The sequence below is a fragment of the Peromyscus leucopus genome, chromosome 10 (assembly GCF_004664715.2).
Source record: "Peromyscus leucopus breed LL Stock chromosome 10, UCI_PerLeu_2.1, whole genome shotgun sequence".
Lineage (NCBI taxonomy): Eukaryota > Metazoa > Chordata > Mammalia > Rodentia > Cricetidae > Peromyscus > Peromyscus leucopus.
The window spans coordinates 13136317-13679105 of record NC_051071.1 but is presented as its reverse complement, the minus strand read 5'-3'; the positions used below and the strand labels follow the sequence as shown (position 1 = coordinate 13679105).

At 40.8% G+C, this 542789-nt stretch overlaps 6 protein-coding genes, 1 long non-coding RNA gene and 1 pseudogene across 25 annotated transcripts in view; 2 read left to right on the top strand and 6 right to left on the bottom strand.

Annotated features, from left to right (window-relative positions):
* Positions 1 to 36150: 36150 nt before the first annotated feature.
* Positions 36151 to 37033, bottom strand: LOC114697927 (annotated as a pseudogene).
* A 46072-nt stretch (positions 37034 to 83105) lies between these two features.
* On the top strand, positions 83106 to 84367 carry LOC114697928 (cytochrome c-like). Its single transcript, XM_028876312.2, has 2 exons — positions 83106 to 83467; positions 83949 to 84367. The coding sequence occupies exons 1-2, from the start codon at positions 83296 to 83298 to the stop codon at positions 84155 to 84157; spliced, it is 381 nt and encodes a 126-aa protein (XP_028732145.1). The 5' UTR covers positions 83106 to 83295; the 3' UTR covers positions 84158 to 84367.
* Positions 84368 to 103474: 19107 nt separating this feature from the next.
* On the bottom strand, positions 103475 to 121632 carry Mdh1 (malate dehydrogenase 1). Its single transcript, XM_028876335.2, has 9 exons — positions 121536 to 121632; positions 116062 to 116160; positions 115266 to 115362; positions 112571 to 112746; positions 111035 to 111157; positions 106213 to 106389; positions 105668 to 105781; positions 104757 to 104846; positions 103475 to 103807 (listed from the first exon to the last, which is right to left on the bottom strand). The coding sequence occupies exons 1-9, from the start codon at positions 121536 to 121538 to the stop codon at positions 103682 to 103684; spliced, it is 1005 nt and encodes a 334-aa protein (XP_028732168.1). The 5' UTR covers positions 121539 to 121632; the 3' UTR covers positions 103475 to 103681.
* A 107-nt stretch (positions 121633 to 121739) lies between these two features.
* On the top strand, positions 121740 to 424672 carry LOC114697940 (WD repeat containing planar cell polarity effector). 7 transcript variants are annotated; one of them, XM_028876331.2, is made up of 19 exons: positions 121740 to 122184; positions 191390 to 191501; positions 215756 to 215839; positions 219262 to 219309; positions 220169 to 220219; positions 222926 to 222996; positions 223269 to 223328; positions 251537 to 251651; positions 254033 to 254166; positions 257483 to 257674; positions 274346 to 274955; positions 283216 to 283404; positions 287287 to 287410; positions 309014 to 309077; positions 346503 to 346605; positions 393228 to 393387; positions 416435 to 416514; positions 417762 to 417790; positions 424471 to 424672. In XM_028876331.2, the coding sequence occupies exons 3-19, from the start codon at positions 215779 to 215781 to the stop codon at positions 424519 to 424521; spliced, it is 2142 nt and encodes a 713-aa protein (XP_028732164.1). In that variant the 5' UTR covers positions 121740 to 122184; positions 191390 to 191501; positions 215756 to 215778; the 3' UTR covers positions 424522 to 424672. The 7 variants fall into 7 exon arrangements, 5 of the variants coding, with proteins under 5 accessions (XP_028732164.1, XP_028732163.1, XP_028732166.1 ...); XM_028876330.2 differs by lacking the exon at positions 191390 to 191501; XR_003735273.2 differs by lacking the exons at positions 191390 to 191501; positions 393228 to 393387 and having other exon boundaries at positions 424471 to 424533.
* On the bottom strand, positions 137784 to 141553 carry LOC114697939 (nck-associated protein 1-like). The gene has a single exon (XM_028876329.2). The coding sequence runs from the start codon at positions 141451 to 141453 to the stop codon at positions 138049 to 138051; it is 3405 nt and encodes a 1134-aa protein (XP_028732162.1). The 5' UTR covers positions 141454 to 141553; the 3' UTR covers positions 137784 to 138048.
* Positions 424673 to 502631: 77959 nt separating the features above from the next.
* Otx1 (orthodenticle homeobox 1) lies at positions 502632 to 509610 on the bottom strand. Of its 2 annotated transcripts, XM_028876336.2 has the most exons (5): positions 509413 to 509610; positions 508994 to 509062; positions 507218 to 507423; positions 506194 to 506345; positions 502632 to 504866 (listed from the first exon to the last, which is right to left on the bottom strand). In XM_028876336.2, exons 3-5 carry the CDS (start codon positions 507312 to 507314, stop codon positions 504048 to 504050), a joined length of 1068 nt encoding a protein of 355 aa, XP_028732169.1. In that variant the 5' UTR covers positions 507315 to 507423; positions 508994 to 509062; positions 509413 to 509610; the 3' UTR covers positions 502632 to 504047. The 2 variants fall into 2 exon arrangements, with proteins under 2 accessions (XP_028732169.1, XP_028732170.1); XM_028876337.2 differs by lacking the exon at positions 508994 to 509062.
* A 4173-nt stretch (positions 509611 to 513783) lies between these two features.
* Positions 513784 to 542789, bottom strand: part of Ehbp1 (EH domain binding protein 1) — a 334331-nt gene continuing 305325 nt past the window's right edge. For all 12 annotated transcript variants that reach the window (XM_037208953.1, XM_028876340.2, XM_028876338.2 and 9 more), the window contains 4 exons: positions 522740 to 522839; positions 521420 to 521493; positions 515003 to 515117; positions 513784 to 514790 (listed from right to left, as the gene is read on the bottom strand). In XM_037208953.1, coding sequence (XP_037064848.1) covers positions 514700 to 514790; positions 515003 to 515117; positions 521420 to 521493; positions 522740 to 522839 — 380 coding nt within the window. In that variant the 3' untranslated portion in view covers positions 513784 to 514699. The remainder of the gene's footprint in view (positions 514791 to 515002; positions 515118 to 521419; positions 521494 to 522739; positions 522840 to 542789) is intronic.
* Positions 518276 to 521413, bottom strand: LOC119088626. Its single transcript, XR_005092298.1, has 2 exons — positions 521244 to 521413; positions 518276 to 521203 (listed from the first exon to the last, which is right to left on the bottom strand). It is a non-coding gene; the product is annotated as an uncharacterized LOC119088626 (long non-coding RNA).

The following is a 542789-nucleotide window of genomic DNA, read 5'->3' as shown; positions in this document are numbered from 1 at the left end:
CTGTAACAGTGATTGATTATAATAGTGAACCTGACACAGAAGTAAGTCATTTACCCGAGTCAGAGTGACAGACTATAAATGAACCAATGAATGAATGAATAAAGTAAGAGTTAGCTAAGTAGTTAAAGTCTGGATGAAAGTCTGTGAAGGAAAGAGAGAGTGCCTTGGTTTTGAATAAAAGAATACTAAAATAGTCACTCAGGGCTGGGATGGAGCTGAGTTGGTAGTTGGCGGAATGCTGGACTAGTATGCAGGAAGCCCTAGGTTTGATCCCCCAGCTCTCGAATGTTAGTAAGGACCAGCCTTAATAATCTTCCCAGAGCCCAGAAGAGAAGCTACAAATGGCGAGAATTATTTTCGGGAAAAGAATCTAAGTACACCGAGCTTAGTCCGTCTACTTTATTCCTCTGGGATAAAATTCTGTCTACACAACTTCAGTTCTGCTCTCATGCCTAGCTCCTTTCTTGCCTGGTTTCTCTCTACCTTTATCTGCTGCTTGGATTCTTACAGGGTCATAAATGCAGACAAGAGTTTTCCTCAGGCAGTGACCATCAGGCTTTCTTTTACAACCCAAAAGGGGAGTGGTAAAGGAGGAGGTCAACTAAGAGCTAAAATCGGTTAATTTATCAGAAAAGGGTAATTTATGTGCTCAAACTACATTCCTAGAGGTGGTTAGGTAAATGTTAGGAGTCTATAATGTTAGTATAAATACCACTAAGGTTGTATAAGAAAGAAGAATCTGAGCTTAATTTACCTTAATTCAGGAGATTGTTTGGCCTTGGATGCTTGATAGGTATTTCAGATAAAATACACTGTTGTGAGTTATTGGAAACATACATAGCATACAAAAATCATTACAGGAATCGGCTAATATATATACAAAAGCTAAAATATCATCAAGACTTCTTAAGCTATGGCTTGACCTTCGGAAAAGTCCTTGACCTTTCCAAGTAGTAGCTTTTGTGATAGCAGCTGAATTCCATTACATTTTCCTGCAGCTTGCAGTACCCAGCTCCTTATAAAGCCAGAAATAAGTTCAAGGCCATCCTTGGCTTCATGAGACCCCATCTTAAAAAAATAAAAATAAATAAATAGATAAAAGCTTCTTCAAAGAATGAAAATACAGCTCAGTGGTAGAGTTCAGAGTTCAATCCCGACACCAGAGGTGGTCTCTCTAGAGGTGGTATTTACATCACTACTTGCTTGGGCTGAAATCCAGCCTGTGTGTGGTCTCAGAATGATAACCTCCTGATTCACATAGAACTGCTGTGAGTTAACATGAACATCCTGAATATCTCCAATATAACCTAGAGGAAGAAAGCTATGTATCCATGTATCATAAAGACCTGAGGAGAAAGTACACCAGACAGAGTGGTAAATGTAGAGGCTTTGAGACAGAAAGAGCACGGAGTACGAGAGCTGGCAGAGGTGAACTAAGGAAGGTATAAGTGGAGAATGGCAAAAGGTAAGTGATGAGCTTGACAAACGTAGGCAGACGTCAGAAACAGGGCTGGTTGTGGGGGATTTTACTGTAAATGCAGTGGGAAGCAATCATCACTTAAACGAGAGACTAGAGACCTGGAAGGTGGAAACAACAGGAATGGATGAACTGGATGAGAAGAGTATTGAGATTTGAAGGAGGAGAGGGAAGAACTGTTAGGGAGCCTTGTGTTGAAATGGTAAAGGCTGAGGGAGATCCAGATTTAGAAAGACTTCTATTTTGGTTAGTTTGAGTCTGAAGTGCCTGGGAGACATTCAAAGGGATGTCAGGAGATATTTAAAGATGTGAGTTTGGAACTCAGAGAATCTTGCTTATTGATACAATTTGGGAATTGCCAACAGATGGTTTGAAAGTATGAGAACGAATAAGATCACAGAGAGAGAAGACAGAGAGAGCAGAAAAGAGCACAGAAACTCTGCGTAGATGATGTCACAACGAGAAAGAGGAAGGGTTAAGAGCCAGAGGAGCAGGGCATCTGCTGTGAAGTTGCACCTTGTGGAACTCCAGCGAAGCCGCCATATGGAGCCTAAACAACGTGGCTGCCGGAACAAGACCTGAGCTAGGATGATCCCAACAGACATGCTAATGTGAAAGGCAGCAGTCTCCCGGGGCACTAACCCAAGACAAAGAACTGCAGGCGTGAGTGCTGAGAGGGGGAGAAAACAGTCCCTAAGGAGGAGTCTCCCTATTGGTTATTCAATACCAGTGCATGCAAGTAACTTTATACAGGTGATTCAGGGTTAACAAAAATGGAAGAAGAGGCCGGAAGCCGTGACTTTGAGAGAAAGAGGAGTGGAGGTGGAGGCTAGGTGTTTTGGGGGAGGGGCTGGTGGGAACAAAGGGAAGGGAAAATGATGTAATTATGTTTCAATTTCAATCCAGGATGGTGGTGTGTGATACAGAGCACAGAAAAGGGTTTCTGGGATGGGCAGTTCTGAGAGCTCAGCTCCGCTGAGAACAGAAGAGTCAGACAAGTGGAGGCTGGCAGTTCAGAATTCAAGAGCAGCAGATGACGTGGAGACTGAGATAGACCCAAGTGTTCATTACCTGCCTGCCAGGCCGACCGTAGATGACACAGTAGAGTGTTGTTAGGGTAGTGTTTCCAAAGTTATTTCTGAGGGAAAGCTGCTTGCAACCTAGCATTCTGTAGATAAAATTCTCAGAATGAGGACAAATTCAGGGTTGTTTTCACTTGTCTCTGACTCCACGCCGCCGCCGCCGCCGCCACCACCTCCCCACCCCCCAGCAATGAACTGTCAGTAGTGAGACCTCATAAGAATCTACCCTAAGAATGAGACAAAAGATATTTCAGGAGCAATATTGAGGCCTTTAAAGTTATCAATAGCAACAAAACAGGAAGTTACAGGATTTCAAAAAAAAAAAAATGCCTTTAAAAACAGTTTTACTTTACCAAAGTCTCGGTTAAAAATAAAAGACTGGAGGGGAGCAGATAGTGATATTTGTCTTAGCAAGCACAAATCCTTGGATCAATCCCCAGCTCCATTCAAACCAAACCTTTGGTGCTTGCTGTGGAGTGACAAGTGTCCCCTGTCATCGAGGTCATAGGCAATGGAAATCTCCAGTACAGGCAAAAGTTGATAAGCCCTGGTCCAAAGATGGTAATACACGTAGTTAAGAGTAAGCATTGAACATGTGGGGGATCCATTTGGCACTGCATCTGGGAAATTCTCTTTCAGTAAGTGGAAGTTTACTGAATGGTTTACAGTTCCCTTTCCACAGATTGTTTCATGCCATTTGATCCTACAGTCATTAAGATTAACAAAATTGATATTGAAAAAGATCTTCAATTTTAAAAACAAACTTAAAGACAAAATGAAGATATAATTATTCTAATAGCAAATATAAATATTTAACATAATGAGATCACTTGAGAGGCAGTAACAGGAAGATCTCTGTGAGTTTGAGCCCAACCTGGTCTAATGGTGAGTGTGAAGCCAGTGAGGGTTGCACAGGAAAACCCTGTCTCAAAAATAAATAAGTAATGAACATGTAAAATAAAAACATGGTATTGCTAATGATAGTTGAAACATGGAAGAAAGTGAAAGATCAAGAATTTGTTGGTCTTGAATAAGGGAGAGTTAAGAGATTCTAACATCAGTGGACAAAGAGGTATAGGATAAGCTATATTCTTTCAAACTTTTAAGTAGAACTTAATGTAATATAATAAACATTGTAAAGAGGAGACTAGAAGAAGAAACTTTTAAAGTGAGAAATGGAACCCAAAGCGGTGATGTGGAACCCAAACCACGGGACCGGAGGGCAGAAAATAGTTGATATATCTTTTTTTAGAGAAGTAATTTTCAAACTGGGAGTGAAATTGATTTTGTGGGATGTAACCTGTGGGTTTTCAAAGAAGAAGAAAACAGAAATATCAGACTGAAAATTGTGAAATGTTTTTCACCTTTTTATGTAGAAATTTGTTCTATTAATCTTGATCAATAAGCGGAAGCAGAATTGGTTATCAGACAGTGATTAGGCTGTTTTGCAAGCTGCTCAGTGTCTTTTATTTTTCTACTCATCTCTGGTATTTGAGTTTTTAAAACCTACACTTTTATTATGATGGTTTAAAACATTTTTAATATAAAAATCTCAAGTTTATAAGTTTCTGCAATACAAGCAATGTGTTCCTAATAAGTGAATATTGGGCAATATTCTTAAGAAGGAAAATGATAAACTATAGCCAGGAAGGAAAAGTTTAACAACAGTGTGTGTGTGTGTGTGTGTGTGTGTGTGTGTGTGTGTGTGTGTGTGTGTAGAGGCTGGAGCGGGATGTTAGGTATCCATCTCTATCACTCCCCACTTCATTTCCTTAAGACAGAATACATTACTGAATCTGGAATGAAGATGGCAGCCATTTCGTCCCAGCAGTCTTGCTGTCCCATCCTCCGGATTATAGGCACCTGCAGAGCCACCTCTGACCTTTTATGTATGGGCGCTGGAGATCACACCAAGGTAGCACTGTTACCCACTTAGTTATCTCCCCAGCTTCAAAATAATAATGTAGAGAAGGATGGCCTTGAATTCCAGATCCTTCTTCTGTTGTACCCATTTTGCAAAACCCCCAGAGACCACCAAGGAGCTGGTTTCCAATGCAAGCACATAAGGGTCCTTTTATTCAGGTTCAACCTGGGCCACCGCACGGCAGATGGAAGGAAATGTGGCGGCTGCCACAAGCCCAGGTGTAGAGAGTTTTTATAGGGAAAAACCACAAGCCGGGAATTACATGCTTAGGATTAGGTAGAAGGGATATGGGGCAAGGTGATGTTTTAGAAACTATTGGTCTAGACTTTGGGCGCGAAGCCACATTTGAAACCTTTGGGTTAGACTTTTGGCGGGGAACCACAACCCACTGAACAGGATTATCTGGCTGCTCAGCAGGATTATCTAGATATCTTCAAGGGCCATAAACTGCAGACAGAATGTCTGCAGGAGCATACTGCCCTGTAGCTGTTCAAGCTGTCATGGCACATTCCTGAGGTCTTTCCTGGAACTGAGTACAGCAGGTGGTCTAATCTGGTGACCCTGCCCTAAGATGGGGTCTGTGTTGCCTTCACACTTCCTGTCCAGAGAGCTGGGATTCACATGCGCACTACCATTTCCAGTTGCCTTGGACCGCAGAGGCCGTGATGTGAAGGCTCTGATGCCAGTCTGTAGTGCTGCTGAGAGGTGGTAATGGTGGAACTTGAAGAGGTGGACTCAGTGGAAGAAAATGAGTATGCCCTTTGTAAAGGATGCTGGAAGCCCAGCCCCTTTGCTTCCGGTCTTGGTCCCAACTACCATTCCGTGAGCAGCTTTGCTCCTGCTGACTGTCACTGTGAATTTCTGCCTTCCCAGCTCCACAGCCATGGGGCTAAGCAACCATCGATGGGAACTGAAACCATGGCCCAAATAAACCTTGTATACCATAAAACATGTTTTCCCATTCCTAGTCCATCCTTGTATCTAAGCCTCAATGTTTTATCCAGCCAGAAATTATTGTTCATTCACTTCTGATATTTGCCCTGACACTTTTTCTCATGCTTGACTTCCTTTATATTGGAAAAAAGTATTCATATCAATTGAGTCAGAATATAAATGAAAAGCAAATTAAAAATGAACTAATTATTATTATTCTCTTTAATACTAAGTTTTTAAAACCATAACTCAATGTGTTTAGATTTTTTTAAACCTACTGTTATGTGGTAGAAGATAGCAATTTAAGTGATTTTTTTCTTAATACGTCTAGCCAATTATCCTGTCATTTTATTATTGAGCCACTGTTTATTTTCTTACTCATTGTTTTGACCAAGTATGTTTTTATTTCAGTGTACTCATTTTATATTTTATGATTCTTTGTCTCTTTGTACAAGTATATCTTTTGAAAGACTGAATTGAATTCAAAATTTACTTCCCCAAATACCACTTTGGTATTTTTGTTTTGCTGATGTGTTTAGGGAAAAGTGTTAATATCCATGAGGTCTGTGACTCGATTTCATGTGGTGTTATGTTTGAATATAAAAATGTCCTGGAGTCTCTTGTGTTAAAGGTTTGGTTGCTAGCTCATAGAGACTCCAGCTTCATCAACAGACATGTCAGTTATTGATGAACTAGTAGTTGCCTGAGGGACCAAATGAAGAGGAGGCAGGCACTGGAACCACCCTTGAAAGGAATATCTTCTCTCTGCCTCCTGTTTCTTCTCTGCCTCCTGTTTCTTCTCTGTCTCCTAGCTTGCAGGAGGTGAGAGAGTTTACTCTGCCATGCATTCCTGCCTTGCCTCACCTTGACTTCAGCCTGCAACAGCCGGCCGAGTGACCATGTGCAGAGGTCTGTGAAGCTGAGCCACATGCACGGTTCCTCTCCTCGCTGTTTTCCTTAGGTATGCTGGAGAAGAGAGGAGAGCAAGTACTTGTAACATGGCGAATGCAGTGTTTGCTCTGCGAGTCTTTTAACTTTCATGTGGGTTTGGAGAGTTTGGGGCTTTTTAGTACCGTGAAAGAGTTTTAATAAACTTTTTTAAATTGAAGCAAATTTTACTTACAATAAAGTAAGTTTGAAATAAAGGAAGCCCTGCTGTAAACGAAAAGAAGAAAAAGAATAAAGCAGTCTCTAAAGCTTTATCAATAAATATAAATCCTGTACTTGAAGAGGGGGATAACTCAGATGTTAGGAGCACTGGCTGCCCTTGCAGACGACCTCCTTCTTTTCCCAGCACCCACATCAGGCAACTCCTCACAACCACCTGTCACTCCAGCTCCAGGGTGACCCAAGAACCTGCATTCACATGTATGTGCCTGTGCATAGATGCACGGAACTAAAATAATTTTAAAACTATAAAAATAAATACATATCCTGTAACTTAAAATAAATACAGCTAAACTTATTATGTTTTAATTTTGTTCTGAGCCTCACACAGGCCAAGTAAGCATTCTTGCTGCTGAACCACATCCTCAACTTTTAAAAATGTTTATTTATTCATTATTATTGTGTGGGGCTATGGTGTGTGTGTGTGTGTGTGTGTGTGTGTGTGTGTGTGTGTGTGTGTGTGTGCTGGGAGCATGTGTGCCATAGTACACTTGTAGAGGTCAGAGGACTGTGTTCCGGAGTCACTTTTTTCTTTCCATGATGTTCAGGGACTGAACTCAGTTGTCAGGTTGGGTCATTTTTCTGGCATATATACTTAAAAATTGTTTTGAAACATAATATCACTGTGTCACTCTGGCTGGCTAAGAACTCACTAGCCAAGGTTGGCCTCAAGTTTCCAGCAATCCTCCGCTTCAACTTTAATGGGCAGCGGTTCATAAGTGTGTACCATCCTACCTGGCTTCTAGAGACTTTTTCCTTTTTGTTTATACTTTAAGTCTATGTAGTTTGTAGAACTTCTGTAACTGTCTGAGGAGTAAGTATAACAAATCATAGATATAATATTTGAATTAATAGCTGAGATATAAGTATTAAAGAATAAGATTGTACCAAAACAAAACAATACCAAAAAAAATCCTTGCTTGAAAGGACTGTGTGTGTGTGTGTGTGTGTGTGTGTATGTGTGTGTGTGTGTTAAGCAAATATCTACACTATTTAATGAGGCATTGCAAAAGAAGTCCACCCTGTCACAAGGGAGGCAGAGTCAAGGTTCAGACAACTCTGTTTAGAAACTTTGGAACCATGTGTTTAAAGAATGAGAGAGGTTTGCCACGACTTGCTGCCAAGCACGTCACAAGCTTAGCATGTGCTGACTGCCTGCTCCCAGAAGCCGGCTCCACAAGCCAGCTAGCTGCTGACATTCTGAACACCGTCTAGCTAGATCTCCAACTGTATCACCACTCCGTTTCCCAGAAGGTCTCCAGAACTACTGTCTTCTCCATCTCTGGGAGTGTTGGTTCTGTTCTAGAAAACGACCTTAAATTAGGTCATGATTTCAAATTTATAAATATGAAAATCAATTCAATATTTATGCTTATCTCATGAACATCTCATGTTCTGTTGTGATGTAGCATTCCATCTTCACAAATACCTTCCCAAAGAAAGTTTAAGTCATAACAAAAACAGCTAAATGTGCACTAAATGCTCTGAATATCTCAGGCATTGTGCTTTTGAAAATCCCTTTTAACTCTCATGGGCATTTCTGAGAAGAAAATGACTTGAAAACATCCTCTGGATCCCCCACCCTCACCCCAGTCCCTTACTACAAGAATTCAGGGGCTAAAAGCAGCCACCAGAGAACTCTTGATATAACCGGTATTTCAGAGGAACATGAGAGTTGGCTACAGGAGAGGGCAGGTGTAAGAACATGCAGCCTGTCATAAGGACAAGGCAGTGAGTGCAGCCTCTTCCCTAGGGCCTGAGAAAACGCTCTCTCTTGTGCATGGAGAGCTGGAGAAAAAAGAAGCTTCTTCTTTTCTCAAGGAGGGGGACCTGATTTTCCAACTTGTCCAATATTGTCGGGAAATAGTAGTTCTTGAAATCTTGTTTCAGACCAGAAGCAATGACATCACCTGGGAACTTGTTAGCACTTGTTAGAAACGCAATTTTCAGACCTTGACTGCAAGCCTATGAGTCAGATCTCTGAAAATGGGACCTAGCATGCTGCATTTTAATGAAGCCGCCAAGACTGTGATAAACAAGACAGAGAACCCCCTTGGCTAGGAAAGACAAGTTAATATCCTCTGCTTGGCTGATTTATCAGTGTTAGAGAAATAAGCCACCTGGCCGGCCTGTCAAGATGTTGTAATTGTAACCCTCGTAGCCATTTGTAAAGTACAGAAAGTTAAGTGCTCCTGATGAGTTTAGTAATTTCAGGGAGATTCACCAGCTGACCAGTCAGGAAGGGAAGGGTGGAAAAATAAAGATGGGTAATAACTTTAATCCCAGTAATAGCTCTATTAGCTTCTCTAATAAAACTTGAGACCTAAAGAAGTTTTATAATTTGTTCAAAGTCATACCACTAAGTAACAGAATCAGAATTTGAACTCTGGACTATCTAATTCCAAGTCTTGTGTTGCTGGAGGGCTTCTCTCCAGGTTCCAAAGCCCCGCAGTCCTTATAAAATAATCACTCAGACACTTTATCCTTTGGCCGTGGCAGGCTTCTTGCTAACTGTCTTTTATCTTAAATTAACCCATTTTTATAAATCTATAGCTTGCCACGTGGCTGGTGGCTTACCGGCGTCTCTACATGCTCTTCTCCTGGCGGTGGCTGCAGTGTCTCTCCCAGCCTTCCCCTTCCGAATCTCTCCTTGTCCCACCTACCTCCTGCCTGTCATTGCCATCAGTGTTTTATTTATATAGAGTATCCACAAGTCTTGCACTTCATAGTCTAACTTAGTCTTAAGTATCCCTCAACTGTTTCTATAGAACATTGCTGTACATTTGGCTTTGATTTAAATTGTGATGTAACATTACAGAGCTCACGTAAGGAAAGCACATATGTGTGCATGTATATGACACATATATATATATGATCTCTCTATATATATATATGTAGAGAGAGAGAGAGATCGAGAGAGAGAGGTGGGGAGAGATCACTATATTTCTATATATATTTTATTGCCCAGCTAACACTTATGTAATTATCACCTCCCAGAACAGCATCCAGAAACCCCCAAATGACTCTTTTCTCCTTGAAGGTGACCATGAACTAGACTCCCACGGTAATTGTTTGTCTTTGCTTTGATGATTATTCGCAAACACATAGATGGTTGTTTTCTTCTCTTGCTCTGAACTTTATAGGAAAGAAATCATACCGCGCATGCTCTTTTGTGCCCTGCTTCTGCTCAGCACTGTTTGTCACAGTCACAGATGTTGTATGTCATCATTGTCATCATCGCTGTGCATGTCACTGAGTTCTAATGAATGTTTTTCCTATTTCTTCATTCTGTCACTTCCAAGGTCATGAATTTGATAAAAGATTTATTACCTAAATTATCCTGGTGGCCCCCAACTCTTCATCTCCAGGCTGCCGGGCTGCAGCCACAAGAATCTCTAAAAGTCAACACGGATCATATCCCTCCTGTTAAAGGAAGCTGAGAGAGAAGAAGGGCTGAGATGTCTTCAGTCACCACACTGTTCGGGGCACCTGGGACTCTTTGGAGGACTGTGGATTTTATTCTAAAGGCAATAAAAAGCCCAATCTGACTGATAGTCTTTGCTTTCTAGTTTCAGAAAATCCTACCCCAAAGTCCCCAGACTATCCGATCAGACCTTTTGATGATTAGACCTGCAAGACTACAGCCAAGTTTCCCAGCCTGCATCATGTTCTGGTGTACAGACCCTGGGGATTTTAACCAAACACAGTGGGTTCACCTCTTGGTTAGCATAAAAGCTGAGAGGCACAACCAGAATGTAAAACAGAGAAGAGAGGGTTTTTCTTGCTTGCTGTACAAGGAATGAGAGCACTGGCCATAAGTCTTCAGCAATGCCTCTTTCCAGAGAAGGACAGTAAGGGCTTTCTCAAGAAACTCAGGGAAGAAGGACTGATCATCACATGTAGAGGTGGACACATTCCTGAACATCATGTCTTACATAGTCCATGTTCAAAACGGGCAAATGAAACACTATCTGTATGTATGAGATTATAATGAGCAAGGTTTACGCTCTCAGGTGTGTCCAACCTGCAGCCCGTGGGATCGCATGCTACAAAATTGCTTAGTCACTCTGACTGTCTCTAGATGATATGGAGTGAGCTTTGCTCATTGTAATCTCACATATTGTTTAATGCTCCACTTAGGAGAGTTGCCAGTTTTGAACACATGATATATGAAGAAGCATGATACTAAAGTGAGCATGCTCAGGGATGTGGTGAGCGACTTTCCCGAGATGAACAGAAAGCCCCTGGCTTGCTTTGTTTGGAGAGAGACGTTGCGTTGGCTCTCAGGCCCGTGCTCCTCTCTCCTAGTTCCTGGTGGCCCGGGCATTCCTTGGCTGGGACAGCACGACTTCTGTCTCTGCCTGCATCTTACACAGCTGCTTCCTTGGATCTTCGTCGTTCCTTTCCTGTGTAGACAGTGTCCTTGGACTTACTGCTAATCCCAGTCAAGAATATTGTTCCATCTCCCAAATAAATACACAGAGACCTACTCTTACTTAGGAATGTCCAGCCTTAGCGTGGCTTATTTCTAGCCAGTTTCTCTTAAATTACCCTGTTTACCTTTTGCCTCTGAGCTTCTACCTTTCTCTATTCTTTTTTTTTTTTTTTTAATTTTATTTTACAATACAATTCAGTTAAACATATCAGCCACGGATTCCCTTGTTCTTCCCCCTCCCACCCCTCCCCTCCCCTCCAGCCCACCCCCCATTCCCACCTCCTCCAGGGCAAAGCCTCCCCCTAGGATTGAGATCATCCTGGTAGACTCAGTCCAGGCAGGTCCAGTCCCTTCCTCCCAGACTGAGCCAAGTGTCCCTGCATAAGTCCCAGGTTTCAAACAGCTAACTCATGCAATGAGCACAGGACCCAGTCCCACTGCCTGGATGCCTCCCAAACAGATCAAGCCAATCGACTGTCTCACCCATTCAGAGGGCCTGATCCAGTTGGGAGCCCCTCAGCAATTGGTTCATAGTTCATGTGTTTCCATTGGATTGGCTATTTGTCCCTGTGCTTTATCCAACCTTGGTCTCAACAATTCTTGCTCATATAAACCCTCCTCTTTCTCGCTAATTAGACTCCCAGAGCTCCACCCTGGGGCCTAGCCATGGATGTCTGCATCCAGATCCCTCAGTCATTGGATGGGGTTTCTAGCACAACCTTTCTCTATTCTATATACCTTTCTTTCCTTCTTACTCCGTGGCTAGTTGTGTGACTGTGTGGCTGGTTGTGTGACTGTGTGGCTGGTTGTGTGGCTGTGTGGCTGTGTGGTGGCCCCTGGTGTCCCCTCTCTTCTCCTTTTCTCATTCCTTCTTGTATAATATTAGAGGGACCAGCCTCAATATTATACATCCCAGGGGCGCAGGAGGGAGAACTACTAACGGTGAGGACTGTTTTCAGGAAATAGAATCTCAGCACATGGAGCTCTATAGTCCACTTGCTTTAATTCCTCTGTCATAACATCCTATTTACACAGCTTCAGTTCTGTTCTCATGCCTAGCTCCTTTCTTGTCTGATTTCTCTCTATATTTATCTACTGCTCCCTCTAAGTTCTATCTTAATTCTCTCGTCTTAATTCTGCCTCATCTAGGTCCTTTTCATCTTCTTCTTACCCAGCTAGGACTTCCCCATCTGACTCTTCCTCATCTTCCATCTCGTCCACATGTTCTCTCTGGTTAAAATGCTCCTTATCCCTCCCTGTTTTCCGTCTCTTTCTTCTCCACGTTCTTCCTAAGTCTCCCAGGAATCCAGTTATAAACCCAAGCAATAGCAATCCCCTGGTCAAGCAAGGTTACCAGGCTTGAATTCTATGGGGTCAGAAAGGCAGGCAAGAATTTTCCTCAGGCAGTGACCACCAGACTTCCACGGTCAAACTGAGGGGTGATAAGAATCACATAGAGGGGCAGGAATTGTTAATTATCATTTGCAACCCAAAAGGGAAGTGACTAATGGGGAAATGAATTAACTGAAGGCTAAATTTGGGTAACATCTAAGAAGAGGGATCTTATATGCTCCACTACAGTCTTAAACATGATTAGTAGAAAATGTTAAGAATCTGTAAGTTGCTAGGTCAATGGGAGGAAATAAAATTGCCTTTTTTTTTTTTTCCTGTGGCTCCTATCTGTCCAAGCTATTTGCCGTTTTTTTCTGCAGGGTAGGGGAAATGTGCTCAGTCGCTAGGCAACTTGTGTACAGCTAGATGCCTCTGGTGATAGTTAGAGATCTGGAATTAGAGGTAATGTTTGGGAAAGCAGGAAGTAAAGCTTAATTGGCACATCCGCCAGGCTTTCTCAAACAGGTGGTCTGGATGCAGAGGTATCTCTGATAAGGTACTTTCCTGTGTCTGCGGATGGACCTGGCCAGATGCTGCCAATGATGATAATTACAGGGAGGCTTGAACTGGGGTTCTGGCTGTGCATAGCTGTCAGCACAGGTTATCTAACATATTCTTTAGTAGAGGGGAAATGGTGCCCAATAGATGATGGAAAAGCTACAATAGCACACAGGAAACTCATAGCAGGAAACGGCTGATAATCAAAAGCCAAATATCACCAAGGCTCCTCGAGTCTCAGCTTGACCTCTGGAAGGCCCTTGGCTTCTTCCAGATATTAGCCTTGTCATAATCAGCTGAACTTCTATTTTGTATATTTTTGCAGGTTGCAGCAACTCCTCCTCCTTCTCTCTTCTCTATTTATTCTCTGTGCCTGCAGCCCCGCCTAGCCTTTCTCCCACCTTGCGATTGGCCATTCAGTTCTTTATTAGACCATCAGGTGTTTTAGGCAGGCAAAGTAACACAGCTTCACAGAGTTAAATAAATGCAACATAAAAGAATGCGACACATCTTTGCATCATTAAACAAATGTTCCACAGCATAAACCAATGCAACACATCTTAAATTAATACTCCACTACAATTACCCATAATGAGAATCTTAATTTTGGCAGAAATTCCTGTAATGTTGATCAATCTACACACAGGTGTCAGAAATATTTTATGTAAGTCTTAGAGATCATAATGCTAAAATAAATGATTTAAAATCTTTCTTATTTTTAAAGAAATTAAATATTTTCATTTTTGTTTCCCAACACACTAACTACTAAGTGGGCTGAGGGTGCATCTCCATGCTGGTAGACTACTGGATTAGCCTAAAAGGCCCTGGGTTCAGCCCCCAACCAAATCACCAGACGGACAACAGATAGCTTGACTCCATTCTATCATTTCTTTTGTTCTGAAATTTTATAAGTACTTGCAACCATTATGTATGCTAAATTTGATCATCTGTCTTATCTGGGAGTAGCCACTACTGCCATTCCACTGGCATGGAAGTTGAATATCATCCCTAATTAAAAAAACAAAGCCAACCACCAAACTAACAAACACAAGCAAACAGAGCCATCCCCTGGCTTCCTAGCCCCAGTCTGCCCTGACAGGTCCGTCTTTAGCAGAGCTACCTGCATATGATTAAACTCGCATATGATTAAAGCTTCTGCCTGTATTTACATGCATGTGTCTGGATGCCTTTCCACAATTCTATACAGAAGCTTCTTAAAGGGTAGGTACTCTGTAACTCTGGGCACAGCCTAGTGCTTTCTTTACCTTAGCAAATATTTCCTCACCAAATAGTGCCTGTGTGTGTTTGGGGGGAGGGGGGCAGAGGGGGACAGGACAAGGAAGAGAATGTAAGCAGTTCCAGTGAATCCACTTCTTAGAAAAGATTTTAATGAATTTTTTATTGGGAACTCATAGGATTATTATGAGTTACATTGGTGGGTTTTGCTGAATATTTGCTTCTTTTACTCAAAAATTCTAGGAACAAATTAGGCCCACAACTTATTTATGAAAGCCATTTAGAGCATGACTCAGGCTGTTGACACTTGGTGAAAGAGAAAAGCATGGAGTTCTTACTGCTCTTTCCAAACAGTTTCAAAAACCTGGTGTCAAGGTTTCCTTTTTAAAACGAGCCCAGAATTGCGCAATGTGCTTTGGCATTTCCACTCTAATCTTTTGAAATGTCTGTAAGTCCAACACTTCGCTTAAAAAAAACACAGGTACAACTCTGTTCCAGTACAATTACTTTAGAACTTGAAAGTTAATACACTTGGAATTGTTGCTAATGCTAACTTCATATGTTTACTTTCATCTGTTCCTTTAAATTTCACTTTCATAAGCCTATCTCTGAAATCAGACAAACGCTCTTTTGAAATCATAGTTTCTTCATTTGGGGGACAACTCTCCACAGGATGAGGTTTAACAGAAAAGACAGTAAAGACTTTGTCAACGTAGTCACAAGCTAAACACACACACACACACACACACACACACACACACACACACAGAGAGAGAGAGAGACAGACAGACAGACAGACAGACAGACAGACATAAAAATGCTACTTTAAAAACAATTTAAAATAAAATATGCATTTTACAAGTCAATCTATAAATAGTACTTACCAAATTGTATTATTAGCCTACCTACCTTTTTCTACCAGTTTATGTTTTTAGCAATAAGTAACAGAATAACAGACTAATAGTTCTTAGCTGCATGCTGGCACTGAGGAACTTTAATGACGGGACTCCGGATTGATTGATAGCTCCGTCGTTTGCTTTGTTCTCTCTTTATTGTAGCAAGATAAATACAAAAATCTCCAGCATCACAGCTGTTCTCCCAGGCAAGAAACAAGGCGCCACAGGACAGAACTTTCAGTTTGCTTCTTTTTCTTATCAGGAGAAAAAGTAACCTTTCTCAAGTCACCCATTTAGTAGATTTCCTCCTGCAAAACTATGTCACAGGGCTATCCCTGACCCTAAGGGAAGTGGAAGAAATGAGTGTCCATTTCACCTCTATAAGGAAGAAGAGGTAGAGAATGGTTCTTGGGTAACCATGGTAACCATGTTGTAAAACTCATGTTTGGCGGTTGGGGAGTGTAGATCCAATGATCTTAAATGGAGTAAACTTCATGGAAATGGCCCCTTTTTTTCTTACTTTACCTGTTAAATTCCATTCTCTTTGCCTCATTTTTCAAAAACAGAAATTCTTAGACTGCTTTTCAGCAACTGACATAGAATGCATTAATATTTAATGGGGAGACATTGGGTATGGCTTTACACATGATATTTATCAACTCAATCAGAAATATTTATTGATGCCTAATATGTACCAGACAGTGTTCTAGATATTTAGCTACATGTGGGAAAAGGGAGCCCTGAATCTTGATGTACCCCACATCCTAACAGATCATTGTCCTCGTTTTAAATGTGAGTAGGATTTTCATAAGTGTGCAGGTGAATATATTTTATTCAAAGGGCACATGTGAATGAAAACATAGACACATGGATCTGTAAGTCTTGTCAGAGGAGCACCAAGTAGTCCCATGAGTGACAGAATATATAATCCTCTCCCATATTGGAAGCATAGGTGACTGTCAGGTTGTCATGAATTATGACCAAGGAAATGTGAATTTTGCCAGATCCACTCAGATCTATTGGGGGATTTATTAAGACAGCTCTATGTAGGTAAAAAGGAGGTTTATTTGGGGGAGGGGTAACTTACAGCAAGTAAAGGGATTGGTTACAGGATCCGGGAGAGGTGAAGTGCAGTCCAGCTGTGTTCTCTGGAGAACTCTGCTCGTTCCGCCATCCAGCATCCAGGATCACGGGGAACTAAGAGGGCCGGCACATCTAGAGCTCAGGTCTTAAGGGCTACCATCTTAATCCTGCCTCAGGGGCAGGATATAGGTAGGCGAGACAGTTACCGGAAGCCTCGCTGGGGGTAGTACTTCTAGGTCAAAGCTGGAACAGCTACCCACTACACAGATCTCTTATTAGTACTTGCTAGCTAGCTTCCCTAGGACTTCTGACAGACACTTGGACCTTTTCTTATTGCAAATGGACTCAATACATTTGTCCTGAAATCTACATTTCCTAATTTGTTAATTGGCACTGCAATTTCCTTAGTTTAAGCCCTTGCTGGCTTCCTGCCTCTAATCTCACACTCATCTCATCCATTCTCCCAAGTTATTTTTATTGTTCTTCTATTGGTTGATTATTTGTTTTTTGTTTTAAGGAGGATCTCATTATATAGCTTTGGCTGTCCTATAAATCACTATGTAGACTAGACTGACCTTGAATTTGCCCCTGCCTCCCTGGTGCTGGGATTACAAGCATGTGTAACACATCAAGCTACTTTGGATGTGACTTTTTCCCCTAAAATTTATGTAATCCAGAAGTCAATTTTGAGCACAAAAGAAATACCTATAAATTTAGGGCATGAGGACTATGGAAGGAGTTATTACATTTGCATTGACTTGCTGTTGCTGTATAAGAAATTACCACAAAGTTAGAAGCCTTCATTACTTCGTAGTTTCTGTGGATCTGGAGGCCAGGCACAATGTAGCAGGTTCTATGCTTGGGTCTCAGAGGACTACATCCATGGGTTGACAGGTCTGTGTAATCATCTGGATGCTTGACTGGGAAAGAATTTGCTCCAACTTGGCTCAGTTTGTTGGCAAAATTTACTGGATATGATTGTAGAGCGTGAGCTCCAGTTTGTTTCTGGTTATCAGCGGAAGGCTACTTCTCTTAGCACCTAAGGCCTCTGGTAGTTCCTGGAAGCCAGCCCACTTAGCAATCTCTAAAGTGAACCTGCCAGCAATCCAGAAATGTAATTATGGGAATGACAGCCTAGCAATCTCAGCCTTGCTGAGTTTTATTAGCTATATAAACAAGTTACAAGCCCCGCCCACTCTCAGAGGGCTGTAAGTTCTGGAGATGTGAACACTCGGAGACAAAGATCACAGGGAGCCAACTTGGCGTCTGCGCCACGTCCTCAGTCTTCCCTGTCCTTGGGACTTCCTGTGTGTACTATCTCTAGGACTGCTTTCGAAGGGAGGCTTGGTGTCTAGGAAAGAAGCAGAAGCCAGCATCCTTGAGCCAGCACTTCAGAGAGGACAGAGTAGTCAGGGGCCTTCCGCCATTGTGCTGGTTTTCTCATTTCTGCCCTTTCTCTACGGTTGTCCCAGGAAATCCCTTCTCTCTACAGAAAGCGCAGCAGTCCAGCCCATCTAGCTTTCCACTTCTAGAAAGACACATCTCTTGAGGGCTAAGCAAGACAATTCCATTCATGCTCTTTATAAGGCAGTTGGAATTGTTATAACAGCTTTTTTTTTTTTTTAATTTAAGAACACCTTTGTTGCTTCTGTGTTGATGTATACTAAGAATAAGAAATGTGCAATAAATTCCAATTCCCAAATATGACACATCAGGCCCTGCCTACTTCTAGCCATTCAGTTTTGAGGAATTATTTTTCAGGTTGTTTTATAATTCAGAAAGTTGACTGCTACACCTCTATCTCCCTGTAATGCCAGACTCCTTTCTCCTTTTCTGTTCCATCCTCCCCTAAATATCTACTGCAATATTCATTATATCCATGAAGCTTTCTCTCTCTTGCTTTTGTGACTCCCAACATTTGGTATGGGCTGATACTAAGATTTTATAACACTTCTGTTAACTTTTTATATGCCTTTGTCTTTTTGTGAAACTATAAACTTCCCAGCGAGGTTATCACAGGGGGACAGGAAGTTAACACAGCAGGGGAGGGCGGTAGATGGAGGACATACCTGAAAGAGTTTAATGTGTAAGGTTGCATGCTAAGTCACGGGAGCCGATGACAGACCGTCCAGTAGAGAACAGACAGATGAAGCAGTGCAGAGCCCATAACTGAGATCATAATGGACTTGCATTTACAGTGTCCCAGGTCTTTCAGTATTTATAATATTAGTGTGTATGTATGTGGACATGCATGCATGTGCGTTCAGTACACACATGTGTAAGTCAGAGAAGAGCATGGGGCAGTTGGTTCTCTCCTTTCACTGAGTCTGTTCAGGGATCAAACTCAAGTCCTCAGGCTTGGTGGTAAATGCCATTTGCTGTGAGCCATCTTGTCAGCCCAGGTCCTGAGATACTGCTTACTTGTTCATTACTTTAAATGGTTTCACTAAAGAGGTTACAAATGGTGTAGACTAGTTTAGACTCTCACTGCAGTCTAAATAAGATAAACTGTAGATGAAATTTTTATTTAGTTGAAAAATATTTCCAAGAAAGGAATTCAATTTAAGTAAGTCTTAAATAAAATACTCTTCTTTATATTTGAGCAAAGTGAATAATTTTTAGCATCTTTACAACTTAACTTCAATAAATACCTGTCAGAAATAGAACTGTGGTATTTGGACCATATGGTATAAACTCAGTCTTGTCATCACAGATACTTTATCAAGTGATGATTCCTGAGTGAATTAAAGGCCATAATGTGCAGCAATAAAACTTACATTTCCTCAGGCTTGTGAAATTATCCTTGATCATCATCTGACAAGGATAGTGAATAACTCTTGTGGGCTCTCTGCTGCCCTTGCTGCTTGGACTGTTTTCTGACAAATGGTTTCCATAAAGTATCTGTGAGCTTTATTAATCTAGTCTACTCTCATTTTGGATTTGCTTGCGCACTTATAGCATACAAGATTCTGTGAGGACACTTGTGAGCTAAAAGATTACTATAATAATTTAGGAGTAAATTATAAGCAAAATTCATCTTCATTTTTATCTCAAAATTCTTTAATAGAACAATTCTGTTTTCAGTACTCTTTCCTTCAAGATAATTTTTTTTTTGTTAAAATCGTGCATAATTTGACATGTCGTGATAACAGTGGAAGAGGGGGCCATGCTTCCAGTGGGTTTCGTTTACTAATTTTTATTGATATATCTGAAATAATAGTAAAAGTATTTTATATATTATTCAGAATAAACTGTAGGGTTGTGCTAATAATGTACTGTTCAACTGCTGTAGCAGCACCAGAGAAGACTGCTCAGACATGGGTTTAAGCCAACAGAAAGTCTTAATTAGCCAGTTGGTGAGTACACTGGGTGTTCAGGATCCCAGTGTAGCCCCGAGCCTTTCTCAGGGTGAGCTTTTAAGCACAAAAACCATGTTCTGGATCGACATACTTTAGTTAACAAGAACACTTAGCCAGAAGCAGAACTACAGAAGCCAAAAGGCGAGGTTAGTACATTGAGAGACTTTCCCAGAACTGTGGACTGTGATGGATTAGGTCTTTGTTTTAGTTCTGGCAGGTGGTGCTGTGCTGAGTTTTACAGCCTGAATGACACTTCTGTCGCGAAGTCAACTGTGCTAAGGTCTGGGGCCCTGTAGCAGTATGACATGTTCCTGTTAAACTGCTTTCACATTATTTAAAAATGAAACAGAAGATTTTATTCTCTAGAATTCTTGTAGCAATGCCTCTTGGGAATGTTGGATGCCCTGTACTATTGTTTCTGTTTCTGTATAAAGGGACTTCCCAGAGTTCTCTGTTCCCTTTCCCCACTTGATGGGTGGCCAAGAGCTATGAATGTACAGATCATTAACTGGGCGAGGCTTATCCATGACGTGACTGTAAACATGCACTCTTCCAACCATGGGCCAAACAGTCCGTTGCAAGTTCCATCCCAGGGACTGATGAGGGATAGAGTTAGGAGTGAGGAAAGGCAGAGAACAGCAGAAACTATAAAGAGTTTCAATTTATTCTCAGCCCTATCTCATTTCACAAACAGCTTTGTCAATACCAAAGTCATATTTTTACCCCTAATCCCCAATGCTAGCTGGAGTAACTAGGATCTCCTGCAGTTTTGAAAAGCAGTGATCTTAAGTGGAATTAGATGGATGTATTTGCTGAGTACATAAATTTCCAATAAAAAGCAATATTCATGTAAAGATGTATCAGCTTCTTGATTTAAACTGCTGCCATTGATGCTTTCTATAAGGAAGAATTAAAGCTATGTGCATTTGATGTAACACGGGCAATTTTCCTTTTGCACTCATCTCTAGCTGTCTTCTGCTCTTTATTCCCTGGCATGACCCAGTTATCTGACAAGGGTAGACCATCAGAGCTCGTCCTGAAGAGCAGGGTTAGGGAAGGCAAATTTCCCACCACAGCTTCTGAGGATGCTCCTGTGTGTTCTAGCTGCCCACCATGGTGCTTTGTAAAGATGAGATCCAGCTGCCTTGTAGCAAGAAGGAAAAGAAAATATAAATGGAGTTAGGATAGGAGCATCTTAGCTAGTTTTCCAGGACATTTTTTATGCTCCCAAAGCCTGAAATACGAACTAGAAGTAATGTTTTTCCTTAATGTGCTTGGGAAAGTATGGTGTAAGCACTGATCTTGTTTGAAGAGAAGAATTAGCGAGGCAAAATTTCATAGCCACAATCACATAAACAAGAGAATTATTATCAAGACTAAGCCTTTTTGAAAGAAAACTCCCCACAAGGCAGCTAATTCAATGTCTTTTTTTTCACTGTGTCACATGTAGTGTTCTAGTGATAGCTGAAATGTGGGAAATGAACATTGCAAAACCAATGTAAGACTAAACTAGAGGCATGGCATTTGTCACTAATATTTTCTGCATTCCTAAAACTAAACATTAAATTTGTGTGTTCCCATATTCAATAACTTAAAGTTCTAAAACATGTCTAAAGATGCTTTACACATAGTTGAACACTGAATTTAAAACATAGAAGAATAAAACTGAGGAGCACCCAGGGCCAGGTTCAATCCTCAAAGTGTTTCTTGGCAGTTGCTAGAATGTGCCATCTTTTATGTCTGTTTTGTAAAACTAGTGCAACATAAGAAGTATAATATTTAGTAGTAATTTATATATTAAGAACTGTTAGCACAAAAATCTTTTAAATAGAAAAATGAGCCAGGCAGTGGTGGCACATGCCTTTAATCCCACCACTTGGAGGCAGAGGCAGGCAGATCTCTGAGTTTGAGGCCAGCCTGGTGTACAGAATGAGTTACAGGACAGCCAGGGCTACACAGAGAAATCCTGTCTGGGGAAAAAAAAAAAAAAAAGAAGGGTTTAGGACTTAAGCAAATGGTAAGTGCTAGTGGATAAATAGCTTACTACACAAAGTTACACACAAAGATTTTAATAGGCTAGCTCTACACTTTTCAATAATATAGTATGGAAACTAGTACTGTTTAAGTTTACCTTGTACAAATTCTGTGAAAAGAATACATGCTATTTTAGTACGGATTCTGTGAAAGTCAGCTTTAGGTGGTAACTTGATGCAATCTATAGCCACCTGGGGAGAAAGAGTCTCAATGAGGTATTGTCTGCATTGTGTTTGCCTGTGGGCGTGTTTGTGTGGGAGAGTTTAATTGAGGTCATTGAAATGGGAAGACCCAGCTCACTGTGGATGGCACTGTCCCTATGCTGGTGTCCTTAACTGTACAGGAGTGGAGAAATGAAACAGAGGGAATCAGAAGTGGATATATATACATCCACTGCTCTCTGCTCTTGACTGTGGATGTGATCTATAGCTGAAGTTCTTGCCCTGACTTATCCACATGATGAACTGTAACTTGAAATTTTAAGACAATCAAACCCTTCCTCCCCTGAGTTGACTTTTGTCCGAGTATCTTATCACAGCAACAAAACCAAAACTAGAACATATATATATATATATAAAATAAAATATTTATAAATTTAAGCAATAAATGTAATGACTGAGGCTGGAGATATAGTTTAGTGGCAGAGAGGGCTTGCATGGCATGTATATGATCTTAATGCTTTATTAAAGTTATACAGTTTTCACTATATCTCATTGATAACTTTTGTTCCATTATATCTAGTCAAGCAAATGTGTATCAGAATATCTTCTGTTATTGCTAACCTATGTAGTTTTATAAAGAAGATATGTGAACAGATATTATGATTTCCATTTAAGAAAGTAACATCTCTGAGTGTGGTGTGTAGTTATTGTTTTATTTTACTCTTTGGGTCTTTTGCAGGGACTGCCACTGAGTTCTCAAATAAATACACAGAGTCTTATTATTACTTGTGAATACCTGGCCTTAGCTTGACTTGTTTCTAGCCTGCTTTCCTTAACTAAATTATCCCATCTACCTTTCGCCTCTGAGCCTTTTCCTTTTTTCCATATATCTTACTTTTACTCTTATTCTGTGGCTGGCTGGGTGGCTAGGTGACTGGCTGGGTGGCTGGGTGGCTGGGTGGCTGGGTGGCTGGCTGGGTGGCTGGCTGGTGGCTGGCTGGTGCTGGCTGGGTGGCTGGCTGGGTGGCTGGCTGGCTGGGTGGGTGGCTGGCTGGGTGGCTGGCTGGGTGGGTGGTGGCTGGCTGGCTGGGTGGGTGGCTGGCTGGCTGGCTGGCTGGCTCCTAGCAGCCTCCTCTCCTTGTTCTCTTGCTCTTCGTGTTCCTCCTCTCCTCCCAGATTTCTCCTTATATTTGTTCTCTCTGCTTGCCAGGCCTGCCCATCCTTTCTCCCACCTTGCTATTGGCTGTTCAGCTCTTTATTAGACCAATCAGGTGCTTTAGACAGGCAAAGTAACACAGCTTCACAGAGTTAAACAAATGCATCATAAAAGAATGTGACACATCTTTGCATCATTAAAGCAAATGTTCCACAGCATAAACAAATGTAACACATCTTAAAATAATATTCCACAACAGTGATGGAATATGCTTATAATCCCAGACTGAGACAGGACAAGTATCTCAAGTTTAAGGCTAGCCTGGATTATATGGGGAGTCATTAAAGGGAGAATAAAAGGGGACAGGAATAAATAAAAAAGAGAAATCCTATTCATAGTATATGAATATAATTATATATATACATACATACATATATATATATATATATAAACCGCTAGTCATATGTATATATAATTTAAAATACTTTATTGTTGTTGTGTTATATTAGATATTGAACCCAGGGTCTTGGGCATGGTAAGCAAGCGCTCCATATTGAATTAAATCGTTAGCCCTTAAAGTACATTGTTAAGGAAGTAGTGCCTGGAAGTTAGGACATTATTCTAAGCATGGAACAAGAGGGCTTGAAGTTTGATGTGGTCACCAAAGGATTTGGGCATCTCTAATGTCCTGGCAATTAACTAAGGTAGACGTCACAGATTCACACATTGTTCTCAGGTACCTCTAGGGAGTTTTATCCTTATCAACATTTCCTGGCCTCCTCTTCCTTCTTTTGACATTTGTGTGGAAGCCTCCATGATTCCACAACCCTTGCATTGTGTGACTTATTCCCGCAATATGGTCCACATGGCTCTAGCAGCCCTGATGTGCCTGGATAGCCTGGAGCTCTCTGGTCAAAGCAGTCTTTCAGGTGAATTTAAAACCCTTATATATTTCATCCTGAAATATGTGAGCCTGGCACATTCCTGAGATGCCCTCAGGCATGTTTCCAGTCGTGCCAGTACAAAAAACTTGATTTGTTTACAGTTCCTCTAATGTCTTTAGCACCGACACCCTCTCTGCCTACAACTTCAAACATGATTCTTTTTTGAGCCAATTGCTAGTTTTCCAAATCTTTCTGTTCTCCCCCAGCCCCATCTCATTATAAATCTGGCCAAAGCACTTAGCAATACCTATGCTATGGCCCAAATACTATGCTGCCTTGAAATCTCCTTCACTAAACGAATTACACTATTGAGTTTACATTCAGCCTTACTCAAAGCTTCAGGACCCAGATAAAAAGTGTGGTGGTATATTGTGTACCTTAATAAACTTGCCTGAGGATCAGAGGAAAAGAGCCAGCCACTAGATTAGACACAGAGCCAGGCAGTGGTGGCACACACCTTTAATCCCAGCACTTGAGATCTCATGCCTTTGCTTGGAAAGCACACATGCCTTTAATCCCAGGAAGTGATGTCTGGACAGAGAAAGGTATATAAGGTATGAGGAAGCAGGAACTCAATCTCTTTAGACGGAGGATTTTGTAGAGGTAAGAACTAGAGGCTGTCTGCTCTGCTTCTCTGATCTTTCAGCTTTCACCCTGAAATCTGGCTCTGGGTTTTTTTTTTATTATTATTATTATTATTAAAAGGCCATCTAAGATGGGAACAACAAAAAATAGGCAAATTCTTGACCAGAATGTCACATGCATGGCCTCTATCTGACTCCCAGTGGGATCCTGTCCTCATCTGAAACCTCCTGAGTGGTGCCTCTCTGTGTGCATGTATATGGAAGAGCTGGGGGATAACAAAGGTACAAATGGAGACCGGAGGTTGAAGTTGGGTATCTTTCCTCTATCACTCTCCACCTTGTATTGGAAACAGGGTCTCATACTGAGCCTCTGGTTCACTGTTTGATCTAGACTGACTGGCTAGTGAGTTCCTGGGATTTGCGGGCCTCTGCCCCCCCCCAGCACTGAGGTTGCAGGTGCACACTGCCCATGCCCAGCCTTTTATGTGTGTCTAGGAATCTGAATTCAGGTTCTCGTATTTACACAGCAAACATTTTGCCCACTGAGCCATCTTTTTACCGTTCACACTGCTGTCAGCATCGTGGTCTTCTAAGCACCGACCAGAATCAACCATTAAGGTCCTCATGCAGCACTCTAGGCTTTCTCTATCACACCTCTCCACGCTCTCCCTATAAAGCAGCAGTCTGGGCTTTCTCTGTCACACCTCTCCACGCTCTCCCTATAAAGCAGCAGTCTGGGCTTTCTCTATCACACCTCTCCACGCTCTCCCTATAAAGCAGCATTCTAGGCTTTCTCTATCACACCTCTCCACGCTCTCCCTATAAAGCAGCAGTCTAGGCTTTCTCTATCACACCTCTCCACGCTCTCCCTATAAAGCAGCACCAACGATTTAAGAACCACATTGTCAAGTGCAGTCACCGTGACAGCTCAGCTCTTCCATCACCAGATCCTTTTATTACCTTTGTGTAGCTGTGAACAAAATGAACAGTGGAAAAGAAGAAACTTTATGTTTTTCTCATAGTTTCAGAGGGTTCGGCTCAAGGTGGCTTGTTCCCATGTCCTGGCGGCATGTCATAGTGACAGGATGTGTGAGGAGTTCTTTACTGTGGTGAACAAGAAGCCGAGAGCAATGACAAGACACAGGACAAATCACATCCCTGGTGACCTATTCCCTCCAGTTAGACCTTACCTCCTAAGCTTTCCAGACCCCCCCCCCTTAACCCCATTGCTGGGGACTGAGTGCTCAACATATGATTTGCAGAGCACGTTTCATAGTTATAAAAATGAGAGGGGAGAGGAAACAGCCAAACTTCTGGTTGGGGTACATGAAGTAGCTTTCAGAGCTTGACTTATTTAGACATTTCAATATAACCCCCCCCACCTGATCTTTCTGCTTCTCTCCCCCCAGTTAATCAACATATGTACCATCCAGCAGCTCAAATATCTGGAACCTGCAACGTACTGCCATGTTCAATAGATGTGTGCGCACGTTTTAGAGCTTTTGGATAGTGGTAGAATATGGAGAATATGGAAAAGCAAACGGTGTGGTAGCCTCAGGGCTGCAGCTGTGTGGTAATAACAGGAGGGGAATAGCATGCATTCAGTTGAATGCTCAAGGAGAAATACTCCTTTTGGAATATGTAACAGGCCTGGTTCTTGTGTACCGAATGATCCCTTTTTTAAAGTAATTTTCTTTGTGGAAGGTAAAATAGAAGGTGATTACTTGACCTGGTTTTCAGGTCTCGTGTTGTTTTATTCTCTTTTCAAATCTGAAAGAACTCCACACCACGGTCTGCCCACATTGTGTCCATTCGGCCTGAGGCTAGTTACCATAATAAATGCTATTCTCTGGGCTATGCTCACCCAGTTGAGGAGGACACAGAAGTGTGTTGTCCTGAGAAGAGAGCTGTTGTTAAACAGAGTGGCAGGTGTGTTGAATCAGACCCTGAGGGCTGATTAAAACACCATGCTTCTCCCCCTGAGGTCCCTACCTTCTGTTAGTTACGCTGCAGCTCTGATCAGGACAAGTATGTCCTTGGAGTTGTGTGCTTGGAAGGAAATTATGTAACAGGAAAACTATCTGATGAAGAACAAAATAATCCTTCTATCTGTTTCTTCCAGATTGTATTCTGGCTACAGTTTTCCATGACCTACAGATGAACCCATTCTCCTTGCTTCTCTGGGGATGGGAAGTTTGTCTCAAACAGTTTGGAGTACTGGACTGCTCCAGTCCTCCTCTGGGCCAAGCACTATGCACAGGCCTGGAAATCACTCTGTGGCACCACATGTTTAGGATTTAAGCAGGACAGAAACAAACAGCTCTGCACAGCTAGAACCTGAGTGCCAGGACCCAGGGCTGTCCAGAAGAATCCAAGACAGGGCTGTCAGGAGCCCAGAGGAACAGCTGCGGGGGCGCTGGGGGCAGACGTCGGCAAGCAGGGGCTGCGGGAAGAGAGCGTGACTTGTGAAAAGCAGGGTTAGTGTTGTATTTGATTTGAAAATGAAAGTAGATTTTCCTAGTACAAACGGGGAGTAAGGCTTAAAAAGTTGAAATTTAGCCGGGCGTTGGTGGCGCACGCCTTTTATCCCAGCACTCGGGAGGCAGAGCCAGGCGGATCTCTGTGAGTTCGAGGCCAGCCTGGGCTACCAAGTGAGCTCCAGGGAAGGCGCAAAGCTACACAGAGAAACCCTGTCTGAAAAAACCAAAAAAAAAAAAAAAAAAGTTGAAATTTGTAGTGATGAAGACGCGGGGGTTCTGAGTATCAAAGGTAGAGTTGAAGGTAATAAAACATTTTTATTAAAAGAGATTATGGGTTTTTAAGACTCTGAGAAATTCCACTCAGGCTAGTAGTGGATCCTGATGTATAAAGAAAATGTAAGCTCATTGCACTGCGTGTTCACGAATAGTTTCCATGGAGCGTAACAAGAGATGAGGCCCAGGGACCGAGCAGGGAGAAGCAGGCAATCCTGATGATGCAGAGAGTTTAGCTGGCTCTTGAAGGATGGGCAGAAATTCAAGTCAAGGGAGAGGTGACCTGCGGGCAGAGCTAACACCGTGTCCCCAAGCTGCTTCGTTTTAGAGGGGGCTTATTTGGTTCATGTGTCCTTATCAAACTAGCACAGAGGTCCTGAGTGTGACCCACAGCCCTGTCCAAGAGTCCAAAGGTTTTTCCGAAACAATAATAAGTTATTTTTTTATCCTGTTTCTCTCACACATAAGATAAAAATTGTCTTTATTTCTGTTATGTGGGAAACAATATAAAACATATTACTTATGTTAAAGTGTCATAGGCTTTCAATTAATTAATGGATCAATTTTTTAAATTGCCATAATTTAATTTCTAACATAAAAAATATTGGTTTATTTTCTTTAGGCTTTCAATAATTTTAAATGTTTAAAGAGCCTTATAATCAAAGAACCAATACAACTGTTCACTAGTGGTGATATTAATTAAAGAAAAGGTAAGGCATTGTTAATCTTGAGATTTGCAAGAGAAAATCCAGTTCTACAATTTTGAGCCCAATTTGAAGCAAGCTTTAATTAGATACTGACCAGGTGAACTTTGGTCAGGGCTACTCCCTGGAATTCCCAGCTGAGACACGAGTTATAGGGGCTTTTAAGGAAAAAACCCCGGCCGGGCGGTGGTGGCGCACGCCTTTAATCCCAGCACTCGCGAGGCAGAGCCAGGTGGATCTCTGAGAGTTCAAGGCCAGCCTGGGCTACCAAGTGAGTCCCAGGAAAGGTGCAAAGCTACACAGAGAAACCCTGTCTCGTCTCGAAAAACCCATATGATCACCATATTTTCCCATGATTCTTGTCTGTTATTTTCCAAGAACTACAACTCCCAGCATCCCAGGAAGTAACCTGGTCCTTTGGTAGGTGGGGCTTACAGGTTAACTTTGGGGTCTTACAGCATGACTCTCATAAATACCAGTAATAAAAAGGAGATGTCACTGTTTATAACATGAGCATTAAAATATGACATTATAAGTGCCTTTATCCTAATTGATTTGACAAAATAGACACAAAAATAAATAAATAGAAAATGTAGCTCCATATCATCTGTATTTCTATATCATCTAATCTCTAATTTAAAACCTTCCATTGGAGGCATGTACAAAATCTCCAACTTGCTGGTGAATTCTATCAATTAAGCATCTATCTTATGCTGAGTTAGTTTAAGAGAATTGATTAAGACACTTGCTAACCAGATTAACAAACCCATCCAACATGGTTCCAAAAGTCACAAATGCAATACAAGAAAGGCCAAACAGATGGCCTATGTCTATCACAACAGCTGCAAAAGTCCTCAATAAAGCATCCACAAACTTACCAGTATATGATGGAGCGTAGTTATAACCCTGACACTGGGAGGCCTAGGCAAGAATCAGTGTTTCCTTGTCTCAAAACAGAACAAAGATACAGACATATACACACATACAAATTAGTCCAAGCACGTCTAATGGGATATTATATTTAATCAGGTTGGATTTATTACATGAATGCAATGCTGGTGTAATATTTGAAAGTCAGTCATTGTAATTTATAGTATTACTAGAATAAAGATTATCTACTTTATGCTCAACTAATGGGTAAGGGGCAACAACAAGAGTTACTGATTATGCTGTTGCCTTTTCATAATCCTACTAGGCAGAGAGTGTTTATTCTTTGGAAATTGCTTTGGCAGAATTGCCTGCCTCTGTCCTCTGTTTCCCAACACCACCATAACAGTTATGAGTTGCCTATCATGAACTATGCACGGAAATCATGCCAGAATATCGCTCCAAACAAATTGGATAGTTCAGGGCAGGAGGTGTTCTTAGAGCTGAAGATGGCTAGAGGTGCGGTTTCCACCTGCCCAAATTCTGATGGAAATCCAGATCCTGGTGTAACTGGGATTTAGACTCCTCAGCCTGGTTCAAGAACTCCCTGGCTGAAGCTTTTTTGCTAACAAAGCAGACATGGTAGCACCCTTCCTGCACCAGAGGACTTGGTGTTGTGCAGGCTTTCTTGTGCAGATGTGCAAACGCCTGTCAGCACAAACTGAGCCAAGAAATTGCCCACCTGGTGGTAGCCAGCTCTGCTAACACTAGACCCTTTAATTTTCATTTCTGGTATGAGACTTGGTGTCGATTCCAAAATAGTTCTGGAATTTCTGGAAGCTTTTAAATCCACACATTTGGAACAATGTTGCATAGAAATCAGAGACAGTTGAACTGGCTACATGGATGGCCTTGTGCATTTAGCTAGTAAGAAAGTCAGCTGTTTGCCTAACCCATCTCCAAAGCCCTACAAGGTCACATTTCAGTTTACATCTCAACAGCCTTGGAATTTGCTAGTAGGACATTCACCTGGGAAGTGAAGTAAGTAGCCCTCTCCTTTGTAAGCGGGGCCATGATGTTTTTCTCCATAATTCTTATGCTGTGCCCAATAGTCTCATACTCAATCTCCTCCTACCCCCAAACAACATTTATACATGCTGTGCCTGTTATCCTGACCTTTTGTCTTCCCAATACCTTATCCTTCAGATCTCAGCTGAAATGCCCATGGGAAGCCTTTGCTGTTCTTTTAGAACAGGGCTGGATTTCCCTGGTATGTACTGCTACTGAACTAATCATCACTAGTCTTATTTTTTATATATAGAATATATATGCAATCCTATTTTATTCATCTTTTGTTTGTGTGGTTATATGTTTAGATTTGTGTATGTGCGGGTGCATGTATATGTGGGGTGCACATGAACATGAAGCCAACTTTGGGTGACATTCCTCAGGAGCCATCTGCCTTGTGTTTTGTGATCCCCTGTCTCTACCACACCCAGCGCTTTATGTAAATGTTGGGGAACAAACCCGGGTCCTCTTCTTGCAGGGTAAGCACTGTACTGACTCCTCTACCTCTTCAGCCCCTGCAATCATTTTAAATATCTGTCTGTAGACTGTAACCCTGGGGCGGGGCGGGGAGAGAAGGACTAAGTACGGTCCGTTACAAGCTCTGTGTGTAACAAGTGCCTGTCACTTTCTGAAGCTAGGGGATTTGTTGAATGGATGCCTCATCCCACCTCAATTAAGTCTAGCATTCCCCTGGCTGGAACCTGGGCAGGCCTTGTCCACGCTACTGCCACAGTTTCTGTGAGTCCATAGGGCACCAGTCCTGGCGTGTCTTGGAAGAGACTGTTTTCTTAGAGTCAACCATCACCCCTGGTTCCTGCAGTCCTCCCCCTTTTTCCCCGTGGATCCCCCAGCTTCGAAGAAGGCTTCCCACTTAGGATGAGTGCTGCAGGGTCTCTCACTGCACAGAGCCCATTGAAGCACCCATCTTCTTGGGACTAGTCTTCAGCTCCGTTTCTTTTTAGGGGAGCCCAGCATCACACCCAGTGTTAAGTACACTTTGTTTCTATTCTGCTTCCTGGTGGCTAGCAGAAGTCTTTTAGAAAAGGCGCACAAGTCCAGTCACCTACGTGAAACAGTCACAAGAGCAAGAAGCTGAAATTAGTATGAGCATCTATAAAATGACCCTCATTAGGAAATGTGAAGAATCACTGTCTTAGGTCCGTCACTGTCAGTTGCTTTTGAGAAACAGAAGATGACAGTATTTTCCTGGGTAAGGATTTTTTTGAATCTTTCCAGTGGTATAAAAAGCCTGGGTTTTACTGACTTCACCCAACCCCATTCCTCTTAGCAGTGAGAGCTGCCGGTGTTGATGAAAAGATATGAATGGTGAATGGTGACAGCTTTGAAGTGTCACTAGGAAACATAAAGGAAAAGCCTGCAGATATCATTCACTAACTGAGGATTTAGAACATGTTCATAATACAGAAGTATGTATGATCAGCTCTAATAACATATGCTTTTAAATTGTGTTTCTTAAATAAGTGTGTTGGGGGAGTACCGCATATTTTGGTTTTCTTTGAATGAGGTTTTGAGTATATTTTAAATCATTCAACAAATATTGAAGACTTATGTGCTAGGTGCTCGTCTCAGTGCTTACATCAGTGAACAGAACAAAGAACCTGTGTTAGCCAGGGTTCTCTAGAGGAACAGAACTTAGAAAATGACTCTCCATACATACAGAAAGGGGGTTATTAGAATGACTCACAGGCTGCCATCAGCTAATCCAACAACGGAAAGTCTAAGAATCCAGTCATTGTCCAGTCCACAAGGCTGCATGTCTCACCCGGTTTTCAGTCAATGCCGAATCCTGGAGAAGTAGGCTCTGATGCCAGTGGAGGAATGGACTTGCTAGTGGGGGTGAGGGCAGGTGGGCAGAGAGCAAGCTTCCTTCTTCCGTGTCCTTACCTAGGCTGCCAGCAGAAGGTGCGGCACAGATTAAAGGTGGATCTTCCTACCTCAAAGATCCCAGTTAGAAGTGTTCTTCCCACTTCAAGTGATTTAATTGAAAAAATAATCCCTCACAGGTGTACTCAGTCACCTAGGTTTTAATTAGATCCAGATGTAGTCAAGTCAACCAGGAACAGCCACCACAGAACCCACCCTGAAAAGAACTGAGTTGTAAGTTTGGACCAACTCTGCAGCAGTCTTAGTGTGGATGAAGTCATCACCTGAAGGCTGCTTTATGTACAAGAGGAATTCGTAAGCCATTAGTACACTTCCAAATTATGAGACACTTCCTTTCTCAAAAGCTCAATCAAGAACTACACCCACTGTTGGGGAAATGCTTGCACATAGTCCCAACGTAGAGAATGGCTTTCTTTGGGACAATATGAACCTAAACTTGGGAGAACAAGAGATTTTCAAGAAAGCAAATTAGCCATATTCTTACCAAATTACCATACTCTTACTCATTTGAACGTAGTCTCCTGTGTTTTGGGGGGCAATGCTTTAAACAAATCCTTTTTAAGAATGAGTTTCTCCTCTATCCCTGACCCCAAAAGTAACATTCTAAAAAGGAAGCCATCCAAGAGAACTCTTACAATTGTGATAAGGATGCTGAAGTGGAGCTCTCCACAGCTGATGGCTTCTGGCAGGGGTGTAGGTGGAGAAGGACTCATTTTCTTTAGTGAGCTGGCCACTGGGAGTTTGACCATGCTCCGGTGAGTTTATGAGCAACATGAACTGGATGTTTTTATTATTATTTTTATTTGGGGGGGTCACAAGGTCAAGGTGCGAACATGGAAGAACTGGGAAGTGAGTGTGACTGGGGTGTATGATGTGAAGTTCTCAAAGAAACATTAAAAATATTTTGAAAAAAATAATTGGTTTCCCCTTGTATTTGCCATTTTTTGTCACTCTTGTAGCTATCAAAGATACCCCCAAACCTAGGATTCTAGAGGGAGACTAACCTAAAGAGCAAGTGTGGATAAAGGCTTGTCCTGTGTGTCCTTGTTCTCAGTTGGTAAAATGTGTGTGTGTGTGTGTGTGTGTGTGTGTGTGTGTGTGTGTGTGTGTGTGTGTGTTAAGGAAGGGCTGCAAAGACAAATGCTGCTATTCAAAGTCACATGAGGCTTTAAAACATGTAGTGTATTAGCTTAGCTGCAGGAACAATGATGACAGATTTTTGTGACTCACAGTAACGGGAATGTATTCTCTCATAGTTCGGGAGGCGAGATGTCGGAAATCAAGATGTGGGCAATACCATGCTCCCTCCAAAGGCTCTGGTGGGGATTCGCCCCTTGTGTTTTCCACATGTGGGTATATCCAGCTGTTAACTGGGGTGTGGCTGCTCCAATTCCTTCCCATGTCTCCAACTTCATGCAACTCCTATTTGTATGTTGTTTATTCTTTTACAGGGACATTTGCCGTCATATTTAGGATCCACCCAGATAGTCCGGGATGGTCTTGCCACAATATCCTTGTATTTGCAAACACCATTTCCCAAACAAAATCACACTTACAAGTTAAAAATTCACCAACCGATCCATTCAAAATTATGGGGGAGAGGGAACCCATCAAAGCTAAAAGTGAATCATGCATCAGGTGAAGTGTTTTAATTACCCTCTCCTCTCCAGGATTTACCGTTCTTATCTGAGAAGCAGATGCTGTTCTAGACTTAATTCTACTCCTGGTTCTGTGACCTGGTTCTTCAATCATTGGTCCTCATTTTGGCTTAATCCCTGGAAAAACTCTGGATATGCTGTGGAGTATTCCCCAGAGAAGGCTGCTCAGACATGGGTTTAAGCCAAAAGAAAATCTTTACAAGCCATCAACTACACTGGTTGTTTAGGATCTCAGTGTGGCCCTGAGGCTTTCTCAGGGTGAGCTTTTAAGCACAAAAACCATGTTCTGGATCGACATACTTTAGTCAACAAGAACACTTAGTCAGAAGCAGAACTACAGAAGCCAAAAGACAAGGTTAGTACATTGAGAGACTTTCCCATACTATGGACTTTTCCCAACACAATGGGCTTTGATGGATTAGACTCTGTTGTAGTTTGGCAGGGTGCTGTCTATATGCTGAGTTTTACAGCCTCAGTGACACTTCCATCACGAAGTCAGCTGTGCTAAGGTCTTGGGGTGTACTAAGTCTGGGGCTCTATTACAGATATATCCCTGCATAAATGCCTGACTACTAACACTGCATCTGGTCCCTCCTCCCGTGATCAACATGCCTTCTTCCTCACTGACCAGCCTTGCTACCAACAGGATGCATCACAGTATTTCACTTGGCTGCTCCTGGTTGTTTGAAGGCATAACCCAGTGAAAATTCCCAGAAGCCAATACCCTCCCACACCCGCTGTGGTGTCCTTCACAATAATGTACAACCCTAGATTTGTCTTGGGGCTTCTCCCCCACGACCCCGGCAGTGACAGGACGTGTCCCGGGGCCTCTGCAGCCCATGGCTTCCTTGTTTCCTAGGGTTCTTTTCCCACTGAAGGACTGATTTTGAGTGCTGGGAATTAGGATAGCCTTTACATAGTTGCATTTCAGTCACGGCTTCAGACAGACTCACTTGCCTGTTCTCTAAATTCAGCATTTCCTTTTTTTGTTTGTTTATCTTTTGCTCTCCAGGTGATAGTCTCTTTTTTTTTCTCCTTAGAGAATGAACCAATTACAATTTTCAATTTTTTATTTGTTAATACATTTCATTACCTGTTATTCTCTGTTTTCTTGCTCATTTGGTGAGAACTTCGTTGGCTACTCCAGGGTATGTACTATAATTTTCTTTGAGGGTGAAAAGTAAATATAGAAACAAGCCTGGCATTTGGCTGCAGCTTTGGCGCTGGACTCCTGAACACTGACTGTATCATGTGACTTTGTCCCACATCCTGACCTTTCCCCGAACCAGAAGTAGTCCCAGAGTTCACATGTCAATCACTTCAGCCTTTGCTCCTTAAAGACACAGAACAGCTGTAAAGATGAATGTTATACATGTTGTTGCTCAAATATTTAAGTTTATAATCTTGCCTTGTTAACTACTGTTTTAGTTAAAATGACCTCTTATAACTAAGGAAGTGTGAAAATGTCAATTTGATGAACACATCAAAGTAGTACTGGAATAAAATGAAGTTTTTTTTGTTTTTGTTTCGCAGAGTGCTTGTGTTAGTATCAACACTATGTATTTACTTCTTATTAACTGGACTTCCAGGTGTATCGGCTTATTTCATTAAAGCGTCTGTTTGGTAATAAAGTGCTCCTAAACTCAAACTTCATTCTGCTGCTAATTGTTTTATGTAGTATGTTATCCTTGCCTTGCCTAACTTTCTGGGCTTGAAAAACATAAAAGAAAATATGTAATCAGATGAGTCCATAATAGCAACTTTCATTCCAGGGCCCATGTTTATTTTCTAATAAAGTACTCATATGGCAGGGCATCAGTACTAACACTGCCTGTTATGAGGTGGATCCAGATGGATCAAAAGGTTAGTGTCATCCTTGACCATCTCAAGTTCAAGGACAGCCTGAGATATATGAGACACTATCTCAAAAAACAGTGTCTCCTCTCACTCCCTGCTCTTCCCTTGGCTGCTGTCTCCAACCCCAACACTTTTCCAAACAAGGGCTTAGCTATGGCCACCACACAGTAGTGCTGACCTCAGAACCAAGTGTGTGCAGAATTCAAACATCTTTTTTTTTTGCATGTTAGTTTTTTTTTTTCAGTTTCAGCCAAAACTTTTACTGATACCCCCAAAGCAAAAATTAGAAAATAGCAACCTACTGCAAGAAAAGTTCAAAACTAAAACATTCTTGATCACCTTCCATATTTGTACAAAATGTGCCTTTACCTGGGTACATCATCAGAGAGACTGACAGATGGAAAAACCCCATGAAAGACATCTGGCATCAGCACCTGGCTCACACCTTGGTGTACTTCCCTCTTGGCAAGCAAAGGAAGTCTTTTGTAGCCACTCTTGTTGGTAGAAATTCATTGCGAATTTTTGCCTTTTTTTCTCTCTGAGGCAGGTTCTCATCATGCAGTCTTGGATGCCCTAGGGCTGCAGGTATGGACTATGTGGCCTTGGTTTGCAACTTTTAATAGCAAAATATTTAAAGACTTCTCCTTTTGCTCTTACCATTTCAGTTATCCTTTAAAATCACAGACTTGAAAGAGTATCCCCTAACTGTGACTGAAAGTAGTGACTATTAAAGAGCATATGATAAAATATCATTAAAAAATTTTGAACATTCATTCATTCATCATCAGAGTATCCAGTTCAGTCGTCTAATAAAAAATTGTAAAGAGTATAGTGTTGGGCTTATATTCTTAGATAGTTACAGAAGTTGAGTCTCAAGTTCTGTTGTTGTCGTCTAAAACAAGTAACAGAAGGGCTACAACAGCTGACCTTGCTGGTCACAAATCCTGCTGAGACCCAAGATGCACCTCAAACATAGACTATTTCCGAGAGAGCGGGCCAATGAAGTGCTGAGGTGTGTGAGAGAGCAGGATGCTCAGGAAGGCGCAGAAAACCCCAAGAAGTTTGGGTGCCATTCCATTCAACAAACCAGCGGATAGCGACCTACTGACCTCCGTGGTGACCATGTCAGGCATGCTTCTATGGATCTGCTGCAGGAAACTGTCATTGGAAGCTGACATCCATGGCTTCAGGATGCTAAGCAAGCATTTACAACTGTATCTCCTGGACAGGCCTAAGGCTGGGGCCATATAACGAAGGTCTTTCTTGCCGAACAGGAGTTCGTTAGCAAAGACTGTTTTAGGAAAAGATTTTTTATATTCCTCTTCAGGGATCATTAGAAGGACCATCACATTGTCTCTATTTTTCTAATCAGCCAGGCCATTAATTCTCCTCTCCCCTTGTCAGGTAGAAAGAGATATTTACTCTGCAATTTCCATTAAAAAAAAAAATCTTACCAGCACTAGCTGGGTAGAGGATAGACAGCTTCAGTTTCTTATTAAAACCTCAAAGGAATGCTCCATGGGCCCACACACAGGCACGCCCTTTTCGTGGTTCTCTGCTGGCTCTAATATGCCTAACAGGCTGGCAGCGTTCTGATTCTTAGCATTAATGATGAGAAAGGGTAACTTCGGTAGACTCCTCACCATTCACACCTTTGCTCTAGGCAAAATGGCCCTCAGCACTGTCTTTTGAAACTTCAGCCAACATACTGTTCCTCTTGACAAACTCCAGTGCCAGCTTTATGGTTCTGCCAGCTTCTGTGGTAAACACTGGGGCAAAGTCCCATGGGTAGGAGAGGAGAATGCCCCACGAGTCTCCCAGAAAGCTATGGCACCCTGGTAGCCTGGAGGCATCTCTCATGAGGGGATTGTGTGAGACACAGTTCTGGGGTTGCCCTCTGTATCCTCATCTGTTCTTCCCACCCCAAACTCAGGGAAACGGTCATTTCAGGGTTCATCAAGCCCCTGTTTCTCCCTCCTCCTCCTCTTCTTGTTCCTCTTCCCAGCCACTCCTCACCTTGTGGTGTTTTCAGACTGGGTCTCATGTATCCCAGGCTCCCCTCAGACTTGCTGTGCCGCTGTGCGCGACCCTCATCGTCCTGTCAATACTGCTCATCTGGGTCTTAAACGTCTCCTGAAGAAGCGTTTTCATCTTGCTTAGTGTCCTAATCAGTCTCCCTTTTAATTTGTGCAGCCAAACACACACCACTGTATCTGAAGTCTCTGTCTCTCCACAGGGAAGGGAAGGTGGAGGGTCAATACCCCATGACACATCCAGTACCTCAAATGTAGCTTCTAATTTCCAGCCATTGCCTCTCTTCTCTTGCCCCTCCTCCCACCCACCCAGTCCAGCGCTCACTGGCCTCACTTCCCAATGCCTTAATTATTCTTGCCTTTCTGATTTTGTAATGAATGAAAATCTTGTCACTCTTTGGCCCTGAGAAGCAGAAAATTCTTAGTTTTACTTTTACATTAAGAAAGTCAGTGCAGGGCAGGCAGGATAGCTCAGAGGGCAAAGAACATTTTCTGCTAGGCTTGATAACCTGAGTTCGATCCCCAGGACCCACATGTGGGAAGGAGACAACTGACTTCTACAGATTGTCCTTCGACTTGCACATGCATACTATGACATGTGTGTGTGTGAACACACACACACACACACAGAGAGAGAGAGAGAGAGAGAGAGAGAGAGAGAGAGAGAGAGAGAGAAGAGAGAGAGAATGTAATTTCAAATGTTTTAAATTCAAACAAACATGAACAGAAATGGTTTGTCTTTGTTGGGCAGATCATCAATTGCATTTCTTTTCATAAAAAGCAATATATCAATTTTCTATAGAAAGTACATTTTTGTGTGTGAAGCATGAAAAAAATTGCTCCCGAGCTCTGTAGCTGTCAGAGAAATGAATGGCTCTTCTGTTTTGAAATAGCACCCAACAAATACGAGGGCCGGCTATAATTCTTCTCCTGTCGGGCTCCTGTGTGAGGCTGCTGTGTCTCAGGCAGCTGGAGCAGACCCCTGCAGGATCTGCTGGGAACTGTGGTTTTCTGCACCCGAGGCTTCAAGTCCTGTCGCTCTGGACGGTACGGTGTTCTGAGTGCACAGTGCTTCAAGACAAGAGTGAGATGTGCTTCTCCACATTTGCCTTCACCTCCTAAGTCAGACATTTAAAATGAGCAGGGGCACCCGGTGCATTCACAACGCTGTCACTCATGAAGAAGTTCTCTGATAGCCTTGCATATCAATCTTCTTCCGGTCTCCCTATTTACCTATTCTGTATACAAACGGACTCACACAGTATGTGACCTCTCATGTCTGGTTTTCATATAAAACAGTTTCAAGTCTGTCTACATGATAGCAGGTATCAGCACTCTATTCCCCCTTGTTTTTTGTTATTTATTAGGTGGCGCCATGTTATTCATTAAGCAGCGCTGTTCACCATGCGAGAAAAGCCACAAGGTACAACAAAGCCCACTGTGAGAGTTTATTAAGGGGGGGCAGGAGGGGGTGCTTAGGCCTATGGAAGGATCGTGCAGGAAGAGAGAGGGGAGGAACAGATGGAACCACTTTTTATAGGTTCCCCCTGTACATGTTCACGTATGTGGCTTACGTCAGCTATGCCACACATGAGCATAGATTGCATGATCACGCTGCACACGGATTATGTAGACCCTGGGATGACTAAGCATCTTGCCTGGCTACTGGACAGCACATGTGTGGTCACGTAGCTGGGGGAGTGGCCAGGAAGTCTAACAGTTTTGACTGATTATTATTGCTTTGTACATTTCACTCACAGCTTGCTTATCCAGCCAGCCACTGACAAGTACCTGGATTGTTTCCACCTTTTACCTGTTGTGAATGGTGTTAATATGAACATCTGTGTGAGTATATTTGTTTGGATACCTGCTTTCTGGTTTTTTTTTAGGTAGAGTGGAATTGCTTGGTCATGTGGGAAGTTTATGTTTGACCTTTTCAGTAACTGTCAAACCAGTTGCCTTCATGTGCTCCAGAAAGGGCAACCATAGCATTAATGAGATGAACTTATCTTAGCAAAGGAAGCAGAGGTCTCTCTCCATGCGGAGACATGTCTTGAGAGTCAAAAGTCACATAGCTGTTAACATGTTTCATCTCACTGACTCCTGCTCCAGGACAGACAGGATCAAATACAGTCTGAGCAACACACAGTAGCCACAGTGTCCATGGAATGCCACGGTGTCCATGGAATGCCACGGTGTCCATGGAATACCACAGTGGCCATGGAATACCACAGTATCCATGGAATTCACAGTGTCCATGGAATATCACAGTGTCCATGGAATACCACAGTGTCCATAGAATACCACAGTGGCCATGGAATACCACAATGGCCTATGGAATACCACAGTGGCCATGGAATTCACAGTGGCCATGGAATGCCACAGTGGCCATGGAATACCAGGGGGAGACATTAAATCAGCTCGAAAGTGAATCCACTTAGTTTGTTTTGTTTCTTTTTTTTCTTCTTTTTTTATTTATCCTCCTCCTCGTTCTCATCCTCCTTCTTTTTCTTAGTCCTTTTGAGCCAGAGTCTCATGTAGCCGGAGCTGGACCTGAGCTATACAGCCTAGGATGGCTTTGAACTCCTGATCCTCCTGCCTTCATCTTCTGGGTGCTAGAATTACAGGTGTGTTCTACCAAGCCTAGCTCCCTGACTCTGTTGTGTTCCTCCTTTTCTTTCTTTCTTTCTTTTTTTTTCTTGCTTGCTTGTGTATCTGTACCACATGCATGCCTGATGCCCATGGAGGCCAGAGTGGGTGTCAGATCCCCTGGAACTGGAGTTACACACATTTGTGAGCTGCCATGTGGCTGCTGAGAACTGAACCTGGATCTTCTGTAAGAGCAACAAGTGCTCTTAACCATTGAGCCATAGCTTCACCCTGGTTATTTCTTTTAGATGTTTGTTCAATAGCACAGAATTACTACCTTTCGCCACATTGCTGTATAATTGATCTCAAACCCCGTTAGTATAATCCCTTCAAGTGAAGAAGTCAACTCTACTGAGCTTTGTTCTGGGAAGATCTGAAGAGAAGTCAGGTTTATGCCCAGCCTCAGACTGTCTGTCATCCTAAATATCTACATGTTGAATGTTTGACTAACTGTGGTTGTTTGAATGTAATTGGCCCCATAATCTCATAGGGAGTAGCACTATTAGGAGGTGTGGCCTTGTTGGAGTAGGTGTGGTCTTGTTGAAGGAAGTGTGTCACTGTGGAGGCAGGTTTGAAGTCTCATATATGCTTAAGATACCACCTGGTGTTTGAGACTACTTCCTGTTGCCTGTAAGATGTAGGACTCTCAGCTACCTCTCAGCACCATGTCTGCCTGCACGCCCGCCATGTCCCACCATGATGATAATGGACTGAACCTCTGAACTGTAAGCGAGCCACCCCAATTAAATGTTTCCCTTTATAAGAATTGCTATGGATATTGTGTCTCCTCACAGCAATAGAAACCTCCACTAAAACACTAAGTTGACCAAATTCATAATTTAATTAACATGTAGGAAAACATCTGTTTACTTTCCCAGAAACTACTACTCTATCCCTGAGCAAACTGGCATAAAGACTGCTTTAATTTAGCTGTCATAGTAGTAGCCTTTCACAAATTCATGCTTAATGTTCAATTTTCTTGCTGTTTTCATTGGCCTTGTCACTTGGGGCGTTATTTTTGACTTGTCTGAGGCCTGAGTGATACACAGCTGACGCCCATCATGCAGTACCAGTAAAGGCTGTAGGAACAAATACCACGTCCTATAATTATCCACTTGATCAAGTCATGCTGGCTGGCTGTTGTAGGTCATGGAATTACAACCATAGCTGTGTTAGAAGAGAGTGAATCAGAGTCTAGATCCTTGCCCTTTCCTGGAGTCTTGGTTAAGATTAGTATACTTAAGATGATGTATCCAAATAGCACACCCAGCAAATGAGCTCATGATCATAAATCTTGTCATTTTGTAACTCAGAATTACAAAGCTATTGCAGTCCAAGTGGCATGGTTGCTATGGAGCAAGTCCTCAGGGAACCCTAGATAGCCCAGTCCAAGGAGTCACCCCTTGGCTGCTAATGCACTGTGTCCAGAATAGTTCAGCCCTGATCCCTGACATTATGCCGTCCAAGTCACATGCTTTGGGAAAAAGATGACTTCAGGTTTAATTAGAAAGTTCAAAGGGGGACAGGGAGGTGGGGCAGCATGAAGCTAGGTAGATGCAATCTTTGAATAGATGGTATATAGGGATAGATGAGGCAGAACTGACTTTGTGGGGTCTTATTTTCTTCCCATTGGAAAAGACTCAGGGATCATGAATTCTAGTGAAGAGAGTATTATGTCTGCAGAAATACAAAATGTCTCTGAAGTGGAACTTCTTTGAAAACTCAATTGTACATAATTGGTTGTAACACATAGTAGAAAGCTGAATGCTTCAGACTTCAAATATATGGTTCACAGAATAATTTATATTTAGACTCTAGGACTTAGGTGTGTGTCTGTGTGTGTGTGTGTGTCTGTGTGTGTGTGTATGTGTGTGTCTGTGTGTGTCTGTGTGTGTGTCTGTGTGGTGTGATGTATGCTCACATGTGTGCGGACATGCATACCTGTGTGCAGAAGCCAGAGAAATGTCATGGTCTCTCACTGAACCTGGAGTCTTACTGGTGGCCTACAAGCTCTAAAGATCATCCTGTCTCTGTCCTACATAGCAGTGGAAGACTTACAGGTGCAAACTGGCATGCCTAGATATTCTCTCTCTCTCTCTCTCTCTCTCTCTCTCTCTCTCTCTCTCTCTCTCTCTCTCTCTCTCTCATGCTGGTGATTTGAATTCAGGTCTCTTACCCACTGAGCCCTCTCCTCTTCCAAAACCCTATGATTTCAACTCCCAGGATATAACTTTAAGATACCAGGCTAGTCTGACCCCTAAATTTTAATTAACACTTTCCAAGGACAGAATTTATTCCTTGTATGAGTGACAGCATTTATTGCTCAGTAATTTATCTCTTTGAACTGTTGCAAAACATTTACAGGAATGTATCCGATCCAAATTAATAACTTGCAGCAATATTTTTAGATGATGCCTGGAATTACTGCTCGTATAAACCAAACCAAGGTTCCCCATTGCATTAGAGATATCAGGTGATATTCTTTCCTTAGGCACATGGGCTCTTCTCTTGCCAATGTAGAGGGCAAGTTCTTGGTAAACCTTCAAGGCTCATATGACTAATGAGAGTTGATTTGGCTCCTTTTAAGATTCCAAAATAGGAAAAAAATAGATTCCAAAATAAGGACCTTGATATCACATCAACTCTGTGAAGTACCCATGAATTATTCTTGTCTCTAATACAATGGGAAATGATTGGCAGGATCTAACTGAACCAGTTAGATCTACAGATTCCCACTGGATCATGCCTTCTAACCCCCCCAGCAGTTCCAAGGAATTTTGTGGAAGGAGGGCCTGGTTTTCCTAGTAATAGTCTCAAAGATCAGGAATGTGTTTCAGACTCTACCAATAAATTCCTGCTAACTTGCCAGGCACATTTTATCTAACCCTTTAGAACTGACTTCTGTAATCCTTATATACCCAGCTTTTCAGTTTTTGTCAATGTTAAACATCCTTCAGTTTATACTAAAAATGTCACAGCATTCTCTGCTGTCAGCCCTCTCTCGAGTGAAAATTACCTCTCTCCGTGTGCTGCCACTGTGTCTGAAGCATTACTGGCTGGTACGACCTCACTCTAAATCAGACCTGTCCCATGCTCGCCTTCCCTTTGGCCTTCTCAGCCTTTGACATTTAGGGAATTCATCCAATCAGAGGCTCATTTCTCTCCACTGATGCTCCCTGTTTGCTACTCCCACTTCATTTTAGGAAAATGAACCTCTGTCCTTTGGCCCTGACAATATATACGCTTTGGGTGGAGTTAGAATGCTGACAGACACAAAGACTGTGATGGCTCATGTTGATAATCCCAGCACTCGGGAGGTAGAGGCAGGTGGATCTCTGAGTTTGAGGCCAGTCTGGTTTACAGAGTGAGTTAGAGCCAGGGCTATGCAGAGAAACCCTGTCTCCAAAAGCCAAAAACAGATAAATAGGAAGAGGAAGAGGAGGAAGAGGAAGAGAAAGAAGAAGACAGGAAAGAGTAAGAAGAAGACAGGAAAAGGTTTCGAGAGACACATACCTTCTGGACCTATGGGTTCTCAACCTGGAGTTCCCATCAAAATGTGCGTGTTTCCTTCTCTGAACTGTAGACGTAATTCTAAATGGTCTTATTAAATAAGAAACACAGAGCCAAATGCAGAGTTAAAAGCCCAGAGGTCGAGCAGTAGCCAAGAGCTAAGACCACCTTATCTTACCACTCGCTGCCGACCTTCACCTGAGAGAGAGACCTTCTTCCTGTGTCCTGTCTTTTTATTGCCTTTCTGTTCTGCCTTCTCATTGGCTCTAAACCCAACCACATGACTTCCTCGTCACTGCCTGTCTACAGACCTCCAGGAGGTCTCTATGGTTTACACTGAGATAGATTAAAGGTTTGGGTCACCTGCTTGCCTGTGTCTTTGACCACACAGAGATTCTGCCTGTCATGTGATCGGATTAAGGGTGTGTGCCACCACCTCCAGACTTCTGCTAAATGGCTTGCTCTTAGCTCTGATCTCTGGGCAACTTTATTAACATACATATAAAATCACATTTCAGCACAAATAAAATATCACCATACTGGACTGCTGTTTTCTTTGTTAGGATTCCTGACAAAAACAGATGATTGGGCAGCTCAGCCCCAGCCTGAGCCTCATTCAGACTTCTCTATACTCCAAAGTACAGCTCTAAATGGGTCCTTCAGCCACGTGGGGACTGTGCAATAGGAGCATCCACTCTTTATCTAGAAGAAGTCTACTTCCCCTCAATCATTCAGCCCAACAGGTTCCCTTTAGTCCCCCAAATACAACTTCAAAATGGTCTGATACTGGCCTATTCCAAGAGCTGGTTTTGCTCTCCTTTGTCCACGAGGTCTGTCCTCAACATTCTAGTTTCAGGGATCACTATGTCTGTTAGTATCTCAGGTTCGGTTATCCGTCTGTGAGGAGTTGCAAGACTCCACACGGGCAGTTGAGAGGAATTCACCACTTGTTGTTTGTAAGCCATGAGCATTTTCTACAGAAACTGGCAAGAGTTCATGTAGTATCTGGATTTAGCAACAATGAGAAGCTGCTGCTCTCCCCTAAGTTTGGCATGAGACTGGAAGATTTTACCACAACCTCGAAACTGGATGTGGTGAGTTTCTGACAGACGATGACCTTTGGAAGATGAGCTCACCCAACACTGTGGAGCAGGAGAGCTGGAGAATAAATATTCAGGGCTCCCTCACCCCTGCTTCCCACAGCATCCTTCGTCTCCACCCACTGAGTGAACCAGTACTGAAGTAGAAAGCAGGGGTGCTGATGCCCAGCCTAAGCATCTCTTGGGGTGAGCATTGTGGAGGAGGATGGTAAGTCAGTCTGGAGGAACAAAGGTGTCTAGCAAAGCTACCCATTGTGAACCCCTACAGTTACAGTTTTTCTTCCAACTTTATTCATAAAAGTTTCAATAATGTGCCACCCAAGGATTCTGCCGGTTGATTCTTTCCTCTGGTTTTAGCTTTAACCATGCCTCTGTCTCCTAAGCCATTTGGTTTCTCCAAACTCAGGAGCCCCAGTTAACTTTTGCCACTCTGTATTCAGCAGCAGCCCTTTCTCTTCAAAACATTTCTTGTACTCCTTTGATCCTTCTGAATTTCTCTCAGGAACGGGAATGGAGCATTTGGTCCTAGAACTGTACATCCTAAGGTAGCAATGGAAATATGCTAGCTCCATCCAGAGAACTTAGGAGCAACAAAATCGAAACAAAGTTTGGGGACGTGATACTTACAGCAGAGTTAGAATTTGGAGCAATTTTAATTTAGGTCATTAGGAATTAGGACGACCATGAACTGAAGGTCAGCAAAGGGGTATGGGAGTGGGTGGGTATGGGGTGGGGGTGGGGGGAGGTCCCTGTGCTTTCCAGTGCTTTTGCTGGCTTCTGATTACTCCTACTAATCAGGAATGTTTTTGCACAGCACAAACAGCACCCATGACTAGGTACAAAATGTACATGAATCTGACACCCAACTAAAAGTCTAACTGTGATCCCACCAAAGCTTTGAATAGGGTGGGGGTGAGGGTGAGGATAGGGGGAGGGGAAGCAACTTCCATTCTGTCTTCAGGTGGATAATGGTTAACTTTGACAAAACGTAGGCTGAAATAGGTAAGGGCAAACGCTAGCACTCTAAAATGGGCATCAGACTGATTTTTTACAGTGTTGGAGGTCAGATGCAGGTCTCAGGTGTGTTGTTAGTCAAGCACTGTCTGTTACTGAGCCCTGCTCCCTGTTGTTAGGCAAGCACTGTTACTGAGCCCTGCTCCCTGTGTCTTTGCAGTATTTCTTACAGTGGTTTCTTGCTTACTTGCTTTGATGACTCAAATCTTTTAAAACAACAAGGGGAAGAAAAGAATTTTTAAAAATAGCGTTATGTAGTAAAAATCAGGAGATAAACAGGGTGTGGCAAACACATGCCTTTTATCTCAGCATTCAGGAGGAGGAGGCAGGATTGAGGGTCAGCCTGGATTACGGAGCAAGACCCTGGCAGAAGGAACCAAGATCCTGCATTCTGTCTTTGATTTCTCATTGAGTCACTCTGCCTGTGACGCTGTCTGGTGTCTGACTCTCTCCATTTCCACACCCTCCCCCAGTTCCCTCCACCTATGCTGATATGCTGGTTCTAGCACAAGATAGCCCGTGCCAGCCTAATCTAAAGCAACTGAAGGGTTGTAATGCAGACCTTCACACCCCTGCTGAGGAGCCTGTGGAGGCTTCCTGTTCTGTTTTTGTTTATTTGTTTGTTTGGGTTTTTTGTATGTGTGTTTGTTTGTTCTTGAGAGATTCTACTATATAATGCCCCCATAGGTGTTTTCATTAACTCTGAGCTGTATTTTTTATATAAAAAAACATTTGAAACATTTCTGCAGTCGAGTGCATCTTACAGTAAGCTCATGGCATCTTAGACTCAGTTCACTGTGGCTACAGGATGCCTCTATTATGGAAACAGGATTTTTCTGCTGCTACCCAAAGATTCTTTCTTTCACAACTCCAAACTTATTTTCTCTGTCTCTGTCTCTCTGTCTCTCTCTCATATCTATCTATCTATCTATCTATCTATCTATCTATCTATCTATCTATCTATCTATCTATCTATCTATCCATATCCATCCATCCAATCATATCATTTCCCCTGCCTCCCTTCCTAACTTGATCTATGGAAATCCAGCCCATGTTTAAGGTACAGCCCAGAGGGCCTGCTTCAAAGAAAGCTTTGCTTATCATCATAGCAGCTGAGCAGCCAGCCAGCCTCTGAGGACTCTAGCAGCTGGCCTCTTATACTTCCCTGTAGTTTAAATACTTGGATACATGTTCGGCTCTCCCTCTTTAGAGTCCTGGAAATTGCTTGAAGGTGCAACTGAAATTGTGAGTCTATGAAAAAACGTAAGTTTGTTTCTCAACACAAACTGAAGGTATTTTGAACAGACTCTTTTGCTGGCTGGCTGGCTGGCTCACTTTTAAATCTAAGCACTCTTTCTGAGCTCAGGAAGAATCCCGCTCTGAGCTGCCCCCTTGAGGTAGCAAGCGTCTCTGCAACGAGGCAAAGGAAGCCCGCGGAATGGAGATTTGCTCGCTGATGCTCCTTTGGGAATGAGGGTGGGGGTTGAAGGGAGCGGCTGCTTGGGGAGGCTTCCCTGGGCTCTGGGAGCAGCCTGGGAAAGGTCAAGCGTGTTGTTTAGATGGCCAGCCCTCTCCACTAGACGTGAATCACTGTGAGGTCTTGGGACGGTGGGACCAAAAGAACTAATTGCTTCCGTCAGGAACTCCAGACTGGGCTGGAAGTCCAAAACAGGTCTCCACAGGCGCTTAGGTGGAGGCTCTCAATGTGACCAGCCCTTTTGGAGGGTGTGGCCTGGACAAAGAGAACTACACGTGCACAACGTTGCCAGCAGCGGATTCTTCATCACAGAGAATGTGGAACGCCCTTCACCAGTGATTCGCACATCGATCTTTACTGCAGTAACGGACATCAGCACCCTCCCCTCTCTTTCCTGTTTAGCCAAGTTGTGTGTCCACAGAAAATAAAAATCTGTTCAAGTGTCCTCTTGCTACCGCCAGGGCATTCTGAGACTAAATTTTAAATACTGTGTAAATTTGTTGCAGAGTTACCGAGGACATTTTCTGTAAGGGCTACCCAGTTACTGAACTTGATTTTCCGTGCATAATGTCTCCATGGTCGGTCTCTACCAACACTCTGAGGGGTTAGAGTTGAGAGGTTGGAGGTTCCTGCCTCAGCCAGCACTCTACATCTGCCTGGTACTCACGGACCCCACCTCTTCGCCTCTGCATTCATGAACTAATGATTTGAGGCTCATTTTCGTCACGTGATCTGCACATGTCCTTTGAAAGCTTTTTTACTGTGTGATACTCTCTTCACATTTCACAACAAACAGCCCCATACAAAGATCACATGTGTTTAGCTTATTCTACCCACATAATTAATTTTGTCTTAAAAACACTGTCTTCATTAAATTACCATAAATTTTATTATGGAAAAGGTAGGAAATGTAGAAAATTATAAAGAAATAACTAATTGTAACTGCTTAGAGGTACTATTATTAACATTACAGTATGTTTATGTAGTCTTGCAATAATCTGTCTTTGTATAATAATAATTTTTAAATGTTTGCTATAGAATGGAAATTAGACTTTTTAAGCTATTTTAACTTAGTTGTTAATGTGTATGTGGCATGTGTGGGTATGTGCATGTGTACTTGCATGTGCGAGAACACACGTGTGTATCAGTTTACGTGCATGTGTTTTGTGTTCAACCTGTTTTTAAAGCCTGTTTTTCTCCTATAATAATAAATGATTAACATTTGCTTTCGTTATGTAACAGTTCACAGAGTGGACTCTGACACTAGCTGGTCTGCATTGGAATCTTGGCTGTCATTTAATTGAAATAATTGCTTTACAGATTCCTCATTGGGGGTACTAATGGTTCCTATTTCACACAATTGTGAGTATCCAAGTGGACATTTGCCAAGTACTAAGAGCAATGCTTGGCCGAGAGTAAAGGGCTTTCAAAGTTTAGGAATAGTGACTGTCACTACTACTACATTTCCTTCTACATCTTTTAAATTTGGGTGGAGCATAGTCCAAACATTGTTGAATAGTGTTGGCAAAATATGAGAAGCTTCTTTTTGGTCTGTAAACAATAGTGAAATAAACATCTTTTAAAAGTATACTTTATTGTGTATATTCAACATACGCAATGTGCTATAAAATACACATGTATATAGCAAAATGGATTTATATGTACACGTATAATGAATGTATATGTAAATGAACTCAGCATAGTCATCAGCTGACAGTTACTCATTTCCCTCTCTCATGTTAAGAGAAGCTACATCATTTAGTAAAATCTCTGAATACAATACCCTGTTACTGATTATGACTGTTCTCCATCCTTCTACCTCCTCTCCATCCTGGTAGTCACCGTCATTCTCTACCTCTACGCATTTGGCATTTTGTTTTTAGATTTCACATATAAGTGAAGTATGATAATTTTTCTTGCTGTGCTTGGCTTATTTCATTTTGTATAATGTTCTCCAGGTTCATCCACATGGTGGCAGCCAGCAGAATCTTCTTTTCTAGGCTGAGTGATATTGTATAAATTGATCGCAGCTTCTTGGTCCACGTATCATTGACAGACGACTAGGTTGTCTCCTCATCCTGGCTGTGGTAACTAATGCTGCAATGAAAATAGAAGCACAGACAGGCGTCCATGCTTTCCCACTGCAGCTGTAAGAGAGTGGACCATAGCATGTAGCACAGGAATACCGAGGCGGGAGAGGAAAAGGATGAGTTTGACTTTGCTGGCTTTGGGCTTGGTGGGAGCAGCAGAGAGGACATACTGCCTCACTCTTTGCCTGGAAGGCTGCTAATCAAAATTGTCTATGCTTTCTGGTGCCATGCAACCAAATATCCTCTGGTTCTTTCTAAATTGGGTCCCTAGTGAGCCTGTCTTCAGATTCTAGTCATGGGTGTATCTGTGATTCTTTTCCAATACCTGCCATGGAGTGACCCTGCACTGTTGACTTTGCCGGAGAGAGAAGCATTAGTAGATACACTATGAGTCCTGGAACCACTGTCTTTTCCAGACCGGAGAGGTTGAATGTCCCATGGGAGACACTCCTTTTCTCTGAGGGTCTTCTTGTCCATCTCCTGGAGAGAAGCCAGAGCGCCTTGGGATTCTGGGTCCTGACTACTCACATGCCTGTCCTTGAGAGAACGGTTTTCATACATTCTGGTATCCTTCCTGCAAATGGAGACTTGGATGATGATGTGGCTACATGGAAAAACCTTAAGGAACAAACGCTGTGGGCTGGACTCTGCTGCTGTTGACTGACTCATCTGAGAACATCGCTGCTGCATTTATCTGTGTTCTCACTTTTTATCTTTTGTTGAACTGTTTTCTGTCTTTCGGAACTCGGCTTGTAATTTTTAACCAGATGGCAGTTGACCTCTTCTCTGGATAATCAGTGTTTTCTCTGACTTTTCTTATCTTTAACTTTGATGGGTTAAACTTTGAAAGTCAGTTTGTCATTAGTCTCAGGAAGGCCTTGCTCTCTGTTTTCTCCCCCCACTAATGTTAACTAACATGCATCTGGTACGGTTCACCCTGGTTCCTATTTAATTGGTCAAATTCTTTCTCATTTCCTTTCCTTTTCTTCCTACTGTGATAGAATATGGCATGGACGCTCTGATGTTTTGGCACATTTTCAGGACAGAGACAGCATACTTTTGGAATAACAGTGTCACAATCTTTGTTTAGGGTGGACCTCTGAAGTCAAGAATGACTTTTTCAGGGGTTGGGAATTGTCTTAGTTAGGATTCCTATTGCTGTGATAAAACACCATGACCAAACGCAGGTGAGGAGGAAAGGGTTAATTTGAGCTTACAGCTGTCAGGTCACACTCCATTACTGAGGGAAGTCAGGGCAGGAACTCAAGCAGAGCAGGAACCTGGAAGCAGAAGCTTATACAGAGGCTCCAAAGGACGGCTGCTTGCTGGCTTGCTTCTCATGGCGTGCTCTGGCTGCTTTCTTATAGCAGCAGCACCACCTGCCCAGGGGTGGCACTGCCCACAGTGAGCTGGCCCCTCCGACATCAATCATTAATCAAGAATATGCATCACAGGTTTGCCCACAAGCCAATCTGGGGTGGGGGGTATTTTCTCAATTGAGGTTCTCTCTTCCAAAATGACTCTAGCTTGTGTCAAGTTGACATATAACCAGCCCGTGCAGGAATATAGCTCAGTTGGTACAGTGCTTGCCTAGCATGCATAAAACTCTGGGTTCAATTCCTGGCATTGCATAAACTGGGCGTGACGGCACACATTTGCAACCCCAGAACTCAGGGAAGTGGAGGCAGGAAGCTCAGGTGTGTGAGGTCGTTCTTCTTAACAGCATAAATGAGTTTGAGGTTCTATTGGTGTATGTGAGACTCTGTCTCAAGAGAAAGTGATTTTTAAAATTATCTTTTCATTGAAGTAATAAAGACATGGCTTATACCACTTGAAGGGAAGGAGAGAAGAAAGCAGGCACACCTATGTCAAGGAAAATCACGGGGTGTCTCTCGGTGACCTGTACTAGGTTCCTATGGTCTTTGGGCTGAGTGTGCCTGTCTTTTCCAATGTTTGTGCTTTTTCTAAAGTGTTGCTAAGTAATGCATATTTCAAGTTGTATTACATCATCAAGCATTGATCTATGCTAAATGGCTTCAGGAAATTCTTCCACTAATCATCTTTCAGAGAATTCCTAAAAAGAACTCTTTCTAAATCATAAAAGTGACATATGTTTATGTAAAACCTTAGCCTCTGTTACTAAGTTTCTCTGTTAAAATATCTTTGCTGAAAGAGAGAGGCAGAATGGTGAAGGAATAATATGTGTAGAGAAGAATTAAAAATACACTAAGATAAATTAGTATGAAACACCGTAAATGAAGCAGAGAAGCATACATCAAATAGCTCTGGGTTTTCAGAATACTCCATAAGCATCAGGGGAAACTCCATTAATCCATAAATGACTTACACAATTGGAAAACATTAACATTATAGTACCTTTTTCAACTCTAACAGGTCCCTGCACTTGTATTAGTCACTTTGAGTAGATAAAGAAGCTTCCAAAAGGGGCTGGAGAGATGGCTCAGAGGTTAAGAGCACTGGCTGCTCTTCCAGAGGTCCTGAGTTCAATTCCCAGCAACCATATGGTGCCTTACAACCATCTATAATTTAATCTTGTGCTCTCTTCTGGCATATAGACAGAGCACCATATACATAATAAATACTTTTTTAGAAAAAGAGAAAAAAGCTTCCAAAAATGTTTGAGGTCATTTGCAAGGCTTATCAGTCCCTTGTTCTTATAGTTTCTAATGTTTCTTTCTTTTCTTTTTGTTTTTTGAGTCTCTCTATGTAGGCCTGGTTGTCCTGGAACTCACTATGTAGATCAGGCTGGCTTCAGACTTAACAGAGACCTGCCAGCCTCTGTCTCTCGAGGGATTAAAGGCTCTGCCTCTGCCTCTGCTGGGATCAAAGGGTTGAGCCACCATGCTTGATCATTCCAAACATTTCTTTTTTTTTTTAGATGTTTGAAAAACACAAATATTTATATAATAATCATAACAGTAGGAAAAATATAGTTATGAAGAGGCAATAAAAATAGTTTTATGATTAGGGGACACTGCATCATGGAAAGACAAACCTAGGAAGGTTTTTGCTCTCTAAGTCACATGATTTCTCCTCACCCAGTTGGGTAACTTCGAATGTCATGAAGCCCAGATCAGTGGTCCTAGGTAATGAGATTTTCTGGGAAGGATTAGCTTATACCTTCTTTCCATGACTCTCGTCTTCTGCTGAAGGAGGCTGTTTTTAAGTCCACAAGCCATGCTGTGGTGAGTTTGGGGGCCACTGTCCCCAGACCAGGATGAGCAGGTTGGCTGCGCTCTCAGAGCTGCTTGAACTGGGATAGATCATGAGCCAGACTGAGGTTCTCTTGGTCCTCGTGGTGACCTGGGTAGTGGCCCTTGGCCTCTGAGCTTTGTTGAGTATAGATTCCTTTGGGATAGGGAGGCTCTGCCATCTTGACAGGGGAGACTGTGTGCTTGTAATATCACTGCCTCATGCTATGCAATTCAGAATTGCTTTGAAAACCTGATCCTGCCTCTGGTGCCCAATGCTAGGAAGACAGTGCAACAAATCATACCAGTCTGGGACTTGACTGGTCAGTGAGAATGAAAACTAAATCATGTATTGAGTGACCTCCAATCTCTCTGGCTTTTAGTGGAGACTTATAAATGAAGAAGGACATGTGTAGGAATTGAGTTCATTGACCAACTTTGAAGCTGGTGGAGTCACAGTGCAGAAAGGGAGGGGCTGGATGGGGGTTGAGATGTTTTCTACTTCAATGGTAGTTGAGATTAGCAATGTGGAATTAGGTAATCAATTTTAGATGTTCCATTAATGTCCTCATTGGCCATTTCTTGGGATCCACACACAAGAATCTAGATAAAGGACTGGTCTTATCGTGAAAGCAAATTGCTATAGTTACAGTCACACAAACAAAATAGATCTGGGTAAAATGTTGTTGCTGTCCCTAACAGGACTGTTTTTTCAGGTTTTGGATGTACATCCAAAGATAAAAGCATTGAGAAATTTTTGATGTGCTCAAATGCAAATGCAGAACATTACCATTAAGCCTTTTTCAACTTTTCAAAATATTTTTTGAGATTATAACTGCATCATATCTACACTCTTTCCTGTCTCCAGTCCCTATCATGACCCATCATTCTTTTCCAATTCAGGGCCTGTTTTTCTATCTTGTTGATTTTTTCAAAGAACCAACTCTTTGTTTCATTGATTTTTTGTATTGTTCTCTTGTTTTCTATTTCGTTGATTTCAGCCCTCAATTTGATTATTTCCTGGCGTCTATTTCTCCTGGGTGAGTTTGTTTCTTTTTGTTCTAGAGCTTTCAGTTGTGCTGTTAATTCATTGGTATGGGATTGCTCCATCTTCTTTATGTGTGCATTTAGAGCTATGAATTTTCCTCTTAGCACTGCTTTCATAGTGTCCCATAAGTTTGGGTATGTTGTACTTTCATTTTCATTGAATTCTAGGAACTCTTTAATTTCTTTCTTTATTTCTTCCTTGACCCATTGATGTTTCAGGTGGGCATTATTCAGTTTCCATGAGTTTGTGGGTTTTCTATAATTTTTGTTGTTATTGAGTTCTAACTTTAAGGCATGGTGGTCTGATAAGATACAGGAGGTTATTCCAATTTTTTTGTATCTGTTGAAATTTGTTTTGTGTCCAAGCATGTGGTCAATTTTTGAGAAGGTTCCATGGGGTGCTGAGAAGAAGGTATATTCTTTTGTGTTAGGATGGAATATTCTGTAGATATCTATTAGGTCCATTTGAGTCATAACATCTGTTAGGTCCTTTATTTCTTTGTTAAGTTTCAGTCTGGTAGATCTATCTTTGGTGAGAGTGGTGTGTTAAAATCTCCACTACTAATGTGTGGGGTTTGATGTGCGTTTTAAACTTTAGTAGTGTTTCTTTTATGAATGTGGGTGCTTTTGTATTTGGAGCATAAATGTTTAGAATCGAGACTTCATCTTGGTGGATTTTTCCCGTGATGAATATGTAATGTCCATCCTGGTCTCTTTTGATTGATTTTAGTTTGAAGTCTATTTTATTAGATATTAGGATAGCTACACCAGCTTGTTTCTTAGGTCCATTTGCTTGGAAAACCTTTTCCAGCCCTTTACTCGGAGGTAGTGTCTGTCTTTGGAGTTAAGGTGTGTTTCTTGTATGCAGCATATGGATGGGTCCTGTTTTCTTATCCATTCTGTTAGCCTGTGTCTTTTTATAGGTGAGTTGAGACCATTGATATTGATGGATATTAATGACCAGTGATTGTTAATTCCTGTTATTTTTTTGGTTGTGTTGTGTTGTCCTTCTGTGGTGTATGTTGGTGTAGGATTATCTATTGCTTGATTTTTCATGGATGTGTTTAGCTTCTTTGGGTTGAATTTTCCCTTCTAGTGTTTTCTGTAGGGCTGGGTTTGTGGACAGGTATTGATTAAATCTGGTTTTATCCTGGAATATTTTTTTTTACTCCGCCTATGGTGATTGAGAGTTTTGCTGGGTATAATAGTCTGGGTTGGCATCCGTGGTCTCTTAGTGTCTGCATGACGTTTGTCCATGATCTTCTAGCTTTCATAGTCTCTATTGAGTAGTCTGGTGTTATTCTGATGGGTTTGCCTTTATATGTTACTTGGTCCTTTTCCTTTGCAGCTCTTAATATTTTTTCTTTATTCTGTGTGTTTTGTTTTTGATTATTATGTGGGAGGGGACTTTTTTTTTGGATCAGCCTATTCGGTGTTTCTGTAAGCTTCTTGTATCTTCATAGGTATTTCTTTCTTTAGGTTAGGAAAGTTTTCTTCTATGATTTTGTTGAATATATTTTCTGTGCCTCATTCCAAACATTTCTAAGCCATTCCAAAAATTGTTCCCACATAATTTTCCAAATGTGTTTTTCATAGGCTGTTCTGTAAACTGTTCTGACTAGACCCTTTTATTTCCCAGATAAGGTCCTGTACCACAGGAGTTCTCTGTCCAAACACCACTTTCCTGCTTCCTCTTGCCTGCCCAGATCCTCCCTATGTTCAGGCCTACCTCTGCTCAACTCTCATCACTACTGTGAAATTTTATCTGCCTGCTCTTGTCTGTACTCAGCATTTATTTTTGCCTAGGTGGACTATTCAGTTATTACACTCACCATCAACATGGCATTTTCCTACTGCTAATTTGTGCCATTGTAGATGTCTCCTTCCTTCCTTCCTCCCCCCCCCCCCCTTCCCCCCCCCCCCCCCCCCCCCCCCCCCCCCGTTTCTGTTTATTTCTTTCTTCTCCAACAGACCTATTTTTAAAGGAATGGCCTGTGGTGTCAGGGAAGGCACAGAAGTATGAACTAGAAAATAATGTAAACTGTTTTACTAATTATTTTATAACCACAAACTCATACAGAGGATGATACTCCGTACAAAACACAACAGATTCAAAATGAGCTGCTCCCTTAGCAAGGCTGAAGACTCAGTCTCTGGTATTTGGAGTTTAGGATGCAGTCCTGGGCTGGAGAGACAGCTCAGCCCATAAAGGCTAGGCTCCCAACCAGAAAGACAGATGCAGTCCTTGGTTTTGGGCGTTTGGCACAGTCCATGCTTTTGACCAGAGTTGACCAGAAGGATGGCCACCTGACCCAGGTAGAAACAGGTAAGTGGTTGGATTCACGTGCCACATAACTACTGAAGTTCCACCCCACCATACAGTCCAGGGAGGGCTGTACTTCCTGTCAAACTCCTGCTTGATAGAGACTTTTCTGTGTTGTGCTTTCTCCAGTTCCTGAGTAGTGCGCTCCACTGAGACTTACTGTTGATAAAACACTGACAAACAAGGATCTTTACTGAACACATTCAGATTCCTTCCTTATCATTATTGCCTAAAATTCAGCTCAACAGTTATGTAGCATTTACACTGTATTAAGAATTAGCACTTAGAGAAAATTTCAAGTATGCAGAATAGACGTAGGTCACCTGCAAATCAATATCATATCATAAAATGGGCTCAAGCATGTGCAGATTTTGGTCTCCATGAGGATTCTAGAACCTACCCTAATTACAGAGAAACAACTATATATCATTGTCTTCATTAATTTAATATCATCCCACCTCAGATGGAGACTGGACTTGTGTTTTGTGTGACGTCATGGAAAGCAATGGCTTTTACAGATGAATGGGCGCAAGAGACCATGGGAATCAGAAGTAAATCACTTGCTTGCACTTGCCCCTTATCGTCTGTCTGATTTCAAATGAATTACTCTGTGCCTCTGTTTCTTATCTGAAGAACAAGACATCTATTCGACAGAGTAGTGTTGAAAATTAAATCAATTCATACATATATAAAGCATCCCAAACAGCTTCTATAGAACATAGCAAGCATTCATTCAATTTTAATTACTTGAGTGATTGAGAAATAAAGGATTTTATGCAAAGTTTGAGAGAATTCTACTATATTTGTCATTCCTAGAACTGTGATTATAAAATAACACATATCATATAAAAATGTTAGGGAAATTAGTGTATCTTCTTAAGCTCTAAAACATATTTATATATTTTTCTTAGATGTGTTATTTCAAATGAATTTTATACCTATACCATTTTATATGTTTAATATTTTAGATTTTTAAAAATCAAATAAGACCAACCTAGGAAATATTTTGTACATTTCATATTTCTTTTACATGCTAGCTATTCCCAGCCTCTGTTTATTGTTCCTAAGAGGGTACTTAACAACGGCAATTCATTCAGCATGGTTTACTCTTGCTATCTGGATTAACTGGTGAGAGTCAGAGAGGAAGGTGGGTACATAGGTGGGTGGGTGTGTAAAGAAAACTTCATGCTGAATTCTTGAAGAGCGTTTGCTTCTTAAATTCTATAAGGGTATTTATCTTACATATTTCAACAAATCAACCTTTTTATTTAACCAGTTTAACATGAGTGTGAAAGTGATTTATACAGTGACAAAAAGTTTTCCAGCAAGAGTGGCTTACACACACATCACCCTGTAATAATTGCCAATGAGTTTTTGTTGCTCTGTGGAGCCATCTTCTGGTCAGAGGTGTATTACAGCTAATGTAAGCTTTTCCCGTGAATCTGTAGACTCTGTAAAGACCATGTACTCCCCTTAAGTGTATAGCTAGAAATCTGTAGCCCAAATAATATCAGAGGAACAAACATTTCATTCCAGAAACAAATAATCAGGGTCACTTAAAATAACGAAGAAAAGAATCCTGTCTAGATAAGAGTATGTACTATATATTGCAGAATTGCTTTAATCATCTAACACCTTTTTTGTATAATTGTTCCTGCTATGGGATGGAAAAATACACACATAAGCACACACTCGTGCATTTTATGGTGTGTACAAACTTAAAGATATGTATAGATCAATACCTTTCTACTTTTAAAACCTAATTCCAAAAAGAACTTTGTATCTGCTCTTTGTTCCTGTAGCAACTACGTTATTATCATCTCTTCATTAGCACTGCTCTTCCAGATCAGATACGCTCCTAGCTGTAACAATGTCACCCTGTCTTCACTGTTAGTATAATCACTCCCTCTTCTGTTTAGATGCTCACGTGGCCACAGCCTGTTCAGGGGAAACCTCGCTATACAATGTCCTTCATCCTTTCAGATTTCTGTCTTTGAGGAGAGAAGGCTCAGCAATTGAGAACACTGGCTGCTCTTCCAGAGGACCCAAGTTTAATTCCCAACACCTCCATATTTAATTATAAGATTATGCATGAGTGTTGATTTTTCCCAATTTGATACATAGTGTTACAATTAGCCCTCCATGTAAACAGGTTCCACACCCATGCATTAAGGTAACCTTGAATGGGAAATGCTTGTGGAAGATGTGGCTGTGGTAAACATGTATTCTGTGTTCATGCTATTATTCTCTAAATAATGCAGTATAGAAACCGTCAAGAGCATTTACAGAATGTTGATATTGTTGGTGGTCTACTTGTCGGAACACAGTCCAAGAATGGAGTCCTGTGAGGAGAATTCTGAGTGCTTGTGAGGAAACTCCAAGAAACAAACAAGAGTCTTTGTGACCTCATTTTCTCCAAAATACTCTTGGATTGAATTGCTCTAGGATTATGATTTCATGCTTCTCCCCGGTGTAGCAGATAGGAGTGAGTCTACTTCAGATTATTGACTACAACTAGCTGTTGTTGCTTGTTTATATGCCTCTCTGGAAAAACATGGTTTTGCTGAGTGTGGCTTGCCCACCATGTGTGGCTTTCCCTTGTGAGAGCACACTTTACTCATGTGACTCCTCTTAACCCTCAGAGTATAAATTCTCTGATGCTCTGAGAAAAGTTGGTTATTGTGTGAGACTTTAGTCCACCTCATTCATTGACTCCACTATCCCAGGTCCCACCGCCAGCTAGAGTAGTAAACAGTCTACATATTATTTAAGTATAAAGAGGGATGTGCACATGATATACACAAATACCACACAATTTATAGAAAAGATTTACTATAATACTCACAGATTTTAGTATTTTCAAGAATGTGCCAGTAGATAGCAAGAAACAGTTGTTGATTCCATATTATTTTCTTGAAGTATATGGATTCCCCACCCAGCCCCATCTTCATACATATCTTTATGCAGTTTTGTTTGCTTTTTGCAACTCTGCAATGGAATTATTATAGGTAAATTTTACATATATTCATAATTATTACCTTGCAGCTATCTACCTGGTGTTTTTAACATAGACTGCCAAAATTCACCAATTCTGTTGATGTAAAGGGCCTTGTTTCCTTCATGTCTTTCATCTCTGGCTCGTACATTAGCTGCTTCCTCTTCCACAGGGTTCCCTGAGCTCTGAGGAGGGATTTGATGGAGACATCTCATTTAGAGCTGTGTGCTCCAGGGACTCTCCCTCTTCCTAATATCTGGCTGTGGGTCTCTGCATTTGTTCCCATCTGCTGCAGGAGGAAGTTTCCCGGATGATAACCGAACACGGCACTGTAGATGTAACCAACTGTCTTATTAAATAAGAAACACAGAACCAATGCAAAGAAGAAAGCCAAGAGGTCAGAGCTAAGAGCTAAAACCTTACCCTTCCTCCTGCAGTGATCCTACCTCTCTGAACCAGAGCTACTTCCTGTGTGTCTGTCTTTTTATAGTGTTTCTGTTCTGCCTTCTCATTGGTTGTAAACCCAACCACATGACCGCTTCTCACGGCCTGTCTGTATAGATCTCCAGGTTTTCTATAATTGGTATTGAGATTAAAGGCATGTGTATTCAATACTGGCTATATCCCTGAACACACAGAGACTTACCTAGCTCTGCCTACCAAGTGCTGGGATTACAAACGTACACCACCACTGCCCTGCTTTCTTATGGCTTGCTAATAGCTCTGACCCCCAGGCAACTTTATTTATTAACATACAAATAACATTTTAATACAAATAAAATATCACCATATGGCACTGACTCATGAGTACAGCAGGAGGGTTTTTTTTTTTTTTTCATTTGTTTGTTTGGTTTGGTTTGGTTTTTGGTTTTTCAAGACAGGGTTTCTCTGCAGAGCAGCTCTAGCTGTTCGGAACTCGCTTTATAGACCAGGCTGGCCTCAGACTCAACAGAGATCTGCCTGTCTCTGCCTCCTGAGTGCTGGGATTAAAGGTGTGCACCATCACTGCCTGGCAATTAAGAGTGTTTTTTTGTTTGTATGTTTTGGCCAGTAGTGTTGGTTTTACCCTAGGTCTCTGAGCTATCTGATCTCTGGTTCTTGGTCACCCAAGCAGTGTCAGGTGTAGGTCTCATCTCATGGAGTGGGCCTTAAGTCACATCAGACAATGGTTGACTTCTTTCTGTGTCACCACTGCCTTAGTACATCTTGCAGGCAGGACAGATTATATATCAAAGGTTTGGTGGCTGGGTTGGTGTTTATGTTTCTCTTTTGGTAGCCTGAAGAGTATCTTCCTCCACAAAAGACACTAGAACGAAGGGGTAAGGCTCCTTATAGGCAACAGCTCAACTTCTCCATGTTGAGTAGTGTGGATGCTGTCCTGGGCAATAGGGTCCCACTGTCATTTTGTGGAAAGCAACCCATTGTCTTGGCAACAGTTTGGGGGGTGTTTGGAGATTACCGTGGGACCCCGTTGGCCAATAACTCAATTGAATGCAACTTAGTCCTGGTACTAGAAATCTTGTTTGGTGACAAGAGGTGGCCAGTTGGGACTTTGTCTCCTCCATTATTAGGCAACCTCATTAGAGTCACCTTCATATATTTTAGGGAGTTTCCACTGCACTAGGTTTCCATACCATCTCTCAAATACCCTTAATTTCAGATGTCTGTCTCCTCATTTCCTCCCTCAACCCTTCCTCCCCACCTGACCTCCATTCTCCTCCCTCCACCCCAGTCCATCCATAAAATCTATTCTATTTCCTCCTCCCAGGGAGATCCATGTATCCCCACCTCCACTCCCCCACAGTCCCTTCCTCTATCCCTAACTTCTCTGGGCCTATGAATTGTAGGTTAGTTATCATTTATTTAATGGCTGTTATCCATATGTGGGTGAATACATACCATATTTGTCTTTCTGGTCTGGGTTAACTCACTTAGAATGATTGTTTTTCTAGTTTCATTCATTTGCCTACAAATTTCATGTTATCTTTTTTTTTTTTTAACAGCAGAGTATATCACATTTTCTTATTTCATTCTTCTGTTGAGAGATCTCTAGGTTGTTTCCAGTTTCTGGCTATTATGAATAGAGATCAATGAACATGGTTGACCAAGTGTCCTTGTGGGAAGATGAAGGTTCTTTGGATATATATGCCCAAGAGTGGTATAGCTAGATCTTGAGGTAAATCAATTCTCAACTTTCTGAGGAACAGCCATATTGATTTCCATTGTGGCTGTACAAGTTTGCACTCCACCAGCAATGGATGAAGGTTCCCCTTATTCTACTTCCTTGCCAAATGAGTCGTCACTTGTGTTTTTGATCTTAGCCATTTTGACAGGTGTGAGATGGAATCTTAAAGTAATTTTGATTTGTATTTCTCTGATGACTAAAGATGTTGAACATTTCTTTAAGTGTTCCTCAGTCATTTGAGATTCCTCTTGAGAATTCTCTGTTTAGATCTATACTCCATTTTTTAATTGGATTATTTGGAGGCTTTTTGATATCTAGTTTCTTAAGTTATTAAGGCTCTGTAGTACAATTTGAAGTTGGGAATAGTGGTACTATTCCAGTTGTTCTTTTATTATTCAGTATTGTTTTAACTGTCTTGGTTGGTGTGTGTGAGTGTGTGTGTGTGTGTGTGTGTGTGTGTGTGTGTGTGTTTCCATAAAAAGCTGGAAATTGTTCTTTCAATATATGTGAATAATTGTGTTGGAATTTTGATGAGGATTATGTTAAATCTGTAGATTGTTTTTGGTGGCATGTCCATTTTTACTATGTTGATCTTATGATCCATGAGCATGGAGGATCCTTCCGTCTTCTGATATCTTTAACTTCTCTCTTCAATGTCTTCAAATTTCTATGATACAAGTCTTTCACTGCCCTCGTTAGTTACCCCCAAGATGTTTTATATTGTTTAAAATGATTGTGAAAGGTGATGTTTCCCTGATTTCTTTCTCAGTCTGTTTGTCATTTGTATAAAGGAGGGCTACTGATTTTTGTGAGTTAATCCAGCTACTTTGCTGAAAGTGTTTATCAGATGTAGTAGTTTCCCAGTGGAATTTTTCAGGTCACTTGTGTATACTATCATGTCATCTGCAAATAACAATATTTGACTTCTTCCTTTCCAGTTTGTACTCCTTGATCTCCTTCAGTTGTCTTATTGCTCTAGCAAGAACTTCAAGTACTACATTGAACAGATATGGAGAGAGTGGACAGCCTTGTGTTGTTTCTGATTTTCATGGAATTGCTTTGAATTTCTCCCCATTTAAGTTGATGCTAGCTATGGGCATGTTGTAAGCTGCCTTTATTATGTTTAGGTATGTCCTAAATCTCTCCAGGACTTATTCTTAGGGGTGTTGGATTTTTGTCAAAGGCCTTTTCTGCATCTAATGAGATGATAATGTGGTGTCTTAGGATTTCTATTGCAATGAAGAGACAACATGACCACAGCAACTCTTATAAAAGAAAACATTTAATTAGGGTGGCTTAACAGTCTCAGAGGTTTAGTCCATTATTATCATGGCAGGGAGCATGGAGGCACACGGGCCGACAAGATGTTGAAGAGGTAACAGAGTTCTTACATCTTGACTCACAGGCAACATAAAGTGGTTTGTCTCACTGGGTGTGGCTTGAGCATAGAGGAGACCTCAGAGCTAACCTCCACAGGGATACACTTCCTCCAATAAGACCATGCCTGTTCCAACAAGGTTGCACCTCCTAATAGTGCCACTCCTTTGGGGCTATATTCTTTCAAATCATCCCCCCGTAGTCTTGTCATTCAGTGTGTTTAGGTGGTGGATTACATATATTGATACATCTATTGAACCATCCCTGCATCTCTGGGATGAAGCCTATTTGATCATGGTAGATGATCTTTTCATGTGTTCTTGAATTCAGTTTGCAAGTATTTTATTGATAATGTTGTATCTAAGTTTATGTTTTATCAGAGCATCTGAATTTATAAAGAAAATTGGCCTGTAATTCTCTTTCTTTGTTGGGTCTTTACGTGGTTTGGATATTGGGGTATTGTGGTGTTGTAAAACAAATTGTGCAATGTTCCTTCTGTTTCTATTTTGTAGAATAATTTGAGAGGCTTTGGCATTAACTCTTTTTTGAAAATTGGATAGAATTTTTCTGCTTCAACTATCTGACCCTGTGTTTTTTATGGGGGGAGACTTTTAATGACTGATTCTATTTCACTAGGGGTTATAGGTCTATTTAAATTTCTTATCTGATTTTCATTTAATTTTGGTAGGTGATATGTATCAAAAATATTATCAATTTCCTTTAGATTTTCCAATTGGTGGAGTATAGGTTTTTAAAGTATGTCCTTATGATTCTCTAGATTTCCTCCATGTCTGTTGTTATGTCTACCTTTATAACTCTAATTTTGTTAATCTTCTTCTTCTCTCTCCATCTGTCAGTTAGTTTGGATAAGAGTTTGACAATCTTATTGATCTCCTCAAAGAATAAACTGTTTCATTGATTCTTCATATTGTTTTTGTTTTGTTGTTTTGTTTCTATTTTATTGATTTCAACCCTGAGTTTGATTATTTCTTGCCAGTTACTCTTTTTGGATGTTATTTCTTCTTTTTGCTCTAGAATTTCAGATGTGCTGTTGTTACTAGTATTAGATTTCTCCAGTTTTTTATGTAGGTACTTAGTGGTATCAACTTTCTGGTTAGAACTGCCTTAATTGTGTCCCATACATTTGAGTATATTGTGTATTCATTTTAATTCAATTCTAGGAAGTCTTTATTTCTCTCTTGACCCATTTTTCATTAAGAAGTGAGTTGTTCAATGTCCATGAGTTTGGAAGCTTTCTGTTGTTGTTGATGTTCACTTTTTATCCATGGTGGTCAAATGGAATGAAGGATGTTATTTCAATTTTCTTGTATCTGCTGATCTGCTGTTGAGACTTTCTTTGTGTCTGAGTATATGGTCAATTTTGGAGAAAGGTCCATGAGGTGCGGAGAAGAAGATATATTCTTTTGTGTATGGATAAAATGTTTTGTAACTATCTCTTAGTTCCATTTGGTTCATAATGTCTGTTAAATTGGTTATTTATCTGTTTAGTTTATGTCTGGATGACCTGTCTTTTGGTGAGAGTGATGTACTGAAGACTCCTGCTTGAGTGTGTAAGGGTCAATATGTGATTTAAACTGTAGTAGTGTTCCTTTTATGAACTTGAGTGCCCTTGCATTTGGTCCTCTTGGTGAACTTTTCGTTTGATGAGTATGTAGTGTCCTTCCATATCTCTTCTGATTAGATTTGGTTTGAAGTCTATTTTATCAGATATTAAAATGGCTACAACAGCTTGTTTCTTAAGTCCATTTTCTTGGAATGTTTTTTCTGTTCTTTTATCCTGAGGTGATGTCTATCCTTAATGTTAAGGTGTGTTTCTTGGATGCAACAGAACGATAGGTCCTGTTTTCCCATCCATTCTGTAAGTCTGTGTCTTTTTATTGGGGCATTGAGACCATTAATATTGACAGTTATCAATGAGCAGTGTTTGCTGATTCCTGTTAGTTTGTTGTGGTGGTGTGGGTTTTTCACCTCTTTCTTTTTCATTTGCTGGTCTGATATTATTTATTATTTATGTTTTCATGAATGTAGTTAACGTCTATAGGTTGAAGTTTTCCTTCTAGCACCTTCTATAGGGCTGAGTTTGTAGATAGATATTGCTTCAATTTTGTTTTTATTGTGTAATGTCTTATTTTTTCCCATATATTGTAATTAAATTTTTACTGGGTATAGTAGTCTGGACAGTAGAACATCTGTCCACCTCCTTCTGGCTTTTAGAGTCTCCATATGAGAAGTCAGGTATAATTATAGTTGATATGCCTTTATATATTATTTGATCTTTTCCCCTAGCAGCTTTTAATATTCTTTTTTTGTTCTGTACATTTAATGTACAGATGTCTGTGCTGAGGGAAATTCTTTTCTGGTCCAGTCTTTTTGCTGTTCTGTATGCTTTCTTATACCTTGATAGACATCTCCTTCTTTAGGTTAGGGGAATTTTCTCTTCTGTGATTTTGTTGAAAATATTTTATGTGCCTTTGACCTGGGTTTCTTCTTCCTCCTCTCTCCCTATTATTCTTAGTTTAGGTTTTTTTTTTCCTACTGTTCCTTATTTCCTGGATGTTTTGTGTCTGGATTTTTTTGGATTTAAACATTTTCTTTGGACAGGGAGTGAGGAAAGGTCACAACAGGTAGTTTGCTAGAGAGGCGAGGAGGAGACTGGGGGATTGATTTGGAGGAGAGGAGAGAGAGTAAAGATCTGAAACTAGTCTAACTTGGCAGGCTTGGCTTACCCCAGGCACTTTCTCTCCAGCTTTCTTGCCATTCACTCCACAGGAAGTGCACTTATTTAAAGTACGCAGCTCATCAAGTTTTCATGTATCTGTGCAGCTCTGGTTCTATTACTACACTGCAGAGCCCCAAATTTTAATAAACATTTATGAATGTTTCCAGGGTGACATCTTGTCACATAAGATGAACTTCCTAAAAATTAACAAGAAGTGTTTACACTTGGCCCGTCTATGCCTCTTTTTGTGGATTAGTGGACTCTATGGGTAGGAATTTAAGAATATTGCCGGGTTGACGTCCTGAAATTCCCCAGCAGTGAATGCTGGTGGGACTGAGAATGGATGGTTGTATTCATGTGGGGTAGGATTAGTGGTGTGGCTCTGGGGTGCTTAGTGTGGCAAATAGTGTTAAGTAGGTGAGCTCTAGGGTAGACCAGAAGGTAAAACTGCCTGCCATGAGCAAGCTGCGGCTACAGCAAGAAGATTAAAAAACCCAGGCAGCGAGGTGATTAGACTCCAGAGAACCAGTGCACAGGACTAATCTGTTTGCAGCCTGAAGGGTGGAGTACAAAATGTGTTCCTCTGGGATCATGTGGGAGGTGAATTCACCAGAACAGTAGGGAGATTTGAGAAGAAAGCCTATCTTTCACACTGGAATTTAAAAACCTACAGAAGAAGCAGTTTCCATCTGAATGTCTCTGTTTCAAATACAGCATCTGTCTCTAGTGAAGAGCCCTGAGAACACAGAGCAGGCACCAAGGTCAGCCTCTAAGGCCCGGCTCCCTCCCACTCTACAGCTCAGACTGTCTGAATTCGCAATTGGTAGAAGGCTGTCTCCGGGCAGAGGAGCGACTTTGTTCTCTAAAGTCTTTTCATTTTCAAGGACGTCTGAAGCATGTCTGCAGCATCCTAGCATTCATTTGAATTGCATTAGCGTCTGAGAGGGATGAATGCGAAGGCTTTCAGGGTCTGAAATCATGGCTGTGGTTTGGCACTGAGAAGCTTCAGAATTGAGAGTGAACATCTCAACCCTGAATTTCCTAGGGTAACAATTACCAATGGCAACTCCACCACATGTACAGATGTCAGCCCCAAACCAGCTGTTGAATTTAAATCACAAATTCTAATGTCTTCAGTTCATACATGGGAAATAACACTGCCGAAACCATAAAATTCCTGTTTATACCATTGTGTATCTTGGGAAAGGCTGTATATACAAGGGCCCTTTTCCCGTGTGAGGAAAGCACACCTTTCATGTCACATCAGACATATATGAAGGGCTGTCTGTTCACTTTATGCCCTCCCCTTACTTCGTCTACCATGCCGACTTTCATGATGAGTGACAGTGAACCGTTCATCTTGGACCGTCTAGTGGCCAACAAGACTGTGTCCTCTCAACAACAGTGGAACCTATGGGGAAATTCTGAAAGTTAAGAATTCTGCTTGGGCCGGGCGGTGGTGGCGCACACCTTTAATCTCAGCACTCGGGAGGCAGAGCCAGGCTGATCTCTGTGAGTTTGAGGCCAGTCTGGTCTCAAGTTCCAGGAAAGGCACAAAACTACACAGAGAAACCCTGTCTCAAAAAAACAAAAACAAAACAAAACAAAGAATTCTGTTTGGTGCTTATGGAGAAAGACAGTATTTATGTATATCTACCACAGGGATAAAACTCCCCAAGAATGTCTTCACATCTCTGAATCGTCTGGCCTCTCTAGACAAAAAGTTCCAGCAACCTGGGTTTAAAGGATGCTTGAGTGACAGCATGCTTAGGAAGTTAGACACATGGTCCTGCTCTGGAGAGAATGCAACACTCTGGAGCTGTTTACCACTCACTTCTGAGGTATTTGCTTATACACTAGTGTTCTCTCTCTCTCTCTCTCTCTCTCTCTCTCTCTCTCTCTCTCTCTCTCTCTCTCTCTCCTGTTTGTATCTCTTCCTGGGAGGATAAAAAGCTATTCCAGAAGCCCTTACACAAGTACCTAGTTTTACATACGTACACACAGTAAAGTATTACTCTTCAATCTTTTAAAAAAGCGTCGTGTAGTATAAACTTTCATAACTGTTTTTAAAATGATCAAGCTAAAGAGAGGTTTGCCTAAGGCAAATCTGATATGTGGCAGAGTTGGATTTTAAATCTAGGTCTTTTCCTCCTTTCTCTGGGCCTCTTTACAGCTTCCTGGTTTCTGTGGACATTCCAAGTTAAACACACGAAGTTAGAATTTCAGTGCTCTGATCCACACATGAGAGAGGACATGTGGTATTTGTCTTTCTGGGCCTGGGGTAACTCAATATATTTTCCTATTCCATATGCTTTTCTGAAAATTTTATCATTTTATTTTATTTTTTTTTACAGTTGAATTACATTCGTGTAAATGTACCACATTTTCATTATCTAAAATCATCAGTTGATGGACATCTAGGCTGCTTCCTTTTCCTGTCTATTATGAATAGAACAGCAAAGAACATGGATGTGCAAAAATCTCTGTAGAATGCTGTAGACACTTTTGGGTATATGCCCGGGAGTGGTAGAGCTGGCTCATATGGTAGCTTTATTTTTAGGGGTTTTTTTTAGGCATGTCAAGACTTATTTCTATAATGGCTTCACAATTTAACACACTCGCTAAAAAATGAATAAGGGCTTCCTTTTCCCCCATCCCTTCTGACATGGATGAGATGGAGTCTCAAAGTGGTTTTAATCTCCATTTCCCTACTGGCCAAGGATATTGAGCACTTTAAAAATGTTGGTAAGTCTGTTGTATTTCTTCTTTTGAAAATGCTGTGTCCAGTTGTACAGGCCATATTTTCATTGGGTTGTTTGGTTTCTTTTCTTTTCTTTTTTTTGGTTTTTTTTTTTTTTTTTTTTTTTTTTTTTGGTTTTTCGTAGCTTTGCGCCTTTCCTGGGACTCACTTGGTAGTCCAGGCTGGCCTCAAACTCACAGAGATCCACCTGCCTCTGCCTCCCGAGTGCTGGGATTAAAGGCGTGCGCCACCACTGCCCGGCGGGTTGTTTGTTTTCTTGGGATTTAACTTTCAATGATTTTATTAGTGCTTTGAACATTTCCTATAATGACATGTTTTGATCATATTCTCTTACCCTCCCCCAATTCATTCCAGATCCACTCCCACCTTCCCCATCCACTCAAAAACCATCAAGAACAATTTGTGATTCCCAGATGTTCTTGGATGTACGGTCTTCCTGGAGAGTTGTTGACTTACCAGGTTTTGTCCTCTCGGAGAAAATGTCCCTCCCTCTCCCAGCAGCTAAAAATTGCCAGCAGCTCCATGGCTAGGAGTGAGAATCTGTGCCCACCTCTCATCTCCATGCTGAGAGTTGGTGTGTCTTGGTCTTTTGTACATACTGTCACAGTTATCTGTGCAGCTACCCTGCTGTGTCCAGAAGACACTGTCTCCTTGGAGACATCTACCACTTTTGCCTCTTATACTCACTCTGTCTCCTCTTCCACAATGAACCCAGAGCCTCAGGAAGAAGGGATGCTGCACATACGTTCCATTTAGGGCCGAGAATTCTGCGGTCTCTTATTTTCTACACTTGACCAGTTGTAGGTCTCTGTGTTAATCACCGTATACCACAAATGCAATCTTTTCAGATAAGGGTTGAGAGATTATTGATCTGAAGAGTGGGCATTGGAAGGAATGCAGGGGTGGGACACATGTCCCTCAGGCAGGTTGAGATATATATATATATGTCTTGTATATACAATATGTTGTATATAATATGTAATAAACACACATGATATTATATATTATATGTATTATATATACTTAGATGTATAATACATACATATATATTTCTTTGTATATTCTAGACACTAGTCCTCTATCAGAGACATAGCTGGCAAGAATTTCCTCCACCTTATGAGATACAGAAGCTCGGTAATGTCATGAGGTCTCATTTGTCTATTACTGGCCTTACTTTCTGAGTAACCACAGTCCTACTCAGAAAGTCCTTACCTATGATAGACACTGAAGTCTATTCCTTACGTTTTCCTTTTGAAGTTTCAGGTTGTTGTAGTTCTGTGATCTATTTGGAGAAGATTTTTGTACAGAGTGAGAGATAAGGATCTAGTGTATTCTTCTATGTATAGACATCGTTTCCCTAACACTGTTGGGAATACTGCCTTTTTCTTCAGTGTTTGTTTTTGATGCCTTGGTCAAAATCCAGTGTCTGTAGTTGTGTGGACTTATACATGGGTCTTCATTCCATGCTACCAGTCTCCATGTTCTTTTTTGTACCAATGCTACTGTTTTTATTCACCATGGCTCTTAAAATCAGACATCACAATACTCCTAGTATTTTTCTATTTGCTCAGGATTGTTTTGGCTACCTGCAGTGTTTTGTACTTTCAGATGCATCTTAAGATTTTTTTTTTTTATTTCTGTGAAAAATAGCGTTGGGGTTTTTATTGGCATGCATTGAGTCTGTAGAGTGCTTCTGATAGGAGGGCAATTTCACAAGATTAATTATTCCAGTCCATGAGCATGAGTGTTCTCTCTGTCTTCTCACATGTTCTTCAGTTTCTCTTTTCTTTAAGTATTCAATACTGACCTGTGCACTTTTGTATCTAATACTTACTACCTTGCAACAGACTTGTAGACCACTGGGAGGCCCACTTGACCTCTACATGCCTGGGTCTCTATATTTAACACGAGAGGATTAAATTACATAACCAATAGCCAGGAAATTCTATTCCATCATTTTAAGATTCTGTGCTTCCTTTCCTACCTTCTCTCCAGATTCTCCCTGGAGACTCCCCTTTCCCTTGCCAAGCATTCTGTTAAATTTTCCTGCATTCAACTAACACACCTTGCTTTTACATTTTTGTTAAGGAGGTATTTTCCACCTGGAAGCTCTCCTTTCTGATTTCTGCTCATTAACGTCCTGCTCATATATCAAGGGATGGGATTCATAAAGCCAGCCTTGGTGGCTCCTTTCCTCGCAGCACCCACTGTCTGCAGCATCTGCTGGACAAATACCTTGTAGTGTATTTGGCACCTATTACTTCACTCCATATCTTCTTTCATAGGTAACTTCAATATCCATCATCACTGTGTATCTATCCTCATTGTATTGGGCATTTGACTATGTGCTCAGGTTAGCAATAGAAAGTTGTAACACGAGTTGGTATGGTGGTATATATTTTAATCATAGGACTCAGGAGACAGAGGCAGGCAGATCTCTATGAGTTGAAGGACAGCCTGGTCTACAAAGCCAGTTCCAGGCCAGCCAGGGCAGGTGAGACCTTGTCTTAAACAAAACAAACAAACAAACAAACAAAAGTTGTAATGGAAATAAGATTTGTGTTTCTTTGTATGTATTAAAGATGAATGATAACAAGAACGTTGTCATATTTAAACCCCAGGATATAGACAATAAATATCCTCATTCTGCCATTATTTTGACAAACACATTGAAGTCTCACTCTTTGTTATACTGTAATAGATGCTGGGAAAATAGTCATGAACAGATCAGTGTGGTTCTAGCCTTCAAAAAGTTCACAGTCTAACGGGAGGTAAGGTGGACAGACATACAGAATATCCACTGAGGAAGACATCCATAGCTAGTCTCAGATCACTGAGAGGTGAGGTGGACAGACATACAGAGTGTCCACTGCAGAAGATATCCATAGTTAGCCTCAGATCCCTGGGAGTCCTGCCTTGAGAGCACCTGCGACTGCTTACTGGCTCTGGCTCTGAACTCTTGGATTCTCTTTGGAAAGAAGCCAACAGCTCCAGAGGAGCGGGTGTTTGGTTTCAGTAGTCTGCAGGGAAGCAGATCTTCCAGCAATCACTTGAGTGAACACAGAGGTAAATTTTCATTACTTGCCTTCAGATGCCACTTGGACTGCTACCTCCTCCTGGAGCAGAAACAGGCTCACAGAAACCCTGAAATAACCAGATGTGGTGTGTAGGTCTGTAGTCCCAGAACTCAGAAGATCAAGACAGAACATCAGGAATTCAAGGCCATCCTTGGCTACATAGTGAGTTTGAAACCATATTGCCCCTCACACCCCAAAACAAAACCAAAACAAAAACCCAAAAAAGAAAAAAAAAACCTGAGATATAAAGATATATGTTGTTTTAAGCCACTAAGTTTTCAGGGGATTTGTTATACAGTAGATAACCTATATGAAAATGTACATAAAACTACAGATGATACAAAAAGCTATGAATAAAAAGATGAAATGAAAGATTGTAATTTTGTTTCATAATTTAACTCTAGATTTAGGCCTCCCTCACCATGCTGTATAGTCTTATGTCAACTTGACACAAGCTAGAATCTTTGGAGAGGAGGGAGCCCCAGTTGAGAAAATAGTTTTATAAGATTGGACTGGAGGCAAGCAAGCCTGTAGGACATTTTCTTAATTAGTGACTGATGTGGGAAGGCCCAGCCCACTGTGAGTTGGGCTACCTCTGGGCTAGTAGTCCAGAGTTCTATAAGAAAGCCAGCTGAGCAAACCATGAGGAGCAAGCATGTCAGCAGCACCCTCCACGGCCTCTGTACCAACTCCTGCTTTCACGCTCCTGCCTTGTTTGAGTTCCTGTCCTGACTTCCTTTGATGATGAGCAGTGATGTGAAAATGAGAGCCACATAAACCCTGTCTTCCCAAGTTGCTTTTGGTCATGGTGTTTCATCACAGCAATAGTCACCGTGACTAGACAGAGATTGGTACCAGCATTATGGTGTATTGCTGTGACAGACCTGACCATATTGCTCTGGGGAGAATTGCAGAAGGACTTTGGAACTTTGGGCAGGAAAAGCCCATTGAGTGTTCAAAGCTTGGTGAGATGTTTTGTGGGAGCTAGGAAGAACAGAATGTTGAGAGAAATGCAGATGGCAGAGGCCTGGGTTGTGAGTTTCAGATGGAAGTTTGAGAGTTACTTAAAGACTCTCACGGCCATTGCGTATTTGCTATCTTGAATGAAGAGTTTGTGGTCCTGGTCAGCTGGGACTGAGGAGTCAGCCATGATTAACAAGAGATTGGCATCATTGATGTGAAACCTTTGCTTCATGGGTACAATGTATGCTGGTCAGCTGACGCTGAGAAATTAGTGGTAATTACGAAGAAACCAGCATCTTTGAGGTGAAATCTCCTGGGAAGTGTTTCCTCAGAGTCAGCACATACAAGCTGTGTTCCAGAGGTGGCCAGCACTGACAGCCAAACTTGGAAGTCTAAGAATCCCCCAGGTGGTGCTGGGTTTGAAGGTCTGAAGGGATCACGAGAGCAGCTGAGACTTAGAAAGCTGAGGGCCGGGAGAATTATAGGTGAAGGGTACAGCTCACTAGCAGCCAAAGGCCCGGGGTTAAAGGGATCATGAAGAGAGGGGAGGCCATCAGTGAAAGTGCAGCCCCGTTGCAGCAGAGGACCCCAGCATTTTGGAGATGCCAGTACCATGGGATGACCAAGAACAGCAGCAGCAGTGGAGTGGAGCAGCCAGAGCCCAGAAGACAAGCTGTGTGTGCTGCAGAGGGCGGAGCTGGAGAAGCGACTCATGCCCCTGGAGGAGCCCAGATGATGATGAGTCCCAGACATTAGACATTGCGTTATTTACACTGTGGGAGTTTGGATTTTGCTGCTTTGTTCATATTGTAACTGTGCTCTGGGTCTTCCCTCTTGAAGTAGGAAAGTATTATTTTTTATTTGGCAGGAGCCTACAGTTGAGATTTTTTAAATATATTCAAAAATTTTAAAAAATATTTATTTTTAAGATGATTTTATACATGTATATGATGTACTTGATCCTGTCACCCTCTGCCTCCCCCTCATGCACCCCTCTCACAATCTCTTTCCTTCCTTCCTTTCCGTTTTATGTCCTTTCCTCTTCTTTAAAAAAAAAAATCACAAAACAAAACAAACAAAAAACCACAACCAAAACAAAACAGAACAAAAACCAACCAAACAAACAAACAAAAACCCCACATAGCCCAATTAATAGACATCAAACTTTTAAAAAGAGAGAGAGATTTGGGGGTTCTGCAGAGACTTGGGATTTTGAGGAGACTGGGTAGTTTTAAAGAGACAACATTGAAAGTGTTTGACTTTGTAAGGTGGTGGGGCTTAAGTTTGTAAGATGATTTATACTGTGATGTTTATATCAGTGTGTGATCTTGGGGATGAACAGAAAGGGAAGGTTCTGGCTTGACAGTGATGTGTTTGTGTGTCAAGTAGACAGGGGTCAGTTGTGCTGGCCGGTTTTGTGTCAACTTGACACAAGCTACAGTCATCTGAGAGGAGGAGGCCTCGGTTAAGAAAATTCCTCCAGAAAGGGCTGTAAGCAGAAAAACTTGTAGGGCGTTTTCTTAATTCACGATTGATGGGGGAGGGCCCAGCCCATTGTGGGTGGGGCGCCCCTGGGCTGGTGGTCCTGGGTTCTATAAGAAAGCAGGTTGAGCAAGCCATAAGGTTAACTGTGAATTTTTAACGTATACAGCATGGAATAAACACTCCAGTTCTAAAACAGAAGAACCAGGCATGACAAGGATCAATCACACCAAAGCAAAGCCAGATTCCAGTAGGGCAAACACTGGACCCTGAAGTCCTGTGCCTGCACCTGGGGCTTGTAGTCACTGGACCCCGAAAAGCCTAGCTAGCCCCGCCCCTCCAGCTCTGCTGCCTGCAGCACGCACAGATTCCCTCCTGGGCTGCCTCAGTTCTGGGCTTTTTGCTCTCCTTGGCACATATTTCATGGTCCTGGCTTCTCCCATGTACTGGACTCAACATTGCAACTAAGACTTCTTTATCACAGCTTTCCACAGCGGCCTCTCAGGACCCGTGCGCAGGGATTCCTACCCTGCCACACCCTGGCCTCATCTGCTCTCTCCCTCAGGAGTGCACCTTCCATGCCCTCCAGGCCAGTACTACATGAACGGCATTGCCCACTCTGTTGCCAGCTCAAGATGTAGCCAGCCTTCTGGGACCACGGCTGTGTTATCCTCTGTGTGCTCACCACAAGGGAACACTTTTATATTGTCCCATTGAAGAACACCGGGTTTCTTTAATGACATAATCTCTTCAGTAGTTACGACTGCTGTGTTGTCTGTGCTATGGGGATATTTTATTTGTGCTGAAATGTGATTTTATTTGTATGTTAATAATTAAAGTTGCCTGGGGGTCAGAGGTCTTAGCCAGCCATTAAGCAGAAGTCTGGCAGTGGTAGCACACGCCCTTAATCCCGATCACATGGCAGGCAGAGTCTGTGTGTTCAAGGACACAGCCAGCATGGTGACACACATCTTTAATCCAAGTACTAACCATAGAGACCTAGAGGTCTGTGTAGACAGACAATGACGAGAAAGTCATGTGGTTGCGTTTAGAGCCAATGAGAAGGCAGAACAGAAAGGCAATAAAAGACAGGACACAGGAAGAAGGTCTCTCTCTCAGGGGAAGGATGGCAGTGGTAAGATAAAGTGATCTTAGCTCTTGGCTACTGCTCCATCTCTGAGCTTTTAACTCTGCATTTGGCTCTGTGTTTATTATTTAATAAGACCGTTTAGAATTGGTCTTTGACCAATCCTTAAGCTTGCCCAGACACTTTTCCTTTGTCAAATAGACTATGTCTGTTATCTTTACATTCAACTCACTCAGGTTCCCAAGATGCAGGCAGAATGAAGCCAGATTCTTGACCAAAATATTGCAAACAGCCTCTAACACAACCCCTGATAGATCCCTGCTGTTCTTGTTGTACCTGTTTCATGAAACCCCCAGAGACCACCAAAGAGCCAGTTTCTAATGCAAGCACATAAGGATCTTTTTATTGTCAGGTTCGAACCTGAGCCACCACACAGCAGATGGAGGGAAATGTGGCAGTGGTGGTGGTCCCAGGGGTAGAGAGTTTTTATCGGGAAAAACTGAAAGCCAGGAATTACATACTTGGGATGGGGTAGAAGGGATATGGGGCAAGGTGATATTTTGAAACTATTGGTCTAGACTTTTGGCGCAAAACCACATTTGAAACTATCGGGTTGGACTTTTTTGCAGGGGAGAACCACAACTTGCTGAACAGGATTATCTGGGCTGCTCAGCAGGATTATCTAGATATCTTCAAGGGCCATAAACTGCAGACAGAATGTCTATGGGAGCATACTGCCCTGTATCTGTTCTAGTTGTCATGGCACATTCCTGAGGTCTTTCCTGGAACTGAGTACAGCAGATGGTCTAAGATGGCGGCCCTACCCTAAGATGGGGTCTGCATTTCCCTCACATTCTCAGAAACCTCATGAGTTAGGCCTCCACTGTCTTGCATCTTTCTCAGCATCCTTTTTTCCAAGCTCCTACTGAGGTGGCTTACCAGTCTTTGTTTACTGTATTCAATGGCATTCCTAGCCCAAGGTCCTCTTCCACATTCTTCCTACAAAACAGTTCTAGAGGCACCAAAGGCCACATGTTCGGGTTTATTACAACCATGACTCACTTCTCAGGACCAGTTTCTGTTTGTTCAGAACACTCAGACAAAAGCATCTTGGAGGAGAAGGGCTATTTCAGCTAACAGTTCCAGGTTACAATGCATCATTTTTGGAAAGTCACAGAGGCAGGAGGCTGAGAGAGCTGGACACTTTGCATCTGTACTCAGTAAACAGACAGCAGCCAGGTGGTGATGGTGCTTGCCTCTAATGCTGGCACTCTGGAGAAAGAAGCAGGTGGATCTCTGAGTTTGAGGCCAACCTGGTCTGCAGAGAGAGTTCCAGGACAGTCAGGGCTACACAGAGAAACCCTGTCTTGAAAAAAAAACAAAATAAATAAATAAACAAACAGACAGACAGCAAAGAAGCATGCATGATGCTCAGTAAGCTCCCTTTATACAGTCCACAGCTCAGCCCATGAAATGGTTCCATCCACCAGCAGAGTGGATCTTTCCACTTTATTCCAGTTAAAAAACAAAAACAAAAACAAAACCTTCACAGGCATGCTCAGTGCATACACACACACACACACACACACACACACACACACACACACACACACACACACAAACACAGAGTTTATTAATGCATTATTGTAATAATGAGTTTTATATGACAGAAGACTGGCAGGTGCCCTCAGTTGCTACTTCTCTGCCCATCTAGAGCCATGGTCTTTTTTGTTGTTTTGTTTTTCGAGACAGGATTTTTCTGTGTAACAGCTTTGTCTGTTCTGGAACTCAATTTACACACCAGGATGGCTTGGAACTCACAGAGATCCTCCTGCCTTTGCCTCCTGCGTGCTGGGATGAAAGGCGTGGGCCACCACGCCAGCTCATTTTCTTTTTAAGTGGAAAGAAAGAATTGTAACTATTCCAGCCCAAGGACTGCTACCATGCCACTGCCTGCATTCAATGGATTCCTAGTCTCTCAGAAAATGCCTTATTTTGCATAGTTTTTATTTGTTTATTCAGGTTCACTGATTCTTTTTATAACATCTAAACTTGTATTTATTTTATGCTGTGAAATTTTTATTTTAGAATTCCGTACAAGATTTTAATTTATCCCTCATTACTTTCATGTATTCATTTAAATCCTTGGGCATATCTATACTATTTAGATATTATATTATTTCTGAAAGTTCTTTTAAGCTTCTTGTCTGATTTCTGGGTCTGTTTCTGTCAGTTTATAGTTCTGTACTATGGGACACATTTTGTGTGTTTTTTTTTTGCCGGTAGATACTCTTTTTTGGATATTGGACTTAAATTTCACACTACCACGGGCCAACGTTTTTAAAAATTTTTTAAAAAAATTTTTTTTAAATACACTTTGTTCTGTCAATAATTTACTTGCAGATTATCTTAATACTTTCTAGGCTTTCTTTCAGTTTTTTTTTTTTTTAAAGGCATATCTGGAGTAAACTCATAAGTCTAATTTAACCCTGCCACTAAGGTCTGACCTATCTGAGGTCTACTGAATTCCTCATACATGTAGCAAGGATTCTCTATTCTGGAGCATGGAGACCTGGTTGAGTTCCAGCCCTGTGAGCTGTGGGCACTATTCGGCTCACACTGTCCATGCAGTTGTTTTTCCATGGCTCACTATTCAGCCTCACGTTGATTGTCAGGCAAAGTCACATCTATGCAGACTTCTGGATCTTTCTCTGTCTAGACTATGATCTCCACCTTCACCAGGAGACCATTAGACTCTCTCTGGACTTTCTTTTCCAACCAATTCCAGAAATTGCTTCAAGGGAAAAAACAAGAGTAAGTGTAGGCAGGGTCTATCTTGCTTTAGACTTTTATGTTGGGCATTAATGTACCACATTGCCTGTGGGTTTTTTTTTTTTTTTGTTTTTTTTGTTTTTTTTTTTTTTTTTTTTGTTTTTTTGGTTTTTTTGAGACAGGGTCCCTCTGTGTAGCTTTGGAGCCTGTCCTGGAACTCACTCTGTAGACCAGGCTGGCCTCGAACTCACAGAGATCGCCTGCCTCTGCCTCCCGAGTGCTGGGATTAAAGGTGTGCACCACCACCATCCAGCTAATTGCCTGTGCTTTAATGTCTGAAAAATGGTTGTTTCATATTGTCTAGTTACAGGGTGGGGGTTATTAGAGAAATGGCAGACAGTAATGACTCTTTTAAGGGCCACAATCTTACAACAAAATATTACTTTTCTGAAAAAACTGTGTTGCATTTACATTTAGTGTGTGTGCACATACATCCTGGCACATGTGTGTGGTAGTCAGAAAATAACATGAGGTCGTCGGTTCTCCCCTTCCATGTGGGGACCCACTTCAGGCCATGGACTCTGCAGAATGTTTGCGCAGTTTGAGCCACCTCAGCAGCCCTTGCAAACAAATTTTCCTTCAGAGACCAGATCCATTGTAAATGCTACATTTTAGCTTAGAAAAAAAATGGGAGGCCGGGCGGCGGTGGTGGCTCACGCCTTTAATCCCAGCACTCGGAGCAGAGCAGCGATCTCTGTGAGTTCGAGGCCAGCCTGTCTCCAATCGAGATCAGAAAGGCGCAAAGCTACACAGAGAAATCCTGTCTCGAAAAACCAAAAAAAAAAGAAAGAAAGAAAGAAAGAAAAAAAAAAATGGGACTAAGATATCCCACAATGCAGTGGACCTGAAATTTGTAGTGAGGTACTAGTAACAGTTGAGCTTGTAGTAAACACAGCAGAGACTATCTTTAGAGACAACTATATTGCAAATCCTATCCTCAGGTTCCTGTCATCTCTCTTATACCAAAACTTTTTTCCTCAGTAAGTCTAAAATATTTTTTTAAATTAGCAGGCTTACAGGAAGGAAAAGTGTCTCCAGTGCTGATAGATTTGGCAGATGGTGGAGACTCTGAGGCAGACAGGAGAGCCATCTGCTAGGTCTTTCCATGTAGTTGCCGATGTACAGACACTGAGACAGCAGCCGTTTCAAGCAGATTAACCCCTCCCTTCTCTTGTCAGATAAGAGCATACCTTTGCTCCACTGAGATCTGCTTCCCAGAGCCTGTTACTGCTTCTCGTACATTAACTTCACACACCGTTGTGAATTGTGTAAGCCTTGTGACTAATACGCATCCAGAGATTCTGCCATTCAAGTTACTGAATGTTATCTACGTACAAAGCTCTAGACAGAACTGGAATAGTGTGTGTGTGTGTGTGTGTGTGTGTGTGTGTGTGTGTGTGTGTACACGCACAAGAGGGCGGGGAAGGGAGAGAGGGAGAGGGAAGAGGGGGAAGAGAGGGAGGGGAAGAGAGAGGGAGAGAAAGAGAGAGGGAGAATCTTCTACTGGGTCAGTATTCTGTTCTTTCCAGAACGTGACAGAAGGGACTGTGAAAACTACGCTCATGTCCACGTGGGACTGGTTGGGGCACCATTCAGTATTTCACAGTCTGAGCAAACAGCTCCTCAATTGCAGCCTTTATTCCGCCGACTGAGCCATCCTGTAGGTTTAAATGACCTTTTTTCCTCCACGTGGAGCCACAGCTTAGATTAGTGGTTTGTATCTGTGAGGAAAGTCAGAGCTTCAAGAACACACAGCCTAATAATAAGTGTGTGAAAGTCAGCCTGACAGAAACCTCGCGCCTGCTGCAGCCTTCTCCACTCTTGAAGCTGAATGAAATGCCACTTCCTATGAGGAGCTGTGATTGTCAGTTCTACAGAGCAACTAAGCTAGGCTGTGGTACTGGGCTTTTTAATCAAACACTAAGCCAGATGTTACTGTAGTTATTTTGTGGTTGTGTCTAACATATTAAAACTTTAAATTTATCCTTGGTAATGCAGGAAACCTCATTAAATTCCGAGCCCAAACTGAAGTTGTTGGTGAAATTTTGCCACAGGCCTGCAGCATTAACTCCTGCCTGAGTTTCCAGCCTTCTTGCCCAACTTCAGACTTGCCAGCCTCCACACTGCGTGAGCCAGTTTCTTAAAATAAGCCTACATACACACAGACACACACAGAGAGACACACACATGGGCACACACACACAGACATACACAGACATGCACACAGATACCGACACACACAGAGACACACACACAGACACATGCACAGAGACACAGAGAGAGACACACAGAGACACATATGCATACATATACACAGAGACACACACATACAGAGACACACAGACACACAAAGACACACATACACAGAGACATGCACACAGGCACACATACATATACACACACAGACACATACAGACACACACAGACACATACACAGACACACACTCACAGGAACACATACACATACACATGCACATGAAGAAAGATTATTTTTTGGCAATCTGACTGATCTAGAAGCATTTGCTAACATCTTGTCTAGGGTGATTTTCCATCCCCTGCTCATTGCTCACCATGCACTGCCTTTATTTTCATGATTACATGTCTTCTATCTTCAAATATTTATATTCTTAACATACCCATGCTTGTTAAGGACAAAGTTGCTATGATTAAGAGATTTAAAAGTAAGAATTGAATTGGTCTCTGTCAACAGTCAGGAGCAAGCAGTCTAGACGAAGAGGGTGGCTTTGTTCCAGACGGTCAGAAAGTGGGCGAGGGTCCATACTATCACCCTGTCACCCACGTGTGGTTTGTGTCCAGATGTTCAAGGGAGGCAAATTCTAAAGTCCTGTGTGTCTACATCACTGAGCCACTGCCAGGTCCCCATACCTGTCTTCCAGCTCATGTGCTAACATGACTGCAAAGCTAACTGAAAGGTGCTGAGGTTGCTTCACTTCTACCAACAATGCAGCAATTGTTGTTTATCTTTCCACTGTGGACTTGGCCGGCCTCACTGCGCTGCATGTGAGCTATGGCGCCTATTCTTCTCTCCCACTCTCAAGCTGCACGGCAGCTCATCAGTTCTTAAGAAAAATGATGGCTGCAAGAAAGGCTTCCAGGAAGTCCTCAGACTTGCTAGGAAGTGAAAGCATCAATTCAGAAGGTTTTTACTTCATTCACCTTCCTCCCACTTCCACTCAGAACACCGTCACTGAGATCTTATCTTCTTCTTTTACCCTGGTCTTCTCCCTGTAAGAAGAAGAAGCATCTGCTGGTCGTTAAGATAAAGACTTGGGCAGTGACAAACTTCAGAATTAAGTTCACTGAGACGGACAAAACTTAAAGGGTGACAGAAACCCCCTTATTGCAAGGCCACCAATGTAGACCTTACTGAACATTAACTCAATACGTGGGGCCCAGGATTTGTGTTTGGGCAAGCCTTTCCGGGAATTGACTCAAGCCGAAGACTGAGAACTATGGCCTTGGGCAAATGGTGGAAACTCCACCCCCATATTAACAAAGATCTGGAAGATAACATGCCGACCAGTTGCTGCCTCTGTCCTTTCAGACCCGTAGAAGAAGCCACAGCCTCCGGTCGCGTCTTGGCTGTCCACTCCAGTGTTCAAGGTGTCTACTGGATCATGTCTCCTGGTTTCCCTTTCTCGTGCCTTTGGCTCTCTTTCTTGACCCCAGTCAGAGCAAGCCCCTTTGTCTAGGTGTGGGACTCCTAGCCAGAGATCTTCAGTTATCTATTGCTTTGTCAGTTTAAACCAACTCCTCCCTGAACCCCATTTCTGTTTTTGTCTTTTGCTTCAGACTCCACAGTTATGGATCAGCTTAGCTATACCTCACACCTCCCACTTCCTGGAAAGAGTTAGAACCCCCCTTCAGCTATGGATCAGCTTAGCTATACCTCCCACCTCCCACTTCCTGGGAAGAGTTAGGAACCGCCCGCCCCACCTTGTAAGTGGGCTGGCTGATCAGGTGAATGGAACTTGATGAACAACAAGATGTACCAAGGGTTTATGGTAAGTATATCTGTGGGAAATTATTAGCAGTCCCTCAGAAAATTAAACAGAGTTGTTTTATGACTCAACAGTTCTACTCCTGTGTGTGTGTGTGTGTGTGTGCCTGATATAGTTGAAAACATATATTTTATAAAAACTTACAGTAGATGCTCATGACCACACAATTCACAATGTGTAAAATATGGAAAAGACCTAAAGTACTCAAGAAACAGAAAATGGAATATGCTTATACTAGAACACTATTTGGCCATAACAAATGGAGAAATACTGTCACATGTGTGAACCTTGAAAATATGTGCTAAGCAAAAGAAAGTAGACAAATAGGCTACATACTGAATGTTTATATTGAAATGCAAAATCCAGAATAAGCAAAATCAGAGATAAAGAAAATTAGTAACTGCCAAAAGATGGAGAAAAGGAGAGGCAAACTGCTGAATAGACATAGAATTCTTTTGGGGGGTAATTAGAATGTTCTAGAATTAGATAATGGCCATAATCATTAATGTGCTGAAGCAAATACCCTAAAATAATGGACTTCGTACTGTGCTTGAATTCCAAACATCAGCTGGGCTCTGGCAACTACCAAGCAGCAATCTATGTGACAATTACGTGGATTTTTAGTTGACAGTAGACTGAGTCTTAGGATCTCACTGCTGAGAAAAGAAATATATTTCTACTTTCTCTTTTGGGCCATCAACCAGCTCCCAAATTATGATACAAAGACTTATTATTTGTTATGAATGCTTGGCCTAGCTTAGGCTTGTTTCTGGCTAGCTCTTTTAACTTAAATTAACCTGTTTCTTTCTACCTTTTGCCTCAGGGCTTTTTCCTTTATTTCCTTCTGAATATTTTACTTTTACTGCTTCTCATGTCTGGCTGGCTAGGCTTCTGGCCTCTGGCATCTCCCTCATTCTCTCCTCTCTTCTCTTTTTTTTCTTCAAGCCTGGATTCCTCCTCCTATTTATTCTCTCTGCCTGCCAGCCTCGTCTCTCACTCTTCTGCCTAGCTATTGACCAACTTTTTATTTGACCAATCATATGCCTTAGGCAGGCAAGGTGAAACAAAAGCAACACATCTTTACATCATTAAACACACATCCTTACATCATTAAACAAATGCAGCATAAACAAATATAACACATCTTAGCCTAGTTAAACAATACTCCACAACATGTACTCTTTAATTGCAATTGAGTATTCTAACTCAAGGAGGGAATGGTCCTTCCGGCTGCTGTTTATCAAAATGTTCCATTTCTATGGCATTAGGTTTATTTCTGGGAAATTAAGATGTAATTCAACAATTAGAGAGAAATGAACTATTTGCTATGCAATGCGATGGACAAATCTCAAGAACATTTTGCTGACAAAAGGAGCTAGATTATGAAAGGCAACATTTTTGGCGCCATTCACACAAAACTCTGGAAAAGACAAGCTATACGGACAGAAATTACGTTGGTAGCTGATGCGAGTGACTGACAAAGGTCACGAGATGGTGCATCGTGATTGTGGTGGTAGCCATACAACCAAATGCTTAACAGCTCACTGAAATACATGTCAAGCTCCTTAAGGAAAATAGGTGCAAATTTTTTTCAATAAAACACTTGTAAACCAAATTCAGGATAATGTAAAAAAGAACATTTACATGGTCAGATTGTTTAATTCCAGGAATATACATGGTTAAAAGCCACAAATAAATAAATATAACACTTCACAGAAATGGACTCAAGGACAGAAATCACATGCCCTCTCTATAAACAAAAGGAGGCTTTTGACAAAATCCAACATCCATACATGATAAAAGTCTTAAAGAAACTAGTAATGAAGGGAGCATATCAGAATATTATAAAGGCTATACATGACAAACCTATAGCCAACATTATGCTAAATAGAGAAATACTCTAAGCATTTCAATCACTAAAATCAGAACTAAGACAGGGTATCCATTCTTGTTCAGTATAGGCTTACAGTCTCAGCTGGGGCAGTGAGACAAGAGAGAAGCCCAAGGGATACCGTAGGGAAGGGAGAAGTTCAAGTATCCTCATTTTCAGATACGATTCTACACCTAAGACTATGAAGGAGAGAGCAGGACATTCATCATTGGCTCACAGCAGTTGTGGTGTTGACCACCTGGGAACAAATTAAAAATGGGTGATGTTGAGAAAGGCAAGAAGATTTGTGTTCAGCAGTGTGCCCAGTGCCACGCTGTGGAACAGGGAGGCAAGCATAAGACTGGACCAAATCCCCATGGTCTGTTTGGGAGGAAGACAGGTCAGGCCACTGGATTCTCTTACCCAGACACCAACAAGAGCAAAGGGGAGAGGGGAGAGGATGCCTGCTGTTGATTGTTTTTTATTATCTACAATGGCTGTCCCTTAAGCAACAGCTGCCCTAATCAGCGGTTGCAACTCCTCTACTATCAGCCGTGGTTTGGGTCAAGGGCTGCAGCCTGAGGGGATTCTGTTCCCTCAGGCACCAACTCTTTCATAGCTACTAAGGGAAACTTTATCTAAAACTAAAGAACTCACGATTCAAGGTTTGAGGCTGAATTCTACTCACTCAGAGAGGCTGAATAGAGTAGCAAGTAGCTCACCTTCTCCCTTTGCTGGTGTCTTCCAAAAACCCAGTGTCCTTCTCTCAGCCCCCACTTGAAAAACCCTGGCTACACGTGGTTCCTCCTTGCCACTTCCTGTCAGCTGCTTGCTGACTCAGCCTCCTGCTCAAAGGTTAATTTTATTTAATCAAACACATCTTTGAATTGTTAACAAAACCAGTAGGAAAAAATGCAACACCTTTAAAATAATATTCCACAACAGATGCCTGGTGGAGTCTTCAGAGAATCCTAGGAAATACATCCCTGGAGCAAAAACAATCTTTGCTGGAATTCAGAAGAGGGGAGAAAGGGCAGACCTAATAGCTGATCTTAAAAAGAATGCTAATGAGCAGTTCCACTGCCTTATTTATTACAAAACAAATGTCTCATGGCTTTTAATGTGTACTGCAGTTTAATTCATACACCAAAATTCAGATCATGAATGGCTAGCAATGTTTTTGTTGGGCAGTCCTGATTTAAGTAAAACTGACTTGTAGTAAAGTGGATATGATCTTTTTAAAATAACAATTCCAGTTGTATAAATACTATCTCTGCTCTCCCTTTCTCATGATACGATTGGACTTAATTAGTGAAGTTCTACTTTTCACAAAGATGGGGGTGTCACCTCAAACCTATGATTTTATATTTAAATTTATATAACTGGGCATGTGAACATGTTTAAACATTGGGGAAATTCTATCACCATCTCAGAAATGAGAAGACTCCCTCTGTTGTCCAGGCTGGCCTTGAACTAACAGAGATCTGCCTGCCTCAGCCTCCTGAGTGCTGGGATTAAAGACGTGTGCCACCACCGACCAGCTGCAACTGTCTATTTTTTTTGTTTTTGTTTTTGTTTTTGTTTTGAGACAGGGTTTCTCTGTGTAGCTTTGTGCCTTTCCTGGAACTCACTTGGGTAGTCCAGGCTGGCCTCAAACTCACAGAGATCCGCCTGCCTCTGCCTCCCCAGTGCTGGGATTAAAGGCGTGCGCCACCACCGCCCGGCAACAACTGTCTATTCTTGATGTCGCTCTGATTATAACCCAAAGGATGCTGCCTTTTACCGCTGAAACGTGCTTACTGTGGTTTATGTATAACATCAAATAAACAGTATTTAGCACTTCTTTATAGCTGATCTATAAGTTACAATGCTTTTAGAAACCAGCAACTTAGAACTTACTTTTGAATCCTTTATCATCTAAGACTATGTAGTTCAGAATTGTCCTTAAACACCCATTCAGAAACACACAAAACTGGAACTTCTGTATATGTGTGATTGCTAGTGGCACTTCTTGCCAACTCATTAGATGAAAAGATTAAAATAAAGGAGACAGTTTGTAAGTTTAAAAAGAAGAAAGATTAGAAGACTACTTTAGAGTTGATAACCACGTTCAGCAAAGTGACAGATACAAAATTAACATACAAAAATCAATAAATAGACTTTCTATATGCCAATGACAGAGATGCTGAGAAATAAAGGGGGAAACTGTTCCCTTCATAACTGTCTCAAAAACAAATGGATAAACAAACAAATAAAAACTTGGGATAGCCGGGAGTGGGGGTGGGGGGGTGGGAGATGGTGTGGAGGGGTGGCACACGCCTCCAGCACTCGGGAGGCAGAGCCAGGCCAATCTCTTTGAGTTCGAGGCCAGCCTGGGCTACAGAGTGAGATCCAGGACAGGCACAAAGCTACATAGAGAAGCCCTGTCTTGAAAAACCAAAACCAAAACCAAAACAACAACAATAAAAAGCTTGGTATAATCCTAACCAAAGAAATAAAGATTGCTACAATGAAAAAGTTTTCAAGAAGACACTAAAAATAGAAAGACTCCTCATACTCACGAATTAGAAGAATCATCACTGCAAACATTGCTATTTTTTTTAAAGATTTATTTATTTATTATGTATACAAATTCTAGAAGAAGTGCTCTTAACCCCTGAGCCATCTCTCCAGCCCAAACATGGCTATTTTTACCAAAAGCAACCTACAGATTAAATACAATCTCAATCAAAATCCCAATACCATTTTCACAGAGAAAAAAACAATCATTTTAAAAAAAAATTTAAAAATTCATGTGGAATAACAGAAGAATCCTAAGCAAAAAAGAATAATGTCAGTGGCATCACTGTACTTGATTTCAAGTTATGCTGTGGTTTCATATTCACAAAACAGTGTGGTACTGGTACCACAACAGACAGATAAATGAAAAGAATTAAGGACCTAGGTATAAGCCCACATGGCTACAGCCACCTGATTTTTGACAAAGACAAACATTTTTTTTTTGTTTTGTTTCAACAAATTGTGCTGGGAAAACTGAGTTACATATGCAGAAGAATTAAACTAGATCCCTATTTCTTACCCTGAACAAAACCAACTCCAAATTGATCAAAGACCTTATAATTCCTAAAACACTGAAACCATTAGAAGAGAGTAAGCTAAACACTTGGCAATGTAGGCGTCTCTGAATAGGACTCCAGTCACTTGGGAAATAATGCTACTATTAACAAGTGGGACTTCATGAAACTGAAGAGCTTCTGGACAGCAAAAGAAATAGTTATTTGGAAGAAGAGACAGTCTGCAGGATGGGAGAAACCCTTTGCTAGCTTTCCACTTGGCAAAAGATTAGTATCTAGAATATACAAAGAACTAAAAAAGGAAACAAGAAATCAAACTACCCAATCAAAATGTGGACTTAGGAAATGAGCAGATGTTCAACTTGGCTGGCCGTCCTAGAAACACAAAGCAGGGCTGCGCTGATTCCAGCTTGCCCCCGTCAGAATGTCAGCCACTAGGAAAGAAATAGCAGCAGATGTGGACAGCAGAGACCCCTTAGGCAGTGCTGGTGGGAAGAGAAATCATTAGGCCAGTCACTGCGGGATTAAGTGTGGAAGCTTCAAAAACAAACCAAACAAAAAATTACAATCCATCTTCTACGTGACCCATAACCTAGGTGTACCACTTTTGGGTACTTATCCAAATGACTCCAAGTCAGTTTTTCATGGCGACATTAATGTTTATTACAGCACTACTTATGTAATTGAACTATGGAGCTAACCTAGGTATCCAACAACAGAGAAATGGATAAGGAAAATGTAGTACATATGCACAGTGGAATTTTTCATCCTTAAAAAAGGAATGAAGTCCTGTGATTAGCTACAGAAGATCATCATATTGAATGATTCTAAACCATCTCAGAAAAACAAATATACATTGCTCTCATTTGTGGTTTCTATATTTTACCGAGATACATAAAACTGTGTATGTATGTATGCTGTGATCCTAGAAGTAAAACTCTCCAGGGGGGCAAAGGAGAGTAATGATAGGGTGGAGAGATGGAAAAAAGAGGAGGCTGTAGGCTTTGGGGAAAACTCCCCCACACCCCACATATGTACTTATATGTACATGTAGAAGTACGGCCAGTGATTATTCCTGTGTCCTGTTCTCTTCTCGACTAGTCTTAGTGGCTTGCTCTGAGCACAGGCCCTGCCTCCATGAAGTCTGGCATGGACACTCCATTGTGTCTTTCATCCCATTAGCTGTCTTTGTCTTCTGAGTTCTGTCTCTGTTGAAATAATTATTTTCGCACTTATGCTCAGCAATTCTCAATCCTCTGTTTTTTTGTAGTTACTTATTATAAAAATTATCTTGTTCCTTTAGTGGTGCCATGGTTGCTCACTTCCTGTGACCCCGAACTGACATGAGCACTTTCTTTTTTGTTAAAATTTTCAAAAGATTTTTTTTTTACTTTATGTGTTTGAGTGTTTGCCTACCTGTATGTTTGTGTACCACATGCATGCTTGGTGCCCATGAAGGTCAGAAGAGAACATTAGATTCCCTGGAACTGGAGTTACAGGCAGCTTTGGGTGATGGGAATTGAACCAGGGTCCTCTACAAGAACAACAAGTGCTCTAACCCCTGAGCCATATCTCTAGGCCTGTAATTTATTTTTCAAAGAGTTATTGTTTGTGTGTGTCTATATGTTTGTAAATGATAGCCCAAGCAATGGAGCTAACCAATCATGGACTGGAAAAACCTTAGCCTGCAAGCCAAAATAAGCTTTTTATAAAGTTTATCATTTCAGGTATTTGTTATAGCAACAGAAAGCTAACATATCATATATGCAATTTTCAATATCATTATTATTTCTGACCAAGTATAATTATATGCTATTTTGTTTTGAAAGTCAAAAAGTGAAACTAACATTTTTTTTTTCTCCGGGAAGGAGTAAACATCAATACCCTTTGTTATGAAATGGCTTCTGTCCCACTCCATGGGTCAAGAAGATATTATCAGAGTGTACAGCCTCAGTTGTGATTGTCAGTATTTTTAAGAAGTTTGTGTCTTTCTAGCCAAATCACTTACCAGAAAGTAAAGGTTGCCAGTTAAATCTTGACTACTATAACTGTAGATCATGACTGTCTTGAGAACAGTTGAAGGATAAATGAGCTTTGTACTTTGAACTAAAGAGTGAGTGCCTGGGCCACTATGAAAACCTGAGGAAAACATTTCCATCCTTGTAACTTAGAACAGAGTTCACTCCTTGAAGCTAACAGAAGAAAGTTTTCCTTTTCGGAAATGGTCAGAAACTGTACTATTTGACTATCCCTGGACTTTTCGTGGTGCTTTTCAAGTAAAATCAATAGTAATTCCTGAAACCTTACCCGACATAAAGCATGTAGCAGGGCCCTGAGAGCCCGGGAGCTGTAGACCTGGCTCCTCTGCTGATTACAGTTTGGTGCAGTGTGACATAGACCATGGGAGAGAAATAACAGCAGCAGTTCAGCTTCAAAGTGTGGGTGTTGCCACACAGCAGCAAGTGGCCGGGGACTGTAAATTACATGTCCCAGAAGGTCCCATGCAAGTTGTGATCCCATAGAGCAGGATTGGGCTTTGTAAAGATGATGGCGGTTGATTTCTGAAGGGTAGGGGTATTGTGGATAGCTGAGAAGGAAGGGGGAGGAGCCGACCAAACCTTGAAATTCCCTCTATTAGGATCTGTTTAAAAGGATGCTGTTTGAGTAATTTTCTCGAATTATCTGGGTTATCCATGATCCAGCATACTGATAAAAGCTTAAAAGTCTTCTCTAGCCATTGTTATGAGGGTGTTTTTCCCCTAAAATGGCCTGCTGACTAACAGGAGTTGGGGGAGGGGAGCTGTATCACAAAATGAAAGGTTCAGAGAATAAAGAAACGCATTCTGGGGAACTGGAGAGTGGTTGTACTTAATTTTACATTTTAACGTGGATCAGGATAAAATGAGCCCATACACCATAAAGTTTACAGTCAATTTAAACAAAATAATTGACTCTTTTTTAAAAGTTCAAGAGTAACACGTTTTGAAAGGGCTGCAGTACCTATGCTTCAAAGTGAGCCAAGGGAATGTGGAATTGTGCCAGCTAGACCTCGAGGATACTGAATGAAAGACTGTTCCAGGGTCTAGTGATCATCATCTAAGAGATGGAGACAGAAGATAATCACCATCTGACAATGGCAGATTCGGAGAGAAGGAAAAGGCCTAACATCTGGGCAATTAAATTCTTAATGACTTGTGACCAGGCTCAACTGTATTGTCTGTATTGGGAGGACACAATGAAACCCATTTATTCGAGGTGTAGATTGCATCCCCACCCTTAAGCTATTAAGTTCAAAGATGCAGCTACCCCAGGAAACAAAGCCTTCACATACAGCCTTCCTGGTTCTCCCCTCTACTCCATGCTGGCTGGGTTTTTATTTTGAAAGCTCCCTTCACCATTTTGAGGAATCTTCCTCTCAACAGGACATTGATATCTGAGCAGAACAGAAAATTGTCCCTATTTCCAACCTAAAGGTGGTATATTTACATAAGCTCCTCTTTCATTTAAATCTGTCTTAATCCTTAAGGATTTAATAGTTGAAATGCAAAGTCCATTTTTAATAAATAAAAAGTCAGGTAAAGCAAACTTCACCTGGAGAATTTTAACATATCACTTTTCTTCCTTTAAAAAATGTTGTCTTCTTTAAATGCTGTTTGGTTTCACATGGTATTTGTACTTTCCAAGATAAAATATTCAAATGAAAATGTATATGCACATGTGTATGTGTGTGAGTATGCATATGTTCAGATCTAACCTCAAAATATGCTGCTTTGGCATATTGATTATTTGATGTTAAAAGGAAGTTGAGAACCAGTTCTTGACCTCCGGTGCTTCAAATGTGGTGTTTCTCCTTGGGCAAAGGAAACTTACATTTCTACAAGAAAATTCCACTGTAAAGTTGTCCATGCCAAGAACACAGCTACTTCTGGAGCCGTCTTTTGTCAGGAGTCTCTCACCTGCAGGACTGGGCAACGCTGTTCTTTGTACAGCTTTTTCCTGGTCCCCTGTACTTCTCCACCACCACCCTGCAAAAGCCCCAAACCCTTATCCTTTCTGTGACACAGGTTGAAATGTGACAGTCATCTGGCCACTTCCTTGAGTCTCATAGTTCGATGGAACTCTAATATGTATGCATCTAAATAAAATTGTTTTTCTCCTGTTTATGTTATTTTAAGGCATGGACCCAGAACCGGACCTACAAGGGCAAAAGAAAACATTCTCCTTCCCTTACACACAGAATAAGGAAGGACTGAGGTCATAAGGTCATCTGAAAGTACAATATAACCATTTTAATCCTATTTTCCACCTGTCTCTAAATCAGAGATCCATGTGACATTTTTGATTTTGAATTTGATAGCTGCGCCGAGAGGCAGCTGCTCTGAGGCGCCACTCTAGTGAGTATATTAAAACGTGGGTACATATCAATTCTTGAAGCTGCAGGAGTGTTATAAGAACTTAGAGGCTGCTTTTGCTCAATCTGTCTAGTCTGTGGATATGCAGGGGGTGGGGGCAACATCTGTGCCTTCATTTTACATCTGTCTCTTTTGCTGCCCTAAGTTTTAGGTCACATTCCTGCTCAATTCTATATGTGGACATGCTGATCGTTTAAGGAATATTCATCTAAAATGGATAATACTTCTCCCTTCAAGGCTAATGTCTTAGGGTTTCTATTGCTGTGAAGAGACACATGATCACAGCAACCCTTTGTTTTTTTTTTTTTTTAAGATTTGTTTGTTTGTTTATTTATGTGAGTGTTCTCTCTGCATGTATGCCTGCATAACAGAAGAGGGTATCAGATCCCAGATCAGATGGTTCTGAGTCACCATGTGGTTGCTGGGAACTCGGGACCTCTGGAAAAGCAATCAGTGCTCTTAACCACTGAGCCGCCTCTCTAGCCTGACAGCAATGCTTATAAAGAAAAACATTTAATTGGGGTGGCTTACAGTGAAGAGGTTTAGTCCATTATCATCATGGCGGAAAACATGGTGGTGTGCAGGCAGACTCGGTGCTGGAGAGAGTTCTATATCTTGATCCACAGGCAACAGGAAGTGAACAGGAAGTCACTGGGCATAGCTTGAGCATAGGAGACTTCAAAGCCCACCCCCACAGTGACACACTTCCTTCAACAAGGCCATACCTACTCCAGCAAAGCCATACCACCTAATAGTGCCACTCACTATGGGAGGCATTTTCTTTCAAACCACCATAGCTAAGGACACCAATGTAACAGTAACTATGATATTTTCAAGATTTGTAGGGACATCGTAATCAGTAGATTGTCAATCACCAGCTCTTACCACATCCTTTCCAAATCACCAGAATGGCTCCTTGAAGTCTCCAACTTTTGCCATAAGCTTGAAGGAGACTGCCCCCAATCCATCCTACTTTTATGGTGTATTCTCTGAGTCATTCTTGTGGTCACCTTGGACTCCATTGCCTACAGGTCTAATCAATAAAACTGTTCCAACAGTTAAAACTATCCCCTGCCCCAACCCACACACCAAGATGGCGGCAGCCAGTTTACTGACAAGGCTCCACATGGCTGACTACTGTTTCACCCAAACTGCTTGCCAATAGATGCTTCTTGCCTCTTCCTCCTTCCCTGTGTTATCCAGAAGCTCATGTCAACCCAAAGTCAGGGCTGAGGATGCTGACCCCTAGTTCTTCTCCAGTATGGCCATGATACGTGTCTATGATGGGCATCCTCCTTTGCTCCTTCTTCATTGCTTTTTATCATTTGGTCAGTTGGGACAAGAGGCTAAGGCTGGTTAACAGATGACCTACAATTCTGGACAGTAGCCTGTGGCTGATACAGTTTCTTCTCCCCTAATGTGCAAGAATGTATTCTGTGCCTTAAATAGGGTAGTTGAGAGTTATCATAGTTATCATAGAGTTATCATCTAGTTAAGTGTTAGCTGTTGGAACTTGGTTCTGCTGCACAGGATCTTGCTGTAAAAGCAGAAAAGGCAAAACCTCTGTCCACATTCATTTGTAACTTGTTTTTCTACTTACTCTAGCCCCAGTTTTACTTTTGAGTATATTGGAGAAAAGCATTTCATTTTTTTACAGAACAAACAAGAAATCTACATAAAAATTCAATGTCATTAGCTGTAGAATTTATAAAAAGAAAATACAAAAATACTAGATAATTTCAAAGGTTTATTTCAGCTTTAGAAGCTATACTATGGGTTGTAATTTTATTTAGTTACTTTTACATTATAACTAATACTTACATGTAATCAGATGGTTCTCTCCCACCGGCCAATTCCCGAATAACCACTCAGAGGCTTAATATTACTTATAAATGTTTTGCCTATGGCTCAGGCTTATTATTAGCTAGCTCTTACATTTAAATTAACCCATATGTCTCTCTATGTTTTGCCATGTGGTTCGTGGCTTGTTACCTCATTTTTATATTTTATATATTTGCTTCCTTGGTGGCTAGCTTAGCATCTGCCTGACTCTGCCACTCTCTTCCCTTCTGTAGTTTGGTTGTCCTGCCCATACTTGCTGCCTGGCTACCAGCCAGTCAGCTTTATTATTAACAATGAGAGCAACACATATTCACAGCATACAGAAGGACATCCCACAGCACTTACATTTCTTTTTGAACAGGTCTCTAGCTCAGGATGGTCTTGAATTTGCTGTGTAGCTGAGGATGACTTTGAAATGCTGATCCTCTGCCTCCCCCTCCCAGTGCTAGGACTCCAGCTGTGCTTTTCTCTATAATCTTTTTCTCTACACAAGGGATGTTATATCTCTCTAGCTCTTGCACATTTGCATTCTAATGAGCATGGCCTTTTCTACCCCAGATCATCAAAACTGTTCATTAATCAACATTTCTGATATCAAAACCAACACAATTCTAAAATAATCTCAGTTTTCCTTTGATGTTTATTATTGTAAACTATGGAGTGAAGAATATATATAAAGGACTCAGATGTGAACATTAGGCCAGTTTGCATTTCAAAAAGACATTCCATCTGTATCAGACTAGTGTAAGGGTCTAGCATGAACTAGCACCTTCCTACTGTAAGGGTCTAGTATGGCTAGCACCTTCTTACTGTAAGGGTCTAGTATGGGCTAGCACCTTCATACTGGTCCAATTTCATTTGCATCCCTTGAATTGAAGTTCCCAGAAAAAAAAAAAAAAGACACATCTACTATGGATTTTATAAGAGCAGAATGACTGACTGACTAATAAGCACTTCTTGGTTATGGAGAATTGGAATGTTGCAGACTTAGAACCAGATTATCCAAGGCTATCTTTGTTACCATTTATCACTCCCATGGGTCTGACCTCACATCCTTAGAACTGTCATATAGGATGTAGTAATTTAGCTGACTTTATCTTCCATCATCCCAGAAGCTAATGTCATCAAATAACATCTGAAAACTGTAGCAAGGGTTTCCTGGCTTTGCTGCAGCATGTTTACCTGGTGTTTCCATCACTATGTTGAAAGTATCCTGATTTATGACTACCTTCAGTCTCTAAGAAGTTCATGAACCTGGACATTAGAACGTGGTACTTGGGGTAACCCGAGTCTGTGTTCCCAGGCCATCATCTTGAAATTTGGCTCCAGAATAAATTCTTGTATGTCAAAAGACACTTTCTCCAGAGAACCACAGTGGGAGCTATGTGTGTGCACCAGCAAAGCCCTTTGTGTATCTTCCGGTTTGGTCCAGGCCTTTTCTCCATGCAACAGAATGGAATCCACATCCTTGACCCCAGGACCAGGGGGTTTCCTTTTCCCTGTTGAAAGCAGGCAATGTCCTGTTCTAAGTTACTACATATTAGTGTAAAACAGTGATTTTGTCCAAGCTGTGCTTTGTTCTGAGAGGTTCCACCTTACAAGCAGCTTTTGATTCCATTTAAAGGTGAAGGACCATTGTGTTCTAGGGTGGGCCTGCAAACACCACCTTCTGTCTGGACCTATCCGTGCAGCATAGACTGACTGAGAAGTCACATATTCCTGGGAATAGAAAGGGAGCCACCTTATGAATGTATTGGGGGTAAGTAGAGACAGTAGGGGCACATGAATGCATTAAAATCATATCAGAGAAACCAAGCCCAATGACTTATCAGACACACCAGACCAAGGAAAGGGTGTAACTCCTTCATTGGTATCCCCAACAGTGGTAGAAACCTAGCACCATGATGGCAATGGCTCCATAATGATCTGTCCTCTGATACCTGGTGTGTGTGTGTGTGTGTGTGTGTGTGTGTGTGTGTGTGTGTGTGTGTGTGTTGTGTGTGTGTGTGTGTGTGTGTGTTGTGTGTGTGTTGTTGTGTGTTGTGTGTGGTGTGTGTGTGTGTGTGTGTGTGTGTGTGTGTGTGTGTGTGAAGGACTAACAGACAGAATTCCCCGCTGACCCTGTACTACTGATCACCCCCCTGCTGTTGACTCGGCCTCCTCAGCTGTCCTCTGACATCTACCTGCTCGTTCATCTGGACCTACACCTGTTGTTCCTGCAGCAGACTCAGTTTCCTTTTATTTATCTTCTTTTTCCTTTCCTTTTCTTTTTAAAAATGCATGAGGTGCTAGGAACTGAAACCCAGGTTTTGTGTGTGCTAGGCAAGTGCTTATCCCTGAGTTACATCCACAGATAAGTTTTTCCATCAATCATTCCCTTCAGAAAGTGAGGAACTCCTTTTTCTAATACTTCAGGTTTGTCCTTAACTAACCTAATGCAGACTATGGGGGTCCAGCCCCTCAATAGCCTGCTCCCAGGGTCTGGGAACAATCTACAACCAGCTGATAAGTCTAATCTTAAGGATGGTGAATCAATCTACACACACCATGTTTTTTCATTCATCTGCTTTATTCCTCTGCCACCATAATTCTATCAGGGGAACTGGTCTATATCTCCTCCAATACAACACTCTTACATTTACAATACAATACAAGAATTGCAAGGAGAAGCTTCCTGGTTAACTTCATTTGCAACCCAAAGTGGGAGTGAATAAAGGTGAAGTTAGATAAGGGCTGGAATAAATCAGAAAAGGAATTTATGTGCTAGAAATATATCCTCACATGTGGCTAGGTGAAAACATTACAAGCCTATCATAAATGTGCCCAAACCACAGTCTTACAGGTATTTGGGTAAAGAAGTCTATAAGTCACTAAAATAAATAAAACTACCTCTATTTTCCTATGCTGAAGTTTTTCTGACAGGGAGGGGGAGGAGTACTCGATAGCCAGTCAGTTTGTATCACAGCTTGAAGCACCTGGTATGAAGAAAACCTTTTGTTCTAAGAAGTTGCTTTAGGGCTATAAGAGGATGGGAGATCTGAGCTTGATTTGCACAAGAAGCTATGCACCTAGGAGCCCAGGAGTCAGGCTATTTCTCCACAAGAATGTTTTTCCTTAATTCAGGGGCTTCAGGCACCTAGCTGGTGGTCTGGTCAGCTATTCTGTTCATCCCTTGTCCTTGGATGCTTTGTCTGGAGCTGGTCCTATCTTTGGATGTTGCTAAAGGAGATATTTGCAGAAGGCAGATACTCAATTCAAATGCTAAAAAGGGAGCAGGGAGCCCGTGGAAGAAGGCCTTGTCTCTGTGATCTTATCCAAGTACTTTGAGTGTATATGCCCAAGTAATGGGGAAATTATGAGCACAAGAAATTCATAGCAAGAAACAGCTGATATATTAAAAAGCCAAATAACACAAAATAATTCCCTGATACATGATTTCCCTCTTGAAGGATTCCTTGACCCATCAAGGTATAGCTTTATTATACACAGCTGGACCTCTATTTCATATTCGTGTGGCCCGTGACACTAACCAGCTCTCCAGGACAGTGAGAGAGCTATTGCTGTCTAAATGGATCCCCACCCCCATTATTTTCTTGAATTTATTCTATGAATTTATTGTGATTTGATGCAGAATTCACCAGTGTTCTGGTGGTAGCCCCGTGCCTCACACAGACATGTCTCTTTGTTGAACACATTTAAATAGATTAAGTATTAACTTTCCAGCTCAAGTCTGAAATATTATTACCAAAGTAGCTGTCAACCAGAAGAAAAGGTTTGGAGTGAATTTAGTTAAATAGAGAAGCATGGAGCTTCCTTTCAGGACCAGAAAGTGAAATGATGCTATGAGTGGAAAACTACAAGTTGTGCTGAACCCGGGTTGCAAGCTGGTGGGTGGAGGGCAGTGAGCCTTTTCTTTACCAGTCGTAAGGCCCACACCAAACACTCTTGTAAAGAGACTGGCTAATGCCAGGCAGTGGTGGCGCACACCTTTAATCCCAGCACTCGGGAGGCAGAGGCAGGCTATCTCTGTGAGTTCGAGGCCAGCCTGGTCTACAGAGCGAGATCCAGGAAAGACGCAAAGCTACACAGAGAAACCCTGTCTCTAAAAACCAAAAAAAAAAAAAAAAAAAAAGAAAAAAAAAAAAAAAAGAGTGTTGCGGCTGCCCTGTGCTGTCATGCAGGAGGAGCGTGCTGATTGAATCATAGCTATGGTTACCTTTTAGAGCTTTATTGGGGGAGAGAGAGAGAAAGAGAAAAAGAGAGGGGAGAAGGAGGGGGGCCGACGGGAGGAAGGAGCGGAAAGGAGAGAGACAGAGAGTGCACAGAGGGCCCACCGCTTTTAGGCTGGGACGCCTTTGAAGGCTGATGATGTAATTAAGACCGAATTCTTACATCCCAGACTTTCCCTTATTATAAAAAAAAAAAAAAAAGCAGGTAGATGGGACTAGGAGCATTGTTCCTCTCAAAAACTGCTTCCAGCTGACTTTTGGATGTTGGTTGGCTCTGGGGGAATGGAGAAGGGGAGTTTTCTGAGGTAGACAGGCTGTCTGTCATCCGTTTGCTCTGGAGACATGTATTCCTCTTGACTGTGGCTGGGAACTTTCTGTTTGACAAGATGCTGGTGACACAGAAAAAAGCTTATAGAGATAAAAGAATCATTATTATTTTATGTTGACATTTATCTGAGGTAGATCCGGCCTGTCTCTATGGATTTTGAAAGATGTTAAGCTTTATCAGAGACAGGTTATTTTAAAGCACCTGTTTCCTTTACTAGTTCAGCATCTAGGAGACAGGTGATCAATTGTTAAAAAGCATCTCACAGTAATAGATGTTTACATTAAAGTCTTTTTGTAGCGCCAAGATGCTTTTGGGTCTGGGGGTATAAATACTTTTTAGCTGTTACAGTTTCTTACTTGATGATCTCTGGACTACGGTTCTGTGGTGGTCCTGTACCATTAGCTGAACAGTGAGTTAGAACAGGGAACTGGGAAGAGAAAAGCTTGTGGTGCATGAGAACTTATTTCTTTGGAATTAGAGACAAGGCAAAGATCAGGGCCCTGTTTGTATGCACGTGAGAAACACAGGCAGTGGATCTGGAGTGAAGCAATGAGCTCTTATCTTAACTGGAAATCTTTTTTCATTAAGTAACTCTGAAAGTACAATTAAATCTGGTGAGGTGGTAAGGCTGTCCTCTGTACCCGACAATAAAGGAGAAGTGGCACCCCCAAACTCCCAGGACTGAGTCAGTGGCTCTGGTGTCCAGAAGGAATCGGATCGCTTCCCTGCTGTGTTCTGGGTTCCCTGCCATGTCTGTAGCCAAGCCTAGGTCTGTTGGAGGTCTTAGCTTGATGTACCCATGCATCTTGGTGCCTGGGGGCAGTCAGCTGACTTGTTGTCTTTCTAGATGGCACTTTTAACAAGGCTGTTGATGGCCTGGCAGGGCATTTGCTAGTCCGTGGCCTTTTTCTCACTTAAAACAGGGACCCAACAGCTTTTGGGAGTCAGCGAGTGCCAGCACTTGGCAATTTTGTTTTCGGGCTTTTATCTCTTCCCTGGCACACCTTAAATGACACAGATGACTCTTTTGCCTGTGGGGTCAGGAGCCTTGCTCTCCAGATGCTTAAGTTTTAGTCGGGGAGGTCTGGGGAACAAGAGACGGATTTTACTCCATGTCCTGAATTTTTTTTCTCTCTGATGATTGGTGGCTTAAGGACAGCTTTTGGAAGATCTGTCAGTAGGCTATAAGCTGGTTTTTTGGCTTAAGAGCCATCCTGACTACTGTAAACTCATTTGTATGGATCTTAGCAGTTTGAGAATGAGTGGGTGGAGTTAAGGTGAGTTAGGGCCAGTCGTAGAAACTGCCCAAGCCTGCCTATTTGAGCCTGCCCACTGCTGGTGGAAGTCAGACAGAAAAGGTTGCACGTGGGGATGCAGAAGTGGGGAAGGGTTTAGTTAGAACTTTAGCAGAAAGCTTGGAGATAAAGTAACTCTTATTTGCCCATTCACTGGCAGAAGTTCCCGCAACTCTGTTATGCGGCCAGGTTTACCGGTGCCCGCCCCTATCTGCCAATGTATTCGCCCCTTTGTCCCATGGCTGTAGCCGAGAAAAAAAATAAAAAATTAAAATAACAAACCAGGATCAGACTACAATCTTGGGTGTTCCCAAAGAGTGGAGAGAGATCCATGAGTCAGCTCAACTTCGCCATCCTCTTCGTCAAGGGATGCGAAGGGCTGCAGCTGCACTGCAGTTGGTCCACCCGGTAGACCAGGACAGCATTTACTTCCTTGTGAAAATGTGCCGTTGACAGTACAGCCCGAGGACAACCCCCGGGTGTCCGTCGCAAAGAATATAGCTCAGCTACAGCCGCGAGAACAGCGGACTTACTGTGGTGAAGAATCATGGTGGTAGCGGTGTGGGGGTCCAGCAGAGGCAGCAAGGGACGTGAGCGCGCTTGTGGTCTCACAGTCCCGCTGGATGGGGGAAGAGGCGGCAGTGGTCACAGCAGGTCCTCGGTGCTTGGTGGTGTATCCGAGTCTGAACGGCACCAATGTTGTTTATGCTGCGGAGCTGCCTCTCGTGCTGATTGAAAGAATCATAGCCATGGTTACCTTTTAGGGCTTTATTAGGAGAGAAGGGCGGGGAGAGAGAGAGAAAGAGAAAGAGAGAGAGGGTACCGACGGGAGGAAGGAGCGGAATGGAGAGAGACAGAGAGCGCACAGGAGGGCCCACCTGCTTTTTAGGCTGGGACGCCTTTGAAGGCTGATGATGTAATTAAGGACTGAATCCTTACAGACTGGCTAATAAAATTATATAAAATTATTTGTTCAAAACTCTAAGTGACTCAGGAGCCTTTAGACTGAAGACTTCAGAGCACAGTTTCAATGTGTTTATGCTTATGAAGATTGGAGAGCGGGCATATTATTCAACAAAGTGGTATGACCCTATGGTCATTAACTGAGTATGGGGAGCCCAGCACAGTCTGTTCAGATTCCTCTTAACCAAGTGTCACATACAACCTCCACATATTCATGTCTGGGACAGGAACTTTCTGGAAGCATCCGCAAAGAAGAAAAATGGCCTTTTTAGGTTTTATGGCTTTCTTTGGGGGAGAGGAATTCTAGGTTCTGTAAGAGGAATTAAAATTTAATTTAAAAATTAAAATTCTAGACTCTGTAAGAGGAAGAAAGGGGTAGTGATTGTATTAGAGGCCAGGAACATGGCGTCTTAGGTTCTTCCAATTTCCTTGCACCCAAGTAAGCCAAAGTGCTGCCCTGTGAGGTGTCAGACCCTGAGCCCTGTAAAGAAAAGGTCTCAGAAGCCACACTTTATACTGGACCTTCTGCAAGGCTGATTAAATGATTAGAACTTCAGTGATCGTACAGAGGTTGGAATGTTGCAGGTCCAGTGTGTAAGCATTGCAGCTCAGATGGAAAATATCCTGGCAGTCGGGAGCAGCTTCGGGTTCTGCTCCAGGGAAAGTTTCCCCAAGGTAACAACTCTGCCTGGGCAGGGGAGGGTTTCCCCGGGGAAGCTGTTACAGTTCTGCTCAGGTCCCTCTGAGTGTAACAACTCTGCTCTGCTCAGGGAAAGTTACAGTTCTGCTCCTCTCCGCTCCACAGAGTTGTTACTCCTCTGCTCCACTCAGTGAAAGAAGGTCGTCACCCAAATCTCATTCAAGAGATTTATTCAAGAATCCAGGAGGGTGGCTGCCTCTGCCAGGGTAGAAAAAGGCAGCTCCCAACTGACCAGGCACAGGGCTTATATAGGGCTTCTTAGGGGTAGAGCTTTTCAGGGTGAAGGTTTTCAGGGTGGAAGTTGGTTAGATTTCGGTCCCTAAGCTTGGACAAGCTCAGAGATTGGCTGGATTTCGTACTCAGGGATTGGTTGATTTTTGTGCTGAGTTGGTCAGGGGGCAGAGTGTGTTTCTTTGGCTCTGGTTTCAGGGCCAGGGTGTGTTTCTTTCATTGGCCCCTTTTAACCTTTTGGCCTTGGTTACAGGGACAGTGAATTGGCTCTGGTCTCAGGGTCAGGGTGTGTGTCTTTCACCTGTCCTTTTACCCTCCTTAGAGCCTCATTACAATTTAACTTAGGCTATTGATATCCTCCTTAATAGCCATTACATGCCCACCTGCATCTGACCTAATGTCAAATGAAACTTGTTGGGATATAGGTGGCCACTAGCTCCCACCAACATGAAGCTAGAACATTATTAGATAACATCCGAGGCATATAGCAAAGGTTTCCTCATTTCCCTGAAACCTGCCTACTTGGTGTTTCCAATATATTTAAAGTGTCTAGATTTATGACTTTTCTTTGTTCTGTTTCTATAAAAACTATGAAATTGTTACCGTACTGGAACATGGAATTTGGGGTAATCTAAATCTGTGTTCCTTTGCCATGGTTACTTTTATTTGGCTCTAGAATAAATGATCTCATTCCCTTTGAGATGAGAGCTGTTTCTTATATAAATAACCCCAACAGTACTAATTTGATCTGAGCATAAAATTACAGTTCATCTAGACCTCATTAGCAATCAGTATGATTTAGTGAGTGGGTAGAGTCACTGTTTGGGGCTTTCTTTCACTCTTAACAGATAATATTTGTGTTTCCTTCTGGGGACTCTCCATGGTTGCTAGAGACCCTTTGCTGGCAGCAGAGTTGAGATGGTGGGGAATTCCATTCTCTATTTCCTGCCCCCAGATGGAGAGGTTTGGGAGGATGAGCAGCTAGTCTCCTTGCTTCAGGACACAAGTTCCTAATTTATAGATAATGGATCCCTGCCATATGGAAACTGGTTACAAATAATCTTTTTTGGGTTATTTTACTTTATGGACGTTTTGCCTGCCTGCACGTATGTGTATCACATACATCATCAGATCCCCTGGAACTGGGCTTAGAGATGGCTGTGAACTACGTGGGTGCTGGAGTCGAACCCAGGTCCTCTGCAAGAGCAACAAGTACTCGTAACTGATGAGCCATTTCTCCAGCCTCTCCGATCTTGTTGAGATCAGGCTATGCTCTATTCTAAGTCACTCCATATTATTTAGAGTGGTGATTTTCCAGCTGGGCATTGCCCTGGCAGACTCCATTTCCAAGTGCTTTTGACACCATTTTGAGGATGCAGGATAACTCTGCAATTGGGTGGACACATGAATGGCACCATCCATCCAGAACTGTGCACACAGCAGACTGATGACATTCCTGGGAGAGGAAAGGGGACCAGCCATTTATAGGGGTGAATGGAGGCTGTCGAGGCACATGGGGGTATTAATACTATCTCAGGGAATCCATGCCCAAGAAGACCGAGGAAATGGAGTAACACTCACCTGAACCACACAAAGAGGTGAACACCTGTAACACTGCAGCGGTGATGGCTGTCACTAGCCTGTCCCCTGTCCATCCCATGTTTAGCAAAGCTAGAAAGAGAACTGTCAGTCCTGGAGGCTTCAGCTTGGCTGTGGAAACAGCCCACTTCATGGCTTATGTGGACCTGCTGTCCATCTGTTGGCCCGTTCCTTCATCTGGACCTGCTCCTGCTCTTTAGCCTCTGCAGCTGGACTCGGAGCTTTGCTTTCATACCCGTGGCCTCCTGCGGTGTGACTCACTGCCGCGGTAGCTTTTCTCGGGCTCCATTTTGTTCACTGTCTTCTTAACTTTGGCTTCTCAGACCTCTCTGAAACTCCGAGATGCCTTGCCTTCGTTTAAAGCCGTTCTGCAGTCTCTCCATACAATACATAGAGATATTTGCTGGGTGGTGTGTAACACGTGACCCGAGAATGGCTACATAAAGGACACGGCGGTGGTTTGTTCCTGAAGGGAGTGGACACATGGTCACCCTTTGGAAGTGAGGTGTGTCAGGAGACAGGGCTTTAAGACCATGATCTGACTTCAGCTGGGAGAGCAATCAGTCAAAAACAGCCTAACAGGGAAAGAAGGGCTTCCCTGTAAACCTGGGGGAAGCTTCAGGAGTCAGACAGCGTCATGACGGGAACGGCAAGAGAGGAGGCTGCAGAGAAACCCCCTGAACAAGTCTGCTGTTTGTAAATTCTCAGGGGCAGGAAGTTTTATGCTGTGTGACTCAGTGTGGGATAGCACACGTGACAAAGAACACGGAAGAGCCTAAGTTAAGAGCTGTCTGTCAGCCACAGCAGACCGCTGTCTTAACTCTACCACAGAGTTGCGAGTAGGGGTGAGGTAGTCTGATTTCCTCAGGCTTCAAGCTTGATTTCCTAGAGTGATCACTGTCTTAAAGGAGTAAGTTGTGACCTAACCTAGCTATTATTAAGATTAGAATAAAAAACCCATATTCTCCTTGGCTGGAGGTGGGAGTTGAGGGAGGTGGATCCAGAATAGCTGGGGTATTTGGGCAAATTGCTATCAATGAAACTGTCATGCCTTGTCAATTTATTGTTATTCAATAAATTTGACACTGAGGAAAGACCGATAGTGTTCATCTGTTTCTGACATAGCGTACTTCCCACACCTTCACTGGTATTGAGCACAAAGATGAAAAGACAATGCATATGTTCTTATGGAAAACAGACTGCCTCAAAACCACTTTTTCTAGTATTATTTCCAATTTTAAATCATAAACATTAACACTGTGGTATTTATTGGCCATGAAATATTAATGATTCCTTATTCTGCTATAGAAAAAATTAAGGAAGATAGAATATTACCTGCAGTCTTGTTATAGCTAATTTTAAAATCAAATTATCAGCAAAACATGAACCTGCAAAGATTTAACAATATAAATGACTCGTCTAAGTAATGAGATCTTTCTAAACTAGATCTGTTGAGCTTTCCATCTGTGTAATGGTTTACTTTAACACTTTCCATCTTTCTTTTACTGAATTTAAAAAAGTAAAATTACGCTGGGTGGTGGTGGCGGCGGCGGTGGCAGTGGTGCATGCCTTTAATCCCAGCACTTGGGAGGCAGAGCCAGGCGGATCTCTGTGAGTTCGAGGCCAGCCTGGACTACAGACTGAGCTCCAGGAAAGGCGCAAAGCTACACAGAGAAACCCTGTCTCGAAAAACCAAAAAAAAAAAGTAAAATTACAATCTGTTGGAGCAAACTGGTTTCTGAAGATACTAAATATTAGCTAGGAATACAGGCTGAGACACTATCACTTGAATACACTTTTATTTAGATCAACAGTAACAGCATGATAGACTTTCACAGATCTGAACAATGAAGCTATTTAAACACACTATTTAAAATGTTGCTGTTCACAATTTGAGTATAGCATTATTACTGTTTGGTACTAGGCTCAAAGACGACATTTTGATTCCTCAGCTTTGGGGTATTTACTGACATCAACAAGATTGTCTAGTCATGCAGAGGCGAGAAATTCAAAAGCAGTTTCTTTTTCTTCGGCCAGTTCCTTTGCAGTTAGGTCCATCTTCTCACGGGAGAAATCATTAATAGGGAGGCCTTCAACAAACTTCCAGGACTTATTCTGTCAGAGAACAATTGCAAGAGATTCAGTTCAAGTCAAAGTAACCTTCCAACGGGGGACTGCTTAGCTCGAAATGATAGCTCAAAGCACGCCTGTTTAAGAGTCTAACTCTGAAGAGCCAGTCAAGAACCAGAGTCCACTTTTTAAAATCACCCTGGGGATGAAACCCAGCCAGCATCTCCCACATACTAGGCAAGAGCTCTTCCAGAACACATGGTCTAAGCCCAAGTCATAATTATCAATGAACTACAAGCACTCTAGTGTGGGGGAGCAAATGTACCCCATATGAATGAGTATTCCTGACATGAACACCACCATGTCAAGGACCCCAATGCCTCCAACTCATTGGAATGGCAAGGCCTTCCTCTGGTCCTAGCACTGATATTGACAGTGTATGCAGAAAGTATCAGCCACATCAAACAAGCTTCCTCCTCCTGCATGACTGCTCCCCTACAGAGACCTCCTACTTTAGCAGTCTGCCTCCTGCTCAGCTGTACATGATAGAGGCTCTGAGTCCCTAGGCTACTGCTGGTGTAACTTCATCAGAGTCCCTGACCCACCCAATCCCAGCTTTCTGAACATGTCTGTGATTTCTTCATTCCCTCAGTTCAATTCCAAAGCCATGAATATCACAACACTTGAGTTTAAAACTCACTGAATTTTGAAAGTTACAATGAACTATACCATGATTATAATAAAGAGTAATGTTCATTACTCTATAGGTTTATGAGAAAATAAGATTCTATTTATGGGTACAATGCAGAATTACTGTAATAACAAAGTATCTAGCAGCAAGAGTTGAATCTTGCTTTCCAGACTAGTTTCAGTATTTAATTAATGACTTGGCATTAGAAGGAATATCTACTTTAGGGATATATATATATATATATATATTATATATATATATATATGGCGTGCGCACGCGCACTCCTCTTTGATGTCATCCCACCTTGATCACGACAGGGAACGAGTAGAGGAGATCATCAGGAACACCATAGGAGTTGCCATCAGAGATAACGCCCATTGACACGAACTCTCCCTGAAGAAGATGCACACTATTATGGCTCACAGGGATTGGTTTACACAACCAACTAGTAAAACTACAATGACAGCAGGTGACTTCCTTGACTGCATGCATGACTACTGTGTGAGGAGCACAATAGTGCTGGTTCACACACATCCCCTTATCCACTCTTCCAGATCATGTGCAAAGTGGGTCACAGCTCCACCACTCTTATTTTATTTTAAGATTGAACAACAATTTGTATTTTTATGTATGTGTGTGTGCATGCATATGTATGCGCAGGTCCTTGGAGCTGGAGTTAAAGGTGGTGGTGAGCTGCCTGACATGGGTGCTAGGAATGAACTTGGGTCTTCTGCAAGAGAAGCAAGCATTCTTAACTGCTGAGCCATCTCTCTCCACCCCCAACACCACCCTTATTTTATAGCTGAGAATCCTATGGCCCAATCCTGGTTTTAAGAATGGCAGCCAGGCGGTGGTGGTGCACACCTTTGATCCCAGCACTTGGGAGGCACAGCCAGGTGGATCTCTGAGTTCGAGGCCAGCTTGCACTACAGAGTGAGTTCCAGGGCAGGCGCAAAGCTACACAGAGAAACCCTGTCTCGAAGAACACACACACACACACACACACACACAAAAAGAATGGCTTACCATATATAACTGCCTTTAACTCCTAACATCCTTTGTGACAAATGTCATGTAACAACACAGCTTAGAAAGGTTAAGGAACATTCCTGGGCTCCCAGGCTCGAGGAAATGAACTGAACTGGCACACAATTGCTCTCTTTACACTCTAGCACCAAGGGACGAAGAACGGCTTGTACAAACGAGAACCTCACCTCTGGGGTTCCAAACCAGATGTCTCTGATGTGGTCAGAGATGGCTTTGGCGGCAGACATTGCACTGGACAGTTTCCGAGCCTTGATGACAGCAGCACCACGCTGTTGCACAGTCTGGGTGTGAGCAGAGACAGTGTTATCTGAGCATGGCAGCAAAGTTCTCACCAGCTCCACTTACCCTGCAGGGAAAGGTCGCTGCCGCCATAGCTAGCTGGGTTTCCTCCAGCGTTAATCTCACTGTCCTAATTCAGTTATAAGCACCAGACTCTTTGGATAAAGAAGTAGAAATTCCTACAGAACATGCGACAAACTAACACAGAGAACAGATCTTGGCATAAACAAAACTAGAAGGCTCAGTTCTTCTGACTTGGACAATAATCTCGACTGTTACACAAGTCAGATCAGATGATGAGAACTGTCTTTTTGTATGACCCAAAAGAACACTGACAGTCTTGCAGAGCCGCTGGCCAGACACTCGGCTCGGGAGTGGGGTCGGTCTGTCTGTCTGTCTGACTGACTGCTCAGAGGGCGGGGCAGGCTCTTACCGTGATGAACTCCCCCTTGAGCCAGCTGTCATCTTTCAGGGCTTCATACACACCGACTTCCTTTCCCTGCAGCTTCACCTTAGCATGGTTGACGTCTGGATACTGAGTTGATGAGTGATTTCCCCAGATAATGACGTTCTTTACATCATCAGCAGTTACCCCGAGTTTAAGAGCAATCTAGTTCAATTTAAAACAAACACATCAGTTGGACAATTGATTTTTATTGCAGATTCTGACTTGTTTAACAGAGGCTCTTAAGTAAAGGAAAAAAGCTTCAGAAGCGTTACGCAAATACAAGCTAAAAACACAGATTTGAAAAAGGCCAATTGTACTGCTCAGCAATGTCCTAAAGCACTCAATGGTGTCAACAGCTATGAACTTGAAGCATTGCAGTGAATAAGAATAAAGAGCAGAGGGCATCCTGTAATTCATGATTAGATTATCACTATAATAAGTTTCTTTGCTCAGCAGGTCATCAGATCCTTAATACATAAATATGAGCTTTGTTTTATTAATGCCTACATGGAAGGCCAACTTACCGATTGACTGTTCAGATACTTTTGGTATATGTATTCTATTTTGGTGAAATTTTTGTTACATATAATATATAAATTAATTTTCAATTAATCTTAATTAAAGATACTAGTATAAGAAGGGACTCATGTTACCAAACTGTGACTGTCCCTATTTTATAGACTTGAGGACTAAAATAAAGGAGGCTCCAGATGTGACTTATGACAGAATGGTCACATTCTGATAAACTGATCAGAAGCTGAATGCATAGTCTAAGCTGAGATGCATTTAAGACACAGAACATAATGAACACAGTTTAGCTTGCTTTAAACATATTCAGGACATTTGCACTAGCCTGTACCTAAGCAAAACAAAATTTGCTCACACAGTTCCATAACAAAATTTTTAATACATTTATGATACTTATACTAATATCTGAACTTTGGGTAAAAGTCCCAAGTGCACTAAGAACTTCAGAGCTCCTGACCTGACTATCAGCTTTAACTACTGCAGCACAGTGAAGCCCAGCAGCCTGCAGGCTTCTCCCACTACAGGCCCTTAGGTCCTTTACTTCCTTTGTTCATGTGCCTTTGGTCTCTCACTCCTCTGATCTCTTGAGCTAATAGTCCTTTGGGCAACAAAGGACAGATGTTCCGTGCCCAGCAGATGCTGCTTCTGAAAGGCAGTCATGTCAGAACCAGTGAAATTAATACATACAAAGGATAACATTTCTTGCTTCCTTAGGCAAACTTTCAAGTCTGTCATGTAGAACTGCTAAGTTTTTGACTAATTCTCCAATCCTTGTAATTTTCTTCCCCCAACAGCAGTGCACTGTCAAATCATCTTGTGCATATGTACATATTATGTGTACACATCCAGCTTTGGGGTTTACATGCACAGGAGAGCTCAGGTGACAGATCAGTCAGTAGGTAACTAAAGCTTTTGAGTTTTTGAATAAATAATAGAGAACTTGTCATGATTCATGAAAGAAAATTTTATTTGGGTTTAATTACTTTTCATTTGGAATAACAACGTCTGTAAGAGGAAGAAAATGCTTCTTCAGAAGCTTCTGATGGCTCTCACTGTGCCAGATTGACAGAATGAAACGGCCTAGTCAAGGGCTTGTGAGTCAGTGTGTGTGTCAAATGTGATGTACCACGAGAACGTCACTCTTGGTTCATTCATGACTTTTGCCCCATTGAGGGAAACTGTTTCATGCACTGGGACAAAGTGCCACTCTGTGACCCTTGCGGAAGCAGGACTGTCCAACCTCTGCTCCTGCTGAGGTGGCTCATGAGAAGGCTTTGGTGTCACCTCACCTCTTCGGACTCTAGAACTAAAGTCAGCCCACATCTAAGACGCAGCAAACTTCGCTTACACCTGTCCTCCAGTCGGGTCCCATCCCTTTCGGCCACCACACTGCCTACAGCCCAAAGCATCTCACTGAATAAACTGCCTATGGTAACTGGGATGTTGAAGAAGATATTTATGAGAGGAGTCTTTCAACTTTAGGCTATATATCTCTTAATAATAAAAACAATAACAGCAGCAATTTTACTGTGTTTTTATTATGTAACAGCAATGGTAAGGGCTAGTAAGATGTATTTCCTTTTCTGAGGCAAACCAAAGGTATATTTCTCAAGGTTCTGCTGCTAACAGCAGCGTTGATGGAGATTTTTTATACATTTGTAATAGATAGAAATAAACCAGAAAAAAAAAAAAAAAAAGTGTGAGGAAAAGGTGAACACTGCAAGAATACTAAAGGCTGAGAGTTGCAAACGCAAGATGCTTTGCATAGTAAATGGAATAGAACAGCTCTGAACTATAGCTTACTTTTCTTGGTTTGGTCTGACAGAATGATTGAATGCTTTTGTACAAAAATCAGAGCCTTAAAAACAAGGATTTGGTGAGATTGTAAAATGGTGTGCCACTTTGGCAAAACAGTTTGGTGGTTGGTCAAAATGCAAAACATTGTTACTCTGTTACTCAACAATTCTACCCTTAGGAATATATCCTCAAACTACTGAAAATGTGCACCTATGAAACATGTACATGAAAGTTTACAGCAGTGTGTTGCTAATAGTTAAAAAGTTAAAACAACTCAAATAGCTATCAAATACTGGAGAGAAATAAAATGTGGCTTATTCATTATTCATACAATAGAATATTATTAAGACATAAAAATGAATGAGAAACTGACAGATTAAATGACTTTGGTGAACCTTCATAATTTCATTTGTAGATCTTTCCATTTCGAATTTATAAATACATTTGGGGTTACAAATTATAAATGTACTGCCTCCTGTCAACATTGTATACTTCTATTTGATGATTTCTATGTCAAACATTATATGGAAATGGAAATGTTTCCAAGTATTTTCTGTATTAACTGTGAATGAGTAGAACAAAATAAAAAAAAAAATTCAAAAAAAAAAAAAAAAATGTATTTCGTTCACTTAGTACTGCTGCTTAGAACACATACAGGGGTTAGTTTATATCCAGGTAAATCTAGAAGCTCCATCATTACTTAGCTTTGTGACTTTGGGCAGGCTCCCTGATCTCTTTGGGTCTCATGTTTCTTATCTATAAAACGAGTGCAATAAATGCCCTGTACAGTCACCATGAGAATTAAAAGCTACCTAAAGCATCAATCTTTTTAGTAAAGTTAACACATGCAAATTATTTTATCTTTTTTCCCCCCAGAGCTGAGGACTGAACCCAGGGCCTTGCGCTAGGCAAGCGCTCTATCACTGAGCTAAATCCCCAACCCCTATTTTATCTTTTATTGGATATTCCAGAGCTGAAGGAGTCAACTCTCAGTGTAAGACAGTGGTTTTTATTTTCTAACTTTAAACTCATATAATTTCCTGTTTAAAAAAAAGTTTTCATGCCGGGCGGCGGCGGTGCATGCCTTTAATCCCAGCACTCGGAGCAGAGCAGGCGGACTCTGTGAGTTCGAGCCAGCCTGGGCTACCAAGTGAGCTCCAGAAAGCGCAAAGCTACGCAGAGAAACCTGTCTAAGTTTTCTTCAAGCTAACATAATAAATAAATAGCACAGCTCCCATAGACCTACACAGAAGCCATGCTCTGTGGCTGAAGGATGGACACACAGTGCCAGAGAGAAGGAAAGAGTGCTGTGTCTGAGAGCTCCAGAACAGAGAAGGCTGCAGAAGCTGGCCTGGGAGAGCGCCTTAGCTCCCAGTGTTCTGAAGAGCTACTGACCTCCTAGTCACCGATGCCCTTCACATCTTTATCTAACTCTCATGGAAGGAATACTTTGATAATAGTAATAATTATGTAAAATATTTTAAAAGATTAACACTGAGCGTTAAAATCTAATTTTGATTGCTCAGCTACAGAGAACAATGAGTATAAACACCACTCAAGTCTTTTGTTCTATAAGCTTCACACATGACATGATTAAACTATGTGCTGTGTGTTATTTCATTTGTAACTTTTTTGTTTTTATTTATTTACTTTGTTTTTTCATTCCAACCAGTTTCCCCTCCCTCCTCTCCTCCCGGTTCCTCCCCCTCCTCACATGGATATTGGCCAGCCATGGTATATCAAGTTGCAGTGAGACTAGGCACCTCCTCTTCTGTTAAGGCATCTGGTAGGAGGAAAGGGTCCCCAAAGCGGGCAACAGTGTATGAGAACACCTGCTTTTACTGTTAGGAGTCTCCTAAGAAGATCAAGCCACACAACTGTCACATATGTGCAGAATGCCTAGGTCAGTCCCATGCAGGCTGGTTGTCCGTTCAGTCTCTGTGAGCCCCTATGAGCCCAGGTTGGTTGGGTCTGTGGGCTTTCTTGTGGTGCCCTTTACTCCACTGGCTTCTACAATCCTTCCTCCTCTCTTCCCCAGGATTCCCTGAGCTCTGCCTAGTGTCTGGCTGTGGGTCTCTGCATCTGTTTCCATCAGTTGCTGGGTGAAGCTTCTCTGATTACAGTTGGGCTAGGCACCAACTGGTTCTCACTGGTGCAGACTGCTTTGTAACTAATTTTAACTACTATAACAAGGCAACATTAGCCATTGTGTTGAATTATAATTGGTATATATACACACACACTGGTTCACAATTGGTTACTTGAAGATAAAAATAAGGAGGCAAGCCAGCTTCTGGCCTTTAGAGAATAGATCCAAAGACTCCTTAACTTTTAATTTAAACAAAGGAATAGTTTCCTGCTCAACAAAAACAACAAACACACAAACCAAAATTTAATTATTTTAAAATAATTTAATTATTTTAAAAAAGAAAAAAGTTTTACAGCCTAAATCTTTGAGTTTTAAAAGCCAAAATCTTCTTACCTGAGATTTTGCTCGGTTGTGGTCCAAGCGAGTCAGGCAACTGAAGTTCTCCTTGGGGATGGACGGGGCTGCCTTGGAGGCCGTCAGGCAGTTTGTGTTGGCTGGGTTCCCCACGACAATGACCTAGGTGGGTAGGAGGCACAAAGACACACAGACCACACACCTGTCTTAGAACTGGACTAAACATGTCTAACAGGCACCTTTTTTTAAAAATCAGATTTCTATGACATACAAGTCAGTTTCCAGCTGGCAATATTCACAACCCAAGGGACATATCTTTATGTTTTACTATTGAGACAGATCATTCATCTATTTACCACAAAAAGCAAGAAATCTAAAGCTTCATCTCAGAGTTTGAGTCATTCATAAAATTTTTTTTGAAAGTTTTTTTAGGAAATCAATTTTTTTTTTTTTTTTTTTTTTTTTTTTGTGAATTAAGTGTTTCTTAAACTGGTCTAATCCTAAGAATTACCTAGGCTATTTGCTAAAATACAGACTGTCTTCACAACTCCTCTACATCTAATGAGTCAAACACACACACACATCTTTTTGGCCCCTGTGAGCACCAGCTGCCTCTGGGTGTCCCAGTGTATGAGTATTTCCCCAACGAAGACTTTTTTGCAGGGGTAGAAATACCATGTAAACAGAACCACAAATCCCAAGCAGCCCAGGCTTTACCAGTCTGAATACCTCTGTAATCTTTTACCAAGAGACCTGTGTGTTCCTTATAGTTCTTATTTTTTGTTAATGATTAGAGAGCAAACATAACTATTTAAAATGAAATCTCCAAAAAGCAAAAATGTAAACAACTATTAAGTATTACAAATAGGTCACTCGTAAAGAGTGGTTTTGGAGCTGGAAGGTGGTGGAGCTTGCCTTTAATCCCAGCACTTAGGAGGCAGAGGCAGGTGGATCTCTGTGAGTTCAATGCCAGTCTGGTCTACAAAGCGAGTCCCAGGATAGCAAGGGCTGTTAAATAGAGAAACCACCTTGAAAAACAAAACAAAAACTCAAAAGAGTGGTTTTGAAATATTAAGACAAATTTAGAATAAATAGCTACAGAGAAGAGGGAGTCATGCCAACTCAGTTTAAGAGACAGACTGAAACAATTCTGTCTGGAGAATATGAACACTCAGAAGTTGTGTCTTCTGTGACTGAGAACAAAGGCATTTAGCAGCCATCTTCCAAAACACACAGATGAATCGGAAGTTCTCAACAAGTTCCCCCCTAGCAACCTTTGTAAGAACTGGCAGCCGATGGTCTGAGCCTAGCACCTTTAAATCTGAAACAGCCGGGCGGAGGGACAGGCTCGGATCTCTGTGAGTTTGAGGCCAGCCTGGGCTACAGAGTAAGTTCCAGGAAAGGCGCAAAGCTACGCAGAGAAACCCTATCTCGAAAAACAAAAAACAAACAAACAACAACAACAACAAAAGGAACTGGAAACAAACACAAGCAACTCTCCTGGCATTTAAACATCAAAAGCAGAAGTTTGAAAATGCAGATAAGAACGAGACTGTCAAATATGCTGCCAGTCACCTTAACAGATTTCTTGGCATACTTCTCCAAGGCACTGCCCTGGGCTTTGAAGATCTTCACATTGGCTTTCAGGAGGTCTTTCCTCTCCATGCCTTCTCTTCTTGGCATGGAGCCCACAAGGACAGCCACATCCAGGTCTTTGAAGGCAACCTCTTCTTTGTCTGTTGCAATGATATCTGTGGACAAGGCAAAAGCACACAGAGCTACTTTCAGTTTCCCTTTTCACACTGAATCTATTTTTTCTTTTAAACTGTGATAAATGTTTATTTTTATAGTTCACAGTGATATACTTTTCAGAGGCCTAAAAAAAATGATATAATACATTCATTTAACACCCCTAAGAACACAGGAGTGTTGTGGAATATTAGTCTAAGATGTGTTACATTTGTTTATGCCGTGGAACATTTGTTTAATGATGCAAAGCTGCCTTACATTCTTTTTATGTTACATTTGTTTAACTCTGTGAAGCTGTGTTACTGTGCCTGTCTAAAACACCTGATGGTCTAATAAAGAGCTGAATGGCCAATAGCGAGGCAGGAGAAGGATAGGGAGGGCTGCCAGGCAGAGAGAATAAATAGGAGAGGAAACCTGGGAGGAAGAGAAGTTCAAGAGCTGAGGGATGGCTCAGTGGTTACGAGTACTGACTGCTCTTCCAGAGGTCCTGGGTTCAAATCCCAGCACCCACATGGCAGCTCACAATTGTCTGTAACACCAGTTCCAGGGACTCAACACCCTCACACAGACATAGATTCAGGCAAAACACCAATACACATAAAAAAAAAAAAAAGTTCAAGGAGAGAGAAAAGAAGGGGCCAGCCACCCAGCTATACATCCAGCCATGGAGTAAGAGTGAAAGTAAGATATATAGAAGTTAAAAAAGAAAGAAAGAAAGAAAGAAAGAAAGAAAGAAAGAAAAAAGAAAGAAAGAAAGAAAGACCCAGAGGCAAAAGATAAATGGGATAATTTAAGAAAAGCTGGCAAGAAACAAGCCAAGCTAAGGCCGGGCATTTGTAAGTATTAATAAGCTTCCCTCCATGGGTGATTTATTTGGGAGTTGGGTGGAGGGCCCCCCCCAAAAGACCAAAGATCAAAAGAGTAGAAAAAATAATCAACAACACAGGAGAAAGTCAATAATTATTTTGTATTTACATCAATAATTACCCAATTAAAACAGCTCTATAGCTTTTATCTTTTACATAATTATGTATGATACAGAGTCTTTGGAAATAACATTTTTTTCATTTATTACCATAGATAGTACAAAGAGAAACCAATTCACTTAGTCTTTAGATTTTAATTACTTTGAGGTTTAAGATACCAGGTATAGCTGGGCAGTGGTGGCACATGCCTTCGATCTCAGCACTCGGGAGGTAGAGCCAGGCAGATCTGTGAGTTCAAGGACAGCCTGGGCTACAGAGTGAGTTCCAGGAAAGGCGCAAAGCTACACAGAGAAACCCTGTCTTGAAAAACCAAAAAAAAAAAAAAAAAAGATACCAAGTACAAATGAAAAATAATGTTTATTAGGGCATAATGTACCAGGGATAATGCTAAGGATTGTATTCTACCAAACGTTATCTTCACATTTCACACATGAAGAACTAAGGCATAAGAAATTGATAAGATAGGGAGGTCAGTCCAGAGTTCAACTGGACTGTGTTTTTGATCCTTGTGTTTTTGATCAAGGAGCATGTGGTGCTGCTTTCCTTTGAGCGTATTACAAAGGCCATGGCCGAGAGTCAGCATTTCTATATGTAAGTCTCAGGTCAATAAGCACATGTAGTCAGGTTGCCGAGTCCCCAAATAGAGGAACATCAGAAGAAAAAAGTACCCATCTTCCTTTTCCAGTCACATATCCTTTGTCAAGCTGTCCCTTTCCGGCCACATCATAGCAGCCTGAGGACACTGGGTCCATTAATGACAGCAGAGGAGCCCGCAGAAAAGGGAAATGGAAATGGAAAATGCCAAGAGGAAGATGACATGAAAGGGCTGTGGGTAGGGAAAAGGCCCAGCGCAATCGGGTATTCCTTCAGACTAAAGCTCAGAGCCACACAACCAAAGGATCTGGACAGGACAGTCTCTCGTCTAGGAAATGCCTGACTAGACAGACATCATGTTTTCCTTCAAGGTGCACAACACTAAGGACAATTTACCCGTCTCAACCAGTGCTTGGCAGATGAAAGGGGACATATTTGAGGGACCAGCATATATGAATGAATGCCTAGGCAACACACAGCCTTGGAGAACATGCTGTGGAATGGAAAACTTTCTGTTACACGATGCTACTATTACTTCTAAGTAGACTTCAAATAATAGCACGATGTAAACAACCTGGTGGGATAATTCTTGAGCATATTATATCTAACTATAAATTACTGTTATAAATATATGTAGATGTGAGAAAAAACAAGCCCTTGACTTGCCACTAATTGTTTCTTGCTTTTGCACTTATTTATTATTGGTATTCATGTTTAAAAAGTAGTGTAGTTCAAAAAACAACAACAAAAAATACTTTTGTGAACAATTTTTTTTTTTTTTTTTTGTTTTCGAGACAAGTTCTCTGTAACTTGTGCTTTTGACCACTCTTCTGAATCACAGAGATCGCTGCTCTGCTCCGATTTGGATTAAGCGTCGCACAACCGGCGTGCAATTTCTAATTGACTATCTTTAATCTGTGTTCTCTGACTTCCCTACTCACCTTTCAGCAGGGGAAGAGCACAGTCCTGCAGCTCCATCAGGACACCATCCAGAACAGCCATCATGGGGGTGATGTCCAGCAGCACAAGAATGATGGGCTGTCAGAGCGAGGACAACAGGTCGGTGGGGCGGGCGGGCGGCACTCACTCTCAAATCCGCCCCAGTTCTGTCTGGATACCCTTAGCTTCCACTAACAGTCAACTATGGAAGGGAGATGCCGCAGCTTGCTTCTATTAGTGATTGTAGCTATGATTTCATTTTAGATAGCTAACAATAACTACAATATCTGACATGAAGGGAAAATTCAACTATCCGTAGGTCAAGAGAAAGACTCAATACTTTAGAAAAGGATTGTAGTGTACAGAAAACAGACTTGCTAGAACTGGGGTTGCCTGTTTCCTGTGGGGGTAGACTTCTCCTGTGACTGTCTGGGTTCAAAACAGCATCGCTGGAAAGAAAGGACAGGTTCAACAACTTTCTCATAGGACCCCCTTCTTTCTCATAGGACCCCCTTCTTTCTCAGAGGACCCCCTTCTCCCTCCCGGTCACTCTCCTCAGCGACACACTGTTACCTGCTGGTTGCACTAAGCTAGGTAAACACAGCAGGTGGAAGAACTCTGACTTGAAGTATGGTCAGTCCTGCAGGGCAGCCTATAAACATCATAGCTTCTGCTAACAGCAAAGGACTTACTACAGTTACTGGGACTGCCTCTTCATTCTCCATTTGCAACTAGATACAGGGCCTGATTAAGAACATTCTTTTACTACAATGCCAAGGTTTATAGACATGCGCCTACCTGGTCTTTACCAAAGACAGATCCATTTCCAATACTGTACAACAGTGAATATGCAATCTGACCAGCTGCTCCAGTCACAAGGACTCTGATTGGTTCAGACTGTAATGAAAAAGAGCCAGTCATAGCTTATTAAAGTGTTAGTTTAATAAGGCAAAACGTGCTTTAAAAGGGAGTATGAGACCTTCAAGTCTCTCCCTAGCTTAGTAGAAAGCTAACCTAGGCTTGTTTTCAGGAAAGACAGCATGGACAAATGAACTACGCAACTTACCAAGTGTGTCCTTCGTCGGCACACTTATGAAGCATTAACTTTTACTCAACAGAAGCAAAACCCACAAAACTGAATTTACTTATGCGACTGTGTCCATCTTTGGGGGACATTTTACCAAAAACTAGGCCCACAAGGTCATATCCATATTATGTGGTGATATAAACCCAGGCAGGTCTGAGGAGCCTCACAGATCTTTATCATGCAAATCCTGACTCCCACCTCATCAGAATCCTGCACACTAGGAAAAGGTGTAGCAGTGACTAAAACCTTCCCTTTAAACCAAAAAGGTTTAACGAAACAATCCTGCTTTGACTCAACTACCCAAAGAGCAAAAACAATCCTGCATTTACCTAGAAGCAGGGTCTCCCTATGTAGATCAGGCTAGCCTAAAACTCACTGAGATCCACCTGCCTCTACCCCCGAGTGCTTAAGGTGTGCATTACAATGCTCAGTGTTAAGCCTTTATTTTACAAGTTATATTTGTTTAAAATATATGGGGTGGGAGTATACACGACACAGCATGCTGTGAGGGTTGGTTTTTTCCTTCCCTTGTGTGGGTCCTGGGGATTGAACTCAGGCTGTAAGACCTGGCAGCAGGTTCCCTTTACCCACTGAGCCATCTTGCTGGTCCAAGCCTTTAATCTTTTTTTCAAGTAGAAAATTATTAACATCTGGAATATAATAAATTTTAGTATTAAATATTGTACTAAATCAGCAATAGCTGACAATCTGATTCCAAGGGAAAAGTATGTTTTAAAAGGAGGAAGAGAAACCATAGAAAAAGTACAATAGTTATATAATAGGAAAAAAAGCAGCTTTACAGTCTAAGAGACTCTGAATAAAAGAAGACACACAGACAAAAATAACAACTGTATTCAAAATGAGGGCTGAGTAATGGAAAAAGTTTAAATTAAGCTCAGTGAATTTATAGGCTAGAATGAAGAGAAAATGTCCCTTCCTTGATGATGCTGAGCACTGTGCTTGCACTCTGTGTCATCCTGGTCCCTCCCTGCATGAAGAAATGACCCGCTAAATTGACGGGGCATAGAAACATTTCATCTCTCTTTTTTTAGAACAGTCTCTTCTAGGTGAGTCATCCATCTGAGATGGGAAGATGGGTGGCCTGAAGTCAACAGCACTCAGTGACTTGGTCCCCACAGATGGCAAAAAAGAAAATTCAGGAAATAAGTACTAATTGTTACAAAGAAATAAATTTGACCATAGTAGATTTTACTTGCATTTCTTCCTCAAGATATGCCCAGGATAGGAGTAGAAAAATATAATCAAAGATAAAACCTCAGAAAGCTATGGAGAAAAATTCTCCTTGATCCCTGGATTTCTCCTGCTTCCATATCTCTAGATATATTAAATTTAATATCTACATAAACCAATTTTAATAAAAATATATATCTATATTAATTAATATGTACTTAATAAAACATGTATCTATGTCCAAAATAAACTATATGTATGAATAGCATTCATTATCCTATATGGTTACTTTCTGCTACACACAGCTTTACGATATATGTTCTAATATATCATTATTAGGAGCCATTACTATTCTAGACCTGTATATATATTTCATCTTGTCATCTTTCCTTTTGAGGTTGAGAAATGAGAAGGGAGAAGCTGTTCCCCTCTTCTGGGGGCTTTGCCTATTTCATCTTCCTGAATTCAATTCACTGCCATATCTCAACTGATAGATAAAAACAGGTGCACAGCCAGAACTCAAGTACTTGCTTAAGAAATAGCTGGATCATGTAACTAAAGACTGAAATGTACACAGTTGGAAGCAAATTCAATGTACTTTAAAAAAACGAAGATACTTTATACATGTACACGTGTATTGAGAAGACTGGAAACTGAGGGGCCATATTTCAGCTGTACTAAGCAAAACTATGTCACAATTTTGAAATATTTTTATTACATTTATTTGAGTGTGTGGGTGGGACAACACCATGCACATTTCCTCTGAGATTCCTACATTCTGTAGTTATATATTTCCATGTCTGTCACTCAGCTAGACTGTGATGTTCCTATGAGAGCGGTTTGCCTTTGAATAAAATTTGCACTCTTCATACAGGTTTCAACATATATTTACTGAATGAATAATGTAAAGGTAAAGCTTACGGGTAAGCGTAAAGAAAAGATAAAACAAAGCTACACTGATATCCAGGCATGGTGGCACATGCCTGCAATAGAAAAGCTAAAACAAAAACAAAGCTACACTGATTTCCAGGCATGGTGGCACATGCCTGCAGTCCTAGGGCTGGGAGGTGAACATGAAGGTCAGGGGTCCAAGAGGCCAGCATGGGTTACATGGGACCCTGACTCAAAAACAACCAACCAGAGATCATCACCCCCTCAAGATCATCACCATCAACCCCCCTCAAGATCATCACCACCAACCTCATCCCAAAAGATCATCACCACCCCACCCCAAAGATCATCACCACCAACCCCATCCCAAAGATCATCATCACCAACCCATCCCAAAAGATCATCACTATCAACCCCATCCCAAAAGATCATCACCACCAATCCCCCCAAAAGATCATCACCACCAACCTCACCCCAAATTTGATTTGAACAGCATAAAGCAAACTGGGATAAGAAATGAGGGGGAGCTGGAAGGTGGTGGTGCATGCCTTTAAACCTGGTACCAGGGAGGGGGCCAGCCTAGTCTACAGAGAGAGAGAGAGAGAGAGAGTTCTAGAATAGCCAAGACTACACATAAAAAGCCTGTCTTGAAAACAAAAACAAAGCAACCCTCTCCCCCAAAACAAAAAGAGAACAAAGAAAAAAAAAAAAAAAAAAAGAAAAGAAAAAAGAAAAGAATGAAAAAGAAATGAGGGAGAATGTGCCAATCTCATCTATAAAGTTTAACCTTCCAGAAATTCTAGCCGATGGTTAGAACAGAGTAATGTAGCCATTTTTCAAAAATGTGTTCCCAGTATCACACACAGTCTGTAGTGAAGAGGCTGTGGCCAACTAATCAACAGTTAATTCTACTCCAGCAGGTTCCCTCTGTGTCTGGGCCATTCCATCTTAAGGGCTGTCTTAGTATCTGCATGATGAGGATGTAGGCAAAGGAAACACCAGTTTGGTTCTTAGTGTTCTCCTGAGACACTGCAGTTGGAAAGTTGGGTAGGAGAGGCCTACTGACTTCCCACAATGCAACAGTGCCAATGCAGGTTACTATTCTTTGCTCAGACATCTGGGTATTCTGCCCAAGTCCAAACAGGAATGGCTTCTCGTTTGGCAGGGCGTCAATGCCCTTCCTGAGGACACAGGCTGTCTTAAAAATGTGCTATGTAGTTGAAAAGCTTTAACTGTAGTTCCCCCCTTGTTATTCCACAGAACAGCATTCCTTTTTGACTTTCTAGTTTACTGCAATAAGAAAGAGAAGTGGTGTCCTTCCCGTCCCCAGATACTCTTAGGTCACTCCCTTATGGACAATGGCACAGAGTTCATTTAAAAAATGCCTTTGATTGGCTTACAAAAAGACAGCTCTTTTCTTTCTGAGACAGATTCTCCCTATGTAGCCCTGGCTGGCTGGAACTTGGTACATAGAGCAGGCTGGTTTTGAAATCATAGAGCTCCGTGTGTCTCTGCCTCCCAAGAGCTGCAATTTAAGGCATGCACCACCACACTGAGTGGAACCGACAGCTCTTTTCTAAATCAGTAATTTGCTTACATACTCTTCCCATGAGACAAGAAGGTTCTGAATCATGTGAGACTGCAACCTGACAGAACTCTTCTACCTGGACCAGCTCATGCCATCTGGCACAGATGTGGCCCTCTAGGGGTGAGGCTGGTTCTGCCTACTGTATAGGGAATGCATCAGGGGCCCTGGATCTCCATGACCTTGGGAAATCAATGACCTTGCCAGGCTGTTTTAAGATTAGATGAAATAATCTCCAAATCCCCTTTAAACTTCAGAATTCCAATATTCTGAAAGATGAGGAATAAAGCTATCAGATATTACATGCTGGCATTATGGGTTTATATCTTAACAGGTAACCAGCTACTGAAATTACAGAATGACTTGCTAAATGCATGATACAGTCAAGGTAAAATGGGAAGAAGAGACACAAATCTCATGACCTTGAGAAATTCATATTCTGGGTCTCAAGAATTAAGTTTTAGTATTTTAAGTGGGGCTTTGGTTAAGATGATTTTTAAAAGGTTTTCATCTAGATCTAAAATTCTAAAGTCTGAAGTTCTTGGGTAACCACCCCCGTTTTATGACTAAAATCATTACAGTAGAAACCACTTAGGCCATAATTTAAATAATTACTTATGTGCCAAAATAACATTTACTGGGAATTAGTAGTTGTCCCTTTGGGGTCTCTTATAGAGGTTGAGGGAGTTTTTGTCCTTGCTTTGAAACATGTTTTTTCGGGTTCTGTGAAATTTCTAATTTCATCCAAATATTTTCTCATACTCCCCATCTTGAAATTAAAGGAGAAAAAGTCTTTTCAAAATATAAATTCTAAAGTACTGTAGCAATTTCCAGTCTGGTGATAAATGTCACCTTCAAAGAGCACGCAGATTATTCCTACGTCAGAGTTCCTTCACCCCCCCCCCCCCCCCAGCTGGGACAAGACAGGAAGATCCAGCGATCTAGAGCTTTCAACAAGATGGTTGCGCTACATTTGCAAGTAGGTATGCTGCAATACGTGACAGAGGAGTAAAGAATATCCACACTAATTGTTTGACTAGCGATGCTAACGAGTCCTGGATTACATAAGAAGATCAAGAATAGGTTTTCAGTAACATTTTTTTTTTCCTTTGAAATTAGATATGGCAGAAACATTGTCTCCTGAAAACTGGGATCATAACCTGGAGCACTACCTACCTCAACATCACAAAATAGAGGTTAGGACCCAATTCTTTCCCTCCCACCAAATCTCATCCCCGTCAAATCCTCAAACGTCCTTTGGAGAAAATTTTGTCCCTCAGCCATGCGTCAGGATCGAAACACGTCTCTCCAAGGACAACGACTTCTCTAGAGTCCTTTTAAGAACTCCCTGATAGATGCAACCCCCCTTCCAATTACTGGGTTACTGCGACAGTCTGCGAGGATGAATCGGGTTTTGCAAACCGCGCGAAGAACAGCGCCTGGCATTACTGCTTCTCTAAAGCGCAGGATGAAGCCGAGAGGCCGGAGCTGCTGCAGGATCCAGGAGCCCATACTCACCATTATTGAGAATTGCGTGGACGATTTGTGCACCTGCAAAGGCGGTCTCGAGGAGTCAGGTCACCTCTACAGCCGAACCGACTCTGGGAGTGAGCGCTGAGCTCGCCAGGAAAGGTTCGGCTGGATAGCTCACGCACTTTCTGGGAAGTGTAGTTCATCCGGCGGGTCTCTGGCGCCCATCTCCGTGCATTCCTGACAGTGAGAAACTACAGTTCCCGAAAGGCCCTCCTTTCTGCTTGCTTCGCGGACTGCAAAGTAGTCCCCGGGGCTGAGCCTCTGTGATTGGAGGACGTCCGTGAGCGGAGGGTTTGTGCTGAGGTTGAAACGCCTGACTGACGGAGCTCAGCAATTGGCGGGAGGGGAGGCGTTAACTCGAGGGAGGAGAAACGACCCCTGAGCGACAGCACCCGCCGCGCCACCGAGACTCTGTCCTCCCGCAAGGCTAAACGAGGGAGGCTGAGACCTTACGTTGCGTAAAGGCCGCTCGACCCGGAAACAAACCTTTTAAAAACCCACTCTCTCAGGGGCGGGAGGAATCGACGCGTCCGGAAGAGCGGACAGCTTCACGGTTGCTAGGCGACAAGTCAGGCGCACCTGAGCGCTCTCGGGACCGAGACCCAGAGGAGCTGCGTCCCCGCTCTGCAGGCAGGTGAGCTCGGCCCCGAGGGGGTGTCTCTTCAGTTTGGATCCAGAACAGGGTGCGCCGCTGCCGCACGTTGCCTGAACCCGGGTCGACCTAACGGGCGCGTGGGCGACCTCCCGGGTCCCCTGTTAGTGTCGGGAGCGCGTGGATGCCACAGTGTTCAGGAGAGAGGAGTGCTCTGCAGTTTGCGCCAGGGAGACTTTTCCAAAGTCAAGTCAGGAAGATTTGTTTGTGGAGTGAGCCCCTTCCTTGTAGGAGCTTGTGGTACACGGATCTAACTTTCTCTGCCTTCCGCGAACATTGACACTTTTCACTCGTTCTCTTTCTGGAAACGGGTTGCGTTTTAAAATATCTTGATAAAGTTATGCCAAACTCGTATTTCCAAGGGAGGTTGGGAGACACTGGTTGTTACAGGCAGAATGTTAGCGGCTAAAACAACGGAACAGGCTTTCATTTCATTAAAATGAAAGTTGCTAAGGGAACTGCTGTGTCCTCCAATTTGTTTTGTGTGAATATTCCGAAAGACGTGGTGCTTTGGAGCGGATCAATGCATATGCTATTGGTCTAACTTCAGGATTTTCTGTCACTAGTAAATGAATGCCGAGAGGCTTGACTTTTGTTTTCTTTGGAAGACTTACTATTTGGAGAAAGAAATACAATGCCTTAGAGTCTGTCTTAGAGTTTCTGTTTCTGCAATGAAACATCATGACCAAAAGCATGTGGAGGTAGTCCATCACTGAAGGAAGTCAGGATAGTAACTCAAACAGGGCAGGAACCTGGAGGGTATGACCTGATGCAGAGGCCACGGAGGGATACTGCTTACTGACTTGCTCCTCCTGGTTTGCTCAGTCTGATTTCTTACAGATCTGCCCGCCCCCCACTACCAGCCCAGAGATGGCCCCACCCACAAGGGGCTCGGCCCTCCCCCATGGATCACTAATCAAAAAAAATGCCCTACAGGCTTGCCTACAGCCTGATGTTATGAAAACATGCTTTCACTTGAGAGTACCTCTTAACTTCTGGTTCTAGCTAGTGTCAAGTTGACATAAAACTAACCAGTACAGGGTCCAATGCATGTAGGTTTCAATAGAAAGTACCATACTTGAATGACTCCTTGAATCACTTTGTTAGGTGCTTTTCTTTTGTTCTTGAGCACTGATCTTTTTACATTAGAATGTTGCATCTGTCTCTGTCCACACTTAGCTCGTTCATGGGTTGTATCTCTAAATGCTACCTCTGTCAGAGACTCTCAGATTCCAGGGCACGTCTGTGTACTTGGTGTTTCTACTTAGTTTTCTAATGAGCATCAGTTCTGTTATTTTATGGTATTTCCTACTGAGCAACTATATGTGGAAGCATCACACTCTAGATAGAGATAGCATGACTTGCTCGCAGTCTCCCTTGTTGGTTGAGGGTGAGATTACAGGATTTCCAAGTGAAGAGGGAAGGGCTGGAACTGATTTCATGGGGACTGTGCTAATGGATCTGCCATGGGAACTTAGGATAACAGGCTGAGACACTTGGTTAGGCTCTAGAGGTCAGAAGTGAGCAGGCCGCAGTCACTGTCTTTTACGGATACTGTAGCATGCAACAAAAATTTGTAATCCCCAAAGGCAACACAGCAATCTGGTACCTGTTAAAAGGCTTCTTCTGTGCTTGGAGGGCTTTAATAAGGGGGTGCCGTCTGAGGACAAATGGGTGTTCCGCTAGGCAGCTAGGATGAGGCGACAACTGCATTTATAGTGCCACAGTGTGCTGGTGAGTTTTCATCAATTTTACACAAACTAGAGTCACCTGGGAAGAGAGACACTCTGTTGAGGAACTGCTTCCATCAGAGTAGTCTGTGTACATCTTTGGGTCGTTTTCTTGGTTGCTGATTGTCTTAGTTAGGGTTACTGTTGCTGTGATGAAACACCATAACCAAAAACAACTTGGGGAAGAAAGGCCTACTTGGCTTATGCTTCCACACCATTGTTCATTATTGAAGGAAGTCAGGACAGGAACTCAGAACAGGAACCTGGAGGCAGGAGCTGATGGAGGAGTGCTATTTACTAGCTTGCTCCCCATGGTTTACTCATCCTTCTCATAGAATCCAGGACCACCAGCCCAGGGATGGCCCTACCTACAATGTGTTGGGCCCTCCCCATCAAACACTAACTAAGAAAATGTCCTACGGGCTTTCCTACAGCATGGTCTTGTGGAGGCATTTTCTCAGTAGAGGTTCTGTCCTCCTACTGATTCTAGCTTGGGTCAAGTGGATATAAAACTAGCCAGCACACTGATTGAAGTGACTACCGCCATTCATTCCTGGGCGATAGGCCTCGGCTGTGGGTGAAAGGTAGCTGAGTAAACCAGCAAGCAGTGTTCTATGGTCTTTGCTTCAGTTTCTGCCTTAGCTTCCATTAAGATAGAGTATGATGTGGAAGAGTAAGTTGAAGTAAACCCTTTCCTCCCCCCAGTTGCTTTTGGTCAGTATTTTGTCATAAATTTTGGTGGAAGAAAGTTATTACTCAGAACAGAAGCAGGGGTAGTATATCTTAAGGAACTGTTTCTTTTACCATTAGACTTCCTATGGCATGAATAACTTATGAAATGCTGATGGACCAGGAATGGACCTTGCAAAGACAAGAAAAAAAGCCCAATTTTGCCTCAGCCATTGTCTTTTATCCTGAAAGAATCCATGTTTACAGTCCTGATGTGTTTATCTATAAGACTGTTCAGGTTCAGGTTGTACCAGTAATGGAGGTTGGAGAAAGAGCAGCCTACTAAGGCATTTGAATATTTTAATATGTGCTTCAGGTCTGTGGTGGTCTGAATGAAAATGGCCTCCATCACATGTTTGAATCGTGGTCCCCAGGTAGAACTATTTGGGGAGGGTTGGGGTGGGTGGCCTTGTTGGAGGAGTTGTGTCATAGGGGAGAGCTTTAAAGTTTCAAAAGCGTCCAGCCATCCCCGGTGCACTCTGCCTCCTCTTGGAGGTTTGAGACGTACGTTCTCAGCTGCTCTGCTGCCATCCTTCACTTGGCCATCATGGACTCCAACCCTCTGGAGCCATAGCCCAGTTAACACTTGGTTTGTAGGTTGTCTTGATTGTGGCATTTTGGTACAGCAATATGTTACTAACTCCTACAAGGTCTGTATTCATATATAATTTTTTTGACTTATAATAACTTACCTAGGTTGGTGTTGCTATAACACAATCAATGGATTAAGCAACAAACATTTTTTTCCTCATAATTTTTGGGGCCTGGAAAGTGCAAGATCATAGTATCAGCAAATTTGGTTATTTGTTCATAGATAGATGTATTTTCTTTACCTTTTTCATATGGAAGAAACAGCCAATCCACAGTGCTGTATTTTATCTTGAGATACTTTGTATGAGCTTGTCTTTTTTCTAAGTTCTTGTATTAAACATTCTTTGCAAGTTAAACTTGATAGTAATTCTCATTCCTGTGGAAGGAGGGGAAAAATGTTCCTGGAATTGGCTCCTGTGCTAGGCCATAACCGAGAAGACTGAACTGAGTCACTTATGCAGAATTGCATAATCTGACTGAAACGTCCGGAAGCCAATAATTTCCCCCTGGAAGAATTTTTTTCTGCCGAGAGTGGATAATGAAGTAGACCCATGTGATGCCTGTCAGCCTTCCTAAACAAATAACAAACACCAAAAAATGTCCCCAACCATATGTTCGCCAGTCAGCCTTCAAAATTTATTTTTATTTTTGGATTATAATAGCATCATTTCCCCTTTCCTTTCCTCTCTTCAAACCCTCCATATAGCCTTCCTTGCTTGGTCTTATTTTCTATTCTGTTTCCTTGTTCCTACTTTGGAAAACCTATTATTCTGTCATTGCTCAGTGGGAACTCTCATTTTATTTTGTAGGATAGATTCTGCCCCGATTCTTGAATTACAAATAAAACCCAATTTAACCTGTAACTAAATTGCTGTAATTTTGGCTGTCATCTTTAACCTTCAAGTCCGTGCGTTGGTTCTTCACATCCCACAGCTGTTTCTCCCAAAGCCTCCCTTCTTTGCCAGAGCCCAGGCCTCTTACTAGCCAACATCCAGTTCTTCTCACAGTTCTCATTTCAGATTCTTGTTTGTCTGAAGTCTTTTTCTTATTTTTTTCCTCCTGTGTATGTGTGTGTGGTTTGCATCTGTTGAGTACACATGTGTCTGCAGACACTCTTGTGTGTGTGTATGGATGTGCACGTGGGTAGAGGCCCAAGATTGACTTAGGAGTCTTCTTGATCTCTCTCCACCTTATTCCCTTGAGCAGGGTCTCTCCCTGAACCCTCTCTCACCTATCTGACTGGTCTAGAAGCACTTGCTTCTGGGATCTCCACTGTCTGCCTTCTACTGCTGGAATTCCAGCTGGGCCACCATGCCCACCTGGAGTTTATGTGGATCCAGATTCCTGTTTGCATGCTTATATAGCAAGTGCTTAACATTGAGCCATCTGCCAGCCCTGGCTTAATGTTTTAAAACAATGAACATGACTATATCTGTTTTGATATATATATTTCTGGGAAAATGATAGACGAGTTTATGTTTAGATATCAGTATTTTTACATAAAAAATTAATTAAGAGTATATAAATCAAGTATTTTTTTTACAGTATTTTGTGTTAGTAGGTGGAAAGGAGAAGTATGAACAGATTTATTATTAATAATTTATGTGACTTTATAACTATAAAATATATCCACGTGTACAAGAATAAGTACAAGCACATTTTACCTATGAGGCATCCTAGGGCTCACAAGATCTTTTATAGTATAAAATTATTTACCCTCATACTGATTTTATTTGTAGCATATGTGAAATTGGCATACATTTTAGGTCTTTTTAAAATGTAAAATCAGCCGGGCGGTGGTGGCGCACGCCTTTAATCCCAGCACTCGGGAGGCAGAGCCAGCGGATCGCTGTGAGTTCGAGGCAGCTGGCTACAAGTGAGCTCAGGAAAGGCGCAAAGCTGCGCAGAGAAACCCTGTCTCAAAAAAACCAAAAAAAAAAAAAAATGTAAAATCAAACTTTTAAGCCTTTTGTATTGTTCTGTTTTTGTTGTTTGAAACAAGATCTCAAACTAGAATTCATTATATAGTTCAGAATGGCGTTGAACTCACAGCAGTCCTCTTTCCTTAGCCTCCTGAGTACTAACTAGGGTTACATGTGTGAGACACTGCACTCAGATGGACTGTTGAACTTTTATGTAATTATTTTGTTGTAATCTGATTTCCTCTTACTGAAAGTAGCTGGTTAGACAGTAACAGAAAGAAACCCTTACTGCTGTTGGCTTAATTAGCTGCATTTTTATAGATCTGTACTTTGCTACCGCAGCCATGTATAACACAGGCATGATAATACAGCGTAGAAGAGTATGAATAAAAGTAGAATCATTTAAAAAGAAAGGTTAACATTTGTGAGATAAATCAGAAACTGATTATTATAAATATTTTTTAAGTGAAAGAGTATACAGGCCTAAATAGTGACTTAGCTAAAAAGAAGTTTGACATATCCTTTTTTAAACATAAGAATAATGTGATTAATCTTGGAAATCCTTTGGTTTAGATGACATGCAGAACATTTTTAAAAGTAGAAAGTCTTTCTAAAATGGATACGTAGCATTTTAAAAAACAATTATCACATTTAATTCAGCATGTCTGAAGCATAGTTAAACCTCAGATCAAACTTAGTCAAGGCAAAAAAAAAAACTCTTATAATTGAACTTAAAATTATAATCACATTGAGAACCACTTTATTACTATTTCATATGTACACACAGTTTATGTATATTCCATAGCACACATGTACAGACGCCCACCCCATACTCTCATACAAGGAAACCCTGCCTGTTTGCATGTCCTGCTGTGTAGACTGTGCTGACCTCTGTGTCCTGCCAGCTCCGCTGACAGCTGCGGAAGAGGCTCACCTGCAGAGACTGGACTGCGTTTTCAGGAGTGCTCAAGTGCAGAAGGTCTTAACAGTCATGTGACCGTCATGTAATCGAGTTGCTGTTCGTGGACAAAAGGAAGAACTCAGTGGACTTAGTAGCTAGGTCATTCTTTTTATGAAAAATATGTTTACTAAATTTGTATTTGTTGCTTATACCGCGCGCTAGTGTGTGTGTGTGTGTGTGTGTGTGTGTGTGTGTGTGTGATTGTGCATGTATGCAGGTGTGTCACAGCATGCACATGGAGGTCAGAGGACAATTTGTGGGAGTTGGTTTTACTCCTTCCATGATAAGGGTCTTAGGGAGTCAATCAAGTTGTCAGGCTTTGGGGAAAGCCCTTCTACCCACTAAACTGTCAGTCTCCCTACCTTCTTTTTTTTTAAAGATGTATTTATTTATTAAGTGTACAGTGTTCCGTCTGCATGTGTGTCTGCAGGCCAGAAGAGGGCGCCAGATCTCATTACAGGTGGTTGTGAGCCACCATGTGGTTGCTGGTAATTGAACTCAGAACCTTTGGAAGAGCAGCCAATGCTCTTAACCTCTGAGCCATCTCTCCAGATGAAATAGGAGAAAACAATCCACCAGGATTCTTTTTGACAATTACATTTTTTCTGGGCATATCAGCAATCTAATCTTATTTTTTTTTCATTTAATTGGAAGTAAAAATTAATTAGTTTTTATTCTGCTTAGCCATGTGACCTTGAATGCACTTCTTGGTCTCTGTAAGCCTTAGTTTGCTTGGTATGATAACACAGAATGACCATTAGGTCTGGAAACAAAATGGAGCAATTGTTCTTGCATAGATACCCACCTAAATCAAGTGATGTAGATGATGCTTCTAAGTCCTGCTTTTAAGAGTAGAACTCTGAAAATAACTTATATATCCAGAATTAATACAGAAGGCTGGTCACTTTTAATCCCAGCACTCAGGAGGCTGACAAAGTTGGAATCCAGCCAGGGCTACATAGTGATACCCTGTCTCAGATAAATAAAAAATGAAAAATATGTAGGACGTGAATAGACTGCAGAATATATATTCATATGGATAGACATTAAAATGCAACATTGAATGAAAAATTTGCATTATTTATGATCCTATTTTTATAAAAAATTATATAAATGCTATGGTTTGGACATATTGTACTACCAAAAGTTGATATGTTGGAGACTGGTTGCCAGTGCAAGCAAGGTGATGAGGACTCCTTTAAGAGGTGGGGACCATGGCAGGTCCTTAGGTCATAAGGCCATTGTCTTCAGAAGAGATTAATACCCATCTCTCAGGAGAAGTCAGGTCTCTTGGACTGGATTTGTCACTGTGATATTGTTGAGTTGTACAGGAGAACTATGGCGTTTGGCTTCTAGTGCATGCATTTGTGCTGTAATCCCCAAAGAGACAACCCTAAGTGTTATCATCTTGGATGTCCTAAAAGATCAAAGTCCTTAGGCTCTAAAATCTCAGAATATAATGCTGAAAAAAATAGCAATAGTTACTCTAAGACTTTTACATTTCTAGGAGAATTGTTTGAGAAACATAAAAATACAACAAACCCCTCATAGGCCATGTTTCACAATGAGAGCCCACATATTTTCACAAGCGCAAACTCCCAGGTATTCTAAAGACAGTCATGTCTTTAGATATGACACTGGTAAGCAGAAAAGTTATATTCATAAATAGGCCGCAAGCCGAAGTGTGTAAATATATATCACTATGTGGGTAATGCTATCCAGCTTTGCAATGCAGTCATCTGAAACCTAACACGTTTGATCAAATCATTGAGAAAAACCACAACAGGCTATCAAGAAGCTTCAGTGGGTAGAGACACTTGCTGTATGAGCCTCATGACCCGAGTTTGATCCCTGTGGAAGAAGAGAACTGACTGAAGAGTAGCCCTCTGACTTCCATATGTGTATTAGTATTTCATATATTCAGAGCTCTCTTCTTCCTTACTTAAAAAACAGTCCAGAACACATCCTCACTGCATCTGTAAGGAACTCACTAAAGAACCAATGCCTTGGCAGATGTCACCTTTCATAATGCAAACACATGAAGGAGATGTTGCTTCATTTATTTGAGAGGTTTCAGCATTCACATACACACACAAACCCGCACTCTTTCAAGTAAACCAAATTTGCAAAATGTGTGTTGGGTGAATTAGAAGTATTGTTATTAGGGATAAAGTGTAGAAAGAGCAGAGAGTGTCCATTGTTCTTCATGGAAATTGCAGTCTTGTGGAAAGTAGAGAGAGGTAGTCAGTCATAAATGCGTCATTACAATCTGTAAACACCGTGAGGGAGTTCAGATTGTAATATAATGGTAAGGTAAAAGGTCTACACATTACAGTATTGGTCAACTGCTTTTATAAATTGATAGCTATTAGATTTTCTTTACCTTTTATTTTAATAACTTGACATTGATGTACATAGTAGGTATTAGTTATTTAAGTCTCTTATGCCATTTGGAGAATATTTGAACAGGCCTTTTCTAAGGTTTTATCTTACGACAATGGAAAAAAATATGTTCAGATAAATTGCTGTGGTGCCAATCATTGCCCTTAAATACACAGCCCTAAGTATAACCCTCCCCCAGAGTAGTAGTTGTGGATTTCAAGATTTAGGTTTCCATGATTTCAACAATTAGAAGTTTAATATTTTCAGATTGTGATTTGGGGGAGTTTAGACTTTAAAGATTTTGACCCTTTGGGATTTCAAGTTGTGACTTCAGCATTTGAATTGTCTTTGGAATTATGATTTGTACTGCTTTCACACATGCCACGTGTCTGTTATTGTTAGGACATGTCACAGAGATATCCCCAAACATGGTCACCTAATTTTGGACTTTCAGCCTCCAAAGCTATGAGCTAAAATAAGCTCTTTCTAAAGTAGCCAACCTCAGGTATTTTGTTATAGCAAAACAGTAGACTAAGGCTGTAGTGATTACTCTTACTCAAGATTTCATCCACATCTTGTAAACTAGTAAGGAAGGTCAGAGGAATGAGTAATTAAGAATTGAGGATGTTGGTTGTTGATGGTTGAGAGAAAGAAGTTACTGGGGTCTTCAAACTGTTGTTCATTTGTTTCTGTAAGGTGCACTGAGTATGAGGATATTTTCAAAAACATTAATTGACTTTTAAAGATTTATTTTATTTTGAATTATGTATGTGTGTCTTCTGTGTGGGTATATGATTGTTTTTTCGTGGGCCTTATGGTTGTCTCATGAGCTGTTAGTACTTAGCTAAATCCTTAAGGGGAGCCCTCAGGAGTTCTTTGTAGCTTGCTCTCTCCTGGGCCCTCTCCAGAGACAACATTTTGTCCTCCTGGGTTTGAGCTCTGTCTCCTCAGCTCAGCTTGCTCTGTTTACCCCTCTGTGTCCTGAAGCTTTCCTTTTACAAGGCAGCTGGATATGGCTGTGGCCTTTTATTTCCTCCTTTTTGGGGAACAAGAATATTCTTTCTTTTATACCTCACATTCTCCTTTATCTTGGAAGTATGTAGAATTTACCAAAAAATAGTAAAAAGCACTTTTCAGTTCCCTTTCAACCCGATTTACTAACAGTTAACAAATCCCGTCACATTTACTTTTTCACACATCGCCCACCACTGCACCCTCCCCTGCCAGACATTATTCTTGAGAGTGACTTGCAGACATCATGCCCTGTATAAACTTAGTGTGTGTTTTCTAAGCACAAAGGATCTTTCATATCACCATCAGATAGTTAGGAGATTCGGACTTGATGGACACCCTTGTTTCATATTGTTTCCCTTTCTGTGATCAAGTGTCTGACAGGAAACAACTCAAGGAAAGAAGAGCTGATCTTGGCTACAGTTTGGAGTCTGTTGTGGTAAAGAAGGATGGTGGCAGACATGACCCTGCTGGTCATACAGCATCCTCAGAAGTAGGGTGAGATGGATGCTGGTGTTGTCTTGCTTTCTCCTTTTAAGTCCGTCTCCAGTTGCATCCTTTGGAATGTTGCCCTTCCCGTCCCAACCTAATCTAGAAAACCTCACATTTGTGTGCTGTGTGAGTCTAGATTCTGTCAGGTTGACAGGCAGTGTTAACCATCACATATACTCCCATGTTCACATTTTGACAGTTTTTTCAATGTTTCTCAACATTCTCTTGGATATAGGGTCATCCTATAATTTATTGAATTATTAATAGTCAGTTGTCTTTAATCGCCTATAATTTGTAACAGCCCCCTGCCTTTCATGATGCTAATACTGATATTTAAGTTGGTTTCATAGTATGACTTTTAATTTTTTTAAATTGAAAATAGATTCTTTTCTCATACAATACATCCTGATTATAGTTTCACCTCCCTCTACTCCTCCCACTTCCTTCCCACCTGCCTTCCCCTTTGATCCACTCCCTTTTTGTTTCTCATTAGAAAAGAACAGGCTTCTAAGAGATAACAACCAATTTGACAAAAATAAAATATAATGAGATGAAGCAAAAACTGTCATAATGAAGTTGAACATGGCAACTCAACAGGAGGAAAAGAGTCCCAAGAGTAGGCAAAAGAGTTGGAGACCCACTCATTCTCATAGTCCCATAAAAATACTAAGTTAACAGCTATAGTATATTCACAGAGGACCTGGTGTGTAGACTCATGTAGGCTCTGTCCTTGCTGTTTTGGTCTCTGTGAGCTCATGTGAGCCTTGCTTAGTTGATTCAGAGGGCCTTGTTCTCCTGGTGTCCTCCATACAGTCTTTTCACTTCCTCTTCCACAGGGTTCCCTAAGCTCTGAGGGAAGATATTTGATGGAGACCTGCCATTTAGACTCTCCCTCAATGCCATGTCTGGCTGTGGATCTCTGTATTTGTCGCTATTGCTGCTGGAGGAAGCTTCTCTGATGACGACTAGAAATGGTGCTGATCTATGAGTATAGCCGAATATCATTAGGAGTCATTGAGGTGTTTTCTTTTTTTTTTTTTTTTCTTTTTTTTTTTTTTTTGGTTTTTCGAGACAGGGTTTCTCTGTGTAGCTTTGCGCCTTTCCTGGAACTCACTTGGTAGCCCAGGCTGGCCTTGAACTCACAGAGATCCGCCTGGCTCTGCCTCCCAAGTGCTGGGATTAAAGGCATGTGCTACCACCGCCCGGCTGTTTTTTGTTTTTTAAACCAGTCAAGTTTGGTCTCTGGCCTATCTAGTCTCTGGTTCTTGGCTACCCAAGCAGTATGTGATATAAATTCCTTTTTGTAGAATGGGCCTTAAGTCAAAGCAGACATTGGTTGACTACTCTGAAAAGTTCTGTACCACCATTGCCCTAGCATATTTTGTAGGCAGGGTTGGTGTCCATGTTTCTCCTTTGGTAGCCAGCAGAATACTTTCCCACACCAAAGAGACTAGAATGTAGGGGTGAAGGCTCCATGTAGGCACTAGCTTGAATTCTTCGTGCTCAATGAGTTGTGTGGATGTTGTCCTTGGCAATCCCCCTGCCCCATCAGTTTGTGGAGACCCATTGTCTTAGCACCAGACAATGTTTGGTGATATCTATGGGACCTCTTGGACTAAAGCTCAATTGAATGCAACCCAGGCCAGCCACCGGAAGCTTTGCCTGGCGTCTCTGGCTGGTTGAGACTTCATATGCCCCATTACTAGGAGTCATCATTAAGATCATCTTCATAGATTCCAGGAAGTTTCTACTGCACTAGGTTTCTACTCCATCTCCCAAAGCCCCCTAGTAATCTCTCACCCTATCCCCCTTACCTGACTCCCCCGCTCTCATCCTCATCTTTCATAGTCTGCCTTTAAAGTCTGCTCTATTTCCCCCTCCTAGGAAAATGCTTATACTCCCCACTAGACCCTCCACCTAACCTCTCCAGATTTACGAATTATATCTTATCATTTACTTAACAACAAATACATGCCTTATTTATTTTGTGGGTTTGAATTACCTTACTCATGATGTTTTTTTTCCTAGTTCCATCCATTTGCCTGCAAATTTCATGAGGTCATTTTTTTTTTTAAACAGCTGGATAATACTTCATTGTGTACCACATTTTCTTTATCTATTCTTATGTTCAGGGAATCTAGGTTGTTTCTAGTTTTCTGGCTATTATAAGTGAAGCTCCAGTGAACATGCTTAAGCAGGTGTCCTTGTGGTAGGATGAAGTGTTCTTTGGGTTTATGCCCAAGAGTGGTGTAGCTGGATCTTAAGGTAGATTGATTCCCATCCCTCTGAGGAAACACCATACTGATTTCCATAATGGCTGTACAAGTTTGCACTTCCACCAGCAATGGAGGAGTGTTCCCCTTGTTTTAGATCCTTGCCAGCATGAGCTGTCACTTGTGTTATTGATCTTAGCCATTCTGACAGGCATAAGATGGAATCTCAAAGTAGTTTTTATTTGCATTTCCCTGATGGCTAAGGATATTGGACATTTCTTTAAGGGTTTCTCAGCCATTTGAGATTCCTCTATTGAGAATTCTCTGTAGCATGAATCTTAAAGGGTCTTATTAATAAAAACAAACCTGGAACCAGATATTGGGGTGAATGCTAAAAGATCAGAGAAACAGAACAAGCCACATTCAACCTCACCTTGCCAATTCCTCAGCTGATCTTGTTTCATCAGACTGGAAGCCTGAATCCTCATCCAAATGGATCTCAGCTGAACTGCTGCTAAAAAGCCTAAAGTTTAAAAGCTCTAGTTCCTGGTTATCACGCCTTATATACCTTTCTGCTTCCTGCCATCACTTCCTGGGATTAAAGGTGTGTGCCACCATGCCTGTGCTCAGTTTCCAGTGTGGCCTTAAAATCACAGAGATCTGTATGGATCTTTGCCTCCAGAATGCTAGGATTAAAGGCATGCTACCACTGCCTAACTTCTATGTTTAATATTGTGGCTGTTCTGTTCTCTGACCCCCAGATAAGTTTATTGGGGTGCACAATATATCAACCACAATTCTCAGTTTAGATCTGTACCCCATTTCTAAAAATTGGATTATTTGTTTTTTTTGATATCTAGTTTCTTGAGTCTTTTATGCATTTTGAATATTAGTCCTCCATCAGATGTGGAGTTGCTAAAAATCTTTTCCTATTCTGTAGACTGCTACTTTGCTTTGTTCTATTGATGGTGTCCTTTGCCTTACAAAAGCTTTTCAGTTTCATGAGGTTCCATTATTAATTGTTGATCTTAGTGCCAGTGCTATGAGTGTTCTGTTCAGAAAGTTGTCTCCGTGTCAATGAGTTCAGAGCTATTCACCATTTCCTCTTTTACCAAGTTCCGTGTATCTGGTTTTATGTTGAGGTTTTCGATTTGTTTGGAGTTGAGTTTTGTTTAGGGTGATAAATACAGATCTATTTTCATTCTTCTATCTGCAGCCATCCAGTTTGATCAGCACTATTTGCTGAAGATGCTATTTTTCTTCCAGTGTGTACTTCTGGTTTCTTTATTAAAAAAAAAAATTAGGTATCCATATGTTTGAACTCATGTCTGGGTCTTCAGTTTGATTCCATTGATCAACATGTCTGTTTTTATGCCAATACCATGTGGTTTTTATTATTATAGCTCTGTAGTGCAACTTGAAATCAGGAATGGTGAGACCTCCAGCAGAGTTTTTGTTGTTGTTGTTCAGGATTGTTTGGCTATTCTAGGGTTTTTGTTTTTCTATATAAAGTTGAGAATTACCCTATTGTTGTTGTTTTGCTCTTTTTGGGGGCCTGCCACCCAGCTCCCAATAAATCACACATGGAAGCTTATTAATATTTATAAATTCCTGGCCTTAGCTTGGCTTGTTTCTTGTCAGCTTTTCTTAACTTTAAATTATCCCATCTACCTTTTGTCTCTCAGCTTTTTCCTTTCTCTTACTTCTGTATATCTTCCTGTTACTCTTATTCCTTGGCTGGCTGTGCAGTGGGTGGCTGGCCCCTGGCATCCCCCTCCCTTGTTCTCTTGCTGCTCCTTTTTCTCCTCCCAGATTTCTCCTTCTATTAATTCTTTCTGCCTGCCAGCCCTGGCTGTCTTTTCTCCTGCCTTGCTATAGGCCATTCAATTCTTTATTAGACCACCAAATGTTTTAGACAGGCAAAGTAGCACATCTTCACAGAGCTAAACAAATGCAACATAAACAAAAGTAACATACCTTAAAATAATATTCCCCAATATTACTCTTTCAAGATCTGTGAAGAATTGTGTTGGAATTTTTATGGGAATTGCCTTGAATCTGTAGATTGCTTTTTGGTAGGATGGACCTTTTTACTATGTTGATCCTACCAATCCATGAACATGGGAGATCTTTCCATCTTCTGACATCATCTTCAATTTTTTTCCCAAAGGCTTCAGGTTTTTACCATACAAGTCTTTTTCTTGCTTGGTTAGTGTTACCCCAAAATATACTCATTATTTGAGGCTATTGTGAAAGGTATTGTTTTCTTGATTTCCTTTTTAGTCCATTGTTATTTGTATATAGAAGAGCTACTGATAATTTTGAGTTAATCTTGTATCCAGCCACTTCACTGCAAGGTTTTATCAGCTGTAGGTGGAATTTTTGGGGTCACATATATACTATCATATCATCTGCAAATGATGGTACTTTGACTTCTTCTTTTCTAAGTTTTTTCCTTTTGATCCCCTTCAGTTGTCTTATTCAGAAGATCTAGCTAGAACTTCAAGTACTATATTGAATAGATACAAAGAGAGTGTACAGCCTTGTCTTGTTCCTGAATTCCTTTGAGTTTCCCTCCATTTAATTTGATGTTGGCTATAGGCTTGCTGTAAATTACCTTTGTTATGTTTAGGTATGTCTCTTGTATCCCTAATCTCTCTAGGACTTTTATTCTTAGGGGTGTTTGATTTTTGTCAAAGGCCTTTTCTGCATCTAATGAGATGATCATGTTGTTTTTTTCTTTCAGTTTGTTTACATGGTAGATTATATTTACTGTGGGTTAGCTGGTGGGGGGTGCTGCTGGAGTTTGGGGCTGGGATATAGTGATGAGTGAGGAAAGGAGGTTGGGGGGATAGTCCCTGGGATCCACAGATGTGGGCCGAGGGAGGGGAGGCTGAAGCTGGTGTCTGTCGCAGTGCTAGGGATGGGACTGGAGGTATTGGTTCTGGTGGAACAGAGAGAGAGGAGAAGGTCTGTGGGCAGCCCACCTGCTTTTCTGGGAGGCCTCCTTTAATTTTTTTGTGGGGGAGGGGGTTTGAGATAGGGTTTCTTTGTGTAGCCCAGGCTGTCTTGGAACCAGCTCTGTAGAGCAGGTTGGCCTTGAACTCAGAGATCTGCCTGCTTCTGCCAACCAAGTGCTGGGATTAAAGGCTCCACTTCAGGCCTTTAATTTGGTTTTATATTTATATATATATTCAGATCATATATATTTGGCAGTAAGATTTACATAAGTGGTTTTGTGGTCTTATCGGGATTTTTAAAAATCAATTTGTCATCCTTTGTTATATTAATTTCAATTGGTTAAAGCATTGTTATCAAATTTCTTCCATATAAAATTGTATTTTTTCTCAATAAAATAAAGATATAATCAGTGGGAACATATTTCAAGGCTCATTAATGTCATATTTCTCACCAAATTTTACCTGTTCACTGATACAATACAAAATAAGTGTTTTAACACCCATTGATGATTTTGCCTCAGTCAGTTCTTACTGTAGGTATGAGGCAGTTTCCCGAGTTCATTTCTTTTTTTTTTTTTTTTTTTTTTTTTTTTTTTTTTATGGGTCACTGGCTTTTTTTATTGTTAAAAATTCGTACATGTGGTTCCACACCCTTGTCCATAAACTGTCTGTCATGGCCCCAGCCCATTCCACTTCTCCATGCTTCCTCAGTCCTAGACACTCTTCCATATCCCTGTCATCAGCTGTAGGGCCTGACCCTGTCTCTCCCTGGGTACCCTCCCACTCTTCTCCCCTCTTGAAGAAATGGCTACAGCTTTCACTGTGGTGTGGCTCTTGGCACTTCCAAAAGGCCCTTCAGTGGGTACTGGCTGGCAGACGGTTCAGGTAGAAGGCCCGAGAAACCTCCCGATAGGCATTGCGTAGCAGGACGTAAGGGAAACAGGACTCCAGCATGTCCAGGGTCAAGAAGGGTGACTCCTCCACCACCAATCGCATGAGCAGAGAAATGGATTCACGGTTTCTGGTTTTGAGCTTGTCAGTCTCCTGGCCCAGCTGCAAGAGGCTGACAGAAGCCACCACCAGAAACTCCTTGAGGTGGGTTTCAATGTTCTTGTTGTACAGAGTGAAGAGGGCAGCAGACACCTGTATGATGGCTTTGGTCAAACAGTGGATGTTGTTGTTGTAGCCATCCTTCTCAATGCTGTAGAAGGAAGAAGGGTCAGTGGCAAGGAGAGGGAGGGAAACAGCAAGAAAGATCAAAAGTAGGCATGCCACCTTGTACTCTTCTTCGGGAGATGAGTTGTCAGCTTTCAGATTGGCAATGGCAGCTACCAGGGCTGGATCAATGTCACAGCTCACCCCTGCAGCAGATGCCAGCTCAAAGATACTCAGGGTGACCTTGATGTCTGTATCTGGAGTGACAAGCTCCTTCAGGCACTCAATAGGGCCCATGAGAAAGGGGCAGTGGGAAGAAAAAACCTCCTGAAGTCCCTCTTGGGCCATGGCCCTAAAATTGAGAATCACCCCAATGATGGTCATTCGTTTCAGCACATTTTCAGCCCCCATCAGCTGGGGCAGCAGAGATGCCATTAAGTCTGGCTTGCTGAAGTTGGATCTGATCTGAACCAGTATATCCATGTTTTCCACCACCAGCTTCTTCAGCTCCACAATCTGAGAGGTTACATGCCACATTAGGTTTTCACTCAGGAACTTCATGCCATAAGGGCCAAGAATTTCAGCCAAGGCTCGCATCTCAGAGATGTCCGAGAACTCCTCAGCACTGAAGTTCTGCTCCCCATCTCGGGGAAGGCTGATGAAGGCCTGCATGGCTGGAGAGAGGACGATGACTCCACTGCTCGCCTGTCTGAGTAGGCTTTCTAGGTACCAGTTTGTGTAGAGAGTGGTGACAGTCTGCTCGCCACAGGAGTCCAATGGCTGTGTCTGCTGCAGGAGGGCACTGCGGACAACTCTGGAAGCATCTGCACCCAAGAACTGTGCCAATGACTGAATGAAACTGATGTATGCTTTGACTCCTGCCAACAGCTCAGAAGGCCTAAGGATTTCCTGCGTTGTGGCATTGTAGCCAGCCAAAGTCACGATGGCTCTGTTGAGCCTGGCCTCCAGGTGGCTGCTGAGATACTCAGATGGGAAGATGGTGTGTTCAAACACAGAGAAACTATACACATGATTCATTGCCAGTGCCAATTCGGTCAAGTTTAGATGTAGTTTGTCCATGTTAGTGACAAGGCTGCGGTTCTTCCGGTGACTCTCTGCTCCAGGCTTGTCCCTCTCAGGCTCTCCTTTCCTGGGAGCCTGCCTCTGCTTCATGGACTTCTTGTTCTTGGCTTTGCTGATGGTGGTGGCACAGTGCTTAGGTAGAAGCTGCTCGCTCAGGTTCCGCTGCTCAGCACAGATCTCCAACACGCAGTTGCTGGTCTGCTTGGCCAGCTCTTCCAGGAAGGACTTGCAGTAGTGAAGACCATGGTTCTTCAGGTGAATGTACTCCTCCGGGCACATTTCATGAGTGCAGTGGACAAAATGAGCACAAATCAGGGGGAATGCGATGGTGTATCGAAGCATGGAAGGTTCCTCCAGGGTCATGGCAAACATCTTCTCAAAGGTACGGAGATGAAAGCAGAAAATAGAAAGGTCAGAGGTTTCCACCAGCATTTGCTCTACTGAGTCCAGCATCTGGGAGTGAAAGATGATGAGGTTCATGACCTTGGCTAGGTCAGGGTTCTCATGTAGGTGCAAAGGTGCCTTCAACACACTGGTATATGCCTGTAGGCGGAACCAATCCAGCCTCAATCCAGAAAAGTCAAATTTCTCTTCATTATCAACTTGCTTGAGATTCAGAGAGGACAGGGTGCTAACAAACGAAGACATGATGACAGACTCCTCCTCTGGACACACAGATAGGTTCTGAATGATGTCACTGAGCACAAGGACATCAAACCTGGCCAGGTACTGAACATGGTACTGCTGAATCACTTGGATGTGTCGTCGAACCAGAGCCCTGATCTCCTCCAGCAGGAAGAGGAGCTCTGCAATGCTCGAGTCAGAATAGTCTTCAGGTGTCTTAGTCTTGGTAACATTTTCTGTATGACGAACCAGCCAAGTGACCTCATCACGAATGAAAGACAGGGCCATGAAAGCAAAAAGGGCCTTAGGACCCAGCAGGCCTGGTTCATCATTTAACACAGTCTCCAACTCCTTTACAGCTATCCGAAGAAACTGCCGACGCTGACAGTGAAACTGGCCACTGTTTGCAATGGCATGCTCCTTGCTCTCCTTGACGTCTGCCACTCGCTTACTGTACCCTTTCAAACTACTGAAGAGGTCCTCAGTGACCTTGTGCACTTGCAGCACATCCTCCCGGATGAGGGTGATGTACAGGGAGCCCTGCAGACACAGCTTCCACAGCTGTTGGCACTGGCTGTTGGAGTTGAGGCACCCATGACAAAGAAGAAACCCAATTATGATCCATCGCTCCATCACTTCCACAGACAGATACTCGCAGGCCATTGTGTCTGAATTGGCAGGGTTAATCATGGCTGGGGGGCTGCTGATGAGGCTTAGAAGCTGGGCACTGCGCCACTGCTCAGCACCCTGGTTCCTCCGAACAAAGAGGAAGTGCAGAGAGAGGAGGGCCCCACTCACAGCCTTTGTGTGAGGTCCAAATTCTTCAGTCAGCTTCTTCAGAGGATGGTCATACTCTAATACCATCTGGCCCAGGCGAGCAAAACTGGGGTCACTGTGCCCATGCAGCATCTCATGGGCACAGTTGTACATGCCAATGAGTATCCGGCGGTCCTCAATTCGTGACAAGAGTAAGATGACTGAGGTGTAAGTCACAATCAAGTCCAGGTAGCTCCGAGTGAAGTCAAAGTTGAGATTGATATCAAAATGGCACTGGCAGGCATCAATGGTGTTGAGAAGTTCGTATACATGATCCCGGAATTCCATGACGTCCACAAATGACTGGTAGTAGTTGGTGAGGAATCTAATTATCTCAGCTTTTTCACGATGTACTGGTCCTAAATGTTGCGTGCTATTTCGGACATCTATGTTGGGAAATTTCTTGTTGATGTACTTGAGACTTGATTCCATGGACTTTTCCAGTAAGAAAGGTGGCTTAGATTTTGGATCTGAACAGGTCTTCTTGATGTTGTACATGCGGATGAGAACCCCCTGGCCTCGGTCATTCAGGATGGTGAGTTTCTCTGCTAATTTATGTTGGTAGGCAGAGGTCAAAGACATGATGGCCACCGAGAAAGAGGATCATCCAGATAGCAAGACCCAATCGCCCCAAATAGTCTCAGCCTGGGTGGCAACACCCTCTATGTAGAAGCCTGGTTGGTGCACCGTGTTTCCCCCGAGTTCATTTCTTAGATAGCATTCCACTGTAAGTTTGCTTCCTCTTCTCACTGCCTGCCTGCCTGCCTGCCTGCCTGCCTCCCTCCCTCCCTCCCTCCTGTCATTCACTTCTTCCCTTGCTCTTTCACTTCCTTTTTGCATTTCTTTCATCTGTCTGTCTGTTTATCTAATCTTCACTATGTAATTCACAGGATCTAATGTTTCTTACTTAGTGAATTACATTAACAGATTAAGGATTTGTCTTTTTCTTTTTTCCGTGTGTGTGTGTGTGTGTGTGTGTGTGTGTGCGCGCGCGCGCGCGCACACACATGCTAGGACTTGAACCTAGGGCCTCATACAAGCTATGAAAGGGCTTACCACTGAGCTATATTCCTAGCATGCGTTTGTCTTTCTTTGAGTGAGAGTTCAATACTTTCTTTCTGATTTGGCATGAACGAAGCAGGAATGAGCTAATGAGAACAGTAGAAAGTGTTTTATTCCGCACTCTTGGGCTCTGGGGACAGAGTCCAGACGTGCTTTGCTGCGGGAAGCTGAGCTGCAGGTTCGAATGTAGAGAGAATGACACACCTCAGTCACTGCCAGGCCTCAGGTGAGCCGGGGAAGCCAAACTGCTGAAAGGGAAAGTTGGCAGTTGGGCGAGCCTCATGAAACAGAAGGGTAAACTGTTCTTGAATGTCGGAAATCAGCTGTGCGTCGGGGTTCCCCAGCTGAACTGCCTTAGACGTTCCCAGACCTTATTTTAGGATTCCATCCATACAGTAACTCAGCTTCTTGGAAAACTTTGCTCCTTTTCCTGGTCTTGCTATGTGGATATCAGCATTGCTGCTTAGGAAGGCCCAGTAAATCAGCACTGCTGACGTCTGAGCAGAGCTTCCCCTTCCTGATTTTTATACCAGTTGCCCGTTTTCAGCTTCTCAGATACGTGTGTAGGACACAAGTGGAGAGAATTACGATATTGAAAACACTATAGGGTTTGATGTCTTTTGACCTTAATCACATCACTTAGGAGGCTGAGGCAGGCAGGTCTCTCTCTGTTCAAGGCTAGCCAGGTCTACATAACAAGTTCTAGGCTGGCCAAGGCTGCATACAAACGAGCCTGTTTCCAAAAACAACAAAACAAAAAACCAAGCAAGCAAGAAGAAAACACAAAAACACATGTCATTCATTTTTGTGGACTGTCTTTTGGCTTTCCATGTAGTGGGATAGGTGGAGAGCAGTTTCTCCAAATGGCTATTATGGGTAGGGTTGGCGATATGTATGCATCTTGTTCCTTCTCTTACCGGAACCGTATCCTGGCAATATAGGGTGAATGGTTTCCTTCCTGGGTAGCTTTAGAAATTAATATTATGCTATTTATTTAACATTCGTTTAAATGATGATTATGCTGGGACAAGGATTTTCTGGAATTTAATACCTTATTCACTAAAATTATTGTGAAACCATGACTATTAGTTAAATCTGCTTTATTAATTTAGTCTGATTAAGAGGCGTAAGTATATTTTGGTATTTTCTTTTTATCTTTATGTTAGTACAGCATTATCATTTACTGTTTTTCTTAAGAGATATTAACTACTTGTATGGCGTTCTGTACAGACTGTATAGACTGTATAGACTGTAGACTATTTACAGTAACGTTTTTTAGAAGCCGTTGTCAGACTTCCCACAACATATAATTTGCTTTGGAAAATTTCCTGCTTTGGAGATCATTTGTTTGTGTTCTTACTATTTTAATATGAATGAAATATTAATAATGAATTGTTTAAAGTACAGTATTCCAGTTAATTCCATGTATAATTAAAAAATTTAAATACATTAACATTTCACAACATGGTCTGTGATTGGGATTAGGAGTGTTTGTGTTTGCTGTTCAAATATTCACTGTAATATTTGATATTTGGATAAAATTCTGTTTTCATATCAAATATATTTGTTCAAAATTTTAGAGGATATAGACTAGGGTCTCAGACATTTTTTATTTAACATAAAATTATTTGTTTTCAGTATTAAAAGTGAGGACAGTTGGGGAATCTTTGTGGTTATGTGACTGTTAGGTTTTCCACATTTGTCTCCTTTAATGATAAGTTACTTTCCCTGTCATACATAACACATCTCATCTCAGGTTGTACAGCGAAGGGGTGGAGGAGGAAGAGAGTGAGATGGGCTGTCCTGGCAGTTCCGCTGCTGTGAGAATAGGAAGCTCTCTGGTTTCCTCCAGCTCGTTAGCAGGTGAGCGGAGGGAGTGCTTTCACAGCTCACTCCCTTTATGTTGAAGCCCAGTACTTCCTATCCAGTCTGTGAGAGTGCTTTAGAGCGTGCCACCGGAGGGGCTGCTTCCCCGGGCCAGCTGTTCCCAGCAAGCCCAGGCCAGCCACACTGCTGGGAGGACGATGCACGCTCACTGACGTTAAAGCCACTGTCAGGCAAGATCACACTGGAGACATGAAGTCTGGGTTTTAGTGTCAGGAAATACCACTGTGGAAATTGCTCTCCAGGTAGGATTAAATATAAAAATTCTAAACACGCATCTGAAATGATTTAAGTTACCAAGATAACTACAGCTAATTGCCAGAGGATTTTCAAAAAGCATTTGCTTATCATTATTTGAAAATAAGAATGGTTAAAATGGTGGAACTAACTTTGGATACTGAAAGAATATGATCTTTTTTGGCTGTAAAATTTGATTTTATTATTATGAGTTGAATATGAGAAAGCTATTAACTTAATATACTTAATCTATGTATGATACTTAATATATGTATGATATGTGGTATAATAAAAATACATATTTTAAGTTTAGGGGTACACACATCCTAAAATTCTTAAAATCTCCAAATGATGCATCTTTTTGCCTACTAATGAGAATATGGGGTGGATCCTGGATAGAAGTATTGGTTTCCAGGTAAATCAACTTTCTTGAAAGTTAGACTTTCAGCCACATTTGCCCCTACTATAGTGAGGGAGAGGATCTAAAGGTTGAGTTGATTTCCCATAACCAGTGATACAATCGACCAGGTCTAAAACCCAAAAGGACACAAGAGAACTTTACATAGATGAATATGTGAAGGTTCCTGGAAAGTAGCTTATCCAGAGGGAGCATGGATGCTCTGCATCTCTGTCTACATGTCTTTGACTGTGCATCTTCCACTTGACTGTTCATCAGTGTCCTTTGTTAAATTCTTTGCAAGATAACTAAAAAGGAAAAAGGTATGGCAGCCTCACTTTTTAGCTGATTGGGCAGAGGTATAGGTAACTGATCCATGTCTCTAAAATAAAACCCGTCTTCTGTGGGTCTCACAGCCTCAAGAACATGCTAAAAGACTTAACCCTCTCTTCAAACAAGACAAAAGAGACATATTATTCTATTTATGACAGGGAGACATGGCCCAGGACTGCTTCCTATGGGACCACCACCCAGTCAAAGCTGAATTCTTAACTATGCTGCAGAAAAGACCTTGAGGATGGGTGGAGAGGAGCAAAGTTAGTCAAGCAGAGATAAGAACTAGTGTGTACTTTTTAAAGTGTGAAGTGGAGCGGGGGGAAGGAGGAGGAGAAAAGAGAAGATACAAGGCATGAGTGTAGCTTCTCCAGAGAGAGTTGTGTTAGGTATCTGTGTTAGTTTTTGTCAGCTTGAACAAGCTAGAGTCATTTGGGAACCAGGAGCCTCAATTGAGATTGGCCTGGCAAGTCTGTGCGGGCATTTTCTTGATTAATGATTGATGTGGGAGGGCCCAGCCCATTATGGGTGGTATTACCCCTGGCAGTTGGTCCTGATTGTATAAGAAAGCAGGCTGAGCAAGCTTGGAAGAAATCAATAAATCCCTTAAAGGAAGTCAAGAAAACCAAGAAAAAGCAATCAAACAGGTGAAGGAAACAATTGAAGACTTGAAAATTGAAATAGAGATAATAAAGAAAACACAAGCCGAGGGAATACTGGAATGGAAAGCCATGGGTAGCAAGCCAGTAAGGCTCACTTCTGCATCAGTTCCTGCCTCCAGGTTCCTTCCTTGAGTAGTTACTGCCTTGATTTCCCTCCAGGATGGATCTTAACTTATAAGCCAAATAAACCCTTTCCTCCCCAAGTTGCCTTTGAGCATGGTGTTTTATCACAGCATTAGAAACTCAAGCAGGACAGTATCTTTGCATTTGATACACTGTATGTTTCTGGGGCAGAAGTTATGGTGCTCAAAAGATGTAATTTATAACAAGGCTTAAGAACTAACTATTTAAAGAAAAATCCAAGTTCCAAAGTAGATGAATTTACTTATTTCTCTTAAAGAATTTCCTTTTATAAGTGAAATTAAAGTGGTTTTATGAAGTGAATTGTTTAGATTTAGGAATGAGAAAAGAGTGTCAATGTAGTTACACTTGAGGCTCCAAAGATTCTGGCCCTAAGTAAGCTGTTGATTGTTTTTAGTCCTTGTGGGCCTGAGATGCTCTGAGGAAGACAGGCTTCCTCTGGCGGCAGTTTAACTTGATCACTTTATTTTCCTTTCCTGCTCTCGGACTGGATACAATGAGACCAACTGGCTTATACTTCTGCTGTGGTGCCCCCTGCCCGTGATAGGTGGAACCCTAAACTATGAACCACCCTAAACTATGAACCACTCTAAACAACTATGAACCACACTAAACAACTATGAACCACACTAAACTGTGAACCACACTAAGCTATGAACCACATAAACTATGAACCACCCTAAACTGTGAACCACACTAAACTATGAACCACCCTAAACTGTGAACCACACTAAACTATGAACCACCCTAAACTGTGAACCACACTAAACTATGAACCACCCTAAACTGTGAACCACACTAAACTATGAACCACACTAAACTGTGAACCACACTAAACTATGAACCACCCTAAACTGTGAAACACCCTAAACTATGAACCACGCTAAACTATGAACCACACTAAGCTATGAACTACATAAACTATGAACCACACTAAGCTATGAACCACATAAACTATGAACCACACTAAGCTATGAACCACATAAACTATGAACCACACTAAGCTATGAACCACATAAACTATGAACCACACTAAGCTATGAACCACATAAACTATGAACCATACTAAGCTATGAACCACCTAAACTATGAACCACACTAAGCTATGAACCACACTAAACTATGAACCACACTAAACTGTGAACCACACTAAGCTATGAACCATATTAAGCTATGAACCATATAAACTATGAACCATACTAAGGTATGAGCCACACTAAACTATGAACCACACTAAGCTATGAACCACACTAAACTGTGAACCACACTAAACTGTTAACCACACTAAGCTATGAACCATACTAAGCTATGAACCATATAAACTATGAACCATACTAAGGTATGAGCCACACTAAGCTATTAACCACATAAACTATGAACCACATAAACTAGTTTCTTTGAGATGCTTGGTCAGCATCTGTCACACCAGCAAGAGGAATATGTGATGTTTATTTAGTCTTCTCCTCAACCTGTGCTTTAGCACATCTGTAAAACAGTTAGACAGCTGTAGCTATGTGAGTTTGTGAGTCTTCTATCCCACTGACTTAGATCTTTATTTTTGTTATTATGGCCCAGTAATATAATTTCGTGATACTTTCAGGATTGCTTTGAGTGGTTTTTTTTTTTTTTTTGACTTCATGTGGATTTTTGGAGAGATTTTCTTGTGTATGATAAATGTCTTTGGCATTTTTGATGGGAAGTGCATTGAATCTGAAGGTTGCTCTTGATAACATAGTCACTTTATAATATTAATTCTTTTGGTCCATGAGCATGGGGTGGGTTTTCCATATTCTTGTGTCTACTTATTATTTTCCTTAGGTGTTCTAAAAATTTAATTGTGCAAGTCAGTCTTTCACATCATTGGTTAGAATTATTCCCATTTTTTAAATCTATTGTGAGTGGGATTTTGTTTTTCCCTATGTCTCTCTTAGCAAGTTTGTTGAGACTTTTGTAGCCTGCTATTTTGTTGAAAATGTCAGATCTAAGGTTTCCTGGTAGAGTCTCTAGGGCTTTTCAAATAGAGGACCATCTTGTGCAAATAGGGACCGCTTGCTATTATTCTTCCTTTACTGTTTGTATCCCTTTATTTAATTCTTTTGGCTTAAGTAATGGTATGGCTAAAACTTCAAGCACTGTGTTGACTAAGAGTCTTTTTTCAGGTTTTAAAGAAAATGCTTTCAGACTTCCCCACTTAGCATGTTTGATAAAGGCTTATAGTATATAAACTTTGTTACGTTGAAGTATGTTCTTTCTACTCCTAGTTTCTTCAGAGCTTTTATTATGAAGGGATGTTTAACTTTGTCAAAGGCTTTAGCACATTTATTGAGATGATCATATGATTTATGTCTTTAAATCTTTTTTTTTTTTTTTTTTGGTTTTTTAAGACAGGGTTTCTCTGTGTAGCTTTGCGCCTTTCCTGGGACCCACTTGGTAGTCCAGACTGGCCTCGAACTCACAGAGATCCGCCTGTCTCTGCCTCCCGAGTGCTGGGATTAAAGGCGTGCGCCACCACCGCCCAGCTGAATCTTTATGTGCTTGCTATATTATACTTATTAATTTGCATATATTAAACCATGTTTCATTCCTAGAATGAAACTGACTTGGTCTTTGCATTAGTCAAGTTCTCTAGAGGAACAGAACTTATAGAATGTATATATGTGTCTATGTAAATAGACACATATAATGAATATATAAGAAAATGTATGGGGTTCATTAGAATGTATTAGAATGGCTTGCAGGCTGTGGTCCAGCTGGTCCAATAAGAGGTCCAAGAATCCAGTAGTTGTTCAGTCCATGAGGCTGGATGTCTCAGCTGGTCTTCAGCATATGCCAGAATCGTGAAGAAATGGATTGTAGTGCCAGTGAAGGAATGGACTTGCCAGCGAGGGTGAGGGCAAACAGGCAAAGAGCAAAAGTTTCCTCTTCCATGTACTTTATATAGGCTGCCAGCAGAAGGTGTGGACAGATTCGGGGTGGATCTTCCCACATCAAAAGATCTGCCTTAGAAGTGGATTTTCTCAAGCTGGGCGGTGGTGGTGGTGCACACCTTTAATCCCAGCACTGGGGAGGCAGAGGCAGGTGAATCTCTGAGTTCGAGGCCAGCCTGGGCTACAGAGTGAGTTCCAGGAAAGGCGCAAAGCTACACAGAGAAACCCTGTCTTGAAAAAACAAACAAACAAACAAAAAACCAAACCAAACCAAAAACAAAACAAAACAAAACAAAAAAGTGGTTCTTCTCATTTGAAATGATTTAATAAAAGCAAAAGTCCTTCACAGGTGTGCCCTGCCATTTTTGGCTTTTAGTTAATTCCAGATATAGTCAAGTTGACAACGAAGAGTAGTCGTCGCAGACATGATGGACGATGATTTCTGCATCTGTGTTCATCAGGAGAACTGGACACTAGTTTTGTTTTCCCTGTTGTTTTCTTACTTGTCAGTTAATTCTGGCCTCCCAGGAGGAGTTTGCAGCCATCCTTTCCTCTTTTGTATGGACTAGTTAGGGTTGCTGCTGTTGGTCTTCTTTAAGATAGGCAGGGTTCCCTTCTATTTCCCCAGTGACCTCCCCACTGAGGCATTTTACCTACACATGTTTCGTATGTTTATAAAAGGAATCCCACGACTTTCCCTCCTGTGTCTTCATCTTCCTTCTTCATGTTCATGATGCCGGATAAGTTGTCAATACTGTCTGACAGGATGGGGACAGAGTATTCTATTCTTTTACTAGGTCTTTGAGCAGCTCTTCAAGTCTGGGGCTGAGCCGTCGGCACTTGATTAACCTGCCTGGGAGGTTCAGGACAGTCCTTGCCAGCTTCCTTGTTCTCAGTGATTTCAGATTCACTAATGGGACCCTGTTTCTTTATCAGAGTTACAGACAATGACTTTGGGGCAGAGCATGATGCAACCTAGTATTTGCTTCTCTTTTCGCCATTGTTGATGCTCTTGAGAGAACCCCCCAGGACACTTACGCACACCATTATGGTGTCGTGGAAAGACAGCAAAGAGGCCCAGTGAGTCCCCTTCCCCCAGTCTCATTGATTTACATGTATTTTAGTTAAAAAATCCCTTTGATTTAATATTGGTAGCTTATATGGGTCTATAAATTTATCCATTTCTTTTAGATTTTTCCTACTTTTCAAAGCATTCTCTAATGGTCCTCGACACTTGGTTGGTTTCTGCTGTGATAACTCTTTTCTCTGCACTTTTATTAACTTGAATCTTCTCATTATCTCTCTGGTTATTTGGGCCAATGTTGTCAATATTGTTTATTTCTTTTTCTTTTCTTTTCTTTTCTTTTTTTTTTTTTTTTTTGAGACAGGGTTTCTCTGTGTAGCTTTGTGCCTTTCCTGGAACTCTCTTTGGAGACCAGGCTGGCCTCGAACTCACAGAGATCCGCTTGCCTCTGCCTCCTGAGTGCTGGGATTAAAGGTGTGTGCCACCACCACCCGGCAATATTGTTTATTTCTAAAACACCAACCTCTCATTTCTTTGATCTTTCTACTGTTCCTTCAGCCTCTGCTTCATTATTTTATGCCCTTCATTTCTTTCCATCTGTTAACTTTGTGTTTAATTCATTTCTTGTTTTTCTAAGACTTTGCAGCAGGTATTTAGGTTATTTATTTGAAGTCACTCAGATATTTAAATGTAAGCATTCATGCTTATAAATCTTTCAGAACTGCCAAAGATTCCTGAAGGTGTTTTCATTTTCACTTGATTCTAGGAATTTTTAAAATTCTTCCCTGAATTTCTCTAGTGATCCACTGGTTGTTCAAAAGTGTGTTGTGGGAGAGAAAAGCATGTATGAAAATATCCTGTGAAACCTATTATCATATTATAATGAAACAATTCATTTTTATTTTAATTCAAAAAATAATTGAGAGTATATTGTTAAATCTCTCTGTGTTTGTAGAGTTTCTCTTTCTATTGATTGCTAATTTAATTCCATCATTCCAATATGTTCTGATAAGGTCCAAGCACTTACTTAGATTCTCTCATACTTATTAAGACTCTTTATGGCCTAAAATGTGATCTACTTTGGAAAAAGTTTAAAAAAAAAAGAGTTTAAAAAAAAATATGTTCTAGCTGTTAAATAGACTCACATGTCTGTTAAGTCCATTTGATCTATGGTACAATTTAACTTGTTTCTTTTCCTAATTTGTTTTTGTCTGGGTGATTATCTGTCCAGCAGTCAATTATATACATCGGTAAGGCAGCTCTGTAGTTCAAGCAATCCATTGGCCACACTAATCCTTAAATGATGAGACTGTTTCTTGCCACAGAGGGCAGGGTCAAACACCAGAGCAGCTTTTACCGTGGGACCCTCCCACTGCTTAAACTCCATGGGTTTGTGCCCAGCACTGTCTTTCATAGTCGCCTTTTCTGGTCTTCTCCCATCCAGACACCAACTCCTCCGGCTCCCTGAATTGTGAATGTTCCTTGCTTCCCAGTCCCTAGAGGTCTCCAACAATGGCCCACATTCAAGACAGTGCTTGACTGCCATTCTGAGATGCAGGGAATGATAAATGGATTTCTTCTCCAATGCTGACCTGCCATGCAAGAGTCATTGTCTTAAGTTGTGGCAAGTTGACTTTTAAACCTAACAGTCACAGTCCTCCTTTACTATATCAAACTGGAAAACAAGACACTGCATTCTAGTCTAGGGTAGCTCAGGGATGAGTTGATGAGTAGAAGCATAGCAGAAGAAAGAAAAAGTAGGCTGCTGTTTTGTAGAAAACATTAACCTTTAGTGCTATGAGGGTTTTGGGGGCCAGAGCCTGGCCCCTGGCAGACCTGACATGGTTGGCTAGGCAACCTGCCCTCAACAAGCTAGTGAAAGACACAAACAATGAAAGACAAGAGAAGAGGACTTCTTTAATTGTGGCTGCCTCAAGAGGAGGAACACAAGGGTCTAGTGGAGTCCATTTATCCCAGTCTGCCTTCAGAGTCCTGACCGAAGGTTTAGGTTTAAATATGCAAGAGGTATGCATAACTAAGTAGCTCTGGTCAAGGTGTGGTCCCCACATCGTTAACCCAACATTGTCTCTGACTCTAGTCTTTCCTGCAGGGTATTCTGACAAAGTGTCCAAACAGTGTGAGCTCACTGGAGACAAGCGCCCCTTTGGCTGCCCTGGTTTTCTGTGTTTCCTTTCTGTCAGCATGAGATTCCTGGGGAAATTACAGGTTGAGGGTCTATTGTCTCAATAGTCTCATAGCCCAGAGGAAGCACAGAAATGTCTCTTTAGCATATCTTTATTCCTGACAGACTGGTTGCGTTCTCAGGCTTATGAAATAATCCCCACAGCCTCCTGCAAGTGGTGTGAAGACACATGACATTGTTATGCTTTCAGACTTTTTTTTCTCTTAAATAGCAGAGAACCTTTTTTCCCCAAGTCAAGAATTTCATTTTATTGCAATGTATAAAACAGATAAAAGTAGCATTTATTTTGTTTGTTTATAGAAGAGAAAGGGAATTTATTTTGACTTACGGTTCTGGAGTAATAGAATCTATCACAGCGAGTAAGGCATGACAACAAGCAGGAGGATGGAGCACACAAGAAGGTGAGAGAGAGAGGGAGAGCCAGTGAGCGAGCAGGAAGTAGGGCAAGGCTATAAACCCTCAAAGCCCTACTCCACCAACCTACCCCCAGGCGACATACTTCCTCTAGCAAGACTTTACCTCCTAAAGGTTCTGTAACCTACACAAACTACTTAATTCACCAGCTGGGTCCTAAGTGTTTGAATACATGAGCTAATTGAGGACATTTCTTTCTTTCCTCCCCTTTTATTAAACAGGTTTCCCCCCCATAACAATGTAATCTGAATACAGGTTCCCCTCCCTCCACTCCTTCCATTTCTTCCTTATCTCCTGTCCCATCCAGATCCCTTTCTATCTCTCATTAGAAAAGAATAGGCTTCTAAGAGAAAACAGCAAAACATAACAAAATAAAATAAAATTAGACAAAACAAAAACCATCACATCAAAATTGGACAAGCCAAACCAACAGACAAATAAAAGAGCCCCATGCTGGCCCTGTGATTGCTGCTGCTTTGTGATTGTGAGTCTCTGTAAGTGCATATGAACTTCACTCAGTTGCTTTAGAGGGTCTTTTTTTCCTGGTGTCCTCCATCCTCTCTCCCTCACTCTTTTTACCTACTCTTCCATGGGGTTCCCTGAGCTCTGAGGGGAGGGATTTGATGGAGCTATCACATTTAGAGCTGAGTGTTCAAAGCGCTCTCTCTCTCTCTCTCTCTCTCTCTCTCTCTCTCTCTCTCTCTCTCTCTCTCTCTCTCTCTCTCCATAATGTCTGGCTGCGAGTCTCTGTATTTGTTCCCATCTGCTGCAGGAGGAAGCCTCTCTGATGATGACTGAATAAGATACCGATCGATCTGTGAGTATAGCAGAACATCTTTAGGAGTCATTTTATTGTTACTTTTTTTTTTTTTTTAAGGTGAGTAGTATTTGCTTTTGCCCTAGGTCTCTGGGCTATCTAGTCTCTGGGTCTTGGTCACCAGTGTCGGCTATGGGCTCCCTCTCATGGAGCGGGCCTTAAATCTAAGCAGGCATCGCTTGGTTACTCCCACAAGGTTTGTGCCACCATTGCCCTAGCATATTTTTCAGGCTGGACAGATTGTAGATCAAAGGTTTCGTGTTTGGGTTGGTGTTTATGTTTCTCTTTTGGTAGCCTTCAGAGCATCTTTCCATGTCAAAGACTCTAGAACATGGGGGTGAAGGTTTTATGTAGGCACCAGCTTGATCTGTCTGTGTTCCATGAGTTGTTTGGGTGTGGGCGTTGTCTTCAGCACTGGGGTTTTACTGTCAGTTCGTGTAGAACAACCTGTTGCCTTGGCAGCAACCTGAGTTGTTCGGGGGTTTCCATGGGACCCTTTTGGCCCACAACTCAATTGGATGAAACCCAGTCTCAGTACTGGAAGCTTCATTTGGTGACAAGAGATGGTCAGTGGGAGTTTCCATCTCGCCTGTTATTTGGAGACTTCATTAGGGTCACCTGCATATATTATAGGAAGTTTCCACTGCATTGGGTTTCTAAACTACCCCTCAGATGCCCTTCAATTCTAGCTGTCTCCCCCTCATTCCCACCTCCCCTCCCCCTTCCCACTTGATTCTCTCATTCTTGTCTGTCACCCCTACCCGTTTACCTATAGAATCTATTCTATCTCCCTCTCCCAGGGAGATACAGGTGTCACCCCAGTCCCTTTCTCTATGCCCAACCTCTCTGGGTATCATAGTGCTTTTATTGCTGTGAAGAAACACCATGGCCATGGCCAATCCTATAAAGGAAAACATTTAATTGAGGTATGCTTACAGTTTAGAGATTTAGTCCGGTATCAACATGGTGGGAAGCAGGGCAGCATGCAGGCAGACATGGTACTAGAGAGGTAGCTGAGAGTTCTACAGCTGGATCTGCAGGAAGAGAGAGACACTGAGCCTGGCTTGAGCATTTGAAACCCCAAAGCCTACCTCCAGTGACACACTTCCTCCAACAAGGTCACACCTCCTAGTGTTACCCCCCTAATGACCAAGCATTCAAATATATGAGCCTGGGGGGCCATTCTTATCAAACAGCTATACTGGGTCTACAGATCGTAGCTTGATTATGCACAGCTAATATTCAGATACAAGTGCATACACACCATTTTTGTCTTTCTGGGTTTAGGTTACCTCATTCAAGATGATTTTTTTCTAGTTCCTTCCATTTGCCTGCAAATTTCATTATGCCATTTTTTTTTACAAGCTGAGTAATACTCCAGTGTGTAATTGTACAATATTTTATTTATCTCTGTTGAGGGATATCTAGGTCATTTCTAATTTCTGACTTTTATGAATAAAGCAGCAATGAACATGGTTGACAAGCGTTTCTATGGTAGTATGAAGCATCCTTTGGGTATATGCCCAAAAGTGTGATAGCTGAATCTTAAGGTAGATCAAGTCCCATCTTTCTGAGGAACCCACCATACTGATTTCCACAGTGACTGTGTAAGTTTGCACTCCCATCAGCAATGGAGGAGTGTTACCTTTGCTCCACATCTTTGCCAGAATGAGCTGACTTTGTATTATTGATTTTAGTCATTCTGACAGGTGTAAGATGGAATCTCAAAGTAGTTTTGATTTGCATTTCTCTGATGGCTAAGGATGTTGAATATTTCCAGTGTTTCTCAGCCATTTGAATTTCCTCTATTGAGAGAATTCTATTTAAATCTGTACCCCATTTTTAATTGGGCTATTTGGCTTTGTAGGGGTTAGATTTCATATTGAAGGTACAACATTCTATCCCTGGTTCCCCTAGGCTCATGGCCATGTCATGATGCAAAATGCATTTAGTCTTCAAAAGTGCCTACTCTTTAACAGTCTTGACACTGTTCAAAAGTCCAAAGTCTCTTTGAGACTCAAGGCAATCTGTTAACTGGAATGCTCTGTAAAAGTTTTAAAAGAATTTACATTCTTCCAGCATGTAAGGGCACAGAATGTACATTTCCCATTCCAGAAGGGAAGAATGGAGACATAAGGAGGGAAGTTTTGACCAAAATGAGACCGAAATGGAGTCAGGCAATCAGCAAATCTTGTAGGCCTGTGTCCAGTAGCTGGACTTTTGGATCCAGTGGGCACAGACTGTTCTGCCCTCCAGCCTTGCTGTCTGCAGCACACATCTCTCTTTCGGCTGGTTCTGCTCCCTGTATGTGGCTCTCCGTGGAGGAGAGGAAAAGGGGAAGGCAAGGCAACAGACAAGGAAGGTATATGAATGCAGCAAGAAGCTGGCTGATTAAATTTTGATCCACACACAGGAAGCAGAGGAAAAAAGCAACATTTTATATGTGTACGTGTTTTTGTAATTTCACATATAGAATATTGCTTTGATTAAAGCAATGTTTGAAAATGAATGTTGTAGATGATAGTTGTGATCTTGTCTCAGCATCCAGTTATTTCTTGTTTTGTTTTACTCACTCAGCATTGAGAAGTGTTGAAAATTGCCTCAGTCTCTGAGGGCGAGGGAGTCACTCATTCCATTCCTGGTCCAGTCCCTTTCCTGGTAAATTTCTCAGGGTTGGAACACTTAGGGCTTACGGGAGGAAGTCTGAGAAGACTCGTTTCTTAATTCGTTTATTTCTCTCTGGTGTTGGGTGGGGAAGCCAGGGCCTACTGAGTTCTAAGCAGGCACCGATTGGGTAAGGCTTGCCCTTCACTTTGCCCTGAAATGTCATTAGAGGTACCTATTAGAAGTGTTTCTGTTGTTATAGTGATAATCGTCTTTGAAGAACTTCTAAGTAAATTGAGAATATGTTTGTTAGTCCAATCTACCAGGATATAGTCGAGGACATGAAGGCAGGGAGTTTGGGGGACAACAGTCACATGTATGCTGTCAGTTTTTTAAAACAATTAGCATTCTGTTTATTCTGCTCTGACCCACTTATTCTTTGTCCATGTAAGTTAAATGTCTGTAGTCAGGTAGCTGGGTCCAATCCCGCAGAGTAGTGGGAAGTTAAATTTCAGGATCAGTTAGAGCGGCACTTACAGTGTTTGGACCCCCATCTATTCTGGCTTATGATATTATTCCCAGGCATTCTGTGTCCTGTCAGCACATCCTTTTCGTGCTGTTGACATAGTATAGCTCTAGGTAGATATACACAGAAGAATATATGACGTTGGAAGTTGAATCTGAGTTTCAGAGCACTTACCCACGTTTTTAAGGCTCTTGTGACCCAGGACAAAAAAAAAATGGACTAGAGACTCATGTTTAGAAATAGAAATCCAACTTCCTAAGAAAGAGAAGCACTTCCAAGAATGAGAGTAGACAGCGAGCTGAGGGGAAAACACGAACTCAGAAGTGCTAAGCACATGACTTAGCATTGAGGCCCATGACTCTTGGTAGGTCATTCATGTAGCACCTGCCTCTCCGTGTCTGTCTGTTGCAGGCTCTTCTTGAACATGTGCTGCCTGTTGTATGTAGCCTAGGTGGGGAGGGTTTCTAGTCCCTTTCTGCAACTGGCTTTTTCATATATTAATTTTGATCAATAGATGTCTCTCTGCCTGCCTGTCTCTCCCCAGACCCTTTTCTGAGAGATGTGGTTCTAAATATTTTTGAGGAACAGAGTCTATTTTCTGTAACTACTCCCATGCTGATCAGAGGCATAGTCACTAAGAGGAACCATAAGACAGGCAAACTGATAATTCTATAAGATGTGGCAAGACACAAAACAAAGTTTTAAGGAGGAATCATATGATAAAATAGATTGAAAGGGGAGATGGTGTGACATTGTAGTCATTGAGTAAGTATTAACAGTGACAAAATAAAATTATGTAGCAAACTAGAGCATAAAGTAAAGTTATGATGAACAGGAAATAGCAACTGGACAGGCAGCTTAGGTCCTGGATCCTGAAGGCAGCAGTTCCAGGAATGTCCTTTGTTCTCTGGCCAGCAAAGCCAGAGGGAGTTCTGGTTTGTTTGTTGGTTTGTTTTTGTTCTTCTCATATAATACATCCCAACCAAAGCCTCCCTTCCCTCCACTCTTCCCAGTTCCCCTGCATATATCTCCCTTCTCCCCCAGATCTATTCCTCCTTTGTTTCCCTTCAGAAAAGAGGCTTCCCAGTGATATCAACCAAACAATGAGACTAGATACAAACCCTTGTATCAAGGCTGGACAGGGCAACCCAGTAGGAGGAAAAGGGTCCCAAGAGCAGGCAAAAGAGTCAGAGACACTCCACTCCCACTGTTAGGAGTCCCACAAACACCCCAAGCTAAACAATGATAGCATGTTTGCAGAAGACCTAGTGCGGACCCAGGCAGGCCCTGTGATTGCTGCTTCAGTCTCTGTGAGCCCCTATGAACCCTGCTTAGTTGATTCTGTAGGTTATATTCTCCTGGTGTCCTTGACCCTTCTGGCTCCTATAATCATCATTTCCACCCCCACCCCCTGCTTCGTGGGGTTCCCCGAGCTATACCTAATGTTTGGATGTGGGTCTCTGCATCTGCTCCCATCAGCTGCTGGAGGAAGCCTCTCTGATGGCAATTTGGCTAGGTACCCATCTATGAGTATAGCAGAATATTGTTAGAAATCATTTCATTGGCTTTTAAAATTTATTTATTTTTTTTATGTTTTTTAACTTTTTATTGATTCTTTGTGGATTTCACATCATGCATCTTGATCCCACTCATCTCCCTGTCCCTTTGCATCTGCCCTCTGCCCTTGCAACCTTTCCCACCCCCAAGATAAAAAAAAAATTTAAAAGAAAAGAAGAATAGAAGCTGTGGTGTGACACAGTGAGTCACACAGTGTACCCTTTCGTCCATACATCTTTACTTGCAGCTCTTCATTGCAATGAGTCATGGTCTGGTTCGAGGCCTCTGACTTCTGCTGCACTGTTGACACTAGCCCTCACTGGGACGCCTCTTGGGTGCCTTGTTGTTGTCCTGCAGCTTTGAGTCTGCAGGGCCAGCCCCTTCATGTGCTCTAGCAGATCATAGATGGGGTGGATTTTATAGCCCTGGTTCTGGGTCTGGGTGGTTGCTGGGTCAGTCAGCCCACCAGCTCTTCCTCATCCTCAAAACCAGGGTGAGCTCTCCAGCACCAGCCGGATTAGCTCAGCCTGTGCAGCAAGCAGTGAGGGGCAGGGCCACTTCTGCTTTCACTAGCACCCACATAACCAGGGCCAGCTCTACAGTGTTGCCCAGGTGAGGCACAGGGGCCACTTTCCTGAGTGCTGTAGCTGGTGAGGGGTATGGCCAGTTCTCTTGCTCTTCTGACCTCAGCGACATCTCTCCCACCTGCCTCAGGCAGCCGGGGTGGGGTGGAGATGGGGATGGGGGTGGGGGTAGAAGAATGGGGGCAGGGGTATGGGGGGAGCCCTTCTCCCTCACCCCACACCACCTTATGGCAGATGAGGGGTGGGGCCCGATTTCTCATGTTTATGTTCTTGGGCAGGCTCACCCATACTCCCTCCCTAACAGTGCTACCCAGGCAAGGTGCAGGGCTCGATTTCCCTAGTGGTGCAGCTGGTAGGGGCAGGATCAGCTGCTCTCTTGCCTCCTGCATGTGGCTTTTTCTTAGTCATTCATGTTTGGTTCTACCCTAGGTCTTTGAGCCATATAGCTTCCAGTTCCTGGGCACCCAGTCATTGGTTGGCCGATTTCACAAGCTCTGAGCCACCATTGCCCCAGCACACCTTTCAGGCAAGACAGGGGTGGGTTGAAGGTTTTGAGACTGGATTGGTGTCTCACCACTGGGAGCCTTGCCAGGTTATTGAAGATGGCTGATTCAGGCTCATATCCTCTATTACTAGGAGTCCTCACTCGGGTCACCCTCATAGTTCCAGGAAGTTTCTACTGCATTAGGTTTCGCCCCTAAATGCCTCCCTATTCAATTGTCTCTCCCTGTATTCTCTCTCTCTTCCCTCCCTCTTTAACCTGATCCCTCCTGTTCCCATCGCCACCCACCCTCAGTCCACCTGCAAAACTGTTCTCTTTCCCCTTGCAGGGGAAAGCCACTGTCCTCTAGAGCCTTCCTTGTTACTCGGCCTCTCTGGGTCTGTGGATCATAGTGTGATTATCCTTTCCTTAACAGTTAATATCCACTTAGAAGTGAGTACATATCCTGCTTGTCTTTCTAGGTCTGGGTTACCTTGCTTGGGATGATTTTTTCTAGTTCCATCCATTTGCCTGCAAGTTTCATGATGTCATTTTTTCTAACAGTTACCTAGGGAGTTTTGTTTTTGTTTTTAATTTATTATTATTATTATTATTATTATTATTATTATTATTATTATTATCTCCTCCTAAAAAGGCACCCTTGCTTAGAGGCGTATGGGAGGGTGTGACTGAAGCTCCAGTCCAGATACTCCACCCGGCTTGTGATCCACTTTAGAACTGGATCTCTAGATTTTGATGGCATCTGCTCCCCTGAAGTATTTCAGCCCAGCTCCCAAATGATGTGAGAGGGAGATGTCACAGTCATTTTGTTGAGGCCCATTAAGGCAATGCTACTTCCTCCTGGCCAATAAAGTGGAATATAAGTTCTGTCTCTGGCTCTGCGTGGAGACCAAGAGACACGAACAATTTCAAGATTCCAAGCTACACAGAAAAGTAGGAGTTCATCCAGCTAGTGCTAGCAAGGTGAGCAAGAGGCCTGTCTCAGAAAGGCTAATTCCTGCTAAGCTGTGCTAAAGAGACGGGAGGAGTAATGCATCTCTAATGAGATGATGATGCACCTGCCCTTTCTAGAAACTCTGCTCCTGGTGCAGTCACTTATGGAGCCCTGGCCACGTGACTGTGCTAAGGACTGTCCACTTACATACTTTGAAAGAGGTGCCACTGGTGGAGCTTCCTGTCAGCTCTAGAAGACACACTTGTTCCTCTGGCTCTTTTGCTCTGCCCCTTCTGTGATGCTCCTGAGCTGTAGATGCAGGAGTGGTAGATGGATCAGTTGTTGCTGGGCACCGCACAATCGATCACTTTTCCTCCACGCCTTTTTTTTTTTTTTTTTTTTTTGAGACAGGGTTTCTCTGTGTAGTTTTGGTGCCTGTCCTGGGTCTCACTCTGTAGACCAGGCTGGCCTCGAACTCACAGAGATCCGCCTGGCTCTACCTCCTGAGTGCTGGGATTAAAGGCGTGCGCCACCACCGCCCAGCTCCTCCATGCTCTGATAGGCTGTGGTTTTCTGCAAAGGTCTCTATCTGCTGCAGAGAGGCAGCTCCTTGATGAGAGAAGTTACACTTAGCTGTGAGCAGAAGGATAAATATGATATGTTGTTTTCCCCTTCCTTTCTTTCCTCCTTCCAGTTAAAGCCCCTCCTCCACTTTCCCACTTCTCACTTCCAATCACTTGTACCCCACTATTTCTCTCTCTGTTGCCCACCCCCTTATTTCCTGGTTTATGGTTATTCCAGTTTATATACTCACACCTAAATATTTGGAACTGGGAGCCTCAGATTAGAGAGAACATGCAGTGTCTGTCCTCTGGGTCAGAGTTACCTCACTCAATCTAATACCAAACTCAGGGTTTCTCACTTGCACAGCATGCACTTTACTAACTGAACTACCTCCCCAGCCCCTTCATTCTGTTCCTTTATTATCCCAGGATCTAAAGATGGTCAATGAAGTCATCCTTAATGAGTCCTCGAATTTGTACTTGATTTGTTCTATTGAACAATAATTATATTCCCTGTTTTCTTGGCGAAATGTCTATCATTAGGGGTTAGAATTGTTATGTTCTATTTCTTTTTTTTTAAAACGCTATTTCTTTTTAAATAACCGAATAAGTCTGAGATTGTATATAAGAGTAGAGAATATAAGCCAGGCTTGTGGTGCACACCTTTAATCCCAGAACTTGGGAGCAGGGGCTTGTGGATCTCTTTGAGTTTGAGTCTAGCCTGGTCTACAGAGTGAGTTACCAGACAGCCAAGGCTACACAGAGAAAACCTGTCTCGAAAAACCAAAAACCAGAGAGAGAGAGAGAGAGAGAGAGAGAGAGAGAGAGAGAGAGAGAGAGAGAAGAGAATATACAAAAAGTCTGACAGTAGTTTTAAACTTCAACAATATCAAATGCCACAGAGTTACAAATTTTTTTTTTTGAAAATTTACTTTCAAAATTTATACTCATTTTTATGACTTCTGGATAACATAATTTTAATCTTTTCATTTCATCCCCTTTGTTTGAAGAAAAGCTCATTATACATGATTCAGTTGATGATAATAATAAAACTAACTTTTTATTATAAAAATGTTTCAAACATTTAACAAATGTACAAAAAATACAAGGACACTTGGCTTCACCAGTGTACATATGGGAGATGGCAGGAAGTTTACAAACTGTAGATGAACATACACTTTGCATTTGCTAAATCAAATATTCCAAAGTCACAAGTTACAGAATTCGAACAGTGAAGTCCCCATGTACACCTATGTTTTAAACTTTTCTAAGGGACTACCTTTCTACCTTCAAGGCAGTGTGTTGTCTACTGAAATTGCTGTATTTGGCATACAGAAAAGCCAGAGGCATTTTTCACCATAAGAAGCCCCAATAGTTAATGTTTGATGCACCATCAGGGAATTTTGCATTTAACCTTTCTCTCCCCCCCTTTTTTTTGTGAGGGTGGTTTGGAAGTCAGTATGTAGCCCAACCTGGCTGAAGAGTTTTTTCTTTTATTTTATAATTAATTTAATTTTACATATCAGCCATAGATTCCCTTGTTCTCCCCCCTCCCCGCACCCCTTCCCACCTTTCCCCCTTTTTTTGAGATATAATTCATATACTGTAAAATGTATCCTTTTAAAAGTATACTGTTGAGTGGTTTTAGTATATTTAAGTTTGGCTGAGCATGGTGCCCCATACCTGTAATCCCAGCACTCGAGAGGCAAGGAAGGAAGGTTGCTATAAGGTCGAGGCCACTTTGTTGTCATAGGGAGTTTCAAGTCCTCCTCCCCACTATTTGCACAAAACAACAATCAAAATAACCTTAAAATAACAACAAAACAAACAAGATCATATGCATACCTAAGAATGTTTGAAAATAAAGATGATTTATAAATCAGTAAATATTTGCTTTATATACCAGTATACCTAGGGTCATATAAAAACTTCTCAGGCAAAATAAGGTCGCAGGTGGAAAAAGTTTCAAGAAGTCCTTGGCTGGAGGCTGGAAGTGCGGGTCTTTTTGCTCGCCCTTCTCTGCACTGTTCAGCTTCCATTAGTTTATTATGAAGTTATGTTGGAGTGATTGCATGTTCATTTTAAGACCTTGTTCTTTGGAGATCTTAAGACCAGAATTAGTGCCACCCTTTGAGTCACTGAAGCTGCAATGGGCCGTAGGTGTGGGTCTGTGTATGCCTAAGTATGTCTCACATCTCTGATACTCTGAGACTTGGCAGCAGTGACAGTCCAGTAGCAATGAATGTACTGGTGCCAAGATCTGTTTCTAATATGATGGCCCATTAAGAGGAATAAGGGCTCTCCTTAAAGAAATGGTGTGCTGTGCCAAAATCAAAGAAGTGTTGAAAGATTGAGAAAACCGTGTCCAAATCCCATGGGAGTATGCTTCAGGGAATCCTGCTGGCCAAATCCTGGGTATTTTCAATGTCAAGATAAATAATAAATGTAGCTCATTGAATAAATTGAAATCCATGAGTACATACTGATATAAATATAAGCACAAGAATAAAGAAAGAGAGCTGGACAGAAAGCTCTACCTTACCTACCAACTAATAAAGGTAAAAAAATATTGGTTTTGAGCAAAATCATCATTGGAGTCTATAGTAGGTGAAACTTTGATACTTTGATAAGAAGCAGGATTTGCATAATTTCAAAATATTTACCCACAAAACACATACTATTTACTCTTAAATAAGTTAATGAAAGTGAGCAAAATCATGCTAGACACCATCAAGTGAATCTTTTATCTCTCAGGATAATGAACTCAGAACACCAACTATTCTGTTATTTTTTTCTTTTTATGATATTTTTTAGATTGTAATTACATCATTTCCCCCTCCCCTTTTCATTCTCCAACCCCTCCCATGTACTCCCTTTGCTATCGTTCAAATTCGTGGCCTCTTTTTCTTTATACATGTATGTAAAGTCAATGGTCAGTCTTGAAACGATATACAAACAAGGATATATACATATATATCCTATGTGTGTATTATTTAGGCTATCTATCTGTCTGTCTGTCTGTCTGTCTATTCTTATAATATGGTAATACATTTGCTCAGTCCATGTACAAAAGTTGTGTGTGTGTGTGTATATATATGTGTGTGTGTGTGTGTGTGTGTATGTGTGTGTGTGTGTACGATATATATATATATCGTTTCAAGACCGACCATTGACCAGAAGACTATTTCTCTTGCTTTCAGCATTCCTTAGTTGCTTTTGGTTCTTTGTCTATGGTTGAGCTTTCCCTCTTCCATGGTAGCAGGCCTATTAATGATCTTCCTTGTTCAGGTCATGTTTAGGTAACCATGTTGTTAAGACTTAATGGATGTAGTCTCTCTGATGTTTCTAGGAGACACAATATCACATCAAACTCTTTGCTCTATGACTTCTAAAATCTTTCTACTCCTTCTTTCCCAATGATCCCTGAGCCCAAGACACAGGAGTTGTATTGTAGATGTATCAGTTGTGACTGGGCTCCAAACTCTGCATTTTGATCAGTTCTGGGTTTCTGTAATGTTCTTCATCTGCTACAAAGAGAAATTTTCCTGAGGGGTGAGAATTACATTGATCTGGGGATATGAGAATATTTAGAATGTAATTATAGATTATGCTGGGTTAGTAAAGTGGTTGTAGGTTCTCCTCCAGGATTCATGACTTCACTAGGCCCAGAGAGTTGGCTAGAATTCCAGTACAGGCATTATTTCTCTCTTGTTGAGTGAGTCTTCAGTTCAATGACAGAACTGTTGGTTACCACCAAGGCATGCATACCACTACTGTACCCTTAATGGTTGGCATGCCATGCTAGTCATTGTTGGGGTTCATAGGCTTCATACCTAGGAAAGACTATTGGTTCCTTCCCTCCTTTGGAAGCTGATATAATACCATCTGGTCTTCAGGGAAGATGCTCTCAGGTCATATCCAGCTCAGGTTCTCTGGGTCTTTTGTCCAAAGTATATGGTTTCTTCAGTTATAGGGACTTACCTTCTGCCTTTGGATGACAACAGTAATAGCCTATAATGTTTGGAAATCTATTGGACAACCAGCAACTCAAAAGAGGTCTTCTCCTGCCTACTGTTGAGGTTTTTATTAGTCTGTGGCTCTTGTGGTGAGCACTGTTAGTCCTGCAGCACAGTTACTTACATGTAAGTGCTGTTAGGTAGATAGTTATTAGTATTGTTCCTCCTCCTTCCTTCTCCCTAAGTAAATTCCCACCCCACCCCATCTGTCCAATTTTCCCTTCCAGATTATTTGTACCTTGCTCTTCCCTTCTCTATTGCTTCTTACCCAGCCCCTGAATAGTCCCTTCTACTTTCCTGGTTTGTTACTCTGGCTTATCTACTCACATCTGAAGATTTGGAGTTAGGAGCCTCCGATGAGAGAGAACATGCAATGTCTGTATTTCTGGGTTACCTCACCCAATAGGATGTTTTCTAGTTCCATCTATTTACCTATAAATTCATGAGGTCATTTGTCTTCACAGGTGGGTTGTATTCCATGGTGTATATGTAGCTTATTTTCTTTTATCCATTTGTTGGTTGATGGAGAGTTCGGTTTCCATTTTTTTTTTTTTGGTTTCCAACCTCACAAACAGAGAAAGAGGGTGTCCTTTCCCTCACATCCTCTCTAGCATTTGTTGTTGGTTGTTTTGTTGATCTTTTCCATTCTGATTGGGATAAGATGAACTCTCAGAGTTGTTTTAATTTGCATTTCTCTGATTTCTAGGGACAAAGAACAGTTCTCAGCCATTTTTTATTTCTTTTTTTGAGAACTTTGTTTAGATCCTGAGCCCATCTTTTAAATGGGTCTTTATTTTTGACTCTGTGTTTTATGAGTTCTTTAAATATTCTGGATATTAGTTCTCTGTCGTCTGTGTAGCTAGCAAAGATCCTCTGCCATTCTGTGGGCTTCTTCTACACTCAATTGTTTTTTAGCTGTACACAAGCTTTTTAGTTTCATGGAATCTCACTTGTTATTTGTTGGCTGCAGTTCTTGGACAAATGGAGTCCTATTCAAGAAGTCCTTTCCTACACCTATGTCATGTTAGGGTACTGCCTGTATTTTCTTCTAGCAGTTTCAGTGGTTCTGATTTCACATTTAGGTCTTTAATCTATTTGGAGGTATTTTTTGTGCAAGGCTACAGATACAGGTCTAATTTCATTCTTCTGCAAGTGGACATCCAGTTTTCCCAGCCCCATTTGTTGAAGATGCTTTCTCTTCTCCAGTGTACATTATTGGCATCTCTGTGGAATATTAGATGCCTGTAGTTACGTGTCCTTATGTTGGGATCTTTGCTTTTGTTCCACTCTTCCACATGTCTGTTTTTGTGCCAGTATCACACACACACACACACACACACACACACACACACACACACACACATTTTTATTACTGTGCCTCTGTAATATATCTGAGGTCTGGAAGGATAATCCCTCTAGCATTGTTCTTTTTGCTCAGGAATGTTTTGGTTATCTAGGAGTTTTTGAGGTTCTATATGAAATTTTGGAGAGTTTTCTCTATTTCTATGAAGAAAAAAAAATGGGCATTAGGATTAGTTCTGTCATATTCTTGCTAAAAGTATGCAAGCCATGTCTACTCTCAAGGAAATATGAGAAAAATCCAAATTAAGGACTCTTCTATAGGTAATCAGCTTGAATGATGGCCAAGTCAAGAGGGGACAGAAGTGTTCCAGACTGAAGGGGACCAAATCATAGTGCAATGTAAGGCGTGGCCCTGAACTGCATTCTGAACATTATTAGAGTGGAAGGGATGTTAGCTAGGCCTCTGTAATGCCTGTTCTGTTTTGTCAATTTTGATGGTTGGAGTGTGGACATTAGGCTAGCACCCTTAGTTTTAGGAAACATACACAAGTATTAAAGAGTAATGGGACATTAGGTGACGACTTAATCTCCGTTGGTCTGGAGAATACTAATGTGTGTTTGTATGATGAGACAGATAGTACTCAGTTTAGTTACGTAAAATGTTAACAATGGGAGAAACAGACAAGAAACTACAGGAGTTCTTTGTATTATTAGTGTAACTTTTCATTCATTTCAAATGATTTCATAATAAAGTTAGAACAAAATGCCCTCTTTTCCTCAAATGCTGAGGGTACCTGTGAATCATTTCACACTCAAAGCTCTGCTTACCAAGAAAAAGGGTTGCATGCAAATTTTTTAAAGGAGCAGATGGATGTAAAAGTGAGTTTAAATATTTACACAAAATAAATGAATGGAAAATGTCAACATGGGACTTGCTGGTTTTTTTTTTTTTTTAAAATCTTTGGAAAAATACCCTACAGTCCAAAGTACATAAATCATTTCTTAACAGAGCAGAATTAGGAAAAATAGCACCCTGGAGGACAAGCACCCCAGGCTGTCACCCCTACCCAAATAACAGACCTTGAAGTGACTTCAAAGCTGCAAAAACAACTGGCTCTGACATGTACCAAGATGGGGAAATATTCGCACAAGCTTAAAATACATACCTCATCCTTGAAGAGAACAGAAGAAAAGGCAGTATCGTGTTTCCTAAGTGGAATTTGACAGTTGAAGTGGAGTTCACACTATTTACTTACGACTTTTTTGCTACTTGTAAAAAGTTGGTAAACTTAATCAAACTTGTTTTTATGTTCATTCTTCCCTTCCCTCACCTCTTTAGTGGTGTGGGTAGAATAAAACTCTTAAAATATGAAGACTTTCCCCAGGTGGAAACAAAAGTCTTAGAGGCTTTCTTTCAAAGCCATTATGCCCAGACAGGTTAAATTTCATCTCACAGTCTTTAGTTTGGCATTTAAGGGTTTTGTATAGTTTGTGGTAACATATTTTCTTTATTGCTTTGTAGAAATCATCTTTAGACACACTTTTATTCATTTTACATTGAAGAAAACTTTGGTTATAATCACATGAAATTACCTCTGTTTTCTAAATACTTGCTAATATACTAACATTTCTCTTTTCGTGTATGTGTGTGTGCACGCGCATCTGCATTTATATACTATGCTTATGTACTCTGGTGCACATGTGTAGCTCAGACGATAGCTTGTTGGAGTTGGTTCTCCTCCTACCACATGAATCCCAGGCGTGAATCTCAGGTCCTCAGGTGTGGAAGTAAATGTCTTTACTGGCTGAGTCATTTCATTGGTCCTAGGAAGTGATTTCTTTTATTTTTTTTCAATAATAGATTTAATGTTATTTAAAAATTCTATGCAAGTCCCATAGATGTATATAATGTATTTTGGTCAAATCTACTCCTACTACTCCCTTCAACTTTTCTTGGAACACCCCCAACTTTGTCTTTAAATTTTAATTAGTAACCCACTGAGTCCAGTTAGTGTTGTCCTACTGGTTTATGATAAATCTGCCAGTGGCTACCCCAGAAACAAAAAGTGGCTTTTCTTTCTTCAGTAGCCGTCATCTGCCAGTAGTTCCTCAGTTTGGGTTGAGGCCTTAGGAACCAGTCCCTCATTCTGTTTGATTTTGTACAATTCATGCTGTGGTGAGTTCATGTGTAGAACTGCCGTGCAGCATTTCACACATTTCTCCTCCACCCTGCGGTCCTTACATACTTCTGTTCCCTCTTCCACAATGTTTCCTGAGTCTTGGGTTAGGGCATATTGATAAAGATGTCCCATGTAGTACTGAGCACTCAGTCATTTATTCTCAGCTCTTTGATGAGTTATGACTCTTTTTTAACCACTACCCACTACAAAAGCTTCTCTGATCAAGATTGAGAGTATAACTGATCTGTTGTATGGGCATAAATATTTAGAATGCAGTTTCGCATGACCATTTAGAGAAAAATGATAGGGTTCCCCTAGACGTCTGACTTCCCCAGCCATGGGCTTTTGAATAGGTTTACAAAACTGGGCATGAAAAATCCCTACCGAGAAGCAGGTCTCAAATCCACCCAGAAAACAGTTGATTGCCCCATGACTGTCATGCCAATAATGCACCAGTGGGTGCATCTCACTTGGCATGTTCTGGAAGGTAAGTATTTTAGTAGTAGGTCCAGCACTGGGTAAGGTCATTGATGACTTTTCTTCCTCAGCAGCCTGCATAGCCCCCTTTGGCTGCATGAAAGCTAGCCTGCAGGTAGAGCGTTTCCAGATTAGTTGGAAATTGATTTATATATTCTGGAACCAAAGTTTGCAATGTCTTCAACAATAAAGTCTTACTATCTAGTTCTTGTTGGCAACCAAGAGCAAGGGCGATGACCTGTGCTATTTTGGTGGTTCTTATTGCTTCTCTGACTAGTAACTCATAGTGAATGATCCTGCCTGTTTTATGGAGATTTTCATTTGATAACCCATGTATTCTGAGGGCAACATTGCTCCACAGTGCAGGGCTCCTCTGTTAAAACTCCTTATAAAAAAAGCTTATTTTAATTTTTATTTTCGTGCATGTGTATGTCTCTGTGCATCTGCCACTTGGATGTGGGTGCCTGTGGAAGCTAGAAGAGGGCATCAGATCTCCTAGAGCTTCTTGTGAGCCACTCTGCATGGGTGTGAGAAACTAAACTTGGGTCCTCTGGAAGAGCAGGAAGTGCTCTAAACTGCTGAGCCATCTCTCCAGCCCCCAGAGTACCCCCCTCAAAAGCATATTAGTTTATAAACTACTGCGTCTCCACAAGCTTCTTCATACATCCTTAGTTGTGGTTGACCCACCCCTTACCCCCGGTCCCATCTTCTTACCCTCATCTCTGCTTAAACGTTCAACTCTCATATGCCCTCCATGTTGCTTTATGTTACTTGTGCTCTACTAAATTATCCAATTATATTTTTTTGCACAAATTACAAAACTGTAAGTTTCTAAATAGCTTTTGCATACATTCTTTACTTTGTTTAAACCTCCTATCCCTTCATACACCCCCTCCGCCCCCATCATTACTTGACTCTTTTCTTCCCCAGGATTCTTGATCTTTACTTGCACTTTACCAATTATTTTACTGTCTCCCATCCTTTAATGTGTCTGTTCCAAACGGTCCTCTTCTAGTTTGCTGGTTTCCACATGTACTCCAAATTAAGCACACAAAACAAAAGCTTTGAAGCTAGGATCTGTATAGGAGAGAGAACACGTGCCGCTTGTCTTCCTAGGCACGCGCAGCCTCATACAGCAGTATAAGTGTTTTCCTTTCCATCTATCTGTGGAGTTTATGATTTCATGTTCCTTCACAGCTCGGTGTTCTAGGAAGCTCTTTCTAATCATCCATGGCTCATGGTGACGTCTCTGTATTAAGTGATGCCATAGTTTCTTTGTTAGTGCCTTTTACTTGCTGCTTAATCATACACTTCCTCCTCAACATTCCTCATCTTTGTTTTACTGTTTCTGTATGTGTTCTTTGTCTTCCCAACAATTTATCAACTCCAAAAGAGGAACTACTGTGTTTGTCAGAGTCTATCTATTTAAAACTGAATTGCCTTTTAATATCCTTTGAACACTTATTACCTAATATAGACATAACATTTTAAAATTTGCGTGTGATTACTTTCCAAAACCTAGTGAAAATTAAAATATTTTTTAGCATATTGGTATGGGTGTATTTCTTTTTCTAAGAACAATTGTTCTTAGACAAACAACAAAATATAAAGAGACTAAATAGAAAAACATTTATACCAATTTTTTGCTGTGTGTATGTGGTTCACATGTGTGTATATGGATATGTGCATGTCTGTATGAAGAGGCCAGAGATTAATGATGGATGTCTTCTTCTGTTGTTTTCCACCTTATATTTTAAGGCAGGATCTGTCACTAAAGCTGGAGTTTACTGTCTATGCTGGCTGGCCCTGGGATTACAGAGATTTACGTTGTTCCTACCTTTCACATGTGTGCTGGGAGTCTGAACTCAGGTCCTCATGCTGTGTAGCAAGCAGTTGACTGGCTGAAGCATCTCTCTAGTCTGAAGAAAAAATGCATCTTTTATAAAGAAAATTGTAAGCTCAGCATTTTGCTCAATTTCAGAGTGGCCCCACTGGAGCTGGACATGTAACTCAGTGGAAAAGCACTTGCCTAGGATTCCCAGGTCCCCATATTCAGGCCCTACCACCACAAACATCCAACCAAAACACAACAGATAACAGTCAGGCATGACTAGTACACCTGCAGCCTGAGTATTCTTGACAAAGGTTGACAAAGGAAGATTGTTAGTTGGCCCTCTGGTTGGACTACATAGTAAGACCCTATCTCAAGAAACCAGTGATAAAGAGAGATCTGTTTGGAAGAGGGAGTTGGAGGCAGACAGGAGAGGGTAATGGAGAAAGTGGGGAATGACTATGATCTTGGTCCACTTATACATATTTGAAAATTATATAAAGGATCCCATTAATTTATGCAATTACTATAAGCTAATAAAAATGAATGCCAAAATTAAATATTGATAGTAGTGAAACAACTTTCCACAACATTCTTTGGGTAGTTTGATAGTTTTGGTTGTCAACTTGATATAATCTAAAATTACGTGGGAAGAGAGTCTTAATACCCTCACTGCCTAGCTAGGTTGTCCTGTAGCATTTCTTCAGGGGATTATCTTGATTGCATTAATCACGGTGGGAAGACCCACTCCACTGTGGGTGGCACCATTCCCTGGGCCTGAGGGCCTAGGACAGACTGAAAAGGAGAAAGCTAGCTGAGCACTAAGCATGCATGCATTCGTTTTCTCTCTGCTTATGACTGTCAATGTGACTAGCTGCTTCAAGTTACTGACCCTTTGGCTTTTGCTTATGGATTGTAACCTGGAACTGGAACTAATTGTAACCTTTCACCCCCAAGTTGCTCTTATTTTTTTTTTTTTTTTTTTCAGCAACTGGAGAGGAAGCTAAGGTAATATAATAAAACACTTGTTTCTCTTTCTCTCTTTTTTTTCCTTTTTGGTGTTTTGAGACAGGGTTTTTCTGTGTAACAGTCCTGGCTGTCCTGGAATTCCCTTTGTAGACTATGCTGGCCTTGAACTCACTGAGAACTGCCTGCCTCTGCCTTCCAAGTGCTGGGATTAAAAGCATGTGCCACTACCACCCAGCAACACTTGTCATTTTGAATAGACTACAGAATATTAAATATTGTTTCACAGGAAGGTTTTGACTGTTTTAGTCCATGATTGGCTCTGTTGCCCTGGGCCTCTAGTGAGAAGCATGACATGGCAGAAACCTGAGGCAGATAGATCAAAGCTAGTCACCTCCTGTCAGAAAGTAGGAAAAAGTGGAAAGGTCAGATTCCACAGACCTTTCAAAGACCTGCAGACCTCCTCTTAGACTGCCTCTTAAAGGTCTTGCCACCTTCCAGCAGTACCATCCACAGGAGCGAGCCTTCAGCCACTGGGGCGCTGGGCTGATCTCTACCACAGGGCAGAGCTCTAGGAACACAGTCACCTTCTCTAGGCACAGGATCCCTCTCGTGCTGTTGAAACCACTGTTTGTATCACCGTCCCTTCTCTGAAGCCCTTCTGGCTGGCTGGCTTTTGTCTTTGGCCTTCTGCAGTTTCACTGAGATATGTCTAGGCACAATTTATTTTTCTTTTAAAATTCTGCTTTGCATCTTTTGAGCTTCCGGAATCTACATTATTTTTCTTTTTAAAAGTGTCAAAGAGTAATCAGACACACCATGAACCCCTCATTCCAGAGTCTTGAGCTACTTTAAAAGGCCTTGGATTGTCTTTTTAACTGGCTCATGCTTTCAGAGTTTCTAGCCTTTTGGTTTGTAATTCATTCTTCCCCTTGACTTCTAAATTTCAAGCTTTAGTCTCTCTAAAATTTTTTGTGTTTTTTCTTCAGTACAGTCTTATGTCACTTAACAGTAGGGACATATTCTGAGAACTGTGAAGTGACCTGACCTTGTGTGAACATCATGTAGTGTACTTACATGAAGACAGCTAGGATGGAAGTAGACTGTAGAATAACATCTGGAATCACAGTTGTGTCTGTGGTCCATCATTGACCAGGACATAGAATAACAACATCTGGAATCACGGTTGTGTATGTGGTCCATCATTGACCAGGACATCATTATGCAGTGCACAGCTATAGTTTGCTCTCCTAAGCAGTGTTTTCAAGCTTGGTCTTCATTCTTTAAAGATAAAAGTTGAGCTATTTTATATTCCTTGCCTGATAATTCTAACATTAAGTCTGAGCTTGCTGCCTTCTTTTCTTTTCCTTGTTCTCTTAATGTGTTGCTTCCAATAAGATTTATTAGAAAAATTATATGAGGACATCTTTTGCCTCCAGAATGAAAGCATTTAGTCATCAGAGAAAAACCATGTTTGCTTCTGCTGTGTATTAAACCATTTACTCATCTGGGGCAACTTTGGGGCTAAGCAATGGCTGATGTTAGGCTACAGTTTCTTGGGAGCAATGCTCTTCTAGTTCCAAGGTAACTTGTTAGAGTGCTGAGATAGAGCAATGGCATGGGTCTGTTCCCCTGACTTTGTATGCTGAGGATTTCAGCTTCATGCCAGAGGTGGGTTGTCGGTTAGATTTCCAGTGTGTGGGCCAGGTCTATAGTTTGTCTTCTTCCTCTTGAATTTAAAGCTATTATCACTGCTCTCAGTTCATGTTCATGGTTCCGAGTTGTCTGTTGCCCTATCTAAGCATTTACAAAGTTCCATTTTCATTTTAGCCTTTAGGAGAAATGAGAATGACACCCGTTTTTCTTGGTTTTGTCAATTAGAGAAGCTAATAATAGGCTAAGGCTCCCACAGGTATCACCTTTATGCTTCCATGACCGTAGAATCTCATGGCATTTTCCGAATCATGGACCGTTGGGGTTCTGGGGTAGGTCTGGAATTCTGAGAGACATGGCTCTCAGATTTGAGACACTGTCTCACCATAGTGGGGCTCGAGTCAAGGGAGCAACGGACTAGACTAGCCTGTAGAAAGATCGCTCTTTTTTTCCTCCTTCCGGAGCTGAGGACCGAACCCAGGGCCTTGTGCTTGCTAGGCAAGCGCTCTACCACTGAGCTAAATCCCCAACCCTGAAAGACTGTTCTTTAAAAGTTTGAATTTTCAAACCACATTCATATTTCACAATGCTTTTCTATCTGAACTCCTTGTATCTCTTAAGATGTATAACAAGAACTTGTCAAAAGAGAGTAGAGGGGTTGGAAGGTCAGGCTTTTGTGGATCATTATCTTCTTTTGGCAGAGGTGGTTAGAGGGCAAGGTGCCATTTCTATGTACTTAAGCCACTAGGGAAGATAGTCAGTGGTCAAGAACCCATGCATATTTTTAGGTGGATCTGGTTTGTACTTGACATCATTGCACCAAGGGTCCTTTGAGTTGTTACTCATGTTCAGCTTTAGACAAATAAGCAGATCATACAAGTCATATCTTTCTTTTTCTTTTCTTTTCTTTTCTTTTCTTTTTTGGTTTTTCGAGACAGGGTTTCTCTGTGTAGCTTTGTGCCTTTCATGGAACTCACTCTGTAGCCCAGGCTGGCCTTGAACTCACAGAGATCCGCCTGGCTCTGCCTCCCAAGTGCTGGGATTAAAGGCGTGCACCACCATCGCCCGGCAACAAGTCATATCTTCGAGGTCAGATGGAAAATAAAGTGTCCAAGCACGACAGACTGGAGAGACAGGAAAATGCCTGCTGGTATAGGCCTAACAATGAAGGGAAATAGACCCAGTCCAAGAAAGATCTGCTAGAATACCTCATGCATCTGCTGTTTGAGTGGGAGGCGAGATTAGCTATCAGTTTGAATTCATGCACTCCATTTCCAAGTTTGTCTCTGTCTCTCTGTCTTCCCACCCCTCTCTTTCTTCACCCCCACCCTAACCTGCATATACATTAATGCTTAGGACCACTATTCTAAGCCAAATTGGCTCTCTCTTGGCTTTCGGATATTGCTGGCAAGTTGGAGAACTGGTGTATTTACCAGCTAGAGTTCTGCGTATCCACAACCATGACATACTTCTGCTAGAGAAGGGATACGGTTGGCTCTCTCAAGTGTTGATGATAGAATATAAAGTCTTTGGAAGGACTTTAGGATACCTTTCTGTCCTAACTAGGTTCCCTTTCTCTCCTTCAAGTTTTAAGTATTTAGTTTTAGCTATATAATGGCAGTGTTGATTATAGTAATTCATATGAACAATTTATCACTTATACCTGGTAATAACTTATAATCATTGTGTACACTATTAAATGAGTGTCAGCTTAATGTTGTAAATTTAGTATAATTATGGTCATTTACCTATGAGTTATGGATAAAGCTTTGAAGAAGTTATTGCTTAATATTATAACAGAAATATTAATTTTTAAAAATCTGGCAATTACTTATTGAGGAAATTTTAGTAGCATATCTTTCCTTATTCATGAATAGCTCTCTGGAAATATGATTGTGGGTGGGGAACATTCTCTGTTCCCTCAACATCCTGAGTAGAGAGAAGAGGAAGCATCTACGAAGAGGATGCCTACAGTTTCTCCTTTCTCTGTTTGTTTTGACATTGAGAAATTCTAGATTTTAAAAGTGACCAGTGGCTGAGAAGATGGCCCAGTGGGCAGTACGTTTGCTGTGCAAACATGGCATCCTGAAATGGATCCTAGGATCCAAGTGAAAAGGCCAGATGTAGTAGTTCATGCTTAGAGTCCCAGTACAGGGGGCAGGTACAGGCAGACACCTGGAACTTAGCTTGTAGGCCTGTCAGCCAAGCTTGATTGGTGAGCCAGAGATCCTAGTGAGCTGTCCTTTCTGCACAAGGTGGACAGGTCCTGAGGAATAGCATCCAAGGTAGGCCTCTGGCTTTCAGATGCACACCTATACACACATGTGACCTACATATTATATATATACAGAAAATTTGTCTCTTTGAAATAATATCTAATCAGTTTAGATGTATTGGAAATGTGCACTTTAGCACAGATCTAGAAATTTAAATATTAAAACATTTAAGTCTTAATAAACCTCAGACAATTAAATTTTTATAAGCAAAATAAAGGTAACAAATTGAACTTTGGATGGTTAATATATTATGGTGGTATCAGGGTGATGAAGAGATTTTAATAGAGACTTGTGTTTAGTTTGTATGATTATTGCCCAGGAAACACTAGGTGGTGCAATTGTGCAAGGACCATAGAATGAAGTGGGTTGTATTTATTTATTTATTTGGTGCCAGGATTATAGTTTGAGGAAATTTTGGAAATAAGAATTCTCAAAATACTGAAGTAGAATTAAAGAATACTTCTACTGATTGGTCAGGAATTCAGGTAGGGACTCTATCTTATGATTTAGACCACAAAAATCTCAAGGTATCTGTGTATTGTTTATCACACTTGAAGATCTGACTACATCTCTAAACAGCTGGCCCTATTTGATTCTCTATGAATAATTATTGTGTGCTCTTTGTCTACAATTCTATAAACTTAACTGTTACTCCAAAGAATTCTAATATATCTTACTGTTTGAGTAATTATTTATATTATTATGTATCATCTTTTCAAGAAGGTCTTCATCAAATCAGACTTGAACAGTAGCTTTCCTCTTGATAGACTTTGTCATCTTTGATACATTAAAAGAAAGCCTTGCTGGCCTGGCATGGTGGCATGCATCTTTAATCCTAGCACTCAGAAGGCAGAGTCAGGTGGATCTCTGGGAGTTCAAGGCCAACTTGGTCTACATAGTGAGTTCCAGGACAGCCAGAGCTACATAATAGAGAAACCCTGTCTCAAAAACAAACTAACAAACAAATAAACTTACATTCCTATGTAAGTCCAGGATGTTAAGTTATTAAATTGAAGAGGCAGTTTCTTTTTTTTTTCTTTTTAAACTTTTTATTGATTCTTTGTGGATTTCACATCATGTATTCTGATCCTACTCATCTCCTTGAGCCCACCCTCTTCCCTTACAACCTACCCCCCAAAACAAAACAAATCAGTCAACCAAATAAACAGTTCTCAGCGTAGAAGCTGTAGTGTGGCCCAGTGAGTCACACAGTGTACCCTTTAGTCCATACACCTTTACTTGTTGCTATGAGTCATTGGGTCTGGTTTGAGGCCTCTGACTTCTGCTGCACTATTGACACTAGCCTTCACTGGGACGCCTCTTGGATACCCTGTTGTTGTCCTGTGTCATGTAGACCCTGCAGCTTTGGTCTGCAGGACCAGCCCCTTCATGTGCTCTAGCAGATCATAGATGAGGTGGATGTTGGGGTGGGCTGACTTATAACCCTGGTTCTGGGCCTGGGTGGTAGCTGGGTTGGTTAGCCGGTCAGCTCTTCCTCATCATCACCACCTGGGGGAGCTCTCCAGCACTGCCCTGCTAGCTCACCCAGTGCAGCAAGCAGCAAGGGGCAGGGCCAGTTCTCCTGCTTTTATGCCCTGAGTCTGGCTCACCAGCACTCACCCACCAGGGCCAGCTCTACTGTTTTGGCCTTGGGAGGCTTAGGGCCTGCCCTCCCTATTGCTGTAGGGAGTATATGGGGAGTATGTGGAGAGGAGCCGTTTCCGGCTCTCCTGTTCTCAAGCAGTCAGGGCCGGCTAACCTGCATCCCCATCACCAGTCAGCTCTGCAGTGCTGCCAGGGGGAGGTATAGGGTCTGCTCTCCTGCATGCTGCAGCCAGTGAGGGGCAGGGCCAGCTCTCCCACCTGCCACAGGCAGTGAGGGGTAGGGGAGGGGGAGGTCTTCTCTCAAAGAGGCAGTTTCTTAAATAAAAAGTAACTTTGGTTTACGTGTGGAAATAAAGAAGTAAAGAAGATATTTCTTTCTTTCTTTCTTTTTTCTCTTTTTTTTGGTTTTTCAAGACAGGGTTTCTCTGTGTAGCTTTGTGCCTTTCCTGGAACTCACTTGGTAGCCCAGACTGGCCTTGAACTCACAGAGATCCGCCTGGCTCTGCCTCCCAAGTGCTGGGATTAAAGGCGTGTGCCACCACCACCCAGCGATATTTCTGTTTAGATAATTGAAAACCTTCAATCTTAATTCTGGATGATTTTGTTTTTAAGTTCCTTTCTATCTTCAAATGTAGTCATATTTGTAAATTAAAAAGCTGTGTATGTCTCATGTTGACCTCATGAATGATGTTGTATTGGTTACATTTAGATGTTTTTCAATATTCTGAAAGCACAAAAAGAGACCCTCTTGCCTCCTGTTCTTCCTGTTGTTGAGTTGTTATGTTTGTCCATTTGTTGTTGTTGTTGTTATTTTGAGACAGGATTTCTCTGTGTAGCTTTGTGCCTTTCCTGGAACTCACTTTGTAGCCCAGGCTGGCCTCAAACTCACAGAGATCCACCTGCCTCTGCCTCCGAAGTGTTGGGATTAAAGGTGTGCGCCACCACCGCCCAGCAATATTTGTCCATTTTTTTGACGCAGTCTTACTATGGAGTCCATGCTGGTTTTGATCTTGAAATGGTTTGCAGTCTCCAGAATGATGGAATTAGTTAGAGGCATGCACCATCTTGAACAACTCTCTTTCCATTTTCTACGACACTCGGTGGTAATCACAAATAAATCAGAACGAGTTTAAGTGTTTCTGTCAGCTGTCACAGATGACAGACATACATGAACTATGTCTATTTTCATGTTTTCCTATGAATCAGATACTCTATCAGACACAGACTCAAAACTGATTTGACTTATTTTTTACCGATCAGTTGGGGTGCTGGGCTTCAAAGTTAGGGCCTCACATGTGCTAGGCGTGTATTCCATCTGTAGACTTCACTAATTTGGTCAAACAACATATAGTCCCTCCCCTGAACCCACATGGCAGAAGGAGGAGGAACCATTCCTGCTCGTTATCCTCTGACCTTCATGTGTGTGTTATGGTGTGCAGAGAGGTACACAAATGTAATAAACGTTTTAAAAGTATACATTCAAATGTATTGCAGACAGTGTTCTAGTTTCTCTGAATTATATTGTGTAGTGGTATATTATTCCCAGTAACTATTGGAGGAGATTCAAAGGAAAAAGTTATTCTTTTCAGTCTGTGAAATACATGTCTGTTTGTACAGATTCAGACACACTCATCAGAGACCATTTGGGAGCTCTTTTGAGTCCAAGCAGTTGGGCCATTGCTCGTGCCTTATTTGATGATGTATTTCTATTTATATAAATTTTTGTTAAAACTTTTGGGATATAATGTACTTATAATTTCATGTCATTAATATTTTAACAATATTAGTTTGGTATTTGAGTCATGCAAACCAACTTTAGATAAAATGTTACAGAAACCATTTTGAATTGAAAAATCACTACTTTTATAGTAGTTGGCTGCTTTTATAAAATGCCTGGATGTTCCTGCAGATATAGCCATTATCAAAATTGCCACCATTTAATAGCACCCATGTTAGCTACATTAGCTGGGGGCTGAATAGCCATGAAAATGGGAGTAACCTCTGACCTCAGAAATCATTCTTTTAAAAGAGGATTGAAACATGGTGATAGGAAATTTGAATTGCTCTTGCAGCTGCAGTGTTTGTTCTGTGAATGCTTAATTTAGTTTAGAGTTCTACTTTTGCCTCCAAAGCTGTCAGTCTTTCAGAGCATCAAATTCACTTGAGGAAGAGGGGAAAAAGCTTCCTTCCAGGGCTGTATTATTGAATGCAGTATTCAGACTTCAAATAGTTTCATTTAGGTAATACATATAGTCTCAAGAATGGGAATCCTCACATTTGACACGCTCTGTTAAATATATAGCTCATTCCAACCCCATCCCAGATACTGTTATGCAGGCACTTATTTTGGATAATCCTTTTAATGACTATAACTGAACTTAGCTAAGTAGAGGTCTGGTAGAGTGTGGAGGGCTCTCTCTCTCTCTCTCTCTCTCTCTCTCTCTCTCTGTGTGTGTGTGTGTGTGTGTGTGTTTGATGTAGGAGTGTGTGTATAGCTGTACATTATTCAAGTTCATTTGGCCTTTGTAAAGGTTTATATTCTATATGTACAAATTTCTTTAGCTATTTAGAAGATAATCTTTGCAAGCTGCATGTAGAAGCTCAGTAAGCCTTGTGTTTGGTGTGCAGGGTAGTTTCACATAGACTACTCATTAAGATAGTAGATTGTTACAGCTGATCTCTGTGTTGACTGGAAAGCTAAACCAAAGAGATTTGAGAATGATATAAAAAGCAAGTTGGTTTGTAGACCAATTGGTTTGAAAATTTTAACTACTCTGTATTTCTTTGGCTTTTACATGAACCTTATATTCCTGCCTTTAATATTTAGTAATGACTTGGTTGATCAGAGGAAGAGAACAAAAAAAGAGTATAGAAACCCAGAACTTGAAACTGAGTTGCAATAAAGTCGTTAATTTTGAAGTTTAATATTTGTTATTCTATTTTCTTGGTTTTTCGAGACACGGTTTCTCTGTAGCTTTGGAGCCTGTCCTGGACTAGCTCTGTAGACCAGGCTGGCCTTGAACTCACAGAGATCCACCTGCCTCTGCCTCCCAAGTGCTGGGATTACAGGCGTGCGCCACCACCGCCGGGCTTTGTTATTCTATTTTTAATAAAGATCAATGATTTTATAAACAATAAATGCTGTTATTGTGGGGATAGATATTTATGAAAGTTATCAATAAGTTTTTTAACATTACATAATTAAGGATAATGTAGATTGAAAATCCATGTGTGATTATAACTTTATTATATGTTGTATTGTATTATACATATTTATTTTATGCAGATTTGAAAATCATGTTGTAGCTTCATTGTATACTGTGTTGTATTGTGTTATAAGTCTTGTTAATAAGAACTACATATTTGTATGCAGTTAGAAAAAAATTACAAAATATAACTGAATCCTCATTGGATTAAAATGTTTAAGTCTTAGTGGAGCCAATGAAAAACAAATACATATTTTAATCATTGTATTTTAGGAAAGCTATATAATATATGTAGTTCTAGATTGCCTCCTTTTTGTATTTTGTATGTAATATAAGTGTCCACATAAAGATACCTGATTATTACCATACAGAATATAAAATATTCACTTAGGTTTTCTGGTCAGCCGTTAGCATTTCTTTATGTGTGAGGGTTTGAAATGTGTCTTGCCAGCAGCAACTCTATTCCTTAGCCAACCATAAGAGGGGGCTTCTACACCAGCAAGCTGCTTTCTTTGTACAGTACATGTAATTATTTGCTCTGAAGGTGAACATTTTGTATAATGAACTTTCTGATTTTCATTCTTTCTAAAATTCATTTAAATAATTTTATTTGTACTGGTGGTTAATAGTCTGATATTACAGGAATCTAAACAATTGAGTTATACAAGAAAACCAGAAATATTTAAAAATTAAGGGAACAAATATTTGTGCCTATTAAGTATTTATAAGCATAATTAGTAAATCAAATGCTATTTAATATACAAAAGAATGTTTCTGTTTTATTTCTGTTGCCTTAAGTAAACTTCTGCAGACCATCATTAAGCCACTCAAATAATTCTACAGAAAGTGGTTTCTATGTGATCTATCAAAATCTAATCATTAAGGCCGGAGAGGTGGCTCAGCCATTTAGAGCACATACCACCCTTGCAGATGACCTGAGTACAGTTCCAGCACCCCTATGGTATGGCTCCCAACTGCCTGTAACTCCAACTCCATTGTCCTCCCTGACTTCTGCAGGCAGTGCACTCATGTGTATAAATCACACACATTTGCACGTAATTGATAATAAAATAAAAATGAAAACTCTGTTTTTAACTTAATTTTAAAAATTCATGATGTAGTTCTTAGAATATAGCCTTAAATAGGATATCTGGTTTTGAATGTCAATAAAAATGGAGACAGTATTTGCCTTATAAAATATCAACCTGAATAGCTCAAGATAGGGCATACATTCATTCATGTATCTGTAAATAAATAATAGTGCTTACTAAAATTATTCGTGTTTCTTGCTTGGCTGTAGGCACTAGATCGTTTAACTACTAAGAAAGAAAAAGTACTGGATAATGAATCTGGCAGTAGTGCAGCTCTGGAATAATTAAGCTTGGTGCCTAACTCTTTGTTGTTGTTTTTTAGCTCTCATTTGTGAGACAGACTTCACTTAGGATGCTCAGTTACAGAAGCTTTGGTCTTGCAAAAATTCTCTCTCCTACTACCTTCTAATAGCTGTGCAGTTTTCCTTTCCTTCAAAAAAATTATATATATATATATATATAATCTTGCTAGGTAGCCCATGCTGGCCTCAAACTCTTGGTTCTCTTGACTCAGCCTCCCAAGTGCTGGGATTAAAGGCATGAATGTGGTGCCTATACAACTCTTACTTCATATTATAGTGCAGGTTTTAGATCAGGGGCCCAGAATGCAGTGATAGAAAAAACGACAGTGATTTCTAGATTAGTAAAAGTTGTAGGTTATCTTAGCAGAAAATGCAAATTGATTTAAAAAACAAAGGATTTGTTGGATAAACAATTTAAAATGATATAACAGTCGGGAATTCACTTTTCATCAAGAGCTAATTTTAATAAAACATTTCCTATAAGTATTTTAGCAATAGACATTTAATCAGTGTTTTTTAGTGGTGTGCTAAAGTTCTGGGAGATTTGAGTTTAAGAACTACAAAAAGAGAATTTGAGAAAATCTGAGAGATTGCATGGATTCTGGTGACTGGCATTGTAATGTTTTGAGAATATTTTTGCTAACCATAGAGTTATATAAAACTCAGACTATGCAGTTTTAATAGTAGAATAAAAGGGACTGATTTCCAGGAATAACTTTTTAAAAGGTTTCTTTACTGGAATTGTTGGGATCCTGACTATCTTAACTACCAGACAGTGGAACTGTGTCAGGCTACTTTCATTTCCTTGGATACTGTATTGCTTTTGAAAATGTAAACTCATGACTGGTGAGTTCTTGTCAGTTTGAAAATACATGTCAGCATAATACATGCTTTAAAATGTTCTCCTTCAGTGCTATGCGAATGAGTGTTTTTAAAGGAGGTGTTGACATCTGATGGCCATATTAAGCTATAAAGAAAATATAAAGTGTTGCAGACTTAAAGCATGTTTATGTTGGTAGTATATACTAAAAATGTTAAGTATATAAGTGGTCTTCATAGCTGGGTAAATTTGCATGTATGAATTTCTCTCCCTTAGAATGTCCAAAGCACTTTGTTAAGGACAATTTTAGCTTAAAATATTTTAAAATTATAAATGTTCTATCTTGGGTTGTAGAATTTTGTTTCTACAGGACATCATATTTCTCAATGCTTTTTAAAAAGTAGATATGAGCATATTAATTAATCAATTCATATCTAATTATTTTTTGTTTTAGTGTCTTGTGTGTGGTTTACATGCACATTATGTGTGCAGGTGCACTTGCCTGCTCACTCAAGCAGGTGTGTATGGAGGCCAGAGGTTGACTTTGGGATCATTCCTAGATTGCCTCTCCACCTCCTTTTATTGAGAAAAGGTCTCTAAATGAACCTGCAGCTTGCTGTTTTTGCTAGACTGGAAGACCAGAAAATCCTGTGGCTCTGCTTGTCCTCATCTCCCCAGCACTGGGACTATAGGCATGCACATCTATGCCCAGCTTTGGAGTGAGTTATGGGGAGCCAAACTCAGGTCCTTGTACTAGCCCGGAAAGCACTTTACCCAGTGAGCCATCTCTCTGGCTTGTTTTAATATTTTATTTGAGATCCTATGCATTTAAATTTTTAGTGTTTTATGCTATTTTAATATTAATGGCAGCAATTTAGAAATAATTGGTTATATATACTTAGAATGGATATTATATTCATTTGTTTAATACAAAGACCTAAACTATGGTTCTTGAGGTTCCTTTCCCGGTTTATGAGGAGTACTTTTAGTTTGCTGATTATGTCTTTTGAAAAATTAAGCTTTATTTTGACCTATGCAAAATGAGAAACAAAACACAAAGTCTTGTTTTTGTTCTGAGTGTAGTATATGATCATTGTTAATTTATCAAGTTTATATTTAGCCACTGAGGCTTGCTTTTTGTTGGCAGAGATTAGACCTTTATTCATCCATTTATTTGATAACGAATACTATAGAATGTCTACTATGTTCAAGGAACTCAGTAAAGAATAGCACAATCTTTATCATGGTGAAAGTTGTTTACAGCCTTATAGAGGAGACTAGTAAATAGGTCATCTAGTGTGTAAGTTGATGAGTTCTGTGTTGAAGAAAGCACAAAGTACTTACTTTTAAATTATCTATGGTAGAATTAGGGTTAGTCTTTTTGGTTTTTTCGAGACAGGGTTTCTCTGTGTAGCTTTGCGCCTTTCCTGGAACTCACTTAGTAGTCCAGGCTGGCCTCGAACTCACAATGATCCATCTGGCTCTGCCTCCCAAGTGCTGGGATTAAAGGCGTGCACCACCACTGCCTGGCTAGAGTTAGTCTTTTAACCAAATCTTGGTGTTGGGAAACTTCTCTGAAGAAAGTCAAACTTGAGGTCTAATGTTAACAAGACCAAGAGTTGGAAGGGGAGGTAGATGTGTGCACTTCAGATGAAATGATATGTTGAAAAGCAAAGATATTAGAGAATTTGGGGGCTTGAAGATTTTGTTGTTCACAGGTAGGCATGGAATGATGTATAAGGACCTATTTCATGTATAACTTGTGTATCATTGGGATTCCATTCTTGGTGCAATCAGAAGTCATATTAAAGCTTTTCTGAATATTGACGTAATTATCCTTATTATTTGTAAGAGAGAAAAAAAACCCTCATAGAAGTGTGGGAAATGAATTGGAAAGAGTTTGATTAGAGACAAGTATATCAAGTGAAGACTTTGTAAGTAATTGGTTGAGAGGTACTGGGGTCATAAACTACAGTGAAAATAGTAAGTATGGAGAGAACTAGATGAGCCTGGAAAATAATCAACAACCACAACAAGGTTGTTGATTGACTGCATGTGGAGGTTTGTAGAGAAGCTAGTACTGAAAGTAACACTGGCATTGTGGTTTAGGTGACTAAGTACTGGGTCTTGTATTCATTGTGCTTGCCTCTGTTCTCCCACCAACTCAGCTGGAGACATCGCTTCATTAGAGAGAAAGCAAATTATCAGCATTGTCTCATTTTCTTCTCAAGTTCACATTAAAAAATGATTCAGGGGCTGGAGAGATGGCTCAGTGGTTAAGGGCACTGTCTGCTCTTCCAGAGGAACCGGGTTCAATTCCCAGCACCCATATGGCAGCTCATAATTATCTGTAACTTCACACAGACATACATGCAGAAAAACATGAATACACATGAAATAAATAAATTATATTAAAAAAACGATTCATCCGAGGTTTTAACCTGCTTTTTAAAGTACCAGGTTAGCCTGCCTATTTCATGGATGCTGGTAGGAAACATGAGAGCCCTAATCAGAGGTGAAGGGCACATGTTACATTAATGGAGAAGCTGAGGAATCGGAATGTTTGCATGGATTCTCTGGACTTCAGCATCTGAGTGACAGGGACGAGGACCAAATGACACAGCACATGCAGTGGTTTGTACTCCTAGAGAGGACGCTCAGAGGAACAGGTCACACCGGACAGTGTGTGCTTGCAGGACTAATTGAAAGGAGAAGAAGCAGTGCCTTGCTTACAGGAAAGTGGGAGATTGTTAGGGATCCATTCCCCAACACCTCAAAACATAATCTTCATCTTTCCTTTGCTTCCATTAGGAGGATCAAGTTGAAGTTACTTCTTTTTGTGTCTGGTACTCCAGCTTTATGTATGTTATCCTTTCTTGCTTTTTTGGAATCTTGGATCATTGGCTGTCTTCAATCCCCAAATCTCCAGTCATGGAATATTGGTTAATATTACATAGTGGGTTCTTTTGGCATCCCTGATAAAATTCAAATATTCAAGACAAATCAACAAAGATATAATGAAGACATGGTATTAAAACAAAAAACTTGGGTGAGGCTCATGCTGTTAATCTCATTGGGTGAGAATAAGACCACTACCACAAATTTTGAGCCAAATATGAAGCAAGCTTTATTAAATACTGGCTAGGTCCATATTTGAGATTGCCAGACTATGGGCCCTAATTATATTAGTCAGAGGCTTATAAAGGCAAAACCCACAAGGCTGTGTACTTCCTGCCTTTGTCCAATCAGGAGCAAGATTATTTCCTGACATACTTCCTGTCTATGTACCGCCTGCCTTTGTGTGATCAAACACATCCTGTACACTTGGGACAACCAAACTTGTTTACACAAGTGAAGACATGTGGCTTGTTATCTTACATTCGCAACAGCCCTCAGCATTCCAGGAAGTTATCTGTCCTTGGGCAAGTGGGGCTCACAGGTTAGAGGCATTTCTGTTTTATAGACATCTTAAGCATAGTTTAAACTTAAAATATAACTTTAGCCCTCTCATTCCCCTCTTGAGTCAAACCCTTGACTCTATGGTGGGTACCTGTTTATATTGGGATCTAATAACTATCATTTTAATGGCACTCAGATAAGGATTTATATATCTAGTTAAGGCATTGATGATGCAAGGGCCAATAGTAATTAGTAGAAAAAAAAGGGCCAAAGGCCCTGTGGTAGCTGACATCAGAGTTACTATCTAGGAGGAGCCCAAAAATGAGAATGGGGACCAGTCATTTATTTCATCTCAGGTTCCCATTTTTACCATTTTTTTTTAGTACAGCCAGATTATCTCTAATTATTCCTGAGTAGTTTGTCTAGAAATAATACTTTTCTCTTAAAGCCACAGAGTAACCTCTTTGTTCTACATAGAGCAGTCAAGTGCCCTATCATATTGTAGAACTATTTCAACTAAATCTACCTGTTGATAGATCTTGGTCTTTTTGGTTTTAACAAGTACCCACTGGCCTACTAGGAAAGGTAGTTAGTACCTATAATACCTTTCCTAGTAGACTAGTAGGTACTATAGGTAGCTATTCTATCTCTTTTGCCATGGAGTTTCCTTTTGAACTAACACTCCCGCCTTTTGTAGAGGATAAGGGGTCACATACCCTCTTCTGTAACTACTTGCTGCTGAAATTAGGACATTGTTGTCGGGGCTCTGGGAGGGAATTCAAGCAATGGGGTGTTCATCAGAAACATCTGGTTAGCTGACCCAGCTGAAGAGACAGAGAGCAGTCATTGGCTGGACATCAGCTTTCAGCAAGTCCAGGGCTTGCAGCTGTTTGGAGCAGTTTGCAGTGTGAAGCTGATTTCTGAATGGTATCTGTCAGCCAAGTGGAAATCTGCTAGGACAGATATAGACTAGGGACAGAAGTTAAAGTTTAGGAACTTGAAGGAAAATCTTACATTTGGAGCTTTCAGGCCCATATTCATGGTAATTAGAAGAGGGGATGAGTTCCAAGACTAGGGGTGGGAGAGAGAGAGAGAGAGAGAGAGAGAGAGAGAGAGAGAGAGAGAGAGAGAGAGAGAGAGAGAGAGAGAGAGATCCTATCCTCAGGAACAGGCAGGTGGGGAAATTTAGGCTGCACTTATCTCAGTCTATTTGACCTGTTAGAGGGGGATCTGAGTCTTACAACTCCCTTGACTCTTTGAAGCTCACATGAATTTCTTAGTTTACAAAAAGAGATAAAAATTTTATATATGTTAGCATTTACCATTGTTTGTAATGAAATCCATTACAAATTGTTGTACTGAAATCCACATTGTAGAAAAAAACAGCTAACAGTTATCTGTGAAGCTGTTAGAATAGATTCATGTTATTGAATCATAGCAACAAAGCTATAGCTTTGGGTTAAAAAGCATGAGCATTTTTTTCTCTGTCCAGAGAGTTTTATCTATCTATCTAGATAGATAGATAGATAGATAGATAGATAGATAGATAGATTGGACAGAGATGATTTTAGCCTGATGAGAAGCAACTTTAAGTGCATACTTAGATGACAACCAAAGGAAATTTAAAATCTTGAGCTTGTGACTAATAATAGTAGTCACTGCTCTACCAGCATATCAGAACTCCACTGATCAATGTTAAAACTCTGAACTTTTGAAAGTCTCATATAACAATAGCATAGAAGGGGAAAGAAACCTGAAACTTTGTTACCTTAAATCATTTTCTTATACCTTTGTAACTTTGACCTACACATTTTAAAACACTTTCTTGGGCTCAGAACTTACTTAAGCTTTCACATCCTCAGACCTTTGCATACCTTAGAACACTTTCTTAGACCCTTAGAACTTTTATAAACTTTAGTTGATTACAGAATGCAGTCACTGCAAAGCAAATTCTTTTAAAGAAAGGAACAGTAAAAAATTACATCTGAAACATTTTTATCCTTTAATATGAAGCCTATTAGCAAGGCAAACCTGTCTGTCTTTCTCAGCAGGAGACCTAGTAGTTCTAGAAAAAGCAAGACCTGATTTTACATATGAAATGAACAAGGTAGCTGCAGCCTTGGGGAAAGAGCTGGTTGACTGCTGCTGTTAGAATGACAAAAGTTACAGTTAGCCTAGCCATCAATGCCATCAGAGATCTGAGAAGGATAAATTATAGCAGGAAGAATAAGCCAAATGGTCTGTGTATCAATTAAAATGACAGAGACTTACCTACTATCTAGATGTTTACCCTAGGCTCCCATGGTCTTGATGGCTTAGTTGGAGGCAGAGTCCTCAGGGCAGTGTCAGTCTCCGGCCACTGGGTCCAAATTATTTGACAGACTTTCTTGTGGAGGAGGAACTTGGGGGACTGGCCTACCTTGTCTAGGCAAAGTGGGGCAATCAACTCTGCAGTATCCTGCTTGTACCCATTTTGGCAGCATCCTGGCAGCAGGCAAGGCATTGGGGCAATTTTTTCCCCAATGGTTAGTGTCACCACAATCTAGGTCTGTGTCCCATCTGTCTTCTTTGGAGACCTTAGGGTCACATCTACATGTTGGCATTTCTGTCTATTACGGGAAGCTTTTTCCATTAAACATTTTAAATGTTGTATTCAGCAGATCTCTGAAGAGTTTCAGGACCATAATCTATCAGGTATACCTGATTTTAGGCTTAACCTTGAAAACACATACAGGAGGCTAAACAAAGCTTGTTATTGTAAATGAATTACACTTGAACTTAGCAAGGCTCCAAGCATAGTTCTGAGAAGATTAAAGAAGTCACCATTAACTTACATGTCTTAATCATCCTTAACAATGTACAATAAATAAGTTCTATATAAGTTCTAAATAAGTTCTATAGCAGGTAACTGCTACACTTGCTTATGACATTGAAGTACATGCCACTGGGGTGTGGCCGCTTGGGACCCTTAAGACCTGGGATGCACTATGTGGTACTCTCTTCACTCCCTCATGGTTTGGATGCTGGGACTGACCAGGCAGATCTTGGAAGAAAATCAGCATGGGACATAGCTTGGCTTTCCCGAACCCTAAGATAAATACCTGTGCTGTAGTGAGTTACCCCCTAATAAATTCTCTTGCTCATTACTCTGTGGATTTCTCACATTATAAGTACCTCTTTTTACTTTAAGAGGGAAGAAACAGGGCAAAACTATATCTAGACAATGCAAAACCAAACTCCAACAGTGTAACAACTTAATGCTCAATATCTATCTGAGAATCACTCACAATCCTCTGGGCTTCCCCAAGGGGCCTGGGTCTCCTTTCTGGCCCTGTCCTTGGCAGCATATACAGACAGTCTTCTAGGCTCCAATCAGCTCTTTTTCATTGAGGCTGTTGTTTCTGGTGGCCATCATATGGTACCAGCATCTCCCAAACTGCTGGGGTCCCTCTCTTGGGCTCTCTTTAGGAACTCCAGTGCTGCCACATAGTACCAAGACTCAGCTGATCTCCATGACCCCTTCATGTCTTTTAAACCAATACCACCTGGATGGCTCTTACATTACAATGTTTGGCTGCCAGCACAGGGTACATTTTTATGTATAAACACATGGAGGTTCAGTTTCAATACCTTATTATATAAGCATTGTTCTTATCTTTCATAAACTTTGTTTTTATGCCTTTGTTTTCAGGACAAACATTATCATACAAAAATCCATCCTAATCCAAAATATCTTGGACACCTGGTGTTGCCTCCTTAGTTGGTTTATACCATGTGGTTCCTTTAATCAAGATGGTGTTGAAGTCACATGGCACCCACCTTCTCCAACCCTAGCAAAGGTCCCTGCCAGTCACCTGGCTGCCTCCATCCAGATGAGTGACAGTGGCTAAGGTAGCATCATGCCACACAAATCCTTAATCTATGTATAGATTTTTAATTATCAATGCCCTGTGTTATGAGTTTTAAGTTAACATTTTTTTTGTTACTCAATAAACTTACAAATCTTGAGGTACAAAAAGTTCACATAATAGTCTTATAAATCTTGAGATAAGATTTATATCTTAGCAAAAGTTTTAGACAGTTAAATGAAGCCAATAATCTAACTTTTGTGTGTGTGTGTCTATTTTACTTTGATCTTGTTTCCCTTTCACAAAATTGGGTGGACCACCTGACACAGGCCAGTTGGAAGTTAAACAAGCATGCTTGGGTCTAGAGGAGGGAGAACCATAAACTCCAAAGCCAAATTTTCAATATAATAGAACAGTATAAAACAACTTTAATTTTATCAACACCCCAAAGACATTTGAAATTCCTGATTACCTGAATCCAGTGACTAGAAAGCTCGGAGTAAATTCTGAGCCCTGACAATCAAAGCAGCCATGGCAAGTGGCATTAGCTGTGGTGGCTGGTGCCTGCCAGTGGCAGAGATAGTAAAACCAAAACCAATAAACACAAAACACAGAAAGCTTACACACTCAAAGGAGACCAGTCAGAAACAAAATATATGGTGGCCACCATCATTTGAACACACCAGAAACCACAGACCCATTTACACACACACACACACACACACACACACACACACACACACACACACACCAGACAGACAAAACTTTCTAAATAACCAGTACTAGGTAGGTGGGAGGGTGGTCTTGCTTTTTTCCTGGGTCCCATTGAACTCTTCTACATCCCAGATCAGGATCCCTCAGAACAAAACCAGATACCACAGAAAATTACTATGATTTACCAGGGGAAAACTCGTAGATCAGTGGTTCTCAACCTTCCTAATGCTGTGACCCTTTAATACAGCTCCTCATGTTGTGGTGACCCCCAACCATAAAATTACTTTCATTGCTACTTCATAACTGTAACTTTGTTATTGTTATAAATACTAATGTAAATATCTGATCTGCAGTATATATTTTCATTGTTTCAAATTGAACATAAATATAGTGATTAATCACAAAACAATATGTAATTATATATTTTTATTTGTTTGAATAGACTTAATTGACCTATAAGGAGTGGTACTATTTGGGGGTATGGCCTTGTTAAAGTAGGTGTGTTCTTGTTGGAGGAAGTGTGTCACGGTGGGGGCAAGCCTTGAGGTCCAGTTCACTTCCTGTTGCCTGTGGAGGATCAAGATATAGAGCACTTTTAGCTCCTTCTCCAGCACTATGTCTGCCTGCATGCTGTCATGCTTCCTGCCATGAAGATATGAACTAAATCTCTGAAGTGTAAGCCAGCCCCAATTAAATGTTTTCCTTTATAAGCATTGCCATGATCGTGGTGTCTCTTCACAGCATTAGAAACCCTAACTAAGACAATATTGTGAAATATTTATTTCTAATTACTAATAAATGAAATTTTGTCGTGAAGCATGGTGTAGCACGGGTAACAGTCTTAATGTAACAACAGTAAATTTCATTGCTATATTTTGCAGCAGTATGCATAAAAAGCCAACCTCAGTTGGAAGGTTGAGATTGCTTCTTTCTCATCAGATCAGAAATTCTTGGGGCAGTCTTTGCAAGTGCACAGTGAAGATCCTCTTCCATAACAAGTCTACCTCTGTATTTAGACTTGATAACCGAGCTGGAAAACCCTGTTTCACAAAGATGTTGTTGGAAATGGCAGAAGGACAGCACAGTCTCAGACAGAAGAGATATGACTGCAAACCCTTGATCCAGAATTCTGTAATGACACCGTGGAGACATCAGTTCTCACGGCATTGCTGCCCATGCGCTCAATGACCTCCTCTTGTGCTGTCTCGGGAACACCTTCAGCTTTGACTTCGAATGGGCTTCTGGCAAGTGCAAATGGGGTGTCAGGTAGATTTTGGAAAATATGGTGAAATTTCATCTGTAAGCATGTGCAAGGGGTCTTTCACAGAAGCTATCATCATAATCCTTTGGTGTGGTTCACTGTCATGTTCCTCAAAGAAAGCAGACAAGGTAGGCAATGTGTAAATTTATTTTCATCCAGTTTTTTTCTTTTCTTTCCTTTTTTTTTTTTTTTTTTTCCAGAGCTGAAGTTTCATTTGGAATGATTGTATCTTTTCAGACAAATGGAGGCATGTTTCATTTGGTCCCAGCAGTGTAAATTTAACTTATTCAAGATGGTAAAGATGTCCACCAAGTAAGCTATTTTCTGCAATTTACTTTTATTGCTGAAAAGTGTTTCAAACTGTCGTCTTGCTTTCTAATTAAAAAATGTTTTGAGTCCATCATGAAACTCAAAAACATGTTTAAAAACTCTTCCTCTGGACAACCATCTCACTTCAGTATGAAATAGCAGAGCTTTGGTGCATCTGAATGCATAGTTGGCAATAGAGCTTACTGTTTAAAGTGCTCACCTTCACAAAATCGACTCAACTAATGACACTTTTCTTTACTTCTTGTAACTCATGTGGCATTGTCTTCATTGTTAATATTTGCTGATGAATCATACACTGAGCTCTGATGACTTTTGGTGACTTGTTCAGTACCAAAGGTTGAAATCCAGATCGATATCCCAGGGTAGCTGGAGTACCATCTGTGCAAACACCACAAACCTTTTCTCACGAGATCTTCCGCTCTTTCAGAAATGAACCAACCGTGTCAAATTTATCATGTGCAGTAGTTGTTTCAAGAGGTTTGCAAAGAGGAAATTCATCTTTAAAGTCTTTATCATCGATATCCCTCACATACACCAGTAACTGAACAGTTTGCAAGTCTGTAGATTTGTCAAGCTGGATACTAAGTATTGGAAGTGGAGCAGATTTAATTTCCTGGGTTACCTGATTGAGAATATCAGCAGACATGCCATCTATTCTTCTGCAGACAGTGTCGTTAGATAAGGAAACTGCACTCAATTGTGTAACAAATTTGTCTCTGATCAAAACTTGCACTTGTCTTTGGCTGCTGGCAACAGTAATTCCTCAGCAGAGGTGTGAGGTTTCATAGTCCTGGTGATTCTGAGTGCCACCATATATGAAGCTTCAACAGCTGCTATGTTTTGTTTGTGGTACTTTCTACCAGTGTCAAGTCTGGCTTTCTTCTAACATAGTTGGTGTCCTTGCCAGCAAGAGCTCAGATGCTTGCTGTCAAAATGGCATTTTAGTTTGTTCAGCTTCATTGATTTGGCTGATAGAACTTCACAACAAATAACACATTGCGGTTTCCCAATTTCTGCTGTAATAGGTAAATATCCTTACTATCTTAATGTTCTTCTCTATATGATCCACTATCATGGGATGGTTTTCTAATGAAAATAATATGTAACAATAACTTTAGTAATACAAAAGATGATATATAGCATAGTTCAGTCAATACAGTTTTTTTAAAAAAAAACATACCTGTTACTATCACAAAGGGGCAGCATTCACATCAACCACAGCTTAATATAAAAAGACCTATAAGCATCCAGATTAATTTCCCATTGTACAGATTTTTTCATAGTAGTTGATGATTTTACAGTACATGGTTTTACATTTACCCAGTAATTGTAATTCATAAAGTGTCATTTTACTTCCAATACTACTGTTTTCAACACAGTAGCTGCTTTCTACACTTGTGTGACTGGTCTGAATAAGTAAATTATGGAGCTAGCCCTGTCATATACAATTGTATTTGTTCAGGGCATCTGTGATGGGGTTTGTGTGATGATGTCATCATGCTATGACTCATATGTGGGCATATCTGCATGTGAGCAGACCCTCCTGGAGATAGATAGAGGAGAAATATGTGTTTTCTGATGGTCTTAGGTTACCCCTGTGAATGAGTCATGTGAGTCCCAAAGAGGTCATGACCCATAACTTGAGAACTGCAGCCATAGGTGCTTGCTACTTTTCTCAGCTTGGCAGTTCACTCTGGTAGTCCACAAAACAGAAAGCATGCCTTGGAGCCTTGGAATGTCTGAAGGTGTGCACCTCCAGAGGTGGCCCCTCGGTCATGGAATCCTGGGTGAAGTCCGGCTTTAGGATTGGGTAGGTGGTTTGATCTCTCTGGGACCTCCAGAAAAATGTTAATCCCACCAGGCAAGAATAAGGCCACTACCACAATTAGTGAGACAAATATGAAGCAAGCTTTATTGAATACTTGCTAGGACAATGTACATTGGCCAGGTCTGTACCCAGGATTCCCAGAATATGGTACTGAATTACATTAGTCAGAGGCTTATAAAGGCAAACCCCACAAGGCTATGTATTTCCTGCCTTTGTCCAATCAGGGGCAGGATTACATCCTGATGTACTTCCTGCTTATGTACCTCCTACCTACCTGTGCTCAAACACATCCTGTACAGTTGGGACAACCAAGCTTGTTTACAGAAGTGAAGACATGTGGCTTGTTCTCTTATATCAACAACAGCTTCCAGCAATTCAGGAGGTCATCTGTCCTTGGGCAAATGGGGCTCACAGGTTAGAGGCGTTTTTGTTTTATAGACATCTTAAGCACAGTAATTAAAACTTACAACATAACTTTAGCCCTTACAATGCTTATGGTTGCAGCACCAGGAGGTGGAGGCAGGAAAATGAAAGAATTCAAGACCATTCTTTGCTATGGAGTGAGTTTGAGGACAGCATAGCCTACCTGAGACTCTGTTATGAACAAACAAGCAGATACTAGAATAAAAAAACTTTTGAATATTGTAGTGGGAAGTTTCTCCAGTCCTGCCTTGCCCAGCTATCCGGATCAATCTCTCCCATAGTCCCGCAGCTGCTTATAAAATAATTACACAGAGGCTTATATTAATTACCAACTGTATGATCTATGGCTTCAGCTTCTTGCTAGCTAGTTCTTTCATCTTAAATTAACCCATTCCTATTAATCTATGTATTGCCATGTGACTGTGGCATTACTGGTCTTCTGGCATCTTATTGCACCTTCAGCAGTGGGCTTGTGTCTCTCCCCATCCACCTTTCTCTTTCCTGTATCTTTGCTTGGATTTCTCACCTGCCTCTAAGCTGCCGTTCCATAGGCCAAAGCAGCATATTTATTAACCAATGCTACAACATATATTCACAACATACAGAAAGACATCTCACAGCACCTCCCCTTTTCTGTCTAATCAAAAAGGAAGGTTTTAACTTTAACATAGTAAAATTATATATAACAAAACAGATAGCAAGCAAGAGTTAAAGTTACAATATCTAGTCTATTTGTATTTGGCAAAATTAGAAAATATTCTATCATCTATTCTATTTTTTGAGTCTAAAGTTTTATATTTAACTTATCTCTTATCATGACTAAGGAAAATTATGACTATCTAGTTTTCAACTCCATCAAAGACCTCAGAAGGATATAATATTACCTAAATAAACAGGAAGTGTATTGTAAGTAACTTCCAAAATTATAGAAATGACAAAGACATCTGGCTGCCTGGACAGTCATCCAAAGTTCCTCTGCAATGTTGGGGCATCCATCTTCAGCATACTGGCCTAGAGTCTCTGGTAGACATTTTAGTGAAGCAGGAAATTTGAAGGATTGTCTCACCTATTGGCAGAGTTCATCAGTTATTTCTCCCTGTGTACTGCAGAATGTCTGGCAGTCTCTTCTATGAAGCAGGAACATGAAGGACCCTCTCACCTTGCTAAGTTTAGTGGTTACCTTCCTATGTGTCCTATATGTCCCGTTTATACAACATACTGTCAAGCAGTCCAGGAAAGAGCGGTTTCTTGCCCAAATGGCTAACTTTTGCCATAAAGAAAGCAAACTCCATAATGAGTTTCTTCAATGCACATCATCCTCTTTGAAGTAATTGGTGCTGTCAGGAGCAGATGTGTTTCATTGTCCAGAAAAGTCTTAAGTTTTTAAAACATTTTAAATGCCATATTCTGTAGATCTTTAAAGTATTTGAAGATTATCTACCTAATTGAAATATATCTATGTATACCTAGAAAACTTAACTAACATGACTGTAACTTTGATTATCATAAATGACTAATTATTCTGTATTTTTAATTGTATATTAAAATTTTAAATGAGTTGCATAAACATAATACCTTAAATAAGAATAGAAGTATATATACAGTATAACAAAATTAACTTCAAATTTGTATCAATAAACCAAAATCCATAGCAATTAAAACATTTTAAATAAGTTGTTGCTGTTTAAAAGTAGATTCAGTAATCTGTCATTTTATTCTATCATATCTATATCCCCTTTTCTTCTCTAGAAAGAAATTTCATTTATAATCAACCTCCTTTAAATAAAAATAAACATTTATAAACAATATTTTGAGAATTTGGGCGTAGCTTCTCATAATACTTCCTGCTGGTTGGGTGTGCTTGGCAGTCTTACGGGGATCCTGAGAAAATTAAGAATTATAGTTAATCTTGGCTGTAGTAGTCTGTGAGGCTATATCGACCTCAGGGGGTCTTGTTTGATCAACCATATTAGCCTGTAATCAATTCATAGGTTCTCATCTTCTGTGGAAACAAAACCAGAACCTCTTTTCCAAAGCAGCATGTCCTTAGACACAAAATTTGAAGTCAAGATACCTTTAAAATATACATATTGGTTTAACTGAGTAGTCTTTGCAATCAAATGTCTCTTTCTAGTTAAAAATCCCAAAGACAACACAATCCAGACTCTCTGTGTAATTTCCATCTTGGTTTTTTTTTTTTTTTCAAGACAGGGTTTCTCTGTGTAGTTTTGATGCCTGTCCTGGATCTCACTCTGCAGACTAGGCTGGCCTTGAACTCACAGAGCTCTGCCTGGCTCTGCCTCCTGAGTGCTGGGATTAAAGGAATGCACCACCACTGCCCGACATAATTTCCATCTTTACATGGCTTAACTTTTATATTACTTTTATTGTCTCTTTAAAGACCTTATTTTTTTTTTTTTTTTTTTTTTTTTTTTTTTTTTTTTTTTTTTTTTTTTTTTTTTTTTTTTTTTATTGTTCTGTAGCTTCTACTACTTGTACCAGCTGCTCGAACTCACAGAATCCCTGCTCTGCTCCCATGCTATTAAACGTGCCCCCCCCCAAGACTTATTTTTTAAACTATCTATTTCTTTATATAACTGCATATACTCCTTTTCCTCTTTCTTCCAAGTTTATATACATTTTTACACACACTGTAAACCATTTAGAGTTTTATTCCATCTGAATCTGTCTTATTGTGAATCTATAATTTCTCTGACCAAGAGAGATTTTAAATTGCTAAGCTGTGTGGCTAGGACCAACAAGGCAGCCTTGGCTGCTGACTCTGCCCATTTCGGCTTCCCAACATGATGGAGATACCCAAGAGAGTCACACTTACCTCGCCAACTCTGGGGTCCATGCTGCCACCAGGTATGTCTGTGTGAGTAAAAGCTAAAATCACCATGCAGTGTGCTGCACAGCTTGGAGACACCTTTGTGTACCGAGGCAGGAATCCACCATGTTGTGCTCAAGCCTGAATGCTGTGGCATTCCTGTACTGTGGCCCACATGAAAGACACAAGTAGGAAGCTGGTTTTGGCTCCATTATTGTGTGTTTAGAAGCTATTTTAAAGCTCTTTTAGGCGTTATGGAAATTGAAGAGCCCCCAAGTTGGTCCGGCCAGCTCAGTCAGTAGAGCATGAGACTCTAAATGTCAGGGTCATGGGTTTTTGCCCCATGTTGGGTGCCAAATGTAGTGGGAAGTTTCTCCAGCTTATTTATTAACCAATGGGAACAACATATATTCACGGTGTACAGAAAGACATCTCACAGCAGAATATATTTAAGGATACAGAAAGAAAGATTACTACCCCAATTTAAACATTACATAATGAATATGCATGTTGAAATATCACTCTCCCCATACATTTTTATAAAAAAATGATAAGAAATATTAAGTAAGCATCACAGAATGATGTGGCAAAGAGCAGGGTAGAGCTAGTTCATATTAAGTCATCAGAGAAAACTTAGGAAGAAATGCCTTTGGTAGAGAATTATTCCTGATAGCCACTCAAAGATCACAGAGGAGGTGCTTCCACAAAAAACAGCAAAATTTACAAAGTCTCTGAAGCACTCATGTGCCAGGTATTTGGGGGGAATGGAAAGAAGGGCCATGTTTCTGAAGAATACTGAAGGGGAAAATGATCTACCTAGGCATTAATGACTATATAATTCTTAATATTGGGTATATGATTAGTAGTTTCTTTCAACCTGAAAAGATACACTCTTCAGTTCTGTGCTATGACTTAATGTTTCTGCATTCTTCATTGTTTTTCAGAATCAGTCTGATTTCCAAATTTCTTCCTTCTTATGTTTATGCACTTAGGTATACTTCTTCTTTCCTTCTAAGTGATATATATACATACACACGTACAAACGAATGAGATACTTGTACATGCTAGGTAATAACTTCCCACTTAAACCAAGTCTCCATTTATTTTCTCCTTGATGTTGTTGTGTGTTTGTTTTTTGTCATAGTCTCTTTAACAATCTTAATTGAAAATAGATTTTTTTCCTCACATAATATATCCTATTACAGTTTCTCCTTCCTCTACTCCTCCTGTCCCCACCCCTCCCTTATGATCTGGATCCACATTTTCTGTCTCTCAGTAGAGAACAAACAGGTTTCTATGTGATGAGATAAAACAAAAGCACATTGGAATTGGATAAAATAAACAAGAGAAAAAGAGAAAGCACAAGAATCAGAGATTCATTCATTTACATACTCAGAAATCTCACAAAAACACTAATCTGGAAGCCATAAAATATACTCTGAGGATCCAGTGCAGACCCATGCAGGCCTTGTGCATGCTGCCACAGTCTCTCTGAGCTCACATGAGCTTTGATCATATTATTTTTGAGGGCTTTGTGTTCTTGGTGTCTTCCATCCCCTCTGGCTTTCTTTCTGACTTCACTTTTGCAGGGTTCCCTGAACCCAGAGGGGAGAAATTTGATGGAGACTTCCCTTTTAGGGCTGAGTGTTCCAAGGACTCTCACTATCTGTATAATGTCTGTCTGTGGGTCTCTGTATTTATTCCCATTTGCTGTAGGAGGAAGTTTCTCTGATGATGGCTGAGCAAGGCACTGATTTATGAGTATATCAGAATGTCATTAGGAGTTATTTTATTGTTACTTATATGTTTTTTTTTTTTTTTTTTTTTTTTTTTTTTTTTTTTTTTTTTTTTTTTTTTTTTTTTTTTTTTTTTTTTTTAGAACAGTGGTATTTGGTTTTATCCTAGATCCCTGGGCTATTTAGTCTCAGGTTCTTGGTTATCTAAGCAGTGTCAGGAATGGGCTCTATCTGTGGAGTGGGTCTTAAGTCAGATCACTTATCAATTGGTTACTCCCACAGGCTTCTTGCCACCATTGTACTAGAGTTTCTTTCAGGCAGGACACCATTGCAGATCAAATAGTTTGTGGCTGGGTTGGTGTTTATCTTTCTTGTTTGGTAGCATGCAGAGTACCTTCCTTCTCAAAGACTCTAGAATGTAGTGGTGAGAATTCTGTGTAGGTATAAGCTAGACTTTGCTATGTTCAATTTGCTATGTGGGTGTTGTCTTCAGTAACAAGGGCTTGCTGTCAGTTTGTGGAGAGCAACCTATAGTCTTGGCAGCAGCTTGGGTTGTTTGGGGGTTCTCATGGGGCCCCTTTGGCCAACAACTCAGTTAGATGTAACCCAAATCCCAGGATTAGAAGTTTCATTTGGTGACAAGAGATGACCAGTTGGAACTCTGTCTCTCCCATTATTTGGCAATTTTCTTTAGATCGCCTTCATATATTTATATATTTTAGGAAGCTTCTACTGTATTAGATTTTCATACTACCCCTCAAGTGTTCCTTAATTTTAGCTATGTCTCTTTGTATTCCTTCCCTGTAACCCCCAAGCTGATTCTTTCCACCCCTCCCACATCCCATTCTATTTCTCTTTCCTAATGAAAATTGCACCAGTTTGGGTTTTCTTTATTCAATTTTCACTTTGAATTCTTGAACTGTTTTATTCATTCCTCCCACTGTGTTTTCATAGATTTCTTTAAGGGACTTATTTATTTTCTCTTTGAGAACCTGAATCATTTTCATAAAGGCTATTTTAAGGTCTTTTTCTTATGCTTTAGCTATGTTGCAATATTCAGGGCCTGCTGTGGAGTTGCTGGGTTCTAATGGAGACATATAGTTCTAGATGTTATTGATTGTATTTTTATGCTGGCATCTAGGCATCTAGATTTGGGGAGATTGTAATTCTAGGTGCTGATATCTGGTCTTGTCTTTGTTGGGTGGGTGATTTGTTCCTTGGTTTCTGTTGCCATCTCTGCTTTTTAGAGAGGGTGGTGACTGTGTGTTCCCTGGTAGGACATTCTTCTGGGATTCTGATAGATGGTGGTCACTAGGGGTTCCAGGAAAAGTGTGTTTCTAGGTATTGGGACCTGATACTTAAAAAGGGGCCTGGGTTAGGATCAGGGTGCTCAGGGTGTCCACAGGAGGGTGACAAGTAGGGTGTTCCACCAGGACCTACTTAGTTCTCTGGGAATGGGGGCATAGAGTGAGGAGAGGCCACAGAAGTTGGTCTGCTGCAGAGCTGGGGATGAGGCTGGGGGATTGGACTTGGAGGAATGGAGAGAGAGGTGAAGCTCTGCAGTCAGCCTCTCTTGTATAATATTAGAGGGACCAGCCTTAATATTATACATCCCAGGAGCTCAGGAGAGAGAACTACTAACGGCGAGGACTATTATCAGAAAATATAATCTCAGCACACCGAGTTCTATAGTCCACTTGCTTTAATTCCTCTGGCATAACATCCTTTATACACAGCTTCAGTTCTGTTCTCATGTCTAGCTCCTTTCTTGCCTGATTTCTCTCTATATTTATCTACTGTCCCCTCTAGGTTCTATCTTAATTCCTTTATCTAGTTTTGTCCCTTCTATGTTCTCATCTATCTAGTTCTTTCCCCTATCAGCTCCTCTCTCGTCTCCTTCTCTCTCATCTGGCTCTTCCTCATCTTGTTCTTCCCCATCTGGCTCTTCCTCATCTTCCATCTTGTTCCTCTAGTCCTCTCTTTTAGCCCTTCAAACTAGTTCTTCCCCATCTCAGTTCATTCCTCTCAAGTTCTTACCCATCTAGTTCTTCCATTCTCTTCTCTCTTCCTCTCTGCCTTCTGGAAGTCTCAGTATATAAAGGGAGGGTCCAAGCTAAATTGTGTAAAGCTATTACTTAACGTCCACCTCTCCTAGGTGGTGTCTCCTTGTGGAATTTAACGTAAATCAGGAGACTTGCATGTGGGCTGTTATCATTGTTAGTCCACCTGGGACTAACAATGGGCGCCCACCTGGGTGGTGTTTCCTGTAGTCCTTGAAAGTGGCCAAGGGAGATAATCTGATTCCAGAGAAAGCCTTTCCTGAGGCTGTTCTCCAAATACCTGGAATGTGTATGTCCAGAGAGTGATCAGTCTACACTGTTAGTCCTTCTTAGGGGAAAGTCAATTGGAAAAACTATGAAGGCACACATGATTTTCATAACAGAATACAGCTGATATATAACAAGCCAAGTAACACCAAATCCTTGGGATTTGGCTTCCTCTGGAGGAATTCCCTGATTCCTCCAGGTAGTGACTTTGCCATAACCAGCTGAGTTCTTATGATATATTCCTGCGGCCCGCAACAAGCCTCTCTGCTTTTCTGGCTGGAGTGGCCTGCAGGTTCCCAGGGGTTTCCTGCTGAAGTTGGGGGAAGGAATGAGGGGAAGGAAGCTAGAAATGGAAGATCTGTGTATGCACACATGTCCATGTGGGGAAAGAGAGAGTTTGCTCTGATATAGACTCTCAAAAATTCCATTTCCAGTTTTCTTATGTATTGGGTGAGATCACTGCCTGACAGTGTTAAGGAGGTTTAGTAGGGAAGAGAACCTTAAAGTTTATCTTGCAGACTTAGATAGCTCTCTAGCTCTCAGTATTCTGTGCACAGCCATTCCTTCAGAAGTTCTTTGTGCTTCCCGTCTCTGAGCCTCTCCAGGGTTCCAGGATACTTATTCTGAGCTCTCTCTCCTCCATAGGTATGTGGTTTCTGTTTCTTCAAATCTGTCATTAGTTATCTCTTGCCCATCTACTGTTTATACTCTAAAATCTTTTTTTTTTTTTTTTTTTTTTCGAGACAGGGTTTCTCTGTGTAGCTTTGCGCCTTTCCTGGAGCTCACTCTGTAGCCCAGGCTGGCCTCGAACTCACAGAGATCCGCCTGGCTCTGCCTCCAGAGTGCTGGGATTAAAGGCATGCACCAATCTTGATGGGATTTATTTTGTTCTTATTTTGCCTTTAGTATCTTTGTCCCATGAGGGTTTCCCCCTTAATTGTCCCATGAATTTGGAAGGGTATCAAAGTATCTAGCTGTCCATGTCCTCTCTCCATCTTTATTAGGGTATGTTACTTGTAGCTAGTTTTTCTACCAAAGGAAATCAAACATTGACATATGACATTTCTCTAATTCTGATTTACCATTGGCAGTGAGGTACTGTTGAGTTGATAACAAGTTGTGATGAAAACCTACACTATGATAAAGACACACATTATTGTAAGATATGTACATTTTAAAAAAAACTGTCCAATGGAACTTGGGAAATATAATGGATTTATATACATTGTATAGTTTGTTTTCTTTGAAGAAATAAGTTCTGAAAATGGGTAATGATTTGTTTTTATTTTGACTGAGATCATGTTAAAGTTCAGGAGTAACTTTCTTCCCATTTCCCTCTTGTCCATGGCTTTGTTTTGTTGGTTACACTGTGGTGGAATTGCATGTTGTTCTCCTTACACCCCTACCTCACTAAGTTATGTCTGCTTCAAGGTCAGGTTGTTGAGGTTTTTCTTCATATTCTGAGTGCCTACCACGGTGCCTTGCTTACTTGTTGGCATTTAGTAGATTATGCAACTATATGTTGAACCAAACAAAAATAATTAAAAGTTGAAATGATACCCATGAAACTGATAATGACTTAATTTTCCTTATTACTGAAATCAGACTCATAATTTTATGACTATTGAGTTCTCACAGAGGGAAACTGACATGTACTGAGTGGTTATCATGCACCACAAACTTCAAAAGATGGTTTTCCTTTTACTCTTTGGTAATGGTGTAGAGTATGAGTTTTAAAGCATAGGATGCATTTTTTATTGATCATTGTTGGGGCGTTAGGCCAAAACATGATCATAATAATTTCCTACTTCATTAGGAAATTCTTAGCGTTTGTAAGCCCTGATGATGTATGCCTGTGTTAAATCTGTTGAGGTGAAATTGATCTCTTCTTAGGGAACATTGTGGTTATTCATAGGCATTCATTTCGGTAAGAAAAGACTGTTCTTTTCTAAGTTATCTCATTTGGTCCCCTATTCAACTCATGAAACAAAATACTGAAAGTTTTATTTAAGAAAGAATCTCGTGACAAACCATTAGTAAAACAAAAACAGCCAATCAGGGAAGAATCAGTAGAAAGGAAGATCCAATCATACTATTGAAAGATTCACCGTAGAATTCTGAAAACAATTTAGGGTTTGTTTGCATTTCATTCAGAATTTGTTATAGAGACTGATGGGCCAGCAACATAATGAGAGCTGCTGCGAATAAGAGTAGTTAAAGTAGGAAAGCTTCTTGGAGTCAATAATTTAATTTACCAGTTAGCTATGAAATAGTCATAATTCACATTGGAGCTTTTTAAAAATATTTTATTAATTCTTTGAGAATTTCATCCCATGTATTTTGATCATGTTCACCTGCCCTCAACTTCTCCCAGATTCATTTCCACCCTCTCTCTCAACTCATTGAGTCTAGTCTGTGTTGTGCCAGTATTCTTAAGTGTGGAGCCTGCTCTGGAGAGTGTCATGCTCTTAAAGAAACTGACCCTTCTTCTCTCAGCAACTGTCAGTGCCAATTGGAACTCATTTTTATATCATCTGTAATGTTTGCTATGTAAATAAAAGGGAAAATTCTTAGTGCCTCAGAAACAGTAATTCTAATCAGATAATCCAGTTACATTAATTTATTTATAAGCAAACTAACAGTCTTTAAATAGGCATCTAAGTTATTTTCTTAAAGAGCTTTCTAAGTAAAATAAAAGTTGGTGGAAAAGAATCCTTTTTTGTCCATTTTCTGTATATTTTAAATTTTACTCTTTGAGACTTTCATACAATGGATTTTCACCATAACCACCCCTCCACATACCACCTCTAAATGCTCTCAGTCACTCTCATGTTCCCTTCCCAACTTTATGTTCTCTTTTTATTAGTGCTATCCCAAGTTAGTGCTCAGCCTTCAGTTAGAGGTGGAGAAGAAAGAACAGTCCACAGGAAGCTGTGGAGAACATTTCCGGTCTCACTATGCCTCACAAGCTGGTGGCTGTTTGCTTCCTTCCTCCTGTTTCTGTGCTTGTACTGAAGGGGTTTACATACAATTGCATATGAAAGAGGATCCTTTGGGGAAAGTCCCATTCCAGGAAAGATGCGATGCGATGCGTTTTCTCTCTCTCTTTCTCTCTCTCTCTCTCTCTCTCTCTCTCTCTCTGTAAGTAATTTTAGAGGGTTCCTGTGAGGCTTCAATGAAATCATGGCTATAAAGCTTTCAGTAAAATCTGAAGATGTTATTCACCCTGTGCTTCACCATGTTAGCAGGGTTCTTTATCTTCCAAGTTTGACAGAAGCCACAGGTAAAAAGTTTTTAAGTTTTTTGTGTGTGTGAAAAGAAAGATTTCAGAGTATACAGCTATCAAGTTGCATGAGATCTTCCACTTTTTATAAGAAGCACTTCTTTCAACAGCTCCTAGGGTTTGTTTCTAGAGGAGGGGGTGGCAGTCTGTCATCGAAGTGTTGACAAGGGCCGACAAGGGTGAGTTGGTATGGCTGCAGGGCACTTTAGTACTTTCCAGTGTCGCTCTTATTCTGAGAGAAAGGCTTTCTGTATTTCTTTCTCTCTTTTACTCACTTTGATTTATATACTTTTTAAAACAGTAATTCTGAATTGACAAATTACTTCAGTATTTAAGCGTTGGTTTAGATAAGAGCCTTTCAGTGTTTACTTGTCTTTAACCAAACCTTAAGACCTATTCCTGAAATTTATTTTCTCTTCAAAGCTACATTTTTCTTTGTATTCAAGTGTAACATAAAATTATATTTATAGTTATAATTTAGAATTAATTACCATTATCATATTGCTAACATTTCTATTTTGTCTTTTTATTGTTGTGGTTAAGGTACACCCTTGAAAACCATTAGTAATTACATATTGTTGAAGTTCAGAAAGGTCAGACCTGAGTTGGGCTGCTGGTGGGAGACAATTGTTCTTCCTGTTGCTGTTATTTGCTTATGCGAGCACACTTTTTGTCTTTCTAAGATGCCTAATGTAAGCTCTACCAATAATTTTGCAAGGTCGTGGAAAAAAGCACTTTAGCTAGAATAATGGAAAACTGTGTGTAGCAAAATATTCAAAATGAGCACCAGCAAACAAGATGTTTGTATTAATAGGAACCTAGAAAATGGCTGTGCAAAGGTCAGCACTGATCTTTAAATATTAGTGAAATTTAATTTGTTGTATGTAATGAGTAGAAAGAAGGGGAGGCAGGCTTCAGCAAAGAAGCCATTGATAAATTGTCTAAATGTCAAAACTGCTTACCATGTGGAAATGTTAAATTGACAAGATCTATTTAACTAAGTGAATTAAACAGTTTGAATAATGCCCTAGAGAAATATTTTCTAAATTTAAGTATGACAGGAGACTTAGAAAGTTTTTTTTCTTCCATAGTTTATTTCATGGAAGTGAATGGGTTCTTCCTTTCAAGGAATAGAATTTCCTCTGCCCTCTTTTAGCAAGAATGATGCACAGGTTCTGTGATCACTTAGAAACAGATCATTTTTGCTTTATCCACAAACAGCAGCTGACCTGCTGTTGCAGCTGTGAAGAACCATCCCTAGCCATGGGCCTGGTCAACCCCAGCTATGGGCCTGGTCTTCTTGGCACTTTGCAGACCATTAGCTGAATGGGAGTTCAGAGACCTTGGCCATGACCAGTTCCCTTTTGAAAAGAGAAACTATATTCTCTCATTTTCTCCATGTATAAGGCTGATAAAATTTAAGTGACAAGTATCTCCAGTGTATATAATGATGGGTTAATGCCATTTGTACAGGAAGGGATAAAGAAAGGTGAGCATAAGATAGGAATAGGTAATTTTCTAAGGAAACAGAATTATTTGAAATACATGAAAAGATGCTTGATCTTATTAATGAATAGAAAAATAAAACCTGCAATTAAAAGAATGTATCACTTATCAGATTGGCAACAGTGTGAAATTTTGACATGCTTCTAGGTGTTAAGGATTCAGGAAAAGAAGTCCTGTGTTGAGTGGCAGTTTCACATGATACAGCCATTGTGGGTACTACCAATGTGTAAAGTGTTAATATATCTTTTTCATGGTACTGTTATTTGCAAGGCAAATGCTGAAACACATTACTATTTAGTAAGAGAATAGTTAAGTAAGTTATGATCACATTCAATGGAACATGAGTATCCTTTCTGGACTGTTCAGTGAAAAACAGCAAAGTATATGCACACTAAACCCCTGTACTTTACAATCACACAAAACACACCAGGCATGAGTGTGGACATGTGAATTCACCAAGGAATTCTGGAAGGACACATGGCATGCTGTGCACTGGCTCCCTTAGCGTGGGAAGGACTTCAGTTTTACATCAATACCTCTGCTTTGTTTGCTTTTAAAACACAGTGCGTGTGTGCTACCATTGTAACTTAGAACTCCAGAAGAGACAAGAGACCAGATAGGGTCTAATGAGATAAGAAGTTTCTCTCCACGTTTTCTACACTTGAAGGCTGTAAACTTACTTTAGAATAAGAACACGATAGGAAGTTGTTTTACTACTTTCAGCCGCTGTGGAAAGCACGACCAAAAGAACCTGGGGGAGAAAAGGGTTTATTTCTTTTTATACATCCAGTCCGTCATTGGAGGAAGCCAAGGCAGGAACTCCAGGCCAGAGCCCCAAGTAAAGCCTGTGGAAGGCACTGTTTACTGGCCTGCTCTCTAGCTCAGCTAGCGTGCTTACGCAGCTCAGCACCTATTGCTAGGGATGATGGTGCTGCCCACATGGCCAGGGTCCTCCTACATCAATTCCTTCCCTAAAGACATGTTCACAGGCCAATCCTTTTTTTTTTTTTTTAAATTTATTTAGATGTGTAAGGCTGTTTTTCCTGAATGTATGTTTATGTACAATATGCATCCCTGGTGCCTGAAGAGGCCAGAGAGGGTATTGGATTCCCTGAGACAGGAGTTGTAGAAGTTACTAGCTGCCATGTGGGTGTTGGGAATTGAATCTGGGCCCTCTGGAAGAGCAGCTACTTGATCACCAAGCGATCTCTCCAGCCCCTCACAGACCCATCTGGTTAATGCAATCCCCAAACGAGATTCACTCATACTGGATGTCAGGTTGACAGCTGAAGCTAGTTAAGCCAGGAGAGTTTCTAACACAGTGCTTTTTTAAAAAACTGCTTTTACCACTCAGCTGCTTAGTGTTTAGGCTAAGTCTAAGTTTTCATAGCTAAAAGTGTTGGTGCTTCACACCTATGTACATCCATGTGGAGGCCAGAAGCCAACCCTGAGTTTCATTCCTTAAGAGCCATCCATCTTGTTTTATGAGACAGGGTCTCACTGGGACCTGGGGTGCTGTGATTATAATAGCTGATTGGCTAGCAAGCCTCAGAGATTTGCCTGTCTTACCCTCCCCATTTCTGGGTTTGTAATGATGTGTCAGCATGCCAGAGTTTTTATTGGGTGCTGGGAATTGAACTTAAGTCCCTTATGCTTGTAGGGTAAACATTTCACTAACTGAACTATCTCCTCAGCCCCAAATATCTCTTATCTTTTGAGCCTTATGGGATACTTGGAGTATAAGCTTATTATTAAACAAATATGCACTTAACATTTAAGTTGAGAGATGTTTTAGTTTTCCAAAATGATCTGGAACTTTATATGCCATACTAGTTTTGTAACTTTGACAGAACACAGAACTGGATTGAGGGAGGAAGGATTTATTTTCCCTTATAGTTCAGGGACTATCAGTCCATTATGCCAGGAAAGGCAAGGTAACAGGACAGCTCCAGCCATGCTTCTGGGAGCTTGGAGTACAGCTTGTTCGAATTTTGTGGATTTAGGAAGTAAAGAGTTCTTGACAAGGATTGGAGGCATGTATGACTTCAGAGTCCAACTATGACCTGTCCACCAGCTAGGCCTCAAAACTTCATAATTTCCTAAAAAATTGCCACTTGCTGGGGACCATCTATTTTACAACATGTAAGTCTGTGGAAGACATTTTGCATTCAGTGTATGCTGTAAGGCAGCACTTTCAATAAGGAACTATCTAGATACACCTTAAATAATAATTTGAAACATTAGAAGGCAAATATCACTAAGGTACCTAGTTCATTTATTTGATAACTGCTGCTTGAATAAAATTAAAGGATAAAATTCTCATATTATAGACAGTTAGTTATGCAATACTCACTTATAATACTCAGCCCTTTTCATCTTCAAAGCATTATACAACATTAATTAATGCTTACAACATCCTTGCAAATGTAGGTCATTATCATTATCCCTGTTTTTGCATGTGGGGAAATTGAGGCAGCGAGGTTAAATGATTTGGGTAAATTTGTCACAGCAGGATTAGAATAAAGGAATTTTTGGCTCAGAGCCCAGAAGTCAGAATAGTAGAGCCACACCTTTTGGTAGCAGGCTTAATTTCTGTGTCCTTGACAAAACATGATTTTTCATTAAATCATATTGAGATCATCTCTGCATTCAAATACCAAACTAACAAGTTTGATTACCGTATTACCCCTACATGCCTTACACCATTTTCTCTTCCTTAGTGTTTCTGGCCTAATATTAAATTAATTTCCCCCTATCATTTTGTAAGATAATTGTTCAAATATCTATCTCAACTATGTTTTTCTTCTGGGATTTCACTTTCCATTTTGAAAATTTCAAGTAGTTTTTATAATTCTTTATTTTTCCTGGCTGGTCAGACATACATACCCAGATGACTCTCCTTTGCCTCAATCTCCCATTGTGTTTAGAGTCCCATTTTTTTTAACATTGGCAAATCTCACTCCTATTAAACTACCCTTTGCTGTGATGTTTTGGTAAAACTCCTGCTTGTGAGGATAAGCCAGTGGGAAGGAGTCTGGGTACAGGATTTCTGGGAACCAGTGTGACTAAGAATAGTATGCACTAGTCTTTTGCTGTGGTGAAACAACCAAGGTTACATGCTGATGGGAAGCTGAAGGATAACAAGATACCAACTAGTGGGGTCAGTGGTTAGGAAAGTTCAAGTGTGTGGGTTGAGGGGTAGAAGCAGTCACTGTAATGGCTGAGTGGTTTGGGGCCCTCTTGCTGGCCTTGGGATGAGGAGGCAAGCCATCAATGCCCATAAGCTGTTGTCTTTGTTGCAAGATCACTGAACCCTTTCTCTCCATCTCCCTCCATTCTTCTCTTCTCCCCCTCTCTCCTTTCCTCCCTTCCATCCACCTCTCTTACATTGCAACCACCACAACCCCAATTCAAGTGCTTGCTATCTGCTACCTCAGTTATCTTTCTAACAGGTCTTTTGTGTACCAAAACTTCTTCCACTTTTCCTTTTTGCTGTCTCTCCAGGTAATCTTGCAATAATTATAACCTGAAACATTTTTTATTATTCCGCTATTTAGCTACTATTTAGTAAACAGAAGTCCAAATTCTTAAAATTGACATCCAAAGACATCTTTTGTTTGGCCTTCATCTCTCTCTGCTACCTGCCCACTAAATCAATACTGTAAGAATAAAAATAAATAAGCTTGTATTTTTCTAATTTCTTATTTTATTTTATGTGCATTGGTGTTTTGCTATTAAGTGTTGGGTCCCCTGGAACTGGAGTCACAGACAGCTTTGAGCCGCCATGTGGGTGCTGGGAATTGAACCCAGGTTCTCTGGAAGAGCAGTTAATACTCTGAACTGCTGAGCCATCTCTCTAGCCCCTGTATTTTTCTAATTTTTTCCTTCATTATTTTTATCTTTGTCTCCCTTATGCAAAATCTACCAATCCTCAAATACTTTATATGATCATTTCTTTAGCTAGGTATGGCAGTGTACACTTTTGATCCCAGCACTCAGGAGGTAGAATCAGGTAGACTTCTGTGAGTTTGAGTCTAGTCTTGTCTGCAGAGATTCCAGGACCAGGGCTGCATAGCTGCATAGTGAGCTCTGTCTCCAAAATAACAACAACAACAACAATTTCTTTACCAAATTGTACCATCTACTGGGCATCTGGAGGTCTTTGTTTATTTTGCTAAAGTGGTAGGCATTGCAGATTTCATATTCCATGGTTGTTTTATCTGCAATGCTGGATTATGTACTATTTGAGAGTTAAGACCCTGCTATAAATCTTTGTATCTGAGACTTATGGCAAAGCAGTATACACATAAGATACTTTAAGTGCTTTTTATAGTCAGTTATATTTAGATGCAGTAAGCCTCTGTGATCACAAATGAGGCAGTCCCTAGTAGTCCAGTGCAGTAAATTTAGCCCAAGTTTGAGGTCTCATTATTTGAGATTCTTTTGTCCTTTTGCATAAACTTTGCTTGTTTGGTTCATTGTTGAAAGTTTTTGGGAAAAAAAAATCTTTATTTGTGACAGTATGTCTTTGATAAAAATGTTCATGAATATACCTAACAGGTGTTTAATGATACTGTGTATTAATGATATTAGAAAGTAATTGGAGGGCAATACACTGAATTTTATGTAATTGAAAAGTAATTATGATTGTAACAATGCAACGAACCAGTGGTTTATGTAAATTTATACTATTTCATTATCTTTCTTTTTGAACATTTTCAATTAGACTTCTCAAGGAAATATATGCGAATAAGCAGCAAATATATGTCCCACACCTCTGCCCAAGAAAGATGCCCTCAGGCTCTGTGCAGGTTCTGCTGCTGCTCTGCATCCATTGGAAATGTCTTGTTGGCGCCATGGTGTCCTAGCACTGTCTCCTCTTGCTTCATTAGTTTTCTGCTATCATGTTCTATTTGCCCTCAAGCTTCCTTTCCTCCGTAGAGTCGGAATAGCTGGCTTCAGAAGACAGCAACTACAGACCTAACTACTTTGGCAGAAGACAAGCATTTTGCAATTTATTAAGTGCTAATTAATCTTTACTTCTCAAACATATATTTATTTTCCCCAAAAGAATATTATCAGCAGTATGCTACTGGAATGATTTCTATTTTGCATGTTACTACAGAAAGGAATAGTTCTAATATAAGTGAAGTGGAAGAAAGTGATGGGAAGCCTTTTGAGGATTAAATAGGAAGTAAAAGGGTTTTCTGACTTTCTTTTCCTCAAATTTTGCACTTGTACAGATTCTTCCTTATACAGAACGTCATCTTAAATTTGTGTCAGGTTTAATTTAAATCATACTGCTTATCTAGTCATGAAGACTCGATGTTTGGATTACAAAACGGTCTCCTGAGAGAACTGAAACTGACATAAGTAAGCTACCTTATATAATTAAAATAAACAGAACATTAAAGACACTTCAAATGAGTGAAAATTGAAATCATGTTTGTCATTTTGTTTAGTCTTTTATTCTTTGAGTCATTATTTTTAAGATCCTGTACTTTTGCTCTGCATAGATACTTTTGTTCTAGTCCTGGGTCACCCAGAGAAAGGGCACTAATGGGCCAGTGTTTCTCAGCTTGGGAACCCCTTCTTTGACTGCTCTTTCAATCCCTGCCCACACCTCCTTCCCCAAGTGCAAATCCAGAGTGCTTCTGAAATTCTTTTCTTACCTACTTCAAAACAGCTATTTCTGCACTAATACAATATTTGGATGGAACAAGCTCAGTCTTGATTACTTCCTCCAGGCAGATTTTTCATACCAGGAAATTACCAGCATTCTTTTTCACTGGTGACATTCTTGAAAAAGATGCAAGATGTTTCCAAAGTGTTTTAAAAACCTGTACAGTTTTAAAGATGGCAAGGCATCTTGGAGGTTAAAAGAGGACTCATTTGCTCTCTTTCCTCCCTTCCTGTCTAATTAGCACTGTGGATTTTACTGAAGTCATTCTATTTACTCCATTTATTTACTCTTCAAATTTTTACGGTTTTTCTGGCAGAGAGTTGAAGTTCAAGAAAAAAGGGTGAATAACATTGGGCTGTTTCTCCCCTCTCTGTTAACACACAGTCTTCTCTTGAATCACTTATGTTGGGGAATTCACAGAATTGCGGTGTGTGTCTATGAGCAAGTCCAGTCATGACCTCACTGGCCGTTTCTTTCCATCTGCTCACATATGTGTACTTTAGCTTCTGGCTGCATCCATTTCCAAGGCTGTGGACCCCTCCTGACCTCCATATCTGCTCTTGCCAGGCCCAGGTCCTAGTCTGTCTTGGATGCCATACTTTTTCTGAGCCCATCAATGTGGTTGCTTTGCTGCCTGCTTTAGGCTGGACACCACTTCCAACAGAAGCACATTTTCCCCAGTCCTTCCATCCCCATTACAACTTGATATGAATCGTGGGGTGCTGAACTAGAAGATGAGTCTGTGGCTATAGGCTCTCCTGACCCTTAAGCTCTCCCCTGTGGGAGATGCAAAGGATGAGCTTGTTTGCCCTTGACATCTTAAGCTCTCTACCAAGCTCATTTCACCTTTTCTCCCAATATCACAATATCTCAGTGTTTTAGGACTTCCAAATTAAAAAAAAATATATAGGTAACACACATTCACGTGTGCACACACACCTCTGTTACACACACACACACACACACACACACACACACACACACACACACATAATCCATCCAATGTGTACTGCTACTAAGAATGTATTCTACCCTCCTTTTTGTTATCAGGAGAAAGTTTTGGCAAGTTTTTTTCTTTTAAATTGACAAAAAAACAGGATTTCAAGTGTTGTCTCCTTTTAGTATGTAAGTAAAAGTGTACTCCTTAATCTGTAGGCTTTTATCTGTAATAACTTATAGTCTTTATGTAACTATAAGCAGCTTAACCAGCCTTGTCTCTGCCCACATTGCTACAAATTATTGTTATTGGCATCTGAATAAACTCTAAGTAAGGAAAAGCATTTTTTAAAAAAAATTTTGTAGTGTAGTTTAGAGATGGTGATTTCTGATACTCAGTGTCAGAGGACAAATGCACTTGTTTCATCATGTTTTAACACAATGAAATGTCAACCCATTTGTGTATCGTATTTCAAATGTCTCCTTTTGTGTGTGACTGTCTTCATATAAGGATGCTTTTTCTTTGTAAACCACCTGTTCTACTTAGTACTTACTCATGAAATCATTGATATACAGGAGAGATGAGCATCTAGTTACAGCAAGGTAAGGGTCTTTTGTTTAATCTACTTCCTTTGAAGACATTTTGATGCAAGAAGAAAATGAATTTAGAGTCAGTCCAAAGATTATTATTATAGCCCACTTCCTTCTTAGCCCTTTTTTGCTTGCTTGACTTCTTTCCTCTCTCCCTTCCTCCATCCCTCCCTCCCTCCTTTCCTTCCTTCCTGTGTGTATTGTGTATGGTGCATGCATGTGAGTGTGTGGGTATATGGGCCTGTGCATTCTCATGCATAGGCCTGAGCAGAACCCTGAGTACTCCTCTGTTCTTCTTGCCTCATTGCTTTGGGACAGAGGCTCTCAATGAAATGGAAGCTCACCATTTGCCTAGCCTAGCTAGCCAGTGAGCTCTTGGGAATCTTCTATCTCCATTCTCCTGCGGCGAGCTCCTCGACCAGCGAGGAAGAACGACCACCACACAAGGATTCTTCTCAGATCACACTTTATTGGAGCGCCTCTTGGTTAAGGGAGAGCGGGAGGTGAGGGGCCCCGAGGACTAAACTGCAGCTGCTTATATAGGGAATCAGGCAAACGTGCCGTACTGTGATTGGGTCCCGCCAGAATGCGAACACGGGGAGCCACGGGATAGGCTGAGGACATAAGGCCAATTACCATACTCGTGCATCATAGCCAAATATGGAGTTGTTTACAGCTAGGCTACCAGGAAGCCAGCGCCATCTTTGAATAGCGGCTCCCTACATTCTCCAATGCTGGGAATAAAAGCACGTATAATCATATTTGGCTTTTCATGTAGGTGCTGTGGATTCATACTTAAGTTTTCATGCTTACAGCATAAGCATTCTTACCTACCTACTGAGCCACCTTCCTAGCACACTTTCCTACTTTTTTCAACTTTATCTGTCATTTTTTTTAACCTTTCCACCTATATCTACCACTGTCTTTTGGAGCATGCCATCCTTTTCATCAAATTACCATATATACTTCTATACTTTGGTATACACCAATGCTATAGCAGAGCACTGGGGTAGCCAAGAGAGCCTCTGGATTCAAAGCTTGCCTTCATCAGCAGATGGCATTGTGACCTCAGTTCCACAGTGTACTACTGGTGTCACAAATAACTAGGAGGAAAGAATGAGTTACAACATATATGCTTAGAACAAATGTTTAGTGTTCTCTACCATCACCTCCATCATCATCAAATGTTTAGTGTTCTCTACCACCACCTCCATCATCATCAAATGTTTAGTGTTCTTCACCACCTCCATCATCATCATCATCATCATCATCATCAAATGTTTAATGTTCTTCACCACTTCCATCATCATCATCATCATCATCATCAAATGTTTAGTGTTCTCTACCACCACTTTCATCATCATCAAATGTTTAGTGTTCCCTACTACCACCTCCATCATCATCAAATGTTTAGTGTTCTCTACCACCACTTTCATCATCATCAAATGTTTAGTGATCTCTACCACCACCTCCATCATCATCATCAAATGTTTAGTGTTCTCTACCACCACCTCCACCATCATCAAATGTTTAGTGTTCTCTACCACCACCTCCATATTATCAAATATTTAGTGTTCTCTACCACCTCCATCATCATTAAATGTTTAGTGTTCTCTACCACCACCACCTCCATCATCATCAAATGTTTAGAGTTCCCCACCTCCATCATCATCAAATGTTTAGTGTTCCCCTCCACCACCTCCATCATCATCCAATGTTTAGTGTTTTCCACCACCTCCATGATCATCAAATGTTTCGTTTTCTCCACCACCTCCATCATCCAATGTTTAATGTTCTCTACCACCACCTCCACCATCATCAAACTATTGGAGTCCTTTGCTACTTTGGAGACTTCTGGGACATTTCACAGCTTCTCTGATGCTTTCTCAGAGCTCTACTGTTGAGGCATAATTGGGTCCCTCTTTTAAATTACCACACTTTTTCATTCTTCCTCTTCAGCCATGGCATACTTTGTTTCCTTAACAGAACATAAATTTTCTTTATGATTGTAATTATATCCTGGTTCTGTAAAAGTGAAGTGAGGGCAAGGGAAGTTTTTATTATGTCTGAAATGACTTTGGATTATTATCCATATGAATAATATGGGAAATATTTTAGCCACTCCTAATGTTAAAGAAGCTGAAGGTTCTTTTCCTCTATTAAAAGTTGTCTTAAAATACTTTTCAAGCTTATTTCGTTTTTCCAGAAGTTCATTAAAAAGAACATTTATTTCTTTTACAGTTTCTATAGTGTGTTTATTTTAAATCATTAGATGCATTTCTAATATATAACATAGGATGTCTAGTATGAATTTCTAAGCAAACATTGAAAGTTATATAATTTTAAATATTTGTAAAATGTGAAACTTTTCTAGAGTTTGACTGACTTTCTCCCAATCAATCCAAATTGATGAGGTCCTATTTGATTTTTTTAAAGTATCAATTGTGTATGTTACTAATCCCTGCTACTAAAGTAGGAGGAAATACAGGATGTACATTTTAACTATCTTGATTTTAAAAATGTGTTTGGATTGTCTATCATGATATTCAAATTAACACACTATCTGGTTAGTAATGTAATTTTATAGTGTTTATTTTTAAGTAACTGAACCCCTCATATGATAGTAACTATATGCCATTTACCCTGCACATTCCATTACAGCCTGTTTATATGTGGGGTATCTAAAATATTTGCTTTATATATTGCAATGTATCACAAAATGTATTTGTACTTAATAACTACCTAGTAGATCCACTTTTCCTAAAAATTATGACAGAAGATATTCACATACTAAACGATTCTAAGTATACTTAGAGCTATAACCCAACATATGTTATTGAACACCCAAATATAGATAGTCTCCTTACCACATTTCTCAATGTGATGACATAGTAAATTCAGGAAAAGAAGTATATTTTTCTTTTTCTAGAGCTTATTTCTGGATGGTTAACAAATACATGAAAATGTGTTTAACCTAATGGACCATTTCTCAAATATTAGTTTTTTTTTTTTTTTTTAAGGAGGTTGAGATTGTGATTGGCAATGGGACATAATTGATCGGTACTTCTTTTTTTTTCTAATTACTTTGAACAGGACAGAGATTCCTTTGCCATCAGATGTCTTTCTGCTTGACTGAGCTACACCTGTGGTCTCTGAAGAGTACCTTACACATTGCGGGTGAGTGAGCTCTGGATCAGTGTCAGGGCTCTTCAGTCTCTTACACTCTTATCAATGAGTACTGACAAAGTTAAGGCCTGGGTTTGGCAAATAGAATTGCGGTCTCTTTTTTTTTTTTTTTCATCCTTAATGAAAAATTGGGTGATGAAAAAAATTCTTTTAAATACTCTTATTAACTTATTTTTTGGCTTGAGTTATGAAATTAATTTTACTAGTCTAATAGTTCTTCCTTCTAAAAATACACACATGTTCAATTTCTTATTAAGCTTATTCAACTGCTGTATAGTCATACATTTTTGCAGATTAGCTCATGAAAAGACATTTCTGTTTGATATCAAAAGCATTTCAAACATGTCACTGAGTTATACAATTACCTGAGTTCTTTGTGTTTTGTGTTTCTTGAATAGAAATAATAGAACTGTGTGTATAGAATAATATATATTTCATTAGAAAACAACTTATAAATGTTTTCCACTTTAATTATTCAGAGTAATTTTTATATTTAGAAATATATTTTTACTTACATTACTTTTATATCTTTATCAGGAAAATGGTTTACCTTGCAGAGTACTGGCTGTTTCTTAATAGTGAATATACAATAACAAATGAATGCCATGTTTTCATTGATTCTCCTTAAATATATTGAAATGGAATTTCTAGTTTAAGACTTGACTCGTATTTGTTTCCTCCCAAAACTTTTAAAAGAAGATTAACCCAATTAAAATAATGATGCATAAACACACAAAACCTGAGATTAGGAAAAGGACACTTTCAATTGGACAGTTTTTTGGAAATAGAAGAGATGAAGAAATTAGCAGAGTAAACATCTGAGTACCATTTGCCTAGAGAAGATATTCCAGTGACAGCCCATTTGTATCTTACAAACCTCGGAAAGGCTGAAACTTGAGAAGCATGTACTTCGGAAGATGGGGATGTGGCCCCAGGGTGACAGCAGAGGGAATGTGTGTCTGTGTAAAATAATGAGACACCTCCATGATGTGGAAACTGTAGGACACCAGAGCCACAGGAAGGAGACCCGCTAAACTGTAGGTGGAGAAAATTGAAACTGCCATGCTGATGGATGAGGTCTTCCTAAGCCATTTGCGGCTGAGAATGTCTTCTCACCTTTGTGTATTTGCCAAGAAAGAAGGGGCTTGAGAACAGAACCCTTCCCTGGGGTAACTGCAGGGACCCAAAGAGAAAACATCCACCCTGATGTTAGGGGTCTTTGGTGAAATATCTGGTCCCTGGCTGGTCAGTGAAGCCTCTTCAGTGAAACCCTGTTCAGGTATGAGAAGCTTCAGTAGATTTCTAGCGGCTCACTTGTAAGAGAGCTCAGGAATCATCAGATATGTTAGTATTTTCTACAGGAAAGAAGACGAGTAATAAAAAGCAATCAGGAAAAGGGAATTCTGCAGAAACTAAGATTACATAGGAAGGAAGAGAAAATCACCAACCTAAAGAGAGAGCTGAGGCCGTGAAGCACAGAACCAGACACAGGGGCTTTAGAGAACACGGATGCTAAACTGATCTGGAAACTGAAAGTATAGCACAAGAAGAAAGTGAAAAGTGGAACAATTATCTCCAAAATATTTTCTTCTCTTTTCATATCCACGTTTCTTCTCAGACAGAATGGTTCTCATTGCTTCCGTGGCTTTAGTTAACCTGCCAAACACTCCTAGATATCAGTCTAGCATTTCTGTGTCCCTCTCCTGTGTGGATATCATTCTTACTTCATGCGGTCATTGGCACAAGTCACATGATTCCCATGTCTTGCTTCTCTTGTTTGTTTTCTAATACCCCATACCGAGCTGCTATGCTCTGTGTATGTACTTTGTACTTGCAGGGGTTCTAACATACTGTGTTGTCTGAGTACTGTATTATTAGCTGGGAGGACGTCTTCCTCCCTCAGCTCTGGTACTGCTTGGACAACTCTCCTTATGGAGATGCTCTTGTCCTAGTTACATTCAACCCCACTCAGCCAGGTACAGGAAGGTCAGATGTGTGCACAGAATTCAGGGTCCCTTATGATCTTCCTAGCTCTATTCTAGAGTTGTAAATATATGGATATATGGAATGATATTATAATTATAAACTGGAATGTTTTAATAGGAGATATTGCTTGCATATATATAATGCCTGCAGTTCTAGCTCATAGCTTTAAATAACAAGAAACTTTTAAAATTGAAGTGTAACATATGTACTGAAAAGTGTACAGATTGTAAGAATATGCTGTGAACTATCAAAAAGTGAGCACATTCGTGAGATCACTACTCAGCTTAACAAAATATTGTGAGTGCTCAGGGGCCACGATCTCCCAATCAGTCTTTAGTAGATATTTGCCATTTAAATGACAGACATCTAATTGCATTCTTTAAAATCATGTCTTAATTTCACAATGAATAAAATAAGCTTTAGTTATGAGTATAGAGTATATGAGTATGAGCATATGAATATATGAGTATTGAGTATACTCATATATATAAGTATATCAAGTACACGTGACTGCTACATATTTGCAGACTCAATTGTAGTAGTTTTATGTGTCTTTTTCTTCTGGTTTTGTCCATCAGGTTGACGAAGTTTGGAGTCAGTCACTAGGGGGCAGCCTGTACTGCTTCCACTTCATGAGAGACAGTTGTAGCCTCCTTATGTTAGTGACTGAGAATTATTTTTGCATGGAGGAAAACAAGTGTTACTTCAATAAAGGAGATATTTCATTATTCATAGACATGGAAAAATTATTCTGTTCTCTTGTTTAAATTGCAAGAACAGAATCCCTTGGTTAAATCAATCCCAACATCTGCGAAGTCTCACTTTGTCTCTTACCTAGCCCAGCAGAGCATCTGAATTTGAATAGGTTTGGAAGCCTTTTGACTCTAAACAAGTTTCAGATAATAATTTATCCACAGCTCCCGGTAATCCCCCCTTTCTTCTTGCAGATTTCCTCCCAAATGCTATAGGATGGGAACTAGACTTCTGAGCTAAATTGGAGAAAAGCAAGCCACAGCTCAGAATCCAACAGCTAGGGCATTTTCTTCCATCCACTGACTTCATTTGGCATTGCTTAGTGGCAGTTCCTTTTGGTAGCGCCCTGTGAAAACTATCAGAGGAAGTGTGAAAGAGAAAACTTGGTCTTCCTTGATTCAGTTCTTCACTAATCTTCCCCCATGCCATTCTAGCTCTGCGTGTTCCCTTATGCCATTCCCATTTTCTCATTAGATCGATACACGTTCCAGTTTCTGCATGTCCCTAGAATAGATGAACCCATGGCCAGATGCTTTTGAGCTATTTTATTTCTAGAAACATAAGGAGACTGGTTCTGCTCCCCTCCCCACAATTCCCTCTGATATAGTATGATTTGGCTTCTTATTCTCCAGAACTTTTTACCATAATTTAATGTTATTTCTTTCTTTCTATAGATAGAGACATCGGCGTCTACCAGTACTATGACAAGAAAGATCCACCAGGTAAAGTACTCACATATTCTATTTAACTGGTTTTATAAATGAAATATTCTGAGCAATGAATTAGCAACATTAAAAACTCTGTGTTTATGGCTTTAGATAAATTCCAAACTTTTAAGAGCAGTCAATTCAGGTTTAAAGAAAAAAAAAATACTAAGGTTGATATCTATCTGATCTATCAAAAATAAAGCAATACTGAGAAAATGTTGTAGAATAACGTGAAAATTTTCATTTTATTGCTGATCAGGCTGATAACAGGACAGTCTTAGTCACATTTATTTATTGGTTTCCCAGCAGAGGGCATTGTTAATGCATTGGTCCCCGTGATGCTGGCCTCCCGGATCCTCACCTGATATCTGAAATAGACATTTCTGAGTGAATGATCAATTTTCTTTATCTGATTAATCCTGTTAATCCCAGAAGTTTTATGATGGGCCGAAAGGTCTCCCTAGCTAGAGTTACTTCCTGTTCTGTTCTTGGTTGAAGTGGGGGCTGTGAGAGCATCCTGTGCTTAGCATGGCGGTTAATAGGCTGCTGACTCCAGAGCTCTGATGACAGACTGCAGCAGCTCCTCTGCTGGGCTCGGTTGCAGTTCCCTTTCCTGTCTGATGAGATTGGGAGCTCAGACTGTCCGCCCACCTGTTGTGCTATCTGAGCCTTTTCACTGTGCATTAAGGAAATGGCTTCTGTGACATGCAAACACACATTGGGACATTCTCGATCAACTGTCCTTTTTAAAGCTCAGCATCATATATTCATCTCAGTGTCTGCAGCAGTGTATTCTATATGCCCACTAAAAACATAAGACACTTTAATAAAAACAAATTCCACTTTTCTTCTATTCATCTTTCCTTTGCCACAGTGTCAGCAACAGAGCATGGTAACTTAGAAGAAAAACAAAGGCTGGCAGAGTGTAAGTTCACCTTACATATTTCTAGAATTATAAAAACAGTATTATGTTCCAGAGTAACTGTTTCCTACACAAATTGTAAGTGTTACTCTGTTCACATTTCTTATAATTACTGATCCCTATTGTTTATGTATATGAACTTATGAATAATAATTGTATTTGTTAGGCTTTTCTCATGAAATCAGTAAAATCTTTACTGTATACAATTTTGATAAGATATGTGCTTTTATAAACAAAAACTTAAAATTAAGTATTTGTATTTAATATTTTTAAATAAATTATTTTCATTTAAAATGTGTAATTGGCTAAAAAACTATAAATGTTCAAGGTATACAACATAGTGATTTGATGTGTCAATCATGAAAGTCTTATAGTAAAATTTATTATGTCACCTCATTTTTGTGTGAGAAAATGATTATAAGTCATGCTTAAGTTCTGATAACATTTAATTTTTCATGTTTTGACTAAATTGTTAACATATTTAACTTATTTTAACATATTTATTTTATTAGTGTGTGTGTGTGTGTGTGTGTGTGTGTGTGTGTGTGTCCGTGTGTCCCCGTGCGTGCATGCATGCTTGTGTATAGCATGTGTGTGGAAGTCAGGGGGAATCGGTTCTCTTCTTCCACCATGAGGGTCCCAAGATTTTAACTCAGGTTGTCAGTCTCTTCAGTGGGCGCTTGCACCCTCTGGGCCAAAAGTGAGATTTGTTATATCAACATTTTATTTAGTTGTTAGTCTGAAAGATACAAATATGTTATATGTATAGTATAACTACATGGAGATATGGTTTTAATGAATTAAAGCTAATGCAATTTAAAGTTTTATTTGGAATATAACTAGAGCTGAAAAGCCTTCCTTTTTTCCTTATTTAAGTGATTGAACTGACATTTAATTTTTAGATTACTGCATTAGTATCTGCAACACATATCTTAAAATTTGTACATATGTTCTACACATCAAAATTATGTTTATAGAGCCAAATTAACTTGCTGAAATAGGATACATAGCAATTTCTACGTTTAAATTTAAATATCTATATATGCTATATATTATTTGTATATGCACACATGACATATACATTCATATACACAGTTCTTTTTTAGAATTATTAATTATGAGACTAAGGATTAATTCCTTTTTTTCCAGTGAGTTTAACATGGTATTAGTATTATTCATGTACCATGTATTTATCTTTATGTAGTGGGTGCTGGAGATAGAACCCAGGGCTTCACACATGCTAGGCAAGTGTTTTATCACTGAGTTAGACCCCTTGCCCATACTTATTAATTTTTAAAACAGATTTAATTTTAGGCTAACTTTGTATGTCTACAAATAACCTTTCAATTGAAATTATTTAAAATAAATAAGGTATATAATTATTGGATTGTGGCATAGATTTTAGAATTATTTTACTTTTTCCTTTTATTGAAAATAGATTTTTTTTCTCACATAATACACCCTGATTACAGTTTCCCCTCCTCTGCTCCTCCCAGCTGCTCTCCACCTCTCCTCCCATCTGGATCCACTCCCTTTCTGTCTCTGACTAGAAAACAAACAGGCTTCTAAGGAATAATAATAAAATAATATATAATAAAATAAAACAAAAGCTAACACATTGGAATTGGACAAAACAAACAAACAAACAAAAAAACAAAAACAAACAAACAAAAAAAAACCAGAAGGAAAAGAGCCCAAGAGAAGGCACAAGAATCAGAGACTCACACATTCACACACTCAGGAATCTCATAAAACCACTAAACTAGAAGCCATAATATATACTCAAAGGACCTGGTGCAGATCTGAGCAGGCCCTGTGCACGCAAGGAAGCTTCTCTGATGATGGCTGAACACGGCACTGATGAGTATGGTAGAATGTCATTGGGAGTGCTTTGTTTTTAATTTACTTTTTAAAGAATAGTAGTATTTAGTTGTCCCTAGGTCCCTGGGATATCCAATCTCGGGTTCTTGGTCATCCAAGCAATGTTAGGAATGGGCTGCCCCTCAAGGAGTAGGCCATAAGTCAAAGCAGGTACTGGCTGGTCACTCCCACAAGCTTTGTGGCACCGTTGCGCAAACATATCTTTCAGGTAGGACACCATTGTAGATTAAAGAGTTTATGGCTTAGTTAGTGTTTACATTTGAGAGAATTATTTCAAGGAACATTCCTAATACCTATTTGTTAAAACTTGGGTGTCCCCCCCCCTTTTTTTTTTTTTCTAGAGTTGAATTATATAGTGCTTTGGTCATGTTTAAATTAATTTTCTTCCTATTACTTTTTATATTCTGTTTCTTTCCTCACCACAGTTAACTTATTAATGAGAAGTTTCAGGTCTGAGTTGGCCACTTGGAGATGTTGGAATTTCTTTTGGGTTGAGCCTTGAGTATTTTCATTAAAAAGTTACTCAGATTATAAGATCAGGCCATTTACTACGAAATACTGCTGGGTCCCTCGGTCTACCAGAATTTCTTAGGGTCTCTCAGGCTTGTGGGTTGTCATCACAAAATTATAATCAGGGAGATTAGTTTGTGGTAAAAATCTCTTTCTGTAACAAAGCCTTTTAAAAGACTGCCATTTAGTGATAGTGATGAAGTCTGCTTCCTCTCAGTTATGGGGTGTCTTATTCTAATCCTCTAAGGCACACTGCTAAACAGAGGTTCCTTATTTAATTCATGTTTAACTAACTGTTGTACATGTTTTATTTGCCAGCTCGAGATTATCCTTGGACACTCAAAAATAGACGCCCAGAAAAACTTCGAGACACACTGAAAGAATTGGAGGTATCTTTCAAAAGGTTTCAAAAATGGGAAGAAACAACTCTGCTTTAGAACATCTTTCACCAGATTAAATTTTCATAAAGGAGCAGCTCTCCTGGTGATGATGGTTTTACTTCTGTCCAGAGAGAGCTTCCCACACAGTTGTGTCTTTGTGTGGCTTGTTGATCGCCTTCCTTTTTTTTTTTTCTTTTCTCTTTCTTGCAAATCAGAAGCACTTTAACTGATAATGACAAAGTGTGTAGCCAACTGCACTCTCTCTTTCTGTTGTCCTTCAGGAATTGATGCAAAACAGTCCGTGTGTGCTGAGCAAATGGAAGAACAAATGCATCTGTCAGGTAAAATGGTTTGACAAGCTTTCGCAGTGTTTAACCAATGGAGCTGAAAGCTATGTAATAATTGTAAATTATTCTTGTGTTTTGATAGATAATGGAAAAAACTTTTCAGGAGTAGATATTTCATAGTTTGAATATTAGTCATTCTGGAATGAACATTAGACAGATTGACATAGGCCACCAAGCTGCCTCATTAACCAGTGTGGTCATATTGACATACTGCAAACACTAATAAGAATCCTTGCAGGCAGTGTTTCTCACTTGGGTTTATCTTGATGTAGTAGTGGATATTCACTAGCATATTTTTTAAATGACAGTAACACACAAAAAAAGACAGTAACACCATAGAACAAAAAAAAATTTCATTATAAGTATTCTTATAAACATTTATGAATACCATGCTTGTGAAAATGAACAAGCGGATAAGAGTGAAACCTAGTTTAACCAGAGAGTAAGTCTTGCATGCTGACCCTCTGGGCTGTATATTTTAATGTGGTAGACACTAGTCATATGTGGCTATTTTTAAATAAAGTTAAATTTCCATTCCTCAGTTACAGCTCTCCCCATTTTAAGTCCCTGGCAGTCAAGGATGCAGATATAGACCATTTCCACGGCAACAAGTTCTATTGGACAGCCCTGTGCTCAGCAGACCTAGATTTAGAACATAACCAGGACATCATAATTCATACACATTGACCACAAAATAAGGGACAACTAAATGCCTTAGCCTTGCTGATACACTTAAAAATACTATTTGTTTGGAAAAATTTTACTTGCTTTTGATAAAAAGGATTATAGTTATCTGTATACTTATATTGTATCACCACTACCAATAATTATAATTTATTTTTGGAATCAAATATACTGTTTCGGTTTTATTTTTTGTGCTTTCTATTACAATTTTAAAAAAAAATGTGTGAACGTTCTTGTTTATAAGTTAGGCCCATTTTTCTATCAATAAACCTCCTAACACAAATTCATAGTAATTACAAACCTATCTTAATTTACCTCTTTCAACATAGACTATTTTAGTTAATTCTAATTTCCCTCTTAGAAAACTCCATTATTTGTTTTGTCTAAACTGTTCTCCCTTTCATGATGGAGTTTAGTTGTTACCTTGTCATCTGGCATGAATTTCTACTTTCTAGACTGTTACAAGGCTGAATGAATATTTTTGGAACCGTAACACTTCTAAAATTCTCCTTAGGATACTCTTCAAAAAGATGGCATTGTTTAAAATCGTAACTTATTTGCATAGAAATATGTAATGAGACCTTCAAGCTTGAATATCAGATGTGCTCCAGTAAGTTTCAGATTTAGTTCAGCTTAAGCTTGGAGTTCCTAATGCGGTTACTCACTGCAAAAACAGGCTCAAAATTATTTGACTGGAGGGTAAGCCTGCCACCTACATTAGGAGGTGTGTCTCATGGCCTCCACCCTACCATCACCTGGGGTAAGTTGGAACATGTCAGGCATCTTAAAAAATGCAGTGGAACATCCCAGTTAGGTGATCCTTTTTAGATAGATTTCATTGCTTTTAATTTAATGACAAGGTTTTTGTGTGTAATTCACATGTTTCAGAAAGGATATCTTTCATTATTGAACTAATTCAACTCAGAAAATAAACTTTTTTAATGGTAGAATATATGTAAAAATTGCTTTTGTAATTTACAATAGACAGCCCTGGTGGCTTTGGCTGGTGTACCAGTGACTCTGCTTTGGGCAGTTCTGATGGATTTACCTAATTTTATGTTCTGTTTTATTTCTATGGTAGATAAGACTTTTTTAAAATAGACCTTTTACTTGATATGCTATATTTTCACAAGATAACTTCCTCTCTGCCCACATGTCCAAGTCACTCCTTACATCTTCAGGGCCTTTGGGAGACTTCCTAACATTATCTGTCAGGCAAAAATTTTTACTATATCTTTGAAAAATGTGTATGAGTTCCATTCCTAAAGGTCTCTAATGTCACAGTAAGTTAAAAATAATTTGGTGTTCAAGCTAGAATTTCAGTTTAAGGAAAGGGTCTGTCCTTTTTGTTAAATTTTTATTAGGTTTTGTTAAATTATAGTTGATCATAATATGTTAAACTCTTTTATCAGTCTCCCTGAGTCTGCCAGTGTGGCAGTGAGCCATGGACATGCTTGAGTTCTGTTAGTGCTTTCCCTGTGCATTCAGTCCTGACATGGCAGCAGTTGACCTTGAGCTCCGGGGATCTGCCTGCCACCCTCTTTCCTCACCCCCATTACACACACACACACACACACACACACACACACACACACACACACACACACACACACCGGGGATCTGCCTGCCACCCTCTTTCCTCACCCCCATTACACACACACATACGCACACGCACACGCACACGCACACGCATGCGTGCTGAGCTTCTGAGGATACATAGCCATGTTTGGCTTCATGTGGATCCTGGGGATCTGAAGTCTGGTCCTTTTGCTCTCACAGCAAGCACTCCTAACCAGTGAACTGTACCCCAGTCCCTTCCTGGACATCTTGATGCTGTCAGCTGTACCCCAGTCCCTTCCTGGCATCTTGATGCTGTCAGCTGTACCCCAGTCCTGATCCTGGACATCTTGATGCTGTCAGCTGTACCCCAGTCCTGATCCTGGACATCTTGATGCTGTCAGCTGTACCCCAGTCCTGATCCTGGACATCTTGATGCTGTCATTTGGATTCTCAGTCTCTGAATGAGGCCATTTCTCTACTTTGAATTTTTATAAAGAAATGATAAAATTGGATTTATGGAATTCAATTTAGTTGAAATCTCTTTAAGGAATCCTTAAAGGGTCCACTTGTTTAGAAATCTTTGAAGAGGTTACTGCTGGATAAAGGATTGAAGAAGATATAATCTGAACGTAGATCTTAATATCAAATAAGGAAGATTTACAGGTTGTCATTACCAAAGCTTAGTTTATATTATTGATCCTATGATCTATAAATTGTAACCTATAAAAAATAATTTCTCCACTTGTAAATTCAGAACAATTTACAAATTAAGACTTACCTAAATATAAATTTAGGGATTAAAAATTCTTAGGAGGTTTTTTTCCCCCCAAACCATCCTTGTTGCTAGTATGAGATTATTAAAGCAATAAGATATCATTTAGAGTTTTGATTTTAGCACCTAGTAAATACACTCTAGTTTTTGTCTTCTTAAGCAATCAACAGAATGTATTTAATAGTTTTTTGTTTTGGCTTTCTTAAACCAATTATGTTAACTTTTTGAAGGGAAAAATAGTTTCAGTTAAATATTATTAAATAGTTCATCACTCTGGTGGAATGTTAAAGCCCATAAAGTATTGTGCCTTTAGTCATGGTCATATCTATAAATTACTTTGTAATTAAATATATTTTTATTAAGCATAGATGTAACCTTACACACTGATCTTTAGGCTAAAATGTTTGACTTACATATACATATATATGTAAAAAATATATATACATATACAGTATAATCAGATTTACTCTGGTTTATGTTCATAACAATTCTACATTTATAAATTATAAAACACCAAGAAAAGATAGCTTCCAGTTTTAATTGCTGTAATGAGTTATTTGGTAGGCTATATAAAAATAAATTTTTTTCAAGTCTATCATACATAAATTGTGACCTTATGCAACTCATTTAATCATAACTTTTTTGTTTGTTTTGTTTTCAATACATCCCGACTGCTCTTTCCCCTCCCTCTACTTCTCCCAGCCCCCAAATTCCCCATGCTGCATATCTGTTATGGTTGTTAGCTTGGTGTTTTTGTGGGACTCCTAACAGTGGGAGTGGGGTGTTTCTGACTCTTTCTCCTGCTCTTGGGACTCTTTTCTACCCACTGGGTTGCCTCACCCATCCTTGATATGAGGGTTTGTGCCTAGTCTTATTATAAGTTGTTATACTGTGTTAGGTTGATATCCCCGAGAGGCCTGCTCTTTGCTGAAGGGAAGTGGAGGAGTGGTATCTTAGTTAGGGTTTCTATTGCTGTGAAGAGACACCATGATCATGGCAACGGTTATAAAGGAAAACATTTAATTGGGGTTGGCTTATAGTTAGAGGTTTAGTCCATTATCTTCACGGCGGCATGCAGATAGACATGGTGCTAGAGAAGGAGCTGAGGGTTCTACATCTTGATTCACAGGCAGCAGAATGAGACTGTGTATCACACTGGACATAGCTTGAACATATGAGACCTCAAAGCTCGCTCCCACAGTGATACACTTCCTCTAACAAGGCCACACCTCCTATTAGTGCCACTCCCTTTGGGCCAAGCATTCAAACACATGAGTCTGTGGGGTCATTCCTATTCAAACAACCACAAGTGGATTTCGGCTTTTAAAAAAATGTATTTTTAATTAAAATACACTTGTATCACTTTCCATCCTTCCTTTTCTCCCTCTCGGCCTTCCACCACCCTCAGACTCTTCCACCCCCGCTTTCAAGTGGAGAGCCTCTTTTTCTTTATCATTGTTACATACATACATGTGTGTGTATACAAATATATAAACAGAATCTGCTGAGTCCATTTTTGTTGTTAGTGTGTATATGGTTTGAGAACTGACTACTTTGCATTGGACAGCCAATATGGCAGCTTGTCTCTATGAAAGGCTATTTTCCCTTTTTCCACTGTCTTCATTGCCCAAGAGTGGGACCCCGTGAGCTTTTCCCCTTTCCACATTAACTTGTCCATGGGTATTATTGTCATGTCAGTCTTGTTTTTAATGCAGCCGTCTGGGAGAGACGGTTTTCCCAGCAAACTTCCTGGTATTGGCTGTCAGAACCATTCCTCCTCCTTTCTGCCATGCTCCCTGGGTCGCAGGTGCAGGAGCTGCGCTGCAGATGTGTCTGTTGGGGCGGGGCTCCCTCAATCTGTTGATCACTGTGCCCTGTTGTGGTTTTCTGTGATAGTCTCCATTTGCTTTAAATAGAGGCATCTTGATGAGGGGTGGTAGCTACACTTTTATGTGGGTAAGCTTAATATTTCTTTTTATTATACATAAAATCAAATTGATTTCTTCATAAAATAGTAAAATACAAGCCATGGTGTGATCAGTATCAGGATTAGCATTTTATTTATGCACAATCCAGCATACCATCTTCACTGTCTGCACTTTGGTAGTAGGTACTATGGTTTAGATGGAAAGGAAGAAGACATGTTAAGTCACCAAGACTAATGAGTGCTACATTGTAAACCTCAGCAGGAGCCAGAGATGGTACAAACATCAGTATAATCTGAAATGATAAACAGATTACAGAGAAGTTAAAATTTTACCAGACCTAAAAGGGAATATGAAATTGGTAAACCTGGAGAGACAGAGGGGACAAGTCGGGGCCGGGAGGGTATCTACATAATAGTGAGGAAGTGGGCCCATTTGGGGAAAGTGGTTTGAAGAATAGAATAATTGATCTGAAAGGCAGCTTGATGCTGCCTTAAATAGAGATTTTGAATATTACAATGAAATATTGATACTATGTCCTGTAACACTGTAAATACTTTGTATCAGAGAGATGCCATATTAAATTTAGTCTTATAGAAGGATTTAGCCTGGCAATGGGATATAAGATAACAAGTTAACCAGAGGAGTAAAATAATTTCAAAGGGTGTGTACAATAAGATTAAGCTAAAGAGAGTTTTGATAGCCAGTCGGGAAATTTAGAATGACATGTAAAAATTTTAGTTTGCCTGTGTTTTACATGAAATGACCAGAGGTCATCAAATCATGGTATCATTGGAGATGTGGAACTGGAGTGGAGGTTTGGATTTGAATTTTTCTTTTTTTGAGGAGACAGCCAAAAGCTTGAGTTAAAACCATTCAATTTGTACCTTATGAGGGATAGTATATACCGCTGGAGAAAAACTAAGAACCAAGGAACATCTATTTAGTGGATAAGGGAGAAAAGCCTAGCAGCAAAAGAGGGAGAAACAGGATAATGAGGAACTGTGAGAAAGTTTGTTTGTAGAAATCAAAGTGGGTAGAAGTCAGAGGTCCTGGAAGACAGATGAAGGGACCGTTTCTAGTTTGATGGCTGCTGATCTAAAGCTCGGTGTTGTGATTAAGCTTCTAGTGGGTGTTTATGAGTACTCAACAATAAACTCATCTTTTGTTATTAGTGGCTACTGAAAACACTGCATGAGTTTTTCATCGTTTTAGAATGAAAATTTCATTCATGCAAATAGTGTGTTCTGGTCAAACCTATCAACTTATCTCCTGCCTCCTCTACCACTTTTCTCATCCAATTTCACATACTGTTTGCTTGTTTTTTAATCCTAATGGGTCCACTTAGTGCTACCAGTGTGTGCTTGACTGTAGGGCTGTCTGTCACCTGGAGCATGGGTGTCCTCTCAGGGGCCACACAACAGAGGAAACTGACTCCCCTCTTCTGTCAGCCTTTAGCTGCCAAGAGATCTACTGGGTTGAGGCTTTGTGGCCCCTCCCCCATCCATGCTGGGGTTTTGTCTAGCTTCATCTTTCACAGACCTGCATGAAGTCACCGCCACTGTGTGTTCATGTGTGCAGTCAGTGCCTCTGCAAAGAGAAAACACTGCTTCACTGCAGTCATCTTCTGCCATTGGCTGTTCCTCAGTGATCCCTGAGCCTTGAGTGGAGGGTGTGATTAGATGTCCTTTAGGACTGAGCCTTGAGAGGAGGTGTGAATAGATGTCCTTTAGGGCTGAGCCTTGAGTGGAGGGTGTGAATAGATGTCCTTTAGGACTGAGCCTTGAGAGGAGGTGTGAATAGATGTCCTTTAGGGATGAGTACTTCACAGTCACTTCATTTCTGAACTTAGACTAGTGTGGGTCACAGGAATGTCACATATATTTGAAAAAGAAAACTAATGATTAAAGAATCAAAAAATTAAAGAATAATATGAGATTGGGTATTACATTTTTGATATAATATCTGGAGTTCAGGGTTTGCTGCTGATTAAAATTGCTAGCTATGATTTTATAAAGGATACTAGACTCACTTGGACTTTGAAGGAAGGGTGTAACTTAGGTGAGGAAAAGGAAGGTTCCTGCCGAGGAGAGAGTGTCAGCAGTAAGAAACTCTCAGATACTTTAGGAGGCCTTTCCAAAAAGATTTCTCCATAGATGTTGGTTTTAATATATGTATATATATATATACATATATACATATATTAAAAACAATACACAGAAATTTTAAGGAAGCATTCATATATATATATATATATATATATAATTTCTGTGTGGTATACATATGATTGTTGGTTTCTTTTAAGCCATACTAAGACTGCTGTAGGGTTTGCCTGGCTTCCTGTTAAGATAAACAAATGAGTTATTACAATCTAGGAGCACTCAGGGCCAGTGAAACTTAGCCAGTATGTAACAACTTAATACTTTACCATTCTCTCACTTACAAAGTAGTATTTATTATCTTTTTTTAATTAAGAATTTTTTTACTCATTTTTCATACCAGTCACAGATCCCCCTCTTCCCTCCTATCGCCCCTCCAGCCTCACCCTCTCCCCCCCCCAACAGCACACCCCCATTCCCTCCTACAAGAAGGCAAGGCCTTCCATGGGAAGTCAGCAGAGCCTGGTATATTCAGATGAGGCAGGACCAAGCCCTCCCCCTGCCTCAAGGCTGTGTGAGGTGTCTAATCATAGGTAGTGGGTTCCAAAAAGCCAGCTCATGCACCAGGGACAGATTCTGATCCTACTGCCAGGGGGCCCCTTAAGCAGATCAAGCTACACAACTGTCTCGCTTATGCAGAGGGCCTAGTCCAGACCCATGGAGGTTCCGCAGGTGTTGCTCTAAAGTTCATGAGTTCCCACTAGTTTGGTTTGGTTGTCTCTGTTTGTTTCCCATGATGATCTTGATGCACTTGCTCATAGAAACCCTCTTCTCTCCTCAACTGGACTCCTGGAGCTCTGCCTGGTGTTTGGCTGTGGATTTCTACATCTGCTTCCATCAGTTACTGGATGAAGGCTCTATGATGACAGTTAGGGTGCACACCTATCTGATTACTGGGGTGAGCCAGCTCAGGCACCCTCTCCACTATTGCTAGGAGTCTAAGCTGGGGTCATCCTTGTGGATTCCTGGGAACTTTCCTAGTACCCGGTTTCTCCCTATCCCCATGATATCTCCCTCTATCATAGTATCTGTTTCATTGCTCTCCCACTCCATCCCTGTTCCAGCTCAACCATCCCGTTCCCTTATGTTCTCATCACCCCATTCCCTACCCTCCATTGCTCACCCCTCACCCCCAGTTTACTCATGGAGATCTCATCTATTTCCCCTTTCTAGGGCGATCCATATGTCCCTCTCTGGGTCCTCCTTGTTAGCTAGCTTAATTAGAAAAAATAACAGACTTTTTTAAGTCATACTATTTGGAAAACTCAGAAAACCCAGGGGACATAAATCATCTAATCCAAATGAATTGTTATTGCCAATTATTTGTTATTTGATATTTTCCCTTTGGTATAAATGTATATAAATGTTCAATTTATTATATATCATAAGGTATAAATATTTTAATGCATAATATTTAAGATTATAGTAATAGATTATATATATACATATATATATATCCCTGTACATTCCTTTTTATATCATAAAATAAACACATGAACCCCATAATGAACTAACGAGTTAGAATTGTTACCAGGATTGTGCCTGCCTGTGTATTTTTCCATTGAATACTTCTGATTATCTCCCCAGATAAAGACAGATCTTTAATTTTGTAATGCAGTCTAACTATGTAGCCCAGGCTGGTCTGGAGCCCCTGTGCCTCAACCTCACCATGGGCTGGACTGGTGGCATGTGCTGCTGTTTTTATTATCTCAATTTTACCAATGAGGAAACAAGAGCTATATGGTAATTATACAATTAGTATATATATACACAACTATACAATTAGCTAAGGCATTGTAGCTGTACAGCTTCTGTCTTTAGTTGCTGTATATACCATACTCCTTTTCGGTAGAGCATAAACATAGACAAATCTTCATGTCAACATATCCTCAGTCATAGTGAGATGTGGGACACACATTGGTCTCCCAGTTAAACATAGGTGACTAAAACTGTGTCATTATTCTCATGTTCTTATAAGCTTTCACTAAATTATAGTAAAATCTTTAAAAAGCTATAACTTACAAGAACAAAGAAAAGAAGATGGCTGTGATAATGAGAGATACCCACTAGCTTTAAAAACGAAGTGGCTATATAGTACATGACTTTGCAAGCCAGAAGCTTTGCTGAAATCAGTTGCTGTAACAGAATATATCATTAGGAGATAAACATTTTATGTTATAGAAAGCCAAAAAGGTATAGATTTTTAAAGCATCCAGGATGTAACAGTGTAAAACAGAAAATAAGGGAATATGCTGAAAGCTGTGTAATAAGCTAATGAGATAAATGAATTTCCTATTTATAGGAAACCAAACCATTTCTGGATGTTACAGCTTTGAATGTGATAGAAAAAAGTGAAAGGGTGTCTTAGTTACTCATTACCGTGACAAAACAGCATGACCAAGACAGCATATAAAAGAATGAATTTAATTTGGGGGTCATGGTTCCAGAGGGTAGTAGAACCCATGACTATCATGGAGGGAACCGTGGCAGCAGGCTTGCAGGCGTTGCACGGGGCAGTAGCTGCACACTTAGGTGCAGAGAGACAGAGAAAGCCACCTGAGAATGGCATGGGCTTTTGAAACGTAGAAGCCCATCCCCAGTGATACACCTCCAACAAGGCCACACCTCTTACTTCTTCCCAAACAGTTCTTCCAACTGGGGAGCAGTTTCCCTCAGATCACTGTAGGGGCTAGGCTAAAAATGAGAGGATTGTGCATGCATCCAGAACGGTGAGACTTGCCTTAACCTGCCCATGTCTAGCCACTGAGGTTATGCTTGTATTTTATTTGTTTATTGGCCCTTGTCTGGGGCAAAAATGGCTTGCATTTCCCAAACCCAAATGTATCAATACTGACATTTGGTAGTTTTCTCTAAAAAGGAGATGTGCTAAGTAATATTTTTACAGTAAAGCTCAATTGAGTAAGTTTATCCATGCAAACCCCCCTTCTTATCACTTGTAAATATAGCCAGATAGAGATCACCGTACAACTAAAAAAAAAAAAAATCTGTCTGTAAATATGAAGACGATAAGTCTGAGACTAAAACACAGAAAACAAAAAAATGGTGGCATGCAATTAATTGAACTAAATTTACAAAATTAAAATTAATATGCACAGAGATAAGAGATGTGATTATATCATTGAAGTAATAATAGAATTCTGTTTTTTTTTTTTTTTTTAAAGAATAGTTAGGATTTAGGGAGATGGCTCAGTGGTTAAGAGTACTTGCTGTTCTTCTGGAGGGCCTGAGTTTGGTTCCTAGAACCCAAGTCAGGTGGCTCACAACTGCCTATAACTCCAGCTCCAGAGGATCCATAACCTTCTTCTGACCTCCATGGATACATATGAGAGACACTCACATAGATAGACACATACACAATTACGCATAGATAAAAGTAAAAATAAATATAAATAAAAATAATCAGGAGAAAAAGAAATTCTTACAAATGAAGAATATGAAAATATATGACTAGAAGCATAGCTTAGTGGGAAAGTGCTTGCCTTGCACATACAAGACCCTAGGCTCAATCCACAATAGAGAAGCAAATAAAGCACATGGGACAGCATAGAGAAATTAATAGATGTATCAAAAGTAAAGTTGAAATATCATGCTGTAGGACAGAATGAAAGAAGCCTTTAATTATGAATCATACCTGGCAGCAGGAGTGAAAATTAACCAAAAAGGTTTACTACCTAACTAATAATTGGAACTGGGTAAAAAAGAGAAAATTTCCAAGAACTGGAAGATACACCTTTCTAACTTTTCATGGAAATCTACATTTTATTATACACTGAGAATAAGCTGCAGGGGTTGAGACAGGATCAACCCCACCTGCTACCATGTGCCCTAGTCCATTGTCAACACACATGTGAAGGTTAAGGGTGTTATCAGCCACAAGTTCTGTGGACCTGAGTACTTGTGCCTGTGTGAGCCTGTTCTTCACATCTTTATCTTTAACATGTAAGGAAGCAGGTTTCCTCGTGGTATTTTCACACATCCTTAGTTTTAGTCGATCCCCTTCCCCACAGCTGCTCCTGTCACTGCACTCACCTGCTGAGTCCTTTCACTTGGTACCACAGGTGCTCGGTTACCTTCTGCACCCTCCTCCTTAGGGCCTCTCCTTAAAAACAAAAATTCCTCTCATGCTTTCTAGTTTCCTGTCCTCTGTCCACACTCACATGAACAGTTTAACACGAACAATTCTGTGTGTCAGGATAATGTGTTGAATTCCATCACCAACTTCCTGTATGGCCTGAATGTGTGTTGAGAGTCTCTTGGAATTAGACTCTCAGCACACTATGCTTTCTCCAGTCTGTGCTACTTGGATTCTGAAGATTGTATCAGGATGCTACACCATACTCTATGTTCTGCCATGTTCTTCCAGGGGTTTGGTTGGATCCCTTGCTGTAAAAGGTAATAGCATGGGTAGAGGTATGATGAGTTTCCAGTCTTTCATCTTCAAGGTTGTTGTTGGGGTTTTTTGTACTTTTGGGGGCCCGCCACCCAGCTCCCAAATAAATCACACATGGAGACATATTCTTAATTTTAAATGCACAGCATTAGCTTGGCTTGTTTCTAGCCAACTTTTCTACTTTTTGCCTCTGGACTTTTACCTTTCTCTATTTCTGTATACCTTTTCTTTCCTTCTTACTTCATGTTTGGCTATGTAGTCAGGTGGCTGGCCCCTGAAGTCCTCCTCCTTCCTCTCTTGTTTCTCTTCTGTCTGTATCTGAGCATTTTTCTTTTTATTAGTATATATTTCCAAGACCTGCATCCTATTAATCTACCTGTCATATTTAGCACAAAAAACTACCAAGATTATTACTGATAAGATGTTAACTACCATACTGATAGTATGTATTATCTGTATTATATCAGTGTCAGTTAAATCATTAATTTCCCCATATTCTGATTCTAACTTCTAGCCTTCTAAGGTAGCAGTATAGAGAGCCCTAGCACCCTGCATTGTTATTTCCCATTCTTAATGTAGAAAAAAAAATCTCTTTTCAATATTGTAAGTAAATTTGTTTCAACTTTGTGGGTTTGGTCCCGGGTTTTGGCACCAAAGTGTGAGTTTTGCAACTCTCGGGAGAGGTGTCCTGACTACGTAGGAGTCAGGCAACACCGTGAGCTGCTTAGGATGGCTCTGGTGGCTGGAACTGCAAAGAGGCAGCCCAACCCTGGAGGGCCAGGTATCCTGGACACCTCGAGCTGCTCAGAGCAGCTCTGCCCTGGAGGTATCCTGGACATCTGGAGCTGTTTAGCACAGCTCTGATGGCTGGAAATGCAAAGAGACAGCCCAACCCTGGAGGGGAAGTTTTTCTGACTTCTCCGGAAAGTTGGGCCAGGAACTGGAACTTGGTATATAGCAATACTGCTTCTCTCCTGGAGAGCCACTGCAGCTAAGCTTTGCTCAGCCCCCAGTTAAGGGGGCTTCCTAGCAGAACTCTGCTTCTCTACCTAAGAAATTGCAAAAATGTAGCATTCTTCTCTGGCTCCAGAGAAAAGTGTTACTTCTTAGCTCTTTCTTGCTCTGTCCACTGAGGGACATCTCAGCAAGGTTCTTCTGTTCAGCTCTCTCTTGTTTAGTCCACTATGGGACTTCTCAGGAAGGTTCTTCTGTGCACCAGTGAATGAAGGTCTTCAGACTCAAAACTTTTTTGAGAAAGAAGGAGGAGTCCAGGAGAGTAGCTGCCTCTACCAGGGTGGAGAGAAAAGCTCACAACTGACCAGGCAGGGCGGTTTATATAGGATGTCCTAGGGGCGGAGTCAACCTGTGACTGGTTAGTTTTTTTTCTACCCAGGGATTGGACAGTTTTGTGGGCTAGGGACAGAGATGGCCTTGATTTCAGAGCCAAACTGTGTTTCTTTCACTGGCCTTTCTTGGCTTTTTGACACTACCTCTAAGGCCATAGCATATTTCTTTCACTGACTGATTCTAGGGACCAAGAGTGTTTCTTTAGTACTGGTTTCAGAGTCAGGGCATATGTCCTTGGTTCTGGGTTTGGGGATAAAGTGTTCATTTCTCTCGCTCAAGTCCCAAACCCAGTCTGTATTTTTTCCTTGGTCCTGGGCCCTAGGGCCAGGATTCTACTGTCCGACTCTGTAATCGACTGTTTTCACAAATCAGTTGACCAAGGGCAGAGATGGCTCTGATTTGAGCCAAACTGTGTTTCATTCACTGGCCTTACTTAGCTTTTTTACCCTTATTCTAAGGCCAGGGCACATTTTATTCACTGATTCCGATTCTAGGGGCCAAGAATGTTTCTTTGGTAGTAGTTTCAGAGTCAAGGCCTGTTTCCTTGGTTCATTTCTCTGGGTCAGGCCCCAAACCCAGGCTGTGTTTTTTTCCCCTGGTCCTGGGCCCTAGGGCCAGGATTCTATTGCTCAGCTCTGTGATTGGTTGGTTTCACAAGTCAGTTGGCCAGGGGCAGAGATGGCTCTGATTTGAGCCAAACTGTGTTTCTTTCACTGGCCTTGTCTGGGCCATCTTTCCCTAGTTCTGGGCTCCAGGGTCAGGGTGGGTTTCTTTAGCCAGCCCCTTTTCCCTACAAATATTATTTAACTCTCTCCTACTCTCCAAAAGGATTTCCCAAATTTCTCACCATTCTGTTGACTTCTCTGGGCAAGTGGCAGCTGACTACCAGCATGGAGAAGTCCAGACAACAGATGCAGCAGAGCTGGCTAGTGTGACTCCTCCTTCTGTGTGGTTCTACCACCCACTGGGTGCCAATTGTTGTTATCAGTTTTGTATTATCTACAGTGGCTGCCCCTTAAGCAAAGGATATCCTAGTCAGAGATTGCAACAACATTTGGCTATAAGAGCCGCAGCCTGAGGGCCCCTCAGGCACTGACTCTTTCAAAGCTACTAAGGGAAACTAAACCTAAAGAACTCATGATTCATTGGTTTAGGTGGGATTCTGCTCACTAAGAGAGGCTGAATAACTAGTAGCTAACCTTCTCCCTTTGCTGGCATCTTCCGAAAAACCCAGTGCCCTTTTCTCAATCTCCATTTAAAAATCCCTTGCTATGGGGAACACTCCTCCACTGTTGGTCGGAGCACAAACTAGTGCAGCTACTTTGGAAATTAGTATGGTGACTTCTCTGAAAATTGGGAATCAATCTACCTCAAGACCCCATGATACTACTCTTGGGTATATACCCAAGGCATGCTCAATCATACCACAAGGATACTTGTTCAACTGTGTTCATAGCAGCATTATTCATAATAACCAGAACCTGGAAACAACTTAGACATCCCTAAACTGAAGAATGGATAAAGAAAATGTGGTACACATACACAATGGAGTATTATTCAGCTGTAAAAAACAATGACATCATGAAATTTGCAGGCAAATGGATGGAACTAGAAAATATCATCCTGAGTGAGTTAACCTAGACTCAGAAAGACAAATATGGTATGTACTCACTCATAAGTGGATACAAGATGTAAAGCAAAGGATAACCAGACTATATATAACCCATAGCTCTAGAGAAGCTAGCTAACAAGGAGGACTCTAAGAAGGATGCATGGATTGCCCTGGGAAGGGTAATTAGATGAGTTCTCCATGAGTAAACTGAGGGGGGGGGATGTAGATAAGAAAGGGGGAAGGATGGGGGATGAGAACATAAGGGAATGGGATAGTTGAGCTGAGGGAGGGACAGAGTGGGAGAGCAATTAAAGAGATATCTTGATAGAGGGAGCCATTATGGGGTTAGAGAGAAACCTGGTGCTAGGAAATTCCCAGGAATCTACCAGGATGACCCCAGCTTAGACTATTAGCAATGGTGGAGAGGGTGCCTGAACTGGCCTTCCCCTGTAATCAGATTGGTAAATACCCTAACTGTCATCATAGAGCCTTCATCCAGTAACTGATAGAAGCAGATAAGGAGATCCACAGCCAAGCACCAGGCTGAGCTCCGGGAGTCCAGTTGCAGAGAGGGAAGAGGGGATTATATGAGCAAAGGGGATCAAGATGATGTTGGGGAAAGCTACAGAGACAACTGAACCAAGCTCATGGGAACTCAAGAACTATAGACTGACAATTGTGGAGCCTGTATAGGACTGGACTAGGCCCTCTGCATAATCGAGACAGTTGTGTAGCTTGGTCTGTTTAAGGGGCCCCTGGCAGTGGGGTCAGGATCTATCCCTGGTGTATTAGCTGGCTTTCTGGAGTCCACTACCTATAGTGGGACACCTTGCTCAACCTGATGCAGTGGGGAGGGCCTTGGACCTGCCTCAACTGAACGTACCAGGCTTTGCTGACTCCCCTTGGGCAGCCTTGCCCTTTCAGAGGAGGAGATGGGGTTGAGGAAGGCTGAGAGGAGTGGGAGGAGGGATGAGAGGGGGATCTGTGGTTGGTATGTAAAAATGAATTTTAAAAAATCTTTAAAAAAGAGGCCTAAATTTACCTTTAATTTTTAAATAAAATATCTAGAAATAGGAAAAACAAAAACAAAAAGATCCTTGCTATGTTTGGTTCTTCCTTACTACTTCCTGTCAGCTACTTGCTGACTCAGCCTCCTGCTCTCAGGTTAATTTTATTTAATCAAACACATCTTTGAAGTGTTAACAAAAGCAACAGGAAAAATGCAGCACACCTTAAAATAATATTCCCCAACAAAGGTCTCCTAGCTCTCCTTGCTGTCTTCATGAGTTGCTAAGGTGATGTTTTCTGCTGAACTTGCCTTGCTTTTTTGTGCTCCTGTGGCTTGTTCTCCAGGCAGGGGTGTGGGTGGATTGTGAGATCTTTTGACTTCCGATTTCCCACCCCTTTTCTAGTGTGTGTCTGCTGCTTGTTGAGTTCAGCTGCTAATTTAGGTTTCTAGCAGCAGGGTGAGTTCTCTCTCCTAGGTTCTCTCCATGTGCCTGGCGTTGGGAGCAAGTCAGAGCACTTTCCTGGTAGATTGGGCTGCATGCACACCCCCTGTGTCTTTGTACAAACCTGGCTTCTTTATGGACAAAAATCCCACTTAGACCTGTGTCTTCTTTTTGTAGTCATTTTCCATATCTCTCTATGGGTCATTTTTTGTCTTGACTTTCTTTTACCCAGAGTCTTGGTTTTATAGAAGCTGTTTCTGATCTGCCATCTTCTCAGAATCTCCAGTTCAAAAGTACTCAGTGCTTCAGTGACTAGAATTCCATTTCCAGGTAGCTGCCTCATTTCAACTCTTTATTGTGCTTGGTTCCAATACACCAATAGAAGAGTCCAGAAACACTCTTCTGTTCCATACATAGAATTCTGAATTGTAACCTAAACACTTTAGACTTCTCACCTTTCAAATGGTCTCCCTGCCATGCAGTTTTCAAAGGGAGTAACTGAGAGATAGGCTGCCCCAAGTCAATGACATAGCTAGAATCCATGAGAACCGAGAAACAGGGGTCTTTACAGGTGAAAGGGATGGAGCGGGGGCTGGGGAGATGGCCTGGTGGGTCAGAGCATTTGCTGTACGAGCAGGAGGCCCTGAGCTCAGATCCCTGGCACTCATGTAAAAAGGCAAGCATGGCTGTGCATTCTTGTAACCCCAGTGTTGGGGGTCAGGGGAGGGCAATGTAAACCCATGATGTTCCTAACCTGTCAGCATAGCTGAAATGTCAAGCTTCTGGTTCAGTAAGGGACCCTCTCTCAAGGCAATAAGGTGGGGATAAATAAAGGGAGGTACCCCTGTCTCCCTGTAACCTCATGTAAGAGAATTAAAAGTTATAACCGAAGACATAAGAGAAACTAGGTTCTATTCATAACAATGAAGCTAAATCAAGAAATAAGACATTAAAGACATTGCTAGTTTCTTCTCCTATAGTGTTACTCTTTATTAACAGAGCCTGGTGTTAGTGTAGCCACAGAAGCAATGAAAAGCCCCAGCTTATGTGTTCCTACAGTTAGAGTTGGATATATAAAACACTTCTGGCTTTGGTGAGATGAAGCTTGGTATGTTTTCCAAGAAAATATATTAAAGGGACAGACTCACCTAGGATGTAACATTTCACCTCTGCTCTTTGCCTCTTTTGGACGGAATCTGAGACATGATGCCAGAAGAGGCCACGGCCACTCTGTGAGCTGCTGAGAATAGCAATGAACAAAAGGGACAAAGACAATCAAATGTCCTTGTTCTGCTTATGTGTGACAGGGAAGACATTCGAGAAAAAAATGAACAAATAAAATATTTTATATCAGAAGATAAAACTGTTGGAGCAAAATAAAGCAAGAAAGCAGGTCTGACTGGTAGGAGCACAGTGTCCTAGTATTTGATGGCCTAGGATATGCTAAGAGAATGCTATAAATGAAGTCAGGGAGCAAGCTCAGAAAAGGAAGAGACTATGATTTTTCTCCTAAATTGTTACCGTTAGTAGCAAGTATGTGTAAGGCTAAGTTCATGTATAAGGCACAGAATAGTTCATGTGCTGTTGCTTCCCATGTTTTGAAAAGTAAAAAAAACACAAAACATTTCCCACATTTTTGGGGAGGGAGTGTTAAAGTTATACTTCTGTATTACTTCATCAGAAGATTTTCAATCCATTATATTTGGATGTTTATACTGGTTTTTTGTTATTGTCATTTTGGCTTGATTTCTTTCTTTCTTTCTCTCTCTCTCTCTCTCTCTCTCTCTCTCTCTCTCTCTCTCTCTCTCTCTCTCTTTCTTTCTTTCTTTCTTTCTTTCAGAAGTAAAAGCGTGTGCTACTTTACACATTTTTTTTTTAACTAATGCCCAGGTTGAATTGCATTAGCCAGAAACACATGTGTGAACTATTTAAAGTGGAGTATAGGAACTCAGCAATTTAATTTCTAATTATTTATTTATTTTTAAGCATATGTGTGTACTTATGTGAGGTTTTGTATATCATGTGCATGCAGGATTGCACAGAGGCCAGAAGAGTGCATCAGATCCCCTGGAACTGGAGGTACAGATGGTTGTGAGCCACTTGAAGGTGCAGGGAACCAAATTCATGTCCTCTGTAAGAGAAGTCAGTGTTCTTAACCATGGGGCTGTCACTCTAGTCCTCAGCAATTTTTTTTTTAAAGATTCATTTTGATTTTATGTATATGAGTGTTTTCCTACATGTATGCTTATGTACCACATGTTTACATGGTTCTCTCAGAGGCCAGAAGAGGGCATTTAGAACCTCTGGAACTGAAATTGCAGGCAATTGCAAGCCACTATGTAGGTGCTGGGAATTGAACCCAGATCCTCTGCAAAAGCCTCAAGTTCTCTTAAGTGGTAAGCCATCACTCCAGCCCTGGAACTCAGCAATTTTATATGACAATGTAACTGATAGAGAAAATATATTCACTACCTTGTCTAAGTTCTGATTTCTGCCTCTTAGTTTTATAGTTTTAAAAATAAAGATAACCATTAAGCTAGTAGACAGCCTGCTTACCAAATGATTGTGGAATAAAAGCAGCTGCTCCTGTCTGTCTTTATTTGACTTGCATGTATACATATGCATTGTACATGTGTGAGTATATGTATATTCCGTGTGTGTGTGTGTGTGTGTGTGTGTGTGTGTGTATGCATGTAGAGGCCAGAGGTTGACTTTTGTGTCTTCCTTGGACACTCTTTATTCGCAGAGGCAGGGCTCTCCCTGAGCTTGCAGATTCTGCTAGAATACTAACCACCTTGCCCTGGGGAGCCCTCTCTCTGTCTTCTAGGCACTGGGACTATAAATGGGCTGAAAGCCTGCCGAGCTCTTAAGAGGGTACAGGAGCTGAACACTGGTCCTTATGCTTGTTCAGCGCATACTTTCTGCACTGAGCCATCTCTCCAGACTTCCATAATTATATTTATCATAAAATATTCTTGTAAGTAAGATATTCACAGTGACTCTCCTCAGTCAAGAAGTAGATGACACCTAGGAATCTCTTGCTGTCAGGAGAATCCTAGGTTGAATAGTGAAACCCCCATTTCCAATGCTTGTAGAGTACCTCTTTATTTTTTACAGGTGCTTAATAATCCATTGCTTGGTTATACTTTTGTTGGTGGTGGTCTTTTTAGTAAATAAGGCAATTAGATATAGATGAATAATCAAGGTCCTCATGGAAAACAGATTGTGTTAAAGTCTATTAAAATAGATCGCAGAGAATAACTCAGTGTTCAGTTCTACTTGACCCTTTTAGTGAACATGGGTCTGAGGATTTTCAATATTCTGATTCTTCAGAAGCACGCTCCCACTGTCTCTTTATGAGCACAACATAGGAAGAATATCTGTGAGGATGTACTTTAGGAACTTCTTGTTTATTTTAGGAAAATTTTATAGAAAAATAATAACGCCCCCAAGTCTCTTAAAAATCATTTTTTTAAAAAAAAAATCCCCAAAGCAAGAGCTTAAATTTATTTCTTGCCATCCAGCACCCAGTTTCCTCTCCATGACATCTACTACCAACACTTTTGGGTGTTCTTTCTGACATGCTTTGGTGTTGTACTACTTGAGTGTGTTTCATGTGCACCTGTCCCACTTGCTTTTCGCCAGAGTAAAATGGAGTGATGCTGCTTATATAGATCTGTAACTTTAGAAATTATATTCCCACTCCTGCAATGTATCCTGGATGTGGGCAGAAATATTCTGATTAATTAAACTTATCTATCTTTTATGTTATCTTTATTTATTTTCGTGTACTGACAACATTCACAATAGCCAAACTCAGAAGCAATTGATTTATTATTAACTGCAATGGCAATTTATCAGTTTACAGTCTGAGATATATCTGGCATCGTAGACATTGCTTATTTGCTTGGGGCATTCCCACCTGATGGATGAATTACTCAAGAGCCTAAATTATAGATAAGGAGACTGATTGTTGTGCAAAGAATTAGAGTGAATGCAGAGGTGTCCTAACAGGATATTTCTATCACACGCCACAGTAACTCGATGATTTGCCTTGAGGTTCTTTCTGTCTTAACAGCTGGCATTAGTCATCATAGCACCGAACCTTGTGAGGGAAACATGAAGCAGATTCCTACAGGCTCTAGGTCTGTGCTGTGCACTGCCCACACCTCCATTTGACACATCTGATCAGGTCTTTGTTCATGACAGAGAGCAGCTTACCATCTTTCTTTATGTGAGAGAAATGTTGATTAGTATTTAAGGAGCTGCTAAATCTGCTTGATGGTGACAGAAAAACCTTGGCTTCCACAGCAGCTCATTTACAGGCACTGTTTGCAGGTAAGGCTCTGTGATTAATATATAGAGAGGCAGTGTATTGGCCAGTTTTATGTCAACTTGACACAAGCTGGAGTCATAGAGAGGAGGAATCCTCAGGAGGCAGTAGGGCATTTTCTTAATAGTGTTTGATGGGGGTGGGTCTAGCCCATTGTTGGTGGTGCCATCTCTGAGCTGGTGGTCCTGGGTTTTATAAGAAATCAGGCTGAGCAGACCATGAGGAGCAAGCCTCAAGGCAGCATTCCTCTATAGCTTTTGCCTCAGCTCCTGCCTCTGGGTCCCTTCCCTGCTTGAGTTCCTGTCCTGACTTCCTTTGATGATGAACTGTGATGTGAAAACATAAGTTGAATAAACCCTTTCCTCCCCAAGTTTCTTTGGTCATAGTGTTTCATCACAGCAGGAGTAACCCTAAGACAGGTGATCACTACAGTGTCAGCAGATATAGCTGGCTGGTGTCCCAAATCACCCCTAATTGAAAATCATTGGCTTAGAGTGAAGAAAACCAGACCACATGAGATACTGCATAGAGGTTAACTGAAAAGTAGGCATTGAGGATATGACTGAGCATGCCTCTTTGGTAGCACAGGGGTATAGAACTGTTAACAATGGACCTGTCTTGTCTCTGCTTTCCACTAATTATAAGATCTTTAGTTAGTGGCGTTACTCATCTGGTTGGGGATTAGAGAATTAGCCATATTGTATTCTCTCTAAGTTGCATGCTTGTTCTGAACATGAGATACACTAGCATTTGTTGTTCTTTATAATATGTACAAAGGTTTCTGTAAATGATAAAATATGCCCAAGTGCTGTATATATCTTACTATGCATTTTCTATCCCTTTAGATTAAAAAAAAACTGGCAATATAAAAACTACCTTAATTTATTCTCTTTGTGAATTTGACCACCTAAATATGTTCTAGGAATGATCAGTTTTCTTATGTTTGTAAATACACAGGGTTAAAGTGTAGTGTCTTCTGTTTTATAGTAAGAATAAACAAAATGAGATTTCTTAAATTTAAGTAGATAAAACAGAAAGCTACATCTCTTGACATGAATTTATTCCATATGTTGGACAATAGACACAGATCTTTGGGGAAACTTAATGTTAACACTTCTCTGTCCAGAAGAAGACTTGTTTCCCATTGTTTGTTGTCCTGAAGTAGTTCTGTATAATGACTCAACTGTTTTACCATCATCTTATCTCTGGTTCTCAACCTATGGGTTGTGACCCCTCTGGGGTCACATATCAGATATCCGCATATCAGATATTTACATTACAATTTATAACAGTAGCAAAATTATAGTTATGAAGTAGCAATGAAATAATTTTATGGCTGGGGGGGTCACCACAGCATGAGGAACTGTATTAAAGGGTCACAACAGCATTGGAAGGTTGAGAACCACTATCTTAGCCAATTCACCTTTGTTTTTGTACTTCAGTGGATTAGTCTTAGTTATGGTTTCTCTGTATACTTAATGTTTGCTGAATGAAGGAATAGATTGCAGAAAACACATCCTACAGGCTGTCTGATAAATTATCAGTGACCCTAGTCTTCATTGTAGATTTCCTCTGAGTGGACTGCAGTAGGTATCGTTGTGATGCTCTTGTCCCCAGAGTTCACTCTGAGTATTACCCTTTGGGTTGTAGTGGTTGGCACAGTTGCCTCTGCACTCCTGTGCTCTGTTTTGGATGCCTGACCATGATGGATAACCTACCAACAATTGTTGATTTTTCATATTGACCCTGCCTACCTTACCTTTTCTTATTTACTCAGATGTGATAGTAATCACAAGGATTTAGGGCAGTGCCCTCACCCAGTGAGAATATTGAATTCAGTGGAATTGTTTGGGTCGATAGTATGAAGTAGCTCATGCACAATTACTTGAAGCAGTTAGTTAGTTCTTGAGTCCAGATGCACTGCCACACCTGGTTTCTGTGTGGCCCTGGGGACTTGAACCCAGACTTCGTGCTCAAACAGTGAGGACATCTGCCTCCTTAACGTCTCTACAACCATGCATTTGTGTTCTTTATGGATTGTAGTCCACATCCTCCAGTCAGCTACGTGTCCTTACTCAAGCCTCCATTTTCCTCTAAGATGTTCTGTATTCTATACAGATATAATCAATTTATGCTGCCTCGTCTACCACCCTGTCTCCATTTGTATACCTCTGTATACTTGTGTATACAGAAGACACTCACATGGGTTTTGACCTGTTGAATAAATTAAACTCAGTGTTTTGTTATTTATGCTTTGATTAATGCTACCACCAAATATAATATTTTTTCCTTCAGTACTTTTCTACTTTCAGTTAGGTATTCAGCCTAGACTGCCATGGTTAAATGAAACCGATTTGAATAGCCACCTGAACAACTTTAGAATCATTTCTGAGTTTCTTAAGGAAAAACCCTGAGCTTATTGAAGACAACAAGAGAGGAAATGATGAAGGCAGCAGAGCAGGGTAGAAGATGTGTCCTGTCTGAAGAGGAAAGACTCGGACCCTCTTAGTGTCTCCAGCTGCAAGCTGTTCAGATTGGGCTAGAGTTGGGAGCGGGCCTTGTCTCCCCTCAGCTGCTTTCAGACGCCTCCTTTGCTACTTGGACTGCTCGCTCTCTCTCTCTCTCTCTCTCTCTCTCTCTCTCTCTCTCTCTCTCTCTCTCTCTCTCATTTTTTGAGCTTCCAGAACATTCTTACACCTTGCCATGGAACAGAACTTTAGAATGCTTTTTCCTTCTTGGCCTACCAAGTTACACGAGGGCTCTCTCCATCTTGGAGGACTACAGTACGGCCATTGTGGTGAGACAGGCAAAGGTGTGAGTGGTGCTTTTGTTTCAAATGGAAACTTTTCTCCCCCGAGTTTCAGACTTTTTTTTTTTTTAATCTACCAGTTATCTCCCATACCACATCCAGGATTTCCTTTGACACTAGTATTTGTAAAATCTTTGTTCCCTAACAGGCTCATAAAATGCACTAATTAGCTTATTAATTATTTTGTATCTTCATATTCCCAAAAGTTGATATCAGGGATGACTTTAGTCACAGGACACTTAGAGATCAAAAATGGTGGGCACACCTTGATTTTAATAGGTACCCAAACCTCTTTTCACTAAGAAGCTTGACTCAATCTTTAAGGGAAGAAAAGGGTTGTTCAATCCTCATCCTATGGAATACACAATATTGTTTCTTTTTCTAGCTGAGGAAATGAAGCTTCAGAAAAGAAGCTCCCTTGGTGTTACACATCTAGCCCAGTGAACACTAGGAACTCCTGAGCTCAGACTTTAGACCTCTCTCCCTTTCCATTAAATTTTAAAGAGAGTTTAACTGTTTCTGTGTTAAATGTGGCCATGATATTGTTGATAACTCCATTTCTACTTTTTACAAGGTTATTTTCACTTATCATGCTATAGGCGACTTAACTTGTTGAAAACCAAGCTCCTCATGCTCCACAGTCTAAATTTTGCCTGACATTCCTTACCTCAGTAAACCATGTTGCTTAGGCCAAGCATGCCACATTTCAATCCTTCACAAATACTAGTGGATACTCTTACAGGCATACTCAACCTTGTGACATTGAGATACGACATTGTTGTCTACATTTATGTTCGCGAACCACACAATTGAGTTTTCAGAGATAGATAATGAAGAAATCCCATAATGTTTTCAATAAGCTTCCACTTGGAGTTGGGCCACATTCATAGCTATCCTTGGCAACGTGTAGCCCATAGGCTGTCAGTAAGTTGGACAATGGGCTATCCTAAGACTGTCCACATCATTTTCTGTAGTATGGCTGTCCCGGTTCAAGTCCTCATCTTCTCTTGGGGTGACTGGAAGATTTTCCCAATGGATTACATGCTTTTGTCCCTTCCCTCACTTAATATAGATTTCTGCTAAAATGTAATGTCTTCTCATCAACAAGCTCCAGTGGAAGAGCTGGCCCTTGACTCCCTCTGTACACTGTTGTCAGTGAGGACCCCTGCCTCTTGGTCCCCTTCAGGTACATGGGGCAGCTTTCCCTGGTCATGCACAGCATAGTCTGCCTCAGAGTTTGTGTTCTGTTGTTCCTTTGCCTAAGTTCCATTTCTCCAGGTACTTAATCCCTCCCCTTTCTTTGAACCTCCACTCCCATGGCATTTCTTCAAGAAGGCCCTTTTTTGTTTATTATTCATCATGCTTACAGCAGCTTCCTCCTAGAAGCTCCATCTTGCTGTGCTTTTTTTCCATACAGCTTATCACTAACTGCTATATTTGAACTATTTGTTATTCTCTGTATCCACGAGGACAGGGAATTCCAAGGCATTGCTTCTTTGTTCGCTGTTGTAGTTTGAGTACTTAGAATAGTGCACGGCTCATTTAATACACTGAATATATGTGTGTGGGCTGAATGACTATATGAATAACTATGTCAAAGGGCCCAATGGAATACTCAAGTGCACAAGTCACTGCTACCATCTCCATGTGCAGATATCATGTGATATATGCACACTTCCTCCTGCTCTGGAACACTCTGGCCTTTGAATCTTTTCCAATATCAATTGCCTTTTGCACCCAATCCCCTAGGTTTCATGTTTCTTCTCCATCTTCACAAAATCAGCCTTTTGAAATGAATTTTATAGCATAGCATGGTTTCATAGACTGTAGAACATCTGTGTCAGGAGAGGAGAATTCTTTCATGGTAATGATGGTGGAAACAGAACATATAGAGACAGTTGGACAAATTTAGTTCCAAAGTTCTGGAGCTTGAAGGTAACTGCCCTTATGAAGTCATTGCAGATTGGAAAAGCGTCCAAAGGCTGCCCCTTTCTGATTAGAGTGCACACGGAGGGCTGGTGAGACGGCTCGGTGGGTGAAAGCACTTCCACCAAAGCTGGTTGGCTTCAGTTTGGTTCTTGGAACCCAGGGCAGAAAAGGAGCCACCTCCCAAGAGTTGTCCTCTAATGTGCAGACACCCCATGGGATGTCTGTCATAGGACATGTTACACACACTCACATTGTATCCACACGACATTAATAAATAAAAGTTAAAACTCAGTCACCTGGAGGCCAGTGTTTCATATCCAATTCTGAGTCCAACATGGGTGCTGAGTTTTTATTTAAGACAAAAATGGCTTCAGAGATGGCGAGCAGTATAATGAGAACTCATAGAAATGATTGGACAGCAGCAAACAGTGTGCCAGGCACTATTACAGATTCTGTTAATAAAGTTACTCAACCCTCATCCTGTGAGGAAGATAGTATCATGTCTTCTTTCAGGTGAGAAAATGAAGATACAGAGATGTTAAGTAACTCAGTGTCACATAACTAGTCACCACTGATTTCAGAGTCATTCTCTAACTGTTGTGCCATTGTCTTTGAATATATGCAGATATGCAACTGAAGAAACCTAGGCTGAGACCAAAGTTCTAAGGCAGTTTTAGTTGTAACCTCAAGTTCCAGGTTCACCCCTTAGTCAGTTTCCCATGTGTATTCAAACTGCCTAATAGGTTTGGTGCCACTACTTTATTACACCTACTTGTGTCTCTTCTATTAGCCTGCTTAACCACCTTTAAGGATTGTCTTTAATTAATTTTTGAGCCATTGCATTTAGTTGCAGGTATGCCATATAATCAACATTCAGGATTTGTTAAATAAACAGAAGAATGTCCTTCCTCATGTGTTCAAATCAACTGTAGCTGTCCTAATTAAGGTAGCTGTCAGGTGATGTAGTGAGCCTCTGGTCCCTGGCAGTACTCAGTTCTATGTTGCATGTATTTTGTTTTGTTTGTTTTTGTTTTATAGAGATAAGGTCAGGTAGCAAGTAGTCCAAACTGGCCTTCAACTAAATAGCCAAGGATGTCCTTGAACTTCTGATTTTCCTGTTTCTACCTTGAATATGCTCTCATTGCAAGCATGTGTCAGTATGCCCAGATAATTCCGTGCTGGATATAGAACTCAGAACTCTGGGCTGGTGAGATGGCCCAGCTAGTAAAGGTTTCTCCTAAAGCCTACAGTCTGTCTTTGGTTTCTGTGACCCATCTCATGGAGAAAGGACAGAACTCAGTTCTACAAGTTGTTTTTCTGGTCTCCACATGCATGCTGTAGCACATGCATACAACTAGCATGTTAATATACATGTGCATACCAAAATAAATAAAATTAATTAAGAGAATTTAAAGAACTCAGATCTTCCTGCATGCTAGGCAAGTACACTACCAACTGAGCTCCTTCCCAGCCAAGGCTCATGATTAACAGATTGCAGGTGTATCTCCATCATTTGAAAATGGAAGGTTAGGTTAAGTTTCCTCTAAGTATATTATCCAATATGATAATGAGTTAGTTATGAGTTTTCTCCACATATTTCCCGAGTGCTTGCTATGTGCCTAGCACTGCAGGTACAGAGATAAATGTAGCCAAGCCAGTAACATGAGAAAAAAGTCACCATTGACTAAGAGAAGGCATGCTTAGGAAAATAGGTATAAATTTTTATAAAGAAAAATAAATAGGAAAGGACATATTTTAGTGATGTTTTGAGCAAACTTGAAAGGGAAGAACCAGATAAGAAAATTGAGCCTCACGCCATGTCTTTCTGAATATCTGAGAAGGGAAAATTTGGGGAGCGAAGACCACGTGCTATGAAATTCCCATAGAAATAGTGAATCATTTGCTATCAAGATCTGTAGTAAGGCTGGATTAATTCAGTAGAGATTAATTAACTTCTGAAGTATTTTGTAACTCTTGGAACAACTGTGCCTTCTTTTATTTCCAAACTGCTAAGGATGATTGATCTTCCCATCTCCCACTGTGGCTCTGCAGAGGCAAGGGCATGGACTAGAACAGTCTACAAGTCAGACACAAGCAAGATTTCTGTTGCCTTGGACAGAGATTCTAACAGTAGGGCAGCTGTGGTCCCCTTCCCCCAAGGACTCTGGTCCCTCATGCTGCTCATCTTTCACACATGTCCAAATTTGTCTTAACAGAGAATCATCGTCACTAGCTGGGACATGATGCCTAGGTGGGCGGGGGATTCCCCGTGTTGTTTAAGTCATAGTTGTCTTTGAGTTTGGCTGGCATGTTCATGATTAGTTTACTAACAATTGGTTTTTTTTCTTCTTATGCCATATGCTATTCCATGATTCATCAGCTTTGAGTCTGTTGCCTTGAAGGTGAAACAATTTCTTCCAATGTTGATATTTCAAAATCTCATAGATAACAAGCACACACATATGCAGAGTCCTTTCAGAAGTTTTAAACATTTGGAGATGAATGAATTATGCTGCTCCAAATGGAAAGGAGTACTGTAAAATGATAACGGTTCTCTCCAGCCCTCTTCTCTGAACAGCTGCTGGACACTGACATGGAAGGCCGGAGGCTTTACTCTTTTTGTTTTTCCTTGTGAAATTATTGATGCTGTGGGTTACATAGGTCTTTAAGATTTTTAACGGTTTACCTAATTGCCTTGCTTTATATTTCTTTTAATGCTTTTTGTTATAAAATCTTTATTTGGGGAAGTGAATAGGGCTTAAGTTCCAAATTAGCTGTTTATATTGTAGTCATGGCTTCATGGATTCAAGGAGCAGCAATGACTATCCAAACTTCAAGAAATAGTTTTAAGTTTCTGATATAAACATTAACCTTTCCGTGTTTGAACACAACACTTTACATTTTCCAAGTACAAAACAAAGCCGTTCTTTCTGCATGGCACTTTTTAAGCATTTAGAAGATTAGGTGTCTGATCAACACAGACCACATGAAATCTCTGCAGACTGCTTTCATCAGTGCACTTAATGTGTTGTGCATTGAGCTGCCTGTCTCACACTCAGAATGCTGGTGACTGCCTTTCAGAGAAGAGAACCTGAGATTTCATGGTTTGAATGCATGTGAAAATGTCTATGTGAGCTGTATGATTAGAAAGAGATTTTTAAAAGACTAATTTTCAGCATATCTTCTTCTCTCCCCCTTACCTGGTTTTAGCTCCTCTTTGGTTCAGGTGTGTTGGTGTCCCTAAGCCTTTCTGGGTCTCAGCTGGAGAAAGTGGTGATTGACAGAAGCCTGGTGGGAAAGCTCATCTCAGACACCATCAGTGATGGTAATTACACCTGTGTGCAAATCAATTGCCTACATTAATAGTGGGGCAGGAGAAATACTTTGTCAACAGGTAGACTAATTATTACCACTGGGGACTTGCAAACACAATAAGTAATTGCTTGTAATAGCATACTTACAACCCCTGGGACCAATAACAGGCTTCAACTAATATTTAATGTCCGCGCACTTTTCTTCTTGATAAGTGTTAGGCTCAGAGTCTAAGTACTTTCTAATCTTTCCTTAACATTTTTGAATATAATTTTAAAGTACACTTTTCTCATTCATTAAGAATAATTTCTTTGTTATTGACAATTCAAATTTTTCCAAATGAATTAATTATACATAAATAACACAAATATGCCAAGGCAGGCACTAGTGAAATACCCTGAGTGCTTTGCTTCCTATATGAAGCTACGTGTTTACTCATTCATGAATACTAGCTTCTGAGTAATGTGGGGTTATACTTTCTGAGTAGCAAAAGTCAATGCCAGCTACACCAGGGAAGCAGATCTATTAGGTGACAACACCGTGCATGGTTGGGAGAAAGCACATTCAACAGATTTTAAGCCATTTATTGAGTAGGAAGGTTACTGATATTTATTGAGCTATAAAGGTTCCATGCTGGGTGCCATTGTATTTAATTCGAGAAAAGGGCTATATAAGATATGGTTATTTTCATTCTAGTAGATAAGGAAGGTGAAGATGAGCTATTCAGAGTAATGGTCAGGCTTATGTAGTTAGGAAGTGGCTGAGTTAAGATCTGAACACAAGTTCTGACCTACTTTCTGCTCTACTATACTGACTCTGGATTTTAAGATTCTGTTCCTTTATTTGGAGGAAAAAACTCTAAAGACAAGCCAAATTATCATGAAGGATTAAAACCAGTGTCTTAACTTGAGTAAGAAAGGGAGATGTGGTCTAGCAAAGAGGACAGCGGTGAGTGGGAAGCCCCCTTCTGCCATAGGCACCGCTCAGTGCTTCTGAGGACAGCCTGGCATCATTGCAGACTTTAAAGAAAGTACTCTGCAGGATGGCTACAATTAGCAACACCACTGATAACAACAGGTGGGCATAGGATTGTGGGCTTGCCACTTCCTCCACCACATAGGGGTATGATGTCAAGGGATTTCTCTGTGGAGGTGCTCTGTTTTCATATTCTCATTAAACCCTTCATTGACTTTGCAAATAACACCGACTATGATTGTTTCTCATATTTATGTTCTTTGTTAGACTGAACAGGGAACTTCCAACACTCTTCTGTCGGAGTTGCCCTTTCTCACGTGCTTCTTTCTATTATTTTATTACCCAAATAATACACTCTCAAGGGACAGGATAGCAATGTGGTTTCTTGGCAGCTCTCCAGAGACTCCGGCGATTGTGCAGATCCACAGTTGCTCACTGCATGTGCATGCAGAGGTGGAATGGAGAGAAGTATAGACAATGTTTAGTAATTTTTTTTTGCGCCTATGAGCAGTTCACATAGTAATGACTCTGTATATAACCTGTGATACTATCTACCTACTTACATTCTTTAGAAATAAAGCTGTACAAGTATTTTTTGCTGATCTTCATCATTAAATATTAATTAATATAATATATACATTTGGGTATAGCGTACTTTATTTCACCCAGTTCGTAAGTCCTCAAAAGAGGGATTTGTGTGTGATTTTTCAAGACAGAGTTTCACTGTGTAGCCCTGGCTGTCCTGGAACTCACTCCATAGATCAGGCTGGCCTTGAACTCAGATTTCTGCCTGCCTCTGCCCCCTAGTGCTGGGATTAAGGGCGTGTGCCACCACCTAGCTATAGATGAAAATTTTTAAATAAAAAAAAAAATTAATAAGGTTGGTAGAGAATACTGATCAGCATCAATCTACTTATTCTCAAATGTCTTACATGAATATATGAATGTAGAAATAGTACATAAACACAAATAAAAGTCTCTTTAATCTTTCTTATGCCTTTTTTTGGCGGGGGTGGGGGGAGGAGACAGGCTCTTACTGTGTATCCCTGGCTGGCCTCAAACTTTGCCTGTCTCTGCCTTCCAAGTTATGGAATTAAAGGTATGTACCACCATGCCCAGCCTCTTTTATGTGCTTTGTGCTCTAGTTTCCAAATACTTTCTTTGGTGGTGGTCTTCAAACATTAGTTTATATGGAAATAGTCATGGAAAAAGAGAGGAAAATACCAAATCCTTATGATTATATTGATGGTTATTGTTTATATCTCCTATCTTTAACATCATCCAGTATATATTTGAGAGATGTTAGTAACTTCAATTAATATTTATTTTCTGACAGTATCTTTTAATAATATTTCAGTGGATATGTATCAACTTGTTCTAACTTTGTTCTAACTTGGGATCATTAAATCCCTGTTTTAGCTCTTCTTACAGACAGTTTCATCATCTTATCATTTTTGGCACAAAACAAACTATGTTTTATTCAGTTTACAAAGAAGATGGATTCTCTTGATGTAAACAAGAGATTGGAAAAACTCTCAGCCTTGGATTATAAGGTAGAAATTTCAATATATATAATCATATTACTACTCATTAAGGCACACTAGAGCATTGCATGAGTTAATGTTATGGTTTTTACTCCTGAACGTTTGTGGGTTTGGGGAAATCTGAATCTACCTTTGCACCTTTCCTGTGGTGGAGGCCTAATGATGATGTATTTGAGCTTATGGAGGGCATAGTTGGCTCTCATGCTGATGTTGTAGATACTTCATTCTCACATTCCACTTGAGTATTCATATAGCTACTCTGGTTTTCACTCAGAGAAGGAAAAGAAGGAAGAAGGGTCTTTCAGAGATTAATAGAAAATGCAGTAATTAATGGGAAGACGCTCACACCCCACCCCAGCTGTACAGAGGAAATGTACACAAGGACATTTCTTTCAGGTGTGCTAGTCATTCTCCCTCTGCTAACCCCAGGGAATTTGTTCCCTGTATCATGGACATTACATCTGTTAAGGCAGGATTTTTAGTTTAAATGATGTGCTTAAATTTTCCACATTACATTTTAACCGCTGGAAAGGCATACTCTCTGCAAGGGTGAGCATCTAATACATTTTCCAGGCTGTTTCAGTTCATGGCATCTTTTCAGCGATGACTTGTGTTTGCAAGATTGATCCAGCCTCTGTGACGTGGATTTGAGACAGTTCACTGTTCAGTGGGAACAGAGCTGATATACAGCTTTCTTAAAAATGATGCACATGTATGCCAGAGGCAAAGCCAGCCCTGTAGCTGGTAATTGGTATGTGTGCTCAGAAGCTGTTTTTTGTATCTAACTTTCTGCACTTTGGAATTGTTATTTATGATGATTGTGGTAATAGTAGCATAGGAAATATATAATTTGTTTACTAGAAACATCTATTCTTATAAGAAAGAGTTTAACATGGAAAAAGTTACCTAAAATAAGTTTTTCATTGTGATAATAAAATACGATATGGCTAGTGTGCCAGATTTGTGGAGCTTCTATATAATTTACATGATAATGATTTTTTTCTAATTGACAATTTATGATATTCATGTATTATATTTAGTTAGTCAAAAATCAAAGATTCCATTTAATATTATTACAGCATTGCTTTTTCCCCAAATGGTTAAACTATATTGATTTTAAAATGTTTTTTCCTAATGTTGATTTTTAAAAATGTACCATTCTTCATTAGCTAAAGCCATTTAAAGTGTTATTAACCTTATTATGTAAAATCTTGTATGACTAGTTTCAGATATGATAAGTATCTGAGTGATGTATTCTTGACTGAAAGATGGTAGCTAATGAGAGCTGAAACTCTGAGGGTGTCAGGTATTTTTTAAAGAAAAAAATATAAAAAATAGGCCTAATCCTTGGGTCTATCTTGCTTAAATAGGGGATTTAACACAGTATTTCTGCCTTTAGACTATGGCAATTATTGGCACTCCATTTCATTGCTACACAATAGAGGAATATGTTTCCTTCTGGAAAGACCATGATTTTCATTTCTTACTGCAATGTTTAAAACATCTAATTAGTGAATGCCATCCTTTACAAACTGGAAGGCTAGTGTAAGAAACTTACCCATTTTCCCTGCTCTCCTGAGCACATGACAGAATACCAATGCCTTTCAAATTCACAGGAAACATAAAATCTCCAACAGCAACTGATCTGTATTGTACAAAAACGGAATATGCCAATCACTCATTTTTAACTTGACTTTATCATCTAGAAATTTGTAACATGCCTACATGGCAGGATGGATGCCAAAATATAATGTACATGTGTCTTTAAATATTTAGCAATTATAATATTTTTCTCAAATGAGAAGGAAGTTTTAATAATTACATCAAAAACTTAACTATAAGTAGTTATACTTAAAAACATAAAGTGCATCTGTTTTATCAATGTCCATTTGGATTTTAAAACAAGAACTGTTATTGAGTATTTATAATTCTGATTTTCTTTCCAGTTATACCATAATTTAATTATTTCACACTGAAATAATTTTGACAAGGAGAATTTCAGGGTAAATATCCTAGTATTATTGACCTTTAACAAGCTTTCCTGTCCACATTTAAAATTCAGTTCAGTTTACCAGTTGCAGGACAGTGCAAGGAGTTAAATGTTTGCTATGAGAGAACAACACTGGTAATTACTTTGATTTGGTTCCTTTTGATGTGTATTCAGAGGATGAAGAGGTCAATAATATTATGGCCATGCAAATAGAAAAGAGTTCCTTTTGACCATGTTGGAAAAAAAATAGCAGAGGATTATTAAAGCATTAACCTTGATTTTAATGGCCTTGGTTGAGTGGTGAGATCACAATTTGGATGAGCCTGATTATTTACTAAATACAATACATAAATGCAACGGGTTCTTAACACCCATTGCACTCTGGCATTATCGCATTACTGCCATCCTTTGTTGCCTTGCAGACAGGAATATGAAAGCAATCTGTCATGTAGTGAGGCTGGCTCCAGAAGCATTTCTCTGATAAGAAGACCCCCTGCCCTTTGCTAGTGTCTGGTCCAGTAGGCTTAGCCATGCGCTTAATCCCCAGAAAGTGGTTCGATTATTGCTGACCAGCAATGGCAAGATAGTTTTTTTCCCTTCCAAGCTATCAACCTTCCATTAATTCCTTAAGCAGAAATACGGTGCAATCTATATTTCCTTGGCATGTGTCACCCAGATGGTGCCGTGCTTATGTTTTCAAATAACCATGTTCCAAAATAACATAGTTTGAATAATAAATTCGACAAATCCTTCCTAAGAAAGAGAAGTGTAATTCTCAGAAGCTGCATAAACTTTCACGTACGATGCCATGGCTTATCCCTTTTATGCAGAATATGTGTGTATACGTCTCATATATTCTTTGAAGAGATATTTAACAGCCTCAGGTTGTTTTTTCCCTTTATTGTTGTCAGTCATTGTTACTGTGTTATGTCTTAAATAGTAGCCAGACACTCTTGGTCAGCAGTACTGAACTTGTCATTTAATATAGCTGATCCTAAACCCTATGTGTAGGTCGATGCTGTCAAGCAACCGTGACTGTACATTTTAGTATTGATTGGAATTGCTACATCTAGTTCCTCCCTCCTAACTCACATTTCTTTTTTTCCCCTTTCCTCTGCTAAAAATTGGGAGAATTTTGAACATATGTCTTTTTTATGTATGTGTCAAAAGAATTTGGTAAATTCTGACACCCTCTTAAACACATGTTGAAGACGCATATTTACTTGTGTGTATTACATTTACAGATGCTTCAATTTTTTGGAACTGCTTAGATTATTTTGCACCCTTTGAAAAAAACATTTTCATGTTTCTTTTTGTTTGTTTGTTAACCATTAGATTTCCTATTATGACATACCTGGCCCAGCAAACAGGACACTAGAGCGTCGCTTAGCTATCAATTCCATTCAGGATGTAGTTGTTTGCTGGTGGCCGCTGGTCAGTGATGGCGCTTGGCCTTGGACTCCAATCTCTTCTGAGAAGGACAGAGCCAATCTCCTGCTCCTGGGTTTTACTCAAGGGGGACTGCAGGTAAATCTAAAACAAATGCATACATTTTAATGAAGTGCAAATAAAATAGTATTACTGGTTTTTCTATTCTGAAATATGTGTGAGTACATTTTAAACCTATAATTTATATTTTTCAAGTATTCAAAAGGAAATAGAATATAAAATGAGATCCTAAAATGTAACGTAGCTAGAGCATAAGTAGACAATTTCAGGCTGGCTGAACTGTGCAGTGATTGAAAACACCGGCTTCTGGGTTCATATGCTGATTCTGCTCTACCTTGCCCTCTGCGTGAGTGAGTTACTAACGTCTAGGTATTGTCGTTTCAGTATTTGAAAAGTAGAGTTAAACTGGTAAGAATAGTGTATATGCATAACACAGCAACACTTATAGACAACAAACTTGTAATCACTGTTCACAGTTGTCGTTAGCACTGGTACTGTTTGTTGAGGAGAAGCCATGCTACCAGTTACCCTTAGCAACTCCCCGACAAATGCCCGTTCCATGCAAGCCCCTGTGCTGGCATCCCGTCAGTGGGGGCAAGGAGCTGCAAGGGAGGCTTCAGCACAGCAGTCTCCCTCAGGGCCCGAGTGCTGATGGGAGCCCTGGGAGCACACACAGCCTGTGCTCATGTTGGCGTTCTCAGTCTGTCTCTCCCACAGTGCTGTGGTCCTTCACTCAGCCACACAGGTGGACTGTGTGTGCTTTCACTTTGTACCTGTGTAAACACAAACTTTTGGTGTTCTTTTTTTTATTATCAAAAAGGGTTCTTTCCTTTTAAAAGTTTTAGTTTTGACTGGGTAAAGAAAATCTATTCCACTGTTTTCCTCTAAACCTTCAGACTTTAGGAAGTATTTTTCACACTAGTGTTCTGGGATGAAATGAGTAGGTCTATGCATTCTCTTTTCCCACCTACATAAACTTTCAGTCTTTTGAGTTTTGTTTATTTTGGAGACTGGGTTTTGTTATGTACCCTAAAACTCCTGATCCTCCTGCCTCAGCCTCTTGAGTGTTGAGTTTGAAGGCATGTGCTACCATGTCCAGCTTTAGACTGCCTTTTAATATTGAAGGGTCCTAGTACTTTATATTTGATATGTATGCATGTCTTCCTTAAGAACTGGACTTTCTTCCGATTTTTCTGCAGTGAGCTTACCCAGTTTTGTGTCTGGTTTGGGTAGATTATCTAGTCTAACTGGCCTTAGTTTTCTTGTTTTTAAGGTAGTAAATTTAAACCATCTGAGTTCAACCCAGCCCCCTGGTGGCTCTAAAGAGTGCAGGTATGGGGACTAAAGCACAGATCTGTTGTGGTCATTTCCACTTAAGTCTTTATTTGAACCCAAACTGATCTTGACCTAGCTTTGCAGTGTTATTTTCTTATATAAATCTATGCGCTGGCCACATGAATTGACTCACCGACTCATTGTTTCCCATTTCCTGTATTAATGGTGTTTCCACCTGAAGTAGCCAGTAGCTCTGAGTGTGACCTTGCATAACCTCTGTATTTCATCCCAGATGGCAGGAATAGGAAACTATCTTGCCTTCAAGGACCTTAGTTTTTTTTTTTTTTTTAACCAGTGAAAAACAAATATGAAAACATTTAGGTTCATGAGAGTGTCAGTTTGCTGTAGGTAGAGTGTGTGTAAGCTGTAGTGGGACCCGACAGGGAGCGGCTGATTCGACTCAGATAGTGAGAAGATTAAAAGGCTTTACAATGTGCTCAAAGACGAGATGGGTACCCAATTCTGCTTGCTTTCATTATCTATTCTAGATTTAATTTCAAGCCTTTATTAACACTGTGGAGTGATTTTGCTAGCCTTTTCTCTCCTCTGAAACAGTGTCAAAGGGGATTATATGAGCTAGATTTTTATAAGTTACTGATTCCATTTTTAAAGAGTTGTTTAAGTCTTTTTGTGGGAGGCAGTTCTGTTTTGTCAAGTTGTTTCCCATAGTTTTCATGAAAGTATCCACTTTATGGAGCATCTGAATCTGTTTTTATAAATGTGTATGTGATATGTGAGTATCACTTTGTTGTGCTACCAGAGATCTAACCACGAGTCTCTTTCATTCCGGGTAAGCGAGCACTCTGAGCCCACCCAAGCCTGCCTTCTCCTCAGTGTGCTCTCTTCCACTTCTGAGAGTTGATTGTGTGCACTCCATTTTCCCGGCCAGGGTTTTGGCTTAGCACTCGGCCCTTTTAGCTGCTCTATCAAAAGTCAACTCTTCAGAAAATTGGTCAAGTTCTTTCCAGAAACTTTTGTGAATTTCACTATTTAAAATGTAAATAAATGTTTTTTTGGGGGCAGGGATTACTTGCTTTACTTTTTTGTACGAAGAATTAATCTTTAAGTGGAACATTTTTTAGCATGTCATGAATTAAAGCCACCAGTGGCTGAAAGTCGTGGTCAAGACTATTCCTTTAGTTTCTTTTTGAATAGATGCTACAGACTTTTTAAACAAACCATCAGAATAATAAGACAATATGCTTTTAAGCACTGAAATTAAAACCAAAAGAGGAAAGAATCTTCATAGAGAAGAAATTGAATCTGTTAAACTATAGAATTTTAAAAAAGCTTTTCCTGTCTAGGCCTTACCAGGAAAGATAATAAGCTTTTATTTCAACAGTGGCAGAATCCTAGAACAGTGTTTCTACCCAGTAATAACATCACAGTCGCCTGCGGAGCTTCTGAGCCTGGGCCGCCACACTTCCTCCATCAGAATCTCCGGTCAGGAGGGGGCATCAGTAATCTGTTTCAGGTTCCCTAGGTGATCTCGTGTGCATCCAAGTTGAGAACCACTGCTTTATAGCAAACTTAAAAAAATAAAAACTGAAGCCATCTTTTTTTTTTTGCATAGCAGACCATGGAAAGGATAAAGCCCACATAGTGAAGCAAATGAGAGTTTTAACAGTAGACTCTAAGTAGAAAATTGGCTTACCAAGCTGCTAAAAAAATAAGAAAAGAAAACAAAGGAAACAGAAATCAACTCTCTGTGACCAAATTATCTGTCTTTCTGAGGGAAAACATTTTTAAATTTATTTTATGGATATTAGAAAACGCTTGGCCCAATTTCACACCACGGAGTTCTAAACAAATAGTGTGTATCTTAATTAGAAGCGTGGAGCAAAGGAGTTATGTAGTCTAAGAAAAATGGGTGATAAATAGTGTAGAAAAGGGAATTTTATCAGTAAATTCATAAAGCCCCTATTGTAGGGCCTTGGGAGTTGGTTCAGTTGTCGTTCAGCCTATAGACCCGAGTTTGATCTGCAGGGCCATAAAAAGCCAGGCGTGATCCTAGCACTAGGGAGTAGGAGAGAACAGGATCCCCGGCTCTCTGACCTGGCAGCCTGGCCTTTGTCAAGCACCATGTCCTAGTTAGAGACCCCATCTCAAAAGAACAAGGTTGATGCCTACTGAGAAACAACACACAGCACCTCCCCGGACACACCCACACATGTGCATCTGCACACATACATGAGCCTGTATATACGTATATGAGCCTATTTTAGCAGTTTATGTGTTGGTTATCATGTATTATATGGTAATGTCTCCATTTAAATTTTTTATTCCTTATACTTTATTTTGAAAAATTTTTACCATTTTCTTCTGTTATATACATTTACTCTGACAAGAATCTCATGACAACTTATTCCTCTCGTTTATATTTGCACAATTTTAGCTTTTTAGATGTGTGAATCTGATACTTCTTTCTGCCCGTGGTGCTAACATCACAGAGACCAACTGAACTTGCTCACCAAGGTAGTCACGACACAGTCGCAGAACGTTTCAGACCTAGGTACATAAACCTCACAGACACATGTTTTTCTTATGAGAGATTTTGTTGTTTGTGTTTGTTTATTGCTGTTTGTACTGAAACAAGGACTCATGTAGCCCAGGCTATCTTTGAGCTCTTGATTGTCTTGCCTCTGCCTTCGATCCTGGGCACCACCCCAAGTGAAGCATTATTTTTGTGGCACTTCTTTAAGAGTAGTAACTAATGGGAAAGTGTTTGTGTCCAGCTATTAATATAGTACAATTTGGCAAAGGAATCCAGAAAATTTACAGATATTTTCAACTGAAAAGGTAAAATAGTTATGAACACCAAAATTCATTATGAACCCAATGAAGTACATCTGTGTTAGCTTTTAGCTAAATGATTCAAATATTCCATTTTAGGGAATGGGAGGCTTGCATTTTTGTAAGTGCTGGCTTAATATATATTTATTATAAAATGCAATGCATATAAAACAAACCACACAAAGTAAAGGTATGGCTTAATGTGCTATTGTAAGCAAAACCTCCTTGGACTCAGTGGCCAGGTGGGGAACTAGAACTTTGCAGCCTTGTGAAGCACCTCTCTGCTGTCTCAACCTTAACTGCTGCTCCATCCCCAAGGTAACCATTGCCATCGACTTCAACCACTTTCTCGTTTGCGTATATAGTTTCTACCGCCTGTGTGTGTATCCCCAGAAAACAGAGCAGACTATCCACTTAAAGCATTTCAGTGTCTCTTATCTACAAGTTCCCATCAGCCCCATTCTTTCCTTAAAATGTATCTATTGCAATGGCGGTGGCATGGACTGGACCTAGTTTGTATCACATGGCAGCCTCTGCCATGTTTCTCTGTCCTCTGATCGTTCTACAGGGTAGTTTTGGAGTCTCTCAGGAGCAGTTGTCCTTTTATCAGCAGGCATGTCGTTTCAAGTTCATTTGCCTTCTTCATTGTTTCTGGTTTTTGATGATAGCAATTATTGATGTTCAGTTCCAAGGTGCATTGATTCATTCATTAATGTTACAAAATAGTGACTTTCTAATTAGATTATTTTATTTTCATTTATTATTTGGACTCTTTTATAAAATGATACCTCTATCAGCTTTATATAATAAACTGAATAAAATGATGCCTTTTTTCTTACCATTGTCAAGATAATAAACTGATCTATAGCAAAGGTGGTTGATTTTAATTTTTAAAATATTATTAATTCATAGATTCAAACATTCTATTTGATATATTCATAAATTGTAACTATATCCTTTAGAAACTTAGATCACCCCATTTGTGGCCAATAAAAGCGTCTTCAAATTGCTCTCTCTTATTATAATCTCAGCAACTTTGGTAGATTCCCAGCTGTCTGCTGTGTCAGTAGTTCATGTCTAGCTTGTACATTGCCAGGCCTCAGTTGGAATTAGGCATTTCTCCAAGACACTGTTTTGTTGTTATTTTGTTTGTTGTTTGGTTGGTTCATTTTGTTTTATTTCAAGACAGAGTTTCTCTGTGTATCCCTGGCTGTCCTGGAACTCACATTGTAGACTAGGTTGGCCTTGAACTCAGGGATTCACCTGCCTCTGCCTCTCGAGTGCTAAGATCAAAGGTGTGCACCGCCAACTCCCGGTGACACTGGTTTTTTGTTTTTGTTTTTAATGGAAAATGATAATTTTGAGTCTAAGTCAAGATATTAGGGATATGGCTTGTTGTCTGGGCTTTGGTCATTGTTTCTAGATTTCTTCAGTAGCAATATTTGTACTTGTATACATATTCATAGTATGTCCATATTGGTACTTCTAGCTCAATGCTACAGAATTCCTAATTTTAATTTTTCTGTATGACTTCTATATTTCCTATTTTCTGTACCCAAACTCTTAGTTTACAGGGATTCAAGGAATGCATTATTAGATCACATAATTTCTTATTTACTATGTCCCATATCACAACATGCCTCCCTTGTCTAGGTGATCATCCTAGCATTACCACTACTATTTTAATTATTGAGGGCATTCAGTTTTTTCCCACTGTTTTGCTCATTTCTTTCCTCTCACTTTAAAATAGTCTAAATTATTCTATAACATATTTATTGCATATAATTCTTTCTTTAAAATCCTCATCTAGTTGTTCATGGGTATTTGGCATTGCCATCTAAAAGAATTGTCTGGTGTATGTGCAGATTTAAAGAGACTAAGAAATTAAGGTACCACTGCTGCTACACTGAATATTATGGCTAGTAGTTTTATGGTCACGATAAAACTTCTAATTAGAGCCGGGCGGTGGTGGCGCATGCCTTTAATCCCAGCACTCGGGAGGCAGAGCCAGGCGGATCTCTGTGAGTTCGAGGCCAGCCTGGGCTACCAAGTGAGTTCCAGGAAAGGCGCAAAGCTACACAGAGAAACCCTGTCTCGAAAAACCAAAACAAAAACAAAACAAAAAAAAAAACTTCTAATTAGAACCTGAATTTTGTGCTAAGTGTCTGTATTTAGACTCATGTTTTTTTCATTTGTATGTGTAGCTATTGGGAACTGTTTGCTGAAAAGATTGCTTTCTTCATTGGCTTGCTTTGCTCTTTGTCAAAAATCATTGGTTCTCTATTCTGTCCCATTAACTATTTGCCTATTCTTTCTTAAAACCTTACTGGTTTGGATTAATATAGTTTTCTAGTCTAAAGAACTACTTTTCATGAAGTAAGTCTTTGAAATATTATATTGACTATTATAAAAAGTGGTTCTTTAGACTAGAAAACTATATTAATCCAAGCCAGTAAGGTTTTAACTTACACATGCTGAAAGGTATGGTGCAAGAGTGTTTATGCTTCCTAGTAGACATGTTTATCTTTCTAAACATATGTTTGTTTGGTTTTTGTTTTGTTTTTCGAGACAGGGTTTCTCTGTGTATCTTTTAGCCTTCCCTGGAACTCACTCTGTAGCCCAGGCTGGCCTTGAACTCACAGAGATCCGCCTGCCTCTGCCTCCCGAGTGCTGGGGTTAAAGGCGTGCACCACCATCACCCGGCCTAAACATATGTTTATGATTGTATGGTATTTATATATTTGTCCTCTATACAAATGTCAGAATTAATTGGAAATGTTAAAAATAGGGAATACATCTATTTAAAACCAAATGCTACTATTTATTTGAAAAGTTCTTTTTTGCTTTATTTATTGATGTGTGTGTGTGTGTGTGTGTGTGTGTGTGTGTGTACACACACGCACATGCACTCGCCTGTTTATGTGTGTGCCACAGCATGTGTGTGGAGTTCAGAGGAAAATTGAGTCAGTTCTCCCTTTCACCATGTGGCTTCAAGGGCTCCAGCTCAGGTCATTAGGCTGGTTAGCAGGGCCCTAACCCACTGAGCTCTCTTACTGGCCCCATGTTACTTCTCTTGTTTTCATGATGGATTGGATTGACTGTGTGGAGCAATAGGGAAAGTTAGTAGACTGTGATAGAGAACACTAACTCAGCAATAACTAAGACAATTAAAGGTGTGTTTCTGACACTAAGGAAAATGGTCTATCTATTCAAGGAGCCACATACAGAGAATCTTCATAGCATTGGTGCTTTCAATAGTAAGAAAGAACTAGAAATAACTTAAGGATCTGTTGATCTTTCAAGCTTATCAATAAGGAAGCACAGGAAAATTTTTAATAGATTTCAACATGCACTAAACATGTTATATGTGAAATCAAGTGCTAGATATTTTGTTTATATAATAGATGAATTAAATATTAAAACTAGTTGATGTTTTTTATAATGTTTGAGGTAATTTTCAATGAAAAATGTCAATTGGTTGCCTCAGTATTATAGCCAATAGCCAATATGAGTAGGGGACATATTTGTCCCCAAGTCTGTGTGCTGGCTGGTTTTTGTCAACTTGACACAAACCTAGACATATCTTGGAAGAGAGACTCTTAATTGAGGAAAAGCTTTCATAAGATTAGCTTGCAAGTCTGTAGGGCATTTTCTTAGTGCCTGATATGGGAGGGCCCAGCCTCTTGTGGGCATGTGGCCCTGGGGTGTATGAGAAAGCAGGCTGAGCAAGCCAGTAAGCCACTCCTGCATGGCTTCTGCATCAGTGACTGCCTCCAGGTGTCTACCCTGATCTTCCTGGATGATAATCACAAGCTTTAAGAGGAAATAAACCTTTTCCTCCCTAAGCCGCTTTTGGTCATGGTGTTTTATCACAGCAATAGAAACTCTAACTAATAAACAGTCTGTATCATATTTTGTTATATAGTAAGATGGTGTAAGTATGCTTGCTTTCTGTGAGGATAATTTTTCTGTGTTTTCCCTCCTGGAGAGAAAGAGAGAAGGGGACAGGGGGATCCAGGCCTAGTGGTGCTGTCCGTAAGCATGACTCCTCCAGTGACTGAGGCAGGAGGCCCCAAGGCCACTGCATGCTGAGTAACTGAGTGAGGCCCTGTTTACAATTTAAATAATGGATTGCAAATATAACTCAGTGGTAGACTGCTTGCTAAGCAAATGGGATATCCCATGTTCCCTCCCTGATAAAACACACACACACACACACACACACACACACACATGCGCGCGCACACACACACACCAGCTTAAATGTCTACCAACAGGCAAATAAAAACATATTTTGTGGTACATTCGGAGGGTGGAATGCTATATAGAAAACTAAACTATATCTGTGTGTGACTTTCTTAAATTGCAGAAGAATAAATTGAGCAAAAATGAAATTACAGTATGAGACAGTTTAATAACATTTATGCAAACTTATAAAACAGAATAATTCTACATGTTCTATAGGGCTGTTCTAGATTGATTATAATAATATACATAAGGATAAATACCAAATTCATAATAATGTTGCCTCTGGGGTGGGATAGAAGGAAATGGGGCCTGGCAGGCTTCAACTTATATGTGATATTTTATTTTTAAAATTGAGGCAAAAAGATAGTATTTCCTAAAGCTGTTTTTCACATATTTTTCTCTCCACTTTTATGTGTGTGTTGAATGTTTCATAAAAAGAAGTAAAAATAAAATGTACTTTTTATCTCCTGTTCCTAAAAATTCTGTAAAGTGATATAGAGAATGTAGATTTCAGAATAAATCCTAGTGATAAGCTAAGAGCTCTGGCTGCTGCATAATCTTTTAAGTAACCTGTTTACCTACTGGTGAAGGTTTCAGTGCCAGAAAAGGCCTCTCTTTAAATAATTTCCTGATTTGCATATTGGGTGACTTTTAAAAGATTCATGAGAGATACCCTCTCTAGCTGAAACATGAAACTTGAAGATTTGGGCCAGTCTCTAACTCACTATGTTCCTTTTCTGCTTTTTGTTCTTTCTGAATTTGAAATATCTTTCAGAATGGCTGTCAGTCATATTGACCAACAGGGCCTTTCTTGTGCTGTTCCTGGATGGAGTCTATATAGTTTTTTAGTCAAGTAGCTTCAGAACCTTAGGAACTTGCCATGTAGCTGACCTTCTTGCCTTTACTGCCAATATTAGGATTATAGATGTGATAGATGTGTGCCACCATTCCCTGAAAAATTTAGATTTTTTTTTAAGAATGAAAATGAAATTTCACCATAATGCAACTTTTGTCTGGTTCAACCTGAAAGCTGACTGATTTAAACCTGGCTAAATCGATTCTCTTTAGAAAGTTTTAGAACCTCATCTGATTGTTTGTTCTGCTGTTTCTTAGCCAAAATTTTTACATTTTTAATATTTACTTATTTTAACACATGCATGCATGTATTACATGTGTACATGCATGCACACAAATATTGAACCATGATCACCCATCTTTTGGAATGAAAATCCCCCCTCCTTGGCTGCCTCTGATATCAGATAGCCCTGGGTGTGCTGACACTTCGCTCAGGTTTCTTCCTGTTCCTTCCTTGTTGAGCTCCTCTTGGTGACACTGTGCTCAGGTTTTTCCCTTTCCTTCCTTGTTCAGCTCCTCTTGATGACACTGTGCTCAGGTTTTTTCCTACCCTCCTTTGTTGAGCTCCTTTTTGTCTTCATGTTAAAGCAGAGACTGCTTTGCCTTGATTGACTTACCAAATTTTGAATCTTTTCTTTTTCAGTCCTCAATAATTTTGTCTCATTTAAAATTTATGGAGTCATGATATTTATTGACCATTGTCATATACAAGTACAGTGGTAAGTCTAATAAAAAGATAAAATCCATTTGATATTACCTTCCAAACCACATCTTCTCTGAATTTAAACTTTTCCTCCATGTGTTACACTCGGCACTTGGCTAAGTATCAACCATAAATCTTAAGTAAGAAATACGGATTTTATTTAGTGATCAGTGCCTTTCATTCATTGTATTAACTATAGACCTTGCCAAAGGATTGGGAGATTTCTTTTCAGAACCAGCAATAAGAGTCTGTTTATTGAGTGTGCTTCTGTTCCTTGCACATTAGTTGTTATTTTTAATTCTTACAGCAATTCTACCTTTTCAGAAGAGAAAACTAGAGTTGTAAGTGGTGTGCTTGCCTCAGGACTCCATTGGCAAAAACGAGTTGGTGCCCAACTTCTGCATCTTCTCCACAGTGTTGACCATGATGGATAGACAGAATCAGGTTCAGTTAGGATCAAATTCTAAAGCCAAGTGTATAAATACTTTAAAATGCAGGTGTTTGGGCTATTCATGTTAACTGATCATTCTGAGAGTTAGAAACACAGCTCTATCTGTTCTTTACATAGTTCTGTCAAAAGACTCCAGAATACCATAGAAGAAACTAATGGTGAAGGGACAGTATTAACTTATATTTGTGTAATTTTTGTTTTGAGGAGACAGTATTATTTGGTTCATTTTAAAGTTAATTAACTATTTCCATTTCATGAGTGCACTCTTTTCAGAACAATTGAATTGATCTAAGAATGAAGCATCTTTAAGGAAAATCATCCAACACTCCATGTTTCTGTGGTCATTACTACGCACAATGGCCCTTAGAATGTGGGTTCATAGAACAACTTACCACTTGCATCCTCCTTCGCCCTTTTTCTTCTTCCCTTTCTGGGACTCCTCTCCATATGTAAGGTTATTGATGCCTGTGAGTCTCTCTCTCCCTCTGATCACAGGGAAGGAAAACTGATGAACTTATAAATTACCTGTGTTCTCTAGGCAGGGTGTCTTGAGACCCTAGGTCATCAATAGCTTATCTCTTTGACCATCATTGTTCTTATCTCCAGAGTATAGATTCCTGGCATCTATTTTTGGAGCAGTGGAGTGATTAAGATGTGTATGAAGGGCAGCATGTTCCAGGGATAGAGAGCCAGCTCAGTTGTTAGAGGCTGGTACTGCTCTTGCAGAAGACTGGATTTCAATTCCCAGCACCTGTGTTGGATGACTCACAGGTTGGCCTGTGACTTTAGCTCCACACATGTACATAGCCCCCTGCTACCCAACAGATAAAATTTAGAGAATATAAATCTTAAAAGAAAAGTAGCACAATACTATACTTTTAAACCAAAATGTTTCTCAAGTGTTGTTTTTGTTTTACCTTTAAATTTTTGTGTAGCTTTAGTTTCATTTTCGTTTTTTGTCGTATTTTTGGTTTTGTAGTGCTTGTGGATCAAACCCAAGCCCTCATTCATTGCAGGTGTGTGCTTCATTGTCAAGCTGTGTTCAAGCCAGTGGCATTTTTAGTTACACTATGTAAAACATCTTCTCTTAAATGGTCACTAACAGTAGTAGCAGAGCATGGACTGAGACCTGTTAAAGAGGGTCTTACAGACCCTTAGAGACAAAAAAGCCTGGGACTCCGAGCCTGAGCCCTGAGCCCTGAATCCTGAGCCTACTTTGTAACTTGTAGACAGTGCTGCTGTCTGCCTGGGCTCTTCTACTTATACTGTTTTGGTGTGAGTTCAGATTTCCCTCAATATCACATAACTCTTGGTGTCTCCTGTTTCCTTCAGTTTAAAATATTCAGTATACCCAAAGGGTTCCCCTGTAAAATTTTAAGTTTTCTAGAGGTATACTTAAACTGCCATTGCAGTGTTTTGCTTGCTTTAGTCTTTTTAAATGTGTGGCGTGCTTCCAGCTAGCACAGTTTTTGCTTGCTGCTTCACAGGTGTGAAATACACAAGATAGCTGTTTAAGCTTATAGTGAGATGAGGGCGTGTGACTCAATACCTGAAACAGAAGACTGCATATCAGAACAGGAGCATGTCTGCAGGCAGACTTAGAATAAAAGAGAACTGGCCTTCGGAAAACCCGGGCCTTCTGGTCTACCTCCATATGCATCATCTTTCCTGTTGCTGTGATAGACTAGCTGACAAAGGCAACTCAAGGAGGAAGTTGTCTGGCTCACAGTTAAGACTGCACCCATCATGGAGAAGAGTCAGCTGGTCACGTTGCACTTGCACTCAAGCAGCAGAGAGCAGTGGATGCTGAGTCCCATGCTGCTTCTCCTTTTTGCTCAGTTCAGGACCCAGCCCATAGAACAGCACCACTCCAGTTAAGGTGGGGCTTCACAATTAATCTAATTTAGATAGTTACTCACAGGAAGCTTAGTTCCCTTTCTTCTTGTTGTGATAAAATACCCTGACCAAAGCAACTTAAGTGAGAAAGTGTTGATTTCAGCTCATGGTTTAAGGCGAAGGCCATCATGGTGGGCAATCAAGGCAGCGGAAGCTCAGAGCATCTCCCACACATTGTGTCCACAGTCTGTGAACAATGAATCTGTATCTGTATTTGTGCTCAGCTCACCCTCTCCCTTTTTATACAGTCCTGGATCCCCTGCCCAGGAAATGGTGCCACCCAAAGTGGGCACATCCTCCCACACTGACCACTGGGGTCAAGACAGTCCCTCACACACATTCTCAGAGACACTTCTCCCAAGTAATTCCAAGTTCAGTCAAAGTGAAACTTAGCACTAACCATCACACATGCCTAGAGGCTCATCTTCTGTGTACTTTCATACTGTCTCCACTTGACAGCATTAATCCTCACAACTTATCCAAGGCTAAGCATTATTGGTAAGAAGAACCTAGTTTCTGAAGAAAGACTGATTTCAGACAGGACATGAGTGAAGTGATACAGCTGGGAAAACGTAGGCCAGGTTTCAGTTTGAACTCAGTGAAATATGTAAGGGAGGCTGTAGACGGGTAACATAGAACTCACAAGTCAGATTATGTCTTTCTTTGCTCAAAAACTTGGCTTATGCTTCTCATTTTATTTCAGCCAAAATATCAAAGTCCTTATTGTTCAGTTCCATCATTTAGTCAGCCCTTCAACTGCCAGTTTCTAATACTGTCTTCCTTTTCCTTTTTCTGGAGCTGTAGCTGCTCCATCATCAGACCATAGCACTTCTAATGCAGGGCCCACTTCCTCAGCATGCAGCTCTTTCTCCCAGGTTCCTTCACTGTCTTCATCAGACAGGCCTACTTTCTGTTTCTCATCGTAGTCCTTCCCCACTTTTACTGCTTCCCAGTCACCTTACTCTGCCTTATTACTTCATGGATCTCAGGAAGTATACATTTAGGATATCTATATGTTTACTTGTTGATTCTTGCCTTTTATTTCACCATTGAATTGTGATTGGACATAGGAAATGCCATCCCAGATTTGACACGTCCAGTATACTGAGTATTTTAAGCTCAAGGAGTTGAGAAAACAACTAAAGCAGGTGGATCTCACTAGCCTTCTTCATCTCTCTTTATTCTACCTTTCTCCTCTGAGGTCAATAAAAGAACCCCCTGACCTGTCTCCCCCAAAGGAGGCTGGCTGTAAGACCCTCCTGTGGTAGACGTCCTGCTTTGTAACCAGAGCAAAGGGGTGCAGACACAGGGATGGAGAGAAGAGGAACAAACGGGCTGGTTATTCTGCACTGCCGTGACTGAGTAACTGACATACACAGCTTACATGAGAAGACGTTTATCTTGGCTCACAATTTCAGAGGAGTTTCCATCTTTTATGATGAGGAAGAGATTGAGGACTTTATGGCAATAGGGGTGTGTGACAGACTCCTCACATGGCAGCAGATAGGAAGTAGAGAGCATGCTGGGAGGTGGGCAGGTATAGACTTCAGATGCCTACCTCTAGTCACCTAATTTCACCAATCAGACCCCACCTCTGAAAAACTCTGCAGTCTTAAAGTAGTGCCAGTGTGGGACAGACATAAAAACCGGGAGCCTAGGGCTGTGGAGGCAGCTCAGAAAGAGCTTTCCCGAAAGCCTGAGGAGATGGCTTTGGATCCCATGTAAACAGATGAGCATGGTTGATGTGCATCTGTCTCAGAAAACAGCACCTTGGAGACAGAGACAGAGAACTCCTGGAGTTTCTGGCTTGTCGGTCTAGCTGAATTAGAAAGGACCAAGTTCAGAGAGACTGAAGAAAACACCAACCTGAGACTTCCACACATCACACCACATTGTATTAGTTGCAATAAACATGATCTTTCTCCTGGACAGAACAGCTTACGAGAGCAAAAGCTTATTTGAATTCATCCTTTTAGAGAATTTAGCCTACCCTAGAGGGGGTGGCAAAGTAGTGGAGCAGCCGTGTCTGTGGATCCAACAGTTAGAGGCAGCTGTCCACATGTGGCAGGCAGGGAGTAGAAAGGGCCAGGTAGAATCTTCAAAGGCCTACCTACTACCCCTGTGACTTACTTCTGCCAGGCAGGTGCTACCCCAGAAAGTCTCTACTACCTACAAAATAACCCCACAAGGTGGAGACTGATTTCACAAAACATGAGCCTCTGGGAGAGGACTTTTTTGTTTTTTTGAGATAGGGGTTTCTCTGTATCAACCCTGGCTGTCCTGGAACTCACTCTGCAGCCCAGGCTGGCCTTGAACTCACAGAGATCTGCCTGCCTCTGCCTCCTAAGTGCTGGGATTAAAGGTGAGTATCACCATGGCCTGGCAGGCAGAGGACCGTTTTTACTGCTGTTTCCTCAGAGCAGTGCCTAGTACACAGTTACACTAAAATATTCACTGATGAATGAAAACGGGGCACGAAGGGTGCAAGGAAGGGAAGGGATTTGGTGTGACCTACTATAGTATTTTGTGTTCTAGGCAGGGGATAAAATTTAAATCATTAGTCCATTGGTCAGTTTGTTGCCATCGAAAGATCTGAACAGGAAAGTGAGAGCAAGCCATGCAATTGAAAGATTAAATTGGTCCTGAGGTGTTGGATTAATTCTTAAAATATCATCCAGAGCTGGAGAGATTGCTCAGTTGGTAAGTGCCTGGCACACAAGTATGGAGGCCTGAGGTCAGGTCTCTATGCCCACATCAAAATCTGGGTGTGGTGTACACTTGTAATCCCAGTGCTGGGGAAGCAGAGGCAGGAGGATCCCTGGCTTTCTGGTCAACTATTCTAGGTAAATTCCAGATTCAGTGAGAGACCTTATCTCCAAAAACAAAGTAGAGAATGGTCGTGTAGGATACCCATCATCCACCACAGGCTTCAGCGTGTATGCCCACACATACACAAACTTAGGTCAGTGCTCACCCCCTTCCCAGTTTAGCACCGCCAAAGGTGCCTTTTGGAAATAGTTTGATTCACAAGGAACTGTTGAAATAGTTAAATGAGTTGTACTAATAATACACCCTATTACTTCAGTTTCACATACAAGAAAATTACTTTGGTGTCATACTGCTAACCCAGGGACAGATCTTAGTCAAATATAAGCGGATTCTGTATAACCTTTTTTTTTTCTTTTGGTGGTGTTCTGTGTAGTCTGGAGAATGATCTACGATAACAATAGGCTCAGTTTTGGAATGAGTAACTTTACTAAGCATATTCTAGAGTAAAGGAATAAATAGCAAGAGAGAGAGATAAACATCCACAAACCATCAGAGTGCCTAGATACTCAGCAGAAAGCAGTGAGCTTTGTCTCCATGGCTGACCTGGCTGTGGTGAGCTTCCAGCGTCCCCTCCCCACTGCGGGCCTCTTACACTGTGGGATGAACAACAGTGGCCTCTCTCAGAAACAGTCACCTTCTAGCTGTTCTCAGGGGCACAGTGTCTCTTGGACTGTTTGCTGTTCTCTTCCCTCCCTGTCAGAGTTGACTTGCGGGGGGTAGGAGAACACCTTGAGACCAACATTTGTGAATCTAAAAGCAAGTGTGCAACCCCACTTCCTAAGCCTGCTCCTCATTGAGGTCAGACAGCATGTGATACGTTACTAAAACGATGGGCATTATAGGCATACAGTTGAAAATTTTTATCAAAAATGCCATTTAATGGTTCTACATCATTTAGTGGTTTACTTTTTGGGCGAAGTGTTTAACACTATTCTTTACTGCCCCCCATTTACATATGAATAAGTGAATAGCCTGTTTTCTTTTTTTTTTGCTTTGGTGTTTCTGTGGACAGGTAAAATAAATTTTTCTTTTCTACTACACTAAAGATGCTTTTAAATTGTTTTTTCACAAGTTGTAACATATCATTTATTAATTTTTAGTTTCTTATCTCATTTAAAGCTAGCACATTACATTATTTCTTTCTATTGAGAACTTTTTTATACAACAATGTGTCATGTTTTTGTTTTTATGATAGCAAAATAATTCTGTAATACTTGATAGAGCACGAAAGCTTTTTCCCTTTGTCTACCCAGGCAATCATCTATTAATAATTTCAAAATTGGTAAGGGTGGTAGGTGGAAAGGTGATTATTACTTAACCCTTTAAAGTCCCCTAAATTTTCTTAACTTCTAAATATATTCTGCTAGTCTGATATTCCACTTTGCTAGTTTTAAATTAATGTATGCAACTTTAAGTGATTTTCAGATTCATTTAAAACTGTGGTAAATGTAACCATGTTCCTGCAGCTGTGCTGAAATAGTTATGTGCTCTGTGTACTGCTGTGTACTGCTGGTGCCGGTGCCTGAGCTGAAGTTGTTGGTCTTTAGTGGATTCTGAATTAAAAAGCTGTGCTTGCTGTGCATGACAGCTGAACCAAGACCAAGGTCTGTCTTAATGGACTTAAGCACATTTCTTACAGGTTCTGAGTTCTGTTCGCACAGAATGGAATCCTCTGGACGTTCACTTTGGCACCAAACAGCCTCATCAGGTGTTCACAGTGGAGTGCTCCATCGGTGTAGACAAGGAGCCCATGGCTGACAGCTGTGTCTATGAGTGTGTCCGGAACAAACTTCAGTGCGTGTCAGTTACCAGAATTCCACTAAAATCAAAGGCCATCAGCTGTTGCTGGAATTCCACTGAAGACAAACTGATTGTGGGCTGTGAAGACTCTTCAGTAATTCTCTATGAAGCACACCGCGGAGTGACTCTCCTGGCCCAGGCTGAACTTCTGCCGTCATTAATAAGCTGCCACCCAAGTGGTGCCATTCTGCTAGTTGGCAGCAACCAAGGGGAACTGCAAATTTTTGACATTGCTCTAGCCCCTATTAACATCCAGCTCTTGGCTGAAGATCGCTTACCCAGGGAGACTCTGCAATTCAATAAATTCTTTGATGTTTCAAGCAGTCTTGTTCAAATGCAGTGGATAGCTCCTCCTGTTGTTTCCCAGAAGTCTGAAAGAGGAGAAATCTATGATCTCCTCTTCCTCAGGTTCAACAGAGGACCTGTGGGTGTGCTGTTGTTTAAACTTGGTAAGTCCAGTAGACTGGTAAGTACCTTGTTTATGTTGGTTACATAACTAAGGCATCAAACTATTCTTCAAATGGTAGGTTTTTTATTTGTCATCCCATAAGTATGTTTACCTTTCAGTGATTGCCTATAGGTTCCTAGAAAACATTGTGGGTAGTTTTATAATTAGCAAAAGAATATTAAATATTGGAGACTTTGGAAATTGTGCTAATTGTCCATAATGATGATTTAAAAGTATGAATTTTTAGAGCTGGTGGTATAGCTCAAGGGTTAAGAGTGTTTGCTGTTCTTTCAGAGGACCTGGGTTCAGTTGCCAGCACCTACATGGTGGCTCATAACTACTTATAACTCCAGTTTCAGGGAAGCTGATGCCATCTTCTGGCCTTCCCAAGCACTACATACACATGGTACACAGAAACTCATGTAAGTGTGCACACACATACACAAATATATAAATATTTTTAAAATCTGAACTTTCATTTCTATTTTTTTCTGAAATTATTGTCTAAAATATTCCATAAGAAATAGATAGATCAAAATTTTAAAATTAACTGAATTCATCATGAAAACCTGTGTTATAGAATGTGACACTTTCCTATAAAAATTATTTTAGCTCATCCATGTCTGTTGCTGTCCAGGTTGAAATTGTGTAGAACTGTTTAAAGGGAAATTAAGTAAAAATACTTAGTTAGAATTTACTGAAGATCTTTGTGTAACTTTGTGGGTTTTTTTTTCTGTTTGTATAGAAATATCTAAAGTGTCTATAAATTATAAAGTAGCCTTTATAATTTCTTAGTGTCTATAAATTATAAAGTAGCCTTTAAGTTATATATATATATCTTTTAAGGTTTTCACACACACATATATGTTTTTTTTAAATAATATAGCTTTTTAAGGTTGCACTAGGGAACCTTAAGGTGAAATAACATTGATTTTTGTAGCTTTGGATTACTAGGTATGTATTGAAAGAACAAGGACTGCTTTGGGTGGTTTTGTATTATTTCACATTCTTTGAGGGACTTAGGTTTACAAAAAGCATTTTTTAAATGAACACACATTATGTACTTGAAGAAAAAATAGGAAAGTGCGTTTGAAAACCTTACAGGATTTGCGGTGGATGCAGAGTTGGATTTCCGAGACATCACGGTGTTGTCCAACCCCAGCTGCTTTCACTGTTTTCACACTGATCTCCTTGCCTCCTCATTGAATGTAAGAAGTAAGAGTGGTAAAAGTGACTTGATTAACCTGAGATACAGAGTGCATATATGATGCCTGTGTTCCCTCTAACAGTAGAAATGCCACTGACTGTTTATAATGTTAAAATTGTTAAAAATGTTTGGAATCTCTGTTATTATAAGATAATCCAGTTAGACTTTGCCCAACTACATTTTAACAGCTGTATGACTCCATATACAGCACTAATTAAAGTGGATGTTTGATGTTTTCTATGTCTGTTAAAACATAAAGCCTCTCTCTCTCTCTCTCTCTCTCTCTCTCTCTCTCTCTCTCTCTCTCTCTCTCTCTCTCTCTCTCTCTCTCTCCCCCCAACTACCTTTTCTTTCTCTTCTCCCCTCCCCTTAGATTACTCAGCCACCTGTCAAACAGAATGCTGTCTGTCCATGCACACCTAGCATCCTTTCTGCTCTTTCTGTGGGCCTCCTCACAACAGCTTTGCAAAAAGCACAGTTTTGTCTTCCTGTCTCTAGCGAATTTGCCTTCTTACTAAAGTAAACAGGCTCTCAGTGTAGGGATTTAGAGGGCTTCCTGCTAATTGCCAGCTTGTAAACTTAATTGGACTGTCTCCCTGGGCACTGTTCCTAAATCAATTAGGCAATGAGTTGGCTGTCACCTCTTTCCCAAGAAGGTCTCTTGGAATAGAATTATCCAATAGAAGTCAAGCGTTCAGATAGAAAGGTGATGACTTCTGCAACTGACATTTATCTTTTAAATTGTATTTTCATTTAAGTCTACAGGACAGGGAAACTGCTGTCTTACAGTTTAGCTCTTTAAAAGAGCTAAATGTGGAATATCTAAGGATTTTTTTTAAAGCTTTGTGTCCCATTTTTAATGTATTATGAAATTAATATTTATATCAAATTTTCTTTCCTGGGAGGAGTAGATTACTTGAAATAGTAGATTCCAACCAGCGATTTTTTTAAAAAAGAAAACCTAGTTTTAAAGAACAGATTTTTCTTATGATCTGCTACTAAATACATCCAAAAATTAATATACTTCTTGAATTAACACAGAGCTGATTCTGGGCATCCATGTGGCATTTTCATGTATAATTCAAGTTACTGCATATGTAAACAGGTAGTTGCATGTGCAGCTCTCCCGAGAGAGAGCTTTATGAGACTCTTTTTCAGATGCTTGTTATTCAAGCCTTTGGAAAATTTGACATGAAAGGTGTAGCTTACAATTTAAAATTGTAAAGACAAATCATGGATCCTAGTTTAAAATAGAATGCTGTCACATGTAAACGTGGCAGTGGCAGATGCCACTATGCTAACGTTTTTTGGAGTTTCACCATAGAACAGGTCAGTATACTGCTGTAGGAAAACTCTTCACGATAGACGTGCCATTCTTATTCCTCTCAGTGGTTACACAAGACTGCTGGGTATGTAAAGGGCATCCTCTCTGTTTCAAGAAGACTTCCCGATGAGGGTTTTCCTTGGGAAACAAGTGTCATGCTCCCAATGTTGCGTTCTAGACAGAGTAAGAGCACTATTCAGAAAGCCTGATGACAGTATGCTCATGCCGTGTCTGTACATGTGTAGAGGGGTTAGTTATGAGAGGGCCCTGGTCACTGTACTGAGATGAAACCTGTCTAGCCCTCTCCACTCTTTAAATGCTTTAATGCCATCAGGTCTTGTCTTACCACAGACTCTCTCCTGGTGTTAGCACTTCATTGCGTTTACCTGCCCCCCACTCCACTAATGGTGTGTGTGTGCCGTGGTGAAGGGCCAGGCTGCCACTGCTAGCCCTAGGCTGCTCTTGCCACCACTGTCCCTGTGACACCTGTCCTTGGTGGTCCTTCCTACCTACCATGAATCTTAGTACATCGGTGCATAAGCAGGCCCTGGCCACCTCATTAAAAACAAATCTTCCTTGACAGTGTTTCCCTTTTGCTTCTGAACAAGTGTTCCACTTTCTTCCATCTCCAAAGTCACTGATGTGACAGTGAACACCGACTTTGCCGACATCTTTGCTTCTCACTGCCTCCTCAGCACCAAAACTATGGCTTGGGTCTGCAGCACTTTTTGGAACTATTCATGGAGAGGTCTCTGGTGATTTCCTGTGTGATAAATGTATTTCCTTTATTGATGTTGGCTGACTACCTCCATGATCAAAGAATATTTTTTCAGGACTCTGAACACAGCTCTTTTTTTCACTTGTTCACTCATGAAATGGAGTTCTTCAGGAGGATGTCTCACTTTGTGCAGGTTGAAAGTTTCTTTATAATTCATCTGTGCACTATGCTTTGAGTTTCATCTCTGAAAGCCACAGTGATGTTCAGTTGCCACTGTAACAGTGGAAAGAGATAGAATCTCCAAGAACTGATTAGGTCCCAAGGAATCTGCTCTCAAAAATGGATTGATACTGTTACTGAGGGGTGTGTTTGCTGTGTATGCAGTCTCCACTTACCCTTGTCCCATGTCATAAGCTAAATAAACTTGCACTGCTTATAATCTACTCAGTTATAGTAGCAGAGAATGGACTCAGCCACTGTCCCATCTCTGACTCTGTCCAAAATTGTTCCTGATTCCACATCTATACATTTCCCTGAGTTGCTGGATACCGCCTCATACAATGTGTAGGTATGCAGCCACCATCACTTCACCCAAACCCACTTTTCTATATTCTCCATTTTAGTAGATGTTATAATTATTTAGTTGGACTTTCCAAATCAAAAACTTCAATATTTTATCCTCATCAAATAGAGACCTTCTGTCCATACTCCTCTGCTTTCCATTCATTACCCCGATTATATCCCAAACACTTAAGAGATATCATTGTAACAGATCAAATTTGGTCATGGATTATCCAACTGTAATACTCAGTGGTAGATTAATAACATCTGCTTCTCAGACTATGGCTCCCCAGCCCAACTATAACAGTGTAGCTTCCTAACCAAGGCATATGCTCTCTGACTCACTTTCTGTGGTGGTGGTGGTGGTGATGGTCTAGCTACATGAATGACCCTACAGTGCCCGCATGGAGCCTGCAAAGCTGGGAATAACCTAAATTAAAGCTAATGTCTTTTTTCTGATTGAGTTTTAAAAATACCAGACTCTCTCTCTCTCTCTCTCTCTCTCTCTCTCTCTCTCTCTCTCTCTCTCTCTCTCTGTGTGTGTGTGTATCTGTGTCTGTCTGTCTGTCTCTCTAAAAAGCAAGCACTATATATGTTTTTTTTAGAAACTTTGTAATATAATTTTTCTTTAAATGTCATTTTTTAATAATTGAGTTTAATATTTTCACAGCTGAGAAACATTGTTATTTTAGTACTATAGCTTGCTCAACATATGATGGTAGTTAATTGCTGCAAAAGATGTGTCAAATATCAAATATATACATATCTCATATATAGAATATTAAAAGAATAGAGGAGAAAAGACATGAAAGTAGGGAGACAAGTAGAAAGGAAGATGTCAAACAACAGTAGGGGAGCATGAGAGAGGGCAGTGGAGAGGAAGATCGAGTATGACCTGTTTTCTCTCCTATATCTGACATGGAATCAGAAAGGGATCAGCAAGGCTGGAGGTAAGGGAGGTTGCAAAGACAACCAAAATATATGTGTAAGGAAATGTAACAATGAAATCTATTAATTCTGAAAAGGAGAGAAAAGAAATGTAGGTATTATGTTGGATGTCTCATCAACTTTAATGGCTCTTGTCATCTCTAAGTTCATTTGAAATGAACCTTTTTTCCTACACAGCATCTGCTTCCTTCACTTTAAAAAGGTAATGGCTTTATTATCAAGTTTATTGAAGTGTAATCTGCATAAATACAATATGCCCACTTAAAATGCTTGTCAGTGAGTTTAATATATACATTCCCGTGATTGCTAACACAAACAAGATGCACACTCCCATCGCTCCAAAACATTCTCCTACAGTCCTTCTTCAAAGCTCATAAGCACTGCTTTGATTGCTGTCATTGCCAATTAGATTTGCTAGTTACAGAATTTCATAGAAATGTGGACATAGAGTAAATACTCCTGTGTCTAGATGCTTTCACAGTCAGCATTAACATGCAAGAATCTTCCATATTGGTGTTTATCTGTTAGTTAGTTTCCTTTCATGTTACCTTACAGTCATCCATTATATTGCTACTCCATGATGCTTCATTAGTCTTTCACATGTTTATGGACATTTGGTTTATTTCAGGGTCTAAGCTAAAGCACTAAAAATGACCTGTACTTTTATGACCAAGTCTTTATATGGACACATATTTTCATTGCTATTGGGAAAAACCTAGACATGGACATTGTCAGGGCCATGTGCTACTTGAAAAGAAAGATGGTTCTCTAAAATTGTTGTACAGTTTAGTGTGTGGGTGAGCAAGGAGAGCAGTAGTTGTTCCACATTTTCACTAAGACATTACATCAATGGTCTTTTTCATTTTGGCCATTAGAGTGCATATATAGTATTGTTAGTTTCATTTCCCTGATGGCTTTTGGAGTTGAGCATATTATGGTTAGTGCCATATATTTTTTTATTTATTATTATTTTTCCTTTTATTCATATTTTGTGTTTTTAAAAATTTAATAACGACTTCTAGTGGACTTTGAAGATTTGTTTTATTTTTAATTATGTATATGTGTATATGGACATGTGAATGTAGAACACAGGGTCCAGGAGAGGGCATTTGATCCCCTGGAGCTGGAGTTACAGGTAGTTGTGAGCTGTGTGTTATAGGTACTGGAAACTGAACTTAGGTCCTCTGCAAGAACAGTTAGTATGTACTCTTTTTTTTTTTTTTTTAAGGTTTATTTATTATGTATACAGCATGTATGACTACACGCCAGAAGAGGGTGCCAGATCTCATTACAGATGGTTGTGAGCCACCATGTGGTTGCTGGGAATTGAACTCAGGACCTCTGGAAGAGCAGCCAGTGGTCTTAACCTCTGAGCCATCTCTCTAGCCTCAGTATGTACTCTTAACCACTGAGCCATTTCTCCAATTCCTCAGGGCTAAATCTCTAGTGATAAATCTCACTTGGTGACATTTTTTGTCAATATTTGGAGATTTCCTAGTTCTTTCTCTGTTTTATATCTAATTCCTTTGATGTTAGAGAACTAATCTAGTCCTATGATTTCAAACCTTTGAAATGCACTGTAGGATGTTTTATTACTCTGAACATGCTTTAGCTTGGTGCATGTTTTGTGTGTCCTCAAAAAGAATGCGTGTTCCACTGTTGTTGGTAAAATGTTTTACAAGTGTTGGGTTAGGAGTGTAGCTACTCTTGGACAGGCATTGGCTGTGCACACCTGTAATCCCAGCACAGGAGAGTCAGAAGCCAGAGAATCAGAAGTTCAAGATCATCCTCTACTATATTAAGAGTCTGAAGCCAGCCTGGACTACATATGACCTGTCATGGAAAAAAAAAAAAGAAAGAAAGCAAAGAAAATATATCTAGTTGTTAATTTTTCACTGACAGTGTTTTTCAAGTATTTTTCCAGAATTTCTGTTTATATAGTCTCTGATTCATGAAAGATACACTGAAATCCAGTTGTCTACTTAGGTCCTCCCACCCCGTTCAGTTCTGTCCGTTCTTGTTGCATTATTCAGAACTCTATTATTAGATGTATTTAAAGACTTTTCTATCTCTTCATGAATTTTGAATCCTCTATTATAAGAGTTTAGAATTCTAGGTTATTTTTATTTTTATCTTAAGCCCTTTACAAGTGTCTTCCTGTTGTTTTCTAGTTTGCATAATTTCAGATGCAAAGCCTATTATCATTCATTTTTTGTTTCTCTGTATGTCCTGTGTCTCCTCCACCACCATTAAAAATAACATTGTCTTTACTTTTGAACTGTTTGACCGTGATCAGATGTAGCCTTTGTTCAGAGCGGCTTCCTTCCGCCTCTTGGTCCTAGTAGAATTGCTGTTTCTGACAGAGGTTGGGGAAAGAGACTGTTTTCAGTTTCTGCAAAGTTGCTGCACATGCCATCTACTGCCAGGAGCTGCCTGATTTATGACTAGGACTTCCAGTGCTTGACACAGACTCATGAGCTTTGGTAGTTACATCTGTTGATTCTACAACTTAAAAGGAATAGTAAAGTTTTACTGCTTAGGGCCATTCCCCAGATTCCCTGTCAAGTTGAGTCTTGTAAGATACAGCATAAGTAGGTTTTTTTTTTTTCCTTTTTATGTAACTTGGAGTTAGTATGAAGAATTTTAGCATCTTTCTCATGAACTAATATATTTTGAAAATCATGAAACCTATAAATATTCCAATTAAATTCTGATGACAGTAATAAAAAGAATTACAGTAATGTTTTATATTATTTTATAGCTTATAAAATAATTTCACAGAAAATTCCTCATTTAGTTTTATGATTATTTGTACTGAGTTTTTATAGACTTACCTAAATCAATAAAACACTTGCTGAAGAAAAAAAACTACAGTTAGCATTTAAATTTTTTCCTTTGGTGTGTATGGATGTTTACATATTTGTGTGTATGTTATGTGTGTGCTCATGTAGAGGTCAGAGGTCAGTTCTGGAGACTTTCTCAGTGTTCTGAACTTGAAGTTTCCCCATTCAACTAGACTGGCTGGCCTGCGAGCGCTCGGGATGCCCTGGCTTCATTTCCTCTGCACTGAGGTCATAGACATGCACTGCTCTGCCTAAGTTTTACATTGGCTTCTGGAGGCTTGACCTTGGGTCCTCATGCTTCCTCGCCAAGCAGTTCATCAGCTGGGCCATCTTCCTAGCCCCATTTTTAAAGGAAGAAAAAACAAAACAAACAAAATGGAACAGTGCTTAAAAGGTAGTGTTTGCCATTTAACATGGAAAAATTGTCAAATGCCAGTGGCCTTTTCTAAATAAAACTAAATGACTCTGGCTGAACTTTTTTTTTTTTTTAATGTTCCTGCTCTGTCAACATTAGAAGTGGATTTATTTTCTTTTGAAAGGGCAAACCAATGTGCCTCTGATTTCCCAGTATGTTTTTTCCCTTGTGTAAAGAGTGTGTTTGGTTTTATTACTTGACTTTGTATTTTCAGGATTCACCTGGCTTTACTTGTTTTGTGACAGGCGTCCTCACTCGAGCACAGCTTGGCCTGGTAGACCTCATTCTCCAGTACATTCACTGTGATGAGATGAATGAGGCAATAAACATCCTGAGCAGCATGAGCTGGGACACCATGGGCCAGCAGTGCTTCGTCAGCATGAGCGCCATCATGAACCATCTTCTTCGACAAAGACTCACTCCAGAGAGAGAAGGTCAGACATCAGTGGTTTTGAGTGTACGCGAAATCCATTTTGAGTCAGTTTTAGAGTGATTGTTAGTTATGCTATTGGAGACTGAAGAACAAAAGTATTAATGCAATATTAAAATTGAAAGGATATCAAAAATTATTACCAAATGCTACTTCCCGTGTGGTATATGTCAACACAGAGGACACCTTTTCTGCCTGTGTCTGTGTTGAAACTCACAGTGTTGTCGTTACACAGTTCAGTCAAGCTCATGTGGAATATGCTCAGATTTAAGATCTGATCAGAAATTTCATTTATTCTCTCTGTCTGCAGACAAAGGACAGCAAACCAAGGTCGTCTTCTCTCATGTTAAACACCAGCGTGTTTTCTCACGCGTAAGTCCCCTGTCGGCAAAGTAGTTCCTTACACTCCTTCTGTGTGTGTCAGAAGTGTCTGTAGCCCAGCCACTCTTCTGGTTTTCATCCTTGGGTCTGTACCTGTGATGTACACCTCGCTTCTCCCGCTTGGGTTCCTCACCTTTTCTGGGGAATCTGCCCACGGAAATCCAAGACGAGTATTGTCGAGGTTTCGGGCACTAAGGAGACAAATGACACATAGCTATGCAAACAGGTTTTTACACCTGCACTTCTCTAGCATGTATTTATGAGTGGTTATTCCTTTTTATGATACAAAGTACACCAAAGTAGCTGGGATTTAGAAATGTACTTCATATCTTTGTGCTACTAATATAAACATTAGGAAGTTATGACTAGACAGTATCACTAAATAATACAGGGTAAGAAAATTAGGGAGGGTCTGTTACTGGAGAACATTTTCTTTTTTAGTATTTTCAGTGTGTTTTAATAGACTTTATTTTTATTACCTTTTCAAAATAACAAGTTTTTTTGATAAAATTCTATAGTTGACCAGTAAGCTCGTGAATCTCTAGGAAATTTATATTATAGACTTTAACCTAACTCCCAGAATTCCCTTCTAATATGTGTTTAAGAATCAGCTAAACTTTTTGAAAGTAGTCCAAATTCTTCTATGGAAATGTCAGTATTTTTACATGAAGAAAATGCCTACCCAGCCGGGACTGACCTACTCTGGTGATGGGATGGCCAAACACCCTAATAGTTGTGCCAGAAACCCCATCCAAGGACTGAGGAATCTGGATGCAGACATCCACGGCTAGGCCCCGGGTGGAGCGCTGGGAGTCTAATTAGCGAGAAAGAGGAGGGTTTATATGAGCGAGAATTGATGAAACCAAGGTTGGATAAAGCACAGGGACAAATAGCCAAACTAATGGAAACACATGAACTATGAACCAAAGGCTGAGGGGCCCCCAACTGGATCAGGCCCTCTGAATAGGTGAGACAGTTGATTGGCTTGATCTGTTTGGGAGGCACCTAGGCAGTGGTACCAGGTCCTGGGCTCGCTGCATGTGCTGGCTGTTTGAAACCTGGAACTTATGCAGGGACGCTTGGCTCAGTCTGGGAGGAGGGGACTGGACCTGCCTGGACTGAGTCTATCAGGTTGATCTCAGTCCTTGGGGGAGGCCTTGCTCTGGAGGAGATGGGAATGGGGGTGGGCTGGGGGAAGGGGAGGGGGCAGGAAGGGGGAGAACAAGGGAATCTGTGGCTGTTATGTTGAACTGAATAGTATTGTAAAATAAAATAAAATAATAATAATAATAATAAAGAAATATCAAAAAATAGAAAAAGAAAATGCCTACCACAGTGCATGACCCACTGTTGGTATTCAAGAAATATAGGTTAGAAAGAAAAAGTATAAACCCAAGATTTTAGGGGATAAAAATTACTGTAATTTTGCCTATGGAGTTATCTCAAGTAATTATTTTTTTAATATTGATACACTTCTCAAGACTGAGTACTTGTCAAAAGTAACAACAGAAACAAAAGAGCAGAGTCTCCCAGGTTTGTAGTGATGATATACATGCTCTGTGTAATAAGTCCCAAGTTCACAGTTAAAGAAGAAATGTGGAGACATAAAATATTGAGTTTCACTCCAGACACTGAGTAGTTGCTTGCGCCTTATTGAATTTATGTTATTAAATTGCTAGGTTGCAAGAAAGATTATGAAGAAATGCACAAATGGGCATTATCAGATTCCTATCCTAATAAAGGATTTTTTCACAGACTTGTATTGGAGAAATAGAGAAATAAAAAGCTTTTATGATATTGGGCTATTAAAACAAACTCTATATATATCCTGGGTTATCCAAATATGTATATGCTAAGTAGCTATGTGCATTTCCTCCCAAGTAACTACAAAACACATTTCTAAAACATTCAGAATTCCCTGTTGAGATTTATTTTATCTGAATCTAACAAATTTGACATGGTAATTCATTGGCCTTTTATTAGTGAAGCCTAGTGCGCTGTTATTTCTATCCGTGTTGTGTCTGTCTTTGAGATCTTCATTTCCACCTTCAAGCTGGGCAGCCTAATGAATCCGTAGCTGTGCTGGGAGTTACACGTATTCCATGTAGACTTGAACATTTCAGATGTACGGAACATGCTGTCAGGAAAACAAGCAATAGGAAAAGAATCTGGCTTGTTTTCACAGTGACAGTGCTATGTTCAATTTTAATCTAAATTGACTGCTGCTTTGAAAGAAAATACCTCCAAAATGCATCCTATTTTACTGTCTAGATTTGAGATTGGAAAAAAAATAAAGACATTACTGAAGCTTAGTCAAGCCATAGCAATTACTCTGATGAGGTATTTACTACTTGGAAATCTAAATAGGCTGACAACTAAGAGTTTTGCTAAATAATGACTTGTTTATTCAATCCAGTGTTGGAAGCACAAATATTAGAGGAATCTAACTGTGAACTATAGTATACTCATACATACTCATGTTCTCTCCATATGGTAATTGCTTCCAGGTATTTCTGGGCAGAAGCACAGCCCCACTGGCATATCTTGGTAAAACTGTGAAGTAGACAGGCCGCTTCTTATCCCCTAATCTCTTATCTCTGAGCCTTCCCCATTTATGAAAATCATCTTTCCAATCTTCTCCTATCCAAGGGTGTTTGTTTTCATGAAAGGACAAACCACGGAACCTTGTTTATGTCAGGATTTAGGGACAAGATACAGATTTTCATTGTTCTCCTAAAATTGCATCACAGACATATCTTACTCCAATATACAAGTCTTTATTTGTATTATTTAATTTTAATTATATATATATATATATATAGTTAGTTAGTTAGTTAGTCAGTCACTTAGTGAATGTGTGTGCGTGTGCGTGTGTGTGTGTGCATGTGTGTATGTGTGTGTGTGTGCATTGTGTGTGTGTGTGTGTGCATGTGCATTAGCCATAGTATATGTGTGGAAGTCAGAGAACTTGTGACTCCTCTGCCATATGGATGCTGGGGATTGAACTCAGGTCATCAGGCTTGGTAGCAGATGTCTTTCACTGCTGAGCTATCTTATTGGCCCCTTATTGGTATTTTTTAAGAAAACATTTCTACTGTGCTAATTTCATTTCCCTGTTCAAAAAGTTAGTTTTCTCCTTTCCAATTAAGAGAACACATAATGTTGAGCACACCGCAAATTGATTTTACTGGAAATACTAGTTCAAACTGTATTACTTTGATGAGTCACTGTTTTAATTACCCATTTGTGGTGAGACATTGGTTCATTATGGATTTCAATTTTGACAGCTTTTTGTTGCTCAGAGTCATTGTCAGCTTTGTCTCAAGTGACAGTTTATACACAGGTTTGTTTTTGTACCAGCTGTCATATTTTAATTTCATCTTTCCTGCAACAAGCTCACATTTCATCCAAATTTGCAGAACCTGACTGACTGCAAACACGAATAGTCTGTTGTAATTGAAGGAGTTTCTCTTATTTCAAGTGCTGCTATGTTTGAATTCCACAGCGCAGCTTGAGACAAGCCTTGGAACCTTCTATGCTCCAACAAGACCACTTCTGGATACAACTATTCTGGAGTACAGAGACCAGATCAGCAAGTATGCCAGGAGATTCTTCCACCACTTGCTCAGGTGAATGATACCGCCAGTTGGTGGGCATCAGCTACATGTTAAAGAGCTGCCTTTCATGAATGCTCCTCCATAATATGACCATTTTCTGACAGCTTTCCTCTTTAACAGAAAAATACACTGTATTAGTCTTTATTTGTTATTCCTTTCCTTTTTAGGAAATACTGAATATTATCTAGGGCCTTTACATCATCAGTAATACATTCTACCCTTTAATATGATACGAAAAGCTATGTGGAAAAGTCAACATGAAAATGTGAACTGAACTTTGTTCCTAGCCTAAACAAACATTCTGGTTTCAACTGAAGGCAGAACTCTGGGTCTGTGCTGTGAGGCTGTGAGGCAGTTGTTAGCTTGCTATCTTTTCTCCATTGTCCTTGCATACGATGTGGCATTGCCAACTTCACTGTAACTCATTTTTCTACTTTATATGTATATATAAGTGTTCTTTCAACCTTCCAAATTATTTGACAGTTTGATAAAAATGTCAAATATTGCTTTGAGAAAAAATATTCTGTAAGTTGGAGGAGAACATACATTCACAGAGAAGGATGGAAGGGAGATAAAAATCTGGATAGAAAGATTACAGACTCATAAATGCTGTGGTAACTAGTATTAAAATCAGGTAAATGGTTATTGTGAGAGTTATTTTCTGAAATGAAAAGAAATGTAATAGTGTACAGGTGACTGGGATGCTCAAATACATCAATCATGATCCATTTCTCAGGATGAGTGGTATATACCAGGGTCCGTTACAGATTCTCTCTTTCAGGTGTTTATGTGCCCTTACTGTATTCTGTACACGTGTGTTATAGTAAAACTTTGAGTTCTGTTTACAAAAAGGAAGGACTATGTGAAGGAGTTGACTTTTCTAATAATGTCCTTGTTGCCATGCTGTGCAGGACATTCAAAGACTTTGATAATAGTCTTTTATTTTTTATCAGAACAACTTTATAAGGGAGTGCTATCATGTCCTGAAGTAATAACCTCAGGCTTTAGAGAATCGGCTTACTTAGATGAACAACAAGTGGCCGTGGATCTAAGGCTGGTTCCACTGTTTTTTACTCATTCCTGAAGACACTTACTATAACTTGTTGTTTAGTTTTCAGATACTACCTTCCAAAATAACTGTGAGTTGTCATCTGTGCAAGAATAGGCTGACTGACAGATGTTCAACTGTCCCAAGGGTGGGGGGGGGAGACTCAGATTGGTCAAGCTTGAGGACAGGCATTTGTGCTCCATAATTAATTTTATCTATATATAAAGTGGTACTTTGAACTCTACACAGCAGTGAGGCCTTTAGAAAATCATATTTTTGGAAGCCAGGGAATGTTAATATATTGCAAGAGTTATTATCTGTAATTGAATCTTGCCTTTTTATCTGAATGGTGTTAGCATATTTCCAGAGACTCTTCATCTTGAATGTGGCAGTCTTCATCCATGAGCATATCCTAAACACCAGGGTTAAAGGCACGCGTGCTTGAACTTACGGCTTTGCTCGTTGCTTTCCTTGCTGCTTTGTTTTTCTTGTTTCTGGGGAAGATTGGTGAGTGAACTTCTTAACTAAAAAGCTCAGAGAGATCACTGTGGTTTTGGCCTCTTGATTTTACAGCAGTTGTTTGTATTTTTACAACCTCTGCCCTAGGAAGCTCATCCATGAACGTGAATATTCTTCCTCTATAGGTTTTAAATTGGGTGTTCTGTGACAGGGTGACTCTTACTGCTGCCATCAGGATGATATTTAAACTGTCTGTTTGGCCCTGTGAGCTGTTTCTCTTCGGGAATGCTTACTTTTTCATGTTCCTGTGTTTGAATGCTTTTAGTTGCAATGAAATTCACTAGTTTCTCTTTCAGTAGTAGGCTACACAGGGCATTAAAAAAAGAAATGGGAGCTGGTGGCGCACGCCTTTAATCCCAGCACTCGGGAAGCAGAGCCAGGTGGATCTCTGTAACTTGGAGGCCAGAGCTCTTGTCTACAGAGCGAGATCCAGGACAGGCACCAAAGCTACACAGAGAAACCCATCTTGAAAAACCAAAAAAGAAAAAAAGAAAAGAGAAATGTATGTTAGTAGAAACTGAATGAGATAGCCTAAGTTGGAAACATCCTTTTGTTTAATCTGCCAAGAAGTTTTATCTAGAGGAAATGAAACGGTCAAGATGCCTTTTTTTAAAACAGTGGGACCTGGTAGGATTGCATGAGACTTCCTGGTTTGGCTGGCCATTGCTTTAACGCTCCCTAAAAACTTATTAAAGAATTAAGGGCACCTTGGGGCATTTTAAATTGCAGAAGAAGACAGGAGCCTCACGGAGATGGGAACGTAGCTGAGGTTTTCGAGTGGGACTCAGGCGGGATTCCTGATGAGGGGGATGCTGCATTTTCCTTACTTTGATACAGCGTACAAAGGCTGAGGTCACAGTCTGACTTTGTGCTAATAGAGAAGTGTATGTGTGGTTGTCAAAACAAATGTTTGTGTACAATTTAGGTTTTGTTCTTGTTGGAGAGCAATTCTCCAGACATCTTTCTGTGTCTCTTGGCTTTTCAAGTTCAAACATACTTAAACTGTAAGAATTATTTCTCATATCTTGAGAACTCTTTGTATGTGTTCAAAATTGCTGAGTTTCAAAAAGAAATGTTCCCTGATAGTATCAGTCATTCAATAAAGTGTTTACTTTAATAAAGTTAAAGAAGTAATAGTCTATTTATAAAAATTGTTAAGCTGCAGGACACCTACAAAAAATAAATGCAGCTTTGCCTGAAATATGCTTAGAAAGTAGTTCTTCACCTTTCCACCTCTGTGAAACTGAATAGTCTTCAGAGCACTTAGTGGGGAACCATTACCAAATAAGAGCTTTCCATCCCAAACCAACAGAAACTGTGATAGGAATAAGTAAATACTGACGAAATGAAAAAACAAACATTTCACATGACTATGTCCCATAGGAAGCTTATTTCGTCAGTATGAAAGTAGAATGATTTATAGTTAATGATTTATTTTAATTAATTTTCTTTTCAAATATAAGGCTACTGTTTTCTGATACAGTGATATGAATATGATTCTGTCATAAAGGCAGGTGCTTTTGAAATGCTTATAAAATAGTAAGCTATTTTGAGGAAGAAGACTTACTGCTTAAAAATAAAAGTATGGTATTTATTATTTTATGTAGAGGAATATAAGAATACATGTGTTGTCCCTTACACACAAAAAATTAAAATGTATTGGTGTAGATAAGAACAGATAAGTGGCTAGATGTGTGGTAACAGTTGTACCGTGATGCTAGAGCACAGATGGTCCATGTTTATTCTGTCAACTTTGCTGTATAGCTGTACATTTCTGTAAGAGAATGTGGCTAGTATATATTGTGTTGGCGTTAATATTTGTACTAATAATTTAGGAAGAAGGGAAGAGCCAACCAGGGATTGAAAAACCTGAAATTTTGAGCCAAAATAAATCTTACTTCCTTTTGTTTCTCTTTTGATATTTATCACAGCAACAAAAAATCCAACCCATGGGGCAGGACAGAAAGTGCAATGGTAAAGAATGCATACAGGTCTTTCAGAGGACTTGAGTTTGGGTCTCAGCATCCATGTCAGGTGGCTAGCAGCCTCCTTTAACTCCTGGGGATCTGATGCCTTCTTCTGACCTCCATGGGCACATGCATGCACACAGACAGAAACATGCACACATGTACATAAGAATTTTAAAGAACCTTGGTGTATGCCACTGAAAGCAAACCTGACATTTCTGCCTTGTTGTTTACCTGCTCAGTTATGATGTCTGAAAACTACAGCGTTAAAATGAAAGCACATACTTAACTTAAAAAAAGAATTAGGGGCTGGAGAGATGGCTCTGTGTTTAAGAGTACATGTTTATCTTGCAGAGGACCTAGGTTCAGTTCCCAGCACCCACTGGTAATTCCAGTTTCAGAGGGCTCAATGCCTTCTTCTGACCTGTGGAGAAGCCAAGCATGCATGTGATGCACAGACATTCACGCAGGCAAAACACTTAACACAGAAAATGAATACATCTAATTCAATTTTTAAAAAACTCTTAGGCTATTTAACTATTAATAGAGAAACAGTTGGGGAGGTGAAATTTCTTTTTAGTTTTGAGGCTCCTCTGGTCGCTGAGACACCACAATCTTTTTGTTTCTGGCTCCTTTGAATTTGTAATATCAGACATAAGGTCTCTGAGATAAGCTTTACTTACTTAGGGAGTTCTAGGTTTCCCAAGTCCAAGTGCACACTACTGAGAATGTCAGTAGTAAGTTAGGAAGATTGGCGCACAGGACAGTAGTTAGTGTACCTTCAAATCCATCCACAGCAGCGCTGTCTGCTGATTCTGACTCTCATAACCATAGTCACCTGCGTGCTAAGTATAACCTTGTTATGACGAAACCTACTTGTGACAGTGTTAGGCAATTGGGAATCTTAGGTCATTTAAGGGTGCTCCTCAGAATTAAGCCATTGCTAAGCAAATGTTGCCTAATGTTCGCCTGAGGCCATTTTCTCTTAGCAAACCTGTAGTCAGAACTTCTTAAAGACATAAAGATGTTGATCTGTGTTAAGTCTTTCCTTTAGGAAGAAATAATTGTTACCCAAAGGAAGGCAATCCTAAGAAGTGATAAGATTATGATTTTAGGCCCTAGTACTCCTCATGGTTACAGGAGAAAGGTTTTTTGTTTTTGAAACTTTGGACTTTTATTTTAGTTAACAAAGAGTACTTCTGTGTATTTATAGAGAACAGTGTGAATTGAATCAAGTTAATTAACATACCTGTCATCTCATCAATTTATTATTTTCTATACAGAGGGTTTTGTATTTTAGCAAATTAGAAAGATGTAATACATTGTTATCAACTGTGGTTGCCACACAGTACAACAGATCATGACAACTCACGCTGCCAGTCTGGTGGAGGCACGCTGTCCATGAGATGAACATCGTCCCGTTCTCTGTGCCTTCCCCTCAGACTGTGTTTCCGAGGTAATTTAGTAGCACTTGGCACTGAGTAGAATGCCCATTCCAGGAGGGACTCACTGGGTCCACACATTCCCCTAGGAAATCATTCCTCTCCCAGCACCATGAGGTACTGAATTCAAATTTGTGCTAGTTGGCTATTAGTTAATCTTCCAACAGCCCAATTTAAATAGGTATTTCCCCATTTCAAGTCACTGCATGTCCTTGACCACAGATGCCAGGGCCGATTATAGAAAGCAGGAGTCAGCTAACTATAACCTGCCTCCCAGGTTTGTAATATAATGCCATTGGAACGCAGTCCAGCCCGTTTGTTTCCATAACACCTATGGTTGCTTGCAAGCTGTAGTTGTGACAGGGTTGTGTACCCCTCAAAGTATATTTACTCTCTGGCCCTTGACAGAGAAAGTTTGCAAGCACCTGCTACAAACAAATAGCAGCAGAGACCCACCGTTTGGGAGCATGTGTCGTGAGTGCCAAAGGAAGAGGAGACAAGTGTCATTTGTAACACGGACTCAATCTCTTCGGAAGTAGAAGTCAGTGGAGTTGATCTTAGCACTGAGGGTTTTCGGGGTACTGTATAGGAATGAAGGTAATTCTTTTTTAAAGATTTATTTTTATTTCCTGTGAATGAGCCTTTTGCCCATATGTATATCTGCAAACTGTGTGTGTGCTTCGTGCACATGGAGGCCAGAAGAGGGTGTCAGACTCCCTGGGACTGGAGTTGCAGGTGCTAGTACAGTCCTTACATTTTTAAACATTTTTTTCTTAAACGCTTTCCAGTATTTATTAAAAATATATATCACCACAAACTAGTCCATTAAATTTATGTTTTCATTTAGCAGAAAGGTCTTTGATTAGTAGCTAAACACTTGTAATCATCAAAAGACAAATGCTATATCTAACAAGAAAGACAAGCTTCAGTCTTCACCCATGGTAGGGCTAGGTTCCACAGAACAGCATGCATACCTGTGAAATGTGTATGTTGATATTATAATAGCATCAGTGAGTGGGCTGATAGGCTAAATTTACACTATATTTTTATTTTTTTAATTATTTGAAACAATTTTTAAATTTAAATATATTTTGATCATATTCTATTGTAGAATATTATTTCAAGGTGTGTTACTTTTGTTTATGCTCTGGAACGTGTTTGTTTAGTGATGCAAACATGTGTTTGAATAAATAAAATTCACCTGTAGTCAGGAGGCTGAATCAGCAACTAGCTGACAGGAAGTGGTAGGGAGGAGCCAGGGGAGAAAGGGTTTATAAGGAGGGGCCAGGAGAAGCACCAGGGCTTTTTGGAGGACTCAAGCAAGGAGAGGAAGTGAGCTACTTGTGGTTCAGCCTCTCTAAGGAGCAGAGTTCCACCTTAACCTTTGAACCTTGAGTTCTTCCGAGGGACAGAGGTTTAGTTAGGTCCCTGTCGTAGTTTTGCAAGAGTTGGAGCGGAGGCAACAGATTTCCCTCTGGCCACGGCCCTTGCGGCCTAACCGCTGCTGGTGGTGGTGGAGCTGCAGTTGCTGATTCAGACAGCTGTGGCCTAAAAGACAGCAGCCATTTAAAAAAGGACAATATTCTTCCCCTTCCCCAAGTCCTTCTAGATCCTCTCCCCCAACTACCCATTCAACTTGAAGTTCTTTCTCAAAAAAGCAAGCAAAAACCCAATACAATAATAACAAAACCATACCCCAAAAGAAAACAAAACCAAAACCAAACAGATACCAGACTGTAACCAAACAAAAACAAAACAACAAAAATTCAGTAGAGTCCATTTTATGTTGGTCAACTATTCTTGACTGTGAGGCCTGGCCTGGAGTGGTTGATACATCCAGTGTCACTGTATTGGAAAAAACTGATTTTCCCTCTCCCAGCAGGTAGAAATGACAGTTCAGTTGTTAACCTTTATCCTGGTGGCTAGATATTCATTCATTCATTAATTTTTTTTTTAAAACAAGAGCAGAGCATAGATAAATCATAGCAAAAATATCAGGGTCCTAGGGAGAATAGCTACAGTGAGAGAAGCTGGTGAGCTGGAGTGAGAAGGGCTAGGCAGGATGCTAGCAGGGACTCCAAAATGTGTAACAGGTACTTGTGACACTGAGGGAGCCTGGTGATGAGCTTTGATGTGCTGATAGGCACAGGGAGCCAATGTCCCTCCTGCCAGAGGTAAGGGAGATGGCTCCTTTGGGTAGAAGGGAACCCACTTCATAAGTTCCTGAGGAATGCTAACATTCATTTAGTCACTGGAAATCCTCCTATAGTTCAGGTTGAACTCATTTATTGCTATTTGACTGCCTTTGGAGTTTGGACAAAGACATGCAGGAATTTGCCATTTACTCCCTCATTTCTCAAATCTTGTCTTGAGCTTTGCCTGTAATGTTGCTGTGAGCATCCTTGTTTGTGTCTTTAGTACAAATGTGCAGATCCTTTCGAATTCATTGACCCACTTTGCTTATGTTGTGAATTCTCTGTTCACTCTGTTGGAATATTGACCTTTTTGTTTGTTTTTAAATTTTTATTTAATTCTTAGGTTTTAAGAAAAGGAGATGGTTGGGTCTTGCCCTCGCTCCTTCACTCCAGTTCCTCTCCTCAGCCCCACTCCTGCTGTGGGATCTTTTTCTTCTTGATTTTGACATCTTTCATACATTGCAAATACTTTTGAAACCCACTTGCTACTTATTTTTCAGTTCAGTGCACATTTTCTGACTGTTCTTTCAATAGACGTTTTAAATGACCAATGTTACTGTGTTTTGTGATTGCTTGCTTGCCGTCTTGCATCTTTCTAAGATCATAGAAATTTTCTATAATCAGTAACCTGCTTATTTCAGTCATCTCTGACTTTATGCTTCACATTTTCTTCCTCCAGTACTCTGAAAATAATTTAGCATAATAAATAATGTACAGATCCAGCTTCATTTTCTCCCAGCTCTAGCTAGTTATCTCATGTCATGTTCATAATGTTCTCGTGACATCTGAGCCCATTTTTATTCCACACTTACAATTATGAGACAATTTTTGACAGCAGTCACAAAGTTGAACTCGTCTGGTGGATCTGTGCACTCATGTGCATGCATGCCCACAAACTTCACATATCACAAGTAATCTAAATTTCCAGTTTTCTTAACAAAATAGTAGCAAATCCTGGGTCATTTGCTGTTACTGAGGCTGGGTTTTTGTGTGTAATATATGCATATATGTGTACGGTTCTCTCTCTCTTGTTTTCTGTGTGTGTGTGTGTGTGTGTATGTATGTATGTATGTATGTATGTATGTATGCAGGTGGAGACCTAAGGCTGACATCACATGTCTTCCTCACTCAGTGTCCACTCTATCCCCTGAGGCAGGATCTCTCACTGAATCATATGTTTGCCTTTGCAGCTAGTCTGGCAAGCCAGCTTGCTCCAGGGATGTCTTGTCTCAAGGAAGCTGGGATAAAAGGCAGATCACCAAGCCCACCTGGCTTTCATATGGATTCTGGGCATGGAAACACCTTAACACAGGGTATTAAAAATAACTTCTCCATCCTCTTACCTTGTTAAATACATTTGCTTTGACTTCTTGTTCCTACTGACCTATACTTAGAGCAACATTCCTGTGCCCATACAGTTAGCTGTTTCATTTGTTAGAACTTTTTTTTAAGATGGTGTCCTGGTTTGCTCTGGTCAACTTTACACAACTGGACCCACCTGGGAATGGGGCCCTCATCAAATTGGCCTGGAGGTATGTCCATGGAGCATTTTTCTGAAGTGATTGATGGAGGAGGTTCAGCCCACTGTGGGTGGTGACAGCCCCGGGAGGGTGGTCCTGGGTTCTATAAGAAAGCAAGCTGCACAAGACACAGGAAGAAGCCAGTAAGCAGCATTTTCCCTGGTCTCCACTTCAGTACCTGCTTCCAGGTGCCTGTCTTGAGCTCCTACACAGGCTTCCCTCAGTGGTGGACCAGAAAGTATAAGCTGAAGTAACCCCTTTTCTCCCCCTGGTTGTTTCTGTTTGGTGTCTCATCACAGCAACAGAGAAGTAACCTAATACGGATGGGGGCTTGCCATGTTGTCCAGCTCGCTGTAGAACCAAGGCTTCAGTGATATAGACTACAGCTGTGTGCCTTGGGCCCGGCTCCATCTACCCCAAGTGTAGATGCCATCCAGAGAGCTAGGCTTCAGAGTGTTCCTGTGTCATAGTTTCAGTTTCTCAGATGGACTCCAGTGTTGTTTTAAGCAAGTCTTTGGAGGCTTTTGATTAGAATGCCATGACACACACAAGTATGTGTGTTAATTTTGTAAAGAACTGATATGTTTGTATGCTTCATTCTTCTGTGAAGAAAAACATGTTCTCTTCATTCATTTAATTTTGTAGTTTGTTTTTGCAGACATATCTCCTTCCTTCTAAGTAGTATATCTGTTGCTAATACTGCTGTTTTTTTCTTCTAATTAAACTTCATAACTGGTGAGTCTTGGTATGTGAGAAATAGTGTGTGACTCTTCTGGAACTTTAAAATTTATTTCTAATAATTTTGTAATTAATTTGGCTTCTGAGGTGGGCATAAAATTGTCTACAGATAATCATCATGCCCCTATGCATCATACATTTACACTCTAATTCTGTGTAGTGAATAATTATGTTAAGATTCTTGTCTTACTTGTGACTTCAGTGAAAAGATGCTACTCATTCATAGTTTGGTGTGATGCTGTTGTCATATACACTGTTACGTTTTTATGCATTTCTTGTCTCCCCACAATGCTAATCATAATTCCCGTCTCACTGAACGTTTGCTAAGTCTTTAAATCTATAAATTTTAATCTTCCACTATCCCTGTTCTGTAAGGATAATTATTTCATCTGTAGGTTTTCTAATAATAAGCCTTCTTTATATTCTCGGAAGACTGCTGGGGTGGGTAATCTTCATTGTCAAGTTGACTGGATTTAGAGTCACCTAGGAAACATGCCTCTGGGCATGCTGTGTTGGCCTTTTCCAGAGAGGTTTAACTGGGGGACCCGCCCCGGATGTGGGTAGCACTGTTGCATGCTGGTTGCTGGCACGTCTCTCTCACTGCAGTGGGGATGTCCACTTCTCCCTGCTGCGGCCATGTCTTCCCACCGTAATGCTGGGCCCCTTTTCAACTGGTGAGAACGAGCGCTCTCCCTCAGTGCTGCCACACATTTTGTCATGGCACTAGAAAAAGGAACGAATGAAATACTTTCTTGGAAGTGGAGCATTTGAATGAAGAATCACAGAAACATGGTGAGCAATCTATGAGTAGCCATGAGAACCAAAGTTTTGCTTCCACAAATTAAACCATTTTTGATAGCAGCTGTGGCCTTGTGACTCAAAAACTAGGCTTCTTCTATGTGTATTTTCCAGTTTGGTTTCACAGTTGCATGAAACACTCCTAAGGTTGTGATTAGCTTTCAATCCTAGTGTTGTTTTTCATTTTTAAAACTTTAAAATTTTAGAATTAAAAATATACAAATAAGTGAAAATAATTGCAGTCAACATCTAGATGTTAATATGTCTAGTTAGATGGCTTTTGGCTTTTGACAAGGACAAAATAATTCACTCTTATTTTTGTAAAGGTGATTTGTGTTCACAAAACAGAAATCAAACAGTTATGATCCACAAGCATAGAAGTAATCTAGTGCCCACACACTGCAGTACCCAGAAACAAACAAAAAAAAGGATGTTAACTCTAGAAATTAGGATTAGAAAAGAAATTACCTTGTTAGTGTAAGAATACAGCCGTGTAAATAAAATTGAAAGCTGTAGGAAAGAGAAATAGAAAAAATAAAGCCTCCATCCACTTCAATGCAGAGCCCAGCAGATGCCCCTGAAGAGTGATGGACTAGAAGCTGGGTGTGCTGCCTTGTGCCTGTAACCCCAGGATTCAGGAGGCTGAATGGAGATTACCATGACTTCAATGCTAGCTATACAGCAAGACTCTGTCTTTTAAACAGTAATGTAATTAGTTAAAAACTGAATATTTTATAATCTTTTCAGAAAGATCATTTAGAAAACAGTGTTGTCATGTCAGTATTAGAAAAAGGCATGTATTAAAGCTTATTAATTCTTATTAATTCCTATAACATATTTTAAATTAAAATTAAGTATTTCTTGACTTTCTTTTTTTTGTAAATATTATTCATGCCCAGTGATGATTCACGCCTTTAATCTCAGTACTAGTGAGACAGAAGCAAGTGGATCTCTGTGAGTTTGAGGCCAGCCTGGTCTTCACAGAGAGTTCTAGGCCAGCTGAACTATGTAGTGACACCCTATCTCAAATAAAAATAAAAATAAATGTAGCTAGAGTTTTCCTGCCAGTCCCACAGCCGCTCAGACCCAAACAAGTAAACACAGAGACTTATATTGCTTACAAACTATATGGCCATACCAGGCTTCTTGCTAACTGTTCTTATATCTTAAATTAATCCATTTCTATAAATCTATACCTTGCCACATGGCTTGTGGCTTACCAGGATCTTCACATGCTGTTTGTCATGGCGGCGGCTGGCAGTGTCTCTGACTCAGCCTTCCACTTCCCAGAATTCTCCTCCTCCTTGTCCCACCTATACTTCCTCCTTGCTGACTACTGGCCAATCAGTGTTTTATTTACTAACCAACCAGAGCAACACAGTTGCCATACAGAACATCTCATGGCAAATAAACATCATTAATTTATTCCACAACTATTTATCAAGTGCCCACATACCAGGAGTGGAGAATGGTGCTCAGTCACAGAAACTCTACCTTGCTGATGACTGCTGAGGTTGTAACTCATGTTCAGAATAAGTGGCCCATCAGCATCATGGATATTCAAGGCTGTGCATGAATTATTCAGTACCTATTTTGGCCACAGTGTTAAGGTTTCTTAGTCCACTGTGTATAAATATTTCTGACTTATTCTCATCTATTTTTGCCTATCCATTTTATTTTATTTTCTGTAACTCACCTGTAGTTTACTCTTTAAAAGCTTTAATATCTTATGGCCACATGCCTAGGTGATTAAAGTTACTTTGAATCTTAACCTAGATTATTCTCTCACTTTCCTTCATCTTGTCCTGTCATGAAAACACTTTACTAAGATCTATAGAATGGCTATATATCTTATTTACTGTGTTCCATGATGTCTGAATGATTGGTTTTTATCATCGTGGTTCAGATGTTTTTCATAAGAGCCATGTCTGAGCCAGCTGCGCTGATTAGTCATCCTAATAGGTTCTGTTCAATGGATGTGGCTTTCATGTTGAGTTAATTGATACATAGTGGAAGGCCTACCACTGGAGTGGAAGGAAAGCTCGGAGAATCATTGGAAAGGGATGGGCTATAGCACACGGGGGTTTGAGCACAAGAAGGGAGAAACAACAGGTGCCATGAGCCGTTACCAACATTTTCAAATAAACATGTATGTTAGCTTGAAGCCTTGGCTGAGCACAGGCCATCTGTGTGCAGAGAAGGACACTGGGTATCGAGAAGCAGCTCAGTAGGAAGGGTTCGGACCGAGGAAGGTGCCTTGTGAGGAAGGATGAAAGGCACTCTTTCAGGGTATCTAAGGGAATCCTCTATTTAAAACTGTTCAGAATAAGGTATGATGGCAAGTTAAGTAGTTTTCAATTTCAGTTGGAAAGATTGAAATGGTTCTGAGGGAAAAAAGTGAACAGAGTTGGTGGCAGGGTTAAAAGTCATTTTTATTAGCTTTGGTGGACCATGAAGACATTGCCTGGTGTCACCTAACCCTCTAGACTTGGACCATACTTCAAATTTGGTGACTACCCAGAGTAAAGTCACTCCAGGCCTGTCTTCTGTTGTTTGGCTTATGGTCTAGTCAGAGCTGAGGATTGTTTTCATTTGCTTTGTTTGGGGAAAGACTTTATTGGTAATGTTTTAATGAATATTTTTTTTCCTATCCACAAAACCTGCCAGTCTGACTCTCCAAGAAATGTTTGGAAATGTGTAGTTTTTCCCATCAGGGAATTTCCCATCAAGGGGCATTTTGTTTGTTTCTGGTTTGGAGATCTTAAAAAGCAAAGCCTCGGGGTTTTATGAAGACTCTCACTTCTGCTGGGCCTGCCCTCTGCCATGTTTGTTGTTTTCACAGTGCCCGGGCTGTGCTTTGCCCTCCCACCAGCAGAGCTCAAGAGAGCCAGGTTCTCCTAATTGTCCTTCACTGTAGCTGTACTAACAGATTTGGGGCATAGCTCATTGATGCTTGTGTTTGCATTTTCCTTATGGCTAAATGACGTGGACTGAGTCTGTGCTCAGGTGTTTATTTCCATCTATATTCCTTTGGTTGAAATGTCTCCTGAGTGGTTTTTGCCTATTTTCTAATTGGAATGTTTAAACATTACTTTTTAAATATTTGTGGAGTTTCCTTGCAAATGCAGGTAAGCAAAAGAGACTACTTACTTCATAAGCAAGAGAAATTCGGAAGGCGGTTTGTTGATATTATGAATGTTTAAATGTAGATGAAAGAACCAGAATGATGTTTGTTTTTTACTAAGATTCAAACACTGTGGAAGTAGTATTGAGATAATGAACATAAAAGGGAGGAAGGGGAAAGAGAAAAGGAGAAATGATTCAGGGGCAAGAAGGAAAAGGCAGAGAGGGAGGTTGTGATTAGCTTTAATAGTCAGCTGGCCACAGCTAGATTCATCTGAGAGGAGAACCTTGATTGAGGAATTGCCTGGATCAGCTTAGTCTATGGGCTAAGGGCTAAGTCTATAGAATTCTACTAACTGATAGAAGAGAGCCCAACCTACTTTGGGTAGCATCATTCCTCAGGCAGGTGGTCCTCAGCCCTATAAAAAATACTCTAACAAGCAGAAGCCAGACAGCAGCATTCCTCCCTGGTTCCTTCCTTGAGTTTCTGTCCTCATTGTCCCCTGTGAGTAATGGACTGTGAGCTGGAAGTATAAGCCCCAGAAACCCTGTCCTTCTCAAGTGGTTTTTGGTCAGAATGTAACTAGGACAGGAGATAAGAGGTACATGGGCTCAGTCTGAGAATACCCTCAGAAGCAAAGTTTTTTGTAGGGGTCTGTAACACAGCTCCAGAGCTAGTGTGTGGTGAATCTGGGTGTCCACAGGAAAGTGTAAATGTTTTAGATGAGTCTTAACTTACTAAGTGAAGAAGATGACCTCTTTTAAATTACATTTAAGTCATTAGTGATGGAGTTTAAAGAGCATTGGAACTGGTTGTGGTAGTGTAGACCCATAATCTCAGTACATGTGAGGCTGTGGCAGGAGGATTGATTTCAAGGCCAAAAACCTGGGCTATAGAGCCCTTGTCCCAAAGCATTGCAATCGAGGGATATTATTTCCACTGAAGTCCTTCTAAAGACTGAGGCCTATGCAGACTCTGTAGTTGTATGGAGAAATCAGATGGCCTGCTTCTACTGTCTTTCCAGGGTATTGTATCTAATGACAATTACTAGAAAACACTTGGCACCTGTAATTAATTCTGCAGAAAAAGTGAAATTGATAATTTTCAAGAACCATGGACTATAAGAACATGATTTTTGACTAGACATGCCTTTTAGACCGGAAAACGGGAAAGAGAAGTCATACGGTGTGCCCATTTTTTGAGTTGTTTGCTTTGGGGAAGTGAGAAATTGTAGATTTGTATACATGCCAGGTGGATGCTGCATAAAGAAACAACTTCAAAACTTGCACAAGAGTCACCCAAGTCTTTAGCTGAAATCTAAAGCTATGTTTGCATTGAGTTGGTCAAGGAATGGTGATGGGTTCCATATCTTCTGGGAATGGACCTGCCTTAGCAGCCCTGGTCCATCATCCATTGGCTGGAAACAGCCTGTGACAAGGATATTCTCAGTGTCGGTGGATTTCAGACCCCAACACAACAGCCAGGGCACCTATTGGCAACTAACATCCATTTTTCCATACAGGTGTAGAGTATAGCTAGGCTATTTCATATCAACTAAGATGGGGCAAGACCAGAAGCCCCTGGCATTTGCTGTGTTCACCACCACTACAGCTCACCCTGTGGCAGCAATATGCCCATCCTTTCCTTAATCTACCCTCTACTTTTTTTCTTTTGTGGTTTGCTGTGACAACTCAGACACTTCTACCTCATTGAGTATTGGTCCCTGTTTTTCCTAACCCTCTACGAGTTATTCCATCTTTTGGGGTCATTGATAGAGTGAAAAGTTCTATATCCTGTTAAATAACCCTTTTGATGTCACTGAATTGTTAATCAGTTTTCTGTTCCAGCTCCCATGTTAAAACATGCTCAGAATTCATTCCAAGGAGTGCTCCTGTGGTACACACTGCCTAATTACAACTCTGTGGATATATAGTCCTTTACCTTGCTGGGTTCAGCATGTCCGTAGCTCATTGTACTGATATAGACCCCAGGTTATCAGTCTGGCAGCCAGGAGAGTACTGGAGGCATGTTCTAATGGGTGTGAGGAGTATATGTTGTATTGTAGGCAAAAGTCTCTACAGGATCTTGTAGCACAGAAATGTTGGCTCACATTCAAGAACTGTGCAGTTTGGGCGCCTCAGGAGCAGTATGCCAGCCAGATGTACCCTTACCTTATTTCAGGATCCCAGCAGAACTACCTTTGTACTTCCTTTAAATCCTGATACCTCTATTAGCTGTTCCACTTTAACTGTCCCTGCCATTCAAATGAAGAATGACCTTTGTAAGCTACCAGAGAGGCTTATATAGAGCCACTGACTGTGTGTAGCACTCCATCATTCCTTCCTGAGGGTAAATACAACCCAGTACTAATTGGTTAGGTCCACTGTCTTGGTAGACATCGCTCCCCTATGTTGTTCCCACCATTTACAATATTCTACAATTATGTAGCATATTGCTAAGGAAAGGTTACTGAAAATCATCAATCTTAAGTCACCTAGAAACAGGACAGCTTTAATATTTGTCTACTCAGGAATCATCAACCATTGCCTCTGAACAGCTTGTAGAAAATAAGGTCTTATTAGGAAAACAGGCATTTATAAATAGAAGTGCAAGTAGTCCTGCCATGAAAAATAGGAAGAAACTCCAGGAATTGCTCACAGAATTGAAGTACCCATTAAATGGGCAAAAACTGATTGAACAACCTTTTTTAAAATTCTTACAGCAGTCAAGGCAATGCTTAATGAAGACAGAGGCTGCTGAATTGTGTTAGGAAGGCATTGTGATATTTACTGCTTCCTTCCCTGTGGTTCCTCATTCCTCAGTATAATAGGGTCTGTGGGGGCAGTCAGAGGTCTGCAATTCTCATATGGCTGGCAGGCACCAGAGGGTCATGAAAGACCTTGCTTTAAAACCATGGTTGTGCCTGGTGGTGGTGGCACACACCTTTAGTCCCAGAACTTGGAGGCAGAAGCAATTGGATCTCTGTGAGTTCAAGGCTAGCCTGGTCTACAGAGCAAGTTCCAGGACAGGCTTCAAAGCTACACAAAGAAACCCTGTCTTAACAAACAAACAAACAAACAAAACAAAAACAAAACAACAAAAACAATGGTTATATATTTTGACCATTCTAGTGGTTTGTGTAGGGGCTGATACAGACATTTGGATTGTTTCACAGCCCCAGGTTGGAACAATATTCCCAAGAGTACCTACAGGAACATATAAAGACAGGGCTAGAGTTAGATAGCTCAGTCGGGAAAGTGCTTGATGTGTCTACACATGCCTGTGTACACGTACCCACTTGAATGTGTATATTCTACACACGCACATACACACGCACACGCACACACATGTGCATACACCAAAACAAATACATATAACACCCACTGCTGTCTCAGCTAAAGGCTTTCTAATAGAGAAAGCAGGAGAGACACCAAAAGCATTTAGGAAACAGAAAACTAAGAAGGAAGATACTTAATGGAATATTATATTGTCTTTTAAAAATATAATAAAAATGGTCATTAAGGCAAAATTTATTATTAGACACTTAAGAAGGGCATTCTATAATGGTAAAGAGGCAGTTGGTTAGAAACAATAAGTGTGTTTGTGTGTAAGAACAGAATTACAAATATATCGGCATAGAAAAATCCATGGGTTCAGCATTCAATGTAATGCTACATAACAATAAAAACACCCAGGTAGCAAACAAACATACAAAATGCTCAGCACCACAAGTCACTGGGGAAATGCAAATCAAACTGTAACACAAGACTATAACATACCCACTATTATGACTAAAATGATGGAGATTTAATTTTTTTTAGAATTTCTTGAGTTCTGTATTTACATAATTTCCCCCTCCCTTCCATCACTCTAGCACACGCACACGCACATACACACACACACACACACACACACACACACACACACACGCGCGCGCGCGCGTGCATGTGTGTGTGTGCACCAGGTATAGGGAAGTGGCTCAGTGGGTAACAGTGCTTACTGCACAAGCATGAAGACCTGAGTTCAGATCTCAGCATGAACAATAGAAACACAAGAAGCCAAGCTCCCCGACATGTACCCCATTGCTGGCTGCGGGTGAGGGGAAGAGTGAAAAAAAACCAGCAGAGGTAAGCAGATCACTAGATCTTGTTGGCCACCTGCCTAGCCGAAATAGTGGACTCCAGGTTTGGTGAGAGACCCTGTCTCAATGAACTAAGATGGAGAGACAAAGGAGGATAAGGATGCTCTGAGTGCACACATGGGCACTGGTACCTGCAGTTACATATGTACCATATGTATATGCATGCACACAATAAACAATAATTCTATGCCAGGCTTTACATATGAGAGATAACATGCAGTTCTTGTCTTTAAGGACTTGGGTTGCCTCACATAATATGTTTTCTAGTTCCATCCATTTTCCTTTAAATTTCATTTTTATTCATAGATGAAAAAAATATGCATTTATATAAAAATAGTTTTTAAAAAAATAAAGTCTTTAAAGAGACAGTAAAGGTAATATAAAAAATAAACCACGTAAAGATGGATATTACACAGAGAATCTGGATTGTGTTGTCTTTGGGAATTTTAACTGCAGAAAGACATTTGATTGTAAAAGCTGTTTAGTTAAGCCAATATGTATATTTTAAAAGATACCTTGACTTCAAAATTTGGATATAAGGATATGTTGCTTGGAAAGGAGGCTCTGCTTTTGTTTTCACAGAAAGCCAGAGGCTATGGATTTGTTCCAGATTAAGATACATCCAGGTTTGACCAGCGAAGACCCCCTGTCTCCAATGACACTATGGCCCAAATGATCCAACATCCAGGACAATTTCAAGGCAACTGGCTCAGAGAATACAGCCTAATGGACTACTCCATAATTCTAAAATTTTCTTTATGTCCCCATAAGAATACAGTGCCCTCATCCAGCAGGAAGTAGTATGAGAAACTACGCCCAAATTCCCAAATATACCAAGCTGGCTTTGGAGATGGAATTGGCTCACTCCTTCTCTAAACCCAAGCATATTGCTAAAAAAAATTGAGAGATTCTTTTGTCCCATATCAGAAGAGCCCTCTGGTGTGGGACAGAGAAAAACCAATATTTTTATTTAAAACAGGTTGCTTATAAATGTAATCTCTTTCTAAAGAAAAAAGGGGACAGTATAGATAATGATAGGGTGAAAGGGTAGATTATTAAACCTACTTTTAAAGAGCAACTTGTTTAAAGAGCTTTACATTGGTATAGATTTTAGTTTATTGATGCAAATTTAAAGTTTGTTTTGTTTTTTTATATATATAAGAACAATATATATATATTTGAAATATATATTTTTTATTTTATAATATTTTATATTTACACATAAATATAAAATATATATATTTCTACTCTTGTTTAAGATATTGTTTATGTAACTCATTTAGATTGTAATGGATAACTAAGAAATACAGATTAATAATTAGTCTTCTATGATAGTCAAACTTATAGTTATGTTGTTTTCTAGGTATATATAGATACAATTCAATTAAGAAGGTAATCTTCAAACACTTCAAAGACCTACAGAATATGACATTCAAAATATTTTTAAAAATTTAGACTTTCTGGACAGTGAGACATATCTGCTCCTGGCAGCACCGATTTACTTCAAAGAGGAGGATGGGCATTGAAGACACTCTATATGGAGTTTATCTTCTTCTTGGCAAAAATAGCCATTTGGGCAAGAAACTGTTCTTGCCTAGACTGCTTGATCGACTAGACATGCAGGACCCATAGAAAGATGACCACTAAACTTTGCTTGACAAAATGGTCCTTCAGGTTCCTGTTTCACAAAGGAAACTGCCAGACATTCTACAGGACACAGAGAAAAGTGACTGAGAGACTCTAGGCCTGTGGGCTGAAAACAGATGCCCCAACTTTACAGAACTTTGGATGACTGTCCAGGCTGCCAGCTGTCTCTGTCTACTCTCGCAAGACTCGTGAAAGTTTCTTGTTTCTCAGATAATATTATATCCTTCTGAGGTCTTTGATGTAGTTGAAGACTAGATAGTTATAATTTCCTTAGTCATGGTAAAAGATAAGTTGGATATAAAACCTTAGACTCACAAATATAGGGTAGATAGGATATCTTCTTTAATTCTGCCAAATACAAATAGACTAGATATTATAAATAGACTAGATATTGTATCTGTAATTCTTGCTTGATAATTGTTTTGTTATATGTAATTTACCATGTTAAAGTTAAAACCTTCCTTTTTGAAAAAACAGAAAAGGGGAAGTGCTGTGGAATGTCCTGTATGTTGTGAATATATGTTGCTATGATTGATTGATAAATAAAATGCTGAAATCGGCCAGTAGCCAGGCAGGAAGGATAGTGTAGGCAGGACAAGGAGAGAAGAGAAGGCTGAGTCAGGAGACGCTGCCAGCTGCCACGAGGAGAAGCATGATATAAGATACCGGTAAGCCACAAGCCATTTGGCAAGTTATAGATTAATAGAAATGGTTAAGATATAAGAACAGATAGCAAGAAGCCTTCCACGGCCATACAGTTTATAAGTAATATAAGTCTCTGCGTGTTTACTTGGGGGATGCTCGTGGGAAAGATTTGTCCTGACTGCTGGCAGGCCAGGACACAGGAAAACTTCAGCTGTAAATGCACCACATTTTCACTATCCACTGGCTGACGGCCATCCAAGCTGACTGCATTTCCTTGCTGTTACTGAAGAGAGCTACAATAAACATGGGTGTGCAAGTGTCTCTGTTAGAGTAAGGACGCCTTTGGGTTTATTTTGATTGTTTTAGTGTATATCCATTGTTCAAAGGAATGCGCTTCAAATGACATTTGTTTTGTTGCTTCCTCTAATTTCAATGTGTCCTAAGTATGTTTGCCAAAGTGATATTACAGTATACATGTTAGACATGTTAACTTTGAGGTTCCTAGAAATAAAGAATTTGGCTATCAGCAGAGAAATGGATCTTAGAGATGTAAATTTGTGAGTCATTGATATGATTGTTGAGACTGGAGTAAGTATAGAAATTAAAGACTATAGAATACCAACTTCTAAAGGAGACAGACAAAAATCAGGCTACAAAAATGGGAAACAAGGAATGAAGGAAAGAGAAGAACCAAGGCTGGCGACTTCAGGAGGGGCAGTTTATGGGGTTAGATGTGGCTCGTACAGTCAGATTTTAAATCATTTGAAGTGGATGGCTACCACTGCTGAAATGTCACAGGGCAGTCAGCACCGCAGCATAGTGGACCGTGCGAAACAGAGGCAAGGGCATGAACAAGCACTCCCACAGCAACGCTTTCTGTTCTTCGTACATAGGAGACAGCATGCTTCCTTTACGATAAATCCCTTTTCCACAAACACACACAAAATCGCCACAGGACCTATAGCTAGGAGAGATTTGGGCAAATTACTTGAATTCCTAGTAAGAAGTGGGTAGGGGAGGGTGGATGGCCATCCCAAGACATCAAGCCTAATATGGAACATGCTCCAGAACCTAACAGCTCCTATCTAATATTAAGTTAGTTACCTTGCAAATGGAATGTGTGCTATCAGTTTTTAGTACTTATTTTCTAATTTAAAATGTCATTGTCTTTTTTACCACTGGATTTTACAATATAAAACACAGTGGTGAGCAGTCTACAAGCTGTTTTGATGAGTTCTATCAACATGATTACCCTTGTTGAAAAACAACAACAAAATAGAAAATTCTAAAAAGAAATATGATCATTTGAAAAGAGCACAAAGTAATATCTGTTTTAAAATTAGAAATAATTTGTTTTATTCTTTCAAGTTAGCTGAGAATTTTTAAGACTTAGAAATGTGACATTTTATAATAATATGAGATTTGATTTCTCAACTTTTATCCAAGAAACAGAGGTGCAGTTGTACTGTGTCAATTACTCTTATCCTGCTATATTCTTTATATCCCCACAAGTTTCTCTTAAAAAAACAAATAAAATGAAAATTATGAGGAATTCATGTCCGTTTTAATCTCCCCGCATTTGGTGATGCCTCTTTTGACTTCCACTTGTCCAGAAGTCACATTCACGACCTCCCAGGCCTCTGTGCTCAGCTCCTCCCCAGTGTAAGAACATGTCATATGTCAGAAAATCCTTGTGGGCCACACCCTTTGTTTTGGAAAGTACTCCCCCATTAGAAGAATGCATATAATATCAAATAAATACATAAAACAAACCACTTTTCTCTTTTATATAGCTTTGTTCACAGCTAACACATTTCCCCCTTTATCACAGGTACCAGAGATTTGAAAAGGCCTTTCTCTTAGCTGTTGACATTGGTGCTCGTGACCTGTTTATGGTAAGTCATTCCCAGAGATGACTTTTGTGCCTTCAGTTCTAAGGTTGAGTAAGTTGTCAGCTTTTGTGACCATTCAAAGGGATGCGTGTCATTTGTGGCCTTAGACACATGGAGAGAAGGCATTGTTAATGCCACCGTGGCTCTCAGCACGGCCTTCGTGAAGCTGGTCATAGCTATCTAGTATCTTTTGACTTGGTGACATTTTCCTTGCCAGGGCCAAAGGATCTTTTATGTTTTCAAAGCATTTATAATTCTTGAACTTTTCTCCCCATGAACCTTGATGTGCAGGATTGACACCTTTCCATCTATTAAGTTTAAATGTCTTTCTAATCCATGCTCTGAGCAAGCTTGCAGCTACAGAGGCCAGGCAACAGGGGGAAATGTGTCTCAGAGATCTGGATGTACTGTTGGTCCCTCAGCTTCAGTGAGAAGTAAGAAATCATAAACGCTTTACTTGTGTTTTGGCAGAACTAGAGAGGAAAGTGAATCTACAGGTGGTGAGTCCGCCACGCCACGCTCGTGGCCTGCTGTTTGTCACTTGCCCCAGGGTGACATTGCCCAGCTTCTTACAGACGCTGTGCCCACTGTCAGGTTCCTGTCTGTCTGTTTGTTTTTGAGATTGTAACTTAGTTACACTTCTCTCTTCCTTTTCCTCCCTCCAAACCCTCCGATGTCCCTCCCACATACCACCCCCAACTGCTTCCTGTCTTATGAGAACTTTCACCCTGTGAGGTCAGATGAATGAAGTGGCAATTCCATTGTTATCAATGAAACAGTGAGACAAAGGTTTTTACTGTTCTTTTATACCATGAAGATACTGTCTAAGTGTTGTTGTTTCCTTAGGTCATTTGTGTTTCAAGTGAATCTGGTATTAAAATTCTGAATTACAGATGACAAAATTCGAATTTCATATTTTCAAATCAATTGTACATACATTAATCATGAAAAAATAGCAGTTGCTTTAGAAAGGATAGCCACTGTCTTTCCTGGCTTCACTTCGCCCTCCACTTGGGCAGGCGTGTCAGTGTATTGACAGGTTTACCGGTTTCTCCACAGTCTGCTGCAGACAGCACCATGTCAGAGCTCTGATTCCCACCTGACTGACCTTCTTCTCTCTGTCTTCCCACCTCTGCTGCTTAGTATTCCAGTGGAGGTGTATCACCCTCCACGCTCCCCTTCCTCTCCCAGTGCCCCAGTCCTTCCCACTCCTCTTCCTCCTCCTTCTACAGGGTCTCAGGATGTAGCTCTGGCTGGCCTAGAACTCACTCTAGACCATCTCAGTGCTGAGATTAAAGGCATTGGCCACCAGGCATGGCCCATATTTCTTGTTTTGTAGTGAGAGTTCCATTGGAGCGGGGTGGGGGGGCAGGTAAGAACTACGATTAGAATTGTGATGTTTTTTGCTGGGCAAAATTTCTCTAAGAATATTGTATTCTGTAGTTTATTCCTTTATTAATTAATAAATATAATTATCAAAACCACCTTCTAAACTATTTTTGTATTTGTTTCAGCATTTTAATCTGTTTAACCCAGTACGAATTTAGAGAAAGTCTTTGTGTTCCTTCAAATCTCCTTAATCCAAGAGATTTTCTCCTGATGGGTTAAAATAGAGGAGAGGCTGACTAGTCTCAGTTTGGAAAAGTACAGACGTTATTCGGAGTGCACATCTTCACTCCTCATCTAAGACATTGCCTTTAGCCAAGGTCTATTTTAAGGGATCTCAAAATACAAAGTGTTGAGGCCTCAGAGCTCTGTTTAAGTTTATGAAAGTACTGTGTACTTTTTGTACATTTGAGAGTTGATATTGAAATTATCTAAAAGAATTTATCATGTTTTCATATAGATTGATTCTTAGTGTTTAAATTTCATCTGGCCAGAGGTTCATAGCCTATATTCTAAGAAATATTACCTCTTTTGAAAAATGAAAGTTTATAAAATAAGCAGGATTATCTCTACTTGCAAAGGATTTATTATCTTTAAGCCATCTCTTCCTTAAAGATTAAAAATAATACCAAAGAGACCACAAAAAAAGAAGTCTCTCTGGCTGAGGACATAGCTCAGTTGGCAAAGTGTTTGTCACGCATGCTCAAGGTCCTGGGTTTGATCTCCATAACTCACAAACAAGGTGTGGTGGCACACTCCTGTAATCCCACCACTTGTGAGGTAGATGCAGGAGGACCGGAAGTCAAGGTCATCCTTGGTTACAAAGCAATGTTGAGGCCATCTGGGCTACATGAGACTGTCTCAGAGCAAAAACAACAACAACAACAACAAAACTCCACACAAAGTATCAGCTAACCTGAAAATAATGCTTTTCACGTTAGTGTCTGGTGGTGGTGAACAGATCAAGGTATACGACATGACAAGAAACGTGATGTGGCTGGAACCAGGTGACTGAGACTAGAGAGGCCCAGTGTGAGCTAAGGGTTAGACTTTGTCTTTAAAGCTGTGGGAACTTGAAGGGTTTGAATCAGAAGAGTGATACAATCATAATTTTGATCAGGAGTCTGAAAGCCTTTTCTGGAAAGGACTAGGTAGTAAATATTTCACTTTGCAAGCTTTACAGCTAGTCAACACTACCATCATAGAGTGAAGGCAGCTGCCACAGTGTACACACAGTGAGTGTGGGTGTGTTCCAGTAAAACTTCAGTTACAACAATTTGAATATAATAAAAATTTCAAGTGTCACACAAAAAACCCTGTGATTACACACACACACACACACACACACACACACACACACACACACACACACACACACACACACACCCGAGTGCTTTAAACTAGAAGAGACATCTTCAGTAACATCTGGCTGCATTCCATCTTTTTCCTACACCTCATTTCGGGGGAGACCTGAGGCTGTGGAGACTAAGAGGGAAGCCAGCTTTCAGGGTAAAGGGTTAGAGTAAAAGAGGCAGGTCATTCAGGTCCATCTCCATACCAGTGCCCTCAGATTGACTTTTTAAAAACAATATTCAGGACCGTTTATTCAGTTCCCAACTCAGCTATTGGCTGTGTGGGTTTTATGTAGTTTACCTAACACTGTTTGCCTGCATTTTATTGTTTGTAAAATGGTAACAAGGCATAAATTGCCAAAGTAGGAAATAAGTTAACATATTTGAAGTGCCTGGCATACTGTAATGACTTAGTAACTAGAGTTTCTAATGTTTTTCCTATTACTCACATTTCAAATCTTTGTACAGTAATGTTAAGGTATGTGTATGTGTGTAAGATTAGTAATTCTGGACTCCACTTTCGAAATTTGTATGTTTTTTAAAATGTCTCTACTTGATAGCTTAGAATCATTTAACATAGCCTTGTTTCATAGTCTGTTCTCTTAATCACAATGTCTTAGAAAATAGATTGATTTGTGTACTTGAATTAATCTACAGTCATAGTAGTATTTGAAACCACTGCAGAAAGTTTCATTTAAGTTGTTTTGATGGTCCAGCATTCTTTCTTGTTTGTTGTTTGTTTGTTTGTTTGTTTTGAGACAAGGTCTCTCTGTGTAGTTTAGGTACCTGTCCTGGATCTTGCTGTGTAGACCAGGCTGGCCTCAAACTCACAGAGATCTGCCTTGCTCTGCTGGGATTAAAGGCGTGTGCCATCACTGCTGGCCTCTAGCATTCTTCTTAACAAAGAGTGAATATACTGAGATATAAAAAGTAACCAGTAAAGAGTAAAATACCAGAACTAAAACCCAGAAACCACCACAAGGCATTTAAAAAAAATCAAAATTATAAATAATCCATAAGCACAGAAAAATGTTCAAGGTCAGTGGTAGTGAAACCATGGACTAGGGTTCTCGAAGCCGTTCAGGTAGCTGCAAGCACCAGTAAGCTTTTCTTGAGATTCTTGTCAGAAAATATTTGACTATAGATGGACAGATACTTTCTATGGACTTTCTTTTGTCTTGCATTGTTCCATAGTTCTGACTTTGTGCCAGGATCATGTGGCTTTCTTTGTAGTAGACTTACAGTTTGTTTTGTAATTGGCCTGCTTTATATATCTGAGATCCTTTGAGATTGCATATGAATCTTATGATACATTTTTCTAGTTTTACACAGACATATCATTGAAGCTTTGATAGAATTGCATTGATCACTTTAGGTATGACTGACATCTTTTTTGTAGTTATTTTTTTTTAAGTTTCCCTGCATGTGTATGCTTTTTTGCATGTGTATTTCTACTTTCATATCATATATACATACAAGACTTTGTGTATATATAAAATCTCAGAACCACAAATGAGAGAAAACATAATTTATCTTTCTGAAATAGACATAACAATTGACATATCTGTTTTCCTGCAAACAACATGACTTCTTTCTGCATGATCTTGAAGGCTGATGATGCTTTCTGCTGTGTTATGTTTTTGTTGTTTTGTTTGTTTGTTTGTTTGTTTGTTTGGTTGGTTGATTCATCTCGAGAATTTCTGTCTGGCGCTTTTTCAGTGTCTGAATTGCTTTATGGGATTTTTCACTCACGTTTTAACATTTTTCTCCCAAGTTACTGATTCTTTCATCTTCTTTAGTAATTTTCTTATCTAGGTCCTCAATTAATTTCATGCCTTTCTTCTTTAGGTTTCAGATTGGTTCCCTTCTTGTTCTTTTGAGTCCTCTCTCTGGTCACTGATCCTCTTGAGTGTGGAGGACTCCAGCTTCTTTGTGTGGCACTTCAGCTCTCTTCCCACATCTCTTCTCTATTATCGAGACGTTGTCAGCCTAGGAGGGTCTCTGTGGAATGCTGGCTCATGTTTTTCTCTTCCTTTGTTGGGTTTTGCATATCTGTTGGAATGTGTGTGTTCTCCAATTTGTAGTGCCCCCCATACTCCTTTTCTCCCAATTTTTTGTTTTATTTCACATGAATCTTGATGGATTGTCTTTGCTTACATTTATGATCACAAGGAAAGCCAACTGCAGTAATACTGTAACAGCTACAGTGGTTTCACAGCACCCTCCAGGTTTTAAAGAAATGGTGAGCAGAATGTTTGGGTGGGATTCTTATTAGAAACAAGGCTCTCGAATGTGAGTGAGTAGGTCTTTGATTCTTGTGCCTGCTCTTGGGTTTTTTTTTTTTTCTCTTGACTTCCCTTGTCCAACTTTGATATGATAGTTGTTTTATCTTATATTGTATTTTGTTATGTTTTGTTGTTATCTCTTAGAAGCTGTCCTTCTCTAATGAGAGACAGAAAGGGAGTGAATGCAGGTAGAGAGGAGGTGGAGAGAGACTAGGAGAAGGACCAGAGGGGAAACTGTCTTCAGACTACATTGTATGAGAGCATCTGTGTTTGATAAAAGACGGTAGATAGGAGCTATAATTAAAAAGTACAAAATTGGAAAGTTAGAAATGTTCAAATTCAAAAGTCAAAAATTTCAAAAAAAATATAGAAAAAATTACCCATTAGGAGAAAATTGTAAAATTAACTTAAAAACAGGTGAACAGAAACCATCTAATCTCAAAAACAACAAAATAGAACAAACAACAAAATGAGCAGTCTGAATGACTTACAGAATTGGAGTCATGTTCTTAGTAGAAGTTTTATGGAAGCATGACCTTCAGATTCAAAGATCTTAGTGAACTCAAATACAGGAAAGCAGTTTCCAGGCACGTCCTAGCAACACAGGATACCCAGATAGAAAAGTCTTTACATAGAAATTAAAAATAACTGCTCAAAAATACCAATAACTGATGTGAATTACAGTTGCCCTCAATAGAAACTACATGCCAAGAGATAATGGGGTATCTTTTAATGTTTTGAAAAAATTAAAGCTGTGAACACAGAATATATTCAGTGAGAATATCCATAGGTGAGAATAAAATAAAGATAACTTGAAAGGAATCAAAGGTGACAGAATGCACCAACATGTCTACACTGCGAGAAAACATAAGTAAAGCTTATTCAAAAGTTTAAACCAGAATTCGTATATGCACCCAAGCCTTGGGAATGAGAAGCATGTGAATTAATATTCTTTTCTCTATCTTACTATTCTTCAAAGCATAGTTGACACATGGAAATGTAAATGTTTGAGATGTATATGTTTATCCTCATTTAAACATTATAAAACATATGCATATATTAGTATATCAACATGGTACCCAACAAATATAGTTTTTAAGTGTCAGTTTGTGTGTGGCTAGCTTTTAAGGATTCATTCTTTTAAAAAGAAGATTTTTTTGGGGGGTTTTCTTTTTTTTTGAGACAGGGTTTCTCTGTGTAGCTTTGGCGCCTCACTTGGAACTCACTCTGTAGCCCAACCTGGCCTCGAAATCACAGAGCTCTGCCTGCCTCTGCCTCCTGAGTGCTGGAATTAAAGGCATGTGCCACTACCACCTGGCAAAAATAAGATATTAAAGTAAAATTTATGTCATTAAGATTGTATTTATTACACGTAAAAATGAAATGAATGATGCTAACATAGACAGATGGAATTATACTGGTATATGGTTGGTACCTCTTTGCTGAAATGTCCCAGGTAAATTGTAACAAGTTAAAATTGCATGTTATAGCAAATAGAGGGTTTTCTTCTAGGTATGTAGCTTTCAAAAGTCAATACAGAAAAATGGAAAATTTTTTTAAAATATTCTATCTAAAACAGAAAAGGATAAAATAAAATAAGTAGCAAGATTTTAATTTTTAAGCCCAAACATATGCATTAAGTTAAATTCAAATAAATTATACCTTCCAGTTAAAAAGTAAACAGTTCTTACTAAAGGTTAGAGGTTATATTCAGCATATAATTTACTGTTGCAACACAAATAATTTAAAGGTAAAAATATATAAAAGTGATCATAGAAAAAGACTACTACAAAGTCATTGTGAAAACAAGGTATTAATTACTAGAGATAAGGGTTTCACTGTAGCTGCAAGGTTTTCAAAAAAAGATAAACAAAATGTCCGGATGGGTATTCTCATCAGAAAGAGAAATACAAATTTAGAATATCAAACATTTTAAAAAAAACCATAAAGTTTGAATTCAGAAGTCTGTAGTTTCAAAAAATTATAGAAACATTCCCCCAATAGATATGTGTAATGATAAAAGTTTAGTTTAAAAAAAAGACACAATAAACAATTGTGTACAAGGTAACTTAGCTTCAAATACTTGAAACTAAAGTTGAGAAACTGTAAGAAGATAGATGTAGTAATTCATAGAGAAAGTAGGCAAGGACTTATAAATATTTAAAATATGTGAATCAACTTTTCTTAATGTTTTAGAAGCTACAGAATCCAACATTATTTTCCAACAACTGCAGAATTTACATTATTTTCAAATGTACTTCATTCAGTTATATATTTATCATATATTTATTACGTATATAGGGTTATGATAAGGCACAAAACATTCTAAAAAATGATACATGAAACCAAAGGAATTAAGTTATAAATCAGTAATATTCTATATTTCTGAAGTTCACAAGTATTTCAAATTAAATAGGTGTTGTTTAAAAATATCTCCTGATCTTTAGAAGAAATCACAAAAAAATTAGGAAATATCTCAAGTGAATGTGATGAGAACCACAGTATATCAGAATGTATGGGGTAACCATTAATCCATACTGGTACACTTGTCAATAAGTAAATAAATCCCACTGTAAAAGTAACTCCTGAATTAGAAAGTCACAGTTTGGCAAACATCCTGACTATAACTAAGTAAGGACAAAGTTCCTAATGGATTCTATGGCTAGTGAAAGGGTCTATAGAAACAAGCTATTGAAAGGTTCTCAGAGTATTTTTCAAAATATTATAAAAGGTGTCTACTACTTACAAAGGGAACAAGAGTAACTGCCATGGACACCATGTAAATCTAACAGTCATAACTCATCAATAACAGAACAAATAGCTGGGTGTGGTGATGTTCCTATTATCCCAGAAGTTGGGAGGTAGAGATAAGAGAATCAGGTCATCCTTGGCAACATAGCAAGTTTGAGACCAGTCTGGCCTACAAATGCCAAACTCTAATAATATAATAATTATAATAATAAAACAAAAATGGAGCAAGTGAAAATAGTTTGCCACCTGGTATAAAAGCAGGTGTACAGCATCCTGTCTGTGACTTTCCTACCAAAAAGGTGAATCTTAAATCCCAAATTAAGGGTCTTTTTTTTTTTCAGGGTCATTCTTATAAGTAGCCTGTGCTCTTAAAAATTGGGATGCTTCCGTAGGGAGAAGACCAAAGGAGACTAAAGGTCATCACTAAATGCATCAAAAGTTGGTCTGTTGGGTGTAATGAACAGCTGAGAATAGTTGAAACTTTGCAGTTATGTGGGTGCAAATTATCAGTGCTAGTTTCATTGTTTTGATGTTTTTGGTTTTGCAGGAAATGTAAAGTACTCTCAAGTAGGTTGGTAACTTTTTCTCAAATAGTTCAGAAAAGGTAACCTTTAAGCTGTACTTGAAACTTTGTGGAAGCTTGAGGTGGCTCTTAAAATGTACATCTTTATTTACAGCAGCAGCTCTAAATGCTTCCCTGCCCATTATTTCTGTGTGGCTTGAAAGTCTATTGCTTTGGTCACAAAATGCTGCTTCTAATTTCTTGTCTTTAGAACATTGTTTTCGCTTTGAAAATTCAGGTAGCCTCTCTAAAGCAATAATTATTGTGGCATAAAAGATAATTGTTTTGCTATACTCATTGTGGCGTAAAAGCCACCCAAGATTGCTTGCTTCTCTGGCCCCATCATGGATGGCATGAAGATGAGTGTGCCTTATGAGCATTCTCATGTTGGCATCTCTAACTACCTTGGCCATTGGCACAAGGCCAGTTGGAATGTCAAATGTACCATCTGATAATGCTATAAAAAGACCTATAACTGCTGCTCTCCAGCCATCTGTGCCTTCCCTTGGCATAATACTGTTGGGTAGTTTGTCTTCCATTGGCATGGTTTTTGTAGGGCGGCTTACATCTGCTATTCCTAGGCACTTGCTTGGTGATCAAGTTGACATAGAATTGCTTCTTTGGCACTGTTTTTACATAGAGGAGTTTTATACCTGCTAACTTCTGAAATAAGCCTTGGCATTTAATCCATTATAATTGCAATTTTCAATTGCAGGAATATATGTGCCTTTCTGGACTCTAGCAACTCAAACCTAACTTGGACTTTCAAGTTGAAGTTCTAATTGGAAGTCTCTACTCAAAACAGTTAACTAATACACAAAGTACACTTTCTTTAAGATAGGCTATTGTGTACACAGAGTAAATCTCTCCTCTTGTGCTGAATCTATGGAAATTAGAGAAACTTGGTGTGTGTGTCCGTGTGTGTGTCCGTGTGTGTCCGTGTGTCCGTGTGTCCATGTGTCCGTGTGTGTGTGTGTGTGTGTGTGTGTGTGTGTGTGTGTGTGTGTCTGTCCATCTGTCCGTCCCAGAGGCCCAAGAGGGATCAGATCTCTTGGAGATGGCAACTGTGAGCTGCCAGATATGGATGCTAGGATCTGAGAGACAGAAAAGCAGAGAGACAGACAGACAGACAGAGACAGAGAGACAGAGACAGACAGACAGAGAGACAGAGACAGACAGAGAGAGACAGAGACAGAGAGAGAGACAGAGACTTGTAATACTGGCTGGTCTAGAACTTGCTATGTAGATCAGGCTGGCCTTGAAATCCTAGAGTCCTGTGTCCAGAGTGCATGGGGTCTTCAGCAATAGGGACTTACTTTCAAACTCTAGGAGGCAACCAGTGGCAGCAGCAATAGCATATATCGTTTGGGAAACTCTTAGTCTACGCTGAACAACAACTCAAAACGGGGGAATTCTCATGCCTGATATTGGGGTATTTATTAGTATATGCCCTGTTGGGGAGAGCATTATTACCCCAAGTGGCATAAGTTCATTGAAACTACATATGTATATACACACACTTGTATGTATAGTATGTAATTTTAGGTAAGCAAGAAATAATATTCCTTATGGCTTTTTCAGACATCCTTGGTACTGGTTTCCCCCTTCTTTCCTCTGCTTCTCATTGACTTCTTGCTCCTACTTCCCTACACCCACTTCCCCCTTTCTCCTGTCATGTTACTTGTATCCTGCCATTGCTCTGACACTCTAATCCTCTTGCCATGGTCAGTTTTCACTTCCCTGCTTTCTTCCAATACTAAAGGGTATGTTCTCACATCTGAAGATTTGGAGTTAGGAACCACAGATGAGAGAGAACACGGTTTCTCTTTATGGGTTACCTCAGTCAATATAATAGTCTCTTCTTCCATCTATTTACATGCACATTTTATGATTTCATTCTTCTTTGCAGCTGAACAGTGTATATGTACCACATTTTTATGATTCCTCTGTCAGTGGTTTCCATTCCTTAGCCATGTGAATAGAGGGCAATGAATGTGGCTGAGAAACTATCTGTGGAGTCCTTTGGGCAGATGCCAAGGAGTGGTATAGGGGATCACGTGGCAGATTTATGGTTAGCCTTTTGAGAGTTGTCCACTTTGGCTTTGATAATGGCTGCAGCACTTGGCACTCCCAGCAGTGAGTGAGGGTGCACTTTGCCTCACCTCACCTCCAGAATCTGTTGTCGCTCCTTCTCTTCATCATAGTCATTCTGACTGGGCTGAGATTCAACCTCAGATTTGTTTAGTTTTCCATTTAACTAGTTGATAAGAATGATGAACATTTATGTGATATTTCTTAGTCACTTTTCCCTTATTTTGGGAACTCTGCTCATTTTCTTTGTTTTTTCTTGTTTTAATTGAAAATAGTTTTCTTCATACAATATATTCTGATCATAGTTTCTTCTCCCCAACTCCTCGCAGGTCTTCCCCACCCCCACCCCATCCACACCCCTTTCTCTCTCTCTTTCATTAGAAAACAAAAGGGCAACAACCAGAGCAAACAAACCAGAGTAGGACCAAATCAATAAACTAACATGGGGTGAAAGAGCCAGAGAAAAAGCACAGGAAACACATACAGATGCAGAGAAACACACCAATTCCCTTATACAGAAATCCCATAAAAACACAAAATTGGAAACCATAATATATAAGCAAAAGCTGTAAGGCAGAATGCCCAGACACTCTGAGATAAAAAGCCTCCCAAAATACCATTGGTTTAGTTTTATGTTGACCATCTACTATGGGCACGGGGCCTGCCCTTCAGTGTGGTTTCTATCTTCTGTGAGACTGTTGGAGAGAACAGATTTTTCCCTTCGCAAATGGTTGTCAGCTGGAGATAGCTTCTGGGTTGCAGATGGGGCCTTGTGTCCAGTACTTCTGTCAGCACTGGGACTCCATCTGGCCTAGACCTGTGCAGGCCTGTGCTTACTTCTACAACCTGTGTGTGTTCATGTGGGCATCAGTCCTGTTGTTTCCTTAGTGTTTTCCCTCCACACTGGCTCTTACACTCTTTCCTTTACTTCTGCAGAATTCCATGAGTTGTGAGGGGAGAGATTTGGTGGAGACATCTCCTTTAGGACTGAGTGTTCCAAGGTCTTTCCCTCTCAGCAGCACATTGTACAGCTATGGGTCTCTATATTTATTCCCACCTCCAACTGATTCATTGATGGTGGCTGATTAAAACACTGATCTATGAGTATAGCAGAAAGTCCTTAGGAACCATTTTATTATTTTGTTCCTTTAGCAGAGTGGTTCTCAACCTGTGGATCGTGACCCCTTTGGGGTCAAATGACTCTTTCACAGAAGTCAACTAAGACCATCAGAGACCACATATATACATTACTATTCATAACAGTAGAAAATTACAGTTATAGAGTAGCAATGAAAATCATTTTGTGGTTGGGAGTCACTACAACATGAGGAACTGTGAATTAAAGGAAGCTTTAGCATAACAGTAGTATTTGGTTTTTCCCTAGGTCTCTGGCTTTTCTAGTCTCAGATTCTTGACCACCTGAGCACTGTCAGGCATGGGTTCCATCTCATGGAGCAGGCCATCAATCCAAGCAGAAAGTGGTTGGTGACTCCACAACCTTTGTGCCACTACTGCACCAGTGTGTCATGCAGACAGGTTAGCATCGATGGAGGGGTTTGCAGCTGGGTTGGTGTTGACCACCTCCTCCGATAATGCAGAATACCTTTTAGTATCATGAACACTTGTCAGGAGGGGTGAGGCTTGGCCCATTTTCTTTAATGACTATTTGTATGTTTAATTCTTTATATATTCTTAGTATTAGTCCTCTGTCAGATATATGACTAGTATAAGTTCTCCCCATTCTGTGGATTTTCTCTTCATTTGTTTTATTGCTTCTTTAGTTCTACAGAGGCTTTTTGGTTTTATGTGGTCTTGCTTGTCAACTGTTAACCTTGATGAAGTCCCATTCAGAAAGCCCTTTCCTACCCTGAATCCTGTAGGGTGCTGCCTTTGTGTTCTTCTGTCACTCACACGTTGAGGTTATTTATCGATTTGGAGTTAGTTTTGTGAAAAGCAGTAGACAACAGCATTAGGATGTATGTGATCATCTCATTTCCCCAGCACCATTTGCTGGAGGTGTTACCTTCTCTCCAGTGTATAGTTTGGCATCTTTGTCAGATGTCAGATGCCTATAATTACACGAACTCATGTATGGGTCTTCTATTTTGTTTCAGGGGTTTACCTGTCAGTTGTATGCCAATACCATACTGTTTTTATTAGTATGGCTCTGTAATATATCTTGAAATCTGGAATGGTCATCCTTCTAATAACTGTTCCTTTGGCTGAGGATTGATTTGGCTATCTAGGATCTTTCATGGTTCCAGATTAATTTTAGAGTTGTTTTTTTCCTATTTCTGTGAGAAGGAGATGGGAATTTGATTGGGATTGCATTGAATCTGTAAATAGTTATTGGTAGAATGGTCATTTTTTGTAACATTCTGTCTTCTAGTGTCTTCCCCTATCTATCTCTCTTCCTCTTCCCTTGCCCTTTATTTAACAATTTTATTGTATAGGTCCTTCACCTTCTTGGTTTGGTTTATTCCTACATGTTTTATTTTCTTTGGGAATATTGTGAATGAGAATATGTCCATTATCTCTTTCTTTATGTGTTTGATATTGGTATATAGAAAAGTATTGATATTTGTAAGTTAATTCTGTACCCTGCCACTTTGCTGAAATTGTTCATTTCTAGAAGTTTTCTGGTGAAATTGTTTGAATTTCTTATGTATAATATCATATCAAATCTACAAATAGGGATAGCTTGACTTGTTTTCCTGTTTGTATTTGTTTAATTTAACTTTTCTTGCTCTATTGATCCACCTTGTGCTTTGAGCACAATATTGAGAAGGAGTAGGTAAAGCAGACATCTTGTCTGTTTCCTAGTTTCTATGGGATTGCTTCAAGTTTTCCTCATGTTTGTCATGGGCAGCCACCATTGTGTTGAGATCTGTTCCCCTCCAGTCCTGCTCCCATTGAATTTTGTCCAAGGCTTCTTCTGCATCTGTTGAGATGACCATATGATTTTTTTTCTCTAAATCTGTTTATGTGATTTATTACATTTATTGACTTGCATTTGTTGAACTATGATAAGATAAAAAGGTAGATTATTGAATCTACTTTTAAAAAGCAACTACTAGTTTTAAATATTTTACATTGGATTGGAATTTTGTATATTGTATATAAATTATGTATATTGATACAAATTAGAGATTTATTTTGTTAGAAAATAGTGTACATATATTTCTAATCTTGTTCAAGGTATGGTACATATACAGCTCATTTAACAATGTAATGCAAATTGCTAGTCTTGAAAGTTATTATTACCAATTAATTAGTATATAAGAAATGCAAGTTAATAGTCATTACAGTCAAACTTTTAGTCATATTAAGTATGAATTCAAGGTCAAACAGATATACAGCTCATCTTCAAACACTTCAAAGATTTACAGAATATGGCATTTAAGATATTTAATGACATAGATTCTTTTTTTTAATGACAATGAGAAATGTCTGATCTTAGCAGCACCAATCTACTTCAGAGAAGATGATGGGCATTGAAGAAACTCCATATGGAGTTTACTTTCATTGTGGCAAAAGTTAGCCACTGGGCAAGAAAGTGCCCTTAAATTGATTGCTGACAGTATGCTGCCGAAAAGGGACAAGCAGGACACAAAAGAAAGACTGTTAGACCTTGCAAAGACAAAGTAGGATAGCCCTTCAGAAAATCCTACTTCACAGAAAAGTCTGTCGGGTATGCTAGGCCTGTAGGCCGAAGATGGATGCCCCAATGTCGCAGAGACTATCCAAGCAGCCAGCTGTTTCTGTCATTTCTCACATTTGTTGGAAGTCTCTTGTTTGTACTTCCTGCTTACTCAGTTAATACTATTTCCTTCTCAGGTCTCTGAGGGGGTTGAAGATTAGATAGTTATAATTTTCCTTGTTAACAAATTCAGAAAAAAACTCACTAAAGAGGTGTAAAGTGTATAAGTTTGAAAGACATCAAAAGATAGTTTTGGGTTGGTAATGCAAATTAGGATAGAAGGTGAATTAGATACAATCCTTTGGATTCACAAAGATAGGATAGATAATGGAGTATTTTCTCTGAATTTGTCAAATGCAAATGGACTAGACATTATTAATGTTTTTATTATATATATTGTATATACTTATTATATATAGTTTTTCTTATATTAGTTATAACCTTTTATTATTTTAGACAAAAAAGGGGAAATGTGGTGATATATTGTGTACCCCAGTAAAGCTTACTTGGGGATCAGAGGACAGAGCTAGCCACTAAATTAGACATAGAGGTCAGGCAGTGGTGGCACATCCCTTTAATATAGAACCATCCTTATAGCTTCATGATAATGCCAACTTGGTCATGTAGATAATCTTTTAAATAATGTCTATATTCATTTTAGAAGAATTTGCTGAGGATTTTTGAATCTCTGTGTTCTTTGTTGTTGTGTCTTTACCTAAACTTGGTACCAAAGTAATCTTCCTACATGGAAAGAATTCGGGATAGCCCCTTCTGTTACTGCTTTTGAATACTTTTAAAATGATTGACTATGGCTCTTCTTTAAAAGTCTGGGAGAAATCTGGGCCTAGACATTTTTTAAGTCAGAAAAGTTTTTTAAATTATGATTTCAGTATCCCCATTTTTATGAGTCTGTTTATGTTGTTGATTCCTAGTCTATCTTCCACTTGATCCATTTCCTTATACAGCTTTCCTTCAGTATTCTTGTTGGATTGTTTAGATTTTAGTTCTATATTTCTTTCATCTTGAGCTATCTTAAATATTTCTGCTTCTTCATTGAATTTGGCTGTCAAGTCCTGGGTTATCCTCATCATTTCAGTCAGCCTTATCTCTGGGTTTTGCTCTGCATCACTCAGGCATTTATTCTCTTGAAGTTCTTTAAACTCTTTGGATTCTTTGTAGTTTATAATTGTTCCTTTAAATTCTGTATCTTGGGGTTCATCCAATAATTCTCTAAATAAAATAAAATATGCCCCAAATTTTAAAAACATATACTCTGTTTTGTTTTAATGTGCTGGGGGGGCTAGAACCTAGGACCCCTTACATGTTAGGCAAACTCTCTGCAGTAATCCATACCTTCAATCTGTAGCTGAAATGTTTCTCTCTAGGTTCTGCCAAGCCTCTGCAGTCCCACTGCCCACTTATAAAATAATCACTCAGAAGCTTATATTACTTATAAACTGTATGGCTGTGGCAGGCTTCTTGCTATCTAGTTCTTACATCTTAAATTAACCCATTTCTATAAACATATACCTTGCCACGTGGCTCATGGCTTACCGGTATCTTACATCATGCTTCCTCTGTGTCTGGTTGGCAACTCCTGACTTAGCCTTCCACTTTGCAGAATTCTCCCTCTCCTATACTTCCTGCCTGGCTACTGGCCAATCAACACTTTATTTGTCAATCAATCATCCACAGTACTTAAAAGTGTTCTTCTTGATAGCTGTAGTTTCTGTTGTCACCTTGACTCAATCCAGAGTCACCTGAAGAGGGAACTTCAGTTGAAGAATTGCCTCAGTCAGACTGCCCTGTGGCCATGTCTGTAAGGATTTGTTTGATTGATTCTTTTTTTTTTTTTTTTTTGATTTTATAATACAATTCAGTTCTACATATCAGTCATGGATTCCCTTGTTCTCCCCACTCCTGCCCCCTCTCCTTCCCCCCAGCCCACCCCCCATTTCCACCTCCTCCAGGGCAAAGCCTCCCCAAGGACTGAAATCAACCTGGTAGACTCAGTCCAGGCAGGTCCAGTCTCCTCCTCCCAGGCCGAGCCTAGCGACCCTGCATAAGCCCCAGGTTACAAACAGCCAACTCATGCAATGAGCACAGGACCTGGTACCACTGCCTGGAGACTCCCAGACAGATCAAGCCAATCAACTGTCTCACCCATTCAGAGGGCCTGATCCAGTTGGGGGCCCCTCAGCCATTGGTTCATAGTTCATGTGTTTCCATTTGTTTGGCTATTTGTCCCTGTGCTTTATCCAACCTTGGTTTCAACAATTCTCGCTCATATAAACCCTCCTCTTTCTCCCTAATTAGACTCCCGGAGCTCCACCTGGGGCCTAGCCATGGATCTCTGCATCCAGATCCCTCAGTCATTGGATGGCGTTTCTAGCACTAGCATTAGGGTGTTTGGCCATCCCATCACCAGAGTAGGTCAGTTCGGGCTGTCTCTCGACCATTGCCAGTAGTCTATTGTGGGGATATCTTTGTGGATTTCTGTGGGCCTCTCTAGCACTTTGCTTCTTCCTATTCTCATGTGGTCTTCATTTACCATGGTCTCCTATTCCTTATTCTCCCCCTCTGTTCTTGATCCAGCTGGGATCTCCCGCTCCCCCAAGCTCTCTTGCCCTCAACCCTCGCCCGTCATTACCCCCACTCATGTCTAGGTTGTTCATGTAGATCTCATCCATTTCTCCATCATTGGGTGATCCCCGTGTCTTTCTTGGGGTCCTGTTTTCCAGGTAGCCTCCCTGGTGATGTGAGTAGCAGTCCAGTCATCCTTGTTCCACATCTAGTATCCACCTACGAGTGATTATATACCATGTTTGTCTTTCTGAGTCTGGGTTACCTCACTCAGGATGATTTTTTTTTCTAGATCTATCCATTTGCCTGCAAACCTCATGATGTCATTGTTTTTCTCTGCTGAGTAGTATTCCATTGTGTATATGTACCACATTTTATTTATCCATTCTTCAGTTGAAGGGCACCTAGGTTGTTTCCAGGTTTTGGCTATTACAAACAATGCTGATATGAACATAGCTGAGCAAGTTCTCTTGTGGATTGAGCATTTCCTTGGGTATATGCCCAAGAGTGGTATAGCTGGATCTTGGGGGAAATTGATTCCCAATTGTCTAAGAAAGCGCCATATTGATTTCCAAAGTGGTTGTACAAGCTTGCATTCCTACCAGCAGTGGAGGAGAGTTCCCCTAGCTCCACATCCTCTCCAGCATAAAGTGTCTTCAGTGTTTTTGATCTTAGCCATTCTGACAGTCATAAGGTGGTATCTCAGAGTTGTTTTGATTTGCATTTCCCTGATGATTAGGGATGTTGAGCAATTCCTTAAATGTCAGCCATTTGAGTTTCCTTTGTTTAGAATTCTCTGTTTAGTTCTATAGCCCATTTCTTAATTGGACTGTTGGGCATTTTGATGTCTAATTTCTTGAGTTCCTTATATATTCTGGATATCAGTCCTCTGTCAGATGTGGGGTTGGTGAAGACCTTTTCCCATTCTGTAGGCTGTCGCTTTGCCTTGTTGACCGTATCCTTTGCTCTACAAAAGCTTCTCAGTTTCAAGAGGTCCCATTGATTGATTGTTTGTGTCAGTGTCTGTTCTACTGGTGTTATATTTAGGAAGTGATCTCCTATGCCAATGCATTCAAGACTACTTCCTACTTTCTCTTCTAGCAGGTTCAGAGTAGCTGGATTTATGTTGAGGTTCTTGATCCACTTGGACTTAAGTTTTGTGCACGGTGACAGATATAGATCTATTTGCGGCTTTCTACATGTTGATATCCAGTTATGCCAGCACCATTTGTTGAAGATGCTTTCTTTTTTCCATTGTACACTTTTGGCTTCTTTGTCAAAAATTATATGTTCATAGGTGTGGGGATTAATGTCAGGGTCTTCAATTCGATTCCATTGGTCCACATGTCGGTTTTTATGCCAATACCAAGCTATTTTTATTACTGTAGCTCTATAGTAGAGTTTGAAGTCAGGGATCGTGATGCCTCCAGAAGTTGTTTTATTGTACAGGATTCTTTTGGCTATCCTGGGTTTTTTGTTTTTCCATATGAAGTTGAGTATTATTCTTTCCAGGTCTGTGAAGAATTGTGTTGGTATTTTGATGGAGATTGCATTGAATCTGTAGATTGCTTTTGGTAGAATTGCCATTTTTACTGTTAGTCCTGCCTATCCATGAGCATGGGAGATCTTTCCATTTTCTGACATCTTCTTCAATTTCTTTTTTCAGGGACTTAAAGTTCTTGTCATATAGGTCCTTCACATGATTGGTTACTGTTACCTCCAGGTATTTTATGTCATTTGTGGCTATTTTAAAGGGTGATGTATCTCTGATTTCCTTCTCAGCTTCTTTGTCAATTGTATATAGGAGAGCTACTGATTTTTTTTTTTAGTTGATCTTGTATCCTGCTGTGTTGCTGAAGGTGTTTATAAGCTTTATCAGTTCCTGGGTGGAATCTTTGGGGTCCCTCAAGTATACTGTCATGTCATCTGCAAGTAGGGAAAGCTTGACTTCTTCCTTTCCAATTTGTATCCCCTTAATCTCCTTATGTTGTCTTATTGCTCTGGCTAGAACTTCAAGTACTATATTGAATAAGTATGGGGAGAGCGGACAGCCTTGCCTCATTCCCATTTTAGTGGAATTGCTTTGAGTTTCTCTCCATTTAATTTGATGTTGGCTGTTGGCTTGCTGTAAATTGCCTTTATTATGTTTAGGTATGTTCCCTGTATTCCTGATCGCTCCAAGACCTTTATCATGAAGGGGTGTTGGATTTTGTCAAATGCCTTTTCTGCATCTAGTGAGATGATCATGTGGTTTTTTTCTTTCAGTTTGTTTATATGGTGTATTACATTGACTGATTTTCGTATGTTGAACCACCCTTGCATCCCTGGGATGAAGCCTACTTGATCATGGTGGATAATTGTTTTGATGTGTTCTTGGAGTCTGCTTGCCAGTATTTTATTGAGTATTTTTGCATCAAAATTCATAAGGGAGATCGGTCTGTAGTTCTCTTTCTTTGTTGTATCCTTGTTTGGTGTAGGAATCAAGGTAATTGTAGCCTCATAGAAGGAGTTTGGTAATGTTCCTTCTGTTTCTATTGTGTGGAACAATTTAGAGAGTATTGGTATTAACTCTTCTTTGAAGATCTGGTAGAATTCTGCGCTGAAACCATCCAGTCCTGGGCTTTTTTTCCTTGGGAGACTTTTAATGACTGTTTCTATTTCCTTAGGGGTTATTGGACTATTTAAATAGTTTATCTGGTCTTGATTTAACTTAGGTATGTGGTACCTATCCAGAAAATTATCCATTTCTTTTAGATTTTCCAGTTTTGTGGAGTAGAGGTTTTTGAAGTATGACTTGATGATTCTCTCGATTTCCTCAATGTCTGTTGTTATGTCCCCCTTTTTATTTCTGATTTTGTTGATTTGGATTCTCTCTCTCTGTCTTTTTGTTAGTTTGGATAAGGGCTTGTCTATCTTGTTGATTTTTCTCAAAGAACCAACTCTTTGTTTTATTAATTTTTTTGTATTGTTCTCTTTGTTTCTATTTTATTGATTTCACCTCTCACTTTGATAATTTCCTGGCATCTGTTCTTCCTGGGAGACTTTGCTTCTTGTTCTAGTGCTTTCAGGTGTGCTGTTAAGTCACTAGTGTGAGATTTCTCCAACTTTTTTATGTGGGCATTTAGTGCTATGAACTTCCCTCTTAGCACTGCTTTCATAGTGTCCCATAAGTTTGTGTATGTGGTGTCTTCATTTTCGTTGATCTCTAGGAAGTCTTTAATTTCTTTCTTTATTTCTTCCTTAACCCATTGGTGATTCAGTTGAGCATTATTCAGTTTCCATGAGATTGTAGATTTTCTGTAGTTTTTGTTGTTGTTGAAATCTACCTTTAAACCATGGTGGTCTGATAGAACACAGGAGGTTATTCCAATTGTTTTGTATCTGTTGAGATTTGTTTTGTGGTCAAGTATATGGTCGATTTTAGAGAAGGTTCCATGGAGTCCTGAGAAGAAAGGTATATTCTTTTTTGTTAGGATGGGATGTTCTGTAGATATCTATTAGGTCCATTTGAGTCATAACATCAGTTAAGTCCTTTATTTCTCTGTTAAGTTTCGATTTGGGAGATCTGTCCAGTGGTGAAAGTGGGGTGTTGAGGTCTCCCACTATTAATGTGTGGGGTTTTATATGTGGTTTAAGCTTTAGTAATGTTTCTTTTACATATGTGGTTGCCCTTGTATTTGGGGCATAAATGTTCAGAATTGAAACTTCATCTTGGTGGATCTTTCCTGTGATGAGTATGTAATGCCCTTCTTGATCTCTTTTGATTGATTTTAGTTTGAAGTCTATTTTGCTGGATATCAGGATGGCTACACCCACTTGTTTCTTAAGACCGTTTGATTGGAAAGTCTTTTCCCATCCTTTTATTCTTAGGTAGTGTCTATCTTTGAATTTGAGATGTGTTTCTTGTATGCAGCAGAAAGATGGGTCCTGCTTTCATATCAATTCTGTAAGCCTATGTCTTTTTATAGGTGAATTAAGTCCATTGATATTAATGACCAGTGATTGTTCATTCCTGTTATTTTTTGGTGGTAGTGTGTGTGTACTTCTCTTCTTTGGGGTTTACTTCTGTGGCTTTATCTGTTGCCTGTGTTTTCGAGGGTGTATCTGACTTCCTTAGGTTGGAATTTTCCTTCTAGTGCTTTCTGTAGGGCTGGGTTTGTGGATAAGTATTGTTTAAATCTGGTTTTGTCTTGGAATGTCTTGTTCACTCCGTCTATGATGATTGAAAGTTTTGCTGGGTATATTAGTCTAGGCTGGCATCCATGGTCTCTTATTGTCTGCATTACATCTGTTTAATTGATTCTTAATGTGAGAGGGGCCAGCCTACTGTGGACAGCTCCATCCCTAGGCAAGTGGGTCTAGGCTGTATAAGAAAGCTGGCACTGACAAGCCAATGAACAACATTCCTCCATGGTTTCTACTTCAAATTCCTGCTGTTTCCTTTCCTCTCCTGAGTTCATTCAATGATGGACAGACATGGAAATCTAATCTGAAAAGACCCTTTCCTTCCCAAGTTGTATTTGGTTGTGGTGTTTATGACAGCAACAAAAAAGAAATTAGAACAATAGCTATTGTTGTTGATTCGTCTTTGGTCTTTGGGGGGCCCCACTCCACAATAAATCATACATGGGAACTTATTCTTAATCACTAATGCCTGACCTTAGCTTGGCTTAGTTTCTAGCCGGCTTTCTTTAACTTAAATTATCTTGTCTATCTTTTGCCTCTGTGGTTTTCCCATTCTCTTATTCTGTATCTTACTCTTACTCCGTGGCTTGCTGTATGTATGTGGCTGGCCCCTGGAGTCCTCCTCCTTCTCTGGCTACTTCATTCTAGATCTCTAATCCCTCTTCCTATAGTTCTCCTTCTATTCATTCTCTCTGCCTGCCAGCCCTGCCTATCCTTTCTCCTGCCTTGCTATTGGCTGTTCAGTTCTTTATTAAACCATCAGGTGTTTTACACAGATACAGTAACACAGCTTCACAGAGTTAAACAAAGGCAACATAAACAAAAGTAGCATACCTGAAAATAATATTCTACTACAAATAGCCATTTGGCAAAGGTGCTGTCAAGTTGGAAACTACCAACTACTTAAGCTTAATGACAATGTCAATATCACCTTTCAAGATACCTGGCTTAGCAACTCTGAGAGCTGACACTCATGATCTCAGGTTTGTTTTGCTTTGTTTCTGAGCCCCTCTTCCTTTCGTTTCTCATGCTTACAAATGTCTTTTAAACAAGATTTCCTCCAGGGGGCCACATCCCCACTCTAAAGGTTTGTCTGTCTGTCTGTTTTTAGTAAATGCCAACCATCATTTTAGATAATAGAGTAAATAAAATATAAAGAAATAATGCTCAAAAGAGAGTTCAAAACCATGATATTTTGTAAAGACTGAAAATAAGTTACTTATGGTTAGGATTTTTTCCTCATGATGCACACAGTGCTTAGCATTGCATTTGGTTGTTAATCCCAGTGTGTCTTTTTCATCTTAACTGGCTCCTCAGCTCTCTCCCTCCCTCCCTTCCTCCCTCCCTCCCTCCCTTCCTTCCTTCCTTTCTTCTTCCTTCCAAAACAGTTTTACTGTGTATCCTTAGCTGGCACTGAACTTATGGTCCCCTTGCCTGAACTTCTGAAGTGGATTACAGGTATGCCCTTTCAAACCCAACTTACTGTCCATTTTCTGTTTCAGGAATGTGTTAGTTAATTTTCTCATTCCTATGACAGAAACAACTTCTGAGAGGAAGGGTTTTTGTGACTCAGGGTTTGAGAGGGTAGAATAATACATTATGGTGCAGATGTCTTGGCAGTGAGCTCATCAGGGTGCTGAGTACATTATGCCTTCAGTCAGGAAGCAGCGAGAGGCGAATGCCTCTTCAGCTCTTGCTGTTTGCCCCATCTTTACTCAGTCCATGTACCCAGGCCATGAGATGGTGCTGCCTACCCTCACTTTGAGTCTTTCCTCCTAAGTTAAACTGCTCTGGAAATGCCCTTACAGGAATGGCCAAAGGTGTATTTTGTAGGTGATTCTAAATCATGTTAAATTTTTCATCAGGGCAACATATCTCAAGTGGTTAGCAAATATTTCTATAAAAATAAAATAACAAATGTTGGAGATGTTGCAGTTCATGTGATATGCCAGCTCTACTATCTGTATATGAATGTAGCCATTAATGTACAGCATTGCCTGAGCATGACCCAGTGTAAACTTTATGCATACTGGAAACTGAATTCCATCTAATGTTCTTATGGTGACTTGAATGAAAATGGCCCCCATATCCTCATAGGGAGTGGCATTATTAGGAGGTGTGGCCTTGTTGGAATGGGTGTGGCCTTGTTGGAGGACGTGTATCAGTGGGGGGTGGGCTTTGAAGTTTCAAATGCTAAAGCCAGGCCCAGTGCTTCATTTCATTCATTTCCATGTTAATCTTTATTTCTCTCTTTCGTTTTTTTTTTGTATGTGTATTTGCCTTAGTTAGGGTTTCCTTTGCTGTGAAGAGACACCATGACCACAGCAACTCTTAGAGGAAAAATTTTAATTGAGGGTTCTCGCTTGTAGTTTAAGAAGTTCAGTCCATCATCATCATGGAGGGGAGCATGGCAGTGTGCAGGCAGATGTGGTGCTGGAGGATTAGCTGAGAGTCCTACATATTGCAGGCAACAGAAAGTCAACTGAGACACTGGGCGATATCCTGAGCATAGGCAACCTCAAAGCCCGCCCCCACAGTGACACACTTCCTCCAACAAGGCCAAACCTACTCCAACAAAGCCATACCTCCTAATAGTGCCACTCCCTATGAGATTATGGGGCCTAGTACATTCAAACTACCGCAGTACTCAAATCCAGAAATTTCCTTGTAGATACTGCTGTGTCTGTGTCTACACTCTATGCTATAGCTGTATCTATAGTGTATGCTATAGCATGTCTTGCTTTGATGCATCTTATTGCTATTTTAAGGTATGTTGTTTGATCCATAAGATATTTGAAAGTGAACTGTTTAATGCCAAGTTCTAGCAGATTTTTCAGATGCATTTATAAATTGATATCTAACTTAATTACTTTGTTCAAAAATATTTTCAGTACTATTTGTATTTTTCAGTTCTTGAGAGTTGTTTTATGGTCTAGCACATACATAGTCTGTCTTGCTACCTTCCAATGCACTTGAAAAGAATGTGTACTGTGTTTTTACTGGATAGTAGTCTGTAACGATCGTTATACCTGCTTAATAGTATTGTCTGTTTAAACCTGATTTTGTTCTAATAACTACTTAGATAGCAGAGATTAAACTTCAAGATTTAGTTATAGATTTCAGCACTTCTCTATTCATTGCTCAGATTTACTTCAAGTGTTGTGAATCCATTGACTGCTTACCATAAAATATCCCTTTTTCTATTTCACTTGTCTTTTGACTATTGATACTTCAGCTGTCTTTGGTTAGTGTTTGCATTTTATCTTTTTCTGTTCTTTTATTTCTACTCCATGTCTTAAAGTATGTGTCTTAGTCTTACTTTTCATCCAGTGTAACAACCTCTGCTTTATTAGACTCCTTGATCATTATTACTTAATGTAAATATTAATATAATTAGATTTAACTGCTATTTTTTTTATCACATCTTTGATTTTTTAGTACCCTCCTCCTTTTCATGCATCTTCTGAAATAAGGATTTTTAGAAGTGTTCCAGTTTCTCTTCTCTCCTATCAAATACATAGCCCTGTTTTGTGTTTCCCTATGTATACACTTGTGTTCTTGGGTCTATGATCCATGTCTGTAAGTTGTGACCATCGTATTTCAAATGTTTCTGTTTCCTATATTTAATGTAATAATGTGATAATAGCTTGAATTCATTCCTCCTATATTCTCTATTTTGTTATTTAATCTTATTTCTGTAAGTAATAATATAGGGAAGAAGAAGAAAACTAAACATTGACCCAATCAAAAAAAAAAAAAAGCCAAGCAATAAAATATAAGAATTAGCAATTCTTTTTGAGTAAGTGTAAATAATATCAACTTATTAATTTAAATATACAAACTAGATTTAAAAAGAAGATTTAATTATTTCTTGCCTTCAAGAAACTCAGTTCACTGGTAAAGGCACTCACAGACTGAAAGTCAAAAACTGGAAGGAAATTTATCAGGGAAACAGTAGCTAAAAACAAATGTGTAGTTATTCTGTCCATAATAGACTTGAAACCAAGTTAGAAGAGATAAAGATGTTCAATACATATTAATAAAGAGAAAAAACATCAAGACACAACACTTCTAAATATATATGCACCAAATGTTAAATTTTCTAAACAAACACTAAATGGATATAAAATGCCACATAAGTCTTGGTATAATAATAGTTGATTACTTGACATATTAAGACATTCAAACTAAAAATAAACAAAAACTTTACTTAAATTACACCTTTAGATGAAAGATATATCCCATGCAGCATATCGAGAATATAGATTCAACCAATGCAGCTTATAGAGAATATACATTCATCACATGCAACATGTAGAGAAAATACGTTCATCTCCTGCAGCATATAGAGAATATACATTCAACCAATACAGCATAAAGAGAATACATATTCATCTCCTGCAGCATGTAGAGAATATACATTCATCACATATAATATGCAGAAAATATACATTCATCCTGGGCAGCATATAGAGGATATACATTCATCCCATGTAGCATATAGAGAATATACAGTCTTCTCATGTCACATATAGAAAATATACATTTATCAATGCAGCATATAGAGGATATGCATTCATCTCATGCAGCATATAGAGAATATACAGCCATCCCATGTAGCACATAGAGAATATACATTCATCTCCTATTGCATATGGAGAATATACTTCATCTCATACAGCATATAGATAATATGCATCATCTCAGCAGCCCATGGGACCTTCTCCAGAGACAGCACCTTCTAGGCCAGGGGTAAACCTTACAAAGTACACAACATCAGACAGCCTCTTGTGTTTCATCAGATAATAGTGGAAGAAAACTAGATGTTAGTAGCAAGAAAAACTATTAAAAAAAAACTGCTGAAAATGGAAGACTCACAGTGCATTCTTTTAAAATAATTAAAAAAATTTTATTTCTCCAAAGATTTATTTTGTATCATGTATACGAGTGTTTAGCATACTGTGTATCATGTGCATGCAGTACCCATGGACAAGAGGGTGTTAGCTTACCTGAAACTGGAATTACAGATGGTTTTGAGCTACTGTGTGGTGCTAGGAACCAAACTCAGGTCATCTGTTAGAGCAGCAAGTTCTCTTAGCCACTTAGCCAGCTCTCCAGCCTCTGATAGCACATTACTGAATGATCGTTAATTTGTTAAAGAAATGAGGGAATAAATTAAAATACTCATTGAATCAAGTGAAAATTAAAGTATATTTTACCAGAGTCTTTGGGATAAAGCAAAATCATTATACTATGAAAATTTATAGCTAGCAATGCTTTTACATTGAAAAATCAGAGAAATTTAAAATAACCTAATGATGTACCAAGAACCAGCCAAACCCAAAAGCATTGGTCTGCAAGAAATAATAAGAGGGCATAAATTAGTGACATGGAAACTGAAAGAACAATACATAGACTTAAAGAGTTCTTTGAGAAATAAGCAAGTTTGACAAATTTTTATTCAGTGTGACCAAAACAAAGAGATAATACCCAAACTAATAAAATTAGAAGTGGAAAAGTAGACATTACAACAGATTCCAGAGGATAGGGAATACTTTGACAACTTCTATTTAGAAAAAAAAAAAAAAAGATAACTCTATGGTTAAGAGTACTGGCTCCTCTTCCAGAGGACCTGGGTTCAATTCCAACAGCCACATGTCACAACCCAACAAGTTTCAACCATCTGTCACTCTACTTTCTGGGGATCTGATACCCTCTTCTGGCTTCTGTGGCACCAAGCACACATATTGAATACTTATATATTCAGGCAAAACATCCATACATACACATAAAATAGTAATAATTTTTAAATTAAATAAAGACAAATGCCTGTGAATTGAGAAGAAATGGGTAAATTTATAAGATTATATAAACAGTTAAACATCCATAATGAACAATGAGATTGAAGTTTTAGTAGTTTTCTAGAGTAAGGCATGGTGCCTCACACTTGCAATCCTATAATTGGGAGGCTGAGACAGGAGAATTGCTATGAGTTAGTGGCCAGCCTGGGCTACAGTATAAAAACCCTATCTATTGCTGTGATGAGACATCATAACCAATTTATAGAAGAAAATATTTAATGGGGGACTTGTTTACAGATTTAGAGACAACTTCTATGAAAAACAAAAACAAAAACAAAAACCTCAGGGTGGGACCCAGAAACTTCCATGTACACTTGGGAGTTAGAGAGATGGCTCAGTGATTAAGAGGACTGGTTCCTCTTCCATAAGACCCAGGTTCAATTCCCAGCAGCCATGTTTCATAACCCAACATGTCCAACAGTCACATTATCATTGTGGTGGGGAGCATGGCAGCTGACAAGCCGGCATGGTGCTGGGGAAGTAGCTGAGAGCTACATCCTGATCTGCAGGCAGGAGGCAGAGAGAGAGAGAGAGACTGGGCTAGGTGTGGGCTTTTGAAACCTCCAAGCCCACCCCTACTGACACACCTCCTCCAACAAGGCCACACCTCCTAATCCTTACCTAGTTTTACTCACTAGGTAACTAAGCATTCAAATATATGAGCCTGTGGGGGCCATTCTCATTAAAGTCACCACACTATCTCAAAAAACGTTTCCCAACAAAGAGTCTCATGGCCTGTCAAACTCACTTTAAGGTGCTAACATCAGTGTTCTTCACACTGTTGAAGAGAATACAGTAGATGGCACCTTAACAGACTCATGCTAACCAATGTTATCCTGACATCAAAACTAGATAAAGGTACAACAAAACAAACAAACAAAAGTTAAGTCCCATCTCCCTACTTAACACTGTCCTAATTTGTCTTCTATTCTTGTAATAAATACCGTGTTCCAAAGCAGTTTAGGGAGGAAAGGGTTTATTTCATCTTCCTTGTATAGTTATTGTGAAGGGAAGTCAGGGCAGGAAATGAAGCAGGGACCAGGGAGGAGTGCTGCTGACCGCTTGGCTGCCACGTCTTACTTAGCATTTTTCTTAAACAATTCAGCACCACCTATCCAGCCTGAGTATCCCCGCCCACAGTGAGCTGGTCCCACCCATGTCAATCATGAACCAAAAAACAAAACAAAACCACCTACAGACATGCTCATAGGCCAGTTTGACAGAGGAAATTTCCTCTCCTTAGATTACCTTTTTTTTAGTATGTCTAGGTTTGTGTCAACTTGACAAAAACTACCTACCACAAACACAGATGTTAGATTCTTAGTAAAATAATAACTGAACTCAAGAAAAACGTTAACAAACCCTACACTAAGAACTATCAGTTCCTTTCAGGAATACAAGAGTAGTTCAACATAGGTAAATCACTGAGTGTATTGTAACACATAATTGGGCTTCAAAACAGAAATCACAAGATTGTCCCAGTGGTTACATGTGAAGGTGTTGACAAAGCTTCTTACCCCTTCCAGCTAAAAGCCTGGAGAAAATATGAGTTGAAGGATCGTATCTCAACATCATAAAAGTTATCTATGTAAATCTATAGTCAACATTATACTGAATGAAAAAAGACACTGAGAATATGTAAGGAACAATTTTACATTCTTATTCAATGTAGTGCTCACAGTCTTAACTAGGGAAGTAAGACAAGAAATGAAGGGGATACAAAGGAAAGGAAGAATTTAATTTCTTTATTAGTACTTTTTTAATGAAAATGTGGTTACATATACAGATGTAATTTTATTAGCTCTAAGAAAAATGATACTATCCCATTTCCAGAAAAATAGGTGGAACCATAGATCATCATATTAAAATGGAAAATAAATTAGATTTAAATGAATAGTGTGTATTTGTTCTCATATTTACAATCTGGATATATATATATATTATATACATATATGTATCTACACACACACACACACACACACACACACACACACACACACACACACACACGAGACATGGAAGTAGAAAGGGGACTGGAGCCGGATGGTGGTGGTGCATGCCTTTAATCCCAGCATTCGGGAGGCAGAGCCAGGTGGATCTCTGTGAGTTCAATGCCAGCCTGGTCTACAAAGCGAGTTCCAGGAAAGGCGCAAAGCTACACAGAGAAACCCTGTCTCGAAAAAAAGAGAGAGAAAAAAAAGAAAGAAAGGGGACTGGAGAGGGAAAGCTAGAGGTCTAAAGGGAGGGAAAGAGGAACAAGAGGGTGATGGGGGAAACACGGATACAAGGTGATAATTCAGAATATGATTAGAACATGATAGTTATATCAGGGAAACTAGCCTCTTAAAAAGTGTGGTGTGTCTTCACTGTGTTAGTGGATTCCTTTCCTCTGAGGAAGCCCTTTAGTGTGATGGAGCCCTGCTTTCCATTGCTGCTCATCTTACCTCTGCTGTTAGGGTCCTGTCCAAGAGATCCTCCTTAGACCAGTGTCCTGGACCTTTTCCTGTTTCCGTGTAGTAGCTTTGCAGGTAAGAACCAAATTTACATCATAGCTGTTTGAGCTGAGTATATAGAACATGGTAAAGACACAGGTCCTGCTTTACTCTTCTGCATGTAGAATCCCAGTTTTCCTACATCTTTTATTGGAGAGACTTTCCCCCGATTGTGTGTTCTTAGGGCTTCTTTCAAAATTAGTTGCCCAGGACCGTGGTGTAGTTCAGTGGTGGAGCAAGCATTTGATTAGCATTTAGGGTATCCTGGCTTTGATCACAGCACAACACTACCACCCCAAGGGAAAGTTAAAAGAAACAAAGTTTGCTATAACGTGGTTTAATTTGGGGTTCTTTCCATTGACATTTGTGTCTGTTTTTCATGCCCACACCACGCTGTACCTATAGTTTTATAGCATAATTTGAAGTCAGGTAGTGAAATGCCACACCTTTGTTCTTCTTGTTGAAGTTTTTTATTTGGTTTTGGTTTTGGCTATTTGAGCTGTTTTCTTGTATACCAATTGAAGATTTTTTTCCTATTTCTGTGAAAAAGTTATATTGAAACTTGACTTGGAATTGCAGTGAATCTGGGGTCACTTTACTTTAGGTAATATAGACATTTTAACAATAGTGATAGTTCCAGCCCTGAATGTGAGATATCTTTCAATCTGTTTTCATCTTTACAGCTTTTTCATCTGTGATTTATATTGTATGTATTTTTACTTCCTGTCTAAATTTGTAAGTATTTTTAAGGTTTTGTAAATTTTAGTGTTTTCTTAATTTTTCTTTTTCTTGGTTTGTTGTTGGCATATAAATATGTTACTGATTTTTATATATTGAAACATTACTGAATTTATTTGTTCTAATAGCATTTGGTGGACTCGGGTTTTCTATATATAAAACTATGTCATCTGTCAGCTGAGACTATTTTATGTTTTCCTTTCCTGAATTAATACATTTTATTTCCTTGTCTTGCCTAATGCCCTGGCTAGGACTTTTTTTTTCAAGACAGGGTTTCTCCGTGTAGTTTTGGTGCCTTTCCTGGATCTCACTCTGTAGACCAGGCTGGCCTCGAACTCACAGAGATCCACCTGGCTCTGCCTCCAGAGTGCTGGGATAAAGGGCATGCGCCACAACCACCCGGCCCTGGCTAGGACTTTTAGTACAGTATTGAATCAAAATATTCATCCATGCCTTATTCCTTACCTTAGATGAGAAAGCTTTCTGGCTGGTGGTTTGTTGAATATGACCTTTATTGTGCTGAGAAACATTCCTACCACATCTCTTCACTGCCTCTTCTTTTTAATCATGAAGACTTTAATCATGTTGAATTTTCTGCATCTGCTATTAGCATGTAGGTTTTGTCCTTCATTTTGTTAATGAAGTATTTCACATGTATTGATTTACATATACAGAACAATTCTGATGTGGAGTTGAGCCTGGTAAGCTTTTTAATATGCTGTTGAACTAAGTTTACTATTACTTCATTGAGGATTTTTGTGTTGGTGTTCACATGGATATTTGTCTATTGTTTTCAGTTTTTATCATTTGTTTTATCATACAAAGGATGACCTCATAAAACAAGCCTACAAGGTTTCTTTTTAATTATTTGGAATAGTTTAAGAAGGGTTGGCATTACTTCTTCGGTTGTTACAGAATTCAATTTCTGGGCTTTTTTATGAGATACTTTTGTATTACTAATTCAATTTCTTTTATTGATGCTCAAATTTCCTATTCCTAATTTTGACTTTATAATATGTTTCTAGGAGTTCTTGAATTTCTTCTCAAATATCAAAATTGTGGTTTTAGAATTGCTCATATTATTGTACCAACCTTTTCATTTCTGTACTCTCAGTTGTAATTTTTTTTTGAGACAGGGTTTCTCTATGTAGCTTTGGAGCCTGTCCTGGAACTCACTCTGTAGACCAGGCTGTCTTTGAACCTGGCTCTGCCTCCCGAGTGCTGGAATTAAAGGTGTGCACCATCGCCGCCTGGCTAATTTTTTATTTCTTATTTTATTCAAATCTCTTTTTCTTACTCCAGCAATAGGTTTGTTGATTTTTGTCTTTTCAAAACAATCCACTTTCAGCTTGTCATTCTGTTCTGTTGTCTTCCTCCTGTATTTAATTTATTTCTGCTCTTATATTTGTTACTTTCTTCTCTTAAACTTGTGTTTAAGTTGCTCTTTTGCTAGTTCCTACTGAGTGTTGGGATTTAGGCCTGTGTCACTGTGCCTGACTGGGGGTAGTTCTTAAGAGCAGGAATTATGTTTTCTGACAAAAACTTATGTACAGGAAGTATGTGTGGGTAAGTAAGAAGAGAGAGAGGTTAAACTTCATTAGGTTTTTGACCAATTTACCTGAGCATTTGACACATAGTGAACATTTTTGGGCAATTTCCTACATGTATACATCTAGTACATCCTCAACACACTAACCAGTCCTCTCTGTCTAGCCCTCTGCCTCCCCTCCAAGCCCAGCCCCTCCTGGGTCCAAGTGCCACTCTTGCTTTTGTGTCTTGTTTCATTTGTTAAACAATTCTTTATTAATTCTTTGAGAATTTCATACAGTGAATTTTGAGCATATTCACCCCCCCATCCTTCTTTTTGTTTCACTTTTATGACCCCCGAGTTTAGCCATGAACCACCTCTCCCAGTGTGGGCACGGGGTGGAGCTAGCCTCCAGGACATAGTGGAGTAACACTACTGAAGACATGCCTCCCTGCCCCCAGCATCTATCAAAAGCCTGTCTTTCTCTAGGGATGCACAGGCGCCATGAACCCTTCCCCATCCTGACATTTTTGACAGGTTCAGTGCAAGTGCGCATCCTGCCCAGAAGATAGTGTGTACTGCCCTCCCCCATCACCAGCTCCTGCCTTCTTTCTGCCCTTTCTCCTTAACGTTCCTTGAGCCTTGGAGGGCTAATGCCAATGTCCCATGTGGAGTTGAGTAATCAACAGTAACAGTATCTGTTGTAATATTTCCCCTTTTCAGTAATATTTCCCCTTTTCATCTCAAGTTTTATTATTATGGATCCTCTTGCTTTCGTTAATTTGGCTAAGGGATTGTTAATTATGTTTTTATTTTCTTTGTATTGTGTTTTTTATTCTGTTGTATTGTTTCTATTTCATTAACATTTGCATTTATCTTAATTATTTCTCCCTGTCTACAGCTTTTATGTTTGTTCTGGTTTCTGGTTTTCCCAAGGGGCTTAAAGTGTACCATGAAGTTATTTATTTGAACTTTCTGATTTTGTTTGTTTGTTTGTTTGAATACTTACAGTTATAAACAACTTTCCTCTTAGGAATGGTTTCATTATATACCAAGGATTTTGATATGTTGTGTTTTCATTTTCATTCAAATCTAGAATTTTAAATTTCCTTCTTTATTTCTTCAGTGGCTCATTCATCATTCAGCAGTACATTGTGTGATTTTGATGAGTTTCTGTAGTTTCTCTTGCTGTTTATTTCTACCATTCTATTTGGTAAAATAGAATACTGGGGTTATTGAAACTTACTTTGTGGCCTAATTTATGAACTATTTTACATAAAGTTCAGTGGGCTTCTGAGAAGAAAGTATAGTCTTTTGTCTGGGCAGAATGTTCTGTAGGTACCTGTTAGGTCCAGCTGATTTGTGGTGTCGTTAAACTCCGTTATTTCTCTAATTTTTGTCTAGATGACCTGTATGTGAAAGGGGAACATTGAACTCATCCACTGTTGCTGTTTTGTCATTAATATGTGACCTTATATATGGTTACATTTGTTTTATGAAATTGGTTTTACCTCTCTTTGGTACATACATGTTTAGAGTTGAAATGTCTTCTTGATGGATTGTTCCCGTAATATGAAGTGACTTTCTTTATCACTTCTGTCTTGTTTGGTTTCGAGTTTGTTTTTCCAGTTAGAATTAGTTATGCCTACTTGTTTCCTAGTTCCACTTGCTGGAGTGCTTTTTCCCATCTCTTTACTCTAAGGTGGGGTCATCTTTGATAATGAGTGTGCTTCTTGAAGGGAGCATTCTGTGGTTTCTGGGTATCCCTTCTCCTTAAGCTGTGTAGCAAGTGCTCTGCTCACTTAGCTATCTCCAAACCCTCCATCAATCTTTAATTGGTGAAATTTAAAATATCATAAATTATGTACACTGACTTATAATTTTTTGTAGTCCAGGTTTACAAATATGAAAAAATGGAGCTTTCTGGGAGATGTAACATTGGTGTTCCCTAACCTCCAAATTTATCATAAAGGTTGATTTGTTGGTGCTGATCATGATGAGACTTTCATATCTTGAAAACCTTTGCAAATACCTTTCCACCTGTATATGTCAGTACTGCCAAATGCCAGTATGCATCCCTGAAACATGGCTTTCATTGAGTGCATTCACAGGTTGGAAGGCATTTTTAGATTTCTATTAACTTAAAGGCTAGAATGTTTTTAGCATGTCATTACATTGCAAATCATTTCCAGTAGAAGCTCCTTAATTGCACACCAAATGGATTTTGGAATATGGAAATTTTCTCTACACAGGCATACAGGCCTAAAAAACATTGCTGTGGTTTGAAATTAAAATATATTTCTGAGAATTTGTATAGGAATGAAGATATCACTTTGAAAAACACATCTTTTGACAGTGCAGGCCTGACATGACTTGTAATTCAAACAATTTTAGTTCTCATCAGAATGATTTTATCACAGTATGTTTCACAGAATCAATTTTCCCTTGTAATTTTAGTTTAAAGCATTTTCAAGTCTGCAGCTTAAGCTAATTCCACAGCCCTTCAAAGTTCATGAACAGTGGTTGAACACGTATCTTTCAACCATTTAGAAATTTAGAAGCCATTCTTAAGTTGGGAAATGTACCAACACAGGTTAGTCTGGCACATCGGACATACTTTCTGACCCCTGACCTCTAAAGTCTTGAGGAACTGTGTTCTGAGTGTATGTGCCTGTGTGCCAAGGCTTTGCAATCAATTATTAACTTTTAGAAACTTAGCCAATGTGTTAACTCCCTGATGTGATGATTCATTGCATATTGTGCATATATCAAAGTATGACATTTTATTTCTTATAAATTCATATAATTCAAAAAATCAGAAATTAGGTTTTTTGATTTACATTTATTTGAATAATATGAAATATCTTTACATAATTATAGGGCATTTATATTTGTTCATTATAGACTGCCAGTTTATATTCTCTTTTCCATTTTTATTGCAGTAGAATTTTTATTCCAGTGACCATTCTGCACACTACAGAAGTTTTTTTCAGTGACTGTGTTTACTGTGCTTACTCTGTGATTTCCATTGCTTTCCCATGTGCCCAGCACTTCTCCTGTTGGACAGACCTGCCATCCCTTCCCAGAGTGACTCAAGCTTTGCACACACATGCACAGATGTCATTCACATGCTGCTGCTTCCCCAGTACAGTTCTCACAAATCCTCAACATTCAGAGCAAAGATCAGCTCCTTCCCTTTAGCTCCAGCATGTACAAATTACTGCCATTAAAATCTGTCACAGTTCTTTATAATTCACAATTAGCCTATAATGATCTGTCTCTCTACTAGGTTCAAAAAAATTGAGAATGGAATTGTAATTCACTTATGTTATTTATAACCTGAGTTTAAAAATGGTAGCATTAATATTTTTTTGTTTTCTTTTATTTATTTATTTTTATTTTTTAAATTATACTCATGATATTCATTACTTACACTCATGATATTAATCACATTTGTGGTATTCATAGATTACATTCACAGTATTCATTCAAATATATATATATATATATATATATATATATATATATATATATATATATAATGTCAAATGTCATTTCTTGAAGGGGGTGGGAGGTTAAATACAGGCTTACAGCACATTGGGAGGACCCCGGAGGGCAGAAGTTCACTACTGATGTTTTACGATCTTGCATCTAAGCTGTTAATGCCCATTATTCGGGATACACAGACATGGAACTTCCCTTAAGCATTCAGGAGGGTGGAACCTGGCAGGGAATTAGCATTGGGAGGATATCAAGGTCAAGGTCCGCAAGCAAGGCAACAGTTACCCAAAACGGGGGCCAGGACCCTGCAGGTCCCCCTTTTATTAAAAAATGAGCTTCTGACTTGGGTTGTGTGGGACGTCAGCAGGTCACCTTACCCGTCATGGAGACACCTGCCCAGGCCACACAGGTGCTCTGTCTTAGGTTGGTGAGTGCCCCCCAGGCATTACCCATCTCTGAATACTCATTATCATACCGGCTCAATCCTGTGTGAGCTGCATGGTTAATTGCTGCCAAAGATCTCAGAGTGGCACTGGGCTTGCAAACTGTGTATTCAATACAGAAATGACCAACAGAGGTCCTATCTCACCCATAGCCAGTAGGCTAAAGGCAACTGAGCCCTTCCCTTCCTTAACGAGCCATACTGTACCTTGGAGTCCTTGTAAGATAGTATCTCAAAAGCAACTGGAACTTGAGTTTATAAGTTTATTATTTTCAAAGCCAATCAAGATGTATATAACTACTGAATTAAATTTATCATGCCCAATAGAATGAAAGATTAACTAACTGTGGTAGCTACTTTTGTTGCCAGGGTCTCCACTGTGCTAGCTGTAGTAAGCAATTATGAAATGGTAATCCCAGAAACAGTAGCAGCGGTGTGTGCCATTGTTATAACAGCAACAGCGGCAGCAACAATGTCAAATTCTCTTCTGGATTGTGTGGACATCCACTGGCATGGATACAACTCCAGGAACACGAACTGCCAAGGCCCATTTTTCTTGATCCCAGCATGACTTTAGCTGGCAGCTATTCTGGAGAATCCAATCTCATGGCTACAGTTCCTAGAATTACATTAATGCTTGCCAAAGCTGGCTATATTGGGCTCTCAATCTCCATTGGCATCAGAAGGGTAGATTTTTTTTCATGAAGACCCATTAGGTCTCTGTCATGTTGGGCTTCAGCAGCAGCCACAGGGCGCGTTCAGTGCTCAGGAATCCAGGAAGTATTAATATTAACACATATTTTCTAGGCTCATAAAAATAAAGTTCTGTGTAATATTCCTTGTATAGAACTTAGTGTAGCTGGGCGATGGTGGCACACGCCTTTAATCCCATCACTTGGGAGGCAGAGGCAGGCGGATCTCTGTGAGTTTGAGGCCAGCCTGGTCTACAGTGAGTTCCAGGAAAGGTGCAAAGTCACACAGAAAAACCCTGACTGGGGGGCGGGGGGAAGAACTTAGTGTAATATATAGTCAGGCTGTCTTAGAGCTAGTGCAATGACATGAACTGGTAGGACCAGCTATTTAAAGGCAGAAGAAAAAGGAACATTTGAGCTTAAGAGTTTGAGACCAGCCTGGACTGCAGAGAGAAGGGGGAGCGGGGAGAGACTTCCTTCACACTAAATCCTTAAATATATACACACAGGCACAACTAAGGTTTTCATTTTTAATAAAACTGATTGTTGATTATTAGAAACATGTTTTTTGCCTTATAGCTTAAAATAATTAGTTACAACTGTTCTCTAAGAAAAATTAGCTGTGGAATGGTCTTTCTGTATGCTGTGAATATGTGTTCAATAAAGAAGCTGCTATGGCCCGGTGGTGGTGGCGCACGCCTTTAATCCTAGCACTCGGGAGGCAGAGCCAGGCGGATCTCTGTGAGTTTGAGGCCAGCCTGGGCTACAGAGTGAGTTCCAAGAAAGGCGCCAAAGCTACACAGAGAAACCCTGTTTCAAAGAAAAAAAAAAAAAGAAAAAAGAAAAAAAAAAGAAGAAGAAGCTGCTGCTATGGTCTATGGTAAGGCAGAATAGATCCAGGCAGGGAATCCAATCAGAGACACAAGGAGAAGAAAGACAGAGTCGAGGAAGATGCTGTGAGCCGCTGCCCAGGAAACAAGATATAATGGAACACAAGAAAAGCCACTGATCACGTGGCGATGCATAGATTAATAGAAATGGGTAGAGTTGTAATAGCAGTTAATGATAAGCCTGAGCCATAGGCCAAACCGTCTCTAATTAATATAAGGCTCTGTGTGTGTACTTGGGACTGAGTGTCTGCCAGACACAGGAAAACAGAAAAAGAATATTCATTGGCCACATCTATTTTGTTATCTGAACATTTCTTCCTTTGAGACTCCACTTTGTAACTTTATCAAGATTACTTTCTAATCAGTCTTTGTCTTCTTTGTTTCCAAAGGATATTCATTACCTTGCCCTGGATGTGGGTGAACTGGCACTGGCTGAAGTGGCGAGAAGAAGAGCATGTGACATTGACGTCATGTCAGTATCTTCTGGAGTTGGTAAGAGCTAATGCACTTGGTTAAAGTGCTGTGGTTTGGGGGCTGTAGAGGTCAGCTATTAGGAGCACTGACTGTTCTTCCAGAGGACCTGAGTTCAATTCCCAGCATCCACATGGCAGCTCACAACTGTCTGTAATCCAGTTCCAGGGGATCTGATGCCCTCACACAGACATATATACAGGCAAAACACAACACACATAAAATAAAACAAAATACTTTTAAAATGTGCTTTGGTTCTAGGGAATTCTTAATGTTATTTCTATCGTTTATAGGGTATAATTGATTTATTTGAATTACTCTTTATAGAACACAGTGTACTTAAAAAATTACTAAGCCTTGAGAAATAGTAGAATATTCTTAAACAAGCTGCAATTTTAAAAGAAATTGATAAGTAGTAACAGCCAAGGTCACTGTTTAGCAGAATGTAAAAACAAATTGCTCTTTTTAATTTATTATTATTATTATTATTATTATTATTATTATTATTATTATTATGTGATTTTGTGTGTGTGTGTGTGTGTGTGTGTGTACCAAAACGTGTAGAGTACAGAAAACAGTTTGTGGGAGTTGATTCTCTCCTTCCACTGTGTGGATCCTGGGGCTTGAACTCAGACTATCAGGTTTGGCACCCAACACCTGTACCCTCTGCGCCATCTTACGCTCCACATTGCTCTTTTCATGAGATCTGGGGAGAAAGAGACGAGTGTGTTGTCACCATCAGTGCTGTCGTGAGCCAACATGGAAGCTTGCATAACCATTTACTGATGGCACAGATGTGTCACATATTAAACTAATTCTCTCCCTTATCAGGGTATTTCAGGGTTCATGTGTGTGCTTTTTTGTCATAGCTGCTAATGTTGCTGTTTAATGTAGTATTCTAAAGATAGACCAAAAGCCAACATTGACTCTTAAAGTCCATTTAAACTTTATAATGTAACAAAATAAAAGGTTTTGTATATAGTATAACGAAGTGAAAATATACCAGCATTCACTTTCTGTTTCTAAATCCAGCTTGTCTAAGGCTGCTGAGTGTGCCAGTATTGACAAATGCATATCAAAATTTTTATTCCTCTCAGTTCTTCTATTTGTGGTCTACAGAAAAGACTCCCAAGACTGTAGTAGACTTGATTTCTATGTAATGTCTGTGTAATTCCTAAACACAGTTTTAGAAGATTCCCACTTCAGAAGTACTATAGTGAGTTTCTTCCCCAATGAGTTATATAAGGCTTTGGCTTTGTGGTGTTTGTATCCAAAGCCACCACTTCTCGGTTTCTCTTGAATCCCACCACCATCGATTCTAGTCCTCATGGTGTAATTCTAAAGGGGACAAATCCACAGAACCGGGGCCAAACCAGTCAGAGATTCTGATGTTGTCGGGTTGAAGTAGGGGAGAAAGAGAGGCATTTTCGTCATGATATAACACAGCCATGTGGTTAATGCCCATAAAACATCAAATTAACCTTAGGAAGAATTAGATGGTAGCAGTAAGGTATAGAATATTTTGTCTCTATTTCTTCTTGCTTTTTGGTACTATATAATAAATTTATGTTGCTTATTATTAGGACAAGAATAGCTAAAATAAATATACAAAGGATGATATTCTGTATTTAAAATTATGTTAGAAAACACAAATCCTATAAGCCAAAACTCAATAGCTCCATTATAGTAAAGTCATAATGTAAATTGAGACAGTGTAAATGTTGTTGACCTAAATGGAGAATTTGTTCATTTTTATGCTACTTGATTACTTCAGGCATTCTCAATCTGTAATCATCTACTGTCTGAGTAATTAATGTAGCAGGTTGTGTTGAACACATAAGTAGCCTTGGGAAGATTTGTGAGAATGGCTGCTTTGGGCTTTAGAACACAGCATGGTGAGAGAGCTGAATTTGGACTTTGGCACCTGATTGGCTGTCAAACAAGACCATGAGTAAGGAACTGACCTTCTCTGTACCTAGCTTTCCTGTACTCAACACATTCTTAATAGGTACTAGATTATAGTTACAGGTTATATAGCCATAGTTATACTTGCATAATTATGTAGTTATGGGTTATAGATTAGCATGGGCTTGGGTTAGTTAATTCAAACTTTGTACAGTGACTGGCAAAGAATAAGTTTAGTAATAGTTAGCGATTAATAGTGCCTTTCAAATTAAAACATGGCATGTGTTTGTAGTAAGAAAAATTTTTGAGTGATAAGCTGCAATGCCTATAAAATATAGGTGTTACTAATTATTTTTAATTATACACCAATTCCTAACTAGTTAAGGGTTCACATTGTGTATTAAAAATGGAGTAAATTGTTTGTGTTGGGCGAGAAGTAAGTGTGGGCATCCTGTGAGATTTTCCTTTAAAGAAGACTGTCATTTGCAGTGTAAGGCTGAGAAGTCCTGTGGACATCACTCTGCAGCACAGTAGAAACTATATGGTGTATCTGCTTTCTACACTGATTCATAACCTAGTGTTCATGTGTCTTATGGTCTCTTGTTTGATTCTAGGAATATTCCTCTTAGGTATTAGATGAAGTATTCTCTCTGGAATATTCCCAGGATGGCATTGAACAAAAGATCACAAATCACAGTGACTTAACAGAGAAAGTGCCTTGCTCTGTCTTCACAACCCAGAGCTGTGCTCCAGGACTGACTGGCCCCACCACTGGGTCCTAAGACTCACTTCACCACCACGAGGCTGCATCCTCATCTTGCTTTTTGTTTACTAACATGTTATTACTACAGTCCCTCATCACTAAAAAACATTCGAGGCCTGAGTTTTAGCAAGTTCTCTTCTTCCTAAGATGCCTGTTTGGTTTTCCTAGAGTCATGGTAAAGGTATACAGAAATAATATCCAGCAGGTGCCACAAGAATAAAAGCAAAAGTTGGTTCATAGAGTATCTTGTTCTTAAAACACCAAGAAATCAAATAAATAAACAGGCTTATCAAGTGAACAGATAGTTCTCAAAAATGAATACAACTGACCAATAAACACAGGAAAAATGTTCAGCCTTACTCTTGCCATCAGGGAAACACTGATCAATATTGAGATTCCATCTTATTCCAGTAAGAATGACAGTTACTGTGAAAAGAAATAACAAATGCTGGTGAGGATACAGACAAAAGGGAAGACCCACACACTGGTGACAGGAATGCAGAAGCCTAGGCCAACCATTATGGAACTCTCTCAATAAAACTAAAAGTAGAGCTGCCATACGACCCAGCTCTATCACTCCTGGGTCTTTCCCCGAAGGACCCTGAGTGAGCACATCACAGAGATGTTTGCACAACAGTGTTTCCTGCAGCACGGTTCATAATAGCTAAGCTCTGGAATCAACCTCGTGTCCAACACCAGGTAAATGAGTAAAGGAATGTGGTGCCTATACAATGGAATTGTCAGCCCTGAAGACTGAAGTAATATCATTTGCAGGAAATTGGATGCAACTCTAGGTTTTTCAAATTAAGCCAATTAAGCCAGTTTCATGAACACAAATATTGTATGTGTTCTCTCCTTCGTGGTTCCTAGATTTTGTATAAATACATAAAATCGTGCAAGTCTATTTGACTAGAGAGTGGAAGTGCGATTGTGTGGGGAGCAAGGGAGACAGCAGGAGAAGGGGTGAGCAAAGGAAGGGTAGAGAGGTGGGTGTGCACTTGTAGGAAAACTGTAGCTATTTAAAGAGTGTCCTGTTCTAAAATTGAATTTCATAAGAAAATTCCAATTCCGTAAGTAACTTCAGTTGTGGCTGACTGTCCAACTTCACCCTGTGCTTGACAGGCTATATGATGTCGCCTGTCACCTAGGAAGTATCTTCATGCCAGCTGCTTTTGACTCTATTTCACCTTTCTCTTCTGTCTTAGTTAGGGTTCCTGTTGTTGTGAATAGACAGACACCATGACAACAACTCCTAGAAAGAAAGCATTTAATTGGGACTGGCTTACAGTTCAGAGGTTTAGTCCATTGTCATCATGGCAGCATGCAGGCAGACATGGTGCTGGAGAGGCAGCTGAGGGTCCTACATCTTGACCTGCAGGCAGTAGTAAATGAACTGTGTTCCACATCTTCCTTTATTGTGACATGTCAAGTTTGTTCTGGGAATTTTTGTATGAAGAGATAGTTCTAAGCCTGTCGTTATGATAAGCTTATCAAGAACTACTAACTGCTTTGCTTGGCTGCAGAGCTCTTTACAAAGCTAGATTACCACGGAGGGATGGAGAACTGTCGGTGAAACTCCTAAAATATAATGGTTTCAAACCTTTGTCCTCTCTCTCTCTCTCTCTCTCTCTCTCTCTCTCTCTCTCTCTCTCTCTCTCTCTCATATGTGTGATGTGTGTGTGTGTGATATGTCAACCACAGAATGTGGTGTTTCAACGAAGACCAGTTCTTAGGCATTGCTTTTCTTCTAGATTAAATATTCGTTTCTAAGAGAAATAGCTATTATTTAAATATTTCAGGAAAAATTCTTATTATTTAAATACTTTTTTTTTCGTTGTGGGACTGGGATTAAATGTAGGGTCTCATGTATATTAGCCAAGTGCTCTACCACTCAGCTACATACCCAACTCTTTAACATAGTTTTGAATTCTAAAATATTAAATTATTGTATTTAATATTGCCTATCATTAAATAAGCAGTTACTAAGCAAAGGATGATAGTATTTTACTAAGGAGATATTGTCTACGCTATGTTGAATCCAAAGCTGGAATAGTATCAGGATAAGAGTATAAAGCCATGGTTCTCAATCTCCTAATGCTGCGATCCTTTAGTACAGTTGTTCCTCATGTTGTGATGACCCCAACCATAAAATTATTAAGTTGCTACTTCATAACTGTAATTTTGCTACTGTTATGAATCATAATGTAAATATCTGATTTGCAGGATATCTGATAAGTGACCCCCAAAGGGGTCACTGTAAGCAATGCAGCTGGGATGGAAAGTTATCTTGGCAGTTAGGAGTCAAGGAATACCACAAAGGCTCTGTAAGTGTTACAGTTTTCAGCTCTGCTCTGCTGTGCTCCAGCGAAGCGTTCCAGCTCTGCCCAGGTCCCCTCAGAGTGTAACAACCCTGTGTGACAACTCCGCTCCACCAGGGAAGCTTCCCCAGCGGAAGTGGTCAGCTGGGCCGTGCTCTGGCTCAGGTGAAAGTTGTTACAGCGGGGCTGCCTTCTGTCGAAAGTGTCACACTGCACAACAAACCTCACTCAGGAGGTGTATTGGGAAGGAGGAACCCAGGAGCGGGGCTGCCTCTGGGGTGAGAAGCAGCACTAAACTGGACAGAATACATAGTTTATATCGGGTTTCTTGGGAGGAGGGAGATGAAGCTTTCCAGAGTGGCTTGGGATTGGTTGGGGTTTGTGGCCTAATTCTGGGGTAAGATCAGGGATTGGTGGGGTTTCATGCTCAGGAATCTCAGGGATTGTTGGGATTCTGCAGCCTGACTCATAGGGATTGGTGGGATTTCAAGCTTTGTCCTGGGGTCAAGTCAGGGGCAGGGTGTTTTTCCCTTGGGCCTTTTTACCCTACAGTTGTGACCCACAGGTTGAGATCTGCTGCTATAAAGGAATCAGTTTTCTTGGAAAATAATTGCTAAATGTTAGCACACGTTATTCACTAGGCATAGTCACAGACATGTTTAGCATGGACAGTAACCACTGGAGTTAAGTATTAGTTTTCCACTTTAAAAATGAGGACACAGACCCTCAGTTTTCCAGGACAGAGTTGAAGACCGTGGGGATTTAATTGCTTGCTGTGTACTCAGAGTCACTGAGCACTCTGCCGTTGGCTAGAAGGTCACTGATATTGCTATATGTCCTGCTGCCATAGCACCAACTGATAGCAATTTACTACTCTGATTTAAGAATTTTGGCACACCACATACAAGAGTAAGAAGCGTTCTTTGTCCTCTTTGTTTTCCACATTTGCTAAACAGTCCTGAATCTAGGCACCTCTGACAAGTGGGCGGCACCCTGCAGGAAGGTGGCTCTGACCCCATCTCAGTTTCTTCAAAACCATTGTGTGGGTGTGGAAAAATTACACTAAGAGGATGTAGTCTTGAACATCTCCTCCGTCATGAGTGGGAAGCAATTCCTGAAAGTAAAGGGGATTGGCTTGTTAATTTAGTGGGTATTTTGACCTACAGCTATATTTATAATACAATGGAAGATTAAATGCCACTTAGTCAAGTAGTCTACTTTAGTGGGGGCGTGTGTGTGTGTGTGTGTGTGTGTGTGTGTGTGTGTGTGTGTGTGTTACTTTTCTTCAGGGAAATTCTTTGTCCTACATTGCCTGACTATCAGGACTTCTCACTGCAGTTGCCTCCATAACCACCAGTGCAAGTGTTTAGAACTAGTCTAGATTATTTAGAATTTCATGGTGATTTTGCTTAATGAGTGCATGCATCAAATACTACGTAAGTTTTCTACTAATTTTAATTTTGTGTTTTATTCTTTATTATTTGTAGCAGCTAGTTGTCATGTTCTCTGAGCTGCTTCTAAGGAAGAAGTAAGACAGGTCTGTGCTCAAGCACTCATATTCAAAGGCAGAGGACAAGATAAAATGTGAAAGAAAAATACTGTTTCTGTCAAAAACTCCCACTTTTCCAGAATTAGACTTATTCATATGCTTATTACTGCAATGATATGTTTTATTATTTTGTAAAATTTACAGTTTTTTTCAAGATGGCAATCTAGATATTTGAAATGGATTCATTAAGCAGAAGAAAGAGTTGGCAAATGTTCTCACAGGGGGTGATATGCATGCTGAGTTTTAATAACTTTTCTTCTGTTTATGCAAAGAAAGATGCCTTGATGTGATGGATAGAACATGACACCAAGTCTCATGTCAGGAATGTCAAGAAATCTTGAACACAATACCTTTAAAAAGGGTTCATGCTGTTATGATGGCATCTCACCAACCGGCCTGGAACTCCCTGTGTAGACCAGGTTGTCCCTAGACTCCCAGATAGCCCACCTGTAAGGCTTCCATAGTACATTGCCGCGGCTGCACCGGAGGCCAGTTATACTGCCCACGGCCGGCAGCACCACCCACGGCCAGCTAAAGGTTTTCAATAATAAGAATTGCTTTAAGATTTCCTCAGAAGAGAAGAACTATTGGGCAGCTGAGATAAAAGTGGAAGCTCTAAGTCTGTCAGGATTCACAGTGTTCCAGCACTTACAAGTCATCAGAGTTGTGTTTCTTTGTGGCCCACCAGTTTAAGGGACAAAATTATGTTATATGTTTCCTTCCACTACTAAAATCACTCTTTCTCCCCAGTCCTTCCCCGTGTGTGTGTGTGTGTGTGTGTGTGTGTGTGTGTGTGTGTGTGTGTGTGATAGAGAGAGAGAGAGAGAGAGAGAGAGAGAGAGAGAGAGAGAGAGAGACTGACCTCTTTACCGAACCTAGAGCTCACTAATGTGACTAGACTGGCTGGCCTAAGCCTCATCCAGGGGACAAGTACTCCTAGCCTTAAGAGATGCCCATGGTTTTCACAAGCCTCGATAGTGACGACACGCTTTGTAGTAGACCAGCATTAAAGAAACAAATGACAAAAACAAAACAAAAGCCACATGCATCTTGTCACTTCCCGTTCTTACTATGCTGTAGCCAGGCTCCATCTTGCTTGAGGGGGCAACCTACTGTTTGAGGCTGAGCTAGGCTGGGTACATCATATGCCTGAGAACACCCTGCCTCCTTGTGTGGGTAAGGAGGAGGCCAGGAGAGTCAACTGTAAAGAAGGGCATTGGGCATGAACATAATGAAAAAGTTGCATGCAGGAACAATTGAGTAGTATGAAATACAAAGGCTGGACAAGAGAGGAAATGATTGAAGAGACACCCTGTAAAGTGGTAGAAACAGTATGAAATAAATTAATAAACCAATAGGATAGTATGAAATAAAAAGGCTGGAGAACAAAGGAAACAAGTGAAGAGGCAGCCTATAAAATGGTTGAAAATATCTTCTATCTATACATCTATCTGGGAATCAATATCTAGAATCTCTAACTAAAAAACCTAAACACCCCAAGTTCTGAATTATCCCAGTCAACAAATGAGCAAATGAACACAATTCTCAGCAGAAAAAAACAGATTAAAAAGTAGATACCTGGAAAAACAAAGACAAAAACAAAACAAAACAGAACCATGTCCTTAGTCAGCAGGGAAATGTCAAACCCATGTCAAAACCAACCATCCTGCTCTGTCCACCCAAGAGAGCGCACAACCTCTCTCCTTCTGGTCTTAAGCAGTCACTTACACAGGCAAGACCATGCCCTAGGCCTTTCTACCCCCAAAGCCATTGGCTGAACTGAAGGAATCCCCACAACATCCCCTCAGAGAGGTGACTATTAATAAATAACCAGTGACAGACGCTAGCGTGGATTCTGGGGGACAGAAACCCTGCACAATCTTAATGGCAATGTAAATTGGTTCAGCTGGTATGGAAAGCAGTATGGAGGTTCTTAAAAAGCAAAAAACAAAAACTACTACATTGATCTAGTTATATATACCACTCCCAGATATACAGGAGGAGTTGGAATCACCATGCAATAGAGGGAGGGGCCTGTTCACACAGGTTTGCAGTGCTACTGGTCACAATGGTCAAGTTAAGGAATTGGCCTAGATGGCCATCAGCAGATGAGTTGGGAAAGAAAATGTGGCAACGTGTACATGATGGAATCTTATTCAGCCACAAAGAAGTACAACAACATTCTATCATTTGCAGCGTAATAGATGGACCATCATTCAGTGAAATAAGCTGGACACAGAAAAACAAAACTGCTTTTAGCTCGTGTAGACTATAGTTTAAAAAAATAAACATGAGTAACATGAAAATGGGTGAACAGTTAATGGGGAGGAAGGGTCTAGCAGGAGGGGAGAGAACAGACAGGAGAAAGTAATGGAGGCAGTGGATGTGAGCAGAGTACAAAGTATATATGAATGGAAACATCATCCTGTGGGACCTGGGTGAGGGCTCAGTGGGTGAACACTGACAAATTCGGTTCAATCATGGAACCCACGACGGAAGGAAAGAACTTCCATATGTCCCACACATACATGACTCCAGTTCAAAGATTACAGTCATAATGAAACCCATCATCTTGTATAATTAATATAGGATAACTGAAACAGTAAATATGAAACTAAAAATTACAGAGTATGCATTAAAACTGTTTTAATGTTCAGATTAAAATGAATTTACAGATGGGCAGAATTGAGCCTGAATCTTTATCCTCCGGTCTACTAATCAGCAGGCAGGAGCCGGAAGGACATTCACACTAGACACCCACACATTGCTCTGCTGCAGGAGCTTGACTCTAGCATCCTCCCAGATCCATTGACTGCGGTGTTCATGATTTTATTTATATTTTCACTTGAGATAAACTTTGTTAAGTGGGTATTAAAGTCAGTACTGGACTTCACAAATATTTAATTGTTCTGTGTTTTCTGGACATGTGAGAGTCTGTAGTAAATACTGTTGCAGCCACATTGGGACATCAGAAGCAAAGCTTGCCGTGGTCTTTTCCCTTTGTGCAGATAGGGCAGAGGAAATGCTTAAGATCACAGAGCCTTGTCTTCCTCGGCTAATGGTAAAAGGGCAACTTCTGCACTCTTCAGTTAGCTTAAGCTGGATACATCCTAAGAGAGAGAGAAACTTACGTGGCATCCCTTGAAATGATTTGTGTGACTGTTAAAAAAACAAACACACATAAGGTGACTTGTCCTGAGTAATTCAATGGATAATTTTCAAAATTAGTGCATTGTAATGCTGCATAACATCCGGAGTCCAAATAGAAAGACTTCTCCATTGTCCTGTCTTCCTCTTATGAAAACACAGACACACAAACACACGCATCCACTGCCTCCATTACTTTCTCCTGTCTGTTCTCTCCCCTCCTGCTAGACCCTTCCTCCCCATTAACTGTTCACCCATTTTCATGTTACTCATGTTTATTTTTTTAAACTATAGTCTACACGAGCTAAAAGCAGTTTTGTTTTTCTGTGTCCAACTTATTTCACTGAATGATGGTCCATCTATTACGCTGCAAATGATAGAATGTTGTACTTCTTTGTGGCTGAATAAGATTCCATCATGTACACGTTGCCACATTTTCTTTCCCAACTCATCTGCTGATGGCCATTTAGGCCAATTCCTTAACTTGACCATTGTGACCAGTGGCACTGCAAACCTGTGCTTCACTATAGATGAGTTTGAGGGAACGGTTATGTGATTTTGTTGTCAGAGTTCACTGCATTAAGTCATGACATTTTCATGTCCCTTCCATTCTCACAGAAGAGTGGACTTGCTGTCATAATTACCATGTGCCTGTTCTGCACAGTCAGCTTATGGTGTCTTTTCTTGGCTATGTGGAATTCTTTCTTGTTTTCCTTTTTTTATAAACTATGTGTAAGCAGTCAGTCCACTACAGGAAATGTGTCTTTGCTGCATACTCTGTTCACCTTGTTTCATTCTAGATGTCACTTACAGCCTGTTAAATGTCAACAGCACCAGCCAGTAATCTTGCTACTGTCTCAGTTCTTTTCCCTCTGCTGTGATAAGGTGCCCTGAGCAAAGCACCTTGGGGAGAATTTATTTTGGCTCACAGTTTGAGGGCATCGTCCCCAGTAGTGGTAGGAACTTGCAGCAGCTGGTCATATGTCATGTGCAGGAAGGAAGAGAGTTCTGAGAGTTCAGCTTGTTTTCTCCTTTTTATTTAGTCTGGCAGTTAGGGTAGGTCTCTCTGCCTCATTCACCTCCTCTAGAAAATCCTCACAGACTCACCCAGAAATTGTCTTCCAAGCGACTCTAGAGCCCTTCAAGTTGACAGTCAAATAAAAACCACCACACTGCCCACCCTGCTGCTCCCTTGCACTGAACTCAATGGCCTACTCTTCAGAGGAAGTAAAGAGCTTCAGAATCCACAATCACGTGCAATGTCATCTAAGGGTAATTAGAACTTATACAAAATGTCACTGACCCATATAGAACAAATTCGTGAATTGTTCACTTCTTAATGGCTTGAAACAATTTTATGTTATAAGAATTTTATCTCTACAAAAAAGTCACTTACCTTGTTTTCAACAGGTTATACATCCCCAGCCCAGGAATTTGAAGTGCTCTAAAATGCTATCATGATTCCACTAGTAGGAAATGCCACATCCAACCTTGTGTGGCCAGTGCACTAAGAACAGTGTCTTCTGGTTGTTCCATCCAATAATAACACTTACAAGAGAAGCTGAGATGGTCGTGAATTCCAGTTCAGCCTACGAAACATAGCGAGTTGTTATTATTATTTTAAAAAGTAATAATAAGCGGGGTGTGGTAGTGCACTCCTTTAATCCTAGCACTGGGGAGACGAGGCAGGTGGCTCTCTTGTGAGTTTAAGGACAGCCTTTTTTATATAGTAAGTTCCAAGACAGCCGTAGAGAGATCTGTTAAAACAAAACAAAACTTGCTTTCATATCTGTATGTGTAAGGTATATATAGAATATGAAAGTGAAATTTTGTTTAGGTTTCAGCCTCATCTTCCAGATATCTCATATATATGTGACTATTCCAAAATCCAAAAACATCCCCAAATCCAAAACACATCTGCATTCCAGGTATTTTGGGTAAAGTAAACCCAATTTGCATAGTATTTTTTAAACCACTGAAAGAGGCGAAAATGTCCAAATAGAGGTGCCCTGTGAATGACTGCCACAGAAAAGAGCTGGATTAAGAAGTAAAAAACCATTTCCAGGAGTGACCCCAGACAAATCTGCCTGCCAGGAGGTAACAGGAAGTCTAAAAACTACAGAGGTTGGAAAGGCAATCCAGAAAAAAGAAGAAAGCAGTTTGCTAACAAAGGCTCTCTGGATGGGGTTGGTGAGTCTACACAGAGGGAGAAGGACGGGGCGGGGGATGTACAAGTAACCCTACTCAGCAGTTGACTGGCGTGCCTAAAGGCCGAATTCCACAGTGCTCACTTTAAATACAGCCACTCTGTTCTGGTGAAAAAACACACGTGGGCTGTGCAAGCTGCATCAACTGACAGGTACCATCCTGCCTTTGTGGCCCAGAATCTGGCCCTTTGATGCCACCAGAAGTCTTGGGGCTGCCAACAAAACAGAGCAGAGGACAGCCCCTAGGTTTTCTACAGCTCTAAGACCACTAGCCTCCAGAGGCCCGAGCCTGCACCTCATCTATATCTGCCCTATAGTAAGCATGATTCCCCAACTCACAGCCTAGGGATTTCTGGCTCAAAAAGTTCTGGCATTACATATGCCTCTCTGTTGGAGATAAGAAAGATCCCAGCCAAGTCTTGCAGCTCCAAGAACAAAGGTAATCAGGGTTCCAAACCCTGATACTACTCTTTACTCTGCCCTTGGGACCTAGAGATTTCATCCCCAGACCACTGCCTTGAGACTGTGGCTATTAGCATGAAAATGAAAACCCGGCACCACCACCAGCTGCCCGTGGGGCAAGGGGAAGGTCCTGTCTGTGTCCTGCCTCTCTAGACCTGTGGTTCAGTTACTAGAAGACTCAGTATACTCTTGCTCATCCTGTGGGACCTGAGGATGGTCTTCTCCATACCACAGTCTTAGACAACAGCTGCTTTGGTGCCCACAGCTCTGACATCACCTGATCTTGTCTGAGTTAGGTCCTGCAGCTCCAGGAAAGGATGACCAGGTCCCAGAACACTGATTACCCATAATCACCCTAGAGGTCCCAGGAGAAGTCCTCCCATGGCTCTAGAACTCCAGCACCAAGGCCCAGGGATCTCCTGTAGTCTGCACAGAAGGAAGTCTGGCTTGAGGACTCCCGGTGCCCTAAGACTTGCTGCCCTTTGTGCCTAGCTGCTCGTTTGTGAGCCAGCCTTCATTTCCACCCCATGGCACTTCTGTCTGTCAGCCTCATTCTCTTTTTACTGTGTCACTGCATCCAAGACGAATGTACGGAAGTTTATTTCTATGCATACTATATATAGAAAATAAACCACAGAATATACCATTCAGCACTAGCATAGATGCCTTCAATACCTACAAATTAAGGAAAAGATAGTCAAGACCTCAGTACTATTATAAAACACTACAAAGAAGAGCCAGGAGACAGAAGTCATCAGAAAACATGATCCAAGCTGAAGACGCTGTTTTCCAGACTGCAACACACTTTTATTTTAACTAAAAACGTCCTTTAGCCTCTCAGGGTTACAGATGTAGCTGTTACTCATATCCAGCCTGGAGCAGTGTTTAGTCAGATTCCCTCCCTTTTGCTATAGGCAGGACTGAGAGAAAGGAGAACAGAGAAAACAGGAAGGCAGAAGGGTCACTTCCAGCGACCGCCATGACAAGCCACATGTGAAGATGCCGGTAAGCCACGAGCCACGTAGCAAGGTATAGATTTATAGAAATGGATTAATTTAAGCTATAAGAACAGTTAGCAAGAAGCCTGCCATGGCCATACAGTTTGTAAGCAATATAAGTCTCTGTGTTTACTTGGTTGGGTCTGAGCGGCTGTGGGACTGGTGGGTGACAAAGATTTGTCCAGACTGTGGGCCAGGAAGGAAAACTCTAGCTACATTCTGCAGTTCCATTTCTCTGCTTGCTTTCTCATCCTGTACACCAATACGAAATGTGTACAAGAAGTGAAATCTCAACAGCCCTATGGTCTCATTTTCTCCCTTTGAAATCTAGTACAATGGAAATCACTTTTAGTGTCTGCAAGCCTGCTTCCACCACCCAAATCTATGCTTTAAAGTTAAAGCTTTGTACAGAATAACCACACAGCTTAGAGCATACACAGAGAACGTGTAGATTACAAGAAAAAAAATGAGTAAGGACATTCACTGTTTGGAACTGCATGCTGAGGAAATATACTCAGCATAGCCTAGGTTTTTGTTGTTTGTTTTCCCTGTGTATGATATGCATAAGTATCACTAAGTCATGAAATGCTTAAGTCATTCATATTCACATTGTTTAGAAATATAGAAAATGTTGGAAAGGTCACACAATCTAAAAACCAAACCCTAACAATTTTGTTAAGTTATAATTTTGTCATTCTTGATACAACATATCAATTACTTTAAGAAAATACAAGGACATTGTACTATTTTAGATGAAATAAAAGCCTGTGCTTGAAGACTTGAGCTTTAATCTGGGATTTCCAAACACTGGTTTGGTTGTATAGCCTTTTAAAAGCCTTTGGGCACAAAAACAGGTAAAATGTGGTTTTAGTTATTGGCATGTCTGTGCAACAAAGCATTTGGGAAGTGTGATTGACAGGCCAGGAGTGTATATAAGGGGAAAACCTATGCTTGTGTCTGCTTCAGTGACTTTATTAGCCACACCCTACTTGTAAATTATAAGCTGTCATTCAGAGTAGCATAGTGATGTTTAAAACAAGTCAGGTATAATACCCATACTTCTTTTGCCTTAATGCCTAGAGGTAAATTCAGAAAATGTTCTTAATGTTTTGACTCATAAAAGCACCCATCTGGAAAAAAAAATGCAACAAGCCCTTATAGTACAGAGCAATGCAAAGAGGGGGTTATGAGACTTTCATGTGTATAAAGTCACCTGTGTGCATACATATTGCAGAGTTGAGCACCACAATAGGTAACTCAGCCTCCAATATGATTTAGATCAGATATTCAACAGCTATTTCAGATGAAGATAAAGAAGATAAATTCACTAACTTTTGTGGCAGATTTTAAATCATTATTTTAAAACATATACTTAATTAAAGTTATATTAATACCAAAAAAATTACAGGAGACCTTTGTTTTTTTATAAAGAATTACTGAACAATTTCTATTTTAAAGCAGGCAATGAGAAATAACCAATTATTTTCATGAATGTAGAAGCAAATACATATTCATGTCACACTTGGACAGAAACTCTACAACTTCTTCCTTAGTTTGATCTTTATTCTTTTTTAAGGCCCATTAGCATATATTGTAACTCCTTTCATTTAAAAAATATATATAAGATTGTAAAAATTCAAACTGCACAGATACAATATAGTCAATCAAAATACTCCATCACCCCCTCCTCTTTCCATGAACAAAAAACATACTTGCAACAGAGTATTTTCTAGATTTCAATAAAGTAGTAGTTTAGATATTAAAGGTTTTAGCCCTACTATACGTGAATAAATTGCTCAGTCCTCACTTTCAGTAGAGCATTCTGCATGGACACTTGGTACTTGCATTTGTTCGTAGTACCACTTCTGATTTTTACTTTTAGAAGGAAATGTTCACTGAGGCTCCTTAAGGAACACAGAGTAGTCTCACCTATTTTGTAGGTTTAATCATGAGGTTCTGGGGGGTTATTTTTGAGGTGGACCAAACCACAAAACTGTCTTGAGAAAAGTCTTCATCTGACAAATAAGAAAAGACAAACACCTGTAAGTTGATGTTTGAAGCTCAAACTAGTTTTGAAGTAACAAGAAAGGGAAAGCTAGTGGTTCAAATTTCAATCACTTTTCATTTAAACCCATCAATGTGTGCACTGGTCCATTAATTATGTGGTCCAGCACAAAATGATATGTTAGTCTTCCCTTTTACTCCAAGGTGACAGCTGTGAGATTTAGTTCAAGAGAAAGAGAGCTATTTCAAATATTTTCTTGTTGGTCTGAAGAATTTACCTGTTAGAAATGAAGATGAAAAATTTGACTAACTGAGGAATAAACCAATCATTTCTTTATAAGAACTAAAATAAAACTGGGGAAGATTTAGAAGCTATGATTGCCATGGACCAACCTATTCAGGGTGAAGGAAGTACTGTAAGACACCGCAGTTTGTTAATGCTGGTGTAATGCTCCGAGTGTGCAGGTGTACCCCTTCTGCCTCCTCTTTGCTTGTGCTCGTGTGCTCACTACATATGTGTAAATGGAAGCATCAAGGCCCAGTCTCATGAAAGCTCTATGGACATAAATGTTAGCACCAACTCCATGTAATGTTGACACGTCACTAAGTAGTCTTCATTTCATATATTTATTCTTAGCTCACAAGTTACAAGAAACAGCCAGCAAGCTGGATCTTGCCTAAACACAGTTTGGCAATCCCCGATCTTATACATTTTTGTTTTTTCTGTTTTATTTATCTGTGCTTGATAGGAAGAATGTTACTGAGATAGTGACTTTTTTATTTTTTAAACATTTGTTTAAAGCATTTTGTAGGTTCAAAACTGCTACTCATTGCTAGGAATGAGTGGAAGTTATATCATGAACCCAACCCAATGCCCTTGTCCCACAATACTTTATAGCAGTCCTCATAAAAAATATTTGCATTCAGCATTAAATATTTGGTTCCATTCACCCTATCTAAACTTTTCCTATTACATGAACATGGCACTCATACCATAATCCTAGCACCTTAGAGGTGTCAGCAGGATCCCTTCAAGGTCAAGGCCAAAGTGGGCTCATCAGACTCCATCTCAAGAAAACCAAACACTCCCACACTTTATCTTTGCACATACATTTTCAGAAAAAAAATATTTGACCACCTTTTTGTTGTCTTTTTATTTACTTACTTATTTTTTATTAAAACAGGCTCTCATTGGCAGCTCAGGCTAATCTGGAACTTTTGATCTTCTAATTCTCAGCCTCTCAAACTCAAATCCCAGACTTTTATCACTATGCCCAGCTACATTTGTCCCATTTCTAAATATTCTTTACAGTATAATGAATTGTGATCACATCTCTTCCCCATTTCCCACCTCCAGTTCCCCCGACCCCTGAACCCTCACAGCATCTTTATGTCTCTTTCTCTTTACTCTCGTTGTGTCCAAGTAGTGTGGCTCATATGTGCATGGGTATCAATTGAGCCACCCACTGTAGCACATATCAGTGCACATAATCCCAAAGAAAAATGACTGTCCATCCCTCAGCTGCCATCAATTGCCAGTGGTTCCTGAGCTAAGGGGGGGCCTTGTGAGCCCTCCTCCATCCTTGATGGAACTCTTGTTTGATCTTGTACAAGTCCTACGTGGGTAACCACAGCTTCTGTTAGTTCATGAGTGTAATCCATGTCATATCCAGAGATGCCATTTCACAGCCCTCCTTTCCATCCCTCCTCCCCATCCCCCCTTCCCATCCCCCAACTCTTCATTTCTTCTGCTCCATCTTCTGTGATGTTCTCTGAGCCCTGGGATGGGGTGGGTATTGATACACCTGTCCCATCTGGAGATGAACACTCAAAATAAGTCTAATCAGTTATGAGTTATAACTATTTATGGCCAGTTATGAGTCTGTGCATTAACCATTGCCCACTGTGAAAAGAAGCTTCTTGGACTAGTGTTGAGAGCAGCCCAAATCTAAAAGAATGAATATTAATATTTAAAAGGCAGTTTGCCAACGTGATCATTTAGCAAAATAACAGAAGTAGGTTACTTCGTAGGACAGTGGTTCTCAACCTTCTAATGCTGCCACCCTTTCATATAGTTCCTCATGTTGTAGTGACCCCCAAACCATAAAATATTTCATTGCTGCCTCATAACTGTAATTTGCTACTGTTACAAATCATAGGTAAATATCTGTGTTTTCTGATGGTCTTAGGTCACCTCTGTGAAAAGATTGTTCAACTCCCCAAGGGAGTCATGACCTATGGGTTGAGAACCACTGCCCTAGAGCCTATGCCCTCTCCAGCAGTGGAATTTTGGCTAGGCTTACCATATGAGATATGAATTTCCTCCCATGGAACAGACCTCAAATCCAATGAGTGGGGAAAGAAAATTTGGGGGGAGGATCTGTGGGATCCACTGGAGAAAGCAGGCAGAGATGAAGGGGAGGCTGCAGCAGGTAGTCTGCTGCAGAGCTGGGGATGAGGCTGAGGGATTGGATTTGGGAGAATGGCAGGGAGAGGTGAAGATCTGCATTCAGCTTCGCTGCTTCCCTGGCTGGAGTGGCCTGTAGGTTCCCAGAGTCTGTTCATCTTCTTGGAAACCAGCTCTAACAGTCACCATTCTCTATATTATTTTCTTTGTTTCTATTTCATTAATTTCTGCCCTGATGATCATTCCTTGTTGTCTACTGGATTTGGTTCTTGTTTTTCTAAATTTTTGAGTTGTATTAAGTCATTTATTTGTGCTCTTTTTAATTTTTTTAATGTAGGATATATATATATGCATGTGTGTGTGTTTGCTTTTTCTGTTTTATCTGTGCTTCATAGGAAAAATGCTACTAAGGTACTGAATTTTTTATTTTTTAAATGTTTGTTTAAAGCATTTTGTAGATTCAAAAATTATGTGTGTGTATGTGTGTGTGTGTGTGTGTGTGTGTGTGTGTGTGTGTGTGTCCCTCTTAGAGCTGTTTTCAATGTGTCCCTGAGTTTGCTGTATTCCTTTTCATTTCTGCTTAATCCAAAAGTGTTTTCTTTCTTAACTTCTTCTTTGGCCCCCTTCATTATTTATCAGCAAGTTGTTTAATCTCTGTGAGTTTATATACTTACTGGAAATATTTTTGCTGTCAGTCTTTAAGTTTTACTGCATTATTATCAGATAGGATACATGGACTTATTTCAGTTTTTCTTAATTTGTTCAGCTGTGTCTTGTGTCTTAAGATGTAGTCTATTCTGGAGAAGCTTCATGGGCTGTTGGTGATTCTTTGGTGATTGTGTGGAATGTTCTGTAGGTATCTATTAAGTTTATTTGGTGCATGATGTTATTCAATTGTTTCTCTGTTCAATTTTTGTCCAGATGACCTGCCATTTGAAGAAAGTAGGTTATTGAAATCACCTATTGCATTAGTCATGGTTCTCTAAAGAAACAGCAGATTGAATGAGTGTGTGTGAGGGGTGTGGGGAGACACAGTGAGAGATTAGAGTACTTCACTGACTGTTTCCAGGTGGTCCAATAATGGCTGTCTCTCAATGGAAATGCCAAGAATCTGGTAGTTGTTCAGCCCCGAAGACTGAATGTCTCAGCAGTTGACAGAGTCCCAGAGGATTCCTAGGGAGTTGCTGGTCATCAGTTTGTGCTGGAATCCCAAAGGAGTGAATGCCTGAACACAGGATAGATGGACTTGCCAGTAAGAGGGAGGGTAAGTGGGCTTAAAGCAAAAGCTCCATTTTTCCCTGTCCCTCTCTGTGATCTGCTAACAACAGTGTGGCCCAGATTTAGGATGAGTTTTTCTCACCCCATATGAGCCAATAAAGAAAATCACTTGAATGAGTGTGGTGGCATACACCTTTAATCTCAGCATGTGGAAGGCAGGGGAAGGAGGATCTCTGTCTGTGAGTTCAAGTCTGCATAGTAAGTTCAGGACATGTGAGAGAGAGAGAGAGAGAGAGAGAGAGAGAGAGAGAGAGAGAGAGAGAGAGAGAGAGAGAGAGGAGAGGAGAGGAAGAAGGAGGAGGAGGAGGGGAGGGGGAGGAGGATGGAGGGGAGGGAGGGAGGAAAAAAGAAGGAAGGAAGGGAGGGAGGGAGGGAGGGAGGGAGGGAGGAAAGATAGAGAAAGAAAATACCTCACTGGTATAACCAACTGTGTTTGGGTTTTAGTTGATTCCAGATATAATCAAGTTCCAATCAAAATTAGCCATTATACCTACTAGTAATGGGTTGGTGTTAATATGTCTTTAATTCTAGTAGTACACTTTAATGAAACTGTATGCACCAGAGTTTGGTATGTATTTGTTTAGGATTATAGTGTTTCTTGGTTAATTATTCCCTTGATTTCAATGAAGTGTCCTTCTTTTCTGATTAGTTTTAGTTTGAAGTCTCTGTCATCAAATATTATGATAATAAGCCAGCAAACTTCCTAGTCTCATTTGATTGGAGTACTTTTTCCACTCTTTTCCTTTAAGGAGGTGCCTATCTTTAAAGTTAAGATGAATTTCTTGTAGACAACAGAAAGATGGATTTTTTTTTTCTTAGTCCGCTCAGTCTTTTGTTTGGAGAGTTAAGGCCATTAATATTTAAAGTTATTATTTAAGGTATGTATTGATTGCAGCCATTTCATTGTTTTTCTATTTCATTGTTTATTTTGTTCTTTTTGTGTTCTTAGTCATGTTGTCTCAGTGACTCAGAAATCTTCACTTGTTTCTGTTCCACTGTCTGGGCTATGCTTATTCCTCCCTTCAGTCTGAAGTATTCCAGTATTCTCTCTAGGATTGGTTTGCTGGATAGGAATTCTTTTAGCCTGTTTGTATAATGGAGTGATTTTCTTTCTCATTCAACTATGGCAGCTAGTTTATTTTGGGTACAGTAGTCTAGATTGGAATCCATAGTCTCTTAGAACTTAGTATTGCTCTAGGCCTGTAGCACAACCCTTTTGGGAGTTGAATGACCCTTTTACAGGGATCACATATCAGATGTCCTGCATATCAGATATTACATTATAATTCATGACAGTAGCAAAATTACAGTTGTTAAGTAGCAGCAAACATAATTTTATGGCTGGGGGTCACCACACCATGAGGAACTGTAATAAAGGGTTGCAGCATTAGAAAGGTTGAGAACCAATGGTCTAGACTCTTCTAGCTTTCAAAGCTTCCATTGAGAAACCAACTCTTACTCTGATAGGATTTCCTTTATATGTGACCTTTGTTTTTTCTATTGAGATTTCAATATTCTTTCTTTGTTCTGTATATTTAGTGCTTTAGCTGATATGCTGTGGGGAGTTTCTTTTTTTTTTTTTGCGTCTGTTTTTCTATGTGCTTCTTGTATATATATGGATGTGTGTTTTCTTAGTTTGGAGAAATTTTCTTCTATAATCTTGTTGAAAATCTGGTCTATGCCACTGACCTGGGATTCTTCTCCTTCACTTATACCTATAATTCAAAGATTTGGACTTTTCATGATTTCCCAGAGGTTCTGCATGTACCTTCCCTGTGTTTTTATTTTATTTTTTCACTATTCTTTGCTTACGTAGCCTAATTCCTCTACTTCATCTTCAAGATCTGATATTCAGTCTTCTACTTAATCCATTCAGCTTGTACAACTTTTCCCTGAGTTTTCTAATAGGGTTGTTGAGTTTTTCAATTCCATCTTGACTTCAACTTGAATTCTCTTCAAAATTTCTCTTTATTGAATTCAAATTTCAAACCCTAGATTTCCTTCATTTTATTCAGCCTTATATTTGTGTTGTTGTGAGCATAACTTGGGTGTTTTTTGTCTTTAAGTCATTCTCTTTATTTAGCTTTTTGTATCTTCTTTAATCTCCTTGAATTCTTTGATAAAGTTTATGGCTGTTCTTTTAAGGTCTGTTTTTAGGGTATCTGGGGAATCCCCATTATAGAATATTTCTATAGTACTAATGAGTCTGTATTTGTTTCTTTTTTTTTTTTTTTTTTTTTTTTTTTTTTTTTTTTTTTTTGGTTTTTCGAGACAGGGTTTCTCTGTGTAGCTTTGTGCCTTTTCCTGGAACTCACTTGGTAGCCCAGGCTGGCCTCGAACTCACAGAGATCCGCCTGGCTCTGCCTCCCGAGTGCTGGGATTAAAGGCGTGCGCCACCACCGCCCGGCCCTGTATTTGTTTCTTGAATTGACTTCTTTATTTCATTTGGCTCTGTGTTTTTGTTCTTTTAGAGTATATTCATGGCTTCCTTACATTGTTTGAATATAGTTATAACCTTATTTTATATTCTTTTCTGGAAAGTTCTCCCACGTTGTTCTCACTGGGAGCCATTACTATGGAATTAGTAATTTTGGAGCAGATGTGTTGTCTTTGTATGTGTACGTGTGTTGTTTTTGTTTCTGTGTTTAGACTTGTACATCAGGAGTTGTCTAGTTGAGCTTCTCTTTATTTCCTTCCCTTTAGTTCTAGTCAATTTTCTTACAATGGAGACATTTGCAGTATAATAGAGAGGAATACATTATAGTAGGGTGGAGTTGTATTTTTCTTCTGAGGACTGGTATTCGGGGCTACATGCTCTGTCCTCTTTCTCTGAGGGTGAGCTATTGTCTGAAATAACAGTCACTATCCAAGGGTCAACACACCTCTATAATCAGCCTTTTCTTTGGGCCACCAGCTTGGTCAATAGCTTAGGCTTGTTTCTAGCTAGCTCTTATATCTTAAATTAATCCATTCCTATTAATTTACTTTTTGCCTCATGGCTTTATTACCTTATCTCTGTAGTGGCCATCCTCCTTGCTCTGGATCTCCTGGTGTCTCCACCTTCTTCCCAGCATCCTCTCTTCCCAGAAATCCTGCCTACCTATGGGCTGTTCAGCTTTTTATTAAACCAATCAGAATAACACATCTTCATAGTGTACAAAAAGATTATTCTGCAATATCCCCTTTTTTGTCTAAATAAAAAGGTAAGGTTTTAACTCTAACATTGTAAAACTGTATACAATAAGAACAATTATCAGGTAAGAATTATATTCACAATGTCCAGTACATTTGCATTTGGCATATTTGGAAAAAATATTCTATTATTTATCTTTTCTTGATGAATTTAAAGTTTTATACCTAAACTATTTTCTATTGTAACTTGTATTACCATCTTAATTTTTAGACCTCAAAACATTTTTAGATAAACAATTTAAGCATTTATGTCTCTCAACCTTATAAGCTTTACCTCTCTTATGTAAGTTTCCTTTCTGAATTTGGTATCAAGGAAAACTGTAAAACTATAAGTATCTAGTCTTCAATCTCCATCAGAGATTACTTGAGTAAACAGGAAATGCAAAGCAAACAATTTCTAAAAAATATAGAAATGACAGAAACAACTGGCTACTTAGACAGTCACCAAAAATTCCTCTGTAATGTTGGGGCATCCATCTTCACCTACAGGCCTAGAATATCTGACAGACATTTCTGTGAAGCAGGAATTTTGAAGGACTGTCTTGCCTGTCTTGGCAAAGTTTGGCATTTGCTTTCTTTTGTGTCCTGCTTGTCCAATTTGAATAGCATACTGTTAGTAGTCAAAGAAAAGGTAGTTTCTTACCCAGTGACTAACTTTTACCACAAAGAAAGCAAACTCCATATGGAGGTTCTTAGATGCCCATCATCTAAGATTGGTGCTGTCAAGAGCAGACATACTTCACTGTTATGAAAAGCCTTATGTTATTATAACATTTTAAATGTCATATGCTGTGGGTTTCTGAAGTGTTTGAAGAACACTTATTTAAAATATATCTGTTTGACCTTGAAAACACGACTATAAGTTTGATTGTTATAGGTGACTAACTACTAATCTGCATTTGTTTATTCTAAATAGTTTGTAATAACTTTCAAAGACTAGAAATTTATATTACATTATTAAATGAACTGCATAGGTACAATACCTTAAACAAGAGCACATTTGTACAGTATTTCCTAACAAAAATAACCTTAAATTTTCATCAATATGCAAAAAATCCATACAAATGTAAAATATTTGAGACTAGTGGTTGTTCAAAAGTAGACTCAACAATCTACCCTTTAATCCATCATTTTTATATTATACTTCACTTTTTTCCCTTCAGAAATAGCTTTTTCTATTTCTGAAAGAAGGAGAAAAAAAATCTAATATAATATAATCTAATCTCCTTTGTTTATCTTTTTTCCCTGACCATGACCAACCCTGCTAAATGATGACAAACATCCATAACCCACTCAATGACCAAAAACCACCCACCCTACCTCTTGGGAATATGGGTGTTGTGTTTTCTAGACTGCTTCCTGTTGTCTAAGGGTGATAACATCTTTAGGGGACCCTAGGAAAATTAAGATAATGGTCAAGTCCTGTTTGGAGCTAGCTGTCATCCAGTCTGGGTGTGGTGGGATAATGCAAGGCTTCCCTGAAGTCCTGACTGGATAGTCTGTGCGGCTGGACCATCGCAGCAAGCAGCTTGAAGCTGTTCTGGATGCAGAACTCTGAGGAAACTGCAACAGAGTTACTCTGAGAAGCTGGATCATCTGGGCCACCTGTTTCTATTGGTGTCTGTTCCCTGTGCTCTGAAAACACACAAACTTTTAAAGGTAATGTACATATCTGCATTAACACAAGTATGCACTGTGTGGTGTGCACAAGTCAGTTAAAGATGATTTTTTTTTGTTGTTCTAAGTTAGAGCAAGTAAAAGGCATCTGTCAACTTTATAAGTCCATTTGGACTGTATAACCAAACTAATACAAATCTCTATCCATGTCATATGAAAGGATGACATGTAATAATAAGTATGAGGACTCTGTAACAAACAAGATTTATCACGTCTCATCTTGTCTCTGAGCTGTTCCCATGCAGAGGGATCAGCTTACACATCACCTGTCCTGGAGTCATTCTTGGCTTCCTCCTCCATGTTTATAACCAAAATACTCAGGGCTCCACCAGTCAAATCTGATCTCTATTAACCTGGAATAAATCCACAGCCTTTTGTTTCCTGTGGAAACAAATGTATAACATCTTCCTCAACATAATATTTTTTTACTTCCATTTTAAAGTTAAGGCATCTCTAAAGTATATAGGTTGGTTTAATTCAGCAGTCCCTTTCACAATCCAGTGTCTCTCAGCAGCTGTTGTCTGTTCAATAGCATTCAAAATAAGCAAAGCACCCTGTAAGGTCTAAACTCCCTGTGTTATAATATTTCCCATCCTTACATGGCTTATTATTATTATTTTGCTTTAAAGACTTCACTTTTTTATTTTTGAAGTATTTTTTATGTCTCTCTATATTCTTTTCCTTTTTTTTCTTTAGCCTATGTACTTTGTTAAACACAATATAACCTGTTTAGAGGTTTTTCCATCTGAACCTGAGATATAGAAATGTAGAATATAGATAGGATAGGATAAAAGGGTAGATTATTGAATATACTTTTAAAGAGCAACACCTTGTTTAAAGTGTTTTACATTGCTGTGGGTTTTAGTTTATTGATACAAATTTAAAGTTAATTTTGTTATACTGTATGTATATTTCTACTCTTGCTTAAGCTATCATGTTTATGCAGCTCATTTAAAATAGTAATATATAATTAAGACATACAGATTAATAGTCATCAATGATAATCAAACTTATAGTCATGTTAGTTAAGTTTTCTAGGTATATATAGATATATTTCAATTAGGTAGGTAGTTTTCAAATACTTCGAAGACCTACAGAATATGGCACTTAAAATGTTTTAAAAACTTAGATTTTTTTCTGGACATTGAGACATGCCTGTTCCTGGCAGAACCAATCTACTTCTTAAAAGATGATGGGCATTGAAGAAACTCCATATGGATTTTGCTTTCTTTATGGCAAAAGTTAGCCATTTGGGCAAGAAACTGCTCTTGCCTGGACTGTTCAATAGTGTGTTGTATAAACGGGACATGCAGGACCCATAGGAAAATGACCACTAAATTTTGCCAAAACAAGACCAAATGGTCCTTCAAGTTCCTGCTTCACAGAGGAGACTGCCAGACATTCTACAGGACACAGAGAGAAGCGACCGTGTGGTGATATTGTGTTCCCCAAAATATTGTGCACCGTAATAAACTTATCTGGGGTCAGAGAACAGAACAGCCACTAGATACAGAGGCCAGAAAATGGTGGCACACATGCCTTTAATCCTATCACTTGGGAGGCAGAGATCCATCCAGATCTCTGTGAGTTCAAGGCCACACTGGAAACAGCCAGGAATGGTGACTCATACCTTTAATCCCAGGAAATGATGGCAGAAAGGTATATAAGGCATGAGGACCAGGAACTAGTGTGGTTAAGAATTTAGGCTTTTGACTGCTGGCAGTGGTCGAGAGACGGCAGGAACTGACCTACTCCGGTGATGGGATGGCCAGACACCCTGTTAGTTGTGCCATAAACCCCATCCAAGGAAGGTCTGAGGAATCTGAATGCAGACATCCACGGCTGGGCCCCTGGTGGAGCACTGGGAGTCTAATTAGTGAGAAAGAAGAGGGTTTATATGAGCGAGAATTGTTGAAGCCAGGGTTGGATAAAGCACAGGGACAAATAACCAAATGAATGGAAGCACAGGATCTATGAACCAAAGGCTGAGGGGCCCCCAACTGGATCAGGCCCCCTGAACGGGTGAGACAGTCATTTGGCTTGATCTGTTTGGGAGGCAGCTGTGTGTTGGTGCCGGGTCCTGGGCTTGCTGCATGAGTTGGCTGTTTGAATCCTGGGACCTATGCAGGGACACTTGGCTTGGTCTGGGAGTGGGGGACTGGTCCTGGCTGGACTGAGTCTACCAGGTCGATCCCGGTCCTCGGGGGAGACCTTGATCTGGAGGAGGTGGGAATGGGGGGTGGGGTGGGGGGAGGGGGAGGGGGAGGGGGGGCGAGAGTGGGAGAACAGGGGAATCTGTGGCTATTATGTTGAACTAAATGAGGTTGTAAAATAAATTTACTTAAATAAAAAAAAAAGAAAAAGAAAATACCTATTCTGCATGCAGTAATGTAACAAAAAAAAAAAAAAGAATTTAGGCTTTTGAGTAGCAGTTCAGCCGAGATCCATTTGGATGAGGACACAGAGACTTTCGGTTTGAGGAAACAGGATCAGCTTAGGAATTTGTGAGGCGAGGGAGCTGTGGCTTGTTCTGCTTCTCTGATCTTCCAGTGTTCACCCCAATACCTGGCTCCAGGTTTGTTTTTATTAATAAGAACTTTTAAGATTCATGCTACACAACTGAGAGACTCCAGGCCTATAGGCTGAAGACAGACGCCCCAGTGTTATAGAGGAACTTTGGGTGACTGTCCAGGGAGCCAGCTGTCGCTGTCATTCTAGGTTTTTGAAAGTTGCTTACAATGCATGTCCTGTTTACTTAGGTAATATTATATCCTTCTGAGGTCTTTGATGTAGTTGAAGACTAGATAGTTACCATTATAATTTTCCTTGGTTATGATAAAAGATAAGTTAGATATAAAACCTTAGACTCACAAATATAAGATAGATGATAGAGTATTTTATTAAATTTTGCAAAATACAAATAGACTAGATATTGTAACTGTAATTCTTTCTTGATAACTGTTGTATTATTAATTTTACTATGTTAAAGTTAAAACCTTCCTTTTTGATTAGACAGAAATTGGGAAATGCTGTGAGATAATGCTCTTGTACACTGGTTTAATAAAATGCTGATTGGCCAGTAGCCAGGCAGGAAGCATAGGCAGGGCAAGCAAATGAGAAGAAGGCTGGGAAGAGGAAGGGAGAATCAGGAGTCACCGGCCAGACACAGAGGAAGCAAGATGACAAGACAGGACTGAGAAATGGTACCAAGCCACATGGCTAAACATAAATAAGAATTATGGGTTAATTTAAGTGTAAGAGCTAGTCAGTAATAAGCCTGAGCTAATGGCCAACCAGTTTTAATTAATATAAGCCTCTGTGTGTTTACTTGGGGGACATGAATAGGAGACATTTGTCCTCACTGCCAGCTGGCCGGGACACAGGAAAACCTCCAAATACAAACCTGCTTTGCTGCGTATCTGTAACCTTTTCTCTCTGCATGAACAAAACATTAAACCTCTGCACAGCTTAGCTCATGGTGTGCTGGTGGCTCAAGTCTGCAGGCAATGGCCAGGGGGCACATCTCTGTACTGCGGCCTGCATGAGGGACTGTGGGACTAGGAAGCCATGTTTTGCTCTGTTTTTGTTTGTTTAGAACCCTTTTTTTTTTTTTTAAAGTTTTTTCAGGTCTTACGTAGAAATACATGGCTGGACATTGGGGACCATTAGTAATTGGCCTTCCCTTTGGGCCACCTGCTCACAAAAAACAACAGGGAGAACAACAAGGAGACTTAGTACTAATTATGAAAGCTCAGCCGAAGGCTTAGGCTTGTTTCTAACCAGCTCTTGTAACTTAACTCATTTCTATTAATTTACTTCCTGCCTCGTGGCTTTATTACCTCATCTCAGTAGTACCCATCCTGCTTGCTTTTGGTCTCCTGGCATCTCTGCCTTCTTCTCAGCATCCTTGCTGTCTGTAAATCCTGTCTGGCTATTGGCCATTCAGGTTATTAAACCAATCATAGTGACACATCTTCACAGTGTACAAAAAGATTATTTCACAACACACCCCTGCCTGGTCCCCACCTTTATCTCATCTGGTGTACCTCTCTGCTCCTTGACACACTGTACTGGATCAGCTCTGGCCTGATGTCCGCTTCCGTGGCCTCTCTTTCCTGCCCTGTAGTCCGTGTTCCTGTGTGCCTCCCCCTGGTCTGCTCTGATCCCCACTCGAGGACTAGAGTTTCTGCTGTTGTGGAACATACATCTGCAGTTCTGAGTTGTAGAACTGTGCACTTGTGAGCCTTACCCTGGGTATAGTTTTGTTGTTGGTGTGGGGGAGGGGCATAGGTCAAGGCTGGTGTCTTCCTCAGTGTCTTCTCCACTTTATTTTGAGATGATCTCTCACTGAACCTAGAACTTGCTGAATGGCTAGGCTGGCCGACCAGTGAATTCCAGGAACACTTTGCCTCCCAGGGACAGAATTATGGACACATCCTGCTGTGCCTGTGTCCTGGGGACTGAACTTAAGTGCTCATGCTTGACCACCAAGCACTTCCCTAGCCCCTTTAAACTTTTTAAATTTAGTTTATGCAACAGGAGTTAAAGTTTGTGCTGAATGTAATAAATATAGTTATTGAAAGTCATATCATTTATAGGGAAATGGTTGGAAAGATCATCACCATAAGCAAAATAATTCAGACTCAGAGAAGCAATTGTTGCCTATTTTCTCTCATATACAGGTTTAAAACATTAAAGAAATTAGAAAGAATGTTATGGAAGAGGAATGCTGAGAGGGTAAGCAAGAGTGCAGTGAGGGTGGAGATGGTCGGTGTTTATACTTGCCTAAAATACAAGTATGAAGCCTTTACTTTATAATATATACATTAATAAAATTTAAATAAATGAAGCTAGTGTCAAAAATACTGCATGGTTTTATCCATAAAATTGTTTAAGTAACCAAAATCATAGAACAGAAATAAAAACTTACAGGGAGGACAGAGAGAAAATGAATGTTTCCTGAGTAGAGTTAGTTTTGCAGAACGAAAGAGCCCTGGGGATGTGTTTCACTTAACAGGTACAATGACAGATACAACATAGGAAGACTATTAAAATGACAAGACAAAACTAAAAGAACACTGCTTGTCTTACAGGTGCTAGCTGGCGTGTAAAACTCTATTATTACTCAAAATCTAACGCTGACAAAAAGGACAGTAGAGCTGAAGATAGTTGCTGCCTAGTTCCCACACTGACCACAATCAAAAACCAACACGCAGTGCAGTCGTAGCAATGACAAGTGTCTAAGGTATTATAGGAAGGAGTGGACGTAAATGTGAACTAGGAGAAAAAGGCCACAGACTTTCTGAAGTATTACAGATGTGTACAGCCACATGACATACATGCATATATAAGGGTAGCTATTGATGGGTGTTATTTGAAGGAATATATTTGGGGAAAGCTGTATTTATGCAGAAAATATATGTTTCTTTTAAACTATTGCTTTCTAAACAATATAGAATTAATTATTTACACCATTTATTCTGAAGGTTTTAGAAGGTATGGGGGAAAATGTATATGTCATATGCAAATACCATGGCATTTTATATAAGGAACTTGGTTTCTTCAGATTTGGGATCCATGAGAGTCCTGTAGCAAACCATCCATGGATGCTAAAAGGCTATACAATAGAACAATATGAAAAGTGAGGCAAAATAACAGTGATCATTTCAATAAAGTCATGACCTTGGGCTCAGAGGTGGCACCGCCAGTAAAGTGTTTGCCATACAAGCGTGAGGACATGGGTTTGGACACTCGGCATCACATACAATCCAGGCATGGTGGTACAGACCTGTGGCCAGTGCTGAAGGGTAGAGAGCAGAGGAGGAAAGTCCTTGGGGCTTGCTGGCTAGTCTATCTAGCTGACTGGATGAGCTCCACATTCTGAGAAATACAGTCTGAGTAAATAAATAAGGTAGAAAAGCAATTGAGGAAGACACCTGATACTGACCTCTTTCCTCTACACATCAGTGCATAAATCTGCATGCACACATACTTTCACCCACTCACAAAGTAAAATAAATGGCTAATCTTATTCATAAAAATAAAAAGTGACAGGCTGGGCAGTGGTGGCGCATATGCCTTTAATCCCAGCACTTGGGAGGCAGAGGCAGGCAGATCTCTGTGAGTTTGAGGCTAGCCTGGACTACAAAGTGAGTTTCAGGAAAGGCGCAAAGCTACACTGAGAAACCCTGTCTCGAAAAAAGATAAATAAATAAATAAATAAATAAAGGAAGGAAGGAAGGAAGGAATGAAGGAAGGAAGGAAGGAAGGAATGAGGGACAAAGCAAAATCCAAGAGTGTATTGAATATAAGGCATGCAGGTAGACAGATAGCTACGGGGAAATACATAGAGAAAGGACAAGATATTGATTCAGAAATGTTAAAAATAAAAAAGAAACTGTTTCAGACAGATGAGAAGATCTAGATTTGATACCTGGTAAGCCGGTTTCAGATCAATGAGAGAGACAAAGAAACCCAATTATGTTAAAAGCTGCAGGTTACAATGAAGACATACACTTGAAAACTTACAGTATATGCACAGAAAGAAAATTGGGTGAAGTCTGCTAGAACCTTGGAATGGAGGGAACTTTTCTGAAAGAGAATAGGAGACAAATTCCACCATGTGGTTATACCCTCATCTCTGGAACCTGTGAATATGTAGTTACATAGCATAGTAGACCTTTCAAATTTAAGATACAAGAAATTATCTACAGTATCAAAATGGACCTAAAATAACCATTGATCCAGAGTCAGACATGGCTATGTATAGACAATGCAATAGAAAAGGAGTTGAGAGAAACTTGACCTGCTGTTGCTGAGGATGTCCACGTTAAAAGTGTGAAAAGGAATACAGCTGATTGGGGAGCAAAAAACATCTCTGGTGACAGCTAGCAAAGGAGAGGAAACCTCATTTCTGAAGCCCTAAGTTTGTTTTTTTTTTTTTAACTTTAAAGTATTTCAAGTAATGATCTGTTTTAGTCCCCAATAATCCAGATATTTCAGGATGTAGCGCAAGTTGGCTGAGCAGAAGCAAGACTGGGCATAAAGTGCTAACTTGAAAGCAGATGACAGGCAGCTAGATGCTGTCATTCTCTGAGTTTCAAATATGGAATTATAAAGATGAGTATGTTTGTGTGTGTGTATTCACAAATCTGCATAAATACCTTTCCCCCATTGTCTTAGTTAGGGTTTCATTGCTGTGAAGAGACACCATGACCACAGCAGCTCTTATAAAGGAAAACATCTAATTGTGGCTGACATACAGTACAGAGGTTTAGTCCAATGTCATCGTGGTGGGACATTATGGCATGCAGGCAGACATGGTGCTGGAGAGGTAGCTGGGAGTTCTACAGCCTAAGCCACAGTTATCAGGAAGAGACTGAGCCACACTTCTTCCAGCTAGGCTATACCCCTTAAGAGTACCACCCACTCCCCATGGGCCTATGGGGGCCATTTTTATTTAAACCATCATACCCATCATATTAATGTTTTTTTACAGGGTAAATTTCAAGGTAGAGACTTTGCAAATCAGAGCGTGAATATTTTATTTTTATGAATAGTCAAATAAATGCCCTTTTAAAAATATTGGTAGTCAATAATAAAATGTCATTTCTTAACACTGCCATCAACTATCTGAGAAGTTGAATGGCCTGCTTTGAAATCACAAGCAGAACGTAGAATTGCCCTCACTAGGTTACCAGTGTGTAACATGAATTGCTAAACAGTCTTATTAATAGAAAGTTGCTAGAACATGAGACTCTTAATCTCAGGGTCATGGGTTCATGCCCGACGTTGGGTGCCATATATAACACAAATTGCTAAATGGTATTATTAATAGAAAACCTGGAGCCAGATATTGGGGTGAAAGCTGAAAGATCAGAGAAGCAGAGCAAGCTGGTCACAAGTTCTTACCTCTATGAAATCCTGTCTAAAGAGAGTGAGTTCTTATTTCCTTATGCCTTATATATGCCTTATATAACTTACACCTTATATATGTGTCCTGCCATATTACTTTCTGGGATTAAAGATGTGTGTCACCACTGCCTGGTTCTGTTTCTGTCATGTAGCCCCGTGTGGCCTTGTACTCACAGAGATCCGTCTCCCGAGTGATAGGATTAAGGGTGTGTGCCACTACTGCCTGACCTCTACGTCTAATTTAGTGGCTGGCTCTGTCCTCTGATCCCCAGGTAAGCTTTACTGGGGTACACAACATATCACCACACCAGTGATTATCATATTGCATGACTAAGTACAGTGTACTTAGGTGAAGAGGTAAAACTCTTGAGTTATGCAGATTCCCTAAATGAAGTTTCTGTTGATAGTACCTCAACAATAAGAGCCTTAAAAAAATCCTCGAATGGTTGGATAGGCAGCTCAGTGCCTCGCATGTTCAAGGCTCTGGGTTCAGTCCCCAGAAAAAGAAAATCTTGAACTTAATAGACTATTATTAAGTCATTGAAACAAATCTTCATCTTTATATTCCTGGCCCTTTCATTTTCTACTTATAAAATTGCCATATATTTTATATAAATATAGAAATGGAACAGTGAGAACTAGTACCTCACCACTATTTTGTTTATTGTTTTGTTTTGGAGACAAGATCTGTTTGTGTAGTCCTCTCTCTCCTGGAACTCACTGTACTAGCCTGGCCTCAAACTCACAGAAGTCCACCTGCCTCTGCCTCCCAAGTGATTCCCCCTGAGACACCATTGGAAATCAATAAATAGATTTAGCAACTCTGGATTTCCATTATATTTTCTGACCAGAACAAACAATAAGAAATGACATCTGATTTTGCTTATTAAATTTCTTTTCCCACGTGGTTACTCTGGAATAGACTCCCCAAACACTTGTTGCTGCTTGCCTTTTTGCCTGCCTCCCTGCCTCCCTCCCTCCCTCCCTTCCTCCCTTCCTCCCTCCCTCCTCCTCCCTCCTATCCTACCCTCCTTCCTTTGGCATATGAAACCAAAATATAACATCAATTAAAACATAGCCATGAAAACAGAAAATAAAATTCATATAAAGTACTTTAATCTCAATCCAGGCATGGTAGTACATGTCTGTAATCCTGGCACTTGAGAGATGGGTAGGAGGATTGTGAGTTCAAGTCCAACCTGAGCTATGTAGTAGGTCACTGTCTATTAAAAACAGACAGGCAGATAGACAGACTTAGATATTAATATATTTATCTGCTCGAAGAGTTAGTGATTATTTACTTCCTTTCCATTTAGGCCTATCAACTTATCAAGTATCTGAGGTGGTGGGGGAAACTCAATGTTAAAGACAAACTTTTGCTCATTAAAAACTGTTATAACACAGAAGGCATGGTGGTACATGCCTATGAATCAAAACTCTGGGGAGATTGAAGCAGAAGAATCAGTTTATAGTTGTCCTTGGCTACATACTGCCTCAATTTTTTTTTAAAACTCTCCCCCAAAGAAATATGCATAGTTTGTTAAAAATAAGTAAACAAAGTTGAATATATGATGTCATTTTTGTACTGGAGGATGTGGCTTTCATGTAGACCACTGTGAAGTAGCTGAGGCCAGCACTACACATTACAAGGTTACCCTAAGAAATAGTTGCCATGTGTACCTCTCAGGAAGGCACCATACTTTCCTTTTCCTCTTTCTTACTCTCTGAGCATCCTCATCTTTCCTTCATCACCATCATCAACCTTAGTCTGACTTTTCCCAGTTCTAAATATATCTTCTTTGTCAATAGCATGGAAAATACTATATTTGAGAAGTATTAAAAATAGGTGGGCTCAGTGGTACACATCTATAAACAATGCCTGGGAAGCATAGTGAAACCCCCGGGATCAGAATACGGTGAGAGGGTTTGTGATGGTCGATACTGATTCATACAGATCTCGACAGATCTGGAGTTGCTTCTGAGACTGTGAGGTATCCTCTGGAGTTGGTCAGCTTCTGGCGGTGCCTGTGGGGGAGTATCTTGACTAGGTGAGGTAAGGTGGGAAGGCACACCCTGAAAGTGGTCATCACTGCCCCTAGGTTTTACAGGGAGAAGGCTAGCTGAGCATTAGCATTCATTGCTCTTGGGTCCCAGACTGTGATGTCATATGAGCAGCTGCTTCAAGCTCCTGCCCCCTTGGCCCCTGCCATGATGGATGGATGGGACCTTGATGTGTGAGCCAGAGCAAAGCCTGCCTTCCTTAAGTCGCTGCCATCAGATATTTAATCACAGCAACAGTAAAGAAACTAATGTGAGGATGAGAAGAGTAATCATAATGCCAAAATACTTTTAAAGGTTTGAGATAATTCTAGCCTTTCCACGAAAATCCATTAATGAAATTGTGTAGGTTTTTTTCCAAGCTCTTACTATATAATACTTAAAAATAACTACCAGAAGATTTTTCTTTCAGTATAATGTTCTTACCAATAAGTAAAGTTATTCAATAAAGTGGGCAAGCTCGTATTATTCCAGGACTTAACAAGTACCTATTTTCTATGTAACTGTCAGGAGTTTTCTCTCTTTATGATGTTGAATGGTAAAGGTAAATACCACTGCCATCTTCATTTTCAGTGACCAACATTGAATCCTATAAAAGTTTTAGAAAATACAAATCTTTGCCACATATATAAAATATTAAATCAGTAGGTTAAGGTATAAAATGACTTGTATTTCATTTTCCTAAGAGTCCTGGCTGAAGTTTTAGGATAGCACAGGACTCAACTGATTTCTTCATTCACTTACAACTATCTTTTAAGTACAAAATAACACATACCAAAAGGCTAACACTTCTTAAAAGATTATGTTTAGGGATTTCCTAAATTGTTTAAAAGATCACCATGAAAAATTCTTGTGAACAGTTCAGCTCTTACTGGGTCTGTGTCCTTTTAACTTGAGAATTTACAGTATGATTGCTCTGTAAACATCAGAATTTTCTAAATACTGTGCAGTGTATACACAGAACTAGTCATGGCTTATCTTGCACTTATCAGCTTGTTTATTTTTATTCCCCTGAAGCTATATTTCTAACAAGAGCAGCTGCTACTTTGTAAATACTTTAATGGCTTCTGTTAGGTAGAGCTGTCGGTTTAACAGACAATGCTGTAAAAGATTTTCATTCTTCCTTGTGATTACACACCTTGAAATGTGTTTTACCCTGAAAATCCTCTGGAGACTGGGGACTGGGAAGGTATCTCCTTTGAAGGCACAGAGCCAACAGAATAGAAAGATTTAAGAATGGTGTATAAGATCAGGTCAGGGACAAATATACACCCGCATTGGGTTCTCTTGAGTCAAACAGTTGTTGAAAGCACACACTTCATACCCAACATTTCAGGAACTGTCTTGGAGAATGAGTCTTCTATGCAGCCCAAGCTGGCCTTGAACTCTGGATCCTTCTGCCTCTGCCTCCCAGTGCTGATGTGCCAGATGTGTGCCACTACTCGAGGCCAGCTTAGCACTTCTGGTGAACAGAGAGGAAAAGGCAGCTGAGAGATGAGTGACTTATCTAAAATGGCTGATAAGAGCAGGGATCATATAGTAGTCTCCTGAATTTTTCACTGTGGTCTTTCTATCCTGGGAGCATGTGTAAGATAGGAGAGAATAAAAACAGTACAAAAGACAAAAGGACTTCATCAAGAATCAGAAAGTGTGTTAGGTTTTATAGGTCACATAGACACAGTTTAAACTACTTAAGTTAACACTGTTGACATTTTATATTATAAACAAGGGTGGCTGTGCCCCAATAAGACTTCATTTAGATACTGAAATTTGAATTTCATTTACTTTTCACATCTAAGAACTATCATCTTTCTAATAATTTGAAAATTTAAAGAAAAAAATACCAATTTCCATTGTTGGTAAAAAACTGAAAATAACTTTTAAGTACTATAGAGCAAACATCTATAAACTGAATTTCGTGTATGAACTATAAGCTTACGTATTTGTCCTAGGGAAAAAAAGACAAAAACAAAATTCTGAATAACTCACAGTTTCTTTTATGTTTTTAATAGTGGATAGAGAATTCAATAATGCCACAACATAGACTTAACAGATATATACTGACTATTCATATAACTAGAATACACAGTCTTGTCAAATGCCCCTGGAACATTCTCCAAGACTAACCAAATTAAGGCCATAAAATAAGCCATCTTTTTTTTTTTTTAACTTTGTTGTGCTGAGTATCAAAACCAGGGTTACAGGCATAGTAGGGCAAATGCTCTGCTGCTGACATATCTCCAGTCCCTAAGTAAGTCTTTCAATAAAATATTTATAAAGTACCTTCTGATCACAGTGCAATTAAACCAAAAAATGGTAGCAGGAGTAAAACTGGAAAACTCATATTTGAAAATAAAGCAATACACATATAATGGGCCAAAAAGGGAATCACAAAGAAAATTCTAAAACTTCTTGAGGCAAGGGAAATACATGAATTTATGATATACATTATACAAAAAAAAAGAAAATCTCAAATAAATAGCCTAACTTTATATCTGAGGAAACCACTAAAAGAACAAATTAAACCAAAAGACCCAGAAGGAAATAAGATTAAAACAGAGAAAAAAAAATACAAAATAGAAAATAACAAAAAAAAGTTAATGACACTTAAGATGCAACTTTCAAAAAAATGAACAACAAAATTGACAGACCACCACTACAACAACCACCACCACAACAACAACAACAAAAAACAGCTCTGCTAAGAATCAGAAATGCCTCCAGGGAATCCTACCCAGTACATCAGATGAAGGTGCTTATCCAGCATTACATCAGTGCATGCTGAGCTACTAAAACTGGATCTTAAATAGAACTGGTGTACAATTAGTAAGTGAACTGAATTAGTAACCAAAACCTCCAAACAAAGAAAAGCCCAAGACTTGTTGACATCACTGGAAAATTCTACTGAACATTTAAAGAGAAATTCCAAACATCCTCTTCAAGTCTTTCCAAAAATTGGGGAGACCTTCCCAGAACCATTTTTAAAAGGAAGTGTTGTTCTAATGCCAAAGTCATACAAGGAAAAGAAAACTGTTGACCAATGTATCTGATTAGTACTGATGGAAAAGTCCTTAACAAAATGATAGCAACCCTAATTCGACAAAGCAACATAGTGATCAATCAGGACTTCTGTCTGGAAAGCTAGAATGGTTCAACAAATGAGAGTCAGGGAACTCTGTCACATTAACAGAGTGAGGGACAGAAGCTAAGGATCTTCTCAATACTAGCATGGCATGTGCAAAATTCAACCCCTTTCCATGATAGAAAACACTCAACAAAGCAGAGTAAAGGGAAAATACCTTAATATAAGAATGGCTACATATGACAGACTTACAGCTTAAAGCAAACTGAGTGATGTAAGACTGACAGCCTGAGCTGGCACAATGGCTCAACAAGTAAAGGCTGTGTCAGCAAGTCTGTCAACCTGACAGTTGTCCCCAGAGCCCACATGGTGGAAAGACTGACCTTCATATATGCACAGTGGTACATACACATCTACAATACAGTAAATAAGTACAATTTTGAAGCACTGAAAGCTGTTTCTATAGGACAAAGGAAAAACCAAGATGTCTGTACTTTACGTTTATATTTAGTGAGGTACTAGAATTCCCTAACCAGGTTAACTATGCCAAAAAGATGTAAAAGAAAAAAATCCAAATCTGAAACAAGTAAATGACCTGCTTGCTAATTACATGATCTTATTATATAAAGAAAACTCTTGGATGGGGTTTCTGGCATGACTCTTAGGGTGTTTGGCCATCCCATCACCAGAGTAGGTCAGTTCGGCTGTCTCTCAACCATTGCCATTGTGGGGGTATCTTTGTGGATTTCTGTGGGCCTATCACTTTGTTTCTTCCTTTTCTTATGTGGTCTTCATTTACCATGGTCAAGGACTGAGGAATCTGGATACAGAGATCCACGGCTAGGCCCCAGGTGGAGCTCCGGGAGTCTAATTAGCATGAAAGAGGAGGGTTTATATGAGCAAGAATTGTTGAAACCAAGGTTGGATAAAGCACAGGGACAAATAGCCAAACAAATGGAAACACATGAACTATGAACCAAAGGCTGAGGGGCCCCCAACTGGATCAGGCCCTCTGAATAGGTGAGACAGTTGATTGGCTTGATCTGTTTGGGAGGCATCTAGGCCGTGGTACCAGGTCCTGGGCTCGCTGCATGTGCTGGCTGTTTGAAACCTGGGACTTATGCAGGGACACTTGGCTCAGTCTGGGAGGAGGAGACTGGACCTGCCTGGACTGAGTCTACCAGGTCGATCTCAGTCCTTGGGGAGGCTTTGCCCTGGAGGAGGTGGGAATGGGGGATGGGCTGGGGGAAGGGGAGGGGAGCAGGAGGGGGGAGAACAAGGGAATCCGTGGCTGATATATAGAACTGAATGGTATTATAAAATAAAATAAAAGGAAAAAAAATTTTAAAATAAAAAAAGAAAACTCTTAAATTTTAAATTCCATTGAAAAAATTGTTAGAATAAGCAAATGCAATAAAGTGATAGGAGACAAATCAACATGTCATCATGCTCAAAGGGAGTGATCTAAAGGTGATGATGAAAACAGTTATATCCACAATAGTTGCTAAAAGAGGAAAATAACCTTACCAGGGAGGTGAAAGATGTGTTCCCTGAAAAATGCTGCTGAAAGAAAGTAGAGAACAGGTGTGACAGCCTATGTGTCTTCCCAAAAGTTGGGAGACTGAAATGGGAAGGTCCATCGAGTCCATTGGTTCAAATCCAACATGTCTCAAGAACAAAAAAGATAAAAACAGACATCTCATATTCTTGAACTAAAGACAAATATTGGCCAATAGCAATACCACTAAGGCAAATGGCTAGTCAGTGCAAGTCCTATCCAAGTGCAATGATGACTTTGCAGAACTACAAAGATGGATCTTAATTTTTGTTTGCATTTATTCATTTACATCTGTGTGCATGTGGCATGGTGCACATGTGGAAGTCAGAGGACAACTTGGCGGAGGTTTTTCCCTCATTGTGTGGGCTCTGGGACCAGACTTGGGTCTTCAGGCTCAGTGGCAAGCAACCTTACCTACTGAGCCATCTTGATGGCCCCCTATTAAAAATTCATATGAAATCACAAAGGATACTGAATAGTCAAGGGAGACTTGAAGGACAATGTCAGCTATGTTATACTTCTGGATTTCAAGGGTAGAGTAATCAAAACTGATACTAAACTAAAAGTGAACATATAGACCAATAGAACCCAAAATGGAATGGAGACCACAAACATAAACTTTCAGGTATGTGGTCAAATAATTTTCAACAAGGATGTTGGGACCACTAACGGAAAAGGCAGTGTCTTTTCAGTAAGTGCAGTTAGTGGTATCCAGAAAACCATATTCTTATGCAAAACCATAAGATATACCATCACCTTATAGCATGTACAAAATGTAACTCAGAATAATGAAAGATTTGAATGTAAGACCCAGAAGTACAAAACTCCTAGAAGAAAACAAGGAGTTGGGCTTCACTGTTGACAGTGTGACACAGCAGGAGCACAGTGGTGGATGATGATGTAGACACTAAGAAGCAGACGGTGGATGATATGAATGGACAGAAAGGAAAAGCTAAGATTAAACAAGGCTGCTGGGACCTATTTACCTTCCACTTTTCTTCCCAAAGCCCAAGCTCACTCATTGTGAACCAGAAAGGCCCAGGGCTTCCTCTACCCCACAGATGATAGTTGATGGCCCCACTGCAGCCACAGTGGGAATCTGCAGCAGGAGAGAGAAAATGAGCCAAAATTTCCAAGGCCCTGACTTTTTTCAAGTACTTTAAAAATAAAATTATGTTTGTATTTTATTTATTTATTTTATATCCTGATGGGAGTTTTTTATTTTATTAATTTATTTTTACATCCTGACCATGGTTTCCCTCCCTCCTCTCTTCCCAGTCCCTCCCCCCCACCTCCCCTCTGCCTTCACCCCATCCACTCCTCCTCCATTTCTATTCAGAAAAGGACAGGCCTCCCATGGATATTGACAAAACATGGCATACCAAGTTGTAGTGAGACTAAGCACCTCGTCTTTGGGACCCTATCCCCCATACTACTTTTGTATTTTTTTATTTATGTTTTATATTTCTGCACATGTTGTTAGGGATCAGCAAGTTCTACTGGTGTCAAATGACCAAATATTTAAGAGCATTCTCTGTGACCATGTCCACTATAATCTTGAGGGGAGAAAGGATCTTTTTAAAAATAAATAGCCAAAAAGGAAAGCTACTACCAATACAGTCTTGTCTGGAGCACTCCAGTAACGTGTGTGTGTGTGCGCGTGTGCGTGCGTGCGTGCGTGTGTGTGTGTGTGTGTGTGTGAGTGTGTGTGTGTGTGTGAGTGCGTGTGCGTGCGTGCATGTGTGTGTGTGTGTGTGTGTTCGCGCGCGCACGCATGCTTGGTCACCTCTGCTATAAGTAGTTGGTTCCCATGAGATATACAAAAGGACCAAAGAGCCTGGAATGCTGGTGCAACCCTTTCTTCTTAGAACCCAGGAGGCAGAGACAGGCAGACCTCTGAGTTTGGGGCCAGCCTGGTCTATATAATAAATTGGCTAGCCCAGGCCAGCCAGACCCTGTCTTTCTTTTCTTCTTTCTTTCTTTCTTTCTTTCTTTCTTTCTTTCTTTCTTTCTTTCTTTCTTTCTTTCTTTCTTTCTTTTTTTCTTTCTCTCTTTCTCTTTCTCTCTTTCTCTCTCTCCCTCCCTCTTTCCCTCCCTCCCACTCTCTCTCTCTCTCTTTCTTTCTTTCTTTCTTTTCTTTCTTTTTCTTTCTTTCTTAAGACAGGGTTTCTCTGTGTAGTTTTGGTGCCTGTCCTAGACTAGCTCTGTAGACCAGGCTGGCCTTGAACTCACAGAGGTCTGCCTTGCTCTGCCTCCCGAGTGCTGCAATTAAAGGCATGTACCACCACCACCTGGCCAGACCCTGTCTTTTTAAAAAGAAAAGAAAAAAAGGTTAAAGATTGCCGTGGAAGGCCAGCTCCCACCTTTTCCAGGGTTCCTATGAGGAGGAGAGAGGGATAAGAAACTTTTAGATAGAAAGGTAGCAGAGAGGAGACAGACAGAAAACAGGATAGCTTCAGGGGGACCTGGATCAAAATCCAATGGCCCCTTCTGTCTCTTCAAAGGGGCTTTTATAAACAATACCAAAGGTTGGGGCAAAACACCTCCCCCTTGCTATATCAAAGCATACTACACAGCCAAGTGCAGACCCTCCCAAACACCTGGTAACCATGTCCATAAGTCATTCCCTTATGCAGCTCTGCTGGGTAAAGCAAGCTCAAATTCTTGGACCCTGAGTAAGATCTCACTAAGAAACTTCTGTGGGTCTCTACAGCTCCCTGAGATAGACTTCCCTGCCTTAGGTCATTCTTCTTCCCTAGTCAACCTTACCCACCCTTGAGATACACTTTCCATCAAGTATACTCTGTCTTAGGTTAGATGATAGCAAGAAGAGTGTTGCCCATCCCTGATCAACAGCCTCTGTCATGTGGAAGTACAGAGCTTAACTCAGCTCTGACTCGGATTCCTACTAAGAGCTTGCAAATAGTTGGAATATCAACAGCAATCCCTAGGGCTGCCACACACCCCAGTAAAGGAGTAGAGAATGGCCAAGATGGAATATCCTTTTTTTTTTTTTTGAATGGGTCTAAGATGTCTATAACAGCCTTAGATGTGCCAAAACCCTTTTTTAAATTCAATAAACTCTTGATGCAAATGCATCAAATAAATCCATAAACTCCTGATGCAATTGCATCAAACTTAAAGACTCCCTTAGCTTCACCAAACCATGGTTCATCAATATTAACAGGTTAACATAATTCTAGTATGAGTATTACTATACATATTTACAATTAGCATGTGTATTATTATACATATTTGCAATTCTTTCAAACTTACATTCAAGAGCAAACTCCCTATAGGACTATTTTACAAACTTTAGCAAACCTCTAAAAGAGATCTCTTAACAGAACTACTTACATTTTCTTCCAACAAGACAGAAGGTACATGAATCATGAGTCACCACAGTTAAAATTGTAGGTGAACTCAATATTTTCATTTCTGAAGTTTGTAAAAGCTCAGAAGTCAGTTCTAATAACAGTCTTATAGTTCCCCTGAAAGTTTGAAATCAGAGCCTAATTCATCAGCAGCTCTAGAGCCTTTGTATCCAGCTCCCTTGACCCCAGGATTCAGTGAGTGCTGCTGCCAAGAGGCTGCCGCTCCCCCTGGTCCCCCTTCCCTGCCAGCCATTCCGGAACCGGCAGAAGTGCAACCAGTGGCAGATGGTCACTAGCTGGGGGTGGTCCCTTTACCCAAATTCACTGCAGTTCCCCTGAATGCAACAATTCAAACGTTGCTAAAACTTCACTGCCAGCTACAGCAGCATTTTATGACAGTCTTTCTCAAGAACCTTACCTCAGAGCAAAGGTGGTTGCCATTGTAACTGAGCTGCCTTCAGAAGGCTCTCTGCTCAACCAGCAGACAGAAACTGCACGATTTTAGCTGCTAGCTCTGTTCAGGCTTTCACAATCCCAGTCCTGAGGCCTGAGCACTCTCGACTGCCTCTCACCCCAGGGTCTCAAGCTTCCTCATGCTGATACAAGCTATGGCTCTTAAGCAGCCCTGGCTCTGAGGGGAAACCCAGCCACTACAAGCTGTGGTTTCACTTACACTGTATTACCCTGGGTGTCTGGCTGTTCAATTATGGTGAACATTTGAAATCCTTGCACCTCCTTCCCTCTGCTAGCTTCCTCCTGAATACTGGCTTGAAGAGGAGGTGCAGCACTAGCAGCAAGGGTTGGCCATGATCTAGGAGGCTTTGTGCCAGGGCAATTATGGGTGGCTTTCCCATTCTGGTAGACCTCCCCCCAGGTGAGTCTAATCCCACCCCTACAGAAGGAAAAGAGACCTGGGAAGGAGAGACCCGCAGAGCTTCCAGTTTTTGAGAAAGAAAAATTACTAAGTTTTTCAAGCCCTTTAGTTCCTCCTTTGTCTCATCCTAAGACTTCTGTTCCTTAAACTTGGCTTCATGGCCAAAAGGGAACTGACCCTGGTTGAATGATGTTGTAAAAGTGTTCTCATCTAGCAGCACTGCTGGCAGAGTGGAGGGTTTTGACTCTCCTGAGTCCACCTCAGGGAAAATTCCCCCCAGCTGCTCAGGGCTTAGCTCTAAACTGTTCCAAATTAATGCCCACAGGCAAAAAGCTTCCACAGGAATCTTTTCCAGCCCATATTCCTCATTAATATTTTTGCATTTTGACTCCGATTCTCCCCCAGGAGTCTGTTCCAGAGTCCCATAGTCAGGGAACCAAGGACACAGCTCCTCTATGGACTCCAAAAACCTCTGTATTTATTGCGGTTCTACCTTAACTCCCTAGTTTTCAAACTTTCTACAAGTGAATATACAAACATCTGCTTACTATTTCCCTGTCCCATATCAGCTTTTCTTTCTCAGACTGCTAAGTCTGCAGTGGCTGCTTGTTCCTGGACACTGTTTTCAAGTCTGGCACTAGGGAAATTCTCCTCTTAACCTAAGTTTCTTCCTACACAATATTCCTATACCTAAGCCCTATATTTTCCCTAACGAGAGAGAGAGAGAGAGAGAGAGAGAGAGAGAGAGAGAGAGAGAGAGAGAGAGAGAGAGAGAGAGAGAGAGAAACCTAGACAGAGTGAGAGATACTTGCTGCAGGCTAATTTTTCTATATTTGCTCCTGAAGAATAAAATACTGCCTAACTTTTCATACAAAACCGGACATGTCCAACTGCTTCCACAAGGTTTTCCTGCTCTCACTTATCTATCCTCTGTACCCAAGTCCCTGTTCAGGTGCCATCTGTGGGAGGCCAGCTCCCACCTTTTCCAGGGTTCCTATGAAGAGGAGAGAGAGATAAGAAACTTTTAGATAAAAAGACAGCAGAGAGGAGACAGACAGAAAACAGGATAGCTTCAGGAGGACCTAGGTCAAAATCCAATGGCCCCTTCTGTCTCTTCAGAAGGGCTTTTTTTTAACAATGCCAATGGGCAGGACAAAAGACCTCCCCTTTGCTAATCAAAGCATACTGCACAGCCAAGTGCAGAACCTTCCAAACAACTGGTAACCATGCCTGTGGTCAAACCATCCCCTTATGCAGCCCTGCTGGGTAGAGCAAGCTCAGATTCTTGGACTCTGAGTAAGTTCTAACTAGAAAACCTCTGTGGTTCTCTACAGATTGCTTTATTGTTTTTTTAATTTTGGTCAGTTGCCTTTATTATTGTCTTTAATTTTTTTTGTCTGATGTATAAAACAATATTATTAAAAAATAAACTGAAAATTTAATTTCCTGAGTTGTTGTAACAGTAACAAAGGACTGCCATAGAACTGCCAGTCCCACTGTCTGATACACCTCTAAAAGAACTGAAATCAGGGCCGTGAAGAAGTGTTTGTGCCATCTAGCCCCTAGCAACATTGCTCACAGTCCCCACAGCAGACATTCAGAAACTGAATTTGTTGCAAAGGCCGTCACTACTCATTTGGGTCCACAAGGTTACTGAAAGCAAGATGGGAGTACAATCTCTGCCCCTACTCTGTACCTGATTATCCCGTGATGTTGGCACGATGCTCTCTCGGGAGCACCTGCCTAGAAACTGGTGATACCCAGCCCTCTCATTCTGCTTCAAGGCTGAAGGAACAGAGTTACACACCTGCACAATATGACCTAAAGGTCTCCAGTCCTTGTCCTCAATCTGAAGTCGCCTTGTATTTCAGGAAGCAAAAAGCCTTGCAGGACTGAACCTCTCCTATGAGAGAATTCTCTCTGATGGTGAGGCTCTACCTGGAGTAGGAATAACCTTCTGAGAGCCACCTTACCCCTCACTCACGTAAGGACTTCATCAAGATTGAGACAGTGATCAACCAGACTGTGCCTTGGCCCCAACTGCTTAATTATACACATCCCGTGCCCTCTGTCCTCATTCTCACTCTGAGCAAACCAGTGCCTCGTGCCTATGCTCAGGTGAATGAGGTTACTGGATCCCTCTGGTAGTCTTTCCAGTGTGCCACACTGATTAATCTCCTTTCTCTGCCTTCCTCTTTAAGTGGCATATCAGCACTCTCATGCCTGAGTTTGCCTTTAAAGTCTTGGTGATAAAAGCAACCAAGTTTGCATAAATAGATGACCCAGTGGATGGAATATTATTCAGCCTTGAAAAGAAGAAATTCTCTCACAAAATATTACATGGGAAAATGGGAGGTGGAAGAACTTACACTTAGTGAAGTAAGCCAGTCACAAAACTACAAATACTATATAAGATATCTAAATTTGATAAGTTCATTGAAAGAATATAAAATGGTAGTTATTAGGCTGCAGAAGAAAGAAAATGAATTTCTAATGGATGTAGTTAGTTTCCCACAGTGTTAAACTTCTACAGATGAGCTATGCAAGGATGTGGTAGAGATAATTAATACTGCTGAATGCACATTTAGAAGACTGTAAAATTTAAGCCATGTGTCTTTCTTGACACAATTTAAAAAGTTAAACACAACACACCCTCCACATGAATACCATGGTCCTGGGAATGTTATATTTTCTCACAAGGCTTATGTTTCTCATGATTAACCTACTTTTTATAGCCTCACTATGTTTCAACCTGCTAAACAACATCCTATAAGGCATGAAGGTTTGTCTGCTTATCTTTACATGTCTGTGACATGGAAATATACCTCTTCCTCTGCATTTAAAAATTCTAATTGGAGACTGATGAGTATAGCTCAGTGGTAGAGCACTTCCCTAGCACGCACAAGACCCTGGTTTTGATTTCCATCACCACAAAAAATAAATAAAAATATAAAAATAGGGGCTTGCAAAATAGCATGGAGAACAAAGTGCTTGCCACTGAGTCTAGGACCTAAATTTGATCCTTGGGGCCTGATGGAAGGAGAGAATCAGTTCCCATGTCAACCTCCCTTCACATGCCTGCCACACTTGTTCATGCATGTGCACACACATTCTCTCTCTCTCTCTCTCTCTCTCTCTCTCTCTCTCTCTCTCTCTCACACACACACACACACACACACACACACACACACACGTGTGTGTGTGTGTGCATGCACAGTTTTTAATTACTTTAAATTTTTAAAATAATACTTATCTAAAGAAAATGGTTTTTTTTTAAAGATGTCTGGGAGGCCTGGAGACATGATTCAACAGTTAAGAGTATGTCCTTGCTCTTGCAGAGGACTTGGGTTTGGTTCTTAGCACCCACATCAGTGGACTGATAACTGCCTATAACTCCAGTTCTAGGGAATCTGATGCCTGGCACCTTCATGTGTGTGGTACACATAAACTCATGTAAGCCCATATACATACACATAAAATATCTAAAAAATGACTTTCCTTTTAAGTTTATGTACTATATATTAGACTAATTCCTTATAATTGTCCAAAATGATAAAACAGCATGGCAATTGAGTAACATTAAGAAAAGAGCAAATGATGAATTGTGTTGACAAAAGCACTATGAATAGGCAAAGTATAAAAGAATTTTCAAACTTGATCTTGAGAAGAATCATGTTGGTGACCCCGGCTGAGATAAGTAGAATGAAAGTACTCATAAGAGACAGGAACTGCCACCTCCACCCCGACCCCCTGTGTGCTATACAGTAGATAATAAAGGACAAACCAGAACTGGGCACATGAATTGTTAGTCACAAACTAGTTAGCAGAAACTGTATTTGCATTTTTCTCATATCTTACTCATTGTATATAAAACAGAACTCCTGGGGCCCCTGGATGGAAGAGACATGCTAAATGAAGCTTTTGCTGGCCCAGCTTTAACACCTGAAGGAGAAAACACATTTCCAGATCTTCCTTCCATTGGTTCCACACACAGACATGCTGTTCATCAGAAAATACCAAATGGCCCTTCTAACAGGTAAAATATATTGAATTGAGAGTTTACTATATAAGGAAGTAGTTCACATTCAGCACTTCAGATACAATCGTGCATCTGGTTTCTGTATGTTGGCTTTGTATCCTGCCACTTTGCTGAAAGAATTTTATCAGATCCAAGAGTCTTATGGTGGATTCCAATGTATCATTTTTGTAACATGAAATCTGCAAGTAGAGATAATTTGTCTGTTTTCTTATATCCCTTTTATTTATTTCTATTACTGCTATTTCCAAGACTCCAATCTCAATATTGACTAAGAGTAGAGGGAGTGAGAACCCTTGTCACATTCTAAGGTTATAGAGGAAATGGCCTCAATATTTTTTGTTCAGTATAATTTTGTCTATAGATTTAACATATACAGACTTCATTCTATTAGATATGTTTCTTCTATACCTAATTTCTTCAGGACCTTCATGTTGAACTGTCAGATACCTATCCTGAACCTACTGAGATGATTATGTAATTTGTTAACACAGCGCAGGAGGCTAGCTCCTGGAACTTACCCAGGATAGCAAAAAGAATATCTCAGAGTAGCGAGGGCTTAGGAAAAATTCTTATCTATCTGAAGGATAGACTTCTATCTGAGGGGAAAAATAAAGAAACACACATGCTTTCTGATGGTAACTTTTTGTTTTATTTCATCTTGAAAACTCTCTTTCTGTCTCCACATGGTTACATCTCTTTACATACAGCTACATATCTCTCTTTACATACATATATCTCTCTTCTACACAGCCATACATCTCTAGACATAGTTACAGCTACTTTCACACAGTTACATTTTCCACACATTCTCCACACAGCCATATACTTCTATATACAGTTATATCTCTTTCCTCTACACACAGCCCTCTCTGCACACATCTCTTTCATACAGCTCTCTCACATAGCTCTCTCCTCTACTACGTCTCTCCTCAGCTCTCTCTGTATGCTCAGCTACATCTCCCTGTCAGTACACACTCATACACACTCACATGCACATATCAATAGCCAAACTCTGGACATTTATATGTTACATTTTCAGGGGCCAACCCATTCTCATAATACATGATAAGTCACATAGTTTCTCTCAGACTAGGGAGGTGGCGCTGACTGGCCAGTGAGTAACACTTGGCTGTGCACATAACTCTGAGTGGTCAGGATTCCCAGACAGAAAGTGACATTGAAATTCAGGACTTAAGCAATAAACAGTTAGTTGGCTGAACCCCAAGGCTAGGAATATATGCAGAAAGCCAACCACTGAAAGGACCTGTACAGGGAGCCACGTCTCAGTGTTATCAGCCTGACTTTGATTTAACAGATACTTGGGAACTTGTCCTTGTGTATTCTCTGCAGGGGCAGCTAGTCTGTTTTGAATTTGTTCTGAAGTCTAAAATTAGCTATCTTTGTGACTGAGAATACTGTTACTTTCCTATGTCAGTTATGAAAATATCCTAGTATTATTTCTGTTCATCAGAATTATACAGCTTAAGTGGAAACCATCTTCCTGACATTCCACAGCTATAAGTGCCCCCAATAGATGGAATATATGCATGAGATAAACAGACAAGCAGTGAAAAAACACCCATAGCAGTTTTTAGGGAAGAAATGTAGTGACACATGAGAAATTACAGACAGAAGCAACCAGTTTCTAGAGCCAATAACCCCATGGTCTTTGCCAAGTAGGGCTTCCCATCAGAGAGTTATTCATCTGGTAGGTTGACCTGTTGAATACTAGTTGTCACCTGTACTCAGAGTGGTTGGTCCACAACCAAGTAAGACTTGATGACAGCTGTCTCATGCCAGCCTACATAGTCCCTTCTGGTGCTTTAAGGGCTGTCCTTCTGAGAGGGACCCTCCTCAGTTTATTTCTTTGTATCTTAAGGCCAAATATCGCGGTGTCTTCAGCAAGAGTCTTACTATCTAGTGCTGAAGGCAATCATCAGCTTTCATATCCTTTATTGTTTTGGGGACCTTATGAGCTAATCCCTGATGCTGAGGTTTTTAGTTAATAAACTTGTTTTCTGAGACTGGGTTTATCCACTTGCACATGGTACCTTTGTCCAAACTTTTATTCTTTAATTAGTCTACAAAATCGTAGGTTTTCTTATAGCCCTTTGCACATACTTAGTTCTGGTTGACTTTCCTCCCTTCCATCCTCCATGTTTCTTTTCCCCACTTCTACTGAAGCATTCTCTATGTCCAGTTTTGACCCTTCTACTGTCCTATGAAATGTGCTCATCTCCCTCTGTTCTTGTAAAGCCTCTCCCCGCTTCTCCTTGGTCCCTTTCTAGTTTCCTGGTTTCTATACACACATCTACATAAATCCACTCTATAAAAATTAAAATATAGGATCTGCATATAAGGATGGATGCTTGTTTTATATAAGCCAGAGTTACCTCACTTAATGTATTTTAGTTGCATCAATTTTTCTGCAGTTTAATTTTTCTTTATGGTTTACAAAATTGCATTGTGTTTGTCTCCCACATTTTCATAATTCATCAGCTGATGGCCATTTATGCTTTCTTCCTTTGCTACTGTGAACAGAGTAGCAATTTTAAAAAATGTATCTGTAGGGTAGGGCACAAAATACTTTGGATATATACCCAGGTATATCTGTCTCATGTGGTAGTTCTGTTTATAATTTTTAAAGAAACCCCTCCAGTGATTTCCAGTGGTCACACCAGTCTCCACTCCCACCATCAGGAGTAATTCCTTACATCTACCAGCATTTGATTTTGTTTTCACGATGATAGCTATTCTCTGGTGAGGTAAAATATCAAAGTAGTTTTGACTTGAATCTTCTTGCCACCTAAGGATGTTGAACACTTTCAAAAATATTTATTCATGATTAACATTTGTTCTTTATAGAACTTTGTTTTTTAGCCCATTTAAAATTTTCTATTTTTTCATTAAACTTGTTCTTTGACATATTTATACATGCTTAAAATGGATTCTAGTTACTCTCATTTCCCACCTCTGACAGCCCTCCTCTCTCCATACAAATTGCTTGGTTAGATTACAGGATAGTAGATTTACATATGGCTGTTCATACACCCTCTGTGATAATTAACCCCCTCTTCTCTCCCCATACCTCCAGTCCCCTCCCTGCTTACTTTCCACTTCCAGTGTTCTCCCGCTCTACTTTCATTTTACCTACTATTGCCCCTCCTTTAGGAGATTCCTCCCTCCTTACATTGCCCCTTTCTCATTTCCACAAGTCCATGTTAAACACACATAGCTAAATATTTAAAGCTCGGATGCACATGTGCAAGAGAACATAGGTTTTTTTTGTGTCTGGGTCACTTTTTTCCAGCTTCATCCATTTGTAGTTGTTTTTGTATAAGGATCTAGTTTCATTCTTCTATATACAGATAACTAGTTTTCTTAACACCATTTATTAATGATGCTGGTTTTATCTAGTGAATATTTTTGGCATCTTTATCAAAAATCACATGGCTGTGGGTATGTGAGCCTTATCTGGATCATCTTTTCTATTCCTTGTCCCAGTGCCCTCGAACCATGCTGTTTGGCCTTTTGTTTATATGTACGTGGGTGGCTTGCTCATGTGTGTGGGTATGTGGATGTGTTTGTGGAAGCCAGTGGTCAGTCTCAGATGTCATCCTTGCAAGCCACCTGCCTTTGTTTCGTTGAGATAGTATCTCTTAGTATGAGTTTCATTGATTAGGCTAGGCTGGTCAACCAACAATCTACACAGATCAGCTTGTCTCCACCTCTCCAGGGCTGGAACTGCAAGCATACCCAGCTTTTCTACATGGTTCTGGGAATTGAACTCAGGACCTTACTCTTGCACAGAAAGAGCTTTACCAATTAAGCTCTCTCTCCAGCCCCTGTACTGATTTTATAACATAACTTGAAATCAGACCTAATACCTCTAGCATTGCTTTGACTATCTAAAGTCTTTTGCACTTCCAAATAAAATTTCAGATTTTTCTCCTATTTCTATGAAGAATGGTGTTAGGTTTTTATTTGTTTATTTTTTGTAAGACAGTCATTTTTACAATGTTGATTCTTCCAATCTATGAACATGAGAAATTTTTTCATCTGCTAGTGTGTTCTTCAATTTCTCTCAAGTGTATTAACACTTTCATTACAGAGGTTTTCATTCCCTTGATTAGGTTCATTCCAAGGAAAGAGAGAGAGAGAGAGAGAGAGAGAGGAGAGAGGAGAGAGGAGAGAGAGAGAACTGTGAATTGGATTGTTTTCCTGACTGATTTCCTCCTCACCATGTTTGTTATGGTGTACAGGAGGGCTCCTTCATTTTCTATGTCACTTTTGTGTCTTGTTTCTTTGTTGAAAGTGTTTATCATCCAGGCCCTCCTGGATTTTTTAGTTCCTATTATTTGCTGTTCAATGTGACTTGGTGTTTTTCTCCACGTACTTTGTTCTGTGTATTCGTATTTTAAATAGAATATGACATTGTGCGGTTCTTTTCTGATCTTGGCTGTTTGTGTTCTCAATGCTTTCTCTGCCTGGACTGGATGGAATCTCCGTAAGTCTGGGAAGTTTCTGCTTTGATTTTTTTTTTAAGTTTTCTATGCCTTTAGAATGAAATTTTTCTTTATGTCCAAGAATCTTAGATTTGGTGTTTTCATGGTGTCTCATGTATCTTGGAAGTAGCCATTGTCCTTCTTCCTTGATTCTGTCTCCAAGCTCAATATGCTGCCCCTTCTCTGACCATTCCACTGGGAAGACTTATTTTAATTTTCTTGTATTTCACTTTGGTTTTTTGTTTCAGAATCCACACCCCTTCATCCCTTTACTAAATTCTTCTCTCATGTCACGTATTGAGACTGTCTTATTTCATTCAGCTGTTGTGTCTTCTGAAAATTCTTTCAGAGGTTTGTGTCTTCTTTGATTTTCTTGAACTATTTTATACTCGTTCTTTTGTGGTAGGTTTGTTTGTCTGTCTGGGATTCAATTCACTCACTGGAGGTCATCACTGTGAGTTAGTAACTTTGGAGGAGTTATGTTGCTCTGGGTTTTATGTTACTTGTGTTTTCACATCAGAACTAGCACATCTAGATTTAGGTGGTTGCTTAAATTTAATTTAAAAAAAAATACATTTTCACTTATTTCTTTGAGATGAGACTTATTCTGTTCAAGGAGACATTTGCACTGCTCAGGAGAGACTAGGTTGTGAAGGACTGCTGTGTTGTTGTTTTTTCTGCTAGACTGTAGTGAGGGGCCAGGCTCCCCCCCCATTATCTCCTTCCAGTTAGAATTGTCTGCAGCCCCAGTGCTAGCAAAGGGTAGGCCCACAGACACGTAGAGCAACAGTGAATGACAACCACTTCTAAGTGCCCGTGTTTTAGGAAGGGGCACTTAGAGCAGCATGTGCCCTAGGATGTTAGTTACTGTGGGTAGGAGTGGAAAGGAAGACTATCTCAAGATAAGCTGTGGTCAGTCCTGGGTTAATAGGAAGATGTGTGTAGAAGATGAAGGGCTGCAAGGGAAGGCAGTAATGACGTACGTAACCAGCTCTTGGGGAACTGAGCTAGAGATCCTGCAGACCTGGCCAGACTGTGTTCTTTGGTGGAAACAAATGGAAAAGGAACGGGCAGACAGGGAAGAGTGGACAGGGCAACAGAGCTGGCCCCTGAATTGACATGAATATAAAGAATACAAAGAGTAAATATGGCCGGTAGAGAGCTGGTACAGAGTACCATAGCAGGCCAGTCTGTCTGTCACTTTGCTGGACTGATTCTTCTAGTGTCTGAGAGCTGCATCCCTGGCCCTCAGAGGTCTTTTATCCAGGGCTCTCCTGTTCTTACCTCCAGGCCTTCCTTTGGTAGACTGGGTTACACAGTGACCTGGCCAGTAGGCAGTGCGGCAAAGATGAAGTCTCCCTCTGATGCTGGTCACACCGCTGGCCTGGCCTGGAGGCATCCGGGTGCTGCTCTGCACCCCCCCTCAACCTTTGTGTTACCTGCTGAGCTTCCTGGAGAGGTGTGGAAGAGTCCCTGCAGCTTTGGGCTCAGATCCAGTTGCTACCCCTATCAGTGCAGACACAAAGACCTTTGTCATACAGTCTGGCAGAATTCTGCTGGTCCAGATCAGTGTGTCCTCACTCCCATGTCCCCTTCCTTGAGTTTCCTCTTATAGTTCACAGAGCTGCTTCCACAGGCTGTATGTAGCTCTGCTACTTCAGCAGGGTCTTTTTGAAATGACGTTCCACACTATTGCAGGCCCAGAGAAAACAGTTTTCCGTTTGCTAATGCTGCTCTCTGCCCCTTATCTAGATTCCTTTTCTCTGCTCTTTACAAAGGGACCATGCAGATTTCTAGTCTCCAGCGCTCCCAAAAACCAAGCTAGGCCCATAAGGATGGACCCGGGTCTGTGAAGTTTTGTTTTCTATTGCTACTGCAGTAGAAATCATCCACCTCTGTTATCTCTTAATCAATTTTCTCTGGATTACTCCATGAAGACTGGGAGACTATACTTGGGTGCCAGCCACCATTTTCCTTTGTAAATAAAGTTTTATTGGACCACAGCCACATACATTCATTGTAGTGACAGTGTTTGTGCTTCAACACAGAGCTGAGTAGTTGCAATGGTGAACGCATACTCTACAAATCTAAAGCGTTTACATCGGACCCACTCGGAGAAAGCTTGCTGGCGCTAACTCTCCCATTAACTGCTTTAAGCTTCATTCTGCCCTGTGACTTATTTTAGTTTGATTCCACATTTTGTTTTCTCACCTTTTAGAATTTTTGAGTCAGGAATGCTTCATTTATTCTTTTATTGATAAAAATGATTAATGAATTCTTTTTTAAACATGTATTTGAACATGTAGTGTTTTATTATAATTACTTTTAGAAATTCCATATTGGACTTCCTCTTTCTCTTAAAAATAATTGTTTAAAAAGTTTTGAAGTTTCTTGGAAGATGGCATATAATACACTGAGCAGGTCTGCAAAAATTTCCTGGGCAAAGTTAAATAATAGCTATTGGAAGAGATGGCTGATGGGAAAATCTCGATTCAATAGCAAAATAAAATAAGAGTTTTTACAAAGCAGAACAGGAAAAGTTGAGGATCTAGTCCAGAGGGACTAGAGAGTTTTCCCTTCCCAGTTAGAGGAACACCAGAACTAGAGTATAAGACAGAGAGCCACAGAAAGTCCACATTGTACCCTGGACCCTCTATAGTAGATATTTTAAATGACACTTATTGTGGCGGGGGACAAAGGGAGGTAAATGTTGTACCATAGTGGCAGAGGGAGAGGAGATGATGGGGAAACCTCCCAGTTCTCTCATCCTCCTGCCTAGCCTTCCTAAGTGCTGGAATCAGAGGCTGGGGTTGAACCCAGGAAGACTAGCGTTGAACTAGGAACACTATCAACTGAGCTATATTCCCAGTTCAGGCAGCCATTTAGGTTTTTAGTTATTTGACGTATATGAGTGTTTTGCCTGCATGTATATGCCTTGTACCCACACAGACCAGAAGAGGAAGTTGGGTCTTGGAACAGGAGTTACAGAAGGTTATAAGCCACAATGTGGGTGCTGGGAAACAAGTGCTAAGGCAAGAAGCAGCTTGTGCTCTTAAGGGCTAAGCCATCTCTTTAGATATCCTGGAAATCATTTTAAAAAAAAAAAAGACTCCTGCTGGACTCAGCTTGTGGCTCCAGACCTTCCATTAACCACATTCTGTGGCAACCCAGAGCAGTTGTCATGGGACTATATGCTAAAAGCTGGCAGGCAGAATTCCTCTAGAATATGAAAAAGAAAATTTTCATCAGAACTGCATGGTGTGTGAGGGGGAAACCTGGTTGGAGCAGAGCCTGTATGGAATCTGGATACAGTTTCCAAGAGTGTGCCCTGGACATAGGGAGGGGGTGCGGCCAACGTTTCAACCTGCACCCTGAGAACAGGACCCAGGAAGAAGTGCCCACTGACAGGGTCAGCCCCTGTGACCCAGCCTTCAGAGGGTGTCCCAGGGAAGTCCTGGTATCTAATCTGGGGAGGAACTGACTGTCACAGCTGGAAGCAGCAGCGGTGGAGAGCCCGTCCATTGTACCCTTGCAGCCCTCTCCCGAGTCTTCATTCACCTCACCCAAGGCCGTTATTTCAGGCCCATCTACCCTGCTCCGCCCTTGTCCTCACCCCTTTCCCTTCCTCTCTCTACTGTTCCCTTTTAATTTTCCATCCGATAGACTTCTCCAAAGCATGTTCTCTGACCTGGTGTGGGGCTCTCTGAATCTCAGGCTGCTAGGAGCTGGGGTTGCTTGGTGAGTTTATTCCTTTACCTCTTCATCTTGCCTCCCTCTCTGTGTCTGTTGTTTGCCTCTGACAATGTAATGTTAGTCAGTAGCCTTAGCTCTCGCCTTCTCCCTCAGCATGCTTATTCCCAGGATAACTAATATGTGAACACAGTGTTGTCAGTGACCTCTTACTTCAATGACTGGAAAGCAAAGCTGGTATCTCTCTGTCACATTTTCACACTGTGCCTACTCTCTGAATATTACTGGGATAGATTTCCCCAATAAAAAGGCACAAGCTAGCAGATTAGATCAAAAAGCAGAATCATCCAGGCATGGTAACAAACACCCTCAATCCCAGCAAAGGGAGGTAGAGCTCTGTGAGTTTGAGGCAGCCTAGTCTACCTAGCAAGTTCCAGGCCAGCCAGGGCTGCACAGTGAGACCCTGCCTGAAAAAGCATAGATTCTGTTGTTTTGGGTTTTTTCTCTTGTTGCCTCCAAGAAATCACCAAAGCCAGACACAGCCTTATGGTGGGAGCACAGAGAGAGGAATTCCAAACAGAATCTTAAGGTGGGGTCGAGGAAGATGGATTCCAAACAGAACCTTAAGGTGGGGTCGAGGAAGATGGATTCCAAACAGAACCTTAAGGTGGGGTCGAGGAATTCCAAGCAAGTGGAATGAGAAAACAAATAGGTGTCACAATAACTAAAAAACTCAACTTTGAACCAAAGTCAGTCAGACTGAATAAAGTCACTTAAACTGAGTTAGGGCATAATCCATCAAGGTGATATTATGACTAAAGAGACATGCATAGACACACCCAATTCCATTCAACTATTAAGTATGGTGACATGTTAGCCGGACACAGGAAGAACAGGTGGCTTCAGTACTGTATTCTCATCAATATTTTCTTTTATTCTATATGACCACAATGAAATAAAAAGAGAAATAAAAAAAGAAAGATTATGGAGCATACATACAAATTCATGGAGATTGAGAAACACTGAATAATGAATGGGTTTCATAGTAGAAAAAATTAAAATACTCTTGAATCTAATGAAAGTGAAAATATATACAAAACTCTGTTGATACAATGAAAAGAGTCCAGAGAAATGTAATCTTTTTTTATTATTTTATAATTTAATTTAATTTTATGTATCAGCCATGGATTCCCCTGTCCTCCCTTCTCCCACCCCGACCCCTCACCCAACCCCTGTCTCCTCCAGGGCAAGGACTCCCCTAGGGATTCAGCTCAACCTGGTAGATTCCCTCAAGACAGGTCCAGTCCCCTCCTCCCTTCACCCAGGCTGAGCAAAGTGTCCCTGCATAAGCCCCAGGCTCCAAACAGCCAGCTCATGCACTCAGACAGGTCTTGGTCCTACTGCCTGGGGGCCTCCCAAACAGTTCAAGTAATAGACTGTCTCTCTTATCCAGAGGGCCTGATCCAGTTGGGGGCTCCTCAGCTATTGGTTCATATCATGTGTTTCCACTAGTTTGGCTATTTGTCTCTGTGCTTTTTCCAATCATGGTCTCAACAATCCTTGCTCATACAATCTCTCCTCTTTCTCGCCGATTGGACTCCCAGAGCTCCACCTGGGGCCTGGCGGTGGATCTCTGCATCTGCTTCCATCAGTCATTGGATGAGAGGAGAAATGTAATCTTGGATTACATGTTTACATTAAAAAATCAGGCCAGGTGGTGGCACACACCTTTAATCCCGGCACTCAGGAGACAGAGGCAGGTGGATCTCTGTGAGTTCCAGGCCAGCCTGGTCTACAGAATGGGTTCCAGGATAGCTAGGGCTGCACAGTGAAACTATATCTTGAGAGGGGATAAAAGGGAAAAAAATCAAAGCAATCTAAATAAATAACCAAATGATGAACCTTAGGGTCTTGGAAAAACAAAAACAAGTTAGGCAATGGAATGAAAGAACATGTACATAAAAACGGACACAAAAACAAAATCCCACAAAAATACCAGTACAACAAAGAGTTGATTCTTTGAAAAAATATAGCTAAAGTAGCCAAGAAAGCTACAATCCAAATTAAGAAAATTAGAGATGAAAATAGAGAGGTTACAATAGATACCAATAAAATTCAGAAAATAAGAGGAAGTGGAAAATTATAAAGAAATGAATGAATTTGTAGAAACGTAGGACTTATCAAGAAAAAAATATGAAATAAATATCTTAAGCAGATTCATTATAATCAATGAGGTTGAAGCAGCAATATGAAAATGTTCAGGCCCAGAAAGGTTCGCTGCTGGATTCCAGCAGACCACCGGGGAACTAGCACCAGTGTTTTCCCCCAAAGGACTCTGGGAAATACAGAAGGAAGGCATGTGCTCAGACTCTACACACCAGTGATAGTGGTCACAAAAGCAGAAAAAGACAATAAAACAAAGGAAACTCTAGGCCAAGCTCCCTCCTGCACACAGGTCAAAACTTGTCAAAATGATGCACACAGACAGACTCTGGAGAGCGTCAGAAGGAGCCCGCAAGCCAGCTCAGTGGGGCATAGTTGCTGCTTGAAGAGAGGGCCAGCTGCACTTCCTGTCACCTGCACGGCAGCTCACAACCGCTAGTTCCGGGCATTCTCACACCCTTTTTTGGCCTCCACCAGCGCACTTACATAATGCATGTAAAACACTGTACACATAAAAATAATTAAAAAAAAAAAAAAAAAGAATACACCGAGTGATAATTGAGAGCTGGGGTGCAGCTTGGTCTTTGCTTAGCGTGCGTCGAAACCTCGGCTTGATCCCCAGCACTGCGTACAGCAGTTGTGGTGGGCGAGCACTTGGGGAGGTACAGACAGGAAGGTCAGAAGGTCAAGGTCACCCTCAGCTGTACAGTGAGTCTGGGCTCTATGAAACCTTGCCTGGAGAAAAGAAGTGAAACTCTTTAAAATAGAGAAAAGAGCACCGCTGAGACCGCTGAATGGGGAAAAGCACTCTGGGAGGCCTGATGGTCTAAGTTTGATCCACAGGGCCCACGTGGTAGAAGACGAGGATCAGCTGCCCCAAGTTGTCCCCTGACTTCCTCATGCACAGCGTGGCATGTTCGTACACACACACACACACACACACACACACACACACACACACACACACACCATAAATAAACAATTTGAGACATTCACCACAAATTAGCTTCATTCCAGTATTCCAGTGGCAGTCCAACATACACATTAGGAAACACACTACATCACATAAACAGACTCAAGAACACAAAGAAGTCATATTATCTCAAAAGATACAGAGAAGACTTGACAAAATTCAAACTCCTTTCATGAAAAATTGCTGAAGCCACCAAGAATAAAAGACACAGGTCTTAGCATCCAGGCTCCATACCATGGAGATGGCCGACATCACACTTAACAGGGAAACCAGGGACCTATCCACTGATGCGTGGATACTTACTGACCAGTATGTAATCTCTACTCAAAGTTCTGCCTTAAACCCAGGGAATGGTACCACCCACATCAGACAACATAATCAAGACAGCCCCCCTCAGATCTGCCCACAGCCCAACTTTCTCTTAAAGTTGGAACAAACCAATCCATCATTTGAGACTCTGTCCCTAGGTGATTCCAGGTGTCAAGTTGGCAATTAAAACTAGCCAGCACAATGGCTTTCTCTAGGAGTCCCAGAATGCCATCAACTCTAGGAGTCCCAGCATGCCATCAAGTAAGCATTAGCCATACAACTTCATGAGAAGCTTCCAGATGAACGCAGTTACATATAAATGAGTTTCTTTTTTTTAATTGGCCATTATGTGAATTGACTACACCTTGTGAGACTTTTGTACTTTGTGTGTGTGTGAGACAGGGTCCCTGCTGCCCCTGAACTCACTATTTAGGCCAGGCTTGGCCTCAGACTCACAGAGGTCCACCAGCCTCTGGGATTAAAGCTGTGTGCCAGCCATGCCCAGGTATTTTTATAGTTTTATGTGTATGGATGTTTCACCTGAATGTACGTCTGTGTATCACATATGTAGTACCTGCAGAAGCCTGAAGCGCCATTGGATCACTGAGACTGGAGTTATAGATGGTTTTAAATGCTGAGCTGCTGCCGCCGCGGGGGTGCTAGGGATCAAACCCAGGTCCTCTAGAGTAGCAGCCAGTGCTACGAAGCCATCTCTCCGGCCCTGAGACTCTTATACTTTCAATAATAGCATTCAAATAGTTATTTTTCTGATTGACTGAGACTTTAGTCATGACATATCATTATTCAAGTTATTGTTTTTTTTATATTATGACTTGGCCACTAAAACATAGTCACATAACTGGAAGCGCAGTGTAGAAGGAGGCACTGTGGGGTGGAAGGCAGCATGGGACAGGACTGATGGACTAATGGACTGATGGACTGATGAGGTAACTCCCTTCGTGCTGGTGCTGTCCTCAGAAAATTTATCTACCCTGATTTTTACACTCAGAAATTCAGTTTATTGCTGGTTAATTTATTTGTTTATTATAGCTGAAATCTAAGAAATTTCAAATGAAATGCTACCAAATTAAAAGTTAAATTTGTCCTTATTGATTTTTATTGACTCATATCTATGCAAGTTTCCTTAAAGTTGGAACAAACAAAAATGCCCATTTATTCAGGATCTACTGTGCCTGGAAACAATGTAAGTGAGGGGAATGGCAGTGTTTACAAAACAGAGAAATTGTCAACAGAATGTCTGCCAATGGACTTACCGGGAAAATTACAGCCTATAATTCATGAAGATTGGCTCAGAACAAACTGTCCCTGCCAACAGCGAACCTGACAATTATCCTGTTGTCTAATTTGGCTCAGCCTAAGGTGACCTTGTTTGCCCATCTCAGTCTCAGTTCTTGCTAACTTGGCATGCAAGGGGAACATATGGCATATGTCTACAAAGTCCATTTTTACATCTTTAACCAAAATAAATGTAGACTATGTTGAGCGTTTCCTGTAACTGAGCTCGTAAGTATATTAGACAGACCTGGTTACATTCATTGTCTGCCCACTAGATACTTTATAGGTGCTGCCTATAAAACTAGAAATTCTCGGGAGATATATTTTTTCTAAGTTTGGAATATGACTGAAGCTAGCCAATTTTAAACATGTTCCCAAAAATATAGTCAATCACAAGCCCTTTTTTAAAAAATGAAAATATGTCATCAATTCATTGCAACCAAAAGATATTTACAGATTTTGACTGAATCTAAGGCCGCGATTTTTAAAGCTGTACAAGATACTGTGAGAAGCCCAGTGTGGTGATGGCATCTGTAAACCAACACCTGGGAGACAGAGGCCTGAGGATGACTCAAGACTAAGGCCAGGCAGGTGGCTCAGAGTAAGATGCCTGCCATCAAGTGTACAGCCTGATTCAGTCCCTGGGACCCGCAGGCTGGAAGGAGGGACACGGAGTTGTCCCTGACTTCCCATACACACCTTGGCTCAAGTACACATGCACATACACACAAATAAGTGAATGCAATCATCATTTTTAAGTAAAAAAATTATGTAAGAAAGAAAGTGGAAATTGGGGAACAAAACTAAGAGTATTTCTGTTTTTCCTTCCAGCTTAATCGGGCATATTTTTTAAAATTCTTTTTCTGACGCACTAAAGTTTATTATGAAAGGGAAGTTACTCTTTGTGGCTTTAATATCTCTCAAGAAGCACTGAGGAAATTAGATTTTTATTCCCATCATAGCTTAAGGTTAGACTTCTGGGGAGAGACTATAGAAAGTTGAAAACAACCTCAGGAAGATGGATAGTTCTGTCTGTATACCTTAAAGTTTAAAGTAGAGTGTGTGGTTTTGCTCTTTCCTGTATAGCTAACAACTGAACAAGAGTCCTGAAATGGCACACATATGTATGTGTTGTGTGTATTTTGCATATATGTATCCGGCAAACTGCCTGAAGGGACCAGTAACAGAGATAGCCTGTCACTGTCATGTAATACTTTTCCTTACAGGCCATCCCTGTTGCCTGTTGGTCGATGGTAGACAGGCTTTGTGTGTTCCTTATCAGACACACTGTGCACACGAGATGAGGAGAGAACGCTTCCTCTCCACAGATGTCCCCAACAGCTGGTGATCCGTGTCTGGGCCTAAGACTGACCCCTCCCTGGCCTTCCCTGCTATAAAGTGCCCATCAGCTTCTTCTAAGCTCTCGTTTTGCAATCATTGGGCAACTTTTCTTAGATATTATTTTATCAGAGATTGTGAGATGGTGACTTTCTAATTGTCATCCCTCTCATATCTGTAACTTAGACTGCATGACAAGAATGTTCTTATCAAACTAAGTCACCCGAGAGGCAGGGTCAATGTTAGGGGTTCCTTTTGGTTACACCAGCTATTGCCTCTCCAGCATGACCACTACTGGGGAGACTAGATGGGGAGGATTTCAATTCTGTTCTTCTGTTCTAGTGATGAATTTTTGAAAATCAGTGTAATATTTTGAAAAAGTCATTTTAGTGGCATTATCAAAAGCTTAAAAATGTGATGGCTTTAAATTTCACTTTTGTAATTTCTAAGTAGAAATGTCCATCACTTTGTTAGCATAAAAGTGAACAACCAAAGTCTCTCTTTGGAAATTTTCAGAATAAATATGATATATCCCAAAACTATATACTATATGGCCACTTAAGATCCAGGTGAGATGGAGTAAATATACTCCATGTTGGCTCTCCTTAAAAATTCCAGACAGGATACATTGGAACAGTTATATGAGAATCCCAAAATGTGAATAGTGGCAGGTGGATTTATAAAAAAAAAAAAAAAACAGAATTTAAATATTTCTAAACCTATGTGAGTTTACATAAAAAGTTGTTACATCTACCACCAGAATGTATATTGCTTTTAAATTCACATAAACATTCAATAAGACAGAGCACATCTGATGTCATAGGCAAACTGAAAAAATACACAGTATGTTCGGTATATTGATTGTAATGGAATTAAATTGAGGACAAATAAGAGAAAGAGATAGACAAAATCTGCAAACATTTACAGATTTAAAAACATAATTTTAGATAATCTGATAATTAGAGACACACTATACAGAGTTGTAGGGCATATGCCTTAAATCATGTATTGTAAAAAATGTTATTCTGTTAGAGGCACATATAAAAAAATGTCTTTTATCAACAAACTGAGTTTCCACAATGAAAACACAAATAGAAAAGGAAATTAAACTAGAGGCAAGTGTAAGTAAGGAGGTGATGATAATAAAAGCTTGCATCAAGCTAAGCGGTTACTGTCTGTCTGAAATCCCAGCACTGAGGGAGCCCAAGGCAGGAGGATAGCCAGTTCAAGCTGTGCAGTGTAAGAATCTGTCCAAAAACAAAATAAAAGTTTTGAAAAAGGTATGTCCAGACACAGATAGTATCATTTGTGGATTCTACCTAGCATTTTGTAAAAACAAAAACAAAACCCATTATTTATATACAATCTTTCAAAAACTACAAGACAAAGAAACCTATCCTAACTTGCCTGCGGGGTTGCAATCTCTCATAGCTCTAGGCAGAGATCAGCAACAGCAGGTTAATAGTACAGGTGAAGCATTGCTTATTCAAAAATCCAAACTCTTAAAATATTCCCAGATCCAAAAAAATTTAGTGCCAAATTTGGCAGATTTCACAGCTGGCCTTATATGACAGGGCACAGTCAAAACACATGCATCCATGCAGACACATTCTCTTCCAGGGCCCCTCAACACCACACTGGGAGGGGACCCAGGGAGGCTCCCTGTGCCCTCCTTTCTCTCCCTCATTGTGGTCTCCCTAGGCTTGTCCTAGACCTGCCCTGCTGCTCACCTCTACCCCTCCTCCCAGCCGATCTCCATACCCTTGGGACCAACTGCCACATGTGGTGCAGGCCCAAATCACCCCCAGTTTACCTCCTCTACCCTCCTCAGCTGTCCCTACTAGCCTGTCTATAATCATTTTGGATTCTCTGCCAATCACTCCCTACCAGGGACCCCATACTCACCACACAGTGCAGGGACCCAGGACCCCCCAAGTCCTGAGGAAGCCTAAGCACCTCCTCTTAACCTGTTCCCATTTTTTAGGGATTGACCTCTGACCCCAGGCCAGCTTTCTTCTACCTTGGTCTAGTCTGAGGCAGCATAGATTCTTACATTAGACAAATAGCCAAAAAAGAAGTCCACATGCCTAGGTCTCATCATAAAGACATAAACAATATGAAGACAGTATACTCCAACTCCCAAAATCCGCCAGCTCTATATAATATTTCTCCTGTGAGAACTACCTAGATGAACCCCAGAACACAGAACTCCAAAAACAATTATAAATTTATGTAGCAGGCTTTCTTTTAGACCACCAACCAGCTCCCACATAAAGACACAGAAACTTAATATTAGTTATGAATGCTCAGCCTTACTTAGGCTTGTTTCTTGCTAGCTCTTATAACTTATTTTAACCTGTTTCTCTTCATCTGCATTTTGCCTTAGGGCTTTTTACCTTTCTTTCATTCTGTATGTCCTACTTTCTTGCTTCCTCCTTGTCTGGCCCTGACATCTCCATCTTTGTCTCCTTGATTTTCTCTTCTCTCTACTCCTCTTGAGCCTAGATCCCTCCTCCTACTTATTCTCTCTGGCAGCCAGCCCCACCTATTGATAACTCCACTGCTTAGCTATTGGTCATTCAGCTTTTTATTAGACCAATCAGGTGTCTTAGGTAGGCAAGGTGCAACATCAACACATCTTTACACAATTAAACAAATGCAGCTTAAACAAATGTAACACATAGTTACATACATAGTTAAAGTAATATTCTGCAATGTAAACATATGTAATACATCTTTATATGGTTAAAGTAATATTACACAACAAATTTCATCAAAGAATTTAAGAAATATAAAGGAGATAAAAATCAAATGATTCTATTTACTTAAAAAGAACAGTAGTGTTTTTTTTCCTGAGTGGTACCCAGATAAACACAGATCTATAGCTGAATTTTATTCATTTAGTGATCAAGAAAATCCAAAATTTAAAAAACCAAATTCAATAAAGAAATATAAAGTTATTGGAAGCAGTTAACATGGAACTGAGAAACACAGTGATACAATTTTAAAAACCTCAGGAGAAGCCTTACAAGTAGACTGAATCAGGTAGAAGACAGTATCTGGACTTGAAGATAAAGAAGAAGATTAGACCACACATGCAGAGAATATGAAAATTTTTAAATACAGAAAAAGAACATGTGGGGACAGCATGAAAAGATCAAAACTTTGAATAGTGGCGTAGATGAGGGAGAAGTATCCCAGGTCAAAGATATGGATGAGATCTTCAGTAATATCATAGAAGACAATTTCCCCAAATTAAGGCAAAACACACCCATAAATATAAAAGCACAAAGAACACCAAATAAGCAAAACCAAGAAAAGAAACTCCCCTCGGCATAGAATACTAAAAATACAGAACAAAGAATGAGTATTGAAAGCTGCAAGAGAAAAACGCAAGTCACATATAAAGGAAAACTGGTCTTAACCACTGATTTCTCGATGGAAACTTTGAAAGCCAGGTGGAGTGATGCACTCCAAGTCATACAGGACCACAGCTGCCAACCTAGATTACTGCACCCTGCAAAGATCTGCCAGAGTTGATGGAGAAAGACTTCCTATGACACAGATAGGCTAAAATTCCTTTCCACCAAAGAGAGGAAGTAAGCACAGCTGAGAACTCTGGAAAGAAAACAAATAAGGCTATAATTACTGGAACACAACAACAAAACAAACAACAGAATGACTACAATCAACACACTTCTGGATAATGATTATACATATTAATGGTTTCAACTCTCCCATCAGAAGACACAGGCTAGCACAATGGATTAAGAAATAAAATCCATCTTTCTGATGCTGACAAGAAACTCACCTTAACTTTAAAATAGACACCACACATGGGACTGATCTAGGCCCTCTGCATATGTTACAGTTGTGTAGCTTGGTCTTCTTGTGGGACTCCTAACAGTGGGAACAGGGGCTGTCTCTGACTTGTTGCCTGCTTTTGGGATCCATTTCTCCTACTGGATTGCCTCTTCCAGTCTTAATAGGAAAGGAGGTGCCTAGTCTCACTGCAACTTGATAGACCATAGCTGGCTGATATCCATGGAAGTACTGCCCTTGTCTGAAGAGAAATGGAGGAGGAATGGATTGGGAGATGGGAGGGACTGGGAGGAGAAACTGCAAGTGGGATGTAGAATAAGTAAACAAGCAAAAGTGGACACCACCTTAGAGTGAAAGGATGGAAAAAAACTACTGCAGTAAAATGAGACCAGAAAGCAAACAGACATTGCTTTCCTAACAATCTGACAAAAATAAACTTCAAACAAAAACTAATCAAAAGAGATAAAGGACACTCAGTCCTAATCAAGGGAACAAGAAATCAAAAAGACCTTAGAAGTCCTAAGCATGTCTGCACCAAACTGCTGCACCCAAGTCTATTTGAAAGGTATGGCTGACATTAAAGATGTAGATTACCACCAACCCAATGATAGTAGGTGACTTCAATACACCATTTCCTCCAGTAGACAGGTCATCCGGAAAAAAACAAAACAACAACAACAAAACAAAAACAAAAATAGAAACATCAGAATTAACTGACATCAGACATCAAAAAGACTTAACAAATATCTACAGAATATCCCACCCAAACACCAAACACTATAAATTCTATTCAGGAGACCATGGAACCATCTCTAAAATAAACCACATCCTAGAACACAAAAACCTTAACAGAAAAATAGACCATGATTGACCATAATGCAGTAAAACTTAAAATCAATAGCAAACAAATCTCTAGTAAGTACACAAACTCATGGAGATTGACCAACTCATTGAATAATGAATGGGTCAAGAAGAATCAAGACAGTGTTTTTTTTTTGTTTTTTGTTTTTTTTAATCCTGGAAATAACAGAAATTTAAATGCAACATAACAAAAACTTTGCAATATATTTAAAAAGTCCTGTGTGGGAAATTTATAACTCTTAAGAACCTTCATTAAAAAATCAGAAAGAGCACAAATAAATTGTTTTTGATACAACTCAAGAATTTGGAAAAACAAGAACAAATCAAACCCAGTAAACAGCAAAAGATAATAAAAATAAGAGGAGAAATTAATGAAATAGAAACAAACAATTCAAATAATCAACAAATGTAAGAGCTGGTTCTTTGAGGAAATAAACAAGAATGACAGATCCTTGGCTCAACTAACCAGAACAGAGCCACTCTCCCTGATGAACATATGTGATGGCTAGTTTTTATGTCAGTTGACACAAGGCCAAAGTCATTTGGAAGGAGAGAGCCTCAGCTGAGAGAGTACCCACAAGATCGGCCTGTTGTGCATTTCCTTGATTGATGATTGATAGAGCAGGGCCCAGCTCACTGTAGACAGTGCCATCCCTCAGCCCATGGTCCTGGATGCCATAAAAAAAGGGGATTTGGATCATGGTGTTTTATCACAGCAATAAAATTAGCAACTAAGACATCTAGATGCAGAAATCCTCAATAAAATATTTGCAAACCATGTACAGGCACATATCAAAAGATCATGACCAAGTTGGCTTTATCACAGAGATTCAGGGATGGTTCAAAATAAATAAGTCAATAAATATAAGAAATTATACAAATAGACTTAATTGATGCAGAAAAAGCATTTGACGTAATCCAACACTTTATGATAAAGGCCCTAAAGGGAGTAGGACTGGAGGGAGCCTACTCCAACACAATAAAGCCTGTATATGGTATATGACAGACACAGCCACTATTATCCTAAGTGGAGAAAAACACAAAGCGAGCCTATTAAAAGTCTGGAATGAGACAGGATTGTCCAGTATCCCATTTCTTTTCAATATAGTGCTTGAAGCACAAACTATAGCAATAACACAAGGGAATTAAAGAGCTACAAATACAAAAAGAAGGCAGACTACCCATTTGCAGATGATAGGCTGTTATCCCCAAGAGATCCCTACAGTTCCACCAGAAAACTGGGAACAACCAACTGTAGCTAGAGTTTTCCTGCCTGGCCCACAGTCAGGGCAAATCTCTCTCACCCACCAGTCCCACAGCCGCTCAGACCCAACCAAGTAAACACAGAGACTTATATTGCTTCAAACTGTATGCCGTGGCAGGCTTCTTGCTAACTGTTCTTATAGCTTAAATTAATCCATTTCCATAAATCTATACCTTGCCATGTGGCTCGTGGCTTACCGGCATCTTTACATGCTGCTTGTCCTGGTGGCGGCTGACAGTGACTCCTTCTGCCTTCTTGTTCTTTCTTTTCTCCTCTCTGTTAGTCCCGCCTATACTTCCTGCCTAGCCACTGGCCAATCAGTGTTTTATTTATTGACCAATCAGAGCAATACATTTGCCATACAGAACATCCCACAGCAACTAACAATTTCAGCAATGTAGCAATGTACATTAGAAGAAACTGTAGCTTTTCTATACACAAACACGCTGAGAAAGAGATGGTAGACACACTGCTATTCACACCAGCCTCAAAGGAAAAAAATATGTAGGGATAAACCTAACCAAGAAGGTGCAAGACCTCTACAATGAAAATCTTAAATCTCTGAAGAAAGATATTGAGGAAGGCACTAGACGATGGAAAGACCTATGAGCATGGGTTGGTAGAATTAATATTGTAAAAATGACCATTCCACCAAAAGCCATTTGAAGACTCAATGTAAGCACAATCAAAATGTCTATCTCATTCTCACAAAAATAGAAAGAAAAAAAGCCTAAAATTTACTTGGAACCAGATAGGACCTGGGATAGCCAAAGCAGTCTTGAGAAAAGAAAAATATGGGAGTGATTACCATTCCAGATTTTAAGATGTATTACAGAGCCATAGTAATAAAAAAAAATGGTACTGGCACCAAAGACATGTAGACCACTGAATCAAAAGAAAAGACTCGGGCATGAGTGCATGTGACTACAGGTGTCTGATATTTGGTTGAGATACAAAACATGCACTAGAGAAAAGGCAGCATCTTCAACAAAAGGTGCTGGGAAACGTGAGTGTGCACTTGCAGAAGAATGAAATTAGACCTGTTATCCATCACCTTGTACAAAACTCACTGCAACAGGCTGAGGACCTCAATGTGAAACTGAAGCACTGAGACCACCAGAAGAAAACAGACAGTACCCTGTGAGATATAGTTACAGGAAAGGATTTTCTGAATAGGACTCCATTTGTCCAGAAATCAAGGCCAACAATTGACAAGTAGGGCCTCATAAAACTAAAAGGCTTCTTCACGGCAAAGGAAACAATCAATTATTTGAGGAGAATGGGAGAGAATCTTTGCTGGTTATTCATCTGATAGAGGAGTAATATCCAGAATATACAAAGAACTAAAAAACAGAGTCAAAAAACAAACAACACATTTAAACAGTGGGCTATGGATCTGAACAGAGAGCTCTCAAATGAAGTCACAAAAATGGCCAATGAATACCTCAAATACTCTTCATCATCCTTAGCACTTAGGGAAAGGCAAACCTAAATAACCGAGACTTCATCTTACACCAGTCAGAGCATCTAAGACCAACAAAACAACTAACTAACAAATGCTGGAGGAACAGGTGGGGGAAAGGGAAACTTCATTTACTGTTGGTGGAAATGCAAATTGGTGCAGCCATTCAGAAAATCAATATGGAGAATCACAAAAAAATTAAAATAAATCTACCATACAACCGAGCTCTAACACTCCTTGACAAATGCCTGAAGGACTTGACATCCTACCCATTCACTGTGGCTCTATTCACAATATCTACAGAATGTAAACAACAAAAATGTCCTTCAGCTAACAAATGGATAATGAAGATGTGGTACATATACATAATAGAATACTATTCAGTTGTAGAGAAAAATGAAATCATGATATTTGCAGGCAAATGGAAAAGATCATGTTCAGTGATATAATCAAGACTAGGAAAGACAAAAACCACATGTCCTCTCTCGTCTGTGGTTCCTAGCTCCAAGTCTTCAGATGTGAGTATATAGCCCAGAGTAATTAGCAGAAGCCGGGAAAGTAAAAAACCATGGCGGGTGAGCCCTAGAGAAGGGAAGAGCAGGGATACAAGTGACATAAATACTTAATTGCGGGATAACTGAAAGTGGCTTTCCACCGTAAAGGATGAACTCATGTCATTTACAAGAAAATGGCACAGCATAATCTTCAGTGAAAAAGCCAGACTCAGAAAGGCAAATATTTCATGTGGAACTTAGATTTTAAAACAAAAACCAAATATGAAAGTACGGGGGGGGGGGCTGCCTGTAAGGAGGGAAAGGTCTGTAAGAGGGAGGAAGGCCAAGAGAACAGAACTGGGGTTGAATATTTCCAATATACAAAAAAATAAGAGCTAGTGTGTACTTCAGGGTTAGAATGTTTCCTGGGAAGCATTGGATCCTGGCCTTCATTCCAGAACTGCCAAAATAGCTCATTAAAAATAAGATTGGGGCTGGCTGTGTGGCATATGCCTTTAATCCCAACAGAGGCAGGTAGATCTCTTGTGTTCAAGACCAGCCAGCCTGGTCTACAGAGTGAGTTGTAGGCCAGTCAGGGCCACACAGTGAGATCTTGTTAAAATAATAATAATATTTTAGAAAATAAAGATACTTTCTTTTTAACATAATGATATTAAAGTGATATAATTGCTGAAAGGTTTCAAGGAAATTTTGTAAATTTATGTTTTTAAATATTCAGAAGCTTGAAAATATTTCATATGTTCACTATACTGAGCACTAGAGTATAGAATTCTTTCTGTAACATACCTACCCTTATATTTTTCTTTCTGAATCCCTTTTTCCTCTTAAAAACCTTCCACTCGGCAGACAGGCAATGGAGAGAAGGAGTGAGCAGGAGGGGAACCCCCACCCTGACTCTTCGGTGATCACCGCCTCAGATGCAGAAGGTAATGGAAGGCGGGTCCTACAGAGGACAACAGGAAGCGTGGTCATTTCAGGAGTTTCTGTACACTAATGAGGAGAAACCCTAAGCCTTTCTAGTGAGTGGAAGACAGCTGGGGGCTGATAGAATAGAAAACGATGAATTATCTGATGAAAAAAAAGATAGCCCTTAATGATTGTTTGAATAAATACAGGTACATGTGAGGGCCTGTTAAAATGTTGGTTGTAATTTAGTAGGTCTAGAATAGGACCCTTGAGTCCATGTTTCTAGCAAACTCTCATGTGACATATATGTGGTAAGCCTGGAGCTTACACTCAAGTAGTCTCACTCTCAGAATCTCTGGGAAGGTGATTTTGCTCTTGTCCAATTTAGCAGCAAAGCAGTGTACATATGTACACAATAAATATGTAAAAAAAGCAACCACGTAAGAGACTCCCTAAAAGAGGTACCAGGATGGTGGTGGTGCATGCCTTTAATCCCAGCACTTGGGAGGTAGAGGCAGGTGGATCTCTGAGTTCAAGGCCGGCCTGGTCTACAGGGTGAGTTCCAGGATAGCCAGGGCTACACAGAGAAACCCTGTCTCAGAAAAAAAAAAAAAAAAGAGTGACAGTCACTGGCAGCCAGCGTGGCCAGCTGAACAGCCCTTGGAAAGCAGCCGCATTTCAACATGCAGAGTAAATGGTGTAAAGAGTGAAGAGGCAGAGTGTGGCATGCCAGTGTTCTGTGTCCTCTCACCACCCTCCAGAGAGAACTCCAGCTTGACTCACCCACTCTGTCTCTTGCTCCACTCCACGCTGCAATAGGCAGGCAGGCAGAACTGAGTGCCTTGAGGAAAGGGGATCTGTGCAGGTCACAGGTCAAGAGGACAGAGTGTAAGATCTGGGAACCTCAGGAGCAGCGTTGTGTCTCTAAAAAGGTCTGTCAAGAGCTCTGGCATGTCAGTGAAACTTACCTGCCTTGCTGTGAAGATAGCACTGTAAGAAAAGAATAAGGTGGGCAGGCAGATTTCTGTGAGTTCAAGGCCAGCCTATCTACATAGTGAGTTCCAGGACAGCCATCTGGGTGTCCTCCACTTAAATGAGTGTGGACATTGAAAGTCTTCTGAGTCGAGAGAGCTGAACATTCTCTTGTAATTGGCAATCTTAGACTAGTTAAAATATGGCTATTATTTTCTCTAGTGTTTTTGCCATTTTAATTTATTTGTGATGATTTATTAGATTCTCAGTCATTCATACTGTGATCTCATTTTAGGAGGACTGAAAGAAGACTACAGGGGACAGGTAAAGTATCTGTGGGAAACTCTGCAACCGACTTAACTCTGCATGCTGTCTGTTGGCCTACGTTAACCAGCCTACATTAACAGCTTCTAGATAACTATTTAGCTGTTTATTTTTAGTAGAGCTCCCTCTGAAGTCATCAACAGTCGAAAATTAATAGGCTGGGAGCCAAGTAATACAGCAGCAATCTGTATCTGGGTTTCTATGTATGTCTGTGCATATCACTCCTTTACTAGTAGATGGCTGGAATTATTCAGAAGACTTAAAAAGACTTAGTAGAGGAAATTTATCTAATACCTTTCACTTCATATAATTTTATGAGAAGTGCATATAAAATATCATTTCTGGAAAGTGATCCTATGCCCCCCCTCTGTATTCTGTCTTTGACATCCTAAATTGATCAACTCCAAAAAAAAAAAAAAGTCCTGTGAGAAAAAAAAAAAAACTCATATAGTATTGTGAATCGTCCACAAAAGGCCATGTGAACTGGTTCATTGTAAGGCATCATTATGAATGATGGCTACGGTAATGGCATCAATTTGGACAAATCCTTTTCATCTCTGTAAGTCTGGAGTTCATTTGTAAAACAGATACGAGTTCACATGGCCCATAGGATTGCCATGAAATTATTTTCTGAATGAGTGTGGTAGAAGTTTGTTAATTGTATGTAACTGTCCTAATAATAGTTACTATCAACATCATTACTTCAGTCTACTTTTTTGCACTTTTTGTTGTTAGTCTCTGTTTTTAATTTTTAAATTCGCTCTGTAGCCCAGGGTCAGTGGAACTCACTTTGTACCCCAGACTGGCCTCAACCTCAGGGCAATCCTCATTCCTCATCTTCCAAGGACTTTGATTACAAAGACTAGATCTACTTGGTTCAACCAACCTCTTTATAGTCATATCTTTATTGACATTTTTTAAATCTGGATTTAGTTAGGAGGAAAGCCGTCTATATGCCAATGAATATGCATGACTAGTCTACATCCAATTTGCTAAAACTTAGAGAAACTGATAAATTTTATTTATATATTTAAAATATTGCTTTGCAATTTCTCTTAGAAATGGAGCTTTACATTTGTTTATTTTGTGTGTAGGGGTATGGACAACATGCATGTGCCACAGTTTGCATGTGGAGGTCAGAGGGCAATTTGTGAGGTTGCTGTCTCATTAATTGTGCAGATCCAGGGATCAAACTCAGGCCATCAGACTGGACAGTGTGTGCCTTTACTCACTAAACCATCTAGCTCCATCTATTTATATATATATTGTGTATGTGTTTGACTAGAGTTTATTTGTGGTTTGTAAACACATTTTCACTTGAGTACACTGTATACTTCGACCATATTTATTCCCTTATTTTCTCCTCTCCCCTCCAACTAGTTCTCTCCCCAGTCTTCTACTTCCATGTCATATATAACACATAACTATGAATATACATATTATGTTTACAAATATACATCTAGATATGATTTAGAACAGGGTTATTTGTCGATGATCTCCTGTTCCATCCATTTCCCTACTAATTACATAACTTCATTCTTTTTATGGCTTACTAAAGCTCCATTGTGTATGTATAGCACACTGTAATTGGATGTTTCTCTTCTGCCTGCCTGTTCCCAAATACCTGGCAGCTGCTTCCCAAATAATTGACTCAGGCTTAATATTACTTGTAAATGCTCAGCCAATAGCTCAGTCGTATTACTAACTAGCTCTTACGTTTTAAATTAACCCATATTCCTTATTTATGCTCTGTCACATGGCAGTACCTTTATTAGCATGGCACGTTCATCTCCTGCTCCCTCTGCATCTGGCTGGTGACTCTTCTCTCTACCCTTCTCCTTCCCATCATCCTTAGCTTGGCCGCGCCACCTGTACTTCTTGCCTGGCTACTGGCTAATCATCGTTTTATTAAACCAATTTGAGTGACAAATCTTTATAGTGTACAAGAGGATTATTCCACAGCAACACATTTTCATTATCTGTTTATCTGTGAATGAACACTCAGCTGGTTGCCTAACTTGACTATTCTAAATAGTGTTTCAATTAACATGCATATTTTCTTGTAACATAGCAGATTATATTCTTTTACTGCAATGAAATGCCTAAGGCTATGTACTTTATAAAGAATATATTTAAGCTACAGTATGGAAGCTGAAAGTACAAGCTTGGACAGTCCCATCAGTTCAGCATCTGGGCAGGGCTTCATGAACACAGCATCTCAATGGCAGGAGTGTATGTGGAGAAGACAGACCAGAGAGATCGGGGTTGGGCTTGTTCCTTTACAGCAGTCCACTCTGCAAGTGCAGCATAAGCTCCTGTGGAGAGCAGGCCTCCAGTGGCTTATCACCTTCATTGAGCCTCACTCTTAAAAGGTCCTCCAACGTGCTAATGCTTTTGTTAATCATCCTTTAGGGGACAAACCACTTCCAAACCACAGGAATAACGATTTTTTCCACATTTTTATCACCTCTTTTCTAACTTCATTTGAATATATCCAACAAAACAACAAAATTGGAGTCATCATCACATTTTCCAGGTGCTTCTCATGGCTGACTCCAGTCTGAGTGTTTTGGTAAAGATGTAGCTTGCATGGGTGCTCCCTGTGCAAGGCTGCTTTAGCACCACGGAAATAACTGGGACTTAGCAGTTCCCATAGTCGCCAGCTGGGAGGGAATAAAGCTGGACACTACAACAGTGCAGCTCCAGACAGGTTTCTCAACCTTGACATTTTTGCCATTTTGAGCCAAACCACTCTCCACTGGTTAATAAAAATAAATAAAAGTAGGACCTGAAAATAGAAGGATTGCTGGATACCAGGAAGGATATGCAGAGCAGAAGGAAGGTGGATGGACATGATGGACTCAGTATTCATGCATGCATATCCTACAGTGAGTTCCATTAGTTTATGCAATTGATATGTAAGACTAATTACACTGTTTCAAATGGTAGGAATTTTGAATTGTTTTCCTCCCTAGCAAGCTGGTTTCTAGTACAGGAAGCTTATAAAAAGCAGGGGAAAAAATGATGCTTTTGTTTATAGTGTTTACAGCAGGGGTTATCAAACACTTCCATGAAGGGCCAGGGAGAAAATATTTAGGCTTTATAGACTACGATGTTGTTATGGCTGCTTTACTCTGATGTCATACAAAAAACAGCCTAAGTCTACTCTTAATTGAGAGTCCTTGTGTCCCAATAAAATCATCATTAAAAACATGGATTTCATGCAGTTGTTGTAAAATATGCTTTGATATTTTTACAAGCCATTTTGAAGTGCAAAAAGTCTTTTGTGGGGGAACTTGGATATCTATCTTTTTGACTTGCAGGCCTTAAAATGATGGAAGATAGAGTGGATGCATATCATTAGCCATAAATTTGCTGAATCCAGTTTCAGAGAAATGAGGCAGGAGGACTGCCATGAGTTTAAAGCCACCATGGGCTACATAGTAGGACAGGTCTCAAAATCAAGTGAATCTTTAAAGAGCTTGTAGCTTGGCTGGAAAGATGGTTCAATGGGTTAAGACACTTGTCACCCAGCCCAAGACCAGTCCCTGGGACTCACATAGTAGAAGGAGAGAGAGCTGACCCTCAAGTTGTCCTCTTATCTCTGAAAGTGCATTATTTGTAACTTCTGGCTTGTGCCAGGTATGGTAGTGAACATCTGTAATCCTAGCACTTGGGAGTTAGAGGCAGGAGACACAGAAGTTTAAGACCAGCCTTGGCTACACAGTGAGTGAGTTTGAGGCCAGCAGGGACTACGGGTGGTTTCCTGCCACACAAACTTTCTTAAGGCCATATGGCTAGTTTGCTCACTGTCTTGCTGTTACAAACAAGTGTGAAATCACTTAGTGTTTCCCAAACAACTAACGTAGGTACAAGAAGGAGAATGCGTAAGTCTGACTAGATAATATCCCAGACCTAACACCTGTCCCAAACCATGCTTATCATTTTATCCTTGGGCTCCAGACTTGCTCCTCCTGGAAACTGGTGCTTGTTAAATCAAACACAATGAGAACCATTGGTAACACAGAGGAAATCTAACATAAATGACCAGATCATACAAGGAAAATTACTTCCTTAGGTGACAGTAGGTCCAAATCCAGCTGCAGCAAAGCAGCTCTTAACGTGCTGTTAAGTCTACTTAGCAAAATCTGAGTGCATGGAAGGGAAAGTGACGTGGTCTCCCCCACACTGGGTGACAGCCATAGTGCTTGGCAGGTGCTTAATCATACGTAGAAATCAGTTGAGAAACCCAGTACACTCTTCTGTTGCTGTAAATTACTGCAAGAAATAACATGCACTTTGATTCAGTCAAGGATTAGCAGTGTCAGTACACAATAAAGTTGAGGTCAGCCTCGCTGCAACTTCAGCTTCTGTAACCAAAAGGAAAGAAACAAAGGAAAACCACCAAGTCTCCAGTTTTTATGGGGGCGGGGGGGTGAGAGGGGGCTAAAACAACATCAACCTTAAGCCAAAAGTCCTCCTTCTCAGGGTGTTTCTAGAGTAAGAAGTAATAGTAAACACAGGAAGGGTCCCTGCCTAAGAACATCCATCACAGGGTTATTTAGAAAAAGAAATCAGAAACCATATAGATTTAATTTAAAAGGAGGAGTTAAGCAATAGTATGTAATAGAATAAAACTCAGACATTAAAATCAAAGATTATGTATCCAAATCCCAGCTGATGATATGGCTTAGTCCTAGAGTATTTCCCAAGCATTAACAAGACCCTGGGTTCAATCCCCAACATGGCATTATGTGTGTGTGTTTAAAATAATTTCATTTATTATACCATCTGTAGAAAAATACTGAAAGCAAATGTATGTTAACCATATATTTATATTTTCTAAATTGTATTTAATGAGTATTCCTTACTTTTAATAATGTGAAATGATCAAATATAAAATATCTTACTTTGTTAATCTTCAATATATCTGCCTAAGGTAAAACAGGTACCAATCAATGTCCCAAAGCAGTGGTTCTCAACCTGTGGGTTGCAACCCTTTAGGAGTTGAACAACCTCTTCACAGGATGGCCTAAGACCACTGAAAAGCACAGATATTTACATTATGACTCATAACAGAAGCAAATTACAGTTATGAAGTAGCAATGAAAATAATTTTATGGTTGGGAGTCACTACAACATGTATTAAAGGGCCATAGCATTGAGAACCACTGGCCTAAAGTAAAGTTTTTAAGAACCAGATGGATTTTAAAGCAAGAACTTCAGAAGAAGAAAAAAAATGTTTTTAAGGAAACCCTGGCATCACTGGAAGGAAAGAGAAGTAGATGGGGGAGGGGCCGGGGAATCAGGGAGAAAGGAAGAAAGGAGACAGAGAAAAGGGGAAGGGAAGGGAAGGATGGAAGGAACAGCTAAAGCACACAGAGCTTCTTAGGGAAGCAACCTGGCCTTCCAGGAGCCAAGTGTTAATGCGGAGTCTATGAAAAGCTTTCCTTAGTCGGAAGGACTTTAATATAGAACTTAAACGCTCCCATTCATGGTGCTCTTAGCAAATGCTAAGCAAACATTCCACCACTAAGCTGTACGACACCCGAAAACTATTTTTAAATATCTCTACCTCAAAAATTATTTTAAAATAAATGGTTTCCACCTGGGTTTTAAGAACAATTCTTCGATTATGGCAGGAGCTGGTGATCGCTCCAGTCCTACTCCCCCGACTTCTTGTTTTTGTCACTTCAATAGCAAGTAGCCTGTGACGTTTTACAAAAAATACTCCCACTGTTTATTTCCAAGAACGATTGCCCATCCTTATCTTACCTTCAAACACCTTTACTCTCAGAATTCTGTCATGAAACCTTGTTGCTCTGTAGCTAGTAAGGTTGGAGGAGAGTCATGAAAAGAAAACTAGTGGAAGAAAGATGAGATTCTCATGGTGTTTCTCTGTAGATTCATAAAACAAAAAGGGATATAACCTTTACAGTTTTATGGCCTATTACTTTAAAAGTCACAATTAAACAAACAGTTCAAATAAAGGCAAGATTTGGAAGGGACACATTAGGTCTGGGGAGATGGCTTGGTGGATAAAGTACTTGGCCAGCAAATGTGGTGATCCTCAGAAACAACAAAAAAAGCCAGGCGGGTGTGATGGTCACATATCATCTCACTACTTGGGAGGCAATGAGAGGGGTCCCAGGGGCAAGCTGGACAGCTTGCTAATACATTAGCCAGATTTGGCAAGCTGTGAGATCAGTGAGAGACCCTGCTTCAATAATGACAGTGGGGAACACTTGGGGAAAGCACCTGCTGCCAACTTCAGACCTCTTCATGCACATGAAGATGTGTGCACACCACATACACACACCCCACACACATACACCAGAGAGAACAAGAAGTGCATGTTCTAGGAACCTTGAAAGCACATTGAGGCAGAGTCACAAATGATGACTGTTGCTAGAGTCCACAGATGCTCCACAGCCTCACCCTGTTCTCTGCCACCACCCTTTTATGCCTCATGTGTTAGTTATGGATTGATTGTTATAAATAGCTATGAACATTGTAGTCACTGAGTAAGGTAAACAAGAAGGTCCATTTACATAAGCTCAGCACATTTTTATTTCATTTCACTGTTTTGAAATACTTGAAAATAATAAAGATATGAATGTTAAATTGGTGTTTTACTCTGTTTGAACATGGTTTAATTATTTTTATCTGTTTACTTGCAGGACACTGGAGATGTTGGTTCTCTCAGAATGGTTCATTTTGGTTTGGTGTAAATCACTAGAAACTCCATCATATCTTTTATATTGCCCTGATTCAATACAAATCTCCATGTATGGATTTTAATAGAAAGAAAGCTGGTACATGCAGCACAGCATAACAGTAGCAAAGTGACCCTAAATAAAAGTCCTCAACCACTTATTTTCATAATGTGTGTACTTCTTAAATGTCAGAAACTATACATCATTTGGAGCATCAGAGGTAGAACATTTAAGTCTTGTTTTCCCTCATCTTGTAAAATTTTCCTCCTATGGGGGCTGTTGTTGGATTTTCTTTTACTCTAGCCCCACATTGGGTGCTAAAATGTTGTTGGGTTTTGTTTTGTTGTTGTTGTTGTTGTTGTTGTTGTTGTTTTCTCTTTTCTCTTTTGTAGGTCCTACCACCCAGCTCCCAAATAAATCAAACTTGGAGGCTTATTCTTAATTATAAATGCCCAGCCTTAGTTTGACTTGTTTCTTTCCATCTTTACTTAACTTAAATTATCTCATCCACCTTTTGCCTCGGGGCTTTTTCCTTTTCTTACTTCTGTATATATTACTTTTACTCTTATTCTGAGGCTGGCTGTGTGGCTGTGTGGCTGGCCCCTAGTGTCCTCCTCTCCTTGTTCTCTTGCTCCTCCTTCTTCTCCCACATTTCTCACTCTGTTTATTCTCTCTGCCTGCCAGCCCCGCCTGTCCTTTCTCCTGCCTTGCCATTGGCTGTTCATCTCTTTATTAGACCATCAAGTGTTTTAGACAGGCAAAGTAACACAACTTCACAGAGTTAAACAAATGCAGCATAAAAGAATGCAACACATCTTTGTATCATTAAACAAATGTTCAACAGCATAAGCAAATGTAACACATCTTAAAATAATATTCTACAGCCGGGCGTGGTGGCGCACGCCTTTAATCCCAGCACTTGGGAGGCAGAGGCAGGCGGATCTTTGTGAGTTCGAGGCCAGCCTGGGCTACCAAGTGAGCTCCAGGAAAGGCGCAAAGCTACACAGAGAAACCCTGTCTCGAAAAAAACAAAAAAAAATAATAATAATATTCTACAACAGGGGGCTGTAGAGATGGCTCAGCAGTAAAGAGCACTTATTCTTGCAGAGGACCCAGATTCAATTCCCAGCACCCACATGGTGGCTCATGGCTGTCCATAACTCCAATTCCAGGGAATCTAGTGCCCTCTTCTGACCTGCACAGACATGTGGTGTGAGCCAAACACCCATAAATATATAATAAAATAAATCTTTACAAAAAAATTCTCCTGGTCTTATTTACATTACTAATTTATATTACTAATAAAATATGTGTAAAGCAAAAGTTCCTGTCAGACCTACTGAAACAGACATTTCTCCATCATGGATCCTTGCAATGTGGAACTGGTGGCCCTTGCCACAGCAAGCTGTCGTCTTCCCATGGAGGCTACGGCTTGTTCAGATTTGAGCTCCATGAGCTCAGGCCTCCTCAAAAACATTGCAAAGAGAGTGCAGGTGGTACCTAGCCCTTTCTTTCCACAGTGCCACATGGAAATATGGAAATGTGGCTCAGGGAATACATTGGGGGAGGGGGGGACACTGATACTCTGTCTCCTGTGGCTGTAATATGCTATCCTTTGTCTCTGACCCCAAGTCCCACCCATCTTCTCCCAGCACCTATAAAGTGACAGCACTGTAAGTTGTGAGCATGAAAGGCCCCTCCTTGTCCTCGACACCTGCCACTATCAGATGATACATAGTTTATAACCATAGATGTCTATGATAATATGAGTTAAACTCATCTTTCCAAGAACATGAGAGCAAGAAGGAGGTGAAAATTACATTTTTCAGTTTGCTACTGGCCTAAAAAGTTTTGAGTTCATAATCTTTGAGCCATCCTAATGACATGTTAGATTAAATTTTTTTTACTATTTCTATCCTTTCTCTTGCAGATAATAAAAGTTGACTAATTTTTTAAGTTTATTTGTATATTTTTTTATGTGCATCAGTGTTTTCCCTGCATGTATGTCTGTGTGAGGATGTTGTAACCCCTGGAACTGGAGTTACAGACATTTTTGAGCTGCCATGTGGGTGCTGGAAATTGAACGTGGGTCATCTGGAAGAGCAACCAGTGCTCTTAACCACTGATCCATCTCTACAGTCCCAAAGCTGACTAATTTTTAAAGAAAAGGTATGATTTTGCTAGGATGGCATCATTTCCTACAGGTACTCTAGCTGTCATTCCCACAACCTCAAGCCACATTCCTGGTGCACTATATCTTTTTGCTATCATTGACCACTATTTTCTGCAGCTATGTGAGAATGGCAGAAGTCAGTCCCCTCTCTAGTTTCTCTGTCAGGCACTTCAAACTCTATGCTAAAATGTGGTTGTGAATATGTGTGTTTATAGGTCTATGAATATTGTTCCTAGTGGTAAAGTTTGCCAGTTACCCACATGAACATTAAACAAAACTTAGTTTCCCATCTTCCCAACTGTTTCAGTTTCTTTTCTATTGCTATCATAAACACCATGATAGAAAGTAACTTGGGGAAGAAAGGGTTTATTTCAGCTTCTCAGGTCACACTCCATCACTCATCATCTGGTAAGGGCAGGAACTCCAGGAACTTACCTGGAGATAGGAATTAAGCAGAGGCCCTGGAGGAATGCTGCTCAGCCTTCTCTCTTATACAACTCAGGACCACCTGCTCAGGGATGGCATTGTACCCAGCAGGCCAGGCCTTTCCACATCAATCATTAATCAAGAAAATGCCCTAGTGACCTGCCGAAAGGCCATCACGGAGGTGTTTCTCAACTGAAGTTCCTCTTCTCAGATAACTCTAGCTTGTGTCAAGTTGACAAAAAACAAAACCAATCAAGACACCAACTTCACATGTCTCTGGAATAATTAACTCAAGCATAGTAAACTAAATTTAGTCACAGGAATCTAGTATGGGTGCTAGAGAGACGACTCAGTGACTGAGAGAACTTGCTGCTCTTGCAGACAACCTGAGTTTCATTCCTAGTTCACATCAATAAACTGAGTTGGGAATAAAAAATTCTAAATGTTGTTTGTTGTTTATTGAAAGACCAAGTAGCCAAAACTATGGTATTATACTTTCTTTTACTATGGTTTTAAATGTTAGTAAAGGAGTTAAAATTATACCAGTCTGGCATGTTGACTGAGTTAAAGGCATTTGGAAGGGAAAAGCAGTAGCAAAATTACAGTTATGAAGTAGCAACAAAAGTAATTTTATGGTTGGGGGTCATCACAACATGAGGAACTGTATTAAAGGGTCGCAGCATTCGAACAAAAAGAAGTAACCATACCCAAGAGGAGTGGAGAGTAAGAAATAATCAAACAGGGTTGAAATCAATAAAATAGAAACAAAGAGAACAATACAAAGAATCAATGAAACAAAGAGTTGGTTCTTTGAGAAAATCAACCAGATAAACCCTTATCCAAACTTATTTTTTAGTCAGGTGGAGAGAGAATATCCAAATTAACAAAATCAAAAATAAAAAGGGGGACTTAAAAATAGACACTGAGGAAATCCAGAGAATCATGAGGACATACTTTAAAAAACTGTACTTCACTAAATTGGAAAATCAAAGAGAAAGATAGTTTTCTTCATAGGTACCACTTACCAAAGTTAAATCAAGATCAGATAAACAATTTAAATAGACCTGTAGATGTAACCAACCATCATAAGTAAGAAACACAGAACCAATGCAAAGAAGAAAGCCAAGAGATCAGAGCTAAGAGCCTTACCGCCTGCTGCAGCTAGCCTCTTCAGCCAAGAGGCCTCTCCAAAAGAGACCTACTTCCTGTGTGTTTGTCTTTATATAGCCTTTCTGTTCTGCCTTCTTATTGGTTGTAAACTCAAACACATGACTGCCTCATCACTGCCTGTATGTATAGCTCTCCAGGTCTTCTATGGTATTGAGATTAAAGGCGTGTGTCTCCAATGCTGGCTGTATCCTTGACCACACAGAGATCTACCTAGCTCTTCTACCAAGTGCTGGAATTAAAGGCGTGCACCACGAACGCCCAGCTCTGCTATGGCTTGCTATTAGCTCTGACCCCCAAGCAACTTTATTAACATACAAATAAAATCACATTTCAGTACAAACAAAATACCACCATATAGACCTATAACTCCCAGTGAATTAGAAGCAGTCATTAAACTCTCCCAACCAAAAAAAAAAAAAAAAAAAAAAAAAAAAGCCCAGGGCCAGATGGTTTTAACACAGAACTCAATCAGACTTTCAAAGAAGAGTTAACACCAATACTCCTCATGTTATTCCACAAAAGAGAAACAGAAGAGACACGACCACATTTTATGAGACCACAGTCACCTGGATACCAAACCACATAAAGATCCAAGAACAAAGGAGAATTACAGACCAGTCTCCCTCATGAACACAAATGTAAAAATACTCAATAAAATACTTTAAAACTGAATTAAAGAACACATCCGAAAGATCATCCACCATAATCACGTAGGCTTTATGCTAGAGATGTAGGGATGATTTATTATATGAAATCAGTAAATGTAATCTACTATATAAACAAAGAAAATACATGATCACCTCATTAGATGCAGAAAAGACCTTAGACAAAGTCTAACACCCCTTCATGATAAAGTCCTAGAGAGATAGGAATAAACGAGACATACCTTAACATAATAAAGGCAATTTGTATCAAGCCAATAGCTAACATCAAATTAAGTGGAGAAAAACTCAAAGCAATTCCACTAAAATCAGGAACAAAACAAGCTTGTCCACTCACTCCATAATTTTAGCAACTCCACATCCAATAGAGGACTAATACCCAAAATATATGAAGAACTCAAGGAACCAGATATCAAAAAAACCAAATCCAATTAAAAATGGTGTATAGATCTAAACATTTCTCAATAGAGGAATCTCAAATGGCTGAGAAACGAGAAATGTTCAACAGCCTGAGCCACCAGGGAAATGCAATTCAAAACTACTTTGAGATTTCATCTTATACTTGTCACAATGGCTAAAATCAAAAATGCAAGTAATAGCTCATGCTGGTAAAGATGTGGAGCAAGGAGAACACTCCTCCATTGCTGGTGGGAGTGCAAACTTGTACGACACTATGGTAATCAATATGGCAGCTTCTCAGATAGTTGGAAATTGATCTACCTCAAGATCCAACTATACCATTCTTAGGATAGACCCAAAGGACTCTCCAGCCTACTACAAGGACACTTGCTCAAGCATTTTCATTGAAGCTTTATTCATAATAACCAGAAACTGGAAACAAACTAGGTGTTCATCAATAGAAGAATGGATAAAGTGTGGTATATTTACACAATAGACTGTTATTCAGCTGTTAAAAAAATGGCATCATGAAATTTGCAGGCAAATGGATGGAACTAGAAAAAAGTATCCCGAGTGAGGTAACGCAAACCTAGAAAGATTAATATGGTATGTGTTCACTTACAAGTGGATATTGGCAGTTAAGTAAATGATAGCCAAGATATAATCCATAGGTCTAGAGAGAGGTTAGGTAAAGAGGAGGAGTGGGGGTGGGGAGCGCATGCATGTCCCTGGGTGGGACACATAGAAGAGACTTTTGGGCAAACTAGAGGTGGGTGAGGATGAAAGGGAAGAGTCAGGTGAGGGGGGTGGGTAGAAGAGAGTGTGGGGAGAAGATGGTTGGAATTGGAGGGCTTTGGGAAAGGGAGTAGAAACAGTACAGTGGAAACTTCCTAGAATCTATGAAGGTGATCCTGATGATGACTCCTAGTAATGGGGCATATGGAGTCTCAACCAGCCATCTTGGATGCCAGGCAAAGCTTCCAGTGGCAGGTCTGGGTTGCAATCAATTGAGTTGTTGGCCAAGAGGGCCCTTTGGAAATCTCCAAGCAACCCAAGTTGTTGCTAAGACAAAGGGTTGCTCTCCACAAACTGACAGTGGGGGGCCTCATTGCTGTGGACAACACCAGCAGAACTCATTGACCAAGGTAAAGTTGAGCTGGTGTCTACATGGAGTACCCTGCAGGCTACTGAAAGAGAAATGTGGAAACCAACCCAGTCACAAAGCCTTTGACCTGCAGTCTGTTCTGAAAGGGTGGCACAGAACTTGTGGGAATAGCCAATATCTGATTTGACTTAAGGCCCACTCCACAAGAATGAACCTGTATTAGTTTGGGTTTCTATTGCTATGAAGAGACACCATGACCACAGCAACTCCTATAAAGAAAATATTTAATTGGGATGGTTCACTTAGAGTTTCAGTCAGGGACAAGAATATATCCTGATGTATTTCCTGTCTACATACCTCCCGCCTACATGTGATCAAGCACATCTGGTGCAGATGGGTCAAATAAACTTGTTTAGGGGAGTGAAAACACGAGGTTTGCTATCTCCCATAAACAACAGCCTCCAGCATTTCAGGAACTATCTGTCCTTGGGCCAGGGGCTTGCAGATCAGAGGCATTTTTGTTTCATGGATCTCTAAGGCATAATAATTAAAACTTAAAATGTAACTTTGGCTCTCACATCTGGTACCAACTTCTGTCTTTGTTTGGGTTTCTATTGCTGTGAGACACCGTGACCATTGCAACTCTTTAAAAGAAAAAAATTTAATTGGGGTGACTAACTTAGACTTTTAAAGGTTCAGTCCATTATCATCATGATGGGGAGCATGACAGCATGCAGGTAGATGTGGTACTGGAAGAATAGCTGAGAGTCCTACATCTTGCAGGCAACAGGAAGTCCACTGAGACACTGGGTGGTATCCTAAGTATAGGAAACCTCAAAGCCCACCCCCACAGTGACACACTTCCTCCAACAAGGCCGTACCCACTCCAACAAAGCTACCTCTCCTAATAGTTCTACTCCCTATGAGATTATGGGGGCCAATTACATTCAAACTATCACAGAACCCATACCCAATACTGCTTGGGTAACCAAGAACCAGAGACTAGATAGCCCAGAGACTAAGGGTAAAGCCAAACACTACTGGTCTTTAAAAAAAAAGTATCAATAAAATGACACCTAATGATATTCTGCTTTACCCATAGATCAGTGCCTTATCTAGTCATCATCAGAGAGGCTGCCTCTAGCAGCAGATGGGAACAGATGTGGAGACCCACAGCCAGACAGTACATGGAGGAAGAGTCTAAATAGGAGGTCTCTGCTGTGGATGTCTTTCTGTATGCTGTGAATATATGTTGCTCTAATTGGTTGATAAATAAAATGCTGATTGGCCAGTAGCCAGGCAGGAAGTGTAGGTGGGATAAGCAGACAAAAAGAATTCTGAGAAGAGAAAGGCCGAGTCAGCAGACGTCCAGGGAACAGCATCTAACGGCATACAGATAAAGCCATGGAATATGTGGCAACATATAGATTAGCAAAACTGGGCTGAATTTAATGTAAGAGCTAGTCAGTAGTTAGCCTGAGCTAATGGCCAAGCAGTTTTAATTAATATAAGCCTCTGTGTGTTTACTTGGGTCTGAGCAACTATGGATTGGGCAGGACACAGAAAAACTTCCAGCTACAAATGGTGCCCAACTGCTCCAGTTTCTACCTAAAACCTGAGAATACTTAATAAGCAATTCTAAACAGAGCCAAAAACAGGTTCCTGCTTCATGTCTGGTGCAGGCAGTGAGACGTCACAGCATGCGGGCTTAAGCTACTCTATGGCTAGTTCGTGGCATGCAGGCTTGACCTACGGCATGGCAGATTCCAAGCTGCATGCTGGATATAGTTTTTGCTAGTACAGAAAAAAAGATTTCTGGGCTACATGCTGCTTTGATAGAGGCATAGACCCACTGCCTCCCAGAGTCCAGCAGTGACCATGGTTCCCCCAAAGCTGCTGGTAATGTAGTTCTACCATGTTGGGAAGCTGAGGTGGGTGGAGCCAGCAGCCAAAGCTGCCATTTCAGTTCTAGTCATTCTACAGTTTAAAGCAATAGATTCACAATAAGGCAGATTTAGATAAAATAAGACTTTAAATGGTTTACAGTGTGTGTAAAAATGTACTTGGGCTTGAAAGAAAGAAGAAAAGAAGGATAGACAGTTAAATAAAGAAATAGTTTTAAAAATAAAGTCTTTAAAGAGACAGCAAAGGTAGTATAAAATAAGTCACGTGAAGATGGATATTACACAGAGAATCTGCACTGTGTTGTCTTTGGGTTTTTTTACTGCAGAAAGACATTTGATTGTAAAGGCTACTCAGTTAAACCAATACATATATTTTAAAGGTATCTTGACTTCAAAATTTGGATGTAAGGATATTTTGCTTTGGAAAGGAGGTTCTGCTTTTGTTTCCACAGGAAGCAAGAGGCTATGGATTTGTTCCAGATTAAGCTACATCAGGTTTGACCAGCCAAGAACCCCTGAAAGGTCTCCGATGACACCATGACCCAGATGAACCAACATGCAAAAAGGTTTCAAGGCAACTAACTTCTCAGGGATAAATTCTGTGGTCTCCATATGTAGTAACACTCTTTCAGCATTTCTGTTCCACATTAAGGCCTTGCTTTGACTTGGAGTAAGTTCTTTGACAGCATATTGTGTGATGAAATAGCCTAACTGAGGCGCTGGAATTGTGAAATGCCCTGTGAATTTGCCAATCCCTAGGTGGAACCAGATATCTTTTGATAGAAAGGGCAGTGGCTGCCAGGGGCTCCACTCCAGGTGCTGCTCCAGCCTCCTCTAATCAGGTCTAAATTGAACTGCTGTGGACGGAGTGGTGTCTGCTCAGGTGGGGAGGGGTTCACTGAACTGTCTTAACAATTCAAAGCAACAAGAGCAAAACCTCACCAACACCCTGAATTTGTTTCATGAATCTTGCTTGGTGTCTAATGAGAAATCTATGTGTGTGCCCCAAATTTGAAGATACTGGCAATTGTGTAGATACATTCCTTGTTCCAGCCAGCTTTTGTCCACCTTGGAAGTATGTTTGTGATGGTCACTTGGGAAGGCAGGGGAAGAGCCAGTGATATAACACTTCTGTTCTTAGTAGTTACAGTTGAACTTTGCAGTAGTACTTGACCCTTAACGGGGTCACTGCTATGTTCCCTTCCACCTAGTGAAATAGTCTGGCAGTTGCCTACTTCCATGTCATTAGAAATGGTTCAGACAAATACTCTGTATTGGCAGCTGAGACTGCATGATGGCAGTGCCTGGGTTTGTCTGGAATGAGTCGCTTTGTCAAATGCAGTTGAGACAGGAGTGAAACATAGTGAGGGAAGCCCTCCTAGCTTGAGAATAGGTCTTGCATGAATGAGTGAATGGGTGCAGCAGAGCAGGAAGTGAGAGGTGCAGGTCAGTGTTTCCTGACCAGACTGCATGCCATTCTGGGCAGTAATGTTGGCGTGATCTGAGCCAGCCAGGAGCATGTTGGGTGATTAGAAGTTTGAGATTCTTGGTCAAACTGAAGACTTATTTGGGCACCAGAAACCTTAACAAGTAATCTCTCACCTTGAGCCACACACTTTGCTTCAAGTATGCTTTACTCCCCACCCACCATCCACCCCAAATCCGTTTGGGGTTAGGGTTTGAGAAGTGAACGTAGACACGTGAAGAGGTTTGTTTAATGGCATATGTACTGGAACACTGAAGACCTGCAGCAGATGCAAATTCCAAATCTTGTTACAATTTTTTAAGATTGTGAAATTATCAAAATGCACATGAATCAAGTTTTAATACACTGTCTGGGTGGAGGAAGCTGTCCATTGCACCATTTCTTTCTTTGGGTTCTCAGGCATGGTTTGGCAGTGTAAGAACTCTGTAACATTAACATTAACATTGAATAAAAAGTAAATCTATGAATGGGTGTGTGGATGTCTTTCTGTATGCTGTGAATATGTTGCTCTGATTGGTTGATAAATAAACTGCTGATTGGCCAGTAGCCAGGCAGGAAGTATAGACAGGGTAAACAGACAAAAAGAATTTTGGGAAGAGGAAGGCTTAATCCTTTAGCTACAGATCTCCATCAAATATCTCTCTTCAGAGCTCAAGAAATCTTACGGAAGGGGAGGTGACAAGAATGTACGAGCCAGAGATGGTAGCAGACACCAGGAGAAGAAGGCCCTCTCAATCAATTAAGCAAGATGCATATGAATTCACAGAGATTGAAGCAGCAAGCACAGAGCCTACATGGGTCTGCACCAGCTCCTCCCATATATATTATAGCTATTAGCTTAGTGGTTTTATGGGACTCTTTAGTGATAATGAGTGGGTCTCTGACTCTTATGCCTGCTCTTGGGACACTTTTCCTCCTGTTGGGTTGCCATATTCAACTTTGATATGATAGTTTTTGCTTCATCTTACTATATATTATTTTGTCATGTCTGGTTACTGTCTCCTAGAAGCCTGTTTGTTTTCTAATGAGAGACAGAAAAGGGAGTGGATCTGGAGGGGAGGGGAGTTGGAGGAACTGGCAGGCACAGGGGGAGGGAAACTAGAATCAAGATTATTAGATGAGAAAATAATCTGTTTTCAATAAAAGCAAAAAATACTTTTCAGGTCCATCTATTTTCTTGAAAATTTCATGTCTTTAAAGCTGAATAAAACTGTTTTTTAAAAAATCCTGCATCCCAGCAGTGGTGGCACACTCCTTTAATCCCAGCACTCGGGAGGCAGAGGCAGGCAGATCTGAAGCACGATTTTAAATTAGTCTTAACAATAAAAACCCGGAGTCAGATATCAAGAGTGAAAGCTGAAAGATCAAAGAAGAAGAGCAGCCACTAGAAACTTCTGACTTCTGTGAATCCTTGGACCAAATGGGGGAAATCCTGACTCTGAATCCTTAGACCAAATGGGATGGCAAGATTCTGTCACCACTCGCCTTATATTCCTGTCTCCACCTCCCTAGTGCTGGAATTAAAGGTGTGAGCCTCCCATGTGCTGGGATAAAAGACTTGAGCCTCTCATGTGCTGGTATTAAAGGCATGCACCACCACCACCTGGCTCTGTTTCTCTTTTAGACTAGTTCATCTCATGTAGCCCAGGGTGGCCTTCCTGATCTTCCTGCTTCCTCCTCCCAAATACAGGGATTAAAGGTGTGTGCCACCACTGCCTGGCCTTTATAGTTAACTAACGGCTAGCTCTGCCCTCTGATCTCCAGGCAAAATTTATTTGTCAGAATACAAACAAAATATCATACAACATAGATCTCTGTGAGTTTGAGGTCAGCCTGGTCTACAGAGCTAGTACCAAGACAGCCAGAGCTACACAGAGAAACCCTTCTCCAAAAACAAACAAGCAAACAAAACAAAACAAGTTGGCAAGATAGATTGGACCATTGTATACTATTCCTAGAAATGTAAAGTAGTGCAATCACTTGAAAACAGCATGATAGTTCCTCAAAAACTTCCAGTAGAATTACTGTGTGAGCCATCATTACCGCTGTCTATGCATGCCCAAGAGAACTCAAAGGAAGAACTCAAATAGGTATCTACACTTCCATGTCAAAAGCAGTATTATTCATAACAGCAAAAAGGTAGACATACCCAAATGTCCACCAACAGATGAATGGATAAATAAAATGTGGTGTATACACACACACATTGGGATGTTCAGCTTCAAATGAAGGCAGTTCCGACATATGCTACAACACAGATGGATGGACGTTGAAGACGTGGTGCTAAGGGAAATACACCAGTCACAAAAAGACAAGCATATCATTTCATTGAAAGGAGGTATCAAGAGGAGTCAAATCTGTAGACATGGGAAGTAGCTCTGTAGTTGTCATGGTTGAAGGGACAGGAGAACCAGAACCTATTTGTTAAGTGCATATAGAGATTTGGTGCTTCATGATTAGAACATTCTAGAGGTTGATTTCATAACCTACTGAATCACACACTTAGAATGAATGAAGACGATAAATTGTATATTATATTTAATTTATCACATTTTAAAATATGTAATTGTAATGATGATTTTGAAGGCTCTGAAATAGATTCATTGAGATCTACTCTGTCTTGAAGTAACTCCAAAAAAATAAGAGCAAGATTTTGCTAAGGCTACTTTTACACTTTAACAACTTAGAATTATAACCTGAGTTTTATAATTATCAATTTGCATTTTTAAAATTTATGGAGCCAGACAGTGGTGGTGCACCCCTTTAACCCCAGCACTTAGAAGGCAGAGGCAAGTGGATCTCAGAGTTCAAGGTCAGCCTGGTCTACAGAGTGAGTTCCAGAACAGCCAGGGATATACAGAGAAATCATATCTTGAAAAAAAACAAAAAACAAACAAACAAAAATCATGGAAGAATTGCAGAAAGAATTAATGAGAAAATACCTGTAACTATATCAAGATTGCAAAATGCAAAGCTAATGAAAGTCAACCAGTTTCCTCTGTTCCAACACAAACAGAGTCTGAACTTAAGAACACAATCCTTAATGTTGGGGACGTGGTTCAGTGGTGCTTGCCTAGCATGTACAAGGTCTTAGTCAATCCTCAATGACACACACATGGACACAAACAAAAACTCCCCAAAATAAAATGCTTACATGTAAGCCTAGCAAATCAGTAAGATCTAGCCACTGAAAAGTGTAAGATTCTGATCAAAGAACCAAATAAATATAATGTGCTTGTGGTTTAGAAGACTCTACTCTCCAGAGATCAGTCCTTTCCAACTTAAGCTACAGAGTTGTTCAATTCCAACCCCAACCTCACAAACTATAGGGATCAACAAACTGATTCTAATGTTTCTATGGAGAGAAGCAAAAGAACCAGCCTGGTCAACACAATACTCAAGAGAAGCTAAGACTACCACTACTCAAGTTTAAAACCCACCACAAAGCCTCCATATTGGAAACATCCTGGTATTGGTGAAGGAAGAGGCAAATAGATCAATGAACTAGAAACAGATGTATCCTATATATAGTCAATATTCCTTTGACAAAGGACCAAAGGCAGTACAATGAACCAAGTGAAAGACACTTCATTTGTGGTTTGGAACAAATGGATATACACATAAAAAAAAGACAATGAATCTCTAGACAGAGACATTACCATCTTTATAGAAATCGACTGTAAAATTTAAAGCTATGGAATTCCTAACAGGCATGGAGGTGGCTGGCTCAGCTGCTAATATGTGTGCTGCACAGTATGAAGACCTTAGATCCCAGAGCCCACATCAAAGTCTCACCTAGTGGCCTGGACTTAATTGAGAAGGTAGAAATAAAAGGACACCTGGGTTTTGCTGGCCAGCCAGTCAGATGAATCAATGAGCTCCAGGTTCTGTGAGAGACTGAACTCTCTCTACACTGTCTCAAGAAAAATGGTGGCGCTCAAAGGAGGACGAGCCGGCATTCACCACTGCTTTCCACAGGAAAATGTAATAAAATTCTTAAAAAGATAATGTTGGAGAAAGTCTAAAGGGCCTTGGGTTTGATAGTCATGTTTTAGATGTGACATCAGGGGCAAGATTCATGAAAGAAAGAACTGACAGACTGTATTTCATTAAAATTAAATTAGTATATTCTGAAATAGACAGTATAAAAAGCATGAACACACAAGCCAAGCTTCCAGAAGATGGTGGATGACACCCACCCACAGACTGCTACAATCTGTGGGAATAATCTTGGATATCTGGAATACAGCTCTCCTAAGAGGTGGGTGATGGTGGAAAAATACTAGTTTTAGGAGCAAAGTAAAATAGGAAACTTCCTAGTGTAAAGCAGAAGGAGAAAGAATTCCTTCAGAGTAGTGAGCCCCATTTGGCAATGCTCTCCACCCAGTGAAGGAGTCCAAGTGGAGAGTGCTGGAACTACAGCTCAAAACAGAGAAAGACCCAGAAAATGTGCACTGTATTTCCACAACAGGACGGGGTGGGAGGAGACAGAAGCTGCAGAGGTAGGTACACCTGGAGACGGGGAGGTAAGTTGGGAAAATCTTCTCTTCCCCACATTTGCTATTCCAACAACAGTGGCAAAAAGACCTCTGTTGAGTCCATGGCTTGTCAACCCTAGAGGAAAAGTACCTCCACTCTAGAAAGCCATAGCAAAGATCAAGAGAATCTACTCTAAAACGGCCTGCAGACTTCGCTGGAGCAGGGCAATTTTGACTCTGAACAATTTAATGTTCAAAGTAGAAGTTGGTCCGAGCTGAGGTCTAGATAGAGTGTGCCCATTGTGATAGTCTCCACATCCAGAACCACTCACCAAAGCAGCCCCAGATGGAACTAGTTCTCATGATCCCCCCCCCAAAAAAAAGCCCCTCAGTGGACCGCGCAGAGGAACAACTGACCTCTGGGACCCACCATCAGACAGGGCAGGGCCATCTGCAGAGAACCATCAAGACAAGACAGGGCCAGGCAGAGACAGCACAGACATGGTGCCCTGCTGCAGACCTTCCCATCTCATTGCTGCTACCTTCATTTAACATCTAAGGTCTGTCTACTGGACAAGCTTTGTCCTGCTTTGTGCCCCCCTTCTCCCCTCTCCCTCTCCCTCTCCCTCTCCCTCTCCCTCCCCCCCCTCCCCCTCTCCCTCTCCCTCTCCCTCTCCCTCCCTCTCTCTCTTTGTCTCTCTATCTCCCCCCCTTTCTCTTGCTCTCTCTCTCCCTCCCCCCTCCCTCTCCCTCTCCCTCCCCCTCCCCCTCTCCCTCTCCCTCCCCCTCTCTCTGTCTCTCTGTCTCTCTCTGTCTCTCTATCTCTCCCCCTTTCTCTTGCTCTCTCTCTCCCTCCCTCTCTCTTTCTCCTCTTGCCCCCCTCCCTGCTTGCTCTCTCCTTTCCTTCTTCTGACCCTGTGGAGGAAGGATTATTTTAGGTTTGTCTACTGCATTTCTTTAGCTCTTCCTCTTGGCAATACATGTTCACTTTATGACATTTCCTGGTTTTACAGTTCTTCCCTTGTATTTACTTTTCCCTCCCCTGTTTTTCTCAGCACCTAATCCTAACCACAAGTATTACTCTTTGCTCATATCCACACTTTATTTAGTGCACACAGAACTATATATGCTCCTTTACTTCACAAAGAATACTGGAGTTGAGAGTCAATAGGTACTATAGCATTTTCATAGTAGACTTAAGCTTCAGTTATGGTTGCTTCTGCAGTTTGTCTTGGAAGTACAGAGCATTGAACCTGATGTCCTGAGCATGTGAGCTGAGGGTCCAACCACTGAGCTATTGCCCCAGCACAGAGAAATGAAACATAGCTCAGGCTACTATTAATTCAGCCTTATGTGATCATTACAAATACTTCCATTGAAAAAAATATTTTTTATAAACCCAACCAGTGATCAAATCCTAGCTATAAAAGACCTAATGCAGAAAGAAAAGAAATATGAGAAGCCAAAGCAACCTGAATCATCCTGAAATTACCAATTCTATAGTACTGGCTTCCAGTTAGATGAAATTCTAGACAAGTGGTGATTATATAATGTTCAGTAAAATCAAAAAGGACATGAGTAAATTCTTGAATTAACTACAAACAACACAAACAACTAAAGGAAATGAATACAGCGTACTAAAATGAAATTCAATAAAGAGAAATACTGAAAAGAACAAATTGGAATACTGAATATGATTAGTGTGGTGGTTTGAATAAGAATGGGCTCCATAGGTTCATATATTTGACTGCTTTGTCATTAGGGAGTGGCACCACTTGAAAAGGATTAGTAAGGGTAGTGTATCCTTGTTGGAGGAAATATGTCACTGGGGGTGGGCTTTGAGGTTTCAAAAGCCCTAACCCCTGACCCAGTGTCTCTCTTCCTGTTGTCTGTGGATTGAGATGTAGACCTCTCAGCTATTTCTCCAACAACACCATGTCTGCTGGGCATAATGATAGTGGACTAAACCTCTGAAACTGTAAGCAAGCCCCCATTAAATTCTTTCTTTTATAAGAGTTGCTGTGGTCATGGTATCTCTTCACAGCAATAGTAACCTTAACTAAGACAATTATTGTACTAGTTAATGTTAATTGTCAGCCTGAAAGAAGCTACATCACTTGGGAGATAGATCTATAAGCATGTCTATGAGGATTTATCTTGATCCTATTAACTGAGGGAGGAAGACCCAACCACTGTGGGTGGAACATTCCCTGGCTGTGGTCCTAGTTGTGGAGAAGGGAAATTGAGAAGCATCAGGCTGTTAGTCCAAAAAATTATCAGCTAAAGCAGAGAGAGAATTGGTTCTGATAGAAAAGAAATTACAGGATGCACATGTAGATCATTTGGATCTACAGCTTGATTGAATTCTGGTTATTTTACCTTCTACTCATTCCCCTACAGGGATTTGAATGCAAAGAGAAGATAATATCTTAGAATGGATATTTTTATCACACAAACAGAGAAAAAAAATTAAAGACATATATAGAAAATGTTTCTGAGTTGACTCTAAAAGGAAAAGTAAGACTTCATCAATTAGCAGGAATAGACCCAGCAGAAATTGTAGTACCTTTTACTAATCCTGAAATTGATAAATTATGAGCAAAAAGTGAACATTGGCAAAAAGCTTGCAAAATTTTTTTGGGAGACATTAGCAACTAGTATCCTAAAAACAAGAAAATTTAGTTTATAAAGAGAACTGACTGGATCCTTCCTCATATTGTACAGGGAACACCAATTTCTGGAGCCCTACATTCTATACTGATACAAATAAGTCAGGAAAAGCAGGTTATAAGTCAGGAAATTTACGTAAAGTGGCTCAAAACTCGTATGATTCTGTTCAAAAGTCTGAATTTTATGCTATTCTCATGATATTATTAGATTTTCCATAACCTCTTAATATAGTTACTGACTCTCAATATGCAGAAAGAGTTGTTTTACATATTGAAACTGCTGAACTTATTCCAGATGATTCAGAATTAACTTTGTTATTTATTCAATAACAAGAAATAGTCAGAAATAGAAATCATCCCTTATATATAACACATATCAGATCCATACAGGTCTACCAGGCCCTCAGCACAAGGTAATGATGAAATTGACAGTTATTGGTAGGAAATGTGCTGGATGCCTCAGAATGTCTTAATAAGTACCATGTTTAAAAAAGGGGGGTTAGAAAAAGATTTTTCTACCACTTGGCAACAATCCAAGGAAATTATAAAGAAATGTCCTACTTGTTCTTTGTATAACTAAACTCCACTACATACAGGAAGTAACCCAAAGGGTACTCAAAGAAATGAAATTTGGCAAATGTATATATTTCATTTTGCAAAGTTTGGAAAACTAAAATATGTACACCATACTATAGATACATATTCAGGATTTCAATGGGCAATTGCTTTGAATTCTGAAAAGTCTGATTCTATAATTACACAGCTATTAGAAGTTATGGCCATCATGGGTGTACCTGTACAAATTAAGACTGACAATGCTCCAACATATGTCTCTAGTAAAATGAAACAGTTTTTGCTTATTGCAATATAAAGCACATTACAGGTATACCACAATCCTTCAGGCCAAGCAGTCAGAAAGATCTAATCGAACATTAAAAGATATGCTTGATAAACAGAAAGGGGTAATAAAGACTCCCAGAGATAGATTGCACAATGCTTTATTAACTTTAAAATTTCTAAATGCCAATGAGAAAGAAAATGACAGCTGTGGAGAGACATTGGATAATAGAAAGAACTATGGAATTAAATCAGACTGTATACTTCAAAGATGTGTTGAGCTCAGAATGGAAACTAGGATATGTATTATGTTGGGGAAGAGGTTTTGCTTTTGTTTCCACAGGAGAAGAAAAGCTATGAATACCATCAAAATTGATCAAGAATAGATTCAAACAAGAGAGACCTCTTGATTAGAAGAGGTGATAATCAGCTAGCAATCTAAACTAACTTACAAGACTAACAAATGCTTTTCATTTGATCAGACATAACTTGACAGAAGGGAAATTCCCCAAAGTTAGGGTTGGGGCAGGGTTCTGTTTTTGTCTTTCAGGAGAATGGAGGCTAAGCTATCTGAGACCACTAGACAAATGAGACATCTGAAGAAAAAGGATGAATTATCCAGAAAAAATATCCCAAGAAAAAGAGTAAATTGGTCTATTGGTGTATCACATTTCCAACAGGATGAAATTTCATAAATCTTCCCCAAAGTGTTTGTTTCTGCTGTTCTCTACAGATATTTAATGTAAATGGTCTTTTTGTAGTCCTGTTCAATTGAAAATTAAGCCTGGCTTTGGAGTTACAGTGTGGCTCTCTCCTTCTCTAAACACAAGCATGCTTGTTAAGGGAAAATCCAAAATCTCTATCTCATGTCAGAAGAGCCACCTGATATGGGACAGAAGAAAAACCACAATTAAGGGACTATTCTATTGCCACTAATCTCATAATTCTTTGGTTTGGACTCTTTTAAAACTTTTCTCAAGGTATAAATATTATCTCAAAATTTATAAGATTAATATATATATTTCAACTTTTTGTCATGATATTAATGATCATATAGAGTACTAACTAATTCTAGAAAAAGGCTTCATCTAGCTTCCTGTACATGATTTCTGGCTTGAGTCTCTATCAGGTAACCATAAATTAAATTTTGTACTCTGGATGTACATAACAAATTGTGGTCCTTTAACCTCTTCAAGGTCTGCTGCATATTACATTTAAAATCTTTAAGTTTTCTGCAGTGAGCCATGGTCATGCCTAATAGTGACCTCCAAAGTCTTCAAAAGGAGGATGGGGCCCCCCCGCAATGACAATTCCACCTGGATTGTGGTAAGGCCACCAAGCTGACAAATACCACCCAAAGATCAGCTTTGGTCTACAACATAGTTCAGGACAAATTGAGATGGCTAGCTGAGATGATCCAGCCTCACAGACTACTCTAGGCAGGACTTGAGACAATCACTGCACTTTCCCATTACACAAAGACTGGACACAAATGATACAGCTAGATCTCCCAGGAACTGACAATTATCCCATTTTTTCAGGGTCTCCTAAAAAAACTGGCACCCCCAGACAACAGGAAGCAATTTTAAGAACACAACGTCCATTGTTTAGGGGATTGGTTACAAGTTGCTACTGGTAATGATCAGGAAAAAAGCTGAACAAAGGAGATTAGATTCAGGGATGTCATTCTAAACAGAAAAAGGGGGGATTTAGAAATAGGATAAAAGGGTAGACTATTGAATCTATTTTTAAAACAAAAAGCAACTACTAGTTTTACATTGGTATGGATTTTGTATATTGATACAAATTTGAGGGTTTTTTAATGCTATATATATGTTTCTACACTTGTTTAAGATATTTTTGCATATTGAATACAAATTTAAGGTTATTTTTTATTAGAACATACTGTACATATGTTTCTACTCTTGTTCAAGGTATTGTACCTATACAGGTCATTTAACAATAAAGTTATTATTACCAACTATTTAGGATAATAAAGAAATTCAAGTTAGTAGTTAGTCACCTATTATAATCAAACTTGCAGTCATGTTAGGTATGTTTCCAAGGTCAAACAGATATATTTTAGAGAGACAAGTCATCTTCAAACACTTCAGAGATCTACAGAACATGGCATTTAAGATATTTTAATAACATAAGGTTCTTTTTTTTATGACAGTGAGACATGTCTACTCCTGGCAGCACCAATCTACTTTAGAGAAAATGATGGGTATTGAAGAAACTCCATATGGAGTTTACTTTCTTTGTGGCAAAAGTTAGCCACTGGGCAATAAACTGCCTGTGCCTCTACTGCTGACAGTGTGCTGTCCAAATTGGACAAGCAGGACACAAAAGAAAGTGACTGCTGAATTTTGCCAAGACAAGGATGGACAGTTCTTCAAAAATCCTGCGTCACAGAAAAGTATGTCAGATATTCTAGGCCTCTAGGCTAAAGATGGATGCTCCAATGTTACAAAGGAATCTTGGGTGGCTGTCCAGGCAGCCAGTTGTTCTCTCATTTCTTAGTTTTGGAAGTATCTGATTTACTCAGGTAACATTATTTCCTTCTCAGGTCCCTGATGGGGCTGACGACTAAATAGTTATATTTTTCCTTGTTACCAGACTCAGAAAAGAAACTCCTAAAAGAAGTGTAAAGTGTATAAGGTTGAGAGACATAAAAAGATAGTTTTGGGTTGGTAATGCAAGTTAATATGGAAAGTGAATTTGGTATAACACTTTGAACTCACCAAAATAGGATAGATAATGGAGTATTTTCTCTGAATTTGTCAAATGCAAATGGATTGGACATTTTTAATGTAATTCTTACCTGTATATATTTGTATATAGTTATTGTATTATTATATGTGGTTTTACTAAGTTAAAATCTTCCTTTCTTCTTTTTCTTTTATTTTTTAGATAAAAAGGGGGAAATATTGTGTGATATTTTGATCATGTTTTGACAAATAAAGCTTGCTTGAAGTCAGAGGGCAGAGCTAGCCACTAGTGACAAAAAATAACCATAGAGGTTTTGGAAGACTGAGGACAGATAGGACAGGAAGTAGAACGGCAGGGTGGAAAGGGATGTGGCCTTCTGTTTGGAGGCAGGAGCCGAGTAGATAGAAAGGACTGGTGGCCTCTCTGCCTCTCTGACCTTTCAGGCTTTTACCCCAGTATCTGATCCTGGATTTTTATTGATAAAGAATAATTACAGTAACATTTCAGGTAACTGTCCACTGGGGGAAAGGAAACAATCAGACTTTACAGGGTCTGTTGGATACTGGTTCTGAACCGACACTGAGTCTGTGAGACACAAGGAAACATTGTGACCCTCCAGTTAGGAAAGGGCTTGTGCAGGTCAAGTAATTAATGGAGTTTTAGCTGAAATCTGACTCACAGTAGGTCCAGTGGATTCCTGAACTCATCCTGTGGTTATTTCCCCAGTCCTAGACTGTATCATTGGGATAGATAGACTTAGAAGTTGGACAAATTTTTACCTTGGTTCCCTGACCTATGGATGAGACCTAATATGCTTGGAAAGGCTAACTGAAAGCCTTAAGAGTTACTTCTGCCAAGGAAAATAGTGACTCAAAAACAGTATCGCATCCCTAGAGGAATTGTAGAAATTAGTGCCACCATCAAGGACTTGAAAGATGCAGGGGTGATTGTTCTCAGCACATCTTCCTTCCACTCTCCTATATGGCCAGTGCAGAAGACAGACGGAGCAATGGAGAATGACAGTTGGCTATCAAAAACTCAAACAGTGATTTAATTGCAGCTGCCATACAGGATGTGGTGTCCTTACGTGAACAGATTAACACATCTGGTACAGGGTACACAGCTATTGATCTAACAAATGCCTTTTTCTTGGTACCTATCCATAAGGACCACCAGAAGCAAGTTGCTTTCAGTTGGCAAGGCCAGCAGTATACCTTTCCAGTTTTACCTCAAGGATATAGTAACTCTCCAGTCCTGTGCCATAATTTAATTTGAAGGGGTGGTCTGTCTCTCCCACAGAGTATCACAGTGGTACACTATATTGATAACATACAGATGGGACCAAGAGAGCAGGAGGTAGCAACCATTTGAGATTTATTAGTAACACAAATGCACATCAAAAGTGGGAAATAAATCCAACCAAAATTCAAGGGCCTACCTCAGCGATATTCTTAGGAGTCCAGTGGTGTGGGGCATGCAGAGATATTCCCTCTAAGGTAAAGGATAAGTTATTGAACCTGGCCTTTTCCACCACCAAGAAAGAAGCACAATGTTTAGCAGGCCTATTTGGATTCTGGACACAGCACATTCCTCACTTGGGTGTGTTACTCCGGCTCATATACAAGGCACCAGAAAGCTGCTGTGTGGGGCCTGGGACAGGAGGAGGAGGCTCTTCAGCAGGTCCAGGCTGCTGTGCGGGCTGCTCTACCACGGGGGCCATAGGATCCAGCAGACCCGATGGAACTTGAGGTATCAGTGGCAGAGAGGAATCCTGTTTGGAGCCTTTGGAATTTGGGAGCAAGGCTATACCATCCTCTGCAGACAACTATTCCCCCTTTGAGTGACAGCTCTTGGCTGTTATTGGGCCTTAGTGGAAACGGAACATTTGACAATGGGTCGGTCACCAAGTTACCATGCAACCTGAACTGCCCATCATGAGCTAGGTGTTATTGGACCCACCAAGTCATAAAGTAGGATGTGCACAGCAGTAGTCTATTATCAAATGGAAATGCTATATACGAGATCAGGCCTGAGCAGATCCTGAAGGACCAGCAAGTTACATAAAGAAGTTGCCCAAATGCCTATGGTTTCTACTCCTGTTACAATGCTGTCTGCTGCCAAGCATGCACCGATAGTGTCGTGGGGTGTGCCGTATGATTGGTTGTCTGCAGGAAAAAGAACTGGTCCTGGTTTACTGATGGTTCTACATGTTATGTAGGCACCACCCAGAAGTGGACAGCTGCAACATCACAGCCCTTTTATGGGACAACCCGAAAGATACCTGTGAAGGGAAATCTTTACAGGGGGCAGAGCTTCAGGTAGTAGACATGATATACATTTTGTTTAGAAGTAGAGATGGCCATATGTGCCAATGTTCACTCATCCATGGACTGTAGCCAATGATTGTCTGGATGTTCAGAGAATCGGTGAAAGAAATAGCTGCGGAAGAAATATGTGGAGACATATCTCTAAATGGGTGAAGGATGTAAAGACGCTCATCTCCCATGTCAATGCTCACCAAAGGGTGACTTCAGCTAAGCGTTTTTAATAATCAAGTAGATAGGATAACCCATCCTGTGGACAGTCAGCCTCTTTCCCAGCCATTCCTGTCATTGTCCAAGGGGCCCATGAACAAAGTGGCCATGGTGGCAAAGATGGGGGATTATGCAAGGGTTTAACAACATGGACGTCTGCTCAGCAAAGCTGACCTGGCTATAGCTACTGTTGAGTGACAGATCGGACAAGAGCAGAGACCAACACCAAGCCCCAGATATGGCACCATTCCCTGGGGTAACCAGTTAGCAACCTAGTGGCAGGCTGACCACACTGGACCACTTCCTCCGTGGACAGGACAATGCTTTGTCAATACTAGAGTAGACACTATTCTGGTCATGGATATGTTTTTTGTTTGTTTTTTTCTTTTTTTAATATGTGATACTTCTGACAAAACCACCATCTGTGGACTACAGAATGCCTTATCCACCATCGTGGTATTACACATAGTATGGCTTCACCAAGGAACTCACTTCATAGCCAGAGAAGTGTGACAGTGGACCACGATCATGGAATCTACTGGTCTAACCATGTCCCCCACCATCCTGGAGCAGCTGGCCTGATAGAAAGATGGAATGGCCTTGAAGACACAGTTACAGTGCCAATTAGGTGGCAGCAGCCTGGAGGACTGGGGCAGGGTTCTCCAGAAGGTTGTGCATGCTTTGAACTGGCACCAACATATGGGAGCCATGAGCCACAGGTCCAGAAATCAAGCGTGAAAAGGGGAAAATAATTCCCCTCATTATAACCCAAGTGACACACTAAGAAAAATTTTGCTTTCTGTTCCTGTGACCTCAAGTTCTACCGGCCTAGAAGTTTTGGTTCCTGAGTCAGGAGGGCTCCTGCCCCGAGCCACAGCAAGCATTCCATTGAACTGGGACCTCAGTTTTCCTCCTGGCCACTTTGGGCTTCTGATGCCTTTAAGTCAATAGGCTAAGAAAGGAATAACAGTGTTAGGAGGGCTGATTGATCCAGATTACCAAGGGAAAACTGGATTGCTTCTCCACAGTGGAAGTAAGAAAGATGTCTGGAGTCCAGGAGATCCTTCAGGGCATCTGTTGGTGCTACCAGGTCCTGAGATTAAAGTCATGGAAAACTGCGATTGCCTAATTCTGGCAGGATGGCAAAGGGTACAGACCCATCAGGAATGAAGGTGTGGGTCACTGCTCCAGGAAAAGAGCCAAGATCTGCTGAGGGACTTGCTGAGGGTGGAGGAAATGCAGAATGGGTAGTAGAGGAAAGTAGTTCTAAATACCATCTGAGGCCACATGACCAGTTGCAGAAATGAATATTATAGTTGACATGAGCATTTCTGTTGTATTTTTTTTTGTGATATGTATTTTTTTTATTTTACAATACCATTCAGTTCTACATATCAGCCATGGGTTCCCCTATTCTCCCCCCTCCCACCCCCTCCCCTTACCCCCAGCCCACCCTCCATTCCCACCTCCTCCAGGACACGTCCTCCCCCGAGGTTTGTGATCAACTTGGTAGACTCAGTCCAGGGAGGTCCAGTCCCTTCTTCCCAGACTAAGCCAAGTGTCCCTGCATAAGTTCCTGGTTTCAAACAGCCAACTCATGGAATGAGCACAGGACTTGGTCCCGCTGCCTAGATGCCTCCCAAACTGATCAAGCCAATCAACTGTCTCACCTATTCAGAGGGCCTGATCCAGCTGGGAGCCCCTCAGCCTTTGGTTCATAGTTCATGTGTTTCCATTCATTTGGCTATTTTTTTTCAATAATTGAGTAAAACTGAAATTTATTATATGCCACAGTCGTCCTAGGGACCTCCATGCTATATATATATAGCCTCTATGGTTCTATGGGTTGTGGTCTGATTGTTCATTTTATATCTAGAATCCACCAATGAGTGAGTACATACCATAACTGTCTTTCTGGGTTTGGGTTACCTCACTCAGGATGATTTTTTCTAGTTCCATCCATTTGCCTGCAAATTTCATGCTTTCATTGTTTTTCTCTGCTGAGTAGTACTCCATTGTGTATATGTACCACATTTTTTCCATCCATTCTTCCATTGATGGGCATCTAGGTTGTTTCCAGGTTCTGGCTATTACAAATAGTGCTGCTATGAACATAGCTGAGCATGTATCTTTATGGTATGAATCAGCATTCTTTGGGTATATGCCCAAGAGTGGGATGGCTGGGTCTTGAGGTAAGTTCGATTCCTAATTTTCTGAGAAACCGCCATACTGATTTCCACAGTGGTTGTACAAGTTTACATTCCCACCAACAGTGGAGGAGTGTTCCCTTTGCTCCACATCCTCTCCAACATTGGTTGTCATTGGTGTTTTTGATCTTAGCCATTCTAACAGGTGTAAGGTGGTATCTCAGAGTCGTTTTGATTTGCATTTCTCTGATGATTAAGGATGTTGAGCATTTCTTTAAATGTCTTTCAGCCATTTGTAGTTCTTGTTTTGTGAATTCTCTGTTTAGCTCTTTAGCCCATTTTTTAATTGGACTGTTCAGTGCTTTGATGCCTAGTTTCTTGAGTTCTTTATATATTGTGGAGATCAATCCTCTGTCAGATGTGGGGTTGGTGAAGATCTTTTCCCAATCTGTTGGCTGTCTTTTTGTCTTATTGACTGTGTCTTTTGCCCTGCAAAAGCTTCTCAGTTTTGAGAGGTCCCATTTATTAATGGTTGTGCTCAGGGTCTGTGCTGTCGGTGTTTTATTTAGGAAATGGTCTCCGGTGCCAATGCGTTCAAGAGTGCTTCCTATTTTCTTTTCTATTAAGTTTAGTGTAACTGGATTTATGTTTAGGTCTTTGATCCACTTGGACTTGAGTTTTGTGCATGGTGACAGATATGGATCTATTTGTAATCTTTTACATATTGACATCCAGTTATGCCAGCACCATTTGTTGAAGATACTTTCTTTGTTCCATTGTATAGTTTTGGCTCCTTTGTCAAAAACCAGGTGTTCATATGTGCATGGATTAATGTCAGGGTCTTCAATTCGATTCCATTGGTCCGTATGTCGGTTTTTATACCAGTACCAAGCTGTTTTTATTACTATAGCTCTATAGTAGAGTTTGAGGTCCGGGATGGTGATGCCTCCAAGGGTTGCTTTATCGTATAGGATTCTTTTAGCTATCCTGGGTCTTTTGTTTTTCCATATAAAGTTGAGTATTTTTCTTTCCAAGTCTGTGAAGAATTGTGTTGGGATTTTGATGGGGATTGCATTGAATCTGTAGATTGCTTTTGGTAAGATTGCCATTTTTACTATGTTAATCCTACCTATCCATGAGCATGGGAGATCCTTCCATTTTCTGATATCTTCTTCAATTTCTTTCTTTAGAGATTTAAAGTTCTTATCAAAAAGGTCTTTCACTTGTTTAGTTAGTGTTATCCCAAGGTATTTTATATTATTTGTGGCTATTGTAAAGGGTGATGTTTCTCTGACTTCTTTCTCAGCCCTTTTATCATTTGTGTATAGGAGGGCTACTGATTTTTTTGAGTTGATCTTGTATCCTGCCACTTTACTGAAGGAGTTTATCAGCTGTAGAAGTTCCCTGGTAGAGTTTTTGGGGTCACTTATGTATACTATCATATCATCTGCAAATAGTGAAAGTTTGACTTCTTCCTTGCCAATTTGTATCCCTTTGATCTCCTTTTGTTGTCTTATTGCTCTAGCTAGAACTTCTAGTACTATATTGAATAAATATGGGGAGAGTGGACAGCCTTGTCTTGTTCCTGAATTTAGTGGTATCGCTTTGAGTTTCTCTCCGTTTAATTTGATGTTTGCTGTTGGCTTGCTATAAATTGCTTTTATTATGTTTAGAAATGTTCCTTGTATTCCTATTCTTTCTAAGACCTTTATCATGAAGGGGTGTTGGATTTTGTCAAAGGCTTTTTCAGCATCTAGGGAGATGATCATGTGGTTTTTTTCTTTCAGTTTGTTTATATGGTGTATAACATTGACTGATTTCCGTATGTTGAACCATCCTTGCATCCCTGGGATGAATCCTACTTGGTCGTGATGGATGATTGTTTTGATGTATTCTTGGATTCGGTTTGCCAATATTTTGTTGAGTATTTTTGCATCAATGTTCATGAGGGAGATTGGTCTGTAGTTCTCTTTCTTTGTTGCATCTTTGTGTGGTTTGGGTATCAGGGTAATTGTAGCCTCATAAAAAGAGTTTGGTAGTGTTCCTTCTGTTTCTATTGTGTGGAACACTTTGAAGAGGATTGGTATTAGTTCTTCTTTGAAAGTCTGGTAGAATTCTGCACTGAAACCATCTGGTCCTGGGCTTTTTTTAGTTGGGAGACTTTTGATGACTGTTTCTATTTCTTTAGGGGTTATTGGTCTATTTAAATGGTTTATCTGGTCTTGATTTAATTTTGGTATTTGGTATTTATTCAGAAAATTGTCCATTTCTTCCTGGTTTTCCATTTTTGTGGAGTACAGGTTTTTGAAGTATGATCTGATGATTCTCTGGATTTCCTCATTGTCTGTTGTTATGTCTCCCTTTTCATTTCTGATTTTGTGAATTTGGGTGCTCTCTCTTTGCCTTTTGGTTAATTTGGCTAGTGGTTTGTCTATCTTGTTGATTTTTTCAAAGAACCAACTCTTTGTTTCATTGATTTTTTGTATTGTTCTCTTGTTTTCTATTTCGTTGATTTCAGCCCTCAATTTGATTATTTCCTGGCGTCTATTTCTCCTGGGTGAGTTTGTTTCTTTTTGTTCTAGAGCTTTCAGTTGTGCTGTTAATTCATTGGTATGGGATTGCTCCATCTTCTTTATGTGTGCATTTAGAGCTATGAATTTTCCTCTTAGCACTGCTTTCATAGTGTCCCATAAGTTTGGGTATGTTGTACTTTCATTTTCATTGAATTCTAGGAACTCTTTAATTTCCGTCTTTATTTCTTCCTTGACCCATTGATGTTTCAGGTGGGCATTATTCAGTTTCCATGAGTTTGTGGGTTTTCTATAATTTTTGTTGTTATTGAGTTCTAACTTTAAGGCATGGTGGTCTGATAAGATACAGGAGGTTATTCCAATTTTTTTGTATATGTTGAGATTTGTTTTGTGTCCAAGCATGTGGTCAATTTTTGAGAAGGTTCCATGGGGTGCTGAGAAGAAGGTATATTCTTTTGTGTTAGGATGGAATATTCTGTAGATATCTATTAAGTCCATTTGAGTCATAACATCTGTTAGGTCCTTTATTTCTTTGTTAAGTTTCAGTCTGGTAGATCTATCTTTTGGTGAGAGTGGTGTGTTAAAATCTCCCACTACTAATGTGTGGGGTTTGATGTGCGTTTTAAACTTTAGTAGTGTTTCTTTTATGAATGTGGGTGCTTTTGTATTTGGAGCATAAATGTTTAGAATCGAGACTTCATCTTGGTGGATTTTTCCCGTAATGAATATGTAATGTCCATCCTGGTCTCTTTTGATTGATTTTAGTTTCAAGTCTATTTTATTAGATATTAGGATAGCTACACCAGCTTGTTTCTTAGGTCCATTTGCTTGGAAAACCTTTTCCCAGCCTTTTACTCGGAGGTAGTGTCTGTCTTTGGAGTTAAGGTGTGTTTCTTGTATGCAGCATATGGATGGGTCCTGTTTTTTTATCCATTCTGTTAGCCTGTGTCTTTTTATAGGTGAGTTGAGACCATTGATATTGATGGATATTAATGACCAGTGATTGTTAATTCCTGTTATTTTTTTGGTTGTGTTGTGTTGTCCTTCTGTGGTGTATGTTGGTGTAGGATTATCTATTGCTTGATTTTTCATGGATGTGTTTAGCTTCTTTGGGTTGAATTTTCCCTTCTAGTGCTTTCTGTAGGGCTGGGTTTGTGGACAGGTATTGATTAAATCTGGTTTTATCCTGGAATATTTTGTTTACTCCGCCTATGGTGATTGAGAGTTTTGCTGGGTATAATAGTCTGGGTTGGCATCCGTGGTCTCTTAGTGTCTGCATGAGGTTTGTCCATGATCTTCTAGCTTTCATAGTCTCTATTGAGTAGTCTGGTGTTATTCTGATGGGTTTGCCTTTATATGTTACTTGGTCCTTTTCCTTTGCAGCTCTTAATATTTTTTCTTTATTCTGTGTGTTTAGTGTTTTGATTATTATGTGGCGAGGGGACTTTTTTTTTGGATCCAGCCTATTCGGTGTTCTGTAAGCTTCTTGTATCTTCATAGGTATTTCTTTCTTTAGGTTGGGAAAGTTTTCCTCTATGATTTTGTTGAATATATTTTCTGTGCCTTTGAGTTGGTATTCTTCTCCTTCTTCTATCCCTATTATTCTTAGGTTTGGTCTTTTCATGGTGTCCCAAATTTCCTGGACGTTTTGTGTTAGGACTTTTTTGTCTTTATTGTTTTCTTTGACTGACGAATCTATTTTCTCTATCGTGTCTTCAGTGTCAGAGATTCTCTGTTCCATCTCTTGCAATCGGTTGGTTATGCTTGTTTCTGTAGTTCCTGTTCGTTTTGTCAGGATTTCTATTTCCAGCATTCCCTCAGCATGTGTTTTCTTTATTGTCTCAAATTCATTTTTCAGATCTTGGAATGTTTCTTTCATCTGTTTAATTGCTTTTTCTTGGCTTGATTTGATTTCTTCCCATTTTTTGTTCGTTTTTTCTTCCATTTCTTTAAGGGAGTTTTTTATTTCCTCTTTAATGGAGTTTTTCATTTCCTCTTTAAGGGAAGATTTTATTTCCTCTTTAAGGGAGTTTTTTATTTCCTCTTTAAGGAAAGTTTTTATTTCCTCTTTAAGGTAGTTTTTCAATTCCTCTTTAAGGAAAGTTTTTATTTCCTCGTTGAGGGAATGTTTTATTTCTTCTTTAAGGGCCTCTATCATCTTCTTAATGTCATTTTTAGGGTTGATTTCTTCTGTTTCTTCTGTCACGGTATGTTTAGGTCTTGCAGGTGTAGAATCACTAGGTTCTGATGTTGCCATATAGGTCTTTATGTTGTTGCCTGTATTTTTGCACTGGCGTCTACTCATCTCTTCCTCTGTGAGGTGCAGGTGGTGTCTGTGTCTGAGAGTGCCTCTCTTGTTCTAATTTTTAGTCTTGGTTTAGTAGTGGTTCTTGGTTAAATTGGTGCTATTGGGCTATTTCTTCAGGGGTGGCTGATTTCAATCGGTGAATTATATACTTATGATTCTGGTGATCTGGTTTGGTGTCTGGGTAGCGCCTTCTTCTGTGTTCCCAGGTCACGTTTTGTTCATTTGTCAACTCCTCAGCTGATCTTGTTTCTTCAGACTTTAAACTGTAGGCATCTGAATCCTCTCCCTGATGGGTTTCAGCTGAGCAGGGTAGTCTCACCAACACCTCCAAGTTGTTGGGTTTCACAGGATCAGCAGCTGGGCCCTGGGTTGTCCTCAGACGGAGTGTTCAGATTCGTTCTGGTTCTGACCCATGGAGATAGCTTCTTCCCCAGATGTTGGGGTTAGGGGCGTCCCTGTTCCAAGCTGTGTCTGCTTGTCTCCGTCCCTGGGCCTGTCTACCTCTGCGGTCCGCCGCCGGGCCTGTATGTCCCTGTCAGCTACCACTGGGTCTGTCTGCCTCTGGGGGCCGCCACCGGGCCTGAATGTCTCTGCCGGCTGCAGCCGGGACTGAATGTCCCTGTCGGCCGCTGCAGCCGGGACTGAATGTCCCTGTTGGCCGCTGCTGCCCGGCCCGTTTACCTCAGCGGACCGCCGCTGGGTCCGTCTACCTCCACGGGCTGCCGCCACAGGCCTACCTGCGTCTGCTTGTCTCCGCCGCCGGGCCTGTCTACCTCTGTGGGCCGCCGCTGGGCCTGAATGTCTCTGCCGGCTGCCGCAGGGCCTCTGTATTTTGTTAAGAATGTGTTTGTACATATATTATTGTTTTCTTTCCTCAATTTCTTTATCATGTGATATAATATCAATTAAGAGAATATCAATGATTATCATACTTAAGTTTGAGATACTAAAAGAATGTCCCTCAAAGGACATTGACACCTAAATTTATAATGCTTTGCAATTGTACATGGGACAGTTTAGGTATTATTATGATCTGGTTATTTTTTCATTTGGAAATTAATCATGACAAGGAGATATGATTGTGTGTCAAGTTGATGGGGGGGGGAAGGACTTGTGATGGCTATTCTTGGTTGTCAACTTGATTACATCTGGAATTAACTAAAGCCCCAAAATGGAGTGGCACACCTGTGAGGGATTTTTGCTTAATTTGAAGTAGGAATGTCCACCTCTAATGTGTATCTTTGAGATGGGAAGAAACACCTTTAATCCACATCTACACCTTCTGCTGGAAGCCTATATAAGGACATGGAAGAAGAAAGCAAGCTCTCTCCCTCTTCCTCTCCCTTCCTTTCTCCCTCTCTCTCTCTCTCCCTCCCTCTCTCCATCTCCCCTCCCCCTCCCTCCCCCTCCCTCTCCCTCCCTCTCCCTCCCTCTCTCCATCTCCTCTCCCCCTTCCCTCCCTCTCCTTCCCTCTTCCTCTCTCTCTGCCCCCTTGCTCTACCTTGCTGGGAAGTCCATTCCTTCACACTGGAATTAGAGTACTTCAGGATTCCAGTGCATATTGAAGACCATCGAGACAGCTGGACTGAACAACTCCTGGGCTGGAAAAACAAGAACAAACCAAATCCAAATCCAGTAGACAGCAAGAAATACAAAAACCAGTGCAGAAATGAATGCAATAGGATAAAGCAAACGGCACAAGGATAGAGGAATCTGAGCGCTGGTTCTTTGAGAACATTAACGAGCATGACAGATCCTTGGCCCAGCCAACCAAAAGAAAGGAAGAAATGACCCAAATTGACAGAATCAGAAATTAACAGGAAATATTACAACAGACACCAAAAAAAAAATTCAGAATATTGTTAAAGAATACTTTTAAAATCCATACTCCATTAAGTTAGGAAACCTAATTACTAGGTTCATCCAAACCACCAGAGTTAAGAAGAGAGCAACAACCTAAACAGACCAGAACAAATAAGGGGAGTGAAGCAGTGATAAAAACCTTCCAACTAAAAAGTGCTCAGACCCAGATGGATTCACAGGAGAATTCTACCAGATTTTCAAAGAAGATCTGCAGCCAATATTTCTTAAATTATTCAAAAAATTAGAAACAGAAGGAACGCTCTCAAACTCCATCTATGACGCCAACATTAATCTAATACCAAAACCAGAAAAGACACAACAAAAAAGATAATAATAGATCAATATCCCCGATGAGCAGATAAAAATCCTCAATAAATTATTTGCAAGCCAAACATAAAAAAAAATTGTTCACAAGCCAAATATAAACAAAATATTTAAAAATCATCTACCATGATCAAGTTGGGTTTTATCTCAGAGATCTAGGAATGGTTCGACATACATAAATTAATAAATATAATAATAATATAAATGGACTTTTAAAAACACACACACAAGAAAATATGTTTGATGAAATCCAACATTCCTCCATTATAAAAGTCCTGGAGAGAGTAGGGCTGGGGGGAACAACCTCAAAATAACAAAGGCAACACATGACGACCCACAGCAATATTACCCTGCGTGGAGAAAAACTGAAAGCAACCTCATTAAAATTAGGAACAAGACAAGACTATCCACTATCCTCATTTCTTCCCAATATAACACTTGAAACACTAGCTAGATCAATAAGAGAAAGAAAATAAAAGATAAATAGGAAAAGTCAAATTATCCAAATTTGCAGATGACAAGATATTATATATATTAGAGAGTCTAAAAACTCCACCAGACAACTTCTAGAAACAAATATTTTCAGCTTCCAGGTATGCCAGGCCCTACCTATCAAACAGTCCTGAATAGGGGAGTGAGGACTGAGAAATAATAGATAGGAAAAACAAAGACATAGACGAAAAGAAAAAGACAGAGACATAGGATAGCTTTGGGGAGGCTCTGAGTCAATACTGCAGCAGCCCTGAGTTTATTTATCATAGCCGTTTTATACCCAAAGCAAGGGAGGCAAAAGAACCTCCCCCTTTCAAGGACACCATGGTTCAAGGACAGACAAGCTTAAATACCTCCTTAATTCTCAAAACATCTATGAACCACACCTTTCCGGCAAAGCACTCTGCTGTACAGCCTTGGGGAGTAAGACATCTGGTAATCACGCCTGTGGCCAAACATCCTGTTATACAGCCTTGCAGAGCAAAACAAACTCAGACTCTCTGACCTTGAGTCAAGATGGAAACAAGCCTCAGGCTGGGGTCATTGTGGGCTCCCACACAGGGACAAAATCAACTTAAGTCAGCAGCCTTTTAGCAAATAGGCTGATAAAGAGACAGAACACTTTCATCCACAGCAGTTCAAATAAATAAACAAACAAGTAAGTAAAATATCTAGGAATTAACCCAACCAAGGAAGTGAATACCTTTTTCACCAGGCAGTGGGGGCGTTCACTTTTAATTCCAGCTCTCAGGAGGCAGAGACAGGCTGGTCTACAGATCAAGTCCCAGAACAGCCAGGGCTACACAGAGAAAAACCCTGTCTGGGGGGGGGGAGAAGGAGGAGGAGGAGGAGGAGGAGGAGGAGGAGGAGGAGGAGGAGGAGGAGGAGGAGAAGAAGAAGAAGAAGAAGAAGAAGAAGAAGAAGAAGAAGAAGAAGAAGAAGAAAACTTTCAATCTCTGAGAAAGAGATTAAGGAAGAAATTAGAATAGTGGTCCTCAACCTTCCTAATGCTGTGACCCCTTAATACAGTTCCTCATATTGTGGTGACCCCCAACCATAAAATTATTTTTGTTGCTATTTCATAGCTGTAATTTTGCTACTGTTATAAATTGTAATGTAAATATCTGTGTTTCCTGATGGTCTTAGGTGATCCTTATGAAAGGGTCTTTTGACCCCATGGGGGTTGTGACCCACAGATTAAGAACCACTGCATTAGAAGTTGGGAAGACCTCACATATTCATGGATTGGCAAGTGACAATTCTACCAAAGGCAATTTACAGATTAAATGCAATCCTAATCAAATCTCCATGATATCCTTAATATATATATATATATATATAAAAATCCTAGAGCTTTTATGGAACAACAAAAACCAGGACAGCCATAGTGGTTTAAATGAGATACAGCCATGGTGATGTGAATGAGATACAGCCATGGTGGTTTGAATGAGATGATACAGCTATGCTGGTTTGAATGAGATAGATAACCCCAGTCTCAGGAGCTGTTTGAGGATGCCTGAGAGATGTGGTCTTGTAGGAGGAAGTACGTCACTGGAGGTGGGTTCTGAGAGTTTAGACACATGCCATCCCCAGTTTGCTCTCTCTGCTTCCTGTTTGTGGTTTAAGATGTGAGCTCTCAGCTTGTTGCTCCAGCCACCACACCTGCCAGCTACAATCCTTCCCTACTATGATGATTATGAACTCTTACCCCTCTGGAATTGTAAGCCCAGATATACTCTCTTCTATGAACTGCCTTGGTCATGATGTCTTATCACAACAAAAGAAAAGTAAGGAATAACCAATGCAATCCTGAGGAGAAAGAATATTGCTGGACAGATTACCATTCCAAACCTCAGGATATATTACAGAGCTATAGTAATAAAAACAGTATGGTACAGGTACAAAAACAGCAGGCTGAGCAAGCCATGTGGAACAAGACTGTTAGCACTACCTCTCCATGGCCTCTGCATCAACTCTTGTCTCCATGTTCCTGCCTTGTTTGAGTTCCTGTCCTGACTTCCTTCAACGATGAACAGTGCTGTGGAAGTGTAAGCTAAGTACACCCTTTCCTCCCCAAGTTACATTGAACATGGTGTTTCGTCACAGCAATAGAAACCCTAAGACAATACACATAAAGGCAAATCCATCAGAATAAAGCATATTTGTCAAGAGAAACTCTAAAATTCAGGAGGGGTGGAACTGTGTATTTCAAGTTCCAAAAGACAAATATTTGACTCACATTGCTATCTCCAGGAAAGATGTCCTTCGCAATTAAGGGAGAAAGAGAAACTTGCCCTGGTAAGTGCTCTTACTGAAAGAATTCATAACCATTACGCCAGCCCTGCATGGCATCCTGTACACAGAAGAGAAGGGTAAACATATTCAGGCTGCAAGGAAGAAAAGCTCACTGAAACAGCAATAAGAGGATGAGGATTCCCAAGGCATCGAATGACAAAGGAATGAAAAGACAGGAATAAATGTGCATCTCTCAATGACAACTCTGAACTGAAGCTGCTGAACTTCAGTTCCCAAATCAGAAGACAAAGACTGACTCACTGGACTGAAATACAGGACCTGAATTATCCTAGGGAAGTGCCCTAAGGGACTCTGAGCACCCGGCAGATCAAGAACCATGGGAAGGGGTTGGGGAGATGCTCAGCAGTCCAGAGCATTTGTTCTTCTTGCAGAAGACCCAACTGGTTCTCAGCAGTCATGTCAGCTTAGCTACAGCTCCAGGGATCTGATGCCCTCTGAGTACACACAGAAATGTCGTCTGATACACACACACACACACACACACACACACACACACACACACACACACACAAAATTATAATTTAAAAAAGAACCATGGAGAGACAGTTTGTCTTACCAGAAACCCAAGCTGAAGTCTGAATTCAACAGCCATTGCAAGTGGCAGATACACAGTAGAAAGGGGGTAAGGAAATCTGAAATAAAAACATTTACAAGCCCACAATTCCCTTGTCCACCATTACCTAGGAGTGTAGGGACCTAGACTGTGGGACTGTGGGACTGTGGGACTGTGGGACTGTGGTACCATGAGAAGACCTCCACAGAAAATGAATCCAGCCTGCCTGAACTCACTATCAGAGGACAGTATTTCAGTAGCCCACAGACAGATCCAGATGAGATGGAGAAGATCCAAAATTGGAGAAATCTGGAATGAACATCATCCCCTCACGTACTATTGGGACCTCAAAGGCAGGGCATCAGAACCTGGAACATGGCACAGGATCCAGATGGGAACAAGAGACCGCAAGCCACACAAACTGTGTGGACAGCAGCAGCAGTGTGGTGAAGGAGTCTTAACACCCCAGACATGACTACAGGTCCGAGGGGCTAAATGGATTCGGGAAGTTTGTGCCAGAACTTGGTGTATCCTGGGATCAGCAGATGGCTGAGTGGGTCAAGGCTGCTGTGCCTGACAACCTGGCACTGGCACACATGTGGTTTACAGATATACACAGGCAAAATATCCATACATATAATTAAAAAAATCTAAAGTATCGTGTCAGGCTTGGAGATCGGTGATTCAATGATTAAGAGCTCTTGCTTCTCTTGTAGAGGACCTGGGTTCAGTTCCCAGTATTTACATCACATGGCTCATGACCGCCTGTAAATCAGTAAATTCAGGGGATTCCCCCCTTTGGCACCCACCAACACCTGTAAACATGAGGCACACATAAATTCACATGGGCACACACATATACATAAACTCAAAAAAGGAAATATTCCAGCACAGATTGAGAAGGGACTCCCATGGCTCCACCCCTCCCTAAGCAGTTGACGGCTGCTCAGGAAGGGAAGGGACTTTCGATACAGACTGGCCACTGCTGGGCCTCCGGCCTCCCATGACCCCACACGCTGACCCCACACGCCTGGGAGCACACAGGCAGCGCTAACTGGAGTCAGTGGGCGATGGATAAATAAATAAATAAATAAATAGGACATGAACTTAGAGGGAAACATGATAGAGTTCCTGGGGGGCGGGGGAGGCTCAAAGGGGATAGTGGAGGTAGAATATAATCAGCTTCATTAGAACTTCAAAGAACAAATAAAAATAAAAATGTCCTGGAAGGGACAGCTAACATCAAGGACATTTCAAAAGAGTTATTTGGAAACCTACCACTGCAGCAGTTTCCTACAGTGTATGCAAAAAAAATATTTTTTAAAAGCTTCGATGGAATTGCCCCCACGAGACACTCCAGACTAACAAGCAGCAAACTACTGCTGGGAAAGGGTCACCTCTTGGGGACTTGTTGGCCGGTAATGCCCCCCAGGCCCCAAACCATCACAGGCTATTGACGTTGCTCTTGCTCACCCTCCAGAACTGGATGGCTTGCTGAAGACATCATACACATGAGTCATAAAACAGAGCCATCAAGCCGGTACTCAGCTGGAAGCCTCGTCCTTATTGGCTGGTTTTCACAGTGCTGGAAGGTGCAGGGCAAGTACTGGAGGAGAAAAGCAATTATCGTCTTACCCAGCTATGAACCCTGCAAGCTACGACTGGCCTGGCAAGGCTTGCTCACTGACGCAACACTGATGGGTGTCACCGTGTGATCCACCACTTTCTGATTGGATTCAAAGCCTGTTCCACAAGTTGGAACCCATATCTGGCCCTGTTATCAGGGCCAAGAACCTGTGGCTAGACAGGTCATAGGTTGTAGAGGAGAACCCACTACTATTATAGTGCTAAATAATAAATAGGCACAGAATCGAATTGACTCCTAATGACTTATCATTATCCCATAGGTTAGTGCATCTCTCCATCCCATCACAGAAGCTTCTGTTTGAATTAACACAGAGACCCCCAGTGAAGTGAATGAGAGGCTGCAGAATGCTCACCCCTAAGTAGAATATATATATCATACCCTCTGCTCCCAAGGGATCATTGTGGTAGAGAGCGCTGAAAATTTTAAGAGCCAGAGGTGGATAATGATAATTATTGGATATGTATTAGAGCCAGGTGTGGTAGCACAGGCCTTTAATCCCAGCACTCAGGAGCCAGAGGCAGGTGGATCTCTGTGAGGGCAGCCTGTTCCAGACCAGCCAGGGCTACATAGTGAGACCTTGTCTCAAACAAAACAAACAAACAAACAAACCCAAATGTGGTGATATTTAGTTTGTGCTCTAACAAATAAAGCTTGCCTAGAGATCAGAGTGCGGAGCCAGCCACTAGTTAGCCATAGAGGCCAGGCAGTGTGGCGCACACCTTTAATCCCAGCACTTGGGATCTCATGCCTTTGAGCCCAGTTCTTGGGAGGCACACACGCCTTTAACCCCAGCACTAAGGAGGTGGAGACAGGAAGTGATATGGCTGGGTGGAGAGAGGAATATAAGGCGGGAGGAGACAGGCGCTCACCCCTCTCAGGCTGAGGAGTTGGTGAAGTAAGAGGTGGCTGTGGCTGGCTCCTTTGTGTCTCTGATCTTTCAGCATTTACTCGGATATCTGGGTCCAGGTTTTTATTATTAAGACCAATTAGAATTCTTGATACAAACAAAACCCAACAAACAAAAACAAAACAAAGGCTCAAGAGGACGTGAGGAAAATGAAACCCTTATATCCTATTGGAATGCAAATTGGTCCAGCCACCATGAAAATCAGTTTGGTGTTCCCAGAAAAACTAAAAACAGGAACCATCACATGACCCGAATATACTGCTTTGGGGTATATACCCAAAGGACTCTAATCACCATACTACAGAAATTACTGCATTTATATTTACTGTAGCAATGCTCATACTAGCCAACTTTTAGGATCAGCATAGGTTTTCATCAATAGGAGGCCGACTAAAGAGCATGTCATACAGATACAGAGTGACATTTTATTCAGCCAGGAAGAAAAAAAATAATGTCATGTGTTGAAAATTGAACATACCTGCAGATGGGTTGCATACTCAGGATGATCTTTTCTAGTTTCATCAGTGAAATGATTCCTAATAATATTCTCCCCCCCGCCCCCCCAGACAGAGTTCCTCTGTGTAGTTTTGGTACCTGTCCTGGATCTCACTCTGTAAACCAGGTTGACCTCAAACTCACAAAGATCCGCCTGGCTCTGCCTCCCAGGTGCTGGGATTAAAGGTGTGCGCCACCACCGCCCAGCACGATATTCTGCTACACTCATAGATTATTGCCTAGCCCAATTGCCATCAGAGAGGCTTCTCTCAGCAACAGATGGAAACAGACGCAGAGACCTTGGGGAATCCTGTGGAAGAGAGGGAGAAAAGACTTTAGGAGCCAGAGGGGCAAAGGACACCACAAGAAAAACCACAGAATCAATTAACCTTGGCTCATACATAATGGGATAAATCCACTGAGTCTGTTTAATGATCAAAGGAGTTTATATGGGGGCAAACACACAACCATGGGAGATTTATCGCAGGGTCCAGGTGCTGATCAGCCTGGTCCAAGATTTCAGCATCCAGAACCATGAGGCAGCCAAGAGGGCCAGTGTACTTGTATCCCAGGTCTTAAGGGTCCCCATAGCCATGCCCAGATGCTGGTACCTCAAGGTCATAGGCAAGTGTAACAGCTACAGCTGCTTCATGAGGAGTGGTGCTTCAGGGCACGGCTCAACCACCCGCCACACACAGGGGCTCACAGAGACCAGGGCATGGCTCAAACAGCACCCGCCACACACAGGGGCTCACAGAGACCAGGGCATGGCTCAAACAGCACCCGCCACACATAGGGGTTCACAGAGACCAGGGCATGGCTCAAACAGCACCCGCCACACACAGGGGCTCACAGAGACTGAGCCACCAACCAGAGAGCCTGCATGGGACTGACCCTCTGCACATGTGTCAGAGTTGTGTAGTGTGGTCTTCTTGTGGGACTTTCAACAGTGGGAGCAGGGGCTGCCTCTGACTCTGCTACCTGCTTTCGGGACCCTTTCCTCCTACTGAGTTGCATTGTCCAGCCTCAATAGAAGAGGTGCCCAGCCTTACTGCAGCTTGATATGCCAAGGCTGGGTGATATACACGGGGTGCCTGCCCTTTTCTGAGGAGAAAGGAAGAGGAGTGAATGTGGGGAGGGAGCTTGGGAGAAAAGACTGGGAGGGAAAAAGAGAGGAGAACTGTGATCAGGCTGGGGAATGATTAATTAATTAATAAATAAAATAAATTTAAAAACCATTCTGTCTGATGGGGTGTGAGAGGAGATAAGTTTCATTGTACATTGTCAAAATCCATAGAACAGAAAACACTGAGTGCGAACCCTACAATAAACTTTCATTTGAGGTAGTAATGTTTCAATGTAGGGCCATCAACTGTAGCCAACATACCCTGCTGGCGGGAAATATGGACAGCAAGGGACGGGATTTCTGTACCACTTCTGATTTTGAACACAGTCTAAGGAAAACAAAAATATACCCTGGGGCTGGAGAAGTGGCTTGGAGTTAAAGTTAACAGTGCACATCGTTCCTTCAGAGAACCTGATTTTTGGTTCCAGCACCCCTGCTGGGAAGCTCATAACTTCCTGTAACTCCAGGGGATCTGGTATCCTTTTCTGGTCTCCTGAGCATCTGTACTCACATGCACATACCCCACATACACACAAGTACACACAAGTAAATCTTTAAAGTCTTACCTTTAAAAAACAAAACACAGAGACTAAAATACAACCGTTAAAAACATCCAGATTTTAAGTTTACACTGCCTACAATCTACCGTAATTTTATGCTTCTGAACTCTCCTTTGTTCTAACATACATACATAAAACACTTTTCATGTGTTATGTAAGTATATGGAAATGTCCGTGCCTGCCTAGTGACACAGACTTGTAATGCCAGCACCTCAGGGAAAGGCTGGAAGGACTTGAACTCAAGGCTAGCCTGGGCTACATAGTGGAAAACAATGCACACATTGTCTTAAATATGAAAAAGAACTTGTAAGCCAAACATAGCAGCTCTGCCTGTGACTCAGAATCTCAGAAAGCTGAGGCACAAGGATTATTTGGAGTTCAAGCAGGGCTACACTGACTTGTAGGCCAGCGAAGGCTAGAGAGTGAAACCCCGCCTCCAGAAACAAGTGAGCAACAACAAAACTTTCTTCTTTTTATTAAAACATTTACAGTCACCATTTCTCCTCAGTCACAGAGCACTCTGTCTAAAATGATAATTAAGTCCTTCTATACAACCGTCTGTTAAAAAAGCAAACAAATCTATGCTTTGTTTAAATTTCCTTTGAGCATTTATCCTTTTTGTTGTTTTTTTGTTTTGTTTTTTGAGACAGGGTTTCTCTGTGTAGTTTTGGTGCCTGTCCTGGATCTCACTCTGTAGACCAGGCTAGCCTCGAACTCAGAGATCCGCCTGCCTCTGCCTCCTGAGTGTTGGGATTAAAGGTGTGGGCCACCACCACCCGGCCCCGGCCATTTCTTAAATATACATTAATCCCCAGACTATAGCAGCCATCTCCATTCCTGTGACCAATTTTAATATTCACCTATATGCATGTAATTTTACCTAGTTTATTTGAAAACATGAGCAAGTAAAGAAATGTTCTTATGATTTCACTATTGTGTTTAAACTAAAACACTTTAAGTTGTATAAGAAAATTAAAGTTAAACCAATGTTAAAACTTTCTCATGAAAATAAAAAGGATAACTCCTAAGGACTCAAGTTCCTCCAGTAAAATCAGAATCAGCACAGACATGTTCAATTGTACCATTCTGTCACATAACTGAGACACCTTTTTCACGGCTCCCTATAAAACCCAGAGAAAATGTGTTCATGGAGTTTTTTAATTTGACTTGGAACTGCATGAATACCTCTCAAGAGGTACAGGACTCATCCGACATAAAATAATGGAACCGATACTTCTCCACAGAGGTTTTCCTCCTGAATTGCAGCCATCTTTCTGTCAGGTCAAGTGATGATCTATATGTGAAAGATTAGCCTGACACAAAACAGTGAGGCTTAATCCTTCGGCATATTATAATGCATTTACTAGGCACACCAGGAGGACATCAGATTTTAAAATTAAACAGGATCCAATGCTAGAAAGGTACATAGAACAAGAGTGAAGTTCCTAAAAGGTTTTAATATCTACCCAGTACAAATGAACTTACTTTAAAATATGAAATACAACACGCATTAAGGGGTAGAATTAAAGTCATCATTTGATTCAATTATACATAAAAGTGAAACCTTACAATGGAAGGTCCATTGAAAGGCACTTTATCTGGATGTCAGTATGTCCTCAGTTTGAGAGATGGGCTTACATAATTCACAAGTACAGTAGAAGACTAAAAATTCCCTGCTTTACTCGGAAAATATATAAAAAATGAAAGTTATAACGTGTACCATTGGTACCAAGATTTCTACTTTGGGAACATGCCTGGCTCATAGCCCTGGAATCGTGCTATTTGATGAACATCCCTTCACACACATCTCACCCCTAGAAGCAATTAGAAGCTGTCTCCTGCAGATTGGGAATTAGAGCAAGGGCATGTAATTATGGGTACAAAAGCTAGACTCATGTAGACTGGAGTTACATTCCAGGCCATCACTATGAGATGGTCAAGGTCGAGGTCATGTGGATGCAGGAAATTCACTCTAAAATGAATGAATGAAAAGAATCAAACCTGAAGAAAAATGCCAATAAACCAGCTGGTTCCAAAAGTTGTTTCTGTGGGACTATCAGCCACTGAGTGGAATGAAATACCTTTGAAGACATTATTTTGCCATCCTTTGTACCACAGAATTTTTTAATTGTTTTATTTTTACAACCAAACATTTCATAGTTTCACAAAATAAACCAGGGACTCATGAAAAAATAATCACAGAATAAAAAAAACAGCTAGGGACTATCAAATTCCCTGTAGAGCATGTAAAACTGATGCTTCAGTCAACGTGAGCAAAAATTAAACAGAGGCTACCCTTACCCCTCGGCCGTCCTCAGCGAGGCACTCAAGACGGAGAACTCCCTCACAAGAAGATCCGACATTCTTTTAACTTCCACATTTAAATATCTAGTTCACCTACTTTTTCCAGCTAAGAACAATTTTAAATTCACCTTCAGTTATTTTATTTGCTGTGTCATTTGAGGAAAATTTATTGTCTAATCTTTATTAAAGTATGTGTTACTTAATCTGTTACCTCTGTTTAGACTGGTTTGCACAGATTGTTAATGCATACTATTTTCTTATCACCTTAAGTATTTATTCCTTCATAAATTTTACATTTATCTCATCCAGAATAGATGAGCTTTTAAGAACTTTTTCTTCTAAATGAATTTGTTTTCACTACAGAATATTTGAAAACCATGTCGGTGTTATTTCCCTTCGTTGTTTCTGTTGCTCCCATGGTTCTGCTTGGTGTTGCAGGGGAGACATTGCTGTGTCCAGCGTGGCTGGAACCTGTCATCCCCCTGCATCGTCTTCAGGGTGCTGGACTGCGGGGTGTACCACCATGCCCAGCTTACAATGTTCTTCTCAGTCAGACCATACTGTGCTCTAATCTCTCTTGAGATTTATTTCACAGAGAGGTTATAAAACTATGATGTTGAATTTCCAAATGCTTGTGTGCTTCCCGGGTACCTTTTTGACATTTCCTAGTTTATTTCCATATCATTAGAGATCAGACTTTGCATGGATGTGTTTGATGACCTAGGATCTGGTTTACCTTGGAGGGAGAGCCAGCTACAGACTGTAGACCAAGCCTATCAACCTGATGGTTTTTCTCTTAGCTTCTTACACTTTCTAGGAGTGCAGAAGTCTCAAGGATAGTTGGATTTCCCCAATTCTGTTTTCACTTCTACCAGTTTGAGTGTCAGACATTTTGAATCTGTTCTTAGAGGCATAGACATTTAGAATTGCTTTATTTCTTGTGCATTTTAGTTTCTGACTTTTTATGTATTTGTATTTTGGGAAGGGGGGGGGGGGCGGCGGGGGAGCGCAGATGCCAAGAAACTAGAATGGAGACCCACTGGGGAGATTACTACAGTGAGAGACTGTTCTATGGTTAGGTCTCAGTAACAGTTACCTATGCTTTATTTAAAACAACAAACAAAATAGTCCTGATTGGATTAGCAGCTGACTATTTAAAGGAAAAAATAAATCTTAAATTCTTATTGTGTGCTGTGTGAATTTTACTTCAGTTTACTTCCAGATGTGAAGGCTGGCAAGATGGCTCTGGGTGAAGGCGCTTGCCCTCCAGCCAGGCGACTCAAACTTGATCCTCAGGACTCACCTGGTAAAGAGAGAGAGCTGAGTCCCAGAAACTGTTCTCTGACTATCACGACTCATACACATCTGTGCACACGCACACACACACGCGCATGTGCGCACACACACTAAACAAACAAATAAATAAATAAATAAATGTAATTTTAAAACGTTAATTCCTGATATATTTCTCTTCTGATTAGCAATATTGCTGAATATACTGTGGCACTCTGGTTTTGCACATTTCTGCACAATTAACGATTTCCATTAAGTCATTTTTCACTTTGATCTTAATGCCTTTCATTAGTTCTCATTATATAAAAATATAAAAAATAAAAATCAGTGTTTTCTAGATTAATAGAACCTGTAATTATTATATAGTATCCCCCTGGTAATTTTCTTTTCCTTGAAGCTTTTTTTTTTCTTTTTGATACAGGGTCTCCCTATGTAGGCCTGGCAGGCCTGGAACTTACTATATAGATCAGGCCTGCCTGAGACTCATAGAATTCTGCCTGCCTTTGCCTCTTGAGCACTGGGATTTAAGGCATGTGTCACCATACCCAGTCTATTTTTGCTTTTAAATATAGTTATTTGAAGCGTTTTTATTAGCATTTTAGTTCCTGTTCTATTGCTGTGAGGAGACACCATCACAGGGCAACTTCTAGAAGGAAGAATTTAATGGGCGGCTTCCTTACAGTTTCCGAGGGTGAGTCTATGACCATCATGGCAGAGAGCAGGCAGCAGGTAGGAAGACATGGTTCTGGAGCAGTAGTGAGAGATTATATTCTGATCTACAAGCAAGAAGCAGAGGGGGGGGGCTGCCTGGGCTTGGCATGGGCATTTGAAATTTCAAAGCCTACCCCTGTTACACACCTTCTCCAACAAGAACACACCTCCTAACCCTTCCCAAACAGTTCCACCTCCTGGGGACCAAGTGTTCAAACATGTGAGCCTATGGGGGTCATTCTCATTCAAACCACCGCAGTTACTATTTGCATAATATATTCTCCCCATTTCCTTTTAACTTGCTATATCATTGTATTTGAAGTGGATTTCTGACAGATAGTGAGTTTGTTGTTATTAAATTTGATGATGGTTATATTTTAATGATTATATTTAAAGCATTTACATTTGATATAAATACTAATTTATCTGGCTTTAGAATTAGTTTATTATTTTTGTTTTTCTCTCGTAGTTCTCTTATTTTCCGTGTTTTTAATTGTTTGACTATCCTTTAGTGTTCCATCTTAACTTGTCTATTGAACTAATATTGTGTTATCTTTTGTGTCCTTTTAGTTGTTGATCTAGGTGTTGGAATACACACTTAGCTTTTTATACTCTTCTTATAAGCCTACTGTAATAATTCATGTTAAATACAGAAACATTAACATGCAGATTCCTTTCGTGTTCCCTCTATCTGAAGTTATTGTTTATTTAAACTAAACCTGCACACACTAAAAACCCAAGAATAAGATACTGCCGTTCATCAAATACTAAAGAACCAAAGAAAGAACTCTATATTTACTGAGTACTTACCACTTCAGTTGTTCACACAAATCAACAGGCTTGTACCTATAGTACATAGTTGGTAATTTTTATTATCACTGTGCACATGTGTGCATGGAAGCCAGCATTCAACAATGCTTGCTTTTCTTGGTTGCTCTACACATTTTTTTGAGACAGGGTCTCATTGAACCTGGAGCACACCCATTAGGTTAGAATGCCTGGACAGGCTGCTGTAGGGATCTGTCTCTCTGCCTGCCCCCTCTCCCAGGACTGAGGTCACAGACACACGCTGCCACACTCAACTTTTATGTGGGTGCTAGGGATCTGAACTCAGGTCATGCTTGTCTGGCAAGTGCTTTACCAACTGAGCTATCTGTCCTTGCTATCACATTTAAAGCAACTTGTACCACATCTACCCACTTCCCAAAACAGGAATGAAGGGTTACCTGATCGAACAGCTGTGTTCCACTCAAGAGGTACTATAAAAAAAAATTGTAACTAATTGATAATAAGTGTCTTAGGGTTTTTATTGCTGTGAAGAGACACCATGACCATGGCAACTCTTATAAAGAATACATTTAACTGGGGCTCGCTTACTATTTCAGAGGTTCAGTCTATCGTCATCATGGTGGGGGACATGGCAGCATGCAGGCAGATGTGGTGCCAGCTGAGAGTCCTTACATCTTGACAGGCAGGCCACAGGAAGTTGACTGCCAGTCACACTGAGGGAAGCTTGAGCAAAAGAGACCTCAAAGCCCACCCCAACAGTGACACACTTCCTCCAACAAGGCCACACCTCCTAATAATGCCACTCCCTTTGGGGGCCATTTTCTTTCAAGCCACCACAATAAGGCACTATGCATTGATCCCTAAAACCCTAAAGTTGATAGCATTTGGGGAAAAATTAAATTCCTCATCTGTACCAACCTATTTCAATATAGTGTTTTTTTCAAATTCCATTGATTTATTAGCTTGTACCATGCCCCTGAGGGTTACACAAACAATCCTGATCCAGACAACTATAGACATTTGAAACTGACAGTCACAGTCTAAAGAAAATCTGATATTAAAGCATTCATAACACATTGCTACTTACTGGGGGTGAGTAATTAATTATTATTATTTTTAAATCTAGATTCCAAACCTATAATATGCCTCACAGGAAACTGGTTCAGGACACAGCACAAGGAAACTGACTAAAAACAGTGTAGGGAAGAAAAACAGCAGGCTGCTGATATAAAAGCTAACAACCTTAGGGTACAGTTCGAGCAACACTTTCTCACTCTAATAACGGAGCGGATAGTGTTGAGCAGTAATGATGTTGTTGTACCTTCTGTCATCCAAAGATGCAGTGATAAACCGGACAGACAAAACTACTTGCTCTTGAGGGAGAGACAGACACTTACCATGTAAGTGAGGGTGACGCAGGTCCAAGGACTACAAACAAGAACAGCGTGATAAAACCTAGATTAGGGTTTGAAAGATGAGAAGATCTAGATCAGGGGGAGACTAAATGGTAGCTCCACAAGATGCTCAAGGCCTGCGGGATTACGGGGAGCCAGACACACAGAGTAAACAGACTATCACGGGAATGCATGCCTGAGCACACAGCAGCATTTGAAGGTAGGGCAACAAGCCCGGCGTTTGAAAAGAAAAAGAAATCTCACAAAGCAAGAAAACAGCCCTGTGGCTGGAACGTAATAAGCATGGAAATAAATTGTATGTGGCTATACAAAGGCAGGAAGAAGTCGAGATCAAGTATAAGCCACCAACCCAATCCTTAATGAGTGTGAATAAATAACTGTACTTAATTCTAGTGACAAAAAACAATGAATTTTTAATGCATATATGTTCAAATGCTACGCCAGAGACATTCGTGACTAGAGTGAATCTTGTATATAAACATAAAGAAGAATGCCAGTTTTCTGAAGAATTTTCCTATATTGAATAAAGCACTGGAGAGATTATTTGAAGGAGGTCACTGTTCAGATCTTCCTCTCTGATTTGGTATTTTTCATTACAGAATGGGCATCGTTTTTGACGTCTGCTCACCAGAGCCTCCAACCACTCTCTAAGCTGTGCTGGGTTCGAATCCCAGGTCGGGACACGGTCTCTGCAGCATGACCTGAGCTCAGCAAGACTCCGGGTCTTCCTCACCCAGCACCTTACACACTATCGTTTTAAACGGTCTTGCCAAAAGCCAGGCATGATGGTGCACACCTTTAACCCAGCACTTGGAAGGTCAATACAGGAGGATCTCTGGGAGTTTGAGGTCAGCCTGGTCTACATAGCAAGTTCCAGGCCAGCAAAGGTTACGTGGGAGATCCTTTCTCAAAAATAATTTAATGTTAATTAAATTAAACAAAAATTTTTAAGAAGTAAAAAATGAGATGGTCTTTCAGGCCACCTCAGCAGAAAGTTCACCACTCCTGCCCTTTCTCCTGCAGCTTCTAGTACTTCCTCCAGATGGAACATGTTTGTCTCAGAAGCCATCACGACTCTTTCTGTGTTTATCAGCTACCACTCAAACCTGACACAACACCGAGGCTCTGAATGTTTCATTAACCTGAAATCTGTAGCAGTTCGAGGATTCTGTCTCCTTATTAGAAGCTACCCAGATTCATTAGGGCAGTTTTCACGCCATGTACACACCTAGTTACTTGTGATATACACTCCATTTCCTGTGAGTGTGAGCTTTATCGCAGTTTGAGAAGGAATTTTTGGATCATCTCTAACTCCAGCTACCATATATCTCGGGCTTGGCATTACAACAAGTCATCTTGCCAAAAATAATGATGCAAAACTGGCGGCACTGCCGATTTGTCTGTCAGAAACTCTTCTTAAAAATAATATGTTTCCAAATTTCCTAGTCAGCACTTAAAACTTACATTTTCTGAGCAGAATCGGTACCTAAGATGAGCATACATAAGCTTAGCGACCCACGCTGTGTCCTGGCTACTCGCAACCCAATCCAGAGGCTCCCTTGAGTCCAACCTGGTCAACATAACAAGACCACATCTCAAGAGAAAAAAAAATCATAAACAAAAAACCAGAAAAGACTTTTTTAAATGGGCAATAATTTAATAATAGCAAATGGCAAACTTGTTCTACCCTCACCCTAGTAATGAAATTAATATTAAATTTCACAGTCTTAGGATGGAAATTTACACATATGGTGTATTTAACATTTTTTACTGCATTTTAAAGATGCATTGTGTGTGGGCATGCATATGCCATGACACACATAGAGAGGTTGGAGGACACCTTGCAGGAGTGACTCCTTCCATCCTGCGGGACTCAGGGACTGAGTCAGGTCATCTGCCTTGATGGTAAGTGCCTTTTCCTGTGGAACCATCCGTACAGGCCCAATTTGGGGTGTTTTACTTTTAATTTTAATTAATTTTATGTGTATGAATGTTTCACCTGCTTGTATGTATGTGCCTCACCATTTGTAAGCCTGGTGCCCATGGAGGTCAGAAGAGGACAACAGATCTCTTAGAATTGGAGTTAGGATGGTTATAGGTCATTAGGTGGGTGCTGGGAATTAAACCCAGGTCCTCTGCAAGAGTAACAAGTATTCTAAACCATTGAACTATCTGTCAAGCCTCAGGAAGTTTTAATTTTAAAACAATTTCTACTAACAATGCATGAATTATGATAGTTATACAAATTATCTACCCCTCCTTCCAAATCAAAATAAAATATTTCATATTATAGACATCTGTTCTGGAATATTAATTTAAGATATTTAACATTTGTTTATGCTGTGGAACATTTGTTTAATGATGCAAAGATGTGCTGCATTCTTTTGTGTTGCATTTGTTTAACTCTGTGAAGCTGTGTTACTTTGCCTGTTTAAAACACCTAATAAAGAGCTGAACAGCCAATTAGCAAGGCAGGAGAAAGGATAGGCAGGGCTGGCAGGCAGAGAGACTAAATAGGAGGAGACATTTGGGAGGAGAAGATAGAGGAGCAAGAAATGGAGAGGAGGATGCTAGGGGCCAGCCACCCAGCCACCCAGCCACCCAGCCAGATATGGAGTAAGAAGAAAAGATATACAGAAATAGAAAAGGTAAAAGCCCAGAGGCAAAAAGTAGATGGGATAATTTAATAAGAGCTGGCTATAAACAAGCCAAGCTAAGACCGGGCATTCATAAGTAAGAATAAGATTCAGTGTGTATTTATTTGGGAGCTGGGTGGTGCCTCCCCCAAAAGAGTCAAAAAAGTAAAAAGCAAAGAGTAAAAACAACAACACAGACAACTGTAACAATCCTCAGCAAATTAAATACTTTCACACTGGTCATGCTTTCAGACTTCCTGAAATAACTCCCTAGAGCAGTTAGAGTTAGGCTTCGAAAATAAGCTATTGCTGGGCATGATGGTACACTCCTATAATCCCAGCATGCACAGCTAAGTCAGGAGGACAGAGAGCTTGAGGACATCCTGGAATAAATTAATCAAGTTCAAGACCAGAGTAGGCTACCTATCATAGCCTCATCTCAAAGATGAAAAAGAAAAGGCTATGCACTTGCCGGTCAAAATCACAGTTCATTTGTTTTAATTAAAGTATTTTATATGGCTCTTCCTCAGCCATTTTTACAAAACTGACTCTTCTCACTTCTTTTTTTTTTTTTTTTTTTTTTTTTTTTTTTTTTTTGTTTGTTTGTTTTCGAGACAGGGTTTCTCTGTGTAGCTTTGCGCCTTTCCTGGAGCTCACTTGGTAGCCCAGGCTGGCCTCGAACTCGCAGAGATCCGCCTGGCTCTGCCTCCCGAGTGCTGGGATTAAAGGCGTGCGCCACCAACGCCCGGCGACTCTTCTCACTTCTAACTGATTAGGTCACCTCACACTCCACAGATAAAAAAGGTTCCTTACATTACAAAATGGTTTCATCATACAAGAATAATAGTCATAGTAACAGTCGTCCAATTTGGGGCAGTATTAAATGGTACCCAGAGTCCAACTACGCTAAAAACAAATCTTTTTTTCACTTTCTACAAAAAGGCAATATATGAAAAGTGGGTGGTTGGGTTCCTTTGCTCGTGGTCATTTTGTTTTTGTTGGTGGTGATTTGGGTAGGGTCTCGTTACACAGTCCCAGCTTGCTTACAGCCTCAAGTGTTCAGACTTCTTTACCCGCATTGGACGGCCACACTCTTCCACCATCTCTTTCTATCACCACATCATTAAAAGGAAAGAGAAGAGATGGGAAGGGGGGCGGGGAGAAGGAAATAGGGAGGAGGAGGGACCAGAAATTTTGTTTTTTATTGTTCTGGAAGCTAAGAATCCAAGATTAATTGCATGCCATTTTAAAAATTGTTTAGAGGATTTTATTTTTAATCATGTATGTGTGTCTGTGTGTATCATGCAAGTGTGGGTACCCTGGAGGCCAGGAGAGGGTGTCAGATCTCTTGGAGCTGTGGTCCTAGGTAGTGGTGAGCTACCTGACATGGGTGACAGGAACTAAACTCAGGTCCCCTCTCAAAACAGCAAGTGCTCTTAACTGCTGGGCTGTCTTTCTAGCCAAGACCTGCATGTCTTGAAGGGCCCATAATTATGTTGTTATTTCACGGAGGAAGGTAGGGCAAGCAAGCAAGAAAGAGAGAAAGAAACTGGGCCAAACACCCTTTCATGCCTCCCTCAGCAACAGCCCACTGCTAGGACAGTACCGGCTCTCCCTGTCCTCAAGACCCTCTCAGTACCTAGGCTCCTCCTCCTAACACTGCTGCTTTGAGAATCAAGTTCCCTGTGTTCACGACCTTTGGAGGACACACTCAGTCCCTTCATTGTCACCTGGGAGAGACAAGTGTGCGTCTGTTGAGCCTGGCCTGGGTCGATGGCCTGAGGCACTCACACACGGCTTCGTGTACCTGCCCGTCAATGCTCCTCACCATGTGGTTGGTGCCGAGGCAGCAGCATGGGATTTGCTCTGCTACGGCAGGCAGTTCAGCGATGATTTCAAGTCCTCGGAGATGCGACTTCTAATTTGGACAAGCATGTTTAGAAATAGTTATTAGTTTAGCTGCACCTGCTTTTTCTCAAATGTTCCACATAACTCAGGGAGAATCATGACCTTGCTCTTCTCAGGTACATCTCCCACGCTGGTTCTTCCACCGGGGAGAAGCAGGGAGCTGTCGTGAGTCTTTGTGCTTTCTCTTCCCAGACAATCTGTGTTCTCTCTGCTGTGAAAGTCGGCCAGCCTTCCCTTTCGGGGTTAGTACTATGATGACGGCATTTCCAGGTGCTCATATAAGGAGAACATTTCTGTCTTTTTCCTTATGCTCAGTCCAGTCACAACAGAAACCAACTGTTACTTGGGTCACCCAAAATATTTGTTCATTGTCTTCTCTCGCCTTTCTGGAGCGTCCGTATGCTGTGAAACGTATCAACCAGTCATTCAGCTAATCAGGATGGCAAGTGTCTATCTACAATACCAGATACTTGGAATGCTGAGGCAGGAGAACCGCAAGCCTGAGACCAGACAGGCTATAGAGCAAGACTTTTTCCAAAAGAAGAAGAAGGGGAAGAAGGAAGGAAAGAAGAGAAGAGAAGGAAAAGGAAATTAGTTTGTCTTGGTAACAGAACTAACATTTTTAGATAGGGACTCATGAATCCAAGACTGGCCCCAAACTCACTATGTAACTGAGGATAATGAACTTCTGATCCCCCTGCCTCCCTCCCAACTGCTGGGTTTAAAGACATGCACCATCATGCCTCGTTTTATGTGGTGCTAAGAATGAGCCCATGGCTTTGGGCAACTAGGAAAATACTAACCAAGACCTATCCAGCCAAACTAGTGGTATTCCTAAAGCAGGAGTGGATCCGATTCAAGTGCCATTTACTTTTGGTTCAATCATGTTGTTTCTCTTACTGATGAAGAAAGGTTTCCAACTATTGAATAAAACCTAAAGTCTTCATTTTTTTCTATCATATTTTCCATCTTCTAACATAATTACTAAATATCCTATACAGGCAGTTTGAAATTAAGTAGCTCTGCACAAGGTATGCAAAAAAAATGAGTAATTTACAAAACTACAGTATTTGTCAAGGAAAAGCCAGACTCAGTGTTCTTCTAGTGAATGCTTCTGCACAGTCCTGCAGAGGGTTCTAGACTTTCCATCTGCTGAACACTTCCACACATGTGGTTTATTTGTGTCCTTTACTTATTTCCTCCTCTTTGACTTGTATGGATGTTATGCATACATGTATATCTGTGCACTACATACATGCCTGGTGCTCACAGAGACCAGTGCTGTGGATATTACTCTATATAAATAAAACACTGATGGCCAGTGACCAGGCAGGAAGTATAGGGGGGACAAAGAGAGAGGAGAATTGGGGAAACAGGAAGAAGGGGGGAGAGACACTGCAGCCACAGCCAGGATAAGCAGCATGTAAAGACACCGGTAAGCCACCAGCCACGTGGCAAGGTATAAATTTATAGAAATGGGTTAATTTAAGGTATAAGAACAGTTAGCAAGAAGCCTGCCACGGCCATACAGTTTATAAGTAATATAACTGTCTGAGTGATTATTTTATACATGGATTGTGGGACTGCGGGATTGGTGGAACCTGGAGAGAAGCCCTCCAACAACAGACCAGAGAGGTCATCGGGTCTAGTGGAACTGGAGCTACAGACAGATGTTAGCTGCCCAGCACATGCTAGGAACTGAACCCAGGACCTCTGGAAGGGCAGACGGTGCTTTTAACCACTGAGCTCTCTGTCCATCCCACATGAAATTTTGAGAAAGGATTCACATCAGATTTTAGGTCAAAGGGGACCCAGTGTTGCTCTGTTCCACCAGTGCCAGCCACGCCTGCATCTGGCCACGCCTGCATCCGGCCACTTAGAGACCCAAGGTTGATCTACTCCACCAGTACCAGCCCTGGCCTGCATTTGGCTACTTAGAGGTTGATAACAAATGTAATGATAGAGTAAAGCTTTTCACATTTTTTCATAACTTTGCTTAGATTCATTAAATTTCAAAGTTCAGTACTGAATTGTTCTATGACATTCTGGTAGAACAGCGGTGTCTGTAGCTTGTACGTAACAAGGTACATGCACCTTGAAATGAAGATGACCAAGGGCTACCGAGCTCCCACCATAAATGAGGCACATTACAGGCATTCCTACGCTTATCGTCAAAGTGCACCCCACTGAGTCTAATACACTTAGTGGTGCTGAGTGGAATTTAGCATCTTCAAAGGACTTCATTATAGAATAATCTAGAGAAATTCTACATCCGTTTTGAGTAGGTTGATAAGCTCCGTTAACACATTAAAAGATTATAAAAAACATGCAGTCTAGAAGAAAAATAATTTTACTTTGATCTTAAGAGTATGTTCCCTCCCTCACTTTTATCTATAACACACATGGAAAACTGGGAAATGTTGGTTTCATTAGAAAAAAAATGTTTTTGAGACAGGGTCTCCTTACGTAGCTCTGGAACTAGCTATATAGACTAGACTGTCTTTGAACTCATAGAGATCCACCTGCTTCTGTCTCCCAAGTGCTGGGATTAAAGATGTGTGATGCCACACCCAGCAACAAAATAATTTTTAGCATTGATCAGTCCTCTAAGTAAAATAATAATAATAATAATTTGTACATATTTTTAAATTGTCTTAGAAATTTGCTGGGAGGATTTATAGTTACAAGATACTTGTTGGGCAGGAAACAAATAGCCAGGAAGTGGGGGAATTACAGCAACAACTGCCTCCATCACTTTTAATTCCTCGTGTATAGGCACCCGAGGAACAACCATGTTCATAATTATATAAGCCTACATTCTAACTCCATACTACACCTAAGTACAGCATCATCTTGCAGAGCTGTGATATGTGCTGAATTTTGGAGGAATACAGTTTGGAATTTTGCCAAGAATTTTTCACCATGCCAGAAAATTGTATTACTGAGAAAGAAATAGCACTCCCCATGCTTTTCACAGCACGCTCCGATCAGCTTGGGTATGCAACTGCCTCATGTCCCTGCTGCCTTTGTTTACTGATCTGTTTACATCTGGTTAGTTTAGAAATTTCACATGTGGTCATGACTCAGCACATCCATCTTGAAATATTGAACTCTGGTTCTGGCATACGGCTCAGCAGGTAGATATTTGCCTTCAACCATGGAGACAAGTTTAGATTCCCTGCACTCATGTACAAGCTGTGTGGACAGGCAGCCACCTGTAATCCTAGTACTTGGAAGATAAAGGATGCCCAGAGCAAGCTGGCTACTGAGTCTAGCCAACTAGGCAAGCTCCGGGTTCAAGTGAGTAATCCTGCCTCAATACATAGAGTGGACAGCAATTAAAGAAAACAACTATCATCCTCCACAAGCCTGTGCACATTTGTGCACATGCATACACACACAGGTGTACTCATGCATGCAAACATGCATACACATAAGTATAACATACCCACATGTTCATGCAAAAAATCCAATGTGTTTATTAAGATGGGTTTCTAAAGGACTAAAATGCTAAGAAAGTTTTTTCACTTAATTTTCATTTGATTGACTTTAGAAACATCTAGAGTAGGTGAGACACAACTTTGGGCTTTTCTGTGAGGATGTTTCCAGGAGACCAGCCCTAACTGTGGACAACACCATCTCATGAACTGGGGCTTGAACAGAATAAAAAGGAGAAAGACCACCCAGCACCCAGCACCCAGCACCCAGTGTCTGCTTCCTGGCCATCACAATATGAATGGCTGTGCTTTGCCATGGTCTTCACGTCCTGATGTACTGTCACCTCTGAACAATAATAAATCCTTCTTTGAGCCAGGTGTGGTGGTACAGGGACAGCAGATCTCCTGGTCTTCATATAGTGAGTTCCAGGACAGCCAGAGCTCCACAGTGAGACCCTGTCTCAAAACACAGAAACAAAAGTCCTCCTTTGAAGTTGTTTTGACAGGATTTTTGGTGACAGAGATGAAAAGTAACTGATACAATCTCATGATAAAGGCACAGTATCATTTATTAGATGTATAAATAAGTCATATTTTTAGAATATAAAGTAAATGCTACAAAGTATTTATTTTAAAAAATGAGTTTGATAAAGAAGCCAGAAATACACACTGGAAAAAAGACAGCATCTTCAACAAATGGTGCTGGTTAAACTGGATTTTGGCATGTAGAAAAATGCAAATAGATCCATATTCATCACTCTGTATAAAACTCAACTCTAAATGGATCAAAGACCATAACATAGAGCCAGATACACTGAACCTGAAGAAGAGAAACCGGGGAGCTCATAAGCACAGAAGACAATGTCCCAAACAGGATGCTGATAGCACACGAACTAAGAACAATTAATAAGTGAGATCTCATGAAACTGAAAAGCTTCTGAATGGCAAAGCACACTGTCGTTTGGACAAAGCAGCAGGCTATAGAATAGGAAAGATCTTTACCAACTACACATCCAATAGAGGGCTAATATCTAATATATTATAAAGAACTAAAAAAAAATCAAGAAAACAAGTAACCCAATTAAAAATGACATACAGATCTAAACAGAGAGTTCTCAAAATATGAAGCATAAATGTCCGAGAAACACTTTTAAAAGTTCAACAATGAAATGCAAAAGAGATTTCATCCTACACCAGTCAGAATTGCCAAGATCAATGAAACAAGTGACTGATCACGCTGGCGAGGATATGGGGTAAGGGGAACGCTCCACCGTTGCTAGTGAGAGTGCTAACTTGTACAGTCACTGTGGAAATCAGTATGGCCATTTCCCAGGAGGCTACGAATAGATCTACCTCAAGATTCAGCTAATCCACTCTTGGCCATATACCCAAAGGGTTCTACACTCTACTACAGAGACTCCTGTTCATCCATGTTCATTGCTGCTTCACTCATAAGAGTCATCTGTCAACAGATGAATGGATAATGAAAATGTGGTACATTTACACAGTGCAATATTACTCAGCTTTTTAAAAATGAAATTCACAGGTAAATGAATGGAGTTAGAAAAAAAATCATCCCAAGTGAAGTAACTCAGATCCAAAAAGACAAATATGGTATATATTTGCTAATATATGGATATTAGTTAGCTTTTAAGCCTCTGATAGGCATGTCACAATCCATATAACCACAGAGGTTAGATACAGAGTAGGGACTAGCGGGGAGGGATGTATCTCTTTAGGAAGGGGAAATAGAATAGATAGTTATAAAGAGATGGGGAAGGCTGGTACTGGAGAATTAAACAAAATGGGGGATGGAAAATGGGGAAAGGAAGGGTATATGGGGAGGGACAGCTAAAACTAAGGGCCATCTGAAGAGTCATATAAAAATCTACTACAGTAGAAGTTTCTGGGTGGATAGATGGATGGATGGAATTAATCATCAATTAATGGTGACACAAAGTTCTAACTAGACATCTCTTGCCACAAAATGAAACTTCCAGGGCTGGGAATTGAATTGTTGGCCAAACGGGCCCCATGGAAATCCCCAAACAACTCGAGTTATTGCCAAGGTTATTTAGGTTTCCACAAACTGATGATGTCCCTAATGATGAAGACAATAGCTACATATCTCATTGAACACAGTGAAGTTGAGCTGGTGCCTACCTAGAGCCTTCCGCCCTATGGACTAGTAGTACTCATGATCCCTTCTAAGGTACTATGCATGTTACCAGAGGAGAAAGGTAAACACTAACCCAGGTACAAATCCTTCCATCTACAATGATGACCTGCTTATATGACACACAGGTGCAGCAGTGCTACAGAAGTTGTGGAGTGACCAACCACATCTGGTTGGGTTTAAGGCCCACTCCGTGAGAGGTGAGAAAAAAATTATACATACACAAAGTTATGTAATTTTTTTCAGTGTTTGTGACACAAGGTCTCTACTATGTAACTGTGGCTGTCCTGTAATTTGCTATGAAATCAGGCTGGCCTTAAATTCATAGAGATCTGTCCGTCTCTGCCCCCGAATGCTGAGATTAAAGGTGTGCCCTTTTTGCACACCCAGCTTTTTGCTTATATGTTATAATTTCTGATTTTGTGTTTTTATGGGTTTTCTATGTGTATGTGCTTCTCATGCTTTTTCTTTTTCTTTGTTTTATTCTATTCTGTTTGTTTTTCTTGTTTATTTTCTTAGGAGACAGAGAAAGAAGACATAGAGTTGGATAGGGTGGGGTGGGGTGGAGTGAGGAGGATCTGAGAGATGAAGGAGGGGAAACCATGATGAGAATACATCATATGAGCCAGGCATTGGTGGTGGACACTTTTAATCCCAGCACTTGGAGGCAGAGGCAGGTGGATCTCTGAGTTGGAGGCCAGCCTGGTCTACAGAGCGAGATCCAGAACAGCTACAACTGCACAGTGAAACTCTGTCTTGAAAAAACAAAAAAACAAAACAAAAACAAAGCATATATATATATATATATATATATATATATATATATATATATATATAATGAAAAACATCTATTTTCAATGAAAAGAAAAGTGAGGTGTTCAGTTCAATGATTTGCAGGACAACTGTCCTACAAACTTTTCTTCTTTAAAAATAAGAATTTGATTTAGTGTAACATGATTGGCCAAAGCCATAATTAAATAAAAACAAACCCAGCACAGTTGGGCTGGAGTGGTAGCTCAGTGATTAAGTGCTCGCTGCTCTTGCATAGGATACAGATTTGGTTCCCAGCTCCCATGCCAGGCGCTCACAAACACCGTGACCCCACAGCGCCAAGGTGATGTGATGCTTCTGTCCTCTTCAGGCACCTGTATTCGTGTACACACAGCTACACTCACACACATACAGACATGAATAAAAATTATATTTTAACATCTTAAAGAACAGTAGAGTTACAGTAAATATTGGAAAACACAGCATGACTAAGATAAGTTAGGGCTGGAGAGAGGGCCGAGTGCTGAAGACCAGTTACTGCTCTTGCAGAGAACCTGGATTAGGTTCCCAGCCCCCACCCTGGAGGGCTTACAACTGCCTATAACTCAAGTTCCAGAGGATCGGGTGCCCTCTGGCCTCTGTGGGTACCTTCATGCTCAGGTGCACATAAAAACTCACACCAGCACACACACATACATAGATAATATTTTAAAAAAATAAAAATTTAAAAGACAAAATACTTACCAGTTAGGTTTTACTACGTTCCTAGCATTTGATTATGCCGAGGCACAAAGAGGTATAATCTGTCTGTCGCCAGAGGGATTTGCAGAGAAGTCAGGAAAAGAAAGCAATGGTAGAAACAACCAGGGAAGTATGCAAACGGTTATCTTCTACCGTTTGTGAGGAAAAAACCTTCGTAATTAGGCAACAACCCTAGGATCGTGGGTGGTGAGGCAAGGCTCAGGATTGCTCACCTTCAGCGGTGTTTGCCAGGAATTAACTGAACAGCATCAGCAAGCTGTGTTCACCATGACAAAGGTGATTAGCTAAGAAAGGGTGGGGTTAGATACTGGAGGAAACAAGAAGAGACAGCGGCGTGGTGAACGAGGACAATTCTTGAAGGGCACAAAAGCCTGGCTTTAAAGTAATAGAAAAATAAAGCCCAGAGTCTCCCAGAGAAAGTAATAAAGATAAAGACTGGTTGGTAGTCACACTATGACTTCTGACTTACAGAGAAGACAGACAGACATAAATGACTTCATTTATATTAGGGAAGTTAGTTTGACATAGAAATTAAGTTTCAGATTTGATTAATCAAGGTGATCAATCTGAATAGATAGCTTTGAAAGTCAACATAAAAGTAATTGCTGAATCTCTCACCACCCAAAGGAATGATGTCATGGGGGAAATGAATGTAGAGGTAGTAAGAGGTGGGAGTCCAGGCCTCAGGCAACACCCGCAGGTTAGAAGGTCAAGGGCCCACAGAGCAGCCAAAGAACACATGTTACTTCACCTTCAGATGGTAAAACTATGAAAAGTTTTGGCTGGCTAGTTGAGTGGCAGATGCTAAAAATATAAACCAGTTACTTAAAGTTTAAGAAGGGTATGGACCAGAGTCATGAGAGTTCACTAACATGTTATGACAGAATTTCCTAAAAGTTTTGGTTAGCATCAGAGCGGACAGACCTGTTACGGAAGAACCATACACATCTTTCTGTGCAGGGGGCAGTTCTAACACGACATGCTGACTACAGAAACTCGGTCCGCCAAGTGATCCCAGCTGCTGTTAGAAAGATTCAGAAAGAGCAGGAAACAGAAGCGAGCTATAGGCTCATCAATCATCATAGAGCGTTGCATCACTGTAAGAATTACTCTGACTCATTCTAACAAACTGCCTAGGGGCCAATCTAGCCTAATGCACAAATTTAATTCTGTGTAATAGAGGAATAAAAGATAAATTTTGAAAACTACAGTTATGTTCAAGTATACACTATTTACATTAAGTTTCTCAACCTTAAGAATGCACCTGTAGATTGTTTTAGCATTTAACGCTTTGCAGAAATTAACCAAGATGCCATCGTGACTAAATAGTCTCAATTTTAAAAGCAAAGTACATTTGCCATCTATAAATGTGAAGGGGTCTAGGAGGAGGGTGACCGTGCCCCATTTTGCTCCTCAAGCAGGACCACGAGTAGCTTTCTCTTTCATTCCTTACACGGGAATGGTAAGTCACGGGGATACATACCAAAGAAGCCAAGCACCACGGAAAACTTACAAACTTAACCCATTTGGTTTCCCTCCATGTTGATTCCTGAATTGCAAACGTTCCCATCACATTTGTTATAGTTGTTAACGATGTGAGGACTCCTGCGTAGACATTCAAGCCAGCCCTGAGACAGCTAGGGACTGCCTCCTAGTGGTGGGGTGGTCCCAGCTGCCCCTGAGCACACCTCTGTTTAAAGGTCTCCTCTGAAGATGTCCTCCTAAACTCTCTGCTCCACTCCCCTCTTTCAGTCCCATATGATTCCTTCTAAATTTCTTCTGTGCATCACTTCCAAACCAAAGTAGTGCCAAGTGCATCCTCATATGAAAGCGTACACTCCATGCAAAGAATAGTCTGCTTAACAGTCAAACCAAAACTAAACTAAAAACCAAACATGCCTGATTTTCCTTGTTTATTAAGTCATCCATGCCCACTTCTGCCTCATCATCTGGTGGGCTTTGCCCTGGAGCTCTGGAAGCAGCAATTAGAGAAAAAAATCAACGGGGTTCGAGTCGGAATGAAAGAAGTAAAATCATCTCTAGTCACAGAAGGTGTGGTCTTCCATGTGGAAGAACCCATGTAAAATCTTCTAGGATAAATGAACATTCAGCAAAGTTGGAGGGCATACAGAATGGGCACATTGGTGCATGCCTACAATGTCAGGACTCTGGAGACAGAGGCACAAGATTAGAATGAGATCACATTGAGGCTACATCGCCAACCCATGGTTGCACAGCTCCATCTGAAGAACAGAAGTTATAGATACAAAAGCAATATTAAAACGTTATATTTTATGTGGGGAGCCAGCACCATAGGGAGAGTGCTCACAGTACAAGCATTAGCACCTGCGTGTGGATCCCTGGCATCCACACACGAGCTGGGCACCATCTTGTGTACCTTTATGCAGCATTTGTGTGGAGCCCGAGACAGAACTGCTGGAGACTGCTGGCCAGATAGTCCCCCTGAGAAATGGTCATCTCCAGTTTCAGTGAGAGAGCCTGTCTCAGGGACTAAACCAAACCAACCAACCAACCAACCTTAGGTGTGGTGGTAATGCCAGACCTTGGGAGGTGGAGACAGGAAAATTAGATGTTTCAAGTCATACTAATCCATAGAGCAAGCCAGCTTGGTACTCTACAAATCCTCTCTTGGGAAGAAGAGGCAGAAGGGAGAGGTAAAAAAAAAAAAGGAGAAAGAGGAAAAATAAGTAGTTATCTACAAGCTACATAGAAAAGCATTGGGAGAAACCAGCCCTGCAGTGTCTTGGTCTTGGATATCGAGCCTCTACAACTAAAAGAAAATTAGTTACTACTGTTAAAGCCACCCAGTCAGAATGCTTTGTTAGAGAGGTCCTAGAACCCTAATATGCTGGTTAATTTTACTCTACACCTAATATGTGTAGAGTAAAATTAACCAGCCAGCATGTGAAAGCCACCGATTTTCAATAAAAAGATAAATAAAATATGGTACATGACCTTCTAACATGTTAAGACATCAATGAATTCTTAAGATGCATACCAGATGAAATATGGCATCCGTGAAGAGACAAGTATTCTAGGATACCATTCAATGGGGTCCCTACAGTGTCACCTGCATAGACAGAAAGTGAAAGAGCAGCTGACATGGACCCAGGGGAGGGAGTAGACGGAAACGTGCCTTAACTAGCATAGAATTCGCTCTATCAGATGACGAGTGCTGAAGACTGACCAGACCACAACATAAATACATTTAGCAATACTTACTGAATACTAAAAACTGGATAAGATGGTAACAGTTATTTGCATTTTGTCATAATTTCAAAAGAATAAAATATTAAAGAGTAAGTGCTGCTGAATATCAGGTTTGTACATGTTTATGATACATTGCTGAAAGAAATCAAATAAAATGGAATGGCATCTTACATTCCTGGATTTCCAGATTTAATATCATTAAGATAGTGATACTGCTCAAAGCAAAATACAAGCTCAATGCAACATTTCAAGGGCATTTTTCATGTGTGTGTGTGTGTGTGTGTGTGTGTGTGTGTGTGAGAGAGAGAGAGAGAGAGAGAGAGAGAGAGAGAGACAGACAGACAGACAGACAGACAGACAGACAGAGAGGAGGGGGGAGAGAGAATATGCTAAGTGTGTTGGGCTTCAAATGGAAGCAAAAAGAGGGCGTGTGACCCCCTGGAACTGGAGTTACAGATAGTTGTGAGCCTCCCAACATGACTGCTGAGACCCAAACATGGATGCTCTGGAAGAACAGGAAGTACTCTTAACCACTGAGCCACCTCTCCAGCTTCCCCTAGCCCCAAGAACATTTTTTAGAAAAATAGGAAAGTCTGAAGCCCAGAATGATGGCACACACTTGAACGCCAGCACTCAGGAGAACGAGACATCAGTCACATCTTGGATTTGAAGACAGCATAGGTAACACTGTAAGATTTTATTTCAAAAAAAGGAAGAATTACAAGCAGGTATGGAGAATGGTTTAATCCTACTCCTTACATAACAAGTTCCAGGCCAGCCAGAGTTACAGACTCAGATCTTATCTCAAAAAAAAAAAAATAAAATAAAATAAAAAATAAGTAAGTAAAGGGGGAAAGGGGAGGAAGGGAGAGAAAATTCACATGAGATTTCAAGAGACCACCAAGGAATGGTCTAGAAGAGGGCCAGCTGAGGCAAAAAGATGGTGAGTTCAAGGCCAGTCTGGGCTACACAGCAAGATTAATTAATTAATTAATTAATTAATGGATAAATAAATAGAAAGAAATAAAGAAAAGAGGGTAGAAACAAAGGAAGAAGGAAGGGGGGAGGGAAGGAGGGAGAGAGGGAGGGAGGCAGAGAAGGAGGAATTCAAGAGACCCAGGAACAAACTGTTGATCCTGAATAAGCACACTGAAGTGAGTGTGCTCACACAGACCAGTTTGAGAATTTACTACAAAAGTAACAAATACACCTTAAGTATACACAATAAAGTTTATCTTTTAAAAAGCCACAAGAGCCAGGCATGGTGGTGTATGTCTTTACTCCCAGCACTGGGGAGGCAGAGGCAGGTGGATTTCTATATGTTTGAAGTCAGCCTGGTCTACATAGCAGGTTCCTGACCTGTCAAAGCTACATAGAGAGATCCTGTCTCAAAGAAAAGCACATAGATAGATAGGTAGATAGATAGAAAGAAAGAAAGAAAGAAAGAAAGAAAGAAAGAAAGAAAGAAAGAAAGAAAGAAAAAAAGAAAGAAAAAAAGAAAGAAATAGAAAAAAGAAGAGCCATAGGAACTAAAAGAGGAATCTGGAGGTTTCCAACAGAAAGAGATGATAAATTCTGGAGAGAGAGAAAAAAAATTATCAGAATGAGATCCTTACACACTGTCTACATGTATGAAATTATCATACTGTACCCCACATGCACAATTATGCATCAGTTTAAACTCTTTAAAGAAACTGGCTGTTTAAAAAACAAGAGAGCACAGAAGTAGGATAATAAAAAAGGAACTGATGAGGGCAGTCACCTTATACACTGGATTTGGGCTTTTAATTTCCAGAAATAAAAAGTTCTGATATGAGAACAAGTGAAAGTGTCTCAGGACTGCTAACATCAGCTCAACAGAAAATGGGAATTCAGGCATCCAGACAGACCAGCACAAAACGTCAGAATGTGGGGTGATAGATAACACACCACACACACACACACACACACACACACACACACATACACACACACACACACACAGACACACTCTGCTCTACACAATAAAGTGCACAAATGTTCATGGTCAGTGTGTGTGTATGTTTGCACATTCATGTATGGGTGCTTACCTGTGTGCAGGCGCTCATGTGCATGCCTGCGCAGTTCAAGGACAGAGGATAACCTTGGGTGTCGTTCATCAGGCGCCTTCTACCTTTTGTTTGAGGCAGGGTCTCTTAATGGTCTGGAACTTGGCCAAGCAGGCTAGACTAACTGGCCCTCAATCTTCCAGAGATCTGCCTGCCACTGCCTCCCATTTACCACCACATCTGGGTTTTTATATGAGTTCTGGGCATACTCATCCTCGGGAGTCATCTCCCTAGGCCACCCCACCCCAAACAAAACAAAACAGAATATTTTTAAAAGTAAAAGCACAAGTAAAAAAAAACACTGAAGTGGCATAAGAACAGACACAGACTGGGGCCACAGGGGCCGGAACCGTTTGGTCAGATGACTTTTAGCAGGGGACCAAACACTTGGTTGTAAAGGGTGGTTTATAGCTAATGCCGGTGGGAAAGCCGCATCTACATGTGTAGAACACAGTGGAGTCACATCCTTGCCTCATCGCCACATGTTCCAAAAACACATCAGAGGCAGAAATATAAACACTAACAGCACAAAACACTTAAGGGGAGAAGAGAACCCTTTATGATATTGAATTTAGAAATGATTTATTGGATATGATACAAAAACACAGGCAACCAAACACATACACACTGGACTCCATCAAATTAAAAATTTGTACATAAAAGAAAAGTATCAGCAGGATGAAAAGATAATCACTGGGAGTGGAAAAAATGTGTACAAATCACATATCTGATAAGGACCTAATATCTAAAAATTATAAAGGATTCATAAATTCAACAGCAAAAGGAAAGAACAGATTTTTAAGGTGGCCACAGAACTTAAACATAAATTTCAATAAAGAAGAAATACAAAGGGCCAGCAGGCATAAGATGTTCAATATAACCAATCATTAGGGAGATGACACCCACTTCTATACATCAGGGTCACTATTTTTAAAAAGGACAACACTAGAAAATACCTTGTTAAAATATAGAAAAGGGTGTGTGGTGGTATTGTGTTCCCCAAAATATTGTGCACCCTAATAAACTTATCTGGGGTCAGAGACAGAACAGCCACTAGATACAAAGGCTAGAAAATGGTGGCACTCACACCTTTAATCCTAGCATTCCAGAGACAGAAATCCCTCTGGATCTCTGTGAGTTCAAGGCCACACTGGAAACAACCAGGCATGGTGACTCACGCCTTAATTCCCAGAAAGTGAGCCTTTAATCCCAGGGAGTGATTGTAGAAAGCAGAAAGGTATATAAGGCGTGAAGACCAGAAACTAGAAGCATTTGGCTGGCTGGTTAAGCTTTCAGGCTTTGGAGCAACACAGTTCAGCTGAAATTCATTCTGGATGAGGACTCAGAAGCCTCCAGTCTGAGGAAACAAGACCAGCTGAGGATCCGGCGAGGTAAGGTAGCTGTGGTTTGTTCTGCTTCTCTGATCTTCCAGTTCACCCCAATACCTAGCTCAGGTTTAATTTTATTAATAAGAACTTCTAAGATTCCTGCTACAAGGGTGACATGCTCTGCAGGAGGTCATGGAAGACCACAGCCCCTATGAGAAATAATATGGTGGCTACTTAAAAAAAAAATAGACTTACATATGATAGAACATTCCACTTCTATCAGACCCCCAATAACTCAAGCCTAGACGTTTCAATACTTCCGTCATAACACCATGTGCATAGGAGCCCCAAAGTGAAAACAACGCAAGGGTTCAGTGGTGGCAATGACTGGCAATACGTTGTGGGTGCGGGCCATGAACATTTAGCCTTGAAGAGAGAAGGAACTGCTAATGAGTGCAACAAAATGGCTATGCGAAATAAGTCATAGAAAAGGTAAGCATCTTATGATCCCATTCCATGTTGATCTAAACTAGGTAACTTTACACAGAATGCAGTTTAGTGTGACTCCTGGGAGAGGCCCTTCATTGGAGGCCATCTTCACAAACTAGCTATCACTGGATTTGCACACAGGAGGAGACTTGAGAAGGGGTGTTGGGTTACAGGAATGGATGAGGTCAGAGACTGCGGTGACATTGTATATTGTACCTGAAATGCAAAGGGCAGAGAGTGTTAAGAGCTACTGAGTGGACTGAACTTGGTAACCAGCAAAGAGAAATGAGGACTGTAGAGGACTCTGGCTTCCTTCTTGGGATTAAGGATGCAGTTGTTATTCACTGAGAGAAAACGAAGCACAGAGATGGGTGTGAAAACTTTCTGTGGTGTTGATAGCAAGCAGATCACAAAGGGATCAAGACATCAGGGAAGATAAAACTCAAGAGTGCCTGAAAGCATGGGCAGAAACGAATGACCCAATAAGGGCACATACAATTAGAAAAAGAAATCCTCAACAGGAGTCTCAACCCCAAAACTTAATGGGTAAACAGAGAGTAGTGTCATATGAGGAAGGTTTCCCTGGAATTGTCGACGACCTGGGTTCATTCCCATCACACACACAAAAGGTATTTTATAGACGATAAAATGACTACCTGAATCAAGCGTTATAAAGAGATTAAAGATGATTAAGACTGAAAATTGTCCCTTGGATGATAGACACGTTATTAGTGACTTGGAAAGAACAGTGCCAGGAGTGTAAGTGCTCCTGCCGCCAAGAAGCAGGAAATACAGGAGATGAAGAAGACGGGGGTGGGGTGGGGTGGGGGTGGGGTGGTGTCAGTCCTGAAGGGTCAGGAAGAATCACAATGAAGACTTTACAAAGATGAGAAAAGAGAAGAGGGAGCCTTTATGGAGTAATTGTCCAGATAAGATTGATCTGCAGCAGTGTCTGGAGGAGACTGTCTTGGTTAACGATTGCTATGTGAAGACCTAGCCCACTGTGGGGAGCACCTTCTCTAGGCAAATGGGTCTGAACCTGTAAGAAAGCCAGTTGAAACCAGGCTGCAGTGGTGCATGCCTTTAATCCTAGCACTCAGGAGGCAGAGGCAGGTAGATCTCTGTGAGTTCCAGGACAGCCTGGTCTACAGAGCAAGTTCCAGGACAGCCAGCCAGGGCTACACAGAGAAATGCTGTCTTGGGAGAGAGAGAGAGAGAGAGAGAGAGAGAGAGAGAGAGAGAGAGAGAGAGAGAGAGAGAGCGAGAGAGAGAGAGAGAGAGAGAGAGAGAGAGAGATATGAGCAGATGTCAGAGGGCAAGCCAATAAGTAGCCTTTCTTAGTAATTCCTTCCTCCTTGTGACCCTGCTCTGGTTTCCCTCGATGATGGGTTATGCCCTGGAAGTATAGGTTGAAAAAGTCATTTCCTCACCTTAAAAAAAATGAGAAAAAGACAGAGATTGCTGGAAAGCTTGTGACCCCAAGGCCAAGTTGGTGACCGTGACTCTGTGGTGCATTCAGTAGCTAGCTGTGTGTTTGGTTTTCTCTTCCTGATCAGTCATTATGTAGAGAAGAGAGGTCTACATTTCAGGGGATGTGTTGTGCTAAAAGGGCATGTAGAAAGAAGAAAACTACAAACTTTATGGCCTGACAAGGTAGTACACACCTTTATTCCCAACATTCTGGAGGCAGAGAAAGGTAGTTCTCTTGTGAGTTCAAGACCAGCCTAGTCTACATAGCAAGTTCCAAGCCAACCAGGACTACATAGTGAGACCCTGTCAAAAAAGAGTTAATGGTAGAAAATGTCAAATTTTCACAAGGAGTCTGCTGTTGAAACAGTTCATGTTGCTGTTAGTGTTAGAGTTTGCCAAAGGTATACATTGGGTACATCAGGTGCGACTTAAAGGCTTTCAGGGTATGGAGGGCATCTCCATGTAGAATTCCCACTTTCTAAATGGGCTCTGTAAGGTGCAGAAGAGGAAACCATCCCAGACATCCCTTAGGATACAGCATACTTGATCTACAATAATTATTTCCAGGCTCAAAAGTCCAAAGTCGGAACACATGGCTGTATAACTTCAAGGTAAGACAGAGCTCTCATTTCCTGCTGAGAGTGTGCCCATTGCCCACGGAGAACCAGCAGTACCTATTCAGTCCCTGTCACAGCTAGCTGGGGGTGGCGGGTTGAGGGCCGTACAAGCTGGTGCTCAGCTTGTCTAAGTTACTGCCCATCCATCAGTATTACAGCTTCCAAAACCATGTTCTCTGTTCTTAGTTTTCCCTTTTCGTTCTTGAACTTCATTTTAGTTTATTTTCAAAACAGAGTTAGAATAAGCACACATTCATTAACTGTGGTTTTCTAAAGTTGCTTTTAGGCTGGTTTATTAAGAATCTCCGGACTCCTCGGATAGTAATTCATCTGCAGATACAGGGGTGTATTTTTCAAGCTTCTTTGAGGCGTTGTTCAGTTGGACTTTCACATAGAAACAACATGAGCAGCTCGTGTGAGCTTGTGTCTTTGACCTCATTGTGAGGGAGGCTGAGGCAGGAGCATCACAAGTTCCAGGTGGACCTAAACATCTGAAGACAAAACAAACCTGCCAGTGTGTATCTTACTGACATTTTCTCCAAGAACATTTGTATTCAGAACGCCCCTACACATACAATAAATCGGTAATGTGAGCACTATAAAGAGAAACATCATCATGCTCTAAACAGTAACCTAGCTTCCTCCGGACTGTTAGCAGAACCCAGCAGTGGCGTCTGTGTGCTGTCGGAGCTCCAGGAGAAGGTCTGCTCTTGACCAACTGCGTTATCTTTTACAGGAGTCTACAAAAACCAACACATGCAAAACCTGGTGGCCCGCCACTGTTCTGATTACCAAAGGTCTCCACACTGTGAGTTAGCACGTTCTGTCAGATGAGTAATAGAGAAAGTGAGCAGGGTAGAGCATGCTTGTTGTATTCTCTGAAGAAGAATGTCTTCAGCAGTACTGTACTGAGAATGTCTGTTAACAAATTTAACCTTGTTCGCTAAGTCTGTTCAAGTGCAGTCAATTTTATTTGTGCTGTATTGTGCTCGGTTGACCACATTTTTATTACAAGTTTTTAATTAATGCAACTATAACCTTCCTGCCCCACTAAAGTCAGCACCATTCTTAAACTTAAATGTTCTGGGGTACTATTATTATAGATCAGGACTTCCTAGGAGCAGAGAATAAAAATACTGAAAACATTCTGTCTTTCAAGCCTCCTTCTTCGCTGTCGTGGGAGATAACTACATAAACATGCCCTGCCATACAGGAATGAAAGCCGCTGCTCAGAGAGGAAAGGGTTAATTCTGTCTGGGAGCAGGGTAGAAGGAAAAAGGTTTCCCCAGGACAGAGAGAGCAGGAAGGCTATTCCAAGCAGAGAGACCAACTCTGGAGACAGCACAATGAGTTCCCAGCCTCTCTGGGAAACAAGAAGGTGTGTGTGTGTGTGTGTGTGTGTGTGTGTGTGTGTGTGTGTGTGGGAACAGTGGGATTCCTGCCGTGGTGGCCGAGTCATGGAAAGAGCTCCAGTTTTTGTTAGAATGGGGGCAATGAAAGGCTGTAAAAGCAGGAAAGAGATACAATTGCTGTCTCAGGAAATTCTAGGTAGTGTGAAAGACTGTCATGGGCCAGGCGAGGAGGAGGAAAAGCAGTTAGAAGGCTATGGTGCCAGAGCAAGCAGAGCTCTGAGTGGCAATTGTGTGGCTAGGGAGAAGGGGATCAATGGCTTTGAGATGCGTTTCAGAATGAAATCACCTGGACACAATGACGATTTAACTGGAGGAGAGTCAGAGATCCCACCAGGCATTGGGCTTACATGATGACTTAGTCTATGCAGCAAAGAGCAGGCTGAGAAGGTGAAAGGGCAGGAGGGCCCCGCAAGCCTAATAACCTGAGTTGACTCCCCACCAGAAGGAGAGAAACAGTTCCCAAAGCTGTCGTCTGACCATCGCACGTACTGCACCCCCCCCCCCCCCAACAACAATTACTCCTGAGTAGCAAAACACTTTCAAGGCATTTGAATGGCAAGATCCAGAAGACAACTAAGTACGGGGGAAGGGAGGGGCTCAGCTGAGGACTTACAGACAACCTCAAATTAAAGACGAGGATTTAGCACCCAAAGATGGTATCTGTATTCATGGGAGGAGAGGAGGAGAGGAGGACTGTCACATTACACACAAGAAGTCCGGAAAGGACACAGAAGCAGGTCAACAGGAGAGTCCTCGCCTGGCATGTTCAAGGCCCCTGTAGCAGGGGACTAAATGGTAAATATTTAAGGCAAAACTTGTAAGCAATCTTTCATCAGAAGATATAAAGGGATAATTCTATAACCAAGAAGAAAGAAGTTTCATAAAACACAAAAAGTTACCCAAAAGAAAAAGCTTTATGAATTCTGCTGCTTTAAAAAACATCTTCCAGGGGCTGGTGAGATGGTTCAGCTGGTAGGGAAGCTGGCTGAGAAGTCTGAAGACCAGATTTCCATCTCCAGAACCCACATAGTGGAGGGAAATGAGACCTGAAAGTTGTTCTCTGACATCCACACGTGTGCCATGTTCTCACACAACACACACGCATGTGTGCATGCACACACACACATGAATGCATATGCACACACGCACACGTGTGTGTACACACACACATACACACGCATACACGCACACATGCACGCGCGCACACACGAATGCATATACACATGGACACACATGCATGTGTGCACACATACGCACACACGCGCACATGCACACACACACATACACACATACATGCATATGCACACACAGACATACACACACATACACGCACGAGTGCACATATGCACACATACGCGCATACACATACATACATACACATGCATGCATACGCACATGCTTGCACACACTAAATAAATAAAAGGAGGAGATGGAGAGATGGCTTAGCAGTTAAAAGCACCTGATGCTCTTGCAGAGGATGGAGTTCAGTTTCCAGAACCGGTACTAGGCAGCTCATAACCACCTGCAACTCCAGTCCCCTGATGCCCTCCTCTGGCCTCTGGGAGCGCCTGTGCTCATGTGAAAGAAAATATAATCCGTAGAGTTGTAAACAAGTCACAGAATAGAAAGTATATGTCCAACACATACAAATGATAAAGAACTGGATGCAGCATATATAAGGAATTCTCACCAATCAGAGATGAGCAGAGGATCTAATGAGGAAAATTAAAAAAAAAAAAAAAAGCAATCAGGAGACAGAGGCAGATTTCTGTGAGTTCTAGGCCAGCCTGGTCTACAAAGTGAGTTCCAGGACAGCTAGGGTTGTTACACAGATCAATCCTAAACAAAGTACCATGCCAAAAGAAAACCAAATAGACAAGAAAAATAATAAAAAGAGCTCAATCTTTTAAATAATCAAGAAAATATAATAAGTCCACAATGAAACAGTACTATACACCCAATGTGTCAAAGTTTGAAATACCTAATAATACTGAAATTCAGGCAAAAAAATAGAGAGAAACTAGAATTCACATTTAGTATTTGGAAATGTAAATGACTCAGCAAATTTGGATGATTATGCCAGTATTTAGCTAAAGTGAAAACATACAATTCCCTAAGGGTCAAAAATCTCACTCCTAAAATATACCTTACACATTTGCATCTTTATATGCACCATTATATAGACGGAAGGGTGTTTAGAGTGACACTGTCACAATTGTCCCAAAAAGGAAACAACCCAAATGCTTCTCAACAGAATGATAAGCTGTAGCATGTTCATACAGAGGATTGCTGTTCAGAAAGCAGCAGTGTGCCTATTGATACATAGTTATAAATAGTGTGCAAAGGAGTTAACGAAACAATGTAATTCTATTCACACATAATTCTGAACGTGGGAAATGAACCTATATTGCTTAGGAATGCATGACCAAGTAGTTAAATGAGAGAAGAAACTCAAGAAAGCCATGGCCAGGAGCATGAGGTAATAGTTCCCTCTGAGGAGGCAGAGAGGACCACCAAGGGATATGCAGGGAAATCCTTAAGTCGTAATATGCTACTCCTTGGCCTGGGTGGCATTGATCACTAATGATTTAATGTGCACATAAACTTTATGAGCTTTTAAATAAATGTATACTAACATTTTCATGGCCTGAATTTTGCAAAGCTCTTAAAATTTGCAGAGATGTGATAGTGATCCAGAAGTCTCAGTCTTATAGAAGACTAGAAAATACTAAGAAGGCTAGGCAAGCATATCCAACAAACCAAGGAAACTTAGTTTCTAATTTTATTTTATTTATTTTTTTTTTCAAGACAGGGTTTCTCTGTGTAGCTTTGCGCCTTTCCTGGAACTCACTTGGTAGCCCAGGCTGGCCTCGAACTCACAGAGATCCACCTGCCTCTGCCTCCCGAGTGCTGGGATTAAAGGCGTGCGCCACCACCGCCCGGCTCTAATTTTAATAGTTCAAATAAAAGATATCCAGAGATGATCAGGTGCTGTCCGAGGACATGCTGCGGCTCAGCTGAGAAATGCAAGGAAAGACAAGACCTTGGCTGTGTTAGTCTCTAAACAGAACATAAGAACTTTTTTGTTTTGTCTTACACATAAAAGAAAGATTGAGGAAGTCAGTAGCAGGAATAGAATCTTGAGGGTTTTAAACAGTGGAGAAGGAGAAACCAAGACCTCTGCTGTGTACACAATTGCTCTCTCTTACCAACTGGTTAAATCATCTTAAACATATTTCAGACTTAGTTTTGCAAAATGAAATTCATCTAAAAAGGCAAGAATTTGTCATGGTTGAGATAAAACAAACAATAACAACAACAACACAAGCCACAAGCATCAAAACTAAAAAGAACTTGCCAAGTTGGTCAGTGAGAACAAAATCCTGAATGTTTCTTTACAAACAAATTAAGCCTTGTACACAGTGCATTAACCTGTTCTCAGTTTCCTGTCCCGTGTGCAAGCCTTCCCTGGATCAGGGGTCCCATAACTGCAGCAAAGCACTGTCATAAAGAGTGAAAAAGGACTCAGTCGAGAACTGAAAACACTATTCATAAACATGAACCAACCAGTAAGGAATTTTTAAATCACTTAGACGTTAAAATTAGTAAGGAATTAAAGAGGAAAATAGGAAGGCGTCCAGTGTCACGCTAGTCTCCTCACTTAATACGCTATTACTAGCTCTCTGAAAACCATTAAAATGAGAAGTAAGTGACACCCAGAAATAAAAAAAAGTTAAGAACTTCCCACACAATAATTTCAATTGCCCAAATTCAAACTTTACAGCTTTGGGCTGAAATTATTTGCTCAGTAGAAGACACTTACCCAGAATGTTTAAGGCAGTGGGTTTGACCTCCAGCATAGAAAATCATAAACAAACTTTCTAGTTTGTTTTCTATTGACTAAAGGGAATTTGGGAAAAGAAAGGGCCCACCTGGTTTACAGGTCACAGGCCATCATCGGGGGAAGCCAAAGCAGGACCTCAGGGCAGGAACCTCAGCAGAAAGCTTGGAGGAAGGCTACTTCCTGGCCCGCACGTTCTGGTTTGTTACCTTTTACACAGCCCAGGACCACCTGCCCAGGAATGGGACCATCCTCCACAGGGGGCTGAGCCCTTCTACATCAATTAGCGATTAAGAAAATGCCCCTCAGCCCTTCTCACAGGCTATTCTGATGGAGGCAATTCCTCAGATGAGGTTCCCTCTTCACAGGTATCTAACTGATAAAACAAGCACAATAAACAAATAAAAGGAGTTCGAATTGGTCTGATTCTCAAATTATATGATGTGCCTTCTTTGAATGAATGTTTGCTGAAATATTACAAGATAAAATGGCATCTCCCAGAGCAAAGACCTGAGCCCTGACAGTGAGTACCAAGGCCTGCTTGCTACAGACCACTATATAACCTGGGGTAAGTAGCTAAGTCACCCGAGTCTCACCTATCGCCACTTCTCAAGCTTTAAGCAGATTAAACAAAACAATATATGTGGATAATAGTGTGTAGGCCAAAGCATGGGAAGCTCCACAGCTCACTGCAAATACTATTTCCTGCAAACAAATAAATAGCTTTTAAAAACCCGCCGCCTACCCCCAGTGCCAAGGATGAACTCAGGGCTTTACAGATTTTTACCACTGAGCTACATTCCCAGACCTTTATTTAAAGTATCAAAACAAAACACTTTAAGTGTACAACAGTGAAATGAAACAAATGTAAGCTCCCTCAGCCTTAACAACTGAGACTCAAATGAAGATCCTGTTCATTTGTCCTTAATCCCACCCCCAACTTAGATTCAGGGTCTTCCTATGCAGCCCAGGCTGGCTTCAAACTCACAGCAATCCTCCTGGCTCAGCCTCTCAAGTGCTGGGATCAGGCTTTGCTTGTACTAAGCCCATTTACCCTCTCCCTCTCTTCCCCAACTGTTTTAAAGCCAAGTCCTTGGTGCAGTCACAAGGAAGGAGAGAAGACCCTAAGTTGATCAACGCCTCAAGTTCTAAAGCCCTAAGGTCTCTTCAGAGGATGTAGGAGAACGAGTACAGAATCAAAAAGAGAGGGTTAGGCTAGAAATGTGGGATCACCAGCACTGAAATCAAGATCCAAGCTATCCCTGAACGGCATCAAATATAAACACGGGGAACAGTATCTTCTGCTGCCTTTCATTAAGGACACAACCAGACAAAGCGCTACCAAGAAATGCTATGAGTTTGTTTACAAAAGCCTGGAGAATTTTATCTCTTTCAAGTATGTCTCTCCCTTAAAAGATATACAGTTACTAACTGTAATTTAACCAAATACCTAAAACATAGATGTATTTTATTTAACATCAAGTTTAAATACTGACATTGTAACCAACTGCAAGTCTACTTTTCAAAGCATTTGTTAAAAACTTGTAACACCATGTATATTTCATTATTTTTTAAAGTGTAAAAATCTGTTTTATAATTTCTTTCATATGTATATTTCACAGGAAAAATTTAAAATAAATTTTAAAAAGAAAATACGAGCCCTATTTGAAATAGCTGTGACAGATGATGGTATATCTTAGAAGCATCAGAGCTTCAAACATACATAAGAATATTTGTACACTAAAAATATTTTATAAGCTCTTTAGACACCACGCTGTGGAATCAGAGACCGTTTACTCTTACATTTTAGTTTTTACCCCCAAGTATCAAAATTAGTTATGATTTATTTATATTCCACTTCAATCCCTCCAAAAATTTGGACTCAAGTTCCTTAAATCATAATTTTATAATCTACTTTAAAAGAATTTCTAAAAATTCCAAATAGTTTTCATAAGCAGCTCAATAAAGATTAACCTTTTTAAAGAGGTATTTGTGACCTGGGAATGTGTAATGCAGTCTTGTCTCTTTGATACTGGTCACCAAAAAGAGGTGCAATTTTTTTAGAAACAATAGATTTTCAATAGTTCTGTACTGATGCTTCATCATTGAGTAAAGGGAGCCCAAATCGATTTGAACTGCAAGTCTCGTTGGAACACTTCTAACAATGTTCAGGATCTTCCACGGCTCAAGCAATAGACAAGAAACCCAGGTGTGCAGTGTTGTATGTTAGGGCAGCCCTCAACTCAGTTTCCAGAGCAACATTCACTTTTTTTCTCTCTTCAGGAAACAAAAGTAGATGTTTTAAAAGCAGTCTGAAGCAGGGCTGTCCTGTATGACGGACATCTCACCGAGATGACCCAGGACTGCTGGCCAGGGTTCTGCTCCCGAGCTTCCAAGCACTGCCCTGATGTGTTTGAAGAAAAACCCAACTCTTTTTTTAAAAACACAATTAGAAAAAAACACTGGATCAAAATGGAATGTGTCTCTCCTACACCACACACACACACACACACACACACACACACACACACACACATTTCTTCTCAGATACCAATAACTATCAACACAATGGTTAAAAGGCATAATTGCTTCCTCAAGAACTATCTATTAAAAACAGGTGGGAACTCTGGTTTTCAGACCCCCCCCAAACATTTATCTAAACATATTGTTTCTCTAAGATAACTGAAGTAACTTCCTGTTGTCAAATAAGAAATTCATTATTATGCAATATTATTTAAGTTGGTGGTGATTTTTATTATTGTTGATCTTGAGACTTCATTTTCATATGAAATGCTGAAATTTATGAAGGAAGGGAGGCAAAGTGTGAAAAACACAGAATCACTTGTAACTTTTCTAAGTTTTTTCTTTCTTTCTGGGGGCCATGGGAGGGATTTTTCTTTTTGAGGTAGGGTCTTCTGTAGCCCAGGCAGATTTTTAATTTACTATGTAGGTGAGGTTGGCCCTGAACTCCTGATCTTCCCGTGTCCTCCTGCCTGCTTCTGAGAGCAGTGCTTACAGGTTTGTGTCACACAGCCGGCTAATTAGAGAACTTCATAAAGATATGTTACTGCTATTCTTAAATCCATTTTACATCAAAAGCCAAGTAATTTTCTGGTCTTGAACGGTAATCATGCAGATTCTCTTTACCAATAACGTATATATTAGCTACAGTTATATATCAGATACATTTTATTTCCACATCTTTAAACACAACCTTGTCACCAGACATCCTTGCTTGACATCATTAACATTATAATTAATTCTTCCAGTTAGTAATGAATTTGTCTTTTATTTTTAAAATTGAAAAAAAATCACAACAGCTGCGAAGCTGCTGTTTTCCACAAATCACATGGTGTATGTATTGGGGGGGGCAGTAATTTTTTTTTTTTCAACAAAACTTGGTGTTTCAGTTTTGGTCTCCGGATTACAGCAGGCGTGAATCTGCTGACACTCATTAAGGTTTTCACCCGTTTTATTCTCTCAATCAGATTCCTCCGGTTTGCTCTACGGATTTTCTCAAAACAAAAACAAACAAACTAACAGACAAACACGCGCCCGCACACACCGACAATTCAGAAAACCCGCGTTTTCCACAAACGCTCGGTACCAGTACCAAGTGCCAGAAAAGCGCTCCAACAAGCCCTGTCTCATTCCCCTGACTCTCTGGCCTTCCCCAGATGAACACAATGCTTGGAGAGAGTTGGGGGCCCAGGCGGCCTCTGGGCCGGCCCACCCGTCACCCGCAAACCCGCACCGTCCATCCCAGGGCAGGCCTTTGTGCCCCGCGGTGCGAGCGAGCGGGCGAGCGGACGGACGCGGGCTGCGAACCGGGCGCCTGGAGAGTCCGTTGAGCTCCCCGCAGACGTCCTCCCCGGCTCGTGTCGCCAGGCTCCGGTGCAGACCCACTGCAGCCTTCCCGAGACGGGTGACCCGAGGACGCTGGCCAAGCCGCGCCCGCGAACAGGTGGCGGCGGCCCCGCAGGGCCCGCGCGCGGCCGCGCCGCCCTGGGCACCGGCGCGCGTCCCGGCCCGCGCCCGGGCCCCTCGGCCGCCCTCCCCCGGCTCCCGCCCCAGGCCCCGGGGAGAAGCACGTGCCCGCCGCTCGGCGAAGCCTCGTGCTGCAGGCGGGAACCGAGCGAGCGCCCGCCCGCCCGGGAGCCCAGGCCTCGGTCGCCACCGACGCTCCCACCCCCTCGGCCCCCGGTGGGAGCTGGCGAACCCCCGGCCGGCCTGGGGCGAAACCGAGGCCGGGGGTCGGGTACCCTGCCCCAGAGGCCAGGCAGGCCGGTCTCCTGGTTCACTTCCCCATCTCCCCCGGGGCCTCCGGGGCGGCGGCTGCGCCGGGCCGCCTGGGCCGGAGCTGCGGGCGGCCTCCCCAGGCAGCCGGGCTCCAGCCCCGCTTCCCGCGAACGTGCGGGGCCCGGGCGCCAGGGGCCTGCGCGCACCAGGCGGGCGGCCCGGGCGCAGGGCCGTGTCCCGAGCGGCCTTGGCGGGCGCGGCTCGCCAGCCCGGGGACGCCGGGCTGCGGGAAAGGCTGGGCCTGAGCCGGGCCGCCCGACCCCGGACGGGCCACGCCGGGGAGCCTGTCCACGGCCCAGGCTCCAAGGCCTGCGCCCTGGCTGGCGCGACCCCGGCCTCACACCGGGCTCACGGAATCGGAGGAAGGGGGGATGCGGCCGACTCCGCAGGCAACTTTTCGTTGTCTCCTTATTTCCTCCCGCCCGTGGCCTCGGCTTCTTGGCCTCACACTCGGGAGCCGTCCCAAGAGGTGGGCAGTTGTGGGCCCTGGGCTTTCTTGGGCGGCCGGCGGGATTAACACAGTTTCCCTCCCGCCTAGCCTCCCAGCCTTGGCGGGGAGGAAGGGGTCACCCCGACGAGCCCTCGTCTCCCCCCGACGGAAGGCCAGCTGCCCTCCACTCAGGGCCGCAGGCCCGGCGTCTTCCTCCTCGGAGGAAGTGAAACGCGAAGCGGTCCGTTTGTGTTTGTAGGTTCTAAAGAACCTTTAGGAAGGAGAGTTTGCGGGGACTGGACAGCTTCTGCTGCGAACTGATGGTGGCTGAGAAAGACGCCTGAGCACGTGGTTGGGATCTGGGCTCCCACAGCCGCCGGGAAGCCACCCGGGACAGCTCGGCCCAAAGGACGCCGCTCTGCTGCCAACGGGCAGGACACAGATTTTTTTTTTTCGTTTTGTTTTCCTTTTTGGCTCAGCTCAGAGAGCATTACAGCGGCATCCTTTCCCGCCTCCCGACCCCCTTCCCCTCCCCCCCTCTTCTTTCTGGTGCAAGCAATTAGGGTGAAGAAATCAGTGCCAGGCTTCTGCCTCTGAAGAGAAAGGAGCTGTTGCTGGGATTGAGTCCTGACACCTGTGTCTGTCCTAGATGGCGAGGAGGTGCGGGGGTCAGAACCCTGGAGGGGGAGAGGCTGGGCCGATGCGGGGGGTGTGGGGGAGAACACTCCCGAAAAGGACGTTTTGGGGGACTCTGGCTATGACTTCCCGCCTTATTCTTCAGCCTCCAGCTTCGCGCAGGTCGTTACCACGCGGGTTATTAACAGTTTTCCTCCCTTTTAATCCCCCGAGACCGAGACCCGAAGCTGGAATTAGAAGAGCAGCGCTGACAAGCCATTCCTTAATTTGCTTTTATTTTCGGGAAATAATGTAGATAAAGAGGAAGAGGAGACGGACTGCCTTACATCTCAACAAGTAATTTGTGATCTTCACATCGGACAAATCAAATTTACAAATTACTTTCCCACCTACTGGACCAAGCGGCCAGAACCAAAACGGATAGATACACAGGTGCCCTCCGCAGATTTCGGAGAGTGAAGGTTCACTAAAAACTCACTAAACAGACAGGGGTGTTTTAAAGAGAGACACCCACAGAGGAACTGGACCTGGGGCTCCAGGGTCGTCTGCTTTCCACAGTGTTATAATTTCACCTCTTTTGTTTGTTTCTAAGCCGAAACTTGGATTCTGTGCTTAGGGCGGTGAAGGACTCAGTCCTGCGCCCGGCCTAGCCTAGCCCCACCCGCACCCCGGCTTAGCTGTTTCCTTCACTTCTGGTCCTCCAGCGCCCAGCTTCCTGGAACCAAGCGGGTTTCTTTAATAAATACACAAAGGGAGATGTGAAGAGGGGCAGGACAGCTTGGAACAACTGAAAAATAAGAACCGCCATCGTTTGAGAAAGAGGAACGGGAACAAAGGGGAAATATTTTTTTGCTTTTGTTATATATATGTGTATATATATATATATGTGATGTATATATTTTTAAAGTTCTGTTTCCTGGACGCTAAAACAAGAGAGATGCTCAGTTCAACCAACAGCAACTAAAAAGTTTAAGTGGTCCCTGGAACGGACCCGACTATGTACAGCATTCCCGCCGAAGCGGAAGCTTGAATCAGTCCAGCGCAGGGCAGGGATGGAGGCTGGGCCCCCTCCTCCCGAGGGCCTGGCTCAGCGCTCACCACTGGGGAGGTGGGGTGCCGGAAGCTCTGGCCTGCAGATGGGGAGCTGGATCAAGGGCAGCTGAGGGGGAGGCAGTCTGGTAGGAGAAACAGTGGTGGGTTTGATTTGGCGGAGTGTGTATGGGAGCACTCCAAACGGTGGATAATACGCCAGTTAGTGACTTCAGTGTCCAGGAAGAATAAATAAAACTGTCGAGCTCCAAACAGAGAGGGTCAGAGCGGAGAGCCTGAGAAGGCTCCAGGTGCATAAAAGCTGTCCAGAAAGACTTGAAGGGGTGACGCACGGGTTGGGAGAGAGAGCACACTGCCATCTCGTGAAGAAACCGAGGGCCAAGCGGAAGCACCGGGCCCCACCTCCAAGGGGGAGAGGGGTCTACACCCTACCCCCCAAGCAAGTGGCACAGAGATGGGAGCGGCAGTGCAGGCAATGGACATCTTGGGGGAGTGACAATTCAGTTTTGGAAAAGCCAAGGCAAAGGCGAGCGGTGCAGCAGCAGCAGCAGCAGCAGCAGCAGCGTGGGGACCACGGAGGGCGCAGGTAGTTGGTTTCTTCTCCACTCCCTCTCACTCCTGGGCTCACAAGACCTGGAACCGCCACGAGGCTTGGTCCTTATAGTCCAGACAGTCGGGCGAGTTGAAGTTGAGTTTCCAGGCAGAGGAAGCGGCGGCAGCGGCGGGCTCCTTGTAATCCAAGCAGTCGGCAGAGTTGAAGGCGAGCCCAGAGCCTCCGTAACCTTGGTGGTGGTGGTGGTGGTGATGGTGGTGGTGGTGGCCTGAAGACTGACTCAGTGGGTGGTGTGCGTGCGGGTGGTGGTGGTGATGGCCAGCCATGGAGGAGGGTGCCATGGGGCTCAGCTGGTGCGGGTGGTGATGCGAGTGCATGGGCGCTAGGTAGGAGCTGCAGTCTACCCCGCCAAAGTAAGAGGAGGAGGGCGCGGGGTAGCCCTGGCCGTAGCTTCCACCCTGGCCATAGGACATGGGGTAGGAGGCCGCCGCAGTGGCAGCCCCTGCGGCTACCGAGCGCTGCATACACGAGGCGTTGCTTGGCGCGCCCAGGGGCTCTGGCACGGACACGGATGCCGGCGCCGAGCCCGGCGAGATGGAGGCCGGACTCCAGATGGACGAAGCGGTAGGCGTACTCAGAGAGGACGCGGCTGCCACCGGGTTTCCTCCCAGGCCCGCGGCCGCCGCCGCCGCCGGGTTGGCGGAGGCACTGGACGCCGAACTCGACGAAGAGGCAGAGCTAGACACGGCCGGCGGCGTGAACTGGCCGCTGCTCTCCGAGCCCGAGCTCTCGCGCACCGGGGACGACTTCTTCTTGACTGGCCGGCTTTTCGTTCCGTTCCCGCTCTGCTGCTGCTGGCGGCACTTGGCGCGGCGGTTCTTGAACCAGACCTGCAGTGAGCGCGGGGAAGGAGAGGGGATCAGGGGGCTGGCTAGTGCAGCTCAGGGCTCCTCCGCCCCTCGGACTCACACCCCGCCCAGGATCTCGGGGACCTCTCAATCCCAGCTCTACCCCTCCCAGTCTCCGGCCTTGCCAGACCCTGTCCCCTCCCCCGCACGTGCTAGGTCCCCAGCTCTGGCGCCCTCCCCCATCCTGCTGCGCAAAGCCCCCCGTCAGCCTCCTCCGCAGGAGGGATGCGCACCTCCCCAAGCCCAGCGCAACTCTGCCCGAGGGCGGGACGTTTGCGTCTGTCCAGCCAGAAGTTCAGCCATCTCTAAGCTGCTGCAGTTGGCTGCTTCCCCGCAGCCCCGTTTTAGTTTGAAGGCCCTGTTTTCCTTGCACAGAGCTCAGGAAACAGCGGAGAGGTACAGAACATCGGAGTGTAGGGCAGTCACCAAGTCTGGGGCCCGAGGGGTTTCACCGAGTCGGCTCCTGGAGACTGGAGTTGGGCAGGGCAAATGTTTGGGTGGGAACAGAAGCAAGGCTGGAGGCTGAACAGGAGCAGTACTCCAGGACCCGGGCTTCTCGGGAAGGAAGCCTGGGTGAGATTTCCTTGGGCCTTTTGGCTCCAGGTGGGGTACCAAATGGAAGGGTAAGTCATAAATTCTCACTCCTTGGAAGGGGCCCGGACACGGGGCATTCCCAGTCCCTTCGCGAGCCTTCGGGGAAAGAAGTCGAGACAAAAGACCCTCGAGGAAGAGTCAGGCTAACTCAGAACTCTATTTTCTCAACCGTTGCATCTTAGAAACGGTAAAGGCAGCATCTGGATTTTACACTCGGCTGGAGGAAACTCCTAACCAGACCGACTCCACCCCGCGGAGCACACTCCGAGGCAGACAGCGCTAGACTGCAGCCAAGTTCCATCTTGCACTTTTAGAATCCTCAGGACGCAGGGCAAGGGTACGAAAGACAAGAGCGGAAGCAGAGCTAAGGCTCAGTAGGAAACCTCCAAGTTCTGTGGTAGCCAAGAAGCAGGGGCCATTATCTCACCTGCTGAGAAAGTTACATCCGGGGAACACGGCTGGCTTCCCCAAAATTCCAAAAACAGACTTTCAACATCGCAAGCGCCCTGGGGACCAGGGCTAGCTAGATATTGGGCTCAAAGCCATTTACTTTTTAATGTCACCCCTTTTAGCTGACTGAAGCTCAGCGCTAGGGGGAGTTGGAGAGGGGCTGTCCAGTCGGTGAATGGGCCCCAACACCAGACCGCCCGAGCCAGACCTTCCCGGGCCGGTCCTAGCGCCCCTAGCCGGCCTCGAGAGCCCCAGAATCCCGCACCTGGACTCTGGACTCGGGCAGGTTGATCTTGAGCGCCACCTCCTCCCGCATGAAGATGTCTGGGTAGCGAGTCTTTGCGAAGAGCGCCTCCAGCACGTCCAGCTGTGAGCGCGTGAAGGTGGTGCGTTCCCGGCGCTGCTTCCGCGGAGTGGCTGTGGGGACATGCAAGGGCGCCTGGAGTCAGCCGTGGGCCACGTGGACTGGCACTAGAGGCCACTTGCAGGCCCTCCGGCAGGTCCAGAACCCCGCCGTGGAAGGGAAAGGCCGACCTCCGAGCAAACGCGAACTTCCCTGGCCACAGGTGGGACAGGGAGGATGCAGTCTACCAGAAGCTCCAGTCTGAACCACCAGGGCCTGCGCCCTCCGTGCCTCTCAGATTAAAAACCAAGCCTGTCCCCGCTCATCTCCCTAAGCCCACACACGTCTGGCTGTGAGGCAGGAAGCAGAACAGAGCTAGGCAGAAACAGGACCTGGGCACACTTTCCAAGAGCACAAATTCAAGCAAAGAAGTAGGATCTACAAAAGAAACTCGGGGTTCAGCTGGAGTCATCCACCACGCGGGAGAGTTGGGCAGGCCGCTGGTCTCGAGGGCTCTGTCTAACTAGGGAGAAAGAACTCTGCTCTCAAGGCAGCTAGACATAAGGGAAATTTGGCTATTTATGTTAGGGCCTAGCGAGTCCAGATTCCTCATGAAATGTTGGGGCCGGAGGGGTATTAAAAAAAAAAAAAAGGGAACCGGAGGGAAGGAAATAAATCGTTGGACAACATGCTCTCTCTAGCAGGGGGGACCACCCCAAGAGCCAGGTTGCAGGCATCCCAAGCTCAGAAGTTGTCGGTTGCAGTTTCTAAGCTGCCCGACCAGATCTTGACTCAAACCTGTGAGCCTGTACCAGGTCTAGGCAACAGGCGGGAAGGTAGTGGTTTTCCTGGGCCTGTCTGGGGCCAGTGTGGGCTCAAACGGTAAAGGATGGAATCCCCCAGTGTTTGAGGAGGCTTGGGGTAGGGGCCGAGGGCCACTGCTCACCAGGATAGCCCACAGAGGGGTGCAGGAGGTCCATGGCAGGGCCAGCTAGGCCCAGCCCGTTCATGCCGTACGGGGGTTGTTTGAGGTAAGACATCATGCTAACAGGCGGGTGGAGGCGCCCCGACGGATCCAGGGGGCCTGAGGCCAGGAGCAGTTCAGGGCTCCCACTTCGAAGTCCTTCAAGCTGTTGCTTCTGGGGGCCTGGCCTAAGGAGACAGGAGACACATGGAAACCGTCACCCGCAGTCACTTGGCTTTCAGTTCCTATAATCCTTGCATGGGGAGGGGGCGCAGGCTAGGAACTTCACAGGGTAGCAACCCAAGACATTTCTCCTCCAAGCTCAGCAAGCACACAGCTTCTTAGAAAAGAAAACTTTCCCCACATCGTTCCTTCCTCTTTTAGGGCTTGACAAGGGCCAAAGACACTCCTCGAGTGTCAACAGGAAAGAAAACTTAAAAGCGCGATCCGGCCTAGGAGGTGAGAGCCGGGACCAGGGAGGGTGCAAAATTCCCAAGTGTAGTCAATTTTTTTTTTTAGTGCTGCGGAAGCAATTTGCTGAAGCAAATGTTCACTTGGCGCCGGGACGGCAGGCAGGCCGTACAGAGCGTACGGGGTTATTTCGTTTAAGTTTCAAATGTTTTTGAAAAGGGACAAAACCGCTGGCACCACAGAGGCCCAAGAAGTACGCCTTGGATCGCCGAGGCGACTGCCCCACTTTGGACACCCCATTCCTTCCGAGAGCTCCAGGGCTGCTCCCTCCGCCAGAGCCAGCGACCACCACCCTAGCTGACCTCCCTGGGCCCCGGACGCTCCCAGATGGGGGAACCGGGATCTCACCGCACCTCCAGGGCGGATGCGGCCCAGGCCCGGCTGAGGCGGCACGAGGACGCCAAAGGCGCCACAGTGGAAGTGGCAGTTTCAAGATGCCGCCCAAGGTCAGGGGTGCCTCAGAGGCGGTCACCCGCCCTCCTAAGCGGGCGCAGGCCGGGCCTTCCTCCTGCCAAGTCCGGGGGAGCACACACAGCCTACCAGGGTCTGATCAAGGATGACCAACCCAGCCGCCAAAGAGTGCTGGCGACTTCGGGAGCCAGAGCACCCGGGGTCGCGTGGGCTCCTCGCCGTCCTCTGAACCCGGCGGAGGGCAGAGAACTAGGCCTCAAGTCGGAAGGCTCACGCACACCCGAGCTGGGAGCGCGAGGTTCGGCCGCAGACACTGCGAGCCCCCCGGCGCTCTTCTCCAGCCCCAGAAGCTGGGGCTTCTGGGGGGTTAGGCCTGGGACCCGAGAGGGGCTTCGAGCTGCACCCCGCTTGCCAGGAGCCTGGGGCAGGGAACTCAGGGCAAACGGAGGCAGGACTTGAGCAGCTTTCCCATCCCAACTCCAGCCCCTGCTTGGGTCCTGGGGGACCCGCGGCCTGGACTAAGGGAAGCCAGCTGGCCCAGGCGGAGGGGGCCACAAGGGGAACAGTTCGGGCCCCCGGGCCGGAGGGCCACGGGCCACCAGCCTCGGTGGCTCCGCGAAGGTGCGGCGCGAGTTTCCCAACACTTTCCCCTAACTTAGCACCCCAGCTCCGCAGCTTCGGAGGAGGCGGGGGAGGGGGCGCCCGGCTCAGCGGCGGCCTAGGGTCGGCGGCGCCGCCAAGGGGTGCCCGGCCTCTCGCCCCCAGCCCCGCCCACCTGCGGGGGACCTGGGGAGCAGGGGTCGCTCCGAGGAAGGAGAGGCGAGGCGAGCCACCACCGTCCCGGGGTGGCGCGCGGCCCCGCGGCTCCCTCCTTACCTGCCCTCCGCTGCCGGGGCTGTTCACCATCTACCTCGCGCCCTCAGCCAGACCCTCGGGGCAGCCAACCTGCAAAACAGAGCCGCCCAGGTATTACCCCGGCGGCGGGTCTGGGACCCCCGGGTTGCTTCTCTCCCCAACTTCCCTCTTCCCGGCTCCTGCTTTTTCCAGGAGCTTTGTGCGTGTCCTCCCAGGTTTCACTTTATTGCACAAATACTTTGTTTGCAAAGTCCCACATGCTTTTCCTCCCCAGACCTGGCCTCAACCGGGACCGGGGGGCGGGAGGGGGGGGGTTTCGAGGGACAGAGTTAGGAGGTGGCTCGCGGTGGCCGCTGCACGCCGGGTGCAACATGGAGGCGGTGGGGACTGGAGAAATGCCGCAGAGTCACTTGGCAAACTAAATAAATCAAGCAATTTACCTTGTCGGAGTGGCTTGTCTTGCTCGGTTGTTTAGGTGATTGGAAATGTAGCCTGATGAAGATTGATCACCTTTCTACTGCCCTCCCCGGGTATGTGAACGCGAGGCAAGTGCGTAACGGGGCTAGGCCGCCAATAGGGGGCCTCGAGCGGGCTGAGTGACAGAGAGCCGGGCAATGGCAGCGCGAGCCGGGGTTACCTCCGCGCGCCCCCGCCCTCCCCCGCCCCCTCCCCGCCCTCCCCGCGCGCCAGCCCCGCCTCGGTCGCGCGCTAACTCTGGGGCTCGAGTGGCAAATTCCGCTCAGAGCGAGTCGAGGAGGGTGAAGGCAGCGCCGGAGTCGCGGGAGCAGAGGGGGCCCCGGGTCCCGAGGCCCGCCGGGGGCCCCCCGCCCTCCTCTCGCCTGGGCCGCGCTACGGAGGAGTGGCGGAAAGGTGCTGGATAACCGGTTCTTGCTGGCGCGCGCGCCGCCGGGCTTCGCGGCCGGGGTGTGGGCGCCAGGCTTTCCCGGGCGGCGGACTTGGGCTCGCCGGCCCTGGCTCTCCTCGGGGCGCCCTGGGACCCGGAGCCTGCTCCCTCCGCGCCCCGCACCCGCGGGCGGCTGGTGCGGGCGCGGGCAGCTGAGCCGAGCTGGGGGGAGCCGTTTTGGGCACGCCGGGCACTCCGCGGCGCCCCGGGACTCCTGCGCCCAGGGCCAGCACCCGCCGGGGAGGCGCCGCCACTTAGCAGCCGCTCCGCGTCTCTCGGGGCTCCCGGTCCCCACCAAAGGTGTTCGCAAGTCCTAAAGCTGCTTCCGAAGTGTTGGAACTCAGACCCCTCCCCCGCCCCCCACATTTTACTCCTTAGGCGTGAGGTTTTGATAGAAAACTTTCCTTTTCACACTCGATCTGTCTGTCCTTCCGCGTCTCCACCTACCGGGGACAGTCTGGTGGAAAATGTGGCCACAGACCCCGACCCCTCACTTCATTTCCTACCACGTTCCGGGAGGAGCCTCCTGGAAACCATTTCCCTGGATTGTTCGTACTGGAAGACCCCAGTTCCCAGCCGAGTAAACTTGCTAAGGACGTCTACCTGTGTGGACTTTCCAAAGCGAGAGAAAAAACTATTTTCGGCCCAAGCCCGAGCAAGGCAATTCTTTTAAATGGCACCTCCTACTGAGAACAGGGAACCACATCTATGCCCTTTCCCGGTCGATTCTCCTCATCGTCTCCCAGTCTCACCCCAACAGGCGGGTGAAAAGTTTGAGCCTGAGTAGGTGCGTGGGTGAGTTCGGGAGCCGCCGAGAGCACGGTCGACCGGAGCACCTCGATGCCCAGGCCGCGCGGTCCGCACCGTTCGCTGACCGGGCGCGGGGCGACCAGGAGGAAGGGGGAGCCCGCTGAGTGAAAAGGGGCCGCGACTGCCGCTCATCAAAGTGCTTCTCCCCTCCCCCAAGCGACACTTTTCTTTGGAGTCCGAATAAAATACGGTAACAGAATATGATGGAGGGCACACTGTTTCCTTAACTGCTTCTCAAAGGACCGAGAGATCTTCTTAGGACCTTTAATAAGGCTTTGGTCGGTTCTTTTGTTGATCTCTCAAAATCAACTCCTTCTAATTGAAGTTGGAGCTGAAAGCGAGCTAATGTTCAAAGAAAGTGGCCGCCAGACTAACGAAATTACATTTTTTTGAACGATGAGGGAACATCTAATCAAAGGGGCCGGGAAGGAGGGGTGTGAGCGGGGGACCACGGAGGAGAAAAGGAGGTTTTACAAGATCCTTCTCTGGTTCACAAAAGTCAGCGACACGGGCGCTTCTCTCCAGAACAAAGACACCGCGGCCCATTCACAAAAGCGAGAGAAAGAGAAAGCGGAATAAAAGAACACGAGGAAAGGGGGGAAATGAGAGGGAGAGAGATAAAACCTGCAGGCGGAAAAGAAGCAGCGCAGAGCACGGCGCGGGCCCGAGCGAGCACACACCTTAGGCTCCCGGGTCCCCACCAGGAGTATCCCCAAAGGCGGACGCTCAGGCTGAGAGCTACGGGGACCGTGCTGAGGTTTAAAGAAAGAAACGAAATACACCCCTGGCCCCTGTTCCGGGGAATGGCGCGGGCTGGGGCGCACTAGTTTGACGGGCAGGGAAATGTCGACGTCCTGGGGTGTGCACTGGCCGCATCCCTGTCCCGGCCTCCCGGCTGTGAGCCCGGGTTGGCCCTCTGGGGCCCTGGGCTCACGCTCTGGCTCTCTGGTCCTCTGGCCTCCTCAGGGCGGGTTCGTTGGCTGTCGCAGAACCTAGCCCGGGTCAGGTTGACCAAGTGGGGCTGCTGTGCGCATTGGAATGTGCCTGCGCGGTCCCCAAGGCCCACCGCGGCGTGGGAGCCGGTTGCTGTCGGTTCCTGATGCTGTCCCCCTCCGTTCTCGGGCAAGTGGGAGGTATCGAGTGGCAAGGACCCCCCCCCTCCCATGAGAGTATTTATCTAATCCCAAATTGCAGGCGAATTTCCTTAATGCTCATCCTGTAAAACCTTGGGATTAAGGAAAAAGGAGAGGTGGAGGGGGTGGGGGGAGGAGAGAAAGGGAAAGAGAGAGAGAGAGAGAGAGAGAGAGAGAGAGAGAGAGAGAGAGAGAGAGAGAGAGGTGGAGAGAGAGAGAGAAGTGGAGAGAGGAGAGAACAGAGCAGAAGAAGGAGCGTAAGATCAAGATGAAGTTTTTTGAATTCGGCGCAGAGGATTGTGGCAGCCTTTGCTAGCCAAATGTCCGGGTCCAGGACGCTGGTCCAGAAGCTTCGACGGTTCCCTCAAAGGGTTGTTGTGCAGCCAGGGCAAAGTAGGGACGGCGTTGGAGGCAGAGGGTCGCTGCCTCAGTCTGAGGCCCAGCAGCCAGGAGCGGGCCCCAAGCCTGGATGCAGCATCCCAGTGACCTCGTGCCCACCCTCCGCAGAGTGGCGGGACTGTAGAGACACTCGGGGTGGGGAAGCGGCCGGGACCCCGGCCGGGAGAAAGTTCTGCACCCGCTCGCCACAAACGCTTCGGTCGCCGCGCCCCGACCCTTTGTCTCTTCACACCGAGCGGGTTTTCAGGGTCTCCGTCCGTCGGCGGGCTGGGTGCTGGCCTGCCTTAGGGAGCCCGCCCCCCGGGCCCTGTGCGGAGCTTCAGCAACGCGACTCCCCGGCTGCGGCCCGATCCCGCGGTCCCAGCCCGTGCTCCGCCGCCGCTGAGGGGCGTTCGGGCGCTGCGGAGAAGGGAAACCCCGCGAGGCTGGCAACCGAGCGGGAGGGGCCCCCGATCGCAGGCAAATCCAGGACTAGGAGAGTTTTGTCACCTCGGAGATCTGGGGCGGCTTGGGGGAAGGGGAAAACGCCTTCCTCCTGACAGGCCCCTGGAAAAGGGACGGTTTTTCGAATCCACCCCGAAGGGAGCCCCAGGATGCTCTGGGCGGTGGATTTCCGAGAGCCGGTTTACCTGGGTAAATTGGACAGGATTCCGAATGTCCCCAGAGAGCAGCAACTTGCCGCTCTGCTTTCTCATAAAGAGGACAAAGACCCGATTTCACTTAGTTCTAGTAATTTTTCACCAGAAAGAGAAAGAAACAGAATTTTTTGCCATCAAGGAATTCTGTGCAAGTTTTTACCATTTTGCAAGACGAGTAATTGGAAATGGCAGCATACTTTTCGAAGTGAAGTGAAAACCTGAATACGTGTGTGTGTGTGTGTGTGTGAGAGAGAGAGAGAGAGAGAGAGAGAGATAGAGAGAGAGACAGAGAGACAGAGGAGAGAGAGAGGAGAGAGAGAGAGAGAGAGAGACAGAGAGAGAGAGAGAGAGAGAGACAGAGAGAGAGACAGAGAGAGAGACAGAGAGAGAGAGAGAGAAGACAGGAGACAGAGAGGGGTGTGCTAAAGTGAATGCCAGTGTTTCCCATAAGTTTCAGGACTTGTTGAAGGGGCTTTCTTTGTTCGGACACCCGGTGTAGAAGAGCCCATTTTTACTGGTCACATAGAAATTGTTACATCTCTCTTTCTTCCATCTCAAACCCACGTATCTGCACACCCCTCCCCCAACCACAGTGCTCTCGCTTTCATTTCAGGACCCACAGACTTGCTGGTTATGGTGGGACACAGTTCTACACGCTTGGAAATTCATCACGATGCGTTCCCCCCGCAGTGGTGTGGAATCATAAATTTCCTGGACTCTTTCAGAGAGATGACCCTTTCCAAAGGCCAGGATAGTTTTTACTCCCTGAGAGTGTGAGTAATGACTTTGCAATTTGCATTCTATATGAGTGAAGTCCCTCTGCACCTGGGTCAGTTCCAAAGAGTCCAGTGTCCTGTGCTGGATTTCACACGCAGAGTCTTACTGATACACAAAGTTTTCATTGCAAGGAAAAAAAAACCAGCAGGGTTTAAGGTAAGAAAGTTTCTGCTTTTATTGAAAATTTATATATGACTCAGTATTGTAATAAATAAACATAACCATTTTCACAAGACACAGTGCTATGCTAGAGATGTAACTGGAGATTGACTTGTGCCAAGACAGACTTTTATCAATACAGAAATAAATATTAACAGCATTCTTGAGCCAATGTTGAGCCCCAACAAAAAGTAGGAACCAAGCAAGATGTAATAAATAATTATTCAGATTAAAAGATGGCGCGTCGTCAGATGATACAGCTGCCTTTGTAAACTGCTGCCCGTCTACTAGAGCCCTTGTTCTCACAGTTCACCTTTCAAACCACAAGGCTTATCTCAGTCTACCTTAAAGGGCCATCCTCTGAGGAGAGGGAGAGGAACTTTATTATCCTTCTGTGAAATGCAACAACTGCAGAAAGCCTCACTGGCACACAAATGGAACACAGTTTCACCAGTACACAGACTATGATCTGACTACGAGGTTCAGGTAACAGGCTTACACACGGCAGGACTGGAGACAAATCATTCACGACATTTTCTTACTCCCTGTGCCCCCCACCCACGGTCCTTATGCTATTACCAACAATACTACAACAGACAGCTTCAGGCTTTCGACCGTCCCACACGGAAGGGGAGTGAAGAGAGGCCTTTCCCCTTTTGGACAGCTTCTTGAGCATCTCCATCACTGATCATTCACAAGGTGTCTGTGCAGATCTACTTCACATGGTTGCAAAAATGATTTCATGATTAACTCACAAAGAATCCTTAAAGCTATCTGGAGTTCGGTATATTATCTGGAGAGGAGGAAAAGGGGGTGGTGATCCAGAAGTACAATCCAGTCAAACACAATGTTAAAAAGTTTTCAATCAACCAGTTCTGCCCTGGCCGGCCCGGATCTGGTGCGCAGGCTACTGAAGAGCGCACTTCTCCTCCTTCTTGGCCATCTTGCCTTTGCTTTGTTCCAGAGTCCTCTCCAAATGCTCATCTTCTTCTTCTGCCCTGGATGTTAGACAAACAGGAAAGATAGAATTATATTTCCTCCTTTAGTGGAGAGCAGCAATACCCCCCCCCACAGGCTATTTGGATCCCCGGCAATGGGGGGGGACACACAAAGGCACCTGTCCACCCAGATCCCCGAAATGAACTTTGTATAAACTTCACGTTCCCTTGGCGGGTGGCTTCCCCTAGACACACCCCACATCCCCACTCACTGCTTCTCCTGGGCGTCCAGGTCCCTGACAAGGGCGTCGCGTTTGTCCACCAGGGCCACTAGCTCGTCCAGCAGAAGTTGTTCTCGGCGCTTCTGGGCCTCGGTCTTCTGCCAGTCTGCAGGGGGCGGGAGGCCAGTTACCACCCGCAGAGGCTCAGAGCACTCGGAGCCTGCCCTCCCCTTCCCGCCTAATCCAGTTTCCTAAAATCTCAGCAAACCACGTTAACCCGGCCACTAGTGAGTGTTTGCTGGGGGAGTTTGGCCGAGGTGGTCAGGGCTTCACGCCCCAAAGCCTACTTTGTAAATACTTATTGGTTCCGCAGGTTATGAGCCAGTGGAAACCAGGTGTGAGTCAGTGGCCAGGCGGAGGCAGGCACCTGAATTCAGGCGACGTGGGGGAGGGGAGCTGGAGTCCAGAGAGGTTGGCCCTGGGCTCGGGGCAGGGGGAGTGGGTAAACGAGGAGGCGGGGAAGCTGAGAAGGGCGATAAAACCCTTCTGAAAGGGCTGGAGAATCTGCCTGAGAACCTCCTCTCCTCCCCACCCCCACGCTCACCCCAAACAGCCCATTCTTCGCTAATTTCCTCCCCGCTCTATTTTAGCAGTTGGATGTATCTCACACTGGGCGCCATATGCTTCACAATAACTTTAAAAGTAGTGAATCGGCTAATTAGCATTTTTCTTTGAAGTAAAAAAATAAATTTGCTCTGCAGTATTACACGGCAGCCCTCGATGGCATCACAGCCAGTTTTCTTTTGGAGACATTTGCTGGGTGGCTTCAAAAGGAAGCACTTTTGCAAAGGAAGAAAAAATTACATATTTCTTTTTGAAACTCCATGTTAAAGGTCGGAAAATGCGCTGGGCAGTGCTTTTTCTATAGGTGGGTGGTCATTTTTATGCCAGGTTAGTACCCAGTGATATACATAGCCTAGCCCTTTCAGCTTTGATAATTTCCTTAAGATGAGCAGCAGTTTCACTTGATAAAAACAGGACCACAATCTAACATTTAAAACACTTTTGAAACCAAAGCCAACTGCTCTCTGGCCAGACTGTAAGGGCTTGTAGCTGTCAATCAAGCCGCAGTCTACCCCGCCTCCCTCATTAGGAAGGTAAACAATGAAAAGAAGAAGTAGATGAGGAGGAGATAGCAGAACAAATGGGGACCTGGAGGGAACCGGGACACCAGCTTTAAGGGGAAGGCACCCTGGCTGCGGACTCTTACAGCCCCCTCCCCCAGCAAATACACTTTCCAAAAACCAGAGGAGTGCGATCCTTCGGGGCTCTCTCTTCTCTCTCCATTGCCCTGGGCAATCATGTTAAAACTCACATGGCTGGTGCTTATTCAGATAAACCTAACAATGCTTACGCTGGTTACCATGTGAATCTTCACAAACCACACAAGAATGTGCTGGTTCAAATCCCTCCCCCTCTTCCAAAGCAAAATTTATTCAAGACAGCAAACTGCTCAGCAGCTCTAGGAAAGCAAATGGTGCCACAGCGAATGCTATCTTGTATTTACAAATTAAGAATTAGATGCATCATCGTGCAATAAAGGTTAGCAAAGCTGGGAAAAGCTAGTTCACTCAATTTTATCACTGTTCATTCCATAAGCTCGAACACAAAATACATATATTAAACACACCATGCTAATTACCCACATTCCATACAAACCATCACAAATAGAAATACATTCAATGACTGATTATGATTATGCTCTCATTTAAAGAGTAGGAAACATATGGAAAGCTGTGTCTCAATTTTAACAATAAGCAAAGTGCAGAGAAGCCACATCTATTACAGTTTTACTCTCTGGACCCATGCAAGTAAGGACACTGGAATGCCAGAAATATTTCTAATCTCTTCTTGCTCTTAAGTCCGTCTTACTCTCAGAGCAAGTGAATTAACAGATTCTGCAACTGGAAGGATCTTTAAAATAGACAATTTTAGTCTAATTTTACGTAATTGTAGTTCTTGAGATATTAATTCAGAAAAAAATCCTGAAATTAGGGCCAAATTTTATTTATTAAGATTAAGTTTATTAAATTAGTAGTTTTAATGAATAAGAAATTCTGATTACTGGTATAAGATCCATAACTCTTTGCTTTTAAATATTTTTATAAGTTTACAATGAGGAAGCACATTTTCTCCACACAAAAAAATGTGAATTAAAAAATTTCAATTTAAACCAAGAAAATGATTTAACAACAAATACATAATTCTTATTGAATTACTCCTCTGAACCTGACTACTTAAAAATGATTTAATTATTTTAAATGCCAGGATTTCATTAACACTGGAAAATTAAATTTTAACAATATGAACAGATAAAAGTTCTATAATCTCTGAAATATTGATTTTTTTTATCTCTTTTTTTTGTATTTCAATAACATTTTATAACTGAAAAATATTTAGGTAATTTTTAACATTTTGAGAGTTGAATTTAACTGATATCAGCATTTAAAATATTTTAACATAAGATTCAAAGATTTTTGCTGTTAATTGCTATTACTGTGTTTAATATTTTAAAAATAGTCAAATACAGAGCACATACGTATGTGCAATAAATAGACTTTATATTAGCAAACCTATATCCTGTATTTTCTTTCCCACAGTAAGTACAAATCATATTATATATGCACATTTACACTTACATACTAACATATACATCTGAATGCTAATTGACAAATTAGTAAACTATTTTGATCATTAAAAATATTACATTCAAAATTGATCAAGATTAGTAGGTATGTTCAGGCTTAAGTTTAAAGATCCCTTCTGAATAGCTTCACCTGGATATGTCATGGTAGTCTCTGGAACACCTTGTCAGAAGCTGAATGAAAGGGCTGTGTGTATCTACAGCCCAGTCACAGCTAACTGGCGAGCTGCACTGACTTTAACTTGGGCAGACTAACAACGTGGGTTCTGACTGATTTAAAGATTCCAGTGTGCTCCTGCTACAGATGCCACAGCCTCTCACCACAAACAGGATTAAGTTTGGATGCTGCATCTGAGCCCAAGTGTTGAAGAGATGCTGTCTATGCCTATCTCAACCAAGCTGATGGTTAATTTGAAAACAATTCTTTTTCATATATAGGGCCAATTATTCATGCCCCAATTCCATGTATTTGCTGAAGTTGATAATTACTGTGGGGGAAAAAAAGCAAAAGAAATACCTAAACACACTTTAACAGAAAGACCTAAAGGTCTGGTAAAAATCTTCAGACTTGCCCCTCTCAGAAAGCCTGGCACTTTGATGAAAATTAACACTGGTTTTGTAAAGAGCACATTGGGGATTGCAGTCAAATCTTATCTTTAGTTCCAGTCAACTAGCAATCCTGAAGGAGTTTGCCTCATCATCAGAACAGGCCATTGATAGGATTCTACTGTGGAGCCTAATCAATCCATGGAAGACTGTGGCTGTGCTGTGTAACAAAGCTAAAATAGATTTACAAATGGGGTTTTAGGGGATAAGCTCCTCCACAGGATTACATATTGATTTTAAATATAAAAAGCTTATCATATAAACCATAACTACAAAAATAGTGAGCCTATGCATAAATCCTTTAGAAGAGCACCCACTTCAAACTCTTAAGCCAAGAACAAATCAAGATGTACGAATCCTAGAGTAGATCCATTTCTTGTGCAGAAAATGAACATGCCCCTCTCTAAAGAGCCCACCCTAATGTGTGCAGAAATGAATTTGTCTTTCCCGAGGGAGCATTAAATAATCTGGAACAACAACTACAAAAACTATAGAAAAAAAGTATATGAAAGATGCTTGTTAGCTTGAGGGAACCTTACAATTGAGCTCAGTAGAGAAGCAACTCCCGGCCATGACCCCTCAGGGAAGAGGGAGAACAGGGTTAGAGTGATTATGGGTTCTCAGAAGAATGGATGAATTGAATATTATTATTACTATTATAATATTCTGCTCTCAAACCACACTGGGAATGTTTCTTTCGGTGTGCTACGGCTGTTAGTGTTCTCTGCTCTCTGCTGGTGCATGCTCTGAACACAGGAGTCACTTGGAAAGGTTTTAGTTCAGAACTATGGCTAAGGAGAAGATGCTGGAAGAAGAGGAGTGAGTTTTTAGATGAAGGAAAACACCACAGGACTGTTGGTGTTTGCTCCATGTTTTGCTCTGGGGTCTGAAGCATCCGTGTGTCCATGCTGAGGGTGGCCCTGCCTATGTCCTGCTCAGGCCACTGAGACAGGCATCTCTAAGTGTCTCTCCTTGTGATCAATAGGCAGTTCTTTTTCTCAAACTCTTCCCTTCCTCTTAACAGAGGCTGACACAGAGATCTGAGGTACAGTCACCTACAGGACAGTGCAATTGAAAATGGTCCTGTGGTAGGGAGGAAGGAAGGGAAGGGGGGGGGAGTGGGGGGGAGAGCCAAAAGACTAATAGTTGCATTTAAAGTTTTCTAAAATATGGCTTTTATTGCTCCTCTGTATGTGTAAGAACTCAGGCAGAAAAAATGATAGATTCTAAGCCTGTGCATACAGATGGCCAATGAAACTGGGATATTTCCATGTGTAAGGGTGTTATAAGATGCATATTTAGTAATAATACTGGTTTGGGGAATAAAAACAGTATTTCATCTCTGCCCTAAACGCCAATTATACCATGTAAAGCTGTATTTTAGGGACAATTTATCTTCTATACAGAAGAGGATGGGTATAAAAACAAATTAAGACTACTTTACATTGGGTGTAATGTATAATGAATCTATAAAGAATATACTGTATAATGAGTTATATATTACATACAGATACATTATACATATACCCTACTTATATAGTAACTGCTGCATCTACTTTTCAGCTATTTAGCTTTCTGATCTCTCTTAAAACCATACTATAACTAGAAAAATTATATCTAAAGGAAAAACACCATTTGCTGTACTTGGGCATTTTACTGCAGTGACAGATTTCACAAAAATTCTAAAATAATTTAAAAAAAATTAATAGTTATCAATGGCATTTGATACATCTCGCCATTTGAAAGAAATGAGCCAAGTAAAGCTTTGAAAAGCAAAGTAAATTGAGTTTTAAATGAAGATATACAAATGTTATCAGTGATAGTATCAAATGAGATTAGAGATATAAAAGTAATTAAAGTAAAGCTTCTAAAACATACAAGGTCACTGATAAATAGGCCTTATTTTAGAGTAATATATTTTTAAATATTTTAAGAATATAAGTCTTGGCTTTCACTTACAAACTTAAATTTCTAGTTTCTGAACTAATTAGAATTGACTTATGGATCAGGTACCTTATCAGGTGAAACGGAATTACCATGGACAGTCAATGGGTTAAGAGGTCAATACAGAAGAGGAAAATCAATTTGCATTGATTAGACAAAAGATCTATTTTACAGAGCCCAAAGGATTAGCTTTTAAGCAAAAATCTTTGAACTATAAGGCGTTTTTAACTGAGAGATATAAGAAGAGCATTATAAAACACTTCAGAACTTAAAAAAAATATAGTAAATGCTAAACGTGAGCTAGCTGATGCTTGCTCCCACTACAAACTGTGCATAGGATTTCTATACCATTCATCTCGACGGCTTACAAAACGTGCAAGTATTTAATTTTCTCTTACATCAATCACTGCACAAATATTTACTTAACAAGAGTGAAATGTTAAGAAGAACAACAGAGGCTGGATGTGGTGGCTTCCACCTGTAATCCCAACACTTGGAAAGCTGAGGCAGGAGGACTTCCACCAGCTGGGCACCAGCCTGGGCTACATACTGAATTCTAGGCCAGGCTATAGGACAAGTTGGGGTGAAGAGTGAGACCCTGCTAAAAGCAGAGCAGAGCAGAGCAGAGAGCAGAGAGACTAGAACAAGAGTGTCCTAATGACAAATAGTCAAAAGAATAAGTCTTTACTAAAACTCCCCAATGGAAATAACTTCAAAATGCACACAGATAAAAGGCATCTAAAACAAATTAGCTCACACATTTTTATGTTTTACAGACATCTACTCTTATTGACTCAAAAGTTAACTTCTGTTAAGAGCAAACATAATGATTAGCTATTTAAATTAACTTCTTGTTTTTGTTTTTGTTTTGATACTGCTTTCTGTCTTCAAGGCACATGTACAATCCCTGTAGGTACCTATCAGAACTGCCCTAGGCACACCAGATGTGTATAGCATTAGTTAAATTCCACTGACAGCTGACACCTCACGGCCCTCACCTCAGCTCTTACCTTCATGGCTGGCATCACCCACCCTCACCTCAGCTCTTACCTTCAATGGCTGGCATCACCCACCCTCACCTCAGCTCTTACCTTCAATGGCTGGCATCACCCACCCTCACCTCAGCTCTTACCTTCAATGGCTGGCATCACCCACCCTCACCTCAGCTCTTACCTTCAATGGCTGGCATTACCCACCCTCACCTCAGCTCTTACCTTCAATGGCTAGCATCGCCCGCAGTTCCCGGTTCAGCAGCTCATACCTTCGTTCTAAGTCATGTTCTTTTTCCCTAGGCAAGTTGTAAAAAGTTCATCAATATGCTAATTACTAAATCATTAAACACTTAAAAGAACCTCTAGTTTACATTGATTTTAGGAGTCATAACTGACTTTTCTATTTAACTTTAAGCCACTCTAAACACATGATATACAGACTCCAAACCTTCCTCAGCTGAAAGTTACTAGTGTTACTATTTTCCCCCTTCAGTTCTGAATGGCACAGGGGTATAAAGGTAAGCAGTCCCATTCTTAAATGCTTCTTGGATTAAGCGTCAGGTATAAGGATCTATTGGAAAATATTCAAAGTTCACAATAAATACTCTTTTATTGAAAACTTCATGTGAAAAGAAGAAACACAAGTGTCCTACCAGAGAGAACTGAACACACAGACAACCCAAGTTTTCATCATACCCTCCTTTACCAGGTTCAGCAAGGCAGAAAGGTCAACACTTAGGTTTTTACACTCCAATAAAACATGGTAAGCTGGCCCACACTATTGTCACAGTCTAGGGACACTGCTAGCTAATGAGCAGGAGAGAATGACATTACTTTCTATAATGAACTCAACGTTGAAGACTCGGGTGCTTGTATTTAGTCCAGTCTCCACTGAACTTTAATTACTACACTCACAATAAAGTCACTGTTAGGTAATTCAGTTCTCATTCCCAAGTTTATATCAACATCGCCTATGGATAATAAATATTTTTTTTCCTTAAAAAGAATTTTATTTTTTAACTTAGAATTTAAAAAACAAACTTCAATTTTACTTTTCTGGAGGGTTCTCCTCTAGCCCCAAGTGAAAGCTAATCCTCTTCTGTACTAAGGATTTATTTCTTAAACACAACAAATGGGGGCCTGACGGCCTGGATTTGTTCCCCAGAATCCACAGAAAGTGGAGGAAGAGAGCTGACCTCACAAAGCTGTTCTCTGACTCCACAATCTCACTACAGTTTGAAAACTCATGTAACATACACATAGATACACAGACACACACACAGACACACAGACACACACACACAAATAATCATAAAAATTTAAAAATACTTTATGCACAAAATTGTTACTTATTCCCTGACTTTGAAAAAACACGTTTCCCCCCAGTGTCTTATCAGTCCATTCGCAAATTCTTACTGTTCAGATGAACTTTTTTATATGCTAGCTTTCTAAGGAAAGAAAAAAAGGTTAAGTTTAGTAAATATTAAACCCAAAGAAGGCACCAGGGGAAGCCTGAGATGGCCAGTTAAGCTGAATACTCACAGGAGAGAGAGCTGGTTCATTCTCCTTATTAGGGCATTTTTCTTATTCACTAGCATGAACCATTCCTGCATCATGGCCTCCTCTTCTTCTGTGTTCCTTCCTACAGACCAGAAAGAGGAGAGTTATGTGACACCCAGAAGCCAAATAACACTTCAGCACAACTTTTTAACTTGAAAAATCTTTTGGGTGCTCCAATACGGCATAGCATATTGCTTACAAGACTCAAAGCCAAAGCCTGAAAACAGAATCGGTATTTACAAACTCGGAAGCCGCACTTGTGCAGATGGCACTCTGGTCCTCTGAACTCACCTGTAGATCATATTAACACTAAGTACCGTCACCCAAATGCTCCACCTTTTAAATCCTCCCCAGAGGCTGACTTGCTATTATGTTTCAATGAGGAACTCAGGGTGCTGACAGACATATGGTCACGACTTTTTTTTTAAACTGAAAAATTATTATGAGAATCATAAGATTATCAGGGAGACCAGAGAAGTCCAGAGATCCCGTGAAAGCATACTTTTAACAACTTACTTTCTTACGTTCCTCATGGAAAGTAAAATACCATGTGTGCACATACCACTTAGAACTTGTTGACTCAGAGAAGATGAACTACTTACAAGTTATTAAGTGCATTGTAAATGACAAGACTACAAGAAAGACCTACAGCTCTCTGTGGAAAACAATTGTTACAACGAATAGAATACTAAAAACCCATTTCATTAAAGACACACTCTAACACTTGGACTGTGAAGTAACTATTTTATATTCACTCACACCCATTCAGTCATCTCTGCTACTGCTCCTCCCCAGGACTGTGACACATTCTCGCACATCTTTGACATTGGTCATATACAGTAATGTGCAGGTCCCAATTGTACTGAAGAAAAATCCCACCCCCTTTTGCCACATATTCCCTTTTCTCTCCTTGTAAATTATACCAACTCAAATTTGTAATCCTTTAACTTTTTTCCCCTGAGTTCCATCCATGGTTGTTTTATTACTTTGCTAACTCATTACTTAATATTAACAGTTCAATTTCTGCACAACATTCATAGGATAAACTTAAAGACCTAATAAGAACTAAATATCCCTGCAAAGACTGTTCTGTACATTTTCTTTTTAAGTGTGATAGTACCATTTAAAAGTTGAAGACATTGAGTCTATTTAAAAGTTTCCAACAATGCAGAAGTATAACTATTTTAAAAGGGCCTTCTTTCAGCACCCCTCAGTTCAGAACTCCTCTTCTCCTAAAGAAGCACAGTCACAGGCAAATGCTATTCAGAACCACAGACTGCCATGTCCGTCAAACACATGCACATACAGACACGAACTTCTTTTACTTCAGTGAAATGATATTATATAATAACCTATTGTATATTTTGTCATGTTGTCTAAATATTTACTTTATAAATTATGGAAATGCCATAATTAAACTATTTCCACATCAATATAAATTTAAAGAATGTTTTAAAATATTAAAAGCAGATCTGCATGCATGAGATCTTGCATCAACTTCAGAGTATGCTGCCCATCATTAGGGAGAACAGTGAGGATGTGTGCCATCATTACATCTTGTTAAAACTCAATGTGTGACGCCGACTTAAGATAGATTCTTTCAGAGTCTGAACAAAAGTCTTTATTGTTTTACAGTATTTTTAATCTCTCCTTTAGGGTAGCTGGTTTTGTATTCACTTTGGACCATGTGATGTCTTGACACTGGTCATGTGATACAGGCTGCGATAGGCACAAATCCCTGGGTAGCAACAAAAGAAGAAAGAGTAAAAAGAAAAAGCTGAGAAAAAGCTTGCAGTTTGGAAAAAGGCCAATTGTACCCCGGTGAAAGCGTTTTGATCAGTGAAATGACACATGTGTGCAATAGTAATAGGTGTAGATTTTATGATAGCTCATTTTCTGATTAAAGACCCAATTCTTGTGTTCATAACTCAGTGGCTTCTAAAGATACAGACATATTAAAACTTTGTTTTGAGTTTAACTTAACCTATAATTGAGGCTTGCAGGCAATACTAGAAGCAGCCAGCCCTCTCTGACATTAGCATCATTTTCGTCAATGGAAAACACTGCTTCCTGAGTTTAACAATATTGATGTGGAACTGTGTTATTTTCTTTTTAGTTCATGTCTGTATTTCTAGGCAAGAATCAAAGATAGCTCCATAATTATTAGGAAATAACTAATAATAAAAGAATGTAATGTTTCCAAAGGAAATAAGCCTAGCATATATCTAAAGTCACATGCATTGCTACAGAGCTCATTTCTAGTCACTGAAAACCATAAATCAATTCTGTGTTACTAAGCCCAATCTGAGGTAGCATACCGTGATGGAAATCTATAGACAGCCTAATAATAAAAAAATTAAAGTTTCTTTTAACGTATTCCTACACTATTGTTTGGAGAGATTTAAAAATTTTAAATTTAAAAGCTTTTAAAAGCCAGCAAGTTGAACCATTACAAATTAATCCTGACTTTAATAACTGGTTAAAGACCCCTTTAGCTTTATAAGCAACAAAAAATATTAAAGCCCCTGATCACAGCGAGCTTTTCTCATTTCTCCTCTAACCATTTGTTATTTAATCCAATACTAGTAATCCAATTTGTCCATCAGACTTTTAAAGGGCAGAATGCAACTTCCTCAGCTTAGACACTTTTCAAAGTACAATATATTTTTCAAATGAATGCTGGATGTTTCATTTTTCCCAACTGTTCCTAGCTCTAATGCATGAGGAAAAAAAGAACAAGATGAACATTGTTCATACTGATTAAGTAAGAGCTCATTAAAGAGCTGTCAGTGCGGTACTTTGAATATGCATGAAGCATATAATCAGATCTAGTACCGTCACTAGAGGAGAATACGGTAAGTACAAAGGACTGATTTAATTACTTAGAGTGGGCTGTGGTGGCGCAGCCGTGTTGGTAGTGCAGAAAGAAAAAGGGTTGTGTTCTGCCGCTGTCATAGAAAAGGCAGTCCTGGCTTCCCCACAATAGCTGATCTCACAATAAAGCAGCACTTTACACTGTAGCTTAAAAAAAAGCCTGCATTATGAAATGCCCACAAATCATTTAATCTTGTTTAACCTTACCTTCTAACTTCTTCTTTCAAAATTATTTTAAATTTGTAATTGCAACTACATTTTCATCACTGTAGAACCAAATACTGATACTTCTGTAAATCCTAAATTCTTTTTACTTCCATAACCTGCAAAACTCATGACTTAGACTACTGAAGGCCACTCTGAAATAAGATATGACTAAAAAAGATATGGATTAGAAGTTCAGTAAACATTTACTAAAATGGCTAAGTATTGTCAATAAGAACATTCCCCCAAAAGGAGTTCTCACCTGAAAATTACTATAATCTCGAGTAACAGACATGAAAACTACACACAGTTTTTAAGCTTGTCTCCTTAAGGAGGTCTGTACATTTTTTTTCCCCTGTAGGAATGTGACATCTTTTCTGACATCAAATATCTTAACATCAGATTTTTTTTTCTTCCAATCAGTTACTGTAGCTGCAGTATGAGGTGTAAAAACACTAAATATTCAGGGACAAGAGCTGGAAAAATAATTGTGTGTAAATGAGACTTCATATCATTCTCCTTCTCACACAGGTAATAAAAGTCACTGCACAGAAAGCTGCATGGGAAGCCTAGCAGTAGCAACACTGTAAATGTTTAATAATGTAGTTAAGGATAGTAACCACTTTCATATTCTAACTCACAAAAGATTAAAAGATATGATTTCTTTCAAGAATTCATTCACTCGTCCAACAATTTGTGGTTTTCATTATTCTTTCCAGAAGCAGTGTTTTTGAGGTTTTAAAATAAAGAGTGAGGTTCCAAATCTGGAATGGTTTTATTTATATTGCAGTGATTAAGGTTCAAACCCTGGGCCTCATTTGTGGTAAGCCAGCACCCCATCACTGACCCACTCCCAACTCACACTGCTGAGAGCCCTGAAGGCATTCATATTTCAGGATATTTCAGGTCCCGTGTGACTGCCGTAACTACGGACAGGTAGGCATTTGACTGAAGTTAAAATGCTCACAACACCAAAGCTCTATGTACTTTAAGGTACACTGAACATGCTTTGCAGAGGGATGGAACACAGTGAGTTACTCCTCTAGATATTCCACAGAGCAGATCACCGTCTACTTGGAAAATCAATTAGGTGCATCAGAGTGAAGACACTTGAGTCATGAACGGCCTCTACAGCCGCACAGCGCTCTGCCAGCTTGTCCCTTTTTCTGTCTCTGCTGGAGAGTCTGCCTTAAAGTTCTCTCATAGTCTTGTCATAGAAACGACTCAAAAGTGGCTCTAGATATGGCAGAGGCGTTGATGTCAAGCTGAACAGGAAGAGCTGAACAAAAATCTCTCTCTCTCTCTCTCTCTCTCTCTCTCTCTCTCTCTCTCTCTCTCACACACACACACACACACACACACACACGTTATACACTCCCATGTTACAAGAGGAATTTATAAACTTTTATGTATTTAGGTATGTCAAAAACTCTGGAGGTATCTTTTCACAAGGATTTAAGATTTAAAAATAATCACATTTATTTGTGTGTGTGTGCAGGTCTGTTCTCTCCTTCTACCATGTGGCTTCTGTGGACTGAACTCAGGTCCTCAGGTTTGGTGGCAAGTGCCTTTATTGGCTTAGCCATTTTTCTAATTCAATTCTTTTTTACATAAAGCATTTTTAATACAAAATTTCACCCTGCTTTCCCTCTCCCCCAAGTCCTCTTAGCACCCCCACCTCCTTACCCATCCAATTCTATTCTCTCTCTCTCTCTCTCTCTCTCTCCTCCCCTCCCCTCCCCTTCTTCTTCTTCTTCTTCTTCTTCTTCTTCTTCTTCTTCTTCTTCTTCTTCTTCTTCTTCTTCTTCTTCTTCTTCTTCTTCTCTCTCTCTCTCTCTCTCTCTCTCTCCTCTCTCTCTCTCTCTCTCTCTCTCTCTCTCTCTCTCTCTCTCTCTCTCTCTCTCAAGGTCATTTGGGTACAGCATTGCTGGCCCTGGAACCAAACCATACATACCCAAAGTATTTTACAGGAGTCCACCTACTCATAAACTTTAAAGACATCATGCAAACAAAGTATGTTTCATTAGGACTCCCTTGCATTAATTTTGAGAAACTCATAGATAAGACTATAAATTCTGGTCAGAGAGGTGTGTAAAGGCACTTTCGGATAAGCCCAGAGACCTGAATTCAATGCCTGGAACCCACAGGGTAGACATCGATCTTCTGACTTCCACATGCTTGCTATAGCAACCTCACATTTACCCATGTACACAAACAAACAAATAAATATTAAAGTCTTTGTTTTAAAAGATTATACATTTCTAGTTCAATTCTTTTTTATCTAATTTTTTTCATGCAATTTTTGATCATGTTTTCTTCATCCCCCAATTCCCCTTAGAAGCCCCTCATCCTTACCCACCAACTATAATGTATTATTATATATACTGTGTGGTTCCTGTAGCTGGTGAAGCCAGTCATCTTGACTCTGTATCCACTAAGGTCTTTGTTCAGTGCAGTTTTTAGGTGACTATGTTTTTAACTGAGTCCCTTGTCTGTTGCTAATGGCTGAACCTCCAAAGCCTTTATTCTTAGGGCCAAACTCAGAACGCAGTGGGGATACTGGTCCCCTCTGTAAGGACAGTCATGTGACTTTGAACTCAGGTTCTCAGCCATGCCCATTCCTCTCCCTCTCCCTGCTTTCTTTTCTTTTCTTACCCCCCCCCCCACCGCACCATCCCCCAGGTTTTATATAATTCAGGATGGCCTCAAACACATGATGAGCCAAGGATGATCTAGAACTTCTGGACTATCCTGCCTCTAGGATCATAGGTGTGAGCCACCATACTTGGTTTATATGGTGCTAGGAACAGAACACAGGGCTCCATGCACACTAGGAAAGCACTCTTCAGAGAGAGCCAAATTCCCAAACCCTTCCCCTTTTTAGACAGGGGCCTGATGTGTAAACAAGCCAATCTTGAATTTTGATCCTTTTTTTTTTTAATTCTTTCACATCATGTATCTTGATCCCATTCATTTCCCAATCCCTTAGTATCTGCCCTCTACCCTTGCAACTTTCCCTGCCCCAAATAAAATTAAGAAAAAAGAAAAAAGGAAAAATCTCATCACAGAAGCTGCAGTGTGACACAGTGAGCCATGCAGTAAACCCTTTAGTATGTACACCTTTACTTGGAAGTGTTCATTGCAAAGTCATTAATCTGGTTTGAGGCCTCTGGTTTCTGCTACACCATCAATGCTGGGCCCTCACTGGGACTCTTATCAGATATCCTATTATTGCCCTAGTGGGGGCAATGCTCAAAAGCTCACCCTGGTGGTGAGGACAAGGAAGAGCTGGTGGGCTGACCAACCCAGCAACTATCCAGGCCCAGAACCAGGGATATGAGTTGCTCCACCCCAACATCCACCCCATCTATGATCTGCGAGAGGATGTGAAGGGGGAGGTCCTGCAGATCCGAAACTGCAGGATTTTGATCCTCTTAACTCAGCCGCACAGACTCTGGGATTACAGGCTTGTACTCTACACCCAGCCGCATGCTTCTCTTTTCTTACAGGAACTACTCGAATACAAGTTCCTGTGGGAATTTCTCTTTCCAAGGTTGTGCACATTCTATGCAGCAGAGTTCAAAGGTCCTCTTGCTACAGGCAGTTTCTTCTGACAGAAATTCATGGAAAAAAAAATCACAATTTAATGTCTAGAACCTCTAGAATTTCCAACAATAGTTATCTGTAAATCTCTTCCAACCCTCTGCAGATATTACTTTTAACATGGCATAAAACTTTATCTTCCTTAACCCAAAGAGCATGATATTCCAAGAGTCCACTTCAGACTCTGGCCTAAACCTCACGAGGCAATCTCTAACATTCAGCCATGTGGCCTCATGTTGTGTCTCTTTACAGCTGGGGCCTCCTCAAACAGGATCAGGCAATCCTACCCACAGGTAAGAGTCAACTGCACATCTGTTGGTTCTTCATAGCCCATCGGTTATTACTTATTTCTCATACCCATTACTATCAAATTTAGCAAAATAGCTACCTAGTTTATAATGATAAATTTCAGGATAATTTAAAAGCATTTGGGAGAGCCAAGATATAATTCAGCCATAAAGTATGTACATAGCATGTGTAAAGTCCTAGGTTTGAAGTCTACCTAGTATCATACAAAATAAAACAAAATACAAAAGTGTCCTCTATGAGAAAAAATATTTTAATAAAATCCTATTTTCTGAAACCCGACTTTGTTGGCTTCATGGATATTTGGCAGTTTTTTTTTCTAGAACAGAATACTACTCGAACTGTGCCATTTAATAAAATTTTAATGAGTTTTAGCTTTTTGCTTTGATTGGAAGTAAGCACTTGAATGAACCAAGTGTTTCGCGTATGAATTTTGTCCCAGACAAGCTCAAGTCGGAGGGGGAAGCTTGAGCCAATGAGGTTGAGGACACCCTAAGCAACATGGTAAGACTCTGTCTCAAAAATACAGTAACAGTAGAATGAACACTTGATTCAAAACAAATGGCATTACAGTGCTAAGTTTTGGCTTCCTTTAATTTTATTCTCATGAGAAATTAAAATATTTATGAGTATTTTCATAATTAATTTCTCATCTGGAGATGTAGCTCATTGGTATAACACTTGCCTAGCATGCATGAGGCTCTGGGATTGATCCCCAGGACTGAGAATGGAAAAAGAGGAAATTAATCATTTATGCTTGAAATACAATTTTTAATTTCAAAAATAATGAAAACAAGTCTATACAAATCCACATTGCACAAAAATTTAATTTTAGGGGCTTAAAAATTAAATCAATTAAATAAAGTTGTATCAATGTAAATGTCTCTCTTGTCAACGCCTTTAATCTTCCTTACAAAACTAGAAGCTTCAATGACTATGACCATATGCTGGTCTATCCAATTACATCTCTTGTGAGTGAGACAAGATACCAGTGGAAGGAAATGCTACGCCTTATGTAGTTCTTAGCTTTGGCCCTCAAGTGATACTTGTAAGTCTGAGTGAACTGGCACTGAGATTGTTGGCTTTGTAGCTTGGGGAGGGGCAAAGGTTGGAAAGACAGAATATACCCACCCAGCTAATGCAATGGACACGTGCAAGTGAGGTGCCTGGAACTCTGTACTCTCAACTTACACGGCAACTCCCACCCATTGCTACCATCTTAAAAACAAAAGAGAAACTTCTTATACTCTTATTTTGATGATAACAGGCACTTAGGAAAACAACATTCTTTTCTTCTTTCCTTTCTTTTTGCTTTTTATTTTTGATTAGGTTTTGCTATATTCTGAAGTTTGATCTTGAACTTCTGGCCTCAAGTGCTCAAGTGATCCTCCTGCCTCAGTCTCTCAAGTAGCTGAGACTGTAGGCACATGAGACTGACCTGGCTGGGAAAATAACTGAGTGATATACATATGTTTGTTACCGTGTGTGCTTATTTATTTATATTTATACCAAGCTTTAGTCTATTGATTAATATTTATCTTTCTACAAATTTCTTCCAAATACCATTAAACCCCAAACTTAGTATCTTTATAGGACAAAAACAAAACAAAACAACAAAACTCCATACACACTAAAAATTAATTTTCTACATGAAGCATTTAAAGTATCTAAAACAATTATTTGGGATAAGGAGATAGCTCCCTTTGCAATGTACATGGACACACATGAAGAACTAAGCTCCATTCTTGGCAAGCATGTACAAAGCCAGGTGTGGTGGCATGTACTACTTTTAATTCCAGTGGTGGAGAGCTGGAGACAGACAGACTTCTACATCTCAATGGCCAGATAGCTGACAAGCCCCAGGTCCCAGTGAGAGATGTTATCTCATCTCTTTCTGTCTCTGTCTCTGACTCTCCCTTAGATTCTATCACAGAATCTTCTTGAGGCAGTAGCTCCTTTCAGTGTATGAATGCCTTTAATATTCAAGCTCAGAAGTAACACACGGGGACAAGAAAATGATACAATGACTATGTATGTCTAATTTTCATGTGTAAAGAACTTAGAGGTCTATGAAAATTACTTAAAAATATGACTACCAACTAAAAGAAAGATTATGATTTAATGTCCACTAGATAAAGAATAGTCTCCACAAGAGAACAGAGCTGATTTGATACAAAAGGAGAACTCTTGGAGGCCTGGATAACAAACCAAAGATTTATAAACCCAGAATTGGATAACCTATATGCAAAAAGGACCTAATTAGTCAGTCATCAGCCTGTTGTTTCTACAAAAATTTTTTCCCCCCGAGACAGGGATTCTCTGTGTAGCCCTGGCTGTCCTGGAACTCGTTCTGTAGACCAGGCTGGGCTCGAACTCAGCGATGCACCTGCTTCTGCCTCCCCAGTGATGGGCTTCAAGGCAAGTGCCACCACCGCCCAGTAACTATCTGTATTTTTAATGAAAAATGTTCTACTTTGGGAAACTAGGAGAATGGTGCCCGAGAACAGCCTTCATCCTTCTATAAAATACCTCTAATTTGTGTCCCAACAAAGGAGGCAACTCACATGGACACTGCATAACTCTGGCTGTCCTGGAACTCACTATATAAAACAGGTTAGTTCTGGACTCAGAGATCTGCCTGCTTCAGCCTCCCAAGTGCAGAGATCAGAGGTGTGTGCCACCATGCTTAGCCAAATCATGAAATCTTGCTTAAGCTTCTCCTATTACATTGGGATGAAACAGAGGAGGGAAAAGCACATATGTAAATCTGACTTCTGTGTGACGTTCTCCAGAAAATTTCTCAAAATACAATGTGCAAGTCAATTTGTTCTTGTATGTGACTCTTAAAACTCATTTACTAAGTATAAACAAACAAACAAACAACAAAAAAATTACTGGGGTACACAGCTCAGTGGTGTTGACCAAAACACATGGGGTCCTAGGTTCAATGCCCAATAGTGACAAGTAAATAAAACAATACCAAGGTTTCTTTCTCCTAGTTACTTATTTTATAGGAAAAAATTACGGTATCCATACAGATATTAATCAAAGTTACTTTCATATATAGCCTAGAGTTTAAAAACCACCAACAGTTAAAACAGCTTTCCAGTGTTATGCCAAATTCTCACCATGTTCTGGCATTTCTTGGGAGGAATATGGGCACATGAGAGGGGTAGAGAAGTGTTGGAACAGGGGTGATCAGTACAGAACGAGAATATGCAGATCAGGAGGTGACAGGTACCGGTAAAGTCAAGGTAAAAAACAAGGACAGCTAATAGAACTATTGATAGCAGCAGCTGTTTCTGTATTGAGTACTCATTCGTCTTTTGCAATGTCTTTGTGGTTTTTCCTACAACCTCCTGAAGCAGGTATTATCGGCCCCCTTTTCCTGTTTTAAATAGCTGAGGAAAAAGACTCAGAAAGGTAAAAGCACTTGCCCGAGACCACCACCTAGATTCCAGCGAGGATCTTAGTATTTAAAAGTCTATGCTCTTAAGTCTACACGGTGTGTTTACCAAGAACCTGCAGTCTAGTCTGCAGCTAATCCCTCCTGCAAGTGCCCAGGAGACAAACACCAACAGGCCCCACTGCATGGGGCTCTTTTAAGCAGGGCATAGGAAGCTGTATATTTAACAACCACTTGGGGTGTCTCCTTGTTTTTTTGCTTTTGATTCGGGGTCCTGCCATATAGCTCAGGTTGGCTTGGAACTCAACATACAGTTCAGGCTGGAATCCAACTCATCCTTCTTCCTGGCTCAGCTGCTGGGTGCTGAGTGCTGATTGCAGGGTTACACCACTACCATACCGAGTTGTTTGTTTGTTTGCTTTGTTTTTATTGATATCTAAGTCTGAAAACCACTGTCTTGGTCTTTTCACAAAGAAATCACTGAGATTAATCTTTCTTAAAAGAAAAAAGGGTGATATTCCATGTATGGCATGTTGTTTTAGCATTGGCATGGCATTATACAAATCTAATTTCACATTCAGGAAAAAAAATGTTGCTGCCAAATCAGTTCAAATGCCTGAATTTTATGTCATAGATAGTTGCTGAGAAAAAGAGAAACATTTTCCTGGAATGCCTAGTTTCTTAAATGTTAAAAAAAAAAAAGCATTGCAGTCTTGAATAAGTATGCATCCCACATCAGGCAATAGCATGTTTCAAACAATTGTTCCTCAGGTTAAAAAATTAATTTTACATTTTCAATTCAAAGTTTCTAGGCATGGAAAATACCATCTAAATATCACTGGCAGAAATAATATACATTTGTTTTTCTGGATAAATGAATAAACATGAGTCAGCAGATGAGAAATTCCACTAAGACTATAGAAGAGAAAGCTGGGTATACAATGAGAGTCAGGGACAGAGGAAACTCCTGCCTGACATGAAGACCTTTGGGGACTCTTTATATTTTTCAATCAGATTCTACAAATCTATGATCCAGTACCTCCTGTATAAATTAAAATGAGTCAACTACTGGGTGCTACCACTTCAGACACAATTTACAGGTTTTTCTCCTAAAGAGTTCAAATGATGATCAGGTCGAAAGAGATGTTGGAGGAATGACCGGCAAAGAAAAGCAGAAAGCATGGTATCAGCTGTTTTCCTAAGTACAGAGAGAACAAAGAAGAATGAAAAGAACTCAGGAGTTTGGTGAGGGTTGGGGTGACACAGGAGGGCAGGACGGGTGACACAGAGCACTAACTACACAGTGCTAGGGATCACAGAGCCTCTTGCATCCTGGGCAAGCGCTGTGCTACTGACCTCACCCTCAAGTCTCGGATGGGTGTTCATGGTTACTGTGGTAATCGAGGTTCACAGCTACAAGCTGAGCTTGTAAAGGTAGGAATAAAAATCACAAACACTAGAGAGGGATCTTGGCTATAGTCCTTCCCAGCCGGGGCTCTAATTCATATCAGCAAGGGCTGTTTTTAGATGAAGGTGTACATCTGATTAAATACTGAAGAAAAGCCTCCCCTAAAGTTAAAGTAGCATCAACAGAAGCTGGGAGGGTCTTGGTACCTTATAGTCAGGAACTCTGAAGAGAAAGTTCACAGAGGAATTTTGGAAGAGGTTGGGAGCATTACTCAATGGGAGAGTGCTTGTCAAGCATATCCAGGCCCTGGGTTCAATTCCCAACACTCAAAAACAAAATCAAAAGGAAGCACCAGAAAGCTGGGCTCTGGCTCCTGCTCTCTTATGTGGCTCTGATTCAGCTAATCAAGGACACTGACAAAACCAACTGTTGGACGCCTTCTATTATGTTTTCTGTTACTTTTCTCCATAATGAACTAACTGCACGAAATTACAGCTTCTTATAATGAGGAAATGATGGATTCAGGTAACATACAATAATTAAAATCTTCACACAATTAAAAATTAACAGATATACAAAGCAGATCTCTAACACCAAATTACCAAAAATGTGTTAGCATTTTACTCCCCAAAAGGCAATCCTAGCACCTCTCGGAGTCTGCCAAAGTGTATAGTGCAGGGCCTCAGGAAACTGATCGAACTTACTTTGTGGAAAATTTCAGATATAAAATATTATCTTTCAAAAATTGCTTTTTTAGAATACAGAATCAATGCTGTAATTACTCATTACAGCTAACTGTGTAATATCAGAACTTTAGAGCATCTTTATAATAAATTCTCGTTTATTTTGCTGCTTCTTGCGAAAAGTCCTTTGCAGAGACATTATAACCTTCCCTGTATGTTTGATATGTTGTGTATATCAAGATCAAATAAAAATATGTTACTTCATAAGTAGTATCATTTACTATTTTATTATAGTATGCCAATTAGAAAAAATTATACATGTTAAATGTATAGTTTTAATTTCTTTTAATCTTTGTAACTAAATAACCAAAAAAGGTATGACTTAGTTTAATGTACATCTTAAGTGACAAGGCTTTTCTCACTGCAATTAGTATGGGAACAGAGATTTTATGTCTGTTGTCAAGAACAAAATGGAGACATTTTATTTTAATGAATCTTAATTCCCATTCACAGTTAATAGAGATAGAAATATCAAAATAAATGATAGTAAATCTGGAATTTGCAAGTTACGAAACACTATATAGATGTCTAGAATATTGTTTCTAGTTTCCCCTGACTTTGTTAACTATGCTTGTCCAAGTTATTCCTATTCCTAGGATTTTGTTTCTCTTTCATTATGTTAGAAGTGGGAATAAATTACAGTATCTTGAAAGGCAATAGCTAAGCAATACTAATAGAACTACAACAAACTAAAATATAATGTTTAGGATACAAGAAAGTTCAAAATAACACTGCATACAAACAGCAAATAAAAAAAATAACATTCATGTGTTAAACGTGAAAAACACTAAACAAAAAGTCTCCATCAGAATCTGGTAGGTGTCACTGTGTTTTAGAATCACCAAATGTCCTTTCTCAGGGACTTATCAGATGTCCAGAATCAGATGTCTTAGCGTGTAAAAATGATGCCAGTTTCGGTTCCCATTTTTCTCTTGTTTAGATATGGGTGCAGTTGGAGCTGGGAGCAGACTAGCTTCCTTCTCCTAGACATGTATGGGATTACAGAGAAAAGGGGAATGGAAGGTATGTTCCTTACAACAGACACATAATCACAGACACAAGCCTACAGTATCTACCCCAGCAATCTCAACTGCACGCTGCTCTCTATACCCTAAATCCCAAAACTGCCCAAGTAGTTGTTTTCTAAATCACAGGCCCTCCTGCTCTCTCTACATCCTGTTTAATATTAATGAATTTATCAACACAAATAGCCAGCATCAAGGCTACAGTGGAAAGCAGAACACTTGAAGCATTTAATACAGCTAAAGGGGAAGATTAAAGATCAATAACAAAATCACCTGGTAGAACAGGAGAAAGGCGTTGCATGCAAAGGTTTGTTGCTTTACATGTGAGACAATGCCAAGCAACCTGTATTTTAGCACTTGTGCTCAACAGGCACTCCAAACGGGCAGGGATGAGAAGAGAAACCCATCCTTTCTAATAATCTTGTGACAAAGGCTGAAAGGCATCATCCTATTAACTAGTGATCTCAACTGCTAATGCGGAGTACTTCCTGGTGCCTTTTATGTAGAATGCTGCTATTAAAACCCACTAAACATTCACTGTGAACAACACAGAATCATTCATCTTTTATCAGCATCTCTTGTTAGAAGAGTACGAGTGCGACTAAAGGTGTCATTGATATTATGGAGTGGAAATTAATCAGAAATTTTTCTCATATTTTCTTCATCTCACTAATTTACTTTTGTTCAAATTTCCTCCTGCTAAAAAGTTCATACCCAACCCCCTGTTGTACTCTTTTAAGTTGAGAATATTCAACGAGTGCGTCGCCTGAAAAGCACCAGGTCCTAACACAAAAAGCATTCGAAATTCTCATTTAGTTGTCTTTATTTTGCTAGCACCATGTGGTCCTTGAAGATGTAGAAAACACGGGAAGCCGAGTAAAGATCAGAGCAAGCTCATTAGCATTCTGACAAAATTGGAGTGGTGGAGATGCAGAGTTTGCCTAGTTTGTCGTTTTGAAAGCTATGAAAGCTACCGGTGGTAAGCTTTCTATTTCATTGTGCCTTTGTCTTTGGGAAGGGGGGGCTCAAAGCAGCAGGGTATTTGTTAGTCCTGGGTCTGTCCAATGCATTGTGGGAACCTTTCCTGCACAGTCAGCCCTAGACAGTATCATTCCAGCGTGAGTCAAAAAGTTTTTCACCATTTATAAGAAAGGGTATGTGAGTGAATCTTAGTGGATTTATTACAGCGTGGCTCTCTCTTTTGCCCAAGTCATTTAGTCTAAAGAGAGAAAGAACCTAAAATGTGGCCAGTCATTTTTCAGAACAAACATTAGGATTTTGTGATGTACAACTAATAAGTAGAACAAAGGATTGACTTATTTAGTCAAGATTCAAAGGCTGATTGCTCAACGTCTAAGAGTCCAGTTCTATTCTGAAAGGAATCGAGAGGGAGAGTGGCTTGTGCTTAAAGTGTGCAAATACTAAACACCTCTTAGAGAACTAAGTTATCACCTACCTGGCTTTCCTCCTCTTCCAACTGAAAGGTAAGGCTCATTTGAATGCTAAATGGGCTGCATTAGTGCCACTATTCAATGCCAATGTTTCTACGTTGAAATGAAATGGATAAAGGTCTTCAGGGATGAATTTATCTGCTAAACCCTTGTGGTTGCCCTCCTAACTTGGATGATTACCCAAAAGAATGTCAACAGCTCATTTTCCCAGAGAGTTAGGAGACCCCATGCAAGCCATATTCTGTACTTTCTCAAAGAACTATTTCAAACGCTGTATTTCACAAGCTGTTGAAAGTGATTTTCCTTTCATCTCTAGTATCCTAACAGTTCTTTGGACATCAGTGTCTCTGAAACGAGGGCTAAACAAAGTTTTACAAGTGAATTCTACATATGGCACATAAATTTTAGACTTACTTTCAATGTATATTTTAGAAACAGGGCCTTGTTACAATAACGTGTTTATGGCAGAAGTGAAATGTCTGAAGAGTAGTTTTTTATCATTGTGAAAAAAGTGCTTCATGTAAAAGCTTAGAATCAAATCACATCTGAGTATTTAAGCTCTTCTAACATTTGTAATTATTAAAAGCCCAGAAGATGATAGAGAGCAGCAGTAAGCAAAATACAGTATCCAAGCAATCTGATCCAAGTGGCTTAAAGAGACCCAGTGGGCACCTGCCGAGGAGGGTCTGGGCTTGGTCCTCAGCACCACAAGAAACACACACAGAAGAAGTTGCTTGACAGTAAGAGAATGGAGACTTTCTATACAAAGCTTTTGACAGAACACTTGGTTATAACATAAAAAGCCATTAGCCTATGTAGGCAGTATGTTGGCATAGGGATAACTTTTATATATTAAATAGTATATTAGCACATGTAATTAAGTATTTTTTTAATATTATTAAGTTAAGCTCTAAGTTTCATCACTTACAGCTTGAGTTAGGCTCTCTTCTATAATTTGAAAGTTCATTCATTTTGGTGTGTATCTTAAGACATCTGTAGCCCAGGCTGTAGCCCAGGGCTGAACTGGAACTCACTATGTAGCTCAGGCTAGCCTCACCAATCCTTCTCCTCAACCTCCCAAGTGTTAGTATTAAAACAACAAAAGCATAAAAGATCTGCAATGTACCATTTTTCTTTGCTACAGTGTAGCTTACATGTATGTAGATAGTACTTAAAACTTTACTAACTTAAAACAGTATATTTAAATGTACCCCAACATCGTGCTCCTTCACTGCTAGCTTCAAATTTTAAACAAGATGTCATTACTGTCATAGTGACTCAGTTCTGGACTTTGCAATGTGAATATTACTAGACAATTGTCTCCATAAATGCATTTATCTATCAGTTTCTTAAGTAAAATCCTTCAGTCTAGTTATACCAAATTAAAAACAGCAATCCTGCATTTTTTGTTGTTTTCTAAGTCTAGCTTTAAAAGAAATACTTTAACAACTACTTAGCAGTGTAGAAAACAAGATGCTTTTCCTGAAACTATTTTAAAAATATATTTTCAATCTTGATTTAGATTTTACTAGAAACCACTATGACTTCTAATACTGAGATATTATTTTGTTAAACAACTTTGGACAGACATGAAAATTACGACTTTAAAAAGCAGTAGTATTTAAAACTTTCTAGCACATTACATTTCAAAGTCTTTAGAATTCAAAATGGAAAATGGGTAAAGCATTGTAAGTAAACATTTTAGTATATGTTAGACAGGACACACACACAGACATAGCTTTTCACATCACATCAGACCCAGAGCTTCTTCACACACATGTAGTATATGTTAGACAGGACACACACACAGACATAGCTTTTCGCATCACAACAGACCCAGTATTTCTTCACACATGTAGTATATGTTAGACAGGACACACACACACACACACATAGCTTTTCGTATCACATCAGACCCAGAGCTTCTTCACACACATGTAGTATATGTTAGACAGGACACACACACAGACATAGCTTTTCACATCACAACAGACCCAGAGCTTCTTCACACACATGTAGTATATGTTAGACAGGACACACACACAGACATAGCTTTTCACATCACAACAGACCCAGTATTTCTTCACACACATGTAGTATATGTTAGACAGGACACACACACAGACATAGCTTTTCACATCACATCAGACCCAGAGCTTCTTCACAGCAGCTTTTACTACATGGGTGTCTAGGTTCTTAGGATTTAAAGACCAGATGTTTTTCACAAATGGCCAGGAGTAGAAGTGAGAATAAATTAATGATTGATTTTTTTAAGCTTTGATGGAATTAAGAATACTTCTTTTCTTCATGTGTCCATGTGAATGTTTGTCTGCTAAACTTCTTCTCGTCTCCCTCTTTTTCTGTTTTTGACAAGTGAGGCCACCCAGCAGAGCAACTGATGCAAAACCTAGGAGTAATCCTCTGTTTAGTTCAACACTGTGGCTAGCCTTAACACTGCCTCTATTATTCACTGGATTTAGAGAAACTTTCATTTATTTGTTAGTCTCAATTTTCAGTTCTGTTTTCCTCTTTAAGGAAACCTAGACTTATTGCTATGTAAATACATTTGCATACTAGCACAATGAAATGTTCTAGAATTTTGATTATTCTAGCAACCTAAATAGGGACCGTGTACATATGTAGTTTGAAATGTGGAAAGAATCAAGATAAAATCTTACTGAAGAATTAAAGGCATATTACATACAATGTGCCTAGGATTTTCATGGTATAAAACTAACAATGTCTTTCCATAAATGTTAACAGTACATGGATATCTATTTACCTACTTAAAAGCAGAAACCACTAGAACCTAAGAAATTTATTACCACAAAGTGATAACTGATTCACAAACTGATTCAAAGCAACTTTTTTTCCTAAAGGTACTTAAATAGATATATTACCACACATACAATATTTTACATTCTTGAACATTTAGACTCTAAACTGCAAAAAGTTTATTTTATGTAAGTGAGTTAGAATATGGATTTAGGAGATTCCAATTAGGACTTCGCTTAGCTGTAATGCACGATGGCAGATAATTCAACGTATACTCATCAACTTGCATATGCACTTCTTTTCTCCCACACTGATAGCAAGCTCAGGGCTTCAGACACACTGGGCAAGCATTCCCAGAGCCACACATGAGCTGCAGTGTATTTTCAGATAGATTTCAAACTCTGGATTTTTTTTTTTCCTTGAAGTATTTAGGGATTGAGGTTTTTTCTTTCCTTCTTTCCTTCCTTCCTTCCTTCCTTCCTTCCTTCCTTCCTTCCTTCCTTCCTTCCTTCCTTCCTTCCTCCCTCCCTCCCTCCCTCCCTTCCTCCTTCCTTTCTCTTTAAAAATTGTGTTCCAAGAAGCATGGTTCAGAACAGACAGGCTAGAATAGAAGACCAAGTTCTCCTTACAGCTCTGGGTGAATCTCTTACTCCAACTGCTTGTTTTTGTCAGTGAAAGTAAAAGGCCCGGACTAGATGACCACCAAGACTACATATTTGCAAACATTTATAATTTTGTGGTAGTAATACGTACGAAACAAAGTGTATTAAAAATCTGTGTTTAAAAGTTGATTCTTAAGAATCCTTAAGAATGCTGCCCCAGGGAGTAATTAGTTCAAATTACATCATACACATGCAGAGAATTCATAGTGCCAAAATCTGTGCTGGGACTTTATGATACGAATCTTATAAGATTTAATGACTAATCTTGAAATTCCTTGAGACGGTCGTAGCAGTTCTCCCAGTTAATGCGGTAAGTGCTTATGCTGAGCAACCGCATCACCCAGTGTTTTTACACACTGATTTAGGGCGGAGAATTAGCATCCACCACACCTGTGCTTCCCTTTTCCTCTTTAGTTGGTTTAAATTAGAAACAATGAGTGTTTTCTGAGGCAGCCTCAACTAAGCGAAGTTTCATATAAACTAAAATTCAGATGTTTGCATAGGTCATTATAATTTGTCAAGATGTTATGAAATGGAGCAGGAAGGCTGCTGATGCTGGGGTGCATCTTGGTGAGAGAACACTTGTCTTGTATGTGCCAGGCCTTGAGTGTGAGCCCAGAAGGGACTGGGGGGACAAGAAGTCTACCCAGAAGAGAAACAGAAAAGTTTCCAACTGAAAAATGTATGTGGGGTTTACAATATAATAGCATTCACTTGACAATTAAAAATAATCTTGGGACTCAGAGCTAGTCTTGTAAATTTCTTGTATAAAATTGATTTTCTCATTGGGTGAAGCACATCACTACATAACAAATGAACTACCACACTGCCCTAATTAACAATTTTGCAAGTGAATACTGACATCACTGCAACACTGCTGCCATTAGAGTCTATCTGATGGCATATCAGTTTCTGTTAACACTTCAATAGACCAATTAAATGACCTTTCCCCTTCAAATTCAATTAAGCTCTTGGAACTTCAAATGCTACCTTACCATGTACTTTATGTACACAGGGTAAATTATTGTTTTAGTTTTATGGGAATTTCACACAACTTAAATACTAGAGCTAACATGTAGTTGTGAACTTACTCTTTCCAGTTAACCTTATATATCTTATATATATATAAAAATTGTTTGCTTAACAATTTGCCGTCCAATTATAATAAAAAAATTTCAATCTACTAATACTATTTATTTGATGGGCAAACTAAAAGCTAAGCAGCACAAAACCAGCCCAGGGGAGGGAGACCTTCTGGGTACAAGAGGAATCTGTCCTCTTCACATAGCAAAGCCTGAAATTCTGAAGGTACCGTGTAAAAGTCAAGGAAAAACCTCACGTTTATACCTTTAGAATTTCTACTCTGAGAAGGAATACAGTGAACAAGAACAAGAGAAAAAGCAAGAAAAAAAAATGAAGACTGAAATCAAACAGCTCTGTTCCAACTTTCTGAATTTATTTCCAAAAATGTCCTGGCACCATGGGAGCGCAGAACAAAGACGTGATTTCTGGGAGAAAGCGCTGACCCTAGTTAGAATGTTAATCTGCCATATCACTTGCTCGTCCACCCAGCGT

What these genes read in the sequence shown, in the direction of transcription:
- LOC114697928 (XM_028876312.2), top strand. Translation starts at nt 83,296, where the DNA reads ATGGGTGATGTTGAGAAAGGCAAGAAGATTTGTGTTCAGCAGTGTGCC. An exon ending in CACCAACAAGAGCAAAGGGG is followed by an intron (nt 83,468 to 83,948) that starts AGAGGGGAGAGG and finishes ACACCTTTAAAA; the next exon opens with TAATATTCCACAACAGATGC.
- Mdh1 (XM_028876335.2), bottom strand. An exon ending in TGCTCTTCCCCTGCTGAAAG is followed by an intron (nt 112,747 to 115,265) that starts GTGAGTAGGGAA and finishes CCTTGTCCACAG; the next exon opens with ATATCATTGCAACAGACAAA. An exon ending in TCAAGGGGGAGTTCATCACG is followed by an intron (nt 105,782 to 106,212) that starts GTAAGAGCCTGC and finishes GCTCACACCCAG; the next exon opens with ACTGTGCAACAGCGTGGTGC.
- LOC114697939 (XM_028876329.2), bottom strand. Translation starts at nt 141,453, where the DNA reads ATGTCTTTGACCTCTGCCTACCAACATAAATTAGCAGAGAAACTCACC.
- LOC114697940 (XM_028876330.2), top strand. Translation starts at nt 215,779, where the DNA reads ATGTCTTTCTGCTTGACTGAGCTACACCTGTGGTCTCTGAAGAGTACC. An exon ending in TCTCAGCCTTGGATTATAAG is followed by an intron (nt 254,167 to 257,482) that starts GTAGAAATTTCA and finishes GTTAACCATTAG; the next exon opens with ATTTCCTATTATGACATACC. An exon ending in ACTCACTCCAGAGAGAGAAG is followed by an intron (nt 283,405 to 287,286) that starts GTCAGACATCAG and finishes TGAATTCCACAG; the next exon opens with CGCAGCTTGAGACAAGCCTT.
- Otx1 (XM_028876336.2), bottom strand. Translation starts at nt 507,314, where the DNA reads ATGATGTCTTACCTCAAACAACCCCCGTACGGCATGAACGGGCTGGGC. An exon ending in CCCCTCTGTGGGCTATCCTG is followed by an intron (nt 506,346 to 507,217) that starts GTGAGCAGTGGC and finishes ATGTCCCCACAG; the next exon opens with CCACTCCGCGGAAGCAGCGC. An exon ending in TGCCCGAGTCCAGAGTCCAG is followed by an intron (nt 504,867 to 506,193) that starts GTGCGGGATTCT and finishes CGCTCACTGCAG; the next exon opens with GTCTGGTTCAAGAACCGCCG.